The sequence below is a fragment of the Rhinopithecus roxellana genome, chromosome 5, assembly GCF_007565055.1.
Source record: "Rhinopithecus roxellana isolate Shanxi Qingling chromosome 5, ASM756505v1, whole genome shotgun sequence".
Lineage (NCBI taxonomy): Eukaryota > Metazoa > Chordata > Mammalia > Primates > Cercopithecidae > Rhinopithecus > Rhinopithecus roxellana.
The window spans coordinates 93,693,081-94,254,222 of NC_044553.1; the positions used below are offsets into that span (position 1 = coordinate 93,693,081).

Below are 561,142 nucleotides of genomic sequence, written 5' to 3' on the forward strand. Positions count from 1 at the left end.
TATTGTTAAAATTATTGTTTCTATTTTGAAAATGAGGCTGTTAGAAAAATTTTAAATTGCATGTATGACTTGAGTTATGTTTCTTTTGGACAGTGTTGCTCTCTTTTATGTGGTTCCGTCGGCTTGTGTAGAATAGTTGTGATGTTCAGTTAATGCAAAATGTTGTCTGTAGTGCTCTTTTCTGTCACCAGATGGCCACCTCATTAAATAGACTATAATTCTGAACTGCTTTCCCAAGAAAAAGTTCAGATTTTAGAAATACTCTCATTTAACAATTGTCAACAATTTCAGCATATTTACCCTTATTCAGTTAACTTTATCTGTAACATAGACCGTTCGTAAAGATACATAAACATAAAAAAATTAACTGCTTTTCCCTCTACATTCTTATTTCACAGAAAATTGTTTCTGTCATTAATAGATAATTAGAAATAAGCTAATTAAAATTATTTGTGACTTAGGGGTTTCGACTAATGCCAGAAAAGTCAGATTCATAGTTTTTACTTTTACTGTTATCTTCTCTGAAATGTAGTTGAATAAGGTGACCTGCTTTGGGAGAATTTTCTTCATAATGACAAATTATAACATAATAGTTGAGATTTCTACAATTTTAGACATAGAAATTTGATCTGAAACCAGTTGAGTGTATTATCTACACTGTTTCTTATTTCGAGGGGTCCAGCTCTTGGATGAAAGTATAGACATTATCAAAGAATATTTTTAGAAATCTACTGGGATTTTCCTGACCAGTAAAAGACTAGGAGAGAGCTAACAGTTTTCTTTACATGATATAAACAAGTAATTTTAAGATTGTTATTATTCTAGGTAAAGTTCAAGGATTTGGCCGGTCAGCAATTGAGTCTGAGTTCTTGTATAACTGTAGACTTAATAACCATTGGTGACTTGCCAAAAGAAAGCCTTTGTCCACAGGGTAAGTCTTAAAAGAATCGCCTGTTGTTCACATATTCGAAATGTTATTTGAAGCAAAAGATGCTTACAGTTAAAAGCCATAGAAGCAATGCAAAAAGAGTGATCATTTTTGTTAATCTCCTTTTCTCACTTTAAAGTAGTTTTATTATAAGGTTTTATGTCTGAACAAAAAACGATGGAAATTGAAACTACTAAAGAGTCAAGCAAATTAAGTAATCATCTGATTGAAATAAGACTTCATTTCATTCACCTCTGATCATACTCCCAGACAAAGGCCAAACCATATTAATTTAAATCTGTTTATTTATGGTAAAGGCATATTGAAGCTAAAAACAATTGGAAAGAGATATTATACCACTAGTTATAGCAAATTTACTATATCATATCCTGAATTAAAGAATCACCTATTTTAACGAAATAGAGGTGACTTTGCAGACCCAAATAAGAAAATCTTGAATTACACAGTTATTTGTTAATTATAACCTTTTAAATAGATTGTTAAATTTGTTTTTCAAAACAGCCCTATCCTTATTGGTAGAGAACTATGGAGAAATCTAATTTCAATTCTCCCTTTTAATAGTGCCTTTACTTCCAGAGAACCAAGTCTGGAGGTTTTAAATGCTAATTCAATTTTTATATTTGTGTAGACATTTGATCCTTATGTAAATGAGTCCTTTCCAGCTAATGATTTTATCTGTAAAATTTTACTGTTTCACATTCAAATTTGATATATCATAAAAATCACAAATGCAGCACTACTTAGGGTTTACTTTGGCACTGGAAGAAATAATTATGTGGTGCTTATAAAGTCATCAACAGAGCCCCTGTTGTTATTGATGCCTAGCAGCGAATATGTATTAAGATCCAATTAAAAGTTAGGGGTTGTTCTGAAGTAAAGCTTTAATTAGACCAACAGAACGCTATTTCTATTGGGTCTATCTAAAAATGCTAAATGGGGGGGGCGGAGCAAGATGGCCAAATAGGAACAGCTCCAGTCTCCAACTCCCAGCGCGAGCGACACAGAAGACCGGTGATTTCTGCATTTGCAACTGAGGTACTGGGGTCATCTCACTAGGGAGTGCCAGACAATCGGTGCTGGTCAGCTGCTGCAGCCTGACCAGCGAGAGCTGAAGCAGGGCGAGGCATCGCCTCACCTGGAAGCGCAAGGGGGAAGGGGATCCGTTTTCCTAGCCAGGGGAACTGAGACACACAACACCTGGAAAATCGGGTAACTCCCACCCCAATACTGCGCTGTAAGCATACAGGCACACCAGGAGAATATATCCCACACCTGGCCGGGAGGGTCCCACGCCCACGAAGCCTCCCTCACTGCTAACACAGCAGTCTGCTGCGATCTATCGGCAAGGCAGCAGCGAGGCTGGGGGAGGGGCACCCGCCATTGCTGAGGCTTAAGTAGGTAAACAAAGCCGCTGGGAAGCTCGAACTGGGTGGAGCTCACAGCAGCTCAAGGAAGCCTGCCTGTCTCTGTAGTCTCCACCTCTGGGGACAGCGCACAGCTGAAGACCAACAGGGGAAGTAGCGGGAGCCGGTGCAGACGCGAACGACTCTGTCTGACAGCTTTGGGGAGAGCCGCGGATCTCCCAACGCGGAGGTTGAGATCTGAGAACGGACAGACTGCCTGCTCAGGTGTGTCCCTGACCCCTGAGTAGCCTAGCTGGGAGACATCCCCCACTAGGGGCAGTCTGACACCCCACACCTCACAGGGTGGAGTACACCGCTGAGAGGAAACTTCCAAAGGAAGAATCAGACAGGTACACTCGCTGTTCAGCAATATTCTATCTTCGGCAACCTCTGCTGCTGATACCCAGGCAAACAGGGTCTGGAGTGGACCTCAAGCAATCTCCAACAGACCAACAGACAGTCCTTCTGACTGTCAGAAGGAAAACTATCAAACAGGAAGGACACCTATCCCAAAACCCCATCAGTACGTCACCACCATCAAAGACCAGAGACAGATAAAACCACAAAGATGGGGAAGAAGCAGGGCAGAAAAGCTGGAAATTCAAAAAATAAGAGCGCACCTCCCCCTGCAAAGGAGCGCAGCCCATTGCCAGCAACGGATCAAAGCTGGTCAGAGAATGACTTGGACGAGAGGAGAGAAGAAGGCTTCAGTCCATCAAACTTATCAGAGCTAAAGGAGGAATTACGTACCCAGCGCAAAGAAACTAAAAATCTTGAAAAAAGAGTGGAAGAATTGACAGCTAGACTCATTAATGCAGAGAAGATCATAAACGAAATGACAGAGATGAAAACCATGACACGAGAAATACGTGACAAATGCACAAGCTTCAGTAACCGACTCGATCAACTGGAAGAAAGAGTATCAGCGATTGAAGATCAAATGAATGAAATGAAGCGAGAAGAGAAACCAAAAGAAAAAAGAAGAAAAAGAAATGAGCAAAGCCTGCAAGAAGTATGGGATTACGTAAAAAGACCAAATCTACGTCTGACTGGGGTGCCTGAAAGTGAGGGGGAAAATGGAACCAAGTTGGAAAACACTCTTCAGGATATCATCCAGGAGAACTTCCCCAACCTAGTAGGGCAGGCCAACATTCAAATTCAGGAAATACAGAGAACGCCACAAAGATACTCCTCCAGAAGAGCAACTCCAAGACACATAATTGCCAGATTCACCAAAGTTGAAATGAAGGAAAAAATCTTAAGGGCAGCCAGAGAGAAAGGTCGGGTTACCCAAAAAGGGAAGCCCATCAGACTAACAGCAGATCTCTCGGCAGAAACTCTACAAGCCAGAAGAGAGTGGGGGCCAATATTCAACGTTCTTAAAGAAAAGAATTTTAAACCCAGAATTTCATATCCAGCCAAACTAAGTTTCATAAGTGAAGGAGAAATAAAATCCTTTACAGATAAGCAAATGCTTAGAGATTTTGTCACCACCAGGCCTGCCTTACAAGAGACCCTGAAGGAAGCCCTAAACATGGAAAGGAACAACCGGTACCAGCCATCGCAAAAACATGCCAAAATGTAAAGACCATCGAGGCTAGGAAGAAACTGCATCAACTAACGAGCAAAATAACCAGTTAATATCATAATGGCAGGATCAAGTTCACACATAACAATATTAACCTTAAATGTTAATGGACTAAATGCTCCAATTAAAAGACACAGACTGGCAAACTGGATAAAGAGTCAAGACCCATCAGTCTGCTGTATTCAGGAGACCCATCTCACATGCAGAGACATACATAGGCTCAAAATAAAGGGATGGAGGAAGATCTACCAAGCAAATGGAGAACAAAAAAAAGCAGGGGTTGCAATCCTAGTCTCTAATAAAACAGACTTTAAACCATCAAAGATCAAAAGAGACAAAGAAGGCCATTACATAATGGTAAAGGGATCAATTCAACAGGAAGAGCTAACTCTCCTAAATATATATGCACCCAATACAGGAGCACCCAGATTCATAAAGCAAGTCCTTAGAGACTTACAAAGAGACTTAGACTCCCATACAATAATAATGGGAGACTTCAACACTCCGCTGTCAACATTAGACAGATCAACGAGACAGAAAGTTAACAAGGATATCCAGGAATTGAACTCATCTCTGCACCAAGCGGACCTAATAGACATCTATAGAACTCTCCACCCCAAATCAACAGAATATACATTCTTCTCAGCACCATATCGCACTTATTCCAAAATTGACCACATAATTGGAAGTAAAGCACTCCTCAGCAAATGTAAAAGAACAGAAATTATAACAAACTGTCTCTCAGACCACAGTGCAATCAAACTAGAACTCAGGACTAAGAAACTCAATCAAAACCGCTCAACTACATGGAAACTGAACAACCTGCTCCTGAATGACTACTGGGTACATAACGAAATGAAAGCGGAAATAAAGATGTTCTTTGAAACCAATGAGAACAAAGATACAACATACCAGAATCTCTGGGACACATTTAAAGCAGTGTGTAGAGGGAAATTTATAGCACTAAATGCCCACAAGAGAAAGCAGGAAAGATCTAAAATTGACACTCTAACATCACAATTAAAAGAACTAGAGAGGCAAGAGCAATCACATTCAAAAGCTAGCAGAAGGCAAGAAATAACTAAGATCAGAGCCGAACTGAAGGAGATAGAGACACAAAAAACCCTCCAAAAAATCAATGAATCCAGGAGTTGGTTTTTTGAAAAGATCAACAAAATTGACAGACCGCTATCAAGGCTAATAAAGAAGAAAAGAGAGAGGAATCAAATAGATGCAATAAAAAATGATAAAGGGGATATCACCACTGACCCCACAGAAATACAAACTACCATCAGAGAATACTATAAACGCCTCTACGCAAATCAACTAGAAAATCTAGAAGAAATGGATAATTTCCTGGACACTTACACTCTCCCAAGGCTAAACCAGGAAGAAGTTGAATCCCTGAATAGACCAATAGCAGGCTCTGAAATTGAGGCAACAATTAATAGCCTACCCACCAAAAAAAGTCCAGGACCAGATGGATTCACAGCTGAATTCTACCAGAGGTACAAGGAGGAGCTGGTACCATTCCTTCTGAAACTATTCCAATCAATAGAAAAAGAGGGAATCCTCCCTAACTCATTTTATGAGGCCAACATCATCCTGATACCAAAGCCTGGCAGAGACACAACAAAAAAAGAGAATTTTAGACCAATATCCCTGATGAACATTGATGCAAAAATTCTCAATAAAATGCTGGCAAACCGGATTCAGCAGCACATCAAAAAGCTTATCCACCATGATCAAGTGGGCTTCATCCCTGGGATGCAAGGCTGGTTCAACATTCGCAAATCAATAAACGTAATCCAGCATATAAACAGAACCAAAGACAAGAACCACATGATTGTCTCAATAGATGCAGAAAAGGCTTTTGACAAAATTCAACAGCCCTTCATGCTAAAAACGCTCAATAAATTCGGTACTGATGGAACGTACCTCAAAATAATAAGAGCTATTTATGACAAACCCACAGCTAATATCATACTGAATGGGCAAAAACTGGAAAAATTCCCTTTGAAAACTGGCACAAGACAGGGATGCCCTCTCTCACCACTCCTATTCAACATAGTGTTGGAAGTTCTGGCTAGGGCAATCAGGCAAGAGAAAGAAATCAAGGGTATCCAGTTAGGAAAAGAAGAAGTCAAATTGTCCCTGTTTGCAGATGACATGATTGTATATTTAGAAAACCCCATCGTCTCAGCCCAAAATCTCCTTAAGCTGATAAGCAACTTCAGCAAAGTCTCAGGATACAAAATTAATGTGCAAAAATCACAAGCATTCTTATACACCAGCAACAGACAAGCAGAGAGCCAAATCAGGAATGAACTTCCATTCACAATTGCTTCAAAGAGAATAAAATACCTAGGAATCCAGCTTACAAGGGATGTAAAGGACCTCTTCAAGGAGAACTACAAACCACTGCTCAGTGAAATCAAAGAGGACACAAACAAATGGAAGAACATACCATGCTCATGGATAGGAAGAATCAATATCGTGAAAATGGCCATACTCCCCAAGGTTATTTATAGATTCAATGCCATCCCCATCAAGCTACCAATGAGTTTCTTCACAGAATTGGAAAAAACTGCTTTAAAGTTCATATGGAACCAAAAAAGAGCCCGCATTGCCAAGACAATCCTAAGTCAAAAGGACAAAGCTGGAGGCGTCACGCTACCTGACTTCAAACTATACTACAAGGCTACAGTAACCAAAACAGCATGGTACTGGTACCAAAACAGAGATATAGACCAATGGAACAGAACAGAGTCCTCAGAAATAATACCACACATCTACAGCCATCTGATCTTTGACAAACCTGAGAGAAACAAGAAATGGGGAAAGGATTCCCTATTTAATAAATGGTGCTGGGAAAATTGGCTAGCCATAAGTAGAAAGCTGAAACTGGATCCTTTCCTTACCCCTTATACGAAGATTAATTCAAGATGGATTAGAGACTTAAATGTTAGACCTAATACCATCAAAACCCTAGAAGAAAATCTAGGTAGTACCATTCAGGACATAGGCATGGGCAAGGACTTCATGTCTAAAACACCAAAAGCAACGGCAGCAAAAGCAAAAATTGACAAATGGGATCTAATTAAACTAAAGAGCTTCTGCACAGCAAAAGAAACTACCATCAGAGTGAACAGGCAACCTACAGAATGGGAGAAAATTTTTGCAACCTACTCATCTGACAAAGGGCTAATATCCAGAATCTACAAAGAACTCAAACAAATATACGAGAAAAAAACAAACAACCCCATCAAAAAGTGGGGAAAGGATATGAACAGACATTTCTCAAAAGAAGATATTCATACAGCCAACAGACACATGAAAAAATGCTCATCATCACTGGCCATCAGAGAAATGCAAATCAAAACCACAATGAGATACCATCTCACACCAGTTAGAATGGCAATCATTAAGAAGTCAGGAAACAACAGGTGTTGGAGAGGATGTGGAGAAATAGGAACACTTTTACACTGTTGGTGGGATTGTAAACTAGTTCAACCATTATGGAAAACAGTATGGCAATTCCTCAAGGATCTAGAACTAGATGTACCATATGACCCAGCCATCCCACTACTGGGTATATACCCAAAGGATTATAAATTAGTCTACTACAAAGACACATGCACACGTATGTTTATTGCGGCACTATTCACAATAGCAAAGACTTGGAATCAACCCAAATGTCCATCTGTGACAGACTGGATTAAGAAAATGTGGCACATATACACCATGGAATACTATGCAGCCATAAAAAAGGATGAGTTTGCGTCCTTTGTAGGGACATGGATGCAGCTGGAAACCATCATTCTTAGCAAACTATCACAAGAAGAGAAAACCAAACACCGCATGTTCTCACTCATAGGTGGGAACTGAACAATGAGATCACTTGGACTCGGGAAGGGGAACATCACACACTGGGGTCTATCATGGGGAGGGGGGAGGAGGGAGGGATTGCATTGGGGAGTTATACATGATATAAATGATGAATTGATGGGTGCTGACGAGTTGATGGGTGCAGCACACCAACATGGCATAAGTATACATATGTAACAAACCTGCACGTTATGCACATGTACCCTAGAACTTAAAGTATAATAAAAAAAAAAAAAAAAAAAAAAAAAAAAAAAAAAAAAAAAAAAAAAAGAAGTCAGGAAACAACAGGTGTTGGAGTGGATGTGGAGAAATAGGAACACTTTTACACTGTTGGTGGGATTGTAAACTAGTTCAACCATTATGGAAAACAGTATGGCAATTCCTCAAGGATCTAGAACTAGATGTACCATATGACCCAGCCATCCCACTACTGGGTATATACCCAAAGGATTATAAATTATTCTACTACAAAGACACATGTACACGTATGTTTATTGCGGCACTATTCACAATAGCAAAGACTTGGAATCAACCCAAATGTCCATCTGTGACAGACTGGATTAAGAAAATGTGGCACATATACACCATGGAATACTATGCAGCCATAAAAAAGGATGAGTTTGCGTCCTTTGTAGGAACATGGATGCAGCTGGAAACCATCATTCTTAGCAAACTATCACAAGAAGAGAAAACCAAACACCGCATGTTCTCACTCATAGGTGGGAACTGAACAATGAGATCACTTGGACTCGGGAAGGGGAACATCACGCACTGGGGCCTATCATGGGGAGGGGGGAGGGGGGAGGAGGGAGGGATTGCATTGGGGAGTTATACATGATATAAATGATGAATTGATGGGTGCTGACGAGTTGATAGGTGCAGCACACCAACATGGCATAAGTATACATATGTAACAAACCTGCACGTTATGCACATGTACCCTAGAACTTAAAGTATAAAAAAAAAAAAATGCTAAATAGTCTTTGTCCCTGATTTGCTGATATATAATTAATGGACAAGGTTTTCTTAAAAGGCAACCAGAATGGAATTTTAAGAAGGCATTTTGGCTGTTTCAGATACATTTTTATTTAGTTCTAAGGCAACAAATTGAGGATAATAAATTTAAGCGAGTTTGGTAGTCTTAATTCCTTAGAGAGCTCACCGGTTCTTTGTGTCAGAGAAGTCTTTCCTCTCTTCCTCTTTTACTTTCTCTCCTTTAGACCTCAGGCTTATAACGTTGATTATATTTCTCAGGTTGAAGCACATCATCATCACCGGTCTATACAAGAGCGTTCTCTTATTTTTTCTCCAGTTTTTTTTATCCAGCCCCCACCCTTATCCCAACCATATTTAATGTTTCTTACATACTTCTAGTTATGTATTTATCTTTGAAAAACAGGCAGTGTTATTTGTGTGTCTATTTTTAATTTTCATAAGTGGTATCACGCTATAGATTTTTTTCTGATCCTTTTTTATTCCATGCTGTTTTAAGGTCTATCCATGTTTCTATATATTCATCTAGTTCATAGATTCCTATTGTCAGCTATGAGAGCTAGCTGGGATGCCAGTAGGAATATAGCACATTTTCCACTGTGTACTCTAGCTCTCTGTCTCTGTTGCTGGAGGTGAAGGGTAGAGCTAAATGGAGGGAATAAGTGGAAGCAGAATGCCACAGGACTGATTACCTTTAGATGGCTCTAGAAAGTAGTCTTCAGGGTGTTTTGTTTTTGTTTTTGTTTTGTTTTGTTTTGTTTTTTGGCATGCAAGAATGGTGTGTATGTTGAAAGGTTGTCAAATCATTAGTTAGGGTCTCCTGAGAAGTAGATAAGATTAGACTTGCAAAAGATATAGTGGGCAAAGGAGCAGAAGATAGGAAGTCTTCAGACCACAGTGCAAATCTGATACCTGAGGAAGGAGAGAAGGAAGGAAGGATTGGATAGAGAGAACCTCAGACTATGGTACAGTTCAAAGAAATGTTCTGCCAGGTTGGTGGGGAACCCTTGAGCCACAGTCACCTGTTGGAGGAGTTCTGCATCTAACTTGTATTGTGTTTCCTTAGTGTCCATTGTCAGTCACTGAATGCTTTGCTCTGCTCCCTGACACATTGGAAGCTGTCTCAGAGATCTTCCCTGTACAGATCAAAGAGTTTGCCTTTTGATTCATGGGAGCAATATATGTGGAGGCTGTATTTTCTGTTTTCTGTGCAGTGCTTTGTTTTAGGGGAAGGAATTAGTGAATCGATATGATGAGATAGATGGATTAGTCAGTTGTCATTAGGAAATGTAGCAAAAGCAATATGCATCCAGGTTAGTATATTCTGTCTGACAGTTGACCTGTGGATGATGAGCAGCAAACAGGTCATTACAAATATGGAAAAGTTTGAACAAGTGCTTCTTCAAATAAAAAAAAAATGAAGGCCATAATTAGAAATAAAGTGTAACTTATAGAGGAAGAATATGTTTTTAAGACAGGCAACAGTTGAGATAGATGAAGTTTGATTTAAGTAATAAATGCACTATCCTGTGAGGGAATTAAACAGTTTAACAACATATTGGCATCTTGGGAAGGGACTAGGAGCATTATACAGTTAATAATGATCATTGTAAGCCTGGGCAACGTAGTGACATCCTATCTCTAACAAAATGAAATACAAAAATGAGCCAGGTATGTTTGCACATGCCTGTGGTCCCAGCTACTCAGGAAGGCTGAGGCAGGTGGATCACTTGAGCCCAGGAGTTTGAGGTTACAGTGAGCTGTGATTATGCCATTGCACTTCAGTCTGAGCAACAAAGCAATACCCTGTTTCTAAAAAACAAACAAACAAAACAATAATCATCTTAAAGGAGCATTTGGGAGTTGAGAAGGAGTCTGTTTTATTCCATTTAAGTTGCTATAACAAAATATCATAGACTGGGTATCTTATAAACAACAGACATTTTCTCACACTTCTGGAGGCTGGGAAGTCCAGAATCAGAGTGCCAACATGGTCACAGATTCTTGTGAGGGCCATCTCCTGAGTTGCAGACTGCTGACTTCTTTCTATGTTTTCACCTAGGAGAAAGGGTAAATGTGCTCCTTTGGGCCTCTTTTATGAGGGCACTAATCCCTGTGGAAGGTTCTGCCCCCTCATGATCTAATCGCCTCCCCAAACACCCCACCTTCTAATCACCTGGGGGGTTAGTATTGCAACATATGAATTTGGGGGAGACACAAATATTCAGCCCATAGCATTCCACCCCGACCCTCCAAAATTTATGTCCTTCTTACATGCAAAATACATTCATTCCATCCCCCAAACCCCCAGAGTCTTAACTCACTCCAGCATCAATTTAAATCTAAAGTCCAGAGACTCATTTAAGTATCTAAATCAGAGATCGGTGAGACTCAAGGTATATTTCCTCCTGAGACAAATTTCTCTCCAGTTGTGAACCTGTTAAATCAAGCAAGCTATGTGCTTTCAAAATGTAACAAGACGGACTAGAATAGATGTTCCCATTCAAAAAGTGAGAAATATGAATGAAGAAATAGGCCCCAAGTTCAAAACCCAACAGGGCAAACAACATTAAGTCTCAAGGCTTGAGAATAATGGAGGCAGGAGTTGGGCACTTGAGAAAAGATGGCCCAGCCCCGTGGCTTTGTTGGACACAGCCCATGCTGTAGCTCTCATGGTTGGAATCACTTGCTTGCTGCTTTCCCAGGCCAGAGTTGCACATCGGTGGCTCTACTAATCTGGGGTTCTAGGGTACCCTAACATCTCCTCTGGGCATTGCCATAGTGGGGGCTTTTTGTGTATTTTTGGAGGCCCTCAGTCTAGAGCTCTTGAGAACTAACCCATCCATTCAGCAACTGCGAAATTGTATTCTCAGTGTAGGTGCACCTTTGTCAGGAAAATGTGGCATTCTTAACTGAGGTTCTAATGGCTAGGAGTGGGGAAGGATGAATAGGGAATAATAGGAAAGGAAGCATAAAGAACACTATTTGTCTAGAGCAGCGATTGCGTGGCCCTTGAAGTCAAATCTAACCTGCCACCTGATTTTTAACAAAGTTTTTATTGGAACACAGCCACATCCATTTGTTTGCACATTTTAATGGCAGAGTTAAGTAGTTGCATAACAGAAACCATATTGCCTCCAAAGCCTAATGCTTATTGTGTGGACCTTTAGAGAAAGTTTGCCAACCCTAGATCTAAAGCAGCACAGAATGCAGAAAACCAGTAGCCAATTTATGAGCTTTAGCTAGGAATGTCCACAGCTAAAGACTTAAAGGGCCAGCATTCAGGGTGGTTTCCCACTCCAAGTATGTTATTCTTCTACTCAACAAATACTTGCCACTTACAATTTTAGACTATGGAAATACAGCAGTGAACAAATAAACAATTCTTGGAGTTTCATTTTATTGAAGGACCTTCAATTCCAAACTTCTTTTTCAATCCTGTTATCACTAGCTTCCAGATTAAAGGTACTCAGACAGAAAGCTGAGGCCTCGTGATCTAATCACCTCCCCAAATACCCCACCTGAGGTGAGGTCACACACATGCTTATCATGCCGGGTGACGGGAGGAAAGATCTGGTGGGAGGAGCCTTTAGGCTTCCCGTGTGCGAGAGCAGCAAAGGGACAGATAATTACCAAAGGGAAATTGGGTACTACACTGGATTGAATAGTATCTTCCCAAAAGATATATCCACCTGGAACTCCAGAATGTTATCATATTTGGAAACACGGTATTTAAAGATGTAATCCATTAAGGTGAGGTGATACTAGATTAAGGTGGGCCCTAAATCCAATGACTGGTGTCTCTGTTAGAAGGCAGTGTGAAGACACAGACCACAGAGGGAAGAAGGTCACGTGATGACAAGAGGCAGAGATTTGGACTGATGGCAACTGCAAGCCAAGAAATACTAAGGATTGCCAGTCACCACCAGAAGTTGAAAGAGGCAAAGAAGGATTCTTCCTGAGAGCCTTCAGAGGGAGCATGGCCTGCCAACATCTTAATTTTGAATTTCTAGCCTCCTGAACTATGAGAAAATAAATTTCTGTTGTTTTAAATCCCAGTTTCCACTAATTTGTTATAGCAGCCCTAGGAAATGTTTACAGGTACCGTTAGGGAGGGGAAAGTATTTTACCCCAAGTTATACATACAGCAAGTGATCCAGAGCAGGACTTGACAACCAAAAGCTAGAAATAAGATTCGAGTTGAGGGACAAAGCCAAGAATTTGGAGAATTGGGCAGTGACAAGAAAAGGGGGAAGTGCAGGTCAGAAAAAGCGAGAAGGGTGTCAGCAGTTGCCACAAACAGCCATTGGGCAGAGGCAGGGAATGTTGAGAAAAGGATTCTTGAGTGGTACTACACATTTTCATGCCTTGTCTTATTTACACTTAATGTATGTATTGCCATTATTCCTGTTTTACAAACAGGGAAACTAAGTAACTTGCACAAGGTCATGCCAATAGTGGCAGAGTAGAGTTCAGGCCTTCTGACTTGAGAGCCAGACTCTCAACCAGAAAATATTTGACTGCTTCCAATGAATAAGTCTGTTTGCCACTTTTTGACCTCAGGATATTGTAAAGACTCCCCTGTAGGATTCTTGCTTCTAATTTAATAAGTTGCAGCATCTGTTTAACAGTTGTTAAAAATCAGATAATAGGAACCATAGATTTTTAGTATAAGGAAAGGTTGCAGAATTAGGATGCAAGCAGAACTAGAGAATCTGTGGCATTTTTAAAACATCAAATTGATGAGGAACAATTCCAATTTAGGCTCTATAAGTCAGGGCCCTGATAACCTGGAAAGCACCTTTGTAGAAATGGGAAATGTCTGGAAATGCACAGCTTATGGACAGCACCTCTGAGCAAAGGAAAGGAGACTCCTCCTGACAAAGATCAGGGTGCATGAAGAGGGAGTGCTGGATGCAGTTTAGTGGTCCCCCTTTGCCAGTGCCCTTTTACAGTATTCAGACTCTACTGCATGGGCTGTAGTCCTGTCAAACGTGAAATAGAGGAAGGTGACTACTGCTAACTATTGCAGGGCTCATTAGGGCTTCTGACAACCTAAGAAGAAGGTGTATGGAAAAGCCCTTGAGTAGTACAGTTTAGGCCAGAGGTAGCCCCAGAATTCACAGGGCTTTCCACATGGACTCTTTAGGTGGGATTTAAGACTGGCAGAAGGAAGGAGTAAGGTTTGGGAGGCTGGCATCTATGACAACGAAGCTGACCAGCTTCTTTTGGCTCTAATGGCACCTTTCACGCTTTCTCTTTCCATAAATGTGATATTTTTTATCCATGAATGTGTATGCTATATATATACCTTGATATGCGTATTCTTTAATAAAATAGTCAAAAAAAGTGAGCGTTCTTCTACATCAGTCTAGATTTATTTTGTTTTTCTCATTTCCAGCTTCTAATAGTTAAGTAGCTCCTGTCACTTCACAGTTATAGCTAATAAGTAGAAGAGTAAACACAATCTTAAAGCATTTTTACAGTGATATGTGGCTCTCAGATGCTCTTCTTTCTTGTTTGTCTGGCATTTACACAGAGGGAAAGGAGTGAGGATAGTTACAATGGCCATGGGGGCTGAACTTCCACTTGTAGGTACCTCTTTCTACTCCTTGGCTGGCCAAACTTTTCTGCCCACCTCTGGCATTAAGTAGTATTAACCCACAATCCTCACACACCCTTACTACCTTTTGACTTTCCTAGCCCCTATCCCAACTAGTCCAGCTCATGTACTTCTCTCTGTTCTTACCACCACTGTCTTAGTTCAGGATGCAACATCTTTTGCAACTGCCTTTAAACTATTTGCAAAAGCCACTAATCTCTTCCCACTAGCTTATCATTGTTTCCTAAAAACCAAATCTGATAAAGACATGCTTTAATATACCTCTATTGGTATATTATTGCACATGGTATACTATCAAATATGGAACATAATCATTTGCATGTTCATTCTTTTGTACCTTCATTCATTTAGCAAATATTTAGTGAACTTCTATGCATGCCAAGCACTATTCTAGGCAGTAGGAATACAGCAGTAAACAGAACAGGTAAAAATGTCTGCTTTTATATAATTTACATTCTAATGAAGAGATGATAATACATTATATGTAGCAGGCTGGATAATGATAAGTGCTAAGAACAAAAGTAAAGCAGAGAAAGATAGGAAGTGTGTCTATGTTTGTGTAACTTTAAATTGGATGTCCAGGAGGAAAGGCCACAATCAGGAGATGATGCTTGAGTAATGACTGGGAAGAGGTTAAGTATGAGCCATAATGATGTCTGAGGGAAGAGCAGACAGGAAGAAGGAAAAGCAAGTGCAAAACCTCTGTAACAGAATAGAGAACACATAAATAAACCCAAATACTTACAGCCAACTGATCTTCAACAAAGCCAGCAAAAACATAAAGTGGGGAAAGGACACCCTTTTCAACACATGGTGCTGGGATAATTGGCTAGCCACATGTAGGAGTATTAAACTGGGTCCTCATCTTTCACCTTGTACAAAAACCAACTCAAAATGGATTAAGGACTTAAACCTAAGACGTGAAACTATAAAAATTCTAGAAGATAACATTGGAAAAACACATCTAGACATTGGCTTGGACAAAGGATTTCATGACCAAGAACCCAAAAGCAAAGGTAATAAAAACAAAGATAAACAGCTGTAACCTAATTAAACTAAAGGGCTTTTGCATGGCAAAAGGAACAGTCAGCAGAGTAAACAGACAACCCACAGAGTGGGAGAAAATCTTCACAATCTGTACATTTGACCAAGGACTAATATCCAGAATCTACAATGAACTCAAATCAGTAAGAAAAAAAAAAACACAATCCCATCAAAAAGTGGGCTAAGGACATGAATGGAAAATTCCCGAAAGAAGATGTATGAATGGCCAACAAACATATGAAAAGTGCTCAACATCACTAATGATCAGGGAAATGCACATCAAAACCACAATGCAGTCCCACCTCACTCCTGCGAGAATGGCCATAATCAAAACATCAGAAAACAGTCGACGTTGACGTGGATATGGTGAGCAGGTAACACTTCTACACTGCTGGTGGGAATGTAAACAAGTCACTATGGAAAACAGTGTGGAGATTCCTTAAAGAACTAAAAGTAGAACTAACATTGGATCCAGCAATCCCCCTACTGGGTGTCTACCCAGAGGAAAAGAAGTCATTACTCGAAAAAGAAACTTGCACATGCATATTTATAGCAGCACAATTCACAATTGCAAAATCATGGAACTAACGCAAATGTCCATCAATCAATGAGTGGATAAAAAACTGTGAGAGAGATATATATATATATATATATAAAATAATCACTGTGATATACATATTATACATATAATAAACACACATGTATAATCACATATGTATATATAATCACAGTTATATATATCACAGTTATATATATAATGTGTGTGTGTATATATATATATGATAGAATACCATGCAGCCGTAAAAAGGAATGAATTAACAGCATTTGCAGTGACCTGGATGAGATTGGAGACTTTTATTTTAAGTGATGTAACTCAGGAATGGAAAACGAAACATCATTGTATGGTCTCACTGATAGGTGGGAGATAAGCTGTGAGGACACAAAGCATAAGAATGATATAATGGACTTTGGGGATTTGAGGGGACAAGTGGGAAGGGGATGATGGATAAAAGACTACAAATATGATGCAGTGTGTACATGGGTGATGGGTGCACCAAAATCTCACAAATCACCACTAAAGAACTTATTCATGTAACAAAAAAACAAAAACAAAAACAAAAAAAAACTCTGTAATAGGAATGTGCCAGAGCAGCAAGTTTTCAAGTCACAGGAGAGTAGGTCAGAGGAGAAATTGGAGGCCGGATCACATAGGTACTTATAGGCTGTCATATGGCTCTTATATGGATATTATCTTTTACTCTGAGGGCAACTGGGAGTTACTGGAAGATTTTTGAGAAGAGGAATGACTTTATCTGAGTTGACTTTCAAATGATTGCTCTGACTTGTGTGTAAAGGACAGTTAGAAGCAGGGCAATAGCAGAAGAAGAGTTATGAGTAGAGTAGTCATATAATGTCATTTAAGTGGGACATCTTTTTTTTTTTTTTTTTTTTTTTGAGACGGAGTCTCACTCTGTCGCCCAGGCTGGAGTGCAGTGGTCGGATCTCAGCTCACTGCAAGAAAGGAAAGCATTGGGCGGGCACAGTGGCTCAAGCCTGTAGTCCCAGGACTTTGGGAGGCCGAGGCAGGCAGATCACCTGAGGTCAGGACTTCAAGAGCAGCCTGGCTAACGTGGTGAAACCCTGTTTCTACTAAAAATACAAAAAATTAGGTGGGCGTGGTGGTATGCACCTATAATCCCTGCTACTCGGGAGGCTGAGGCAGGAGAATCAATTGAACCCGGGAGGCGGAGGTCGCAGTGAACCAAGATCATGCTATTGCAACAAGAGTGAAACTCTGTCTCAAAAAAAAAAAAAAAAAAAAAAGAAAAAGAAAAGAAAAGAAAGGAAGAAAGGAAAGCACTAATCCAGGACAAAAAGCAAAAACATGGACTTTACAGGGCAACCAAGATATGTGGTCATCCTAGGTCATGAGGCTATTGTAATACTTGAGTTCTTGGTAGCTTGGATGAAGATGGTAACAGCAGAGGAGGTGAGAGGTGTTTGGATTCTACATCTATTTTGAAGATGCTGTCAGCAGGTTTTATGAGGCTTTTGTTGGGAGGTGTGAAAGAAAGAGGATTCTAAGGCTTTGGTCAGAGCAATTGGAAAAAGGAGTTGGCATTTTCCAAAATGGGAAAGCTGTAAAGGGAACAGGGTTTAGTGGGTGGGATGACAGTAGAGCTTGCTCTCAGATACGTTAGGTTTGAGATTCTATTTGGAATGCAAATGGAGATGTTAAGTAGGAAGTTGAACATACTAGTCTGGAGTTCATGGGTGAGTTCCAGGCTGGAAATATAAATTTGGGTCCATTAATATAAAGATTAATGAAACTGGATGAAATTGCCAAAAGAATGAGTATGGGTAGAAAATAGAAGAGGTTGAAGACTGAATTCTGGGGAACTTGAATATTTAAAGGTCAGAGAGATGATAAGGAACCAGTGGAGACTGAGTCCTAGCCAGAAAGGTGAGATAAAATCCAGGAAAGTGTGGTGTTCTAGAAGCCAAATGAAGAAAATTGAGTGATAATAGGTCAAGGAAGATGAGAACTAAGAATTGAGGTCACTGATGCTGCTGAAAAGAACAGTTTCTATAGAGGGGATTCAAGAAGAATGGAAGAAGATGAATTGGAGACCATGGGTATTAAAGGCAGCTCTTTCAGGGAGATTTGCTGTAAAGGAGGAAGAGAAATGGGGCAGATGCTAGAGAGGAGTAGGGTCATGGGGGTATTTTTTAATATGGAAGAATAAGAAGATGCTTTTATGCTAATGGTAGTGATCCAATAGGGAACAAAAATTATTCAGTATAGAGGGAGAGTTTTTGGAGCAATGTCCTTGAGAAATTGACAGAAGATGGGTGTGCACAGGACACAGGGTTAGCTTTATCTCAGAGCTTGGACAGGAAAGAGGACAGTCAATGGGCACAGAAGCAGATAGGTAGATATATGTGGTGGTGGTGGTGGTGGTGGTGGTTGTAGTGTGTAGAAGCCCTCTTCTTGTGGCATCAGTTTTCTCAGTGAAGTAGAAAGCAAGGTCATCTGAGAGTGAGAATGTTAAAGAAGGTGGAGGTTTGATGACAGAAGAAAAAGTGTAATTTAATGGTCCAGGAAAATGGGAGAATTAATGGACTAGGTCAACAGAATATGATTGCCTGGCTGCATTACTCTCTAGTGAGTTTAACGATCAGGAATGTAAGGTGAGACCAGTCAGTATGGTTATGATTTTTCTCCACCCACCTTTAACTGTGTGTATGACTAGTACAGAGGACTGGGAGAGTTAGATTTAACCAAGGATGGGATTTAACCAAATGTATGCAGCAAAGTATAAAAGGGGCAGAAGTGTTGAGGATGTAACCATGTGGAGGTCAATATGGCCTTGCAATTTAAGCTAGGAAGGAATGTGACTTCATGAGGAAAGTAAGAGAGTAACCTGGGTTGATCAGTGGATGATACATAACCAGTGAAGACAGTGTTTTGGTCTGTTTAGTGTTGCTGTAAAACAATACCTGAGGCTGGGTAATTTATAAATAAAAGAAGTTTATTTGGCTCATGGTTCTGCAGGCTGTCTGAGAAGCATGGTGCCTGCATCTACTTCTGGTGAGGGCCTCAGGCTGCTCATGGTGTAAGGCACAGTGGAGCTGGTATGTGCAGAGACCACGTGGTGAGAGAGAAGCAAGAAGGAGCATGGAGGTTCTAGGCTCTTTTATAACCATCAGTTCTCATGGGAACTAATAGAGGACTCGCTCACCTTTCCCCTCAGGGAAGGCATTAATCTATTCATGAAAGGTCTACCCCGTGACCCAAACACTTCACATTAGGCCCAACCTCCAACACTGGGGATCAAATTTTAACATGAGATTTGGAGGAGACACACTATAGCAGGCACACAAGAAAACCCAAATTCTGAGCATTTCATAGGTCAAAGGCCTAATTACCTGTCTTACTTCCTCATCTCCCACATCCCACTTTGCAGAAATTCCTTCATTCACAGCAAACTCATAATTTTCAGAGCATTCCAAGGCTTTTCACCACACTACCCTTTCGTATCCACTAGTCCCTAGGCCTCAATGCTTTTCTTTTTCCCTTTCCCACCAGCTTATCTCTATATCTCCTTTTCAACTATGTCCTCTGTTTCAAAACTTTCTCTCAATAGACCCCTGCAGGGTGAGCCTTTTTCCCTTCCCAACTTGTCCACTCAGATCTTGACTCATGCTTCCATAGAGCCCATAGGGTCAGTCTCTTGAACCAGGCTGTGAGCTCTTTAGTGAGTCAGGGCCATATGTTATTCATACTTGCATTTCTGTGGCATTAGCAAAATAGAAACCTAAAAATAATGGCTTAATGAATAAGTGAGTGAATGGATACTATCAGAGTGCATTATCACCAGCTCAGTTTAGACCAATATTTTGCAAGCCTATCTGATTATTTAATCACTTGCAACTTGTAGAAATTTAAGTTTCTAAGAATATAACCCAGAGAATATCATTAAGTAGATTTAGACAGAGGTTTATAAACTTATGTTTTAAAAAGTTCCCCAGATGCGTTTAGTAATCAGTCCTATTTGAAATACCCTGGTTAATTATCAACCTTTAACTAGAAGCTGATTCAATGAAGAAGAAATTAGCCTCTTTATCCTTTAACTTGACTTAGAAAAATTCAAGTATCCTTGATAAAAATGTTCATTTTCCCACTGTTCGTTTTTCCCCCAAAGCTAGTAAATGACTTTACAGTAAGATGTCCTAATTGACAATGTGTAACTTCTAGGAGTGCTCTTGTGGTACAATTTCCAGCTGTGTGACAAATTTGTGAAAGAGGGGTGTGTGTGTGTGTGAGAGAGAGAGAGAGAGAGAGAGAATTTATTTATTAGTCTAGATTTTTTGAAGTTAAGTGAAGAAAACCTAATTCAAAAAAGTTTAAGAAATTTTTAAAAAACCCATTGACTTTCATAAGCAACAGGTTAATTTAAAGGAGTAGAATTGGCTTTGGATAAAAATGTAGATCCAGGATTTATTCAAGTGAAATATTAGGACTCCGAAGGTTTCCATCATTCTGATTTATTTTTTGGCTTTATTTTTGGAAAGGAACATCTCCAGGTAGTTCCAGGATTACATTCTGCCTTTCTTTAAACCCTAGAGGATGCCCTTTTCCCAGTAGTTCTAGGATTCAGGCTGGTTGGTCTAATGTGGATCAGATACTCAACAGAATGCTCTGATTGACCTGGGCTGAGGGGTGGGGTCAGTCCCATCAGAATCCCATGTACTATAAGAGGAAGAGGGTGAATTTCATGAAGGAGAACTAAGGTGTTCTCACCAGAAATGTGGAGTGCTAGGAAGGCAAAAACAGCAGATGTCCACTGTAGCCAGCCTTACTTAAACCACAATATGTAGGGAGGGTGTTACCCTACAGACCCCTAAACCAGTAGTACTGCTTTGACTTTGTACCACGGAGATTTATCCTCATTCTTTTTCTATCTGTAGCATTTTACTATAAAATATTTGAGAAATTAATAGAGTCAATGTGAGACTTCATTGGCCCACGTTTCTTGACTTGGAGAAGCTAATCTACTATAAGACTAAAAATACTGGGGATTTTCTTCTGTTTTCATCTGTTTGTGCCCCGGATGAGTAGTGGGAGGGAGCAATTTTGCCTAAGTGAATCTCCTGCACAAACCCAAACTTTCTCTCCTGTGGGCTGTTGCAAGTTCTAGTGGGAGTAAAGAATGTTAGTGAGCCCTTTTCTCTACAGATTTACAGTCATATTTTCCCAATGACTTTTTCAGTAATAAAGCTGATTTTAAAAAATCTCCATTTATCTGCCTCATGTCTTATTCCCAGTTGGTTTCAAGCTTGGAAGGAAAAAAGCAGGGGTGGGGGGCTATTATTTGCTTTCTAAAGCCTGACTCTGTACTTGAGTTAACTGTATTTTTATGTAATCCAAATATTGAAACTTGAAATGCATATTGACATTCAAAAAACCAGAATATTCCATTAGTCAAAATAATGAATTCCTTTTTCATTTGGAAAAAGTAAAAGTTTGCAATACTTTGCTGCATACCCATCTCTTAGATGTATACAAAAATGTATCTGTAGAAATTAGAGCCAGCATACATAGAAACACTTGCTTTACAAACCATGGCTCATTTGTATATCTGTGCACTTGACAAGAAGTCTTGGGAAAGAGATGCATCACTGTTATTAAACATAGAGAGCTTTGAAACAATTATTAGTGTGGCTAGCCCCATTTTGCTAGCCATACCAGAATGATCATTACATGAGCCAACCTGCAAATCCTGCCATTGAGAAATAGAATTTAATTGTGCAAATACAAGATGAACTTAGCCAAGCAGACTACTAAATTCCAAATAACTTTAGATAACCTTCTTAAATCAGACCCATGACATCAAAAATAAGAACGCCATTAATGCCCTTGAAAATAATAGTAAATACAATAAAAGCTTATTTTATATATGTATAATAGAATATATCATATGTATTTGCATTTGTATATATGTATTTATATATACATATAAGAATTTTACTTAATATAGTAGATTTTGTATGAATTATCATAGTTTTAAAATTGTGTTTTGGGGACATTGTACACTAATTTAATTTTTATCTTAAAACAATTACACTTAAAATTATCCAAGATACACTTTCTTTTTTTTTTATTTTTATTTTTATTTTTTATTATACTTTAAGTTCTAGGGTACATGTGCATAACGTGCAGGTTTGTTACATATGTATATTTGTGCCATGTTGGTGTGCTGCACCTATCAACTCGTCAGCACCCATCAATTCATCATTTATATCATGTATAACTCCCCAATGCAATCCCTCCCCCTCCCCCCTCTCCATGATAGGCCCCAGTGTGTGATGTTCCCCTTCCCGAGTCCAAGTGATCTCATTGTTCAGTTCCCACCTATGAGTGAGAACATGCGGTGTTTGGTTTTCTCTTCTTGTGATAGTTTGCTAAGAATGATGGTTTCCAGCTGCATCCATGTCCCTACAAAGGACGCAAACTCATCCTTTTTTATGGCTGCATAGTATTCCATGGTGTATATGTGCCACATTTTCTTAATCCAGTCTGTCACAGATGGACATTTGGGTTGATTCCAAGTCTTTGCTATTGTGAATAGTGCTGCAATAAACATACGTGTGCATGTGTCTTTGTAGTATAATAATTTATAATCCTTTGGGTATATACCCAGTAGTGGGATGGCTGGGTCATATGGTACATCTAGTTCTAGATCCTTGAGGAATTGCCATACTGTTTTCCATAATGGTTGAACTAGTTTACAATCCCACCAACAGTGTAAAAGTGTTCCTATTTCTCCACATCCTCTCCAACACCTGTTGTTTCCTGATTTTTTAATGATTGCCATTCTAACTGGTGTGAGATGGTATCTCATTGTGGTTTTGATTTGCATTTCTCTGATGGTGAGTGATGATGAGCATTTTTTCATGTGTCTGTTGGCTGCATGAATGTCTTCTTTTGAGAAATGTCTGTTCATATCCTTTGCCCACTTTTTGATGGGGTTGTTTGTTTTTTTCTTGTATATTTGTTTGAGTTCTTTGTAGGTTCTGGATATTAGCCCTTTGTCAGATGAGTAGATTGCAAAAATTTTCTCCCATTCTGTAGGTTGCCTGTTCACTCTGATGGTAGTTTCTTTTGCTGTGCAGAAGCTCTTTAGTTTAATTAGATCCCATTTGTCAATTTTGGCTTTTGCTGCCGTTGCTTTTGCTGTTTTAGACATGAAGTCCTTGCCCATGCCTATGTCCTGAATGGTACTACCTAGATTTTCTTCTAGGGTCTTTATGGTATTAGGTCTAACATTTAAGTCTCTAATCCATCTTGAATTAATCTTCGTATAAGGAGTAAGGAAAGGATCCAGTTTCAGCTTTCTACTTATGGCTAGCCAATTTTCCCAGCACCATTTATTAAATAGGGAATCCTTTCCACATTTCTTGTTTCTCTCAGGTTTGTCAAAGATCAGATGGCTGTAGATGTGTGGTATTATTTCTGAGGACTCTGTTCTGTTCCATTGGTCTATATCTCTGTTTTGGTACCAGTACCATGCTGTTTTGGTTACTGTAGCCTTGTAGTATAGTTTGAAGTCAGGTAGCAGTGACACCTCCAGCTTTGTCCTTTTGACTTAGGATTGTCTTGGCAATGCGGGCTCTTTTTTGGTTCCATATGAACTTTAAAGCAGTTTTTTCCAATTCTGTGAAGAAACTCATTGGTAGCTTGATGGGGATGGCATTGAATCTATAAATAACCTTGGGCAGTATGGCCATTTTCACGATATTGATTCTTCCTATCCATGAGCATTGTATGTTCTTCCATTTGTTTGTGTCCTCTTTTATTTCACTGAGCAGTGGTTTGTAGTTCTCCTTGAAGAGGTCCTTTACATCCCTTGTAAGTTGGATTCCTAGGTATTTTATTCTCTTTGAAGCAATTGTGAATGGAAGTTCATCCAAGATACACTTTCTTTGGAAGATATATTAACAATCTTCTATTCTCATTTAAAAAATACCTGCTGTCAGGACATTCACCCCATACCTAACCTAAATCTGGAATGCTATAGTGTCTGCCTTCTTTGTTCTTTTTGATCTTCAGTGAAGACAGCTACTGACTTGATATCTATATTAAAAAGTTTATATTCTAGATCAATTGTTGTTCCATAGAAATAATTCTAGATGTTTTATTAGCCACATTAAAAGTAAAGATATATGAGGTTAGTTTTAACAAATATTTTAACCCAACAAAAGACAATATTATTTCAACATGTAATAAATATTAGCAATTACTAATGAGCTATTTTAGTCTTTTTTTCATACTAAGCCTTTAAAATACAGTGTGTATTTTATACTTACAACACACCTAAATTCAGTCTAGCCACATTTGAAGTGCTAAAGACACATGTGGCTACCATTTCAAGTATGCAGTTCTAGGTAGTTGTTTTTAATTTTTTCATTTAGAATTTAAATTAATATTTGGTTTTAATTTGGTGACAGAAAACCAGAAATAATCATGACTTTATAGAGGTAGAAGTTTATTTATACCTTATACAAAGTTGGGAGGTAGTAGTCTGGGTTAGCAAGGTGTCAGGAACCCAGACTTTAAAAATAAAATCTTGTTGCTTTGCTACGTGTGGCCTCTATTAGGAAGGTCACCTTATGGTTCAGCTCAAGTCATCACATCTGCATTTCAGCCAGCCAGCAAAGAGGGGTAAAGGAAAGGAGGAAATTTCATATATAAGCATGTTCCATGAGCCAGAACTTAGTCACAAATCCACAGATAGCTGCAAGAGAGGCTGGAAATTTTAATGTTAATTTAAGGCAGCCCTATTTTCATTTTTAAAATGGGGGTTTTATTACTACAGAAGAAATGGAAATGGATAATGAGGGGGAAACTAGTAGTCCTCATTTCAATAGGGTCTTTGAAAACTTGATCGATTTTTGAGGAGGTTGCCTTATATGTACCTGTCACTGTTTGGAGGTGAAATGAGACATCTCTAGGGTTATACCCACTTTAGAATTAACCCATGAATGTGTTAATTTGTGGGGAATCTGCTGATATTTAACATTTCCACAAGCTAGAGAATCCATGTGACCTTAGAACTATGATAATGAGGATGACTGGAGCTATGCTTGTGTAATATTCGAGGGATTTCTGCCACACAAGAAAGGTCCCCTCAATCTTGGTTTATAACCAGATCCTCTGACATGACTTTTTTGTCTTCAGACATGCAAACATTTAAATGTTTACTTTAAAAATATGTGTTTCCATGTGTCCAAGAATGTTACCCTGTTGAATTGAGAGGTTTTCTAAATGTGGAGCTATCTTCTGGTGAAACAACTGGCTAAGTGGAGGGCAGACTCCATTTTCTTTCTTTCTTTTTCTTCTTCTTTTTTTTTTTTTTGATGGATTGCTTTGTTTAACCATTTTGTTAGGTATCTTTTTTTCCTTCCTAAATATCTTCAAATGCCCAGAAGGCAAAGGCCTGTATTTTATTGCTTTCGTGTTTTCCAGACACAACTTTAGTAGAGCATTGGAATAAATAGATACTGAATATCTCTAATTAAATGTACTACTATGTTAAAGCTATGAAATCTAAGGCAAATATCCAAGGGTTACTAGTTAAAGATGGTACAAAAAACTCAAAGCTATACTCTTCCTGCTTTTCTTCAAAGCCAGTTTTTCTACACTCTCAAGATATATCTGTTAGGTTTTGAAGGGAAGGGGATGGTTAAAGAAAGCGAGAGAGAGTTGGAAGCTCTTTGGTAATGCAGATGTTTTTTCCAGCACAAGACCTGCAGAGGTGGGGGAAGCCAGTTTTTCTGTCTCCCAAGATACATCTGTTATGTTCTGAAGGAAAAGCAAGGGTTAAAGAAGGACAAAGAAAGAGTTGTTAGCTCTTCAGCAATACAAGTGTTATTTCCAGCACAAGACCTGTGGAGGTGGGGGACCCACTTCATGCCAGAGCTCACTGCTGCTTCCAGGCTGGGGTAGTTTATAGGTCTAGGGGAGGGAAACAGCGGTCTGGGTGGTATGGCTTTCTGCCCAGCAGGATATTGATAAGATGTTCTTATGATCAGGTGGTTTGGCCCTTTTTCTGGTGGGATGTGATAGGATGTTCTTTGGACCTTTGCTCAGGCGGGATATGATAGGGACGTTCCTTCAGTTGGGCCTTTGCCTGGCAGAGTAGGATAAGGATGTTCTTGTGTCTTGTGGTCATTTGGTCATGGCCCAAACCCCTGTGGAATGTTTCACTCTGACCAAGCCTGCGAAATGGCAAGGGACTTACAAAATGGTGCAGTTCGGACTAACACTATCCTAACAGTTGAAATAAAAGTCCTCTCATTCTCCCTCCCTCTATCAATCTTCTTAATTTCTGGTCCAACAAAAATCATCACTGTCCTCAGAAAATTACTTAAATTGTGTGAAGACTTGAAGACTGGTGATAAGCAAATGAGTTTCCAGCTCAGGTTTTATGGCATCTCAGAGTGACTTCTATAAACTAAACAGGTGTAGTAAAATTTTCAAAGTGAATTCTTTTTATTTGGTTTTAATTTAGTAAATGAACACATTAGTAGACCGTGGACTTTTTGGTTTGTTTGAGAAAGGGAAGGCGGAGAAACCAACGAGGAAAAGTAAAATGGCATACAATTAAATCAATGGGAAAGATTCACTTTGTCATTCTGAGCCTCACCGTTATCTTCTCCGCTAGACTGGGCAGCTCCCAGTTGCAGGGCCCCTCTCTCAGTTTTCTCCGGGCCTCGGGTCTCAGGAGTGCTCCTTCCATGTAGTGGTTACTCAACAAGTGTGAGTTGTGAAATGACAGAACAGTTATGACTCTTATTCAGTATAGAGACCCTAGGAAATAGCCCCTGAAATGATGCCAATTTCCTTTTACTAATCAAAGCTGGTTGAGTTACAAAAGATACTTGAGCAAAAATGATTTTAAAGAAATCACTGTCGCCCTTCCCACACGAAACTCTTTTTCACAAGTTTAATCATGGTTACAATTGTCATTTAGAACTATTTCAGCAGCCCCTTGATGGAGTTCAAAGGTAAAGTAAACTTTAGAAGACTTTAGGCTTTTCTAAAGTTGCAGATCAGAGAATGGAGAGGAGAAAATAAACAAGATGATTGCACATGAGATCTTTGTGTTCTTCAGTTGTAGATGTTTCTCATTCCTCCAGGTGCACTTTATATCTTTAATTCCTCACTTATCATTTTTACTTATTCCTAATTCAACTGAATTGCTTATTTAATTCATCTGCAATCCTTGTTTTGAATGCCTCAATTCTTCAGATTGTCATTTAGAATTTTCCAACTGGATGTTCCATTTAATGAAATAAAAGTTTATTTCTTCAAGACTTCCTAAACAGTCTTTATTTTGCTCACTAATTTTATTCCTGTTGGTGGCTTCTACCTCTAATTTAAATGAGTTGCTAAGCATTAATAGTTTTGTTAGAGCCACTAATACAGGGAGTCAAGTGTGAGCTACAATGTATCTTGATGAATAGCCATGAGTGACTGACAGGTGTTTCTCATCACAAGTTATTGGCTTTTTTGGTGATAATAATATTGAAGCATATTTAATGGTAGCTTTTAATTTAGAGTTTCACCACAAAGATCTTTTGATTAGAAACAGCTATTCTCAAACTTTCTGGTTTCCTTCGTACTCTTAAAAATTACTGAGGACCCCAAGAAGTTTTTATTTATGTGAGTTACAACAATTGATGTTAATCATATTAAAAATTAAAATTCAGAAATTTAAAACATTTATTAATTTTGAAATAATAATAGACTTATTACATGTTAACACAAAAACATGTTTTTATAAAGATACTCATATCTTATGAAACAAAACTGTAGTGAGGAACATGACATGGTTTTACATTTTTTTTAAAAAAACCAATGTCTGACTTAAGGGAAATCATTTAGGATTCGCATACTGCTTTCGCAGTCAATCTGTTACAAAATCTCAGATCATGTAGCTTCTGGAAACCTCCACTATGCAGTTGTGAGCAATGAGAGTGAAAAAGCAAATAACATCAATATTATTGGAAAAGAGCTCACAAACCCTGAAAGTCACTAGCCACACACTGAGAACTACTTGTTTAGAGCAATATTTGGCTCATGAGGGGAAATTGTATAATATTCATAATTGAGAGTGAATCAGTGTAGAATTATAGGGCTAGAAGCTGTCTTATTAGTTATTGGAACATAGTTTAAAAAACGTATCTTAAAATAATTTACTGTTTAAATTGTAGTAGAAACTAGTTTAAAAATTCTAAAAAACATCACATATTTGACATTATTGAGTGGCAAAAATACAAGGATATATATATACATTGAGAGCACTTTAAAAAATAACAGTCTTTAGAAGTTACCATTTGTGTCCTTGCTACTTGAACTAGTTACTACCATCATGTTACCTGATCAAGTCATCATGGTACAGTCGAAAGAGCTCAAAAGTGTGAGTTCTAACTTCCAATTTGACTGGTTTTATGAATTTGGGCAAGTTACTTCACTCCCCTAAGTTTCAGTGTCCTCATTTGTGAAATGGGAGTAAAAGTACCTACATTGCAGAATTGTAAGGTAGGGGAATGGGGGAGCCGTGAGTATAAGGATTAAGCTCCCACCTCAATATTTAGCACAGATTTTGATGGACACCAATATTGAATTCCACCTAGAAACAGGTGGGGGCAGTGGTGAACTGCGTGAGTAGGGAGGCACTGACAAATCTTAGCTGCAAATAGCCACAAAGACCCTAGTGAAAGAGTATCAGGCCCCTGGACGTGGTGGCTCATGCCCCTAATTCCATCACTTTGGAAGGCTGAAGCAGGATGATCCCTTAAGTCCAGGAGTTCAAGATCAGCCTGGGCAACATAGTGAGACTCTGCCTTTGCAAAAAATAAAAAAAGATTAACTGACATTGTGGCACACACCTGTGGTTTCAGCTACTAGGTAGGCTAAGATGGGAGGATTGCTTGAGCCTGGAAGGTCAAGGCTGTAGTGAGCTGTGATGTACCACCACACCCTAGCCTGGGTGACAGAGCAAGACCCTGTCTCAAATAAAATTACAATAAAATATCAGGCCAAATCCAAGCTTGATGCAGCAGTGGCATCAGAAGACCAGACAGATCAGAGTAACTATGAGGTAAAAAGATACAGAAGCCAGAAACCAGGGTGAGCACAGGAACCAAAGCCAAAGAGCAAGCTATCATGTCACAGAGGAGAGAGTCAGATCAAGGCCAGGAACCAGGAGTAGGTTAGGTCCAGGAGGGGGTACAAAGAATCCTGAGAGAGAAACCTCGGGCCCTGGGTGAACTTGATGAGGAGTGAAGCACTAGGAAATGGTAGCCTTGTCTAGTCACATAGGCCTAGGCTGATCCAAAGGACAATCAAGAAAGGGGCAGGTTGGGCCTCTTCCCACTCTTCTACCCAGGCATCAGATAGATCTGGCCTGGGTGAAGTGAATACTCCCCCTGCTTCAGCCCCTCTCACCTCTTCATCTTGTAACAGAAGTGCTCTTTCCTGTGGAGAACTCATTCCAGACGAAAAAAGTAAGGCTGACTCCACCTAGGGTGACCAGACTTCCTGGTTTGCTTGGAACTGAGGGGTTTTCCTGGGACCTAGGACTTTCAGTTTTAAAACTGGATGAATCCCAGGCAAACTGGGATGAGCTTGTCACCCTGCCTTGTACTATAACTGCCCCTACCCTAAATGAGTGCACATATGCCCCAAGTTGGGCTGATGGAGAGGCTCCCCAGGACATTTGTCTCAGAGCTGTCAGCAAAGATGGTTCTATTACTTCTGGGTGGACTAAGTCGGTGGGATAGATGTTATCCATCAACTGTCATTTCATTGACTACAGGAAGAATGTCTGTCTGAGAGATGAATATAAATCCCTATCTCTGATGAGCATCTCAATCCTGCTGAACCTGAAGCAAGGACTGCCCAGGAAACTTTCAGCGACATGAGCTTATGAATTCTTTCTTCTGAGGTTTGGATTTGGTTTCTGGCCTGGCTTAATATAGTGGGTACTTTGAATAGAAGGCAGATATAAATCATGGTGTATACTTACAGGCATTTAGCTACCAGAAGACTCCCTCACTTCATGAGACATTATAGCTCACTGGGTTAAAAGCTATAATACAGGACTGCCTAAATGACAAACTCCTCTGCCTTGATCAATATCACACAATTGTCTATCTTATGGTGTTTTGATATGTGTGTCAATATGGCCTTCTTTTTCAGTGTTAGCTTGTTCTTTGAATTCTTCTGTTCCTTGAATTCAGTGCCTTCTTTCTGCCCTAAACTGTCCTTAGTGTCTCTTCATTCCTCTGTCTCACCTCTTCTAACACCATACCTTGCTCTAAATACCCAGTCACATTTCCTCCAGCTGCTTGCTGGTATTAAATACTCCCAGCTCTGCCAGTCTTTCTGAGTTCCTAGCTACCAAGAGTTTTTTCTGCCCTATCTAACTATATACGGCAGCAGGAGGGACTTAGAACCAATGAGTGGATATTTGGCTTAGTCTTTGGGTTGGATGTTGCTCTCAGTTGCAAAAGCCTGTTGTTGTCATTATTGGAAACATGGTCCTCTTCCAAATAATGCTTTCAGAATCTGTGTTGCTTTAATGTTCAAGAACTTTCCATCACATATGACATAACTGACTGGGTAATTGAGTAGGGGTAGGGGATAGAGTGTGGAGAATTTGCAGAATAAGTTTGTGAAAATGTTGAGTCAGAGCTGAGTTAGGAAGGATGCTGCCACAGCTATAGTTTTCAAATTTTACTGCATATAAAAATAACTTGAGGTGCTTATTTAAATTGCATGTTCCTGAGCCCATCTCCAGTGAATCTGATTCAGTAGCTCTGGAGTTGAGCCCAGGAGTAATCATGTTAAACAAGAACTTCAAGTGAATCTGATGTAATTTGGTCCCCAGATCATACTTTGAGAGACATTCCTCCACCCTGTGTTTAGGAACTATGCTTGGGGGAGGAAAGACCCTGAAAGTCAGGATGTGTTAGAATAAATGCAGGATAGATCATCTTTGAGTTTTGTTTTGTTTTGTTTTGTTTTGTTTTAATGCCTTTTGAGTGTTTTGGAATGCTGGGCTTGCTTTCCTTAAGCAGTTTGGTAAACTTGGAAGTCAGGATAGGGAAATATGGTGGAAACTACATATATGTTCCATGTCTATCCCATAATATTCCACACACCCCAAAAGTGTTAAGGACTGTTGGAACTCAGTGGCCTGCCCAATCACACATATCATGGAATGTCTTGAGCGGGGGTTATTCTGGATAATTGACCTTTACAGTCTTATATTTTAAATTATTCAACTCAGCAAAGAGCCAGCATTGCTAGCAGCAATTTCGGGTTATAAGGGAGAGCGGGTCAGGTGCCTGAAGTTGTGAGGCGATCATCTGGAATATGATGCATACTTCAATTCAATATGTATCAAAAGATCCATATCCTCAGTTGGAGCACTGTCATAGATTGATTGGAAGGAAGTCTCAGGGTACCTGGATCTCTTATTCTGGGATGGATGGAAACATCCCATCAGAAATGCAGCTCTTAGCACCAGGATGATAGTGTCTATGGTACTACTAGTGTACTGGAAGTGTTGGTAATTCTCACATATCTCAGGAAGGCTTTGCTTGGCTGCTGGCTTCTGAGTAGAGTCCAGGAATCCCACAGGCCTTACGAGGTGAGCAAAATACTAGCTCTGGGACAGACTAAAATTTCTGAGACCTATAGGAAAATTGTGGGATATATGATACATTCAGGTGTGACAGTCTTTTGCTGAAACTAAATATTTATCATAAGTAGTTTATTCTCAAGGTTGGTTACCAATGGTTTCAACACCAGTGGAGCAACAAAGGCTGCTGCTGTGTTTGATTCCTAAGGATATATACACATAGAGTGCAATGGGCATGGAGCATCAAGGAATATTTTTAATATGATAACATTGGGAGAAACATTGAGTAAAAATATGTATGATCATTGGTTATCAGCCTAGGTTTATAGTTCTTGAGGCTGCTGAGGTTGGTAGAATCTGTTAGGGGAACTGTAGGGCGATAGATACAGGTGCTAGTGGCTCAAGGATGAGACAGACTTTGCTAAGGACCTCAAAATTGACCAAAGCTGATTTTTTTCTGCTCCCTCTCTCCACTTGGGGCTTGTAAATGGCATAGTGACTGGCTGTCCAAATGTAAAGAGGAAGAGAAAACTGGAGTCTGGCCAGCCTAAGCATATCAATTTAAGTTGGTCCCTAAGGAGACCATCAACTCCAAGAATAATTATGTAGACACCTAAGCTGGCATTTAACGGGTGTTGAATCAGCTTCAAACAATGGGTGTTGAATCAGCTTCAATCAGTAGGAACAGTGATCTGGATAGAATCTTAATTATCTCCACTTAGGTGGCCCAAATGGACTGACTGTTCAGAACTTCCCAAAACTTATTATCTAGGTGGCTTTCTTCCATTCCAAACTTAGTGCACTACATTAAATAAGCAATCTAGGCCAAGACTAAGATATGGCTCTACTATCACCACTGAAGCTTTCAGACCCAGCCATCGCCCCGGGCATCCTTCAAAATCAACCCCAGTTTAGCTGTGGAGGATTCTCCATAGCAGTCAAGCAGGAGACTGTATTTATTATCACTGGAGTTTTAAAATTCTGTATCTCTCTTTCACAGTGGTTTTTGAGGAAGCCCAAACTTCAAGCCACCTGAGGTGAAGTGATTTGAAATGTAGGCCAAAGATTTTAGCTAAAGCTACAGTCATGCCAAGAGGTTGGACAAAGTCTTTTGTTTCTTTCAAATATCTTTGGAAGGATGAAGGGGAATATTATAAGAGGATCAAGAGAAGAATGCGATAGACCTCAGTTTTCAAAATACTTGAGTGCTGTGACCTTCATCGTGCATGACCTTGGGCTGGGGGCTGTTTTCCTCTGTGCATATTGGTGTTAATGAGTAGAGATGGCATGGACTGACAGTCTGAGAGGTTAATCTCAGAGCCTGCAGGTGCCACAGCTGCACAAGGGTCTGTATCCTGCGTGTAATGGCCATAGGGAGCAGAAAGCTCAGGAGTGGAGAGTTAGTGACTCAGACTTATCGGGGAAGCAGGGGAGAATACTTGCAGGTGAAAAGAGGTTGATGAGGCAAGGCCAAGTCATCAGGGTTGAAGCCGTATCTAAGGGAGAAACCAGGAGAGATGGATAAGGAGCCAAAGTCTAAGCCACACCATCTCCAGAAGGTCAAAGGACCCAGAATATCACAAGACCTAGAGGTGCCTGCTGGAAACCCTGGGCTGATATCCCAGGGCTCATAAGGAGGAGCAGTGTCCCTTAGAGGAGTTAGGCTAAGGGTTCTGTGATCCTGCTTAGTCTAAAGGATCCCCATTGTGTCTTGTTCTTATGGAATTCTTCATACTTCATTCATTTATTCAGTCATCATGTGTTAAGTATCTACTATATGCCAGTTACCTCTATAAATATGCATGCAAATTAGTGATATAAAAGGACATCTGAGAACTCAATGATACCCTGTTTAACACAACATACAGGAAGAAGTTCATTTGTACAAGACCAGAATAACTCTTAATCAACATGTATCAGTCTTCACAATGCTCTTTCACAATAGTGCTCCTGGCAGCATGCCCAGCAGGTCTGCCCAGCACTGCTTTTTCTTGGCATTTTGTAGCCAAGCTGCACATCATTGCCTTTGGCTGTGTATCCATTGATTTTATGCAGTTTCTTCAGCCTGCAATTACTTCAATTTTTTTTTTGTTCATGTCAGAGTAGCTACTTAAAATCTTGCAACCGTTTGTGCTTTATGTGTGTTCTGCTCAGGTGCTGTAAGATAATTTAGTTCTCAGGAGCCCAGCTTGCTGCAAATATATAAAGATGCCTTTCGTTAATGGTGTTTGAAATACTGGCATTGTCAAACAGGCTTGATCGTCAAATATTTAATACTGGATCAAAATCATCTTGAAGAGACACTAAAAACTTTATTTTTAGAAAAATTTAGAACTGTTAATTGAGAGTGCTGTGTCAGGCATTGTGCTGAATACTTTACATAACAATAATATATAGTATTTATTAAACCCTATATATCAGACACTACATTAAGTGCTTTCCATTATTTCACTCAACCTTCACCACAGTCCTGTGAAGCACATGCTATTATTCTGATCTTGCAGATGAGAAAACTGAGGTATAGAGAGTAGTTTACCTAAGGTCTCACAGCTAGACAGTGGTAGAGCTAGTATTAAAACCCAAGCAGTCTGTTTGCAGAGCTCATGCTCATAGCCCTATGTTATGGTTTATTTATGCTACGGCTCATTTTATGTGACCTTCACAACAGTACTGTAAGGTCTACATTGTGACTACTCTTTAACCAGCTATATTATTATTATAGATTTTATCAGAAACTGAGGCTTTGGGGAGTAATTTACCTAAATTGAGTAGGTTGAATAGTCTCAGTCTGAAACCAGGAAGCTGGTTGTCACAATTCTCTTCTGCTAAACTGTTCTCTAGCAAGTGGTGCAACAGGTTTTCAAATCTTGCCTGACTTCAGAATTGCTAGCCAATCCAATACTAGTCCATCTGGAAAGTCAATCTCACATGGCTTTCTTTGTCAGTTTGTTTTGGTTAATGATTTTTACTAAGATCTAGAAGTAGTGGGATTGCTACTGTGGCCATTTAAACATTAGACTCCACTGGTGTCACTGAGAACATTTAGAAATAGAATATCTTAAAATGCTTTGTGTATGTTCAAATTGATTATTCATTTCATTATTATTTTCTTCTATAGAGAACACATTAGAATGCTTTGGATAAAGAGCATTCAGAAAGCCCTTTAATCATATTGGAATTCTCCATTTGAAGATTTGGAATCTAAAAGATCTGAGTAAGAATGTACTGTAAAGTTATAATGGAAGTCAATTGGAAAAAGCAGTACAAATTACATACATGCAACCTTTCTTCTTCTCCTGAAACCCTATCCTTGCCGGCTTCATGCTTTGCAGATGACTCTACCTTTTGAAAATCATAAGCCATAGGACACAAACCTCCCTCATCTCCAGCTTGAACTTTTTCTCAGTCTTCATCTGTCTTGTGTTTTTTTCCATCTATGGAAAAGAATTAAATTTTCTACATCCAAAATTTAATCCTTACCCTCAAATGCTTGTACCAGGTGTGAGGTCCCACAGTGAGACTAGATGGGGTAGGGCATTTTCCTAGCTAAGATGGGAGTTGCCAAATTTCAAAGGGTTACTGTGAGGTGTGGACCAAGAGGGAGATCAAAGTCATCACTGGAGACAAGAATCAAGCATCTATTGCACAGAGAGCTTTCAAAGCTATGGGGAAGGAGTCAGAATCTAGGATCTAAGAAAGGCAGAAACATATCAGAATATGTTCATTCACATGAAATGGCTTAGGATCTAGGCAAGGACAAAGGGAATGAGTTGGTACCTGCTTCTTTTTGGTGATGGGTATGTGAGATGAGGAAAATCATGTGCTTGTTCCATTCTTATCCACTGGCTTCATCGATTATCTCCTCTCTTTCTTGAATCTATAGTTTTTCCCTTTCCATTGTATTCTCACCCTCACTGCTTTAGGCTATACACTTTCCTTTCCCTTTCCAAAAACTCACTTTACCCCTTTAGATCTTCAAGCAGGTGTCATCTTTTCCCCACTCCACACTCCCCAACCCCTAAAGGCTGCAGTCAATGGTTTTGATCAATCATGATACTCATGAGGCTCTTTGTGGCATTAAACATTATTGAACATGCCCACTTTTAAAACTCCTCCCCTCGTTGTGCCTTCCTCCTGCTTCTTTGGGTGTCTTTTCTTTCTTCTTTTTCTTTGGGTTTTTAAATATGTATTTTTATAAGGATATGTTATTGGTCTGCTTCTCAGCTCTATCTGTACTGTCTTTTCTCTGGCAGACTCATCTAATTTTATGATTTGGATTCTTCTCTCTACCCAGGTGACTCCTAAATCTGAATTACCAGCTTTGACATTGATCTCCCTTTTCTCCCTTTCACATTTCTAGTGGCCAGCTAGCTACTTGCACCTAAGCATCTCATCTGCATTAAGTTCTACATGGATAAGCATACACTCATTATTTTTCTACAACCAGTTTCTCTTCATGTTTTTTATTCATGTTAATAATATTTATGAACTCCTAGTCTTCTAAATTCTAGACCTTTGGGTCAAGATTTACTCTTCCTGAATTCAGTTGGGTACAAAGTTCTGTTGATTGAAATATTCCTAATATTTATCTCTCCTTTTGATTATTATTTCTTCTTTCCCAATGAACTTCATCAAAAATAACTTCAAGTAGCCTGCTAGCTGACCTCCTTACCATTAGTTTTCTTTTCCTCCAATCCATTTTAATTAATTGATTCTATCAATTTCCAAATAATATCTGTTACATCTCTCATTTAAACTCTTCTCCACAAACAAGTCAAACACCCTAATCTAGCATCCTAGGTTCTTCACATTTGACCCAACAGATTTTTCTATTTTTATTTCCCACTTTGCATACCCTTTGCTGTAGAAAAAAATAGACTGACTTACTCTTCTCTGTAAATGCCTCAGAATTTCTCTCTCCCATGCCTTTGCTGTTCCTTTAGACCAGAGTGAGCTCTATTCATCAACTTCTTGTGTACAAATCCTACATCATTCAAAACCTAATCTGAAACGTCTCATCCCATGAAGGTTTTCTTGATGTCTTTAGGTGGCAGTAATCTCTATAGTTTCTGACCTGCCATTGCACTTTTTCTCTGAGTTTTTCCTAATTCTTATAACTTTCTAATTTGCATTTCAATTATTTACAGACACATTTTATTTTCATGGTTTCACTGTAAACATCTTGAAAAATGGTTCAGACTCTGATTCATTTTTGTATTCCCAAAGTGCCTTGTGTAAATATTTGAACAAAGTTGGTAAGACTCACCAAATATTACACAAACTTACTTAATTCCCCAGCATTCCTTGCTGTTCAATTCAGGGCACATGATTAGTCTTGGTGAGTAGTTTATAAAAGTTAGTGTAACACTTCCAGTTTGAGGTATTTTGGAACAGAGGAGAATTATCCACTCTTTCATCCCTCTTCCCCTTCTACAACACTGTGTGTTCCAGATGGCCTGTCTACAAGTTGGTGGAGTTTCTACAAGCCTGAGTCCCTGATTGCCCCTGTGGATCAGAGCTCTCCCTGAACTTTACTAGATGTGAGTCTAAGTGAAAAATTCCATTATGTTAAGCCACCAAAATCTCAGTGTTAATATGTTACTGTAGCATAGGCTATCCTAAGCTGACTAACAGAGGAGATATCCAATAAATTTATGAATATGATCAAATGGCAATTGTGTTGCTGGAACTGTTCAAGAAACTCGATCTACAGTTGTTAGGAAGTTACAGTTTCATAGCTGAACATCCCAAAAGAACAATATCATCAGATTATAAGTAGTCTACCATTTGATTACAAATCTTACAAACCTGTTGCCTTAAAAAATTTATTTGGTAACCTATTACGCATGTAGTTTCATGTTTTGTTTTCAAGTAGTGGAATTTAAATTTAGGCACTAGAGCTGCATTTCTCATTAAAAGGTATAAATGGGGTTTTCTTGATGTAGTCAAATGCATAATCTTTATTGTCATTGGCTTACTGACAGACAGTAGTGTTCCTTTCATGAATTGATTCTTGGTGTGTAAGATGACCTTACAGGTATAATTTATAAGCAAAATGTATTCATATTTAAAGAATGCTGGCTGATTGAGACATCTTTAGTGTAATTTATTTTTTTCTTCAGGAATTCAAGAAAGAAGGAAAAGTTTAAAGAAACTTATTCACAACCTAGAGATAACTTCTGTTACCCTATTACAGTCTTCAAGGATTATTGAGCATGTTTATAGTTTGTCAAAATGTATTCAGCCCTGAGGAAGTTGAAACATTTTCCTCTGGCTCTCAAGGGCTTATGATTGCAGTTTCCCAGACTGTTTTCCTTGCAGTGTGAAGTGCTTTGGATATAGCCTTCTCCCCTTACCAAAATCTAAACACAGCTTAGTACAGCTGCCTGATAATTTACTATGAGATATTAATACTATGAATTCTGAGTTACCTTTCCTGAGCAGCCTGCCATTTATAACAGTACCAATCTACCAAATCTATAAAGTCGAAATGTTAATTTCCATGACAAATGACAGGCTAGAGTAGGGGCAACATTTGGCACAGAGATCCTTCTAAAGTCCCCAAAATTAAGTTGCACAGGAAGCCATGACTATTTAAAAACAATATTATTCCAGAGGGTCATCTAGATGTTCCTGCAGATCAATTGTTTCCATACATAGCTGGCCTAGCACTTTCGAAACAGAAAGCTAGCCTCTGGACTGAGGTTCTAATATGCTGTGCCCATTTCAAAGAGACCAAGTTCAAGGTTCTCTTTCCTTTTTATTTCTTCAAATTAAATGAAACAGACCCAAAGTGTTTCTGCTTATTACTGACTGTGCTATGTCTCCTGGACTATCTTCATGCTAAAGACTTTTGTTTGGAACTTTTTGCTACCATCAGGACTTTCACAGAGGCTGTTTTCCCACTTGTGATAGGCTTATCCTGATTTATCACTGTCTTATACCTGTAACCAGATAGGGCCACTGTGGGGCAGATGACCAACTATTCAGTACAACTCATAAGGGCGTACAAGCACAGAGTTTGAGTGGTCCTATCTGCTCTGTGATACCAGTGGCCAAATTATAATATATTCCATATGTATTATGGTGCATATGGAATTATAAATACATCTTGACTCTGCCCTTTTATATCAGTATTTACCCCAGCTTTCATTGGCACTCTAAACTTAAGCTTCAACCAACTATTGTTTCAGGTCCCCATTTACAGTCCAGTCTCTAAATGTGGATGGAAAGGCAGCTTTATGGATAAAGGGATCCAAGAAAGAGGAGAAAGAAAACAATTACACCTTATACTGGCCTAACCCCAAAGAAGCTTTGGGACCTAGGAGTTTCTATCATATTTGTTAGGCCCAAAGATGAGGGAGGCCATGTCACTTGACAAAGACTATGAACTCTTAGACGATGGTATGGCATTTTCCCCTGGAGAGGCTGGAGCCGTATAAATAAGGTCAGAGCCCTTTACATTGGAATTAACCCCAAAAAGTATGAGATTTTAACCACCAGTCTGAGGTTTCAACTACTGCAGTTTAAAGTTAGATGAAAACTGTTTTTTTCTCCCATGTTAACTCAGAACTGCCCAGGGTTCTGCCTGCCACAGACGACATTGGTATCGTTTCTATCCCTGGTCTTGATGCTGGTGTTTTGCTTTAAATTCTGCATACTTTGGATATGGCCTGTGATCACAAATCTTGACTATCTTTGTAGTTTATTGTGAGCTTTGCTAAGGTAGGCTCTTGTTAATGGCATACTGCATAAAAACTGAAAAAGTGATTACAATAGTTCAAGATTTTTAAATTGGGGATCATCAGACATAGTCAGAAGACTTAGACTTTAGTAACAGGTATATTAAGCATGTGACTTTGGAGAAGTCTCTGAATTTTTCTGATAAGAATCTAGCTTTTCTTATCCCTGAGCAATAAAATATGAAAAATATTTGCAACATAAATGCCAATATTCAATACAAAGAACCTTTAAAAATATAAGAGGAAAATAATACTTGATTGGGACAGTAAGCATAGAACACAAAAGACAACTCACAAAGTAAGAAAGACAAATTACCCACATGATATACATGAATTAATTAAAAGTAGATCAAAGGCCTAAATGTAGACCTAAAACTACAAAACTCTTAGAAGAAAACGTTGGTGTAAATCCTAAACGTTGGTGAGATTAGGCAATTTTTTAAAGATATGACACCAAGCCTATAAGCAACAAAAGAGAAAATAGGTAAGTGAGACTTCATAAAAAATTAAACACTCTTGTGCTCCAAAGGACACCATCAAGAAAATGAAAAGACAGTCCACAGAATGAGAAAGAAATTGCAAATCATGTATCTGCTAAGGAATTTATATCCAGAATATATATTTAAAAAACCTTTTATAACTCAATAATACAAAGACAAGTCAATTTAAAAATAGGCAAAGTACCTTTGGAGAATAGACATTTCTCCAGAGAAAATATACAAATGGCGAAAAAGAACATGAAAAGATACTCAAATCATTAGTAGTCAGGGAAATGCAAATCAAAACCACAATAGATACTACTTCACACCCACTAAGTTATCTTTAAAAAGACAGAAAATAACAAGTGTTGGCAAGGAGGTGGAATAATTAGAACCTTCATACACTAACAGTGGGATTTTTAAATGGTACAATTGATTTGGAAAACAGTCTGGAAGTTCCTCCAATGGTTAAACACGAGGTCTCCATAAAACACAGCAATTCTTATCCTAGATTTATGCCCAAGAGAAAACATGCCCACAAAAAACTCATGTATACATAGCAGCATTGTTTGTAATATCCAAAAAGTGGAAAAACCTAAATGTCCATCAATTCATGAGTGAATAAACAAATTATGGTATAATCATACAATGGAGTATTATTCATCAATAAAAAGAAAGGGAACACTGATACATGTTACAGCATGGATGAACCTTGAAAACATCATGATAAGTAAAAAAATAAATTGTCTGATCCCATTTATGTGAAATGTCCACAGTAGGCACATCTATGGAGACAAAGAGTAGATTAGTGATTGCCTAGGACTGGACTTGGGGTTGTAGGTTGGAGAATGACTCCTAATGGGTATGAGTTTCTTTTTGGAGTGATGAAAATGTTTTAAAATTAATGGTGGTGATGATTGTATAACTCTAAGAATATACTAAAAATCATTAAATTTAAAGTATAAGCTTTAAATTGTATAATATATAAGTTCTCTCAATAATACTGTTATTAAAAATACACATTAACAAGAAACTCATGAAAAAGCTTCCAATTCATTGGTCATTAAATAAATAAAAATTAAAATTAGCATGAGACACCATATGTCTCATCAAATTATGAATGAAAAGTGCATGTGTTAAATGCAATATATATGTGTATATACTCTGTAAACTGCAAAGGAGCATTTATAAGCAATTTACTTCTATCATATCTATTTTGGTTCTGCTTCTCAAGCTCAGAATATCTTAGACATTTTTATTGTGAGCCCAAAGCATGGATAATTCAAATTACAGATTTCCTAATTAATGTTTTCTTTTGCCCAAAGAAATAAAAAATATTTACAGTTTTACAGAAATGTACAAATAAGTAAAGAAAGAGGAAACTGGGTTCAATGAAAAGTGGCCAGCTTTCTTCTTCCCACCCCCTACTGGAGGACATTAGAAGCATCTATGCTTTATCCCCTCAGATGGCAGATTAAATAACAGCAGCCACTCTCCATAGACAGAAGGAGCCTGGTGTGTTCCAAATGTGTTGTGTGGCATTTATGAGTGCTGTAGTGATGTCCTGGAGAAAACACAGCTGTCTCATGCACCAGCCTGTAGCCTCTATAAATTAGTGTCAATCTAAATATTCTTTCCTTGCATTGGGAAATGGAGAACTCTTTTCTGTATCAAATTCAAGAGCTTCCACACACTTTAGAAAGTGAAAACTATGTTACAAAATGATTTGGATGCTACATAGACAAATTAAGCCCTAAACGAACTCCACATAGATTGATTTCAGAGAAATTTGAGGCACCAGAATGTTTCATCTTAAGTCAAACATCTATCTTGCTAAGTCATGGGAGTGATTCCACCATTGCATTCTCTCTCAAAAGGTTCAAAAGTAGGCCCTTAGCTTGGATGCTGATAAGCTTAAATATAAGCCAGAGAAGGAAAATATTTGGCATGTGTTGTTGCTTGACTCATTCACTTACCTGAATGTAGCTATAACTTATCATTCTAGACACATCTATGGAATCTGAATATGGCCCAAGATTCTTTCTTAACACAGCTCTCTCGGCATTCATTACTAATTTGCCTTTCCTGTTATGGGTTATTCAAAGTTGAAATGTATGTGTATATATTTTTGACCCAACTACTTAAAATAACTTTAAAAGTATATTTGTCTTTATATAAGGTTTACCTTTTGGAATATAGGAATTGTAAGTAGAAACAGTCCAGTGGTTATTCAATATAGGGGAACATTCCTCATCTAATTTGCTTTAAGTGCCTGAAGTGGTTACCATTGACTCTTTGGTCTGTAACAAATGTAAATACCCAAGTAGAACTTTTAGCATTATAAGTCATTTCCTAGAAATGATTTGGCATGTGCTATTATCATCTTAATTAATAATATGCTTTACATATGTCAACCCGTTTAGTACTCTCCTAAAGCCCCTGCAGAATATACTGTTAAAATCTCCAAGGAGAGGCTGGGGGCAGTGGCTCATGCCTGTAATCCCAGCACTTTGGGGGGCCGAGGCAGGTGGATCACTTGAAGTCAGGAGTTCGAGACCAGCCTGGCCAACATGGTGAAATCCCACCTCTACCAAAAATACAAAAATTAGCCAGGTGTGGTGGCACATGCTTATAATCCCAGCTGCTCAGGAAGCTGAGGTAGGAGAATCGTCTGAACCTGGGAGGCGGAGGCTGCAGTGCAATTCCGCCACTGCACTCTAGCCTTGGCAACAGAGTGAGACTCCATCTCAAAACAAACAAACAAACAAACAAATAAATAAATAATAAAATCTCCAGGGAGAAAAGGCAGAGCAAGATGGCTGCATAGAAGCCTCCAGCGATTGTTGCACCTCCCACAAGAACACCACGTTGAACAACTATCCACATAAAAAAGCAACTTTATAAGAACTAAAAATCAAATGAGTGACCACAGTACCTGCCTTTAACATGATATTAGGGAAAGAGGCTCTGAAGAGGGCAGGAATGACAGTCTCAAATTGCCTACACCAACTCTCCCCAATTCCCTTGGAGTGGCCACATGGTGTAGAGAGAGAATCTTTGCATTTAGGAGAGACAGCACAGTGATTGTGGAACTTTGCATTGGAACTCACTGCTGCCCTGTCACAGCAGAAAGCAACATGGGGCAGAATTTAGCCAGGGCCCATGGAGGAAGTATTTAGGCCAGCCCTAGCCAGAGGTGAATCGTCCATCCCAGTGGTCAGAACCTGAGGTCTAGGAAGCCGTGCCGCCATGCACTAAAGAACTCTGGGATCCTGAATAAATTTGAAAGGCAGCCTAGGCCACAAGGACTTGCAGTTCCTGGGCAAGTCCTAGTGCTGTGCAGGGCTCAGATGCATGTGACCCAGTGAGACCCAAGCCGGGGTGGCCAAGGGATGGCTTACATCACCCTTTCTCCAATCCTAGGCAGCATGGTTTGCAGCTCTAGGAGAGACTCCTTGCCTCTGCTTGAAGAGAAAATGGAGAGTAAAGAGGACTTTGTCTTGCAACTTGGATACCAGCTCAGCAACAGTAGAATAAGGTATCAGGTAGAGTCCTGAGGCCCTAGTTCCAGGTCCTAACTCCTGGACAACATTTCTAGACACACCTTGGGCCAGAAGGGAACTCACTACCTTGAAGGGAAGAACCCAATCCTGGCAGGATTTATCATTTGCTGACTAAAAAGCCTTTGGTCCTGAATAGTCATCAGTGGTATCCAGGTAATAGTCACTATGGGCCTTGGGTGAAACTCAGAGCTATGCTGGCTTCAGGTGTGATCCAGCATATTCCAAGCTGCTGTGGCCATAGGGAGAGACTGCTTCTGCATGAGGAAAGAAGAGGGAAGAGTAAAGGGGATTTTGTCTTGCAGCTTTGGTACCAACTTGGGTACCAGCTTGACCACAATGGGGTAGAGCACCAAATATCTCCTGGGGTTCCTGCCTCTAGGCCTTGTTTTCTGTATGGTACTTTGGGACATACCCTAAGCCACAGGAGTGCCCACTTCCCTGAAGGGATAGACTCAGTACTGGCAGCATTCACCTCAGACTGAACGAAGAGCCCTTGGGCCTTCAGTGAACACAGGTGGTAGCCAGGCAGTACTTGCCATGGACCACTGGTGGTGATGGCCATGGAGATAGTCTCCTCTGCTTGAGGAAAGGGTAAGGAAGAGTGGAAAGGGCTTTTTCTTGCAGCTTGGGAGCCACCTTATGTGCAGCAAAATAGAGCACTGGATAGATTCCTAAGGATCCCAACTCCAGGCCGTGGCTCCCAGATGACATCTCTGGACCTTCCCAGGACTTGGGGAACTCACTACCCTGAAGGAAAGGACACAAGCCTGGCTGGATTTGCCACCTGCTGATTGTAGAACCATTGGTCCTTGAGTGAACCAACGTTGGTGGTAGCCAAGTGGTGGTCACTGCAGGCCTTAGGCAAGAGACAGTGTTGTGCTGACTTCAAGTCTGATCCAGTACAATCCCAGTGGTGATGACCACAAGGTGCTTGTATCACCCCTCTCCCAGCTCCAGGCATCTCATCACAGAGAGAGAGACTCTGTAAAGTAAGGGAAGACAATAAGAGTATCTCCTTGGTAATCCAGGGACTTCTCTCAGATCTTACCCAATTCAGCAAGGCAGTATATCTATGAGTCTGCAAGAGCCATAGCATTACTGGGTTTGGGGTGCCTCCTAATGCAGATATGGCTGCAGTGACCAAAGACTTAGATTACAACGCCTAAGTCCCTCTGAATACCTGGAAAGTCTTCCCAAGAAGGATGGGTACAAACAAGCCCAGACTGTGAATATAAATATTTAACTCTTCAGTTTCAAAACAACATACATCCACAAGCATCAGGACAATCCATGAGCTCATGAGATGAACTAAATAAGTCACTAGTGACCAAGCTTGGAGAGACAGAGATGTGTGGCCTTTCAGAGAATTTAGAATAGCTGTTTTGAGGAAACTCAACAAAATTCAAAGTAACACAGAGAAAGAATTCATAATTCTTTTTTTTTTTTTTTTTTTTTTTTTTTGAGACAGAGTCTCGCTCTGTCGCCCGGGCTGGAGTGCAGTGACCAGATCTCAGCTCACTGCAAGCTCTGCCTCCCGGGTTTACGCCATTCTCCTGCCTCAGCCTCCCGAGTAGCTGGGACTACAGGTGCCCGCCACCTCGCCCGGCTAGTTTTTTGTATTTTTTAGTAGAGACGGGGTTTCACCATGTTAGCCAGGATGGTCTTGATCTCCTGACCTCGTGATCCGCCTGTCTCGGCCTCCCAAAGTGCTGGGATTACAGGCTTGAGCCACCACACCCGGCCAGGAATTCAGAATTCTATCAGACAAGTTTAACAAAGTCATTGAAACAAACTTTAAAAAGTAGAAATTCTGGAGCAGAAAACATAATTGACATACTGAAGAGTACATCAGAGTCTCTGAACAACAGAACTGTTCAAGTAGAAGAAACAATTAGTGAGTTTGAAGATGGGCTGTTTGAAAATACACAGTCAGAGAAGACAAAAGGAGAAATAATAAAAAGAATGAAATATGCCTACAAGATCTAGAAAATAGCCTCAAAAGGACAAACCTAAGAGTTATTGGCCTTAAGGAGGAGATAGAGAGAGAGATAGGGGTAGAAAATTTATTCAAAGAGATAATAACAGAGAACTTCCCAAATTTAGAGAAAGATATCAATATTTAAGTACAAGAAGATTAGAGAACACCAAGCAGATTTGACCCAAATAAGACTGCCTCAAGACATTTAATAACCAAACTCCCAAAGGTCAAGGATATAGGATTGTAAGAGCAGCGAGAAAAAAAAATAACATGCAAAAGAGTTTCAATACATCTGGCATTAGACTTCTCAGTGAAAATCTTACAGGCTAGGAGAGAGTGGCAAGACGTATTTAAAGTGCTGAAGGTAAAACAGCTTTTATCCTAGAATAGTATATCCAGCAAAAATATCCTTCAGACATAAAGGAGAAATACAAATGTTCCCAGAAAAAACAAAAGCTGAAGTATTTAATCAACACCTAGACCTGTCCTAAAAGAAATGCTAAAGGGAGTTCTTTAATTTGAAAAAAGTCATCTGAAGGTACAATACTCACTGGTAGTAGTAAGTACACAGAAAAAAACAGAATATTGTAACCCTATAATTGTGGTGTGTAAACTACTCATATCTTGAGTACAGATACTAAAAGATAAACCAATAAAAAATAATTACAATAATTTTTCAAGACCTAGTCAGTACAATAAGATATAAATAGAAACAACAAAAAGTTAAAAAGCAGGGGGATGAAGTTAAAGTATAGTTTCTGTTAGTTTTCTCCTCGCTCGTTTGTTTACACAATCAGTGTTAGATTTTCATTGGTTAAAAATAATGGGTTATAAGATAGTATTCACAAGCTTCATAGTAACCTCAAATCTAAAAACACAGGACACACACAAACAAAAGCAAGAATTTAAGGCATACCACCTGAGAAAGCTACCTTCACTAAATAGAAGACAGGACGAAAGGAAAGAAGGAAGAAAAGACCACAAAACAAGCAGAAAACAAATAAAATGCAGGAGTAAGTTCTTACTTATCACTAATAATGCTGAATGTAAATGAACTAAACTTTCCAACCAAAACCACTTCAATACAGTGGTTGAATGGATTAAAAACCAATACCCAATAATCTGTTGCCTACAAGAAACACTTCACCTATAAAGAACTACATAGACTGAAAATGAAGGGACAGAGAAAGGTATCTTATGTGAATGGAAACAAACAAAAAAAAAGCAGAAGCTATACTTTTTTTTTTTTTTTTTTGAGAAGGAGTCTCACTCTGTCACCCAGGCTGGAGTGCAGTGGCCAGATCTCAGCTCACTGCAAACTCCGCCTCCCGGGTTTACGCCATTCTCCTGCCTCAGCCTCCCGAGTAGCTGGGACTACAGGCGCCCGCCACCTTGCCCGGCTAGTTTTTTGTATTTTTTTAGTAGAGACGGGGTTTCACCGTGTTAGCCAGGATGGTCTCGATCTCCTGACCTCGTGATCCGCCCGCCTCGGCCTCCCAAAGTGCTGGGATTACAGGCTTAAGCCACCGCGCCCGGCCAGAAGCTATACTTATACCATATAAAATAGATTTAAACACAATAACTATAAAAAGAGACAAAGAAGATCATTATATAATGATAAAGGAGTTAATTTGGCAAGGGGATATAACAATTATAAATATATTTGCACCCAGTACTGCACCCAAATATATATAGCAAATATTAATTGAGCTAAAGAGAGAGACAAACTGCAATACAATAATAGCTCTAGACATGAACACCCCACTTTCAGCATTGGACAGAACATATAGATAGATAATCACAAAAGAAATATCAGACTTTATCTGCACTATAGACCTAATAGATATTTATAGAATATTTAACAAATGGCTGTAAAATATACATTCCTCTCCTTAGCATGTAGATCATTCTCAAGAATAGACCATACGTTAAGCCACAAAACAAGTCTCTAAAATTTCAAAAAATTGAAATCATGTCAATGATTTCTTCTAATTTCTTTATTGAAATTCAGAAGGAAAAAAATGTCTTAAACTACATGAAAATGGAAACACAATATACCAAAACCTATGGAATACACTGAAAGCAGTATTAAGAGGAAAGTTTATGCAATAAGCCGTACATCAAAAAACTAGGAAAACTTCAAATGAGCAACATAATAATGCATCTTAAAGAATTAGAAAACCAAGAGCATATCAAACCCAAAGTTAGTAGAAGAAATAACAAATATCAGAGCAGAAATAAATGAAATGGAAACAAACAAAAATAAATGAAATGAAAAGTTGAGTTTTTTTGAAAAGATAAATTGACAAAGCTTTAGGCAGACTAATAAAAAAGAGAGAAGACCAAATAAATCAGAGGTGCAAAAGGAAACATTATAACTGATACCTCAGAAATGCAAAGGAACATTAGAGACTACTATGAGCAACTATATGCCAATTAATTAGAAAATCTAAAAGAAATGGATAAATTCATAGACATATACAACCTACCAAGACTGAACCACAAAGAAATCTAAACATGAATAAACTAATAACAAGTAATGAGATCAAAGTTGTAATAAAAGTCTCCAAGCAAGAAAAGCCTGATGCATTCATTGCTGAATTTTACCAAACATTTAAAGAAGAACTAATACTAAACCTCATACTTTTACAAAAAACAGAAGAGGAGGGAATACTTCTAAACTCATTCTGCCTGGCTAGTATTACCTTGATATCCGAACCAAACAAAGACATATCAAATTAAGAAAACTACAGGCCAATATCCCTGATGAACATTGATGTAAAAATCATAAACAAAATACTAGCAAACTGAATTCAACAACATGTTAAAAAGATCATTAATTGTGACCAAGTGGGATTTATCTCACAGATGCAAGGATGGTTCAACATATGCAAATCAATCAATGCAGCACATTGTATCAACAGAATGAAGGGCAAATACCATATGATCATTTCAGTTGATACTGACAAAGCATTTGGTAAAATTCAACAATTCAACATCCCTTTGTGGTAAAAACCCTCAAGAAACTGGATATTGAAGGAACATACCTCAACACAATAAAAGCCATATATGACAGACCCAAAACTAATATCATACTGAATTGGGTGAAAACTGAGAGCCTTTTCCCCAAGATCTGAAACATTACAATGATGCCCACTTTCACCACTGTTATTCAACATAGTACTAGAAGTCTTTGCTGGAGCAATCAGATAAGAGAAAGAAATAAAGGGCATCCAAACTGGAACAGAAGAAGTCAAATCATCCCTGTTTTGCAGATGATGTGATCTTATATTTGAAAAAATGTAAATTCTCCACCAGAAAACTCTTAGAATTGATAAACAAATTCAGTAAAGTTGCAGGATACAATATCAACATACAAAATCAGTAGCATTTCCTTTTTTTTTTTTGAGATGGAGTCTCACTCTGTCCCCCAGGCTGGAGTGCTGTGGCGCAACCTCGGCTCACTGAAAGCTCTGCCTCCCAGGTTCACACCATTCTCCTGCCTCAGCCTCCTGAGTAGCTGGGACTACAGGCGCCCACCACCACGCCCGGCTAATTTTTTGTATTCTTAGTAGAGACGGGGTTTCACCGTGTTAGCTAGGGTGGTCTCGATCTGACCTTGTGAGCTGCCCGCCTCAGCCTCCCCAAGTGCTGGGATTACAGGCGTGAGCCACTGCCACTTGTCCATTTTTGCTTTGGTTGCCTGTTCTTATGGATTATTACTCCAGAAATCTTTGCCCAGACCAATATCCTGGAGAGTTTCCCCAGTGCTTCAATGTTTTCCTGTTTTTGTTTGTTTGTTGGGTATATACCCCAAAGAAGGCAAAAGTATATTGAAGAGCTATCTGCACTCCAATGTTTATCGCAGCACTATATTAGTCACACTAGTCAAGATTTGCAAGCAACCCATGTGTTCATCAAGAGACAAATGGATAAAGAAAATGTGATACATATACACAATGGACTTATTATTCATATGTGGACAAATGGGATCACATCAAGTTAAAAATCTTCTGCACAGCAAAAGAAACAACAAAGTGAAGAGACAACACACAGAATAAAAGAAAAAACTTGCACATTATCTATGTGACAAGGGATTAATAACCATAATATATAAGGAGCTCAAATAACTCTATAAGAAAAAATATAAAAATGGGCAAAATATCTAAATAGACATTACTCAAAAGAAGACATACAAATAAATACCAAACAGACATATGAAAAGGTGCTCAATATCATTGAAAAGGTGCTCAATATCATTTTTATGATCTCATTCATGAAAAAGAATGAGATCTTATCATTTGCACAACATGGATGGAACTGGAGGACATTTGTTAAGTGATATAAGCCAGGCACAGAAAGACAAACTTCTTATGTTCTCACTTATTTGTGGTAAATTAAAATTAAAACCGTTGAATTCATGGAGATAGAGAGTAGAAGGATGTTTCTCAGAGGCCAGAGAGTATAGTGCTGGGAGGTTGGTGGGGGCCTGAGGGGCACGGAGGTGAGACAGTTAATGGTAGATATAAAAATATAGTTAGATACGAGTGAATAAGATCTAGTATTCATTAATACAACAGGGTGCCTACAGTCAACAATAATTTATTTTATATTTCAAAACAACAAAAAGATTATAATTGGATTGTTTGTAACACAAAGAAAGGTTAAATGCTTGAGGTGATGGATACTCCATTTACCATGATGTGATTATTATCCATTGTATGCCTGTATTAAAATATCTCATATACCCCGTAAATATATACACCTACTATGTACCCACCCACAAAAACTAAAAAAAAATCTCCAGGTTACAGCTGGGATGTAGATATGTTAAGTAACTTTAATAGTGAGGCTGGGAAGAATTTCATCTTGGTTAAAGTTTGTTACTTGCGGCGCTCTTCCTGCATGTCCCCACACCCTGTTTCCCCATGATACATGGTTTGGACTAAGTTAAGAAGCTAGTGCTAAATAAATGCTCCTCATTCCTTCTTTTCAAATGATGGACAAAACTTCTTTTCCTGAAAACAAAACCTGACAGTTCTTTTGTCTCAACTCTTCTTACTCAAAAGCATTTTAGAGTAATTCATAACTTAGAGCAACTTGTAAGCCCCAGAATCTCATTGCTGACTGTGTGTTTTGCCCATAAATCTTCAAATTAGTCAGGCTTTGTCAGTTCAGAGGGGTGCAAGTCATTTCAAGTCATAGCATAAACCTGAAAATTTCTTCCCCCAAATAGATAATTTGTATACATCCAAAGGTGGAGTCTAATAAGGAAAGTTAGTAATGAAAATTGCTAACACTGAAGTCTTGTGTCATCTCTTTTCAGCAGTGTAAAATAGAATACTTTATCAAAATGGAGCTGTCAATAATGGTCAATTTCCTTTAACAACTACACTCTAAATAGATTTAATTGGCTATTTCCTTCACATGTTCTCAATGAGAGTATTGAGCAGTATGAAAGAAATACGACAAATAATTAGAATCATATCCCCAAACTTCCTATTTAATCATAAGGAAAAAAGAGGCTTGCTTAAGCCTCCTAGTTTTTTAATGATGACTTTCATTTATGTTTCTCAGAGAAACAAAAGAATATACTTCCTATTATTTTGTATGTAACTCCTTTGCATAGCAATTCTCAAATATTAGTATTCATCAATAACCACTTTAAGATTATATCATTAGAATTGTCTATCTTCTTGTCTTGTTATTAGTAATAAAACCATGATAAATTCCTATCTAGTATTTCTGAAGCTTTAGGGAATACTAAGTAATAGATTTGAAAAAAGCTTACAAGTGCCCTCTAATTACAAGACAGGATTAAACTCCACAGAAAGACAGCAGTGGAATAAGCTTTTCAACTTAACGGTTTCTTAAATACGCTCTTGTTTTCCCATGGAAAGATATTTAAAAATCATTATGATTCATGGTAACCAATTACTTTGTTGTTTTTGGATGAGATTATTTTTATAGCTTTATTGAGGTATAGCTGACAACACATTAAATTGTTCATATTTACAGTAAACAGTAAGTTTTGACATATGTATGCACCTGTGAAGCTGTAACCACAATCTAGAGAGTGAACATTTCCATCATGAGAGATAATTTTGAGTATATCAAAAATGTAAAATTTTGGTGACCATCAGATTTCCAGGGACATCTGGCTTTAGGAGGCCATATTTATTGTTTAGTGAATGATTTTTCTCTAATTTATTGTCATCTTTTGAACGTTAGTGCACTAGCAGAACAAAAGATTAGGCAGACTCTGGGCTTTTTCATTTTAGCATTATTGAGGAGCGCCTGAATGGTCCTGAAGTTGGCCTTTGAATATACCGATGGACAGGTATGAAATCCTCAAGATAAGCATGGTGGCCTAGAGTCCCACAGTCTCACAGTGTGCTGTACCATCTGCGCCCTCCTTTTCTAGAGAAGAAACAGTGGATAAACCTATTCCTTCACCGTGTGTTGTGGCGAATCTTAGTTTTTAAAGACACATTATTTTATTATTATGTAAACAACAAGACATTTGAAAAGATGGATCTTCATATGGGCATAATACATGATAAGGCAAGTCACTTTCCTCCTCTGAGTTTGGGTTTATTTGCTATCTTCCATTTTATCGCAGTGAACTAAAGAAAAAGATGCAAGCTCATGGAATGTCCAACTTCTGAAATACAACAGACTGACTGCACAGACAGCGTATGATTAGGATGGCCTTGGCTCAGTGTTTCTGAAAGGAAATGTACAGCTTTTGTCCTGCCTATTGATATCCTGTTTGCACTCAGGGCTGGTCAGGGTGAGATGTGTTAAGCTTTTTGTGGAGGCTGTCCTGATAACTCATTTCTTTACTCCACTATTTTCAGGCCCATTCTGGAAACGCAGGATTTAACCTCGGGGTTGCAGCTTCCCTGGTCTCCATCTGCCATCAGAACCCATCTCCACCCCTTCCCCGCTCAGACCTGAGTCCCCTCCACAACTCATACTGCTCACTGTCAGAACTGTGGCCCTGAGTTCTCTAGTTTTCCCTCTTTGCCTCGGGACCCAGGACACCAGTTGGGGCTTAACTTTCTGAGTTGGGAAGGCGACGCTGCTGGTGGCTGCTTCTACCTGCTGGTTCTTCCTTTTTATTCCTCCCCAAACGAGAGGAAGATTCGAGGGGATCTGGCACATCCCCTAACCGGGGCCTGCCATTTGCAGGTTGGGGGCTGACGTGCCCAGGAGGACCCGGACCAAGCAGGCCATTTTCACCTGCGTAATAACAGGCTTGGGAGTAGCGAAGCAGCGGCGGCAGCAGCGACTGGAGTAGGAGGAGGAGCGCAGGCAGCGGCCGCGGCGGGGCCGGAGGAAGAGGAGGGGGGAGAAGGAGGAGCTGAAGCGGGAAGAACGGCAGGCAGCGGCTCGGCGGAGTTGCAGCAGAGGCGGCGGTGGCGCTGAGATACCGCAGCTTCCCCGAGCGCCGAGTCCCTCCGGGGACAGCAGCAGGGAGCGCCCGCGCAGCCACCGACCCTCGGCCCAACCAAGCCGCCGTCGCCGCGCCGGGGGACCGCCAGCCATGGCCGCGCCGCCGGATCCGCAGGAGGAGCTGCTACCGCTGGCCGGCCCCGGGTCCCGGTGGCTCAGGGACCGGGGGGAGGGGGAGGACGAAGCGGTGACGCCGAAAGGGGCCACGCCAGCGCCGCAGGCTGGGGAGCCCAGCCCGGGGTTGGGCGCCAGGGCCCGGGAAGCGGCGCCGCGGGAACCCGACTCGGGCCCCGCCCGGCAGTCGCCCGTTGCCATGGAAACTGCATCCACAGGTAAGGCGGGCGCCGCTGCCCCTCAAATGGCGTTGGGGACCCGGGCCCCCTATTCAGTCCCCTTCTGCGCGGCTCTCCTGGGCACCTGCCTCGCGCTTTCTGCCTTGAGCGCCAACCCCACCCCCGCGTCGCCACGGGCGACTGGGAATATTCGCGGGCTGGTAGAAAACAACGATTTTATTTTTCCCAAAGACTCAGAAGAAGTCAAGATGCTTTTGATCCTTTTATTTCATTATCATGATTATTTCCGGTTTAAAAATTGTTCTCATCGACAAACCGCAGCATTCTGACTGCTGGCGAGTCTGGGTACAAGTTTCTCCCTCCTGCCAGGGGGCTCCGAGCTGTAGGGCCCGTTTGACAGGTTGTGGGGATTTTGGGGGGCGTGTTTGCGCGCGGTGTGCGCGCCGGCTACAGGAGATGCTGGCAACCCAGCGGCAGGCAGGCCCGCGGCCCCTGGACCCAGCTCTGTCCAGGGCAGAGATGTGGCTGTAACTGCCCCTTACCCTTGCCCTCCACGAATCGCCCCCATACCCTACTCCCCCACCTCCCTTCACCTTTCCCCCCGCAGAAAACAAATCCCAGGAGTTTGTCCCTAATTCGGAAGGCACAGCTTTGCTAGGGTGCTGTGGCTGCCCCCGCCCAAAACCTGTATTTCGTCGCTGCCCGGATGACCCCACCTTGCAGGGAGCATTGAAACTTGGAAGTCCGAAATGCGGCGGACTTGGCTGTGGGTTGTAGGGCTTGGGTGGTGGTGAGTAGGACGTAGCACAGTTTACCAGCAGTCTGACCCGCCCGCCCCGCCCCGCACCCCCAAGGAAATTGCCTAGGGTTTGGCCTTTCTTCGCCTGACGCCCTATTCGAAGTTTGAGCGCGCCAGTGTCCAACGGGAGCCCAGGCCCCTGGCGCATCCTGGTCAAAGGATCCAGGAAGCGCACTTTGAGGCTGCCGGCCTGGTTAACGCTGTTTCCAGGGAGAGGAAAGGGAATGCTGTGTGGTGCTCTTTCCTGAGAAAGCTTTGCTATGGTGGAGTGGGAGTTGTGTAGTTTTGGCAATGTAGAGCTAGAAGGCCTGGGGTGGTGGGTGCTCCCAGAGGAGGGGAAGGAGAGTGTGACTGGTGTGTGTGCTCTTGGTGGTTGATTTAAAGAAACCCCTTTTCGTAAGCTTCTCTTAAGGGTATGTGGAATGCCTAAGGTAATCGTAATTAACTGCCCTGGTACAGAAGATCTGAGCTGGGGAAAAGAGGTTTGGAGAATGCCTTGAATAAAATTTGTCAATATCCTGAAGGGAAGAGAAAAAGTGGAGACCCTATATAAGAAAAAAGAAAAAGAAAGAAAGAAAAGTACTCAAAAGCCCCAACGCCAAACGCCAGTGGTTGTATATTAATTATTATATCCCTGGGGGTGGGGGAGGATTTAAGTCTAAGAATGGCTGCGCAGTCTCTCCTTCAACTTCTGCATCCAAATGGAAACAAAACTCTTTATAATTACAAAAGAAGATGGCAAATGATAATAGACAAAGGAAGGTAGTTTTTGTCTTTACCATTCTTTGCTGAGGCTAGACTGCTCATAGTTCAGAATCTTTATCCACTGTAATCAAAGTTAATTGTTTCTTTATGAAACATTACCCATCTCCTATTAATGCCACCAAGATTATGTGAATTAGAAAAGGGAAGCTAAGTGCCCCATGTTCAGTAAGATATCCACAAAAGTTATTATATAGGATATGCTTAGAATATATATTGGTGGGGTACAGTGTGAATGTTTTGATATATGTCTGCATTGTCAAATGATTAGCTAATTAACAAATCCATCATCTCATGTACTTATTTTTTGTGGTAAAATCATTTAAAATTTACTCTTTTAGCAATTTCAAAATGTACAGTGCATTGTTACAGAAAGGTGGCTGTAACAAATAACAATGCATTTGGCATTTTTGTATTCTTATTATAGAAATACCTTGCTTTATTGAATGTGTTTGGGGTTTTCTATCCTAGGCAACAAATATAGTAATAAAATCAAACATGATACTACGTTTGGATAGGAGAAGAATGAAGAAAGATGGAAGGAACACATTTTGCATATTTATATAGACAATTTTTAGTTTATGATTGTGGCTTGAAGGAATTTCTGATATAGTTGTTGATTGGTTAATATCTTAAATCTCTATGTTTCTTATTAAGTAGACTGGATGTGCTGCTATAAGAGACTCAAATGCCAGAACTGATATATAAATAAGTAGCTAGATCTTAGAATTCCAGAGAAATCTTGTCCAGCTTCCTGGTCTGTTATTTTGGCAGTTCTATTGCTATAAGCAAAGTTAGCAGATCAGCCCTCAATTGTATCAGAGACGCCTATTAAGCACACGACTTTACACTGTATTTCTTAATTTACTTTTTTTTTGGCTTATACACAGAAATTTATTTTCTCACAGTACTAGAAGCTGAGAAATCTAAGATCAAGGTAGAAATGGTGTGTAGTGAAGGTCTGCTTCCTGGTCCATACACAGCTGTCTTTTCACTGTGTCCCCACATGACAGAAGAGTGCTTTTTTTTTTTTTTTTTTTTTTTAAAGAGTGGTGCTTTTTGGGACTCAGCTCAAACTAAGAAGTAACTTAGACTTTGAGTGTGATGCACTGTAAACAGAGTTTGTTTCTTTTTCAGATGGAAATTTAAGAAGATATTGATGTTTTAAAAGCTGTTTTTCTGTAAAACATCACCAATCATGCCATCTGGACAGATATTCTGTTATTTATTTTTATACATCGATGGTAATTAAAATTCTTCCAGGAACATTTGCAAAAATATTTCTCAGCAGTGTCCTGGAATGAATATATGTTTAAACATCATTAAAACTGCACCATAAAACTCCATCCGTCCTCTATTTTCAGGTATTCTCATTGCTTCTGTCCCTTTTGTGGCATGGAAATAGTCTCAACAAAATAACACTGTTTTCTAAAATTACAACTTCATTTCTAAATTGATAATGGACATGTGAAATTATGTCTGTTGACAAGGGAACATTTAATACACCGTGGTAGCTACAACAAGTTAGTGTTGTTAATCATACAAGTACCATCATCTAATAACTTTATACAAAGAATGTTAAGAGCAACTGTTTTGTTTTTTCATGATCAGTTATTTTATTCCTGGAAACTATTCAAAAGGAGCATACAATAACAAAAGGAGAAAAGAATGGTCCTTTGTTTAAAGAAAGAATTTTAAATAGAACATTTGAACAAAATGAAATAGAAGTTAACTCATTGCCTGCTTTGGAAATTAACTCATTGACTGCTTAATATATGGAAAGCAAAATCAAGAACATGATGGAGAATGGTCAGGAAAAATCAGTCCAATATGATTTGCTGCAGTGATATCAATTTATAGATAATTTGACTTAAATTTCAAGATAATTAAAAAAGCATTTTCCAATTTACTTTCCCATGGACCATATTGTTTATATGTCTGCATTTTTCAAATGCTAAATGTGATGCTGTATTGGAAAAACTATTCTCAGTCTATCATGATTTAAATAACTTTCAGAAAGTTTCATATACCCTGTGTTTATTCTGTTTAATATAACAAATCTAAAGAACTATAACATATTACCAGTCATCTTCTAAATTCCATTTGGAGGCTAGATTAACTGTCTTCACTTTTGGATGTGTTTGACAGATGTGTGGACATTTTTTATTTGGAGTCATTTCCAGGTAATCCCCTTCAGAAGGTATAAATTTCAATCTTCTTTCTTTTGAGAAAGTTACAGTTCTATTGAAATGGTAAGGAACATTACACTTCGCTATTACTATTTTAAAGAAACATATAAGATGAATAAAAGAGTTTGGAAAACGAATGCAATTTATTTTTCTGGATACAGTCAATATCTCTGGATACAGTCAATTCTCTGGATACAGGCATATCCTCTGGATACAGTCAATACCATTTCTGTAAGTAAGTACAATATATATTCTTTAATATAGGGAATTCAAATTAGGTTAAATTAAAATTTAGGGATGCTTATGTACTTTAAAAATACATTGATAAATATTATAAAGGCTTTCAGCTTAACTGTCCCTTCATGAACTTACTGTTCCAACAAAACCACCCTGCTCATTGCCTTGCTCATAGGCTCTCCTCTCTCCATCTCTTTTTTACTTCTGATTCTGAGGGTTGAGAGAAGCGTTGTTGGTTATCTTGCCCATTTTATTGTCTATCCCTGGGAGCATGGATTACAGGGATTACAGAAAGCTTTTATTATCTTTTGTAAAGTGAGAAACCATTGCGGTTCAATTCAACTTAGTAGACATATTAAATGCCTCCTTTGTGTAAGGATCTATGCTAAACACAGGTCGGTCATGGCTTCCTAAAACATGTGCACCTTTCTGATTCACAGTATTTACTTTAGCCAAATAGTTCGTTTCGTGTTATTTTTCATTTTCTTCATTCCTAAGTTATTGCTGGAAGCTTGACTAGAAGGGAATTATAATAATCTAACCCCATGGGCACAAGGGTATGAGTTAGTGTTCTGAAATCAACACAGGATAAGTAAATATGAGCACAGCTTGCTCAGACTGTGAAAGACAAAATCTGTCTTTTTGTCTAGCTGTGAAAAAGAAAATCTTTCTCTCCCTTTATTTCTATCATCTATCTCATTCTCTGCATCTTCAAAGAAATAACTGGCTAAATGTTACATCAAGATCTTTGGATTAGTTAGTTGTGATTTTATTCAACAATTAGATTATTTCAGTGGTGACTAAGGGAGTTTTGAAAATGATGCTGGAATATTTAGAGAGCAGTGAAAATAAAAGACATTTCAAGAGACTAATATATCTATATAGGAATGCTGTGCACTAAAGTCATTATAAAGAACATGGTCCAAAAATGAAAGACAACCAGTTTTGTTTGGTTAAATAACATTTGAGGGCAAGGAGAACGGTGAGAAGAGTGTGAGCCAGAGAGGCCCACTGTTTGTGGAAGATGCTGTAGTATTAGGATATGAGAAAAGGGAGGGAAGAGCTTCTCAATTCTTATTTGAGCTCCCTAATTTAAAATGGACAGTGATTGTTAAGTTGGAAAATTGAAACATACAGAAAGAGATACCTGGATTCCAGGATAAGGAAACAGAAGATAAAATCTTGTATTACTACTTTGATGAGATCAGTCCTTCACATCCAACTACTTTACATCTCATGGAATTGAATGAGTGTGCTGAGCAGCTTTAAATTCATTCCCAGTATCTTTGGAGAATAAGACTAAGGCTAGAAAAGCTGAATTTGATATGTGATTTTCAAAAAGGGGAAAAATGGTGGATTCTTAAAACTTATAAACCAGTATGTTTGACACTGATTGCTGGTAGAATCTAAGAATGTGTTATTATGCTAAATATTCATAGACCGTTAGAAAAGAATGAATATGTTGTTCAGAAATTCCCTCTGGTTCACTAAAACATAATGCCTGTACAACATTATTTCCCTCTTTTTCAGATTTTGAATTACCAACACACATGTAGCACTTCCTGTTTCTAGGAACTTACAAAATGCTCAACTTACATAAAGATATAGAAAGCATGCTCTTTAATTTATAAACTGCACAAAATTTCAAAGGATGGCTGATATGCTACAGGGCAGCATTGCTATGAAAAAGAATCTTGATTTTAATGTTTATTCAAAAGCAACAAGATAAATCTGCTTATTAAAATTATTTTTGCCCCAATTTAAAAATGGGGGGGTAGAAAATACATACACATGGTATTAAAATCTAGAAGCTACAAAAGGGTAAGCAGAGAAAAGGAAGTCTTCACACCTTACCTTTCAACAGTCCATTGCTCCTCTCCAGAGGTAACCATTGTAATTAGTTTCAGCAAGAGAGCATTACTTATGATTATACTACTATTTATTGAACTCTTGCTGTATGTCAGGCATTGTCTAAGCACTGAGGATTATAGTACAGAAAAGGACAGATAAAAGCCTTTCATCCATAAAGTATACTTTTTTTCTTGGTGGGGGCAAGGAGAGAGTAAGGAAGGGCAACAGAGACCAGAATATCTATATCAAGGGATGATAAGTATTATGAAAAAGGTCAAAACAGAGTAATGGGAATGAGAGGGTTAGTCAAAGAAGACCTCTTTGATAAGATATCTTTAAAGCAGAGACTTGAAGAAAGTGACAGAACAGTCATGCAGATGTCTGAGAGAAGAACATTTTGGGCAGAGGGAATATCTGTTGCAAAGGTCCTGGGTGGGAGTGTGCCTAGCACATTCAAGCTACCACAGGAAGAGCCATGAGGTGGAGTAAGCAAGGGGAGAATGATAGAGGATGAGCAAAGGGTCAGAGGTAGAGTGGAATGGATAGATTAGGTCCTGTAGGCCCTTGTAACAGCTTTGAATATTACTCTGAGTGTGATGAGAGCCACAGGAATGGGAGAGGTGTTAAATAGAGAAGGAACATATTTAGAGTTCAGTTTTAAGTTTAATGACTCACTCTAGTCACTGTATTGAGAATCTAACATGGGGGTGGTGGTGGTTGGTGTGGAGCAAGAATGACCTACTAGTAGGCCATTGCAGTAATCTGAGAAAGAAATCATGGTGGCTTGCACCAGAGTAACAGCATTGGAAGAGGTGAAAAGTGGTTGGATTTTAGATGTATTCTGAAGGTATATAATGTGTTAGAAAGAACACAAGGGACGTGCCATGATTTTTGGCCTGAGTAAACGTAAGAATGGACTTGTTATTAGCTGGGGTTGGGAAGACTTTAGGAAGAGCAAGTTTTAGGGAAAAACCAGGAGTTCGGTTTTACAAATGTTAATTTTTGAATGTCTGTTTGATGTCCAAGTGGAGATGTCAAGTAAGCAGTGTAGAGTGGGGCTGGGGAGTGATCCAACCTGCATATATACATTGGGAGTTGTTGGTATAGAGATGAGATCACCAAGGGAGTGAGTGTTGACAGTGACGAGGTCAAGGAGTCCTGGGTCACTCAAATATTCAGAGGTCTTTCAAAGAAAACTGAGTAAAAGTGGGCAATGAAGTAGGAAAACTGAAAGAGACTTCAGAAGAAAAGATCGTTGGAGGAGTCCAGAAGAAAAGTGAAAATAGGAGTGAAACAGTCACCTATGTGATTACTGACATCACAATGAACCATGACAGATCCTGGGAGTTACAGTAAACCAGACGCTAATGGATATCTTTAGGAAGGGACATAATGGCCTAGGATTCTGCCTAGGGGCTTTTAGAGGGAAACAGTGGCCTGTAACATTATAGATGTAAAATCTTGACTATAAGTTCTGAAATTTCTATTTAATATGTATAGAACGTAGGAGATGCAACTTAAAATAGTTCATGGTGGGGGTTGGGAATTTTGAGGATTGTAATTAGCTAAATATGAGCTAGTGGTATGGTGAAATTACTAAAATATCTTACGTAATTTCAGGTAGTATTAATAGAAAGTCTCAGGTGCACATTATACGAAGTAATAGCTCCCCTATATTCTGTTCTAGGCAGGCCAAATTTGGAGTCTCATTCTAAAGGGTAGGTGCCATGCTTTGAGAGACATTGACGAGCTATAATACAGTGAGAGCAGAGTAATTGGGAGGCTTTTGGAAAACATGACATTTGAGAGATAGTTAAAGAAATTAAGAATTTTTATCCAAAAGAAAAGAATGGAGATCTGAATGTTAAATACTAGAAGAACTTTCACAAAACAAAGGAAGAAGACTTGACCTGGCTGATTTCACAGAGCAAAATTAGGACTAGTGATTTGGAGAACTAGATTTCTTCTGAATGAAAGAAAATGTTCTAAGAATTAGAACTTATCAGAAAAGAGAGATTCTCTCCCAGTTAATGATATTCAAGCAAAAGCCAAGTTGCTGTTTTAATGGGGGAAATGCAGAAAAAGAGTCATTGGTTACACTACGATGTTTATATCTTCCTAAAAGACAATAGTGCCCCTAACTTGACATTGTTATTGTTACATTATTACTTGTATTAGTCCATTTTCACACTGCTGATAAAGAGATACCCGAGACTGGGCAATTTACAAAGAAAAAGGTTCAGTGGACTTACAGTTCCATATGGTTGGAGAGGCCTCACAATCATGGCAGAAGGCAAGGAGGAGCAAGTCATGTCTTACATGGATGGCAGTAGGCAAAGAGAGAGATTGGGCAGGGAAAATCCCCCTTATAATACCATCAGATCTTGTGAGACTTACTCATTATCATGAGAACAGCACGGGAAAGATCTGCGCCATGATTCAATTACATCCCGCCAGGTTCCTCCCACAACACATGGGAATTCAAGATGAGATTTGGGTGCGGACACAGCCAAACCATATCATTCTGCCCCTGGCCCTTCCCAAATCTCATGTCCTTACATTTCAAAATCAATCATGCCTTCCCAACAGTCCCTCAAAGTCTTAACTCATTTCAGTATTAACTCAAAATTTTATAGTCCAATGTCTCATCTGAGACAAGGCAAATCTCTTCTGCCTATAAGCCTGTAAAATCAAAAACAACTTAGTTACTTCCTAGATACAATGGGATTACAGGCATTGGGTAAATATAGCCATTTTAAATGGGAGAAATTGGCCAAAACAAAGGGGCTACAGTCCCCATGCATGTCTGAAATCCAGCAGGGCAGTCAAATCTTAAAGCTTCAAAATGATCTCCTTTGACTCCGTGTCTCACTGATGCAGGAAGTGGGTTCCCATGGTCTTGGGCATCCAGGTCACACTGGTGCAGGAGGTGGGTTCCCATGGTCTTGGGAAGCTCTGCCCCTGTGGCTTTTCAGGGTACAGCCTCCCTCCTGGCTCCTTTGCATTGAGTGCCTGTGGCTTTTCCAGGCACATGGTGCAAGCTGTCAGTGGATCTGCTATTCTGGGGTCTGGAGGACAGTGGCCCTCTTCTCACAGTTCTACTATGTGGTACCCCAGTAAGGAGCCTGTGTGGGGCTCTGACCCTACATTTCTCTTTTGCGCTTCCCTAGTAGAGGTTCTCCCTGAGAGCCCCACCCCTGCAGCAAACTTCTGCCTGGACATCCAGGTACTTGCATACATCCTCTGAAATCTAGGCAGAGGTTCCCAAACCTCAATTCTTGATTTCTGTGAACTTGAAGGCTCAGTACCACATGGAAGCTGCCAAGGCTTGGGGCTTGCACCCTCTGAAGCCACAGCTTCAGCTTGTTGGCCCCTTTCAGCCATGGCTGGAGTGGCTAAGAAGCAGGGCACCAAGTCCCTAGGCTGCACACAGCACGGGACCCTGGACTCACCTGGGAAATCATTTTCTCCTAAGCCTTGGGGCCTGTGATGGGAGGGGCTGCTGTGAAGACCTCTGACATGCCCTGGAGACATTTTCCCCATTGTCTTGGGGATTTGCATTTGGCTCCTCAGTTACTTATGCAAATCTCTGCTTCTGACTTGAATTTGTCCTCAGAAAATGGAGTTTTCTATCGCATTGTTAGGCTGCAAATTTTCTGAACTTTTGTGCTCTACTTCCCTTATAAAACTGATTGCTTTTCATAGTACCCTGGTCACATCTTGAATGCTTTGCTGCTTAGAAATTTATTCTGCTAGATACCCTAAATCATCTCTCTCAAGTTCAAAGTTCCACAAATCTCTAGGGCAAGGGCAAAATGTTGCCAGTCTCTTTGCTAAAGCATAACAAGAGTTACCTTTGCTCCAGTTCCCAACAAGTTCCTCATTTCCATCTGAGACCACCTCATTCTGGACCTTATTGTCCATATTGCTATCAGGCTTTGGTCAAAGCCGTTTAACAAGTCTCCAAGAAGTTCCAAACTTTCCCACATTTTTCTGTCTTCTTCTGAGTCCTCCAAACTGTTCCATCCTCTGCCTGTTACCCACTTTCAAAGTTGCTTCCACATTTTCCAGTATCTTTTCAGCAGCACCCCACTCTACTGGTATCAGTTTACTCTATTAGTCAGTTTTCACACTGCTGATAAAGACATACCTGAAACTGGGCAATTTACAAAAGAAAGAGGTTTAATGGACTTACAGTTCCACATGGCTGGAGAGGCCTCACGATCATGGTGGAAGGCAAGGAGGAGCAAGTCATGTCTTACATGGATGGCAGTAGGCAAAGAGAGAGATTGGGCAGGGAAACTCCCCTTTATAATGCCATCAGATCTCGTGAGATACATTTGCTATCACAAGAACAGCACGGGAAAGACTTGCCCCATGATTCAGTTACCTCCCACTGGGTCCCTCCCACAACACATGGGAATTCAAGATGAGATTTGGGTGGGGACACAGCCAAGCCATATCATTATTTTAAAATTATTACATATTTCTCAAATATGAAACACACACTAGTGAAACTGGAAACTGTGTCCATCACAAAAACCATAGTTACCCCAAATTGACTACTTAAAATGTGCTTTTCACAGAATTGTGACCTTTTAAAAATCCTCCTCTAGTTCTCCATTGTCAAGAAAACTCCATAATGTGACATATTTGCTTCTTAAGAACTACATAATTTTATCCAGTTTTGGATTATTAACATAAATATAAAATATGCTATCTGCAAGTATCTCTTTTATTCTTTTTGCTGAACTATCTTCTTCATTTTTTACTGAATCTAGTTTCATAAATATTCAACATATTCTAAAATGTTTTGGAAATTCATTAAATAATTTTGTAATGCTAAAAGCGTCATAGGATCCTTTCCTTCTTTCTCTGCCTCACTATCTATATATTTATGGCAGATTATTCATTGGAAAACCATGTTTCCTGGGTTGCTTAGTGAATTAAATTTTTAGCTGGAAGAATTCTCCATTCTAATTTCCACGTCCAATCCCCAAATGCCTTTTCTAATTCATCTATTGCATAAGACCTTTTGTAAAATCAGTTATAGACCAAATTCTTGCTTTCTGAATTTCGAAAATTTGTTGAATGTCACATTCTCCAAAATTCCTAGAATTTTGTTTTATGCATAGCAAATCTTTGGCTTTCTTTTTGTTTTTTGTTTTTTTGTTTTTTTAAACTACTCTTGAACAACAGAAAATTTGTGTATTTGAATGATTCCTGATCTAGTTGATAAGCAAAGGAATAGAAAACAATGTCATGTCTGCCTTTGGCATGAATTTTTCAACTCACTCTGAAAAAATCAGGGCTTCTCAAAATACGGTCTGTAAACTACCTGCTCCAATATCATGTGGGGTGACCACAAACCTCATCCTAGGGAAACAAGCCTACCAGGTGCATATTAAAGCTATAAGAAGCACTGATTTATTGGCTTTCCTGCTCATGCTTGGCATTTTATAGGAGATGTGGGGAACAGAGGAGCATGAGCCATGTCCCCTTTGCCCGTTTCCTCCTGGGCTTATTACCATCCAGTTGGGAGATATGGCAGACTCCCACAAAGCAAAGATGAATAACTCAGGTCAGCATGCAGCTTGTTGCTTGGATGGATGATAGAAACTATATGTGTGATAGGAATTTCGTGACTGTATGGGTTCCAATGTACCTGGTCTCTTGAAGGATGGATAGAATTGGAAGGGGGCAGAAGTGAGCAGAAAGGCAGTCTGAGTATGGGGATGATGACAAGGAAGTGAGCAATGATGAGCCCAGTTTCATAGCTCATCCAGATGAGGAGAAGGAAGATTCTGGGGGGCTTGAGGGCTACACAGAACTCTAGTCTCCTTTTCTATGGATTCTGGGATCTTTGCAGGCTTATATGTAAGGGAAGTAATATCACAGAGCTATGTTAAGGAAGATTAGTCTGACAGTAGAACAGAAGATGAATTCAATGAGGATAATCCTAAAACCTGCGAGTTTTGCTGGAAGAAAGCCAACCCAGTAACATCAATTTCAGGGCCTTGAATAAGTAGCCATGGGAATAAAGAGGAAGGTACATGGGAAGAAAGATGAGAGGCTTCACAGGAACAGTCAACAGGACTTTGTGACTAACAGACATGATCTGGGGATGAGGGGAGGAATAAATCAAAAATGACTATAGTTTTATGCCCTATGGCTGGGAGAATGTTATGCTATAGAGGGTGGGAGGGGGAACTGGCTAGAGGAGTGAGGATAATGAATTCACTTTTAGTCATATGAGGCTTGAAATGATGACAAGCCATTTGAATGGAAATTTCTACTTGGCAACTGTAGATAAAGAAATGGATTTTGTAGGTAAAAACAGGATTGTTGATATGGATTTAGAAAATTAGAAGAGAAGCCATAGTGATTATGTAGTATGGAAAGGACAGAGGGCCAGAGACAGAGGAAATGCTCCTGGCCCCTCATTTTAAAAAGCTTAAAGCTTTAGCTTTAAGCTCCCTGAGCCTCAGATTCTATAGTAGGTATATATGGTATTAGGTCCTGTGGAGTGCCTGGCAATCATATGGTAACTACAGGTACTCCTGTTATTATAGTATCACAAAAGCCAAGATGACGTGGTACAGAATGAGCCCTGACTGAGAAATCAGATTTGTCTAGCCTTGGCTTTGGTACCTAATATCATGTCAATGTGGGCAAGTCATATGACTGCTTTATGTATCAGTTTCTTCATATATGACATAACATGAACACAATACTGTTCTGGCTATCTTACAGGGTTATATGAAGATAAAAGGAGATAACATAAGAAGATGTATGGAAATGGCAAATAACTCTGTATCTGTAAGGTACTATTGATAAGAAGCCTGGTCAGCAGTGTCAGATGCTGAAGAGAATGAAGATTGAGAAAGAACCTCAGCCTTAGATGTTTTACTATAAAATACTTGCTGTGCCCAGCTGGACCTCAGCCAAATAGCAATGGGGAAGGACAGTAGAGCCAGGAAGGATGGGGGTGGAGATAAGTCAGTTTTGGTAATCCACATGGGAAGACATTTTGGAGGAGGGCAGTAGGAGTGGTGATCTGCTGCATTTCCCATGTCCTGATGAGTGATCTGTGAGTACAGGGCTGAGGTGTGCCCATGGGGACCAGCTGGAATGAGGGAGGACAGCAGATGGAATCTATTCTGATTCTCCTGTTCAGTGGAAGGGCAATAAGCCTAGGAAGCTGTCCCAGGTATGTGTGGGAGTTGGTCTGGAAGAGGCTGCTTCTCTTACTAGAGAAGGCAACACAGTGAAAGCTAGCTCCTGCTACCCCCAAGTACAGGGCTAAATCAACTGGCCCTGTGGGCTTGTGAGAATCTGCAGGCTAGTCTTATAACTCAGTAGATTAATGTCTTACATAAAAGCATGATTGCTCTAGAAAGATGGGGTCTGTATCCCTTCTGCTAAATACAGCTAAAAATCCTGGACATTTCATGTGAAATAAATAGAAAGGGTCTCTGAAAGGTGAATGAAGAGAAGAAGGCAGACTTACTAGAGACCATGGGACCTGTGGAAGGACACAGCAGTAAGTTCTCAGGGTTTTCTGTTTTCATCCTATATCTCAGGCTGGATACTGGAGAAGCCAGCAACAGAAAATGCCAATGGGCACAGACAAAAACACACACAAAAAAAGCCTGCTGTTTCTAGCCAAAGGACCAGAAAAGGGCAACCTAGCAGGATAGAAAACTTTTAGACAATAATCACTCTATCTAGCCAAACACCATGAAATAAACTGAGGTCCCACCTCCATGCCCACCACAGAAGCTAAGGAGGGAGATTCACCTGCCAGCTAATGTGGTGTTAGAGGAAGCCTAGAGGAGAGTCAGGAGTTTCACCACTGCTCAGTGATGAGACTGAGTGGAAAACGTGATCTTCTATTTAAGTCGGATACATAGTCTCAAGATATAATACCAAAAATGTCCAGGTTTTAATGGAAAATTACAAGAACCAGTAGGATATGAACTTGAATGACAAAAGACAATTGACACCAAATTAACACAGATGGTAGAATTATCTGAGAAGGATTTTAATGTAGCCATCACAAAAATTATTCAACAATTACAAACACACTTGAAATAAATAATAAAATAGAGAGTCCCCAGCAGAGAAATAGAAAGTCCCAGCAAAGAAATAGAAAGTCTCACCAAAGAAGTAAAAGCTATGAAGAACTAAATTGAAATTTTAGAACTAAGAAATGCAGTAATCGAGATAATTTTAATAAAAGCCTCAGTAGATGGGCTCAACAGCAGAGTGAAGAGAAAAGAAGAAAGTGTTAGTGAATTTGAAGAGAAACAATAGAAATGACCAATCTCAACACCAGAAAGAAAACAGAGAGGAAATAAAAGGGGATAAATAATAAAATCCCTGTTCTCTGCAGCACAGGAATGTTTATAGGACGTGTTCCCCTTTTCAAATGTTCATTGAGTATTCATATTAATAGGGTGCAGTGAAAACAGACTGACAGGTGTATTGCCTCATGTTTGCTAAATGCATAAAATCTAAGCTATATTGCTCTAGATGTGGGCTTCAGGGAAAATAACCATATAGTGCTACTTTTACTTGTTGAGATGTTTTCCACATTTACAGTACTTACTGATTTCTGATCTGTACTTATATGCACACATAAGCTAAGTTACTTATGAAACGAGCATTTCTATAGGACTTACAATGTGTTCTGGGCTCTTTACATTTAATCCTATCCTTAATCTCAGTGAAGTAGGTATGGTTATTTACCCCATTTTACAAGTAAGCAAACTGAGATAGAGAGAGATTGAGTGATCTGCCTATGATCATATAACTAGTAAGTGACAGCACCCAGATTTGATGAACCTTGGCAGTCTGGATCTAGGGTTCATGCAGCATCTTTTTTTTTTTTTTTTTTTTTTTTTTTTTTTTTTTTGAGACAGAGTCTTGCTCTGTCACCCAGGCTGGAGTGCAGTGGCACGATCTTGGCTCATTGCAACCTCCACCTACTGGGTTCAAGCGATTCTCATGCCTCAGCCTCCCGAGTAGCTGGGATTACAGGCAGGTGCCACCAAACCCAGCTATTTTTTGTATTTTTTGTAGAGATGGAGTTTCACCATGTTGCCTAGGATGGTCTTGATCTCCTGACCTTGTGATCTGCCCACCTTGACTTCCCAAAGTGCTAGGATTACAGGTGTGAGCCACTGCGCCCAGCTGCAGCATCTATTTTATGATCTGTGCAGTAAAAGTTGCATATTAAATAAGGAATTAGCTTGCATGAAAATCTGTCTGAACTACGGTGAGCATAAATCTGTATGGGAAAGATGGTGGTTAAAACTTGGGTTGACAGAACTTGAGAATCCTTAAGAACCTCAGCCAAAAGCAACAATTAATTGCATTTGAAAAGTAAAAGTTTTGCTGGGTGCTGTGGCTCACGCCTGTAATCCCAGCACTTTGGGAGGCCGAGGTGTGCGGATCACCTGAGGTCAGGAGTTCAAGACCAGCCAGTATAGCGAAACCTCATCTCTACTGAAAATACAAAAATTAGCCAGAGGTGGTAGTTCATGCCTGTAGTCTGAAGCAGGAGAATGGCTTGAACCCGGGAGGTGAAGATTGCAGTGAGCCGAGATGGTGCACTGCACTCCAGCCTGGGCAACAGAGCGAGACTCTGTCTCAAAAAAAAAAAAAAAAAAAAAAAAAAAGTAAAAGTTTAATAGGGATAATTGCAAAACCCTGCAATAGCATCCCCAAACTAACTGCATGGATAGACCGGGAGGGCCATGCATGGTGGAACTGCAACATAAATAGAGAGAAAACAGGGATTTTTAGTTAACTTTAAGTTCACTTTAAGTCAGTAGAGTGAAGCAGCTGTCCCTGACATGATAACTGTTAGTCTCGTTAACTCTAGATGCCCAGAACAAGTAGGAGAGAGCTGCGAATACTTGTTTCAACCCTCAAGATGGGAGGGTTGGAACATGTGCAGGTCTGGGCAGAGTTCTGGGTACACTGAATGATGGGGTAGAAGTCATAGTAGAAACCTTGACTATGGTTGAAAGAGCTGAGGATTTACAGACTGCTTGAAAGAAGATAGGATGGGTTATGACAGCTGTCTAAAAATACATGAAGGGTTGTTAAGTGGCATAGGGTCTGGGCATATTTATGTGACTCTGGCAGATGGAGCTGTGGTCAGTCAGAAGTTACAGAGAAAGAGTTAGAGCCCAGTATTCATCAGAGCTATGAAAATAGCCTAGACTCCCTCATATGGTAGTGAGTTTTTTGTTACTGGAGATGTGTAGCAGAGTTGGGTCGATCATGTCTGTGACAGAGGGGTTATAATAGAGAACATACATTAGATTAGTAATTTAAAAAATATTTTCATGATCACAGACCCCCACTGGAAAATCTGTACAAACACCCACAAATTCTGGAATTTTTCAGAGGCTTTTTATGGATAGGGAAATGAAATAACTTTCTAAATCTTAGAAATTAATGATTCCAGATACTCTCATAGAGATCACTGTTTACACAGGGGCAATAGTTTTATCGTTCAATAAAATCTCAATCATCCATTTTTTTATTCAACAAGTATTTATTGAGCATTTACTATATATATGTCCACAGACACAAAATGTGCAGTTGGATAGATGACACAAATACATAATAAGAATATATAGATAAATTCAGTAAAATAACAATATGGTCAGACTATGAGGAATAGCAGTCTAAATCAGGCAAAAGGTCTGCATTCCATAAATTTTGATGTATTAATTTCAAGAATATACTCTAGCAGAATTTGTGGCTTTCAGAGGATTACTATGGAGAACTGAGAGAAGAGAGAGGATTTGGAGATTCCATATTGGATTCCAGTCATGGCTCTACAAGTAAACAGTAGCTAATCTCAGCCTCTGAGAAGGGCTTAATGATGGGTCTATGTGAATATTCATTGCCCAGGTAAGTGATGCATCATCATTTGTATATTCACTGAGTCTGTGTACACTTCAGTCACTGCCAAAGTTTTTGGAGCCAAATGTTGTTTTAAGTAGATTAGACAACAGTCTTTTACCATTATTATTAGGAAATGTTTGGGGTGGGACTAGGAGAAGATGTTAATTCTCCCTCTAAAAACATCAGCCATCTAATGCCACCCTAAATAAATATGTATTCTTTAATGTGGACAATCATTTTTTCTCAATTTTATGTAAAGTATGCATATGATATTTTAAAAAATCTGCTCTACTTTTATTTATGTATGAACATACCATCAAAGTAAAATCAGAGTGCTTCTCATGCAAATGCAGCTTCAAAATAAGTCAACTGACTTCTCTAGATTGTAGCCCCTATGTGCCATTATATGTAGAAAATTTGGAGTTGCCACTACTTACTATACTATCAATTTGTTTAGCAAACCTTTTATTATAGATAGTACAAGAGTAAATTGCAACCCATTATGTTTGAATTACCAGAACTGAACTTCTATGAGTTTCTTTTAAATGGAATCCATGGTGTTAGAGAACTGTTGCTGTTTTACCAAAAGTCTGGAAAGAGCAAATGCCTAATATTGCTTTCTAGAAATTGTACAATATTTTAAAACTGAGCAGTTTCTGTTTACAGTTTGGATGTTTGCATATCAATTCTCAGAAATAAGAATTGGTTTATTCTTTTTTTTTTCTGAGACAGTCTTGCTCTGTTGCCAGGCTGGCGTGCAGTGGCGTGATCTTGGCTCACTGCAATCTCTGCCTCCCAGGTTCAAGCGATTCCCTTGCCTCAGCATCCCGAATAGCTGGGACTACAGGCGCGTGCCACCACACCCAGTGAATTTTTGTATTTAGTAGAGGCGGGGTTTCACCGTGTTGGCCAGGATAGTCTCAATCTCTTGACCTTGTGATCCGCCCGCCTCGGCCTCCCAAAGTGCTGGGATTACAGGCATGAGCCACCGCACCCGGCCAGATTGGTTTATTCTTATAAATAACATTAAGGAACAAAAATAAAAAAATACCATATTTTAAAGAAGTACAGAAGTAATGTACTTTCTAGAGAAATAAGCCCCAGACAACCCCTGTTTTGAAAGTAAATGTGCTGTCAAGGCTCTTTGTGTTGCTTTTATTTTTTAAGTATACTAATCTGCTGTGTGCCTATTTAACCCCTATGTGGTATAGTAACTCCCGGGAACATGGGTTTCTAAGAGGAGTCTTTAACAATCTGTTAAAATGAAATTCTCTGCCATTCTACCAGACAGGAGACATCAAAGTCAACCTTTAAGTGTATTATTTAACACATAATGATTATGTTTCCTAACAGTAATGATTGTGTTTCCACTGTGATCATTTCTGTGACAATGTCACACAACGTTTATTGAAAGATATTGAATGATATGCTCCATGTCTTATCACATCAAAATGAATCTTTTGAAGCATTATTTTCTGTTTAGAAAAGGGAGAGTTGGTACATAGGTTGATCACAACAGCCTAGAGTTTTTTGTTATTTTTTCTATGAATGACCCTGCACTGCAGGGGGAAAACAATCAGTAGACAACTGTGTATAATAAAACTGAAAATGCAGTCAACTTTCTTAGTGAAATAGAAATGCTCAACTCCACAGCCTTGTTTTAAAATTGTAAAAACAGTGATAAAAGAAACTTTTGCAAGAGAAAAAAACCTACCCATGATCCCACCCGCTTTGCACATTCTCAGTGCCCATGTGATGGTTTGAGGATTCAGTGGGCTTCTTTGAAGTGCTTGGAACAGTGTTTGAGACATAGTAAGGACTATATAAATATTTGCTATTTTTATTGTTATGCTCTATCAGTTGTTGTTTATTTCCATAATAACCACTAACCTCTTTCAAGTGATTGGAACACTGACATCATTTATTGAGTGATCCCCATTTTACATTTGTAGATTCTGAGAGAGGGCAAAGCCACATCTCTGACTCCCAAGTCTCATGCTGTCTTTATTATACTCCCTGGCTTTCTGTCTTCGAAATGTATATGGTCCCCAATTTAAAATAGCTTAAGATTTCTAACTTTACAATGGTGCAAAAGCAATATACATCCAGTAGAAACTGTACTTCATGTACCCATGCAACCATTCTGTCTTTCACTTTCAGCACAGTACTTAATAAATTACATGAGGTCTTCCACACTTTATTATAAAATAGGCTTTGTGTTAGATTATTTTTCCCAACTGCAGACTAATGTAAATGTTCTGAGCATGTTTAAGATAGAGGCTAAGCTATAATCTTTGAGATACATTGTGTTTTCAACATATGATATTTTTAATTTATGACTGGTTTATGAGGATGTAACCCCATTATAAGTTGAGGAGTGCCTGTGTAACATAAGAAAAAATAGAACTGTCCTACAAGACAACAAAGCCAGGACATGGAATTCAGCTTTACTTTGCAAAGAGGGAAGAAAGTAATGAGTGTCAGCTGAAGAGACAGGAGAAGAGACACCAGAAGCGGAAGTGAGGGTGAAGAGAGGAGCGATGGGGCTGGGAAGAGGTGGCAGTGAAAGGAGAGGCTTGGCCCCTGGAATGGACACAAATAGACAAAAGGGGAGAGGAAGTGGAGGAATTCAGAAAAGAGGAAAAGAGAGTTAACAAAGAGCGAAGTTCACAGAGAGGGGGAAGCCCTTTGAGGAAGCAAAAGAAAAAAAAAGGAATGGATTTGTAAAGAAGAGGAAAAGAGAAGTAGATAAGAAGACTTTCCTAAATTATAGAACCTAGAGTAAGTGAGAGTGGGAGTTCTTGGCTTTACTTCCCTTAGAAATTATAATTCATGTGTTTATGATTGCTTAGATCCTTAAACCAGGAGAAACTTCTGTAAGTGGGGTGACTCCAGCAGGCCCCTGGGGCTCAGGGGTAGGAGCCATTCTTGGGGTTCTTACAGGGCCACCCAAAGCTTTCTCACCCCCAGCTGAATGAAATCAAGCAGTGGGCTGAGTCGGGCCTGTGGGCTGAAATGTTCCTTCCTCGGTCTGGGGATTTTCCAAAAGACTCACATTAACTTCATGTAAATGGAGAAGAATTTAGCTGAGGGTTTTCCCTCAGATATAAGGGTGTATTTATATACTTTTTCTCTTCTGCATGACTAGCCTGGAGATTTGCAAATGCAGTGTTTGGATAGCAATATCAGGGAGTTAATTGGTTTTCCTTTTACCATGCTCAAATATTAAAATGTACTCTATACTTTGGGGAAAAGAGTAGCTAAGGAAAAGAGAGGAAATAGATAAAAGTGAAAGAAGTTGACATGTGTTTAGCACCTAGTGCTAGGCAGGCAGGCACTGTGATAAATACTTTATATACCTTATTAGATTAGGTTTATGATCTAATGGCCTATTGAATATATAGCAGAGTATTGAACTATGATTTGGTTAATCTAAGTAGGGGTGACAACTAATTTGTATAATTCTGTTGTTTCCAACCAAGGCCATAAACTACATATAGAAAAGGAGTCTTCCAGCAAGGTCCTGCTAAGTTGATCGGGGGATGAGATATTGGGGTTCAAGTTATAGCTGGTAACAAATGTGCATTTTCAGGAAAGTAAACCACATATTCTTCCTGGGGGGTGGGGACTATTGAAATAGATAGCTAAGGATTTGGAGTCCTTCCTATCCTTTCATCAGTGATGATTTGTGTACATGGACTTCGTACTGTATCAAGTGAATTAATGTTTGATTTCCTTGTCTAGGCAGAAATTCCCTTGAGGTAGAGGTTATGTCTCCAATAGTCTCTATAATTCCTTGCAGACAGCCAAGCATATAAGTACCAGAGTTTTATAATTTGGTGGTGTATTTTTTTCTTTGGTTACACTAAAATAGCCTTAATACCATATTGGGATCATAGCACATTTTCAAAAGCTTTCAAAGTTCACAGAATCAATGACTATTCAAAGCCTTTAGAAGCAGGATTTGGATCTTTTATGTATGACTCATATGGCCAATCTTAAATCAATTACAGTGTAAATTCTTGCTCCTATTTATATGAGTTATAAGAATAATCAGCAAAAACCTTCATGTTATATCACTTTGAATTTCTTTAAAAACTCTAGCATGCTAACTTAAAAAATAAAACAATTCTTGACAGTTATGATTAAAACTATGATGATAAATGAATTCTGTTAACATTTTAAAAATTAATTGGATGAATGTCCTTGATACAGCATTCAATTATCTTGAGAATTTATATAATAAAATGCAGTCGTTTGTACTGAGATTAGTTTGACACAATTGCCATTAACAACTCCTCCTTCTTATCACCTAGCAGTGCACCTGGATACTCAGTCCTCAAAAAGGCGATGCTGCATTCAGGTGGCGACCATTATGAGTTAGATCCTAATTTTCTGTTGATAAAAGGCATAATAATGGTGAATTGATGTTTCATTAGTTTGTGGAAAGGAAGACTTTATGGCCTCTTCAACTCTAGGCCTTCAAAATCTGAGGCGTTACTCAGATGAAAGAGGAAAGTGGTTGCTAAGATGAAGGAGGCTCTAATGAAGTGGGGCTTAGAAGCAGGTTTGGGCCTGGTGAGAAAAATTATTTCAGGTCTCCAGCAGAGTGGCCTGGCTAAAAGTCTTCATGTGGGATTTGTAAACAAATTTGGGCCCTGGGCCCACTTCCTGACTGCTGGGCTGGGCAATCTGTGCCAGCTTCCTCTGCAGTCTCTTCATATGCAGGAAAGGCTGTGGGTTCAGGTGTTAGAGCTATTCCAAAAAGCATGTAGCATGAAGCAGGACGTTCTCCATGACTGGAAGGGTCCAAGCAGAGACTCCATGACTACTTACTGGGGAGGTTTAGAAGGAGGCATATTTTTTTAAGTGGGAAGTCAGTCGAACTTGATCACTTCAAATGTTCTTTATATTCCTTTTGTCAGGATTCCATGATTTTATGATAGAAAGTAGATAATTGTTTTTGCACTAAGTCCTGTGAATGACTATGAAATGACGCACATTTTAAATATTGGGGTTTTACACCTTTAGCTAAAACTTGTATGAGCCCCTATGAACAAAACAAAACAGCAACAATGTAAATTAACAAGTAATTTTAACACTTAAAAGGATTTTCCGTTTGTTGTATTTATGGACATGCTCAGATAAAACATCTGATTAGTCAGATGGAAACATTGGTTAATCATTATGTACTTTAAAATACTCTTGGTAGATAAAAATATTGTATAATGTAGTGCTTATAGAGAACAATGCTGAAGAGATGGGGACTATTTTTCATTGTTACACACTTACCTGCCAGATATTATTATGCTACATTTGTGTGGATATAAAGGTTTAAGAAATTATTTCCTCAAGAAAGATATAGTCTAATGAAGGAGATAAAGAAACAATGATATTTTATGTGAAGAAATATGATAGAAGTATGTACATGATCTACATCAAGCATCTAAGCAGAAGGGAAAGTCAGAAAAAGCTTTTTACTGGAAAAGGTTCTGGAAATGAGTTTTAAAGCATGAAAAATTAGTAAGATGAAGCATGGGGAAGGCTATTCAGAGAGGACAGCACCACTTAAAACTGTTATTTCTCCCTTTTTGACTTCTTCAATGAGGAATTTTGTTTTTCCTCTCAGACACTCGGTTTCTAGAATGGTGAGGAAGGGGTACAGAGCTCTTCATTTGCATTTATCTTTAAGCCTCCAGGTTATTCCTAGTTCTCAAGTAAAATCAGTGTCATCAAAGTGACTGCTTCTCTGAGAGTGCATATGGCTGTCAGAGTTGGACAGACTGTGCATCTCAAACAGGTGTGCAGACACCTGGCTACACACCAAAGGGCACTTGGAGCCAGACTACACAAAGTCCCTTTTCTCCAGTAGTAAGCTATTCAAAACACTGTTTATTACAAATAAATGTATGCATCAAGGAGTAAAAGCACACGTAGTTTTAAAATGTGAAGCTTTAAATAAACTCCCTGTGTCATGGGTGTAGGCTACATCCAAAGGCCCTTGGGATATACACTTACTCTTCTTTTCCATTATGCTTACTTGATAACCATTGAGAAACACTAAACAGAAAAGTGTTTTCTTTCGAAGTGCCTGGGTAGGGACTCTGAGGTGAATACTGAGACTGCAGGAACAAAGTGATAGATGAGTGTGGATGTGTGTGGTACACACGTGTGTGTACACACATATGTGCATACACCAACTCTGATCCATGGGCTGTGGCTGCACAGATATGGGTGCTCGGATGAGAAGAGTGCTGTGGAAAGAATGCCTGGCTTAATAAGTGATGTCTGCTGTAGGTGAGCAATGAGGAGGGACACAAGCAGCAGATGGACCAGGATTTATCATCTCAGTTCATTCTGTTTCTTCTTCCACAAAAAAGCACCACTGGGGTAAGGAAGAAGTCACAGCTCAGCTCTGGTACTGGTTCTTTTCTTGCGTCATCCTCATTCTGTAACACTGTTGACCTTATCTTCAATTCCTACCTGATTGACATCCTATAATGACCCACCTACTCCTGGCTGACTGCTTACAGACATCAGGGTTGTTATTACTGTTTTTCTGTAATTGTTCCAAGCTCAGATTTTTAAATACAGAGACTTCATCAACTGTACGTTTAGAGTTCAAGCTTCTGCTGTTCCTCATCTACTATAGTGCAGATATGTATGATGCTGGAATTTAGGATATTTTTTTTTCTCCTCTAGCATGTTCTATGTAGAATTGTCCATGGCAGCTGCCTGGCCTTTGAATGATGTCATATGCTGGAAAATTGTGGTAGGGGTTTTGGGGAGTCTTCTAGGGAAAGTGTTCAGTGGGTCCAAAGGAATAGACTTGTAAAGCTGGCATAATCAGATATCGACAAGTACTAGTTCTATATGTGACTAGATCTTCCTGGGGAAGGGGTAGCTGAGAATAGAATGGCAGACAGGCCATAGTAGGAACTTTAGGTTTTATTCTCTGTTAACAATAGAGAGTAATTTGGTATTTTTGGTGATATAAAAGGCCTCTCAGATTTATGTTTATAAAGCACTCTAGCAATGTGAAAGGTTGTAGTAGAGTACAGTGAGGCATGGGAGGTTAAAGAGACTTCCACAGTTAGACACAGTGAGGCCGAAACTGTGGCAGTGGAGAGCAAGAGGGATTGGGAAATACAGTGGTTAGAACTTGGAGTGAAGAAGACTTAAGAATTATTTAAGTTTCCGGCTCAGACATGTGGGTGGATAGTGATGTTGTTAAGTGAGATGCGGATACAGGAAGAGAAAATCAATGTAAAAACACTTTCAAAGATAATAGCACTCCATTGCAAGTGTAATGTATTAATATTAAAATCATATTCACTGAACTTACATTTTAGTTTAATGGTTATAAAGAGTATTGATTAAACAGATACAGAGAAACCATTAGGAATCACAAAGCTAATGCTTTTGGAACACTGTACAAAAGATGCAAATTATGAACCCTTTAGATTTTAAATTTTTGATTGCTGCAGGAAATCTACAATGTCAAATTCATTTATAAAGCAATTAAATTTTACTTTGATTATAGGTTTTACTTTATTAGCACTGTATGATGTGGAGAAACATTAACTAGTTCTACTGATTGGCTATAAGTTGATTGCACAGTTGCATTCTTATAATTTCATTATTTGTAATCTGTAAATATAGAGTGAAATTTTAAAGTCTTAACTAGAGCAGAAAATAAAGTTTGCCAAGAGCTAGTAAGATGTATTAGAAAGACCCCGATCATCTGTTAACTCATTTACTAATTTATTAAATAAAACAATGGAAGATTTATCTCTATGTTTTCCCTAAGTGGTTATCTTTTTTAAAAAATATTTTTAATTGTGGCAAAATGCACATAACGTAATATGTGCCATCTTAATCATTTTTTAAGTGTATAGTTTGTGGTGTTAACAACACACCTGCTATTGTGCAACCGTGGTGACCATCCATCTCTAGAACTCACTCTGTAACTATTAAACATTAACCCTGCATCTCTCCCTACCTTCCTGCGCCTGGCAACCAAACCACCATTCTACTTAAGGTCTTCATAAATTTGACTACTCTAGGAAAACTCATTATTTAAGCAAAAGGGAATAATATAGGTTCTCTAGAACCTCTTGTTGGTTCTGTGTTGGCTTACATGTAGCTAACTATATTGTCAGAGTAACCTTTTAAAGGTTTTAAAATAGCAGAGTGCATTGGCAAGCGAGCTTTCAAGACAGCAAGAAAAAATTAGCCGAATTCATCCTTTTATCAGAAGCCCACTCCCCACTAACTAGCCCACACCTGTAATAAGGACATTCATTCGTTCATAAGGGCAATCACCTCTTTAAGGTTCCACTTCTTAATATAGTCACAATGACAGTTAAATTTCAACATGAGTTTGGGAGCGTACATTCAAACCATAGCACATTTATCCCCCTTCTATACCTGAGGCTGTGTTTATAAGGCCTGTGCCTCCAAGAAAAACCTTTTCTTGTTCTTTTGCCAGAAAGGACTCACTCCTCCATTGCTAAACCAGCCTGTATTCTTGCAAAGAGGCAAGGAGCAAGGGAATCCCAAGAGAATGCCGAGATTCTCACAGCAGCCTTTCTCATGGAGCAAATTAAGGACGAATACAAATCAGTTTAGGATTTTGACCTAAATCTTAACCCATTTATTTTCTTAATATAAATCTCTTTTTTCTGCTAGTGCCTTTAAAATGTTTATTAAAAAACACTATGCTACAATTGTTGCTTGCTAAATTGAAGGCTTCGAAAACAAATGACATTAGTGACAAAACTCCCAATGGCTGTATCATTTATGAACATTTTCTGAAGTTCATCAAGACATTTATAGGACACAGGCTTTATCAGTTCTATGTTTCTTCCAGTGTCTTACTTTAGATAAATTGTGCTCACATTTCTCCCACTCTTTCACAAATGCGCTTTTCAAATCACGTGTGCGTTCCTTTTTCAACCTTTTTTAGCTTGTCTTTCCAAGTGTGTGCAGTTACACGAGCTTAGCAGATGTTAATAACAGGTATATAAGTTGAATAACAGTAATAGCTATAATGTATTAAATATCATTTACCTGTCAGACTGATTCTGTGATTTAACTTAATTATACCATTTAATCTTTTTAAAAATATTGAGATGTAATTCACACCCAGAAAAGGAAACAAATCTCACTTGTATAGTTTGGTGGATATACACCTTGTAACCACTCAGATCAGGGCAGATCAAAAAAGAACATTTCTATCAGTAGGGAGCCTGGGAGCCTCATTCATACCGCTCCTCCTAGTCAATCTCCTATTCCCAGAGACAACCATTATTCTGGCTTCTGTCACCACAGAGTGGCTCTGCGTGTCTTTGGACAGCATAGAAAGTGAATAATTTTGTGTTTCTCTTCTTTTACTCAGTATAATGCTTTGCTAAACATTATTGTGTGTATTGAGAGTTTTAAAAATTACTGTGCAATATTCTACAATATAAATATATCACAATTTGTTTATCCATTCACTTGTCAATGGAAATTTGGGACTTTTTTTTAAGCTATTGTGAATACAACTGCTATGAACATTCTTGAACGTATTTTGTGAACCTGTGGAAACATTTCTCTGAGTATGTACCTAGGAGTATAGCTTGAAGGCTATAGGGTAGGCTAATGTTTAGTTTTATTAGAAGCTCCTAAACAGTTTTCCAAAGTGCCTATACCATTTTGCATTCTTATTTATAGTATATGAAAGTTTTAGTTGTTTTCCATCCTCACCAGTACTGATCAGACTCTAATTTCAGACATTCTAGTGGATGTGCAGTGGAATCTCAATCCTCCCCACCAATGAGGTGTTCCAAGATGTAATTTACATTTAATAAAATGCACTCATTTTAAGTGTATAGTTTGATGTGTTTGCAAAAGTGTTTAAAACCACGTAACTATTAATACCACCCCAAGCCATTTTTAGGTATAAATGTTCTATAAGTGCCAATTAGGTTAAGTTAATAGATAGTAGTTTTCATATTTTCTCTATCAACCATTTGCAACTGGGCTCCTCAGATAATTAAGCCCCAGTGCCCTAAGACGTGCATTGTATGGATCTAGAATGGTGCTAGCTATGTCCATCTTTAGGGAAAATTGAAAAAAAAAGTCATTCAAATTATTTTCCAAGTGCTTAAATTTCTCCCACAAATCCAGTTCTCGAAGGCTATTCTAGATTCTTGCTTTTTGTCTATTTATTTTGTCTATTATTGAGAGAGGGATTTCTAAATATCTAATTATGATTGTGCATTTTTCTATTTATTCCATTAGTTTTCTTAGGTTTCCTTCATAGAATTCAAGTTTTGTTATTAGATGCATATACATTTATGAATGTTCTTCCTGGTAAATTGACTCTTACATGATTATAAAATTATGCTAACACTCCTTATTGTGACGTGTACCTGCTCTACTTGCTGTCTTTTTTCTTTTCTTTTTTTAAATATTTTTCAAGATGGAGTCCTGCTCTCTCACCCAGGCTGGAGTGCAGTGGCCTGATCTCAGCTCACTGCAACCTCCACCTCCTGGGTTCAAGCGATTTTCTTGCCTCAGCTTCCTGAGTAGCTGGGACTACAGGCGCGCACCACCACGCCCACCTAATTTTTGTATTTTTAGTAAAGATGGGGTTTCGCCATGTTGTTGGCCAGCTGGTCTCGAACTCCTGACCTCAGGTGATCCACCCGCCTCGGCCTCCCAAAGTGCTGGGATTGTAGATGTAAGCCACTGCCCCGGCCTTGCTTTCTTATGCTTATTGTTTGCAGGTGTATTTTTGTCTACTCTTTAACTTTCTATCTAAATCAATATTTATAAAGCATATCTCCTATCAACAGTCTTCTAGAGTCTGCTGGGTGTTTCTTTTTTTTCTTTTTTTTTTCTGATGGGGTCTTGCTCTGTTTCCCAGGCTGGAGTGCAGTGGCACAATCTTGGCTCACTGCAACCTCTGCCTCCTGGATTGAAGCGATTCTCCTGCCTCAGCCTCCTGAGTAGCTGGGATTACAGGCTTAGGCCACCATGCCTGGCTAATTTTTGTGTTTTTGTATTTATTTTAGCAGAGACAGGGTTTCACCATGTTGGCCAGGCTGGTCTCAAACTCTTGACCTCAAGTGATCTGCCCACCTCAGCCTCCCAAAGTTCTAGGATTATAGGTGTAAGCCACGGCGCCTGGTCGAGTCTTGCAGTTTTATCCAGTCTGACAATTTCTTCCTTTTAATTGGAGTGTTTAAACATTTGTATTTGGGTAATTATAGATATGACTGGGCTTAAATTACCATTTTTCATTCTTATTTGTCTCATCTAGGTTTTATTCCTTTGTTACTTGCATCTTCTGTCTTTTCAGCTAAAAAAAGAATTTTTTACTTTCCATTTTACTTCATCTATTGTCTTTTTAGCAGTCCTTAACCTATCAAATTCTATTCAGAGCTGATATTCAGCACTTGTCACTATTTAGTCTTCACTTCTGCTTATAAGGTATATATTATTATCCAGACTTTTTAAATAGATGCGAAAATGGATATCCAAAGAGGGTGAGCTGCTGAAAGTCACGTATGGAAAGGGATGAAGCAAAGATGCCACTTGAAGAATGCTAATTACTTAAATGACCCTGATGATACTTAATTCGGTGATTCTCTCTATATGGTCATTGCTTGTGCAAATTTCTTTTGTGAATGGCATGAAAAAGTATTTGTGCTAAGGACTTGGTGAAATTTCTGTGTAAGTTATCATCAAAAGCTCCTAATAAAAGAATTTGGCATCTCAGAGCCTACCAGTTTGGCTGCTTTCTCATGAAAAATTTCTTTAATTATGAGAAAATATTATTGCTAAGTTTCCCCAAAAGGACACATCCATGAAAGACGAATTACAGTGGGAAAATGTTGAATGTTTTGAGCAAGAGAGATGGGAGAATATTTTAGTTTTGGAATTATTATACAAGTGAAAGTCTGAAGTGATATAAGATATAGGGTAACAAACATTTCTTGATCATGTAGTATATACTAAGTGCTTTTCAGATACATTGCATTTACTCCTACGACAACCGTATGTGGTAGATACTTCTTCATCTCTAACTTGTAGATGAGGAGATTTGAGGCACAGAGAATATGAGATTGTGCCGAGGATCACACAACTGAAAAAAGCTAGTCACTTGAAAGCATGTGCTCTTAACCATTATACAAATTGACGGTGGAGAGGACAGGGTGGCTTTCCATTTACAGCTCCTCTGGGCTGTATTTTATGTAAGCCTCACAACAACTTTCTGAGTGGATAAATGTGATTCTTGTTTTTATGGATGGGAAAAAAGAGACAGTGGCCATGAGCTTACCAACATCCAACTTCGCTATCAAAAAAAGTCTGCTGAGTCCAGGTCTCCTCCGGTGACCAGGATAGACCCATCCTAAAATGAAATAGAATCAGAAGTAGGAGAACTGCATTGAATAAACGGAAAAGCATATGCTGGGCTCCGGAGGCCAAAAGTGGAAGAATATGAAAGTGAGTCTGGAAATCTGTCTGGAAAAGTTTGGGACAAGGGAAAAAAAGGAGAAGGTGGAGAGAAAAGTTAATTATGAAACACTAAGAATTGAGGTAATCTTAGAACAGAGAGGACAGGTTAATTTTATGAGACAGAAAATAAGCAATTTAAATGATTTTTTGTCTGCATGTGTAATACTAAAAACATATTTTTAATTACTCTTTATATGAATGATAATTCTACCAAGGAAATTCATTGTCTAAAATGAATTAGATATATTAGAGAGAGAGAAAAAACACCTGAGTTGTCTCAATGGGTCAATTTGAGTTGGCTAAATTTTAGCCCAAATTTATGGAAAAGATTTCCTGCATCAGAATTGGAATGGTTAAAGGTTTTGAGTCACTTTTGATTTATTTCAACTGATTTTTTCATATATAGATTAATACTTCGCAAAACCAGAATAAATTTTGCTAATGGGCAAAACTTTTGCTTTTTTGAACTTTTGCTTTTCTCAAACTAAAACAAGTAGATTAGAGGGTGCCAAAGGATAATAGTCAAACGGTTAACCTGAGATCCTCAGGAGAGTAGGATCTGGATCAAAGGAGGAAGATTATCAATTCTTAATATCCCTTTGGGTTGTTTGACAGGTTGCAATAGGCATGCATGACTTTGAAATAACAATGATTATACAGTAGTAATAATAAATGAAAGTCATTATGTATTGTATGAGCTGAAGCTAAAGACAGGCTAATGAGTGTTTTAAACGTTTTTAAAGGAAGATAGGGTTCCTGTAATTAAAAGTTACTATTTTTTTTTTAAATTATACTTTAAGTTCTAGGGTACATGTGCACAACGTGCAGATTTGTTACATATATATACATGTACCATATTGGTGTGCTGCACCCATTAACTCATCATTTACATTAGGTATATCTCCTAATGCTATCCCTCTCCCTTGCCCCCTCCCCACAATAGGACCCATTGTGTGATGCTCCCTTTCCTATGTCCAAGTGATCTCATTTGTTCAGTTCCCACCTATGAGAACATGCGGTATTTGGTTTTCTGTTCTTGTGGTAGTTTGCTGAGAATGATGGTTTCCAGCTGCATCCATGTCCCTACAAAGGACACGAACTCATCCTTTTTTATGGCTGCATAGTATTCCATGGGGTATATGTGCCACATTTTCTTAATCCAGTCTGTCACTGATGGACATTTGGGTTGATTGCAAGTCTTTGCTATTGTGAATAGTGTCGCAATAAACATATGTGTGCTTGTGTCTTTAAAGCAGCATGATTTATAATCCTTTGGGTATATACCCAGTAATGGGATGGCTGGATCAAATGGTATTTCTAGTTCTAGATCCTTGAGGAATCGCCACACTGTTTTCCACAATGGTTGAACTAGTTTACAGTCCCACCAATAGTGTAAACGTGTTCCTATTTCTCTACATCCTCTCCAGCACCTGTTGTTTCCTGATTTTTTAATGATTGCCATTCTAACTGGTGTGAGATGGTATCTCATTGTGGTTTTGATTTGCATTTCTCTGATGGTGAGTGATGATGATCATTTTTTCATGTGTCTGTTGGCTGTATGAATGTCTTCTTTTAAGAAGTGTCTGTTCATATCCTTTGCCCACTTTTTTATGGGGTTGTTTTTTTCTTGTAAAATTGATTGAGTTCTTTATAGGCTCTGGATATTAGCCCTTTGTCAGATGAGTAGATTGCAAAAACTTTCTCCCATTCTGTAGGTTGCCTGTTCACTCTGATGGTAGTTTCTTTTGCTGTGCAGAAGCTCTTTAGTTTAATTAGATCCCATTTGTCAATTTTGGCTTTTGTTGCCATTGCTTTTGGTGTTTCAGACATGAAGTCCTTGCCCATGCCTATGTCCTGAATGGTATTACCTAGGTTTTCTTTTAGGGTTTTGATGGTATTAGGTCTAACATTTAAGTCTCTAATCCATCTTGAATTAATTTTCGTATAAGGAGTAAGGAAAGGATCCAGTTTCAGCTTTCTACTTATGGCTAGCCAATTTTCCCAGCACCATTTATTAAATAGGGAATCCTTTCCCCATTTCTTGTTTTTGTCAGGTTTGTCAAAGATCAGATGGCTGTAGATGTGTGGTATTATTTCTGAGTACTCTGTTCTGTTCCATTGGTCTATATCTCTGTTTTGGTACCAGTACCATGCTGTTTTGGTTACTGTAGCCTTGTAGTATAGTTTGAAGTCAGGTAGCGTGATGCCTCCAGCTTTGTTCTTTTGACTTAGGATTGTCTTGGCAATGCAGGCTCTTTTTTGGTTCCATAGGAACTTTAAAGCAGTTTTTTCCAATTCTGTGAAGAAACTCATTGGTAGCTTGATGGGGATAGCATTGAATCTATAAATTGCCTTGGGCAGTATGGCCATTTTATAGTAAAACAGAACTTTGATTTCTAGTTTAAACTGAGTTGCATCTGCATATATTTATTAGGAACATGAAAAAATAGTAGAAAGCAAAAAAAAAAAAATCTAAAGATTATCTATTCAAATGAATTCACTTGGTTATCTAACTCTATTGATCATTTGAAGCCTTTCTTTTTGATTCATAATGAAGAATTTCAACTTGAGAAATCTGCAAGATTTTGCTAGTAAAATAGTTTTGGGACAGCGTCTCTTTATTTTGGTCTGATGCTGTTTCCTTATGAAACTTTGTAATATATACTATACTGGACAGTCAGCAGAAAGGGCAAAATAAATTAAACTGGATCATTCTGGAGGGAAATTGAAACATTTAAAACAAGCAGAGACAAATTCATAGGACATTTTGTAGGACAGAAATACAACTATATTTCAATGATCTTAATCTTCTCAATTATGTGGTGCCTTTAATGACCAAAATATTACATATGGTTTTTTGTGCCCTCTCAATTTTCACATGGTATTAACTCTTACGGTTGTGTTGCCTACAGTTATGTACCCTGGAGAACTTCAGTAGATGAAGTAAATTGATATTTTGGTATATATCCTTTATATCTTAATATACAGACATATATACATGTGTGCCAAAAACATTTGGGATCATCTTCTATATACTGTGTAGTGGCTTAATTTGTCTTCAGTTTTCAGGGTATTTTCAACATCTTCTGACATCATTAAGTATTTTTCATCTTCATGGTTTTAAAGTCTGCCTAATATTCCATCCTATAGATGTACTACAATAATCAAGTTTTATATTACTGAGCCTTCAGGTTTTTCCCATTTGAAAAAAATTATAATACCCCCTGATATGGAACATTCCTATACGTGGTTGTTTGTGCACTTTTCTAGTTATTTCCTGTGAATTCCTGGAAGTTCTGGGTCAAAAGATGTGAATGTTCTTCAGGCTTTTGATGCAAATTGTCAATCCTTTCAGAAAGGTTGAACTGACCTTTGCAGCAGCATAGATGCAGCTGAAGGCCATTATCCTAAACCTAAGAATTAATGCAGGAACAGAAAACCAAATACTGCATGTTCCCACTTCTAAGTGGGAGCTAACCATTGGGTACACATGGACATAAAGAAAGGAACAATCGACAGTGAGTCCTACTAGAGGGGAGAGAGAGGGATAGGGCCAAAGGCTGAAAAACTACCTATTGGGTACTTATGCTCACTACCCTGAGTGATGGGATAATTTGTACCCCAAACCTCAGTGTCACCCATGTAACAAACCTGCACATGTACCCCCTGAATCTAAAATAAAAATAGGCATTATTTTAAAAAGACCCCAAACCCCCCAAATCAAGGCAAGACCCTCCACCAGCAAAAAGATTATGACTTGCTGAAGACTCATGTTCATTAGCTTTTTTTCAACAATAAAGTGTTTTTAATTAAGGTTAAAAAAAAGGGTTTACGTATTCCCAGCAGTATGATATGAGATTGCCTGTTCTAAAAAAAATGGATATTATTATTAAAATAATTTTTATCAATTTGATGGTCAAAAACATATTATTTATTTGATTACATATGATGTCAGCTTTTTTAATGTTTACTGCCATTTGCATTTACTTATGAATTCTTAGTTCAGATCACTTACTTGGATTTCTACTGGAGTGTTTCTCTTGATAAAAGTTCTTTACATTTTAAGGATATTAACTTTTCTGTTATTTATATTTATATATATTTATCAGTTTGTTATTGGATGTTTTTAATGGTGTTGACATATTAGAAATATTGTATGTGGGTGTGTGTTCAAATTGATTTATTGATTTCCTTTCTGTTTGATTATTATTATTGATTTCCTTTCTGTTTCTTCCTTTAGTTTTATGTTTAAAAATCTCAGTTTGAAGTTAAACAAACTCACATTTTTTCTATTTCTCTTAAATATTTTATTTTTTTACATTTTATCATTTAATCAATTTTGAATTTGTTTAATGAATGTAGAAACCCACGTTTTTTTCAAATTAACCAATCATCAACACCATTTACTGATTATTTATTATCATGTAATTCGTTTAAGTCTGTTTCTCTTTTTCTTTTTTTTTTTTTGAGATGGAATCTCACTCTGTCGCCCAGGCTGGAGTGCAGTGGCGCGATCTCTCCTCACTGCAAGCTCCGCCTCCCAGGTTCACGCCATTCTCCTGCCTCAGCCTCCGGAGTAGCTCGGACTACAGGCGCCCGCCACCACGCCTGGCTAATTTTTGTATTTTTAGTAGACACAGGGGTTCACCGTGTTAGCCAGGATGGTCTCGATCTCCTGACCTTGTGATCCGCCTGTCTCGGCCTCCCAAAGTGCTGGGATTACAGGCATGAGCCACCGCGCCCGGCCCATTTAGGTCTGTTTCCAAGCTACATACTCTGTTACACTGATCTGTTTAGTACTATACTCGTATACTATTTTAATTACTGTAGCTTGATGATATGTTTTATTATGAGGTAGTCTTATTTCTCCTTTTTTTTTTTTTTTAATATATATATACCTGACCATACTTACCACTTATTCTTCTGTGGGGCAAAGTGTTTTTCTTAGGCTACAAGTAAAAAATGTCAGCAAAGCATTTTATTAAAATTTCAGGGGCATGAAATGCTCTCAGTATATTCATAAAACATGCTTTTTATGCTTTTCAGAAGAGTTTGACAGCTTTTATCACATAGGTTCTGTAATTTCTCCCTCTTTACTCCCTTCCTTTTCAGCTAGAACCTTTTGGATTGGTTTGTCTAGGCACCCCTGTGATGTGTCACCCCGCTCAGCATTGGCTTTCTTCCTCCTTGACCCATCTTTGCCTATTGAAGTGTGGCTTCAGGACCCTGTTTCCCGCCTCCTCTCTCACTACTCCCCAACACACCCTTTGCCCTGTCATTCTGATTCCTTGCTGGTCCTCAAAAATGCATTTTTGCTTTCCTGCTGCCACCATTTTGTTTATACGATTTTAAAAATCTGGGATGTCCCTCCTCCTGTTTTCATCAATTTTTTCTAATAGCAACAGATTTTAGCCTATCCATAGATGCAAGCAAGAAAGCCAAAAATTCTGAAAACCATGACTTACAAAGAAGTTATAAGAACTGGAAAAATTAGTTGTGTGATGTGGGGAGTTCCTTAATCTCTCCTCATCTCTGTAATGGGGACAATGGGACCAACCTCATGGGACTGTCAGAACGGTTCAGTGGGATGATGCGTGTAAAGCCTTTGGCAGCATGCCTGGCACGTGTGAATGCCGAAAATGTTAACTGCAGAATAATGGCTCCCAAAGGTGTCCACATCTAATCCCTGGAACCTGTGAATATGTTACCTTATCTGGCAAAGGGACTTTGCAGATGGCTTAAGTTTAGGATTCTGAGTTGAAAAGATTAGCCTCAATTATCCAGGTGGGCCCAGTGCAATCACAAGGGTCCTTCTAAGAGTGAGGAAGGAGAGTCTGATGTGATGATGGAAGCGGAATTGAAGTGATCGGAAGGAAGAATAGAGCCAAGAACCTGGAAAAAGGCAAGAAAGCAGTTCTCCCCTAGAACCTCCAGAAGGAATGCAACCCTGCCGATACCTTGATTTCAGCCCAGTGAGACCCATGTCAGACTTTGGACCTACACAGTTGTAACATAATAAATTTGTGTTGTTTTAAACCCCTACATTTGTGGTAGTTTGTTATAGCAGCAATAGAAAAATAATACACCTGTTATCATTAATTTTATCACCATGATCATAATTATTATGAAACCTAGAAAAGAGAAGCCTTAGGACATAATCACAGCCTTAACATAATTAATTAAATTTCTGGTTGGTTCAGGAGATAGAACCAAAATCAATGGTTAGAAGTTACATAGTGCTTGAAATGCTCTCTCTCTCTTTCTCTATATAATAGGTATATAGAAATATATACATAGAGGATATATATTAATAGAATATATATCTGATAGTAGAATAAAATAGCAAATTACCAGTATATTAGAGGAATCATACAGTGATGACCTCTTATTAGATAAACTGTGCATGTATCCCGTAAAGGGTCAGACTAGATTTTGGTCTTTGGTTTGCTGAACCATCCCCCAGAACCTACCTCTAATGGCTCCCCTCTCATTGTTATACCATCATGATCTCTTGGACTGTCTCTGTCTGCTTTATCCTCATTATTCTTAATTGTTCCACTTCTATGGTATTCATCACATATGTCCTTGGATTAAATATTAAGATTCCAAGACTCTTGAGCATCAGGGCAGTAGTACTTTGCACACTTAGTAACTTACCCATGGCTTGGCATAGTTTCTTGAACTCACCAAGCATATGTTGAAAAAAATTCATCACAGTTCAAGTGTGTAAAATACTGAAATTGCTATTCATTTTCTCTTGAGTTGATTCACAGGATCAGAGAACTTTTCTGCAATTGTTTAAATGTTGGTTCAGAATTTTATTGATGATATCATGAAATGTAGGGTAGGCGGATAGTACCTATGGAAAGGAGTGTCCCTTTGTCCACCTCCCCTTGTGCTTAAAAACAATTGCTTGCTTCCTATTACCATATGCTTTCCATTTATCTTTTATGTGATTTGAAGTCAGTGTGTTCTCCTGGAAACCTGAATTCTATTTTTTTCTTTTTTTTTTTTTGAGACGGAGTCTTGCTCTGTCACCCGGGCTGGAGTGCAGTGGCCAGATCTCAGCTCACTGCAAGCTCCGCCTCCCGGGTTTTCGCCATTCTCCTGCCTCAGCCTCCCGAGTAGCTGGGACTACAGGCGCCCGCCATCTCGCCCAGCTAGTTTTTTTGTATTTTCAGTAGAGACGGGGTTTCACCGTGTTAGCTAGGATGGTCTCGATCTCCTGACCTCGTGATCTGCCCGTCTCGGCCTCCCAAAGTGCTGGGATTACAGGCTTGAGCCACCGCGCCCAGCCCCTGAATTCTATTTTTAGGCAGTACCACTCTTAGACCATTTCAAAAAGGGACCCTAATTTGAGTCCTGCTTTTAAGAGGGTTGTGCATATCACACTGAGAGATAAACACTTCTAAAAACATTTTCCCATCTTGTAAAAATTATTTTTTTTCAAGTTCAGGAACCAGGTGAGCAAATGACCAGGACCACCTGAGCCTGCAGGCATAGACAAGGATGTAGATGTGAGAGTGCAGGAGTCCACCGAGAGGAAGAAGAAAGTTTCAGCCTCTGTCTTAGACACCAGCAGGTGCCTAGGCAGACAGAGCTCCCCAGATAACTGCACTCCGGTCCTCTGCTCTGCCCAAGCAGTGTAGTTTTAGGAGGCCATCTGGAAATCCTGTGTCTGGAAAGTGAGGCCTCAAGGAGACCCAGCTTCCATCCTGTCCCAGTATTTTCATGTCCTTCTTCAGGCTTGTGAGTGGCAGGGCTGCCCCAGGAATGGGGGTTCTTAGCCTCAGGCTTGTAGGGCCTTGGAGGAAGTGTGCAGCTTGGGGTACAGCTTGATTGATCTCTTCAATATATTAGATATTTGCTCTGGGCCTCTATTTGTGCTCTTGCCCTGGGACCTGCAAATGCTACAGGAGGGCCTGCTCCAGACTCTGTCAGTTTCTAACTTTTTTTTACTGGCCTTAAGTAAGTAATTTTATGTATAAAATGCAGATACTATTTTTATTATATTTTGTCCAGTTTGATCACTATTGAATCCTAGTGCCTACAACAGTGCCTGGAACAGAGAAGGTGCTGAACAAAGTTTTGCTGAATAAATGAATGAAATTATTATTGTCTTTTAAAAAAGTTTTATTGAAGTAAAATCAACATAAAAGAAACTACACATATTTAAAGGGTACAATAAATTTGACATGTGTACAGACCTGTGAAGCCATTAGCACAATCAAGAAATGAACACATCCATCACTCACAAGTTTCACTGGGCCTGCCCTCTCCCTGCCCCTTTTTGGTCACTTTTCATTAGTTTCCTTGATTTTTATATAAATGGAATCATACCACATATGCTGTTTTTTTTTTATCTAGCTTCTTTCACCCCACATAATTATTTTGATATTCATTCATGTTGTTGGGTGTATCAGCATTTCATTCCTTTTTGTTGCTGTGGAGTACTACATTGTATGGATACATCACAGTGTGTTTACTCATTCACCTGGTGATAGTCATTGGGGTTGTTTCCAATTTGGGATATTACAAATGAAGCTGTTAACATTATGTACCAGTGTTTGTATTAACATCTGCTTTCAATTTTCTTGGATTAATACTTGGGAGTAGAATGGCTGGATCATAAAGTAGGTATACATTTAACCTTCCAAGAAACTGCCAAACTGTTTTCTAAAGTGACTGTACTATTTTACATTCCCACCACTATACAGGAGTTCAATTTCTTCACATCTTTACCAAGATTTGCTATTGTCATTCCTTTTGATTTTGACCATTCTAATAGGCATGTAGTGGCATTTCACTGTGGTTTTAACTTGACTTTCTCTAATGAATCATGATTTTGAATTTTTTCTTTGCTACTTGCTTTTTCTGTGCTACAAATGCCATATATCTTCTTTGCTAGCCATATATCTTCTTTCATGAGATATCTGTTCAAAACTGTTGCCCATTTCACTATTAGATTTTTCTGTGCCACTTGCTTTTTCTGTGCTACAAATGCCATATATCTTTTTTGCCAGCCATATGTCTTCTTGGGTATCTGTTCAAAACTGTTGCCCATTTCACTATCAGATTTTTTCTTATTATTGTGTTTTAATAGTGCTTCATGTATTTTGCACACAAGTCCTTTATCAGGTATATGATGTGCAAATATTTCTCCCAGTCTGTGGCTTGTCTTTTCATTCCCTTAACAGTCTGTTTTAAAGAGAACAAGGTTTAATTTTTGAACAAGTCCAATTTATCAATTCATTCTTTTATGGAATGTGCTTTTGGTGTTGTGTCTAAGAAATCTTTGCCTAACCAAAGATGACAAAGGTTTTTTCTTGTGTTTTCTTCTAGAAATTTTGTAGTTTCAGGTTTTATACGTAGGCCCATGTTTTAAGTTAATTTTTGTATATGATGTGAGATATGGATATAAGTTCATCTTTTTTCCTTTTTGCATTTGGATATTCATTCTTTTCCAGCATCATATTTTGGAAGACTATCCTTTTTCCAATGAATTGCCTTTATTGAAAATCAGTTGTCCATTTATGTGGGAGTCCAGTTATGGACTCTCTATTCTGTTCCATTGATCGATCTATCTTCAGGCAAACACCATATGCTCTTGATAACTCTAGCTTTATAAGTTTTGAAATTAGGTAGTAATAGCCCTCCAACTTGGTTTTTCTTAAGGAAATGATTTTTAAATCAAGGGAAAACTGTGAATTATTGGTTGTTTAAAAGAATCTTGCAATGTTTCAGAGATAGCTTTTGCTTTGGGGAGTAATATGACTGCGTGACCTTTCTTATTGTTTGTGCACTGAATAAATGGAAATTGCCATATCGTTTACTAGAGCCTGCATATTCTCTAAAATTAGTGTACACAAAGAAGGAAACAATAGACACCAGGGCCTACTTGAGGGTGGAGGGCGGGAGGAGGGTGAGGTTTGAAAAACAACCTATTGGGTACTATGCCCATTTCCTGGGGGACAAAATTATATGTACACCAAACTCCCAAGACACACAATTTATCCATGTAACAAACCTGCATATGTGCCCCCTAAATATAAAATAAAATTTGGAAAGAAAAAAATTTTTTTCAAATAAAATTGGTGTGTAAATCATGTCACTTTTTCACAATTATTTAATATTTTCCTATAATTGAGTTTTATATATTACTGCATTGAACATTTGTCAATCACCATGAGACAGTCAAAATTTATTTTTTGTTTTTCATTATTTCTGTCCCTCTTAGACTTACATCTCCCATAGGAATTCATTTGGATATAAATGTCCCATTTTCAGACATATATATCTGAGTTATGAACTGTTTCTCTAGTCTTGTAAGTTCTGCTTCTTGGAAAATATTTATTCAGGCTTCAGTTTAGCAGTTAACCCAGATATATCTTATCATTACTTTTTCTCCTGAGGCCCCATTGTCGTATTCCCTTCCAGACATGCTGGTGTACCTCAATTATAAAGATGCTTCCTGATGTGTAATCATTTTAGAGTGCTTTCTTGATTTGCTCTGTATAGTTCTTTTCTTGACACCCTATACTCTAAGGGAAGGAGGAGAAAAGGAAATGGATTCAATGACCATTTATGGCCTCTGGGAAGTCATAAATAAATAAGGCACAATCTTCATGCTGGAAGAGCACATGGACTCCATAAGGAGGAAACAGTAATTATAATACAGGGCACTGAGGGATAATAGGGGTGTTTGCAACATGCTGGAGCAGTGAGGAGAGGAGGGAGTTTCCATGACCAACAACAAGATCATAAATCTCTGGAACCTGTCTAAGGCAGAGGTCATTGTAGAGCCTTCACAGAATAAGGATGCATTAAGGGTTTGGTAAAGAGTAATACACCATAGCGTCTCTGTTTATGTTAGCACAAGAGGTCAATGTAAATGGGAAAAGCATCGCCTGCCCCCAGTGTGAATGAGGAGAGGAAGCCTTGGCAGAACTGTGCTATTTTGCCCAGCATAGTGGTGAGGCACCTCCACAGTGCATTCTGGGGAATGTCCTCAAGACATTTCCTCCAAGCTTTAGAAAGGTGTTGGCTTTCCTTCAGATGATGAGGAAAAGTAAATAAACAAATGTATTGTCCTCTGGAACATCAGGCCTCTGGCCTGGTCTAAGGGAGAAGAGCTGACAGGTACAAGTGGAAGCCCCTTCTGAGGAGTATTCCCTGGCATCCCTGAACCCTTGAATAGGTAGGTGGGAGCCACATGGGCTTGGACCCTGGATCCTGCACCACAGCCATATTCTAGGACTGTTCTTTTCTTGACACACCCTACACTCTAAGGGAAGGAGGAGAAAAGGAAATGGATTCAATGACCATGTATGGCCTCTGGGAAGTCATAAATAAATAAGGCACAATCTTCATGCTGGAAGAGCACATGGACTCCATAAGGAGGAAACAGTAATTATAATACAGGACACTGAGGGATGATAGGGGTGTTTGCAACATGCTGGAGCAGTGAGGAGAGGAGGGAGTTTCCATGACCAACAACAAGATTGTAAATCTCCGGAACCTGTCTAAGGCAGAGGTCATTGTAGAGCCTTCACAGAATAAGGAGTAATAGAAATAATGAAAAAAAAAAGATGTAGGGAACTTTATTTTTTCTTAAAATCTTGGAGCTCATGCAACCAAATTGTTCTTCAATATGGAAGAGAGGGTTGGTTATTTGTTTATCATACTCTATCTCATTACCACAGGTACAAGGATCTGAAGACAATGTGTACTTCCTTACACTGGGCCTTCATTTTTTTGGTCTATATATTTAATTTTGGTAGTATAACCTCTCAGGGACTACATATCCAAACTTAGAGTTGGGGGAGGTGTTTAATGACCCTTTTAAGATCCTTGTAACCCTAAATTCAGATTATAATTTGTTCCATCACTGCTCCTGTGGAGCTTGGCATGTATTGTGACTCTCCAAAGCCCATGGTCTTCAGTCTAAGTCAGTTTTACCAGAGTGTGGAGAGATTATCAGTGTGCTGCTAGAGACATGTTGCCTCACACTGCCTTGACTAGGAGGGCCGTCTTCTGTGCCACAGAGAGTGAGGGGGAAACAAGGCAGAGTGTCGGCTGGTAAGTTCGTGAGTGTTCTCCAGAGAGACAGAACCAATAGGATGTGTGTGTGTGTGTGTATATACATATAATCCATATATGTATATACACACACACACACACACACACATATATATATATAGATCCTGCCCTACTGTCAAGTTCTGGGACTGCCAAGAGAGCAACAGATAGAATGAAAAAGAGATGTAGGACACTTTCTTTTTTCTTAAAGTCTTTTCTTGAAATTCATTTTATACATATACACACATACATATGGAGAGAGAGAGAGAAAGATTGATTTGTTGTAAGAAATTAGCTCACACACAGTTATGGAGGCTGACAAGTCCTGAGATCTGCAGGATGAGTCGGCAAAACCTGAAGACCTGGAAGATCTGATGATGTAGTTCCAGTCTGAAGGTTGGCCAGCTTGAGTCCCCAAGAGAGCCAGTGTTTCAGTTTGTGTCCACAAGCATGAAAAAGCCAGTGTCTCAGGTTGAAGGCAGTTAGGCAGAAGAAATCCTTTCTTACTTGAGGGAGGGTCAGACTCTTTGTTCTGTTCAGGCCTTCAACTGATTGGATGAGGCCCACCACATTAGGGAGGGGGATCTGCTTGACTCAGTCTACTGATTTAAATGTTAATCACATCCAAAAACATCTTCATAGAAACACCAAGAATAATGTCTGAGCAGGTATCTGGGCACCCCCTGGCCCAGTCAAGTTGACACATAAAATTAACCACCACAGATGGGTTGAGGAGGTATGTCCTTCTTTCAAGTGTAGATGAAGAGAATTGGATTTTTCTAATGTCCAGAAGCTAGCAAAGTAATAATTTAAAATTTGTTCTTTTGACTCATAACTGATACCTTTAACTTTTATCTTTAAACTCATACTCATTGGGAAACTGATCTAAAACATACTTACATCTTTTCATGAACTGGTCCAGGACCCAGAGCTGAGAATTTGGAGCATTGCTTCTCTGTCTTCCTCTTAGATTAATAATAGTAATACCAACAATGATAATGTAGATAATAATTATTTAGCCTTTGTCACATGCTAGGCACTGTTCTCAAGGCTTTACATATGTTAATTCATTTACTCCTTAAAACCACCCTATGAACTAGATCCATTACCATCCTTATTTTGCAGATCAGAAAATTAAGGCACAGAGATGTTAAGTACGTACTGAAGGTCACATTGCTAATTAGGGACAGAGCTGTTACTCAAGCACAAATGATCTGGCTCTTAATTTGAAAAGGCCTCAGAGATGACCTGAGATAATCTCCTGATTTTAAAGATGAAGAAAAGGAGGCTTGGAGAAGGTAAACTATTTGCTCAGAGTCACACAACCTGTAGGAGGCACCTCTCTAGTAGGCATCCTGGTTCTTTCCCATGATGCTGCCCTGACTATAGTCACCTTACTTTTGGGCTCCTTGGTCCTCATTCATCACTTTCCCTATTGCTATCCAGATAGAGACTTCCCTAAGCTTCCTTGACTTTATGAAGGATGCTAACATTGCAGACTTTGTGAGTGAGAGCATTGGTTTCATTGTGGCTTGCTGTTTGATAGTCTTCTTACAGAATGCACTTGAAGAATCAGCACAAAACATCTTTAATGTTGGCACTGAAGATCTTTGGCCACTTTAAAATTCATATTCATATCCGATGTAGTTGGGATCACTTTCCAACCAGCATTATCCACAATGATTCATATTCTGTGTAATGCCTTCAGGAAGGAATTGTAACAGCAGGGTGCTGTTGGTGGGCAGAGGGCTAAACAATGGAGAGAAGGCCGCATAGTTATTCCACAATTAACCAGTTTGGGTGACTGTGTTCTAGATTAAATGCATTTCAGAGTTTACCTTGTTGTTATAAGAAAGTCACACAAGACTAAACACATGCCCCCAAAAATACATGCTATTTTTAAAAATAAAAAACTCTCAAACCCCAATGACTCAGCATACAGTTTGTGTCTTTGGGTACAATATTCATTAATGCTATTTGAGAAATATTTTTGGTTTTTCTCTGGGTACATTCCTGTCCCCTGGAAGTTAGGTATGGCCATATGATTTGGTGTGGCTAATGAAACAGGAGTGGAAATGTTGTGTGCCTCTTCAGGGTAAAAGTTTTAAGAATGAGTGTGTGCGTCACCACATTTCCTTCCTCTTGCTTTGCGGAAGTGCAGGAGTGGGGCCTCCCTCTGCCTGCTCCCTGTGTGAGGACTGGGGAGAGCAGAGTCCCCAAGCCAACCTGCCTGGACAGGGAGCATGAGCAGGAAATGAAAGGTTGTTTGGTCCCCTGCCCTCCACCTATGTCTAGCTGTCTTCCATCTATCTATTTATATTTTTAAGTATAGATTTACAGGAAGTTGCAAAAATAATAGAGAAAAATCCCATATAGCATTCTTCAGTACTTCCCCCATGGGTGTAACTTACATAACTATAAAATATTTAAGTCACTGAGATTTTGGGGTCACCTCAGCATTAACTGTTCTATTTTGACTAATAGAGGTGTTTTTTTAAATGCATGCCTTAATTACAGGAGCATGAAGCTCTTCAAACCCCCATCATATTTTGATTGCCCCCGCTTTTGTGCAACAGCATGTTTTTCCCTGTTGTAGTTACTCACATGTATTTTTATTGCTCATCTGCCAGATCACAAGCTCCCTAAGAGAGTACATCTTATTCATCTTTAAATCCCTCCCAAAACATTGTTGTAGAAGGTACTTTAAAATGTTAATTAATGAATGATGTATTGCTGTGTAGTTGCTAGCCTTTTAGGTATAAAGGATGGGAAATAAGCAGCTCATCTGGAGACTTAGAGGGGTTAAGTGTCCTAAAGTCCATCATTTTTCAGCTGCTTCGGTGTTGAGCAGTGGGATCATCCAAGGATATGGTGGAAGTCTGGGAGGTTGAATAATAATAATAATATTTGGCAGAAGTATGGCAGGCAGAGAGAGAGATTCCATTAGGCATTGAATTAATTCTACCTTGCATTTACAGGCCACATTCCTTCCTTATTTGCCAAACTATAGACTTTCAGTGCCTTCGAAAATTTATCTACGAGTATATGTATCTTTTGAGTTAAGATTTTCATTCTGAAATCATGTTACTTCCCTCTCCCCCACTATGAGATTTTTGTAGCCATCTACCTTTGGGAGAAAAATCATACCCCAGTTGAAGTTGAAGTCAGCAGTGCATGTTCCCCTGTGGCCAGGTGTTTTATGATGGGGACACTTTTGTAAGGACTTCTGTAGTGGGCTATTGCCTGAGACAAAAACTGGAAAACAATTGGACCACTGACATCTGGTTTTAGGGCTGCCCATTTTTCTTGTGCTGCTGGGATGTAAATAGAAGTCTGCAACCTTCCCTCTGGGCCCCATAATACCAGCTCATCCCCACCGATCTCTTCTTTCAGATCTCTGTCCAGTCTTCCCTTTGTACTCTAGCCGGCGTTCTCCACAATCCTCTTAAGGTGGGCTTTGTCCAACCCAGAAATGAGCACAGCACTCTAGAGGCTGAACATTGTAAATCCCTGGCTTCTGTTCAGGATTTACACTGGTCTCAGGCTCTCTCTTCCTCTCTCCATTCTAATGATGTATGGTTAACCTAGTACTTCAATATTGAGAGAATAATTAGATCATGCAGTAGTTGTGATCATATTTGTTTAATTTTTTTTTTTTTTTTGAGACAGAGTCTTGCTCTGTCGCCCAGACTGGAGTGCAGTGGCGCTATCTCCACTCACTGCAAGCTCCACCTCCCGAGTTGACACCATTCTCCTGCCTTAGCCTCCTGAGTAGCTGGGACTACAGGTGCCCGCCACCACGCCTGGCTAATTTTTGTATTTTTAGTAGAGACGGGGTTTCACCATGTTAGCCAGGATGGTCTTGATTTCCTGACCTCGTGATCCGCCTGTCTCGGCCTCCCAAAGTGCTGGGATTACAGGCGTGAGCCACCGCGCCCAGCCATATTTGTTTAATTCTTTGGCTTTCCTTTGAGAATAAAAACTGTGGACAAATATTTGAAGGTCTTCAGAAGATGATTTCAAAGATACACAGAGGGAATGTCAGTGTCAGAAGAAATGATTCTGAATTATCATTCAAGATGTAAGATTGCACTTGCTAAGCCACATTCCAATATAAGGTGAATAAAAGTAAACAAGCCTCACCTGAGCTCATTTCCTGGGAGATAGATAGGGTGGTAACTTATTTTGGTCTTATATCATAGCTCATAAAACACAGAAGCATTCTGCTTATCTTCTTGTATGGGAGAACTTAGATACCACAGATGAGTAGAAACAAACTGTACATAGGGTGCAGCTTCTGGGAGTATATCTTACAGAAATATTTGAAATCAAAAGACGTGCCCTGAATGCAGATATATCCAGAGTGAAAATAGGAGAGTTTGACTACAAAGCGTAGATAAGAATATCATCTGGTGTCAGGCAGGGCTATTATAAGTCACTTGGGTTGGCTGCCCTGAGCCTTTTGTTGAAAGCAAGATAGAAACTGGCTTGAGGAGGCCAAGCGAATTATTTGTGAAGGATAGTTAATGACTGAGGATTTCTTCTGGGACAGGGCTGCCTGATTTATTATCAGTTACAGCTTAATAGTCCTTGGAGCTGATGCAAAGAGTTAGGGACTCTATTGTTTTCTAAATAATGTTTCCATGACTAGTTGCTAGGATTGGGTAGGAGCAGAGTGTGGGCTGAGGGGTGACTGGGTGGGCAAAATACAATGATCTGCCCACGTTGTTATGGCAGCCAACAGGAGGGCAAACCCAGTGAGAAAATGAACCCAAGTGATGCAAAGAAAGAAACTGCAGTAAGAACCACATACGGCCAGGCGCGGTGGCTCATGCCTGTAATTCCAGCACTTTGGGAGGCTGAGGCAGGTGGATCACGAGGTCAGGAGATCGAGACCATCTTGGCTAACACAGTGAAACCCCATCTCTACTAAAAATACAAAAAATTAGCTGGGCGTGGTGGTGGGCACCTGCAGTCCCAGCTACTCAGGAGGCTGAGGCAGGGGAATGGCGTGGACCTGGGAGGTGGAGCTTGCAGTGAGTGGAGATCATGCCACTGCACTCCAGCCTGGGCGACAGAGCGAGACTCCATCACACACACACACACACACACACACACACACCACCACCACCAACAACAACAAAACACACATATATACATATCCTTGTTGGCTATAGATAGATTTGGTGTCCTCAAACTGTCACCTGGCTGGATGCTTCTTGTCGTCCAGATACCAGCCCAAATGCCGCCTGCGGGGCTACCCATTCTAAATACTCTGCTCCCACCCTCTATCTCTCTCTAACAGTCAAGTCTATTTTATTTCATTTTTTTGTACTCATCACTGCTGATATTATATTTTAGTTATTTTTTATTGTCTTCCCTACACTAGGATGTAATAACCATGAAATCAGGGCTCTGTCCTTTTTCCATGATATCCTAGAGACTGGTATAGAGCCTGGCACAGAGTAGGTACTCAATAAACATTTGCTAGATGAAAAACTGTGTGCTGCCTGGGGAGAAACACTATTTTCTTCTTATTTAAAGTTTGAATTTCTGGCTAAAAACATTTGTTTAGCAAAAGCGCGCCTCTGTGAAGCAATGAGATTATCCTTGCGATCTTTGTGTTTCTCATAGCTTGTTCACAGGAGCCATAAGTCAATGCAAAGTCAGGGGGAGGAATTCTGGGGCTTCCAATGAGCTTCTGTAAGTGATGGTCACATAACCAGACTGGGACTGGAAATATGGCAGTCTGAATATGGAGGTGACATAGACATAGCTCACTGGAATCCAGGACAACAATCAGTAACAGGTATGAAGTGCTTACAGTGTGCCAGCTGTTCTGCTGAGCGTTTTATATACAGTGTCATTTCACCTCCACAACTACATGATGAGATAAATTCTATCACTTAACCCATTTTATTGATGAGGAAACAGGCACAGAGAGTTTAACTTACCAAAGGTTATCTAGCTGTTTAGTGGTAGAGCTGGTCTTCAAATGCACTTCATAGGATCATGCTGAAAAGTACTGAGATCATTAGTCTGAAGTGTTTAGTTTGTGCTCAGTATAGTTTGTGCTCAGCAACTGTGTCCTCTCTCTCTCTCTTTCTTTTTTCTTGTTGGTGCTTTTCTAAACTCCTGATATTGTGGTTTCTTGCTTTCCCATGGACTGCTCTTTTTGATTGGGTGTTAAGGAAATATAAGTATTCTATGATATGTTTAATAGTGCAAAACATGCAAGTGCAAATAGAAAAGTCAATACTAATGAATGAAATGTCTGAACTAGGGTACTGGGAATGGGTACCACAAACTGTTAGGTCCCTACTCATACCATTCCTGGAGTGAGTGGCCTGTGATGAGGTTACAGGCTCCTGGTGTGAGTTCAGTCACTAAGTAACTTTGAGAGCTTGGGTAATGCCATTTAGTTTCTATGGCATCCCCAAGGTCTATGTTTTATTTTCTCTAAAATGGAGGGTAAAATGGGGCACTGAGGAAGGTAAACTCTAAAATTCTGTGTAACTCGAAGAACACACAGTAACACTATTCCTTGGCCACTGTGCTGTGTGTGGACTCCGTGGTTTGATGCAGCACTAGGCTGGCCTTCCAGCAGGGGTGCTTCTGGAAGAAGGCCCTGCTGCGGCCAGCTGCATGCAAGTCCAGAAGGCCGGGACACAGCCGCCTTCCTCTCGTGCTGCTGGCTACACCACAGGCAGCTTCCCCTCAGGCTGATAAAACTTTGACAAAACAGAAAACACATTGTAACTATTTTTAAAACTATTTTATGGCAACTTGCCCTGAATCAGAGCATTTTCCTGGATACCTCAGGCTGCAGGAAAGGGCTGGGAGAACCAGAGCAGTCATTGCCTAAACTGTATTAGGGCTGGTAAGCAAAGGCTATAGGCCAGGTAACCCAGAGGTCAGATACAAGATGGTGAGCTAAGGTTCTCAGACGGGGGTAGGGAAGCAGTTTTTCTCCCCAGGGGAAATTTATCAATGCCTAGAGACATCTTTAATAGACATGACTCAGGGGTGCTATTGGCACCTAGTGGGTAGAGGCTAGGGATGTTATTAAAGATTCTGCAATGCACAGGACAGCTCTCTAGAACAAGTTAATTTCACGTGTACACTATAGTATTATTAACTGGAGTCACTATGCTTTACATTAGGTTTCCAAAACATTTATCTTATAACTGAAAGTTTTTACCCTTTGACCAGCGTCTCTCCATTTCCTCCCTCCCCCAGCCCCGGCAACCACCATTCTACTCTGTTTCTACGAGTTCAGCTTTTTAAGATTCCACGTATAAGTGAAGTCATGCAGTATTTGTCTTTCTCTGCCTTTTTTCACTTAGCATAATGCTCTCAAGGTTCATCCAATGAGAATATTAACTCTAATGACAACTTGAAATTAGAGATCTAGATTTTTTAGTTGGCAAATAAGACATTAAAAAGTAAAATGCATTGTAGTAGCTTTTTAAACTAGATGTCAACCCTTTTTGTGGCTGCAGTACCTAAAACTATTTGGGAAAAAAACCCAGTGACTCCTTGAATAAAAGTGAAGGACTCCAGCATGGGAGCTGTCACCACATTTTTCTTCAGGTGTCGCTTGGCCAAAGGGAAGCAAGGGGAGTATTTTCCTGTAAAACAGATGTCTAGAGTCACATGAATACAAACATTTGCAGGGTAAACACTATAACATCTTACTTTTCTGAAGATTACTTTTTGGGCACTTTTAGGAAATGATTGTGAATCAAAGAGTGAACTCTCCACCCTCTACACATTTTAACCACCAAAATCATTGTCACAGAATTCAGAAAATAAAGCTACAGTATTAGCAGAGGCCCATAGGCCCTCTTTCACAAGTATTTATTTTATAAAGCCATCCATACAGTAAGAACAAGCAAAATTAAGATAATAAAGAACATGGTAGAATGAGAGAAAATATTTTCAATCATTTCATCAAGTTTATGTTTATTGTAATACATAAAACATAATAGGAGTACTTTCAAATCTGAAAGAACACTAAATTGAAAGTGGATAAGTAGACATTATAGTTATCATCTATTGAATCTTTACTACATCCAGGTTTTGGGTTCAGCATTTTAAGAACATTATTTCATTGATTCTTAAATAACACTGCAGAGGTGGGTATGTTTGACATATGAGGAAACTTAAGCTTAGAGAAGGTAAATAATTGGTTCAAAATGACATAAAAGAAAGAAAACCCAGTAAATTGGCATTTGAAAACTATTTAATAACAAAATGAACAAAATCTCTGAGAAATATTGGATTATGTAAAGATACGAAGCCTGCAACTCATTGGTCTTCCTAAAAGAGATGGAGAGAGAGCAAGCAACTTGAGAAACATTGTTGAGGATATTGTCCACCAAAATTTCCCGAATCTTTCCCTTACCCTTGGCCGTAAAGCAATTTTCAACAAGTTAAAAAAAAAAAGAAAATATACCAAACATACTCTTGGACCACAGCACAATAAAAATAGAAATCAATACCAAGAAGATCACTCAGAGGCATACAATTACATCAACATTAAACAACCTGCTCCTGAATGACTTTCAGGTAAAGAATGAAATTAAGGCAAAAATAAAAAAAGTTATTTGAAACTAATGAAAACAAAGGTACAAACTTACCAGAGTCTCTGGGATATAGCTAAAGCAATGTTAAGAGGAAAGTTTATAGCACCAAATGCCTACATCAATAAGTTGGAAAAATCTCAAAATTCACAAGCTAACATCACACCTAAATGAACTAGAACAACATGGGCAAACCAACCCCAAAGCTTACAGAAGAAAAGAAATAACCAAAGTCAGAGTGAGAGGTGACAACATGCTAACAGCGCTGGCTCTGGATGCCTCCTTGACCTTGGCGTCCACTCTGGCTGGGGGCTCCAGGAGCCTTTCAGCCCACTGCTGCACTGTGGGAGCCCCTCTCTGGGCTGACCGAGGCTGGAGCTGGCTCCCTCTGCTTGCAGGGAGGTGTGGAGAGAGAGGCGCGGGTGGGAACCTGGGCTGCGCACAGCGCTTGTGTGAGCTCCAGCCGGGGCAGTGAGGGGTTTAGCACCTGGGCCAGCAGCTGCGGAGGGTGTGCCAGTCCCCCAGCACTGCCGGCCTGCCCGCACCATGCTCGAATTCTCACTGGGCCTCAGCCGCCTGCCTGTGGGGCAAGGCTTACAACCTGCAGCCCACCATGGCCGAGCCACCTGGCCCCGTGGGCTTCCATGCGGCCCTAGCCTCCCTGCGGCCTAGCCTCCCTGATGGGTGCTGCCCCCTGCTCCCCAGCGACCAGTCCCATTGACTGCCCAAGGGCTGAGGAGTGCGGACACGGGACTGGCCCAGTCATGGGATCCACTAGGCGAAGCAAGCTGAGCTCCTGAGTCTGGTGGGGACTTGGAGAACTTTTATGTCTAGCTAAAGGATTGTAAACGCACCAATCATCACTGTGTGTCTACCTCAAGTTTTGTAAACGGACCAATCAGCTCTCTGTAAAACGGACCAATTAGCTCTCTGTAAAATGGGCCAATCAGCTCTCTGTAACATGGGCCAATCAACTCCCTGTAAAATGGGCCAATCAGCAGGATGTGGGTAGGGTCAGATTAGGGAATAAAAGCAGGCTGCTGGGGCCAACAGCTGCAACTTGCTGTGGTCCCCTTACACACTGTGGAAGCTTTGTTCTTTCAGTCTTTGCAATAAATCTTGCTGCTGCTCAGTCTTTGGGTCTGAACCGCCTTTTTGAGCTGTAACACTCACTGCGAAGGTCTGCAGCTTCACTCCTGAAGCCAGCCAGACCACAAGCCCACCAGAAGGAAGAAACTCCAGACACATCTGAGTATCTGAAGGAACACACTCTGGACACACCATCTTTAAGAACTGTAACATTCACCACGAGGGTCCGCAGCTTCATACTTGAAGTCAGTGAGACCAAGAACCCACCAATTCCAGACACAAAAGTAGAACTGAATGAAATTGATATGTGAAAATCGATGTAAAAGAACAACGAAACTGCCTGTTTGTTCTTTGAAATGTTAAACAAGATTGATAGACTGCTAGCTAGATTAATAAAGAACAAAAGAGAGAAGATCCAAATAAACACATCAGAAATGACAAAAGTAACATTACTACCAACCCCACAGAAATACAGGAAACCCTCAGGGACTACTACAAACATGTCTGTGTACACAAACTAGAAAACCTAGAAGAAATGGGTAAATTCCTGGAAACATACAACCTCCCAAGACTGAACCAGGAAGAAATTGAAATCCTGAACAGACCATTAACGAGTTTCAAAATTGAATCAACAATAAAAAAACCTACCAACCAGAAAAAGCTCCAGGCCAGATGGATTCACAGCCAAATTCTGCCAGATATACAAAGAAGAGTTGGTACCAATCCTGTTGAGATTATTCCAAGAAACTGAGGAGGAGGAACTCCTCTCTCACTCACTCTATGAGGCCAACATTATTTTGACATGAAAACCTGGCAGAGACACAATGAATAAAGAAAAATTCAGGCCAATATCCTTGTTGAACATAGACGCAAAAATCCTCAACAAAATACTAGCAAATTAAACCCAGGAGCAGATCAAAAAGCGAATCCACTATGATGAAGTAGGCTTTACTCCTGGGATGCAAGGCTGGTTCAACATATGCAAATCAATAAATGTGATTTCTCACATAAACAGAACTAAAAACTACACAGTCATCTCGATAGATACAAAAAGAGGCTTTCAATAAAATTCAACATTCCTTCATGTTAAAAACCCTCAACAAACTGGGCATCGAAAGAACATACCTCGAGATAGTAAGAGCCATCTATGACAAACCTACAGTCAACATCATACTGAACAGGCAAAAGCTGGAAGCATTCCCCTTGGGAACCAGAATGAGACAAGGATGCCCACTGTCTTCATTCCTTTTCAACATACTGTTGGAAGTCCTACCTAGAGCAGTCAGGCAAGTGAAAGACATAAAGTACATCCAACTAGGAAGAGAGGAAGTGAAACTGTCTTTGCAGATTATATGATTCTATACTTAGAAAACCCTATAATGTGTATCCAAAGGCTCCAAGAACTGATAAACAACTTTAGTAAAGTTTCAGGGTACAAACTAGAAACAGTGTACAAAAATCAGGAGCATTTCTGTAGACCAACAGCATCCAAGCTGAGAGCCAAATCAAGAATGAAATCCCATTCACAATATCCACAAAAGGAATAAAATACCTAGGAATACAGCACCAGGGAGGTAAAATATCTTTACAATGAGAACTGCAAAACACTGTTCGAAGAAATCAGAGATGACATAAGCAAATGGAAAAACATTTCGTGATCATGCATAGAAAGAATCAGTGTTGTTAAAATGACTATACTGCCCAGAGCAATTTACAGATAGATTCAGTGCTATTTCTATCAAACTACCAATGTAATTTTTCACAGAATTAGAAAAAAAACTGTTCTGAAATTAATATAGAACCAAAAGGAGCCCAAATAGCCAAAGCAATCTTAAGCAGAAAGAACAAAGCCAGAGGCATCACACTACCCAACTTCAATCTCTGCTACAAGACTACAGTAAAGAAAACAGCATAGTACTGATACAAAAGCAGACACAGACCAATGGAACATATTAGAGAACTCTAAAATAAAGCTACATCCCTACAACCATCTGATCTTCGACAAAGTTGACAATAGCATATGATAAGGTTTGACTGTGTCCCCACTCAAAGCTCATCTTGAATTATAGTTCCCACTATCGCCATATGTCATGTGAGGGACCCCATGGGAGGTAATTGCTAATACAACATGCAATGGGGAAAGTACTCTATTCAATAAATGGTGCTGGGATAACTGGTTGACTGTATGCAGAAGATTGAAACTGCACCGACCCCTTCTTTTCGCCATATGCAAAAATCAACTCAAAGTGAATTAAAGACTTAAGTGTAAGACCGAAAACTATAAAAACCTAGAAGAAAACCAAGAAAATACCCTTCTGGGCATATGTCTTCACCAAGATTTCATGACAACGTCTCCAAAAGCAATTGCAACAAAAACAGAAATAGATAAGTGGGACCTAATTAAAGTAAAAAGCTTCTGCACAGCAAAAGAAACTATCAATAAACGGACAACCTACAGAATGAGAAAAAGTATTCACAAGCTATGCATCTGACAAGGTCTAATATCCAGAATCTCTAAGGAGCATAAACAAATCAACAAGCAAAAAAAAATAACCCCGTTAAAAAGTAGGCAAAGGACATGAATAGACACTTCTCAAAAGAAAACATACATGTGGCCAACAGGCATATGAAAAATTTAACATTACCAATCATCAGAGAAATGCAAATCAAAACCACAATGAGATGCCATCTCACACTAGTCAGAATGACTATTATTAAAGAGTCAAAAAATAACAGATGTTGGTGAGGTTGCAGATAAAAGGAAATGCTTATACCCTGCTAGTGGGTTGTAAATTAGCTCAACCACTGTGGAAAGGATTGTGGAGAATTCTCAAATAACTTAAAACAGAGCTACCATTTGATCCAGCAATCCCATTACTGGGTATATACTCAAAGAAATATAAATCCTTCTACCATAAAGACACACACACTCATATGTTCATTGTAGTACTATTCACAATAACAAAGACATGGAATCAATCTAGATTGAATAAAACATCAATTTTAATATTTATTCAATTGAATAAAAATATATTTATTAAATAATAATTAAACATTTTGAATTAATATTGAAATAAATATTTATTAAGCTTCTGACTCTGTCTCAGGCACTGTGTGAGTACTGGAGATACAGAGTTGAATAGGATTCCATTCTTGTTTCCTAGGAGTCCCCTGGGGATTGGAGACGCAGGTGGTTCACCTTGTTACCATGTGGTCAGCTTTCTAGTGGTAGAGAAATGGACAAAGTGCTAGTGGAGATGGGTGAGAGTGGAAAGAGGCCTCCAGAAAAATGGTTATGCCCACCAATGGTGGACTGGATAAAGAAAATAAGGTACACACACACCATGGAATACTGTGCAGCCATAAAAAAGAACAAAATCATGTCCTTTGCAGCAACATAGATGCAGCTTGAGGCTATTATCCTAAGTGAATTAACACAGAAAGCCAAATACTGCATGTTCTTACTTATAAACAGGAGCTAAACATTGAATACACGTGAACACAAAGATGGGAACAACAGACACTGGGGCCTACTTGAGTGGGGAATATGGGAGGAGGGTAAGGGTTGAAAAACTACCTATCAAGTACTGTGTCCACTACCTGGATGACAAAAACATTTATACACCAAACCCCAGTGACACACAATTTACTCATGTAACAAACTTGCACATGTACCCCGAACCTAAAATAGAAGTTGAAAAAAAAAAAGAAAACTATTTGATCTCACAATAAGGAAACGAGTGTTAAGCACTGGTTTATATCTATTTAACTAGCAAAAATAGAGAAGACAACACAGTGTGCTGCCAGCAAAGCTATGGACAAATGGGTGCACTTCGACATTATGCATGGCAGGACACTAGGCTGGCACAGTGGTCCAAGAGTCATGGAAATGTTTATACTATTCATCCAGCAGACTTGCTCTTCAAAATCTTTCTTAAAAAAGAATCAAAGGGAAATGATATGTAGATAGATGGATGCTTTAGTATATCAACAATTTCCCATTAATAAGGAAGTAGTGGAGGACATTGAAGCATGTTTATTAAGAGGGCTACATGACAGTCTTTACAAAGAAGAATAATGAAGACTGTCTTCTTCGGGACACCCCCTTTGTCAGGGTCATGGACTGCAGGGCTATTTTGACAGACATTGGAAGAGACAGTAGGGCAGCTTGATGACTTTTGAAGAAGCTGATTCAGGTTGGTCTTGTTTTGTGTCTTTTTTAAAAAATGCAGTTTTCTCCCTATCAAACATCATCTTGGTCAGATCCTCCTGTAGATAGTCTCATGGCATCCTTTATTTTTTCTTCATAGCACTTACCACAGTTTGCAATTACATTTTCATTTTCCTTACTACTAGTTAATGTTATTTCCCCCACTAGACTATAAGAGGTCCTGTGAGAACTGGGACCATCACTCTCATAATCCCAGTGTTTGGCTTGGTGCCAGTCACACATAGGCTCTTAGTAACAATTTCCTGAATAAGTCGGGGAGATAAAAGATGCATTAAATATTTTTCAAGATGCCCTCTCTTATTCTCTTGTAGGTTCACCAGGCACTATTTGTCATGCCTAGATTTACCCTTAAGATGTGCATAAAACAACCCTTATTGGTACTGTGTTTTATTTTATTTTATTAATAATTAATTGATTTTGAGACAGGGTCTCTTTCTGTCACCCAGGCTGGAGTACAGTGACGCGATCTTGGCTCACTGCAACCTCTCTGCCTCTCAGGCCCAGGTGATCCTCCCGCCTCAGCCTTCCGAGTAGCTGGGACCACAGGAACGTGCCACCACATCCAGCTAATATTGTATTTTTTGTAGAGGTGGGATTTTGCCACGTTGCCCAGGCTGACCTTGAACTTGTGGACTCAAGCGATTCATCAGCCTTGGCCTCCTAAAGTGCTGGGATTACAGGCATGAGCCACTGTGCCTGGCTAGTTCTGGGTATTTTATAACTTGATCCTCCCCACTTCTCATCCCCGACCGCCATCTTAATTTTATCTTGGATGTTGATCACAGCCTGATTTCCTGGTTTGAATCCTCCATCTCAAAACTCATTTCTGCATGCGATAAGTATTTATTAAGCCTCTTACTCTGTCTCAGGTGCTGTGTGAGTGCTGGAGATACAGAGCTAAATAGGATTCCATTATTGTTTCCTAGGAGCTCTCTGGGAATTGGAGAAGGCAGGCAATTAGCCTTGTTACCATGTGATTAACTCTAGTGGTAGAGCAATGAACAAAGTACTAGTGGAGATGGGTGAGAGTGGACAGAGGCTTCCAGGGAAATTGTTATTTTGTTCTTTACTAAAGGTCTGTATCAGCATTCATTAATCACCTGAGTAACTAGTGTGTGTGTTTGTGTGTGTGTGTGCATGTGTGTGTGTTTGCATACCTTAGTCTCTAAAAGTATGCATGTAGCAGTAAAGATAATCATAAACAGGAAATAAGGATCCTAAACTCAAGTGTTAGGGAGAGAGAAATTGTGCTTCTGTGTATTTGGTGATATTGAATAAACTATGTGGTGCAGGGATTAATCAAGGAAGGCTGCATGAAGGCACTTCATATCTTGGTTGAAGAGCAGGTGGTATAAGTGATTGGCGTTTGTGATTGGCTAGCAGGAATAATACCCTAAGCAAAGGCATGAAGAGTGGGACTAGTGAACTACATAGGAAACAGCAGATTCATTGGGCAACTGGGGACAGTTGCAGATATACAAGGGCCCAGTGAGACCTTCAAGGGATGGGAATCAGTAATATGGGAAGGAAAAATGGACTCTAGGAAGGGAGGTCAGGTATTGAAAAGGCTGACCACAGGATCCGAGTTGGGAAGGGAGGAGTGCGAAATCAGTTCTCCAATAGGACAGGAGAAGGCCTGAAGGTTGGAGAACTGGGATGAGCCGGGCACCTTTGTGTTCCTGTGAGGTCACAGAGAAGAAGTGCCTTCTGCAGAAGTACCTGGCTCAATGGAAATGGGTCATTAGGCAATGAGCTTTTGATGAGACTAAGAGAGTAGGAGTTGAGGAGGTGAGGACAGCATAAATTACCACCTAAGAATCTTGTGAAGAGAATGCAATAGAGAGATCATGGCAACTGTAGGGATATTTAGGATTCAGGAGGAAATTTTTAAAGTCTGGGAGAGATTTAAGCATGAGAGGGAAAGGGGATGAGCAGTGAAGTGACAGCTCCAAGGAAGTGACAAAAGGAGGGCTCCTGTGCACAGGGACACTTGCACTGTGTGCTGTGGGCCCTCAGATGCTCTGCTTCACTTCTTCCAGAGCTATCACCTTCCAAGTAGAAAACCCAAGAGGGAAAATTCTATTTTTGTTTCAAGTTGTAGCATGGAGCTTTACACAGTGCAGGAGGGCATTATTAGGATGGTCATCAATGCCTATGATAGTAACTCAAAGAAAAAGCTTTCTGAAATGGAATCATTTTTCAGAGTAAATAGCAGCTGTCTTTTTCCAAGTGATTGCATCTCAGCTGTAATATATTACATGCCCTGTTTGGAGTAAATGAATAATGCACAAGACTGTGAGTCTTGAGCAATATAAAATAGCTTGAACACACTGTTGTGAACAATATATAATCTTGGCTTTAAGTTTTACTACTATTTCTGCTGTTTTAACAAAGTGGCTGATTCTAACTACTGCAGAGCAAAAAGCCCAAAAATATTATATATGAGAAAATCACACTGAACATAAATCAGGGTAACTTTTCCTTATAAGGATAAAATTATCCCAGAGAGAATTTGGCTGTCCTTCTCAGCTGTGAACATTTATACATTCTGTGTACATTTCCTTGTTTGGGTTGCTTGTAGTAGCCTAAAATCATGAAGGTTGATTTACATGAGTGAATGAATGAGATCATTTGAAGATTAACTTTCAGCATTTCTAATCAGAGTTTTCTCAAAGAATATGTTGAAGTTGGCACCAGTCTGTTTTGTTGAAGCCATAGATGACCAGATATACTATTGTTTGCAAAAATGAGTTAATGGATTGAAAAATGTGAGAGTGATAGAACTTGGAAGAATGTCATAGTCAGCCTTTCCAGGGAAGCTGCCAACTTGATCTCTTCAGAGCCTGTGCTTTCAGATGCAGAGTAGACTCCACTATACAACTGCCCTGACTCCAGTCTAGGAAATGGTTGACATCAGCCCTCACTGCCAATATGCAACCGCTGGCTATCAATTGAGCTTTTTGCTCACACTTTACTACAGTGACTCTTGTGGATGCCCAACTTTCAGCATCTGCCTTGATATAAATCTAGTAAGAGCCTTCCTGCTCTTGACCACCCTGGATCTTATTCCCCAGGTGCCTAGCCCTGGGGTATTTGTTCTGCTAATGTGTGTTCTGCCTTCTTTCCCCCACTTGTCCCTCTTCTGCCAGCCTGGAATGTGGACATGATGTCTGAGGGTACAGCAACCATTTTGTGTGCATGAGGGCAAATCTATAAGTCAAATAAGGCTTTGTGGAAAGGCAGGACTCTGGGCTTCACAGGAGTCCCAGCCTGGGACTGCCTACTCCTAGGCATCTTTCTCATGAGAAAATTTAACTCTCTAAGGTATTTCTGATAACATGCAGTTGAATACAGTTCCAACTGTTTTATCTCCTCATCAGTTCCAGCAGTGGTTTCTGAAACTTTTTTGCTAATGACGTCTATCAGTAAAAAACTTGAACACATCATATTTATATACATTCATTTGTATTTTATTTATTTATAAACTATCCACATGTTCTAATAGTATCTTGGAAATAGAGAAAAAAAGTAATAAAAGTAAAACACATTAAAACTAATTTTGTATTTTATTCTATTTATTACTGATATGGAGTCTTTTTTTTACTCTCAGTACTGAGGAAAATAGAGCAATGTGAATGTGATTCACTGTACTTTCAATTTATTTTTCAAATCACATTCTTTTTTTTCAGAATTACACTTTGTGATAGAGTAATCTGAAAGTCTGTCTCTTAAGTTAGTTCAGCTATATGCTTGGTTTTATTGGCAGTCAAATTTTAAAAAGCAGTCTAACAAAGATACACATATTCAAATGGAATAAGTAAATGATTGGTTGAACTTATTAAGTCTACATAGTTGTTTTTCAATCCCATCCATCAATAATACAAAAGTATTTTTTAATTGAATTTGGCCAGTAAACTTTATTTCCCCTGATGACTTTCCCCACAAACTAATTGGGAGTGATGCTTTTAATACATTTAACAGTTGGCTTCAAAACTCACAGAAACTTCTCATGTGGAAGATTTTTAGGTGGATTAGAAAATCCGGTTTCCAATTTAATGTGTGCAGATATGAGAGTTTTTATATATGACACACACATCAGCAAAAAATGATCTAATAATGAAATCATTTCCAACTGTTCATTTTCAAAATGTTCCTTCCACAACTCAAGATTTTTTTAGAAAGCCCTTACTTTGTCCCTGTTGGTTAAAATGCCACCTTTACAATGAAGGGAGAGAGTGTGCCTATGTTTATTTTTATTTAAATATCTACTCAGTAGCTTATTACAGAGGCATTTGTTTTTATTCTAGGAGAGGTCAGCACATTTAGGGTACTTGTTTTTTTTTGTAAAAGAAAAATAGGTAGTAACTCAACTTAAAGTCCAGCAGTTCTTTTATTTACTTTGCATTGAGATAATCAGCAAACCTTGATAAAATACAGAAGATTTTCTTGGCCACTCTCCATCTCATTGCAAACTATTGAAAGATTGTGCTGTATTTCAATGTGTTGTTTTTGTACTTTTAAGTGCAATAAGTTCTGCTATGAAGCTTGTTTGAGAATGTGTGTTCATTCCAATGCATTTGATATATTAGGGAATCGTTTTAGCATAACACAAGTTTTGTGTTTGCTTATGCACACTTTCATATGTGAGAAACACTAAGTGAAACTAGGTGAATGGAGAAAATAGCTGAATTGACCAACATGGGAATACACAAGACACACGTGCACACCTATCACATACCCATCAAATGTCTACCAGCTACTTCAATTTACCATGTTATGTTTGCGTGTGTTATGAACCATGCTTGTTCACATCTGGTGAACTTTTCATACAATTTCAGATAACCCTCCTTCACCATTACACAATAACCTACAAGCTGCAACACTTGTAATACTTATGTTCACAAGCCTGCAGACCTTTTTCAAGGTATAGTGCCAAGTTTATTATATATTTATGTATTTCTCAACCATTTAACACATGTAAAACTCCTTCTGTTTTTATGAAATTTCTACCTTTTTTAAAAAAATCCATCACTTATGAAGTTTTTGAATGTTATACCTTTTACCCCCATTTTCCCCTAAAATGCCCTGTGGTTTTAATTGTAATTTTGCATAGGGTGGTGTGGCGATTTTTAGGAACGCATATGTTATTTTATAGCAGAACTGACTGCACATTGAGGACCTCCAGCAGCTGTTTGTGCAATCCTGGCTCTTGGCTTTAACTTCTTTGTAGCAATGGTTTGCTTCTGAAGATTCAGTGAATGGGTTTCACAGTGAGGTGCTATCACACCTCAGTATGAATAGCACAGTGAGGTGCTTATTCAGTGAATGCTATTTCACAGTGAGGGAAGGCACTAACCTTCCCTCCTTTCCTCCTTCCTAACTAAAGAAGTATTTACATTGGTTCTGATTTAACTAGTCTGGAAAGGAATTAGTCTGGCTATGAGCATTTTTTAAATGTACCCAGTTAATGCTTACGTGTGCAGTTAGGATTGAGAACCACTGCTTCAGTTGTTCACATAATGTAGCTCTTTGGATATTTTATCACTAAAACAGATACTAGCAAATACCATAGGCGGAGACATGTTGAAACTCCAGTGTTTTCTCTTAACTGTGTAGCAAACCTCCCACATTGTATAATTTATACTAATATGAGTCTTTCCAAATATGCGGTGATATTTTTAAATGCATCTTCCAACAATATTTGTTGCATCAAGGCATATAGAACTTTAAGCAGCCCTGAAAAAAACTGTAATGTTTGATTCCCTGTTAGATGTCCAGTTTTTAAATGCCTTGCCAGTTGTGATGACCTGACACCATTATTAGCTGATATTTCAAGAATCAATATGTACTTACAATGCAGTACACACTTATCAGCAGGAGATATAGATCTATATTTCAGTTAACAAGAAAACTAATTTCTGTGGTCAGATCTGATTAAATTGTCATTGATTTTAGCTTGTAATGTGGCTGATGAAATGATCAGACTAGAAGTGTCAGTTCATTTTGGGGTCACTTGCTTGTGTTTGCCTCATTAGGGCTATCATCAACCTATGGTTTCTTTGCTGGTAATCTTTTTAAGCCATTTGCCCATTTGTGACAGTTGGACTAATACAACTTGGTGATACAGTCTGCAAATATTCCTACTGTGTATCCATAGACTGCAATTCTACAGTATGCTAAAAGTTCACCAATGATTGAGGAGGTTCACCCTTCCCCTGGGAATCCCTGAGCATCAAAAATACAGATCAAGTGAGGGAGTCTGTGCCAATCCATATATTTGATATTAACAATTTTTTTTTCAATAAGACACATGTATAGAAGTTCCAGTATATTTCTTCCTGCACCACAATGGATTGCTTTGTTTGCTTCTCTTTGGAGAAAACTGGGCTGCAGCTACAATCCAGGGTCCTTTAATAAAGGGTCTCTAGGGTCTGGCCTCTACCTACTGCTCCAACTATGTTTGGGGTCAATCCTAGGTTCACACTTGATGCTTCAGCGTCAGGGACTTGTTTAGTTCTCTACACACAACATGTTGTCTTGCTGCCATGGCTGTACTTGACCTTGTCCTCTTCACCTCGCTGATGCCTATGAATACTGAGGATTCTGTTCAGATATCATCAATTCCTGGAAACTTTCCTTGAGTGTTCCTCCCCATCGATTTCACAGTATTCCCATACACATTAAGCATATTTTTATCACTCCAGGTACCACATTGTTTTATAATTTTTTATCACTTTTAATCTCCTAAAAGACCATGAACTCCTTGATGTGGAGAAGTGAATGCCCAAAACTGTGAAGGGTCTTAGATTTTACCCTGCCTGCAAGCTAACAATTAGCCTACCGTAGTTTCATGGGTGCTAGTAGAAGATGCAAGACTCCTGAATCAGAAACAGAGAACTTTATTACTTCTACAGTAGGCATATATACTTCATGTTTGCATCAGTTTCTCTTAACCCCAAAGACTATGCAGGCAATAGAGCAGCCCACATGGACGCTGCACACACAGCGGGTTTGTGTCAAAGCCAAGGAACCCTGAGCTTAAGAAAACCTCCCATCTTCTCAGAGGGTGCTAGTGAACCTGACCAACCTTTGCTTCAGAAAGAAACATTATCATATCCAGATTGGGAAACAAAGCTGCCTCTTGCCTGGGAAGAAGACACCCTCTCTACTTTCCAAGATGGTTTGCTATACAAACATTCTTGAAAAGACAGTCCAGATCAAAGCAGTCAATACCTTTTCATAAGGTATATGGGAATTGCAAGAGACCCAGGGAAAATAATCTCCCAACATGAGTCTTTTCTTTCTCTTGCATCTAGCACAGGGCTAGGAATGTAGTGGGTAGTCTAAATATTTGTTGAGAGATGATTGAATATAGCTGGGAATTTTTTTAAAACTTTGAGAGGAAATTTAAAAGTGCTTATTTCAGAAGTTTTCCCTTCAAAATCCTTGAACAGAGACCAAATTTTTTTAATATAAAAAAGCACAAAAATCAGCTTGAAACACTCTTATTACCTCACTAAGGCATCTGGGGGTTCTGTTGTGTCTTTGGCATTCATGAAGTCCTCAGTCTTTGTTCAACTGCTTTGCACTTGTGGGCCCAAGGTAGGAGACTTTCACATGGAAAGTCCTGTGACTAGACTTCCAAAATCCTTTGGGACTCTGTTATTTCCTGTGCAATGGATACATGAAAGCTAAATACTGAATGTTGATGCTTACAACAAGGAAAGACAGTTAGCGGATTAATTAGCCTTCTGTTTACCTTTATATTTCACCGAGCCATTAATTTGTATAATTACGGCCTTTTGCCTTGTCTCAGTGATATTAGTGTAAGAAAGTATTTGCTGAGCCTGAGTCCCTGGTGTGAAATGTTGGGAAATTCCAACATACTTAGAGAGAGGAAGCACACTTTTATTTTTATGAGTGTCAATCTAAAAACAAAATGACACTAGAAAGAATTATCTCTAAATATATTGAGTTTATAAAGAAATAATAATCATAATCTAGGATGCATGGAATGGCAAGCCACCAGTGTGATCAGTGAGGGAAGATTAAGGGGAGCTTTTATTAGCAAAAAGAGATTTACATAGGATATACAAGTCTTAGAAACAGACTTCATTGGTTCCAGAGGTTCAAAGCTAGAGTCGTTATTAGTTCATTGGTGGAGATATTGTTACGGGATAAGTTTTCTTCTCAGAGCATTTTATCTGACTTATGACAGTCTTAAAGACTGTCTAGTGATAAGCCTTATGAAAGCAAAAGATGAGTGAAGGATGCAAAAGTGTTGTTAGAAAGTCCTTGGAAACAGTTTGTGTTAGTCCATTCTCAAATTGCTATAAAGAAATACCTAAGACTGGGTAATTAATAAATAAAAGAGGTTTAAGTCACTCATGGTTTTATAGACTATATAGGAAGCATGATGCTGGTATCTGCTTGGCTTCTGGGGAGCCCTCAGGAAACCTGCAATCATGAAGGAAGACAAAGGGGAAGCAAGGCCTCTCACGTGGTGGGAGTAGGAGCAAGAGAGAGAGTAGGGGGAGGTGCCACACACTTTTAAATGAACAGGTCGCATGAGAACTCACTCACTATCATGAGGACAGTATCATGAAGATGCTGCTAAACTATTTATGAGAAATCCACCCTCATGATCTAATCACCTCCCACCAGGCCCCACCAGCAACATTAAGGATTACAATTTGACATGAGACTTGGGTGGGAACACAGATCCAAACCATATCACAGTTCTTACTGCAGTCTTGTAAACGTGAGCCTCCTCTTCTTCAGGGTTCCTAGCCCTGTTTTGTTTGGGTCTGACAAAAATGAGTTCATCTTGGTATCTGCAACTTTCACAAAAGTAATAACCAATTAATAATGTGCTTGTCAGCATAAATAATCAAAAGGGTCAGAATCCAGTTTAAAGAGAGCTTATTCAAGTGCAAAAGGTTTGAGGATGAGCCCACTGGGAAGCACAGATTCCAAAGAATGGAAATCAGCGTTCTGAAGTGTAGAAGTTTGAGATTATTTATATAGATAAAGTTAAGAGAATCTTAATAGAATTTCAACATCTTTCTATGTAAGACTTAATGCATGGTTACAACAATCTGATTAGTCAAGGTGGTCTTTTCTTTAGGAAAGGTATATTTCACATACCACACTGAAGATGTAACAGTTACGGGGTTTGGGGCATTCTCTGGTCTGAGTTAAGTACAGAACAATAAAGTAAGCAGTTAATCTATAACAAAGATGCATGATTGAAAGGGAGAAGACCTGGTCTCTGGTCTCTTTTAGTCATTTACAGAATAAGAACAATGAGGAAGAGAGTTAATTTATAATCTAAGAAGCACAACTGCAAACATCCTGTATGACTCCCTTGGCTTAATAAATTTAGAGGGTCCTGAATTTTTATCTTTTACATACTTGATGTATATTTTATACTTTAGAGTATATTGAAACAACAGGACCCACAGGGTTTAAACGAAAACAATTTTATTTTTATCCTCAGCGCTTTCTCATCCACTTTGTGGAACTATTTCTTCCTTCTTTGTGGATGAATGCTGGAATAAATTCCATAACTTGTCTGGTCATTCTTGGAAAATGTCCTCTGGCTACCTCAAGTGGCAAAAACAGTTACATTTTATGGTTAAAATGTTACATCCCTTGTAAACTCTATCCTAGTTTCATCTAAAGTTAAAGCTTTTCCTTACCACGACTCAGGGTTACTCCCTGTGGGAGACCTCAGTGGAAAAGAGGAGCCAGTCATCTTTTATGTTAACTGCCATGACCTAGAAGCAGCCTGTGACCTTCTAGAGTTGAGGTGGTGGTGGGGAGAGGAAAGTTCAGAAAGATTTCCCTTGAATGGCACTGATGTGAAAGGCTGTAGACTTCCTCTGAGTGAGGCAGATGTTTGAATCTTTTATTGGGGCATTATGGATTCTTTGTGGATTACACCCATTCCTAAAGAGCTTTCCTCTGCAGTTCCTTTGCATCTCTAGTGGATTTTCATATCCTGCCTCATTTTGCTGAAGTATTCTAGCAGTTCTAGACTGACCTATAGAATTGCGTCTAATTTGACCCTGGGTCAACTTTCCTTTGGCTATAGTAGGTAGAATGCACGCACTTTCCAAATTCAGCTCTTTACTCTGTAGCCACATGCCACCTCACTGTCACCACCCACAGTGCTTCCTAGAAAGCCCTCTAATTTGACTTGAAAGTCATACTGACACCTTCCTTCATTGAAAAATACCTTTCAATTTCTTTCATTCTCTCAGCCTCTCCAACTTTAACACTTTTATCACATTGAATGAGTTAGGGGTAAAGAGTTACAAAATTGGTTTTCCCATTTCCTTTGGAATATGGAAGTGCTAGTCTACTCTTTTGTCCTCAACCTTTTGGGGCCTCAGCCAAATCTGAGATTTAAAATTCCATTAAAAAAATGTTGCTTTACTATTTGCAACAGCAAAGACAAGGTACCAACCTAATGGCCCATTGTGGTAGACTGGATAAAGAAAATGTGGTACATGTACACCATGGAATACTATGCAGCCATAAATAAAGAATGAGATCCTGTCCTTTACAGGAACATGGATGGAGCTGGAGGCTGTTATCCTTAGAAAACTGATGCAGGAACAGAAAACCAAATACTACATGTTCTCACTTATAAGTAAGAGCTAAATGATGAGAATACATGGACACATGGAGGGGAACAACAGACACCGGGGCTTACCTGAAGGTGGAGGGTGGGAGGAAAGAGAGATCAGGAAAAATAACTAATGGGTACTAGGTTTAATACCTGCATGATGAAATAATCTTTATGATAAACCCTCATGACACAAGTTTACCTATATAACAAACCTGCATATGTACTCCAGACCTTAAAATATAAGTTAAAAAAATGTAGCTTTGAAAGGTAAAATATGAAAATATATTCTAATTTATGTTTATTTTTTTCTGCTGGATTATAGTCAGACTGTTAAAAATAAAATAAAATAAACCAATGATATTTCTGCACATCAAAATTGAGAAGATGTATGACAATGAGAAGCAAAAGAAATATAATTTAATGGGATTTTATTCATAATTGTATTAAGTCAAACATACATAATAATAATAATAATAATAGTTTTTTGGTTTTTTTTTGAGAAAAAGCCTCACCCTGTTGCCAGGCTGGAGTGCAGTGGCGCAATTTCGGCTCATAACCTCCGCCTCCCAGGATCAAGTGATTCTCCTGCCTCAACCTCCCAAGTAGCTGGGACTACAGGTGTGCCTCACCATGCCCAGCTCATTTTTGTATTTTTAGTAGAGGCAGGGTTTCACCATTTGGCCAGGATGATCTCTATCTTTTGACCTCATGATCCACCCACCTCAGCCTCCCAAAGTGTGGGGATTACAGGCATGAGCCACTGCACCCAGCCATATGATTATTTATGTTTGCAATTCATATCATTCATAAGAGACATCCTTTGGTCCCAATTTTGTGAAAGTCGTTCAAATAGGATTGAATTCAGTAAACAAAATGAAAGGCAGGCTTTCTTTACCTTTGGTTTGTGCTCTTCCCTTTTTGGAACTTCATTAATGTAATTTGGGAAAAACCTAATAATGTAAAATTTATAATATTTTCTTTAAGTTGTAAAAATCAGAGGTTATCTGGGAAATCTAGCTGATGGATAATAAAGACTTTCATGAAAGAAACTTTTTTGACAATATTTTTAGGTCAAACTTCTGTGGAACAATCAAGGTTTATGACACTATACAAGCCTTTCAGGAAAAGATTTGTTTTATATGTTTAATTATTAATTTGAGCATCAGAGATTTTAGTTTTAAGCTGTTACATGCTCCTAATGTTTAATTCTTTGATACAAATAAGGGCCTTGGAGGGGGGCAAATGGGCTGCCATATCAGTGGTTCAGTCCCAATCGGAATATTCAGGGGCAGAGACCTGGCCAGACATAGCTAGGTTCTCAGGTGCTCCGGACTGGTCACAGCTCTCTCTTCCCTTGTTAAGCCTGTGAACCTGAATTCTGTGTCAGAAACTGTTTTGAAATTCAATGGTAGAGCAGTGAAGAAGGAAAGGTCCCTATTACGGAGTTCACATTCTAGTGGGGATGGAAGAGTATAATAAACAATGTCAGATTGTGAAAAGTATCAAAACAACCAGAATAAGGAGATAGAAACTAGGATTTGGGGATGCAATTTTAGATGGAGTGATCAAAGAAGGCCTCCCTGGAAGGAACTTTTGAATAGAGACCTGAATGAAGGAAAGCATTGAGCCACACCAATACTTTGGTGAAGAGTATTCCAGGTAGCTGGAAGAAATGTGGAGTCCTCAACACAGGAATGTGTTTGGTGTGTTTGAATATCACCCCATGTGAATAACTCCTTTGCCTTCTCTTTGTGAAGACATTACTTAAGATCTGTGACCTGCTTGGGGAAGAGGGTAGGTCACTGTGAAAGTCACCATCTGCAAAATTCTCACTTTAACTTAAATACCATAATATCTTTCAGTTCAACATTAAGCACTAAACTAAACAGGCTAATTCATGCCAAAATACTAGTCACTTGACCAATTCACCTTTCCTCATGATCAGGACCACTAAAGCATTTTGTATTCCCTTGGAATACAAAAGTCACTTCCCATGCAGTTTTGCCGGAGGCTGGCTTTCTAGTTTTTCATTGCTTTTTGTAGTAATTCTGATGACCATCACCCATAGCAACCATTTATCAACATACTTTGTGAACCCAGGATGTGAACAATCTTTCATGTCCTCAGTGACTTCTTCGGACTCTAGGATTCACCAAATGGGTGAGTATTCTATAATTTTATTTAAAATAAATTATGAAACAAGTTTTAAAAATATATTTTTAAAATACTGTTAGATACAAATATGAATATAGATTTACAATCACTGTGGCATTAAGGGTTTCTATCAGTAATTTTGCAGTGAAGGCACCAGGAGAACACTTCCTCAGGTGACCAAGGTTAACATCACCAGCGATGTCATGTCAGTGTCACCATATGGTGAGAATGGCACTGTCTTCTATGGTGTTCATCCCTCATATGTATATCCCCAGTCTAATCATGAGGAATGAAACACAATACAAATCCTAACTGAGGGACATTCTACAATATACCTGACCAGTACTTCTCAAAACTGTTAAGCTTATAAAAAACAAGGACAGTTGGAGAAACTGTCATAGCCAAGAGAAGCCTAAGGAGACATGACAATTAAATGTAATGGGGTGTCCTGGATGGGATCCTGGAAGACAGAAAGAACATTAGGTAAAAACTGAGGACATATGAATAAAGTATAGACTTTAGTTCATAATAATATATCACTACTGATCTATTAATTATAACAAACAGACCATGTAAGATGTTAACAAGAGAGGAAACTGATGTACAGCATGTGGGAATGCTTTATACAATTTCCACAACTTTTCTGTAAACCAAACCTGTTCTAAAATTAAAAGTTTAAACATAAATAAATAAATAAAACCCTAAATCACATTTAGACAATTAAGTATAGGACACTGTGGCCTCAGGTTTCTGAATCTTCAAGTTGAGAGGCCTAAACCACCCACCTGCATACTGCCTCATTTGCTATTTGCTGCTGTTTTTCCTCAGGTCACAGGTAGAGCAGCTCAGGAAAGGAAAGTGCTGTTTAGAATGAAAAGCAAAGTGTAATGTATCCAGGCAGAAGGAGCCGGATGACAGATAGAAGTGGGTCACATTAATACTTTTACCTCTTGGCTTCTCCGAGGCAGTAAATGATGCTGATTTCCCAGGTAAGAAAATTCTGGGGGAATCTAACAACCTTATGAATTATATGGGAGACAAGAACCTGCAAAGAAGGTTGTATTTAATTTGAATAATTCAGGCCAGAGTAGATTTGGGTGGCCTGAATTATCTGGATAGTTGCCCTAATTCTTTGCTTTGACTGTGGAGACTTGGCTTTTGAGGGAAGTAGGTCATTCATTCCCCGAGATACTAGTTCCCCTCCTGAAGGATGAAAACTTCCTTAAACGTGTGGAAACTTTTCACATCTGGATTGAATTCTTAGCTTGTAAAGGCATTTGTTCAATTGTGACCTCCGTGAGAGTCAGAGCAAGTCATAAGCAGCTTGGTGTTGTGTACGGAACCAACTCTCCCTGTCTAATCACAGCTCCAGGGACTCTGATTACAGGTGTACTCTTTCTAGCTGTGTTTAGTCAAATAAGAATAGGAGGCATCTTGTCTGTTTGATTTCATTTAGATAGAGAGCTGTTTTCTGCATGGCCTGTGTGCTTATCCCAGTGCAAATGGCAAATGACTTTTTAAAATCAGTTTCACCAAGAGGATGGTGGATTGTTGTGTGGGCTTTTTTTTTTTTTTTTTTCCAGTGAAAGCTGAGAAAATTAAATGTTACCTGTAAATTCTCTGTTTCTCTTCTTTGTATAAGTCATCTCTTCTAGAGAGGTATTTACATTTTATTGTTACCTTTAGACAGGCAAAAGACTGGTACCTGGCCTGGCTCTGGCTTGGTAAGATTGTGACATCATTCTGATTAAAGAAAAGTATTTGTTTACAATTAAAATTAGTTGCCATTTTAGCAAGTGAGATTTTGGTTTAGGCCATAGTCAGAGATCGGGAAGACAAAACCTGTGACACTTACTCAGTGGTAAAATTCTTGAGCAATCCCAGAAGCTTCCTTTGCTGTGGCTGCTTGAATATTGCAAATGGTAACTAAAGAAAATCTTAAGTGCTAAATATATAAATTCTAAATATATTACTAAATTCCAAATGTTATTTCATATAAAATCACATCAAAACATTAATTGTGAATAATGCATATTAATGGCCAAAATTTGGATTAAAGGTTGTTTTCTAATAGTCATTCAAGTTAATGGAAATTCAGATACTCTGGCAGCTCAGATCAGATACACTATGAATGAAAATCACATCCCCCCAGTGTTTAATGACACAAAGAAAGTCATATCACTCTGTTGTAGCCTAGTGTCATGTATTTTTCTGGTACAGTATAGATTAGGATTCAGGAAGTCTTTGGCTTAACCTGAAATTCTGCGTGTCAGGCAAGCTCCAGGTGATGCTGTTGCTGCTGGACCACAGATCACAGTTTGAATAGCAGTGTTCCAGCCCCTTCCTCTGAAAAAGTCACAGCTCTTTTTATCTAGGTTTTAATTACATTTTTATGACTTGGTTTTTACTAATAAGTAAATAGAGCCAAAGAGAAAAGTTAGCTCATTTTATACAGATTTTATTTAACATTAGTAACTCTCCCAGTTGCTTCAAAACCTTCAGGTGTACAGTGTTCACAATTTCCTCCATCACGTTAACTGGAACACAACTGAGATGAGATATTTCCATACTGAAATACACTTAGGGAGTAATTCACAAGGTAGAAAGACATATTAATGTGTCTGAGAAGTGTGTTGAATTCTGTTTGACCCCAAACGTATTTGACTGAGATACTTTTTTCCTGTGTTACCCATGAACACAGGTTTTTACATGGAACAGTATAGGAAGAACTGAAAATGATGGGATTTTCTCTAAATATAGAAGACTTTAGCTTATCATAGTCCATCTTCTAATAATATATCTCTCATGTATACTGTTATAATCTTATAAGAGTATACTTACATTCCTCCCTCATATCTTTGGTGCTTTTGTTAAGAATACAGTCTTGCTATTGTTCCTTCAGCCAGTTATCTGTAGTTGCATATATCTGAAATTTCGTAATTTATCTTCTTCCTGAAGAACTATCTATAACTTTTCTCTCATCGCCTAGCTGCTGATAATGATTCTCCTTGCTATGGTTTGTCTGAAATGATGGCTTTATTATGCCATTATTTTTGAGATATGTTTTTGCTGAGTATAGAATTTTGTATTGACAGTTAACTATTTTTTCTTTCAATATGCTAAATATGCTATTCTGTTGTCTTCTGGCTTGCATAATTTCTGTTAAGAAGGCTGCTGTAGTTCTTTCCTCCCCTGTCTGTAATAATTCTTTTTCCTTGTCTTGAAGATTTTGTCTATATCTTTAGTTCTCAGCAGACTGACTATGGTGTATCTAGATATGTTGGTTTAAAAAAACTTATTGTACCTGCTTGGAGTCTCCTAGGGTTCTTGAATCTGTGATTTTTTGTCTTGATTAATTTTGGAAAGTTCTCAGCCATTATCATTTAAAATATTTTTCTGCCTTATTTTTGCTCTACCTTATATTTCTGAGATTCTAATTATATGTATGTTGCCTGTTTGATGTTGTCCCAGAGAGCTTGGATGCTGTGTTTTGTTTTTTCCTCCCCCATTCTTTTTCTATATGTGTTCAGCTTGGACAATTTCTAGTTATTTATCTTTTCACTGATTCTTTCCTCAGTTGTGTCCAGTAAGCTGATGAGCTTTTTGAAAGACTTTTTTTTTTTTTTACTTTTTTTATTTCTAGCATTTACATTAGAATATTTAAAAAAATTTTCACCCCTCTGGTGAAATTTCTTTTGTTTGTTAATCTTTTATATTTTCTACTAGATCTTTTATTATATTAATCATAGTTATTTTAATCTCTCTGTGTGATATTTCTGACATCTGTGTCATCTCTGAGTCTGATTCTACTGATTACTTTATCTCTTGACAATGTTCTATGTTTAAAGAATTATTTTAAGATGTATTTTTGGCTGGGCACGGTGGCTCACGCCTGTAATCCCAGCACTTTGGGAGGCTGAGGCAGGCGGATCACAAGGTCAGGAGATTGAGACCATCCTGGCGAACACGGTGAAACCCCATCTCCACTAAAAATATAAAAAATTAGCCGGGCATGGTGGCGGGTGCCTGTAGTCCCAGCTACTCAGGAGGCTGAGGCAGGAGCATGGTGTGAACCTGGGAGGCAGAGCTTGCAGTGAGTTGAGATCGCGCCACTGCACTCCAGCCTGGGTGACAGAGTGAGACTGTGACTCAAAACAAAAACAACAACAACAACAACAAAAAAGATGTATTTTTGTGTTTCCTTTTAGTTTTGAATAAATGCCAAACATCAAAAAATAATAGAGAAAGAGGCAAATAGCATTTATGCCCAGAAATGAGCATACCCTAATCTTATGTAAGGCTGTTAGTGTGGGGGTTTGAGTCAGTGTCTGGTTGAACTAGGCTGGGGTTTTGTTTCTAAAGTTGCCTTCATTGCCTCACAGGCTTCAAATTCCTCTCACAATGGGTTACTGTTACCTTCTGCCTCTGTGGTCATATAATGCCAAAAGGCTTATCTCAGTTTTCCTGCCTCACTCTCAGCTTCCAGCAGGCTCTGTATATCTGTGCCATGGAGGGGTTCTCTTTCCTTGCCCATCTTTCACCAGTAAATTAATTTTGCTTATTACTTTGTACAAGGCTTGTGGGGGGTGGAGATAGGAATTCTCCCCATCTAGCTTTAGTTTTAGGTGAGTTCTGTGTGTCTAGATCTTAAAGGGAGGTCTTTTTCAGTGTTCCAGCCCCTTTACCCCTTTGTCTATCAAACTCTGCCTTGTGTCGCTGGAAGCTCTTGAAAAGTATGGAATCCTCTCTCCCAGCCAACCCCAGCCCAGTGACTTACAACTTTTTTTCCTAGGAGAGAAGAGTCTGTGAAAGTGGGTGGTATTTTTTTTTTTTTTTTGAGATAGAGTCTTGCTCCTCGCCCAGGCTGGAGTGCAGTGGCGCGATCTCGGCTCACTGCAAGCTCCACCTCCCAGGTTCACGGCATTCTCCTGTCTCAGCCTCCCGAGTAGCTGGGACTACAGGCACCCGCCACCACGCCCGGCTAATTTTTTGTATTTTTAGCAGAGACAGGGTTTCACCGTGTTAGCCAGGATGGTCTCGATCTCCTGACCTCGTGATCGGCCCGCCTCAGCCTCCCAAAGTGCTGGGATTACAGGCGTGAGCCACTGCGCCCGGCCAGTGGGTGGTATTTTATGTTTGCCTCAACTGGCAGCTGGTCACAACCTGAATGTCTGTGCCACCAAGGGACACTCTCTGCTCTCCTGCCCTTTTCCAAATATTTCTTGTGAGCACCCAGTGGGAGTCCATGGAGAAGAATGTGAACTCCCCATGTGTCTGGGGTACCCAGTTATTCTAAAATTATGCATTAGCCCACATTTAAATTTGATTTATTCTATTACGGTGGCTGTCTCTTCCATGCTCTATCAAAGGTGAAAGAGTTCATGTGTCCCGTCTCTCCAGAGAGGACTTTGACTTTGAAATTCAGTTCTCTTGGTTGCCTTATTACCTCAATTCTCTGATGGCCCTAAGAAAATTGACGATTTTGTAGATTATCCACATTTGTCTCAATGTTAAAAGGAGAGTGATGTTCTCCGGAAGCTTTCTACTTCTTAAGAAGCAGAATTCCCTCCTACATGGTTATGATGATGAGTGGAATTTGATGAGTATGGCTTGCCTGTTTGTTCTCACTCTATAAGGTATTTTGTTTTTATTCAGACTAAGTGTACTATCCCTTGGCCTCTTTTCTGAATGTCCTTTTAAAGAATTTTAAATCCTTTTCTTTCATCTCAAATCATGAGGTAATACCCTAACTTGCATGAAGCAAATCACATGTTTAAAATAATACTACACTTGTTTGTGCAACCAAGTCATAATTTACTTGACCTAATTGGAGACAAATGAATTAATACATTATTAGAAAAATTCAGACACAATTGCTTGAAAAATCTGGCAATAGTTTTTCAAGAGACCTTAGCAAATCACTCACTGTTATGGGGGTGCTAAGAATCCTATATCATTTTAATTGTTTGAGTCACTTTTTAAGTCACCAATATTTGAAATAAATTTTTATCTGTAAATTTATTAACTTCAACACTGTGGCAAACAGAATAATGTCTCCCCACCCCCATCCCTGCTGTCACCAAATGACATCCATATCCTAATCCCTGAAACCTGTGAATATGTTACATTGTATGGCAAAAGAGATTTTGCAGAAGTGGTTAAGCTAAGAATATTAAATATTGAGATTATCCAGGTGGGCCCAGTGTAATCACAAGAGTCCTTAGATGAGGGAGGCAGGAAGATCAGAGTCAGGGAAGAGGATGTGACCAGGGAAGCAGAGATCCTAATCAGAAAGAGAGAGAGAGAGATTGGGAGATGTTATGATGCTGACTTTGAAGATGGAGAATGTGGCACAAGCCAAGGAATGTAGGCAGCTACCTTTTCTCTTAGAGCCTCCTAAAGAACCCATGCTGCTAACCCCTTGATTTTAGGGCTTTCGAATTCCATAACTGTAAGGTAATAAATTGGTGTTGTTTAAGCCACTAAATTTGTGATAATTTGTTACTGTTACAGTAGCAATAGGAAATTAATATACAAGTTGATATAACTTGTATTAAGTTACAAACTGATGTAATTTGCCCAAATTCATGCAGTTAGTCAGTGGTGAGCTACATTTGAACTCTGAGGCATATACCTCCAAATCTTAGAATAATACTGTACTTGTTTGTGTAGCCGAGTGATAATTCGCTTGACCTCGTTGGAGATAAGTGAATTAACACATTTTTAGAAAAATTCAAACACATCAATTGCTTGAAAAACATAGTACAGTCTATCTCTGGAATAAGGAGTGTTATATCCATTTGCCTAGGATAAGAGGACGCTAAGAATCATGACTCTGCTCTTTCTGTGAAAATGGATAACTTTTTTATGAATCTATATCCGCTAAAATCACAAAACCAAATCCATTAAGCCCCTCAAGTGATATTATGAAGGACCAATGTCAGTATTGCTAACTAAACTTGTATTTGACTAAAAGGCTTTTAAAATGTTGACATCACTGGATCAACATTTCTTATGCTATGAAGACAAGTTGGATTTTAGCCTTTCAAACACTATAAACACTGTTCCTCGATAGTGTTAACAAGGATGACACTAGCCAAAAATAATGAAACCAGCAGAATTTTATCTTTAATATGACTCTGGTACCTCTACTTCTTTATAAGGAATGAGTAAATATAATGCTTTAAACCAAAGAAGTAATTCTAATAATGGGACTTTTAGAACCTGAGTCCGGTCACAAGGGCAGATATTTAGTAGCATTCAGATGTTTTGGTACATCGCCAATGTCCTGCCATGTAGGTAGCCACCTCTTTGACTATGCTGAGAAGCATCCCTGGAGTGTTCTTTTTACTAAATAGTAGGTTCTGGTTTCTGATTGCTCAATGGACTTTTGAATAACTAAAGAGAAAGCTCTCTCTATAGCTTTACAGAATAGAAGACTGCTAGATATTGCAGTGCCTTTTCTGAATCAGAATCCACTGGTTCCCCACTTTGACTCTTTTCAAAGCTGATTTTAAATGGCATAGGTTGCATTTACAGTACATGTAACCCACTGGAATAGGGGAAACCAAGATCGCTGTTGGACAAGGGAATTTTTCCCATGTTATTATCCCATACTCTCCGTGCTTATAGAAGTTGCTCAAAAATGGTGTACAGTGGTGATGATGAAGATTTGTTTTGCATTTAGCAATAGTTTGTTACGTAGAATAAGAAGCTCAAACTGCTTCATACAAAATAAATAATAAATCTTCCAAAGGAATCATCTGTGGAAGCAAAGAGCTTATATTAATTCCAACAATGATGGAAGGAAAAGTTCTGAAAATTCAAGTGATCCATTTGGAATTTGAATAAGTTATTTATAGATTATAATAATTTTCATTGAGTTCATATATAACCGTAACATCTTTTATTGATTAACTCAACACACTTTTATTGAACCCCTGCTTTGCGTGAGGCACTATTTTAGGCACTGTGGATATGAAGATAGACAGGATAAAATCACTGCCTTCAGGGACCCACAGTCTAGTTGGTGAAAGAGATCAGTAAATTAACAGGTGGAAATAACATGATGAACACAACCAGAGGATAATTTCTTTGGAGAAAATTGGAAGGAGTACCTCTACTGTTCACAGAGGTTGGGGTAAACTGTCTTCACAATAGAGGTGAAATCTGAGTTGAATTTTGAAGAATGAGTTCATTAGACCAGGAGGAGATGAATAGTTCCAGAGTGAGGTAGGAGTTTATGCAAAGCTACGAAGATGCGAGACAGCATAGAATGTTCATGCAACTACAAATATTGATGTAAAAAGGTATAGAGTGTTACAGTAAAGTGTAAGTAAATAAGAGCCAATATATTATTAAAGTCCTATATTCTTGCAAAGAAGTTGGGGTATTTTCCTGCAGGCAGTGGAGTCACTGAAGGTTTTAAATAACAACAAAAAATGATATGAACAGTGCTATATTGATTCATAGCTTATAACACAAGACTAAATGCAGTCATGCATTAAGTATGGGGCTATGTTCTGAGAAATTGGTCATTAGGCAATTTTGTCATCATGTGAATATCATAGAGTATACTTACCCAAACCTAGATGGTATAGTTCGCTACATACCTAGGCTATATGACATAGCCTATTGCTCCTAGGCCACAAACCTGTATAGCATGTTACTATATTGAATACTGTAGGCAGTCATAAAATACTGATACGTATTTGTGTATCTAAATATGGAAATGGTATAGTTAAAAACATGGTATTATAATCTTATGGGACCACTGCTGTATATTTGGTTCATAGTTGACCAAAATGTCTTTATGGGACATGTGATTATGTATCGTCGGGGCAGAGACTTTATCTCATTCTTTTTTATCTGCCCTAGTACCTCTCATGGTACTTAGGACACAGTTGGTGATAAATGCGTAATTTTTGGATACTGTAGATTATTCCAATTATCATATTTAATATAAAGCCCAATTCTGGCCATTTCCTCATCCCCAAAACATACTACTTTCCTGAGGAGAGGTTTTACTGGGGCATTGAGATGAGAAAATGTCTAAAATTCATCTTCTGTGACATTGATCAGCAACAATTACATGTATATACATCTAAATCTGTCAGTCTAGATGCCAATGTGCTACATATGTACCAAATATCAATGTCAAGGTTTGCCTCTTATCTTTTAATGAACATCTTAATGAGATGTTTGTTTTAAAACTCTATAGGTGAGTGCAACTTCCTTGGTACTGGGAACTTGTTCACAATAAATATGTAGATGAACACTAGCAGATAATACAGATAGATATTTTGATTTTTAATTTTTAATTTTTACTTTTATAAATAGAGATGGGGGTCTCACTATGTTGCCCAGGCTGGTCTCGAACTCCTGGGCTCAAGTGATCCTCCTGCCTTGGCCTCCTGCTTTTAGGATTACAGGCGTGAGCCACTGCACCCGGCCCAGATAGACTTTATGTATTAAAAAAGTTCAGAATTCTGGCTAGTGTTGCCATTGCCCACATTAGTATTTAACATTAATCTAGTTATTTTGAAATTGTTAAAAAACCAAAGTATCTCCTCATTAGCTGGTCTTAGAGAATGATTGCTCATACTTATTATGCTACTATTTTTTTTTTAATCTTTAATGTCATCAAGTGAAAACAGTTTGGACAAATTCCAGTTTTGTCCTATCAAAGATTAAAATGAGTCACAGAATATTGAAATTAGCCAGAGTTTGAACTTCAGCTGGTATGCACACAAACATACACACAATATGGAATTATTTTCATGTAGAACTCAGCAGATGGGATTCTGCTAAATTGGGGTGGATATTAAATAGGTTTAGAAGAACACATGGTAATGACTTGGTAGATCATGGAAGATAGATTATTGCACCCAAATCAAACAATCTGTGTAAAGCTCAAGGTACATAAGCTGCTAGGTTTCCTCCAGTATCTATTCTTTCCTTCTCCTGTAGTGGAAAAACATTTTTGCTAGACATTTGGATACCTAGATAAAAGCAGCATATTTCAGACTCCCATTTAGCTAAATATGGCCATATAACCATCCTCTGGTCAATAGAATATGACTACAAGTGATGTATGCTACTTCTGAATTGTTCCCTTAAAAGAAAAGGGTATGTCCTTTCCTTTCTGTTTTTCCTTTCTCTCATCCTTTAACCAAGAACAAGGGTTTGGTGATGAACCACCTTCAACCATACAGATGACAACACATCCTGGGTGTGACAGGGCAACAAGATGGAAAGAACCTTGCTCTCAACACCATGGAGCAGACATGGATCTTTATTACAGTAACCAAAACTTTATTCTAATATAGTTGGGAAGCAGGAGGAAGATGTTTCAGTCAAGTGCTTTGTGTTGCACCTAACAGAAACTCAATTCAGAATGTTCAAAACAAAAAAGACATCTATTGGCTGATGAAACTGAAAATTCTAGACGTAGACAGGCTTTGGAGGTGATTTGATCCAGTGGCCTACAGTATTTTCAAGTTTGTGATGCTTTTTGTCTATAATTCCTTCCATCTGCCTTCCTCTGTAAGTTAACAATATACTTGGGTTATACGTGTTTCTGTTAACACCCAAGGGGACAGAAAACTTCTTGTTCTTCAACCAGTGAGTAAAGAGGGTTTAATTTCAGTTGGAACAATTTTAAGTCATATGTCTATACCTGAATTAATCATTATGGCCAAGATAATACCATAAACTTATTGACTTATCTTTGGGCTATTAGTAATTTTGGTAAAGGAGATGGTACCATTCTGATCAACTTAAGCCTGTCAGCATCGCTGGGACTAGAAGAAGGGTCAGTCTAACTCAAGATTCATGGCTGATACTCAGTGGGAAAGGAGTGTAATGGGTGCTGGGAGGCATCTAGACAATGTTCACTACTGAAGATGAGATCTAAGGAAAGAGCATGGGACCTTATGTGTTACAGGAGTGTAGTACATGCGCTGTTGCATGGGGGCAATGTGCTTAGGGTTGGATGGAGCTACTACTGACAGTGTTTGAAAGTCAGGGTCGGAATTTTGTATATATGAGTTGGGGATTTGGGCTGAGGCTTTGCTGAATATGATTTTTGATAGCAGGACAATAGCGAGTGTATATTAGTATAACAGCTCTTAAAAGAGTCTAAAGGAGTAAAGAAATAGGAATGTGTATCTGGTTAGCTTTTTGTTCTCATCACTGTGTGTGTGTGCATGTGTGTGTGTGTGGGGGGGGGTATGTGTGTGTGTGTGCCTGTAATTGACAAGGTAATAGAATTTTTATGCATTCTATGATAAAAGACCCTGGCATAGGGAATGAAACACACACATGCACATACTTTCACACAGTAATTAGTTTTTTACTAGATTTCTAAGATTACAAATTGGATATTTTTGTTGCCGTTGCTCTTGTTTTGATTCTACTTTGGAATGGAGTCTGATGCTTCTGTACTTAAGAAAAGAGGTTGCATATAGAATTCATCCCCACCTTTTATTCTAAGGACAGCTAAAAGTAAAGGTGGAGACCATAGTCACATGTCTTGAGTCACCTGCCTGTGCCTAGGATAGAACTCTGCTTCTGTCCCTCAGCAGGATGAATATCACTGGGTAATCAGTTTCTAGAAAAAAGTGTTAGTTTTGTCTAGAACAAAGTAAAATGCTACATATTGAGTTCAAAATGTGTACTGGATGTTAATTAGTAAAGGCAGCTATGTGAATGCCAGGTCTCTGTTTCTCTGTAGAATATGATGTATGTTCTTCAGATTTTGCTAGTTTCAGTAATTTGTTCATAAGGCTGTTATGGTTTGACCTTGGGACCCAAGCGTATTAATTGCTCAAAACAATGTTTTTAGAGCCTTTAAAAAATATCAGGCTAAGTTTGTCACATGATTTCAGGGAAGTTTTCATTGCTGTATTACCTTGCTATTGGCACATGAAGTAATACAGATCATTTCAACTCAGCGTGACACAATGAAATAGAAGCTTTTCTGTTCATTCTGAGGGGCACACACACAAAATTGCTTTTTAATAATTCCCTTCACTAAGAAAAATATTTACTAGAACTCCTAGGAAATCTGGAAAGAATTATTGACTATTTTTTGTTTCCTACTAGTATTTTCTGAAGCATCCTGTTTTACAATGTGCTTTTGAGGTTGTCGAGGTGATAATATTTACCATTAAGTGTGACTGGGTTAAAGTACGTAGACCTTGGCATTTCTAATGAAATTGGAATGACAGTCAATACCAAAAGCATGAAATGGACGATTTTGACTCCTTTTTCACAATTGAGCCATTGAGAGTATTGTTGATGTTGGTCCTCCTGTAAATCGCTGATGATACTAAGGCAGATGTTATCTTGGCATTTTTTAAAATAAACAGTTAAAGCATACCCAGTTGAATGTGGCCAATTTTCTATTTGGCTTTCCCATTTACTTACACAAGCATGCACACACATCCATGCATGTTAGTCGACTTGTTGCGTCAGAACGTGTGTGTGTGTGTGTGTGTGTGTGTGTGTGTGTGTGTGAAGTCTTTTCTCTTTTCTCTCAGATTGAATTGATACTCTGATGTTTTCACTATTGAAGAGAAAAACTTACTTAGAGCTGCTTCTGGGAGGACAGTCCTTAACTGAAATCCACTTCCAGGATAAGATGATGAAGTGAAGCCAAATCACAAAATTTCCCTCTCCCAAAACCCAACGACATGCTCAAAGACAGAATAAATTTAAAACCCTTTAAAAAGTATGCTGGCAGCCATCAAATAATGGCAGCAGTACAGCCCCGTGCTATGTAGCAGCCAGAGAAAGAAGTATAAGACTCCAGGAACCTCCATGACTCCTAATTCCAATCCCTTATTTTCTGCTCCCCTGAGGTAGGGGAGGGGGCAGGAGAATTGTGAGTAGACAAAATCCTAAGAAGTCTCCCATTCCTCCTCAATTTAGAGAGAAGCAATCTGTTGCGTATCAGGCAGCCCTGGGGAAAGATTTGGAAAGCTCCCCCTATGCCCTCAGTGTCTAATCAGAGGACAAAAAAACATCCAGGCTAACCTTTATAAAACTGACCAGGTGGAAAGAAAGCTGAGAGGGAATAAGGTGTGACTATAATTACCCAGAGCAAATTATGCTCAGCACTAATTGGTGATTTAGCTGAGTGGAGGACAAAGTAAATGATGGAGGTTAAGAGCCTACAGGAAGAGGTACATGGAGGGTTCGGTTGTTAGTCCATAGTAGGATGTTAATGTGGCAGAATGCACATCTTTGGCCTCTGTCTGTGAGGAGGAGAGTAGGATCCACTGCTGGCTAGAGGAAGGTGAAACAGAGGGAATAGGCACCTTAGTCTTTCTGAATGAAGTTTCCTTGGCTTTACCCCAAATTGGGATAATGAGACTAACACCCCTTGTCATAAGGGGAATGAGACAATGTGCACCCAGGTGTAGCACAGAAAGGAGAGCAGCGTGCAGGTCTCTGCCACCCATAGCTGCCTATAGTGCCAGCTATACTTGCTCCTGGAGGGAACCTGAAATTCTCAACTCTCAGACTGAACATACAAGAAGATGAAGAGGTGTCAGATAATATGGAGGAGAGCTGGGGAACAATTATATTGTCTTGACAGAACTGTTCAGGTTAACCATGAGCAAGGAAAAGAAAACATGGAAACTAGGATAAAGAGTAAAGGAGCAAGAAGGAAAACAAAAGAGAGGAGAACAGAATACTAAGGAGAGATGAATTTATTTTGGAAGAAAATGACCTATGGAAATGGAAGTATCTTACCTCAATGATTGCTTTTCGCTATAAAGAAATTTAAAAGAACATGAAAAAAGGAAAATAAAGACAAAATGATAAGGCTATCGAATGAGATAAAAAAGGGAAATGCCAGAGCTAAAGATATGAATTGAGGGCCAAAATGATATTGTTACCAAAGTGATAGATAATTGGAAATAGATAGGAGAAGATAGGCATGAAGAAAACCTGAAATGACTTAGAAGAAAGGCTTCAAATAACCAGTGAACATAAAAGATACTGAGTTAAACATAAGAAGGTAATAGGTACGAAACTCAAAGATGATACAGCCAAAGAAAAATCAGTATATCTGGGATAGGAAATAGAACAAATGAAAAAGAAAAAATATTAAAAAGAAATTACTGGAAGGGGAACATCACACACCGGGGCCTATTATGGGGAGGGGGGAGGTGGGAGGGATGGCATTGGGAGTTATACCTGATGTAAATGACGTGTTGATGGGTGCTGATGAGTTGACGAGTTAATGGGTGCAGCACACCAACATGGCACAAGTATACATATGTAACAAACCTGCATGTTGTGCACATGTACCCTAGAACTTAAAGTATAATAAAAATTAAAAAATTTAAAAAAAAAGAAATTACAAAAAAATCTTGAAGTAACCGATTTTACACATCAAAAGAGTAGAGTTCGTGCTAGGAAAATTTGATACAGAAACTTCAATGCCAAGACATATATTCTCTGGTTAAGCTTTGAAGCCAGAGAATGAATTCTTCAGGCATCTTTCACACACAAAGCCAAATCCCCTAGAAGAGGAAAAATCAGGCTTCTATCAGAATTTTCCAAGGCAGCAATCAGAGCCAAAAGACAATAAGACAAAGTGGAGAAAAATCATGAATAAAAAGTGGCACAAGAATTTCATATTATTATTAGTTTTCAATTTAAACATAAAAAAAAAGGAACAGAAACCTCTGTTGCTACCATTCAGAAATGACTACTACTATCAGTGTGTTGCCACATTTCCCACTACTTTTTTCCTAGGGGTGTGTGTGAGTGTTTGTGCGTGTGTGTGGCATACATAATGAATGAGTAGATTGTTACCACTTAAAAAGTTACAAAATTACAGATTATTTAAAAATCTCCCAAGTTGCACAACTAGACTCTAAGTTTAGTTTGTATATAATTCCATTTTCATTTTTATACTTTCATATGAAATTACCTATAAATCCATGTAAAATTTTGTGTATTTTTAATGTATTGTGCTGTATGCATAATTTTGCAACTTTCTTTATTTGCTGACAAAATTTTTAGATTTGTCTTTCTTGATACCTATCAGTGTTCTTTATTCTTTTTAACACGTATTTTATTACATTATGTGTAGATATTTAGATTGTTTCTAGTTTTGTTAGTTTGACAAATAAAACTGCAATGTACATCCTAGGTGTCTCCTCGTGCACAAATATAAATGTTCCTCTAAGGTAAACATTAGATGTAGAAGTTATGAATTGCAGGATTTATAAATTTTCTTGGTCCCAAGCATGTTGTTATACCCAGCCAAATTATTGATGTCTAAAGAGGACAGAATATTTTCAAACATGCAAAATTTTGAAGCATATAGTTCCTAGAAAAGCATCCATTTCAATGAGGCTTTCAAGCTCATTTGCATGAAAGTTTACAGATTATTCATTATAATTAATTTTGTTTTCCCTTGTCAATTATTTTAAAGATAAAAACACCTAATCGTTTTAATAGATGCCAAAGAGGCACTTGATAGAATTCAGTCTTTTAAAAAAGGAAGTAGTAACTTTTACCATAATAGGAATGGATGATGGACTAATGTTAAAAAATAAACATGTATCATACAACATTAAATGTTCTCCCATTAGAATCATGAACAAATGCCATCTATTTTTATTACTTAGCATTTTCCTGTTGGCAAATGTATTTAGACCAAAGAAAGAAAGAAAGAAAGAAAGGAGGATGTAAAATACTGTATATCAAAAAAACTTGAGAGAATCAAACTAAAAAAAAATCAAAATGTTGAAAGAACATGGTAAGATGAATGGTTACATAATTAAGTTTAAAGAAATAAATAATGGAAAGTATGAAGGAAGAGCATACTTTTAATGATAATCAAATGATTAAAATATGTAGGGAAAAATTAACAATATTACATAATATACAAAAGGTTTTTGAAAAATTAAAAATCTGCCAAATGACATAAAAGTAGACTTACATAAATTTGTGCCTTATTCTTGAATAGGAAAATTATAAAATAAAGATGTTAATTTTTCCTAAATTGACCTCTAAATAAATATAAATCAATGCATCCTTATTGGAACTTGACACGTTCATCTGGAAAAATAAACCCATATAAATTGCCAGAGGATTACAGGGAGAGTAGAATGATAACCTATCAAGGCATGAAAATAAATTAGGAAGCTATAGTAACCCAGATGGCTTAGAGCTGAGAAAGAAATAGATCAATTGAAAGAATAAACATTCTTGTGAATGCAAATTCATGTAAACATTGGGTATTTAAAAATGAAGCATTTAAAATTAGTATTAAAAACAATCTGATAAATTACCAATGTATTTAACTGACTGACAGAAAGAACAAATCCCTTCAAAATTGAGAACTAAACAAAAAATATGAACAGGAACTTCATAGAAAAATAAATACAAATGCCAAACTAACATGAAAAACAAATATTATGATTATCTCATTCGTAATCAAAGGAATGCCAAAACAATGAGATGCTGCTTTTTGCATATCTGATGGCAACATTTTCAGTGTTTGCTGATTCTCAGTGTTGGCCAAGGTAAATGGAAGCAGGAACTCTCATGCTGTTGGTAGGAGTGCAAATCAGTGCATTCTTTTTCTAAAGGAAAATTTGGCAGGAATTCTCAAAAGAAAAAAAAACCAACATACCATTCAGTGCAGCAGCCCCATTGCTAGAAATTTGCCCTCTTGATAAACTTGCAAAATACATCAATTTATATCTACAAGGACATTTATTAGAGCATTGTTACAAAATTCCAGGAAAAAAGTTAAATGTCCACTGACGCAGTCCAGTTAAAAAATCAAAATACATTCATACAATGAAATACCTGTGAATCATTACAGAGAATGAGACAGATCAATAATTGCACATGTGAAGAGCTCAAAGATGTATTTATTGGGGAAAAGGGTAAGAAAGATCCCATCTAGTGCAATCCTTTATCAATAAAGTGTAAGAGGTTTAAACACAGGTATAGGGAAAGAAAAAGGTATAGAAATCGATTTAGGCTAATGTATGCATAAAATAATTCACTGAAGGATACACAAGAATGAACAATGGGTAGTCGGAAGGGAGGGGAACCATTTTTCTTTCCATCTTATGCCTTTTGTCCTGTTTGAATTTTTAACTTTGTGCATGTAGAAGTGTTACACAAATCACCCAGTCTACATGAGACCCCAGACAAAACAGCCCTGCCACCAGCCTCTTCCCCACCTCCCAGCATTGTAATTCGGGCCACTTTTGACACACGGTCCCCACCATTTTCTCCCTATGAGGTGAATACAATTTTACCACATTCATGGCCATTTCTTTAGTTCTGACTTCACACTGGCAAGTAAAAGCTGCATAGAAGGAAGACAGAGATCCAAGCCTGCACTTCTGCTGCTAATATTAGCATCACTGACATCTAGTAAATGCTCACCAAGTGCTGACGAAGAGGGAGGAGAGAACATTGTGTGAAGCACTTCATGTCTGTGGTCTCTGTTATTCCTCACACGGACATATGAGACTGGTACTATTTTCACAGCCATTTGACAAGAGAGTAGACTGAAGATTATAGAGATGTGGTTGCTTGCGCAGGACTCTACATCTAGTAAGAAGCAGGTCAAGGATTCAAGCCCTAGTGAGCCCCCGCCGCAGCAGGAGAGCTTTTGACAGCTGTTACACCACCACCGTAGCTCCCCTAGTGGGGCTCAGCTCCACAGTGAGTCACAGAGAGCTTCCTGGGCCAGTGCAAATCATCATTTATAACATTATTTTCTTGATGGGGCGATGTGTTTCAGGTTCAAAACAGTGACTCAAAATAGACTTTGGGAAATGAAGCTCCTGTTTTATAAGCTGAAGACCATCTGAACTTAATATTTATTTCTCTTCAGTAATACCTGTATAGCAGAAGTTCCTTAAGTACTTTTCTGTCCCTTGATTGCTTTTCTCAAATAATTTCTGATTGCTCAATTTTATAATCATTAGGACTACTTTTGGTATTTCAAAGGTGTATTTTTGGTATTACTCATTCTGTTCAGTCACTAAGTTCTGACACGGTGACTCTTACAGCTAAACACAGTCCCAGGCAAGCCAATATTTTTTTCTCTCACAATGGTATGTTGCTCAGACAGCAAAGGTGAAATCATTGGCCAGAAGTTTATGCCAATGATGACATAATTATTAGCCTGCATATTCATCAGATTCTTTGAACAGAAATTCATGGTAACTTTTCCATAGGTTATACATTTTTGCCTCTGTCTTTTTCCTTCTTCCTCATCCTCCCTCTTTATCCTATACTTTTACTCTCTCTCAAAACTCTTTCTGCCCTTTTTCAAAATGAAAAATCTGAAAAGGGTCTTGCCGAGACCAGTTGTAATCTTCTCCATTACTAATAGCAATAATAATACTAACACTTATTGGGTGTCCATGAGTCATGCATTGTTGCAGGTACTTTACATTCAGTATTATCTATTTCTTCACATAAAAGAAAGGTAGAGGAGCTCAGGCCTGCACTTCTGCTGCTACTGATATTTCTAGTGGTCACTGCCACTTACTGAGTGCTGTGTAGTGGTTCCAGTCACTCCATTTCACAGGTGAATTAAGGCTCTAAAAGTTGTCCCCAAAGTCACATAATAGTAAACAGTGTCACTTGAATTCAAACCTAGGCCTATCTGACTGCAAAACCTCTGCTGTTTCCATGGACTTCTGTTTGCAACCGGACCATCTTGTTGGTTTGGTAATGTCTGGCAAGGTGCTTTTCCCTTTTTCTACTCTATGCTGCCTGTGGTCCTCACTGGGACATTGACTTCTATGAGCTGTGGATGGGCTCTTCTACCTCTAAGTGGCTTCTTTCTATACCCTCCTGTTTTCTGATTAGAGGAGAGAAATTAGGTACCTTGGGGCCAAAATGAGAAAGCACAGAGAAGACTTGGAAAGAAGAAGGAACTGCTTTTATGGATGGCTTCATTGTCTTGTGACTATTGGGGTTTCAACCTTTAAAGCCTTGCTGAGATTAACTCTCTCTCAAGAGAGGACAGTGAGGACTCTAATCCTGGAGTCAGAGTCAAATAATAACATGATATTAATCTTCATGGGTGAATGGAAGGGTGGAAAGGGCAGGGGTGTGGAGTGAGGCAAGCTCATTCACCCAGCCTCTGGGGGAATATAATTCCAGCTCCATTGCTTAAGAACCACATGACTTTAAGCAAGTTGTTTTACCTTTTTCAGTGGCAGTTTAAAAAATCTGTTTAATGCAGATAACAATAGTTATGGCATAGAGGGTGTGGTGGATACTAAATAATAAAGTATGATTTCTTCAAGCAAAAATATTTGCCATTTGATATGCAAGCCAGATTAATTCTGGGAGATATGTTAATTTGCTTAAATAAGTTTCCAAACAGATGGGAAAGAAACAAATGTATTTAGGTAGAGACAAAGTACCAGATGACAAAATTTACCTTGGCATTCAGATCTGGGAAGTTTTATTTTTGTTGTAATTTTTCTTATGGGTTTTAGTAATGTATTTACATTATTAGGCACTCAAATTAACTCATATAATGCAAAATATCACTTTTTTAAGAGGAGAAAAATAAAAATAAATGACACAGGAAGAAGTCAGATGAAACAGCTTGAGCACTGATGAGTTTCATGAATTAGATTAGCGTAAATGATTGGAAGACACGTTATTTTGTGAATGGAAAAGGTGTCCAAGGTAATACCTGCAGCATTAGGAGTAGTTAAAACCCAGCCATTTGGAACACAAGCCAGGATATTTACAGTTGTAAGACAGAGACCTCTCTCCATTTGAAGCAACTACTGTGGGATGTATCCAGTGAGGTAAGCTCTGTATCATCTCTACATTGTTGCAGGATCTATGAAAAGAAGTTAAATTGGAAATAAAATGTGACAAACAGATCAATTTAGATAGATACAAAGCTATCAAGAAGCTCAGGAAGCCTTTATGTTATTAAAAGGTATCAATTCAAAAAGTGAAACTACATAGCTTGACAAATTCAAAAAGTTGACCTGCTTCCACTCCTATTTTTCATCCTGTCTTCCCTATAATAGATGCCCTGGTAATTACAGAAGCAAAAGTATCATTAATTACATACTCCTCAGCTACCAAGAGTTATTATACTTAACTGCAACAGAAAATATGAATTTGCACATGGCAAATAGTTTTCTTTTACAAAAATATTCAAATAAAGAGAGAATAACATATTTCACAAAGTGAATTTTCAGTCTGAAAAAGAAATACTGTTGAATTTCCCTCCCAAAAGGCTATACTAAAACATATTCCCAAAGTATTTGTCAACAGTATTAAAGTAATATTTTCCCCACAGTACCCAAACCCAAAAGACAAACAGCAAAAATCTGTAGATTTGACCACAAACTAAAACTTTTGTGCAGCCATAGATACAGTTATTAAAGCTGAAAAAAGTGATAGGAAGATTTTTAAAACATAAAGACAAGATTAACAATAAAAATACATAATGAGTTCCAAGACAGTAATATAAAAAAAGACAAATGACTTAATAGAAACTTTGCAAAGGATATGAAGAGTCAATCTGCAAAGGAAGAAATGACAAACAGCCAATAAGTATTTGTGAGGATCCACACCCCTGTCTGGAAACCAGAAGTATGTGCATTTAAACCACCAGTTCCTTTTTTTTTTTGCCCCCAGATTGGAAAATTATAAGGTTATAAAGTTCTATTACCAATTTTTTTGTTTATACTACACTTTTAACTCCTAGAAGTCTATCGTGCATTTTGCTAGCTGTTGAGAAAAACATTCCTTCATTGTTTTTGTTTTACCTTGTGTTATCCTCAAAGAAAGGAACCCTTGGTGTCTGGTACCCCTGTGCTATTCAGGTATCACTGGTCCCACTCCCTTCTCCCTTATTCTAGGGAAAAGCAGAAGGCATGCTCTCAGTATTTCCATTGCATCTTTGATTTCTGAGTCCAGAGGCTGCTCCATCACTGCTCTCAACAAGAAATACCAACATCCAGAGCACTTTGTGAACGTAATCTCTTTGCTTAAAATCAGAGGGCCTGTGGTGGAGGAATCAAATCCTATGTCACACAACTTTGGCCACCTTACCTACTCTGTCTTCCACGTTTCCACTTTCCCAGCTATTTTGTCCTCCACCCCTTCCAAAATTCAGCAACTAGCCTCTTGAGGAATGTAATCTAAACGCCACTCCAACTGCTTCTCTTATAGGGTATAACCCTACCAGGACACCTTTCTTGCTTCCCTCTCTACTCCCCAGCCCACCCAAAATTTTGGTGCTTGTATTTTTTTCCATTTTATTGCACATACAATGGAAACTGGGAGATATTTGTGATGAACTGACCAAAAACCCATATATAGGCATATAGGGGTGTATCTCAACATAGGGATCAAAATATAGATTTGATTAGAAACTTAGCCACTAACTGAGTGTTCTTGGACAGCTTTCTTAACCTTTTTTCTGTCTTGCTTTCTTTGTCTGTAAAATCAGATTGGTCGAACTTTCCTTCTGAGGTGGTTGTGGGGAGTAAGTGGGATGATATCTGCAAAATGTGCTAAGTGCTTATTAGCACAGTGTAGGGAGTCAACATAGTCAGGGCCCCTGCAGCCTCCTCAGAATCATCACTCAACATAGACTGCATAGTAGACTTTAGTCATCTTGAATGCCTTCCGGCAGAACTTTAAATAATCATTCTCAAAAAAAAAAAAGAGAGAGAGAGAAACTGCACCAACACATAACTGCTGCTATTCAGTAACATTGTATAGCAGCTACCTGAAAAATATGTTGGTGAAGTACATTACTTTTCTTGCAGCAATAGGGCAGCTATAAATCAGGTCCTAGATTATAAAAACAAAACATTATAGCCTCTTAGAAAATCATTATGAAGCATTATTCTACCCTATCCATTTAGTTACATTTTGGCTCTTTATTGGCTCTTAATAATTAATTAGGTAAGAGATGTGGGATAAAAAGCTGACTTAACTTCTTTCCATTCTTGCAGCTGTGTGCAGTGAAGTTTTATTGGTGCTTTAAAATGTTTCTGGCATTGTCAACCCAAGGGAAAAGTGCACTATCTAAATTGGCAGAAAAGTTATTTAAACTTTTCGGCTTTAATTCTTACTCCCAGGTACTTTTCATTGTAAAAGAAAAGTTCGAAACCAAGGATTAAAACATGAATCTGTTTTCTCCTCCAACAGATTTTGTTAGATAGTGTTGCTGGTTGACTATCTTTCAGTAACAATGCCTTCATGGCCCACTTTACTGTGAGTCTGTGTACTCTTCTATCATATGTCTTAATCTGTTTGGGCTTCTGTAGCAAAATACCATAAACTAGATAGCTTATAAACAGCAGAAATGTATTTCTTGCAGATCCAGAGGCTGGGAAGGTCAAGATCAAGGCAGATTTGGTGTCTGGTGAGGACCTATTTCCTGATTCATAGATGGTGCCTTCTCACTGCATCTTCACATTGTAGAAGGGACTAGCTAGCTCTCAGTGGTCTCTTTAAAAGGGCACTAATCCCATTCATGAAGCTGCCTTTATCATGATCTCATCACCTTCCAAAGGCCCTACCTCCTAATACCATCTGCTTGGGAATTAGGATTTCAACATATGAACATTGGGGACACACAGCCATACAGATCATAGGATCATATCTTCATGAAATGTTTATCTTTTGTTCCAGAAATATTTCAAAAGCTGTCTGTAATATATTTTTGAAGTAATTCTTGTCTAACTTATTCACTTTAATTTTTTGCAATATTGTAATTTTAATCAAATCAAATACCCAGGAAATTCAATACACAAGAAAAGTAAATTTTAAGTTGTAGTTACTTTGGGATTTCTTATCATTTGTAAACATCTCAATGGCAAATAATAATGGGAATATGGGAAAAAGGGTACATGGAAACTATTCATGATTACTTGGAAGGAAAAAGTATTGGCCAGAATGGAATATTTTATGGCCATTAAAATGACAAGTGGTGTGAACCATGTCAGAACACAGGGCTGGGTTTTGGAGTAACATTGAGTAGAAATAGCAGACACTGAAAATTATATCCTAATTAGAACGAGGCACACCATATTTTAAGTTTATGTTCCACTTACCGTTCTGTTCCAATTGTTGTTGCTGAATAAAACATTCCGTTCCAATTGTTGTTGCTGAATAAATTCATATTCATATATGCATATTCAGCAACAACAATTGGAACAGAACGGTAAGTGGAACATAAACAGTCAATGACTGACACTTTGGAGATTTTTGTTTCTCTAACAGTATTAAATTATACAATAAAGTTATTTTAAAACAAAGAAAATGGCCCAAGAGGTGTTGTTCTGTTTTTTTCGTTCAGTGAACAAGCAGAAGGGAGCTGACTGAGTGATGGGGAGCATGGGCCCTGGCATCAGGGAGACCTGGATTTGGATCCTAGGCCCACTTTTGGTGCAGACACTTCCATTTCCTTATCTGCAAAATAGGGGTAAGACGCCAGTTCCACATGGTTGTTGGGGTACTAAACAAGATGGTGGAAGTAAAAGGACTCTTTATGATTATGATATAATTATTACATGTTATTACATACTGATAAACATGCCTTCCATGCAGGTGCCATGTTCTGGAGTGGTATCCAGTGATAGTACTGTAGGGAGAGGGGTGATGGAATCAGAATTTGGGGGGCTTCCTCTCCTTCCAAGACAGGCGTCTCCACTTCTAAGGTCATATCCATTGCTGTTACAAGGTGCAGATGCAGTGAGTAAATATTTGTGGAACTAATGATATTGGGATACCTTCCTATATTTACCTTGCTCTCTATGATACAATTGGATTCACTACTACCAAAATGAACTTACGTTGTGGCAATCCACAGCCTTCTCAGTCCTTTATTTGTGAGAAGCAATGAGAAGAAACAAAAAGAAATGAAGTTGCCTTAAATAGGAAAAAAAAAAAAGAAAAACAAAACAAAACAAAAAAATGGTCTGTGATGTCTTAGATTTGCCCTAGACCTTGTCTCTTGCTTTCTGTAGCTTCTTAATTCACTTAAAATGATTATGCTCCATATTTTTTCTTGAGTTTGATAACCACCAGCTTTGATTTCCTCTGGAATGGTTGGCACCATTAGGTAATGCTTTCTTCTGTTAAATGGTTTTCTTTCCCCTAGCATCCTCTCAATTTCATGACAATTGGATATAAATCCAAGATTATATTAAGTTTTGCTAATATTTGACATATATCCTCATTTACTAATTTGAATTTCTTTGTTTTTATGGCTGTTTGCATGCTAGGAAGGTTAGGTTTCAGTATAAACATTGTATTTCCTAAGAACCCTCCATAAACCTCAGGATGGAATTCAGTACCTCCTCTCTACCCTTTGTGGCACCCAAAATACCTCTTTTACAGCACCAATCACAGTGACCTCTAACTGTCCACCGGTTCAGCTTCCCACTAGCCTGGGAGTTTCCTTAGGATAGGACCTAAATTTCACCCTTTATCCTCGGCACTTACTCAGTGCCTGGCACAGTGGTAAATGAGGGATCAAGGCCAGAATGTGCAGGAGATACCAGTTAGTGTAGAATGATCTATGATTTTTCTTTCAAGTCCTGGTAGAACTTCAGTGTAGCAAGGGAAACTTGATGATTCTGGGCTTAAGTTCCTGCCCTGCTATTGACTAGTGATGTAATCCTTGCTAAATCATTTAATACCTGTGCCTTAATGTTCTCCTCTGAGACTGCAGGGTGAAAGTGGGGGGAGTAAGACAAGCCATGAGGTTATGAGCAATAATTTCAAAACTAAGCAACGTATAGACAATTTAAATGTGTATGCAGAGCTGGGCCAGGACCAGGGAAGCAGTAAGTTCTCTAAAAGAGGGTCAGGCAAATTCTCAGAATCACTCAGCAACCTGGTGAAAGTGTTCCAAAATGCCATGAAAATGCCCAGAAAATGAATATAATGTACCAGGAGGGAGAGTATGATTTTCCTCACATGCTAGGAATCATTTTCCATTGTCTACTGCTTGGAATAAGAATGTTGGGACTCTTGTCCCCTTTGCTGGCTCCTGCTTCTCGGTCTACACCTGAAATGGAGATTTAGTTCATTGGAATTCTGCCTTCCCCCTCTGCAGGATCTCCCTGTGACCTGTGCGTGGTCATGGTCCACCTGCCAACATCACACTGAGGTTTCTCACATTCATTTCTCTAGCCCAGTGAATGTTTAAAGTATGTTTCCCAGGCAGTTTAAGGGATCTTAAATATTAATAGAATTTATTTTCTACCTCCCCAAACCTTTTTCTCCCCTTCACATGACATCAGAAAGTTATACTACCATCCACCCAGTTGGCCTTGCCCTAAACTCTGGGATTACCCCAGACTCCTGCCTCACTCTTAGCTTTCACACTCCCTCTGTATCAAATCCTATTGGTTTCTTTTTCTTGAACAACTCCTGTATCTACTCCTCTCCATCCCCACTGCAACGGCCCTTATTAACTGCTTCCCTGGTCCTGGTCCTTATTACTGCTCTCCTGGACTACTGCTATGTCCTCTCCTATTCTGATCTTCCAGTTTCCGAACTCCCCTGCCCCTCATCTGTCTACCACACTTCCAGAGTGACTTTTCTGAAATCAGGTCAGATCTCCCTTGATTAAAGTCCTTCAGTGACTCCCCATTGCTATAGCATAATATCTGAAGTTCTTATATTGCATATGAGGTCCTCCCCAACCTGACCCTGTTCTCCCTCTCCGGCCTCATAATCTGTGTTCCTGCACCTACAGTCTGTTTGCTTGGTCTCAGGGGCCTCACTCTCATGTTCTTCCATCCCTTTGCTCCCAGGGTTTCTTCCACCCTAATTCCCTTATTACTGGTCTGTTTGGTAAGCACTTGCTTATATTTTAAGATTTATTGCCTTTCAGTACAACTGCCCACCCTCTTCTCCATATGCCTGCTGTATGATGCACAAATATCCTAACTTGTGTAATATTTTACCTGACTTATTTGTTTACAAAATTCCCTCACTCAAATAGACTAGGAGGCTCTGAAAGAACTAGGACTTGTTTTATTCCAGTGTCTGGCACAGAACAAAGCATGCAGTGAGCACTCAATAAATATTGGACAAATGCATGACTAGGTATAGTCTCAAGTTCTATCACTTACTGTGACTTGGACAAATCATTTAGCCCACAAAATAGCGCTTCTTTATCTTTAGAAAACAGAGTTTAAAATATCTGTAGCACAGGACTTTGTGGGAATTAACGAAAGCCATTCATTAATTCAACACATAGCTTACAATATGCCATGATGAGAAAAAGCATATGTGGTTCCTGCTGTCATGAAGCATATGATATAGTTAGAGAGAAATTAAAACAATCACAAAAATAAATATAAAATTACAACTGTGATTGCTTCAAAGCAAAGCCATGTGACACCAAGAGAATCCATGATAGAGGTATTGACCTGGTCAAAGAAGTCAAGGAAGCCTTCCTTCAGGAGATGATGAGTGAGCAAAGATCTGGAGGATGAGAAGGAACTACTGGGGAAGGGGAAGGGGAAGGAAAGCATTTTTAAGGCAGGGACAGCACATGCAAAAGCTCATTAGAAAACAGCACATCCAGGGAACTTAAAGCAGGACAGTGTGCCTTGGATGCAGGGAACAAGAGTGAATGTGGTACAAAAAGAAGCGAGAGAGACACATAGAGGCTGCATCATGCCACCCTGGATTGGCACAGGAGAGACACAAAGTAAATATTAGGGTGTTTGTTGGGGGGGGGGGTTGGTTTTTTTTGTTGTTGTTGTTTGTTTGTTTTGTCTTGACTTGCCTCTGTTTTTGATTTCTGAAGACTTAGAAAGAAAATGGAGGGAAAAAGGTGATTATATTTTGCTGGAAATACAATGTCAATCTCATGAAACACCCACACTTTCCCCAAGAAAGGAGGAACATCCCTTTGGTCCTAAGGAACTCCTGAAGAAAGGGGAAAAAAGGGCTGGGATTCAGGGCCCAGCATTAAAACTTCCTTTAGCTGAACTGAAGAAGCCATCATAAACTTCCAGTTTACTCTAGAAAGAGATTGTTTGGAAGGAGTGCCACCAAGTCAATGTCCAAAGGGAAGAAGGGACCATCAGTAGGTACTAGTCATGATAGAAAGGCATTTAGACAGGAAAGCCACAAGGTCTGCACACACTTAAAAGGATACATTGCTAAAATGGTATGTGTGTAGCCTTGTTGCATCTTTAGTGAATATAATGTGGTCTATTTCCAATTGATGAGTAACTATTATTGGGAGAAGAGAAAGTGTTGAGGGGTACAAAGTCTGTGGGTGAAGAAGAAAGACAATCAAACACAAAAGCAAGCAGACTCCCAGGGATTTTAGAATATGCTTCGAAACCAAGAGAAGATGATGAATCATCATGCCTATGATGATGGTGTGCACCATTTGCTCTTCTCCAGTAACACAGTATCAGACCAAAGACAGTGCAAGGTAGAGAGTCTCATACTCTTCTGCAGTATGGCCAGAATTTTATTACTGAGATTTCCATGCCTGAAGGACCACGTCTGCTCATGCTGACATGTTCAGTCTTCCTAGGTAAGAGACATGTCACTCCGTGATGAACGCTTACCTGTTGTAGCCTTTCAGTGATGGCAGGTGGATTATTTTTAGTTTAAGCGCTGTAACTCAATAAATAATTTAGAATATCTATGGGAGTTTCAGAGTACCAGTTAATCTCACTCATTCCCTCTGAGTTCTGAGCCAATCCAGTCAGATTGAAGCCTACATTGTTGCTTTATTTCTGGTAAACTGAGTTGGAAAGCACAGCCCGGACTTGTGGTAAAATAGATTTTTTACGCCTCCTCCTGAAATAAATTTTTCATCTGGTCCCCAGCAGAGCCTCCTACTGGATGAAGGAAAGGAGTGACGTGAAGCTCCAAAGGAGCATCAGAGAGGGTAAGAGGCAGGCCACAGGGAAGACCCCACACAGCACAGGAAGGCTCAGCCTCTTCTGGTTGAGAACAAATGAGATGGAGAGAAGGGCTAAAAATCTCACCACTTTCAAGATGAACAAAGTTCCTATTTTTGACTCTCTTAGCCCATTTCGTGTTGCTATATTAGAATGCCACAGGTTGGGTAACCTATAAAGAGAAAAATTTATTTTCCATAGTTGTAGAGGCTGGGAAGTCCAAGTATGAGGCTTGCACCTGGTGAAGGCTTTGCTGCATCATGGCATGGTGGAAGGCAGAAGGACAAGAGAGCATGAGAGAGCAAGAGAGCAAAATAGGGCCAAAGTTGTTCTTACAGCAAGCCCACTATCACAATAACGAACCCACTTCCACTAGTAACATTAATCCGTTCATGAAGGCACAGCCCTCATGACCTAATCCACCTCTTACTAGGCCCCACCTCCCAACAGTGTTGCATTGGGACTTCAGTTTCCAACACATGAACTTTGGGGGACACATTCAAGGTCCATAGCAATGGACCTTGTCAGGAAGAAGAAGAGAAGACGACAATGCCTCAGCAACATCGTAATGTTGGCACAAGGTATTTATTCTCAAAGATACAATAGGCTTTTGACTACAGAGCAAAAAGTGATAGAAAATGACTAGGAAAGTGCTAGAAATGCCCTAAACTTGATCATAATATGACATTAATTGAATCATATTTATTTCATTTTTAAATTATAAGGTATTATTTATACTGATTGATCTCTGCTACCCTTAATTTAAAACTTCTTATTCCTGGTTGTGAGAGGAACAGTTCAGACTTCAAATGACTTCTCTTCTTTATTTCAGTTAATAGAGACAACTTTCTGCTGTATGAAAGAGTGATCTTTTTAACAAATCAGATGACCAGTCCACAATTGTTATTGCTTCTCTGCAGAATGTATTAAAATGTACATGGAATAGAAGATGTACTTATAAAATACAGAGTACAGAGTGTTTTATTTTTGGTCTGGAGATGTATCATCTTGTTTTTCAGTTCAATTTCTGTTACTGTGTGATCGTACTCTCACTATGCAGTCAGTTTTCTCTTCTGTTAAATGGGAATAATTAATAGTACCTGACTCATGGGGTCGTTATAAGAATTGAGTGAGCTGATACTTGTAGAGGATTTAGACAGTATATGACACATGGTAAGCAGTTTATAAGTATTAACTATCACCACCATTATGCAATGAAGAAAGCTTCCGGGAAAGATGCATCATGTTCAGAATACTGGGGCAGGATTTGTCTAAGCTACAGTAATTCTAGCTGCTACAAAAAAAGGTCAAAAATGTGTAATTCCTCAAATAGAATACAGGCTTATTTCTTACTCTCACATAAAGTCTAGAATTTGTGTTCCTAATTAGCAGGCAGCTGGCCTCAAAAGGTGATTCAGGGACCCAGGGCCCTTTCATATTTGGGTTCTAATACTGTCTGTAATATGAGATTTTCAAGGTTTTATGGGACAGTGACATTCAGCCAGTAGACAGAAGATGAGAAGTGTCTGAGATACTGCCCTCTTAACTCAGTCTTGACGTGGCACTCATCACCTTTACAAGAGCAGTTCTCATGGCCCCACCTAAGAAGAGAGCTGGGAAATGTACTCCCTGGCTGGACAACTACATCCCGACTGTACTTATAATATGGCAGAGTGGCATGAATAGGTGGCTAGGTAGCCATCTCTGCCACAGATGTGAAGGAGGCTTCTGTCTGTTATTGCAACAGTTTTCTCCTGAAATGTTAATCCAGTCAAGCATTGTAGAAGTGGTTACTTGGATGTTTTTGCCTCTTCACTTAATGAGAAAAAGACAGTACTTTAATCATCAAGAAATTGTTCAGAAGAGTGACTTCTGATCATGTGGTCTCCTTGGGGAGATATTTATGAGATGGCTGTTGGCTGATTTTACCATACCACTCCTCAGTATCAACTGTAGTCATGGTGACTTATTGTGACTAGATTTATCCACATTGATAATGGCTTATTTAGAAAGGAGCATTAAGAATACACATATAAATATGAGATTCCAAATGAAAATTACTTATATTTCTTTGGCTTCATGTGCTTTTATTTAAGGCTTTTAGGGAGGAGAAAGCAAATAAAAGAATGGACTACTTTGAACTGATTTTGATCAGTGTGGAGTGAAATTGCCAAGTAGCTTTCAGTCATATTTTTGGCCTGCATTATTTGCCTAATTACTTCAGCTCTCAATTTTGCCCATGTTGACACAGCTAGAACAGCAGGCAACACAACTGAAACTGTGGAGGTTGAAAGAAACCAACCCTTCAGAGCCAAATTATAATAATCTATACAGTGTTGTATAGATTATAAATCATCTTTACACTTTAATTCAGAGTCGAGTCCACATTCTTATAAGTGGAATGCAGAATGTTTTGGGGAAAAATTCAGCATGTTAAACAATCAGTTTAGTAAGAGACTCACATTCTTTGTCATAGAAAAATAAAGAGCTGTGCCATCATTAACTCACCAGTTGCATTATGTTTTAATTCTGCTACTTAAAGCATCTCTTTCATGTAAGTGGAACTGTCAGTCCGCTATAGACACTCTTTACCATAATGTGGATACTTGCCCAAATTTGTAAATCTGGCATTCTGTTTCACAAACGTGGATGCAGCTTTATCCTAATTTTTCAGTAATGGATAAATAATGAACTCTATTCACATGAAAGACAGAAAAGAAGGCATATATGAATGAAATGTCCAGATAATCTAAAATCTTCATTTTAGTCACTATGTTTTCCTTTCTGAAAGGGTCAAAAATGAAGAAGATAGGTTGAATATTTATTTCTTTTTCTGTCTCGTGTCTTTTTCTTTAATCTTCTCTTGTTTAAGATAATTAATGAGATGGTAAAAACCAGGGTGGAAGAAAGACAGTAAGCTTTTAAAAAGCCAAAATAAATCAGCTCTTGAATAATTGAAAAGAGGCAGTGTACCACATACACTTTTAACATCGTGCTCTTGCCCCCATTAAATCTCAGATATAGGGTTATGAGTTGGTAACTCAGGTGGGGAAACTGTCTTTAGGAGATTCTTAACTTGATGGAGAGACTGCATCTGATTCTCAATTATGGAAAATTGAGCTTTCAGAAGATCCTTAAAGGCTTAATGGAAATTAGAATATTTGTCGTCTGTAAATAAATATTGCTGTGGTTAAAAATAAGTTGTCTTTTTTGTGCTGATTTATTTATCAGAAACTAACTTTTTAAAGGCATCAGAAGATATATAATAGATATATAATACTTCTTCATTTATTCTTGGAACCACAACAGTGAATTACATGACATAGTACTATCTTCAGTTTTTTCCTTATTAGACTTAATAAGATAGTATTTTCACTATAATGAAAAATAAATGATAAGAATTTTTTTTTCTAATGTAACTAACTGGGAATGGTGATACTTTATAACTGATGAGTTCGAATAGCCTTTGAAAATGACTCATAGATTTAGATTTTACTGTCTTTGGGGTTCTTTGATAAGAAGCTACTTCAAATAAAATGTTTAATGAAGTACTTTAAGATAAGGAATTATATCCTTAATTAACAAGTTTGCCATTGTATTAATTTATAGCAAACCATCTGAATTAATTGCTCTGTAGTTTTACTGTAGCTTTATTCATTAGAGACAGAATGCAGCATAAGCTGGGCATAATTTGAACCTCATCTAAGAGAATGCAAAGAATAATGGACAGAAGGATTGCATTATAAGGCTGGGCCATTTACTGGACTTCATTCACAGGGATTAGAGACATAGCCACAGGATTTTATAAGTATTACATCATTTAATTTTTTCTAAGCTCTAAATTTCCCACCTCTAAAATGGCCCCCAAAAAAAAACCCAGTCCTTTTTTGAGTAGTCATGATTTTATTAATGGGTTGCCTAAGGTATTTGAGAATCTTAGATGCTAAACAATGAAGGACAAAGACTATGAGCCTCATTCATCTTGGGGGATGAGTGTTTTCTACAGCCCAGGCTCTCCCTAAAGCAGAAAAGCAGTACCCTAAAAGATGTGCATCATAGTTTTATGATTTAGCATCATTTTAGCTAAGGAATCAGCCAGGAGCAATGATTTCCTTTTACTGTATTTCCATTGTTTTTTGTTTGTTTGTTTGTTTGTTTTTTGTTTTTTTGTTTTTTTTTAATATTGGGGAGAAAGAGGAAGGAATTGGGCTGTCACATAACTTAATCTGGAAAGATATAAACTGTTGTTTATATCTTTTGCTTCCTTCTTTTGCTTCCTCTGTAGCACTCAAATTACCTAATAGCATGCTGAGCACACTAAAGGCAATTAAATGTACTTGCACATGCATTGAACAATGGAATTGGAATATAATTAGAACATTTGTAAAGAAAAGTGACTAAGAAGTAGAAAAAATCTATGGGAGATAACATAATACATTCAAATTTAAAATCATTTCAGGATCTTTCTAAAAGATGTTTAAACAACAGGTTGATTAATATCCTTTTGTTTTTTAAAAGCCAATTGCATTATATAAAAACAAACAGATGTTTAAAATATTGTGTAGACAGAACACCAATTGATTAACTAACAATTTTATTTTTCAGTCAGTAGCATGTATTCTCAGTCTCCAGATATAAAAAGTTATTTCAGTGCTATGGTCTTCAAATGTTCTATTTGTTCAGCTTTTATTAACTTTTTTAGTGTACATATTATCAGAAGTAATTACAAAAGACACGCAATAAATAATGAATAGTATAGTGGAGTCTAAAATAAAATGGTTATTTGACAATTTAAATGCAGACATTTCTTCTTACTGTGTATCTGATTGTCTAATAACTTTTAAAAGCACAATGAAAAATGGCATGAATCCATACATGAGTAATTCTTCTGGGAATGCTGTCTCATATCCACAGGAAGCATAATTGGGATGACATAAAAGTCTTCTATTTACTGATAAGGATAATTGAACATGAAGCACTTCTGTGAGATTTTCACCATATGGGAGGAGTTACTCCATTCCACAGCTTATTTGAAATTTATGGTGGATACATTCTTGGTGAAAGAATATCTTTATGACTTCCAGCAGCCATTTGGCATTTATTATGAAGTATTTTCATGGCTGAAGATTCAGTTTTCTGTTGCTAATATGCCTCACACATTGCCATGTGTATGTGGGATGTAGGAGTTTAATAAATACTATTTGATGATAAGACTTAATTTAGGCATGGCATTTTATGAAAACTTGTGATTCATATGCCTCTGTGGTGCTCACAGATGCACTTGAGTTTTGGTTTTGTAAAAGTTAAGAAGCCAAGTTGACACCTTAAAAAGCAACGCCTGCACTTCTTGCACACATTTCAGACTGATGGGTTTACCAGCAACTCTGCTTATTCTTAGCCAACCCATTGGGTTAGAAGTATGCTGATTACCCCTGTTGAGGCCTGAGTTTTCATTTGATTCCATGGCCACAGGTAGCTTCTTGGTCTGATCCAACTGTTTTGCAAATATGAGACCAAAATGTCCACTGGGAGTGAAAATATGAATGGGCCCTCACAAATCCATCATGGCTACAGAGAGATTATACAGATCATGTTCAAAATACAGATCATGTTGATGAGGGATGACTTTGATATAGAAAGGAAACTCATGCCATTACAGATTTTTTTTTTTTTTTTTTTTTTTTTTTTTTTTTTGAGACAGAGTCTCACTCTGTCACCAAGACTGGAGTGCAGTGGCGCGATCTCGGCTCATTGCAACCTCCGCCTCTTGGGTTCAAGCAATTCTCTGCCTCAGCTTCCTGAATAGCTGGGATTGCAGATGCCAGCTGCCATGCCTAGCTAATATTTTTTGTATTTTTAGTAGAGATGGGGTTTCACCATCTTGACCAGGTTGGTATTGAACTCCTGACCTCGTGATCCACCCGCCTCGGCCTCCCAAAGTGCTGGGATTACAGGCATGAACCACTGCGCCCAGCCAACAGAATTCTTAAATAAATTATTTAAGGTTAGTAAAGCCTTCAGGGAAATGAGCCTGGTTTGAAAATCTAAATCTTCATTTTCATTTTTGAATACCTGTAATTAATTTGATCAACATCAATTCTAATGAATTTCTGGGTTTTGAAAATAAACAATGCAAAAATACATATACACATAAATACATATATAAAGCTTTACCATAACATTAAGGTTCTTAATGATAAATTCTGGGAAAGAACCACAGAAATGAGTAGAGTTCTGAGAATACTGAACTTGCCTTACTGCAAATCTGATGCATTTCCGAAGTCCAGACTTCTAAACAAAATGAAATCATGCATTAGTCTTTGAAATCCTAAGTTCTATGTTCTTTTTTTTTTTTTTTTTTTTGAGACAGAGTTTCATTCTTGTTCCCCAGACTGGGGTGCAATGGCACTATCTCGGCTCACTGCAACCTCCACCTCCCAGGTTCTAGTGATTCTCCTGCTTCAGCCTCCTGAGTAGCTGGGATTACAGGCGTGCACCACTATGCCCAGCTAATTTTTGTATTTTTAGTAGTTATGGGGTTTCGCCATGTTGACCAGGCTGGTCTCAAACTCCTGGCCTCAGGTCATCTGCCCACCTTGGCCTCCCAAAGTGCTGAGATTACAGGCATGAGCCACCACGCCTGGCCCCCTAAAGTTCTATGTTCTTTTTGGCTTTGGGTTTATTTATTTTATTATGTTCCCATGTGTATTGTCAACTCTACCTGACATTTTTCTTAAGAGTCAGACTTCCTATGGCTTTGCTCATTCCATGTTCTCTGCCTGGGAAAGGGGAAAGGTAGGGTTCCTTATCTCCTTTTGCCATTCTATCCACCCATAAAACACTAGTTCCTCTGGGAAATTCTTCCTTGTCCCACAAGTAAGAAAAGACACTCTCTCCCTTGTATTCTCACAGCACTTTCTCCTTCCTGTATCTTCCGTTCATTGTCTTTCATCACAGCTGTCGACAATGTACTGTAAACTCCTGGAGGGCAGCAGACTGCCTTACTCTCCTTGCAATCAAGGTGAACTGATGTTATCAGGAATTGGGTAGACTGTTGTGTGATAAAGGCAAAGAGAAATACCCTTTTATCTTAATTCGATTTCAGTTTACTCTTAATGCAAAACAAAGTCTACATGGCAGGTCTTATAAGACTGTATTTTAGTTTTCTATACTTTCTCAGATTCTTCTGCTATGGGTCTGGTTTTATAAGGGGCAGCGTTTGCTCCTTCAGGGTTTCCAACATGGTTCTCAGGATTTATTCTGGAATTCTAGAGGCAAAACAACTCATTGCTGCGAAAAGTATCCATGAAAAATTTATGTCATTTATAATGAGGCTTAGTGGTAAACATTTTTATATTCATATTGTGTAGCTAGTACTTTAAGCCTCAGAAATGCTTGCTATGCATTGATACTTTATTCCAGTGCCAAACCAAAAAGCATCTTTCTCAATGTGCATATGCTAATAGTATTTTGAAAAACACCCTAACATAAATTGCGGTGCAGAATGACATGACCTCATGTAAAAGACTTTCTGACTATCATACTTTTCAGTTTAACATTTACTAGATGCCCTAGAGAGAACTTTCATTCTTTTTAGTAATGAACACTTTTTAAAAAATCAAGCAGTATTACATAATGATTAAGAGCAACTGCTTTAGAATTCAATGACTTAGTCTTGAATTCTTCTTCAGCTACTTATAGGGTGACTAACTCATCCTAGTTTGTCCAGGACACTCCCAGTTTAAGCACTGAAGGTCCCACATCCTACAGAATCCTTTGGTCCTGGGCAACCTGAGGTGATTGGTCACCTTAGAAAGGTAATACCTTGCTCAAGTCACTGACTTTTCCCTAATTCTCAACTTCCTCAACTACAAAATGGGAATAATATTGCCTGTCTCATAGGGTTGTTTTAAAGCTTAAATGAGTTAATTCATGTACAGCTATTATCAGAGTGCTTAGCATATAGAAATGTTAAATAAATGTAGCTATTGTCATCCTTATTATTAGCCAGTAGAATTTTTTCTAACAGCGAGATACATGGAGTTAAATGAAAGGAAAAGAACAGAGCCATATTAATATGTTAGTGGAAAGATTCTAATAAGTTGTCCCAGGGCTAAGCCTCCCCTCTTTCCATCCCTGAGTCATTAGTAAAGTAGAAACTGGAGTTGGGAGTGAAGGTGCAGAGGATGTTTAGCCTTCTACACACAATCCAGAGCTCTGTGGTAGCAACGACCAGATCAAGAGCCAGGATGCATTCAGCGTTCTAGGGGCAGAGTCACACCCCAATTACCTCCAGTTGCCTGACCCAAACAAGGGCAAGGAAGAGTATCTAAATCCTGATTTCAGTCACTGGATCATTACCACATCCTTAGAAGAGCTGTCTTAAAAGGTAACAAACTCCTGTCTTTGTGTTGCCAAAGAAAAGTCTATAACCAGATAATGTCATTTATAGGGAATTTATTTTAAACATTTGTCAAGTTGCTCTTTGTAAATGTGGTCACTCAATAAAATGTATTGAACTCTTATTATAAGTGCTGGGTACCATGCTAGGAATACAGAGATAACAGGACCATTCTTTCCCTCGAGTATCTCCCAATCTCAATCATATCAATTAGTAAATAAGTGGAAATTCTAAAGTAGACATTTGGTAATACCATAAGAATTATGAAGACAAGTCGAACTTAATAACAATATAACAAACTTGATAGTTTTCAGTGTTGTTATTTAACTTCATCCATCTAATATATCAGTAGTCACTGACAGATAGTGTGACTATAATGCAAGGTAAACCACTGTTCAGTAAGATTGTCACTGGCTGGTTAACTGAAATATGTAGCTTTTCACATAAAGGCAACAGCTGTGGCAGATTCAGAGCGATCAGATACTATGCTAGGGCTTTTATGCAAGTGTATAATATTTGCAGTCTGGCCCATAGCAAGGGTAAGAAGAACAAAACAATGAAAACATAGGAAGGGAGAAAGAACTAAAGGAAGGCACCATAGGGAAATTTTAAATGTTGCATATTCTCTCTTTTTATCCTTTAGGTCTCAGTTTAAATGTCACCTCCTTATAGAGGCCTGAGCATCTTATCTAAAGTAACCCCCTCCACTGATAACTTTTTATTCTTTCTGCTGTCTACTTGTTTCCTTCAAATCACTTGTAATTCTCAGTCATTTTATTTGCATGCTATGTTGGTTAGGCTAAGCTGCCATAACAAAGAAGTACAAAAATAGAATGGCTCAAGCAAGTAAAAGTGTCTCTCTGATTTATCAGTCCAGAGGTAGGTGAGTGATCACGTAAGTGTCTGTACCAGGAGATCATTCAGGGCTCCATATTCCTTCTACTTAACACCCCTTTGGGTATTGCCTTCATCTGCATTGTCAGAACTGGTTCAACAAGACCATGTTCACAGTTTAGCCCATGGGGAGGGTAAAGAAAGAGTGAAGGGCAACCAGTTTCTTCTTTAAGCATGTGATCCAGAAGCAACATATATTGCTTTGATTCAAAACACAGTCACATGTTCACACCTAGGAGGAAGTTGGGAAGCATGGTCTTCAGCTGGCTGGCTGGCCATGTGCTAAAATTCCTTGGCAGGAAAGGTGGCAAGGGTGGGGAGAGGACTTACTAAAGGGAAGAAAGGCAGGAGAGACACTGGGGGACAATTTAGCAGGCTCTGCTATGCCTGCATAATTATGTTTTCGGTTTTTTTTGTTGTTGTTGTTGCTGTTGTTTGGTTCTGTCCTCCATGGGACTGGAGACTATTTATCTGTTTCATTCCTTGTTAAATCCCCAGAACCTAGAGTAAGTACCTACCACATAGTAGATGCTCAGTGCCTACTGATATACTGGGATGAATGGAGTTAAATAACTAAACACTAAAACTATCAAGTTTGTTTTATCGTTATTATATTCGTCTTGTCTTCACAATTCTCATAATGTTACCAAATATCCACTTTAGGATTTCCACTTATTTACTTATTGGCATGACTGAGACTTTAAGCACCTAGCATGGTGACTGGCACATAGCAGGTATTCAACCCTCTTTCCTTCCATTTCTTCTAGTCTGGAAGAAAAGATCCATATACAGGATATAAAAATATGATAAGAAATAATATTGAAACTGTTATCTTGCCATTCAAGAAAGAAATCTGAAGCATTATCACTTAAAAATACTCTTAAACCTTATCGTGGGGTCATCTGATAAACAACAACCAGCATCTAGGAGACAACTGGATAGCTCTGTTTGAACCTCTAGTTTCTTCCCCAAATGTAAGAGCAGCTACCTTACCAGCTTACAGTTAAGTAGAAGATAATATGTTGAACAATACATATGAGTTTGGGGCAGAAATAATAAAAACAAAGGTAAAATGGAAAGTATTCCTTGACTCTGGCCTGTTTCTACATACTTAGGACAGGAAAATTTGATTCTCTGTTTTCTGTCCAGCTGGTCTTTTCAATAAGTATTTATTTTGAAAACTACTTTGTGTTGAGGTACAGATTAAATTCTAGGTAATTGTTAATGAATTTTTTTTTTTTTTTTGACGGAGTCTCACTCTGTCACCCAGGCTGGAGTGCATTGGCATGATCTCTGCTCACTGCATCCTCCACCTCCCAGGTTCAACCAATACTCCTGCCTCAACCTCCTAAGTAGTTGGGACTACAGGTGTGTACCACTAAGCCCAGCTAATTTTTGTATTTTTAGTAGAGATGGGATTTCACCATATTGACCAGACTGATCTTGAACTCCTGACCTCGGGTGATCCACCCTCCTAGGCCTCCCAAAGAGCTGGGATTACAGGCATGAGCCACCATGCCCAGCTGAGTTTTTTTTTTTTTTTAAAGCATCAAATACAACTGACTTTTGTTTGTGGCCCAATCTGTTCATTCCGTCCTTAACTAGTACAAAGCACAATCTTTAGGAGTCATGATTAGAGGATGCCAAACGCCAGATGTTGGAGATAAAGTCTTACAGGTTATTTTTAGGAGTTTAAAAAAAAAAAAAAAAAACCATGAGCATTTAATACTTATACTGAATTATTGACATAGTAATTGGTTGCTGGTTCCTTTCCAGAACACATTTGGTTTTGGCTTCTGTTTACATTTTATAAAATCTTACAGAACAAAGAAATGCAGTATCTTTTGCAAGCTCTTATTTATTTATGGTTTTACCTAGACCATTTAAACTCACATACTAGCTTGTTTATGATGTCTATTTTGCCTTCAAATATGACAGATTCATGTCAGACTACTTAAAAAGGATGACTGTAAGCTAGTATCCAAAATTTAGATGGAATATATAGAAATTCAAATAACTATCTGGATTTGTTTGGCTGAAAATCAGAGCATCAACACTTCTGTCCTTGGAAATCCATGACCTATTCTTTAGCCTGTATAAATTCTCCACATCCTTCAAGATGGAGAGGTCTCTTAAATCTCTTCAGGTCTGTGAAACTTCCCTAACCAGGCACTTCTGCAGTAAAAGGACTTTTGTTTGAACTCATCTTTTCTAGTCTCTTTAAAGGTGACCCTGTTGGGGAGCCTAGAGCTCCAGGCTATACTTAAATGCACTATTTTTTCATAGTATCTACTTGAAGCTCTTTTTATCTTAGTCTTTGCATTATTGAATCCTACTCCTTCTTTGTTTTTTTTTCTCCTAGTTCTTCCAGTTTAACACAAAGAACAGCATTTTACAAGGCAACTTTAAAATACTGCAAAGTAAAAAATGAAGTAAAAAGACATTTTAAAATACTTTACATCTCTGGACTTCAATGATCTTATCGAAAAATCATGTACTCAAAAGATATTCATTGCAGCAGTGTTTAGAATAGCAAAAGAATTGCTGACAACATAAAGAGGAATGCTTAAATGAATTGTAGAACATTCATGTCATGGAATACTGACTTTTAGAAATATAAGGTAGATCTTTGTCTACTGAAATGTAAGTATGGCCCTGGTACAGTGTAGGAGGTAGAAAGCAAATGTTGAAGATAATTATCCCATTCATATAAAAGATAATAAAACGTCTAAAACTCTCCAAATAATATCTGTTGTGGTTTCTGAGGAATAGGGATAGAAATAGGGAATTTTTCTCTTAAACTTATATACTTCTATTTTTTAAAAAATGTTGTAGTGATTATTTGTAATGTTTAAAACTTTACAAATGCATTTGGTGTAACCCCCGAACCTAAATGCTATCATTTTGGAAAGTCTTTATTGGACTACTTGTTCCCAGTCACTTCTATGCTCTGAAACAGTCACTGGATCCTTATTTCCCACAACTTTCTAATATCCTCACAGTGACTTCATAACCCTCACCACTCCCTCTGGCCTGAGTTACTGTGGCTCCCTCAGCTCTCATATTTGTGTAGGAATTCCTTCCCACTCATTACTTCACCTTTGGTTTTGCTATTAGTTCTGCCCCTAAAATGGCTTCCTGCTATTTCCCTCTGCCTGTCAAAAATCATATGTATTTTCAAGGCCCCAGTGCAAGTCTCACTTTTCTCACAAGAACAAACCAAATTCCTAAAAACAATGTATTTTTTTTTTTTTTAATCATCACCTAGGTAGGTTGCACCAGGAGAATTAGTATTTTAACCATTCCTTAGAATGTACAGTTGATTAAAATTTTGTGTTAATGTCACAAATTGTGCATATTTTAAATTTATTGCTTATAATGTATTGCCCTTTTTCTTCCTGGAGATGAAAGAAAAGAGAGAAGAAAATAAATCTTGATGTAGTTTCCTGACTGAGCATTCAGAGTCACTTGGATCAATATTCCCAAACTCTGGCTCATCAACAGCTGAATTATTGTCTTGCTTTAAACACAGAGTTTACCTCGGCTTATAGATCAGATAGCTCCAGAGGAGCAAAATGAATGCTGCTATTGATAAAGGACATTAATCTTTATTGTCACTTTCCTTGATTAGTATAGCTAACTCTGGGGCACGTCTTCTGTACACTCAGTATAATAACTTTTATGCTATATTCTGATGTTGAGTACACGGGGAGAGAGAGTTAAAGTCAAAGGGTTTGCCTTTGAGTCTACCAAGTGGTATGTCCTGAATTCCAGGTTTATGCTATTTGTCCCAAGATGTTATTCACATTTTCTATTTTTATAAAGTACATTCCAATATGAGATTATGTTTGTAATGAGGAATGCTCAAAATACAAAGTAAATTTCAAATGTCTCATGACCAGCAGAACATGTGAGTTAGATTAAAGAAGGCAAGGCATACTCTGTTTAAAGGCAAAATAGTGGCTAATGATAATTACATTTCAAAATAAAAACATTGTCCTTTGCACAAGTACCTCAAAAAGGTATTAAGCCCATGAGTTTTTGAACTCAGAAAAATATGTTTTACACACACACTTTCTTGACACAATCCCTTAACAAATTTTATAAGAAATGAATATTGATCAGCTATTGAATTAACTTGAGCAGAGATTCTTTCTACTTTACTGCTTCATTAGTTGTGATGTGACAGCAAATTCAGATCCATCTAGTTTAGCTTGAGAAGCTGCCACAAACCATCCAGTCTCCTTTAATCATCACAACAATTCCAAGAATAGTGCGGATAGCATCAGCTTTGGAGTCATATTGCCCTAAATCTGAGTTCTGCTTCTGCCACTTCTGGCTGTCTTCCTAATAACAAGTTCGTTAACCTCTCTAAGCTTCAGTTTCTTCATCAGTAGTGTGGGTGTGGTTAAACAAAAGGTCTTATAGACTGTTAAAGCATGAAATGAGATCATGTATTTAATGCTCTCATTTAGCACATAGTAAGCATATATTTTAAATGTTAGTTGTTGCTATCCTCCTTTTGCAAGTGGGGACATCGGGCCTTCCTATAAGTTTAGTGACTTATTAAAAGTCAACCCCAGACCAGTAATTTGATGGGGATGTCCAACTCCAGAACTCTGATGCCTGTGACTTTTCTACAATGGAATGCTGTAACCATGAAGCATACCACACCACACACCATGCTATGCCCTGCTGCATCATCCTATGCTCCTTGTCACGTCATGCCACAACACAGCACACACACCCTACTGCATACCATGTCATGCCACACCACGGCATGCCACACCACACCACATACCACATACCACATCACACCACATTGTCTGCCATGTCATATTCCTAACAGCATTACCCCTTTAGTAATCATCCTCATTTGCTTGCTCTATGTGCTTCCCAAAGGATACCACTTTCCATGATATTGCTTTAGATCCCAGAGACCCATGTTCAATTCCCAACATTGGCACAAAATCCAAGGCTTTCAGCAGAGGATGCAGGCCTCTGGCACAAGTCTGTGACCACCAAAGGAAGAGGAAGGGCACCTTTCTTTTTTAGCAAGACATGGCATGGGCTGGCTGTACCCCTACAAGGGATGGTCCTGTGCTGTGTGGCCCTGGATTTCCCTTAATAAAACACATTCTATTGAGAAACTCTAACTCTGGCTTTAGCTTGATCTCTGGATTATTCCAGACTGTGGTAAATTCCCTTTGTAGGGTCTTCTTCAGTCTGTTTTCAATGATAGATGTATTAGTCTGTTCTCATGCTGCTAATAAAGATATACCTGAGACTTGGTAATTTACAAAGGAAAGAGATTTAATTGACTCACAGTTACACATGGCTGGAGAGGCCTCACAATCACAGCAGAAGGCGAATGAGGAGCAAAGTCACATCTTACATGGTGACAGGCAAGAGAAGGACTGAGCAAAATGGGGAAAGCCCCTTATAAAACCATCAGATCTCATGAGACTTATTCACTACCACGAGAACAGTATGGGGGAAACCACCCCCATGATTTAGTTATCTCCACCTGGCCCTGCCCTTGACACATAAGGATTGTTTCAATTTAAGGTGAGATTTGGGTGGGGACACAGCCAAACCGTATTAGGGTCTAAGACAATTAGCATGAAAATTCTTTACTTCTGACTTTAATGTCTTTCAGATTTATGAGATGCACCCAGTGCAGTGGCTAAAAGTGCATTTCAAAATGATGCAGTTGTTTAAAAAAACTGACAACTTATGTACTGGCATGTTTTAGTTGGCCACAAATGCAACATAGCTAATAGTGTGGGCAGAGGCTATAAAAATCTGTGAATAAAAATAGGAAATTTAAGTCAAGGGACTCAACACTAGGAGAGGAAATAGTCTTACTGCCCCTCTGTATCATTATTGTCCCTCTGAATCATTCTGTATCATTAGGTCCAGGTCATATTTTAGAGGGACCAGGATGAACTACCATGTATTCTCTGATTGGAACTAGCACGATGAGTCTGGAAACACATTCACTGATTTGTTCCATAACTACTTACCAAACAAAAATCTAGATGTCAGGGGTGTGCTTAGCACCAGGGAAAAGTGAAGCACATGGTTCAGCTCATGTTTCTTATGAGCTCACAGTGCAGGGAAAACAAAACATGTGAAGAAGAGGATGAAGAAGGTTCTAACCTGAACGTTGAGAACCTAAGACAGGCCATAGCTGTCTTCAAATGTTTGAAACTCTGTCATGTGGAAGAAGGAAGCTGGGCTGCAGGTTCCCATCATAATTTGTGCAACACTCGTACTATCATCCTATATTGTTTTCTTTTTCTTTGTTTTTAAATGAAATTAAAGTTTTAAAGGGTAATACATTGATTTGGTTGAAAAAGGAAAATAATTTTTAACACAGAAAATCTCCCTTCCACTTCTGGTCTCCTATCCCACCTCCATGGTGAATAATTGGTTTCTTGTGTATTCTCTCAAGTGTTTTCTTTGTGCAGATATGAACAAATACAAACATATATTCTTATTCCTCTTTTTCTTACATGAGAGTTAGTATTCTATATATCTGCATCTAGATATCTATAACTATAAATCTATACACACATATTCTGCAACTCACTTTTTCACTTAATATTTATCTGGAAATCTTCAATACATGGAGATTGTCTTCACTCTTGTACAGCTACACAGTGTTCTATGTGTGGAAATACATTGTTTAGCTAGGCTTTGTTGATGGATATTTGATTCCAATTTTTTTTCAACTTACACTACAACATATGACCTTTTATGTATTCATTTTGTACATGGGCAAGTGTGTCTATGGACTAATTCCTGTAAGAAGGTTGCTGGTTCCCAGAGCAAATACATTTGTAATCTGGATAGGAATTCCCAAATTGCTTCCCATTGGGGTTATGGCGTATTGTTCTCCTCCCAGCCTCCTCCTGTTGCCCTCCAACCTCACTAAAGAGTGTATTGCCAAACTTCTTTGAATTTTTTCCAAACTGATAAGGAAGAAATGTCATTTCAGGGATTTTTCAATTTGCATTTTTATGTTCCAGGGTCATACATCTTTTTCCCTGCAAAGTGTTTGTTTATATCCTCTATTTTTTTTTTAATGGAGCAGTAGTCTTTTTATTCCTGATTTCTAGGAACTCTATATATTAGGGGAATTTCCCCTTATGTGCTATATTGCTTTTTAATTATTTGTTGAGGTATCTGTTTTCACTAATAGATAAAGACAAAACCGGGAGTAAAGCCTGGAAGCAACAGTGAGATATTTTGGGGTTCAATTTTAAAAATAATAATGAGTCCTTAATAAGTGTCATGTATGACTTTCAGTGCTTTGATTCTACTATTTCATTTAGTCTCCACCATAATTCTTTGAAATGGCTATTATTATAAACAGATGAGACAGAAGCACAAAGATATTAGGTAATCTGTCCAGGGTCACACAGCTAGTAAATGGGGGAGTTAGTATTCAAAGCCATGCATTTGAACCCAGGACCCAGGCTGGTAATTACAACATTTACTAAGTGTGCAGAGCAAGCAATAAGATCACATTAATGGAAATGTTTAAAATAAGGTTGGGAGATGGATACTTCTGAGTCTTGTGGATAAGATCCTAAGATTGGGAAGGCCTTGCATTAGATGACCTGAAGAAGCTCTTCCAATCCTTCCTTGTTTTTTTCTGACAATGCCATGCCTGACCAAAAAGACGAATCAGGATATATGATGTAACATATGGGACCTGTCTGCTCCCAATATGATCCATCAGCAGATACTGCAACCCACCCAGCATCACTTCTGCTTCATCCAAGGGCACCTGAGCTTCCATTTGCAAACAATGATTTTGTAATAGACTTTGGGGGCACACTAGGTTACTAAGCCTGTGTACATATGAGAATGTCCTTCATTCTGGTGCTTTGCACATAGTAAGCATTCAGAAATTTTTTTCAATGAATTAACACATGATTGATGGTAAAGCTTATTCCAAAGGCTCTTGAATGTGACTCAATCAGATGGCAACATGGAGGTGATAATCCAATCAGTAATTGCTTTGCACAGACTGTGCAAAGATATGAAGATGTATGTGAAATGTTTCTTAACAAGTATATAGAAAAAGACAAATCACAACAAAGGCAGGAAAGCCAATGAGTCCCAGATGAATGGTCATGACCCTTGGGGTGGAGACGAAGAAAACACTGAGGAGTGAGGTAACAGGAAAAAACTTCCTAGTGGAGGCGGGACTTCACCAGAGATGTTATTTGGATTTGGAAAGAGCGATTTGGAAAGAGCGAAGGAGCCTTTCAATTGGGGAGAAGGGCTTGAGCAGAGGCACTGAAGTAGAAAATCTTATGTTATGTTTGTGGGCTTAAGCAGTTGTGTTTTTTGTGCAGTCTCAGAAATAAAATCCTAAAGGCAGGCTGGGACCCTGCTGAAGCGGATCCTGAATTCTAAGCCAAGGGATGGGCAAAGATGGTCACAGAAGGCTTTGAAATAGAGAAGTGACGTGGTAATAGTGCTGCTTTGGGGAGATGAATATGTCAGCCATGTGCAGAGTAGTACAGGGTGAAAAGAGGTGAGGCTGGAAGCTGGAGAACACTTAGGAAACAATCACAGTACTCCTGAGAGAAGGTGATAAGTGTCTCTCTAGGGAGGTAGCCATGGAATGGAAAGAAAGCTATAAAAAGAATTATGGGTGATTCCAAATATATGACATTTTGGACTAGGCAAAATTGTGGAGACAGTAAAAGGATTGGTGGTTGCTGGGGTTAGGAAGGAGGAAAGGATGAACAGGCAGAACACAGGAATTTGGTGGAAGTGAAAATATTCTATATAATACTGTTATGGTATATGTATGTCACTATACTTTTGTTCAAACCCAGAATGTACACCACCAGGAGTAAACTTTAATGTAAACTACAGACTTTGGGTGATGACATGTTGTTGTAGATTCATCAGTTGTAACAAATATACCATGTGTCTTGGTCAGTTAGGGCTGCTGTAACAAAACACCATAAACTAGGTGGCTTATAAGCAGCAAACATTTATTTCTTACAGTTTTGGAGTCTAGAAAGTCTAAGATCAAGGCACTGGTAGATTCAGTGTCAGGTGAGGGCCCACTTTCTGGTTCATAGATGGCATCTCCTCTCTGCATCCTCAAGTAGTGGAAGAGACAAAGGCGCTCCCTTGGGTCTCTTTTATCAGGGCACTAATCCCACTTATGAGGGCTCTGTATTAATCCGTTTTCACACTGCTAATAAAGGCATACCCAAGACTGGATAATTTATAAAGGAAAGAGGTTTAATTGACTCACAGTTCCAAATGGCTGGGAAGGCCTCACAATCATGGCAGAAGACAAAGGAAGAGCAAAAGGATGTCTTACATGGTGGCAGACAACAAAGAGAGAATGAGGACCAAGCGAAAGGGGTTTCCCCTTATAAAACCATCAGCTATCATGAAACGTATTCACTACCATGAGAACAGTATGGGGGAAACTGCCCACACGTTTCAATTATCTCCTACCACATCCCTCCCAAACATGCGGGAATCATGGGAGCTACAATTCAAGATGAGATTTGGGTGGGGACACAGCCAAACCATATAATCTTCTCACTTCCCAAAGGTCCCATCTCCTAATACTATCATCTTTGGGGTTAGGATATTAACACAGGAATTTTAGGGCAACACAGACATTCAGACCACAGTAGCATGTGTGGAGGCAGGGGCATATGGGAAATCTCTGTACCTTCCTTGCAATTTTGCTGTGAACTTAAATCTGCTCAAAAAATAGTAAGAATAAAGTATTTCTTTGAAAAAGAAAGGACTGGGTGCAGTGGCTCATGCCTGTAGTCCCAGGTACCTAGGAAACTGAGGCGGGAGAACTGTTTGAACCCGGGAGGTCAAGGCTGCTGGAGTTCTGATGGTACCACTGCACTCCAGCCTGGGCAACAGAGACGAAAAAAAAAAAAAAAAAATTATGGGGACTGGCTAGATAATTCCATGTAGGGGGAGGGAGCAAAAGAGCTATTGAAGTGTAAACGAATTTATAATACACATTTTTTGCTATTATCCATGTTATACATAGCTTTGAGGGAATCTGACCAAGAACAATTATTTTTCTCTTTAGAAATCAGAGAGCAAAATTCTATCAGCAAATGATAAATAGAAAGATGTTTGGGGATAGCCCCTGTTTTTGTTCCAACGGTAATTATTTACATAGTAAAGGTAACTTAGAGCCCTCTCTGATTGGAAACATTAGGAGCAGAATACATTTAAATTTAAATTAGTTAGGTGAATTGGAAGGTAGTGGTGGTGGTTGCATAACTACTAGTATACAAACACTACTGAATTGTACACTTTAAAAGAGTGAAATTTATGGTATATGAATTACATATCAATAAACCTATTCTTCAAAACAGCAAAGGAATGTCTATATAGGATTTTAGGCATCTTTTCTTAAGATCTAACTAAATTATAAATAAGTATTTACCTCCACCATTTCCCTAAAAAAGATTCTTTCTCAAATAAGGCCACAGAATCACATTTCCATCTTTAAACAGCAGACAAAAACAAATAAACAAAATCCAAAACATGATTCCAAGCTTATCAGAACTTTCACCATCATTTCATCTCAGTGCTCTGCAACTTTATGCTTTCCAAGGTACTACTGAGGACTCTGAAAAAGATTTAGACCCTAGTCTGTCTGCTAAAGCAATTATTTTTCCTTTAAGAGAATTTTTTGCTAAAGTGAAAACATCCTAGGCAATGCAAATCTTGGCCCTTCATAGAGAAGAGAACAACTTGCTGAATCATTTTTATTAAATATTAATTTTGCAAAACCAAAAGTGAAAGTTACTATTCTGGCAGACAAGCTTTAAATAAGGCAGTGAGTTGAGGAAAGAGTAGTTACTCATATTCTTAAACCCCCAAACATGTTCATCAGCTTTGGCTTAGTCTTTTGCTGGAGAAGGCAGGCTCTTTTTATTTTTAACTCTCTTAACTAACCGTACAGATAAAACTGATTGAAAATGGGTGTACCTGGATTTCTCAGTACCCATTTGTCATGTTAAATCACAGTCCGCTTAATTTGAGAAGGAGAATGTTTTCTAGGTGACATAGAGCTTCCTAGAGTCTCTCTGGCATATTCATCCCTCATGGAGGACTCTGTTGTCAAATGTATCACAGCCTCCAGACTGTGGGCCTGCTGAAAACATGAGTGGGAGTGTTCAGGGAAAAAGCCTCCCAGCCTAACCTCTGTGCAGGCTGATGCTATCCATCACATGGGCAGCTCAGGGCAGGGGATTCTGGGAAAGGTGAATGCAGATTTACTTTCTGTCATTGATTCTGGCTTTTAATTCTTGAATTTTAATATGCACCTCTCTCCACACTGTCATTACAGCTTTTTATTATGCCCACACTTTTAAAAAAAATTTTCTCAATTTAATAGGACTAATGTACCCTATACCTGTTAATATTGGCTCTATCCAAACAATAATTGGCATTTTTGTTTCTCTAATTCCAGGGAGAAGGGTAAACCGGATGTTTGTCTAATGGAGCATTTCTATCTCTGTTCTCAGAAAACCTTTTTGTGTAATTTGTTATTTATTTTACTTTCTGGCATTTTCTGTCTCCATTTCAGTGCAGTAAGAGGAGCTTTATAGAGTTGTGGAAGTACAACCTTAAGCCATAAGCTCCTTATCTCAACCCTAGCAAGTCAGAATAGGCTCTATCCACAGGAAGAGGGCTCATCTGTAGGCACTTAACCCTCTCATTCCTTTTCTGTCTGTAGTTTTGGTAAATTTCAGCTTTTTGTGCTCAGGTCAGTCATCATCACGGTCATGATAGGATCTATGTCCATTGAAAGTACTTAATGAACCGCCGCTGCTCGTGGAGCTGTGAGGACAGCATGGCCTTGGACTCTGGGGACTTAGCATCTAAGGCAGACCCCAGAGAGCATGGGTGTTGACTGGATACATGAAACTCCTTCTGGCCCAATCTACCATGAGAGGTATTAGAGATAAAGGAAGAAACTAACGAACAGATGGTAATATGTTGGAGATGAGTAGAGTTCTCCCTGAAAAATAGAGATAGTAAGAAAATCAACAGCTCTCGTTTATTGAATGTGTACGATGTATCAGGGAAAGATCTAAGGGCATTATCTCATTTAGTCCTCCTAGCAGCCCAATAAGGTGGGAATTATTATTGTCTTATCTTAAAGATGAATAAACCAAGGCTCTAAGAGGCTAACTTGCCCAACGTCTCACAACTGCCAGTTAGTGGTAAAACCAGAATACAAACTGCCTAAGCTATGGATCACCAATTGAATGAACTCCATTCTGTGAGGATGAGTCAGCATTAAAAACTATTAATAGAATTTTAGGATTAAAGCTTTTCCTTGAGAAAAGTAGAATCATCTTCAGCAAGTCATTGTTGTCATCCTATCCCTTAGTGTTGCCAGAGAATTTTTAAAATAAAACACCTACCCTTTATGAGATTACTGAATTTGTCTGCCTTGTGATGAGTGTTTCTGACCTCTACATCGGTAGATTAAAAAGCTTCACTTTTATCAACACATATTGGGATTTAATGGCAATAGTTTCAGCTTCTTTTCATCCTTCTCCTACTTAGCTTTTGACTAGAAATAGTGGCCTGTGAATCCTTCAGTTTTTATTATAAGTACTTTTTTGAAGTTAATGTAAATTGAAATTTTGAAAATCAATGCCATTTTAAATGCATCCAGGTAACTGAATTAGCTGTGTCCTCCCAGAACAGCCACCTCCCAAGAGGGCATTTGTAGGTTAACACAGCGACTATCAAGGTACATTGGCCTCTGTGTGAATTAGACCTCTAGATGGTCCAGGAAACAGCTGCAGAGAAATATCTGAGGAAATTAGATATTCCACAGAATCCTTGGTTATGTGGCCATTTCTAGTCTAGACAAGGCACTTTTATTTAGTGGATTTGTATTTAACAATATGGCAGTGTGGGTTCCTACCTGGGGCAAATGGCTTGTGCTCTCTCAGTTCCCACATCTGCCAGCTCTGCAGGAAGTGCTGACAAGAATTAATTGGCTTTCCTGGGCCCTCAGGCTCAGTTCTGCTTCTCAGTTCCAACAATCCCCACAGGACTCTGCTCCAACATAATTTACTGTCTAGGAGGAGTTTCTGTTTACAAGAGTTCTAACTGATAGGCACCATATCACGTGTATATATTTTTAAATTCAGTAAGTTAGAACCTTGAGAATTTTTCAGGGTATTTAGCTCAATTTTTTAAAATGGGACATAACTACATTCAAAGTATTTGAACTATTCTTTGTTTTTATGATGATTCTAATACGATCCCATCTAAAAAGTGTGAAAACAGTTTTAAAAATAAAATGTGTCATTTACGCAAATAACTTTGCTCCTCTTCTCTTCCTCTAGCTGGCAGTATTTTTAGAGCGTGGTAAAGGGGTCCTTCCAATTTCTTACTGGGTTTTCTGAGCAAGACAGAGCTGGTAGGGTAGGAATGGGACTTCTTCCCAATTGTTGATTCTATTTATAGTCTCTCTAATAATATTTATTTATAGAATAATATAGATGTCATTTAGATTCTGTTCCCTCAATTATTACTGTACATCTTAGAAGCCCCTGTTCTTGGAGGCATCACCTTGGGGGAAATTATATTGATTCTGTTACACAGGAAAGCAGTAAGTCAAAAGGAAGTTGTGTCACACTACAGTGGTAGCCAATTAGTATAAAAATCATGGAAAGTTGGAAGGGAATTCTGCAGTTGTCTCATCCAACTTTCTACCAAGTACTGGTTTCTGCCTAGACAAACACTGGGTCTGTCTCTGCCTGTGTCTACCATGATCAGAATACTCTTGTTCTGAGAATACTGTTGCTCTATTTCGTTGTTGGATAACTCACATTTTAGACTCTTTTTTGCACGATGGATTTAAAATGTCCTCTTTGTAATTTGCATTAATTAGTTGTAGCTTGTTCTCAGTAGCTGCACAGAATAAGCCCACTCATTAATGGATTGATTGAACAGTCTGTTTATTTATATTCATTTTGAATTGGATGCTTACTATGTGCAATATAGTGTGCCAGACATAAGCATCAAACTCCAGGAGCTGACAGTTTGGAAGAAGGTAATATGGACATATATAAACTGTATGTGATACGTGCTATATGAGCAGTATAAATTCAGTGCTATGAGAATGAAGAGGGAGAACAATAGGATGGGATCAGGTCCTGCAGGCATTGGTCAGTGCTGTGATCTGAACATTTGTGCACCCCCGCCCCCCGCAAAAATTCATGTGTTAAAATCCTAACCCCCAAGGCAATGATATTTGGAGGTTGGGCCTTTAGGAGGTGATTAAGCCACAAGGGCAGAGCTCTCATGAATGGGATTAGTGACCTTATAAAAGTGGCCCCAGAGAGAATCCCTCACCCTTTCTACCATGTGAAGTTACAGCAAAAAGAGGGCCATGTAGGGCCCTCACCAGACACTAAATCCACTGGCACCTTGATCTTGAACCTCCCAGCCTCCAGAATAAATTTCTGTTGTCTATAGTCTACATAGTTTATGGTCTTTTTGTTGCAACCGCCTAAATGGACTAAGACAGTCAGCATATTCATCATGGAGACAGTGACATTTAAAGATCCTTATGCTTAATGGCTTGAGATTGAAGGGCGGAGGTTTGGATGTGGAGGTTGGAAGGATCCAGTGTTGAAGAAGTGCTGGGTAGTTTCTATTAGTGGAGATTAGAATTTGAATTGGAGAGTGGAAGACAGGGCTAGAAAAGCTGGTCAAGTGAATGTGAGACTGCGAAGGGCTTTGTATGCCTGGAGTGGAGGGTGAGAGGAATGATGGCAACAGGGCTGTGACCAGGTGGAATTCACATCATCTCAAATGCCAGACTGCAGAGTTTAAGAATTATCCAGCAAGGCAGTGCAGAGCCCAGGGACTGGGCACTGAGCAAGTGACAGTTGTGTTTAGTGAGATAACTCCAGTGGGAGGAGACAGTGGTCTAGAGGGATATGCAACAGGCCAAGTAGAGGTAATCAGAGCCAGGAGCCCTGTGGTGGCCTCTGCAGTGGGGGAATTGAGTGAGATTTGCATGATAATGACTGAGACACAGCCTTGGAAACCAAATAAACCACCTATTATGTCTTCTCCAGGTTCCCTTTCTCACTCCCCACCTCTCCAGACTCTTCATTTATATGGACAAACCCCTCCTCTCCTCACTTTCTGGTGAATAATAACTTATTAACACTTGCAAATGGTTCCAAATAACTGGTAGAGAATCCTAGGATCCAAATATCTGTAGTGAAATATCTATCTCAGGTTCATTTCCCTGCCTCCAGTGAGGTCTCCATATAAGCTGAGCCCATATAATGAAAGAAGCTTTAATAATTGTTCAGGATAAATGTGTGTGTGCACCCATGGATTTAAATTTAACAGTTTTTTTCTTTGGTGTTCTATCTATCCTTAGGCAATAAGGACAATCTTTACTATTATTCCTTTTGTTACTGAGATTTTTTGGTCTAACTTGAAAAGAGGGGCTGCCATATGCAAAAAAAAAAAAAAAAAAAAAAAAAAAAAAAAAAAAAAAAAAAAAAAGGTATAATGAGAAGCCTAGCTGAGATGTATAGATTTGAACTGATCTGATGCTCACAAAATTAAGTCACTTGCTAAATGAAGTATCATTAGCAATTTGGGGGAATCTTCTAACCTGTCTTCTCACACAATACTGATATTTGTGCTTAATTCTAAACTTCAAAATTACTTTCCTTGGCCAGGTGAGGTGACTCATGCCAGTAATCCCAGCACTCTGGGAAGAGGCCAAGGCAGGAGGATCACTTGAGCCCAGGACTTCAAGATAGGCCTTGGCAACACAGTGAAAACACATCTCTAAGAAAAATTGAAAACAAAATTAGCCAGTCATGCTGGTGCATGCCTGTAGTCCCAGTTACTTGGGAGGGTGAAGTAGATGGATCTTTTGAGCCCTGTAGGTTGAGGCTGCAGTGAGCCAAGATCATGCCACAATACACTCCATCCTGGGTGACAGAGCAAGACTCTTTCTCAAAAAAAAAACACTATATATATATATATATATGTGTGTGTGTGTGTATATATATATATATGTGTGTGTGTGTATATATATACATATATATGGCCCAGCGTGGTGGCTCATGCCTGTAATCCTAGCACTGGGGAGACCATGGTGGGAGGATCACCTGAGGTCAGGAGTTCGGGACCATCTGGCCAACATGGCAAAACCCTGTCTCTACCAAAAATACAAAAATTAGCTGGGTGTAGTGGCACATGCCTGTGATCCCAGCTACTAGGGAGGCTGAGGCAAGAGAATTGCTTGAACCTGGAAGGCAGAGGTTGCTGTGAGCCAAGATCGCTCCACTGCACTCCAGCCTGGGCAACAGAGTGAGACTCTGTCCTCCGCTCCCCCAAAAAATTACTTTCCCTTATTTTGCAAATATGTGTTGAGTACCTACTATTCATCAGGCCCTGTTTTAGGTGCCTATATTGGTGAACAAAATAGTCAGAAATTCCTGACCTTATGGAGCTTACCGTGCTGTGTGTGTGAGTTTCCTTAGCAAAAGGAGACAATCAATGCATAATAGATATGTTAATTGTACAGTATTTAAGAAGGAGATAAGCAATATGCGAACAAGAAAAATCAGAGAAGGGTAGAGGAGAATAGGATTGCCAGGAGTGGGGAGGAAAAGGCAAGTTGCAATTTGAGATGGAGGGTTAGGGTCATTTTTCTTAAAACGGTGACATTTGAGCAAAGATTTGGGGGTGAGAGAATTAGGGATATAGGTATCTGGGAGAAGAGAGATCCAAGAAAAGGAAACAGGTAGTGCGGAGTGCTGAGGCAGGAAAGTGCTAGAACGGTGAAGAGGCTTTGTGCTTTTCCACTGCCCATAGAGAAACAATAGCTTGTGCAACCAAAAAGAAAGCTAGGAAAAGACAAAAGTTAAGTTTGTTTGTAATAAGGCTGAGTAAACATTACCTGAAAAAAAAAAAAAAAAAAAAAAAAACTCACAGACTGACTTAACTGGGGCAAAGGGCATTAGGGGAGGTTTCTTGGTTTTCAGGTTACTTGGGTGTGAATCCTGGTTCTGCCACTTACTGCCTGTGAGATCTTAGGTGAGTTATTTAACCCCTTTGTTTCTCAGTTTCCTCATCTGTAAAATGAGCCTAACAATATTGCCAGCCTTCTAGGATTGTTTTGATTATGAAATGAGTCTATATTAATGAAAAGTTTAGAACGATGCCTGACACATAGCAAGTACTGGCACGTTAGCTATTGACTTGTTACTGCCACTGTTTTGATTACTTTTATATGTGTTGTTGCTCTAACGTATTCTTCAGGTGTGTCTTAAGAGCTTTCATATTGTACGTGCTGTGTGTGTGTGTGTATATGTGTGTGTGTAAAGTGTTTGTATGTAGATGTAGAGAGTGTGGGACTTAATTTATACAATTGTAAAAATTAGGTTAAAAATCCCACTGCTAGGGCCGGGCGCGGTGGCTCAAGCCTGTAATCCCAGCACTTTGGGAGGCCGAGACGGGCGGATCACGAGGTCAGGAGATCGAGACCATCCTGGCTAACATGGTGAAACCCCCTCTCTACTAAAAAAATACAAAAATTAGCCGGGCACGGTGGCGGGCGCCTGTAGTCCCAGCTACTCGGGAGGTTGAGGCAGGAGAATGGCGTAAACCTGGGAGGCGGAGCTTGCAGTGAGCTGAGATCCGGCCACTGCACTCCAGCCTGGGCGACAGAGTGAGACTCTGTCTCAAAAAAAAAAAAAAAAAATCCCACTGCTTAGCGTATAGTGAGGCCTCAATAAATGTTCGTTTTCATCCCTTCTGGTAGAATTTTACAGCAAAGTAAAACAGTGGAGGATTTTCCTTTTATGCTCACTGTGTTTTTTTTTTTTTTTTTTTTTTTTTTGAGATGTGGTTTTGTTCTTGTTGCCCAGGCTGGAGTGCAGTGGTGTGATCTTGGCTCACCGCAACCTCCTCCTCCCGGGTTCAAGCGATTCTCCTGCCTCAGCCTCCTGAGTAGCTGGGATTACAGGCATGCGCCAACACACCCAGCTAATTTTCTATTTTTAGTAGAGACGGGGTTTCTCCATGTTGTCAGGCTGGTCTACGAACTCTTGACCTTAGGAGATACACCTGCCTTCACCTATGAAAGTGCTGGGATTACAGGCATGAGCCACTGCACCTGGCCCGTGCCCACTATTAATGAATATTTTGGCTGGCGTATTAGTAGAATTAGAGCCAGGTGAAAATATTCTATAGACTCAAACTTGGAAACCTGTTTTATCCTTAGCACCACCAGTGGAATGAAGGAATTCCCGGTGGGTCACTTTGAATATCACTGGATGGCAATGAATGGGCAGTAGGGCAGTAAAAGAGGAGGGAAACAAAACAAGGAGGAAAACTGAAGAAATAAACAGGGAAGCACACCATTAGGTGTTAGCTATCCTATTGTTGCAGTTACGATCCTGAGGTAGCCTAATTTCCACCTCTACTTAAAGAGCTGTTAATACTTTAGATACAAAGAGGGTTTCTTTTTAATAATACTACAATCAAGTCACTGTGTATTGAGGTGGTAGATGTTGAAAATAAATTTCCTAGTCTTATAGGATCTGTCCCCAACTTCTGTGGTCCTGGCAGTGTATGTGAGCCTCTGGGGTCTGTTACTAGAAAAATACCAGAAATGTGGACTATCAGGGAGATGAGGAAATTTAACATGCTGGTGCTCTGAGGGAGCGCTGAGGGAACTCCGAGGGCTTGAGGAGAAGGGATGTTGTGTCTCCACCAGGCGGGGGTGGGTGGGTGGGTGGGTTAGACAGAGAGAGAGAGCTGACGCCAAGCACCCACTCACTGTCTGCTGCTGCTTTGATTCATAGGTGTGGCAGGTGTTTCCAGTGCCATGGACCACACCTTCTCAACAATATCAAAAGATGGGGAAGGATCATGTTACACGTCTCTGATTTCTGACATCTGCTATTCATCTCAGGAGGATTCTACATATTTCACTGGAATTCTTCAGAAGGAAAATGGCCATGTCACCATTTCAGAGAGCCCTGAGGAGTTGGGTATACCCGGCCCCTCCTTAGCTGATGTGCCTGGGTTAGAGTCTCATGGCTTATTTAGTTCTGATTCTGGAATAGAGATGACTCCTGCAGAGTCCACTGAAGTGAACAAGATCTTAGCAGACCCTCTGGACCAGATGAAAGCAGAGGCCTATAAATACATTGACATAACCAGACCCGAGGAGGTGAAGCACCAAGAACAACATCACCCCGAGTTGGAAGATAAAGACTTGGACTTTAAGAATAAGGACACTGACATCTCAGCGAAACCTGAAGGGGTCCGTGAACCTGACAAACCAGCTCCTGTGGAGGGAAAAATCATCAAGGACCATTTATTTGAAGAATCCACATTTGCTCCGTACATAGATGATCTCTCTGAAGAACAGCGCAGGGCTCCTCAGATCACCACCCCTGTCAAAATCACACTGACGGAAATAGAACCTTCTGTTGAAACCACTCCCCAAGAGAAGACCCCTGAGAAGCAAGATATATGTCTAAAGCCAAGTCCTGACATAGTCCCCACTGTCACTGTCTCGGAGCCTGAAGATGACAGCCCAGGATCTATCACCCCTCCATCTTCTGGAACAGGTAAAGGCCCTGTTATTGCTTGATTTAGGAAAACCTAGCATATGGAAATCTCAATCCCTAAAACAAATATTAAGGAATGACAATTTTCATTCAATATACTTTACTATCTGGGCCCCTTAAATTTCATTTGGTTTAACTAGTTTAATTCATATTCAACGTTTTCAATTTGTTGCTGATTGTACAAAGGTTGCAACCTGGGATTTCTCCTAAAGTCCTATCAGGTTTTCTTTGTAAAATATTTTGTTCTTTCTTTGAGGGGAGATGTTAGGATGACATACAGGAAACATTAAAATCCTCATGCAGCCCTGCTGTCCAGAGCAGAGAATGCAGTACTGCGTGCTTCTCAGTTAGCTTTCCGCTAGGATCTGGATTGTCTTAGTCTATTTTGTGTTGCTTATAACAGAATACCTAACACAGGGTAATGTATAAGAAACAAAATTTATTTCTTAACTGTTCTGGAAGCTGGGAAGTCCAAGGTCAAAGGAGCGCTTCTGGTAAAAGCTGTCTGGCTTGCTAGTGGAGACTCTCTGAAGGGTCCCAAGTGGGTGCAGGGTGTAACATGGTGAGGGGGCTGAGCATGCTAACATGTTGTGCTCAGGTCTCTCTTCTTCTTATAAAGCTACAAGTCATATTTTCATGATAATCCATTAATCCATTAACTCTTTAATCCATTACTCCATGAGTGGGTTAATCCATTCATGAAGGCAGAACCTTCATAGCTCAGTAGTTCATAGTCCATAGCCTCTCAAAGGCTCCACCTCTTCATACTGCCACATTGGGTATTAAGTTTAAAGATGAGTTTTGGAAGGGACATTCAAACTATAGCACAGGTCTCTTGAAGACATTATGAGGAGAGCACACTGGCTGTTCTCTCTAGACTTCCTGAAGCACCTCGGCCGGGGCATTTAACACTCCTGTCCCTAGCTCTAAGTCTGTACACTTAAAGGGAAGGAAAAGGTGGACTTCTGGATCTTTTAGGGGTGGCACAGACAAGAAGAGGAAACCTGAACAAAGCAAACTCCTCCCTTCCCCTTTCAGTCTCAACACTGTCATTTTGTATCTCTAGTTTATTGAAGTTCTGCATATAATTTTATTTTTGAAACAAAAAGATGTACTTCATTAAACTTTTTAAAGTTTAGACTTCATTAGGCTATGGTCTTTTTCAATTTGAACATTCTCCTACTGTGACTCAAGGCAGGATATTAAACAGCACTCATGCATATTCTCTCAAACACAAAGCGGACCTCTTATACCCCTGGCTAAAGGCCAGAGAGGTGGCAGGAAACTCCTCACCCCACCCTGTGCCACCCTCTTCTCTCCAGCCTTTGAATCTCCACCTCTCTTGAATGCCCATGAGGCATCAGATGAAGAGGACAGTGACAGGTCCTCAGACCTTCCCCTGCCCCTGGTGACCGGCATTCTACCATATCCCAAAGAGCTTTGGTATGCATCTCAGGTGAAAGAGCTTCTAGTAAACTCTGAAAATGGAGCCAAAGCCTGTAGAGGAGGAGCGATTGCTCTAAACCCTGATGGTATAGTACAAATTCAAGTGTTGGAATAGAGCAGAATTAATGAAAGTTCCTCCTATCTTCTTTCCCTATAGATTTTAGCATTAATTCCTTCTCCCCAAAGTTACTTCAGACTCATTCAACCATAAAGCTCCAAGTGTCTTAAAGATTCACTGCGCCAAGTCCCTGATTTTGAAATTCACTCAGCAATCACTTTCTACCTACTTTCTTTTGGTTGGGTACTCTGTGAGGCATGGGTGATGGGGAATTAACGAAAAATAAAAAACAAAGAAAAACCAGTCCCTGCCTCCAGGGGGCCAGACGACCAAGCAAACAGTCCCAGTCCAGTGTGCTTGGTGTTCTGAGAAAGGGAAATGTATGGTGCTGAGGAGCTCTGGAGTCCAGCGGCTCCCCCAGGTGAACTGGGACCACAGGTGACTCTCAGAGGGATAGGAGGAAACAAACAGGTGAAGGGAAGGGAAAGGTGCCCTTCCAGTGTGAGGGGCTGCATGGACATGGAGTTGTGAGGGCCCAGTGAACTTCACTTAAGATGTAAATTGAGATTTGGGTAGTAATGACAAATCAGAAAACCAAGGCTCCAGGTGGGTTAGATACGACTTGCCCCTGCCTAAAACACGAGGTCAGAACATAGCCGAGTTTCCAAGCTTCCTTGTATTCTTTCTGGCAATGCTCCAGGGTTGTCCAGTAGTCAGTCCAGAAGAACTTCAGCCAGTCCTCAGGAATAGTGAAATGCCCTAGCACATATAGGTCTAGTTACACAGCACACGCTTCATGTAAAAATTATAGTTTGCAAAGACTTGACAAAGGATCCATTAATTTTTAGGGAATTTCCATTTTTAAGTAGCCATGGCCTAATGGGGTTCTGGAGAAGGTTCAAGAGAAACAAAGGCAGATCTGGCTCACATGACATCGGAGTTCTATGATGTTGGGTTGCCCACTTGACAGTATGGGGTTAGGACAATGATTGTCTCTGCAGCTGCAACCAAGTAAACATTCCAAGCAAGGCTTATTCAGGAAAGAGAGAACGGCCCATTACACATTCTCTCCTGTGTTCAGCTCCTCTCTATATATACATCCCACATAAAAATACCAGAGTCATATGACAACAGGTAAGAATGAAATTAACAGACAGAATCAGCTTCTCACTGAAGCCTTTCTCCCTGCCCTTTTTATCCTGTGAGGTTTCCGACCCCCTTCCCATCTTCTTGTGACCCCTGGCACCACGTGACACTGTGCCCATAGACATTAGAGGATATGGGCTTTATTACATCTGTTGAGTCTTGGGTCACTCTGCCATTTCCCGTGGCAACGGATAAAATAAAAATTGAGAATTACACATAATTGTACATAGAAACTGAGGAAAAAGAAAGCATGTTAAGCAAAAAGTAGTTCTGTTTATCATTGTTTAAATATATTCCTTAAATAAGGAAATTATCAAATCTGGAGAATAACTGAAGAGAAATTCTAATTTAGGTTAGTTTTAGCCACAGATGCTAATGTTTAAGCAAGGTGTCTAATATATTTATATTTTTCCCAATTCCAATGGATTATTCCGTTTTGTAACGTTCTCCAACATACTTACCTATTTTCACTAAATAATATACACTGAGGTGGAGAGACTGAGAATTCTTACAGCTGAAATACTGGAAGTCTGTTTTAAGCCAAGATCAGTCACGAAAAAAGTGAAGCAATTTAGGAAAACATAATAAGTGCCCTGATGCAATATACATTGACCAGGAGCACCATGTTGTTTCTGACACAAACACCAAGAGGCGTATTATGATGGTCCTGGGTGTTATGTGAGCTATTAGCCTCAAAAAGGACAATAATCAGGAAGTCATCCTTAAAACACCCCAGTTTCCCTCAAGAAGAAATGAGCAATTAAAAGTAAATCAATTTAAATTTGAAAATTACCATTGCTATTTCCTTGCATTGATGGGATCTGTGATTCTCCTACCCATTTTTAAAATTCATTCTTTTGTTCAAAAAATATTTAGAGTGACTTCTATACATCAGACATGCACTGGCCACTGAGACATTGTAGTAAATAAGACGTAAAAGGTCCCTGCCCTTGTAGAGCTTACCTGCTAGTCAGAGGAAACAGGCAATAAAAAACAAACCCATAAATAAATAGTGTAATTTCACAGTGTGAGCACTATGAGGATTGATAGAGGGTTGGGTGTGAGGGGGCCAAGGACTGCCCCTCTAAGGAGATGACACGTGAACTGAAATCTGAATGAGAAGAAGGAGCCTACAGTTCAGAGAGGGGCTAGGAGGTACCTCAGGTGTGGGGGAATAGCAAATGCCCAGGCCCTGAGTCTGTATTATATGAGAACTGAAAGGGGGCCAATGACACAGGGGAGGAAGAGGGAAGTGGGGCAGAGAACACCACTGGACAGGTAGGCAGGGCCGAAATCAGTGGGGAAGGAGTTTGGATTTTGTTCCAAATGCAATTGGAAGCCATTGGAGGGTTTTAAGCTGAGAAGTGACATCATTTATTCATTCATCTATTTATTTAAAAAGTATGTGTTGACCATTTACTCCACGTCAGGCATTGTTCCATTACTGCCAGGACTCACGAGTGAGTGGTGCCTCACAAGAAAATCCTGGCTGCATGGGGCTTACCATCTAGTTGAGAAGACATACACACAAATAACCAAATATATAATATAATATCAGTTAGTTATAATGGTTATGAAGAAAAATATAGCAAGGCAAAGTGTAAGGGAGTGATGGCTGGTGGGGGTGAGGAGAGGCTTCTTCGAGGTAACAGCTTGAGCAGAGACTGAATGGAGTAAGGGAGCAAGTCATGTAGCTATCTGAGGAAGAGAGGCCAGGCTGAGGGGCCTCCCAGTGCAAAGGCCCTGAGCTGGGAACATCTTGTCTGTTCCAGGAGCAGCTGGAAGGCCAGCATGGCTGGAGTAGGGGGGAGGAAGGGAAGTGTGGCAGGATCAGACTTGGGTTTTCAATCGATCCTTCTGGATGCTACATGGAGAATGAGTCAGGAACAAAAGGAGTCCTAATACCAGCATCATTCACAGTTGGACACTGCTGTTTGCCACTTGCTAAAATAGCCCATATTCACCTTTCCTTTTATCCCTCTCAATTATATCATCATAATTATCATCACCAGCAAACACATCACCCTGGGGTGCCTTTCTTACCTTCTCAATTTTCCTATTTTATCTGATAATTTTAGGTGACTGTTTCTAGCTTTGCAGTGTCAGTCTTGATACATAGTAACCAGTATCTTAGATGGCCTTTGAAACTGTTGAAATTTTAAACAAAGATATGGAAACTTCTGTTTTGTTCTAAAATTTTCCCTGATTACTCCTATCATTTTGTTAAAAGTTTTAGTTTCCCTTAAGAACATAGGGCAGTATCCATAGGAGCTATGAGTCTCTTCTGACTTATGGTAAAGGTGGATTATTTTTAAGATAGCACCTTCACTTGCTCAAGATGGAACTCCTCAGGCCCTTTTCTCCTCCACCCTGCAGCTGTCTGGAATCATCCTTACTCTTGAGTAAATAAAGCAAGACCCTGGGCTTTCTTTTTCTGAATGCACTAACATAGTAGTTTTCAACTGGAGGTAGAATTGCCAGATAAAACACAAATAGGTATGCCTTATACTAAAATAATTTCATTGTTTAGCTGACAGTCAAATTTAACTGAGTGTCCTGTATTTTTATTTCCTAAATCTGCAGCCCTAACTGGAGGTGACTGTTAGAACCACACATGGAGTTACATCCAGACCTACTTCCTCTAAGGCAGAATTTCTGAGGGCAGTTTTGAGCTACACACTTGAATAAAAGCCCCTGTTGTAAAAATTTGAGCTGTCTCTCACATGAGTGCTATTTATTGAGTACCGCCTGTGTGCCAGGCGCTGTGCTGGGTGCAAGGATATGATAATGAGCAAACACAACTTGGCTGTACTTTACTCCCAGGGCACTTTCAGTCTGAGGTCAGGGAGAGTGGGGAAGGGTGAAAGGGCAAAGGTTAATGAAATCATCATACAAACATACAAGGCTGCCTAGGGGCTCCCAGTTGTGCAGAATGAGTGGGCACTAGCCTGTCTCCAGAACAACGCAGCATCAGGCCAGCTGGCACAAGGGTGGGCTGCTCTGCCATGTGGCCTCCAGGAATATTGTGCAAGCAGAAATTTCCTCAGTCCTAGCAGTTTACGTGGTTAGACAGAGGCCTCTGCATGTGAAACCGGAAGGATGTGTGCCTCAGAAAGGGAAGAACCATCCAAGATAAGAATTTTCTTCCCTGTCCCATCAAACAAGCTCATTGTTCCCCTGTTCATTTTATTCACTCAGGCTCACCATTTCTGAGTAGCTTTTGAAACCCCTCTTTTTCTCACTCACCACATGTATCAGACCCCAAGTCAATGATTTCTCTCTTTTCTCTTCTCTTTTTCTCCTCTTTCTATCCTATGGCCACCACAACTCATACCCTACCTCCAGTTGTCATAATTCAACAATTGCACTATCCTGTTAATGGGTTATCCTCCTTCTGCTTCCCTCTTTTTTTTTTTTTTTTTTTTTTTTTGAGACAGAGTCTCGCTCTGTTGCCCAGGCTGCAGTGCAGTGGCATGATCTCGGCTCACTACAACCTTAGCCTCCCGGGTTCAAGCGATTCTCATGCCTCAGCCTCCTGAGTAGCTGGGATTACAGGTCTCCGCCACTACGCCTGGCTAATTTTTGTATTTTTAGTAGAGACGGGGTTTTGCCATGTTGGCCAGGCTGGTCTCCCCCAAACTCCTGACCTCAGGTAATCCACCCGCCTCAGCCTCCCAGAGTGCTGGCATTACAGGCGTGAACAACTGTACCTGGCCTTCCCTCCCTTTTAAGCTCCTCCTAACCCTTCCAGGGTCCACTAATGCCTACCTGATAAAAGACTGACTTTTTTTTTTCTTTTAAGCTCAGAGGTACATGTGCAGGATGTGCAGGTTTGTCATATAGGTAAACACATGCCATGGTGTTTTGCTGCACAGATCATTCCATCACCTAGGAATTAAGCGTGGCACCCATTAACTATTCTTTCTGATGCTCTCCTTCCTCCCCCTTCACCCTCCGACAGGCTCCAGTGTGTGTTGCTCCCCCTGAATGTGTCCATGTGTTCTTATCATTCAGCTACCACTTATAAGTGAGAACATGTGGTATTTGGTTTTCTGTTCCTGCATTAGTTTGGTAAGGATAATGGCCTCCAGCTGCATCCATGTCCCTGCAAAGAACATGATCCTGTTCCTTTTTGTGGTTGCATAGTACTCCATGGTGTATGTACCACATTTTCTTTATCCAGTCTATCACTGATGAGCATTTGGGTTGGTTCCATGTCTTTACTATTACAAATAGTGCCACAATAAACATACGTGTGCCTGTATCTTTATAATAGGATGATTCCTATTCCTTTGGGTATATACCCAGTAATGGGATTTATGGGTCAAATTGTATTTCTGCCTCTAGGTCTTTGAGGAATTGCCACACTGTTTTCCACAATGGTTGAACTAATTTACACTCCCACTAACAGTGTAAAAGCGTTCCTTTTTCTCCACAACCTCGCCAGCATTTGTTGTTTTTTGACTTTTTGGTAATAGCCATTCCGACTTGTATAAGATGGTACCTCATTGTAGTTTTGATTTACATTTATCTAATTATAAGTGCTGTTGAACTTTTATTCATGTTTGTTGTCTGCTTGTATATCTTCTTTTGAGAAGTGTCTGTTCATGTCCTTTGCCCAATTTTTAATGAGGTTTTTTTTTTCTTGTAAATTGCTTGAGTTCCTTGTAGATGCTGGATATTAAACCTTTGTCAGATGCATAGATTGCAAATATTTTCTCCCATTCTGTTCTGTTCACTCTGATGATAGTTTCTTTTGCTGTGCAGAAGCTTTTAGTTTAATTAGATCCCATTTGTCAATTTGAGCTTTTGTTGCAATTGCTGTTGGTGTCTTTGTAATGAAATCTTTGCCCATGCCTATGTCCTGAATGGTATTGCCGAGATTTTCTTCTAGGATTTTTATAGTTTTGGGTTTTACATTTAAGTTTTTAATCCATCTTGAGTTGATTTTTGTACATGTGTAAGGAAAGGGTCCAGTTTCAATTTTCTGTATATTGCTAGCCAGTTATCACAGCACCATTTATTAAATAGGGAATTCTTTCCCCATTGCTTGTTTTTGTAAAGTTAGTCAAAGATCAGATGGTTGTAGGTATGTGGTCTTATTACTGGGTTCTCTATTCTGGTCCATTGGTCTATGTGCCTGTTCTTGTACCAGTACCATGCTGTTTTGGTTACTGTAGCCTTGTAGTGTAGTTTGAAGTCAAGTAACATAATGCCTCCAGCTTTGTTATTTGTCTTAGGATTGTCTTGGCTATTCTGGCTCTCTTTTGGTTCCAAATGAATTTTAAAATAGTTTTTTCTAATTCTGTGAGGAATGTCAATGGTAGTTTACTGGGAATAGTGTTGAATCTGTAAGTTGTTTTGAGGAGTTGGCCATTTTCATGATATTGATTCTTCATATCCATGAGCATGAAATATTTTTCCATTTCTTTGTGTCATCTCTGATTTCTTTAAGCAGTTGTTTGTAGTTCTCCTTGAAGACGTCCTTCACATCCATTATTAGCTGTATTCCTAGGTATTTTATTCTTTTTGTGGCAATTGTGAGTGGGAGTTCATTCATGATTTGGCTCTCTGCTTAACTGTTGTTGGTGTATAGGAATGCTAGCAATTTTTGCACATTGATTTCATATCCTGAGACTTTGCTGAAGTTGCTTATCAGCTTAAGAAGCTAATGGACTGAGAAAATGGGGTTTTCTAGATATAGAATCATGTCATCTGCAAACAAAGATAGTTGGACTTCCTCGCTTCCTATTTGAAAACAATTTATTTCTTTCTCTTGCCTGATTGCCCTGGCCAGAACTTCCAATACTGTGTTGAATAGGAGTGGTGAGAGAGGGCATCCTTGTCTTGTGCTGCTTTTTAGTAGGAATGCTTCTAGCTTTTGCCTATTTAGTATGATATTGGCAGTGGGTTTGTCATATATGGCTCTTATTATTTTGAGGTATGTACCTTCAATACCTAGTTTATTTAGAGTTTTTAATATGAAGGAATGTTGAATTTTATTGAAGGCCTTTTCTGCATCTGTTGAGATAATCATGTGGTTTTGTCTTTAGATCTGCTTATATGATTAATCACATGTTTTGATTTGCATATGTTGAACCAAAGTTGCATCCCAGGAATGAAACCTACTTGATGGTGGTGGTTAAGCTTTTTGATGTGCTGCTGGATTCAGTTTGCCAGTATTTTATCGAGGATTATTTTTCATCAGTGTTCATCAACAATATTGGCCTGAAGTTTTATTTTTTTGTTGTATCTTTTTCAGGTTTTGGTATCAGGATGATGCTGGCCTCATAGAATGAGTTAGGGAGGAGTCCCTCCTTTTCAATTTCTCTGGAATAGTTTCAATAGAAATGATACCAGCTCTTCTTTGTACCTCTGGTAGAATTCAGCTGTAAATATCCCTGGTCCTGGGCTTTTGTTTGGTTGGTAGACTATTTACTGTTGTCTCAATTTCAGAACTTGTTATTGGTCTATTTAGGGATTCAATTTCTTCCTGGTTCAGTCTTTGCAGGGTGTGTATCTCCAGGAATTTATCAATTTCTTCTAGATTTTCTAGTTTATGTGCATAGAGGTGTTTATAATATTCTCTGATCATTGTTTGTATTTCTGTGGGGTCAATGGTGATATCTCCCTTATCATTTCAGATTGTGTTTATTTGATTCTTCTCTCGTTTCTTCTGCATTAGTCTAGCTAATGGTTGATTTAAAAAGAAATTAAAGAAAAACAGCTCCTAGATTTGTTTATTTTTAAAGGGTCGTTCATGTTTCTGCCTCCTTCAGTTCATCTTTGTTCTTGTCTTCTGCTAACTTTGGGGTTTGTTGGCTCTTGGTTCTCTGGTTATTTTAGTTGTGATGTTAGGTTGTTAACTTGAAATCTTTCTAGCTTTTTAATGTGGGCATTTAATGCTATAAATTTCCCTCTTAACACTGCTTTAGCTACATCCCAGAGATTTTGATATGTTGTCTCTTTGCTCTCCTTAATTTCAAAGAACCGCTTGATTTCTGCCTTAATTTTATTATTTACCCAAGAGATTCAGGAGCATGCTGTTCAGTTTCCATGTAGTTGTGTGGTTTTGAGTGAATTTCTTAATCTTGAGTTGTAATTTGATTGTGCTGTGGTCTGAGAGACTGTTTGTTATTATTTCATGTCTAATATTGTCATTGGGGTGTTAAAGTCTCCCACTGTTATTGTGTGAGAGTCTAAATCTCTTTGAAGGTCTCTAAGAACTTGCTTTATGAATCTGGGTGCCCACATGTTGTGTGCATATGTATTTAGGATAGTGAGCTCTTCTTGTTGAATTGAACCCTTTACCATTATGTAATGTCCTTCTTTATCTTTTTTGGTATTTGTTGGTTTAAAGTCTGTTTTGTCAGAAACTAGGAGTGCAACCCCTGCTTTATTCTATTTTCCATTTGCTTGGTAAATTTTCCTGCATCCTTTTATTTTGAGCCTATATGTGTCTTTGCATGTGAGATGGGTCTCCTGAAGACAGCATACCAATGGGTCTTGGTTCTTTATCCAGCTTGCCACTTTGTGTCTTTTAATTGGGGCATTTAGCCCATTTACATTTAAGGTTAGTACTGTTATGTGTGGGTCTGATTCTGTCATCACGATGCTAGCTGGTTATTTTTCAGACTTGCTTCATAGTGTCACTGGTCTGTATATTTCAATGTGTTTTTGTAGGGGCTGGTAATGGTTTTTCCTTTCCATATTCAGTGTTTCCTTCAGGAACTCTGGCAAGGCAGACCTGGTGATAACTAATTCCCTCAGCATTCGCTGAGGGAAATAAGATCCATTTCCTGTCTGAAATGGATCTTGTTTCGCCTTTGCTTATGAAGCTTACTTTGGCTGGATATGAAATTCTGGGTTGGAAATTCTTTTCTTTAGGAGTGTTGAATATTGGCCCCCAATCTCTTCTAGCTTATAGTGTTTCTCCTGAGAGGTCCACTGTTAGTCTGATGGGCTTCCCTTTATAGATGTCCTGGCCTTTCTCTGTGGCTGCCCTTAACATTTTTTCTTTCATTTTGACCCTGGAAATTTTGATGATTATGTGTCTTGGGGATGATCTTTTCATTGATTATCTTGCTGGGGTCCTCTGCATTTCCTGAATTTGAGTGTTGGCCTGTCTTACTAGGTTGGGGAAATTCTCCTGGATAATATTCTGAAGTATGTTTTCCAGCTTGGTTCTATTCTCCCAATCTCTTTCAGGTACCCCCATTAGCTGTAGATTCAGTCTCTTTACATAATTCTATATTTCTCAGAGGTTTTGTTCATTCCTTTTCTTTCTTTTGTCTCTATTCTTGTCTGCCTGTCTTATTTCAGAAAGATACTCTTCAAGGTCTGAGATTCTTTTCTCTGCTTGGTCTATTTTGCTATTAATACTTGTGATTGCATTGTGAATTCCTTGTAGTGTGTTTTTCAGCTCTAGCTGGTTGGTTCTGTTCCTGTCTAAACTGGCTATTTTGGCTGTCAGCTCCTGTTTTGTTTTATCATGATTATTTACTTCTTTGTCAATGGTTACCACATGTTCCTTTAGTTTAGCAAAGTTTTTTTATTACCCACCATCTGAAGCCTACTTCTGTCATTTCAGCTGTCCTAGCCTCAGCCCAGTTCTGAGCTCTTGCTGGGAAAGTTTGCAGTCATTTGAAGGAGAAGGGGCACTCTAGCTTTTTGAGTTTTCAGGGGTTTTGCATTGATTCTTTCTCATTTTTGTGGGCTTAACTACCTTCAGTCTTTGAGGCTGCTGACTTTCGGATGGGGTTTTTATGGGTTTGTTATTGTTTTTGTTGTTGTTTTATGTTTGTTCTTCTTTTAATAATTTGTCCACTCCGTTGTAGGGCTGCTGCGGTTTTTTTGGGGTCCACTCCAGACCGTAGTTGTCTTGGTTTTTCCCATACCTGGAGGTATAAGCAGTGAAAGTTGGGAAACAGCAAAGATGGCAGCCTGCCTCTTCCTCTGGAAGCTCCATCCCAGGGGAGTACTGACCTGTTGGCAGCCCGAATGTGCCTGTAGGTGGTGGCTGGAGACCCTGGTTGGGAGGTCTCACCCTGTCAGGAAGAAGGGGATCAAGGGCACACTTAAAGAAGCAGTCTGGCTACCTTGTGGTAGGGCAGCTGTGCTGTATCCCTTCAGCCCCAATTGGTTTGGGCTTTCCAAGCCCCACAGGCTGGACCAGCTGAGAAGCCTGAATGACCAAAGTGGCAGCCTGTCCTGTCCCTCAGGCACTTCACCCAGGGAGAACATGAACAGGGGTCAACAGAGACGCCAGCTGGGAGGACCCACCCTGCAAGGAAGAGTGGATTGTGTCCCACTTAAAGAAGCAGTCTGGCCATGCCTCAACAAAATAGCTATGTCATGGTGAGGAACTGCCTCTGCCCCTGTCAGCTTGGACTCTCCAAAGTCCACAGGCTAGAATGCCAGCCCAGAGGGAGCCCCTCCCCTCCTCTGAGCACTCCATCCCAGGGAGAGATCAGAGCTCTGTCCCTAATATGTGCCAACAGATGTGGCTGGAGGGTCCAGCTGGGAGGTCCCGCCTAGTGCGGAGGAATGGATGGCAGCTCTGCTTAAAGGAGCAGTCTGGCCAGCACAGTGGCTCATGCCTGTAATCCCAGCATTTGGGAGGCCAAGGTGGGCGGATCACTTGAGGTCAGGAGTTCCAAGACGAGTGTGGCCAACATGATGAAACCCTGTCTGTACTAAAAATACAAAAATTAGCCAGGTGTGGTAGGGCACCCCTGTAATCCCAGCTACTCTGGAGTCTGAAACAGGAGAATTGAACCTGGGAGGCGGAAGTTGCAGTAAGCAGGGATCGCACCACTGCACTCCAGCCTGGGCAGCAGAGCGAGACTCTGTCTCAAAAGAAAGAAAGAAAAAAAAATCTGTCTGACCACAATCTGGCAAAGCCCCTATGTTGTGCTGTTGGGGGGACCCTTCCTTCACTGGACCATTTGGACTCTCCAAAGCCCACAGGCTGGAATGGCTGAGTTGACCAAACTGCAGAGATGGTGACCTCCACTCCCACTGGGGCTCCATCCAGTCTCAGGCAGGCTCTACCCTGTTGCTGGTGGCTGACTGGAATTCCAAGCCAGTGGGCCTTATCTTGTGACATACCATAGAAGTGGGGCCCACAAAATGGCACTGCTTAGCTCCCTGGATTCTGCCCTTTTCCTAGGGGTATGTGTGGACCTCCCACCTTGTGTAAGTAGCAGGCACATTTGTTGGGGGATCCTGGGGCTGGAGTATGCAAAGCTCCTGGGTCTCTGTGCATGCCTGAGCAGCTGCTCTGCTAAGACTCCACATAGGTCTGTGTGTTGGATCCAAGGCCCTGGTGGCATGGACTCATAAGGGGATCTCCTGATCTGAGAGTTGCAAAGATCCATGGAAGAAGCGTGGTTTTCCGGGATTACACAGTCACTCACTGCTTCCCTTGGCTGGGAGGCAGGGGGGTTCCCTTGGCTTTGTGTTGCTCCTGGGTGGACTGTCACCCTGCCCTGCTTTTCTTTATTCTCCATGTGTTGTTTCCCTAATCAATCCCAGTGGGAGAACCTGGATATTTTAGTTGAAGGTACCGTATTCATTTGCCCCTTTCGTTCCTCTCCATAAGTGCCAGGGACTGCAGCTGATTCTATTCGGCTGTCTTGATCCCTCCATTTGCCTATTTCTTCAGGATTGACTTTTAAACTAGTTTTCAGGGCCTTCCATGACCAGGGGCCTGCTTCCATTTTCAGTTTCATCAACCCTGCATCATTCCCAACAATACTCCAGTTAAACATTTGACTTTGTCCTTCTTTGAGCAGACCCCTTCCTTTTTCACCTCCATATCTTTGCTTTTGGAGTTCACTCTTGGACAATGCCTGCCTTTCAAGGTTCTATTTGTGCTCCAAGATCAATTCCAGTGCAGCTTCCTCAATGACCTCCTCTAAGTTCCTCTAGAACGTTGTACAGCACAATTGCACCTAGCCCATTCTGTTTTGTTTTCTTCTTATTCTCTGGGAGAGGCAGGGAATACTGTGAGTCATAAACATGGTAATGGTAATTGGGACCTAGTGATGGTGGAAATGGGTAAAATCACCTTGAGATGGACTGGAGTAAGAAGAGAGCCTAGGGAAGAACTCTGGGGGAGACCAACATTTCATATCTGGAAAGAGATGAGATCCAGGAGAGCTAGGAGGAAAATCTGAAGAAAGTAGAGTTGCAGACAGCAAAGGAGGAGTGGGCAGTATGTCAAATACTGTTGAGAAGTCAAATAAGATGAGAACTCAAAAGTGATTGGGAAGTTGCCAGTGAACTGAGACAAGTGGTAAGGGTACAATCCAGAGTGAAATAATGTGTTCACTAGAATTCAGGTAAATCCCAAAATCTTGGTGGCTTAACATAATAAAAGCATTACTTTTCCCTCGTAATACAGACCAATGTTAGTTCTCCTGTAAGTTTAAATTGAAGGCCAAGCTTCCTTCTGTTTTTTTTTAAACAGCTTTATTGAGATATAATCCATATACTATACAATTCATTTAAAGTATACATTTCCATGGTTTTTAGTATATTCACAGAGTTGTGATCCATCACTGCAATAAATTTTAGAGCATTTTATTACCCCCAAAAGAAACCCTGCACCCCCTTTTCTCACCCTCCAAATCTCCTTACTCCCTACAACTACTAATCTACTTTATTTCTCTATAAATTTGCTTATTCTGGACATTTCATATGAATGCAATCACATAATATGTGGTCCTTTGTGACTGACTTATTTCACTGTTTTCAATATTTAGCCTTGTTGTAACACGTATCAGTACTTCATTCCTTTTTATGTCTAAATAATATTCCATTGTATGGATATATTACATTTTTATTTATCCATTTATCAGTTGATGGATGTTAGATTGTTTCTACCTTTTCTGGCCATTATGAATAATGCTGTTATGAACATTCATATACAAGTTTTTTGTGTGGACATATACTTTCATTTCTCTTGGGTAGATATCTAGGAGTGGAATTACTGGGTCATATGATAACTGTATGTTTAAATGTTTAAGGAGCTGCTAGGCTTTTGTCCAAAGCAGTTACAACATTTTTCATTCCCATCAGCAGTGCGTAAAGGTTCCAATTTCTCTAAATCTTTGCCAGAACTTGTTTTTATCTGACTTTTTGATTGTAGCCATCCTAGTGGGTATGAAGTGGTATCTCACAGTAGTTTTGGTTTGCATTTTTTTGGTGAATAATGACGTTGGGCATATTTTCATGTGCATTTTGGCCATTTGTAAATTGCCTTTGGAAAACTATTGAAGTTCTTTGCCCATTTTTAATTGGCTTGCCTTTTATGATTGAGTCATAATAGTTTTTTGTATATTCTAGATATGAGTCCCTTATCAGATATATGATTTGCAAATATTTTCTCCTGTTCTATTGATTGTGCTTTCACTTTCTTTATGGTATTCTCTGAAGCACAAAAGCACAGTATATTAATTTTTCTTTTGTTGCTTCTGTTTTTGGTGTCATATCTGTGAAATGATTGTCTAATCCAAGGTCATGAAGATTTACTTCTATGTATTCTTCTAGAGTTTTATGATTTTAGCTCTTATATTTAGGCTACTGACCCATTTGAAGGAAATTTTAAAATGTGACATGAGGTAGGGGCTTCATTTCATTATTTTGCTTGTGGTTATCCAGTTCACTTTCCCTCTCCTTCTCATGTTCCAAAATATAACTTGCCACATCTCAGACTGCATCCCCCTTTTAAAAAGATGTAGCATGATATAGTGTAAAACACATGAAATAGACAGGCATTCAAATTCAGGTCAAATAATTTCTAACCATCTAGTTATATCATCTAGGGTCCTAGCAGGAAAAAAGTGACACACTCAAAGGTTGTGACTGAAGAGAGTTTAAAGAAGGGGCTAATTACAGATGTGTGTAAAGATGGCAAAGAAAACCAACAAATGATGCCAAAGCCTTAACATTAGGGAGGTGTTACTACCCCTAGACCTAAAGACCAAGAGTAAGGAACAGCATTCTTGAAGCCTGCTAAGAGCTGGAACTTCAGAAGCAGCAGGGGGTATAAATAGCTCAACATCTCCTTCATCCCAGCCCTCAGGCTTCCTATTGGCTGAAAACAACCAGGAACCAGAGGGACAGAAATCCTGGGTAAGCCTTCTATATAGGTCAGCCTCTCAGAGCACAGGAGAGGGCAGAGAAAGGAATGGATCCAAGCAGGCAAAGAGAGAAAACCACTACAGTGACCTTGGACAAGTAGCTTAATCTATTGTCCCTAGACCCTAAGTTCCATATGTGAAATGCCTGGCACCCAGCAGAAGATGCTGCTGCTACTGGCAGTGCTCTGGAGGTATAGAACATTTCCTAATTTACACCACTCCTTATCTTCTTTCTCAGTGCTCTAGACAACCATTCAGAAGTAAACTGGTGAAGCTTTTACACTTTTCCGCTGTCTGAAATTGTATCAAACAACTATGTGTACAGCTTATTAAGGAAGTAACTCCTGTAAAAATAGAGTTGGGGATCATAAAATAAATTTTTAAAAACAAGAATCATATGAGAGATAATGAAGTAGTTGTTGTTTTAAGTTACTAAAAAAGGGGGGGAAACCCATAGATCATATCCTTCCTCTGCTTAAAGCCCTCCAATATCTTCTAATCTCACTCAGAATAAAAGCCCTATGAGATCCTACATGATCTGCCCCCACTCCCCATGTCACTGATCTCCTATTTCTTAACTCATTCACTTTGCCCAGACACAATGGCGTGCTTATGATACCTGGGAATCAGGGCAGCTCCCACCTCTGAGCCTTTGCACTATATGTTTCCTCTGCATGGCGTGCTTTTCCTCTGGATATCTTCACTCTTTCACCTGCTTCAAGTGCTAAATGTAGGTTACTTTCTCAATGAGGCCTATACAGGCTCCCCTGTTTAAAATTGCAAACTCATCTCCACCCTGACCCAGAACTTGTGTTTCCCTTACCCTACTCTACTTTTTTCCATAACACTTAACATCTTCTGACATACTATATACTTTACTTATTTACTATATATATTGTTTGTATATTGTGTTCCCTCCACTAGAGTATAAGCAGAGACTTTGTTACCGGTTTCATTCACTAATATATCCCAAGTGTGTAGAAAATGGCCTAACACATATTAGGTTCTCAATAAATAACAGATGAATGAATATGGATAAAGAATAAAATCAATTCTGATTCATAAAGAATTAGGAAAATCTAAAATGTTTTATCCATTGGTGTTCTCCCACAGTCCTAAAGCCACAGATCCCTCAAAGCTTTGGATAAATGCAACTAGTTATTGCTAACAAAAGGACCAGATCTCACTAAGATATTCTGAAATAAAGCCCTTCTGTATGGCAAGGGAAAATGAAGCTCTTGAACACTGTTGTCATGGTGATCCCAGGTCGTCTCATCTACGGGAGAGAAAGCTCAGCAAGATTGCCAGTGTAGCCTTTAGGCCATCTGGATAAACATCAGGCAGAAGGCAGGCATTCATCCAGGGGTCCAGGAGTGACTCTCAGGTTTTGTTCTTCTCGAGAGGAAGTGAAGAGAGAAGAAAGGGAAAGAATACAGTGGGCTGCCACTGTGGGAAGCCTTGCAGGATAGTCCATTATGGTAATCTGCACAGCCTGCTTGGTGGAATTGGCAGAAGTGATCTCTTACATTGCTTCACTTAGTGGCAAAAAAAAAAAAAAAAAAAAAAAAGATACTGATTCTTATAGGAAATATAAAGCTCAGAAGTCAAGTTGTATCCAAGGCTCAAAATTACCTGTCTTTGTCTTGCTAAAGGAGAGGATGTAAACAGCAATGGACAGGGAATAATAGGTGATTTTCAGATTTGTTGATATTGGTGGGCCCAATTAGAGAGCTGTATACATCAGATTATCTGATAAAATCTGTGAAATTGAAAAAGTTCCCTGAGAGAATGAATCAGAAATTAAAACGATGACTTGTATAATCTTCTCTGCATTGAAACAGGAAAACCAACTGAGATTCTGTTGCTAAGATATTGCTGGGTCATTTTTTAAAATAGCTAGCTGAAGATAGATAGGTCTGTAAAACACTGATTAATTGGGCCATAACAGTAATTAGCCTTTTAGTTCAGGTGGCCTGTCTTTCCAGCATAGCCCTGGAAACAGATTATTTTTGTGCTAATGAGATATGTGTTTCTCAAGCAATGACAAAACATCTCCCTTAATGGAATTTTGTTTTATCCCTCCTCTCTCTGTCCATCTGTCTGTCCGTGTGTGTACCTCCCTGGCTCTCCTTCGCTCTGTGGGACGACAGAACCATCTGCTGCAGAATCCCAGGGGAAAGGCAGCATCTCCGAGGATGAGCTGATCATCGCCATCAAAGAAGCAAAGGGATTATCATATGAAACCGCCGAGAGCCCACGGCCGGTGGGCCAGCTGGCCGACAGGCCCGAGGTCAAGGCCAGGTCTGGACCGCCAACCATCCCCAGCCCCCTGGACCACGAGGCTAGCAGCGCAGAGTCGGGGGATTCAGAGATCGAGCTGGTGTCCGAGGACCCCATGGCCGCTGAGGACGCACTGCCCTCGGGATACGTGAGCTTTGGCCACGTGGGCGGCCCACCGCCCTCGCCCGCCTCGCCATCCATCCAGTACAGCATCCTGAGGGAGGAGCGCGAGGCCGAGCTGGACAGCGAGCTCATCATCGAGTCGTGCGATGCCTCCTCGGCCTCAGAGGAGAGCCCCAAGCGGGAGCAGGACTCACCCCCGATGAAGCCCGGCGCCCTGGACGCCATCCGGGAGGAGACAGGGGTCCGGGCCGAGGAGCGCGCGCCCAGCCGGCGGGGCCTGGCTGAGCCGGGTTCTTTCCTCGACTACCCCTCAGCTGAGCCCCAGCCTGTCCCCGAGCTGCCCCCTGGAGACGGAGTCCTGGAGCCTGAGACGCCCGTGTTGCCACGGAAGCCTGAGGAAGATGCAAGTTCCAACCAAAGTCCTGTGGCCACAAAGGGTCCTGGGCCTCTAGGTCCTGGCACCCTGCCCCCACTGCTGTTTCTCAATAGGCAAAAAGGTAAAGGATCCGACTGCAGCAGGGATGCTTGGTTAGTGTCCTCCCTCTGGGTGCTCTGAGCATTCAGCAGGGGTGGTTCTGGCTCAGCCCCGGAGTCATCCCCATGCTAATCAAACAGTTCACCAGAGAACAGTTCCAAGGGGGATAGGAGGAGATGAGAGAATTCAGATTTGCAGCTGGGACAGAAGTCAGTGGCAGAACCACGTGCTCAGGGTGACACAGGACTGGCTGAACCGAGCCTCCCTAATAATGAGCGGTTTTGTGTTCACTCCATGATCTCCTGAATGGAGTGCATGCGCCTGTCTTTCCATTCCAGGACTGGGTTTCCTTCCCCAGGAAAGCGATGCTTTTCTTGTTGTTGTCCAGGCTCCGCTCCAGTCCCCCTGCTCAGTCTCTGTAGGTGCTGGAACCCACCACTAGCATGTTCTATTTTGCCAGTCAGGCCTGTTTCTTAAGTGTGCAAAGTGGAGCTCAGCTCCATCCTTTCTCTTACCCAAGGGCAAGGGATTTGGACCTTGATGAGGTTTTTGTGTCCCAGTGAGTCAGGCAAGACAGAGACCACAGTTGGGTCCAGAGTTTTCTCTTGTCCCTAAGCAAGACCAAAGGTGATTCATTCATTTTTAAAGTCTCTTTTACTTAGAATGAATTTAATGTGGTCATTATGTTCTCCCTATGAAAAATTTTGAGGTGAGTCTTCAAATGCAAGAAAAAATGGAAGTCATTATTTGTTTTCCAGACACTATATGTGTACAAGAGATTCTTCCCCAAAAATCGTTCACCACACCTGATTGCAGTTGTCTTATGGAATTCAAGAAAGGAAATAGAGTCACATGACTAAGTGAGGTCCTGCTCATTCTATTTTTGTTAATGGGTGAAGTTAGAGAACTTCTACCCAGTTCCTGGGGAGAGAACACTCAGGTAGGACTTTAAAACAAACCCTAACAACTGTATTCAAGGTCCCCTCCCACCCATCTCTTCTACTTTTCAGCTGAGCTGGGGCTCAGCTGAGGGGTAGTGCTTCCTTTAGAAGTGCTGTATGTGCCTTTGCCTTTTGGAGATAAGTGATTTCAAGGGTATACCCTCTTTCCTGTGCCTCTGCCAACTTCAATGATGTTAGCAGCAGTTAAAGTGCTTCATATAAAAATAGAGGACAAAATCTTTCTCGTTATTTTAAATTGGAAGCTAGCTGCTAAATTCTTTAAAATTAACACATTGGAATAGAATGGAGGAACCTAGAGGACTGAAATAAAAAGATACATGGTTGCTGTGGCTCAGACACGTGGCATGGTGTGGGGGCTGATATAATTGACTCTTGATTTCCCAAATAACTCTTCTTAAAGAGCTGAAAGCATATTTCGTGTGTGTGATAGGTAGGGAAGATATTTGAAGACAGATGTAACAGTGTGAATGTGTTTGTTGGGTCAATATTAAAACCATTTTGGATTTTTTTTGCTACTCTCCTGATGTGGTAGGAAAAGACCCTGCAGCTTGCAGGGAACCACAGGAAACAGTATTAACATGAACAACCTTCAGCCCCTTGGGGCCCCAAAACAGTCAAGCTTGAGTCATGCTGAGCATGTGTTCATGTCACTGTACTGTAACAGGCATGTGTCTCCATTTTATCCCCTAACTAATGTTCCTGAGATAGTCCCCATGTACACAGTGCTGTTCAAATATGTTTATTCTCAAAAGTAAATAAATCTGAGAGCTAAAGAGAAAAGGGAACTTTGCATGCCTATTGAGAGACAAGGACAACAGCTGGCACGGACTGACCAGACGCCTGATGAAGAGCTGAGGAGATGGAAAACTGCAGCTGTGAATGCAAAGGCTTCAGAGTATCTTTTGTGGCCAATTTGGTGTCATTTGAATCTCTGTACAAGTTGCCCCATATGGCTTGGACCCTGTGCTGCCAAGTTTAGAAGGTAGAGGGGAGGGAGTGGCAGTCTTTTCAAAAGATGAAGGCGTGCTAGGGTGAATAATCTCCACTCTCTTCTGCACTGTGGGGTCCTTTGAAGTCTAGTCTCCCACTGAAACTCACTGCTCCACTGCACTATCTATGAAGAGTCTAAAAGGCCATTCTGAGGCAGCCAAGAACTGGAGGTCCTGGGCAGGTGATTCAACAATGCCAGCAGGCAATTTGAGCTCTGAGGTTCTTTTTGGTCTCACTTGCTCTGTCTCAGCAGGTGAGAAAGGATCAGTGCTGCCCAGCCTCCCCCAGGCTGGATTTTTTTTTTCTTTTTTTTTGACAGAGTTTTGCTTTTATTGCCCAGGCTGGAGTGCAATGGCGTGACTGTGGCTCACTGAACCTGACCTTAGGTGATCCACCTGTCTTGGCCTCCCAAAGTGCTGGGATTACAGGTGTGAGCCACTGCGCCCAGCCCCAGGCTATTCTTAATCACTGTTGGTGGACAGCAGGTTTGTGCTCATGCCAAGCTTGATTCCCGGCAGCAGTGAGGTCAGATCAGCTTCTGTGGTTTCCTGCTCTTATCCACTGAAGCTTCTGGCGGTATGCAAGCATCTAAGTTTATGCATTCACAAGTATCTAGGGGATGAGCCATCCTGCTGATGCTGGACAGAGTTTCAGAAGAGCCTAGAAATATTTAGAATAATATTTAGGATAAGGTTTGACAAATATTTGATAGCATCATTGCATGTACCAAGGAGGAGCACCAGGGTAACTGGTGCACGGGCTCTAACAAGGCCTGCTTTTGGAGCTTTCTCACCTTTCAGAGACGTCTGCAGTTACTGCACTGGAGACAAAATGCAGTTCTTTCTTCATGCTTCAGTTTTCGTCCTTGTACACCCCTGAGCTCTTGCTGCCCTGTATCGCTGCTCCCCTACACCTTCTAGGATGACCTGTTATAAACATTAGATTCTAAAGCAGGTAGATATGTTTTACTTTCTACAAGGTTGGCCGTAACTGTTAGGAATGTCCAAGTAAAAACCCAATTTAAAAATTCTCATAAAAGTGCTAATACCCAGTGTGATTAATCAGGATAGGTATGTGATATTTACCAAACCTAGTTGATTGTAGCATATTTTTTATTAGAGTGTGCCATTGGGTTCATATTCCAGGGGAACACCCTTTGGGAAATCATGGTATCTTTGCCCTTGAGCTTGTTTCCTGCATTCTGATTACTTATCATGCAACTCAAAAGTGTGTGGCTTGGACCAGCCAAGTTGATATCATGTGGGAGGTTGTTAGAACTGGGGAATCTCAGGCTCCTTCCAAGACCTACTGAATCAAGATCCCCTGGGCATAAGTGCGTATGTGATTCTTATATCCTTTAAAACTTGGGAAGCAGGGTTTTTATGTTTTGTTTTGTTTTTGTTTTTGTTTTTGAGATGGAGTCCCGCTCTGTTGCCCAGGCTGGAGTATAGTGGCATATCTCGGCTCACTGCAAGCTCCGCCTCCCTGGTTCATGCCATTCTCCTGCCTCAGGCTCCAGAGTAGCTGGGACTACAGGTGCCTGCCACTACGCCCGGCTAATTTTTTGTATTTTTTTTTTTAGTAGAGACGTGGTTTCACCATGTTAGCCAGGATGGTCTCGATCTCCTGACCTCGTGATCCACCCACCTCGGCCTCTCAAAGTGCTGGGATTACAGGCGTGAGCCACCGCACCCAGCCAGGGAAGCAGGGTTTTAGATGATGGCAGTCTGCTTTCATATTCCTACCTGAAACCAACTCTCTTCTTGCCAAACAAATGGCCTCTTTTCAGTCTCATCTTTCTTGTTCTCTCTTGTAATCTAATATCATACTGATGATCAGTCCTTAAAACGTTAATAATAAAGTAATGTATATTTGTTGTAATAAATTCAAACTGTACGAAATGGCACAAAATTCAAAGTTAAAGAGTCTGGGCATGGTGGCCCACACCTGTAGCCCCAGCACTTTGGGAGGCCAAGGCAGGTGAATCCCTTGAGCCCAGGAGTTCAAGACCAGACTGGGCAACATGATGAAACTCCATCTCTACAAAAAATACAAAAATTAGTTGGGTGTGGTGGTGCAGGCTGGTAGTCCTGGCTCCTCAGGTGGCTGATATGGGAGGATCACTTGAGCCCAGGAGGTCGGGCCTGCAGTGAGCTATGATCATACCACTGCACTCCAGTCTATGCAACAAAGAAAGACAAAGTTAAAAGTTCCCTACTCAACCCTCCCATCCCTAATTCTCAGACTATCACTACAGGCCTTTGTATTTTTTTTTTTAATTGTTCTTGTTCTTTTCAGAGAATTTCTTTTAAGTATTCAGGCATGTATAGTTTTTCACTGAAAAAGTAACATTATATTGAACATACTGTTTTGTAACTTATTTCATTTAACAGTAAAGTTAGGGACAGTATCAGCTCACATGGAAGTTGTTCACTCCTTCTCAGAACTTTTTTTTCCCCTTATCGTACTGATGTTTCTCTTTTTTGGTTCTCCTCTTACTCTCTGACCTCTTTTCTAATCTCTTTTGCTACCTCCCTTCCAGTTCCTCTGTGTTGTCCCTGAGTTCTGTCCTTGTCTTTCTTCCTCCCGCATATCCTTGCTGTCAAGGCTGCTGTCACCCATGCGGGTTTTCAGGCACTGCCTTATGTGTGACACTTCTCAAATCTCTTGCTTTGAAGAAGTCCTCTTTTCTAAACTCCAGGCCGATTTCCCTCACTGTGTATTGGACATCCCATAGACCTCCCAAATTCAGTATGTCCATGTTAATTTGTCAAAATTTGCTCTTTTCCTTCCTCTGTTCCCTTCATGAGCAAATGAGGTGATGAACACTCAACCTCCAGGACTAACCCTCTTACAGTTCTAAGTTCTCATACCTTTTGAATACTGTTAGGAATTTATCCCATAGAAATGCTATACCAGGTGGGCAAAAATAAGTAAATTATACACCTGTGTAAATAGAGTCAGAAAGATACATGTGAATATCTTTCCTATAGCATTTTTCATAGTAATGAGAAAGTTGGAAAAAACACTCTACCAACGGGGAGTTGAGTAAAATAAATTTTCATTCATCCATCCATCAGAGAGCAACAAAATAATTTAAAAGAACTAAGTCTGGATCCAAGTAAAAACTCATTAGCCTGAGGCAAAGTTAAAGTTACTCAGTGCTGACCTGACTATACATACTTCAGTAGAAGTCTTGCAGTAGTGTTTGGTTATAAAATTATCACCCAAATGATCCAGAATGTTCTTACTATTTGAAAAACTATTGTCAAAATAAAAATACAAAAATGTAAAAATTCTCTTTTTGGAACCCTAAAGTATGCAACCAGTGACCCAGGTTGAGAAATATTTCTTTAAGCTGGCATGGACTTAAGTGTTGCTTGGGGACCAGGTACCTCAGAACCTTTTGGAGTGCTTGTTCAGAATTCAGATTCTCACTCTACCCCCACCTCAAAACTACAGAATGAGAATTGGCTGGGGCATAAATCTGCACTTTTAATAATGATACTGAAGCTTGAGAATTTCTATTGTAAACAGATGAGCTAAGCAACCCAGACCTTCTAAGAAAACATGTTGGTGAGCATGCCTTAGACATATCATGCTTTTAAATTAAAGATACTGAGGGGGACTCAGCTGTTTCTATCTCTTTCTGTTAGAGAGGTGCCTGTCCATGCCCTGGAGGCAGGCCTCTGCAGCCTCCTCACCCATGGCCTCCTCTGTGTATAGCAGTTACAGCAGCTTGAGCCTGGAGGGCTCAGCCCCTTGTGGCAGGGAAAAGCCTGTCTTTTCCTTGGAGGGGTGATTCGTGGGATGGCTACCAGATGGAGGTCTTCTCAAACGGAATAGATTTTCATCTATCTAGCATTTATGATGTTTGTTATTACTTTTCATTATTATACTAGATATTACTTCTGTCCTGAAATATTTGGGAGGGAACCAAAGTAAGTGTGACCCATTTACTTTCTTCTCATAATTCTAAAAAAAAAAAAAAGTCATTATACCCTTGTCCTGTATGTATTCACAGTCATGACACTGTATTAGTATACCAGGCTGTAAAGATTCTTGGAAAGTCTCTTTCTCTCATGGTACAGATATTAGATTCCACTTGAGCTCTGTGCCCCTCCACTGAAGCTGCTGTTCTTTGTCAGCTTTCAACAAGATGGACCAGTAACTGCTGGATAAAGTGTGATTCCTGTGTTGGTGTATGCTATGCCATGGAAATACTTAGATGGAGACATCGATTTTCCACCTTAGACTTTTTTTTTTTTTTAGACAGGGTCTCACTCTGTCACTCAGGCTGGAGTGCAGTGGCACAATCTCAGCTCACTGCAACCTCTGCTCCCAGGGTCAAGCAATTCTCCTGCTTCAGCCTACTGAGTAGTTGGGACTACAGGCATGCACCACCATGCCTGACTAATTTTTGTATTTTTTTTGGTAGAGACAGGATTTTGCTGTGTTGGCCAGGCTGGTCTTGGACTCCTGGCCTCAAGTGATCTGCCCACCTCGGCCTCCCAAAATGTTGGAATTACAGGCGTGAGCCACTGCAACCAGCCCACCTTAGACTATTGAAAGCCACTAAGCTACTTTTGTGAGACTTTGCCCAGTGATAGAAGGAGCTGCCAGCAGCCAGCTGAATTCATGGCTTTTCCTTCTGAAGCTGTCACAGAATTAGCTCTGTTCCAATTGCATATTGATCTGGGTTTTTTTTTTTTTAATGGTGGCTTCACTGAGTGGCTGGGTTTCCTTCTCAGCTTTGGATAGATGTTGCTGCCAATCTTGGTGGCCCCAGCACTTATTATTTCTAGGGACAGGTATTCTTGCCACTTCAATTCCAAGGTGTGTATAAAGATCTAAAATGGTTATTGTACCTTTGTAATACTTTTAATACCAAATCTTTGGGACACAATAAACCCTTCTAGTAAATTTGGTTTGGGCATGCAGTAGGGCATTGATCAACTCCTAAAATGGAATCAAGTCATCCTTAAACTTGCCTGTAGAGAGAGAACTCCCAGGCAGCAAACATTTTTATGCCTCCAAGAGATAATGCTCCTATTTATTAATAGATGGCGATCCTAATTCCCTATGCAGGCTCTTTTCTCCTCTGTTCCTCACATAGATCAACCTCACTTAAAATAATGGAGTTTGGAGGACATAATTCAGATACTTCTAATTCTCAGAGGCAACATGAGGTCAAGAAGATTCTCTACTCTCAAATGCTAGCCCTACTTCCCTCTAAAGTCTGGGTGGGACCCTCATAGACATAGTTTCTGCACATCTAGATTCTATCTTTGTGACCCCACAAAACACTCCTGTAATACAAAAATATAATACATAAATTTCACTCAAGGTTATGCCAGTCCCACCAAAGCAATACTTTACCTATTCATACATCCATCTTTCCTTTGATTCAACCAATATGGCATAGGACGTGACTGACACTAGAAATGTAGTGGTTACCAAAGCAGACTTGAATCTACCCCTCATGGGGCTTACATTCTGGTGGAGGAGGGAGTAGACATTAAGAAGAAAATCAACAGAGTGATGTGTAAGAGAGTACCTGGTGGTGGGTGGCACTTAGGAAGGTCAGGGAAGGCCTCTGAGAAGGAGGAAACGGAGAAGTCAGCTATGGCAAGAGCTGATTAAAGTAAGTTCCAGACAATAGAAAATGCAAAGACCAGAGACAGGAAAGTTCTGGGGATATTCTATAAATGGAAAACAAGTTGATGTTGCTAGAATGTGGTAGGCAAGGGGAAGAATAGCAAGAAATGGAGGCGGAAGATTGGCAATGCCCTTCCATGCACACACCATGGTGCTAAGCTTGGTCTTTCCTAAGCATACTAAGAAGCCTCAGAAATGTTTTTAAACTAGAAAGTGATATGACCTCCTTTGCAGTTTTTAGAGGTCACACTGGCTGCTCTAGGGAGAAAGAGCTGAAGGAGGACAAGCAAGCATGGAAGCAGGAAGACAAATTAGGAAGCTCTTGCAAGCATGAGATGGCAATGGCTTGGAGAGGTGGTAGCATTGGAGATGGAGGGAATGGATGGATTTGAGATATGTTTTGGAGATGGACTTAATAGGACCTACTGATGCTTTGGATTGGTGCTAGGGGTGACTTTATCCCCAATACCCCTCAAATTATATTTCAGTTTTTATCAACAATGATTACAAAGAGATGCAAAAATATTTACAATGGGGAAAAATACCCCAAACTCTGATGCTGCTTCATTAGTCATTGAACTCATTTTTTTGTGTGTCTGCTTTTCGAAAAACATCCATTTGAATTATGATGGCACTGAAATGATCTCCCTATTTGAGCACTATATCTAGAGTATTTCCCTAGCCAAGCAATGGGTTTAATGTATTTAGGTGATGGTGATGTTCGGGTGGCTGAAACTGGAGCTGGAATGGTCCAATATGGTACCTGTGGAGGTTAAATAAGACCCCTAGAGAGATAGGTAGGGATTATGGTCAAGCAAGTTGGTTATTTAGAGTTAGATACATGCTTGCCTAGGGCCAAGAAATCACAAAAACTTCAGAAAGTCTAAAGAACATCCCAAATATGAATCAAAATTATACTAACAGGCAAGGAAAAGTCAGCAGCCTGTCAGAGAGCAGAGGCTAAAGTTAGAACGAAGGCAACTTTAAAGTAGATACTCAAACTGGGGCTTCAAGTTGGGGCAAGCACACTACTCAGTCTGGTTACTTCAGCTCAAGACTGCATTTGGCCGTGGTCTCTCTTGGTGATTTACTCAGAGATTCCTAAGTTGTCCCATCTCTGTAATGGCGCTCCTGGGTTCTAAGTGACCTAGGTTGAAATGGTGGTCCTCTTGGCCAGGCAAAGCATTGATCCAGGACTTTTCTCTTTCCTTGTGGAAGTGGGTGTGAGTGGCAGGAAGAGCAGATTAGGGGCTCAGTGGAACTGTTCAGTTTTTCTAGATAGTGTTTCTCAAAGGGTAGTTGGTAGACCATTTATATCAGAAGCGGTTTGTTTAAATACAGAATTCCTGGGCCCACCCCAGGATTTCCTAGGGAGGGGCAAATGCATCTGCTTCATTAAGTAGCTCCCCAGTTAATTGTAGGCAGAGAACTTAAGAATCATTACTCTAGGGACTATGCCAGGGCTGATCTCTCAATGTCCTCAGAGTAATCTTTGGCAGGTTTTTCCTCCAGTGACTTAACTTTTTCCAAGGCCAGTTGGATTTTCTGTTTAGGCTTAGATGTTAGTTAAAATGGTTCTTGTGGGTAAATAGAATTTAGAGTGAAATGTATACTGTTTACACTTCCAGACCTCCACCTCCTTATGGGAGAGTGAAGGGGAGATCATGTAAACACAGCCTGGTCTTGCCAGCTCACTCCAGGGGATTTCACCTAACATCTCTCCACCCCACAATGCCACTAGAACAAAGGCCCCAGCAGTATATGGTGGGGACACAGAGGAGCTAACCATTCGTTGTTTCAGTAGTTTGGGGTCTCCCGGGTCAGAGGAGTCCTCTGGGTGATCTCTGTTCATAGCCTGGAAAATTTGTAGCAGGAGAGGGAGAGGAGTGGGGTTGAGTTGTAGTCTTCCATGCACAAATCAGGAGCAACCAGCATGACTTTATTAAACAAGATCAAACATTTCACTACCACTAATAGTAATCCAGTTCAAAGTTGCATATTCTGTTAAATATAACATTCTGGCTTAACTCTTCCCTTCTGGCAGACACTTCATTTTCTTAAAACTCTTTACTGAGCACTGAAATCTTGAGAGATTTATCTGCCTACAAAGCACTTGCAAAAGCAGAGTATGTGTCCCAAAACCTAATTCTTTCACTTCCGAATTCACTCTTGTCTACTTCTCCCTAACATCTCTGAAGCTCGGTTTGATTCTACTTCTGAAAATGCGGAGAAAGTCAAGTAAAGCAGAAAGTTGCTTTTGTATTGATTGTCCCCACTCACTGTTAATGTCTATTGCCATCCAGTGGTTGCCATGAAAATATTCAACCTCTACTTCTTTTTTGTTTGTTTGTTTGTTTGTTTGTTTGTTGAGACGGAGTCTTGCTCTGTTACCCGGGCTGGCGTGTAGTGGCGTGATCTCGGCTCACTGCAAGCTCCGCCTCCCGGATTCACGCCATTCTTCTGCTTCAGCCTCCCTAGTAGCTGGGACTACAGGCATCCACCACCATGCCCGGCTAATTTTTTTTTTTTTTTTGAATTTTTTTAGTAGAGACGGGGTTTCACCGTGTTAGCCAGGATGGTCTCCTGACCTCGTGATCCACCCGCCTCGGCCTCCCAAAGTGCTGGGATTACACGTCAACCTCTACTTCTTAACCTCTTCTCACACCACCACAATTTGAAATTTACAATAAGATTTCTTGGTTTATGATGTAAGAAGATATGTCTTTAAATGAATTTACAATGTTCACATGGCTGTACTGTTTCTGTGATGACTGATCATTTAAATTACCCTCCGAATTTTCCTTGAAACAAGCACAAGGACAGAGTTCCAAAAAATATTTGCAAATGGGTAACTTAGTTTTCAGCAGAATTAATTGTAAGGCTACACCATTTGACCTCTACCAAAACAAAAAATATAATACCATGTATTTATGAACTATGTAGAATTGATGAACTGTGGTTCCCTACTAATTGGAGTTTTGAGTCAGCATCTTCATTTCAAATTGAAGTCAAGGGTTGAGGTACAGTTGGTTGCTCTAGGTTATTTCTCAGGGGTAGAAGAACCAGGATTTGAAATAAGAGCTACTCATTTTCAGCCAGTGTCTTTTTCCAACTAAATTGATTTCCAGGTACTTGGCCTCCTCATAAGCAAAGCTAAATGTTCTCTATAGTAAGTTTCTTTAGAATTTTGAGATTTAAGATTTAATATCAAAAATGTATGTAGATATAAAGAGTTTTATAATGCTATATAACATAGGCAGCTAGTTCAAGTGTTAGCATGGTCTGTAAGCTGGAAATTCACTCCAATCATTTGGAAAGCATTTAATTATTTTCTTTAGCTTAACCAATTTATACTTGAATCTTTTTTACATACAAACATGGTTTTCTTAAATGTTGAAAATAAAGAAAATCATAAATAAATGATTCTAGAAAGTTTGGATATAAGTAAAATAGTCTAATTGTCAATTTATTCCTTTTATTTTCTTCCTCCTCTCTTTGTTGAGGTCCACATTTTTTTTTTTTTTTTTGGAGATGGAGTCTCACCATGTTGCCCAGGCCAGAGTGCAGTGGCATGATATTGGCTCAGTGCAACCTCTGCCTTCCAGGTTCAAGCAATTCTCTTGCCTCAGCCTCCCAAGTAGCTGGGATTACAGGTGCCTGACTAATTTCTGTATTATTAGTAGAGATGGGGTTTTACCATTTTGGCCAGGCTGGTCTTGAACTCCTGACCTCAAGTGATCCACCTGCCTCTGCCTCCTAAAGTGCTGGGATTACAGGCGTGAGCCACCACACCAGGCCTAAGGTCCAGATTTTTAATGCCCTTTCTTAGTCCTCTGAAAACAGAGTCCTGAAATTTAGAGAAGATTTTATATATTTCACCAAGGCGTGCTATAGTTCCAAAGCCAAACATCTTGACTTTTAATGATTTATAAGTCCTCTTACGATTTACATTTTAGTTCTTATGGAGACATCTTTTCCTCAGGGCCCACTACTCTGGCCAAAAACATAAAGGGACTTGTTGATGAGGAAAGTTTCAGAGCCAAACCTAGAGCCTGAGGGCAAAGTTCTCTGAGAAAGATACTTTTGGGGTTCCAGCCTTACTGTTCCTCTGTCAAATTGAAACTGAATTGCCTCTGGGATGAGACATAAGGTCATTCACCTGAAGTATTAAGTTTTGTCTCTCCCGCTATATATATTTGCCCCTGTAGTTTTTATCAGTGGTCCCCAACCCTTTTGGCACCAGGGACTAGTTTCATGGAAGACAGTTTTTCCATGGGAAGGTGGGAGAGTGGGACGGTTTCAGGATGAAACTGTTCCACCTCAAATCATCAGGCATTAGAGTCTCATAAGGAACGCACAACCTGGATCCCTTGCTTGTGCAGTTTACAATAGGGTTCACACTCCTCTGAGAATCTAATCTCCTAATGCCACTGCTGATTGCATAGGAGGTGGAGCTAAGGCAGAAATGCTCACTCACCCTCTGCTCCCCTCCTGCTGTGCGGCCCAGTACCTAACAGACCATGGATCAGTACCGGTCCGTGGCCATGGGTTTGGGGACCTGCTGGTTTATATGATACCCATGTTGTAATGGGTAGAGGTGGGTAACTTTCCATCAAATTGATACTTGCTGCTCTGTAGTGTCCTTCTTGGGAAGTGGCTCTCAGTCAGGGACTGCATTTCCCAGCCTCCTTGCAGCCAGGTGAAGCTCTAATTCTTATCAATAGAATGTGAGTGGAGGGGATATGGGTCACATCTGGGAAGATGGCTGAGATGCAGTTGTGCCTTTTCCTCCTTCAAGGCTCTAGACCAAGGGGATGGCAAAGGAGAAGGAACCTGGGCTCCTAAATGACTACCTGGTGGAAAGCTACCTGCTAGTGAACACTCACACTCATCTTTTAAATTAGCAGCAACAACAAAAAATTCCTTCCATGTTAAGCCACTGAAATTTTGGGATTATTTATTACTGTGGCCAGCATTATTCTAATGGGATAACCCATGATGTAATATAAAATTCAGAAAGAAGATCTATAGTTAGAATGTATGTTGTGGCACATGTCCCATAACTTTATTCGTCTTTTTTGTTTGTTTGTTTGTTTTTTTAGACAGAGTCTCACTCTGTCGCCTAGGCTGGAGTGCAATGGCGCAATCTCGGCTAACGGCAACTTCCACCTCCTGGGTTCAAACGACTCTCCTGCCTCAGCCTCCCAAGTATCTGGGATTACAGGTGCCCACCACCATGCCTGGCCAATTTTTTAATTTTTAGTTGGGGCCGGGTTTCACTATGTTGGCCAGGCTGGCCTCAAACTCCTGACCTCGTGATCTGCCTGCCTCGGCCTCCCAAAGTGCTGGGATTACAGGTGTGACCCACCACACCTGGCCTATTAGTCTAATTTTTATAAGCATAATTTTATAAGTCTTGCTTCTTCTCTGTACCTTTCCCCTTTATACTGTCCTTTGCTGGTACTGTCCTTTGCTCAACTGCTAGAATTACTGGTATGGTAATTCTGGGCAAATTTTAAAAAGACAGTTCTGTCTTGAAGATGTTTTATTGCTTCTTCCTAAAATGTTGTCATAAAAACTATACAAATCTTTTATAACCACAAGGTGAGTAGCTGGCACCCTCTAAAAGCCAGGAGACACCTAGGAAAACTGAAGTCCCTCTCTAGGGCTAGCCTAGCAAGCTCGGGAAATTGCTGATTCTCTCTGAATTGGGCGAAGGAGTGAGCTGCCTGAGGGTAAGACATGCCTGCGACTTTGTGCAGTGTTTTCCTTAGTCCAAGTCCCCATTCTCAGCAGTAAGTGCTCTGAAGCTTGTCTGAATCTGGTCTAAACCAGAATGCCAAGTTATGAGTTACACTGGAAATATATGAGGGGAACTTCATCCTAGTGGGGAGCTCAGCTCATTATTGCCTGGGGCAAAAAGAGTAGATTGTTTTCATCGGAAATTTCCATCATGCTTTGGCATCCTGTGAAGCCGTTCTGTTTTCAAAGGACTGGGAATCCTCAACTAGAATCAGAGCAGCTGCTCCCAACCCCATGCCTGCGGTCCTTTCCCCCACCAGTGGCCCCTTGTCTAGATTCCCTGCCTCAAGAAACTGTATCCTTTTGATTGCATGTCTCCTTTTCACTGCGTTAAAAAATCATGCGCCAATTGGATCTGGGTCTTACCTTCTCCACTTACTACTAGCTATGTGACTCTGGGCAAGTTAACCTGTCTGCATTTCAGTTTTTTTGTCTGTTCAAAGGGGATAATAGTACCTATATCACAGGATTCTTGGGATGATTATTTGAGATAATTTAGGTAAAGTACTTATCCTCTAATATTGTTGCTATTTAAATATTTATTTTAATAATAATTATACAATGAGATGGGGCTTTGGGAGAATCTAATACAGTTACTCTTTTTTTTTTTTTTTTTTTTTTTGAGATGCACTCTTGTCACCCAGGCTGGAGTGCAGTGGGGGCAATTTCAGCTGACTACAACCTCCACCACCCGGGTTCAAGCAATTCTCCTGCCTCAGCCTCCCAAGTAGCTGGGATTACAGGCATGCCCCACCACACCCAACTAATTTTGTATTTTTAGTAGAGACAGGGTTTCGCCTTATTGCCCAGGCTGGTCTCAAACTGCTGACCTCAGGTGATCAGCCTACCTTGGCCTCCCAAAGTGCTGGGATTATAGGCGTGAGCCACCACGCCTGGCCCAGTTATTCATTTAATGCAGGAATACTTTCTGCAACATACTGTTTCATAACATTTCAGTTAGTAAGTTTGCAGGTTTTCTTCCTATTTCACAGTTTGATTGACTGCTTTCCAACAATTGATCGGAAGTTGAATTGATCTCACTAATAAGCTCTTTCCAAAGTATATTGTGGGACAGGTTGCCTCTGGGGAGGTTTCCTAAAGCCAGCTGACCCAATTTGTCATTTTCTGTTGACTGTAGTTTTCAATAAATATATGCTTAGTTCCTCACCCATAATATCTCAAAATATAATATGTGGATATAACATCTGTAGATCAGTATTTTCTACTATGCCTCAGCTGATTTAGAATGTCCAGCCAGGGTTGGATACCACTTAGCCCTATCTGTTGTATATAGATTTTTGTTATCATCTTTAGGCCTATGTATTTTGGGGCTCCCTCCACAATCCCCCCTTAGCCTCAGGTGTGTGCCTTACTCTTTTGACTCTGTTAGGCCATACTATAGTAATAAACCTCAAATTTTCAATGTCTTAGCTCAACAAACATTTATTTCTAGCTTTCAACTATTGCTATTTGGTGGAGGCTTTCCTTTATTCAGCTACAAAGGGATCCAAGCTCCCTTTCTTCTGTGCCAGCTGAGTCTCAACATATGGCTTCTCAGGTTGCTATGCCAGAGGAAGAAAGAGCTGATACCAGCTCTTAAAAACCTCCCCTGGAAATGACAAATGTCACTTTTGCCTATAGCTCATTGACCAGAATTTGTCACATGACTCTATGCATCTTGATGCATGGAGCACACTGGAAATTCGATGAGGTCCTTATTACGGACCTCTTGCACAATGATCTCTTGTCTTGATCTTCATAGCACTTATCATCACCCAGTATATGATGTGTGCCTTCCTTTATTTGTTTATTGCCTATCTCTCCCAAGTAGACTTTAAGCTTTTTGAGATCACAGCCTTTTGTTCACTGCTATATCTCTAGTGCTTACAGTGATGCCTAGTGAGTAGTGGGAACTTAATAAACATTTAATAAATAAGTGAATGGCAACTCCATACACGAAGGTGAAGCCACTGAAGTCTGTTGTGGGATTTTATTGTATGTCAATGTGCTTTATAGCTTGTGTTCTTTTTCAAAAGCACATTTAAATGTTATTGAGTTCAATGAGAAGTTAAAGAATAATAGGCTAATTAAGAAGGGAACATTATATGTGGATCTCCTACTATTACTCATGAAAAGCATTTCTCTCTCAGTTGTTCATTCCTGGAGTGATCAGCCCAGGAGAGGGCAAATGTAGTCAGCAGAGAAGGATGCTTTCTGAGGTTCAGCTGACATAGTCAATAAAAGACTTGAGTTGGCAAAGCAGAAGGTGACATCACTGTGGGCCTGTGTTCAGCCTTTTCTTTACTGAGCTGAGCCTATCGAATTTGCACAAGACCAGTCTGTTGAAACTGTATAACCCCCATAAAATGGAAAACCTTCTGCAATGAATGCTTCTTCTCATTTTGAATACTGCAGAACCCAATTAAAAATAAGGTTTGTTATTAAGGCCAGTATAGAAACAGGCAGTATTATGTTGTGATTAAGGCATGAGATCTAGAATAAGAAAGATTCGGGTTTGAACCTGAGTCCAATACTTACCTCCCTGAAACTTCCCAAGCCTCATCTGTAAAATGTGGCTAATAATTCCTACTTGCTAGAACTGTAATCAAATTTAAACTGAATCATACTTTTAAGGTGGTTAGGTTGGTAGAAGAAATGGTAAATTGTAAATGACAGCAATTATTTTCACATGTTATAATTGGATTGTTTTTCTGTACTAGATATGGCTATATCCCCAGGTTATAGTCAGTGATGGGGTTTACTCAGGGAGATGAGAGAATGTGAGGCCACACAGGTGGGCTGTCTTTTGTGGATCAGCGCTGACCTGGAGCTTCCAAAGCTGGCTTTCTGGTGGGCCTGTAGCGCATGGCCGTGGCAGGCCTGCTTTGCCCCTGAGCTCAGCTGGCAGCCCAACTCCTTTGGTGCACTCAGCATCTTTGTTCCCCAGCCTGGGCTGCTTTTTCACCATCCAGTGTGGAGCTCACCTGTCACAGCCCACCTCAGGGACATTATTCCCCCCATGCTCAACATTTAGCTCAAGCCTCCAATTTTGGTCCTTTCAGTTGTGGCCAGGCTAGCAGGATTGATTCACAGAAAGAACCATTAGGGGAACTTCTCTTTAAAAGGGACTGAATTTTTGTCAAGCTTGGAGTGCTGCAGACTCCTCTCTATTTTTAAAGTGAAACTTTACATGCAAAGAAAGTTCAGCCCTGGCTGGGCACAGTGGCTCATGCCTGTAATCCCAACACTTTGGGAGACCCAGCCGGGAGTTTGAGACCAGCCTTGGCAACATGACAAACCCCATCTTTACGAAAAAATGATAATAATAATAATAATAATACAAAAATTAGCTAGTTATGGTGGTGCACTTCTGTAGTCCCAAAATCTCAGAAGGCTGAGGTGGCAGGATCACTTGAGCCTGGGAGGGTAAAGCTTCATGATCTGAGAAAAGAAAGAAAGAAAGAGAGAGAGAGAGAGAGACACAGAGGAAGGAAGGAAGGAAGGAAGGAAGGAAGGAAGGAAGGAAGGAAGGAAGGAAGGAAGGAAGGAAGGAAGAGGGAAGGAGAGAGGGAGGGAGGAGGAAGGAAGAGAAAGAAATGAGGGATAGAAGAAGAGAACCACGATGGAGGAAGAAAAAGAAAGAGAACACCTAGCATTCCAACAGAAAGGAGAAGGGCTGTAATGTCGAAGTGCATTCCTTCACTTAAGGGAGGAAGGAAAGGAAGGAAGGAAGGAAGGAAGGAAGGAAGGAAGGAAGGAAGGAAGGAAGGAAGGAAGGAAGGAAAATTAAAGAAAAAAGGAGGTGTTCAGCCCTATGGCTATTTTTTATGGGAAGCTACCTTTGAACAGTGAGAAACTTTAGGAATATTTAAAGTAGTATTTGTGGGTGAGGTTCAGTTACATTATTCCCATGATAAACATGGAATCGCCTCTTTAGCGTAGATAGACAAATGTCTTAGGGTTTCATCTGTTTCTTACATAAAATGCTTCAGATGACTGCCATTTCTCTCAAAAAGCTCTGTTGTTTTTGTTATATGCTTTCAGTTATCTGAACTGGGAAGTAAGCTTTGGTGTACTTCTAATTCAGGGCAGTTTTTTGTCTGTGTGGACCCCCATAGGCAGGCGGACTGGCACCACAAGGCAGGGGGCAAGATTCTCCTTATAGGGAAGTTTCTTGTAACAACTTGTTTGTTTGATGCATTGTGCTTCATCTTTTTTATCCACTGTTTACATGCTTTCTAAACAAGTTGTGCATCCGCTCGCTCCAGAAATCCATACAATGTATTTCACAAGTACTAAGAAATGCCATCTATAAAGTAGAATATATTTTAATTATCCTTTAAAGAAGACAAGATAAGGTTGTCCCTTCAAATACCTAACTCTTATCTATGATATTTCTTGAAATGAGTATTCGTAGCTCCATTTTTGAGACATTTTAAATAGATTATTATGCACAGATGCATACATTGAGCAAACAAAATAGTATTATGAACTTGCATATATAGATAAAATTTAACAATTATTATCATTTTGTCATATTTGTTTTGTCTACTTTTGGGACAAGCATTTTAAAATTAAGTCACAGTCACCAAGACGTTTCACCCCTACATGCTTCAGTGTACATCTCTAAAAATAGGACATTTTCTTACATAACTATAGGTTCACTGTTACATCTAACAACACAAATACTTAACATCATCTAATGCCTAGTTCATATGCAGATTCTCCCAAGAATCCTCCAAATGTTTTTTCTTCCCCTTCAGTTGGTTAGTTTTAATTAGCCAATGAGCAAAATTCTCTTAAACTTCTATTTTCCATTACATTAACTATAATAAGAATATGAAGCAGTAGAAAGTTCTCTCAGTCTGTATGTTATGTGATGATCAGATGGATTTTCTTTTTTCCCAATATTTTCTTATGAAATTCCTCAAACATATAGAATAGTTGATAGAATTCTTCAGCGCATCCCTGTTTCCATGGTTCTATTTTTAATTTTCTTCCTGACTTCTTAGTAACTGGGACTTGATAGTCTCTACCCCTCAGATTCAGTGAGAAAGTAAATAAGCATTCTGTGGCTCCTTTTTAGGTGGAAGCCTTAAATAATATTTGCAAAGCAGATGGATGTCATTTCTTTGCATGCCTTACAAATCTTGGGAGTGTCTTCTCAACTTCTCAACTGGGTAGCTCATGCTAGTCTATAAATATTATTGAGCCTGACTTTCAGTTGACAATACTTTACTGGGGCATCCCCAGAGAGCCAGGTGCTAACCCGTTGCCAGTGGAATCACCATGTGAGTTAAGAGAGAAAATGATGAGCCACCCTGTCTAATACTGAAGCAATTGGAACAAGCCGTGTGTTTACACCTTATGCAATGTCAGCTGTATTTCAACATTATCTGAAAATATCATGCAAAGGTATTTGGAAAGGAGAAAAACAAATCTGGTTTTTAAAAGTGTCTGTCTGAGGGTTGCTGCCGTTGCTATGGAAATCAGAGAAGCAGATTTTCACGCTTTACCACACCGAGCTTGTTTTTGAACAGATTCCTGAGACTGTGGGCTTCCCCCCACCTCCTATTCTGAGTGGTTTTGTTAGATATAACCTTGCTTGAATAATATTAACATATTCCTGTGGGAAAGCACATTAGGTGCTAATGCTTGGAGTTGTTTTTAGCAGAATGATTTAACAATACCAGATTCATTTTTCATCTGTATGTTTTTAAATAGACTGGCTCCTATAATCAGCGTTAACATACAGCTCAGCTTGGAGCATAAGGAAATGTTAGTTTAATATTTTAGTGCCATCTGCTGTAAGTTTCATGGCATTCTACTCCATCTGGCTTACTTGCAGCAATTCCCTATTTTTTTTTTTTAGTTTCAGTAGAACACAGCGATCTCTTTTCAAATCTTTCATACTGATTGGGTCCTGTTTCTTCCTACTGAAAACTGGACAAGGCTGTTGTCAGAATGTTTCCTTGGCTCTAGGTGTTCATCTCCTGAAGACTTCTGTTTCTGTGTGTGTGTGTATGTGTGTGTGTGTGTGTGTGTGTGTGTAAGAGAGACAGACAGACGGAAAGAGAGGGAGAGAGAATTATCAAGCAGTTAACTCCTTCCTAGACCTTTCTTCCTCATTTCAAATGATGCTGACTCTTGGTAAGTGAACATTTGTAAATTCAGCAACATTACTATATCAACAACTATTGAGAACCCATTGCATGCCAGACTGTTTTGTAGGCACTAGGGGAGAGAGTGGAGAAGAAAGCAGACTCCCTACTCTCATGGAGCTTAATTAGTAGAAGAGACTAACAGTATACAAAAAAAAAAAAAAAACACATCACATAGTATCAGGCAGTGGTAAGTGCTGTGAATTCCAAAATAAAGCAGGCTAAAGAAAGCTATTTTAAATACAATCGTCAAAGAAGGCCTGACAGAATTAGAATATTGGAATGGACATGTTAAGGTTGCTACAAGGACAACAAATGTGCCCGCTAACCCTGTGCCTCGAGGCTCTTGTTAAAGATAGACTCTTGTCGTTAGCTAATTAATTATATTTCAACATTAACCATGAACTTTATATGGATGAAAAACAAATCTGTTCTTTAAAAGCCATCAGAGTTTCTGTTGTTGCTTTGGAACTGGATGGACCTTGGGCTTAACTCAGCTTGTTCTTCAGTTCTCAGGTCTTCAGAACTCAGCAGTTCTTCAGTTCAGCACATGGTTAGAACACCTATATGTGTCTGATTCTTAGTTGAGTTCCTTGGAGAGTAACAAACTTTTCTCCAGGAGTTGCTTTTAATGGTATATGCTTTACCAACCCTCAACCCATCAAGGGGATTGAATAATACATATAGAATATTTAAAGAATAACACCAGATACTATTGATTGACTTCAACTACAAATCCTGTCAATCCTAAGTGCTACTGGATTTCAGAGGAGGGAGAAGTGTTAAGATGTCCAGCGCCCTTCTCTTTACCTACCGTCTTTAAAGGTCAGTTTGAGCAGAACGTTGAGCATCACGGATTTTACTAATATTCCTTTCATTAGAAACAAAGAGATTCTGAAGTCAGGTAATTAGAATCAGGAACAACCCATGTGAACTCTTCTGTGTTTATATGTCTGTGTTTGCTCACACATGTGCACACACTCACATGTGCACATGCTCCATACATTCATTCAAGAATCAAATCTTAGCCAACTACTACATGTTAGTTACTGGTCTGTGGCTGGAGAAGTGTAGGGAGAACGTTCCCCTCCAAAGATTCTAGTCATTAAGTCTGTTGAAATAAACTGACAACAGACAGATTAACAGGAGAAAAGGCATTACAAGTGTTCATGGGAGCCATGCAAAATATGAAACTTTAAAAAGGGTCAGATGCCTGATGCTTAAATATTCTTTTCCTAGGGGAGAGGTAAAGTGGGAGATGTAGGCTATTTTAGAGGAAGATTACATGGTTTTTAGGGGATTTTAGTGGCCCCAAAGAAGAGACAATTGCCTGGGACACAGTTCTTCTGGCCTCTGGGAGAGGTGATGACAAGTTATGGGAAGGTGAGGGGCAGAATGACACTGCAAACAAAGTTTGTCTTATTATGCAGGTAAAGAAGAATAGTTGAGAGAATAGGTGAAATGTCTGTCAGGTGTGGTGTCGTGAGCATGGAGACTTCCTCTCCTGCAATATGAGTTAACCTTCTCTGCCCAATGTGGATTCAACAGAGGAAGGCCACAACAATTGCATTCCTTCTGGATGAACTTCCCTTAGTCAGGTAAGAGAATTTCAGAGACAGCCCCTTTCTGTGCCTTGAAAGGAAAATCTGGAGGTGAGGGGTGAGGCAGGAGAAGGTCAGAGAGAGACTTTGGCTCTGAGGCCTTTCAGTCTCCTTTGTTCAAAGCACTCAGCATGCCAAAGTGCCATATTTTGGGGTATCATTTTCTGAGCACCAACAGAAGCTAATATGAGTAAGACACAGTGATTGCCTGCAAGGCATTTGTAGGGACATACATACAAACAGATAGGTGTAATAAGGTATTATAAGGGCAATGAAAGCAAGCAATGCTTAGCCCAGCGTTGTCTGTGTTAATGATTTATATTGTGATGTTTGAGATGTATGACTCTTTTAATTTTTCTATGCCTGCTTTCTCATATCTTCAAAAAATCTGGGACAGGGAGAAGCATTAGCAAAATAATGACTCTTAGCCTTCTTACTTTAGGGACAAAAGTTGGGTTGTCCTAAAGTAATGACAATATTTGTTTTGGCTTACTGGGACGTGAGGCACATAAAAAGAATCATTGCTTTAATAGCTTGAGTACCATTATCAGATGCTGTAGTGATAGCTAGTACACCAGTGGGAGAGAAGCTAGTCATAAGTGCATTTCCTCCCTGTTTTCCTGTTTACACAGTGTATTTGGAGTTACTGGATAACTTTAGAGACTCATTAGTCCTCTGTACAATTAAACGTAAATGCTCATCTTAGTAGAGGTTGATCAAAAGGTAGCTGCAAAGTTGGGGTAGGGAGTAGAGGGACAGGCAACTATATGAACTCCTAAGTATGCATAGACTTCCGTGGGCTTGTTCCTGGGAGCCTGCGGCAGCCTGCATGGAAGCAAAAGTAAAACTGAGTTTGGGAATAGGGGGAGGTTGTTGAATGTCTTATTTCACCTCCACTCTCAAAAGTGCTTTTGATAAGGTGCTTCTAGGCACAAAGGAAAGATTTAAATCCGTCATGTTTCCCTTATGATATATAAAATTTTTATCCAGTTGAGCACCACTTTTCAGAGCCAGGAAAATATCTTTGAGCTAACTAAAAGCTGTAAAAGCTGCTTTTTGCTTAGTGTTTGTAATGATGATCCAGCTCTCTGATTACCCTCTTCGCCTTTCCCCCAACCCAGTATGTTCAGTTGGCATCAAAATGATGTCTATGGTCTGTGGCACCGCCTTTGGGAGAGGTGGGTTTTCCTCCTGATCACAGTGTACGGGAATCAGCTGCAGCAGCAAGTCCAATTCCAGGACCAGCACTGGCTCCCCCTAGATGCTTTCACTGCCATTTTCATACCCTTCTCTCCTCTCTGCTCTCTCAGTGACTGGCAATTTGATTGTTTCTCCAATTTCCTTTTACTTCTGTCTGCACAGCACAATGCTGAATTCAGAAAATGAGAACTCAGCCATCACTTTATTCTGATGTAGGGGCACCCTGTCAATGGAAACGTGGACTAGTGTGTAGGTTCTAGTGACTCTGGGCCTTTGAAGTGCCAAAAGCTCGCTATTTTTGGTGCCAGCAGGTTTTCAGAGCTCTGAGAATTTCTGTTTCCCCTTCCCCTGATGGCAGACCATATTGTATCTACTGCTCTTTCACTCCATCCTCACAAAGACATAAGGAGAAGTTTGCCAAGGGGGAACATCGTTCAATATTGAATGGGATTTCTGAGCAATGTTGCATAATCTTCTTAGTCAATTTTTGAACCTAGCAGAGCTTTGACTACTCATGGCAGGGGGTGGGGGGTTGTTCTTGAAGGGACTAGAATTAAAATTCTTATGCTTGGACTGCGAGTCCCTGGAGGGCAAATTGTGCAAATATTTGCAGGAGCATTTTGCTAGGCCAAGATCGTAACTTTCATCAGACTCTCAGTGGGATCTGTGACTCCAAAAATAGGTTTAAGGTTAAAAGGGGAAGAGAAAACACTGGACTTGATAATTTCAAGAGCTCCATACTGCTGAAAAACCTGAATCTGTGATTTCCTGCAATATTATCATCCTTCCCTCGGAAGGAAGAAAAATACAATATAATTACCTCTGTTTTTCAGGAGCTTCCAACTGTGGAATCACATTGCTGATGAGTAGGCCTCAGCCTGGAACACTCCTGTTCACTGCCTAGTATCTGACTGAGCAGTGTGCCATTTTAAATAATGGTCATATGAGCATTGGCTAACAACCAAAATTTCAGTTACATCATTCCATATAGATAGATAGATAGCTGGCTTACTTATATAACAAATATTTGTTGTTACATCTTATATATCAGGCACTGTTTGAGGCACTTGAGATACTTCAGTGAACAAAACAAAGACTGTGCTCTTACAGAACTTACATTCTTGTTAGGGGAGAAAGACAAGAACAATAAACATAATGTGTTAGTCCGTTTTTGCATTGCTACAAAGAAATACCTGAAGCTGGGTCATTTACAAAGAAAAGAGATTTTATTGACTCATGGTTCTGCAGGCTTTACAGGAAGCATAGTGCTGGCATCTCATTCTGGTGAGGCCTCAGGAAGCTTCCAATCAGAAGATGAAGGACAGCAGGCATGTCAGATGGCAAGAGTGGGAGCAAGAGAGTGAGGTGGGAGGTGCCACACTCTTTTAAACAGCCAGATCTCATGTGAACTCAGAGTGAGAACTCATTGATCACTAAGGGGATGGTGCTAAACCATTCATGAGGGTTTCCCCCATGATCCAATCACCTCCCACCCTGGGCTTCACCTCCAACATTGGGAATCACATTTCAACATGAAATTTGGAGGTGACAAATATCCAAACGATATCACATAATATATATGCAAATTATATAGTATGTGAGAAAGTGATAAGACTCTGGGGAGGAAAAGAAAAAGTAGAAAGAGTTAGAGGCATCGAGAAAGTGATAGAGGGAGGGGCAGGTCACAATATTATATCAGGTGGTCAAGGGAGAAAGAACTCATTGAAGAAGGTGAGAGTGGAGCAAAGATTTAAGAAAGGCAAATAATTTAGGTAAGCAGCTATGGGGTGGAAGAGCAGCCTAGGAAGAAGAAACAGCTGCAGTAAAGGCTCTAAAGTGAGAGTTATCTGATGTGTTCGCAGAACCGCAAGGAGGCCAGGGTGGCTGGAAGGGAGAGTCACCGGAAAGGAGGTCAGCAAAGCAAGAAGATGCAGACCAGAGGCCTCATGACTCTCACTGGAGTGCGATGGGACCCCCATGGGGTGAAAGCAGAGGAGTGAGCTGCTCTGATGTGAGCGCTCACTCTGGTTGACATATAGTGGTAGACTGGAGGGACCAGGGCAGAAGTAAGAAGACCCATCAGAGGCTCTTCAGGAACATGAGTGGGAGATGGTGGTGGAACAGGGTTGTAGTAGTGGCAGTAGTGAAAAATGGTCAGGTTTTGGAAACATTTGGAAGGTAGAACTGACAAGATTTCCTGATCAACTGGATGTGGGGCCAGAGAAGAAACAGGGATGACTCCACAGTTTTTGGTTTCAGCAGCCCTAGAAAATGGATGGGTAAAGCCTTGCAACTGAATGAAATCACAAGGGAATGGGTGCAGTGGTAAAGAGAACCAAGGGCTGGCAATGATAAAACTTTATATATCAAAATATATTAAAATATACTTTAAAAGTTGTAGCCAAATAAGCAATCATAAAATGAGTAGCTTATGAAAACATTTATCTTCAGTTATTTAGGACAGATGTGTAAATCATAAGTAAGTATGAAGAGGAAGCAACCTTGACATATTGTACAGTGTATTCACAGGGAGTCCTGCTGGCACAGACTTTTCCAGTGCAGGGCAGCACTCTGGGAAGGCAATTAAAGGCCCAGATTTAATTATTGATTAATCAATGCTTTATCAAAAAACATTTTTGTTACTATAACCTCCATTGTTAATTATTTTCTAAAATATGTTAATATTCTTGTCTAAGCAAAACTGTTAAAAAATTGTATGGTTGGTGACAAGATTTACAGGAGCCTCAGGATCTCAATTCTGAATATAATTTTTTTAATAAAAGGAGAATTTTGTTTTACCTGAAAGCCATCTTAGAGAACATTTACTCCAATTCAGTAATTTTACAGTTAGGGTAAGTGAGGCACAGATAACTATGTAAGAATCTGAAACAGGAGTCAGCAAACTATATCCAATTTGTGTTTGTTCATTTGTTTTTATACAACTTTATTGAGATATAGTTCACATACCAGAAAATTCACCCTTTTAAAGTGTACAGTTCAATACCTTCACAGAGTTGTGCAACCATCACTATTATCTAGCTTCAAAAAATTTCATCACCCCAGAAAGAAACCCCATGCCCCTCAATGTTCATTCCCCCTTCCCTCTTTCCCACAGCCCCTGGCAACCACAAATCTACTTTCTATTTCCATAGATTTGCCTATTACAGACACAGTTTACATTTCCTGTTAATGGAATCATAAAATGTGTGGCCTTTTGTGTCTGGCTTCTTTCACTTAGCATAATGTAATATAATATCTTCAGGGTTCATCCATGTTGTAGCATGTATCAGTACTTCCTTCCTTTTTATGGAAAAATAATATTCCATTGTATGGATATACCACATTTTATTTATCCACTCATCATTTGGTGGACATTTGAGTTGTTTCCATTGCCAGCTATTAGGAATAATGCTGCTATGACCATTCATGTACAGGTTTTTATGAGGACACATACTCTCAGTTATCTTGGGTATATAGCTAAGAGTGAACTTGCTGCATAATAAGATAACTCTACTTGAGAAGCTACCAAATCGTTTCCAAAGTGGCTGCACCATTTTACAATCTCAGTAGCAATATGTGAGAATTCCAATTTCTCCACATCCTCACACTTTTTAATTTTAGCCATTCTGGTGGTTTTGATTTGCATTTTAATGATGACTAATGGTGTTGAGCATCTTTTTATGTGCTCATCAGTCATTGGTCTTCTTTGCAGAAATGTTTATTCAAATGATTTGTCCATTTTTGCATTGGGTGGATTTTCTTTTTACTGTTGAACTATAGAGTTCTTTCTATGTTCTATGTACATCCTCCTTATCATCCTCCTTATCAGATACATGATTTCCAAATATTTTACCTTGTTCTGTGGATTGTGTTTTCACTTTCTTGATGGTGTCCTTTGATAAATAAAAGTTTTTAATTTTTATGAAGTTACACTTATCTATTTTTATTTTGCTGCTTCTATTTTGGTGTCACATCAAAGAAACCAGTATGACCTAATCCAGGTTAACCAAGATTCATTTATTTGTTTTCATCTAAGAGTTTTAAAGTTTCAGCTCTTACATTTAGGTCTTTGATTCATTTTGGGTTAATTTTTGTGTGTGGTATGAATAGAAGCCCAACTTTTACGTATAGATAGCCAGTTGTCTCAGTACTGTTTGTTTAAAAGGCTGTTCTTTTCCAAATATATTGTCTTGTCACCCTGGTCAAAAATTAATTGGCCATAAATGTAAGGGTCTGTTTCTAGACAGTTAGTTTTGTTATATTGATTTATTGTCTAGACTTATGCTAGTATTATATTATCTTGACTATTGTAGCTTTGTAGTAAGTGGAATCTGGAAGTGCAAGTCCTCCAATTTGGTCTTCTTTCTCAATATTGTTTTGACTATTCTGGGTCTCTTTTATTTCCATATGAGTTTTAGAATTAGCTTGTCAGTTTCTGAAAGACACTTAGCTTGTACCTTGTACCTTGATAGGAACTGCATTGAATCTGTAGTTTGAGGAGTACTGCCATCTTAAATATTGCCTTCCAATTCATGAACATAAGAAATCTTTTCATTTATTTAGGCCCTATTTAATTTATTTCAACAACATGTTGTAGTTGTCATTGCACAAGTCTTGCACTTTTAAAATAAATTTATTCCTGATTATTTTATTCTTTCTGATGCTGTCATGCCACCGCCTGTTTTTTAAAATAAAATTTTATCAGGATGCAGCCATATTCATTTTCTCACATATTTTCTTTGACTTGTTTTGTGCTATAAGGGTAGAGCTGAGTAGGTGCAAATGAGACCATATGGCCAACAAAGCTGAAAAATGTTTACTGTTTGGCCCTTGACAGAAAGAGTTTGCTGATCTCTGGTCTAGAACATAATTTGTTGGCAGGAAAGGCTGATTCTTTTCTTTTTCTTCCTTAGAGATGCTGTGTGGTAAGATAGAAGAAGAATCAGTGTTAATATATTTGATGTTGAGAGACATAAATAAGATTGGATGGCATGAGTTTTGGAGTAAGTGAGACCTAGGTTCAAACTCTGGACCATCGCTTTCTATTTGATCTCTCTGAAATTCTGTTTCTCCTCCTTGAAATTTTAGTTCCTTTTCTTATGAGGGAAGAAAGTGACTTGTTATGGTCATATGTAACAGCCAATGGCAGAACTGGCCTCAAACTTCTCCTTTTCGTCCATTGTCATTTCCATTGCTTGAAAGTTAAATCTCTGGCCAAGAGCTACAGTCTAAATATTGCTCCTTCCCCATCCTCCACACTAAATCCTTAACATCAGCTTGTTAGATGTGTCTTTATGGTACCGTTTGTTTATACCATTTGGGCTTTTTTTCCATAAAAATTTAAGTGCAGGCCAGGCGCAGTGGCTCACGCCTGTAATCCCAGCACTTTGGGAGGCCGAGGCGGGCAGATCATGAGGTCAGGAGATTGAGACCATCTTGGCTAACACGGTGAAACCCCATCTCTACTAAAAAAATACAAAAAAAAAAAAAAAACTAGCCGGGCGTGGTGGCGGGCACCTGTAGTCCCAGCTACTCGGGAGGCTGAGGCAGGAGAATGGCGTGAACCTGGGAGGTGGAGGTTGCAGTGAGCCGAGATCACACCACTGCACTCCAGCCTGGGCGACAGAGCGAGACTCTCTCTCAAAAAAAAAAAAAAAAAAAAAATTTAAGTGCAGAAAAATATGTTACTCAATATTAGATGGAACAAGTTTTGTTTTGTTTCTTTTCCTCTTATGAAAAAGGTAAGTGATTTCATTTCTAGTAAAGGTATTCTAGTTTGACTCATACATTTGCAGGACACATTCTTTTCTTTATAACTTTTACTTTTATTTTATTTTATTTTTTGTTTTTTTATTTCCATAGGTTGTTGGGAAACAGGGGGTGTTTGACTATGTAAGCACTTTAGTGGTGATTTGTGAAATTTTGGTGCACCCATCACTCAAGCAATATACCCTGCACTCTAAGGATAAAAGACACATTCGTATTAACCATGATGACATAGAGAAGTGCAGAAGTTTCAGCCACCAAAATTATATTTCCAGCAACATCTATTTTGTTGATATAGTTGACAACAAGCTTCCAGCTGGAACAGATTCAAATGGGTTTCCTCTTGCTCAATATTTGAATCTACTCCAGAAAATGATGGCTAGACTAAAAGGAATCAAAATATGACTCAGCAACTCCAGTTGTATAGGTAAAATGCAGACTGCCAATTACAACTAAAAGTTCAGAAATGCTTTAGAAGTGTAACCTTGTAGTGAAATTATCTGGCACTTAAACCTTAAGTTTAGTGCTTACAACAAGATAGAGGTGTTTTTCAGGCATATTTTTAGCTTGATTCTTAATGCCTTAGGTATTAGCCTATTTTTGCGCTGCCGATAAAGACATACCTGAGACTGGGCAGTTTACAAAAGACAAAGGTTTACTTGGACTTACAGTTCCATGTGGCTGGGGAAGCCTCACAATCGTGGCGGAATGCAAGGAAGAGCAAGTCATGTCTTACGTGGATGGCAGCAGGCAAAGAGAGAGCACTTGTGCAGGGGAACTCCTCTTTTTAAAACCATCAGATCTCATGAGACTTATTCACTAGCATGAGCACAGGAAATACTTGCCCCCATGATTCAATTACTTCTCACCAGGTCCCTCCCACCGGGTCCCTCCCACAACATGTGGAAATTCAAGATGAGATTTGGGTGGGGACACAGCCAAACCATATCACCTTATTTTTTAAATTAGCTACTGTAATCTATTGAAAAATGGCAGGCCATCATGACTATTCATTCCTTCCAATTGAACATAATATTAGAAAAGATCAAGTGTTGATAATGATGTTACCTAATTTGTAGAAATCAAGGAATCACCATTTATTTTTAACCTAACTGAACAAAAGGCTCAGAGTCAAAGAATTTCTGGGTTGGAGGGAACAAGTGTTTAAAAAATCTTATGAACATTCTCAGTACAGAGAATTCACCACCTTCCAAACTGACTTTTCATCCTTGGAAAGTTCTGACTATAAGAAATTTATCTCATATTGATGTTACTTATCCACTAATCCTGTTGTATCATGCAGGGCCATAACATAAAAAGATCACTGTCATATTAACCTTGAGTCTTCATTTTTCCAGACACTACATTACCATTGCTGTTTATCATCATAGAGTGCTTTTAAGCCCATTTATCCCGTTTTTTTAGACCATCTACCTCCTCCAACCCACTTTTCTAAATGTGGTGCCCCTAAACAGTACATCTTTTTGAGAAGTATGTGAGTTGGATAGTGTGGTTTACAGCAAGAGCATGACTTCCCTCACTGTGCGCACCCCATTTCTACTGATTCAACCTGAAGACACATCACGTGTTTGTCAGCCACATCACACTGTTGACTTGTGTTAAGCTTACATCATCTAATACCCATAAGTCCTTACTTATTAATGTGCTAGGAATAAGCTATATATTTTTCTATTTCATAGTATTATGGTTGGCACTTTGGGTGGAGGTAGTAGGCCTTGTATTTTGTCTCCATTAAATTTCATATTGTTAGGCTAACCCTATTTTTCTTGAAAGATTTGGGAAGATTCTATCGCTCAGTGCTTTTGCTATCCCTGTTGCATTATCTTTAGGTATGATTACTCTCTTCCTACATATCAGTGATGAAAGATTTGAGAACTCAAATCCTTTATTGGGCCACTGAAGCTTCTCTCCAGATTTAAATTCAATTCTGCAAACATATATTCAGCATTTACATTATAGTGGACTGTACTTAATTGAGTGATGAACAAGATATGGTGGTAGTCTCAAGCACATTGTTACTCTATAGTGGGAGAAAGACATCCAGAAATAACCATGTATAAAATATTAAGTATAATAACAAAGGTGTGAACAAGGAACACAAAGGAGAAGGCCAGTAATTATCTGGGAGAAGTTAATGATGCATACCAAAATGAGGGATATCTAAGCCAAGTTTTGAAAGAGAAGGAGATGTTTGTGAGAAGTACAAGAAAAGAGTCTGATTGTCATTTATTAATCAGCATTTATTCATAGGAAAATGAAATGTTATCTTCCTACTAGTTCTTCCCTGAAGAGACAAATGGACCAAAGAAAGTGAGACTCTACAAGGATGAATAACATAAGCCAATTAAAACTAAACTCAGGAGTATGTAGTGGCTACTTGACAATGCCACAGCAATCACATTATTTCAGAATGGGTGACTACATTTAAAATAATTTCTAGATGTTGTGATTCTTGTTTTTTTTTTTTTTTTTTTTTTTTTTCCCATGAGAGCAGTTAGGAAGCTCTTACTAATATTTCGTAAATTTAGAGTTTAGGGACCAAGAATAGGAAATTTTGAAAAATTGTTTCCTATCCTGTTTACCTGAATCTCTGCTTTGTAAGAGACTCCTCCATCTTGGAAGCATAACTCCTGTCCAGGTTAGATCCATCAACAGCTAGGTTACAGCAGCTTCCAACTTCTTCAACCAGTATTTGGGACCTGGGAGTCATAGTGGACTCCACACCTTGGTAGAAATTTAGAAGTATGTTGCTGACAACAATGGATTTGTCCCCCAGCCTGCCAGCCCTGCCCTTGGATCCATTCATGCAGCTGTAGTAAATAGCATTTTCCATGTAGTATCTTTGCAAGGACAATCAATTCAGCAACAGACTTTCTCCTTTGAAAAATGAAAAAAAAAAAAGTAATTAAAAGCCTCTATCTTCTCACAACAAAGACCTAGAATATAAAAGTACTTCTTCATTTATTGGGTTATGCTACTGACGTTTTAAGTGGTGTCTTAGTGCTGAGGATGATGAGTGACTTGGGCAGTAAACAATCTGAAGGCACCAAGGTATTCTGCTGTGGGCCAAGTCATTCATTTAGTTGAGAGTATTCCTTCCATTTAGCAATGAGCCTGCAGCTTTTAAAAGCAAAGTCATTTGACCTGCTGCCTCAGCATAAAGGTACATGACCTTGTCTGCTGCCAGGCAGGTAAATGCAAGTATTAAATTGCCATTGACAATAGAGAAGTTTAAGACTTAGCTGACTGTTGGAAACTTAGCCGAATAGTTGCTCCAACTTCAACAAAGTCACCTGCTAAATCTGTCTGTATATCCAGGGAAGTCACGAATAAAATGAGGACCCTAAAAACAAAATTTTCAAAACTACATATTTTATATATATGTAAAACTACATGCATATAAAAAATATTTGGGGCCAAATCAACATGTCATTTGAATATTTTTCTATAGACTTTATACAGACTTTACAGTATATAAAGTGCTAGAATCTTTCTGATATATATGTATATGTGTGTGTATCATATATGTATGTATATATAAATATAATATCAATATATAGCAAAATCATGCTGATATAATCAAAGGTAGATTTAGGGATTAATAAAGTCAGATAATATTTATTGGAAAAATAAAGAATTATCCTTAATTTATATGGCTAAAAGAGATGGTAATGTTTTGTCACCTATTAAGTCAGTGAATTCTTTGACTTTTCCTAGTTTGTAACAAATAAATCCCAGATCTCAGGGGCTACAATGAGAAATAGTTTTTCTTCTGCACAATACATCAGGGTTTGGTTCTGCTGAAGTCTGTTGGGCTCTGCTTAGCTTGGCTTAGCTCCATGCGTGTTTTCATTTTGGAACCCAGGCTAAAGGAGCAGCCCCTGTCTAGGACATGCTGTACTAGGATGGCACAAAAAGGCCCTAGCTAAGCCACACAGTCACATTTAGGCTTCTGCTCAAATGTGGTAAATGAACATCATGTTCCCTCACATCCCATTAGCCAAAGCCTGTGCCACAGCCAAGCCCAAAGCCAGTTGATGAATAAGCAGGATGAAGGTTGTATAGTTGTTTGTTCACATCCTCATCTTCCTTTCCATCACTCTCTTATCATTAGGGAGTGGTAAAGAGAATGTCCTTCCAAATGGAAAGCTCTGGGGTTACAGTCTGAGCTTGACTTTCCCTCCTGCCCACCACCTCACTACCTACTGCCCTCACCCCATCACTCAACCATGGCACCAAGTGCTGTTGCCTCTCTGGGAACCTCTCTCCACCCTAAAGGAGGATAGAATACTCTAGTGCTACCCTGAGAAGCTGGTATTGCTGTTTTTCTGTCTCCAGTGACCTACTTCAAGGAAATACAGGGAAAAGAAAACTAAGAAGCCCCATGCCATCTGTCCTTTGTCTGTGGCTGCCCAATTTTCCTACACAGGGCTGCTGTTTGCTGTCCACACTGGAACCCAACCACTCTCTCGAATGGTTTCTATATGAGTTTCTGAGATCTGTCAGCCTCCTTTTTCTTTCTGTGGCCTCTCTAGGGTTGGGTTTGGGGAGGGAACAAGTAGCTGGTCTAAACGACTTGTCAAACTACTTTGTCAAGCTACTTTGAGTTGTATAACCAGTTATTTGCACATCCTAAGGATACATTGATCTGTAATGTTGGAAACTTAGCAACAAATTTTGAATGACACAGAAGGTAAATAGAAATTTTCTTTTTCAACCTGAGCTTTGAGGCTCTAAGACACCCTATAGCACTTTTCTCAGTTTTGTAATTGATATGATTTAATGTTTTTGCACCATGCAAATTTTCAGAATTATTTCCAGAAGCCTACAATTCATGTTTCTTGAAAACAATATTTAATTATGCTTTGTCACATAAAATATATTGTGATAAATCTCTCTCAAAAAAGTGCCATGTATGTGTAAGTACATACACAGACTTACGTATGTGATTTCTTCCTTCCATCTTAGAGTGTTTGTCAATTATTTATGCCCATTGGGAGCAGTTTTCCCCCTCTTCCCACGTGCCTAGAACTATGACTCTCCTTACTTCCAGATGGGTAATCTGATGCTTTTAATTATTACACTAGCATTACTTTCACTAAGAGTTTATCATGAATCAATATTTTATTGAAGTTAAAAAAAATCCTGATTTAGAAAACAAAGTAGTGAATGTCCAACTGAGGAGTAAGAGCTGAGTGATGAAATACCTGGCTAAAGAAGGAAAAGGCAATGAAGACCCTTTGCTGAAAGGTGGTATTTAGAATTAAAGTAAGATGTCAGAACCCGAATGGACTGTTTTTTAAGATGCATCTCCTTTAAACCAAATTGAGGTGTGGACAAAGGCGAAAGGAACAAAAAAACTCAGCCTGATTCTGAGCAGGTTCTGAGTCCAGCAGAAAACTCAATTCAGATGTGCTGCCGTGGAGCAGGTTCACTTCCTTTTTAGCTAAACACATTCATCTGCTGTGGCATAGACCAGCCAGGGATTCTTGTATTGGGTACATTTTTTCTGTTGTAACATTGTCTCAAAGCATTATAAGGCAAAACTCAGCCACAAGGAGAAAACTTTGGAAAGCAGCATTCATATTGAATTGGACCTGGAGTCCAGATTTATAGCATACCTTGTACAAAAAAGTAAAAACCAGGAAGGAACAAAATAATGGCATTCACAGTGACCTGGATGGAATTGGAGACCATTATTCTAAGTGAAATAACTCAGGAATGGAAAACCAAACATCGTATATTCTCACTCATAAGTGGGAGCTAAGCTATGAGGATGCAAAGGCATAAGAATGATACAGTGGACTTTGGGGTCTGATAGGACGGTGAGGGTGGGAAGGGGGTGAGGGATAAAAGACTACAAATTGGGTATAGTGTATACTGCTCGGGTGATAGATGCACCAAAATCTCAGAAACTACCACTAAAGATCTTATTCATGTAGCCAAACACCACCTGTTCCCCCAAAACCTATGGAAATAAAAAAACACAAATAAAAAAGTAAAAACCAGGAGGCTTATTAAATTAAATGAACATAGAAATGTCTGCTAATATTATAGCAAATGCTGCAAAAGATAAATTGTGCAAAAAGTGATCTTTGCTTTTAACCAATACTGTCTTGTCAGTTTGGGCGGCTATAACAAAATACCATAGACTGGGTGGCTTACAAACAACTGAAATTTATTTCTCACAGCTCTGGAGGCTCAAAGTCCAAGATCAAGAGCAGAGGGAGAAAGCCAGCTCTCGTGTGTCTTTTATAAGGGAACTAAGCCCATTCATGTGGCCTCCATTTTCATGACCTAATATATCCCAAAGGCCCCACCTCCTAATATCATCACGATGGGGTTAAGATTTTCACTTAAAAATTGGGAGAGGGGAGTGGTGGCAAATATTCAGCTGGTAGCAAATACATAGTTATTAAAGGTGGTGGCTCGTTACTTCTTCATATAGGGCTAATCAGCTATCCCAGCACCTCTTAATGAATAGGGAGTCCTTTTTCCATTGCTTATTTTTGCCTTTTTAGTAGAATAATTTATTTTCTATTTAAGATATATCAACCTTGTTGAATATCAGATGACTGTAGGTGTGCAGCTTTATTTCAGGGTTCTCTATTCTGTTCCATTGTTCCATATGTCTATTTTTGTGTCAGTACCATGCTGTTTTGGTTACTATAGCCTTATAGTGTAGTTTGAAGTTGGGCAATGTGATGCCTCCAGCTTTATTCTTTTTGCTTAGGATTGCATTGGCTCTTCAGGCTCTTTTTGGTTCCATATGAATTTTAGAATCATTTTTTCTGGATCTTTGAAAACTGTCATTGGTAGCTTGATAGGAATACTATTGAATCTATAGACTGCTTTGGGCAGTATGGTCATTTTGGTGATATTGATTCTTCCAATCCATGAGCATGGAATACTTTTCCATTTTTTAATGTCATCTATAATTTCTTTCAGCAGTGTTTTGTAGTTCTCTTTGTGGAGATCTTCCACCTTTTTGGTTAGATGTGTTCCTAGGTATTTTTATTTTTTGCAGCAATTCTTGATTTGGCTCTCAGCTTGAATGTTATTGGCATATAGAAATGATACTGATTTTTGTACATGGAATTTGTATCCTGAAACTTTACTGAAGTCATTTATCAGTTCCAGAAGTCTTTTGGCAGAGTCTTTAGGGTTTTCTAGGTATAGAATCATATTGTCTACAGAGATAGTTTAACTTCCTTTTTCCTATTTGGATGTCTTTTATTTCTTTCTTTTGCCTGTTTGCTCTGGTTAGCACTTCCAGTACTATGTTGGAGTGGTGAGAATGGGCATCCTTTTCTTGTTCCAGTTCTCAAGTGTAATGCTTCCAGCTTTTGCCTGTTCAATATGATGTTGGCTGTGTGTTTGTCATAGATGGCCCTTGTTATTTTGAGGTATGTACTTTTGATGCCTCTAGTTTTTTGAGGGTTTTTAACCATAAAGCAATGTTGGATTTTATCCAAAGCTTTTCCTGTGTCTATTGAGATGATTAGATGGTTTTTGTTTTTAATTCTGTTTATGTAGTGAATCATATTTATTAATTCACATATGTTAAATTAACCTTGTGTCCCAGGAATAAAATGATTTTGGGAATTAATTTTTGATGACCTGCTGGGTTTGGTTTGCTGTTATTTTGCTGAGGATTTTTGCATCTATGTTCATCAGTAATATTTGGTCTGTAGTTTTCTTTTTTCACTGTGTCTTTGCCAAGTTTTGATATCAGGGTGATGGTGCCCCCGTAGAATGAGTTAGGGAGGTGTCCTTCCTCCTTGATGTTTTGGAATAGTTTCAGTAGAATTGGTACCAGCTCTTGTTCGTATGTCTGGTAGGATGTGGGTGTGAATCAGTCTGGTCCGGGGCTTTGGTTGGTACATTTTTTTATTACTAAATTCAACTTCAGAACTTGATATTGGTGTATTCAGGGTTTCAGTTTCTTCCTGATGCAGTCTTGGGAGATTGTGTGTTTTCAGAAATTTTTCCATTTCCTCTAGATGTTCTTGTTTGTGTGCATAGAGGTGTTCATAATACTCTCTGAGGATTTGTTATATTTCTGTGGGATCAGTTGTAATGTAAACTTTGTTGCTTCTGATTGTGCTTATTTGGATTCTCTCTCTCTCTCTTTGTTAATCTAGCTAGTGGTCTATCAATTTTGTTTATCTTTTCAAGAATCCAACTTTTGGGTTTGTTAGGTTTGCATGGATTTTTGGTCTCAATTTTGTTCAGTTCTGCTCTGATTTTAGTTATTTCTTTTCTTCTTCTAGCTTTTGGGTTAGTTTGTTCTTGCTTTTCTGGTTCCTGTAGGTGGGATATTAGATAGTTAAGTTGATATCTCTCTTTTTGAGGTAGGCATTTAACACCATAAACTTTATTCTTAGTGCTCCTTTTGCTCCATTCCACAAATTTTGTATACTGCGTCTCTGTTTTCATTTATTTCAAAAAAAAATTTTTATTTATACCTTAATTTTGTTGTTTACCCAGAAATCACTCGGGAGAAAGTTGTTTAATTTCCATGCAGTTATATGGTTTTGAGAGATCTTCTTGATATTTATTTTTATTTTTGCTGTACTGTGGTCCAGAAATATGGGTGGTATGATTTAGATTTTTTGAATGTATTGAGACTTGCTTTATGGCCAAACATGTGGTTAGTCTTGAAGTATGTTTCTTGTCCAGCTGAGAACAATATATGTCCTGTGGTTGGTGGTTGGACTATTCTGTAGATGTCTATTAGGCCTAGTGGGTCAAATGTTGAATTTAAGCCCAGAATTTCTTTGTTTTCTGCCTCTATTATCTAATACTGTCAGTAGGGTTTTGAAGCCCCTTACTATTATTTATGTGGCTATCTAAGTCTTTTGTAGGTCTGGAAGTACTTATTTTGTGAATCTGGGTGCTCCAATGTTGGGTGCATGTGTATTTAGGATAGTTAAGTCTTCTAGTAGTTGAATTGAACCCTTTATAATTATGTAATGCCATTTTCGCCCTTGTTTATTCTTATATGATATAAGGATAGTGACCCCCCCCCACCTCCACTCTTTGTTTTATACTTACATGATAGATCTTTCTTTGACCCTTTCCTTTGATCCTATCTATGTCATTATGTGTGAGATGCGTCTCTTGAAGACAGCAGACTGATGTACTTTTTAAAATATTCAACTAGCCACTCTGTGCCTTTTAAGTGGGGTGTTTAGGCCATTTACATTCTAGGTTAAGGCTGGGTGTGGTGGGTCATGCCTGTAATCCTAGCACTTTGGGAGGCCAAGGCAGGAGTATAACTTGAGGTCAAGAGTTCAACACCATCCTGTTCAACATAACAAGATCATATCTCTACCAAAAAAAAAAAAAGTAAATTACATTCAGTATTGATATGTGAGCTTTTGATCCTATCGTGAAGTTGTTAGCTGGTTGCTTTGTAGTTTCTATTGTGTGGTTGCTTTATAGGGTCTGTGGGCTATGTACTTAAGTTTATTTTGTGGTAACAGGTATTATTCTTTTGCTTTTATGTTTAGAACTCTCTCAAAGAGAAAAAGAATTATTTCTCCTTCACTTATGAAGCTTAGTTTGGTGGGATATGAAGTTCTTGGTTGGAATTTCTTTTCTCTAAGAATGCTAAAAATAGGCTCCCAATCTTTCCTGGTTCGTAAGGTTTCTGCTGAGAAGTCTGCTGTAAGGTGATGGGGTTCTCTTTGTACATGTTCTGACCCTTTTTTCTAGCTGGCTTTAAGATTTTTTCTTTAGTGTTGACCTTTGACAGTCTGGTGACTATATGTCTTCGTGGTGTTTATTTTGCATAGTATCTCACAGGTGTTGTCTGGATTTCTCGTATCTAGATATCTACCTCTCTAGCAAGATGGAGGAAATTTTCCTGAATTATTCCCCTAAATATGTTTTCTAGATTGTTGACTTTCTCTCTGTCTCTCCAGGAATGCCATTAATTCATAGGTTTGGTAACTTTACCTAATCCCATATTTCTAAAGGACTTTGTTCACTTTTAAAAATTCCTTTTTTTTTTTTATTTTTGTCTGACTGTGTTAGCTAAAAATACTGGTCTTCGCGCACTGAAATTCTTTCTTCTGCTTGGTCTGGTCTATTGATGAAGCTTTCAATTGTATTTTGAAATTTCTTAAATGAGTTTTTCAATTCTAGAAGTTTTGGGGTTTTTTTTCCATGATGTTTATCTCTTCCTAACTTTCCTGGATTGCTTAGGAAGTTTCATTGTGTTGATTTTCAACCTTGTCCTGGATCTTTTTGAGCTTCCTTGCAACCATGCTTTTAATTCTTTACCTGTCATTTCTGAGTTTCCATTTTGGTTAGGGACCATAGCTGGAGAGCTAGTGTGATCTTTTGGTGGTGTAACTGCATTCACACTTTTCATAGTGCTGGAATTCTTGCATTTGTTCCTTCTTATCTGGAAATGCTGGTGTTTCTAATTTTTGTCATTATTATTGTGTGGTGGGGATTTTTTCTTTTTCTGTCTTTCCCTATAATATTATTGTTGTTTTCTTACTTTCTCTTTCCCTTGCCCCCTCCCTAGGGGATGTGATTTTAGAGAAGGTTGGGTAGTGTCTTTTGGCTTTGCTTCTATCGCCCTATGCACTTCTGTTGACAGGTCTTATATTAGGCTGTGTAGTTCAACCTACAAGCCAGTAGATGGTGCTTATGGGTAAGAGCTCTCTGTGGCCGACGTGGCTGGGTATATCCTTGTTTACTGGGATAAGTTCTCTGTTGCCTCAAGCAATGGGCTAGTTTATGGTGTGCACATTGGTCTGAGCTCCCTGCTCAGCCCCAGAAGGGTTGGGAAGGTGGCAAATGGGTGGGGCTGGGCCAGGCAGGCTTCTTTTCAGGCCCTCTGACGGCATGCACGAGCACCGATGCCAAAGGAGAACCCAGTGGGCAGCCACCAATTAGCCAGAGGTGTGCCTAGTTTGGGAGCTGGGAAACCTCCTCTGCCTCAAGTTCTCTGCATGGTGATGGGGAGTGGCTGAAACTCCTAATCCAGAAGAGTGAGTGTTCCAGATGGCTGGAGAGCTGCCTGAAAATGGACTGTAGAGGACCCTACTGCACCAGAATCTCTGCACAAAGAGGGTGGGGTGGCTCTAGCTGCTAATTCAGGAGGACAGGTATTTTGAATGCCTGGAGATCTGCCTGGGCATGGAGTAGAGAGGGCCCCTGTGCACCAGGATCTCTGCCTAGAATAGTGGGGCAGCTCAGGCTTCTGTTCTACATGAGCAGGTGCTCGAGATTCCTGAATATCTGCTTGGGCGTAGAGCACAAAGGGTTCCCCTTTACCAATATTTCTGCACAGGAATGGTGGGGTGGTTCAGGCTGCCAATCTAGGCAAACAGGTTATCTGAATGCCTGGAGGTTTACCTGGGCATGAAACAGAGAAGGCCCCCCTTCACCAAGATCTCTGCACATGAGTGGTAGGGTGACTCAGCCTGCTGACCAAGCAAGCAGGTGCTCCAAATGACTGGAGATTTGCCTGGGCATGAAGTGAGGAGGGACCCCCTGCACCAGGATCTCTGTATAGGAATGATACGGTGGGTCAGGATGCTAATCCAGGTAAGTGGGTGCTCTGAATGCCTGGAGATCTGCTTGGATGTGAAGTGGAAGGAACCTCTTTGCACCTGCATCTGCAGTTTTGCACAGGAAAGGTAGGGCAGCTTAGGCTGCTGAACTAGGTGAGCAGTTGCTCCAAATGCCTGGAGATCTACCTGGGCATAAAGTGGAGAGAGCCCTGCTGTACCAGGATCTCTGCACAGGAAGGATGGGCTGACTCAAGCCACTAGTCTTTGGGAGCAGGTGCTCTGAATGCCTGGAGATCTGCCTACATGTAGAGCAGAGAGGGCGCCCCCATACCATGATCTATGCACAGGAAGGATAGGCTGGCTCCGACTACTGATCCAGGCAAGGGGGTGCTCTGAATTCCTGGAGATCTGCCTAGGCATGGAGTGGAGAGGGTCCTTCTGACCATGATCTATATCCATGAAGGGTGGGGTGGCTCAGACTGCTGGCACAGGCAAGCATATGCTCCAAACGCTTGGATTTCTGCCTGGGGATGGAGCAGAGAGGGCCCTGGCACCATGATCTCATGGGGGCAGCCTGAGACACCCAGCAATGACACATGCAGACTGGTTCCAGGTTGCCAAGCTAGCCCTGGCTACAGGTCTCATCACCCAGGAGATGCAGCTCTAGCGGCTGTCCTCCCACCCCGGGCCTGTAATAGGAGAAAGCACAATTCCAGCACCTACTGCTGAGGCACTTTCCATAGCTCTGGCTGCAGAGGCCACTACCCAACTCCAGAGCAGGCACTCCAGTCTCTGACCTAAGACTGTTATAAAATGCCTAAGTGGCCATGCTGCCAGGTCACTAAAGAATGGCTGCCTTTTAATGTGCCTGGATTAAAAATGGTGTCCTGTTCTTGGTTCCAGGCCTGGGAAAATGTCTGCAGCTTTTCTCGGTGTCTTTCCCTCACAGCGTTTCCAAGCCTTTCCCCAAGTTATCTCCAGGGCTTGGAGAAACATAATGCTCTTCCTTCACCTGGGTTGCTCAGATCCCAAGTGGAAAGGTGAGTCACAGAGGAGGCTCTCTGCCCCTCTTATGTGCTGGGGCTTCACTCACATTTATCAGACAGACACTGTCACGAGGGCTGTTTGCCCACGTTTTCCTCCTAGAGATCTGGGGTGTCCCTCATAAATCTGGTGGATTCTCATTTACTTTGTGAATTAAAGTTTATCTTTATGCACTATTTTAATGCACTATCTTGCTATTTCCAACTGGCTGAGACATGCTTTAGCATTCACCATCTTGGAAAACAATGAATCCTTATACATTTTGAATATTAACTCCTTATCAGAGGTATAGTTTGCAGATATTTTCTCCCACTCTGTAGGTAGTCGCTTTATTCCATTGACTGTTTCCTTTGCTATGCAGAAGTTTTATAAATTTGGTATCATTTTATTTTTCTGTTTTTGCTTGTGTTGCCTATCCTTTTGAGGTCATATCCAAAAAAATCATTGTCCAGGCCAGTGTCACAGAGCTTTCTCCCTAAATTTTCTTCTAGTAGTTTCATAGTTTCAAGTGTTATGTTTAAGTCTTTAATGTATTTTGACTGGATGTTTGTATATGGTGAGAGATAACAATTTAATTTCACTTTTCTGCATGTGGCAATCCAGTTTTCCCAACACCATTTATTGAAGAGAGCATTCATTCCCTACCGTGTGTTCCTGGCACCTTTGTCAAAAATTGGTTGGCCATAAATGCATGGATTTATCTCTGGGCTTTCTATTCTGTTTCTATTCTACTCTGGGTTTATCTGTCTGTTTTTATGCCAGTACCATCCAGTTTTGGTTCCTATAGCTTAATAGTAGTACATTTTGAAGTTAGATAGTGTGATGCCTCGAGCTTTGTTATTTTTGCTCAGGATTGCTTTAGCTATTTGGTTGCATACAGATTTTTGGATTGTTTTTTCTATTTCTTTGAAGAATGTCATTGGGATTTTGACAGGGATTGTGTTGAATCTGTAGACTGCTTTGGGTAGGATGGACATTTTAACAATATTAAATCTTCTAATTCATGAATATGAGATCTCTTTCCATTTATTTGTGTCTTTTTCAATTTCTTTCATCAATGTTTTACAGTTTTTAGTGTAGAGATATACATTTAACCTCCTTGGTTAAATTTATTCCTAATATGTTTTTTGTAGTTATTGTACAGGGGAATATTTTCTCGATTTATTTTTCAGATAATTCACTGTTAGTACGTAGAAATGCTACTCATTTTTGTATGTGATTTTGTATCCTGCAACTTTACTAAATTCATTTATTAGATCTAACAGTTTTTTAGATCTGAAGACTTTCCTATATACAAGTTAATGTTGTCTTCAAAGAGGGACAACTTAGCTTCTTCCTTTCAGATTTGGATGCCTTTTATTTCTTCCTCTTTTCCTAATTGGTCTGGCTCAAACTTCTAGTACTATGTTGAACAGAAGTGGCAAGAGTGGTCATCTTTGTCTTGTTCCAGGTCTCGGAAGAAAAGCTCTCAACTTTTCCCATTTGATATTATGTTAGCTGTGAGTTTGTCATATTGTGTTGAGGTACATTCCTAATTGTTGAGAGTTTTATCATGAAAGGATATTAAGTTTTATTAAATGCTTTTTCTGCATCTATTAAAATTATCATAGGGGTTTTGTCCTTCATTCTGTTAATGTGATGTATTACATTTATTGATTTGCATATGTTGAACCATTCTTGCATCCCTGGGATGAATCCCACTTGATCATGGGATAAAGTTATTTTTTAAAGCTTCCATAGTGAGGAGAATAAAGAATGAAGAACAAGGAATGACGGGATGAGAATTAGGCAGATATTATATTTCTTGTCAGCAGCAATGTGCATGAGAAGACAGTACACAATGATTTCAGATTTCTGTGGAGAAACTATTTTGAACTTAGACTTCTATACCCACCCAAATTATTATTCGTATAAGCAAAATCAAGATATTTTCTGACACTTAGACTTTGAAAGTTTATTGCTCAAGTACCCCATATAAAAAAATCTCAAGGAGGTAATCCTAACAAAAGTAAATTCAGGGAAGAGAATGGAATACAATATAAAACATAAGAAAGTGTAGTAGCTGAATATGACCTATAAAGCATAAAGAAAAGTGAAATTAGTAGAGAATTTATTGAATCTTAATGCTTACAGCTTTTTTCTGTTGAGTGGTAGGGGATTTAGTGATATGAGATCACAGTTTCCTTTTATTTGAGTCTAAACATGCTTCTTATTTTTATAGAAAATAATATCTAAGTCATGATAATACAATAATTCTATATATTGCCATAAATTTGAGAACCATCCTGTGGATAAAGTAGAGAAGTCCTAATTATAATTTTTGAAAAATATGTAAATTGTATAAATCTTGGCACTAAAACTAATGTGAAAAATCAGTAACTGGAAAGGATATAAATGATAGTGAAAATGCACTAAAGGTTTTTAATTTTTTTTTTTTTTTTTTTTTGAGACGGAGTCTCGCTCTGTCGCCCGGGCTGGAGTGCAGTGGCCGGATCTCAGCTCACTGCAAGCTCCGCCTCCCGGGTTTACGCCATTCTCCTGCCTCAGCCTCCCAAGTAGCTGGGACTACAGGCGCCCGCCACCTCGCCCGGCTAGTTTTTTGTATTTTTTAGTAGAGACGGGGTTTCACCATGTTAGCCAGGATGGTCTCGATCTCCTGACCTCGTGATCCGCCCGTCTCGGCCTCCCAAAGTGCTGGGATTACAGGCTTGAGCCACCGCGCCCGGCCAAAGGTTTTTAATTTTATATAACAGGAACTACTTCAAATTACTAAATCTAGAATTAGTCACAAAACACATCATTTAACTAAATCATAGTAAGCACCATAAGTAAAAAAATTAAAAAGCAAGAAGAGTGAGGTGAAGGGAGGGAGAATCTAACTTTTAAAAAGCCTTATTCTAATTAAAATTAACAAAGTCTTTCTCTTTTTGTGATTACAACATTGCAAACAGAAAGTACACTGTATATACTTTGCTTGGTCATTAGAAAACTTTAAATGCAGAAGCCTTCTGAGCCTGTGAAAGTCAATCACTGAAATTACTACTTTTAAGACACTAACTCAAAGGGCAATCCTTGGTAATAAGAATCAGACAAAGACTCTCAAAACACCAGAGTACTCTTCATAGTGAAGGGAGCTGGCTTTGGCAAGAACTAAAAAACAAAGAAAACAAATTAGATGGATCACCAGTTTTCTTTCATGGCAGACAAAAGCCCAAAACTCTTATCTGACCAATAAGGTCAACTACCTGAAACCAAAGATATTAAGGAAATAAGAGAGTAATTCTAAAGCAAGAGAAAGAAGCCATTCAAGGGACCTACGTGGAGATAGAATACTAAATACTCTAGGATCTAACCTTTCAGGAAATACAAATGAATAAACAGATTTGTAACTTGGCTCACCTGCTTTGAAAAACAAAGGAAGTTTTCAGAAGTTGTGGTAAAAAGCCATCATTTGTGACATTTAATTCTACAGTGAATGGATCTTAGGCAAGTATTCCAAAGTGTTTTGAGACTGGCCAGAGACAACTTCAAACTAAGGTTTTTGTTTGTTTCAATTTTCTAAAAGAAAGTTAAATAAAAACCAAAAGAAACCCTAGTATTAAATGCCTACTGAATTGACATATAAAGATGTGTATTAAATCCACATCATTTCAAATTTGCAAAGTGTATTTTCCATGTCAGTTATATTAGAAATGCATATTTCAGTTACCTTATCCCAGGATGATTTGGAAATATTTACATCAGAAAATAAGTCATTGTGTTAATACACAAAAATTAATACTATCTTCATACAACTTTAAATGGATTAATGTATTTTTTCTGCTATATAAAAGCAAAGAGTTGATGCCAATTAGTGATTTCCAATAGAAAGAGAACATGAGGTTGAGTTTGGAATAAGCTTCAGTATAGGACCAAAATAATGCCTTAATAAGGAGAAATGGGATTGGCAGATTCATACATCAACCACAGTGAATGTCAGCAAATATCTTGTGTCAGTTGACTTTTAAATATTAACCAAGAACCAAAATGTCACTCCCCTAGGTACAAGTCAAATTGCTTCTCCTTTCTCTTGCCTGCACTCTTAAATGCTGAATAACCTCATAAGTAAGATTTCTGTTAGGCAAATTAGTGCATGCAGATTAGGAACCACAGTTTCTGGAGTGGAATTCAGTGGAACTAAGTATATTTCCTATAATCAGTCACTTTAATCATAGAATTATGAGGAAACTCATAAATTGTCTAATCATATCCTCAAAGCATTTTTAAGCAATGCTTAACCATGTGCTCTATAAGTATACATTTGAGTTTGTTCCCTAGAAACATAGAATTGTTACTGTTTTATGAAGTGTCAAACATTACTCATTGGCAATTATGAGTTACTTTTATACTTGTTAAGTTTTATTGTTCTGTTAGTGTAACCAGAAACACTTCTGTTTGTTTCCATTGGTTCAGTACACATTTATTAAGCATCTACTCTTGCCAGAAGCTGGAGGACACAAAGATGACCATGAGTCACTTCCTGCCCTCTAGCGATTCAAAGGAGACATAGGTGTAAACTTCAATGGCAGGAAAGGCAAATGGAATCCTTCTGTGGGGGCAGAAGTAGTCTATCTATGTAGCAGCCAGCACAATGCATGGTATAATATTGGATGTGTAATAAATCTTCTTTGAATTAATAAAATAATCATGAGAAGATGTACCAGAAATAGTAATGCCATAAGGAAAGGAAGACAAATGGAGTTGAACCTTGAGCTAAGTCTTGAAATATGGAGCAGGTGAGAGAATTTCAGTTGAAGAAAAGAAGTAAAGTCCCCAAAGGCTGAAATAGCATGTGGGTTCAGGGAATTAGGATAGTTCCATTTTTCTGGAAAGTATGTCAGTGGCAAAGCTGTGGGAGATGAAGATGGGTAGATGGGAAGGAGCCATATTAAGAGGCACATGCTGGATCTTCTAGCTTCTTAAAGGGTAGTACCATGATCAGATTTATGTTTAGAAAGATTTCTCCATGAAAAGGACAGATTAGTAACCAAAAGGGTAGTTAGAAGATCATTTAAAAATCTAGTGAGCAGTGATGAGGCTCTAAACTATAAACTAAAGCTGTAGCAGCTGAGAGGATGAATTTGGGAGAGATTTGGAAAGTAGAAATCAAGGTCTGAGGGTAAGGGAAGGGAACAGTGAAATAGAAACAGGAATCTGGGATGATCCTTGTGTTCTGATTTGATTAGCTGGGTGAAAAAGAAGGCTACTTAGTGGAACACCATCTGAGAAGGTGATACAGGGAAAATGAGTTCATAAATGCCTAGGAGACATTCAGGAAGATTTATTTAGCAGGTAGTGACCTGAACCTGGAACTCAAGAGTTAGGTCTAGGCTGGAGGTTCAGAGCTGCTGGTACTCATGTCTGGTGGTAACTATGAGCATGAGTGAGAGAGCCCAGCAGAGCATACAGAGTATTAGTGATGCAGATTCATTATTTCCCAGTGTCTACTGCAGTGTATGATTTGGGGGTGGAATTGATATGACACTCATCATTGATAATCATTATTGGAGCTAGAAAAAAGGGTTGAAAAAAATAGTATGGAGAACATTTTGGCATTTTCAAATTACCATTTTTTAAGATTCAGAATTATTTTCTATTGAGAGACAGTTACTCATAGAATAAAACATATCAATCAAGAACCAAGTAAATTAAAAGCAAAGTAACTGACTTATTTTTGTTAGAGAAAATATATGTTCATATGTCTAAATTAAGAATTGTTGGTAGCAAATAATGCTTGGTAAGATTTTGATGGATTTGTACATGTGGAATTCTAAGATGTATTTAATAAATATGGAAATAATAAAATAGATTTGTAGTTTTATGAACACTTAGATGAAAAGAGAAGTAGAGAAAAAGAAAATGGGAAATAGTGATAGACACATACTATTAATATAGAAACTTATAAAAGACAAAATAACTGTAATCCATAATTCAACCACTACTGTCAAAATTTCAACATATATTCTATTATTATGTCCATACATATTTGTGTATACTTGTTATGTTGGCTATATAAATTCATATACTACTTTTTTTTAACTTGATATGATAAACATTTTCCCTATTTATTAAAAACTCTTCATAAATATGGTTTTTCATGACAGCATACAGATGCCTATCACCTTTCAGTTACTTATTTACACATTCTCTATTGTTCAACATTTAGATTTTAGCTTTAAAAAACTTTAAATACCACTCCATTGAGTATCTTTGTTTATAAGGCTTTGTGTCCATTTCAAATTATTTTCTAGAGATAGATTTCTGGAAATAGAATTACCATACTAAAACATATGAACATTTTAAGGCTCCTTTTGCCAAGTTGTGTTTTAGAAAGATGATACCAATTTATACTTCCATCAGCTTTATGTGGCAATGCCTGGACACACTAAGTAATAAAGCATGCTATAAAGCCTTGTATTGGGGTTCATTGGGAAATTAGTAATTGGCACTAACCTTGTATTTTATTCAGTGAATTCACTGATTAGCTCAAATTAGTAAAGATAGCCTTATTGTAAACAATCATAACTATCTCCTTTTTTATTTAACTTTTATGCAAAATAACTTTAAAATGAAATTCAAAGCACATTTCCCTACATTTTGCATGGCTTCACTTGGAAATGCTTATCCAGAAGGAAAGAAATGCTTCTCTAACTGGTATGGAGGGAAAGAGGGATTGCTGTTTCCTTTTTAGTACAATTAAGCAACAATTGTCTATTTTGGAGGAGTTTTATCACTTCTTTCAAACATAAAGTATCCCATTTTTTCCCCAGAGCAAAGCTCTTAGAAGGCAATAGCTAAGAGCTATGTTACTAACATGATTGTTCTAGGAGGAGCACTGCTCAGCTCCCATGGCAACAGGTACCATGGAAATAGACACACTTTGTCAGAGGTATTGTAAATGCTATTGGGTATGAGGGTAGCAGTTGCAGTGCAATTTCATTGTTGCTATGTTGTAGAGGTTGCACAACATACCAAGCCTTATTTAGATTCTGTTCATAAGTCTGACCTAGATTTTTTTAAAGAAGTTCTATTGTTTTAATAAGAAAAACAAACCCCAACCCCCAACCTATTAGACCTAAGATAAAATGAGAACAATTTGCAAGGTTCACTGTCATCTTAAGCACGTCTGTATGGAAGCTCCGGAAAATTATATGATATTCCAGAGAACTGTGAACTTTGAAGTGTCTGTGGCAATAAGTGATAAGTTGAGTGTGAATAACTTAAATCCAGAAGTCATCCCCAGACTTCATTTGAGCTAAACAGTTCAACTTCTTCTCATAGATCAGATCACTGTTAATTTTTGCAGTGACAATGATTAACAGTGAAATTATTAAGTGATTACTAAAATTAACATCTGTTTTGTACTCTGCTGTTTTACTGCTCAACCCTTTTTAATAACCATTAAAAGGTACCTATGACTAGTACTATAAGCAGATTCATCCCACAGTTGGGGAAATTAAGGCATAGAGAAGAAATGAAGACCTCATGGTCTTAGCTGGAGAGAGGTAGAGTCTGGATTGAGAAAAGTTAGAGCCCCACTCTCTGGCCTTACTTTACAAACATTGATACAATGGCAAAGATGAAACCTAAGTCAAAGGGTGTATGGGTTATCATTGGTGGCTCTGTTTGTTTAACAGATAACTCAATTCGGCAGAGAGGCCCGTATTATTCTTTCATTTCAGAGCACCTGTGCAACTTCTGATGCTTAAGAGGGAAATTGAGAATACTTCTCTAATTCATACCCAAGCCACCCTAACAATTACACATGATAATACTCGATACAAAATGTCAAGTTAGGGATTATCTTGGCCTTTTTTTACTAGATTCCTACCTGTTCCCAGTCTTTTCCAGACACTGTCATCCCTCACAATCCAATCTCTCACTCTGCAAACCCCAGGAGCCAAGAGGATTCGGATGCTATCCCTTGCTTTTTGAAATCACAGTTGAACTCAAGAACCCAACACAGTTAGATACTAAGACCTTGCACCTGTATCTGTGGTCCTTAAACTTATATGTACATAAGAATTACCTGGATAGCCTGTTAAAAATGTACATTCCCAGCTTCCCATTCTGACTAAGTAAGCCTAGGGTGAGGCCCAGAAAGCTGCATTTTTAACCAGCTCCCTCAGTACTTCTGAAGCAGGTGGTCTGTGGTCACGCTGTGAGAAACCTAAAGAGCAGCATGTCAGTCTGTTAAAGTCTCTTCCACACCAGTGAGCCTAAGGACAATGGGGACAGTGGAGGTTGAGGAGGGGGCAGTAGTGACAGGGGAGGCCCATGCCTCTGTGCCTAGGAGCCCAGCAAGGAACCTTCAGCTCTTGAGGTCCCAGCATGGGCTGTGGCCCACGCTGGACCTTTGTACACGGGAAAAAGCAACCAGCTTTCAGAATTCACAAAGGATGAGGCACAAGGTAGAGAAACAGGGATGCCGCAATCTGTAATCTGAGTGCACTGGCCCCTGAGTCAGTAAGAGTTGTCTGTAGATACCTAAATGTTCAAATCAATTTTCTTCTCTCAGACAGTGGAATCCAGAACGTGTATTAAAAAGAGACCACTTCCAGCCTGTAGGAAAAATGAAAAGTTTTGTAGCTCGTTGATGGCTTCTTGCTTGCTGTTAGGAAGGCCAGGCCGGAGAAGCTAAAATAATTGAGCTAGGCCATTTTAGCATTAGCATTCAACCCTTAAATAAAACTCTGGAGAAAAGACCCCTTTTCACATTCCCCACGCACCCCTACCACCACTGCCCAAGCTTTGGCAGCCTTCCAAATCCTCCAGACCCCAGAACAGGGCTTGTCCCTGGGCTTGTTTTCCAAGGTTTACATGACGCCCTTGTTCCCTTCTTGGCAATTCAAGTGAAACTCCCCATCTCAGGCCACAGCGTGGTAGTCATTGTTGTAAATAGCTTTGACTATTTATTTTTCTAAAATGCCTAGAATAGCATTCAGATGCCAAGATCCTGGGAGTGGGAAAAGAATGTTATTTTTGTAGGAAAGACTATTTTAGGGGACTGTTCTAACATTAAGAGACAGAAATGGGCCATATGGTTTGCTAGGAAATTTCCTTGCAAAGCTGAAGTCCACATTACTGCCTTTCATGAGTGGGGTAGTTAGTCACTTTCTCACTTTATTTTAAATGAGATCATGACTTCTGAGTTATTGACACCTTTGGAAGCTAGAAGGATGGGTAAGTGCCAAGTGCTTTGAATCTACTCAAAAGAAAGCCAACGTGCAATGATTTTCCATTTACCTGTAGAAGGCAGGTGCATATCATCTTTGAAAAAATAATTACACCTGCTCTTGCATCTCCCGCCTAAGGACCTGAATTTTTGTTTATTTGTTTAGTGATCAAAAATCTCCAATAGTAATATTAATCTTTTTGTTTGTTTTGTTTCCTTTTCCATCATGCTCTATCCATTTACTGCAGTGTTTGACTCCTTGAGCTCCATTTCAAATCATAAATCTCTCCTCATGGCTCCTTAAAAAAGTGGATCTTTCTTGTGTCCCTACTTACTGTTTTTATTACCAGATTATAACCATGATTGTCTCATTGACCACAGCAATGGGGTACCAGCATCCCTGGAAAAAGATGTCTTGAATATCCTACAGTGAATATCGAATGGAGACAGCCTTTGCCTGTTCAAGGCTGAAAATCTGAGAAAAATCAAACTCGTGTTGTTTTTTAAATTCAGAGATGTGACCACTGTGAATGTGTTGCATCAACATAAGTCAAATATTGGTACCTATGAGTATAGAAGGATTCAAATACTGGGGTTCTGGAGGAAGAGGGTCAGAAAGCATCAGGAGGAAGAGCAAGACTTGCCGACAACACTGAGGTGGAAGCCAGCTCCCCTCACTTGGAAAGTGTGGGCTGGTGCACCCGACAGGAATGGAGCAGGGCGCACACAGAGATTTGGGGTGAGCTCTGCTTTCATAGGTAGGGTGCACGGACTATGATCGATCTGTTCCCATCATCTGAACTTATAATGCCTTCCTAGAAAACTCTTTGGGCTACCATCATACCTCTTAGAGAACAAGCATATCTAAGCCTCATCACTTTTCAATGCTGTGGTTATTTCTCATGTTTCCTGGATTTAACAAGTAGTGGTTTACTATTTCTTCAGTGTTTAAGAATGACCTTAGGATATGAACAGACATTTCTCAAAAGAAGACATTCATACAGCCAACAGACACATGAAAAAATGCTGATCATCACTGGCCATCAGAGAAATGCAAATCAAAACCACAATGAGATACCATCTCACACCAGTTAGAATGGCAATCATTCAAAAGTCAGGCAACAACAGGTGCTGGAGAGGATGTGGAGAAACAGGAACACTTTTACACTGTTGGTGGGATTGTAAACTAGTTCAACCATTATGGAAAACAGTATGGCAATTCCTCAAGGATCTAGAACTAGATGTACCATATGACCCAGCCATCCCACTACTGGGTATATACCCAAGGGATTATAAATCATGCTGCTATAAGGACACATGCACACGTATGTTTATTGCAGCACTATTCACAATAGCAAAGACTTGGAATCAACCCAAATGTCCATCTGTGACAGACTGGATTAAGAAAATGTGGCACATATACACCATGGAATATTATGCAGCCATAAAAAAGGATGAGTTTGCGTCCTTTGTAGGGACATGGATGCAGCTGGAAACCATCATTCTTAGCAAACTATCACAAGAACAGAAAACCAAACACCACATGTTCTCACTCATAGGTGGGAACTGAATAATGAGATCACTTGGACTCAGGAAGGGGAACATCACACATCGGGGCCTATCATGGTGGGGGAGAGGGATTGCATTGGGAGTTATACCTGATATAAATGACGAATTGATGGGTGCTGACGAGTTGATGGGTGCAGAACACCAACATGGCACAAGTATACATATGTAACAAACCTGCATGTTATGCACATGTACCCTAGAACTTAAAGTATAATAAATAAATAAATAAATAAATAAATAAATAAATAAATAAATAAATAGAATGACCTTAGAAACCTGTTAAAGTGCACATGCTCGGGCTTCATCCCCAGCAATTCTGATTTGATTAATTGGGGATGGATCCATAAATTTTTATTTTTAGTGAGTATACCGAATGATTTTAAAGAAGATAGTTGGTCAGCAGAGCTACTCTTTGCTTCTTTTTACTTCCATCTTTCATGCTGTCCTGCCTCCTCTTTGATCAATACATACTATGCTTGTGCATGTGCCCTTTGCCCTCAAAAGTCTTTTCCAATCATCGATTAGGTAGAACCCTCAGCTTGGGTTTCTTACGTAATCTCATTAATGCTTCTTTGCTTCAAATTTTGACTTACCTTTCAGGCCATATAACTACTGATATTTAATTGAACCTGTTCTCTAATTGCCACCACTGCAGTTACAAATGATGATGATGATATTTTCAAGGTTATTTATATATCACAGAAAAGAACAGTAGCACTTGCTATATACTTAGAGCTTTCTGAGGATCAGCTATACACAGAAGACACTGACTCATTAATTTTTACAGCTTCTGTGCAAAAACTAGCTAAAATTGCTTTCCACTTCCAGTTGAAGATAATTAGTCATAAGTGTACATTCCAGCATTAATTTTTTTCCTATTAACTTTGATGCATAAGGTTTGTTTATTTATTTAATGGACATTTCTGGACTGTCTGCCATATGTCAGTCACTGTGCTAGGTACTAATGATACAATGAAGAGCCTGCCCTCATGAAGCGTCCAGGCTAGTTGCAGAGCAAACAAGAAAACAAAGAGAATAATGAAAGTATACACAGTGGCAACTAAGACAGCATTAAATGGGGAGTGGGGTTTATCAGAGAGTTGTCTTGGAGGACTGAAAGTTGAGTAGGACGAAAGGTTTGAATGGAGGCTGAATATGTTGACCCCAGATCATGCCCTTAATAGCTGTTTGCATTTAAAACAGAATTCCAGCCATTGTAAGAATTTATTTTCTTGTGTTTTGTATCTTAAATACAAAATTCAAATGAAAATGGATAATAAAAATAACCTGGCTGGGATCCCTGGGTGTTGGAATTGGATCCCCCTGAGTTTCAACCCAAGCTCCATCACTTATACATGGTGTGACTTTAGACAAGTTACTTAACCTCTCCAAATCTTAGGCTCCTCATCTGTGAAGTAGAAATGCTAATTTAATAATAATAATATATTATTACTAAATTATTAAAATATTTTATTATTAAATTATTATAAAATATATTATAAATAGTAATAATTATTAAAGTATTATTTATTTTTACAATTTAATTGTGAGAGTTAAATGAAAGAACATACTGAACTAGATAATTTGGTATCTAGAACATAATAAGTGCTCAATAAATTATAGTGCCCCCCCCCCAGTCCTATAGGTCTCAAATAATTAATTTTTCTACTTTAGTCTCCTGACCTCCAAATTAGCATTCCAGCTTCCTACTGAGCACTCTGACTTCTGTCTTTATATTCCCTGGCCTAAAAGACTCTCCATGTGCAGTCCAGTTTCCCCTTTCTCTGTTTCCTGCCTTCACCCCCGTATGCACACACAGTTTGTGTGACTTAGTTTATTCATCTGCCAAGACTTAGCTTAGACACTATTTATTCCAGGAAACCTTCCCTGACCCTCTTTACTATATCTTGGCTAGCCACCACTCCTCTGTGCACCATAACTCACTGAGCTTCCTCCATGATAATGTGATAATGTGTGTGTGTGTGTGTGTGTGTGTGTGTGTGTATTCATCTGCATACCCCACTGGGCTGTATTGTCTTCATGTGTGACTTGCTTGCCCTTTTATCTCCAGCACCTAGAGGAGACAGGTGCTGGCTCCAATATATATTTTCAACAAGTATTTTTGAATAAATTGAGATATCAATTTCACCTAATTTTAGGTGAGGAGTGTACCTGATACATATACACTAGCCTCATTATAATTTTTATAGATAACTCTGTCTTTTAATCTGTGCCACTTGCAATTTTTAGATACTTATTAACTTCTCTTTGCTACTTCTTCCTTTGCCATTTGCATCTTTCAATTCAGAATTATACAATGTCCAGGTTTTTTCTTTTTACAGTATAAAGCTTTGAACTCCTGATGAATCTTTCAATATGTTGAATAACATACACACACATACGGGCACACATATACAGCCTTTATGTTTGGTTTCTTTCTTTGAATGCCATTTGTTAAATAGTTCCTTTGGTAGTAATCCCTCTGGCTTTAGGTAAAGCCAGTTCAGAACATTTTTAGAGACTGGCAATTTGTAGCTCTCTTTAAAATATTTTTTCATCTCTCCAACTCTGTGCTGCTTTTTTTTTTTTTTTTGAGACGGAGTCTCGCTCTGTCGCCGGGGCTGGAGTGCAGTGGCCGGATCTCAGCTCACTGCAAGCTCCGCCTCCCAGGTTTACGCCATTCTCCTGCCTCAGCCTCCCAAGTAGCTGGGACTACAGACGCCCTGCCACCTCGCCCGGCTAGCTTTTTGTATTTTTTTTAGTACAGACGGGGTTTCACCATGTTAGCCAGGATGGTCTCGATCTCCTGACCTCGTGATCCGCCCGTCTCGGCCTCCCAAAGTGCTGGGATTACAGGCTTGAGCCACCGCGCCCAGCCCTCTGTGCTTCTTAATCTGTACTAGAAACCAAACATTTGAAAGAAACTAATATCACCTGCATTGTGGCTACTTCTTTGCCTTTCTGCTTCCCGCCTTTTACTGTAGTTTATTCATCTTTATTTCTCCAGCATCTAGCCCATGCCTGGAACACTAGGCACACCATCACCGCTTCTTAAATTAAAATTTGGGGCCGGGCGCGGTGGCTCAAGCCTGTAATCCCAGCACTTTGGGAGGCCGAGACGGGCGGATCACGAGGTCAGGAGATCGAGACCATCCTGGCTAACACGGTGAAACCCCGTCTCTACTAAAAAATACAAAAAACGAGCCAGGCGAGGTGGCGGGCGCCTGTAGTCCCAGCTACTCGGGAGGCTGAGGCAGGAGAATGGCGTAAACCCGGGAGGCGGAGCTTGCAGTGAGCTGAGATCCGGCCACTGCACTCCAGCCTGGGCAACAGAGCAAGACTCCGCCTCAAAAAAAAATAAAATTAAATAAAATAAAATAAAATAAAATTTGGAAAACTACCTAGTGCAAATATGTTTCCCACTGCTAGTAGATGACCCATATTGGTAGCTATCTGGCCTAGTTAGCTGACATGGCCAATAAGGCTGCCATAGAGGTGTAACTTTGTCTTTAAAGTATTTATTCATTTCTGTTTCTCTTGTGGACTTCCAATAAGTGTAGAAAACAGGGACACTGAAAATGGAAACAGTTGGGGGAAGATTGAAGGGATATGGGTATGGTTATAAAAGGATAACACAAGAAATTTTTGTGGCATTGCAACTGCTCAATATCTTTATTGTGGTGATAAAATTGTAAATAATTTAATAGACACTCACACAAATACTCACACATGAATACAAGTAAAACTAGGGATATATGAATAAGATTGGGGAATTGAATCAATGTCCATATCCTAGTTGTAACATTGTATTACAATTTTGCAAAATGTTACTGATAGCAACAAGAGACAGACAAATTCCTAGACAGACAGGGACAGTCCTCAGTGAAACCTGACCTTCAAGTGAAGGACAGTTTAAAGCCTAAAAACCAAGCTGCCAGTTCTCAATAGAGTCCACTACTGGAGTGAGGACCTGTATGCCCATCTTACCCTCCTCTCTCTCTATTGGTTCCTTCTGGATGATGCCTTTTAACCAGTCAAATGGTGCTTTTTCCAAAGACCACATATGGACCAATTGGCATGCACTCTTCCATTCTGAGCCCATAAAAACCCCAGACTCAGCCCCATAGGGAGCTACCTGCCTTTGGGCCCCCGCTCACTGCCGAAGGGTCCCCTCTCGCAGTTGAGAGCTTTCCTTCTGTTGCTGAATAAAACTCTTTGCCTTACTCACTCTCTGGTATGTGAAGACATAAATTCCTCTTGGTTGTGGGACAAGAACCTGGAACTCACCAAGCTGTGGGCAGCAGGAACAAGAGAGCTGTAACACACCCGCATTCACCAAGCTGTAGGCACAAAAAAGCAAAGCCATTGGGTACCACTCCCTCCCACTTGCTGAGCAACAAGAGAGAAAAAGCTTCTGGGCACCACTCCCTCCCACTCACGGAACTACAAAAGCCACAGCATTTCTTGGGGTCTCAGACCGTGGCACTCCCCAAGCAAGAGCTATAACACAGCAGCTACAGAGATTTCCAGCTGGTGAAGTGGCACCAAAGTGATCCTGTAACATTACCATTGGAACAAAGTGCACAGAATATACAAGGGATCTCTTAGCATTATACAAATATTTCAATAAAAGTTTTCATTTAAAAAATAAAAGTTAAAAAAGAGAGAAACAGGAAACCAATGTCATAAAGAAAAGGGGATAAATTGTTGACTTTGAGCTTCCTAGTTAAGCAAAGAAGTCAAGGCAAAAAAGAAATGTCTTGTGTTCATTCATTCAGCAAATCATTCATTCAACAAATAATGAATACAATAAATAACCATCATCTAATAAAACATACAATCTGCTTGAGAAAGACAACATCTATCTTGATATTAATTTTGAAATTTGCCATATGATGTGTTCTTTATGTGGATTATTATGAAACTCAAAGCACCATAGTAAAAAGATAATAATTATCCTTGGAATATGAGTGTTTTAAAGTAACATCTTTTGAGATCCTGCACTGGCTTTGTTCAAGCTGGGGTAACGTCATAGTGCTTTACTTGCTATTATGGAGTGGCTTTTTATGTTGAGGTGCACTGTCTAATTTCACTCTCTGCTGAATGGACACCAGCAGCTATTTACTGAACACCATAATTGCTGGCTATTTACATATGTGTGGTGAGCAGTATCTCCTTTTTCCTGGTGACAAACCTGAGCTCAGAGAGGTCAGATGGCATCTAAAGTAGTAAGGCTAGTAAGTATCAAAGCCAGGGCACTCTTCCCTGCCTGTTGCTGTAGCTTAACCAGATTAGATTCACATCCCAGCGCCAAGAGAGAAGGCAAGGCTAATTTTAGAGACTTTCCACATTTGCACTTCCAACTAATCGTGTTCCAGTCACTGTGGCATGGCCGGGCGTGGTGGCTCACGCCTGTAATCCCAGCACTTTGGGAGGTTGAGGCGGGTGGATCACAAGGTCAGGAGCTCAAGACCATCCTAGCTAACATGGTGAAACCCTGTCTCTACTGAAAATACAAAAAATTAGCCGGGTGTGGTGGCAGGCGCCTGCAGTCCCAGCTACTCAGGAGGCTGAGGCAGGAGAATGGTGTGAACCTGGGAGGCAGAGCTTGCAGTGAGCCGAGATCATGCCACTGCACTCCAGCCTGGGTGACAGAGTGAGACTCTGTCTCAAAAAAAAAAAAAAAAAAAAAAAAAAAAAAGTCACAGTGGTATTAGGTTGTATAGTGTCCATTTCAGGAAAGAGAAAAGCAGGAACTAAATGTCAGACATATATCAGGCTTTCTTGTTTTTATTTTGTGGGAAGTAGCCAAACACTAAGCAAAACAAAACAAAACATTAAACATATAGTATCATCTCTCTGCATTGAATTCTGGGCCGAGGTCCAGCTCTGTAGAGTGGACACATGGGGGAAGCTTAGAGCTGTTCCCACCTAAGCATTGGCCTTTTCAGGTTCAAAAGCTTTAGATCCTTTGTGTGCCCTGGCCCCAGCTTCCCTGGTGCAGACAGTGGGTGGTTGTTAGAAAGTGTCAGTAGGTGGTAAGGTGTCCTGGTGCTCTGAAGCCAGGCAAACCTGGGTCTGAAACCTGACTCTGCCATTGAGGAGCTTCGGGAGGGTAGTCAAGTTACCTACTGTGAACCTCAGTTTATCCCTGGTAAGGTTGAGTATTAGCATCCCTTCCTCGTAAGTCTGTTGTGAGGATGAAATAAAATAATCCATGTGAAACACTTAGTTCGGTGTCTATCACTTGATATATGTTAATAAATATGTGCAATTGTTGGTATCACTCATTCTTTTTAGTGTGGAATATTTTCTCTGGTCTTTGGTTTGTGTATGGGTTACAAGTAAGTTTCACTCTATGTTATCTGACAGTTGCAAAAGAAGGAATGAGGAGAACTTCTTCAAGAACTCCTGATGGTGGGTCTATAACTAATAGGGGTTTAAAATAAGAAGAAAGAATCCTTCTCCACAAATATGGTAAAGGTATAATTTTTTTTAAATGTTCAAACAGAGGAGAGGTTGACTCAACATTTTCTCTTTTTTTCCGCAAGTATGACTTTTTGGTATGTGTCTTTACAAGACAAACTCTCTTTAAAAACCTTATGTAACAACCCTCTCTCCTCCCCATGTACACTTCCATATGTACCCACACACAGATTGGGCCAGTATATGCTTCTGTAGAGTCTACCACTTAAAACCAACAGGACGGAGTGATGGATGCTCATAGTGGCATCAGTGAGGGCACTGCTATTAACTACATGTGATAGCTTAGATTCAAAAGTCCTGAAAGGAATGTTATGCATGCACACCTTTCCAATTTACTCATATTTTAATGGGAATTGCTTTAAAAGACTTGGTTAATAACCATGTTGATGTTATAGAAGCATTCCAAGGATACCTTCTGAAATGGCTCATAAATATAAATGCAAAAATACACTAGCCATCATGACACCTGGATGTCATTTACCTTCTTTGGGCATAATGAGTGACTACATTAACACTAATTTAGCCTGTTCTAGCACATTTTTCATCTTCAAGCAAATGAACAGACTGAAAGACTGCTGTATGCTATGGAGGTACTGACACATATAGTTGAAGGAGATTGGTTAAAACGTGCTGAATTGGTCAAACTTCTTTTCACTTCAAGTTTAACATCAGTTGGGAGTTTTTCTGAATGCATTTAGGTCCATGCTGCTATCTTCAAGACTTTTTAAAACCATCTTCACCTAAACTTAGATTACATTAAAGGAAAAATAAGAATATATTTGGAGCAGAGTTCTAACTTCATTTTATACCACAAGAGTAAATCTATGCTCAGAACACAGAAGCTGAATCAAGAAGTGACCCTAACTGTATTGTTGAGATCAACAGACTTATACAGCAGACTCCTCTGTCTACATATCCAGTTAACCAATGTCAAAAGCATTCCTGAAGTGGCAGTGGACAAAAACAGAGTCATTAACCAGAAATACCATTTGACCCAGCGATCCCATTACTGGGTATATACCCAAAGGAATATAAATCATTCTACTAGAAAGACACATGCACACGTATATTTATTGCAGCACTATTTACAGTAGCAAACACATGGAACCAAACCACATGACCATTAATGATAGACTGGATAAAGAAAATGGGGTACATATACACCATGGAATACTATGCATCCATAAAAAGGAATGAGATCATGTCCTTTGCAGGGACACGGATGAAGCTAGAAGCCATTATCCTCAGCAAACACACAGAAACAGAAAACCAAACACCACATGTTGTCACTCATAAGTGGGAGCTGAACAATGAGAACACATGGACACAGGGAGGGGAACAACACACACTGGGGCCTGTTGAGGAGTGGGGGGCAAGGGGAGGGAACCTAGGTGACAGTTCGATAGGTGCAACAAACCAGCATGGCACCCATATACCTATGAACCAAACATGCACGTTCTGCACATGTATCCTGGAACTTTAAAGTAAACAAACAAAAACAGTCATTATAAGCATCTATTCAGACTCATCTCACATGAGTTTTTTCTGGGGGACTTGCTATAGCCATTATTATGAAACAAAGAATACCTTTCTGGTCCTTGAAACTTCCAGACTCACTGTAACACAAATGACATCCTATACATCAAAAAAAAAAAAAAAAAAAAAAACAGTTAAATGATTGTTAAAGGTGGAGAGACATTCATATTCTAGGAAACATATTGATTCAATATTAGTGTTCTTGTTCTGTTCCTTTTGAGCTCCTATGGGTATGTGCTACATAACTTTAGAGTGGTTTGTCCTAGAGTGTGTCCCCCACAATAATACACTATTCTTGTCCTTTGTCTGCTTATTGTTTCTCTAACACAAAATCTCTCCTCTGAAATTTCAAAGTTTAAATCGTGACACTCTGATTTTGTGGATTCAGGTTGCATCTTGCTGAGAAATTTCAGTGGTGCTTCAGCAGCTTCCTGGGCTTTCAGATTATTATTTTGTTAATTTCCTTCTAGATAAGTTAGGAGTGGTTTGCAAAATTGCATTTGTTTGCAAAAATTTACTACTGGTCTATAAATGTTTAATGAGATCGTTATTTTACATCTAATTCTTGGTCCTTGCTTATTAATGCACATTCTGCAAAGGAAACTTTGAGTGGGGGACTTTACACCATCTCACTACACGATTGCACTAGGCACTATTGCAAAATTCTTAGTATTTCCCTTCTATGATGATTTATTGAGAATGTTTCTATTATGTTGAAGTACTGGGCAAATTTTTGCAGTAGCAACCCATTCATTTAGTTATTCTATTTGTCATTACACTCTTTCAAAGTGATCAATGATGACCTTCAAATAAAATGTTGGAAAATGTCTAACTCATTCATGGTGAGAGAAATAAGCAAAGAAATGGAGACAGAAGGTTTTGTTGCTCTGGAACAAGGAGTCTGCATATGAAGGGACCAGGGAAAAGGTACAACAGTGCTACTAAACCTCAGTCAGCGAGTTTAACAGTAGGAATGCTTTACTTTTGGCTACAAGTGACAGAAAATCTGTTCATCATCAGTGTGAACCTTAAGGTTATTCACTATTTACTTAAAAAGAAGTTTAGACCATATGTTGAACCAGCCTTGCATCCCGGGGATGAAACCAACTTGATCGTGGTGGATAAGCTTTTTGATGTGCTGCAGGATTCGGTTTGCCAGTATTTTCTTGAGGATTTTTGCATCAGTATTCATCAAGGATATTGACCTGAAATTTTCTTTTTTTGTTGTGTCTCTGCTTTGGTATCAGGATGATGCTGGCCTCATAAAATGAGTTAGGGAGGATTCCCTGTTTTCCTATTGATTGGAATACTTTCAGAAGGAATGCTACCAGCTCCTCTTTGTACCTGTGGTAGACTTCAGCTGTGAATCCGTCTGGTCCTGGACTTTTTTTGGTTGGTAGGCTATTAATTATTGCCTCAATTTCAGAGCCTGTTATTGATCTATTCAGGGATTCAACTTCTTCCTGGTTTAGTCTTGGGAGGGTGTATGTGTCCAGGAATTTATCAATTTCTTCCAGATTTTCTAGTTTACTTCCATAGAGGTGTTTATAATATTCTCTGATGGTAGTTTATATTTCTGTGGGATCGGTGGTGGTACCCCCTTTATCATTTTTTATTGTGTCTATTTGATTCTTCTCTCTTTTCTTCTTTATTAGTCTTGCTAGTGGTCTATCAATTTTGCTGATCTTTTCAAAAAACCAGCTCTTGGATTCATTGATTTTTTGAAGGGTTTTTTGTGTCTCTATCTGCTTCAGTTCTGCTCTGATCTTAGTTATTTCTTGCCTTCTGCTAGCTTTTGAATGTGTTTGCTCTTGCTTCTCTAGTTGTTTTAATTGTGATGTTAGGGTGTCAATTTTAGATCTTTCCTGCTTTCTCTTGTGGGCATTTAGTGCTATAAATTTCTCTCTACACACTGCTTTAAATTGTCCCAGAGATTCTGGTACGTTGTGTCTTTGTTCTCATTGGTTTCAAAAAACATCTTTATTTCTGCCTTCATTTCGTTATGTACCCAATAGTCATTCAGGAGCAGGTTGTTCGGTTTCCATGTAGTTGAGTGGTTTTGAGTGAGTTGCTTAATCCTGAGTTCTAGTTTGATTGCACTGTGGTCTGAGATACAGTTTGTTATAATTTCTGTTCTTTTACATTTGCTGAGGAGTACTTTACTTCCAACTATGTTGTCAATTTTGGAATAAGTGCTATGTGGTGCTGAGAAGAATGTCTATTCTGTTGATTTTGGGTGGAGAGTTCTGTAGAGGTCTATTAGGTACGCTTGGTGCAGAGCTGAGTTCAATTCCTGGATATCCTTGTTAACTTTCTGTCTCGTTGATCTGTCTAATGTTGACAGTAGAGTGTTAAACTCTCCCATTATTACTGTGTGGGAGTCTAAGTCTATTTGTGGGTCTCTAAGGACTTGCTTTATGAATCTGGGTGCTCCTGTATTCAGTGTGCAAATCAATAAATGTAATCCATCACATAAACAGAACCAAAGATAAAAACCACATGATTATCTCAATAGATGCAGAAAAGGCCTTCGATATAATTCAACACCACTTCATGCTAAAAACTCTCAGTAAACTAGGTTTTGATGGAATGTATCTCAAAATAATAAGAGCTATTTATGACAGACCCACAGCCAATATCATACTGAATGGGCAAAAGCTGGAAGCACTCCCTTTGAAAACTGGCACAAGACAAGAATGCCCTCTCTCACCACTCCTATTCAACATAGTGTTGGAAGTTCTGGCCAGGGCAGTCAGGCAAGAGAAGGAAATAAAGGGTATTCAATTAGGAAAAGAGGAAGTCAAATTGTCCCTGTTTGCAGATGACATGATTGTATATTTAGAAAACCCCATCGTCTCAGCCGAAAATCTCCTTAAGCTGATAAGCAACTTCAGCAAAATCTCAGGATACAAAATCAATGTGCATAAATCACAAGCATTTCTATACACCAATAACAGACAATCAGGGAGCCAAATCATGAGTGAACTCCCATTCACAATTGTTTCAAATAGAATAAAATACCTAGGAATCCAACTTACAAGGGATGTGAAGGACCTCGTCAAGGCAAACTACAAACCACTGCTCAACAAAGTAAGAGAGGACACAAACAAATGGAAGAACATTCCATGCTCATGGATAGGAAGAATCAATATCGTGAAAATGGCCATACTTCCCAAGGTAATTTACAGATTCAGTGCCATCCCCTTCAAGCTACCAATGACTTTCTTCACAGAATTGGAAAAAACTACTTTAAAATTCATATGGAACCAAAAAAGAGAACGCATTGCCAAGACAATCCTAAGCCAAAAGAACAAAGCTGGGGGCATCACGCTACCTGACTTCAAACTATACTACAAGGCTACAGTAACCAAAACAGCATGGCACTGGTACCAAAACAGAAATATAGACCAATAGAACAGAACAGACCCCTCAGAAATAATACCACACATCTACAAACATCTGATATTTGACAAACCTGACAAAAATGAGAAATGGGGAAAAGATTCCCTATTTAATAAATGGTGCTGGGAAAACTGGCTAGCCATATGTAGAAAGCTGAATCTGGATCCCTTCCTTACACTTTATACAAAAATTAATTCAAGATGGATTAGAGACTTAAATGTTAGACCTAAAACCATAAAAACGCTAGAAGAAAACCTAGGCAATACCATTCAGGACATAGGCATGGGCAAGGACTTCATGACTAAAACACCAAAAGCAATGGCAACAAAAGCTAAATTGACAAATGGGATCCAATTAAACTAAAGAGCTTCTGGACAGCAAAAGAAACTACCATCAGAGTGAACAGGCAACCTACAGAATGGGAGAAAATTTTTATAATCTACCCATCTGACAAAGGGTTAATATCCAGAATCTACAAAGAAAATGTCAAGCAACCCCATCAAAAAGTGGGCAAAAGATATGAACAGACACTTCTCAAAAGAAGACGTTTATGCAGCCAGCATGCATGACAAAAATGCTCATCATCACTGGCCATCAGAGATATGCCAATCAAAACCCCAATGAGATACCATCTCACACCAGTTAGAATGACGACCATTAAAAAGTCAGGAAACAACAGGTGCTGGAGAGGATGTGGAGAAATAGGAACACTTTTACACTGTTGGTGGGACTGTAAACTAGTTGAACCATTGTGGAAGACAGTGTGGCGATTCCTCAAGGATCTAGAACTAGAAATACCATTTGACCCAGCCATCCCATTACTGGGTATATTCCCAAAGGATTATAAATCATGCTGCTATAAAGACACATGAACACATCTGTTTATTGCGGCACTATTCACAATAGCAAAGACTTGGAACCAACGCAAATGTCCAGCAATGATAGACTGGATTAAGAAAATGTGGCACATATACACCATGGAATACTATGCAGCCATAAAAAAGGATGAGTTCATGTCCTTTGTAGGGACATGGATGAAGCTAGAAACCATCATTCTGAGCACACTATCGCAAGGACAGAAAACCAAACCCTGCATGTTCTCACTGATAGGTGGGAATTGAATAATGAGAACACTTGGACACAGGGTGGGGAACATCACACACTGGGGTCTGTCGTGGGGTTGGGGGAGGGGGGAGGGATAGCATTTGGAGATATACCTAATGTAAATGATGAGTTAATGGGTGCAGCACAGCAACATGGCACATGTATACATATGTAACAAACCTGCATGTTGTGCACATGTACCCTAGAACTTAACGTATAAGTTAAGTTGTCCTCATAGAAAGCTTGGGGGCAGCCAGAGTGATTTAAGGTGCTTTTCATCAGGAAAAAAAAAATTTCCCAGAAGCCCTCCCACATATTTTCTTTTGTTTATTATTGCCTAAAACCTAGCTTCATTGCCACCCCTACCTGTACAGACTTTTGGAAAAGCAACTACATATACATATATATGTTCTATAGTGGGGAAGACGCCATGAGAGAAGAGAGTTTGGAATGACTACCACAGTGTGCCAACTACATTTTAGGGTATTCATTACATGCATTTTGCCTCCTTAAAAATATATATCATTTACTTTTATTTCTATTCTCATTCCAAATAAATATAACTATTCATAGCACAAAAAGAGAAAGAATTGTTCATCATAACAAGCTAGGACTTCCAATACAATGTTAAATAAGAGTAGTCATTCTTGCTTGGTTTCTGATCTTAGAGGCAAACATTCAGGAAAGCACTTTATCTTTTACCATTGAGAATAAAGGTCAGCTGTGGTGGCTCACACCTGTAATCCCAGCACTTTGGGAGATCGAGGAGGGAGGATCCCTTGAGCCCAGGAGTGCAAGATCAGCCTTGACAACATAGTGAGACCAGTCTCTACAAAAAAATAAATAAATAAAAATCAGTCCAGCATGGTGGTGTGCACCTGTAGTCCCAGCTACTCAGGAGGCTAAAGTGGGAGTATCACTTGAGCCCAGGAGGTTAAGGCTACAGTGAGTTGTGATCACACCACTGCACTCCAGCCTCGGTGACAGAGAAAAACTCTGTCTCAAAAACAAAATACAGAAAGATGTCAGCTGTAGAATTTTCTATATGTTCTTTATCGTGTTAAGGGAGTTACCCACTATTCCTAGTATTCTGAAAGATTTTATCATGAATGACTGCTGGATTTTGTCAAATTATTTTTCCTCATCAATTGGTATGCTCATATGATTTTTCTCCTTTAGCTTATTGACACAGTAGATTACACTGATTGATTTTTGAATGCTGAACTAGCCTTGCATACCTGGAATAATTAAATAATTTTCCTTTATGAAAGCCTACGTGTACCGGTTTAAAAACCAAGCTATACACTGGGTGAAATATTTGTAAAGAGTCTATCTGACAAAGGATTTGTATCTACAATATATAAAGAATTTTCTTTTTTTATTTTTATTTTTTTATTTTTTATTTTTTTAACTTCTTTTTCTTTTTTTAATTATTATTATTATACTTTAAGTTCTAGGGTACATGTGCACAACATGCAGGTTTGTTACATATGTATACCTGTGCCATGTTGGTGTGCTGCAGCCATCAACTCGTCAGCACCCATCAACTCGTCATTTACATCAGGTATAACTCCCAATGCCATCCCTCCCCCCTGCCCCTCCCTCCTCCCCATAATAGGCCCCAGTGTGTGATGTTCCCCTTCCCGAGTCCAAGTGATCTCATTGTTCAATTCCCACCTATCAGTGAAAACATGTGGTGTTCGGTTTTCCGTTCTTGCGATAGTTTGCTAAGAATGATGGTTTCCAGCTGCATCCATGTCCCTACAAAGGACACAAATTCATCCTTTTTTATGGCTGCATAGCATTCCATGGTGTATGTGTGCCACATTTTCTTAATCCAGTCTGTCACTGATGGACATTTGGGTTGATTCCAAGTCTTTGCTATTGTGAATAGTGCCGCAATAAACATATGTGTGCATGTGTCTTTATAGCAGCATGATTTATAATCCTTTGGGTATATACCCAGTAATGGGATGGCTGGGTCATATGGTATTTCTAGTTCTAGATCCTTGAGGAATCGCCATGCTGTTTTCCACAATGGTTGAACCAGTTTACAATCCCACCAACAGTGTAAAAGTGTTCCTATTTCTCCACATCCTCTCCAGCACCTGTTGTTTCCTGACTTTTTAATGATAAAGAATTTTCAAAACCTAAAAGTAAAAAACAAAAACAATTCAATTAGAAAATAGGCAAGAGACATGAGCAGACATTTCACCAAAGAGGATATATAGATGTTAAGTAAGCATGAGAAATAACAACAGAGAAAATGTAAAGTAAAACCACAAGGAGACTAACAACATTAACAGAATGGCTAAAGTCATAAGCAGTGGCAACACTAAATGCTGGCAAGAATGTGGAGACACTGGATCACTCATCCATTGCTGGTGGGAATATAAAGTTGTACAGCCACTTTGCAAAAAACTTGGATTGTTTCTATAATGAAACATACAATTATCATATGACTCAGCAATTGCACTCTTTGGCATTTATCCCAGGGAAATAAGAACTTATGCTTGCACCAAAAAAAAAAAAAACGATACACAGATGTTCAGAGCAGTTATATTTATAATAGTCAGAAGCTTTCTTCAGCAGGTGAATGATGAAACAATACATAGTACATCCATAATATGGAATGTTACTCAGAAAAAAATAAATAAAAAGTAACAAACTGTTGATACATGCAGGCCTCTCAAGATGTCAAAACATCATATGTTACAGAAAATACAAAACATAGTTAATATACATGGGCATAGGTTTAAATAGTGTGTGTTACTGATTTCTTAACTGAGTTATATTTCTCAAGACTGCATTAAATGAAAAATAATGTTAGTCACCTCAGATGAATTTAATTGTACCATATTGTGGTTGTTTTGTGACTTTTTTTTATTACACTTCAAGCAATGGGATACATATGCAGAACGTGCAGGTTTGTTACATAGGTATACATGTGCCATGGTGGTTTGCTGCACCCATCAACCTATCATCTACATTAGGTATTTCTTCTAATGCTATCGCTCCCCTTTCCCCCTAACACCTGACAGGCCCCAGTATGTGATGCTCCCCTCCCTGTGTCCATGTGTTCTCATTGCCCAACTCCCAATTATCAGTGAGAAGATGTGGTGTTTGGTTTTCTGTTCCTGTGTTAGTTTGCTGAGAATGATGGTTTCCAGCTTCATCCATGTCCCTGCAAAGGACATGAACTCATCCTTTTCTATGGCTGCATAGTATTCCATGGTGTATATGTGCCACATTTTCTTTATCCAGTCTGTCATTGATGGGTTTTTGGGTTGGTTCCAAGTCTTTGCTATTGTGAATAGTGCTGCAGTAAACATACGTGTGCATGTGTCTTTATAGTAGAATGATCTATAATTATTTGGATATATACTCAGTAATGAGATTGCTGGGTCAAATGAAGTTTCTGGTTTTAGATCCTTGAGGAATCGCCACACTGTCTTCCACAATGGTTGAACCAATTTACACTGCCATCGACAGTGTGAAAGCATTCCTATTTCTCCACATCCTCCCCAGCATCTGTTGTTTCCTGACATTTTAATGATCACCATTCTAACTGGCATAAGATGGTATCTCATTGGGGTTTTTATTTGCATTTACTTAATGACCAGGGATGATGACCTTTTTTTCATATGTTTGTTGGCTGCATAAATGTCTTCTTTTGAGAAGTGTCTGTTCATATCCTTTACCCACTTTTTGATGGGGTTGTTTTTCTTGTAAATTTGTTTAAGTTTCTTGTAGATTCTGGATATTAGCCTTTTATGAGATGGATAGATGGCAAAAATTTTCTCCCATTCTGTAGGTTGCCTGTTCACGCTGGTGATAGTTTCTTTTGCTGTACAGAAGCTCTTCAGTTTAATTAGATCCCATTTGTCAATTTTGGCTTTTGTTGCCATTGCTTTTTGTGCTTTAGTCATGAAGTCTTTGCCCATGCTTATGTCCTGAATGGTATTGCTAGGTTTTCTTCTAGAGTTTTTATGGTTTACTTCTTACGTTTAAGTCTTTGCCCATGCCTGTGTCCTAGGTTTTCTTCTAGGGTCTTCATGGTTTTAGGTCTTACATTTAAGTCTTTACTCCATCTCAAGTTAACTTTTGTATAAGGTGTAAGAAAGGGGTCCAGTTTCAGTTTTCTGCATATGGCCAGCCAGTTTTCCCAACACAATTTATTAAATAGGGAATCCTTTCCCCATTGCTTGTTTTTGTCAGGTTTGTTAAAGATCAGATGGTTGCAGATGTGTGGCATTATTCCTGAGGCCTCTGTTCTGTTCTGTTAGTCTATGTATCTGTTTTTTGTACCAGTACCATGCTGTTTTGGTTACTGTAGCCTTTTAGTATAGTTTGAAGTCAGGTAGTGTGATGCCTCCAGCTTTGTTCTTTTTACTTAGGATTGTCTTGGCTATATGGGCTCTTTTTTGTTCTATTTGAAATTTAAAAGAGTTTTTTCTAATTCTGTGAAGAAAGTCAATGGTAGCTTGATGGGGATAGCATTGAATCCATAAATTACTTTGGGCAGTATGGCCATATTCCTGATATTGATTCTTCCTATCCATGAGCATGGAATGTTTTTCCATTTGTTTGTGTCCTCTCTTATTTCGTTGAGCAGTGGTTTGTCGTTCTTGAAGAGGTCCTTCACATCACTTGTAATTTGTATTCTTAGGTATTTTATTCTCTTTATAGCAATTGTGAATAGGAGTTCACTCATGATTTGGCTGTTTGTCTATTATTGGTGTATAAGAATGCTTGTGATTTTTGCACATTGATTTTTTTTTATCCTGAGATTTTACTGAAGTTGCCTATCAGCTTAAGGCAATTTTGGGCTGAGATGATGGGGTTTTCTAAATATACAATCATGTCATCTGCAAACAGAGACAATTTGACTTCCTCTTTTCCTGATTGAACACCCTTTATTTCCTTCTCTTGCCTGACTGCCCTGGCCAGAACTTCCAACACTATGTTGAATAATAGTGGTGACAGAGGGCATCCTTGTCTTGTGCCGGTTTTCAAAGGGAATGCTTCCAGCTTTTGCCCATTCAGTATGATATTGGCTGTGGGTCTGTCGTAAATAGCTCTTATTATTTTGAGATATGTTCCATCAAAACCTGGTTTACTGAGTTTTTAGCATGAAGTGGTGTTGAATTATGTCGAAGGCCTTTTCTGCTTCTATTGAGATAACCATGTGGTTTTTGTCACTGGTTCTGTTTATGTGATGGATTATGTTTATTGATTTGCATATGTTGAACCAGCCTTGCATCCCAGGGATGAAGCTGACTTGATCATGGTGGATAAGATTTTTGATGTGCTGCTGGATTTGGTTTGCCAGTATTTTATTGAGGATTTTTGCATTGATGTTCATCAGGGATATTGACCTGAAATTTTCTTTTTTTGTTGTGTCTCTGCCAGGTTTTGGTATCAGGATGATGCTAGCCTCATGAAATGAGTTAGGGAGGAGTCCCTCTTTTTCTGTTGTTTGGAATAGTTTCAGAAGGAATGCTACCAGCTCCTCCTTGTACACTCCGGTAGAATTCGACTGAATCCGTATGGTCCTGGGCTTTTTTTTTTTTTTTTGGTTAGTAGGATATTAATTACTGCCTCAATTTCAGAACTTGATATTGGTCTATTCAGGGACTCGACTTCTTTCTGGTTTAGTCTTGGGAGGGTGTATGTGTCTGGGAATTTATCCATTTCTTCTACATTTTCTTGTTTATTTGTGTAGAGGTGTTTATAGTATTCTCTGACAGTAGTTTTTATTTCTGTGGGATCAGTGGTGATCTCCCCTTTATCATTTTTTGTGTCTATTTTATTTTTTATCTCTTTTCTTCTTTATTTTTCTGGCTAGCAGTCTATCTATTTTGTTACTCTTTAAAAAAAAAAACAAAACAGCTCCTGGATTCACTGATTTTTTGAAGGGTTTTTCATGTCCTTATCTCCTTCAGTTGTGCTCTGATCTTAGTTCTAATTCTTGTCTTCTGCTAACTCTTGAGTTTGTTTGCTCTTGCTTCTCTAGTTCTTTTCATTTCGATGTTAGGGTGTCAATTTTAGGTCTTTCCTGGTTTCTTTTGTGGGAATTTAGTGCTATAAATTTCCCTCTAAACATTGCTTTAGCTGTGTCCCAGAGACTCTGGTACATTGTGTCTTTGTTCTCATTGGTTTCAAATAATTTATTTATTTCTGCCTTAATTTCATTATTTACCCAGTAGTCATTCAGGAGCAGGTTGTTCAGTTTCCATGTAGTTGTGCAGTTTTGAGTGAGTTTCTTAATCCTGAGTTCTAATTTATTGCACCGTGGTCTGAGAGACTGTTATGGTTTCCGTTTTTTGCATTTGCATTTGCATTACTTCCAATTATGTGGTCAATGTTAGAATAAGTGTGATGTGGTGCAAAGAACGTATATTCTGTTGATTTGGGGTGGAGAGTTCTGTAGATATCTATTAGGTCTGCTTGGTCCAGAACTAAGTTCAAGTCCTGAATATCCTTGTTAATTTTCTGTCTCATTGATCTGTTTCATATTGACAGTGGGGTGTTAAAGTCTCCCACAATTATTGTATGGGAGTCTAAATCTCTTTGTAGGTTTCTAAGAACTTGTTTTATGAATCCAGGTGCTCTTGTATTGGGTGCATATATATTTGGATAGTTAGCTCTTCTTGTTGCATTGATCCCTTTACCATTATGTAATGCCCTTCTTTTGTCTTTTTTGATTTTTGTTGGTTTAAAGTCTGTTTTATCAGAGACTAGGATTACAACCCTTGCTTTCTTTTTTTTTTTTCCCATTTGCTTGTAAATATTCCTCCATCCCTTTATTTTGAGCCTATATGTGTCTTTCCATGTGAGATAGGTCTCCTGTATATAGCACACCAATGGATCTTGACTCTTTATCCAATTTGTCAGTCTACATCTTTTAATTGGGGCATTTAGCTCATTTACATTTTACGTTAATATTGTTATATGTGAATTTGATCCTGTCATCAGGATGCTAGCTGGTTATTTTGCCCATTAGTTGATGCAGTTTTTTCATAGTGTCAATGGTCTTTACAATTTGGTATGTTTTTGCAGTGGCCAGGGCCGGTTTTTCCTTTCCACATTTAGTTCTTCCTTCAGGAGCTCTTCTTGTAAGGCAGGCCTGGTGGTGACAAAATGTCTCAGCATTTGCTTGCCTGTAAAGGATTTTATTTCTCCTTCACTTATGAAGCTTAGTTTGGCTAAATAAGAAATTCCAGTTTGAAAATTCTTTTCTTTGTGAATGTTGAGTATTGGCCCCCACTCTCTTCTGGTTTGTAGGGTTTCTGCAGAGAGATCTGCTGTTAGTCTGATGGGCTTCCCTTTGTGAGTAACCCGACTTTTCTCTCTGGCTGCCCTTAACATTTTTTCCTTCATTTCAACCTTGGTGAACCTGAAAAATCATGTGTCTTGGGGTTGCTCTTCTCAAGAAGTATCTTTGTGGTGTTCTCTGTATTTCCTGAATTTGAATGTTGGCCTGTCTTGCTAGATTGGGGAAGTTTTCCTGGATAATATCCTGAAGAGTGTTTTCCAACTTGGTTCCATTCTCCCCATCACTTTCAGGTACACCAATCAAATGTATGTTTGGTGTTTTCACATAGTCCCATATTTCTTGGAGGCTTTGTTTGTTCCTTTTCATTCTTTTTTTTTTTTTTTTTCTCTAATCTTGTCTTCATACTTTATTTCATTAGTTGATCTTTAATCTCTCATATCCTTTCTTCTGCTTGATCAGTTTGGCATTGATACTTGTGTGTGCTTCACAAAATTCTCTTGTGTTTTTCAGCTCAATCAGGTCATTTATGTTCTTCTCTAAATGGTTATTCTAGTTAGCATTTCATCTAATCTTTTTTCAATGTTCTTAGCTTCCTTGCATTTGGTTAGAACATGCTCCTTTAGCTCAGAGGATTTTGTTATTACCTACTTTCTGAAGCCTGCTTCTGTCAATTTGTCAAACTCATTGTCCATCCAGTTTTGTTCCCTTGCTAGCGAAGAGTTGTGATCCTTTGGAGGAGAAGAGGCATTCTGGTTTTTGGAATTTTCAGCCATTTCGTGCTGGTTTTTCTTCATCTTCATGGATTTATCCACCTTTGGTCTTTGATGGTGGTGACTTTCGGATGGGGTTTTTGTGTGGACGTCCTTTTTGTTGATGTTGATTCTATTCCTTTCTGTTTGTTAGTTTTCCTTCTAACAGGCCCCTCTGTTGCAGGTCTGTTGGAATTTGCTGGAGGTCCACTGCAAACCCTGTTTGCCTGGGTATCACCAATGGAGGCTGCAGAGCAGCAATGATTGCTGCCTGTTCCTTCCTCTGGAAGCTTCGTCCCAGAGGGGCACCCACCAGATGCCAATGGGAGCTCTCCTGTATGAGGTGTCTGTCAACCCCTGCTGGAGGTGTCTTCCAGTCAGGAGGCACGGGGGTCAGGGACCCACGTGAGGAGGCAGTCTGTCTCTTAGCAGAGCTCGAGTGCTGTCCTGGGAGATCTACTACTCTCTTCAGAGCCAGCAGGCAGGAACATTTAAGTCTGCTGAAGCTGTGCCCACAGCCACCCCTTCCCCCAGGTGCTTTGTCCCAGGGAGCTGGGAGTTTTATCTATAAGCCCCTGACTGGGGCTGCTGCCTTTCTTTCAGAGATGCCATGCCCAGAGAGGAGGAATCTAGAGAGGCAGTCTGGCTACAGCGGCTTTACTGAGCTGTGGTGGGCTCTGCGCAGTTTGAACTTCCTGCGGCTTTGCTTTGTTTACACTGTGATGGGAAAACCACCTACTCAAGCCTCAGTGATGGCCAACACCCCTCCCCCAACCAAGCTGGAGCATCCAGGTCAACTTCAGACTGCTGTGCTGGCAATGAGAATTTCAAGCCAATAAATCTTAGATTGCTGGCTCTGTGGGGGTCAGATCTGCTGAACTAGGCCACTTGGCTCCTTGGCTTCAGCCCCCTTTCCAAGGCAGTGAATGGTTCTGTCTGGCTGGTATCCCATGTGCCACTGGGGTATGAAAAAAAAACTCCTGCAGCTAGCTCGGTGTCTGTCCAAACAGACGCCCAGTTTTGTGCTTGAAACCTACAGCCCTGGTGGTATAGGCACCTGAGTGAATCTCCTGGTCTGTGGGTTGCAAAGACCATGGGAAAAGTGTAGTATCTGGGCCAGAATGCACCATTCCTCATGGCACAGTCCTTCACGGCTTCCCTTGGCTAGGGGAGGGAGTTCCCTGACCCCTTGCACTTCCAGGGGCAATGCCCCACCCTGCTTCTGCTCTCCCTCCTTGGGCTGCACCCACTGTCTAATCAGTCCCAGTGAGATGAGCCAGGTACCTCAGTTGGAAATGCAGAAATCACCCACCTCCTGTGTTGATCTCACTGGGAGTTGCAGACCAGAGCTGTTCCTATTAGGCCATCTTGCAAGCCATACACTTTTCTTTTTTTTTTTTTTCTTTTTCTTTTTGAGACAGAGTCTCACTCTTTCACTTAGGCTGGAGTGCAGTAGAGCAGTCTCGGTTCACTGCAACCTCAGCCTCCTGGGTTCGACAATTCTCCTGCCTCAGCCTCCCAAGTAGCTGTGATTATAGGTCTGTGCCACCACGCCAAGCGAATTTTTGTGTTTTTAGTAGAGATAGGGTTTCACCATGTAGGCCAGGCTAGTCTCTAACTCCTGACCTCAGGTGATTTGCCTGTCTTGGCTTCCTAACGTGCTGGGATTTCAGGTGTAAGCCACCATTCCTGGCCTGTTTTGTGACTTTTTGTGCACTGTTTGATATTCACAACCTTTCCTCTTTCCAGCTATTTGTGCATTAGCTATTATATCTTTTGTTTTTGTTTTTTATTTTGCTATAAGGATGAAATGTTTCATATATGCTTGAAAAAAATAAAAGTGGGGATCATGCTAATTCCTATGAGTCATCCACTGAGTGATAGGTGCTAAGACAAGAAAGAAAATCTAGAGCTGCTGTAGGAGGCAGAGATGTGCGACGAGCAGAAGTCTGAGGAACTGAATTCCTAGTAAGATTAGGATATTTTAAGTCTGCTAGAATTTTCAGACTTTAAAAAGTCTGCAAATACAATCATGCCTGTGTTTGGTGGAAATGTGAAGACTGCAGAAACCAATTAAAGTTATGTACTTGGGCAGCCCAGCAGGGAACATTCTGAGAGATGTATAGGACAGGAGGACCAGGAAAGGGACAGCAATAAATTCAGGTTGCCAAGGAGTTCCGGAGAGGAATCGTGGCCTGAGCTAAGGAGTTGTGCTGTGATCAGAAGCAGAGACAGAGGACAGGCTGGCCTAGAGGGTGGGCTAAGAAGCAATCCAAGTGACCATGTAAAGCTGCCAATTCTAGACTCTCGATTCTGTTCCATTAATCTGTATGGATATGTGCCCCTGACAAGAGTCCCTGGCCAAGCTGGCCAAACTTGCAAGTGAAGCTTGACTCCAGCTCACTCTGTTCACCAAGCCTTGTGTTGTGATGCAGCACTGCAGCCATCTGGAGGAGGAATCTTACTCCAATTTTTTTTCTTCCATATTTACTTTTAATTAACATATAATTTATATACCATAAAACATACCCTTTTAAAAGTTCAGAGTTTTTAGCATATTCACAAAGTTGTGCAGTTATGTAATTTCAAAATGTTCATTACCCCCAAAAGAAACCCTGTACTCATTAGTAGTCATTTCTCATTCCCCCCACCTCCCAGCTCCTAGTCTGCTTTCCATCTTTATAAACTTGCCTTGTCTGGCAAGTTATCTCATATAAGTGGAATCATACAACATGCGACCTGTATATCCAGCTTCTTTCCCTTAGCATAATGTTTTCAAGGTTCATTCATGTTACAGCATCAGTATTTCCAGTTTTTTTATGGCTGAAAAATACTGCATTGTGTGGACATACTCCATTTTTTGTCCACTCATTAACTGATGGATATTTTAATTGTTTTCAATTTGTGACTGTCAGGAACAATGCTTCTGTGAATGTTCATATCCAAGTATTTGTGTGGGTCTCGAAGATTATGCCTTTGTTTTCTTTGAAGAATTTTCTAGTTTTATATCTTACATTTGGTCTTTGACCTATTTTGAGTTCATTTTTGTGTATGGTGTAATGCAGAGGTCCAAATTTGTTCTTGTTCATATCCACTTGTCCCAGGACTGTTGTTGAAAATTCACTGTTGAAAATACAGAAAATTCTTTCCCCCATTGAATGGTCTTGGCACCCTTGTTAAAAATCAGTTACCCATATATGTCATGGTTTAATTCTAGACTCTTGATTCTGTCCCGTTGATCTATATGTCTGGCCTTATGCCAGTATCACCACCCTGTCTTGATCATTGTAACATGGTAGTAAATTTTGAAACCAAGGAGTATGAGGCCTACAACTTTGTTCTTTTTCAAGATTATTGTGTTTATTCTGAGTCCCTTGCATCTCTACATGAATTTTAGGATCCAGCTGTCAATTTCTGAAAACAACACAAAACAAACAATAAACTAAATGACATTTTGACAGGGATTGTTTGAATCTACGGATTTATTTCAGGAATACTGCCATGTTAACAATGTGAAATCTTTCAATCTATGAACAAAAAAAAAATCATTTCATTTAATTAGGTATTCTCTAATTTATTTCTACAGTAAGTTGTCATTGTCAGGGTATGACTTTTGCACATCTTTTGTTAAATTTATTCCTCAGTATTTTATTCCTTCTTATGCTATTGAAAGTGGAATTGTTTTCTTAATTTCATTTTTTATTGTTCACTGCTACTGTGTAGATATACAGTTGAGTTTTGTATATTAACTTTGCATTCTGTAAACTGCTGGACCTATTACCTCTAAATTGTTTTGTGTGGATTCCTTAGAATTTTCTATATACAAGATCATTTTGTGTGCAGGTAGAGATTGTTTTACTTCTTCATTTTCAATGTCAATGGCTTTCGTTTCTTTTTCTTGTTTCATTGCCCTAGCTAGATCTCCACAGTACTGAACAGAAGTTGTGAGAACAGGCAATCTTTGTCTTGTTCCAGATATTAGGAGAAAATCTTCCAGTCTTTCACCATTAAATATCATAATTGCCATGAGTGTTTTTGGAGATTCCCTTTATGAAGTTACAGAAGTTTTCTTCTGTTCTTAGTGTTTAATAGTATTGTTGTTGTTGCTTTTAACATGAAAAGGTGTTAGATTTCTCATTTTTTTTTCTGCATTGAGATAATTGTATGGTTTTTGTCCTTTATTTTATTAATATATTACATTAGTTGTTTTACCCTGGAACAAATCCCACCTAATCATGATATATCCTTTTTATATGCTGCTGGCTTCAGTTTGTTGGTTTTTTTGTTGAATATTTTTGCATATATATTCATAAGAGCTATTGCTCTGTAGTTGTGTTTTTTTTTTTTTTTCATAATGCCTTTTTCTGATTTTGGCATCAGGAAATAGTGACCTTACAGAGTGAGACAGGATATTTTCTCTCCTCCTTTTTTTTTTTTTTTTCTCACAGAGATGGAGTCTTGCTCTGTCGCCCAGGTTGGAGTACAGTGGTGTGATCTTGGATCACTGCCATCCTCCCCTCCCCGGGTTCAAGCAGTTCTCTTGCCTCAGCCTCATGTGTAGCTGGGGCTACAGGTGCGAGCCACCATGTCCAGCTATTTTTTTTTTGTATTTTTAGTAGAGTCAGGGTTTCACAACGTTGGCCAGGCTGTTCTCAAACTCCCGACCCCAGGTCATCCGCCCGCCTCGGCCTCCCAAAGTGCTGGGATTACAGGCATGAGCCACTGTGCCCAGCCCCTCCTCCTCCTCTTCTTTTTGGAAGAATTTGTGAAGTACTGCTCTTAATTCTTTTTAAACATTTGGCAGAATTCACTAGTGAAACCATCTGGACCTGAGTTTTTCTTAGTGGGAAGAATCACTTGAAACTGGGAGGCGGAGGTTGCAGTGAGCTGAGATTATACCACTGCAGTGAGCCTATATTGTGCCACTACACTCCAGCCTGGGCAACTGTGTGAGACTCCATCTCTAAATAAATAAACAAATAAATAAAATGTTGTTCAATTCCTCTTTCCTTGTTATAACAATATCCTGTTTAGTTCTATCTATTGTTGAATGTGGGATATTGAAGTTTTCAGATATTATTGTTGAATTATGTATTTATCCCTTTAATTCTGTCCATTTTTGTTTTTATTTTGGGATCCTATTTTTATGGGAGTATATATATTAGGGGGATATATATATATAATTTTTGTCTTAATAGATTGCTACTTATATATGTTATAAATTCAATAATATAGTGTTATGACTGTTGCTTTATATAGTTTTATTTTATTGCTTACATTTTATATTTATTGCTTTATATGTATTTTTACATATAGAATAGTCTCATTCTTAAATAAATAAAAAACAGAAACTAAGTATTATGCAGTCTATTACATACACCAAAATATTTACTATTTCTGGAATTCTTTGTTTCTTTCTATGAATTTTAGCAGCTCTCTGGGGGAAATTTCCTTTCTACTTGAAAGTTTTTCTTTAGAATTTTTTCTAAAGTGAGTCGGCTAGCAATGAATTATCTTTGTTTATCTGGGGATGTCTTTATTTCACCTTCAGTTTTAGACAATTTTCTGGATATAAAATTCTTGGTTGACAGCATTTGTCTCAGCATGCAGAATGTCATGGAACTTCTTTCTGGTCTCCATTGTTTCTAATGAGAAATCAGTTGGTATTAGTATTAATAACCTCCTGCATGCAATGAGTCATTTTTACTTTCTCCTTTCCAAATTTCTGTCTTTTATTTCAAGTGTTTGATAAAGGTGTGTCTAGGTGAGGGTCTCTTTGTATTTAAACTACATGGTTTGTTGTGTTCTTATATCTGTTGACTAATCCATTTTAAAATAAAATTTGGAACATTTTCCAGGATTATGTCTTAAATTTTTTTTTCTGTTTCTTTCTTTTTCCGCTCTCTTTCTGGAACTCCTATTATACCTACATTGATACACTTGATATTGTACCACAAGTCTCTGTACTTTGTGCATTTTTCTTTAAGCTTTTTTCTCTCTCAGGTCTTCAGATTAGATTGTTTTTATTTATCTATCTTTGTTTAATAATTCCATTTTTTTTAACTTTTATTTTAGATTCAGGGGATACATGTGCAGGTTTGCTATATAGGTAAGCTTATCTTACAGATTATTTCATGACCCACGTACTAAGCCTAGTACCCAATAGTTAGTTTTTCTAATCCTCTCCCTCCTCCCACTCTCAAGTAGGCCCCAGTGTCTGTTGTTGCCCTCTTTGCTTCCATGTGTTCTCATCATTTAGCTCCAATTTAAAAGTAAGAACATATGGTATTTGGTTTTCTGTTCCTGCCTCAGTTTGCTAAGAATAATGGCCTCCAACTCCATTCATTATCCTGCAAAAGACATGATCTTGTTCATTTTTATGGATACATAGTATTGGATGGTGTATGTTACCACATTGTCTTTATCCAGTCTGCCATTAATGGGCATTTAAGGTTGGTTCCATGTCTTTCTAATTGTGAAGAGTGCTGCCGTGAACACAGTGTGCATATCTCATTATGGTAGAATGACTTATATTCCTTTGGGTAATATAATGTAGTAATGAGATTGCTGGGTCAAGTGGTAGTTGTTTTTAGCTCTTTGAGGAATCACTACACTGCCTTCCACAATGATTAAACTAATTTACACTTCCACCAACAGTGTATAAATGTTCCCTTTTCTCTGCAGCCTCACCAGCATCTGTTATTTTTTTTTGAACTTTTTAATAATAGTCATTCTGACTGATGTGACTTGGTATCTCCTTGTGGTTTTGATTTGTGTTTCTCTGATGATCAGTGATGTTGAGCTTTATTTCATATGCTTGTTGACTGTATGTATGTCTTCTTTTGAGAAGTGTCTGTTCATGTCCTTTGCCTACTTTTCAATGGGGTTGTTTTGTAAATTTGTTTAAGTTCCTTATAAATGCTGGATATTAGACCTTTGATGCATAGTTTGCGAAATTTTTCTCCCATTCTGTAGGTTGTCTGTTTACTCTACTGATAGTTTATTTTGCTGTGCAGAAACAAATTTCATTTAAATTAAATTAGATCCCATTTGTCAATTTGTCGTGATTGCTTTTGGTGACTTCATCATGAAATCTTTACCCATGCCTATGTCGGGGGTTTTTTGTTTTTTGTTTGTTTGTTTGTTTTGAGATGGAGTCTGTCTTTATCACCCAGGCTGGAGTGCAGTGGTGCGATCTCGGCTCACTGAAACCTCCGTCTCCCGGGTTCAAGCAATTCTCCTGCCTCGACTTCCCAAATAGCTGGGATTACAGGTGCCTGCTACCATGCTCAGCTAATTTTTGTGTTTTTAGTAGAGACAGGGTTTCACCATGTTAACCAGGCTGGTCTCGAACTCCTGACCTCAGGTGATCCACCCAACTCTATCCCAAAGTGCTGGGATTACAGATCCCATGCCTATATCTCAAGTAGTATTGCCTAGGTTGTCTTCCAGGGTTTTTATAGTTTTGGGTATTACATTTAAGTCTTTAATTCACCTTGAGTTGATTTTTGTATATGGTGTAAGCAGGGGGCCCAGTTTCAGTCTTCTGCACATGGCTAGCCAGTTATTCCAGCACTATTTATTGAATAGGGCATCCTTTCCCCATTGCTTGTTTTTGTCAAGTTTGTCAAAGATCAGATGGTTGTAGGTGTGTGGCCTTATTTCTGAGCTCTCTATTCTGTTCCATTGGCTCTATGTGTCTGTTTTTGTACCAGGACTATGCTGTTTTCATTATTATAGCCCCATAGTATGGTTTGAAGTTGAGTAATGTGACACCTCCAGCTTTGTCCTTTTTGCTTGTGATTGCGTTAGCTTTTCAAGTTCTCTTTTGGTTCCATGTGAATTATTAGTTTAAAATAGTTTTTTTCTAGTTCTGTGGAAAATGTCATTGGTAGTTTGATAAAGATAGCTTTGAATCTATAAATTTCTTTGGGCAGTATGGCCATTTTAATGATACTGATTCTTCCTATTCATGATCATGGAATGTTTTTCCATTTGTGTTATCTCTGACTTCTTTGAGCAGTGTTTTGTAATTTTCATTGTAGAGATCTTACAATCCCTGGTTAGCTGTACTCCTAGGTGTTTTATTCTTTTTGTGGCAACTGTGAATGGGATTGCTTTCCTGATTTGGCTCTCAGCTTGGCTGTTATTGGTGTACAGGAATTCTAGTGATTTTTGTACATTGATTTTCTATCCTGAGATTTTGCTGAAGTTGTTTATCAGCTTAAAGAGCTTTTGGGCTGAGATGATGGGATTTTCTAGATAAAGAATCATGTCATTTGCAAACAAAAATAGTTTAACATCCTCTCTTCCTATTTTAATGTCTTTTCTTTTTTTTAAATTTTACTTTAGGTTCTGGGATACGTGTGCTGAATGTGCAGGTTTGTTACATAGGTATACATGTGCCATGGTGGTTTGCTCCACTCTCAACCTGTCATCTAGGTTTTAAGCCCTGCATGCATTAGGTATTTGTCCTAATGTTCCCCCTCCTCTTTCCCCGCACACCCAACAGGCCCTGGTGTGTGATGTTCCCCTCCCTGTGTCCATGTGTTCTAGTTGTTCAACTCCCACTTATGAGAACATGCAGTGTTTGGTTTTCTGTTTCTGTGTTAGTTTGCTGCAGATGATGGTTTCCAGCTTCACCTATGTCCCTGCAAAGGGCATGACCTCATTCTTTTTTATGGCTGCATAGTATTCCATGGTGTATATGTGCCACATTTTCTTTATCCAGTCTATCATTGATGACATTTGGGTTGGTTCCAAGCCTTTGCTATTGTAAATAATGCTGCAGTAAACATACATGTGCATGTGTCTTTATGGTAGAATGATTTATAATCCTTTGGGTGTCTACCCGGTAATGGGATTGCTGGGTCTAATGGTATTTCTCGTTGTAGATTCTTGAGGAATTGCCACACTGTCTTCCACAATGATTGAACTAATTTACACTTCCACCAACAATGTAAAAGCATTCCTATTTATCTGCATCCTCGCCAGCATCTGTTGTTTACAGACTTTTTAATAATCACCATTCTCACCGGCATGAGATGGTATCTCATTGTGGTTTTGAGTTGCATTTCTCTAATGATCAGTGATGATGAGCTTTTTTTCATATGTTTGTTAGCCACATCAATGTCTTCTTTTGCAAAGTGTCTGGTCATACCCTTTGCCCACTTTTTGATGGGTTTTTTTTTCTTGTAAATTTGTTCTAAGTTCCTTGTAGATTGTGTATATTAGACCTTTGTTAGATGGATAGATTCCAAAAATTTTCTCCCATTCTATAGGTTGCCTGTTCATGCTGATGATAGTTTATTCTGCTGTGAAGAAGCTCTTCAGTTGAATTAGATCCCATTTGTCAATTTTGGCTTTTGTTGCCATTGCTTTTGGTGTTTTAGTTATGAAGTATTTGCCCAAGCCAATGTCCTGAATGATATTGCCTAGGTTTTCTTCTAGGGTTTTTATGGTTTTAGGTCTTACTTTTAAGTCTTTAATCCATCTTGAGTTGACTTTTGTATAAGGTGTAAGGAAGGTGTCTAGTTTCAGTTTTCTGCATATGGCTAGCCAGTTTTCCCAACACCATTTATTAAATAGGGAATCCTTTCTCCATTGCTTGTTTTTGTCAGGTTTGTCAAAGATCAGATGGTTGTAGATGTGTGGCAATATTTCTGAGGCCTCTGTTCTGTTCCATTGGTCTATATATCTGTTTTGGTACCAGTACTATGCTGTTTTGGTTACTGTAGTCTTGTTGTAAACAAAAAGAACAAAGCTGGTGGCATCACACTATCTGGATGCCCTTTATTTCTTTCTCTTGCCTGAGTGCTCAGGCCAGGACATCCAACACTGTGTTGAATAGGGGTGGTCAGAGAGGGCATCCTTGTCTTATGCCAGTTTTCAAGGGGAATGCTTCCTGGTTTTGTCCATTCTGTATGATGTTGGCTGTGGTTTAGTCATAGATGGCTCTTATTATTTTGAGGTATGTTCCTTCAATACAAAGTTTATTGAAAGTTTTTAACATAAAAGAATGTTAAATTTTATCAAAAGCCTTTTCTGCAGCTATTGAGCTAATAATGTGATTTTTGTCTTTAGTTCTGTTTATTTGATGAATCACATTCATTGATTTGCATATGTTGAACCAACCTTGCATCCCAGGGATAAAGCCTACTTGATCATGGTGGATTAACTTTTTGATGTGCTGCTGGATTCAGTTTCCAAGTATTTTGTTGAGGATTTCTGCCTCAACATTCATCAAGGATATGGGGCTGAAGTTTTCTTTGTTGTGTCTCTGCCAGGTTTTGGTATCAGGATGATGCTGGCCTCATAGAATTAGTTGGGGAGGAGTCCCTTCTCATTTTGTTGGAATAGTTTCAGTAGGAATGGTACCAGCTCTTCTTTCTTTCTTTTAGTGGCAGAATGCAGCTGTGAATCCATCTGGTCCTGGACTTTTTGGTTGATAGACTATTTATTACTGATTCAATTTCAAAACTCATTATTGGTCTGGTCAGGGAATCAATTTCTTCCTGGTTCAGTCTTGAGAAGGTATATGTGTCCAGGAATTTATCTCTTCCAGGTTTTCTCATTTGTGTGCATGTGTGCATAGAGGTGTTCATAGTAGTCTATGATAGTTATTTATATTTCTGTGGGGTTCGTGGTAACATCCCGTTTGTCATTTCTGATTGTGTTTATTTCGATTTTCTATCTTTCTTCTTTGTTAGTCTAGCTAGTGCCCCATCTTATTAATGTTTTTCAAAACACCAACTCTTAGATTTGTTGATCTTTTCATGGCTTTTAATGTCTTGATCTCCTTCAATTTCACCCTGATTTTGGTTATTTCTTATCTAATGCTAGCTCTAGAGTTGGTTTGCTCTTGCTTCTCTAGTTCTTTTAGTTGTGCTGTTAGGTTATAAATTTGAGATCTTTCTAACTTTTGATATTAAGTTGAAATTTAGTGCTATAAATTTCCCTCTTAACACTGCCTTAGCTGTGTCCCAGAGATTCTGGTATGTTGTATCTTTGTTCTTATTAGTTTCAAAGAATTTCTTGATTTCTTCCTTAATTTCATTATTTACCCAAAAGTCATTCAGGAGCAGGTTGTTTAATTCCCATGTAATTGCATGTTTTGAGTTTTTTGTAATTTGATTTCTACTTTTATTTCACTGCTATCCAAGAGTGAGTTTGGTATGATTTCAGTTCTTTTACATGCTGAAAATTGTTATATAACCAGTTGTGTGGTTGGCTTTACAATATGTGCCATGTGGTGCTGAGAAGAATGTATAGTCTGTTGTTTTGGGGTGGAGAGTCCTGTAGAGGTCTATCAGATCCATTTGGTCCAGTGTTGAATTTAGGTCCTAAATATCTTGGTTAATTTTCTGCCTTGATCATCTGTCTAGTTCTGTCAATGAGTGTTGAAGTCTCCCACTATTATTGTGTGGGAGTCTAAGTCTCTTTGCAGGTCTCTTGAGAACTTGCTTTGTGAATCTGGGTGTCCCTGTGTTGGGGGCATATATATTTAGGAGAGTTTTCTTATTGAATTGAACCCTTTACCATTATGTAATGGTCTTGTCTTTTTTGATTTTTGTTTGTTTAAAGTCTGTTTGTCTGAAATTGGGATTGCAACCCCTGCTTTTTTCTGTTTTCCATTTGCTTGGTAGATTTTCCTCCATCCCTTTATTTTGAGCATATGGGTGTCACTGCATGTGAGATGGGGCTCTTGAAGACAGCATACCATTGGGCCTTGATTCTTTATCCAGCTTGCCACTACATGCCTTTTAAATGGGGCACACAGTGACAAGCTAGATAAAGAAGCAAGACCCATTCAAGATTATTATTGATATGTGTGGATTTGATTTTGTCATTGCATTGTTATCTGTTTTTTATGCCAGCTTGTTTGTGTGGTTGCTTTATAGTGTCACTGGCCTCTGTACTTAAGTGTTTTTTGTTTTTTTTTTTTTTTTAATTGGCTGGTAATGGTCTTTCCTCTCCATATTTAGTGCTTGTAAGGCAGGTCTGGTGGTAATGATCTCCCTCAGCATTTGCTTATCTGAAAAGGATCGTATTTCTTCTTCACTGAGGAAGCTTAGTTTGGCTGGGTATGAAATTCTTGGTTGAAGATTTTCTTCATTAAGAATGTTGAATATAGGCCCCCAATCTCTTCAGGCTTGTAGGGTTTCTGCTGAGAGGTTTCTGCTGAGAGGTGTGCTGTTAGCCTGATGGGGTTCCCTTTCTTTCTAGCTGCTTTTAACATTCTTTTATTTTGACCCTGGAAAGTCTGATTGTATATCTTGGTGATGATATTCTTATGGAGAATCTTGCAGAGGTTCTCTGTATTTCCTGAATTTGACTGTTGGCCTCTAGAGTGAGGTTGGGGAAGTTTTCACAGAAGATATCCTGAAATATGTTTTCCAAGTTGTTTGCTTTCCCCCTATCCCTTTCAGGGATGCCAGTGATTTATAGTTTTGGCCTCTTTATATAATCCCATATTTTTATTTGTTTTAGAGGTTTTATTTGTTCCTTTTCATCATTTTTTCTTTATCTGTATATGACTATCTTGTTTCAGAGAGCCAGTCTTCAAGTTCTGAGATTTCTTCCTCAGTTTGGTCTATTTTGCTGTTAATTCTTGCGATTGCATTGTGAAAATCTTGCAGTTTGTTTTTTAGCTCTCTCAGATCAGTTCGGTTCTTTTATACTCAGTATTTCATCTGTCAGCTTCTGTATCATTTTATTTTGATTCTTAGTTTTCTTGGATTGGATTTTGCCATTCTCCTGAACCTCAGTGATCTTTGTTCCTATCAGTATTCTGAATTTTCTTTCTGTTATTCCAACCAACTCGCCCTGGTTAAGAACCCTTGTTGGAGAACTAGTGTAGTCATTTGGAGGATATAAGACACTCTGGCCATCTGACTTGTCAGAGTTCTTGTGTTGGTTCTTTCTCATCTCTGCATTTAGGTGTTCTCTTAACTGTTGGGCTGCCTCTGATTGAAGCCATCAGGGAGGATCAGAGTGGTTGTGCTGGAGTCCTGGGCCTGGTGACTCTGCCCAGGGAAGAGAAGTGAGGACCAGGACCTGTGTGGAGAACAGTATGGACACTTTTCCATTAGGTGGATGCTCTGTGCTGGGGGTTCATAACATTGCCTGGTCCCCATGGACTCTCCGGAGCCTGGAGACAACAAGGGTGAGGGCTGTGAGACAGCAAAGATGGCAACCCAACCCTCCAACTGGGAGCTCTGTCCCAGAGAGCTGAAGAACTGCTACTGGCTCAATAGCTCCAGTGGGGAAAGGCTGAAGACCCAGGCTGAGAGAACCTGCCCAGTGAGGAGATATGGGAACAGGGACTCACGTAACAAACAGTCTGGCCACTTTTCCACTGGGCTGCTACAATATGCAGAAGGTCTGCTCCAGTTTCTAATCACCTCAGATTTTCCAGCACCTGAAAGTATCAACAATCAAGACTGCAAAACAGCAAAGATGGCAGCATGCTCCTCCCTCTGGGAGCTCCATCCCAGGGAGGTATGGATCTGTTGCCAGTGTAAACACACTGGTGAGGGTAGTTGTAGATCTTGGTCAGGAGATTCTGCCCAGTGAAGAGAAACAGGGTCCAGGACCCATAGAAAAGGCAATCTAGTTGCAGCTTCATAGAGCTGCTTTGCTGTGCTGGGGAACTGCCCCAAGTCCCTAGTTGCTTTGGACTTTCTAGAGCCCTGTGGCAAGAATAGCTAAGGCTGTGAAACAGCAAAGATGGTGGCCTGTTCCTCCCCCTGGGAGCTCCATTCCAGGGAGGCTTGGAAACACTGCCAGCTGGAAAACACTGGCAAAGGTGGGTAGTGACCCCAGTCAGGATGTCCCACCCAGTGAGGAGAAGCAAGGCCAGGGACCCATGGAAAGAGAAGTCGTCTGGCCACTTTTCTGTAGGGTGGCTGTACTGAAGGCAACAACAGCCAAGACTGGTTTTTAATAGTGGGTTCCTTTTGTTTTATAGTTATAACAACAATCATATTTTCATACTTCTTTCTGAGTCAGTTTTGGTAAGTTATATTGGTAATAAAACATGTTTTGTCTAAATTTTCAATTTTATTGTCATAACTATATAATATCTTGTGATTTAAAATATATTATGTGTAACTGTGTTCTTCTTTTCATCCTTAGTGTTTATTTCTGCCTTTTTTTCAGTCAGTAATGTCAAAGTTTGCCTATTTATTGCATTTTCAAGAACAAGCAGTTGGTTTAATTGATATCCTTCTTGTTGTGTTGTATTGTTACTTTTATTACTAGACTATTTTTAGAGTAGTTTTAACTCCACATAAAAATTGAACATAAAGTACAGAGACTTTCCATATACTTTCTGCCCCATACATGTATAGCCTTCCCCATTGTTAACATCCCACACCAGAGTGGTACATTTCTTATCATTGATAAGCCTACATTGATACATCCTTGTTACCCATAGTCCAAAGTTTACGTTATGGCTCACTCTTGGTGTTGTACATTCTGGGGGTTTGGACAAATTTATAATGACATATATCCACCATTATCATATTGTACAAAGTAGTTTCCCTGCCTTAAAATTATCTGTGCTGCACCTATTCATTCCTCTCTCCCCCAACCCCAATCTTACTGTCTCCCTAGTTTTGCCTTTTTCAGAATGCCATATAGCTGGAATCATATAGTATACAGACTTTTCAGGTTGGCTTCTTTCACTTAGTAAAATATGCATTTAAGTATTCTTCATGCCTTTTCATGGCTTGGTAGCTCATCCCTTTTTAACTCTTACATTCCATTGCCTGAATGTACTACAATTTGTCCATTTTGGGCAATTATTTTAAAAGCTGCTATAAACATGTCTGTGCAGGGTTTTGTGTGTACATAATTGTTCCACTCCTTTGGGTAAATATCAAGAAGAAGAATTGCTGGATCATATGGTAGGAATATGTGTAGTTTGGTAAGAAATTTGCAAACTATCTTCCAAAGTGGCCGAACCATTTTGCATTCTCATCAGTAGATGCTCCACATCTTTGCCCAGCATTTGGTGTTGTCAGTGTTCTGGATTTTGGCCAGTCTATCTGGTGTGTAGTGGTATGTCATTGTTGTTTTAAATTGTATTTTTCCTCTAACATAGAGGTAGCACAACTTTTCATACATTTATTTGCTATCCATATATCTTCTTTGATGAGGTGTTTATTAAGGTTTTGGGCCATTTTTAGTCAGAATTTTCATTTTCTTATTACTATTGGGTTGTAAGAGGTTTTTGTATATTTTTTATAAGTCTTTTATACAATATATGTTTTGCAATTATTTTCTCCCCGTCTGTGGTTTGTCTTTTCATTCTCTTGACAGTGTCTTTGACAGAGCAGAAATTTTTAATTGTAATGAAGTAAGCTTATCAGTTCTTTCTTTCACAGATCGTGCTTTGGCATTGTATTTAAAAAGTCATCACTAAACCCAAGGTAATGTAGATTGTCTCCTATGTTATCTTTTAGAAGTTTATAGCTCTGCATTTTACGTTTAGGTCTGTGAACAGTTTTGAGGTTGTTTTTGTGAAGACTGTAAGGCCTGTGTCCGAATTGAGTTTTTGTTTTGTTTTGTTGTTTTTGTTTTGTTGCTTTTGGTTTTGTTTTGTTTTGTTTTTTGCATGGGATGTCCAATTGTTCCAGCACCATTTGCTGAGAATACTGTCTTTGCTTCATTGTATTACCTTTGCTCCTTTGTCAAAGATCAGTTGACTAAATGTCTGTGTTTATTTCTGGATTATCTATTCTCTTCCATTGGTCTATTTGTCTGTTTTTTCACCAATACCATACTGTCTTGAAGTCAAGTAGTATCATCTTTCAACTTCATTCTCCTTCAGTATTGTTTTAGCTATCCTGAGTCTTTTGGTTTTCCACATAAACTGTAGAATTAGTTTGTGGATATTCATGAAGTAACGTCCTGGAATTTGGATTGAGATTGCATTAAATCAGTAGATCAAACTGGGAAGAATTCATATCTTCACAGTATTGTCTTCCTGTCCATGAACATGGGATAGCTGTCCGTTTATCTCATTCTTCTTTGATTCCTTTCATGAGAGTCTTGTAGTTTTTCTTACATAGATTCAAATATCTTTTGTTCAATTTGTACCTGAATATTTTGTGTTTTGGTGCTAATGTAAATGGTATTCTGTTTTAAATTTCAAATGTCATTTGTTCATTGCTGGTATATAGGAAAGCAATTAACTTTTAATTATTAACCTTGTATCCTGCTATATTATTATAATTGCTTATTAGTTCCAGGAGATTTTTTGTCAATTCTTTAGTATTTTCTATATTGGCAATCATGTCATCTTTAGACAAAGATAGCTTATTTTTTCCTTCCCAATCTGAATACCTGTATTTTCTTTTCTTGTCTTGTAGCATTAGCCAAGACTTCCATTACAATGGGGAAAGGTAGCAGTGAAAGAGGACATTCTTGCCTTATTCTTGATCTTAGTGGAAAATCATCTAGTTTGTCACTACTCTGTATGATGTTAGCTGTAGATTTTTTGTAGATATTCATTATTAAGTTGTGGAAGTTCCCTTCTATTCCTAAGATACTTTTTTTTTTTTTTCATGAATGGGTGTTAGATTTAGCCAAATACTTTTTTCTATATCTATATTATATGATCATGTCATTTTATCTTTTAGTCTATTGATACCATGGATTACATTGATTGATATTCAAATTTTGAAGCAGCCTTTCATGCCTGGGATAAATCCCACTTGGTTGTGGCATATTATTCTTTTTATGGATTGTTGATTTTGATTTCTTAATTTGTTATGATTTTTGCATCATGTTGATGAGAAATAATGGCCTGTAGTTTTCTTTTCTTATAATGTTTTCATTTGATTTAGTATTAGGTTAATTTTGGCTTCATAGAGTTAGGAAGTATTACATCTACTCTATCTTTGGAAATAAAATGTAGAGAATTAGTATAATTTCTTCCTTAAGTATTTCGTAGAATTCACCAGTAAACCTATCTGGGTCTAGTGCTTTCTGTTTGGGAAACTTATTATTGACTCAATTTCTTTAATACAGATAGGCCTATTCAGATTGTGTATTTATTCTTGTGTGAGTTTTGTCAGACTGTGTCTTTCAATGAATTGATCCTTTTCATCTAGGTTATCAAATTTGTGAGTACAGAATTGTTCACAGTATTCCTTTATTATCTTTTTAATGTACATGTGATCTGTTTTGATGTCCCCTCTACATTTATGATACTAGTAATTTGTGTTCCCTCTCTCACTCTCCTTTTCTTTTTTTCTTTTTTTTTTTTTTTTTGAGATGAGGTCTCACTCTGTTACCCAGGCTGGAGTGCAGTGTCATGATCATAGCTCATTGCAGCCTTGAACTCTTGGGTTCCAGAAATCCCTTCGCCTCACCCTCCCAAATAGCTAGGACTACAGGTGCACACCACCATGCCTGGATCATTTTTTATTTTTTGTAGAGACAGAGTCTCTCTAAATTACCCAGGCTGGTCTCAAACTTCTGGCCTCAAGCAATCTTCCCACTTTGGCCTCCCAAACTGCTGGGATTACAGGAATGATCCACCATCCCTGGCCTTGTGTTCTCTCTTTTTTCTTAGGCTGCCCAGAGGCTTATTGGCCTAAAACAATCACATTTCAAATGATATCTATAAGATCACTGAAACCACAGGTGGGCCTACCCTAACTAAAACTGCAACCCGCCATAACTCAGTTTAATTTCTGATGGAAACTTGTCAATTCCTCAGTTGCTCCTTACTAGTGGAAGGAGGAACTTTTCTGAAGGAAAATAACATCAACTGTCAGTCTTTGTGATTCTTTTATACACAATGCCCATCATGCTATAAGATACTATTAGACATATAAGAGGCAAAAACATGAGACCAACAATCAAGCAAAAAATGAGATGATAGAAGCAGACACATAGATGATCCAGATATTGGATACAGCAGATAAAGACTTCAAAATAACTATTATAAATATGTGAAAGAAAATTGATTAAAAAGATGAAGAATTTCAACAGAGACATGGAAACTATTTTAAAAAGTAAAATTACTAGAACTGAAAGGTAAAATTTCTGAAATTGTGACTTAATTGACTATGTTTAATAAGACTTTCAACACAGAAGACAGAATTAGTAAACTCAAAGATAGCTCAATATCAAATATTCAAAGTGATAGATAAAGAGAATAAAAATATAAAAAGAAAAGAGTATAAAAAACTTGTGAAACATTTTCAGAAGGTTTAACATATGAAAAATTGCTTTCCTAGAAGAGGAGAAAAGAAAATGGGTCTCAAGGAATATTTGAAGAAATATATGAGACATTATATATGAAATAAAAACCAAAACCGACATAAGAAGAAATTAAAAATTAGAATAATCCTAATATCTATTAAAGAAATCTATAATTACAAACTGTTTTACAAAGAAAAGTCCCAGCCCCGATGGGCTCGGTGGTGAATTCTTCCAAATATTCCAATATGAAATAATACCATCTTACATAAACTTTCAGAAAATACAGGATGGAGTAACATTTTCTAACTTGCTTTGTGAGGCCAGTATAAACCTAATACAAAAATCTAAGCTATCACAAGATGTACAAGCATATTGCAAGAAAAGAATATTGGAGGACAGTATGTCTTCAATATGGATACAAAAATTCTACACAAAATATTAGCACATTGAATCCAAATTGAATGCTGATGTATTAAAAGGATGTCACATAGGAGCCATGTGAGGTTATTCTAGAAATGCAAGGTTTAACATTCAAAATTTGATGCATGTAATTTTTATATTAAGAAAATAAAAAATTCCATGTGGTCATCTCAAGAGCTTTAGAAAAAGTATTTGATAGAATTCAATATCTGTTCATAATAAAAACTCTCAGAAAACTGGAAAACAAAGGACACTTTATTAAACTGATAAAGGAGAGCTAAAAACTCACAGCCAACATCATACTTGGTAGTAAAAATTTTGAGCACAGTTTTCCCTTCCCTTACTTCAGGAGTAAGACAAAGAATAATCTGTTATCACTTCTACTCATCATTATACTGGAGGTCATAGCCAGTGCAGTAAGACAAGGTAAAAGAGATAAAAGTACAAAGATTGGAAGGGAAAAAATAAACCAATTTTTATTCACAGAAGATATGATTACAAGCATACCTCATTTTATGATACTTTGCAGATACTGCTTTTTTTTTTTTTTAAACAAATTGAAGGTTTGCAGCAACCCTGCATTGAGCAAGTCTATTAGCACCATCTTTTCAACAGCATCTGGTTACTTCATGTCTCTGTAACATTTTGGTGATTTTCACACTATTTTAAACTTTTTTCTAGTTATGACAGCTGTTATGGTGATCTGCGATCAGTGATCTTGATGTTACTGTTGTAATTATTTTGGGGTGCCACAAACCACACCTATAGAAGATGGCTAACTTAATCAATAAATGTTGTGTGTGTCTGACTGCTCAACCAACTGGCCATCCTCTAGTCTCTCTCCCTCTGCTCAGGTCTCTTTATTCCCTGAGACACTACAGTATTTCAGTTAGACCAATGAATAACTCCACAGTGGCTTCTGAGTGTTCAAGTGAAAGGAAGAGTCATACATCTCTCACTTTAAATCAAAAGCTAGAAATGATTAATGTTAGTAAACAAAGCATGTTGAAAGCTAAGATAGGCCAAAAGCAAGGCCAAACAGTTATCCAAGTTGTAAATGCAAAGGAAGGATTCTTGAAGGAAATGAAAAGTGCTATTTCAGTGAACACATGATTGATAAGAAAGCAAAACAGCCTCATTGCTGATATGGAGAAAGTTTCAGCGGTCTGGTAAGAAAACCAAACCCACCCTAACGTTCCGTTAAGCCAAAGCCTAATCCAGACCAAGGCCCTCACTCTTTAATTTTACGAAGGCTGAGCGAGGTGAGGAAGCTGCAGGAGAAAAGCTGGAAGCAGCAGAAGTCGGTACATGACAGTTAAGGAAAGAAGTCCTCTCCATGACATAAAAAAATGCCAGGTGAAGCAGCAAGTGCTAATGGAGAAGCTGCAGCAAGTTATTCCAAAGATCATTGATGAAGGTGGACTACATTGCAGCTGGTGACTTTAAGTTGAAGACAATGCTAATTTACTATTCAGAACATCCTAGGGCCCTTAAGAATTATGCGAAATCTACTCTGCCTATGCTCAATAAATTTAACAACAAAGCCTGGATAACAGAACATCTGCTTACAGCATAGTTTACTGAATATTTTAAGCTAACTGTTGAGAACTACTGTTCAGGAAAAAATATATATATTCCTTTCAAAATATTACTGCTCATTGACCATGAACCTGGTCCCCTAAGAGCTCTAATAGAAATGTGCAAGGAAATGAATGTTTTCTTGTCTGCTAACACAACATCCATTCTGCAGCCCATGGATCACACAGTAATTTTGACCTTCGAGTCATATTTAAAAATACATTTTGTGGCTGGGCACAGTGGCTAAGGCCTGTAATCCTAGCATTTTGGGAGGCTGAAGGGGGTGGATCACCTGAAGTCAGGAGTTTGAGGCCAGCCTGGCCAACATGGTGAAACTCCGTCTCTACTAAAAATACCAAAATTAGCTGGGCATAGTGGCAGGTGCTTATAGTCCCAGCTACTTGGGAGGCTGAGGCAGGAGAATCACTTGAACCCAGGAGGCGGAGGCTGCAGTGAACTGAGATCGCGCTACTGCACTCCAGCCTAAGTGACAAGAGTGAAACTCTATCTCGGGGAAAAAAAAAAACCATTTTGAAAGTCTATAGCTGCCATATTAAATGCTCTGGAAAGGATTCACCATTCTAAATGTCATTAAGAACATTCGTGATTCATGGGAGAAGGTCATCCTCCATAACAAGAGTTTGGAAAATGTTGATTGTAATCTTTATGGATGATTTTGAGAGGTCCAAGACTTCAGTGGAGGAAGTAACTGCAGATGTGAAAATAACAAAAGAACCAGAATTAGAAGTAGAGCCCAAAGATATGACTAAATTGGTACAATATCAGGATCAAACTTGAATGGATGAGGAGTTGCTTCTTATGGGCGACTAAAGAAAGTGGTTTCTTGAGATGGAATTTACTCCTGGTGAAGATGCTGTGAACACTGTTGAAATGACAGCAAAAGATTTAGAATACTACAAACTTAGTTGAGAGAGCAGTGGCAGAGTTTGAGAGGATTGATTCCAATTTTAAAAGAACTTTTACTGTGGGTAAAGTGCTCTCAAACAACATTGTGTGCTGCAGAAAAATCTTTAATGAAAGGAAGAGTCAATCAATGTGGCAAACTTCACTGCTGTCTTACTTTCAAAAATTGCTACAACCACTCCAACCTTCAATAGCCATGACCCTGGTCAGCAGCCACCAACATCGAGGCAAGACTCTCCACCAGCAAAAAGATTATTATGAATTACTGAAGGCTCAGAAGATTATTAGCAGTTTTATCAATAAAATATTTTTAAATCAAGGCATGTGAATTTTTTGTAATCATAATGCTATTGCACAATTAGTAGACTACAGTATAGTGTAAACATAACCTTTATGTGCACTTGGAAACCCCCAAAATCATGTGACTCGCTTTACTGCAATATTCACTTCATTGTAGTGGTCTCAAACAGAACCCACAGTATCTCTAAGGTATGCCCATATGTGTATAGAAATTTGTAAAGAACCTTCAAACAGAGTTAATAAGTAAATTTAGCAAGGTCACTATATAATACTGTATTAACCTAGTGTGTTAGGCTGTTCTTTTGTTACTAAAAAGAAATACCTGAGACTGGGTAATTTATAAAGAAAAAAGGTTTCATTGGCTCATGAATCTGCAGGCTGTACAAGTATGGCACCAGTATCTGCTCAGTGTCTGGTGAGGGCCTCAGGAAGCTTACAATCATGGCAGAAGGTGAAGTGGGAGCAGGCACATCACATGGCAAGAGTGGAGCAAGGGAGCACAGGGCAAGAGGGGTGGTCCCAGACTTTTAAACAACCGCACCTCATACGAACTGAGTGAAAACTCACTTATCACCAAGGGGATAGTGCTAAACCATTAATGAGGGATCCACCTTTATGATCCAATCACCTCCCACTAGGCCCCACCTCCAACTTTGAGAATCACATTTTAACATGAGATTTGGAGGGGAAAAATATCCAAACCACATCACCTGGTATAGCATTTTTCATTTCCACTTTAAACTTTCCTATTTCAACTATGTACTCAGATTTTCTTTTGTAGGCATCCTATGGCTAGATTTTTTTCATCCAATCTGACAGTTTCCATCTTTCCAGCTGGTACAAGTTAGATATATTTAAATGTATTTCCAATAATATAAGTCCTCAATGTCATAGGTTCTTGGAAACTATAACTTGAAGTGAAAAGATGTATAGCAGGTTCTTCAATAATGTCATTTCATGCAAAGTAGGTTCATTATTAACACTGGCGAGAAAAAAAAATCGTTCTGTTATATGTCTTTTTCCTTAAAGTTGCAGTTTCCAAGAACCTATCAATGATGTTAAGTGAGGACTTATGACACTTCATTTTGTGCTTTCCATTTACCAGTTCTTTGTATTTTCTTCTTATTTTCCCCTTTCCTAATTTCTATTGTTTGATTGAATTTGTTAATTTTCTAGTTTATGCAATTTATTTATTTAGAAGTTATATGTTCTAATTATTTTCTTTTCAGGTGACAAATACTTAATACACAAATCTAAGTTGCCAAAGTCTACAGTTGGTATTTCTATTTTCCTTCTAAACAATGAAAGGACTGTAGAATGCTTTTACTCTTCCCACTCTTTTCCACCTTATGTTCTTTTTTTGTCTCCCGTTTTAGTTTTACCTTTCTTTTATAAATCCTCAAGCTAGCCATTAACAATTTTTAAGTCCAGCATTTTTTTCATGCAACTCATTTCTAAGGTTCAGTTTTCTTCTTCCTAAAGTGTCACCTTTGGTAGATTTTTCTTCAGGGTCTGCAATTAGTAAATTCTCTCATTGATTACATATTTGAAAAGGTCTGTTAGTCTTGCTGGGTATAGAATTCAAGATGATGATTACATTCCTTTGCTACTTTGAAGATGTTATTTTCTCAAACTATTATATTCTGGTTCTATTAAAGACTGCTGTTGGTCTAACAGTTTCTCTGAGGTAATATGCCTTTGATTTATGCTTGCTTTTAAGATTTTCTCCTTGTCTTTGATGCCTTACATGTTCACTATAATGTGGGTCAGGGTATTGATTTATTATTTGTCTTGCTAAGGGCTGATTGACTGTCATAACCCTAGAACTTATCAATTCTGGAAAACTGCAAATTTGGATAAATTATTCAAGTTCCCATGTTAGTCCACTTCTCAAAACCCTTCAGTGTCTCCGTCATTTACTGCCAGTATTACTACTCAGGCCTGGCATGATCTGGACCCTGCACATTTCTGTAATTAAGTTTCCCATTAATTCCATTTCTGTCTGCCAGGAAATCCCCATGACTCAAACTGATGATGCTATTTCTTGTTAATAACTCAGCTTTCAACTTTACCTACCCTCTAAAGCCTTTCCTGAAACCTGTTCTTCTCCCTAGCCACTCTCTGTTTTGTGTACCCACTCTTTCCTGCTCATAGGCCTGTTAGTTGATTGCATTTATCTATTTATGTGTAAAATTTTCCCCCTCTAGACTCAAGTTCCCAGTGGGCAGCTCCCTTTGTATTTATGGAGACAGGTCCTTAGTATGGGCTCTGTAAATATTTGTAGATCAAATGAATAAATGAATCAAAAAACGAGGGTAAACACTAACTCATAGGGATCTTGTAACAACTAAATATATACCAAATGAAGAAGCACCTGGCAAATAACATGTGCTAATCTATTGTTTGAATCTCCATATTCATGCATTATTCTGCTACAGTGGGTTATGTACCAAACTGGTTGCCTTTTTAAATTTCCTTATTCCATATGGCATAGAGTTCTCAGTGTTCTTTGATCATAATGAAGTATATTTTTGGTTCTGTGCCTTTTATTCCAATTGCTATATTTCTCAGAACAAGAAAAAATGAAGATGCTTATATAGTTTACCAGTTATTGCATTCTGTCATGAAAATGCAGTGCATCTGTGAATGTTCTTCTTCCATATATCTTAATGGCATCTCCTGCTCCTTTAGGTGTCTGCTCCAGGCCTTTGCTGACCCTCCTTATAAAATAGCAAATTTCCACCTCACCTCCACTCTGTCCTCTTTTATGTGCTTTATTTTTCCCATATACTTGTCCATAAATGAATATTACATATTTACCTTTTTTATTATTTGCCCACACATACACACCAGCATATAAAGTAGGAACTTTGCTTTATGCCTAGAACAGTGTCCAGTACACAGCAGGTACTCAATAAATATTTGTTGAATAAATGTATCAATGCAGATGCCACTGATTCCCATCAGTAAAATTCTAGTGCTAGAGGAGACAGACACAATAAAACCCCTCTGGGAATGCTAGCCTTCAATATTCATCTTGACCTGGGATAAGATTACAAAACTTGACTATTTTGCTTTTCCTGAGAACAGACTGCCTAATGCATGATTTCATCCTGAAAAATAAATAAATCACTTCCTCTCCTGGCAAGCACCTTAACCAAGCTCTAAGCTGGCTGCAGATAAAGCCCGTCTGTTCTCTACTGGTTTAAAGATAGTGGCAGTTCCTGCCTGCTTTTAGCAAGCTTTATTTTGCTTTCTGTTTTCTTTCACCACTTAAGGAAAATTTACATATCTTTTCTACCCATTTTATCATTTTGATCTTGGCAAGAGCTTTCAATTAATACTGTGTGAACAGTTGTGCAAAGAAAGCACCCATTTACAATGATTATGGGAAATAAATTCTTATTATTTCACAATGACAAACACCTAAAGCTTCCAGTTATTGGTATTATAATTTTGGGAGGTCCAGAGATGACAAATGACTTGCTGAAAGCCATGTAGCTAACTTTTACAATACAGGTGATTCCTAGTTTTCCATGAATAAGTTCATTTATGTTTCTCTTAGCACTTACACATTAACCTAAAGCCTGCCAATTCTTACTTCACTAGTGTGAATCTGTCTGTGAAATAGCCATCTTACTTCCTCAACCTTCAACTATCAAACTGTTAGAGTGGGTTTTTTGTGTGCCATCCAACATCTCTCTCCACACTTAGCGTGAATGAAAATAATGTGGTCTTTCAGCTAAGCTGACATTCCAAGGACAGGGTCTCACTGTGTCACCCAGGCTGGAGTGCAGTAGTGTGATCACAACTCACTGTAGCCTCGACCTCCCTGGGTTCAGGTGATCCTCCCACTTCAGCCTCCCAAGTAGCTATGATTATAGGTGCATGCCACCATGCCTGGATAATTTTTTTTTTGTATTTTTTTTTTTAGAGACGGGGTTTCACCATGTTGCCCGGGCTGGTCTTGAGCTCCTGGGCTCAAGCAATCCACTCACCTCAGCCTCCCAAAATGCTAGGATTACAGGAGTGAACCACTGCGCCTGGCCCCAAGGTCAACTTTATGGTCAATGAAAATGCCTAGCCCAGGAAGTCTGACCTAATGTATCCTCCACTTTTTAAAGAGAGTTTGCTTCTCCCTGTTCCTTATTGGGAACATTGTGTATTCGCCATACACACTATACAGACTGTCAGATTGGCAGTACACACTGTTTCCCGTAATGTGGTGGACACAATAATCATCACTAAAGGTACCTGCTGGCACCTTCTGGACTTACGGCGGATAACTGGGGCTATCATTGGACTGGCAGTGCCTCCTAGTGGCCACAGCTCTAAAGATCTCCCTCCAACTGAAAAGCAGCCAGGGCAGCAAGAGCCCACCAGGCAACCCCTACTCTACCCTCTCCTTTCTTCTCAGTCTTGTCCCCATATCATACAGTGAGAATTCGGTGCTGATCAGGCTGTCATCATATATACCAGTCTTTTCAGTATTTGACAGAACTCCCAAAAATGACGTGGCAATGAAAAAAATTGGGGGGAGGGAGGAAAGGTAGGGAATATAAATAGAAAAAAAAAAATCACGAAAATATTCTTAGAGTAGGTCATTGTTAAAAGTGCTTTGTAATAATGTGGTCATTGTTGTTCCTTCCCATCAACCCTGTGGGAGCTCTGACACCCCTGTTAAGCTGCATTCGGTTTCTCCACAAGCTTGTATCCTGAAAAGAATACACATGATCCCAAAGATCGTATTCTAAAGTGTATATGCTTCATTAAAATGAAAGATGATAAATCATGTCTACAAGCATAACCTTGAGATTACTGTCCTTAGGCCCTTGCTGGTGTGGGGTATGCAAATCTAGATTTTGGTCTGGGAAAGAACACCTTTGGGAACTGTAGAGGAATCGGGAAGGCTCCACTTCTCTATGAAAAAGACCCTGTAATGGATAAGGCCGTGCCACAACAAGATGAAGTGAAAAGTTTGTTCCTGCTCCCTCGGAACTCTTCCTTCTGTATGCTCCCGTGATCTCTAAGGCATCCTCTGTCCTCATGCAGTGTCTTGTCTCCTCTAGGTACCTCTTCCAACACTACCTTCTTTTCCAGACAATGCCCACATTCCAGTCCTTTCTCTGTCCTATTTCTACCTTTTCTTCATCAAAATACATTTATCCCATCCATTCTCTCAGGGTCTTGATGTATGTTCCGATAAAGTAGTTTATGGTAAGATTTAAAAAGTAGGTCACCACCCATTGTTCTGTTCCTTCCTTAGACATTTGCATTTTAACTGGGGACTCCTGACATCCTTGACTACCTGGGCTTGGAAACCAAAGCCTTATCTCCCAAATACACACCACCCACCTCCATTGCCCCCCAGTGGTCAATCCCAAAGATGACACTGTTGAGATAATGCGCTTTGCTTCCCTGAGTTCTGTCTGAACGTCCCCACAACTGATACCCTTAGATTGTCACTGCATTAACCAATGACTCCACGTACCAGAGTCCAAGGGCTTTGGTCTGGGGTCTACAGGCACCGCATTCTGACATGGATTCCCTCAACCCACAAACAGAGAGGGGTAACCCAAGAAATACACAAGCCCTCTGGGACAGAACAGTAGGATTTCTCTCCAATGATTGTTTCTTGCCAACAAAGGTTTTGGATATCTGTGGAGTATTCCAAAAGAAGGAGAGAATCTGGCAATTCTTCCTAAGATTCTAGACAATTAAAATTCATTGAGTCCAGATTTTTAAGAGTTAGGGAAGGGAGAAGTGAAAGGTAAACGGTGGCGACAATTGGGAAACATTATGCTGCAAGCCTGACATTTATGATGCCGTTGACTTGGCCTTGTCCAGCAGGTTTCTTGGGTTTCTCAGAAATTTCTAGAATATGCACCTCGCATATTCTGGGAGTCAAGAACTCCCAGGAACAGCCCAAGTCCCCCTCCTCTCACCCCCACCCTCAGCCTTTTTTCCCCTCCTCCCAAACCTCCCACCCCCTGTCCGCGTCAGCGCCTTCCCGGCCAGAACCGCTTTACCCGTCTCCAGGGTAGCACCCTTGGGCAGCCCAGCCAACGCTGTCGCGTCGAGCGGCGCCCGCATCCCCATGCGCGCAGGCGGCTCCGGAGCCGCGCCGCGCTGATTCGCTGCCGGCCGCGCAGACTGCGGCGGCAGCGACGCTCCCGCCCCTCTCCGCGCGCCGCCTGGTGCAGCCTCAGTCTCTCCGCATCCGCGCGGCCACCGCTAGCCCAGCCGCAGCAGTCGGGCACCAGTGCTTGAGTGCACGCTCGGCGCCCGCGAGGAGAGACACGGCGAGCCGCCAAAGCCCGCACGATGCAGGCCACTGCCGATTCCACCAAGATGGACTGTGTGTGGAGCAACTGGAAAAGTCAGGGTATTCTCTTTATTTCAGTAGTGCATGCCTGAGGCGCACGGGAAACCCGGGACCCGGACTCATCCATTGTGCATCATTTCACCTGTGGGACCGGTGCATGCTTTATACCCCGGAGCTTTCTGTTGAGGGGTAGTAAACCTGTTATTTCAAGAATCAAAATGGATGGTGCTTGGTTGTTGTTTTTTTCTTTTCTTTTTTCTTTAACCCCACCCCCACCCCTTTGTTTTCTTATTGTAATGCTGGTATTTTAAATAATGCATCAGTCGCCTCCTTGGGAGTTCTTTTGGGATCTGTGGATCATTCAGTACTTGTTTAATGTTTTCTCATCGTCGGAGTTAAAGTGCTTTCTTATTGTTTCCTGCATCCCAGTGTATTTATTTCTGCCCTAAGGTTGAAATCTCCTATCAGAACCATTAACTGAGAGGGCTGGAGTGCATCCTTTTAAGAGGGACACACCCATTTCAGGGTTATTATTTGTGATCACACAAAGGAGAGTAGAGATGCAGACTAGCTCTCGAAATCCTGAAAATATGATGGCGTAGCCACATATTTGAATGGTTCACTTTGAAATATTTGGGGTTTTTTTTCTGTCATTGGAGTAACCTGTGACTACTGTTTATTAATAATAGGTATCTGTGAAATAAATGGAGGGAAAGAACGAAACAGTGCCGTGGCCCTTGGTATAACAGATTTATTTTGGAATAGTCCATATTAGCACTGGGTGTGGCTACCCTCCAGCCTCGTTTGGATTGCTTTTCAGCCATTTTTATTCAGCCTCACACTTCACACATCCATCTCTCCTTTGTTACATTAAAATTCACCTTGCTCAGTTACAGAGTATGAGGAGAAAGATAATTTGCAAGAATGAATTGTGTGTAGTAACTTGGGTGTTTGTCGGAGGTACTGTGTCTTTTCATATTTAACAAAGATGGTTCTGAAGAAGGCGCGTTTAATTTAACCTGCAGGGTTTTGCAGCATCCCTCAGGAGACCAAGAATACTCTGGAGCAGCAGCTGATTTTGTAAAAATCTGGCATCTTCCCCTTGTAATTTTATATCACAGGAAGGATAGGACGTCCTTTCATCTTTAATGCCTCTGTGGGGTTTTGCTTCGGTATATATTTTAAGAAAAAGTAAACATAAATCTCAGAATTAAAAGCCTACTTACCTTGCCTCTTGTTTGTTGGATTGGGTGGCAATGACATAAAATCCAATCGTCTACTTCAAATTATATGAGTGCTGGAAATACAGTTGTCAAAAGTAAATCGATGGAGCTGATAAATTTAAAAGCCAATAAATAAGAAATGTATGGCAATCGAGGCTCAATGTTTTGAAGAATGATGACAATTACGTGGAAGAGCATATGTTCAATATAGAAGGCAGCTGTGAAAATATTTTGTAACATTTTATTCTTATTCTGTGTTTAGACCCATCCAGTTTATTTGATATACACCACCTTACAAACAACTATAGCTTGATATAATATCAAATTTAGTTGGGCATAAACACTGGTTTTTAGACTAAGATTATGAGTTTCTAGTATTTTTAACAAAAGTAGATATTCAAAGATGGCAGGTTTTCTGTTCTATTAGTGTAAGATATTCACAAAATCTTCTGAATTAAATATCTTAATCTATTTCAGCACAATCTTACGGGTTTTGACTTGGTTGCCTCAGTTTATGTCTCCGAGGTTTTAAAAAATCACATGGACTTTTATCATTAGAAATTAACACAAAATGTCATAGTTTCACCATTGAAGAGAAAATAATTTTTCATTTCTGATGTAGAGCTACTTGTGAAGATTAATTGAAGATCACTGAGAATCTTTTATACTCAGCGACCTTTAGTAGTCTTCGGTACCACTGATTTCCTTTTGTCAGATGGAACAAATCCATTATCTTGAAAACTGACTAGTAAGTAACTGGATGGACTTATGAGCACAAAAGAGAAATTGTAAGAAGTGAATTACTCCTTTTTTTCTCCTCACTGTGAGAACTTTTAACCTTAACAGAATCTACATTGAGGTTTTGTTGTTGTTGTTGTTGTTTAGCATTTTTAGTGTATCCTCTTTCCTTTAGTTCCCTTATTATCAAAAACAGTTGTTCTTAACCCTGTCTGCCTGTTAGAATCACCTGGGAAGCTTTAAAAACCACAAAGGATGCCTGGGCCCCACCCCTTGCGATTCTGATTCAATTGAGCTGAGTATCCGTATTTTTTAAAAAGATCCTTAGGTAAGTTTAATATGTAACCACGGTTGAAGTCACTGGAATATTATTATTATTTTGTAGAGACGTTGTCTCGCTATGTTGCCCAGGCTGGTATCAAACTCCTGGCCTCAGGCAATCCTCCTGCCTCAGCCTCCCAAAGTGTTGGGATTACAGGCTTGAGTCACCATGCCCGGTCTGGTGTGTAATAATTCTTAGTGAGCCAAACCCATAGACCAGCAGAGGTCCAGGATACCCAAAAAAAAAAAAAAATTGCGTGTGATCTAGAAGCAGCTGTGAATGCAGTGGAAAAAAGTCAGTGCAGCATTGTTGATGTCCTCCAGAAGGATTAGGAGGGACAAGTTTTACTTGGAAAGGAAGTAAGCGAGCTTTCGGTTTTCTTCGTATTATTAAATACTACGTGGAGAAATTGCGGCAGATTGAATATTTCGTGAAGACTCCACTGAAACTAATTATGGTGTTCCATAAACACTGTAGTGCACATGCAAGAGGAACCATATCAACATACATAATTTCAGCTACAGAAAAGAATGTTTAAAGAAAGGGAGGCTAAAGTCCTCCTTATATATACCAAACCACACCAATTCTGCTTCCAATTTTAAAAAGTTATACTACCACCAAGTATTGGTTAATAATCAAAGCACATTCTACTCAGTGAAAACAAAATGAGAATTAAATGACAACCTAATAAAACACCTATATAGATAATAATCTTACAGATCAGTACCATCCTACTATTTACAGGACTCTTTTACTGAGTGGTTTGTTTGAATTACTGCATTTAGTCCCCACAAAACCTGTGCGGTGTAAGTTTTATTATTGTCCTCATTTGGAGAGGATGCCTGAGGCTTTGGTAAGGGCACACAGATAGTAATGCCAGAGGCTGGCTGCAAGCCTGCGCTGTCTCCAGAGACCCTCACTTCCCACTGCTCCACCTTCTGCCTCTGAGGTTGATGGCTTTTTCCTCAATGATTTTTCTAAAGGTTTAAATTATCTATGTAATGGTGATTCTATGGGCTTAATAACCCCTTCACATTTACAAGTCTTCATTTTGCACATGTATTCTCATCTGAGCTTTTCAGTTTACTCTTGGACATTATGAGGCTCAGAAGTTAACTGACTTGCCCAAGGCTTTTTGGTAGCAAATTGTGTAGTAAAAGGTGATTGTCTTGGCTTCAAATCCATAACTCCTCCCATCTCAGCACTCACTGCCTATCTTACTAATGCTAAGTTAGAGAAAATGAACTCTCATCTACCTCATCTGAGATATTTTCACAGACATTCTAATCTTTACAAATACAGCAAAATTTAGCAGCAAGGCCGTGATCTTGACCAATTTATACCATGGTTGTCACTGTCATCACCACCATCATCAATTCATCATTCTAAATTCTCTGTAAATATTAGCTATGTGCCAGTTGCTATCCTAAGCTCTTGTTACATACCTGCTTTAATTAAGCCTCCGTGAGCTTTTTTTGTGACTCTCATGTTATAAGTAACTAAGGGATTTAAGAATGAGAGGGGCAGCAGTTTGCCCCAGGATGTAACTGGGTTCTGAACACAGTACATTCTGATCATGAAGCCTATACTTTTAACACTTCTACTATACTACCCAAATCCAAATGATGTTGTACTAGGGGAACAAAATTTGATAAGAACCATGCATTCACAGGATTCTGTTTGTTCTCTAAAGATCATTTTTTCTCCCCAGACCTCACTGTACTCAACAAATTCACCTGATATGATGCTTAGTCTTATATGGTGGATTGATACATGTGTGCCTGGGACTAAAGGTCACCTCCCACTTTACTCTGTGCGGCAGCATTTTGTAGTTACAGATTGCCAGAATGTAAGTTATTGATGAAAGATGAAACAGTTTCCAGAGAGCATAACCTAAAGGCAATCATTTTTTTACAAAATATTTTGAAACTTTTATGCTGGTCTACAGTGCTCGTGGAAACACTTCAGGATAATCTGTTCTGAAAGGAGCTAGTCTGAAACGTTAAAGAGCTAAGCATTCCAGAACACACAGAGGAAATAATCTGTTTTAGCTACAGTAAATGAAAAAAAAATGCATGCCTTTGGGAATAGTATTTGGGAAAGACATTTTACACATACACATAACGGCAGACTAATATCACCTTTTATCAAAATCAGCATTTTTAGACCCATTATTATTGAAATATTGTACAAATATTACAATGTAAATATTAACATTCGCAAACTGCCTGGCTCTGAAGATTCTTATGGGATCCAATGGGAAAAATGCCTTAGCTGGGGAGATGGGGATTTTTTTTCCCCCTTAGTGAAACCAAACTCTTATTATGCAGATAATATCCCAAAAGTAGGTAATCAATCACTCCATTGAAAAATAAAGTTCTTTTTCAAGATGTATTAACATTTTCAAGAGAAACTTTTTAAGGAAAGATTTCGAGCTCTGGGAGGGGAATAATGGCTTTTTTTTTTTTTTTCTAAAAATGAGGAAGGCACATTACGAACATTTTCATTTGTACAAAGAGAGGTTCAAATAAAGCCACTAATTACCCAAAATCCTACCACCCAGAGTTAATCATTGTTAAGATTTGCTGAATATTATCTAGATATTGCATAAAAATGAAACTAAAGGGCTAGGTAGGCAACAAAAACAGTGTTTATAAAATAAGATTGAATATATTACAAAAAGTATTTAGAATAATTTAACAGAAGAAGTGGACATGAAATTGAAAGAATTGTGAAACTTCAGATACATGTTTCTTTATTATATGAGCTTTTCCTTCCTGGAAATTGAGAAAAAGACTATGATAAACATCAAAAGGTTTGAATCATTTTTAGTTACATGTTGCAGTTTTAGACCTACAGATGGACGCTCTGCAGTGTCCAACATTTTTTTTAAAGATGCATTATGGGTTAGAAAAGTTGACAAAAATGCTGATCTAAATTTACATCTTCAACTCTATTTTAATTTTTCTCAGATTTCTGTGAATACTTCTTTCATTAAAAAATGATAATCCTACTATTCCACGATAAAAGTATTATGATTACTATGTATCAATAGGGATTATGGATGAAATCTTCCATTATAGTTACCACCTTCCTTCTTCATCATTTTTAAAAAGTCTCTCTTTCCCTCCTTCTCTCCCTCCCTTATATTTGAAATCATAATCTGTATACAATTATTTCTCATCTTGAGACCAGTTAATATGTTCTGGAACAGAATGTGAAGAAATTGATATATTTTAAATTACCTTATAATAGAATTAAATTCTAAAATCCACTGAATCCAACAAAACCAGATCTATTATGAGTTAGGCCTTGAGTGGTTAGCTTTCAGAATACCACTTTTTAAAATAATTAAATGTTTGTCACAGGCAAATTTCCCATCCTCCTCTTAAGTTGTGTGCATGTTTGCACCCATGTATTGTTGATACACTGTCACCTTTCTAGTTCTTATGAAAGTACAGTCCGGGCACAGTTGGCTCACGCCTGTAATCCCAGCACTTTGGGAGGCCGAGGTAGGTGGACCATCTGAGGTCAGGAGTTCAAGACCAGTGTGGGCAACATGGTGAAACTTCATCTCTACTAAAAATACAAAAGTTAGTCAGGCGTGGTGACACACGCCTGTAGTCCTAGCTACTCGGGAGGCTGAGGCAGGAGAATTGCTTGCACCCAGGGGGCAGAGGTTGCAGTGAGCTGAGATCACGCCATTGCATTCCAGCCTGGGCAACAGAGCAAGACTCCTTCTCAAAAAAAAAAAAAAAAAAAAAAAAAGACACACAGCCATTCAAAGAAATATGGCTGCCTTATAATTAAGTTCATAATTTGAAAGCTAGGAATTTGACAATGATTCTTTAAAAGCCATCTTCTGCCTAGGTGACAGTTAATAATTCTAACTACTTTAAAATCTTGATAATTACAATTATATTCCAAACTTACAGCATATATTTCAAATTAGAAGATTGTTAGGAGTTTTAAAACTTAAAAGTATAGTGTTCTATTTTTCCAAAATGTGTTTGAGCTGTGTCTTTAAGTTCAAGCTGAGCAAAGTTATTTTATTGCTTCATGAAATAAAATTCTAAATTCTTCCTTATTTTATATGTTGCCAAAGGAAAAAGCATAATTTCAGCATTACTCTTGAGCTCTTTGATAAAGCTGGTGTTAACATTGAACAAATGAAACTCACAACTACAAGTTTTAATTTTTAGAATGTATCGCAGTTATACCCATTTTACAAAGAAAATGCTTTAAATGTAGTCATATGTTATCTCCTTTCTTCAGAAATAGTTCACCAAACTGCAGATTGGCAAATTTCAAATTTGGTAATAATTGACATCAAGAAGAACATGATATTTTATTGAATGGAACAGAGGTACAATGAGAAATCAATCCTTTTGTCTTTTTAGTTGAAGAAATATTTTTGCTGTTATCATCTTGGCCCAAATTTTAAATGTATTCATTTTTTTAAAAAGGAACCAACAACTGTCTTATCTCGTGGTCCTTTTCTATTCCACTACAATGATGGGTTTTAAGAAGGGGTGACACGATCTTAAGATTTTGTGGCTAATTATGGTTGATGACCAACAGACCAAATGAACAATTTGTATTTTGAGGAGGTCAAAAAGCTTAAAGAAAGAAAAAGTACGTGAAGATAGTCATTCTTGAGTATCTCAAAATTCTTTCTTCATGCCTCAACTATCACATTCCCAAAGACTGTCTTTTCCTCCCTGTGACCATCTCTTCCTTTGATCCCAGTTATCCTGTGAAGATCCCTCCAAGTGAGCCTTGGCTTTGCAAGAGATCTAGGAGGAGGAGGAGCTTGCCCAACTGTCTGAAATACTCAGGCCCTGCTGTTTCACTTCCTGGGCAGGCCCATCCCACCATGGTCACCAAGGGTTTACACATCATTATGTTAACCTGACAGCTTGGAAAGAATGGGAATGTTCTAGTCCTAGTGGTTAGACCTAACAAACAGGAATCATATTCATTTCTAACCAAGGAAAATGTTAAGCCCTCCATAAGGATAAAGTAGTTTTTGCCTTCAGTCCAGCCCGAGGAGTAGCCATTCAGGAATAGTGTAATTCCTTTTGTCTCTCATGGAAGAAAAGCAGCAGAGATTAGCTGTTGGCTGTGGCTTTGACACTCAAATCCTTCATTTTCCTTTGTTCCACCAAAGCTCATTTAAAGTGGTGGATTAAATGCTATGCTCTTTTACTATCTATAGCGAGCACCAGGCTTAATGTGTCTTTCCTTTCAAAACATCCACAGAATTACATAAGAGTCTAGAAATCGTGTTGGCATTTTTCTCTTGACAGTCACATAGGTTGTAGTTAGGAGGTGTGAGGGAAGGGCCTGGAAAATGAAATCATAGGTGTCTTACTAGCAAAAGTCCCTGCCAGCAGTTTTCCCTCTGGCCTCAGGGCTCCTAGATTACCATGTGAACCTTCAACTGATGCGGGATCTTATCTTGGTAAATGAAACTCATGAGTAGAAGATGTCATCTTTGAAGGTCTCTATGTTAAAGTATTTTATTACATCTACTTCTGTTTTCTTTCTCCAGTTTAATGTCAAACGAGGGAAGATTAAAGTAGGAAAAATTACTTCTATTTTTTCTTGTTAACATTTTGTGGTGATATTTTGTTTCCTTCATGAAGATCAGTCAGAAAAAAACTGACTCTTAATCACTGCTTTGGACCCTGGGTTGGAAACAACTGAGGTTTGTGTAGCCTTCTTACTCTGTCCACAAAGTAGTCAATTATTGTAGTTAAATCATTGGAAGCTTGCTAAAAAATAAATTTCAACAGCATGTCATTTTTCAACAGTCCTTTTGTTGAAATGCTGATATTATTAATGAACAGGAACCTCTCACATTTTCTCACTTGGCATTTATTTATTTATTTATTTATTTATTTATTTATTTAGAGATGGACTGTTGCTCTGTCGCCCAGGCTAGAGTGCAGTGGCTTAATCTCGGCCCACCGCAACCTCTACCACCCGGGTTCAAGTGATTCTCCTGCCTCAGCCTCCCAAGTAGCTGGGATTACAGGCATGTGCCACCATGCCCAGCTGATATATATATATTTAGTAGAGGCAGGGTTTCACCATATTGGCCAGGCTGGTCTCAAACTCTTGACCTCAGGTGATCCGCCCACCTCAGCCTCCCAGTGTGCTGGGGTTACAGGCGTGAGCCACTGGGCCTGGCCTCACTTGACCTTTGAAAAAGTAACATTAACTTGTCACATAGCAAGTGGTGTAGTGCTGCCTGAAATATTTTCTGGACCAAAATGGAATAAAATTACACAGTTAAGAATATGGTACCATAATGCAGATAATTATGCATAATTTATTACCATTTTATGTTATCCACTTATATCACATTTTTTGCCTTATAAATAAAATATAAATAGCGGCACTACTTGTCTTTTCAGTTCATACATTTTTAATAAACTTTCTGAATAGTGTAGCCACTATTGGGTCATTTGAATGCATTTAAAATATTTTTACTAAAACAAAAATTTGGACTATGGCAAAGGAGTTTCTAGAAACTTGACATAGGATTTAATTTCCACTTAGCTGTTAATTCAAACCTTGGATCACTTCTGTTATTCTTCTTTTGTTATTGATTGGATTCTAGAAATAAAGGGAGCACTGGTTTCAACATTTGATGTTAGAATTCTTCAGATCTGCCACTTCACTTTTGGTCAAATTTATTCTAAGACAGTCCCAGGCAGGCTGTAGTGTGTGTGCTCATAGCTGTGGTTTGAGGACCATGATGATCACCAAGCCCAGTTCATTTATCAGATTGACAGGACATACTGATCTCTCATTTCAAAGGCAATGTGTTTCTCCTCAGTTTTTAGCAAAGTAGCTTTAATTTTTACAACTGGCAAAGCAATATAGTAATATGCCTGTCCTAGTAAGTATTCTTAGTTACTGTATACTCAGATGTTGAAACTCTTGCCTGGATTTTCTGCATTAGGAGGATATTAAAAGAGAAAAGCTGATCGTACTTTGTTATACCAGAAGACCACCGGAGGTAATTCATTCCAGTAACAGAGTTATATTTTTCTTACTTGGGTTCTAAGGAAACTTTATTCAAATACCTACTTTTCTGGATTGGGTACTATAAAGCTTCCTACACAAGTTGATATCACTCTAAGCAAAATCAAAATGTGAAAAATTGGCATTTACACAGCAGATTTGGAATGCAGAAATTCTCTACTCTGATCCCATCACCTCCTACCCTTCCCGCTGAATCATCAGAACTTCAGGCCATTTCCTGGCACTCTGACCACACATGGCCATTGCCACTCTCCCAGTCTATCAGTCCCAGCCATCTAGACTGTCCGTCATTTCCAGCCTGAACCCTAGGGTTGTTCATTTCATTTCATTTCTGTCCTGCTGGACCTTAAAAGAGTCCTCTGATCATGCTCCTTGTGCCTCTTCACAGCCCTGGACCAGCCCCACCACCCATTGATCAGAACATTCAGGACCTAATTCTATTGAATGGATCCCCAAGAAACCCTTGACTTTAACCAAGCCCTCTTCACTTTTTGGCAGTCCATTTATTCATTCCTTTTTGAAGCCTTATTGTATTTTTCTAAACCAGCACTATTTAATAGGAATATAAGCCACAAATATAAATATTCTAATAGCCACATTAAAAAGAAGAAACAGGTAAAATTCATTTTGATTATATATTATATTAATAGATCAAAAGTATTAGCCTTTCAACATGTCAATACAAAAAGCATTAATGAGATATTTTACATCCTTTTTTGTACTAAGTCTAAGATCCAGTATGTAGTTGACACTACAGAACATCTCATTTGAGACTAGCCCCGTTTCACACACCCAGTAGCCTTATGTGACTCATTGCTACTGTACTGGACAATGCAGGCCTTGACTTTTCGTACCCTCAAGTCCCACCATTAATCTACTTAGTCTCAGGAACCTCATGACTCATTTTCCAGGGAAAATTCAAGTTAATTTCCCTCGCTATATTATTTTACCACTTGAGGTTATTTCCATTCCACCTCAACACATATCTGTGGCCACACCTATAACTTCCCAAAATGTCCTTCCATCTTTACCTCTTTTCTTCCTTCTTTGAAAACAACTGTGATTAATCCCATTTTTTCCTTCCTTCGTGGAGACTTTGCTTCAGTAAATCTCTTTTCCAAAATCTTCACCCCTCCCTTCCCACTAACATTCCTGGGTTTTGCTCAGCCTAAAGGTTTACTTGTTGCTACTCCTCCCCAAACTATCATCTTCTTTTTTACTTTGAACTTCCCCCCACCCAGCCCCTTACAATAAGGCTTCCATCCCCACTACTCCTAACACTGCCCCTTGCAAGGTTATGAATGACCTTCCTTTAAGTCTCCAAATCCAGTGGTCCTTTCTACATTTCCATTTCCTTGTTATGTCTACAGCATTCCACACTGTAGCTTACTTACCCCTTTCTTCTGGGTAATGGCCTTCTCCTTAGCTGCCATAACCTACACTATTGTGGGGTCCTTTCTAACAGGTGGACCTCTCTTTTCTATGGACCCACTTATTCCTTTGGTTTCATCCTAGACTGCATCCCTTAGCCTTCACTCCATTGGAGATTTCTTCCACTCTCATGGCTGCAGTCATCATATCCATGTAGAATACACCCAAAAGTAAATATTCAGCCTCCTGTACTAAATTTTAGCCCTGCATTTCCAATGGCCTACTGTACATATTCATCTAAATATCATTGGATATATGATATTAAGGACCATGTTAACTCAGAGCTACTGTGACAGAGCCTAAAGAGCGAGTCATTTAACTTCTAAGCTTTTAAAACAATTAGTAGTGTGTGCAGTTGTCAGCCTCCTCATTTCATCTCTGATCTCATCTCTGCCCCAGGCTGTGTTAGAATGCCCTGCTTAGATGTCATCATGTCAGAATCCGGAGATTTAAAGACAAGTGTCAGTTTTTCCCCAAACCAGTTCACCCTCAGATTTCCTGTTTTTGGCAGTGATACTAATTACTCAATCACCCAGCTTTAAAATGTTGTTTTCACGCTTAATTAGCTCTGCCTCGTTTTCTCCCACAGTTAGTCACCATTCTTGTCAACTAATCCTTTGTAATATTTCCTTTTATCCACCCCATCTCCTTAACAAATTGTCTGCCACACTCACATACCATCCCACATCCTCTTTCTACGTCGATTCTAGTACTATCTCTTCCGCAAATTCACTTTTGCCACCTACAACAGTACAAGATGTGTTGGCATTGAGACAACATTTGTTAAAAGATTGTTCAATCTTCTCAGCTAGACCTAAAGTTCCTTAAAAGCAGGATCCAAATTTTATGATTTCTTCATTCCTGTGCTTACTTAGATAATAGGTGATCAATAACTTTTTAATACTGAAATGACTTTTTACCCAAAGAAATTTCTCTTTAAATATCTAGTTCTAAAAGCAGTTTTAAATATAATCAGATTTCCCTAAACTAATTTTACATAACTTTTGGGGACATTTAACATGTAATGTGAGAGAGGCAACTATTTTGTTTTGGGAAAAGCATCAGATTTAGGGTTTGATCCTGATTCTCCTATTAACTAGCCAAGATACAAGAGTAACCACCCAAGGGGTTCACCTTGCCTGCTGCCTAGACGAGCTGATTCATCAAGACGGGAACTGCAATAGAGAAAGAGTAATTCAAATTAGTCTCTCCGAGCATTCAGGGAGCAGAGTTTTTAAGGATAACTTTGTGGGTTGGGGGAAGTCAGTGAGCCAGAAGTGCTGATTGCTCAGGGATGAAATCATAGGGATTCAAAGCTGTCTTCTTGTGCTCAGTCAGTTCCTGGGTAGGGGCCATAAGATCAGATGAGCCAGTTTATTGATCTAGGTGGTGCCAGCTGATCCATCAAGTGCAGGGTCTACAAAATATCTCAAGCACTGATCTTAGGATCAGTTTAGGGAGGGCCAGAATCTTGTAGCCTCCAGCTGCATGACTCCTAAACCATAATTTCTCATCTTATGGCTAATGTTAGTCTTAAAAAAGCAATCTAGTTCCCAGGCAAGAAGGAGGTCTGCTTTGGGAAAGGGCTGTTACCATCTTGGTTTAAACTATAAACTAAGTTTCTTCCAGAGTTAGTTCAGCCTACACCCAGGAATGAACAAAGACAGCCTGGAGTTTAGAAGCAAGATGGAGTTAGTTCAGTTAGATCTCTTTCGCTGTCTCAGTCATCATTTTGCAAAGGTGGTTTCAGTCCTTCCCTTTGGGTTTTATAACACCTTTATCTTAAGGAGTAGGCTGTGAAGATGGGAAAAGGCCGTTGACTGCTCTGGCTTTTTCCTGCTGACAGGGGATGAGTAGGAATGGGAGTGAACCCCAAGGTGAGAAGAATAGAACTGCTTTGCAACTATCTGAGTGTATTCATATAGGCCTGGCTGGGATTTCAAGGCTTGAGTGGCAAAAACAGTACTCTTATTTATAGTTTTACTACAGTGTTTAAGTGAACAGCCTCGTATAAGGTAAATAATGAGTTCCAAGATGAGGAGTACAATTCCCAGTTTTAAAAGCAAAGGTTTGAAAGCGTTAGTTTGGGGACTTCTAACCCACAAAGAATTTAGAATTTAGTTTAAACTGCAGGAAAAAACTCAAGAACAGCTAACAACAGTGTATTATAGTTTTTCTTTTGAAGTATAATTTTTCTCTCTCGTCACCATTTTTGTTAAAAACAAATTATGAGAGAAATGATTTGTTTATAAAATAAGTTTTACTCTTACTGTACTTGGCCTGATTATTTGCATAAAGTACAGCAAGAGTAATTATTTTTCATGTAGGCTTTTTTAATTGGCTTTGATAGAACTCTCTTCCATGAAGAACTTTCGATAGTACTTTTTAAAAGCCGAGCCCAGCAGTAGGTTTGTACCCTTTAATACCTATGAGGTGGGAAAAATTCCTCTTCTCTTGAAGTCCCAAGATAACTTGCGGTTCCTAGGCCTGTTATAAAATGACATTCTTTACTTACCACAGGTCAGGAACCTTGTACAGGGACTCTGTGGACAAGGTATGAGACCAGATTCCCCAACGGGCTTTAATTGGCTTTTTAAGTCAACTTTGATTCTTTAAAGGAATCATGCCATTCCAGTTAAAGCCTTGGTAAAATAACCAGTTTCTCCATTTGTGTCCTGTTAGAAAAGAAAACAGATTCTTATTACACTTATGCAATTAACTATACTTCCATAAATTGATAATATTCACAAATAGTTTCCAAATTTTGGAGAAATTAGGTAGAGAGGAACAAATGTGCTCCAAATTTTGTTTATAGGAGTATATTTTATTCACTTGTTAAAAGTTGCAAATAGCTCAAAAGAAATAGGTTCTCTTCACTCTGAAAACAAAAGGTTTAGCAATGTTTAACACAATAACTTTCCATGAGAGCCCTAAAAGTTTGTTATTTTCCTCTCTTTCAATAGCACAATTTTTAAAGTTATTTGAGACTACACTTAAGAGTCATATATCTGATTATAAACTGCCTTTTGAAAAGGATCAAAGCAAGACAAAATGTCTGTGGATGACAAAAGTCTATAGCCACTATTAAAGCTACAATTAACTAGGTATTTTGGTTACTTCTGTGGCATACAACAATTTTACATAACAATTATAATTATTAATAATGTACACTAAATTATATCAACATTATAGAAGTTTCCCATAATTTTGGAACACATACTAATAACATTTATATAAATAAAGTGCAAAGTAAACCAAGCACCACTTACTCTTCTATTTGAAACATTTTCCTCTATTTTACTGTCACAATCTCCAGCATTATTAATTAGAATCCTGCATTTAAGAGCACCTGTTAAATTTGATAGCTGATTATAAAACAATTTTTACCAAAATGAGACAATTGTCTGTGGATGATAAAAATATTTTAAGGCAGCCACAGTTAAAGACACGATTGACAAGAAAATTTGTTGCCTCTGAGGCACACAGTCTGTTAACATAATAATTAGGATGATTACTGATAACATATACTAAGTTATATTAGAATTATAGGGGTTTTACATAATTTCAGAGCATATACCAATAACACATTTTCACAAATACAGATCAAAGAAAGCCAAACGCCATTTCATATTTGACAATGCTTTCTGTGTGATTTTTGTACTAAATAAGCCAAATGTTGTTTTTGGACTTTAGAGGACCTAACATCTAAAATATTAGGTAAAAAAAGAGACATAATTTATAATTTGATGTTGGAAAGTTTGTTAAATATCAAAAGTTTAAAACGCTGGTTATCACAAATTAGAATCCCAGGTTAACATAAGTAATTCATTTGGCCAAAATGATAACTCCAAAAAATTCTTTAAAAAAGAAAAACCTTCACTCTGATAGAGGAGACTTAGCTTTCCAAACAACATGCAATGAAGATAGCATGAGGCCAACTAAATCCATCTCTTCTCTTCTTTCCTCCTTTTATTCCCTGCCATTTACCCAAAGGAGAAAACAAGACCCTTTTATTATCTTTTAACATTACATAAAAATCGTCTTTAAAAGAGAGAAAAACATATTTCATGTTTGCATTAGTGTACCATTAATGTTAAAGCTAGTGTTTTTAGATAAAATTTTGTATCTTTATTCAGTTTTAATTAGTTTGACCATAGGATAAGATTTTCACAAACCTTTTAGAACCCTTTACAATTTTCCATTAAACAGCAGATCAATTTTCTAAGAAAGCCCTATTATTTAGACACATGGGCCCAGATTCAGGCCCCACATCAGTATGATTTTGATGTTTTTTGTTGTTGTTTTGTTTGTTTTGAGATGGAGTTTCACTCTTGTTGCCCAGGCTGGAGTGCAATGGTGCGCTCTCTGCTCACCACAACCTCTGCCTCCCGGGTTCAAGTGATTCTCCTGCCTCAGCCTCCCGAGTAGCTGGGATCACAGACATGCGCTACCACACTTGACTAATTTTGCATTTTTAGTAGAGACGGGGTTTCTCCACGTTGGTCAGGCTGGTCTCAAACTCCTGACTCAGGTGATCTGCCAGCCTCGTCCTCCCAAAGTGCTGGGATTACAGGTATGAGCCGTCATGCCCAGCTGATTTTAATGTTTGAATCTAAGGAAAAAAGCTAAATAATTTCTTTTAAATATGAGCCAACTTATTTATATCCACAGAAGTTTTACAAGATTAACCCTTTACAAACTGTTTCACTTTGCTTAAGCCTTCAGTTTTATTCTGTTACTCTTTTAGGTTCAAACAATTTTTAATACCCTCTGAACTAGACAGAATTACATTCCCTTTAACAAAAGCTATATTCCCATGCCTTCATACAGCCTTTTACCAAAAACACATTCCCTACATACCTTGTATGTACAACTGTTTCTTCAGTGGTCTCAACTTCATATTACAGTGTTAACTCTTAGCAACTTTTATTTTTAGTGAAAAACCTGATAAGAGATTTTAATTATGTTCTAAGGGTGGAGCCTAGGACATCAGACAGAAACGAAGATAAGATCGGACTCCTTTTAGCGTAGCTAAAGGATATGGCTTTCCGTATGTCCCCAGGCCTTATCTATAATCTGCTCCAAAGTACGTAAATCAAACAATTTTCAAAAGTCAAAGAAACAGCTTGACCTTAAAGCATTTAGCAAATTTGATATTTGACCTTAATTTAGACCAAATGTCTACATTTTCAAGACATTTTATTTTACCAATAATCTTTAAAACTGTCTTTATTCCCAAAAGATTCCTAGTCACGTGAACAAAACGGCATTAAAGTTTCTATTTTTCTGACAAAATATTTGATTTAAGCACTTATGTTTCTAAGCCAATTAGAGCTTTTTTATATATAAACATGCAACACATATAAATACACAGACAGGAGATTCAGCACGTGTGAAATTTTTCATTTGCCAGTTTCTTAATTGGATAACTGGCTTCAGGGTGGAGCCCTTGGAGGAGCAGGGCCAGGAAAACATGAATTTCTAGGGCCAAATAAGCAGCATATAAGCAGCTGAAGGCAAAGACAGATCCCCCAAATTAAGGGTGCCATTTTATACTGGATCCTGGATCCCCCAAAGGAGGAAAATACTCAGGAGAAGACAGCGCAATGCTTCTACCCTGCATTTTATTGCAAGGCAAGGCAAAGTCAATCAGCCCATTTTGTAATCAGCCCATCTCTCCTGGGAGTCTTATCTCCCAGTGCGGGTGTGGGGACCTTTGCTTATCTTCCAAGTTGCCAAGAGCATGCTTCTCTGATCCAAGTGTGCAAAGCATTAAGTATCCCTCCATAACTACTATTAGCCATCCCTTGTATTTCCTACGTAATTATCATAATATGAAGTGATTTCTGATACCCCCAAAACTCAAAACCATCAGATAACACGATTCAAAACAGAGCAGAGCCTTTAATTTTGAGAGGGATTTATGTGCTTTTAATTCCTGGGGTTTTATGAGGGAAACAGAGGCTTTTCTTTCCAAAACAGGATCTGTGGTGCCTCCTCTGTTTTTCCCTATGAGTCCCAGGCTACCAGAAGTTATCTCAGGGCCTCTCGTGTGTGCATTAAGAGGGGCAAGACAAAAAAAATGGAGAAAAATAACACAGTCAACTGAGAAGAAAAAACCTTTTTCGAGAAAAACAAGTTCCAAGAAGAGAAAAACATAAAGGCTTTTTAAATATATCTATAGGCTGGGTGCGGTGGCTCACACCTGTAATCCCAGCACTTTGGGAGGCCGAGGGAGGTGGATCACAAGATCAGGAGTTCAAAATCAGTCTGGCCAACATGGTGAAACCCCATCTCTACTACAAATACAAAAAATTATGCAGGCGTGGTTGTGCACGCCTATGGTCCTAGCTACTTGGGAGGCTGAGGCAAGAGAATCACTTGAACCCAGGAGACAGAAGTTGCAGTGAGCTGAGATCACGCCACTGCACTCCAACCTGCGTGACAGAACGAGACTCCATGTCAAAAAATGATAAATCAATCAATCAATCTATAGCTTGTTTATCCACTTTTAATTAAACTGACTTTGAACCATAGTGCTCTTTAAAAAAGAAATCCTTTCAAATCTCTTATTACCTGACGTTAGCTACACCAAGTAGCCAATATTTTTAACTTCTGAACTTTACAAAAGGTTACCTCCTAGGTGCTTCAAAGACGTGGTAAACAGTTTATTGTTTTACAAGATTTAGAATTTCCGCAAGGTAGTTCAAAGAAAGGAAAATTGAAGAGAGGAAATTAGAAGCTATGAATGGGGGGAGGGGAAACTCAATAAATGGCAAAATTACACAAATAAACCAGAAAGGAATTATTCCAGAAGCCAACAATTGAACCCAGGCCACCATCAAAAGATAAAGCCGTAGCTACTGAGCTATACAGCATTGAGCAACTTCTATTGCTTTTCCCAGAAGGAGCCTAGAGAAGCCAATTTCAAGCTTGGAAAGCTTTTAACTGCCCAAGAAAAATTTTTAGGACTAACTATGACATGAATCCCAAAATTCCTGTCCTCTGGATGGTGGAAACCAAAAGAAAGTATCCCCACGTGGTCACAAGGTTAAGCTCTTAAGGACACAAAACAAGACAGAGAAATTTTATACAGTATTGGTTTCAGGGACCTGTAGCAAAGTTTGTTAACTGACCAGCCTGCCAAGCTGGCTTGAAACCAGGCTTATAGGGGTTGTAAACCCACATTCTATATCCTGCGATATCCTTCTCTCCATTACAGAATACAGAAAGACAAATTTTTAGCACAAAGTGCACAACATTTGCTACAGCCTAAGACTAGTTTCACAAATCCTTTTTTCTTTTTTTTTTTTTTTTTGAGACGGAGTCTTGCTCTGTGGCCCGGGCTGGAGTGCAGTGGCCGGATCTCAGCTCACTGCAAGCTCCGCCTCCTGGGTTTATGCCATTCTCCTGCCTCAGCCTCCCGAGTAGCTGGGACTACAGGCGTCCGCCACCTCGCCCGGCTAGTTTTTTGTATTTTTTAGTAGAGACGGGGTTTCACCATGTTAGCCAGGATGGTCTAGATCTTCTGACCTCGTGATCCGCCCGTCTCGGCCTCCCAAAGTGCTGGGATTACAGGCTTGAGCCACTGCGCCTGGCCACAAATCCTTTTTTCTATTAATCAAACCCTTGCAGAGAAGACCAATAGTTTACTGTTTTACCCAGAGAGAGAGAGAGAGAGAGAGAGAGAGAGAGAGAGAGAGACCAGAAACTTGGCTGGTAAGAATTTCTTACTCTTTTTGCTGGCATACCAGGTTTCTGGGTCCCCTTTCTCTGCAGCTTCCAGAAGAATGGAGTAGCTTCTGATGATTCTGCTCACTTGTGCTATAACAGTGGGGTTCCAGCCACTTTGCAAGAGAAAATCACCCTTTACTGTTTTATGGAACCACAGGCAAGATTCTTAATTTGCAAGATGCTGCCCAGTAGGCTGCATGAGGAACCAAATTAACATTTTCCATCCTGGCAAAATACACATAACAAAACAGACATTAGTCACCTCTTCAGTACCCAGTATCAGCCTGGAAAAGCTCAAACTTTTTCCCTTTGGTCCCTGTTGTCTTTAATACACTCCAGGTAAGGACAGATGACCTCCAAATGGTAATTCACAATGGGGTCTCTGGGCAAGGCAAAAAGCAGATAGTCACCCCAAGAAGCCTGTTGGGGCTCATTCTTTAGGGCTCATGGAATGTGACCAAATAAAGATGGTTCTCTGAGTTAGTCCTGCTGGATTTCCATCAGCAACCCCCTCTGAGATCCCTTCCACATATACAAACACACAGAAAGAGGAGATGGACAGAAGGCCTTCCAAATTAGATCCCTAACCAAGAACTCCAAGAGTATCCCTTCCAAACTATCCTCCTATTCTCTATCTGAGAAACTTTCTCAAAATCTTCCTGATTGAGGAGAAGTCTCCCAAACCAGAACTCTTCATACTAGTTAGAAAGAACCAACTGAGACCCCCCCGCCCCCAGGAGCCAAACAGACTCCCTGCAATGAGGCTACAGACACAGACATCCCATGGTGGAGCTAGAAACAGACACTCCACAATGGGGCTACAGACACCCACCATAGAACTACATTACCAGTCAGGAGAAGAAAGGAGGCATTGGCAGCACCTAGGATACTCACCAATCTGGACACCCTGCAGTGGGGCTACAGACAGACACCCCACCATGGGACTTAAGTCATGCTGTGATAAGGCAACAGTTAAAGGACATCTCCACAGCACTATTTCTCCATTGCAATTAAACCCATGCACATTGGGTCAGCAGTGCCACACCAGTTGAAAGAATACCAGAGTCAGCCCCCAGTCCAAGAGAACTAGGAGGCCACTTGGGCTGGCTTCTGGATCCATCACTGGAGGGGGGCCACTGAACCATAGGCAGGTAGCCACAAGAGCAATCCTGGATGAGCCCCCAAATTTGTAATTGCCCAAGGGGTTCACCTTGCCCGCTGTCTAGACAGAGCTAATTCATCAAGACAGGGGAATTGCAATAGAGAAAGAGTACTTCACACAGAGTCAGCTGTGTGGGAGAACCGAGTTTTATTATTACTCAAATCAGTCTCTCTGAGCATTCAGGAAGCCGAGTTTTTAAGGATAACTTTGCGGGTGAGGGAAAGCCAGTGAGCCAGCAGTGCTGATTGATCAGAGATGAAATCATAGGGAGTCAAAGCTGTCTTCTTGTGCTCAGTCAGTTCCTGGGTGGGGGCCACAAGATCAGATGAGCCAGTTGATTGATCTGAGTGGGACCAGCTTATCCATCGAGTGCAGGGTCTGCAAAATATCTCAAGCACTGATCTTAGAAGCAGTTTAGGGAGGGCCAGAATCTTGTAGCCTCCTGCTGCATGACTCCTAAACCATAATTTCTCATCTTATGGCTAATGTTAGTCCTAAAAGGCAATCTAGTTCCCAGATAAGAAGGAGGTGTGCTTTGGGAAAGGGCTGTTACCATCTTTGTTTAAACTATAAACTAAATTTCTCCTAAAGTTAGTTGAGCCTATGGCTCGGAATGAACAAGGACAGCTTGGAGGTTAGAAGCAAGGTAGAGTTAGTTAAATTAGATCCCATTCACTGTCTCAGTCATAATTTTGCAAACGTGGTTTTACAAGTTTCTAAAGGTTTAGTTTCCTCACCTGTTACATACCTATATAATGGAGTTTATTTTGAGGTTTCAGTGAGATAACATATGAAAGTGCTTTGAACATTTCTGAATCAATCAATGTAAATAGATAATCTTGTTACAAAGTATCCAGAATCAACAGCCTATTGTTTCAAGATAACAGTCCTTTTGTTAACCTCCTTCTTAGAAACCTCCTGCAATCTTAGCAAGTAATTGAAAAACATGCTAAGAGATGACTACACCAAACTCCTGTTACTTAGCTAATGCTTTCTGCCCACAGTTTCTTCAAGGAAAGTCCATGAAGTGCCTGGCATTCACAGACTTCTTGAGCAGGTGGCCTCGTGGTTGGAGATTTAGGAGGCTTCCCTAGAGGGCATGCCATTTCTACCAGGTATAAAACAATTCATTCAGAGGGGATTCACTTGAAAATAGCAAATTTTATCTTCTCTTTGTCTGAAAACTCCTTTCAGGCTCTTCTGAGCCCCTTCACATCTCACAAGTGGGTAAGCATCTTCCTTCACACTAAGGAGTGCCCCCTTCAGCACAAATCATGCTGTCTTATAATGTATTTGTTTCCAAATGTGTATGGGCATCATAAAACAGATTACCATTTATTTCTTACCTATTTGTGTGAGTGTGTGTTTGTTTTGTATAATTCACTTATTTTTATATCCCCACCACCCAGCACAAAGCCTGGCACTTAGTTCCTGCTCAATAGATGAAAACAGATGTGTAAGAGGTAACATTTCAGTTAGTGGTGGATGCTTTAGTTTCCTTTTAATTCCCCTTTACCCCTCCCCTGCACAAAGAGAGTAAATACCTGGAGGCCCTGGACCCTCAAAGACCTTCAGCCCTGCTGCCTAGGCTTTAGACCTTTAGCCTAGGCTTACCCCAATTTATTTTCCCCAATCCATTCAACCCAGGAGCCGCTGGGCTTCTGTGGAGAGCCCCTGTTCTCCCACTCTGCCCTCTACTCTCAGAGTTCCAGGGTTTATTGCAGATCATGTCTTCCAAAAGATCCCTCTTCCCCACCTGAAAAAGATTATAGCTTTTGGTGCTTCATTCTAAACAAACTCTTCTAAAAGAAAAATCATTTGGTGAACTCATTCATATTTTGTTGTTAAGGACAAGCAAATCTTTAGTGCATTATTGTATTCTAGCATCTTTGCATTAAAAAAAAACAGATGGTAACAATTACTTTCAGGATGGAAAACGGTTAGGCCAAAGGAATGAATTTCTAATGGTCAGACAGTGTCACTGGGGTTGGGATAGGGAGAAGAGAGAGGCTTTAGAGCACAGTCCCTTTTGTATTTTTTATTTTTGCCTCTGGAAACCTGTTTGTAGGACCAGTCCTACTCAGAAGAGAAAAAAATATGTTTCATCCCCAAAACATGCTTGTGAGCCTCTTCTCTGTTTCCTAAATGGCAGAACTATTATACAGGAAAGGGAACAAATTTTGCCCAACAAAAGTCTGCCTACTGGAGTCTTTCTGAGTTAATGTCCCTGATGGACCAGATAGTGGTTGGTGGGTGGGGAGTTTGTGGGGAGTGAATTCTCTCTCCAGCTTCAGATTACTGGGAGTATCCTCAGCCTGTTATGAAAGAGACTCTTTTAGACCTGATTTATTCTCCAGCCAGCCTGAGGTAAGTCTGTGGCCAAAGAGAGGGTTAGTACTTTACTCTGCAAAAATTCCTTATGTAACCTCTATTGCCTTGCTTTGTCATGAGGGTGTGTGACTTTTTTGATACTGTTCTTTCAAGGTAATTACACAGCCATGTAAGATGGGAGTAGCTCCCTGCTCTCTTCAACCTAGTCACTTCTGTCTTCCTATGAGCAAATGACTAGAGTCTAATTCTGTAAACCAGGTGTCTGCAGGTACACTGCAGGTGAAGCTGGCAGTACAAAGCACTACCACTTACATTTGGTTGTGAGATGGGAATTTTGCATCTTATTTCTCTTCCTTAAAATTGATTGGCATAACATTCTATATAAAACATTTGTCACATGCCCAGTTGGAGAATAAATTCGCATAGTTAAATAAGGGTTTTATGCTTTTTTTTATATCCTGGGACTGGCATATTTAAAGTATTTCCATTTTGCATGACATTTGAAGCACTATAACTACCTTTTTGCATGTAATTTTTTGTTTCTAAGTTGAAAGAGGGTAATAACTGAATGATGGATGCAATGTAGATTTTAAAGCTTGCATTTCAGATTTTTAAATCACAGAGTGTAAGCAACAAACCATGTTGAACAAAATGGTTTAATCCACATGTCAGCTCCAGGGTCTCTTTTTTTTTCTTTTGGTTTTTTTTTTTTTTTTTTTTTTTTTTTTTTGAGATAGAGTCTCACCCTGTCACCCAGGCTGGAGTTCAGTGGAGTGAAGTGGTACTTCCAGACTCTATATTTTCAAGTTTGTTTCAAAGTCACATAATTCAGGCCACTGTGTGGATGTGGATGGTGTAGCCCACGGAGCTACACCCATCACGATATCGTCAATGGAGATTCAATAGTCTTTTCTTGTATGTGAATTTGTGAATTATCCTCAAGGGTGGAAAAGGTTCTTCCAAACCAAAGTAGAATGACAGTAAGTGCCCTTGGTATAGCCATGTGTCTGCTCACTTGTGTTTAGGAATCCAGATGCCAGGTAAGAACCCACAGCAACCACAGCTTGGTGGAGTGAGCCACAGTGGTTCATGTGGTGGCACTGCGGGAGCTCAGTCAGGTGTGTTTTGTGTCTCCTTCTGCAGCTATTGACCTGCTGTACTGGCGGGACATCAAGCAGACGGGCATCGTATTTGGGAGTTTCCTGCTGCTGCTCTTCTCCCTGACCCAGTTCAGTGTGGTGAGCGTCGTGGCCTACCTGGCCCTGGCCGCACTCTCAGCCACCATCAGTTTCCGCATCTACAAATCTGTTTTGCAAGCTGTGCAGAAAACCGACGAGGGCCACCCTTTCAAGTGAGTGCCTCGGCTGAGGAACCCTCACCCCCTGACCACGGGCTTTTCCCCTCACCTCTATTTCAGCTCACAGATGCACTTGAGTCATGTTTCTCTGAGACCCAAAAGACCTCTTAGAGTCTCCCCTAACACCCTGTCTTTGAATATCTAACATTTCTGGTGAATTTCTGAAACAAACTCGATTATTCTTATTCCAATACGTATTGCTTTGTTGAGTTTTTATATGTACTTACTACTAACAGTAATCATAATCCAACAATTACTTAATCCTCTCAGCAATATGAGAAAGGCACAGCAGGCATTTTCATCCCTATTTACAGGTGGGAACACTGAGGTTCTGAGAAGTGATGTGACATGCTCAAGGCCAGGTGGCCAGTAAATAGCACGAAACCAGAACTAGGGTATTTGGGTCTTTATTTCCATGCTCTCTCTAGAAGTTTAACACCAAAGGGCCAACCTTCTGGCGGGGGTGCAGGGTTCATGAACAGTCTTCTCATGTATCCTCCTCTACATTTTTATACTGGGGAACCTGATTTGAATGCACATTGAAGAGGAGGAAATACAAAAATAAAAGGGCAATCTACTAACTAAGAGGATATATGACATGTGGCAGAGGGAGATGTTAGCACTGCCAGCTGCTACAACAAAATACCATAGACAGAGTGCCTTATAAACAACAGAAATCTATTTCTCACAGTTCTGGAGGCTGGGAAATCCAAGATCAAGATGCCAGCAGGGTAGAGTTCTGTTGAGGGCCCTCACCTGGGTTGCAGATTGCCAGGTCCTCACTGTGTCCTCACTTTTACTGTGGGACGGAGTGAACAAGCTCCCTTGGGCTTCTTTTCTAAGGGCACTAATCCCATTTATGAGGGCTATGTGCTCATGATCTAATCACTTCCCCAAGGCCCCACCTGTTAACACTATCACACTGGGGGTTAAGATTTCAACATGAATTTGGGGAAGACATATTCAGTCCGTGACTCTCCTGAAAACTCAAGGCAAATACTGCTTTACTCTTTTTAATCTCAATTCACAGAGTTAAGTAAGCACTTAAAGCACTCCAGAAATATCCTCCAGGTAGATAACAGGTGCTGTCTTAAAGCAGAGGGAAGGCAGGAAAGGAGAGAGGAAGGATGGACATCTGTAGAGGAGCTGGCCAAGCAGAGGAGGCTTAAGCTGGGATGATTTTTATATATTTGTATTTTACATGTTTTTCCCACTCAAGAGTTAAATTTAACCATTTGAACTAATGAAAAATGTCATTACTAAAAACACCACTCAGTAGAATCCATGAGTATTTTAATACGGCCCAGGTCACTTGAGTTTTCAGTGCTCTTTCTATAAACCTAGAAGTAAATCCCAGAATTTAAACATGAATTCTTAGAGTTCTGATGAGGAACAGTTGGCAGCTAGGATTTGGGGCTATCTCAACTACTTAAAAAAAGATAATTCATCTCCATGAAGTCATGTATGCAGAATTCAGCAAAAGAGCTGATTTGACACTGATTTTCTTTCTCTGGTCCCAGCTGGTTTCTCTGAATTTTCAGCCCACCCATGCTGTGTCTTAGGTAGCCAGAAACAGTCACAACGCTCCACTGAGAACCATACTTTCTGTGTTCCCAGTGCACTGGAAGCAGGTGTGTATGGTGCCCTGTGGCCCTCACTGGCTGGCATAACCCCCCAGAGATGACACCCGCCCTCACCCTCAGAGTGAGAGTAGGAACGCTTAGCTGTTACTGGGGTTTGGCAGCCTGTCTCATGATTCCCTCTGATGGAATTCTCTGTGGGGATGGTTTGTTGACAGGGCCTACTTGGAGCTTGAGATCACCCTTTCTCAGGAGCAGATTCAGAAGTACACGGACTGCCTGCAGTTCTACGTGAACAGCACACTTAAGGAACTGAGGAGGCTCTTCCTTGTCCAGGACCTGGTGGATTCCTTAAAAGTATAGTTGCTTAAACTGTTCACTTTACAGTCTTGACTGTTATTTTCCCTAAAGGTGTAATATTATAAACTGCTACATCAAGAAGAAAAAAAAGCAAGTGCTAATTATATTCTAGAGTCAGAAGACCTCCAGTTGTATGGCACCATGAACCAATCTAATCCCTTCATTGCACCAGTGATGAAAATGTGGCTCAGACATTTGTCCAGGGTTGCCCAGTGAGTCACTGGCAGAGATGGAATCAAACCCAGGTCACATAGCTTCTAGCTCTATAGTCTTTAAAACACACCAGATTCTCTCCTTAAACCATTTTTAGTTCCTCCGACAATTTCCCAAAATGAATATTGAGATAAAAAATCTAGATAGGGAATGCGAAAACCATATATACTTTTGCATTGAAAGAAACTCTAGATTCTATTAATATTAATAGTAAGACCTCCGAGTGTGCTTACATAGTTACAGCTGTGAGGCTGAGCCATCTGAAGGGTAGAGGTATGCCCAGCCCCTCACTTGATGAATCAGGGGCACCTGGGGCTCTCACTGAATTTGCTGGGTTCCTTTGAACAAGTTGCTTTGGCCTCCTGGTGACTTACGTGTAGAATCAAAGTTAGTCAATCGTGATTCAGCACGGCCATAAGCAGAGCTGGGGAAGCCTAGGCAAGGTAGTTGTGAAGTTTCTGTGCTCCCACAGCACTTCATACACACCCTGGCAGGGGCTTGTACCAGGAGCTGTCTGGTAACTGTTCAAAGAAGGGCAGAAGGAAAAGTGAAAAATGTGGTCTTGACCCTCAAAATGCCTTACTGGAATAATGACTTGGCCATATAACGACTGAAGAGAGATACCAGGGCAATTATAATTACTTACCTTAGTGCTTTTAAGGCCATGGTTGTATTTGTAATGTAAAAATTGTGGGCCAGAACAGGGGTCAGCAAACCTTGTCCATAAAGAGACAGATGGTAGATATTTTAGGCTTTGCAAGCTACGCCATCTGTGGCACCTTTTCAACTTTGCTATTGTAGCACAAAAGCAGAAAAAGACCGTATAAAAAGGAAGGGCTTGACTGTGTGCCCATAGACTTCTGAACACTGAAAATTTGATTCAATATCATTTCATATATTAGAAAATATTACTCTTGTTTTGATTTTATTTGAACATTTAAAAATGTAGAACCCTTTATTAACTTGTGGGCCTATGCAAAAACAGGTCAAGGGCCACAGCTTGCCGACCCCTGGCCTAGATTATTTCCTTGAGTCCCTCAAACCTTATAACAAAGTGATCCAAAGGGTTCCTAGAGAACTAAGGACTGGATCCCCTTTCACTGATTCTGTGATGAGCTTTCAACGCCTTTCATTGACTATTGAAATCATGATGTACTCTGACTCAAATTCAAATTCTAAGTAAAAGTCAATGATATGAGACTCTTACTTGTCAGGAAGGGTTTTAGGAGCGCTAATAATGCTTTCTTTCTTCAGTTTGCAGTCCTGATGTGGCTCCTGACCTACGTTGGCGCTCTCTTCAACGGCCTGACTCTGCTGCTCATGGGTAAGAGCAGATGAGAGTGTATACGCCTTCCTTCACACCCTCTGTGAAAACGCTGCTTCCTAGGCTCTAAGCTTTTTGTTTGTTTAAAGAGATTCCTAGGAACAAATGCCAGAGATCCCTGCATGCAGAGCACTTCTCTTACCATCATAGTTCAATTAAAGAGTGTAATATGTATTATACACTAATAATGAATTCCTAAGTCTAAAGGGTTTTTTTCTTCAAACATAACTGGCTTCTTTTTGGCTTATAATATATATATATATTTGGATCTGTTCACAGTGGCAACTATGGATAGAGATTCATTTTCATCTTGGGAGGGGACAGTTTATCCTAATTCTAGGAATAATTACAAAATACCTGTACAGGGCTCAGCGTCATTTTATTTTCCCTATGAACTGCCCTGTCATCTTTTATCTAGAATTCTGGATATTGCTTTTCAAAATAGGAGATAAAAAATAAAATAAAATGCTGGATATTCCAAATAATTCTATAATATCATATAACCATATTAAAATGTGTCTATAAGTATATTCTTATTGATAACTCAGAATTTTAATACTATATTTGTTTTTCATCCCAGCTGTGGTTTCAATGTTTACTCTACCTGTAGTGTATGTTAAGCACCAGGTAAGTTCTACGTGATGTCAAACGATGACATTAAATTTTGACCTCATCATCTTTGGATGTGCTCATTATTTTCTTTTTCTTTGTGTAGGCACAGATTGACCAATATCTGGGACTTGTGAGGACTCACATAAATGCTGTTGTGGCAAAGTAAGTCACATAGTGCAATGCATAAAAAGAGAGACTCTCTTACACAGGCCTTTGAGTGGATTAGGGTAGGGGTAATGAGAAGATAGTAAAATGATAGATTGATTTATGATCATTCACTTACTGGAGTCATATATTCATTCTCTTCTCAATTATATTATTTTAGAAAATAAGCATACGATTTTTAACTCTCAATTAAATAAAACCCAGTGGTTTATTTCAGGTTTCATAGTAAGTTTGAATGAATGAATGATATTAACCTCTAAGGACTGGCCCATGTACAAGAACAAGATTCACTGGAGGAAAGAAGGAAACTTGATTCAAAAAAGTTAAATTAACAGTTTAATTCAAATAAAAACAATTAAGTTAACATTTTTAATCTTTTAAACAATAGCCCTAATTTTTAAAATCATTAAAATTACTTTTAAAACTTTGAATTATTTTTAAAACTTTAAAATACATAAAATGTTTGCCAACTAAGTACATCACAGCATTTTAACTCAACAACTGTGTGTATGTGTTTAATACCATTGCTTTTTAAACCTGTCGTCTTAAGCCTTACTTTATGGCTCCCTTATATATTAGGAGATAGAGATTTCAGTTTTACATCTCCACAGCTAACGTGGTCATTAAACTTAGGAGTTTTCCCTAATTCTTACAAACTATTTTTAGGTATATAGTCATCTAAAGTGATAGCTCTTATATTGAATTATTATTCAATATTTTATTTTATTAATAAGCTAGCCTAATCTTTAGCTACAAATATATGTCACTAAGGGACTAGACTTTTTCAAAAAAACTCTATCTAATTATCTGATAATAACGTGGCTGGACCTAGGTGAGGGTCAGATTTAGAGAGAGGCATTTTAGGTAGTTAAAGATGTGTAATAACAAAATAAGAAAAGCTAATCACATTAAAGTTCCTCTGCTATTAGATTATATGTGATGTGCTTCAGTTCTCTCTGAAGTTTATAGACTTGTTTTTTACTGTGTATTATTTGCATTTTTCCTCTTAAAGTCATTAGGAACTCATAGGATTCTACGTTGAATTTGGATCTTTGAGAGATCTGCGACACATTTCAAAATGCCTGAACTTATGAGCCTGGACCCAGGTGTAACCAATACCTAATGAAAATCAACACATTAAGCATAAAATAATCATTTTATGTTGTATTAAGAAAGGGTAGCATAGCACAGTATGAGACTTGGTAGTATCCAAACCTGAGGAGCCTGTTTAAAAATATGAATTCTAAGACTCCACACAGACCTATAGAATTAAAATTTCTAGGATTGGTAACCTGGAATTTATATTTTAATGAACTCTCCAGGTGACTTTTTGGCAGCTAGAACTGTGTTCATAAACTATAGCAAAGAACACCAGAATAGGAGTTTGGAAACTGGAAGACAGAAGTTCTAGACCTAAGTTGTCTAATACTTAGTTTGGGGATCACAAATCACACCTATTACTTTTTCATTTGGTTTGTTGGTTGAGTCCAAAAAGAGGAGTACCTGTTATGTTCTGGACACTTCATATGACAGGTACAGAGGGTATAAAGATAAGTGAAATGATCTCAGCCCTAAAAGAGCTCTTAGCCCAGTGGTGCAGACAAAATTATACAGAAATAACTATAATAAAATATAATAAGTACAATAAGTACAGTAGAGCTATATGAAATACTAAAGTTGGAGAGATGAGGAAACTATTGTTCCTTCCTGGACGGGATAGTGGAAAACCATTAAGATAAGATGGCATTCGACCTGGGCCTTGAAAGATGGGTAAACAATCATTGCGTGGATGATAAGGGGAAAGACATTGCAAGAGGAAGAGGTAATAAAGCAAAGACAGAGAAGCATGAAAATGTAAGTCATCAAGAAGCAACAGTCAACCAGTATGTCTAGAGCTTAAATGAGTCAAAAGATAAACTGGAAAGAATGTAGGAAGAGAGGCTGAGGCCAGGTGGTGAATGCTCTGTGGAGTTGTGACTCCAACCCAGCAGGAAATGGCCAGCCCTTGATGTTTTTAAGCAGGGGATTGATGTCATCAGTTTTTTAAAGATCACTATGGCAGTCTAGTGAGAAAAGAATTGGAGAGGGGAGAGACTAGAGATGTAGCCATCAGCTAGGAGGTTATCATAATTCAAACAAAAGTGACAAGGGCATGTGGCCTGGTTAAAATGGAAGAAAAAGAGAGATGGCAGAGAATATAAAGTATATACAATGAACTTGTTAAGTTACAATTGGAAATCAATGCTGTGAAAAGGAATGGAAAGGAAATGTTAGCTATGACTAATATGGCTTCTGTAATTGAGCTTCAGGCAGAGTTGGCTCTTCCTGGTAGCTAGGACAAAAACAGAAACTAGGCAAGTTACATGGTTCTTCCTATCTATCAGAAAGGAGGAAATAACAATTCTTCAAAAATAACCTGTTTTGCCTGGCACTACATTTTGAAGGAAATTTATTGGTGGGTTCTTCACTCTAAGGCCTCTTCAAACTCTGAAATTCTAATTCTACCTTAGAATAATTCCAGTGAAAGAACTTACACCATTTTAGTGGAACAGTTAAGAACATGATTGTTAGAATCAGATAGACTGAGTCCATTTCTGGCATTTTTAGCTATATGAGCTCATCATAAATGTTATTTGACTCTATGAGCCTATTTCCTTATCTGTAAATTGGAATTGTTAATACCTCACAGGGTTCTTGGTGATCAAATGAGGTAATGTCTGTAAAGTATTCTTACTTGGATGTTGGAAACCCTCATTGTCATCATCATCATCCTGTTACTGCTTAGAGATCAGTTCATGGGGCTTGGAGGTAGAGGACAGTCCCAGACTGGGCCAGTAGACCCCAGGACCACCCTCTCCTCCATACTGAGTGACCCTGTCTAGGTCGTTTTACCTTTGTTTGTCTCAGTTTTCCAGCTTAAAATGGGGGTTAATAATACATAATAACACTTCTTAGAGTTTTGAAAATGAGGAAAAATGCCTCAAATTTCAAAAGGCAAAATAAACACTGTAGAGGAAATTAAAGCTTTGAGTAAGTGAGACCATAATAAGAAATCTGCTTTAAGTGAATACAATTCCCTATGTCTAGGTGAGTTATATTTTAGATGACAAAATAGCTTGTAATTTTACCTAGAAGCTCTCAGTGACCTTTGATAAATCTCATGGAATAAAAGACATCCTGAAAACTAAAATTGGAAAGGAGCTGTCACGATCTTCAAATGAGAAGAAAGATTCTAGATGTTATATTTGATAAATTGAAGGCCTGATTTCAAGCAAAAATGCAGAATGAATTAGTAAAACTGTAGATATTTAGAATATATCATTGTATATTCACTAAACCCTGAGATGAGATAGACTTCCCTAGCCAGTGAGTATTCTGATTTTAGTGGGGATGGTCAACAAGTCTTCTTGGTGTCCTTGTGGAAAAACATGGAGATATATGATCCAGATGACAGCACAGGTGGTAGAATTCTAGAAGGTTGAAATAGTAGACCCTAAAAATGTTCATTAATCCATCAAATATGTGTCTGGGGCAAGGTATGTGACACACGGCTCTGCCTTTGATCCCATTATTTTCAACCCCATTACTTCTCATGACTATGTGAAGACAAATCAATTATCTTTGTCAAAGTTCCAGATGATGTACAGTTTGAAGCGAAAGCAAATTCAGAGGATGGCAAGCTCAAGATTCAAAATGAATCAAGGGATCTTGAGTAAACAAGAATGCTGAATTGAAATAAATAAAATGAAATTAATAAGGAAAGTGAAGTCCTACATTTAGGTTTCTAAAAAGTCAACTTTACAGCTATAGAATGCGGGGAGGGATAGATGAGAGAGGGTAACAATAAGTGTGTATGTAAGAAATACCTCAGGAAGCCGGGCGCGGTGGCTCAAGCCTGTCATCCCAGCACTTTGGGAGGCCAAGATGGGCGGATCACGAGGTCAGGAGATCGAGACCATCCTGGCGAACACGGTGAAACCCCGTCTCTACTAAAAAAATACAAAAAAAACTAGCCGGGCGAGGTGGCGGGCGCCTGTAGTCCCAGCTACTCAGGAGGCTGAGGCAGGAGAATGGCATAAACCTGGGAGGCGGAGCTTGCAGTGAGCCGAGATCGCGCCACTGCACTCTAGCCTGGGCGACAGAGAAAGACTCTGTCTCAAAAAAAAAAAAAAAATACCTCAGGGGTTTTTAATTGCTTGATTGGTCACAGCCAAATGTGAGTCAATGATGTGCTGAAGCATCTTTAAAAAATCAATGCAAGTTGAGTTGTTATTAGTAGGAGTACAAAGTCTAAATCAACAGAGGCAACAGTCATATTCCATATTAGCCATCCCATATCTGTATTCAGTTTCAGGGTTGGACATTTTAACAGATACATTAATACATTGGAGTAATGCCCCAAAGATGACCAGGGTATTAGAAATGTGATAGTTAATGGGCAGTGAAGAGTAAACTTTGATGGGGATGATTACCCTGAAAAAGAGATGACTTTAAAAGGACACCATAGCCATTCTCAAATACTTGGAGGTCTAACATGGTAAAAAGAGTAGGATTTCTCTTTTTCTCTCAAGAGCAGTGAATGGAAATTTTAGAAGTTCTGAGATTTGATTGAAATATGGGGGAAAGAGTAATGATTAGAGTTGCCATCTGCCCCATGAAGGAGTGAGTACTCTGGCATTCATTCAAGTATTCAAATAGAAGTTAGATGGCCACGACGGCCACGGTGTCCTCTCCTGGCTTCTCCTTCTCTTGTCCACCTCCCTTCTGGTCCTGTGACCCCAAAGGTTATCTCATGTCTATGGCTCCAAACTTGTGTCTCCAGCCCAGACCTCTTCAACTAAGTACCAGATCTGTCTGCTTATTTATGTAAGGTTTCTCTAAAGTGTCTCATAGACCTTTCAGATTCACTTAGCCACACATCTTGCAATCTTACCCCAAAATTTGTATTTCCTTCGGTCATCACCATCTTGGTAAATGGCATTTTCACCTGGTTCCTCAGGCCAAAAACCAAAGAATCTTCCTTGATTACTCTTCCTCTAATCCTAGCCTGTGCATTCAGTTCATGAACAGATCAAGTGGGTCCTGCAGCCTCATCTCTAAACTAACCCTGAGACTGTTCCCCTCTCTTCACTTCCATGTCTAGCGTACAATCCAGGCATTGCCTTCTAGTACTTGGACTGCTGTGGGTTTCTCTCCCTCTATTCATTGCTTCTACTCCCATTTCCCCCTTTTTTTTTTTCACACGGCCACCATCATGATGTTCTTACATTAATCAGATCACGTCACTCCCCTGCCTAAATTCATCAGTGGCTTCCCATCACACAGGTTAGAATCTAAACTCCTTACCACATCCCACAAACTCCAACATCCACCATCTGGTCCCTGCCTGCCTTTCAGACCTCCCCTATCCATACCCCAAGCACACGAGCTTCTCGATTCCTTGCTGCCAGCTTGTCCTCTCTGTAATGCCTCTGCACTCGTTACTCCCTCTGCCTGAAACACTTCACATCCAGATCTTGGCCTGATGGCCCCTTCCTGTCCTCTGAGGATCAGTTTCTCAGATGAATGGATTTAAAGGAGGTACTGCCCACCTTACCACTGTGCCCCTCGCTGCCTGCCATACCACCTTGTTTTTCTTTATGGCAGTTATCACCATCTGAACTTCTCTTGTCTTCTAGTTTATTTCTGTCTCCTCAATTCCTACAGGAATGAAAACTCCATGAGAGTAAGCATCTTTTCCCTTTTGTTGACCACTGAATTCCAGTACATGGAAGGGTACCTCGTGGCACAGAGGGAGGTCTCAATCAAAATCTGCACGATGAGTTCTGCACGATGAGCTCACAACTCTTCAAATTAATAAAACACTTCCAGTGTAAACCTGTCCTAAAATCATGCTGCTACATTATGAGCATCACAGAATTTCAGGACCCTGGAGATAGCTAGTCTATGCCGACATTTTAATGATGAGTATTTAGGACCAGGAAAGTCCCTTAGCTTGCCAGATGCCACATAGCTAATTAACAGAATAGCTGAGACTAGGACCCAGGTTTTTAAATTCCAGTTGTGGGTAGTTAGACTACTCTGAGGGTGAACATAGGTTTCTTTTCCTATGTCTGACATAGGAACAGATTACATCCCTGGTTATATAACCATTCCTAGTTATGCTCATCTTCCTGGCATGGTCAGTAATAGCACTTTCTCTCTCTTTCTGAAGTGTCCCAGATGGGGGATAAATAATCACCCTAACTATATCATAGCTTCTGTAATCCTGAAATAAGTCAATATGTTCATCCACCTAAAAAGATAAAATATGTGGCTTTCTTCCAGTTCTCTTTTTTGTTGTTGTTATTTTCATTATCCAGTTTTTACTTCTTTCTTACTGCTTTATACAAGAGTATTTACAGATGTGCATACATAAAGACTATAATATCTTCTGGAATACTAAGCTCTTTGGTCACTTAGCTAATTAAAGCAACAACACATAAAATGATTTCATTAATAACACTTGTGATTTACTACCTTTTGATATTGTCTTTTTAGGATTCAGGCTAAAATCCCAGGCGCCAAGAGGCACGCTGAGTAAACTGATTTCCCACCGGGGACTGGACACAAACAGGAATGTCTGGAGTGGTAACAGCTCTCTTCTTACTCGTTACTGCAAATTGATTGTTCCCCTCCTTCCCCCAGTACCATAATCTTAGAGACAAACCTTAAAACAGCTGTTTTTAGGCTGTTCCTTGTACTCTTAGGATATTTGAGTCACTTGTGTCAACCACTAAAGTATAGAGAAAAGTGTATTAGATGTGGTTTTTAATTTTGTGTTGCTAAAAAAAGTGCATGATGGTGAGAGCCCAAGTTATCTTTCCCTCTTCGGTGTTCTTCTCTTCTCTGCAATGCTTCCGTAGCTTCTAACGTTCCCTGTGGCTAGGCCTTTCCTGCCGAGTGCTCTGATGCAATAGTGGAAATCGCTTATATGTCCTTGGGTTGCTGGTTGGATTAATCTTTAATAACAATATATAGAATTGTAGACTGATGTTTTAGCATTTTTCCAACACACACAACGTAAAAATAAAAACAGTCGACCGTACTTATGGTAATCAGTTTTGTATAACTTAAAATAATTAAATAAATGAATAAACCCAAAACAAACATGCCGTAGTTTTGTTGTATGGGATTGGTGGGCTGATTTACATGTATGGTTACTAAAAAGTACCAGCATGTTAACTTTATTACAATTTGTATTACTTTCTCTGTAGTTCCTAATGGATTCAGTTACGGACTCTGAATATTTGCACTTATGTACTTGATACTGAATGCATAAATAAATGTTACTAAATGTAGAACGTTCTCCCTCTCTTCTCATGCATGGTCCCACCAGAAAACACAAAAGCTCGAAGTGATGAAGTCACTCAATGACATTCTGGGAGGGCTGAGAGCAAGTGCTCACCTTATTTCTCTCCAGCACTGTGGAGTCAAACCCCAACCTGGCTTATGGTTTTCCTGGGTCATTAATAGAAAACTGAAAAGTGGTAAACTGTCAATCACTCTTCACATTGTACTCTGTGGGGTGGATTTAGATATTTAAGATAGTTTTAAAAAACTTGAAAGTGATATAAATCCTTACATAAACTGTACAGCAATATGCAACAAAACACTGGCAAAAACAATTGTAATTGCCATGAACTCACCCTTTTAGTAATTACTTATTAAGCACTGACTGTGTGCCAAGCACTAAGAATAGGGCTGTGAATAAGAGAGATGATAATTCCTGCTCTTACCATGTGAAGTCTTCTAATAATTGCTCACTCCTTTTTGTACAAGTCCAATTGCATATTTTGTTTCACTGCTACAATCAAACGTCAAAGACAAAGAGGTAGAAGTGAATGAAAGGAGTAGCAGTTGGAGAAAAAAAGGAATGATTGCTTATAAAAAGCTGCCTTTTACTAGTTTTACACATGGGTTCAGTGAATATTTGTGGAGTTATCCTTCTATGCAAAGTGGTGTGAAGGTTACAGGGATCACTTGGCACTGTGCCAGCAGCCAGAAACTTGTCAGTGTGCTGGGGGAGAGGATGGGTGGCTATGCGGAAATGCTAACTAAGCAAAGGGTAGCATAAAACAAGAGCCACTGGCCAGGCACGGTGGCTCACGCCTGTAATCCCAGCACTTTGGGAGGCTGAGGCAGGCGGATCACGAGGTCAGGAGTTCAAGACCAGCCTGATCAGCGTGGTGAAACCGCATCTCTACTAAAAATACAAAAATTAGCTGGGTGTGGTGGCACCTGCCTGTAATCCCAGCTACTTAGGAGGCTAAGGCAGGAGAATCGCTTGAAACTGTGAGGCAGAGGTTGCAGTGAGCTGAGATCACACCACTGCACTCCAGCCTGGGCAACAGAGTAAGCCTTTGTCTCCAAAAAAAAACGAGCTATGATGCAGGGTTTGAGCAACAGAAGATTCTCAGGGGCGGTGAATTTGGTTTTTGCCAGATGAAGAAGGTCCAACCCGGATAAAGAAAGAACATGAGCTAAAGTGCCAAGATGTGGAGTGTGAGGCATATGCAGAGAACGGTGAGTTAAACAAGCTTAGATGGGTTGTCAAGTTCTTGGGGTGGGAATGATGGTGCCAGATAAGGCTGAAAAGGTAGGTTGAGATCACAATGGGAAGAAACTTGGATGCCTGTGCCAAGGAGTTTGGGCTTTATTCTCTACATCTCAGAGAGTCACATAGACACAACAAAGGTGCAAGATACTGAAGGCTAGATGAATAGAGTGATAATTGTAACCTACCTCCACCTGGGTGCCAAAAGACCCAGATCTTTACTAGAACAGCCACAGAAAGAATAGAAAGATGTTCACCTGTCCCTGATCCTTGATGTTAACCCAGCATACCTGCCAAGCACCCACCATGGATAGGTGCAGCTAACAGATGGTGTGGAGGGAGATTGGACTGGAGCTGGTAACCAACCAGCTGTGGGGCTTCAAGATGAAAGCTGGCCTTGAGAGTGAGTACCTCCTTGAATTTTGCACCCAAGGAAGCTCAGTTGCCTCACCCTAGCCCAGCACTAAGACTCGCTGATCAGCAGGGTGCAATGCCATTTTCCAGGACAGAGCCCAGAAGAGATGATTTGGGGAAGGAAGATAGTAAGCTGAGTTTGGTGCCTGATTTTTTTTAATGGTTACTAGATTTAGAAGAGAGTTTTCTTTTTTCTTTATGTTTTTCAGCCTCCAACCTTTTAGACAAAGTTTCTTCTACATGGCTATATTGTATATAATTAATCTTCAATATCTGTATCTGCAGCATTGTCCCCATACTATAGACCCAGAATTCCTTTCACAGGAAGCTGCTCATTAGGAAGGTCTAATTAGGAACTCTCTTTGCTGGCAGTGGTGGAGAAGATTCCTAAGGAAATTCCAGGCTTACAAAATGATAGGTATGGATGTAGATTTTTCACAAATGGAACATGGGGCACATTATACTCTGTTTCTACAGGGAGCATCAGCCCAGGTGATATTCAAGATGATGGAAGTAATGTGAACAGATGAGAAGAGGACCAAGAGCAGAGCCCCTGGAAAACCCAGAATGAGTGAGGTGATTCTGAAAGCTGTGAACAGTAGAAAATTCTTACAGCCCATATATGAATGAATGAAGGCAGTAGGAGCAGGTGAAGAAGCTGCAGTATTCTAATGGATAAAGCACGACAGTTTCTATGTCCTCTGCTCTTTCCCCACCCATGTTAGTTTCCTAGGGTTGCTCTACCAAAGTACCAAAATCTGGGTTTTTGTTTTGTTTTTGTTTTTGTTTTTGTTTTTTAAACTCTCAGGCTGGAGTGAAGTGGTGCAATCTCAGCTCACTGCAACCTCCATCTCCCGGATTCAAGTGATTCTCCTGCCTCAGCCTCCCAAGTAGCTGGGATTACAGGTGCATGCAACCACACTCAACTAATTTTTATATTTTTAGTAGAGATAGGGTTTCGCCATGTTGGCCAGGCTGGTCTCAAACTCCTGACCTCAAGTGATCCACCATCTCAGCCTCCTCCCAAAGTGCTAGGATTATCAGGCGTGAACCATCATGCCCAGCCTCAAAATCTGGGTTTCTTAAAACAATAGAAATTTATTCTGTCACTGTTCTGGAGGCTAGAAGTCCAAAATCAAGATGTTGGCAGGGCCATGCTCTCTTTGTCGGCTCTGAGGGAGAACCCTTCCTTGCCTCTTCTAATGTCTGCATTTGTCAGCCATCCTTGGTGCTCCTGACTTGCAGATGGGTACTCCGGTGACTGGGCGCCTCCTCCCTGTGTATCTTCATATCGTCTTCCCTCTGTGTCCAAATTTCCCCTTTGAATAAGGACACCAGTTGTAATGGAATAGGGCCCACCCTAAAGACCTCGTTTTAACTTAATTATCTGTATAAAGACCCTGTTTCCAGTAAGGTCACATTCTGAGGTACAGGGGTTTGGGGCTTCAACATATCTGGTTTGGGGGTGGTGCACAGTTCCACCCCGCCACCACCTGAGGGCTCATATGGGCCCTTACCCTACTATAAAGACTTCCTCCTGGTGTAGATCCCAGACCTATCTCTGCATTTTGTTTCTCCCTGTAGGGAATCACTGCTGAGTAGTCCCACAGCTTTCTACCTCACCCAAATGCATGTGGGGTGTGGCTGATTGCTGGGCCTTGCTTCACAGATGTGAGGTTCCAGCAATCACCACATTGTCCTTGAATAGGGCTATGCCAAGCATCAGAAGGTTAGCACTCTTCTGTGTGCAGAGATGCACGTTGGGCAGACAGAGGAGCCACCACTGGAGGTCACACCAAATGCGGTCATGGACCCTCTACTGATCCAGGCAGAAGGGCCACCTGCCTTCAGACGCTGACCCGCTTCCCTAGTGCTTGATATTGGCACCCTCCTCAAGCTCCTCAATCGGATTTTTATTGTATGATTTTATTTTTGTGGTTTATGATTTTAATTTCTCCTTAATTCAATACATTTATTAAATTCAATGTTACAAAATCAGTCTGGCTGACCACATTTTCTTTGATAAGTAAATTGAAATGCATTAATTTGCATTCTAGGCCATTATTGTCTTTGAAAGCAATTCTGCTAGAATCAGCTGTCTCTGGTTTCTTGTGGCAGACTGCCACAATTACTACTTGAGACGGTCACTACGACAGTTACTGTTACTACTTGAGACCATCATTATAAGACTGAAGGAAGGGGGACGAACGTAGAAATAATAACAAAAAAAAAAAAAGAAACGGTTTTAAAGGAAGTTCCCAGGGGAAGAAGAGGGCTCCCGGCTTCTAGTGAGCAAGAGCAGCAGCCCTGAGCTTCTACAGCTCTTTGTATTTATTGAGTAGAAAGAGCAGGGAGGAGGAGCTAACAATTGGTCAGCTGCTTGATTGATCACAGGTTCATATTATTGCTAACAAACAGGCTTCAGATTTGGCTAATCATAAGAAACACTTGTGCCTGGGTCATGACTGCCCTCAGCATTCCTTCTGGGAGGCAGATGCAGTTTGTCAATTTGCCAACATTCTGCATTTATGAGAATGAGTAAACAGTTTGCTGTTTACTCATATAGCCTCCAGTGGTATACTGAGTTGATCACAACCCTCACTCTTTCGGCCTGCAACAGTTTCTCCCTAAAATGATAAAGTGGTCCTTCAGAATTAACACTTCATCTTGGCCTGCTTTCTTTAAACATACAACTGCTCTGGATTTTGCTCTGTATGTTTGTGTTTTTATAAAACAAAAGAAGTCATCACCAAATTATGACAGAAGTCTAATTCTTAAGTGACTAATGGCAGCCTATGTCAAATTAATACTCATAAAAATTAAACAGTTCATATGAAGGGTGACTTTTTTCAACTTTTATTTCTAGCCATCTCTGACAGAAATGAGGTAGCCAATATAACAGAAGAGACTTTAACTTTTTTAAAAAAAATATTAAAACATTTTAAGTAACTAGCATTTTATAACATAACTGTCACATTGAATTATATCTTCCCCAAAGTGATTTTTTAATGATGCATTTGACATGTTAGAATCAAGATATTTGACTGCTTTTAAATATGTAATATTAAAACTAAATTTAACTTGTTTTTTAATAAAATATGGTTTTAGCATCTCCCAGCCAGTTTTTAAATACTTAATAAGCTCAATGGAGGAAATGCTTAAGTTTGGCTTATAAATCAATGTAATGGTAACATGTACTTTGTCAAAATTCAAGTAGTGAATAGATAATTCTCTTTTTTGTCAATGTTAAACCTTTGTTCTCTTGACTTACAAATCCAGGGCCAGTCAATAAAAAGGGTGTGTGTGTGTTGTGGAGACAGAGAGGAGTGAATAAGGAAGAGCATACAAAATGGGGTACACAGATTTGCCTTCAGCTTTTGGAGCGGTGCTTCATCCTTGCAGCAAAACATTCCTCAGGAATACCTGGCCAGTCCCCACCCACAGTGCCTCTCCAAAGCGCTACACTTCCCTAAGACGTGTTCCTGGAATGCTTTCTCACGTCCCTGTGGTTCAAGAGGCACATGCAACCACGTGGAAGCCCACTGCGCTTCAAGCTCCCACTTCTCCCCTGTCAGGGAAGCTCCCCACTGGGAGTAGAGTGTGAATGTATACCCCTTCAGTGGAGATGGTTCAGAAGCCAGCTTTGCAAACCAAGAATTTCTTTAATCACATATTTCATCTTAGAAGTTAATGTGAACTTGTCTGTCATTGCATAAGATATTTGCATTTACCTTAATTTAAAAATTCTTCCCCATACTTCTTCTTCATTAAGTTGATTCAAGAAGAATATACCATGTTTTTCTTTTTACACCAAATAGTGCTAGTTTGAGATAAATGGTCTTCAGTACTCAAGATGCCATGAAGGCAGTTTTGGCTGGGAGATGAAATAGGTTTTGACCCTTGAAAGGGGGCTGCACCATGACAGCAGACTTGGGAAGACCATGTTGCATCTTAGCCAAGCTTGGCTTTCATCCTCTCAGAAACTCTGTGAGTGTCCATCCTCCAGAAAGGGAGGTGAAGCCTTTACTTCCAATTAGCTAGCAACAATAAAGGAAGGATTTTATTATCAAATCTTTATAACATCATCAGGGATATTCCCAAAGGTGTACAGACAATGATTTTTATAATAGCAAATATTGAAAACAATCCTAATATGCCAAATATCAAGCAATTGAATAAGTAAATTATAGACCTTCTAATGAAAGATCATATAGCCACTTAAATCATCTTGGGGAATAATATTCCGGCATGGAAAATTGTTCACAATATAGCACCGAGTGAAGAAGGTAAGCTACAAAAATAATATGAAATGCGCAAGGAAACATTAATTATTAAAATGAAGAATTCAACATAGAAAATATGAGGGCATACAACAAATATTGAATGTAATTATCTTTCCTCAGGGAGGACTTTGAAAGATCGTCCTTTCTCTTTGTGTGTGTGCTTTTTAAGGTTTTTAGATTGTTTACATTTTATCTGTGGTGTCTTCTTCTCATTTTTTTAAATTGAAATATTGTTCTAAACCCCATACCTATCAAAACCAAAGCTATGAAAATGAGTGAAAAATCACCCCCCAGTAAATACTGTTCTCTCATTTGATCCCGTTTCTTGTTCAAATCAAAATTTAGATTTTTCTTACCTGCATATCTGGTTCACACCTCTACCCATGCCTTTCTCTTTTCTGCTAATAGGTAAACTAACTGGTGGGTGTCGAAAGGGGACGGAATTTATATGTTTCAAAGCAAAGCTTATTCTCTTAACATTGTTGATTTGCTTTATATGACTAATAATAGTTCTAATTTCTTTCTACTTTATTTATTTATTTATTCATTCATTCATTTATTTATTTTTGTATTTTGAGACGGAGTCTCACTCTGCCCCCCAGGCTGGAGTGCAGTGGCACGATCTTGGCTCACTACAACCTCTGCCTCCCAGGTTCAAGCAATTCTCTGCCTCAGCCTCCTGAGTAGCTGGGATTACAGTCGTCCGCCACCACTCCTGGCTAATTTTTTGTATTTTTAGTAGAGATGGGGTTTCACCATCTTGGCCAGGCTGGTCTTGAACTCCTGACCTCATGATCCACCGGCCTTGGCCTCCCAAAGTTCTGGCAGGTGTGAGCCACTGCACCCAGCTGCCATTGTTATTTTTAAATTAAGTTTATTTTATTTTTTTCAATAACAAAAGTAATATATATTAATTACAGAAAATTTAAATGATGCAGATTCTCCTATTCAAAGAAAACCACCATTGGCATTGTGGAATAAAGGCTTTTTTTTCTAGCAAAAAAATTATTTAAAATTATTTAAAAATAATTGAATTCATATAGTCTATATAATTTTTGAATTCTGCCTTTAAATTTAAAATAACAAATATATTTCATATACATTTTTCTATGGTATCTTTCTTACTCAAAATAATGTTGTATTAGATTTCTCAAACACACTGGATGTTTTTAAGGTATCAAAACTTTTAAATATAGGGGAAACATTCTAAGAATAAGTTCTCTTTTTTCTTACATTGTGAAATTTGCTGCCAGTTCTTGAATTACAATCTGCTAATTGCCCTTCATGTTTCTATTTGACCAGTCCTCTTATTTATAACCAAAATTTAAGAAAACAATAAAAATACTAATATTTGTGCTATGGGTATATCTCAAGTCTTTCATTTTACTTAGTAATATTACATTTTAATTTAGCATGGTATTTGAAAGACTTTTAAAGCCCAAAACTTCTCTCAAATCAAACATGACAGGTATCTTATTGCTTATAACCATAAAAGGCACTGTGCTAAGTGTTTACCTTTATTATTTCATTTCATCTTCAAATTAGGCCTATAGAAAGAGATATCATTTTACATATAAATGAGCTTCTAGTTCAAATCTTGCCTAAGATCAGTCTCAAAGACAGAGGTTTGGATTTGAGAATGTTATTCAATCACATTTTATCTTTAAGTTGCAAGTCAATTGAGAAACATGCCAAGGAGCCGGTTGAATGAAGATCAGATGACCAGTTCTGCTACTGATAAAGTTGCTTCACTATGGCCAGAGTGAGGCTTCCTATGATTTCTGTCCCCTCAGCACCAAGTGGGGATGTGCACCTCACCTCTGCACTGGACGGAGCTCACAATACAAGGAAGCAGAGCAGCAGTGAGTCTGGAGACAGGCCAGGCTGACAGGGAGGGAGGGGATGAGGCCAGTCCTTCTCGATTCTCTCTCCATATCACGCTTCTTCCTTTGAGACGAATGAAGAAAGGGTAGAGGAAAGATACAAGTTTTGCCGCCATTTGTTTTCCTCTTGAGAATGGATTGGAAGTACCTGTGTCCCATAGACAGAGACAATAGATTTCAATCCAGGTCTTTTTATACCAAAAGTCAATGGACTTTACTTACAACAGCCAACAATGATGACAAGACCTATTTATTCATTAAAAACATGCCATCTCTGAGGACTCCTATTAGGCAACACTTTAAAAAATATAGTTTGGATAATATACTTTCCTTAAAAAGAAACAAAACTAAATTTTTTCTATTAATGTTTGTGAATGCAATCCATCAATCAGAGCCTGGCAGGTAACAGCACACTCAAAAGAGTAAATGAATGGAGTTTAATGAAAAAGTAGGGCAGAGTTTAGGAAAACGAACCAGAGATGATGCGGTGCGTGTGGTCTAGCAAGAATGGGAACCTCTACCACCCTTACACCTGAAGGAACAAAAGGAGGGAATGCTTGCTTAAACCAGAGAAAGTAGCAAGGGCTTCCTGACAGGAGCTGAGGTTCAGAGGAAGGCTGCAGACAGCCCTCTATGAAGACTACAGGGAGAAAGCCCAGGCAGTAAACAACCTTTTCACGCTTCTTACAGCTGTCTCAGACACAGGCTCTATATCCAAAAAGTTACTTTGAAAGTTAAAAATTAAATACTACCACTCAGTTGGGTGGGGTGTTTTCTCCCCTCCATCAGGGCATACCCTTGTCAGAAACTACTATGTTGTCTGTATTTTCTTTCTGATACTACTCACATATTGAGGGTTCAGTACAAATATAGCACCTCAGCATGCAAATTCTTATAAGGACAAGTTGCTCAACAATGACTATTGTTGCACTTTGGGAGGCCAAGGCAGGTGGATCACAAGGTCAGGAGATCCAGACCATCGTGGGTAACACGGTGAAACCCCGTCTACACTAAAAAATTAAAATTTTTTAAAAATTAGCCGGGCATGGTGCCGGGCGCCTATAGTCCCAACTACTTGGGAGGCTGAGGCAGGAGAATGGCGTGAACCCGGGAGGTGGAGCTTGCAGTGAGCCGAGATCACGCCACTGCACTCCAGCCTGGGTGACAGAGCGAGACTCCGTCTCAATAAATAAATAAATATGCAGGGGGAGATGTGCTCTTATTTTTTGAATTTCCAGAATAGACCAATAGCAGGCTCTGAAATTGAGGCAACAATTAATAGCCTACCCACCAATAAAAGTCCAGGACCAGATGGATTCACAGCTGAATTCTACCAGAGGTACAAGGAGGAGCTGGTACCATTCCTTCTGAAACTATTCCAATCAATAGAAAAAGAGGGAATCCTCCCTAACTCATTTTATGAGGCCAACATCATCCTGATACCAAAGCCTGGCAGAGACACAACAAAAAAAGAGAATTTTAGACCAATATCACTGATGAACATCGATGCAAAAATCCTCAATAAAATACTGGCAAACTGGATTCAGCAGCACATCAAAAAGCTTATCCACCATGATCAAGTGGGCTTCATCCCTGGGATGCAAGGCTGGTTCAACATTCGCAAATCAATAAACGTAATCCAGCATATAAACAGAACCAAAGACAAGAACCACATGATTATCTCAATAGATGCAGAAAAGGCTTTTGACAAAATTCAACAGCCCTTCATGCTAAAAACCCTCAATAAATTCGGTACTGATGGAACGTACCTCAAAATAATAAGAGCTATTTATGACAAACCCACAGCTAATATCATACTGAATTGGCAAAAACTGGAAAAATTCCCTTTGAAAACTGGCACAAGACAGGGATGCCCTCTCTCACCACTCCTATTCAACATAGTGTTGGAAGTTCCGGCTAGGGCAATCAGGCAAGAGAAAGAAATCAAGGGTATTCAGTTAGGAAAAGAAGAAGTTAAATTGTCCCTGTTTGCAGATGACATGATTGTATATTTAGAAAACCCCATTGTCTCAGCCCAAAATCTCCTTAAGCTGATAAGCAACTTCAGCAAAGTCTCAGGATACAAAATTAATGTGCAAAAATCACAAGCATTCTTATACACCAGTAACAGACAAGCAGAGAGCCAAATCAGGAATGAACTTCCATTCACAATTGCTTCAAAGAGAATAAAATACCTAGGAATCCAACTTACAAGGGATGTAAAGGACCTCTTCAAGGAGAACTACAAACCACTGCTCAGTGAAATAAAAGAGGACACAAACAAATGGAAGAACATACCATGCTCATGGATAGGAAGAATCAATATCGTGAAAATGGCCATACCGCCCAAGGTTATTTATAGATTCAATGCCGTCCCCATCAAGCTACCAATGAGTTTCTTCACAGAATTGGAAAAAACTGCTTTAAAGTTCATATGGAACCAAAAAAGAGCCCACATTGCCAAGACAATCCTAAGTCAAAAGGACAAAGCTGGAGGCGTCACGCTACCTGACTTCAAACTATACTACAAGGCTACAGTAACCAAAACAGCATGGTACTGGTACCAAAACAGAGATATAGACCAATGGAACAGAACAGAGTCCTCAGAAATAATACCACACATCTACAGCCATCTGATCTTTGACAAACCTGAGAGAAACAAGAAATGGGGAAAGGATTCCCTATTTAATAAATGGTGCTGGGAAAATTGGCTAGCCATAAGTAGAAAGCTGAAACTGGATCCTTTCCTTACTCCTTATACGAAGATTAATTCAAGATGGATTAGAGACTTCAATGTTAGACCTAATACCATAAAAACCCTAGAAGAAAATCTAGGTAGTACCATTCAGGACATAGGCATGGGCAAGGACTTCATGTCTAAAACACCAAAAGCAACGGCAGCAAAAGCCAAAATTGACAAATGGGATCTAATTAAACTAAAGAGCCTCTGCACAGCAAAAGAAACTACCATCAGAGTGAACAGGCAACCTACAGAATGGGAGAAAATTTTTGCAATCTACTCATCTGACAAAGGGCTAGTATCCAGAATCTACAAAGAACTCAAACAAATATACAAGAAAAAAACAACCCCATCAAAAAGTGGGCAAAGGATATGAACAGACATTTCTCAAAAGAAGACATTCATACAGCCAACAGACACATGAAAAAATGCTCATCATCACTCACCATCAGAGAAATGCAAATCAAAACCACAATGAGATACCATCTCACACCAGTTAGAACGGCAATCATTAAAAAATCAGGAAACAACAGGTGTTGGAGAGGATGTGGAGAAATAGGAACTTTTACACTGTTGGTGGGATTGTAAACTAGTTCAACCATTATGGAAAACAGTATGGCAATTCCTCAAGGATCTAGAACTAGATGTACCGTATGACCCAGCCATCCCACTACTGGGTATATACCCAAAGGATTATAAATTATTCTACTACAAAGACACATGCACACGTATGTTTATTGTGGCACTATTTACAATAGCAAAGACTTGGAATCAACCCAAATGTCCATCTGTGACAGACTGGATTAAGAAAATGTGGCACATATACACCATGGAATACTATGCAGCCATAAAAAAGGATGAGTTTGCGTCCTTTGTAGGGACATGGATGCAGCTGGAAACCATCATTCTTAGCAAACTATCACAAGAAGAGAAAACCAAACACCGCATGTTCTCACTCATAGGTGGGAACTGAACAATGAGATCACTTGGACTCGGGAAGGGGAACATCACACACTGGGGCCTATCATGGGGAGGGGAAAGGGGGGAGGGATTGCATTGGGGAGTTATACATGATATAAATGATGAATTGATGGGTGCTGACGAGTTGATGGGTGCAGCACACCAACATGGCACAAGTATACATATGTAACAAACCTGCACGTTATGCACATGTACCCTAGAACTTAAAGTATAACAAAAATAAATAAATAAATAAATAAATAAATAAATAGGCAGTATTGTTATTTTTTCATGGGGCATTCATAAGAATATCCAGAAACTCCCTAGTACTCATTCCATTCAATAAATATGTTTGAATTATTCCTAACTTTAAAATTTTAAACTCTTAAATTTTTCTCAAAGATAACTTACCACACCATAATCTCTCAGTGGCAAATTGATCCTGTCTACCTTTTTGCTCAATAGAATATATAGTTCATTTTTTTTCTTTCTTTTCTCCCCCTAAGTAGGAAAGAACATTCAAATGCTTGCTACCACAAACTATATTACCAATAGAATAAGTGGAGTTTTCTTTAGGGACCTTTATATCATGGTAGTTTATCTGTATGAGCCCATTTGTGCCCCCAGTTTATGATAGAATTGTAACCTCCATTAGGAAGAATAGTGCTAAGCCAAGGGCATCCTCTTCTGGCTGTTATAGAATTTCTTACTAGATAAAATACACTTACTTTTTTTCCCCTTTTTACAAAACTTTACTTTGATTTTTATTTTGCTCTTTCATTCTTTATTTGGGTTTTATATTACATATATCTAGCCAATTGACTAATTATATAGTTCAGCTACTTGATATATTAGTCAATAAGGTTATTTTGAGGATATTAGTCTAAAATCTCCTAGGAATCTATAGCATCATTGAGCCAGTGACTGTGCCAGGCTCTTTACAAACATTATTTTTAACCTTCAGAAGTTCAAAATTCTATTGGTACTTTTATTTTTATGTTCCAAGTGCGGAAACAAAATCTCAACATAACTGGCGCAAGTTTCCAGCCAGTGAATGAGCCCTGATTGTCTGTTTTTGAAGCTGGGCTCTTTCCAGCTTCAAAAACAGCCATACTGCCTTTCTAGTGTTTCCTGGCCCCTTTCCCTACAATCCCTAGCTCAGGAACAACACTTTCTCAGCGTGACTATTTGGTTGCAGGTAATAGAAACCCACTAAAGTATATTAACCATAAATGGGCATTTACCGGAAGAACACAACAGAGTCCAAAGGCTTAACTGCAGGGGATGCAGTATTTTTCTCAACACACAATTTTGCTGCTTTGACCTTTGTGGTTAAAGACGGAAGTGCTCAAATCCAGGCATTACCTAACAATTCTGCCATGAATAGAGGCAGAAAAGAAAGCACACAAATCTTAAGGAGCTTTATATAATGACTTAATTTTATATACACATTCATCCTGAGCCAGAATACACATCTACATTGCAACAGGAAAAGAAGCTGTAACAGTTGGAGTCATGGTGACAATTCATTCTGTAATTCCGGAAGTTCCTTTATCCAGCAGAGCTGAGAATCAGAAGTTCTCATTAACTAAAATCACAGTTAACTAAGATTTACCCCTTTAAAAATAGTAATTAGGCAATAATTCTGGTGCCATAAAATTTACTTAGAAGCAACCTTTATGTACAATTTAATCTGATGCTTCAAAATGTCCTTCAGCATCTTATAATGGTAATGATCAGGAAGACCATTGTGAATGTCAGTTCTTGCCATACTGGCCTGGATACAAAAGTGGTGTGAAAGACCCTGTGGAAGTTGCTTTTTTCCCTAGTATTTTTTTCTTTCTAATACCAGGCCTGAACTGCAGAAGATATTGAGCCCTATACTTTTTAAAATTCTGAACACATGAATCTTTTCTATTATCTTTTCAACAATATTGTAAATATCTATTATGTGCAAATGACTGTACTAGGTGCTGCAAGAGATGCAGATTTATCATGTGGCTTATTTTGCTCCAAGCATTGTTTTAAACATTTTAACTACATTCATTGATTTAATTCTCATGATTATCCTACAATGAAGGCCCAGTTTTACAGACAAGAAAATTGAGGCATAAAGTTTATAAAGATATTAAGTAAGAAGACTATTACACAGAAAACCATAAATCCACTCAGCCGGTGATAACTATCACCTATGAAAAGTTTGAACAAAGTGCTTTGAAAACTTGGAGATTATTGGGATAAAGGAAAAAAAGGATGGATGTTAGCTGTTGAGATGGGTTGACAATAGCAGTGTGATTTCAATAGGCAGAGAAACAATCTGCAGTGCAGACTCTGAGTTTGAACAGGCTGAAATTTCACATGCTTGCAGCATAGCCAAGTGAGAATGTTTAGTCTTCAGGATTAACACTTAGGGGAGAAGATGGGCAGGAGATGCAACTCGAGAGTTATTTGTGAAGATTTACTTCTATGCGAGAGGAGAGTTTAGAGAGTATAAAGAGACCAGGATGGAGCGCAAGGAGAATGCCCTGTTGTAGGAAACAGAAGAAAGAAAACAAGGGAGCCAGTGAAGGATGTGAAGAAGGAATAACCAGAATGAGAAAAGTAGAATGGTATGGTGTCTTGGGAGCCAATAAGGAGTGAGTTTCTAAAGAAGGGTTGAGGGAGCTGCGCAAGGTGTCAGATTCTGCAGGAAAGAAGATGGAGCTGAATGAGGCTTGAGCAAAGGCAGTCAGAAGATGAGGAGGAGGTATTTTAGAACGCAGAGTAAAAGGATGCATTACAGCCAAGATGTAGACCACATTGCTAAGAAGTTTGGCAACGAAGGGAAGCAGGGGGATTCCATGGCAGGGGGGTTTATGAGAGGCCTAGGTTTAGTAAGAGAATACTGGGCAGGAGGTCCGAGGAACACTTGGAAGACCTAGGTGAGCAGGAGCTCATTGAGGAAGGTCCCTGAGGAGATGGGAGGGAATGGGAGTGAGAGCTGCAATTATTTATGTGTATTTTTGCTTTCCCTAAAGAGCTCCAGAAATTCTTACCTGCATCCATATATGGAGGTCATTCAGTGTGACATTTTGTAAATTAATAAAAAAGAAAAAAGAAAAAAAGACAGATTTTTAAATCAAATGGAGAGTTTACCTACTCCAAAGATCTTACACTTTTTAAAAATAAGAACTAAGTTAAAATAAGAAAAAATAAGGAAAATAAGAATATTGCTCCTTAAAGATCACAGTATTGGAATTGTCTGTGAAAATGCTAAATGAGCATTTAAAAAAAATAATCATTGCTACAAGGATGGCACCCGGAAACGTAATTTAAGATAATAATGATAAAATGAAATAAGGTACTTTTGCTAAATATGGCATTGGTTGTTTCAGGCCTAATTTAGTTTCTAATTACTCTGCAAATTCTCACTTGAAAAAAGAATCATAATGCCTGTAAATTGATATCCTATCCTACCATAAAATGTTACCTTAGGCAGAAACAAACTGATTTGTTACCAAGCAACTGCCAGCAGGGAGCAGCCCGATCTGTTCATCAGTACCGTATTCACAGCAGTATTGTCTGAAGCGCAAAATCCAGCTCCACAGTTTGGAATTCAGGCCTTTCACAGTGAAGTCACTACCCAAGTTTCTGGTTGGGCTTCTGCTTTTCCTCTCCAAGCACCTCACGTTCATTGGCCACACCTCCACGGCTCTGCTAACATCCTGTGGAATGCGGAGTGCCCTCCTCACCCCAGGCCCAACTCCCTGCCTCTGTTGTAGGGCCACAGGACAGCTCTGGCAGAGCAGGCAGTGCTCCAGACCTGGAGTCGGAAGTCCTTCCAGGCCACTGTTCAACTCTACGGCTGGGGGGTTAGCCCCAAGGTTATTGAATCGTTCATCTAAGTGTAATTTTCAAAAAATAGGATACTGATAATAATCACCCCAGAGAGTTGTGATAAAGTCATGGAAGCAAGTACATTTTGTAAAACTGTAAAATGCCTTGCAGTTGTGGGCAGTAGTTATGGTACCGCACTTCTTATACGGAATTACACCTGGTTCTCAAGTGTGCTCCAAAATCCTCCCTTTTCCCACCTTCAAGGCCGTCTTCTTGGGAACAGGATACAAATCTCATCCACGCGTTTAGTCAAATGACTGATTAGACTATTTGATATGTATGAAAGCCCCACACAGGCCGACTGGATTAAGTGAGAAAGTGAACCTCTAGGGAAAACAGCACTGCCCAAGCTCTTAGTCCCTGGAATGGGGAGGGCTCTAGAAAGGAGGATCCTGTGAGGGGAAGCAGCTGGCAGCTCCGGATTTCTACTTCCTCTTTTTTGTTTTTTTCTTTTTTGAGACAGCGTTTTGGTCTTGTTGCCCAGGCTAGAGTGCCATGGCACGATCTCCACCTCCCAGGTTCGAGCCATTCTCCTGCCTCAGCCTCCCAAGTAGCTGGGGTTACAGGCGCACGCCACCATGCCCAGTTAATTTTTGAATTTTTAGTAGAGACGGGGTTCACCATGTTGGCCAGACAGGCCTCCTCCTCTTTCTCGCCTCTCTCTTCCTCAGCGGAGCCTCCCCTAGCGCCACCTATAGGTCTGTTTTGTATAATACATGCTCAGGACCCAGCACACACAGTAGGCACACAACTAACACGCCAGCCATCCAGTGACAACAGCATTGAAATAAAACCAGTTTCCCACCTCTGTGACAGTGACTGTTGATTTAATTACAGAAATTTTCACTAAGGATTGAGCGACCAAGAAGCTTAAGGAAGCCTAGGGATGGCAGAAAGGAGAATCGCGTTTCTATTTCAGAAGAAATGCTTTTTATTTTCCATTAGTAGAAGGAAAAGATGAAAAATACTTAGCCTGTGCTCTGTGGTAAGCACATCTTTATTCTGCTTAATCTTCATAATCCCAACGTGTAAAAATCCCATTGTACAGATGAAGAATGGAGAATTGAGTTTAAGCCAGTCTAAAACCTCTAGCAAATAATGCAACCAATATATGTCCCAAACCTGTTTAGTCCCAAGAAATTCCTGGAGATAGATTAAAAACAAAGAAAGAAAATGGAAAAGGGATCCCTCTTAGTCATTTGTGACAAACACTGATACGGTCTGTTCTTCCTCAGACATGCCCTGCTTTCCTTGTTTGGCATGACTCCATCAGAGGCACCAACCCATCTGCTTGCTTCTCTAACAATCTGGCACTACCTGGGGAACATAATCTTCCTGCCATTTTACCACAAAAATACCCATATGCTGGAGTCACTGTAGCTGAGAATTATAGCCTGACCACAGGACAGACACTTTAGAAGCTGTGAGAATCCCAAGGGATAGGAAATCTTTGTTAAATATATAAACCATTTTCAGACCATCGAGGAGGAAAGCCTTAAACTTGAAGGCTTAAACTGGGGAAATCTTACCATTACACAATGCAAGAGGCCCAAGCCTTTGCAGCCCCAAGGAAGGATTCACCCAGCCAGCTAGGTGAGTCACCTAACATCACAAAGGACTGATGCTGGGGTTCATAAATAATAGTTTGGAGAACATATGTATAGCTGACATCCTGTGGAAAAACCTCCAGCTCTTCTCAACCCTCTTCTCTCCCGCTGCCTCCCCAGAGAGGCTAGTAATCCAGATTCTCACTGTCCTAACCTTTTGTTCTTTTCTTTTTCTTTTTTTTTTTTTTTTTTTTTTTTTTTTTTTTTTTTTTTTGAGACGGAGTCTAGCTCTGTTGCCCAGGCTGGAGTGCAATGGCGTGATCTCGGCTCACTGCAAGCTCCGCCTCCTGGGTTCACACCATTCTCCTGCCTCAGCCTCCTGTGTAGCTGGGACTACAGGTGCCTGTCACCATGCCCGACTAATTTTTTGTACTTTTAGTAGAGACGGGGTTTCACCGTGTTAGCCAGGAGGATCTCGAACCCCTGACCTTGTGATCCACCCGCCTTGGCCCCCAAAGTGCCGGGATTACAGGTGTGAGCCACCGCCCCCAGCCTCTAACCTGTTTTTCATGGGTGGCCTTGGGATCTAGCTGTAGCCGTTGAGACATAAATGGAAGTATATGGGACTCTGAGCAGATTTTCTTCCTTGAGGAAAAGGAAGAAGGGCTTCTACATGTGGCTCCTTTCCACTTCCCCCTGCCTTTGCACAAGGGTGGGATGTCTGGGGCTGCAGCAGCCATCTGTGACCATGAGACAACAAGCTTGATGATGAAATGACAACATGCACAAAGCACTGAAACACGCAACCACTTTCTAAATGTGAGATATTTGACCCGACTAACAAGAATGGAACCTTGCCTTGATCTAACACAGGGTCTAGGCCCGAGGAGTTTAGACTTTGCCTAGAGATACTAGATTTATGCAAAGATGCTCTAAGAGCAATGTTATCATCAAATACGATATAGACCTCACATACAGAGACTGCAAACCTGCCCGAACACATGAACATATTCATTCCTGTGCAAGTTAGGGGCCAAACTCCAAGGAACAGTTGGGGTTCTTTCCCTGGCTCTGATAGCAGCAAGGGGTAAACAGAAACAAACTTGCTTTATGATAACTAAAAATCTATGTCAGCACCGGACTGGAGGATTCTCAATGTCATACTGGCTGTTCAGCAAAAGTTCTCTTTAAAATACTGACTGAAAGATAAATGTATCTGTTTGTGTTACCAAAGTAAAAATACATGAGAAAAGGACATGCATTCTGGCCAAGTGAACACCATCTGTAAGTAGTGAAGGCTGAGAAACCTTTTTTATATGTCAATTATTTTTAAAGTTTCCTATGGCTGCTGTTACAAATTACCACAAATTTAGTGGCTTAAAACAGTACAAATATATTGTTTTAAGTAAAGCAAATTTAAAAGTAAAACAATACTTAAATGTATTGTTTTACCATTTTGGAGGTCAGAAGTTCGAAATGAGTCTTTCCTAGTGAAAATCAAGATGTCAGCAAGGCTGCATTCTTTCTGGAGGCTCTAAGGGAGAATCTGTTTCCTTGCCTTTTCTAGTTTCCAGAGACCACCTGCATTGCTTGGTTCATGGTCCCCTTCCTCCATCTTAAAACTAGTGGCATAGCATCTCCAAATCTTTCTCTGACTTTGATATTGACTCCCTTGCCTCTGTCTTTCAGTTATAAGAACTCTTGTGGCCAGGTGCAGTGACTCACGCCTGTAATCCCAGCACTTTGGGAGGCCGAGGCAGGCAGATCACCTAAGGTCAGGAGTTCAAGACCAGCCTGGGAAACCCCATCTTTACTAAAAATACAAAAATTAGCTGGGCGTGGTAGTGGGTGCCTGTAATCCCAGGTACTCAGGAGGCTGAGGCAGGAGAATCACTTGAACCCAGGAGGTGGAGGTTGCAATGAGCTGAGATTGCACCACCACACTCCAGGATGGGTGACAAGAGTGAGGCTCCGTCTCAAAGAAAAAAAAAAAAAAAAACAAAAAAAAACTCTTATGATTACATTGGACCCACCTGTACAATCTAGGCTACCTTCCCCATCTCAGAGTTTATTTATTAACAATCTTACTTCCCTCTACAACTTTAATTACCCCTTACAAGGTAACCTAATGTATTCACAAGTCTCAGGAATTAGGATGTGGACATTTTGGGGAGGCATTATTTTACCTACCATACCTATAATTTCAGTAACCAGGAATAACCACAGTTAATATTTTAGTAAACAATTCTTCTCAGACCGTTTTCTATGCATGTGCATATAGAGATATACCTATATACATCTCTACAGATATATAGATTTGTAAAAATTGGATATTAATTGAATACTGTACATTTCTTTTCAACTTGCTTTTCCCACTTTATACATATGTATGTGTATGTACATGTAAATTTCTACCCATTATTCTTAATAGGTACCCTATTATTACTTTATCATTAGTGTTTTTTAAGTATCTATTATGTGCTCACTTAATTTAACCCTTTGAACAATCCTATGAACTGAGAACTCCTATCGCCGTCACCACCCCTTTAGAGCTGGGACACTGGCAGCATGAGCTGGGAGGCTGTCTCAGGAGACACTCAATCCAGTCAGTAGTGGAACACATTTAAATCCACCAGAACCCAAGCTCTTAACCACATGGTGGATTGCCTCCTAGATTGTTCCACTGCATGGATGTCCCATAAATTACTTAACAACAGTGTCCTACTGTAGATCATTTGGGCTATTTTTCACTATTTAAAACAGGACTGCAATAAATGAGTTCACACCTATGTCCATGGACAAACCTGTGGTTATTTCTTTAAGAACAGTTCTTAGAAGAATTACTGTATGCCAAGGCTCCTTATACAAATTTCCAAATTGTCCTTCAGATAGTATGCATATTCCCAGTATCGATATTTTGAAGTATTATTCTTTTTAATCTTAATGTTATGAGGAAATGAGAGTATTATTTTTCTTTGAATGCTATTGAGGATAAATGTTCTTTCAATATGTTTCTTGGAATTTTTTCCTTTTGTTAAGTGCTGATTCATGTTGTTTGCCTAGTTTTCTGTTTCAGAATTAATAAAGTTTGTTTTGAAAAATTATAGCTGAATTTTGCACAGGGCATCCCACATAAAAGGAACCATGAGACAAGGTAGAAGCTGATCGTTTTTCACAAAACATTTAATTTGTAAAAATTAAATATTAATTGAATACATTTCTTTTTCAACTTGCTTTTCCCACTTTATACATATGTATGTGTATGTACATGTAACTTTCTTACAAAGTTCAGGGAAAAAGAAACTATTAGAGACATGAAGGGAAATAGAGAAATGTAAAAATTCAGAAAATCTATAACAAATCCAGTAAGTGGGGAGGACACAAAATGCCCCCTTAAGATTAGCCTTTATTCATAGATAATGGAGAGCAATGTGATCCAAATGAGGTGATGAGTAGGAAGAGTCTTCTGGTGACAGCATAAGGATTGCCTTGAAGTAGTCCAATCTAGATATTTCCAGAAGAGAGAAGTATATCACAAGGAATTTGTTACAAGGGCTATAGAAGCCAAAGGGTAAGAAGATAAAGAAGACCCCAGATATCAGAGCCGCCATAATACCTGTGCTGTACACACACAAGCTCACATTTAGTGCCGAGCAGCTGGAGACTGCTGGAGTCACCGGCTCCTATTCCTGCCACCTCTAGAGCCACCAAAACTGCTGGGACCTACAGTCGACTGTAGCCTGAAACTACCACTTCTGGAGGCAAAAATAGCAGGCTTTCTTGGCCTTCTAATCTCCCACCAGTGTTTCCCATTAGTGGAACTTACCAAGAAAACAGCTGGCAAGGACATCCAAGAAATTTCATATCCAGTCTTCTTGCTCCTGCCACACAGAGGAGGGCCCAGAAGGGCAGGAGCAGATTTGAATACTAATAGACCAAATCCAGCAAAAAAGGAGGATGTTGTCCAGGGCGATGTCCGACGCCAAAATATGGCTCTCCCTGGATGAAGGAGGCCTGGATTCTAGAACTAGTTCTGCTACTGATATGCTGTGACCCCTCCAAGGCAGTGTTGCACAGTGGTTCAGGATGTAGCTCAGTGCCCTCATTTGCAAAGCAGGCAATAATACCTAGCTCAAAAGATTATTCGTGAGGGTTAAATGGGGTACTGCAAAGTATGTAAAACAGTGCATGGAACAAAATAAGTATTTAACAAGTGATAGCTATTATCATTGTTACTATCATTCTAATTTCAGTTTTGCCATCTGTAGAGAAAAGAAGAGGAGGGTTGAATCACCTTTGCTTCTCTCTAACCCACCAGAGGAAAAGTAACTAACAGATTCAAACTGAGCCTCATGCTAAGCTGAATTTTGGAGGTGCATAGAAAAATGAATAACATCCTCCTGTCCCTGTCATCACAGAGCTCACAGTTCGATGAGAAGACGGAAAAAAATCACTATGATTCAAGGCAAAATGAGCTCAGTGATATACTAAATACAAGGAAAGTTCTAAAGGAGTAAAAAAGAAGGTTTTGGGCCGGGCGCGGTGGCTCAAGCCTGTAATCCCAGCACTTTGGGAGGCCGAGACGGGCGGATCACGAGGTCAGGAGATCGAGACCATCCTGGCTAACACGGTGAAACCCCGTCTCTACTAAAAATACAAAAACTAGCCGGGCGAGGTGGCGGGCGCCTGTAGTCCCAGCGACTCGGGAGGCTGAGGCAGGAGAATGGCGTAAACCCGGGAGGCGGAGCTTGCAGTGAGCTGAGATCTGGCCATTGCACTCCAGTCCGGGCGACAGAGAGAGACTCCGCCTCAAAAAAAAAAAAAAAAAAAAAAAAAAAAAAAAAAAAGAAGGTTTTGTAGCATAGTAGAAAGATTCATACAGACTTCACATTTTATTTATTTATTTATTTTATTTTATTTTATTTTATATTTTGAGATGGAGTTTAGCTCTTGTTGCCCAGGCTGGAGTGCAATGGCGCCATCTCGGTTCACTACAACTTTTCCTCCCGGTTCAAGCGATTCTCCTGCCTCAGCCTCCTGAGTAGTTGGGACTATAGGCACGCACCACCACGCCAGGCTAATTTTTGTATTTTTAGTAGAGACGGGGTTTCACCATGTTGATCAGGCTGGTCTTGAATTCCTGACCACAGGTGATCCCACTTTGGCCTCGTAAAGTGCCTGGGATTACACGTGTGAGCCGCCTCGCCCGGCTCAGACGTCAATTTAAATCCAATATTATCCTCTTGTGGTCTTGAGCAGTTCATTTAGTCGCCCGCGCCTCAGTTTACTTGTCTGTAAAAGTGGAGGTATTAAAAGTGCCTGCTCACAAAGTTCTTGTGAAGATTAAGTGAGCTACTGTATATAAAGGTTATCCGACAGTACCCGGCACAAAGATGCGCTCAGAAGTGATCATTATCATGATTCCAGTGCTCCACAAAAAAAGACACAGGCCTGAACTAACGAAATGGAAATTGAAAGGGGGAAAAGTTAGCTAAAGAGAGAGTCATTCTTCCCAGACTGCTTAATTATTGTGAATAAAACTAGAGAACCAGGCAAGTACCTACTAGAGGTGCGGGCCACGAGGGGGCGCCCCAGGACATCGGCGTCCTCGTTGCCCGTGGCAACCGGCAATCCTTGGGTCTGGCTTAGGAGGAACTCAGCTAGAACGGCAAAATGGCCCTGAGCCCCTGGACCCCAGGGCGGGGCGCTGGCGAGAAGCTGGTGCAGGCGGCCGCCGTCTCCACCGGCCGCTCCCTGGAATTATGCACTTTCCCCTCCACCCTGGGCTCCTCCGTCGCGGTCGAGGCGCTGGAGCAGCTGTTTGTTGTGGGTGAGACGCCCCTCGGGCGCTGGAAGGGACGTCTCCTCAGAGGTGGCGCCTAGGAGGGGCTCAGCGGGAACCCTGAGCGGGGGACTCTCCTCCCGGAACCAGGGCATCACTGGCCAGGGCAGAGCCTTCTCCCCGCTCCTTGGAGGCTGGGGAGAGAGAGCTGGCGGGTGGGACCAAGTGCCCAGCTCTCCTGCTCTAGCGCAGCTGGGGCGACTTCGCTCAACCCTCAATAGTGGTTGGTGACAAATCCGGGACTCCCAAGCCACTGCCCTATGCCTGCGACCTGAGTACACACCTGCATTTAGATTATGCCTTCTATTTCAGTTCTCTTCCTGCCTTTCCAAGTTAACATCCTCCCACATTTTGCCATGGCAAACTGGAGAATTTAACAAGCAAATAGGAAAGGGAGTGTTTAAGAGGCTCCTGTTGTGTTAAGCAAGAAAAATTAGATGTAAAAGGTTGTTTAGGAGATTCTAATAGAAAATTACCTTGGATGGGGCCAGGTTAAAATCTTTTTCAGTTAGAAAGCTGAACCTGTAATCAAGTCACTTAAACTTAACTTCTGAGGTGTCACAGACATCTCTTTTCGGCCAGGGATGATATTGACAATGCTTCCTTGGCACAGTCAGAATGGCGAAGGCTCTCCATTTTATTTAAAAATATTGAATAAGAATCTACTACATATCAAATTGCTAAAAATGTAGAAATATGGCTGTAAATGAGTTTGAATCCACAGACTGCTGATAAAACTCTTATTACTTTATATTTCATATTATACACACACACACATACACACATATATATATAGCTATACTACATAATCATAATTTACAATCCTACTTAATTGAGTAGATACATGTAATCCAAGAAAGGGTGTTTCTTGGTCAGTGCAAAAACCGTTTAGGCCAAACAACAAAACATTTCAGTGCTTCACTAGAATCATCCCATTTCTTCAAGATAATCGTATTGATTTATGTTACAATGTTACTATTAATTTGGGATAGTTTTTATTTTCCTCCTTAAATGCACTAAGTTAATTTCACAATTCTTGGCAAATATGCTTGGGTGAATGTTATCGTGAAGAATGCTGGCCGGGCGCGGGGGCTCACGCCTGTAATCCCAGCACTTTGGAAGGCCGAGGCAGGTGGATACCTGAGTTCAGGAGTTTGAGACCAGCCTGGCCAACATGGTGAAACCCTGTCTCTACTAAAAATACAAAAAATTAGCTGGGCGTGGTGACGCACGTCTGTAATCCCAGCTACTCAGGAGGCTGAGGCAGGAGAATCGGTTGAACCCAGGAGGCGGAGGTTGCAGTGAGCTGAGATCGCGCCACTGCACTCCAGTCTGGGCGACCGAGCGAGGCTCCGTCTCAAAAAAATAAAAAAATAAAATAAAAAAAAAGAATGTTAACCACTGAGGAGATCTAAAGTTATTAAGACCTAAATTATTCACATGTATCTGAGGTCATTGTCAATGACAGAGCTAGAACCTTCAACTCTCTTCATACTTGATCTCTAGATCAGCATGCCATTGCAACCCTAGTACTTATGTACAAATACATTTTTCTGTTAATAATATCTAGACACTCAGAACATATTTCACAGGGAAAAAAAAATCATTACACCTTCTTGCCCTGAGTAGGAGTTATAAAATATCAATATGTAAATCTCCAGCACATTTGTCCTCAAGGAGCATAAAATATATACCTAAATTATAACATTATGGAATAAGAAATAAGTACAAAAGAGATTAGTGTAATGTACAATAAAAATTCGGAGATTGAAGATGTAACTCCCAACCAAGTAAGTATTTGAGCTAGATCATAAAAGGTTAAGTAGAATTTGGATAGATAAATAAGATATCTTTTTTTTCTAATTTTTTTTCAGAACGATCACTGCAAAGTGACTATTTTAAATGTAATGAAGAAGCTAAGATCTTTCTTAAGGACATTGCTGTAGCTGTTAAGAAATTGGTATTGTATTATCTATAAGAACCATTTCTTCAATCTTCCACATATTTCTTCATCAAACTTTCATTTAGCACCAATTCTGTTCAAAGTATTAAGTAGATGACTAGAGAATATAGTTATCTTGAACTTAAACATATTTTTCTCTCAATTTTGTAAGTATTTGCATAATTATTGATCAACTGTGGATTGTTACTGGATTTTCCATGGAGAAAACTAAATTATGGGCTTATGACTGTGGATGAGGGCAAGCTCATTTAGAGAAAGCAATGTGGGTGATAATAGGGTTCAGTTAAGAGGTGAACCACATAGGCAAATGCTTGGGACACCAATATATAAGCATTCCTTAAAACAAACACACACACAATCTCTGGAATAAATTGCAAGCTTGGTGATAATTAACTCAGTTCTCTATAAGCAATTCCTTGCATAACTGGTCAAAGATTATTTGACATATGTTTCACTGAAGTAGACTGTACTGTTAGTGAAAACAAAGAGAAACTCTTTCAATTACACTTATCTGGCCCCTATCAAAGATATGTTGAAGAAATATTTAAAGAATTTCCTTCTGAGGTGTCACAGACATCTCTTTTCGGCCAGGGATGATATTGACAATGCTTCCTTGGCACAGTCAGAATGGCGAAGGCTCTCCATTTTATTTAAAAATATTGAATAAGAATCTACTACATATCAAATTGCTAAAAATGTAGAAATATGGCTGTAAATGAGTTTGAATCCACAGACTGCTGATAAAACTCTTATTACTTTATATTTCATATTATACACACACACACATACACACATATATATATAGCTATACTACATAATCATAATTTACAATCCTACTTAATTGAGTAGATACATGTAAACACTTAGGGATCATGTGTGTTGTGCAGCACTGTGGTGCTGTGGAAACATTTTTCCCTGCTTGGTTCTTTCTTTCAGTTATGTCTTTCACTAGGATTTTAAGGGGCCAAAATATTTATTGTGGTTAAAGTATCTAGTCTGTATTCATTTAATATCTGAGCTGTGAAATCTCTTAAAAAACAGAGATCAGGCTGGGTGTGGTGGCTCATGCCTGTAATCCCAGCACTCCGGGAGGCTGAGACTGGTGGATCACTTGAGGTCAGGAGTTCGAGACTAGCCTGGCCAAGACATGGCAAAACTCCATCTCTACTAAAAATACAAAAATTAGCCTGGCATGGTGGCAGGAGCCAGTAATTCTAGCTACTTGGGGAGGCTGGTAGGAGAAATCGCTTGAACCCAGGAAGCAGAGGTTGCAGTGAGCTGAGATTGCCCTACTGCACTCCAGCCTGGTCAACAGAGCGAGATTCCATTTCAAAAAAAAAAAAAAAAACAGAGATCAATCCTTTTATTTTTAAAAGTAATAAATGTTCATTATTATAAAAGTAATACATGTTGACTCTGAAAAATTTAGAAAAAAATAGATAAGCAAAAGGACCACATTAAAATAATCACAATTAATGCTGATGAATATACTTTCTACTTTCAGGGTATAGGTGATGACTACACTGAATTTCATTTTTTACAGAAAAGTGATCATGCTATATATGTAATTATAGAGTCTACTTTTTATAATTCATAAAATATAATGGCAGGTTCTCAGATCATAAAATAGCTATAGCTATTATGACAGTTTATTTAAAAGATGATTTATTTATTTTTTCCCACCAACTGATTTATCAGCAGTGTTTCCTTTCTTAAAGTAGCCTCACCTAAAAGTAATAATAACAGCTTTACCTATTTGTTTGGGTTTGTAGGTGTGTATGAGAAAACCATTGTTCTCTTTATAGCTAAGCATATTTTCATAGGCAATTTCCATATTTTAATAAGTAGCTTTCTTTCTCAATATTACCATTTTTGTTAGCATCTTTCCTTTTAAATGGATTGAAATTGCATATAAGAAACAGATACTCATAAAGAAAAGATAATTTCTCAGTAGAATAAAATCAATAGAAAGTAAGAGATAAATTAACAGACACCTTAAATAGTGACTGTAGCTACTTTTCCCAGTGTCTGTTCCAAATAAAAATAATGGTAGAAGATATTTAATGCAATTATATTTTGACCCCTGAAAACATTTATAGGGCATTGTTTAGGAAATCGATCTTACTATTTTAGTGTCTTAACTTTTTAAAAATGTAATTTAAATTTTCAGGAAGAAATGAGAAAAGCCACAATCGATCTGTTGGAGATTGAAAGCATGGAACTCAACAAACTATACTATCTATTGGAAACTCTTCCCAGTAGCATTAAGAGGGAATTGAAAGGTACTTTTGAGGTTATCAACTCTAGAAATTTAGTTGATCTTCTAATAGAATGAAATACTTTCAACAAGATAAGTTTCATAGTTATTGCTCATGTAAGATATAGCTAGAAAGCATACATGACACAAACACAGTAAACTCCATAATAACTTTCTCTTATATTTTAAGTGGAAATAGTATATATAACAGTTGAATTTATATAATTTTGTTTCTAAATAGACTATAGATAAATGGATCAGCCCATTCCAAATTGGTATTTATCCAATTAAATTAGGCAACTTGGCTGGCCTAAACCATCATTCTACTTTCTGTCTCTGAGTTTTGGCTACTCTGGCTACCTCATATAAGTAGTATCATACAGTATTTGTCCTCATGACCGGCTTCCTTCACCGAGCATAATATCTTCAAGGTTCATTCATACTGTTGTATGTGTCAGAACTGCCTTTCTTTTTAAGGCTGAATAATATCTCATTGTTTGTATCTATCACATTTCCTTATCCATTTCATCTGCAAATTGTCACTTGGGTTGCTCCCATCTTTTAGCTGTTGTGAATAACGCTGTTATGAACATAGGTATCCAAATACAAGTTGAGCACCACTTATCCAAAACAGTTGTGACTAGGTATGTTTCCAATTTCTGATTTTTTTTTTTGAATTTGCATTATACTTTCCAGTTGAACATCCCTAATCCATAAATCTGAAATGCTTCATTGAGCATTTCCTTTGATCATAATGTAGGTCCTCAATAGGTTTGGGGTTTTGGAGCATTTCCAAAATTATGCTCAAAAGAAATGTTCTTTGGAGCATTTCAGTTTTCAGATTTTTGGATTAGGGATACTTCACCTGTATCCAAGTCCCTGCTTTCATTTTGTTTGTTTGTTTGTATATTTATGCATAAGCAGAATTGCTAGATTGTATGGTAATTGTACATTCTTTTTTTTTTTTTTTTTTTTACTGGGGTCAGATCTTACAGAGTCATATATTCAATATTTTGAAGATCTGCCTTGCTGTTTTCAACAGTGGCTGCCCCATTTTGTGTTTCCACCAACAATGCACAAGGGTTCCAGTATCTCTACATCCTTGCCAGTACTTGTTATTTTCCAGATTTTTGTGTTTGTGATTTTTCTGATCACTCTCCAAGTGGCTGTGAAGTGTTATCTTATTGTGATTTGATTTGCATTTCCCCCGTGATTAGAGATGTTGAGCTTCTTTTTGTCTGCTCATTGGCCGTTGGTACATCTTCTTGGGAGAAATGTCTATTCAGGTCCTTTATCCATCTTTTAATCAGGTTCGATTTCGTTGTTGAGTTGTAGGAGTTCTTTATGTACTCTGAATGTTAACCACTGATTAGATACATGATTTGCAAATTTTTTTCCCATTCCATGGGTTGCCTTTTCACTCTGTTGATAGTGACCTTTGAAGCACAAAAGTTTTAAATTTTGATGCAGTCAAGAAATCATTGTCAAATTCAATGCCATGAAGCTTTTCTCTATGTTTTATTCTAAGAGTGTTACAGTTTAAGCTCTTATGTTTAGGTCTTCAATTCTTTTTTTTTTTTTTTTTTTTTTTTTTTTGAGGTAAATTTTGTATTTGGGGTAAGGGTCAAACTTTATTTCTCCAGATGCCAGGTATATTGACTGAGGCTCACAGTTGAGTTCTTCTCCAGGAATTACCTTCAACAAAAGAGAGAAGGGACTGAGTGCGGTACCTTAACGCCTGTAATCCCAGCACTTTGGGAGGCTGAGGCGGGTGGATCACAAGGTCAGGAGTTTGAGACCAGCCTGGCCAACATAGTGAAACCCCATCTGTACTAAAAGTACAAAAAACAATTAGCCAGGAGTGGTGGCGCATGCCTGTAATCCCAGCTACTCAGGAGACTGAGGCAGGAGAATCGCTTGAACCCGGGAGGCAGAGGTTGCAGTGAGCCAAGATCGCACCACTGTACTCCAGCTTGGGTGACAGGGCGAGACTTCATCTCAAAACAAAAACAAACAAACAAACAAAAACAGAAGAGAGAAGCTTCACTCCAAGTTATACTCTCCCTAGTGCCTGCCACCTCCACTCATGATTGTTCACTATGAGGGTACAAAGGCCTGGCTCCTTGCCTCAGTGTAGAACAACTCCACAGCATGATCATAGCTCCAAAGCTCATCACAGTTTAACCTCCTCCTCTGCCCAGCCTTTCATTTCCTTCAAAGAGATGTTTCTCAGAGCACTACCCAATAAATGCTCTACACACACATTTTATAATCTGTTTCCCAGAGAGCCCAACTTAAAAACAGTGGTCTTAATAAGTAAAAAAATAAAAGGTAGATTTTCCAGTTAGCCATTTATTGCCTCTACTTTGTGATAAGGAAGCTGGACCCTGTAAATTTTCCCCTTTACCAGCTGGCACAATGTTCAGCTTTGTCCACAGAGGGCATAGGAGGGATATGGAGGAGGAAGGGGTTCTCTTCCTGGTTCCAGTGTGCTCAACTTGGCTGACTCTTAACGGTGAGTGCAGCTTCTCCAGGCCATGGTCCTGCAGCATCCAGCAGTCCACAATGCCCAGCAGCTTCCCCCAGTACCCCTTGGGTAGCTTCAACTACCAATGAGGCACCTCTTCATGAAGAGCTTCTCTGGCTCCCCCTTGGGTAGTTTTGCAGTGAGTTCTGAAGTATGGCACCTCTCTGTGGGCAGGGACCCCTAACACTCCCAGAGAGCAGATTTCCAGCAAGTTCTATCAGCCCAGCATTTCATGAACTTCTTTGCCATCTAATGAGACACAGCCTCCCTAATGAGGCCTAGCTCCCAGGTCTCAAGGTGCTGTTTCCTCGAGCACTGTATCTCAGCCCTAGGGATGGTGGCTATTCCTTATGTCTGCTGTTTCTGAATGCTTTCAAGTTCTCTTCACTTCTTACCACCCATTCCCTAATCCTCTAATTACTCTAATCCTCTGTTGTAGTTAATAATTTATTCTATTAAACTTTCCCTTTTCAATTTACTGTGAGATTTCTATCTCCTAATTGGACCCTGACTGATAGAGTGGGTTTAAAACAATATGCTTGGTGTTAATCTAGTTTGACAGGGAAAATACAACAAACTATATGTGCAGGAAAAGAAAATCAGATTTAGAAGAATCTGCACCAAAGGTAGAATTAAGAGTGTTTTTTGTTGTCGTTGTTTGCTGTTCTTTAGTTTTTAGATTGGGTTGCTTTTATAATCAGAAAAACATATTTTAGAAGGGGGAAAATACCATAATAGCTTATAAGGTCCTTGATACATGCTAAATGGTTAACCATGTAAATTTAGTTGGTCTTATGTCATAAGTCCTTGCTACTCAAAGTGTGGTCTTTGGTTCAGTAGCATAAGCAACATGTAAGAGCTTGTGAGGAAATACAGAATCTCTGGGCCCACCCTAGACCCGCTGTATCAGAAGCTGCATTTTAACAAGATCTCCAAATGATGTATGTGCGTATTTGAGAGACAAAGTTTGAGAAGGCCTGCTGCAACAAGCAATTTAATCAGTAGCCTAGAAAAAAAATTCCCTAGCTCTCTCAGGAGAGCTACCAGCTAGTTTCTAGGGAGTCTGTTGTGTAGAAATGAGTAGTTAGTCCAGCACCTTCCTAAACAGCAGTGTTCAAAAATTCATGCATATTGACCATCTGTCATACACTGAGCTAATCCTTTGAAGTCATATGTGATTATACTGACTTATTATTTATGGATGAATAATTGTTTCTTTAATACATTGGATTCTCCCAAAAAGCAGAACCTGAGGCATTGGCTTTTGCATTATTATTTTATTAGGGAGTAGAATCCAAAGAGAAGGATGGGATAAGGAGACCAAAACAGAGGACAAGGGAGAGCCAATATGAGGTGGATTATGATGTTGCCTGCTGCTAACTGAAACTAATTAATTATGAGAAGAAGCCCCCAAGACCCAGTGTTACTTCTTCTCAGGACCATCTATCAGTGTGAGAGAGGGAGAAATATTTATGCACCGGCTCCTGTCTATCATTGGTCTGATGCTTGCCCTACCTCTTGTACTTCTGGGTTATACATGCATGGGTGTGGGTGCATAAAGAAGTCCCACATAGAAATTGCAGAAGTCCTAGGCAGGAGGTGAGAAGTGCATGGAATGGGCAGGAATCAGGGACTATCAGACTACACCTGTCTGAAGTTGATCTAAGCCCACAGAAAGCTGGTTACCATAACAGCAGCAGAAATAAGAGAAATAATTAGTAGGTAACATTGAGAGGGACCAAGGGAGTAAGAGGTACTTGATTCTCAAAAACATTATTAAAAGAATATTTCAAAGAAAGACTTTTTTTTCATGAAAGTCAGTATCTACAATTGTGCTCTTCCTCAAATAATGTAGTAACATTTCCACTTACTTTGAAGAATGTGTCAGAGACGCTCGCAGATTAAATCTTTTTGAGATAAATACAATAAAAATGAGAATTACAAGGACAGAAAATGAAATAGAGCTTCTGAAGAAGAAAATAACTGACCTGAAAGAATATAATGAAGCTCTGGGGTAGGTATTCTTATATTCAATATTTGAGGGAGTAGGTGTCTATGGCTGGAGTGGGAAAATTGTCGGGAGGGGTTTACTGTCTGATCTGAACTGGGGCAGGGCAAGTTGAGAGGTGAAGATGGGTTGTAGGAGATGACCCAGGCTGATGGGGTAGGGAAGGTGATGGCCACAGAGGGCTGAGGAGGAGAGCAGAAAATCTTCAACCACAGCAGCCAGGAGGCCTGTAATATTTCAGAGGCAATCTAGCTTCTCAGCAGCAACTACTGTTTGTAAATCACACACTACCTCTACTGCTACCTCCAAAGGTAGACACCTAGTGGGTTTAGTTTTCATTTTCATAGAATTAAGTTTACAAACCCCCACCACCAAAGTAAGAAATCTTGCAGGGATTATATTATAAATCTAATGTCAAAACAGACCTATTGTATCTAGTTCAGTTCATTGAAGATATTTAGTCATATTTGTAACCCGCTGGAGGACTGAGGATGAGGCTGGTTCCCAGGACAGGGTTCCAGATTTTATCTGTAATTAAATGAGATAATATATGAAACTGCCTGTAGCTCAAGATCTGATACCCCTTAGTGAGCCTCATTTTCTCCATCTGTGAAATGGGGGTCACAACTCTTTGCTAGCTCATGAAAGGAAGAGATATATTCTCAAAGATAGAACCCCTTGAAGAATTACTCACCCCGTGAGAAAATTTGATAAATTTTAATAAATATCATAAATATCAGCATGTTGATTTCCAGAGTGAGAAATTATTATAGGGGAGCCCTTATTATAGGGGAAAAAAAGTCTTCTTGGGAAGCCAAAATTATCAGAGGGTGCCCCAGATATCAAAGCATCAGTAATCAGGTAGAGACCTCAGGGCCCAGGGACATGGATCCCGAACCAGGCTCTCAGTACACCTCTGCTGGGAGATGCTCCACAGAAGAGAAAGTTCATGATTACATAAGTTTGAGAAATACCACATTCTCTAATCCTGTTGGGGATTCACAATACAGATTTGTGCATGGTGCATGCTAGCCACCATGGCCAGAGCCTGCTACATAAACTAGACTATTCCTAAACTAGTCCTATTCCTGAAGAGGAAACCACAATTGCTAAACTAATAGCAAGAAAAATAAAACCCAAGCTAGATATTTATATCAACCAGTTAGCAGCGTCACATTCCTATAGACCAGTGATTCTCAAACTTGAGCTTGCATCAGAATCACCTGGAGGGCTTGTTAAAACACAAATTACTGGGACTTGCTTCCAAAATTGCTGATTTAATAGATCTGGGAGGAGTGTGGTGGGGATAAGTATTAGCATTCCTGACAAGTTCTCAGGCGATGCTGCTGCTGCTGGTCCTGACCACATTGGGAGAACCACTGCTCTAGACAAATCTTTACGGAAAGGCAATAACAAACAGAAGGTGGTGGCAGGTGTGTTGGCATCATCAAGCTACAATCATTTGTTGCATCATTTTTTTCAAAGAAAAATGCATATCGAAGGGTTCACAAGCTCTGACGGGTGGTGGATATGTCTCCTGTCCTGGGCAAATTTCAAAAACTAGATACAGACAGAGCAGCTCTTTGAATGTGTTTTCCTGAGGTTCCACACTGTGTGAGTGTTCTTTTCTTCTCAGCCCATCACAACACACCTAGTGAGGTTTTTTTATTTCACTTATTTTGCTTTGTTTTCCCCAAGGCTCCACAGTCCTCAGGTTGACTCATTCTTAAAAGGCTTCCTCTGCTGCATCCACAAAGCACCCATTATCTGACCACCTACTGAGTCTCTCACCTAGACTTCTTTTTATTGCATTGCTTTTGTGGAGTTTGACATCTAGAAGTAAACTTCCCAGCAGCCTGCTTTTATTTTCCTGAGCCTTCAAACACAATTCCTCTGAAACTCGCTAGCCTTGAGGACTAGCAAAAGGGAAAGGGTCTTTACATTGCAGGAGCTTTTAAAAATGAAAATAGAGAAATGGCACCGATTGTCCCTTTTGTAAACCTTTTGTTGTTAGCCGCGGGGTAGACAAAATCTTAAGGTCTTCCTCACAGGATCTTAAGGTCTTTCTCAGATGGACACCGCCCAGCAATGGATGTGTGAGGTTAATGACTCCTAATGAGCTCAGAGTTGGCTACAGATGGGAGAAGGTAAGAGGGCTCAAATGAGGTTTCAGGCATCCTCCAAAATGTAAAGATAGACTCTTTTCTTTCCCTAGTTTCTATCCAGAGGAAGGTGAGCTTTCTGTTGGCTCCTGCCTGCAGGGTTGTAGCATCCAGGGTAGCTGGAGATGTGATGAGATTTCTTTCTTTAGCTTAACAGCGTATCTCAGGATAATGAACTAGACATGATGACAATACATATCAAAATACTCATCTGGTCAGATCCCATTTACCTGCTCAAAACTACTTTTGAGTCATTGTATACTTGAACCCAAAATGCCCTGTGGTTACTACCTGGCATGTGGGGACAGGTGATGTGAGGCAAGGCCACGTGACATTCAAAAGTGGTAAAAGTTGCAAGGTTGATGCTTGTTTTGTGTTCCCTTCTGTCCTCATCTCAATTTTTTTTTTTTTCTTTTTGAGACGGAGTCTTGCTCTGTCGCCCAGGCTGGAGTGCAGTGGCGCGATCTCCACTCACTGCAATCTCCGCCTCCCGGGTTCACGCCATTCTCCTGCTTCAGCCTCCCAGTAGCTGGGACTACAGGCGCCCGCCACCGCACCCGGCTAATTTTTGTATTTTTAATAGAGACGGGGTTTCACCGTGTTAGTCAGGATGGTCTCGATCTCCTGACCTCGTGATCCGCCCGTCTCGGCCTCCCAAAGTGCTGGGATTACAGGCATGAGCCACCGCGCCCGGCCAATTTTTTTTTTTATTATTATTATTTCAGACAGAGTCTCACTCTGTCACTCAGGCTAGAGTGCAGTGGCATGATCTTGGCTCACTGCAACCTCTGCCTCCCAGGTTCAAGCAATTCTCCTGCCTCAGCCTCCCGAGCAGCTGGGATTACAGGTGCAAGCCACCATCCCCGGCTAATTTTTGTATTTTTAGTAGAGACAGTGTTTCCCATGTTGGCCAGGCTGGAATCTAACTCCTGACCTCTCAGGTGATTTGCCCGCCTTGGCCTCCCAAAGTGCTAGGATTACAAGCATGAGCCACTGCGCCTGGCTTTCAACCAAGTTTCGACAATCATAAACACAGTCATAAAATAAGTATTCCTTACACTTTTCCTCTTGCTGAGGGCTCATCTCACCACACAGACTTTATTCCTTTCTTAGGAGCTGTACTTCTTACTCTGTAGCAATTCTTTTCTCCCAGGGAGAAGCAGGAAGAGCTAGCAAGGAAGCATGCAAGGTTTGTCCTGTCTCTCAACCAAATTATGGAGAAAAAAGCCACCACCACTGTTTACATAAATGAGACTTATACCCAAATAAACTTGAAGAGAGAAGACATAGCATTGCAAAAAAAATGTATTCAAGAGGCAGAGGAGCTAATGGAAAAAGAAAGGGCAGAATATCTGATAAGAAAACAAGAGTTGACTGCACAGGTAAGTGGCATGATTTGTTCTTTAAAATACAATAATGTATAGAATCTGGAGCAGGAAACAGGAAATAATTTATTTGTCCTCAAGGCTGGCAAGCAGCCTCCGTGGTGTCTTCTGTGAACACCCTGGGAAAACGGGATGAGCGGGAGACTCAAGGACACTTCCGCTCTTGGGGAAGACGTTTGATTGGTAGCAGCATCTCAGTTCATGGGGAAGAATTTAAGTGACAGAATTTGTAACGCTGGGGTGTCCCCTTGCTTATATGCAGCCATATAGGGACAAGGAATAGGCTACCATCTTATCCAGTTGCCTTTGATAACCCTGAAACTGTGTCTGTATGGACAGGACTAGGGTGTTCCGATAGGGCACCAGCCCAGCCCTGCTGCTCCTGATGAATGAGAGAGAGCAGAGGCCTGCAGTGGGGCCAGGCAGAACTGAGGGCCTTAAAGAGAAAACAATATTTCGAGACCAGCAAATTTGTGAGGATGGGGAGGGGATAACTACTGCATCTTTTTCTGCCACTGCGGGAGCTGAACTGCCTGCTGTGTCATGTTAATTAAAATTCAGCATCAGATCTGTAATGATTGTTTCTTCCTTGTTCTGCTCTGGTTGACTCGGGAGAGGTGGTTTTGATAAGAGGGTAACATCGTTCATTAGGGTCTAACAAGTGGTGGTATGATAAAATGGTAAGAAGTTTTCCAGGATTACAAGCTGCTCTGTCTTTAATTATTTTGTTTACTCTGTGTTTAGCTGGTTTTATTTCCCATTAAATAACGTGAATTTAGATTCCCAGATAATTTCTTCAATCCTTCCATTGACTCTTCTTATCTGCTTAATACATTGTAAATCTGGTCACCACTGCTGTGGTGATTTACTATGAAATCACTACTGTGACAATTACTTTTATAATTAGTTATTAACAATCATTGTTATTATTGCTCTTATACATTTACTATTTCAATATTCAATAATTACAGTTTGGCCCTTGTGGCTCATGCTTTTTCCTGTGATACTGCAAAATAAGGAAACCCTTGTTTTTTTGTTTACTTTTTACTTATTACTATACTTGAATTGAATATGTTATACTGTTATACTTAAATTAAATATGAATTAGGTTGACACTGTTTTTAAAAGATCTTCTAAACTTTGTTGTGCTTATAGGCTTTCTAAATTGGTTTCTTATGCTTGTCACTATAGATTAATGAATTTAATAATATCTGTGAAATAAAGAGAGTGGAGACTTATAAAAAGAAGAAAGAATTGGATAAATTACAAACTAAAATGTCAAAAATAAAAGAAACAGTTACTGTTTCCGCAGCGGTAAGAAACAATAATGTATTTTTAAGCCTTATCTAGGCACCTCAATAAAAAAGGAGTTGATTGTAATGCATCTTCATGTCATGCTGAGAGGATGTTTTCTCCACTTGAACATTTTCTGACACTTTCTTTAAAACGTTATGGTGCAATTGTGGTTTCCCCTTCAGGAATATCATGGGAAGAAGGAAATGTGGAATGCCTTAGATACAAACTGCATTTGATGGGCCAAAATACTGCGAAAATATTGATTTAAAAAAAGTACAGAACTAACCAAATGTATTGCTATATATAACATTTCCATGAGATTGCTTCATTTTGTATAACAAAATGAATAACCATGAGCTGAGTCCTTAATTCTGAACGTGGAATAATAGAACCGAGTTTAGGCTCTGTATTGAGTACAGCAACATTAATATGTAAAGGAGACCATTTGTCTATTTAAATTAGAAAATACATCAGAGCTCTGCACTTCTGTTAAAAAAATTGTGATGACATTTACTGAAAGGCAACACTGTGAGAAGTATTTTGTGAGGATTATCTTTATTTGAAAGATAAGAAAACATAAGCTTATGGCGGTGACTATAATTGAAGTGGTTAATGTAAATACTACTTGTATGTTATTTAAAACAAAAATGCCTGTTAACTTCTTATCACAATTAATTGAACTGATGAGACTTTAGTATATTTTTTCTATGTGTCTTGAAAAATCACAAGCAAAACTATACTGGTACAACAGTAAAACTGAATATATGGGGTGGTTCTGCTCATTTTAATTACAATATATCTATTATGATATCCAATTACAAAGCATTAGTAAAATGAAAATTTTCTCTCAAATGTGTGTATTTAAAAACATCATTATCTCTTTTTAAATTTCAACATAGTAAGGAAGCACTAGGCCTACAGGAGAATAGAAAGGCTATATAAAACACGTTTTATCTGCATGCCCAAGCTCATATTTCCAGTTTTGGCCTCATAAATCATAAATCAAGCACACCACCAACTAACTTGGGAAAATGAAATATGTGTTCCTTAGCCTGTACTCCGAAGATCTCTAAGCCCAAATTATTTTGAAGGCAGCAGGAGTAAATTTGCCTCCGGGTCCTTCCCCACTCCCCACAATCCAGCCTGCCCACTCTCCTACCCCTCCATCGGTAGATAATAGTTATGGAAACACAGACTTGAGTATCACACAGAGCTGGGTTCAAATCATAGTTCTACAAATGTGAAGTTTCCTCATCTATAAAATGAAGTATTAATATTGCCTACTGCAGCACGTTTTTGTGGAGATTAAATGAGGTCATGCCGATTAAGTGTTTTATATTTGGTAGTCTGTTGTCATTGTTGTTGGCTGAGGTTAGAAAACAGGATTTTGGCTATAGACTGAGACCACAAGGAATTTCAGATTAACTCTTACATGGGACGTCTCTGCAGCCAGGTAACGTTGATATGATGTTGGCAGAAAAAAATAATAGCATGGGATCCTGAAGGCGGCCTACCTGCCCAGGCAAGGAGGACTGAGGACTAAAGATAACAGATGTCAGGCCTATCAGGCCTTCAGCATGTATCCCTAATTCTGATGATTGATTAGAGGCCTCTCAACATTTGGCTCATTCTGATGGTAGTTCTACGACTCCAGTTAGCTCTGGAACTAGCTATGGGTACTCTAGAGAAAGAAACCGTTTTGAGTAGTTTTTACCCACCTCTCACACCTGGCGTGGTTGAGAGTGCCTCTATTCTCCCCACAGGTATATCTCTGATCCCACATTGTTGTCCAGGGTTAGATGGCATTAAATACTATGTCCATGGTAATTCTGCGTTGGAGAGAAGAGGCATTTTTTTGATCAGCCTTGTCTAAGCTCCATTGTCCCTCCCAAGCTGGAATGCAAACCGAAGGCTGAATAAGTTAGACTTTCCTTTTCTTGACCCCAAAATTACATTGCAAAAATGTCTGTTTCATTATGAATTTTCTCCATCAATTTTCCCTTCCTTTAAATCATAACATTTTTTCCACAGTATCCAATTATTCCATTTCCTAAATTTAGATTAAATATTAAGAAATAAAAATTCTTTTCAGCACGAACATAGCTATCAAGAGAGACAAAAAACCCAATTTGTTTTGACTTTTAAAAATAATACTCATTTTGGTATCCTGGGATGATAAATGAAGATGATTGTGACAATATGGATTTGTTTAATTTTTTTAAGTGTTAGATGAAGTTAATTCTTGTCTCAAAAGTTTGTAAAAATAGTTTTCACATTCTCACTGCTGTATTTAGCCATCTTCCCCTCTAAATTTTGGGTTTTTCTGATGATTTCAGAATGATTTGTGTCCAAGTTTATTTTATAGAGAAACAATTATAATGATTGATTTTTTTCCTTGAAGGACACTCCCAATGTAAAAGCTGAATATTAAGTGGAATTGAACTGCTGTTATGAATCACTTGGTGATGATTGGATGCCATATTTTTATTTAATTTTTAATAGGTTCTTAGTGATCACAATTTAGAGATAGCACGACTACACGAATCAATAAGGTATTGGGAACAACAGGTCAATGAGCTAAAGAAAGCCCTTGCAATTCTGGAGGCTAAACTGTAAGTGTAATGCTTTATTTTTACCAAAGTGTTTTGAGACACGTTAATATGATATTATAATATAGTTAATATGCTATGTTTTCATTTTTTAAAACATGTCTTTAATTTGACATGAAAATTATATTCTCTTAGTTTACTAAAATATGTGTAGAAGCTTTGTAGAGTCACCTTTTCATTGTGAAATTAACTGATGATCAAGAGAAAAAATTAAAGATGCTGTCAGTGTGGGGAAAGGAAAGGACTCTTTGGAATGTATGTATTATTCTCATTTCAGTTCCGGACTCACTATAAACAAAAATGCCCATGGGGGATGGCATTAGTGGGATGTATCATAGGCTACAACCCATCTAGCCATGCTGTTAGAGTTGTTCTTACTCAAAAGAGACTTGCCAAACTTCCTGAGAAAATAAAGGGAAGCCTCAGGGCAAAAACTGCTACACATGGGACTAGAACCAGAAACGGAAGGAGGTCTTCCATCCATCCAAAGCCTCAGTCTGTGCTTCATTTTGTGAAAGTGTTTTATTCCTCTCTTTATCTGTATACGGTATTCTCTTCGTGGTGAGCACATGGCAATGTCTGCCTGTGCCAAATCCTCTGAATTGACCTGGCACAGGTCCAACAATCTTTAAAGACTGGTCAATACACTCTCTCCCCCGAAAATCCCCAGATTTCATATCAGAATGTGTTTGGCTCAGCTTTGATTCCTGATCCAATCATCTCTGCACAAGAAGATGGAGTCTTATAACATTTCTTCCGGGGACTACTCCAGTGGTTCACTGACAGTTTAAGAAACAAATTGTGGACTGAGAAGATTCCCAAAAGACTAGTAACCTCACATGCAGAATCTTGTTATAACTTGGCTATTTCTATATACATTTGAATATATTGTAATTAAATTATAATAAGTCTTTCAAAACACAATTTGCAGAGTACAATGCTGATCTACCATCATCAGTTTGTAAAATAGGCAATAATCTTTATCTTCAGTATCAGATTAAAAAATAAGAAAGCTCAATTAATACCACAACTAAAACTAAAAAAAACTCTTTATTTTGTGATTCAATAGTATTAGTTTACATATATTTTGAAGAAAAACTAGACGAAAAAGTCATAAGGGAAGATATGGATTACCTCAAATTATTTCTAGCTGTTATTAATAAAAAACTCACTACATTGATGAAATTTTATTTATAAGCAGTCTTCATGTTAGCTAACATGTATGAGGATTCATTGATCTTCCATTTGTAGTGATTTATCATTATCTACAATCCCAGCTTTTTAAGAGTTTGGATTCATGTAGAATCTCACCAAAGAAAAGTGCTTTATATTAATGTAGTGATCGAGGATACAAGTTATCCTCCTTTTTATTCAAAAACTTTACTCTTTCTTCTCTATTACCTGAAAAATTAAAAGAAAGTTCCTTTTATTCTATTTTCTTCCTTAGCTGATTTCCTCTGTCTGTGAAGATAGGGGAGGCAACCTAGTTCCCGCTTGGTGGATTTGAAGAATCAGTGCTGTTTTATAAGATTTCTATAAGAAATTATACAAGAAACTAAAATAATTTGCACGACACATTTTCCTATCAATACTTAACCCTTCATTTTCCTTCATGAAATCTTTAACTTGCAAGCTGGTTAATAGCACTGTTACCTATTTTGAATTCAAAATACTGAGGAAAACAAAATCACTCAACCACGAGTTTAAATTCCATGTATGTTTGGACAAATAAGAGTCACTCAAATGCTCCATAAATCCACAGGAGGCACTGTGGTTTGATCCTTGTTCTTTCTTATCATTGATATCCAGTGTGATTACACAGATAAAGGTGAATCCAACGCCTACCTTTCTAAATCGCTATGGTGTTTCTTTGGCATTCAACTGGTTTTCAGCATATGAGAAATGTGAAAGTTAACTGTTGTATATAAATGACATCCAATTTGTGGCCTAGAGTATATCCTTGCCATTAAAGTGTATGAGAGTATGAAAACTATAGATGCTTTTTTGGACTAACATGGTTTCAGAATTGCCACGGTTACCAATGACTTCCATCCTGTTAAACTTTAGTGGTCTAGTCAATTCCTGAAAGTTCTCAAATTCATAATAGAATTTGACAGTTTATCACTTCCATCTTCTTGAAGTACTTCCTTCACTTAGCTTCCTAAATATCATGTTTTCACTGATCACACTGGTTGCTGCTTTTTAGGATCCTTTAATTGTTCCAATTCTTTTTTACGACTCTAAATTTCAAGTTCTCAGTCCTTCACTATTCTCTGCTCATACCCTTCCTATGTGATTTTATTCAGTCTCATGGCTTTAAATACTTTCTTTACCTCAATGACTTGAGCTCTAAATGCAGATACTATATACCTTACTTGACCTCTCCACTTGGAAGATGTCTATTGTACATCTCAAACATAACATGTCCTGAACAGACTCTTGAATTCTCACCTTCCTGAAACAGCTCTTCCCACAGTCTTCCATTATCACTTAATGTGGCACTGCCATTTACCTAGTTAGTCCAGCCAAAAGCCCAGAGGCCATCTGCCATTTCTGCTTTCCTCACTACCCAACCCCGACTCAACTCTTACTCCAGCCAAATCCAGAGTCACGCCCTATTGCCTTCATCTTCAAAATATATGCTGAATATGTCTATTTCTTACCACTACCACCACTGTAGCTTTATCCTGAACAGCCATGATCTCTTCTGGACCACCACCAGAGCCTTCTACATGATCTTCCTCCACAGTTGTCTTTCTCCACAAAGTAACCAGAATCATCCCTACAAGATGTCCATAGGTTCATGTTGCTCTTCCGCTTAGATAATCTATTCCTGTTCCTTTCAGAATAAAATCTGAACTTCTAGCCTGACCTTAACACACCACATGATCTGGTTCCAGTCTATGTCTCCAGCCTCACCATCCTTCTTCCTCAAACACACCAAGCTTTTGCCTGCCTCTGTCTTGTCACCTGATGTTTCTTCCACCTGAAAAGCTCTTCCTTCAGATCTTCATGTGGCTGGCTCCATCTTAACATTTAGGTCTTTCACAGGTCATCCCAAAAAGGTCTTCCTTGACCACCTGTCTAGAGCTGCATTCTTGCTCTCGGGATCCTTTTATGGTCTATCTTATTTTGTGTTCTTAGGAGCACTTAATAGTATCTGAGATATATTACTTATTTTTTGATAACTTGCTTATCTCCTGATCTCTCCATGGAATGTAGTTTTCATGAGGGTAGCGACCTTGCATATGCTGTATCCCTAGTACCTGAAACATATCTGGCAGCGTATGTGTTCAATAATTGCTTCTTAAGTGAAAGAATAAATAAATGAAATATTAATTCATCAGTTCAAAGGAGTACACATTTTTGCTTATTTTGATAAATATATACATAAATATGTTATATGGGGAGATGGGGACTGGGACTTTTTGATTTCATAAGTAAATATGACTTTTCTGGAAAGTATGTTCTTATATGAATCTGTTTGGCTTCCTTTGTTCATAGGTGTTTTTTTGCAGATAACAAAGAAAAACTGGATGATACATCTAATGATGAAAAAAATGAATTCCTGAACAAGATAAAACAGGTAAGAAGGCAGAAGTAATGACTTTTAGATTATAATTACATTTCATTTTTAGTTAATATTTAAAATATGTGTGAGAAATATAGAAGTTTTCAAAAGGATATTTTTCATTGACCAACAATATGGTCATTTGTAGTAATGTTAAACATTTTATCTCTTCCTAAAGTACTTTAAATATATGAAAGAGCAAAGGTTGGCCACCTACAGAGGAACTGTTTTTTGGTAACTTTCCATGTGAGTACAGGTACGTTAGGAATATCCATGATTAATGGATTAATGGATATTTTTCATGTGAATTATTTAGAAAGTTAGAATCTTCTTGCTGTTGTGTGCTGCACCTGTGAAGTGCAGCAACCTGCTCTACACTTAAGAATATTCTAAATATTATATATCATATCGTGATGGTTAATACTGAGTGTCAACTTGACTAGATCAAAGGATGCAAAGTGTTGATCCTGGGTGTGTCTATGAGGGTGTTGCCAAAGGAGATTAACATTTGAGTCAGTGGGCTGGGAAAAGCAGGCCCACCCTTAATTTGGGTGGGCACCATCTTAATCAGTTCGTGCGGCCAGGATATAAAGCAGGCAGAAAAACGTGGAAAGACTAGACCAGCTTAGCTTCCCAGCCTACATCTTTCTTCCATGCTGGACGCTTCTTGCTCTCGAACATCAGATTCCAGGTTCTTCAGCTTTGGTACTTGGACTGGCTTCCTGGCTCCTCAGCTTGCAGATGGCCTATTGTGGGACCTTGTGATTGTGTGAGTTAATACTCCCTAATAAACTCTCCTTTATATATACATCTATCCTGTCAATTCTGTCCCTCTAGAGAACCCTAATACACATATTATAATATAATATTCTAAATACTTATTTAGAAGTATTTGAGTCAGATTTAGCCCCCAGGAGAATTCACTAGACATTTTTCAAACTTAGGTTAAAAAAAAATCATATCATAAGTAGATAATCATGTGGGTAAACCAAAATTTAGCCTCAAAACATTCGGTGAATCATTCATTATGATAGTGAAAAATTGGAGGTGAGGGTGAGTAATACAATTAAAATTCAACAAAAAGGCCTTGATTAAGTAAGTATCCGTATTGCTCATAATATGTTATTGAGTGACAAATACTATATTATAAAACAGTAAGCTGGGCATGGTGGCTCACACCTGTAATCCCAGCACTTTGGGAGGCCTAGGTGAGTGGATCACCTGGGATCAGGAGTTCGAGACCAGCCTGACCAATATGGTGAAACCCCATTTCTACAAAAGTACAAAAATTATCTGGGTGTGGTGGTGGGCACCTGTAGTCCCAGCTACTCAGGAGGCTGAGACAGGAAAATTGCTTGAACATGGGAGGCAGAGGCTGCAGTGAGTTGAGATTGCACCACTGCACTCCAGCCTGGGCAACAGAGAAACAACAGCATGTATGATATGATCCCGTTTAATTACTTATATACACAAATACACATATACACTACACATAACTGAAATTCTTCTTGTCCCTTGTATTGAAGGAGATATATCCTTAGTATCTCTTCCCCATACCTCATATGTCCAAACTTAATTTCCTTTCTTTTCTTTTATTCCTTTTTTTTTTTGAAACATAGTCTCACTCTATCACCCAGGCTAGAGTGCAGTGGCGTGATCTCAGCTCACTGCAACTTCTGCCTCCTGGGTTCAAGCAATTCTCCTGCCTCAGCCTCCCAAGTGGCTGGGATTACAGGCTTGTGCCATGATACCTGGCTAATTTTTATATTTTTAATAGAGACAGGGTTTCATCTTGTTGGTCAGGCTAGTCTCAAACTCCTGACCTGAAACAATCCACCCACCAGGCTGGAGTGCAGTGGCACAGTCACAACTCACTACAGCCTCAACCTCCCAGGCGTAGGTGATCCTTCTGCTGCAACCTGCTGAATAACTGAGAACACAGGCACTCACCACCATGCCCAGCTAATTTTTAAATTATTTGCAGAGACAAGGTCTCTTTATGTTGCCCAGGCTGGTCTCAAACTCCTCAGTTCAAGCAATCCTCCTACCTTGGTCTTCCAGAATGCTGGGCATTACAGGCGTGAGCCACCACCCCTGGCCACACATACTTAATTTTAATCGTTCAGGACTTAGGTCAGGTACACTCTGTCTACATCCGCTATCTTTGTTTTGCCCAAGTCAACCAGGATATAAAATTTACATTTTTCACTAGTTTCTAAAACAAATTTAATTACACTAAGCATTTCATGATCTATTGCAAGCTCTGTTGGAAATTTTAGTAGTCACGGGGAGAAATCCTGTTGCAGAGCACAAAGCCATCTTGTTCACTACCTTTTCTTTCTCTCACAGTTCCTCATCTATCTTCTTGCTGTAGGATACCACCCCACATACAAATTCTTCTGCCTCTTTTACAAAGCCTCTGCACCCATGCCCTGAGGCTCATCAGGGATATCAAAGGCAGCTCCCTCCCAGAAGAATGATTTGTACCAATTAAATGCTTTCCATTTTTGCTTTTGTGAGCTATCACCATTAGAGATGGCTTCCCCTCCGGGCTACTGTGATTCTTTTAGTTGCAAGGATACCTAACAACAGACAGAAACCAGACAAGGTTGGTTTGTTGGCTGGTTGGTTGGTTTCAAATTTGTCCTTCATTTTCTGAGCAAAATATTATTTTTCTTCCCATTTATTTCCTACTGCAGAAGCTATTAGATAACTTTCTGACAATAACTCCACATTGTCTAGCCCACATGATTTTCTGAACAGTCTAAGACCCCTAAACTGGCATGGCTTACTTGGTCAAAGAGTTTCCCATTAATCCTTAGCCCTTAGCCAAATTCCATGGTTGTGAGTGAGTGATCACTTCAAAGAATGCAGGGCTCTGGCCTATTTATTATTTTCACTAGGTAGAAACTATGGGCTCTTAATGACATCCAATCATAATTCTCATGAGTTACTGGAGGAACATTCAAAGATTGACATTAAACTAAGATTTAACCTTTTTTTCCCAGCCTCTCCACTCCCCCACTGGCCCCTGGCAACCACCATTCTACTCTCTACTTCTGAGTTCAGTTTTTTTTAGATTCTGTGTAAAATTGGGATCATGTAATATTTGTTTTTCTGTACCTGAATTATTTCACTTAACATGATCATGATGTCCTCCAGGTCCATCCATGTTGTCACAAATGACAAGAATTTCTTCTTTTTTAAAGCTGAATATATTCAATTGTGGATGTGTATACCAGATTTTTTTTTTATCCATTCATCTGCTGATGAACACTTAGGTTGATTCTACATCTTAGCCACTCTGAATAGTGCTGCAATGAACATAGAAGTACAGATATCTCTTTACATACTGATTTCATTTCCTTGGGATATATACCAAGCAGCGGCATTTTGGATTGAACTTCTGTTATTATAAAATATTACACATTACAGAACAATACATAAACCACAAATATACAATATTTATGACATATTTTTGATGAATATAATTTATTAATTTTAATGAAGCCAAGTTTATCAATCTTTTTCTTTTTAGTTAATGTTCTCTATATCCTATGCCATGAGAATATTCTCTTCTGTTACCATTGAGAAGCTTTGTTGTTTGACCTTTCCCGTTTAATACTATGAGCCATCTGGAATTTACGTGTGTGTGCTTTGAGATAGTGGTCAAGATTCGTATTTTTCCATAAGGTTGTCCGGTTAACCAGCACCATTTACTGAGAATACAATCCTTTCCTTCACTACATTGTGGTCATACTATTGTCATAAATCAAGTGTGGACCATAAATATATATGTGGATTGTTGACTCTATTCATTTGAACTATTCATCTCTCCTCACACTAAAAGAATATTGTCTTAATTAGTACTTTTAAATGAGTTTTTATGGCTAGTGGTATAAATCCTTTACCTTTGTTCTTCCAAATTGTTCCAGCTATTCTTGACCTTTTTAATTTTGTCATGTTCTTCCAAAAAACCTGTCTGGATTTTGATTGGGATTGCGTTAAATCTGTAAATCAGTTTGAAGAGGGTTTCACATTTTCATAGTATTGAGGCTTCCAATCCATTAACATGGCATATGTCTTTTGTTTTAGATCTTCTTTGTTCCCTTTGCCATAGCTGTTCAGTTTCACTATGATGTGTCCAAATTTTCTTTTCATTTTTCCTCCTTGGGATTTATTTGACTTCTTAAATCTGAGAATTTCTATTTTTCATATGTCCTGCAAATTTTTCAGCCATTATGTGCTCACCTGTTTCTTTTGTCCTGTTCTCCCTGTATTGCCCAGGCTGGTCTCTAACTCGTGGGCTCAAGTGATCCTCCCACCTCTGCCTCTCAAAGTGCTAGGATTACAGGCACGAGCCACCATACCAGGGCTACAGAAGATTTTCATTGCTTTTTCTTACAGTGTTGATTTTGCTCAAATGTTTAGAAACTGTACATATTTATTCATCTTTTAATTGTGCTTTTTATTTTTTTTTTTTTTTTCCCGAGACAGTATCTTGCTCTATCACTCAGGCTGGAGTACAGTGGCATGATCATGGCTCACTGCAGCCTTGGACCTCCCAGTCTCAAGCAATCCTCCCACCTCAGCCTCCCAAAGTGGTAGAATTACAGGTGTGAGCCACTGGAGCCAGCCTTAATTGTGCATTCTTCCTGTCTCTTCTGTTTACTGAGCCTGCATGTAGTAATTTTGTGGGAGATGCTGGGTGCAATGGCGTGCCTGTGATCCCAGCTACTAAGGAGGCCAAGGTCGGGGGATCATTTGAGCTTAGAAGTTTAAGACCAACCTCAGTGACATAGTGAGATGCTATCTCCAAATAGAAAAAGAAAAAGAAAAAAAAAAAAGAATTTTGTGGCAAGAGTGGAATATGTTGATTGGGCTTATACATGGTAGGGAGTGGGAGGGATGTATGTCAGGAAGAGGACCTGTCTTGTCTTAGGTATGGCAATTCTATACCCAATTCTAGACTCCTGGGAATAGTTGCTGCCTGTGGTACTCACCGGTTTGGTTTGGAGGAAATCTCCACTACAGTTGGCTGATTAGTATAAGCGTCAGAAGTAAGGGGATAGTTGAAGCAAATACTCCAGATACAGTTGCTCAATTGGCCACCCCAGGGAATGGCCCAGGGCCTTCTTTTCTTTGTATCCATTACCTCTGACTTTAGGGTGGAGTTCTTTCTGAACCCTTCTACTTTTGCAACAGCCTTTTGGTGCAAGACTTTTTAATGCTAGTGTCAATCTTTTTCTGAGACTCCAATTGTATGTATGTGATTATTTGTATTAATATATGTATCCTCTACATATCATACCCACTTTAATGTATTTTCTACTTTTTGTCTCCCATTCCTGTATTCTAAGCAGAGTGGTCTTATTTGAATTCTTAATTTTAGTTATTGTATTTTTATTTGATTTTATTTATTTATTTTTTTTGAGATGGAGTCTCGCTCTGTTGCCCAGGCTGGAGTGCTATGGCGCCATCTCAGCTCACTGCAACCTCCACCTCCTGGGTTCAACCAATTCTTCTGCCTCAGCCTCTGGAGTAGCTGGAACTATAGACACGTGCCACCATGCCTGGCTAATTTTTGTATTTTTAGTAGAGATGGGATTTCGCCATGTTGACCAGGCTGATCTCAAACTCCTGACCTCAGGTGATCCACCTGCCTCAGCCTCCCAAAGTGCTGAGATTACAGGCATGAGCCACCACGCCCGGCTGGTATTGTATTTTTCAACTGGTAATTGTTTGGTACCTTTCAAATCTGCCGTATCACTCATTACCATTTCTAATTCCCTGTCATCATTTTCAAGCATGTCTAATATTTCTTTAATCATAATAAGCATAGTAGTTTTATAGTTCAGTGTCTGATAATTTCAATGTCTTATGTCTTTATGGGTCTGTAGTCTGTTTCCGTAGTGTGTTGTTTCTGCCAGTGTTTGTCCATGCTCTTATTTCCTTCTGTTCCTGGTGGAAAATTGTATACTGGACATTGTACTTGAACAAAAAATGTTTGTGCTATGGTTTGGCTCTGTGTCCCCACCCAAATCTCATCTTGAATTGTACTCCTGTAATTCCCACATGTTGTGGGAGGGACCCGGTGGGAGATCATTTGAATCATGGGGGCAGTTTCCGCCATGCTGTTCTTCTGGTAGTGAATAAGTCTCATGAGATCTGATGGTTTTATCAGGGGTTTCTGCTTTTGCATATTCCTCATTTTCTCTTGCCACCACCATGTAAAAAGTGCCTTTTGCCTCCTGCCATGATTCTGAGGCCTTCCCAGCCATGTGGAACTGTAAGTTCAATTAAATCTCTTTTTCTTCCCAGTTGCAGGTATGTCTTTATCAGCAGTGTGAAAATGGACTAATGCAGTTTGTAAAAACAGTTTGAGGATTAAAATAATGGTGTGTTTCCCAGGAACAGTTTACATTCACTTCTGTCAGATAGGTAGGGTGTTACAAGTTCCAAGCTACCTTAATCCGTGCTAAGCATGCCTGGTGATCAAAGTCAAGTTGGACTTGTTAACTTTCAATTTACCTTTATCCAGAGGGTGAAGCTCTTTGGAATCCCAGACTAAAATAGTGGGAGGTTTATGTAGGCTCAACACCTGGATGAGCATTACATGTTGGCTTTTGTTCCACTTGCCATGCAAAAAAACCCAAAACTTGGTTTTCAAGTGGTTTCTTCTATGTTAGTAAATGTCTTCAGGGCAAGAGGAACTTTAAGTGCTAACCTTACCATGCTGGATTCTTGCGTTCTCCTAGAATTAGGCCTAGTATTTCCCTATTATCCTTTATTTATTTTTTATATTTTTAGATTCAAGTACGTGTGCAGGTTTGTTACAATGGTATATTGCATAATGCTGAGATTTGGGCTGCTAATGATCCCGTCACCCAAGTTGTGAACATCATACCCAATAGGTAGTTTTTCAACCCTTCCCCACTTCTCTCTTCACCTTTTTGGAGTCCCAAGTGTCTATTGTTCCCATCCTTGTGTCCGTGTGTATCTAATGTTTAGCTCCTACTTATAAATGAGAACATGCAGTATTTCATTTTCTGTTTCTGCATTAATCCACTTAGGATAATGGCCTCTAGGTGCACCCATGTTGCTGGAAAGGATATGATTTCATTCTTTTTTATGGCTGCATAATGTTCCATGGTGTATAATTACCACATTTTCTTTATCCAATCCACTGTTCATTGGCAACTGGGTTGATTCCATGTCTTTGCTATTCTGAATAGTGCTGCAATAAACATGAGTGCAGGTATCCTTTTGGTAGAATAATTTATTTTCCTTTGGGTATATACTCAGTAATGAGATTGCTGGGTTGAATAATAATTCTATTTTTGTTTTTTGAATAATTTTTTATTGTCTTATGAGTTCTTCAACACTTCTACAAATATTTTTTCATGTAGCTATTTTAGTTGTCCTCAGATAGAAGGTTGTTTTGAACTATTCAGCCCATTGTTTCTGCTAAATATGACTTTCTTACCTCGTTTGAAGCAATGTAATAAGCAAAATTTCTGATCTTGTGTAGAACACTGGTGGGTACTATGTTTTGTCCTCAAATAGAAATATTTCACAAGAAGCAAGCATAATATCAACTCAAAGATGTTTTGAGGAAGAGCTGAGGATGTTACATTTTCTTTTTACATTTTCTATAGTTTATATTCTGGAAAAAGGATATACAAAATTGCGGAGCAGGCACAGTTTATTCATCCCATTTTGCATTTCAATATGGATTATTACTGTATGCTTTTGCAGCAGGGCTTACTATTTTTCTGTACTTAAAAGCAAATTTATAGTAGAGGTCCCAAAGTATACAATTGCACGTTTGCTATAGAATTAAATCACTCAGCATTTATGGCATATTCACGGTGGGCTAAGCAATATACCAGGTGCTCTCTGAGTTGCCACCTGATGCAGATGGCCTCAGAGGAGCAGTGAAGCCAGTTCTCCCATTCTCCTCCTTTGTTTTTCTCTAGCTGGTTGAAACACTGCATGCTGCTCGTGTGGAATACAAAGACCTACGAGAGAAAATGAAAACTCTTGCCAGACAATATAAGATTGTTTTAAGTGAGGAAGAAAAAGCTTTTTTGCAAAAACGAAAGATCTATGATGAGTATGTCTTTACCCACACGTGTGATTCAACATGCCATCGTTATGGGGTGCTTTTCTTACTATCAAAGTGGTGGCTCCACACTTAAACTTATCCTAGTTTTAAAATCTATTGACAAAAATGAAAACGTTTGCTATCATTACTGGTTTCTGTCTCAGCAGCTCAGGCTGCCATAACAAAATACCATAGACTGGCTGGCTTAAGCAACAAAATTGATTTTCTCACAGTTCTGGAGACTGGAAGTCTGAGTGAGGGCCCTTTTCTAGCTTACAGCCACCCAGCTGCTTTCTCTCTGTGTCTTCACAGGGTAGAGAGAGAACACGCTGTCTGTCTGGTGTCTTTCTTTTATAAGGTCCCACCCTCATGTCCTCATCCAAACCTAATCACTTCCCCAAAGGCCCCATCTTTATAATATGCTCAAACATTATCACGACACTAACCCCCAACAATGTTCCTTTCTGCCATTCTAAAGCACTTTAAATTTTAATTTTTTCTGATGAAAAAAGTAATGCCTGTACTTGATTTTTAAATTCAAATATATGAATGTATAACTTAGAGAGTAAAAATGACCCAACTCTATTTCTTCATCATGTTGTGGGTTAGAGTTTCAACACATAAATTCTGGAGGTGGGGGAGGCACAATTCAGTCCACAGCAGTTTGGAAGATGAGTGACTTAGATCAAATACTTTCTGTTACAGGCAGCTTCCTTCCTATCAATATCTGGGCATTTGAACAAGACTATAAACTTCTCTGAGCCTCATTATTTTCTCCTGCAAGTTGAGACAAAAAAATAACTACTTGAAACCCCATCTCTACTAAAAATACAAAAAATTAGCTGGCAAGGTTGGAACGTACTTATAATCCCAGCTACTCTGGAAGCTGAGGCAGGAGAATTGCTTGAACCCAGGAGGTGGAAGTTACAGTGAGCTGAGATCACACCATTGAGATCACACCATTGAGATCACACCATTGCACTCCGGCCTGGGCGACAAGAGCCAGACTCTGTCTCAAAACAAAACAACAACAACAACAACAAACCTTATCAGTCCACACACTGAGAGGAGCACTTTACCTCTTATTAAATTCATTCATCCATTGAGCTAGGCATTGCAATTCTCATTTTATAGCTGGTGAAACGGAAGCTTATTCACAGGTGAAGCTAATTGTTAGCTGTTATTAAGATCACACTCTGATTAATAGGTAGAGCCAATATGCAAAATTAGTCTGACTGACTCCTTCACCTTCCACAGAAGAACATGACAGAACTGATAAGCACATTAGGAGAGACACACCCACTCAGAGAGATGGAGCACTACACAACTGTTCCTGTTTTGTGGTTACTATTGTGCTGAATGTTCTTTCAGTGGCTTGGGAATTTTCATAAATTTTATAAAAATCCTATGTGTAGGCTGGGCGCAGTGGCTCACGCCTATAATCCAGCACTTTGGGAGGCCAGCATGGACTGATTGCATAAGACCAGGAGTTTGAGACCAGCCTGGGCAACACAGGGAAACCCCATCTCCACAAAAGTACAAAAATTAGCTGGGAAAAAATTTGAAAAAAAGAAAATCCTATGCATAAATTTAGATCTAGCTACTACCAGCAAAAAGACTTTGTTTCTATTTTTTAATAATTTAGCAAATAGCTTATGATCTGAACTTTCAAAACTATTTTTGAAATTCTTATTTGTGTTTGCATGTTTGATTATGTCAGCCTTCAACAAATAACTCTGTTTTTCATGATAGAAATCAGAAACAGCTGACATTTATTACTCAGAAAGAATACTTTCTGTCACAAAAGAGAGTAGACATCAAAAATATGGAAGAAGGACTCATCACACTCCAGGAACTTCAACAGTATGTTTGTTGCCTTTGAAATTTTTTATCTTTACTTTCTCTGCATTTATTTTTTAATAAATGATAGCAATAAATCTATGTTGATTTCTAACATACTACAGAAACAGAAGTTTATAACTAGCTCTCTCTGTTTCACAGTCTAGAAGTCATTCTCATGGACTTTTTCATTGAAAGGATAGACAGGTTCTGAATTCTATGGGAGCTCCTGGGCCCCAGGAATGGACCAGTTGGGGTGGAGTGGCAAGAATGTGCCTGAACGTTGTCACAGCACTGAGTCCCATTGATGTTCATTTCTGCATTCTAAGGCATTTTAATTTTAATCTTTTTCTGATTAAAAAATAATACCTATATATGATTTTAAAATTCAAATGTAAAATGCATAACTTAGAGAGTAAAAGTTACCCTAATCTCTCCATCTCTCCACAGGCATAATCACTGTTAACAGTTTACTATATATGCTTTCAAATATGTATTTATATGTATGTATCCAAAAATTGGATTATACTCTACTATAACTGAATTTGTTCCACTTAAAATTATAGCTAGGAGGATGATAAAACAAATTAGGTAAAATGGTAATGGTTGGAGAAGTTGGTGAAGGATATATGGGAATTCTTTGTACTATTTTTTATGCTTACCTGTTGAGTTTGAAACTATTTCAAAACAAAGAGAATATATATACACACACACACACACACACACAAATATCTTTTCTCTAACTGCATAGTATTCTATAGTATAATACATATTATACTATATTGTATTTAACCAGCACTCTATTGATGGAGATTTACTTTTGTCTGTTGCCTATATTACAAATATTTGAAGTTAACATATCTCTCTCTACCTGTATGACTTTTTTAAAAATTTGTAATAAAGTCCTAAAAGTTGAAGTGCTGGATCAAAGGAGGATGCATATTTTTCACTTTTATAATGATTGTCAAAATGACCTATGTAAATATTCTACGATTGTACACATTAAGACTGAGCGTAAGGCAGCTTATAGTTCAGTTGGGCAGAGAAGCAAGACTAACACATTTGAAGTAATTAATGAACCACATATGATGGTGAAAAATAAACCACGTATGACAGTGAATTATAAAAAACAGTCAGGCATGAAAGTGAAATCAAGGAGTCCTTCGTTATACAGGATTTAAAATTTGAACTAGACCTTTAAAAGCAAGTCAGATTTTTCTGTGCTCATCGTATGGGGAAATAATATCACCACAGAAAGGGAGACACATGATTTAAATACAGGACAATGAAGAAGCTAGCTTATAGAAGTAAGATAGGTGGTGATGCAAATTCAAGCACGTACCAACAGAAATCCAAACAGAGAAAGAAACATGAGAACAGGTATGTTTCTAGTTTGTTTAAGAGTGTTTCCTATGCTAAGTTTTATTTATGAATATTTCTTTCAAAAGATATAAAGCAGCATTTTACTTATGTGGCTTTCAATTCATTTCCGTCCAAGAAGCACTTCATAGGGAAAAGGCAGGGCAGGGGATAAAAATAAAGGCTTCTGTCACCTATGTTGGAATCTTCACATTTCCATCCATCCTACCGCAAGAAAATCTTCTATCCTTAGTTACTACTTTTCCCCAGCTCAAGAAACTATATTGGCTTTCTGAATTATATATTATATCAAATCAGAGCTCAATCTAGGGTCTGGAGTTCCTCAACAATGTGTCAACCTTACTTCCTCTTGTGTCATAGGGTTATTCTCTCCTTCATGTCCTCTGTATACAGCAAGCCTACCTTATGTCATAACAGAAGCCTAACTTGCTGTTCCTTCCCTCTCTGTATTTGCAAATGATGACACCCTTTCCTTGGTAAGATTGCACCTCCATTCTGACAATCCACATTCCTCCCTCTGAGAAACATTAACCTCTAGTAACACTTTGTCAATTGCCTCCCTAGAAATCTCTTCTCTATCCTTGGCTATTCACCACAACTGTTGCCGAATCAGTTTGCACTAACACAGAATTGTAATTGTCTATCAATCTGCCACTGAAATGTTTAGTTGTTTCACAAGGCTTATTTTGTCTCCCTATTAGACTATAGCCTTACTGAGCATACAAATTATACATAAAGAGTCTGTTGTATATTCTAACAGTTCCCACAAATGCAAAATCCAATATGTTTTTCTTTTTAGAGCAACAAAAACAGTGTATCAGCAACAAATCAAAATCCTGAGTGCTAACCTGGAAAGAGAAAGTCAGAGATGGTAAAAAAAAAAAAAAAAAAAAAAAAAAAAAAAAAGGTTTATTTGTGTTTTGTGTTATCAGCAGTATATGTTATCTTAATGAACAATGCAAAATACTTGTTGTTACTAGAACCCAAGGGAATGATTTTCCTAAATGATGTGTAAATTATCTCAGATCTAGATGTATTGGTTAATTTGCTTTTTTTTTTTTTTTTTTTTGGCATTGAACAGAACCAAAGTTTTCCATTTCAATCAAGTGCAGACACCAAAGAGTAAAATTGCTAATATTTGTGCAATGCCTTTTGCTCATCCAGGCCTCTTTGTGAACCAGTAGGGGAGGTGACAGGTGTGATAAGAGAGGAAGGTGGCATGAAGGCTACCGGCTCTCCAGATGGCCTGCTTTGGTTGCTGTCCTTATTAGCTCTGTGACCAAGGCTAAGTTATTTAATAACTTATCTTTGCTCCCATCCCTATAAAGTGGAGAAGGATAACAGTACCTACCTTATAAAGTAGCTGTGAATGTAAATGAGATGATACATGTAAAATACTGTATTTAGATCAGTGCAGCTAAAAAGCTTTTGCTTATACTTAGTTGCATTATATTATCATTGTTGTTGTTGTTATTGTTAGTATTGTTATTATTATTTTGAGAGAGAATCTTGCTCTGTCGCCCAAGATGTAGTGCCGTGGTGCCATCTTGCCAAACTGCAACCTCTTCCTTCCAGGTTCAAATGATGCCTTGGCCACCAGATTAGCTGGGACTACAGGCATGCACTACCATGCCCAGCTAATTTTTTTTTTTTTTTTTTTTGAGATGGAGTCTCACTCTGGGGCCCAGGCTGGAGTGCAGTGGAGCGATCTCGGCTCACCACAACCTCCGCTTCCCAGATTCAAGTGATTCTCCTGAGTAGCTGGGATTACAGACACGTGTCATCATGCCCGGCTAATTCTTGTGTTTTTAGTAGAGACGGGGTTTCACTATGTTGGCCAGGCTGGTCTGAAACTCTTGGCCTCAAGTGATCTGCCCACCTCGGCCTCCCGAAGTTCTGGGATTACAGGCATGAGCCACCGTGCCCGGCTAATGTTATTATTGCATGTGCACTTAAAGACTCTAATTGCATTTTTTTTTTTTTTGAAATGGAGTTTCGCTCTTGTTGCCCAGGCTGGAGTGCAATGGCACAATCTCAGCTCACCGCAACCCCCGCCTCCCTGTTGCAAGTGATTCTCCTGCCTCAGCCTCCCAAGTAGCTAGGATTACAGGCCTGTGCCACCACATCTGCCTAATTTTTTTGTATTTTTAGTAGAGACAGGGTTTCTCCATGTTGGGCAGGCTGGTCTTGAACTCCTGACCTCAGGTGATCTGCCCTCCTCAGCCTCCCAAAGTGCTGGGATTAACAGGTGTGAGCCACCGCGCCTGGCCCTAATTGCACATTTTTACCATTCTTCAAATATGTAGCTTTTTAATGTTGTGGTGGAGAAAAATTTGAGAACCCAGAAGTCTGAAATCTATTAGTAGCACATCCAGTAATTTAGATAATTCTATTACTATTTCTGCCTGGGCCTCGTTTTCCACTTTGCCCTAAGCCTTCCTCATTTCTATCCTTTACCTGAAGGAGGCAAGCTGCCAAGTGTGGTTTGTTCACTGTTCTATTGGACGTGCAGATGTAACTTCTTACTCTGAAGCAACTTGCAGAGACAGAATTGAGGAAGTTAATGTTTTATCTTATTTTTTCATGCAATGTGTGTAGTCTGCAACACTAATAGTGCAAACAATTTTGTGTAGTCATGGTATGACTTGTTTGCTTTGAATTTCTTCATCTTTTTAGTAAACTGCTATGCCAACTTAATGGCAATTCTTTTTGTTCTAATCTGTAGTGTTATAACTCAGTGGAAAATAGCTTGCTTGAGAAAAAAGCATGCACGTTGGACAGCCAAGATAACAGCTGAAATACAAGCTATTACAGAAAAAATTCAGAATGCAGAAGCTAGACGAATTGAATTACTTAACGAGGTAAGGGAACTGAAGGAACTTAGAATTAGTCCCCTACATTTCATATCAGCAATTCTCCTTCAATATTTAATTAAATCCTATCTTATTAAAAAGTATTTTCCTTTCTGCTGATTTCATGTTTAGAGTGAGTTATTTAATTTTCTTAGGAAATGTATTCATTTGCTGTATATTAACTAGAGAGAATTAGCAAATACAGTAGAATATGCTTTTGAAGCATGTAACCGGAAACTTACTTGAGGTTAGTCTTTAGGGGAATTACCTCTAAAAATATGAGCCCATGTATCATTTTTTTAAGCTTTTATATTTACCCTCTGCTCACCCACTGTCCTCTACCCTCCCCACTCCTCATGTCATATTTATAAAAATATCATTTGGTGAAGAACTTAATTTCTGGAGGAAAAAGTATTACTCTCAGTGGTTGCTGAGAAATTATATGAACTGAAATCAGAAGCAGGTCTCATGCAAAGAGATATTAATTTCCTGGCTATTTGAAAATGTAAGGCTGATCACTACAAGAGAGATGACAAATTTTCATTTTTCTCTAATTAGACCAGTTTCAGAGAAAAGGAGATCAATGACTTTGTGGCACAGATTGAAAAACTTAAAATAGAATTAAAAGAAGAAGAGAAAGCATTTATTAACAAAGAAAAAATGTTAATCAAAGAGTTAAGCAAGTATGAGGTAAATTTTATTTTGCATCTAAGAATACTTTTGGATGACTACATGAGGGGGAGGGGCAACACTATTTCATGCCATTCTAATCAGTTAAATGTAAAATAAATATTCTAGTATGAAAAAGGTTACAATTTCATTTTGGATCTTCTTTTCCTGAAGAGGAAGAAGAGCATTAAGAAATATTTTTTCAGCAAAAATAATAATAATAATAATAATAATCACACTTCAAATTATGTAGAACTGTTGGCAACGGCCTTGGAGGCAGGTGGAGTTATGTAGGAATCCATTTGGAGCTGGCTTGAAAATAGCTGGGGCAAGGGAGATTAGTAAAGTCAATCTCAGATGTGCTCCTTAAAAAGAGGGTATCATGCTGCCTTGGGAACTGCCAAAAGCTAACCTGAGATAGAACAGGGCATGGATGCTGGGGGAGGTGGAGAGAAAAGGCACTGAAAGTACCCAGAAGTGCCAGATCCACAGAAACACAATTTAAAAATGCACCTTTTCGAGTAGCTGGGACTACAGGCGCCCGCCTCGTCGCCCGGCTAGTTTTTTGTATTTTTAAGTAGAGACAGGGTTTCACCGTATTAGCCAGGATGGTCTCGATCTCCTGACCTCGTGATCCGCCCGTCTCGGCCTCCCAAAGTGCTGGGATTACAGGCTTGAGCCACCGCGCCCGGCTGTAGTCCCAGCTACTCGGGAGGCTGAGGCAGGAGAATGGCGTAAACCCGGGAGGCGGAGCTTGCAGTGAGCTGAGATCCGGCCACTGCACTCCAGCCTGGGTGGCAGAGCAAGACTCCGTCTCAAAAAATAAAAAATAAAAAAAAATAAAAATAAAAATGCACCTTTTCAAGGCAATGATACTACCCCGGAGGCAGCCATTAGCAGAGCAGCTGAGAATAGGGATGGTGGTAGAAGCCTTCCTGAGCTTAATTAGGTTTGAAAAGGAAGAAGAGGTCTTGGCTACACCAAAGAGGGGCTTTATTTGAATTAAATAGTCTCATACCGCAGGACGAAAATAGTGAGTTCGAAAATTTCCTAGTTTAGAGTCTTATCTGATCCAAGTTGTCTTCCCCGACTCCATCCCATCCTGCCACATCCTGCAGAAACCCTCTGCAGATGACTGGCCCAAGGACAGCCAATTCTTTCTATTAATAATATTAGTAACCAAAAGAAAGTAGTCACATTTTTCATACAAAAATACTAGGAGAAAAACAACTGAAAAGGTGAATAAAACTTTCCAACAAATGAAGAACACTCAGAAAAAATGGTGGCATGGAACAAATAAAAACTATGATCAGGCCAGGTGCAGTGGCTCATGCCGGTAATCCCAGCACTTTGGGAGGCTGAGGTGGGTGGATCACGATGTCAGGAGTTCAAGACCAGCCTGGCCAAGATAGTGAAACCCCATCTCTACTAAAAATACAAAAAAATTAGCCAGGCATGGTGGCACGTGCCTGTAATCCCAGCTACTAGAGAGGCTGAGGCAGAGAATCACTTGAACCCAGCAGACAGAGATTGCAGTGAGCCGAGATCGCGCCACTGCACTCCAGCCTGGGCGACAGAGTGAGACTCCGCCTCAAAAACAAGCAAACAAAAAACTATGATCAAACATTCATCTATGAATTTTAAAAAATAATTTAATAGCAGTACAAAGGAAAATTATTAGTATGGAAATGTAGGAACTTAGGGAAGAGATGTCAGAAGGTGATGGCCAGAAAATAGGAAGAGGTGAAACAGAAACCCTGCAACTCGGAGAATAAACAAAGGAAAGAAAGCATGACACAAATGACTGCAATGTTAGAAGAAAAGGGGTAAGAGGGGAGAGGAGGCGGAGTGGAAAGCATTAGTCTAGGTGCCAGGCATTCTTCTAAATGCTGCAAAACAGGCAAAAACTCTGCCTTTATGGAGCTTACTATCTAACACGGGAAAATGAAAATAAATGAGAGAAACAAGTAGAACAAGTAGTGTATTGGATGGTTATAAATGCCATAGAGAAAAATCAAGCAGGAAAATGGGACAGGGAGAGTGTACGTGATATGGTGTGTGTGCTGTTGTAAATAGGGGTAGTTAGAGAAGGGTCCAGCCCTGAATATGAGGAAGGGTGCCCTGAAGATGTCTGCAGGAGATGGCTCCAGGCAGAGGGCATGCTAGGCAGGAAAAGCCTGAGGCAGGGCCCTCCTATCTAAGGAATCACAAGGGGGTGGGGTTACTGAATAACAGCTGGGAGTGCCAGGGGTGGTGGGAGTCATCTTCAGGAAGCAGATGCTGAGATGGAATTAGGACTGATAAAGTATATTAGGGAGAAGTATCTGTGACAAGATTGGGCAGGGAAAGCTGTCAGGCCTGAGCTGCATGCAGGCAATGGGAATGAATTAATGCATGTACATACAAACTTGTATTTACAGGCTATTCTTTTTTAAAAAACATAATATGGATAATACAGGATTGAATTTCGTTTTTTTTTTTTGAGACTGGGTCTCACTCTGTTGCCCAGGCTGGAGTGCAGTGGTGCGATCTCGGCTCACTGCAACCTCCACCGCCTTCTCCTGCCTCAGCCTCCTGAGTAGCTGGGACTACAGGTGCATGCCACCACGCCCGGCTAAATTTTTTTGGATTTTTGATAGAGACAGGGTTTCACCATGTTAGCCAGGATAGTCTCCATCTCCTGACCTCATGATCTCCCCGCCTCAGCCTCCCAAAGTGCTGGGATTACGGGCGTGAGCCACCGCGCCTGGCTGGATTGAGTTTCTTAACTCAACCTGCTTAAATGTTGAAGTCTGGAGAAATGTACTCCTGCTTCTGCATTATGATATTTTTGAATTATGGTATTTTTCTATGCATTTTAGCTTCTTTGTATTTATTCATAAGGATGCTAATGGCAATTTGGGAGGAGACACATCAGCCAGCATATCCGTGTATTAGTTAAGGTGCAAGGAAACTACTCTATCAAAGATATACTAAAAGACAGTGAGCATAAGCAAGATGTGAAAAGGGTTAACAACCCTCTTTCCTTTTTTTATTGGAAAACTGGCCCTGGGTTAACTTCCTGGCTCCTTCCCCTAACAGCCTAATGAAGGTAGAATATCAGCTGTATTATGAAGCAACATTGCTTGTATAACAATGACTCCTGATTTGTATGCTGAATCTTGACTGGAAAAATAACCCACGGGAAACTGTGGCATTGGCTTTCCCTGGGTTTGGTGGCTCTCTTAAGTGGGTATAACCTTTGAAACCTGGAAGGTATGTCCAAGAGATACTAGTTCCTGTATGAACATGGGGTTTCTACGCCAGAGAGGCTATAACCCCACCTGTGTGAGTCTCTCTCTCTCTCTTGCATCTAAATTATCACTTTAGATGAAGCCACTGGTCTGCTGTCTTTGTGCAGACACCTCCCAGTAGGGAAGCATGCCTGGCACTGCCCTGCTAAAATTTAGCATTTCTTTCCAATTATGTGTGCATATAACTTAGACAAAAATGAAAATTAAAACAAAGTTTTTAAGAGTAAACTGGGTCAAGTGTAGCCTAATCAAATTTTGTGAGTCTGAACATCTAGTCGAGAAGATGCTCTAAGGGGTCATTATAGCAAGAGAGATGTTTGTTTCTCTTTCCCAATCCAGGCCATAAGGAAGGGGTCCAGGGCTGGCAGGGTGGCTCTGCCATTCTCAGCATGAGCCTAACATCTGTGTGTCAAGGAGTAGCTTCCATTCTCATTCTCCTCTGTCCAGGGGAGGGAGGAAAGGACCAGGGGAGCACACAGCTGTTCCTGTTGCAGGAGCAGAGCCCAGAAGTGGCACAAATGACTTCCATTCACAAACTCCTTGGTCACACCACCCGCAAGGGAAGCCCGGAAACCACACTCTAGCCAGAAGCCATGTGCTCAGCTGAAACTCAGGAGCCCTAATATTGAAGGAGAAGAGAACAAATATTAAACATCAGCTGGCGGTCTCTGCCTTACTCACCATTTAAAATCCATCCTGATTTGCTAAGAAAGGTCCAACTATTATTCCATTTGAAAGTAAACAAAACTTGAGTTTCAATAAGTAGGCAGGCATCTTCATGTTTTGCTTTGGGCACTTTTTACCCATTTATTTTAATATTATATCCAATTACTTCTATCCTCTTCCCATTTCTCACATCCAACATTTCTTGGAAGTGCATTCTGTTTATCTGCCTCTTTTTGGTAAAATATTACCGAAGGAAATTTTCTCAGATATGTTTTTGGGCTGTATACATGGTAGTGTTCATAGAGAGATAGCAGAAGAGGTTTAAAGCAGAAGGGATCTTTAGAGAACCAATTGAATCTAATCTCCTTACTTTGTGGATTGTCAGAGTGTCAGTGAGTCAGGGAGCAAATATTTATTAAAAGATTAGTATATGCCATATATCTTTCTATGTGCCTCAGGATAGGAGACCAAGACAGACGAAACTCTTTCCCTCCAAAAACTTATATTCTACTTTAAATTGTTGTGTGAATTATCCAAAATTATATTTCTCAATTGGTTTTATTTTCTTTAAAGGAAATATTTGTTAAGGAAACACAAATTAACAAAGAAAAGCAAGAAGAACTAGTTGAGTGTCTTCCGCAACTTCAGGTGGCAGAACAAGAGTATAAAGCGAAAAAAAGAAAGTTACAAGAGCTCAGTAATACTATTACAGGTACATATGAAGCATTTAGTAATTAAACTCAATCCCAGGTAAGAATTTCACTGTCATCTTCTCACACAAGGCAGGTCATCAGTTGCAAGCCAATGGTGAAGCTCACCGAACTTTCCCCATCACCTTTAGCTCTCTTCTTTCTAGTTTTTGCTTCACCTACTAATTTCTCCTCCACACTACAATCTTACTGTTGCTATTGTCAAAATTTTCCTTTTCTCTTTTGAAAACTATTTAAGACTTAGTCCTTTACTATATTATTTTCTTTCTCTCTATAGTTGGGAAAGGTAGAACTAACTCATTTGTTTGCTACCATGTGGAAATTTTTTTCTATTTCTTACCATGAATTTGCAAATTATATCTCTTTTCCTGCTATGATTTAACCATTTATTGAGTAAGCACTCCTCAAATTTTTTTCCACTAACTTCCTCCTAAGGCACAGATAGGTAAGAGCTTGTCTCAGATCTGGGTTAGTAGAGGATGTGAAATATGTCCGAAAGTATGCATATTTTTAATTATATTACATAGTATAATCATGTATGTTTAATATAAAAATAATTATTTTTTCCACAAAAGATTGGATGTGATCATTCAACCCTGTGCCCAAGTTCCGAAGTTTATATATCCAGAATCTTTAAAAAAAAAAAAAAACCAAAAACACACAGGGTCTCACTATGTTGCCCAGGCTAATCTCAAACTCCTGGGCTTAGGGAGAGGCTTCTGCTTTGGCCTCCCAAAGTGCTGTGCCTGGCCCAGAATCATCTTTTTGGGTTTTGAGTCTCGTATTGCATTTGGAGAATAGAGGGTCATTATCTAAGGAATCTGCCCAGGTCTTTAAGTGGGAACAACTTCCAGAATTTGTATCTTCTAGATGATGAAAGAAGAGACATGGGAATCAGAAGGCCAGGACCAAAAGTTACAGAAAGGACTAGAATGGGAACAAAAATTGTCTGCTGGTTAGCAAAGACAAATATGGGGATAGGAATTAAAATCGCCTGTGTCAAAATGGGACATTCATATGGAACTCCAATATGTTCAAATGTAGAATAAAAAAAATTCAAAAGTGAATAGTGATTATTGCCAAGGAGGGTGGATTTTTAAAATGTCAGAATGTTATAATAATAATACATGGGTAGCTGACCTGGTTCCCACTCCTCAGATGATTTTCCACTTTCTTGTCAGGTTTTCATTTAGTCAACTTAAGTAGGTTTTCTTGGCCTCTTACCACTTTTACCCAGACTTACAATACATAGGTCTCTTACTTTCTTTTTTTTTTTTTTTTGAGATGGAGTCTTGCTGTGTTGCCCAGGCTGGAGTACAATGGCGCAATCTCGGCTCACTGCAACCTCCACCTCCTGTGTTCAAGCAATTCTCCTGCCTCAGCCTCCTGAGTAGCTGGGATTACAGGTGTGCGCCACCATGCCCGGCCAATTTTTGTATTTTCAGTAGAGATGGGGTTTCACCGTGTTGGTCAAGATGGTCTTGAACTCCTGGCCTCATGATCTGTCCACCTTGGCCTCCCAAAGTGCTGGGATTATAGATGTGAGCCACCGCACCCGGCCTATTCCCAGTTTTCTACTTTCCCAGCCATTCTTCCTATCCCTTCGTGTACTAGGTAGAGGATATAAGAAACACTAGGAGCATAAAAGTAAGTAATACATTGCATGTACTAAATCTCTTAATGTAAACAAAGGGGAGAAAATGCTGAAGAAAGTAGATAAAAGAGGGGAAGACAGGAGAAAAGAAGTAAAGGGAACATAAGAGCAGGAAAGTTGGCTTGCCAGCAGTTACACTTACAGAGAATGGCATGCATGGGCTCCATACACAGAAAGCTTTTAGTTAAATCTGATGGATAAAGCATATACATATATCTTTGTTCCCTCATAAAACTCCCAAATATGTATATAAAAGTTTTTGTTTTTTTTTTTTTAAAAAGGATGCAAATCCATAAGTACCAAAACACTGGCAGAGATAAGACATTTGCTATCTGCTGATTTATTATTTATTTATTACCTGATAATAAATATCAACAAATTTTGGGAAGACGTAATTGGATAGAGGTAGAAAGAGAAATATAAATACCAAGAGCCTGCCAAAAACAGCACCATGTAGGCAAAAAGTTCTTTCCCCTGAAGCTGTAAAGTCACAGGAAGTGGCGTCCCCTGAAACTATGACAGCTGAGATGAGTCACAGGGATAAAGGTTGGTTGAAAAGTCTTTATAAAGAGCAATTAGAGCTCCAGGTCAAACCCCCTCCTTGTGCAGTTAGCTGAGTGACTCCTCCTCCTCAATGCTGGCAAAGAAACAGGACCAGAAGTCTTCAGACTGCAAGGCATCAGATATGGTTGAGAGCAGAAGACAGGTACTGTACCAAGATCCCCACTGAGATCCCCTCTGAGCTCAGCTTGATGAATGCTGCCAGCCAATGGTGTTGTGAACTCTTCCATAATCCCTTACCCCAACCTGAGCAAGGAGACTAATGTATTCTTCCTCTAAGGAAACTGAGAAGTTCAGAGAAAAGCCCCACAACAGCACCAACATTCAATGGTCCCCTCAAATGGCTGGTTCCTTCCTGATCACTGTACATTGAAGCTCACCCAGGACTATTAAATGGGATCAGACAAAGATCTGAAGCACCTAGTGTGAAAGAGAAACTGAAATGGACAGAAAAAGAGAACTTGGTGGAAACAGAGAAAATGCAAAGCGCATGAGCATACTTTTAAAGAGTATATTCTTAGATAAATAAATATATTGCATTTATGAAAAAAGAAAATGATGCTTGAAAGATTAGAGAACAGAAAGAGCTCTCAGAAATTAAAAGTATAAATAACAAATGTCAAAATTCAATAGGAAAATTATAAGAAAAGTTAAGAAAATCTCTAAAAATAGAGCAACAACAACAAAAGGAGAGGAGGAAAAGGAGAGAAAGGTAAGCAAATTTAAAAACTATTCTGAGATGCCAAGTATCTACCTAACAAGAAGACCAGAAAAAAATCAGTAAATAATCCTTACCTTATTATAATGATCTAAACAGTTACAATTTATTTAAATGAAAACCATAATTTTATAGGAAGGTTAGGGATGAAATGTAGACGTGTGGGTGTGGTTGTGGGATGTGGGAATGGGAGTAAGCATGCTAAATTATCCTCTACTATATATGACAAAGTAAATAGAAACTGCCTGACAATGATAAATCAAGATATAGCCATATATTCATGTTTTTAAAGAACTAATAAAATTATCAAAGAAATAATACAAAAATATTTCTTATAACCAGAGAATATAGATTTCCATTTTTAAATGTCCAAGCAAATCCTCAAACAATATTTAAAAGAAAAGACTAAGCCATATCACTGTGGAATTTCAGAAGGAAAAATAGAGAGGATCCTAAAAGCTCCTAAAGAGAAAAATGAGATCTCACACAAACTGTTAGAAATCAGAATCATTTCAAACTTCTTAAGAGCAACATTATAGAAGTTATAAGACAATGCCTTCAAAATTTGAGAGAAAATAATTTCCAACGTTAGATACCCAGCTAAACTATCAATCAAGAATATAGAATAGAAACGTATTGAGATATACAAGATCTCAAAACATTTATCCCATTTACTCTTTTTCCTGAAGCTGTATAGAATTTGCTTCAACAAACAAAAGGAATGAATCAAGAAAAAGAGTATAAGAAATTTAGGAAACAGGAGGTTCAACATAAGAATAATGCAGAGGGTTCTGGTTGAATAAAACCTTTAAAAAAAGAAAAAGAAAAATGCAAAAGGAAGTCCCAAGAAGTCAGCTGCAAATCTAGCACAAAGAAAGAAAAGATTCCAGAAGGCATATCTCAGAGGGAGGTTCTGAGGGAGAGGGGAGAAATGAAACTGATAGATACGTTAATGTGTTTGACTATATGGGAAATAAAATTTGAAAGGTTGTACAGTTCTGTTGTAGATTTTGGTATGAATTAATTATATGTACATGAAATACTGAGCAATTTTTTAATAAAGCAATCTTTAACTCCAAGAAAAAACAAAAAATTATACTAAAAGGAAAATATAATTATACCATTTGGCTCATTGGGGATAATCCTTATTGCCATAATGATCTAAATAGTTATAATTTATTTAAACAAAAACTGTAACTGCATAGGAAGGTTAGGGAGGAAATATAGAGGTTGTAGGTGTAGGAGAGGGATGTGGGAATGGGACTAAGTAAATAGAAAATGCCTGAAAATGATAAATAAAAATAGGCATATATGCCTATTTTTAATGAAAATTGAACTAAATGGAAGAAGAAACAACTAAAAAGAGTGAAAAATGTTTGATTCTGAGGAGTCATACAGGACTAAACATTGCAATGTGGAGCGCCTGACAGCTGGGTTTTGTTATAAACCTTGTGAGAGAATTTGACTTTTAAAACTAGGTACTTCTTTGATTAATATTTTTAAACTAAATTTTTGAGTTTTTTTTCTTTGTTTTAATAGCACAAAGACAGGAGGAGGATTTACTGAACAATCACATTTTTCTGTTTACAAGGGATTTTTCAAGATACATTAGCAACACGGTAAAGGATCAATACATTCATTTATTTTTTAAAATTAAAATAGTGGTATATACAGATGGTAATATTTAACTGGCATTGAAGTTTTCATGAAATCACATTTGTTAAACGTACCCGTTCAATCTCAATGTTTAAAAATCTTTGTTACAACACATGCATACATATATATATGCATATATATACACATACACCTATACACATATACTTATGTACATATGTGTATATATATACTTATGGGTATATGTATACAGAGAAAGAGAGAGAGAGACTAGAACCGACTAACATGTAATTGTGGAACAGTCACTGAGGGGACCTTGGTTTTCTTATTTATAAGTTAGAAACTTGATTCTGCTTTTTAAGGGTGAGTGAAACAAAGGTTGTGGTGGGGGAGTGGATGAACTAGTAGCAGGTAAAGAGATGTTTAGTGCCTTTTAAAAATTTATAATCAATAGTTGGTGATAAGCATGTGCATGTGGAGTTGGTTAATTAAAATGGAAACAGTCTTTGAGATGCATTGATATCAAAATGTAACTTTTTTTTTTTTAAGACAGAGTCTCACTCTGTTGTCTAGGATGGAGTGCAGTGGCAGGATCTTGACTCACTGCAACCTCTGCCTCCTGGGTTCAAGCGACTTCCGGCTCATTTTTGTCTTTTTCAGTAGAGACGGGGTTTCACCATGTTGGCCAGGCTGGTCTCGAACTCCTGACCTCAAGTGATCCACCTGCCTTGGCCTCCCAAAATGCCGGGATTACAGTCGTGAGCTACTGCGCCTGGCCTCAAAATGTAACTTTTAATATGTTATAAAATATGAAGGAATATATAGGAAAATATGAAGGAGAAAATTACAAGGGTAGTATATATACAGTTCTATTTTCTTAATAAGATGCTGCTGGTGATGATTATACAATGAATAAATATCATGCAATTTATAATAGTATAATAACAGAGAACTGAATAGAGAATTCAATAGAGAAAACATTAGAGAATTCTGAAAAATTCATAAAGTAATCTTCTTCTTTCTTTGAGAAACATTAAGTCCTCCTTTAAAAGCCTCAATAAATTTCCCCTTCTCTATTTTTGCCGAACGATTGTTTATATATCAAAGTACAGTCATCCCTGGATATCTTCGTGGGATTGGTTCCAAGACCAACATGACTATCAAAATCCACAGATGCTCAAGTCCCTTGTATAACGTGGTATAATATTTGCATATAACCTACCCACATTCTCCAATATACTTTAAATTATTTCTAGATTACTGATAATACCTAATAAAATGTAAATGCTATGTAAGTAGTCATACTGTATTGTTTTTTATTTGTATTATTTGTTGATGTTTTTCTTTTTATTTTTGTGAATATATTCCATTCATGTTTAGTTAAATCCATAAATGCAGAACCCACAGATACAGAGGGCTGACTGTATATTTTATTTTGTGAAGTTGTCTCAATGTCTGGGGTTCTTATCTTGAAGTCCACAGACCCCCTTCCTAGAGTCCATGAATAAATGTGGGGTTGATAGGTTTTTCTAAGGAAAAATATCTATTCTCTGCTGGATGCTTCAGGAATTAATTTAGAATCTGGCTCCAAATGTGACCTAGGCAGTATAATACCCTCATGCCCTACTCTTTGAACTCAGAGATAATTTGGGGTTTTCTGTTTGAGCAGGAGGATATAAAACAAGAATTAAAACAATTACGAGATCAAGAAAGCAAAAAAACCAAAGATCATTTTGAAACTCTAAAGAACGTAGAAAATGAATTCTATATAAATGACCAAAAAGCAGATCTTCTGCTCCTGGAAAATAAAAAATTAAAAGAAGTAAGTTTAAGAGCACCACGCTTTGCATGATGGCTTTGATTAATTGACTAGACTTGTAATAGTTATGAGAGAAAAGAAGAGAATAGCTCTTGATAAATTTTTAATGGCGCATAAAGTACACACAGAAGAGTACCCAGATTGCAAGTGTGCAGCTCCATGAACACACTTGTGTAACCAGCGGCCAGATCAAGTAACAAAGCATTATCAGTATCCAGATATCCTCTATGCCCCTTCTAGTCACTAACCAGCCCCACTAAGGGTACCACCATGCTAACACCATAGACTAGTTTTCCCTGGTTTGGAACATCATAGGTATAAAACAGTGCAGTGTAGGTTCTTATGCTCAACATTATGTTTGTGAGGTTCAGCCTTATTGTTGAGTGTAGTTTGTTATTCTTAGTTCTGTATAGTATTCCATTATATGACTACTACTACAGTGCATTTGTACACTCAACTATTGATGAGCGTTCAGAGAGTTTCTAATGTTTGGCTATTACAAATAGTATTGCTGTGAACATTCTAGTTTATGTTTTTTGGTGAACATGCATACATATTTCTGTTGAGTGTACATCTTAAGTGGAATTGTGGAGCCATAAGGATGCATATCTCCCACTTTAGTACATACCACCAGTCTCCCAAAGGAGTTACACCAATTGCCACTCCCACCAGCAATGCATGAGAGCACCAGTTGCTCCATACTCTCACAAAACTGTCTTTTTCAATTTAACCATTCTGATGGGTGTACAGTGGTGCCCCACTAATTTGTGTTTTCCTGATCACTGTTGAAGTACCTATTCTATGTAACTGGCCACTTGGATATCCTTTTTTTGTGAAGTGACTGTTCAAGACTTTTGTCCATTTTTTAAAAAGTAGGTTGTCTATTTCACACTGATTATAGCTCTTTTTATAGCAGAGGAATTTGTTCATCCAATCCCTACAATTGAAGTCTTATTTATACTTAAAATTTATTTGTTTTAACATTTTAAAATGTTATATTTAATAATTAGATATTTATAAGACACTGATTTTTAATGCCTGGAACTGTTGCATTCAAAGCATATTTTTAAAGTGCATAGAGTCCAACATTTTATATACTGTGACAAAACAATAACAACAAAACTTTACGTAATATTCTCTAGTTTGAAAGACATGGTCTGTCATTCACCAGTGACACTGTGTGACTTTGGGCAGATCATTGAACTTGTAAGCTTCGTTTTGGCCTCTTAAAATGGGAATAGCTGCTACTCACAGGTTCAGTGTGACTTCTTTATAAACTGAAAATGCAAAAGAAATACAATTTCTAAAATCATTTTTTCCAGCCACCCATAATGACCTCATGGTCAAGATCTGTTATCAATGTACCCCAAGTGTTTTGCACAATACCTGTAATGTTAGAGGGATTCAGTCTCATTTGATGTTTAAGACTGTAACCTTAAAAAGTGGATAATACATTATGTCCCTTTTATAGATGTGTAAATTGAAGCTGTATTTTTTTTTTAGAAGTTTTAATAGCTAGAAAAAAATCAGTGACTAGTCCAATGGCATGAAGAAAATCCCTACACCTCACTGGGTACTTTTTTTCATCTGTTAAATGGCAATAGTTATCCCACCACTCTCATGGTTTTTTTTATAAACTAAAATGGCATAATAGGTACTAATGTACTTTGAAAAGGTAATTTTGCAGCCGGGCACGGTGACTCACGCCTGTAATCCCAGCACTTTGGGAGGCCAAGGCGGGCGGATCACGAGGTCAGGAGATCGAGACCATCCTGGCTAACACGGTGAAACCCCGTCTCTACTAAAAATACAAAAAAGTCCCAGCTACTCAGGAGGCTGAGGCAGGAGAATGGCGTGAACCCGGGAGGCGGAGCTTGCAGTGAGCCGAGATCGTGCCACTGCACTCCAGCCTGGAGGACAAAGAGAGACTCCATTTAAAAAAAAAAAAAAAGTAATTTTGCTAAAGAGTCTAGATACGTACCATCAAACTGATTTGTTCCACTAGACTGTCTTCCTATCAAGATATAGATTATTTCTTAAAAGAATTGGAATTGTATTGCTATTTTGGCAATGGGTGAGCAGATAGATGTGTTGATGAAAGACTGATTACGAAGGTCCTGTTTTTTCAAATTCAGTTTCCATCTGCTAGTCGCCAAATGACCCTGTGCTGTTTTCTTATTCACTCACCACTCAGTTTTGCTGGTTGCATCTCTTTACTCTGAACATGCACTGAGTCCCAAGCACTGGGCAAGACACAGTGAATACAGAGATAAGTAAGATACTGCCCCAGCCCTTTGGAAGCTCATGGTCTAGCTGAAGAGATGCACACACAGACAGATCATTACAATTCAGTATATTAAGTGCAACAATCTGAACAAGACACATACAGTGACCCAGAGCAAGGACACCTTGACACCAGGTGAGGAGCTCAAAGGAGAACTCTCACTGGGTATCATTAACGTAGAGGCAGGATTTACACCTGGGAGTTGGATGATTCTCTTCAGGGACAGTGTGTTGAGTGAGAAGATCAGGGGCTGTGAACAGAACCCTGGAGAAAAACAACTTTGAAGGAGGGAGCTGTGGAGAGGAGATGAAAAGACAGACTGAAAGAAAACAGAGTTTGAGAGAAGCACGAGTCCAGCTGAACTAGGCAAGTCTGCAGACCCGTGTTCAGAGAGGGGCAAGAATGAGGCCTTGCAGTTGGCCTAAGGTGGCTTTTACTTTTGTTTACTATAATACCAGAAAACAAGCTATGAAAAGACTGACACAACATCAAAGATACATGAGTAGACCCTATAATACATGCTTAGAAACAGTCTATGTAACAGTCGCTTGTCTACCTCATCTATAGCACTGAACACAATTTCTAAGATTTTTATAGATGGTTTATAGTATTTGTTTCTTTCTTGAAACTGGACAGTTTTATGTCCCAAAGCCCCATTTTCAGAGTTCCTGGGACTTTAGAGTTTCTGGGCATTGGGTGATCAGGACAGAAATCCATGACTTTAATACTCAAAGTCACCTGTCACTACTGCCACCACTGGCACCCAACCCAGTGAACGTCTGACTTGAGTAAGTAATTCCATGCAGTCTCCTAACTCAATTAATCATCTCTCTGAGGTCTTACACTGAACTCCAGTCTGGCAGCATTACTACTTTGTGACATCTACCGCACACACATTTTGCATAAGGAACATTTTTGTTGTGGACATAATGCATTCAGACAGAACACCCTCTAATTTCTTTTTGTGGAAAATTATACTCAGAATGCCATGTTTATTTAAGTGCTGAAGCAAAATGCTTCATAGGAAGCAGAATTCTTTATCCCCTTTCCCAGGATGGAATCCTGACCAAGGTATGTTTTATTCTCCACTGTTACCCCTGTACCTAGAATGGTGGGGGGCACAGAGGAGGAATTTATACATGTTTGCTGAATGACTACATGATAATTTATCTATGGTAACTAAACTGCTAAAAGCAATCACATGCTTTTCATTTTCAGTACATGTTATACTTGAAGAATAACATAGAGAAATACAGAAAAGGACAAGAAGCCCTCATGCACACCTCAAATGACTTGTCTCGGCAACTAATAGCTCAGGAGGGTAAGTAATGTGTGGGTGCTTGTATTAGTCAGGGTTCTTTAGTGGGACAGAACTAATAGGATATATGTATATATGAAAGGGAGCTTATTAAGGAGAATTGACTCACGTGATCACAAGGTAAAGTCCCATGATAGGTCATCTGCAAGTTGAGGAGCAAGGAATCCAGTGGATCAGTCCAAGTCCCAAAGTAGGGAAAGTAGGGAAGCTGACAGTGCAGCCTTCAGGCTGTGGCCAATGGTCCAAGAGCTCCTGACAAATCACTGGTGTAAGTCCAAGAGTCCAAAAGCTGAAGAACTTGGAGTCCAATGTTCGAGGGCAGGAAGCATCTAGCACAGGAGAAAGAGGAAGCCTGGAAGACTCAGCCAGTCTAGCCGTGCTGGCAGCTGATTAGATGGTTCCCACCCAGATTGAGAGTGGGTTTGCCTCTCCAAGTCCACTGACTCAAATGTGAATCTCTTTTGGTAACACCCTCATAGACATACCCAGGAACAGTACTTTGCATTCTTCAATCCAATCAAGTTGACAATATTAACCATTACAGTGCTCTTTACACATAAAGTTTTTACTTCATTTAAATCCATTTTATTGATTTGCATACAAAAAATGCAGCGATTTTTAGATTAGTGAATTTTGACAAATGTACATGTCATTGTAACCACTACCACCACAAGCAAGCTATAGAGCATTTTCATGACTGCAACATTTTCTCTGTATCCCTTTGCTGTTGATCACCTACCCCATCTCTAGTTCCTGGAAACCATTGATCTGCTTTCTGTCATTAATTATGAGATACAAATGAAATGACAGAGTATGCACACTTTTATACCTGGCTTCTTTCACTCAGCAAATTGTTTTAAGGTTCATCCAAGTTGTTGCATGTCTCATTAGTTTATCCTTTTTATAGCTGTACGGTAGAATCCCATTGTATAGATATACCATATTTTGTTTATTCATTCACCAGTTGAAACACATTTAGATTATTTCCAATTTGGGATAATTATGAATGAAGCTATTGTGAGCATTTGTTTACAAGTGTTTTTATGGCCATGGTTTCATTTCTCTTGGGTAAATATCTATAATGGAATTGCTGAGTTATATAGCAATTAGTGTATGATTAACTTGATAAGAAATATATATGGTTAGTGTATGATTAACTTTATAAGAAACTGCCAGATAAATTTGCCAGAGTGGTTGTTAAGTGTCTCATCCCACTAACAATAGAGAAGAGTTCCCATTGCTCTACATTCTCATCAACACTTAAAATGGTCAAAACGCTTTAAATTGTTAATATTTTGGTCATTTTAATAGGTATGTAATGGCATTTCGTTGTGATTGTAACTTGTACTTCTCTAATGACTAAAGTTGAGTATACTTTTTCATGTGTTTCTTGGCCATTTGAATATTATCTTTTGTGACAAATATTGCAAACATAGTAGCTGAAGACAAATTATTTACTTTGCTCACAAGTTGGCAATTTGATCAGAGCTTGTTAAAGACAACTAAATGTCTGCCCTGCATGGCATCAGCCAGGGCAACTCGAAGGTTGAGGGTAATTCAGCAGCTGGGAACTGAAATCATCTGAAGACTTACTCATTCCTGTGTCTGAAGTTGATGTTGGCTCTCAGCTGGATCTCGAGGGAGACCATTGGCCAGAACACCTCCTCATGGCCACTCCACGTAGCTGTTTGGCCTGCTGGGTTCCAAAAGCATCCCAAGAGAACAAAGTGGAAGTTCATGGCGTCTTATGACCTAGCCTCAGTCAGTGTTACTTTCATAATAAGCTAATGGTTGAGGCAGTCACTCAGGTGCAAGGGGAGGGGTCATAACCACCACCTCTCAATGGAAGAAGTGTCAGCATCATGTCAGGGAAAAAAACTTGTGGAATGGAATATATTGTGGGGCTATCTTTGGTAAATACAATCTGTCACATGTCTGTCCAAATCTTTTACTCCTTGCTTTGTATTGTTTTCTTATTATCGAGTTAAAATCTTTATATTTTCTGGAAATGAGTCCTTTTTCAGTCTGAAGTTTGGCTTTTCATTTTTTCACGGTGTCTCAGAAAGAGTAAACATTTTTCATTCGAATGAAGCCCATCTATCTATTTTGTCTTTTAAGGTTAGTACTTTTTGTTTCCTGCCTAAAACATTTCTGCCTACCCCAAGCTCTTGAAGATTTTCTTGTATATATTTTTTAGTTTTAATGTTTATATCTAGATCTCTAATTCATTTCAAGTGAGCTTTTTCATATGATGTGAAGCAAGGCTTGAATTTCATTGTTTTCTCTTGTGCTCATCCAGTTGTTCCAGTACTATTTTTGAAAAGACTATGCTTTTGCCATTGTATTACCCCAGCAACTTTTCAAAAATCAATTTTATGGGTTAGTTCCTTTGTACTAAATGCCTAACCTTATACCAATACCACACTGTCTTTTTTTTTTTTTTGAGACAGAGTCTCGCTCTGTCACCCAGGCTGGAGGGCAGTGGCGCGATCTGGGCTCCGCCTCCCAGTTTCACGCCATTCTCCTGCCTCAGCCTCCCGAGTGGCTGGGACTACAGGCGCCCGCCACCTCGCCCGGCTAGTTTTTTGTATTTTTTTTTTAGTAGAGACGGGGTTTCACCATGTTAGCCAGGATGGTCTAGATCTCCTGACCTCGTGATCCGCCCGTCTCAGCCTCCCAAAGTGCTGGGATTACAGGCTTGAGCCACCGCGCCCAGCCCACACTGTCTTAGTTACTGTAGCTTCATATGCAGTCTGGACATCAGGTAATAGAATTCTGCACCTGTATGCTTCTCTTTTAAAATTATGTTCACTATTTTAAATTATTTGATTTCCATATACATTTTAGAATCACCTAATTAATCTACACACACACACACACACACACACACACACACACACACACACACCTGCTGGGATCTTAATTGGGTTTGTGCTGAATCTATAAGTCAATGTTGGAAGAAAAGACATTTTAATAAAATTGTATTTTCTAATCCAAGTATATAGTATATATCTCCATTTATTTAGGTCTTTATCTCAAAAAAATTGTGCAACTATAGTGCAGTATCAGGTATCCCAGGACTACCCTTAGGCTTAATGATTAGCTAAAATGATTCACAGGACTCAAAAATTGTTATACTCACGGTTATTGTTATTACAGTGGGAGATACAGAGTAAAATCAGCAAAGGAAAAAGGCACAGAGGGCAAAGTATGGAGGAAACCTGGTGCAACCTTCTCAGGGATGCACTTAATTTCCCCAACAACAATGTGTGACTCCACATACAAAGTGTTGCCAACCAGGGAGGCTCACCCAGGCTTGGGTGTCCAAGCTACTTATGGGGTGGGGGGATGGTCAGTCATGTGGGCGTAGAGTGCCTTCATGACTGGCCTCAGCTGCTCAGACAGCCACTGAGATGCTCAGCTAGTATTACTCCTTTGTGCTGTTCGTGTGGTAAGTTGCACTGATTGAGTTTGACTTTGAAACCAAGCTCCCATTCTAAGCATAAAGCCCACTTGTTCAAAAGCTTTTATTGTTCTTGTCTATTGCTAGATTCAATTTGCTAATCTTTTTGTGTCTGTGTTAAGACCACCCCGTTGTGCTTGTGCCGTGGTCTGGAAAGTGCCCCCCAGTGGAAAGCTGGGTGATTGCAGGACCCACCTCCTTTGTTTTTCTTCTTCCAGGTGTCACAGTCCTGGGGGGCCCATTCAACATCTGAAAACATTTCATTCATATGTTTTGCTTCTTTCTTCTATTTGTTTGCAGTGGGAGGGCAAGTCCAATTCAGTTATTCTGTCATTTTGGAAGTAGATATTTTTAGATAAAAATAATTTTTGAAAAACCAAAAATGAATAACATGACTTTTATTAAAATGTTCAAATTGTGTCAGTAACCATTGTATTTTTTAAATCTTTATTTTAGCACAATATAAGGATTTGTGGGCTGAATTTCAGACCACAGTTAAGGTGAGTTTTGCATGTGTGTGTTGCCTCCATATAAATATCATATTTCCAAAAACGTTTACCTACCTAATAAGTGTGTGTGCTTTTATGTCTGTGTGCACCTGCATGCACACACATCAGGGTGGAAATTCACACTATGTTACTCCCTTGCAGTCCTAGATGCTACTGTGACCACTACCTCCTAAAATGTGTCCTTTTATACCAAACGTCACTGTGAAATCTTAATTCTTTGGGAAACTATCTTCCCACTCTACCACTCAGTTAAGGTGGGAAAGACTTTTTTTTTTTTTTTGCATGCCCCAAATGAACACATTTTGTTTCAGGACAAAGTTGTCAGTTCTGGACTCCTTACCTCTTCATGTTTTACCAGTGCAGCATCTGTACCCTCCCCACTTCAGAGTCAGATAGGCTGGGGTCAAAATCCTGGCTCTGCCACTTTTGAAGTATTTAAAGTTTCTGGATAACTAAATCCTCGTTTAAGTATTAAAACACTGGGGCCGGGCGCGGTGGCTCAAGCCTGTAATCCCAGCACTTTGGGAGGCCAAGACGGGCGGATCGCGAGGTCAGGAGATCGAGACCATCCTGGCTAACACGGTGAAACCCCCGTCTCTACTAAAAAATACAAAAAGCTAGCCTGGCGACATGGTGGACGCCTGTAGTCCCATCTACTCGGGAGGCTGAGGCAGGAGAATGGCGTAAACCTGGGAGGCGGAGCTTGCAGTGAGCAGAGATCCGGCCACTGCACTCCAGCCTGGGCGGCAGAGCGAGACTCCGTCTCAAAAAAAAAAAAGTATTAAAACACTCGATTAAGAAAGTGTTAAAGTGTCTTTTTTCACATGGAGCTGCGGAGGCCCAGAGAGTTTACGTAACTTGCCCAAGACCAAACAGTTCATGAACGTATGGGAATTTACAACCCAGATCCTGCCTTATTCCAAAGCTCCTTCTGTTAGGCTGAATCTCCTCTGCAGCTCTGTGCTTCTCTGAGGGTGAAACTAGCTTTTTATGCTACCACCACCATGGTTACCATTATCCACTTAAAAATTTGAGTTCAGTGAGCATTCCATTATTCTTCTCACTTGATAATCCATTTTTCCAAGATTATTTACAGAACTTTGTGAATTGGCTGTGTACACAAGCACTTATTTTTATGACTGATACCAATTTTGCATATATAATATTTTTATTTTGGACATGATCCTCTTAGAATGTGTATTTATTTATGTTGTTGCAATTTATATTGACACACCCTAAAACGCCATTTCTTTAGATCTTGGTGGACAATGGTGAAGAGACCTTGCATGACATGAAAAATCTAACAGACAAGCTGTGTGAAAGAGATGAAAAAATGCAGCGTGTCAGTACATGGCTACAAGGGAGTCTTGAAGGGCTGCGTTCGCTTGTGAAACAGGAATCACCAATGGACCTTCTTAGTAAGCAACAGCTTAGAGCTTTGGTAACATGGGACTTCCTGCTATTTTACTATATAGCTGGTAACATCAAAAGAAGAAAAAAACACGGCAACTAAGTGACTTAGTTATCCCCAATTATGCCACAAACATTCAGTTGAACATTGATACTTACTTGTGGGTTGAATACACTTGTAGTGTCAGCCAATTCTGCCTTTCACCTAAGAGAATTTTCTGGATAACTAAATCTTCTTTATAATTTTTTTAAAAAGTTTATTTTAAACATTTTCCAGAGAGGGCTTTTTAAACTCTTTTACACATTTTTTGGTCTTCTTAAGCAGAAGTTGAATATAATTTTACATTTTCTTCCTGAGCTGAGTTTAGCATTAAAAATAGCAACTGTTATCTTCTCCAAAAAATCTAGCGATGGCTTCAGGGGCTTCTGAGATGTTAATACATCATGTCTAACATGCTTGCCTCATGAGCAAGCAGGCCAGTCTCTTCAGAGGCATATCAGCTTCATCCTCAATCCCCACAATAATGTCATGTTAGACACAGTCACAAAACTCTGTACAGATTAGGGCAGTGGTGAGAATTGAAGGTGAGTCCTTGCACAGGTACAGCCCAGAGGTCCCCGTGACAGAATCATCTGGGAAGATGGGATGTGGGGGTAGAGGGAGCTTGGGAGAAGGAAAGAGAACAGAGTTTAGAAAAGACATGGAGTAATGAAAAAAGAACACTGTCATCTGGCAAGTGTACAAATCTATTTGTGGTTATTAAGGCTTAATTTTAAAGGGCATAATCACTAGTTAAGCAATTTTGAAGGTAGGATGTAGAAAGTAAAATGGGATAAAAGTAAAAAGAGGTGGATGCAGTGACTCGTGGTTATAATCCCAGCACTTTGGAAGGCTGAGGCAGGAGATTGCTTGAGACCAGGTGTTTGAGACCAGGTGTTCGAGACCAGCCTGGGCAACATAATGAGACCCTGTCTCTACAAAAATAATTTTAAAGTTAGCTGGGTATGGTAGCGCCTCTGCCTCAGCTACTAGGAAGGTTGAGATGGGAGAATTTCTTGAGCCTGGGAGGTCGAGGCTGCAGTTAGCCGTGATTGTGCCACTGCACTCCAGCTTGGATGACAGAGTGAGACCATCTTAAAATAAATGTAAAAGGAGGGATAGTGATAAGATTAAAAACATTCCAGTATTTGGTAAAATCTGTGTTCTGGGGCATTGCTTGACAGAAGTAACATTTCAGTGGCCAGTGAAGATCTTTGTGGGTAAACACTTTTAGCTGCAAAGCCGTTTCGATGGTTCTGCCTGGTGATCATGATGAGCCTGGTGATACTTATGATGTACGAATGCATAAAGGATCCTTTGTGGGCCTTGCTTCTATTTGTATTTCCTTTGCTAGGCCAGGCCTTTCCTTCCAACTGTAGATCAAGCAGAATTTTGAGAGCTAAATCATCTCTTAAGTGTCAAGTGCACTGTTTTCACATGAATGAATCTTCGCCATTTTTATCTGAAACCTGCTGGAATCTTTGTGTTGCAACAAATTTAAATAGACCTTTGAGAAAGTTTCGCTGAATTACTAATATCATATGCCCTTTTTCATATATTTTGAGGACTGTCTGATGGATGATCTATGACAAGTAGAGACTAGCAGTGTGGAAATAAGTAAAGACCACCCAAATAAGAATAAGCATAAGCAGAGGCGGTTTATGCAGAGCTTGTTATAGCAATGGAGCCAGCCACTGTCTTAGTTCGTTTGGGCTACTACAACATTCTGTACAGTGGGTAGCTTATAAACAACACAAATTTATTTCTCACAGTTCTGGAGGCTGGGAATTCCAAGATCAAGGCACTGGCAGGTTTGGCTTCTGCTGAGGGCCCACTTTCTGGTTCATAGAATGGTGCTTCCTCACTGTGTCCTCAAATCATTTAAAGGTTAAGGCAGCTCTTTGGGGCCTCTTTGATAAGGGCACAAATCCCAAGACCTAATCACCTCCCAAAGGCCACACCTTCTAATACACACTGGAGATTAGGAACATAGGAATTCTGAAGGAGACACAAACTCTCAGACAATAGCAGCCATGATTACTGGCTTTTTTTTTTTTTTTTTTTTTTTGAGACAGGGCCTCTCACTCTGTTGCCCAGGCTGGATTGCAGCCTCTGCCTCCCAGGCCCAAGCAATCCTCTCACCTCAGCCTCCCAAGTAGCAGGGACTACAGGCACATGCCACTGTGCCTGGCTACTGTGTGTGTGTTTCTGTGTATTTTGGAGATGAGGTTATGCCATGTTGCCCAGGCTGGTCTTGACCTCCTGAGCTCAAGCAATCCTCCTGCCTCAGCCTCCTAAAGTGCTGGGATTATAGGTGTGTGCCGTGGACCTATTGGACTAAATGAAGGGAGATGAACGTGGGAATAAAAGACAAGAGAGTATATTTGGAAGAAGGGGTCAGGGAGCACCTTGCCGCTAGTGGACAAGGACCCTGAGCTTTACACAGCCCTCTGTATTTACTAGGCAAAAGAGATAGTGAGGTGGGGGGAGGGTGGGGGGTGGTTGTCTGCCAGCAGCTTTATTCACAGCAGGCTTGCAAGACTGCATTCTTAGAACAATAGGCGCTAGATTTCTCAATAGGTAACTTCAAGGAACCCTGTAACAGGGAGTGAGGCCCTCAGCAAACCTTTTGGTGGCAGGGCTGTGTGAGTTTGCCCACATCCTGCATTCATGATAAACAGTTTGCTGTTTGATCATACAGCCTCCAGTGGAAGGCTGAGTTGGTCACATCCCACGGGCCTTTGGCTCCCTACAGGTGTGAGCCACGGTATCAGCTAAGCTGTACTTCTTACATGTTATTTAACCTCCACTCCTCAGTCTCCCCAGTTGTAAAATATCACTGATAACTAACAGGAGCTATAAACACACCAGACCCATATTAGGCACTCATCAGATCCCTGAAACCTACCACCGTCCTGGGGAGGTTAACAGTTAAGTTTGGCTCCTTGAATTCCTTGGCCATCTCCCAGCTTTTGAATGTTCCCTGTTGAGTTGGTTCTGCCACAGGACTTCTAGAGAAGCCCTTATCTCAATTCAGCACCCCTCTACTGTCCTCTTCTGGCCATGATAGTCATTGCAGCCCTGCAGGTCCTGCCCTCTCCAGGATCACTGCACTAGCTTCATTAACATTGGGCACTTTGGAGCCTGGCACTGGAGCAGATGTTACAGTGACAAAGTTGAATAAACCCCAGGTCCTGAATCTTAAAGTGCATACCCTGTGAGAAACAGACAACTGAAGAGCTGGATACAAGAATACATTGGATTCCTTCTAGAAAGTGGCTATAGGAGGGTAAAGGAGAAGCACAGACATAAGCTGGTCAAGCACTGCAAGTAGCAAGGCTGAGTGGAGATCTGCTGAGGGAACCAACCAGCATGAGCAGCAAGAGTGTGGAATAGGCTTGTCAGAATGTTAAAGGCCAGATGTCATCCTGAAAACGAATCACTAAAAACTTACTTTTTGCTTTAATTTTATTTCTTGTAAATCAAAGATAAATAATTCTTAATGTATATGTAAGCTAAACAGTAACTTAGTAGTTAGTTATTTTTTAAAGTATTAAAAAGAATTTTTTGTCTTAAAATTACAAAAGTCCTTGAGTATTACATCATGTTAGGTTACATAAATAATTTGTGTATTAACCAAATATCTTGATACATGGACTACAGAAGACATTTTTAGGATGAGGTACTTTAAAAGAAACATTAAAAAAATCAATTTATATAACTGTCAAAGTTATCTCGTTATTGTGATGAGGGGCTTGATACAATCATCTACATTTTAATTCTAGAAAAGAACCTCTTTATAATTAAAGCAGAATCAAAATTTCAGAGAGAAGAAAATCATTTGCCTAGTACTTGTCTCTTGGAAAAATTAAGATCTGAAATAGGAGTTTAGATCAGTGGTTCTCAAACATTAAAATCACCTGGAGGTTTTAAAAAAATCCCTGTGCTCGGCCGGGCGTGGTGGCTCATGCCTGTAATCCCAGTACTTTGGGAGGCTAAGGTGAACAGATCACTGAGGTCAGGAGTTCAGGAGTTTGAAGCCAGCCTGACCAATATGGTGAAACCCCATCTCTACTAAAAATACAAAAATTAGCTGGGTGTCATGGTGGGCACCTATACTCCCAGTTGCTTGGGAGGCTGAGGCATGGGAATCACTTGAACCCAGGAGGTGGAGGTTGCAGTGAGCCGAGATTGCATCACCGCACTTCCGACCTGGGCAACAGAGTCAGACCCTGTCTCAAAAAAAAAAAAAATTCCCCATGCTCAAACAGCACCACAAACCAATTCAACATGAATCTCTGGGCGTGAGGCCCAGGCATTATTTTTTAAAATCTCTCCAGGCGGCTTCAATGTGCAGTAGTCTCACAAACCAATGGTTTTAGACAAATATATAACAAAGTAGTTATTAAATTTATCAACTGACCCAAATTAATCAAGAAAACACAGATTTAGTATCCCTGGTCTGAAAATCCAAAATCCAAAATGCTCCAAAACCCAAAGCTTTTTCAGCACCAACATGACACTCAAAGAAAATACTCTTTGGAGAATTTAAGATTTCAGATTTTAGGATAACGGATACTGAACAGTAAGTATAATGCAAACATTCCAAAATCTGAAAATACCTGAAATTCGAAACACTTCTGGTCTCAAGCATTTTTGGATATAAGATATTCCACCTGTATTTTGACTTTTAAATGACCTCTTTAGGACTGGTTAGCAAAATTACCATACACTGTAGTGATGAGGATTGTGGTGTGCTACAAGGGCCTAAGTCAAAACTTAACAAAGCTGAGCTAAGACAAGGGTCAATTTTAAAATTTCTATGACCACGTTTTAACAAATTACTTAGTTAACATTAGCAACTACAGTGGCTATGAGTTGTTCTAGTCTTATTCTTACCAAAGCAAATTAAAAATGCAGATAATATTTAAGTATTCTGGAAACGATTTGCCTGGGAGGCCTTGTAATTATAATTTCTTCTTTTGCATATATACTTTTCTGCTAGAACAGGACATATGAAAAAAAAGATTGTAAAAATGGCTCCAAGTAGACCAGAATATATAGTCCTAGTAATCAGACACATGACACCCTCCCCACTCTATCCCGATTATACAATTACCCAGTTGAGGATTCTTTGGGCAACTCAGAATTTTAAGAACACTAATAAGCCCCCAAACATATGTGCAGTACAAATAGAATTTTTACATTTATTTTTTATTCCTACAGAAAAGAAGAAACACATTTGTACCAAGAGTTCATTTCCCAGTGGTTAAATGTACTGAGAAAAATACATTGACAAAGAATAATGAACAAAATAACTCAAGGATACAACTGCTGTGAATTCAAAAGACAAACACAACTACAGGAAAAGTGAGTGCACTTGCTTTCACATTTTGCAGCTGTTAATAGAAGTCTTAAACATTTAAAATTTAACTAACTCACACAACCTCCACCAAGTAGCAGAATAAATAAATAAAATTCTAAACAATAAAAACAGATAAACATGGTCAGGTTGTTAGGTTAAGAGCTAAAAATTTCATTTTGCTTCCATGGTTGTGACCATAAGTCTCAAGGCCTTCAAAGCATAAACATCACAGAAAACCTATCACAAACCACAAACCAACCACAGGAAAACCCTTTTTATACTGTGTATCTTCTGTATTTCATACATCTAATAAGCCATCAGTTGTAAGATGCATCCTAATTCAGAGATGTCACAACGTGAAATAAAAAGTATCTCTGGATCAATAAAATATGCTATGTATACATACCCGAGATATGAGAGGAAACTATTTACCACTTTGAATTACTTCCATACTATTGTACCAAACAACAATTAAGTGTCAAAACATTGAAATTTTATGTAGTTAAGCTTTTTATTATTGTTTTCTTTACAGGAACAATAATCCAAACAAGTCTTGAACCAGTCTATAAACAGAAAACATGTTATATAAATTATCTATTTTTGCAATACATCAAAATACTGTATTGGTGAAAATAAATAGATAACAAAAAACGATATACATCATTTCCATGTTTGCTATCAGACCCCACAAGTATGTTTGTCTTTACAATTCATTATAGGTGAAAAACAAACTGAAACACAACAGGTATGCACAATGACGCCACTGTTAAGGAGTGCAGATTACATGTGTTGAAGTTTTTCTTCATAAAATGGAACACACTGCTAGGTACACAGAAACATGATTTTGCTCTAAAGAACAGCTGAACTGTTGAGAGAAGCAAGGGCTTCCTAGTGGGCTTCCAGTGTAGCAGATAATATTACCCTGTATAACAGAGTATTATGGGGTTTTGCATTTTCCAAGTCTGTAAGTCTAACCATAAGCAAATCAAAAACAAACCGAAACATTAAGATATACTGACAATCTTATTCCCATATATGACAGAATAGTTCTCATACAATGTTAAGACTGATTTACTTTTTTATTAGGAGCACTTCTTAGGTTTTTGGCATTTCACATGTCTACACTCAGTGTCCATTGGCTCCTTCTGAGAGTATCCGTGAAGGTTCGGTAAATTTTGCAGTGAACAAGTAAAAAAGGGCTGGTGTAGGTACCAAAGCCAAAAGGGGCAAATCTTGCTCAAGTTTATCCACTCTGGAAATGGAGATTATTCCATAGGCATGAAGTAACCAGTGGCTGAAGAGAACAATAAGTCTTTTCTTTCTGACCAGAAGATCATAGCAGTTCTATATAATTTTGTAAAAGAAAGAAAACAGAAATACAGATTATCAGGCTAAATCAGCTGGATAATTTATTTTAAGGTAAAATGTATTATTTATAATCTCAGAATCATAAAATATTTGAGCTAAAAAAGACTTTAGAAATCACTCAGTCTAGCCACTCCACTTTATAGATGAGGAAAGTGAGGCTCCTAAGGTCATATAAGCACTCAGTAGCGGCACCCAGACGAGAGCCACGTCATCATGTCTCTGAAGTCCTAGTCTATGCCATCATTCACACCTGGAAACACTGTAGTTTCTTCTGAAAGAAAGATATAAACTAGAAGGGAAACTCCACTTTATATGCTTTCTTCCTGGCCTGATCCACGGTCGTTATGGATCTACAGGTGAGAAATAGGAGGTACAGAAACCCAACCTCCTTAACTTCTAACATTCCTGGAGCCTGCTGCATGAATAGTAAGGGAGCAGAAATGACACATGAACACTCTGATTTTCTTTTAATCCTTAATACAGCTGTATAGTATGCAGAAACTAGAATAATGAAATTAATACAAAAATAATACCTACATGTGCTAATAAACACATTAAAACATAATTTGCAACAGGTTAGTTACCAACTTTCTCTTATCATTAAACAGCTCATCAACTCAACCAGTACTAAGCTGTCTTTTCCTGCTTTAGGTCCCCATTTCTGATTCATGCTAATTGAAGTATGTGAACATTTTATATAGGAGATTCACAAGGGCAGAGAAACAAATAAGTTCAAGCTAATTTAACAGTGTATGCCTAATTCTTAACTATGGATAAGATGAAAAAATTCAAGGCCGGGTCTGGTGGCTCACCCCTGTAATCCCAGCACTTTGGAAGGCCAAGGTGGGTGGATCATGAGGTCAGGAGTTTGAGACCAGCTTGATCAACATGGTGAAACCCCGTCTCTACTAAAAACGCAAAAATTAGCCAGGTGTGGTGGCGTGCGCCTGTAGTCCCAGGTACTCAGAAGCTGAGGCAGGAGAACTGCTTGAACCTGAGAGGCGGAGGTTGCAGTGAGCTGAGATTGCACTACTGCGTTCGAGCCTGAGCAATAGAGTGATACTCCGCCAAAAAAAAAAAAAAAAAAAAAAAAAAATCAAAAACCTAATTTTATTCAAATATCCAAATATCCAACTATTTCCTCCTTCAAATCTTTCCCTAGAGTTGATAAAAGTGCCAAAACTAATTTGCCTATCTTCTTTAATTAATTATATTTCAATGCTGGTTAAAGATTACAAAGGAAAAATGAGGATCGTCTACAGATGAAAACAACTGAATAATCACTATAAAAATATTCTGTCTAGTTCTTCCACTATTATCCTACCTAAAAGTCACTATGATTCCTACATGTTTTCCCCCACTCACTGTCTTACTAAGGTAATAGAAAAAGTGGCATCAACAGTAACCACTCCAAAATAGTTTACAACTTATTTTCTCTCAGTTGAGTTTTCTTTTATGTTATGAATTATGACAAAGCACATATCAACTGTCATGGGTAGTTTGAGACAGTTCAAAGGCCCTAGATTAGCAAGTATAGGATGGAAGAGTACTAAGACACTTCGGATTGGCCTCAGAATAAAGTTCTTAAATCAGAGCCATTAACGTATTTAAAAGCCCATAATTTAAATGTAATATATTAACAGTAGAGAGCCACATAATTATTTTAGAAAGAAAATGTCAGATTGCATATGAACAAATAATGTACAAGAATGCCCATTTTGATTCAAAGTTTAATGAATACATTTTTCCCTAGATATAGAGTCAAATACACTACTACTTCTCATTTGTTGTTCATGTTTTTGACCAATAGCTTATATTGAAAATATAAACGTTATGACATGATGTTCTATTCTACCCAGTGACTACAAATGTGTCAAAAGATACTTTTTTGGCCAAAAATATTCTGAAAATAAAGACATATATAGTTTTTTTTTTTTTGAGACGGAGTCTCACTCTGTCTCCCGGGCTGGAGTGCAGTGGCCAGATCTCTGCTCACTGCAAGCTCCGCTTCCCGGGTTTAAGCCATTCTCCTGCCTCAGCCTCCCGAGTAGCTGGGACTACAGGCGCCCGCCACCTCGCCCGGCTAGTTTTTTGTATTTTTTAGTAGAGACGGGGTTTCACCGTGTTAGCCAGGATGGTCTCGATCTCCTGACCTCGTGATCCGCCCGTCTCGGCCTCCTAAAGTGCTGGGATTACAGGCTTGAGCCACCGCGCCCGGCCTGACATATATAGTTTTTAAAAAGGAGTTCTTTATAATAGTGGCCTTACACTAAAATATTAAAAAGTTAGAGGTACAAAATGGATACCATGAAAAAGGAACAGTATCAGAATAATGTGGCTATTAATGTTAGCTCCAAATCCCCCAAACATTATGGGATAAAAGTAAACATCCATAATCAAGAAAATAAAATTTGTGATAAAACATAGAAGGATATGGAACACACAATTATTGATAACTGTTTATGTTGCCATTGTAAAATAAAGTTTAAAATTAGTTCTAAATATAAAACATTTTTATGGTTTTTCTCAAAATAGTGTTAGTAAGTTTCAACATTTCAATAACTGTATGTTTGTTACATGGGTAAATTGTGTGAAACGACTTTTCTCCTTCATGCTGGATAGTTGAGCCTGACTACTTCACTATTTCACTAATTTCCCAGGGAAATATATAGTCTGGTACACAACTTTTCATAAAGTTAACAAGCCAAAAGCTACCAAGTGGCATCAATCAACCAAAGATTACTAAAACAATCAGTTGGACTATATCTTATCATATGGACTATTCTGATATTTACTTGTCAAATTTATCAAAAAAAGTCTTTAACAAAGGAAAAAAAGACTTCCTACCTCTATTTCAGAAGCAGACATGTATACAGCCAGAGTAACCAAAGATAACACTAATATAATGTATGGGAAGGCGTAATCTGAAAGAGAAGCATTGGTATTATGTTGGAAATTAAACAAATTTTCTCAATAAACCATCAAATAAATTCAAATAGTAATTCTTAGAGTCAATTCCTTTCTCAACCAGTTCTGTGAGACTTACAACCTAAGGTTCTCAGGCAGGGGCCAGCAAGCTTTTTCTGGAAAGGGCAAGATAGTAAATGATTTTAGCCCTGCATGTCTCTGTCTCGATTACCCAGCTCTGCAGTTGTAGCAGGAAAGCAGCCGTAGACAATACATACATGAATGGGCATGGCTGTGTTCCAATGAAAACTTTATGGACAGTAAAATATAAATTTCATACATTTTTCACATCAAGAAATATAAGTCTTTTGATTTTTTAACCATAAAAAAATGTAAAAACTATCCTTGGGCCAGCTTTGAAGAACCCTGCCTTAAGGCATCCAGTGGATGTAAATAATTAACTTCCCTCCTCTGCATTCTAGAATAGTGCCAGTTATGTACTAAACTTAGGAGAATTCAAAAAATGGTCAAATAATTTTCTGTGTTTTGTGGTCCAGGTGGGGAACCTCAGTTGAGAAAGGTCATCTGTAAGAGTAACTCAGCTTTAATTAATCTTTAGAAAAGGTCATTTATCAATAAACTTTAAAGGATAAAGAGATCATTCAGTATTCTTAATATCAAAATTCCAGCAATCTCTACTTTAAATACAGTACAGTAATACTTTAAGCAAATTTTTTCCTCTAAAACACCACTTTTCTCTTAAAATGTTTCAAATTTACAACACACTAAAATAAATGGACAAATTGAGAAAAATATCTTTGAATTATTTTTCATACAATTATTTGTAAACGACTTCAGTTTACGAAACTACTAATCATTCTACATTGCAGTAGAACCCATTTGGAACAATTTCAAATGTTAACTCAGGATTTGGCAGCCAGAAACTTAATTATCTATACAGGCCTGATTCCAACGTACTAAAGAACTAAATGACTTATTTGACATTTATAACCTTTTATTTCATAGACAGTGATTAGGTCCTCAATCAACCTTTCAAAAAATAAAAAATGAAAAACAAAACTCTATTTAACTAATACATAGCTAAACAATGTTGCTAATGATATAAATTTAAGACCTGGTAGTAAAAAGCCATATACAGTAAAAAGGAATAAAGAGGAAGTTTCTGACTAAGCCCAGATTTGTGGGGAGTAGAGGGAGGTGCCAGGCTAGAGATAGGATTTGGAGTGGTTCTTAAATTCCAGTGCATAAAAAAATTTGAGATTTTGTGCAACCAGGTCTGGAGTAGGGTCTAGGGATATGCATTTTAGTTCCCCTGGTGCTTCAGATACAGATCACACTTAGAGGCTAGCTTCCATAATATTTCCAAGCAGGTAAAAGTTTGTCACTGACATATTCCTAATCATTCCCTAGACCCCTAGTCCTTCACTATCTTAAGCTATCAGAAGCTTCCTGGTGCTCTGCTTTGCTCAGACTTGCTATATCCCTACAAACCAAAAATTATCATCTTTTTCAACATCATAAAATTATGAGTTGGTGGTGCAAATGAATAGTACCTCCTTGAGTCCCCCTATGAATGTGTTTTGAGTGGAAGCTTGTTAAAATGATAAAAACATTCACTGTGGGAAAAGTTATTTTTCAATACAGGCAGCTACAATATAGAAAGCAATGCTGTCTGCCATCTCTTTGGGTTACCTTTCCAAACGTTTTCCTGCTTTTCACAGTGTTTCCCTTTTTTCCATTTCATAGCCAAGAGGCTATACACAATAGCACCACCTGCAGTCTAGAACCTACAGATTTGAGGTCGGCCAGTTCTTAACTCTTCCAGCCTAGCAGAAACAACTACCTATAATCTTTTGGCTATTCCACGAATACTGAAACTGAATTCATTTCTCTTCACCAACCTATTTGCTTCTTCTAATATTCACATTTATCCATCCACTGGTTACTAAGTCAAAAAGCTACTTTATAAAATTCTTGTCCCATTCCTTCAACCCCTCTATTTGTTACCTAGCTTAGTTAATGCTATCTTTGAAGCTGCTCCTCATTCCCAGTGTTTTGCTACCATAGGTAGAGAATTCCACATGTATCAAGTTATCTTTCTACAGTGCAAATGTAATCATGTCACTCTTCTGCCTAAATCCTTTTAAGAACAGGTACCTATTCCCTACGGCAAGAACGGCAACCTCAAATGACACAGAGGCTAGCCAGGAAGGTATAGGGAATGGGCCAAATCTAACAGGGAGAGAGGAGCTAGAGGGAACTATAGATTTTCGAATCCTGTGCAGGCCAAATGAAACAGTTCATCTGTAAACCAGAATATGGGAGATAACAGAATTTCTGGTTCCCTTGGTCTTACCCTCAAGCCCCACCATCACCTTGAACCAAATTACATTCCTAAACTATATTACCAAATTCCATTACCAAGCTCCATATAAAGGATGATGTCCAACATCCTTGGAACATTCAATGTCACATATTCAAAAGAACCACACTACGTTTTCTCAGCCACTGGGCTTGCCTGCTTTATCTCCTGGTTGTATGTGAGGTTTTTAACAGTGAATTTTCCTTATTCTTTTGAGTCACAGTTTGGTCTAAATGATTACTAAACAAATGAATTAATGGTTACATTAAAATAAAAGATATTGAGGACTTTTTACTATAAAAGGTTTTCATAAATGAACTTAGAAACCTAAGACCTTACTTAATAATAAACAGTATACATTATCAAAACTAATTTTCATAAATTCCTAAATAAAAACCAGTTTCTATTTCTTATGATATACTTAGATTTTAAAAATCTTCTAATTTGGTCATAAGCTTCAAATGCAAAGTATTCTCTAAACAGAAATCAGTTTTGATTAGCTGTCACTGATTTCTTGAGAATTTTTATTCCATTCCAAGAAATCCATGACTTTTCTTTACAATACTGATCATACGTTTTAGCAAAAACATACACTAAGGTTTATTTTCAAGGATTAAACAAATTAGCTGGGCGCAGTGGCTCATGCCTATAATCCCAGCACTTTGGGAGGCCAAGGTGGGCGGATCATGAGATCAGGAGATCGAGACCATCCTGACCAACATGGTGAAACCTCATCTCTACTAAAAAAAATACAAACATTAGCCGGGCGTGGTGGCACATGCCTGTAGTCCCAGCTACTCAGGGGGCCAAGGCAGGAGAATCAATTGAACCTGGGAGGCGGAGGTTGCAGTGTACCGAGATCACGCCACTGAACTCCAGCCTGCTGACAGAGTGAGATTCCATCTCAACAAAAAAAAAAAAAAAAAAAAAAAAAAAAAAAAAAGAAAGGATTAAGCAAACTATTTTAAGGAAAAAGTTCCAAAGTTAAATCTAGAGGAAATATTACTGCATACAATAATAAATATATTTCATTGACTTGACTGTACCCATCAAACTTACATAAGAGGCCTCCACCAACAGCCTGAAGCACAGTTAAAATTGGGAAGAAGTAAAGTGCAGCATAAATACTTTTAAATCGATCAGACTTCCCTAACCCACATGCAATCTTCTTCACCAGAAGAGGTCGGAGCAGCATCATTAATACCAAGCAGAATGCATAATAGATAAATACAATGGTGTATCTGTAAAATAAAATAGAAAATTTGTAACATCAAAAATGTTTTAAAAATGTTTTTATCCTTGATCATTTTTAAATGAAAGAGCCTAAAAAAGGTTTAAAAAGCATATTTACTCTCTCCATTGGATATTCAGATTGGCGGAAGGCTGGCCAAACAGGCTCTCATACACTGCTAGCAAAGGTACAATGGTTGCTTTCTTAGGCAGTCTGGAAATATGTATCAAAAATCCTAAAACTGTTTATCCCTTTTGATTCAGCAATTTTACCTGTAGAAATTTATCCAAGGGAGACAACCAGGGATACATAAAAAAACCTACTGTACAAGGATTTTTATTGAAACACTTATAATAAAGTCCTGAAGAAAATAAATATTCAATTATAGGAAACTGGTTATATTTTATAATATATTCATGCTGCAATATTATGCAGACATAAAAATCTAGTTATGAAATAAATGTTAACAAAATTAACTGTGCCTAATATATTAAGTGCCAACAGCTTACAAAATAGCATGTCATAGTTTAGCCTTAATATTCTTTAAAATGTATGCATACACATGCAGAAATAAAACTGGAAAGATAAAATTTTTAGCAGAATCATCTCATGGAATAGAATTACAGATTATTTTATTTTGTGTGTGCTTTTATTCTATGTTTTTGAAATGTCCCATTTTTAATGTAACTTTTATAATGAGAAATAAAAAGCTGTAGAAAGAGCTCTGTGTCACCAGACTTCTAGTAATTTATTTTGAATAACGGGACTTTTATCCACACAGTTCTATCTTAATTTTCCTGAGTATTTTCAAATCAATTTTACTATCTTGCTACTCAAACCCTCTCCCTATACAGGGGAGTGTCCTACGAAGTCAGCAGTCATTTCAGATCACGGACCACATGCTTTCTACCCACACAGCAAAATGATACCATAATCCTGTGTTTCTGCAAAATGATACCATAATCCTGTGTTTCTGTGATGCTTTTAGGTTCAGTCCAGTATGGTAATACATTAGTAAATGTTTGATCTCTTGGGTGATATCTCTTGGGTCTTGTTATACCACCCCCAACCAACATCAAAAGAAAACAAAATCTATCCATTCCTGCAACCTGTAGTTCCTTAAGAGCTCTAAAAAAGATGATTTTAATCAAGAGGAAACCATCATGTGTTATCTCTTCTAATGAATTAGTTTCCTCTTGTTTGCTACCTCCTATCAACAGCAGAACAAAACAAAATCTGTCCATTCCCACAACTTATAATTCCTTAAGAGCTCCAAAAAGATTATCACTTTAATCAGGAGGAAACCATCCTGTTTCTCCAAATGAACTAGGAAACCAGTTTGTGGAAGTGATTACATTTCCCACTCCTGCCTTCCACCAGAAGACCTCATCCCATTCCACTCTTCCCCTCTTTCAATCCATGCCACCTACATGTGGGGTTAGTTTCAATTTGACAAACTAAAGCTAATTATTGCTGTAACAGTAATAACTGCCATTTTCCATAACTCATTCTTAAAGTTTTAGTAACGTAAAAGTTATTTTTTGCAGTAAGTTATAATGATAGAAGCTTACATGTTTTTTCATGCCTCATCTAATCTGTTTCCCCTTAAAACTATAATTATCAGTAAAGTACTGTGGTATTTTCCAATTTGTAAGAAACTAGGGTATACATACATTGGGAAAAACAGCCTTCATTTGTCAATGCACTAGTGTTCCAAAGGTTTCTGGTAATTGTGTGCTATTACTTTTTGTTGACTTGCAAAAAAAAAAAAAAAAATTACTATGACTCGTGGTAGCCCTACAACCTTCAGAAATGCTTAGCCCAGTCTGACCAAACATTTATATTTAGAATGGTTAGGTAAATAAATAATATGCCTAAATCCAATGCTATAAGACAGTACAATATCTCATAATTTTAAAAATCACTGTTTTGTATAATTAATAAAACAAGGCAGGCAAGCTGTTCTACAATGACTGTTGGTAAAGGTGCTGAGGAATAAAAGCAAAGAAACAATCTTGATTCAGGGATAGTGAATAGATGGAAAATGTCCTAATCAATGAAGCTGTGTGATGATTATGATTGACAGAGTGCTGCCACAAGATTCTTAGCCTACACTCAATTCAGCAGAAAAAGTGCTATAATAAATTAGAAGTGACTATTACAGGTGCAGATGAGGGTTGGTAGTAGTACCTGTTTGCCATTTCTCTTCCAATCTTGTATTTTCTTACCCTCCTAATATAGGCTTTACAAATATTAGTATAAGTAACATAAATGAGACTGTCGGTAAATAAGTCTGATTTTGTTTTAAATAAGATATAAGGTAATCTTATATTAAATAAGATTACCTTATATCTTATTTAAATATAATATTCATTTCACTTAAGTTTTCCAGATAGGACTATGTTAAGTTATGCAAGGCCTCAGGAGAGTTATATGACAAGAGGGTAATTAATGCTTAGAGCTAAGCTCTACGAATCAATGAATCAACTAAAAGGACATTATCAGTCTTTTATATAGTATTTTATGTAAAAATTATAGCTATTGGCCGGGCGCGGTGGCTCAAGCCTGTAATCCCAGCACTTTGGGAGGCCGAGGCGGGCGGATCACGAGGTCAGGAGATCGAGACCATCCTGGCTAACACGGTGAAACCCCGTCTCTACTAAAAAAATACAAAAAACTAGCCGGGCGAGGTGGCGGGTGCCTGTAGTCGCAGTGAGCTGAGATCTGGCCACTGCACTCCAGCCTGGGTGACAGAGCGAGACTCCTTCTCAAAAAAAAAAAAAAAAAATTATAGCTATATATGTATATATATGTGTGTGTGCATGTATATTACATATATGTGTATGTATATGTGTGTGTGTGAAAAAATATATTTATATAAAAATAATTTGTCATACCTAAAAACTGGCAGTGAGAGGCCCCAGTGGCTCACGCATGTAATCCCATCACTTTGGGAAGCCAAGGTGGGTAGATCACTTAAGGCCAGGAGTTCAAGACTAGCCTGGCCAACATGGCAAAACCCCATCTCTCTACTAAAAATACAAAAATTAGCCAGGCATAGTGGCACATGCCTGTAATCCCAGCTGGGGAGGCTGAGGCACAAGAATCACTTGAACCCAGAAGGCAGAGGTTGCAGTGAGCTGAGATCTTGTGCCACTACACTCCAGCCTGGGCAACAGAGCAAGACTCTGTCTCAAAAACAAACAAAAAACTGGCAGGCAGAAAAGAATATTTTCATTTTTCTATATCTGGTTGTTTTGTACCTATATGCATGTCTATGTTTTTGATGTTTTATTATTAAGAAGTTGCTCAAAAAGGACTAATTTCCCCAAGCATATTATGTACTGAAAGCCCACTACAATTGTAAGAATATAAATACCAGACTTCTATTTTCCCTTTTCCCCAAAAAATATCAAAATGAATTTGATTCATTTTCTAGTTCTAGAATTTACAAAAATTCATAAAAATTCTGCAACCGGAATAGTCTGGCATAATTGCATACAGAATTTTATGAATTTACTATTTTTAAAACAAAACATTCTAATAGAAATTATACTTATTTGGGGAGAAAAAAAGAAAAAACACTAACCCAAACTCTCTAATAATGCCATTTACCATAAAGTGCCTCCTATATCTAAGTTATACGGTATCTGAGAATGTGTGGATTAATTTAACCCTCATGACACCTTATAAGGTATCATTATTCCCATTTTACCCATGAGAAAACTGAAGTTATAAGAGGCTGTTTACATGTTCAAGGTAATATAGCAGCTGGCAGACCCAGAACTCAAACCCACACCTGTTTTTGTCTCCAAAGGCCATAAAATCTATAATAATTATCAGAGATTTAAAAAAAAAAAAAAAGATCTTAAGTTGAAATAAACACTTACAGTGGGTAGACGGCTTCATGAGTACAGTGCACTGTGGTAACGTAATCTGGACTTGGGTTGTAAAGCATCGTGTACCAGTCAGAAAGCATCAATACTCGGCATGAACGTATATAAAGAACACCAACTGGATCACTCACAAGTAAGGTGATAATAGCTGCCATGCTGCATTCAAATAATGCAGTGATGTGTTGGAAAAGTGCACTGGAACTAGAGAAGGAAAAGAGGCATGATTACTAGAAAAACTGCAATATTTAAAAGGCTTAAATAAAACATGTACATGTGTCAAGATACAGATTTCAAACAAAAACTACTCAAGAGTATAACCTTTTATTCTGAAAAGGGATAAATAACACTGTAGCAGTATTATCTAAATGTGTAACAGAAAAGCAGAAATTAGATCTACCTTGTATCTTTAGTATCTTGCCAAACTGCTGCTAAAAATTTCTTAGTTATCTGTGTATCATTTAATCTGAATATGCACATAAAAGATGGTAGGTAACATATGTTTGTTATAAAGTATAGTAATTATAATATTATAAGCTCATCTCCTACCCAATAACTAGAACACTGTCAACAATTTATGACTACTTTTTTGTTCCTCCCCATCCATTTCTCTGTCTCTCCCTTAGAGGCAACCATGTACCAAACTGCTTTTATCATTTTTTTCTAGAAAGTTTTTATCCCAATTGTATTTATGCTTCACAACTATTCTGGTTAGTTTTGCTTATTTTTGAATGCTATAAAATGATATCACACTAATGGAAGTCTTCTGAGATTTTTTTCCACTCAAAATTACATTTCCAACTTTCATCCATGCTATTGCTTACAGCTGAGGTTCAGTCATTTTTGCCACTGTATTAGGATTCCACTGTGTGACAATACTGTGATTTGTTTCTCCATTCTGCAGTTAGTTAAATATGTTGCAAATGTGTTCCTCTCAGTCTGTGGGCTCAACTTTCACTTACTTTGTGAAGCCTTTTTATAAACATGTTCTAAATTTTAATAGACTGGGCTTTATTTTTTATTTTTTTCTACTTAGCAGTTTAAATGTTTTAAAAAGTCCTTCCACACCCTGAGATAGTGTGTGTGTATCTCACACACACACTATTTTCTTCTAAAAATTTTAAGGTTCTGCATTTCACATTTATCTTTAATTCATCTAGAAGAGATTTCTGTGTCTAAGATAAGGTAGGATCTCACTTTACTTTTTCCCATTTGAATTGCCAATTGTCCCAGCAGCAGCATTTTACTGAACAGGTACTTCTTCCCAACCCTACCCTCCCAACTAATTTGCCATGACACTTCTGTCATACAAAGTTTCATATCTAATTGTCTGTGTTTTGGCTCTCTATTCTGTTTCTTGAGTCCATTTATCTATTCCTGAGCCAGAAGAATAATACGATCATAATTCTGGATGTTACATACATTTTTTCTACTTCTTTGGTGGCCTTGGCTATTCCTGGCCCTTTGCTCTTCCATATAAATTTGAAAATTGGCTTGTCAAGTGCTCAGATAAATCCCATGTAGCTTAGCTGTCTTGGTCTGAGCTATGTCACAATACTTTACTGTACATGGAATATAGGAAATAGTTTCATATATTTATCTTATACTCAACCTTTTTATTAAATGGTCTTGTTATTTCTAACATCTAGCCTATAGGTGATTTTGAGTTTTCTACTTGAACATTTTCCATTATGTGGAATAATTTCCATTATTCCATTGCATAGCAAACTACCTCAAAACCTGGTGGCTTGAAACAAGAACCACTGATCATTTCTCACTATTTTGTGATGTGACTGGGCTCAACTGGGCAGTTCTTTCTGCTCCACATGACATCAGCTTGGAAAGCACTCGTCTAGAGGCTTGACCATGCTGCAGCATTTAAAAGGACTAACTCACATGGCTGCAGTAAGTGCTGGCTGTTGGCTGGAAGGACAACCAAGGCTGTTAACAGGTATGCCTTGGTTCTCTTCCACATGGCTTCTCTTTTGTTTTCAATATTATGCAGTTTAATTATGATGCATGTAGGTGTGAATTTCTATTTATTCTGCTTGGGATGTGTTTTGCTTCTGGGATCTGTGAATCTGTTTCTCATTATTTTTGTAAAATCTGAAGCCAGTATCTCTTTTTTTTGTTGTTGTTATAATATTTTAAGTTCTAGGGTACATGTGCACAACATGCAGGTTTGTTACCTATGTATACATGTGCCATGCCAGTATCTCTTAAAATACCAGCTCTCCTTGGCCGGGCGCACTGGCTCACGCCTGTAATCCCAGCACTTTGGGAGGCTGAGGTGGGAGGATCACGAGGTCAGGAGATAGAGACCATCCTAGCTAACACGGTGAAACCCCGTCTCTACTAAAAATGCAGAAAATTAGCCAGGCGTGGTGGCGGGCACCCGTAGTCCCAGCTACTGGGGAGGCTAAGGCAGAAGAATGGCATGAACCTGGGAGGTGGAGCTTGCAGTGAGCCGAGATCACACCACTGCGCTCCAGGTTGGGTGACAGAGCAAGACTCCATCACAAAAAAAAAAAAAAAAAAAGAAACGAAAAAGAGGTTAGGACAGTGGAAATCTGAATTTCTAGCCTCTCTGGGGAGGCAGGAGGAGAGAAGACGGTTCAGAAGAGCTGGAGGTTTTTCCACAGGATGTCAGCCAGGAAAAAAAAAATACCAGCTTTCCTTCATAGTCTCTATTTTTCCAGAGACTCTAATTAGATACTATGGGCAAAAACTTAACAAAACATTTATGCTGTGCATGAGAATCTGGCCTTCAGTTAACTCTCTAGCTCTTTTCCTCTGGAAACCTGATAAGGATAGAATGTCAACTATATTACTAGGCAACACCACTTATGATACAAATGATCCTGACTGGGAAATTACATCTGGACTGGGGAGAACCATAAATGAACTATACATGCCTGATGGGGATACCATGGTTTGGCTTTTTTGAATTCACTGACTCTTGTAATTGGCATGTCACTTGCAGGACCCCAGAAGTTCATGGAATTGTTATGAGAGAGACTCCTGTGAAGTGTAAGACTTTAAGCCTGCACAACTCCCACATCCACCCAACATGGATCTCACCTTCTTGCACCTGATTTTCCATCTCCTTCTTTCTCAGTGCTATATGCCATTATTTATATGCATTCTTTTCTAGTTCACTAATTCTATCTTCAACTGTTTAATCTGCTAACTACCTTTTTTTTTTTTTTATTTTGGCAAGTATAAATTTTTTTCTAAAAGTTTAAAATTTAAAGTAAAAATTCATTTCTAAAAGTTTCCTTTTCTTCCCCCAATACATCTGTTTATTCCAAATAATCTTATTATTATGGACAGCTTGTGACTACATCCTTACTTTCTTTATAGGTAGCAGTTACATATCCCATAGGTGAAAGTCCATTATCTGTGTCCTTTGAGAGCATAAATATATTGTTTGTTGCATCTACCAATAAGTCCTAGTGCTATTTTATTTAGTAACCACAGACTATGAGGTCATTACTAGATCTTAATGAGCAAGAGTCTTATAGGGTTAAATTGAGAATGGGAAAGCTTTCCAGCAAAGAAGCTCTGCTACTTTTGCCAGCAGCTATGGCCACTACTACCTTGGGCTTCAGGCCCTTGAGGGTCTAGTCTTGGCAGAGGCTGCCCAAGATTCAGTATCCAGGTAACACTGCTGCTACCAGCAATTGACCTTAGACAACCCTCTCATCCCAACTGCCTGCCTTGTCACTCTGGCCTAACTCAGGGGGGTTGGTTTGTGTTTTGAAAGAGAAGAGTTCCTGGAGACCTCTCCATCTCCAGCTGGGACCAGCAATGTCTCACATAGTTTATCTACCCCAGACTTTAGTTATTTCATGCAGGTAGGTCACTTGGAGCTCCTAATTAACTCACATTGTTGGAAGCAAAACTCCTGTGCCATTTTACAAAGATGAAAACACTGAAAACATAAATAAACACACATTCACATTATGTAATTTGACATTTTGCTTCCTTATAGAATTAATATTTTTAGAGGCAAAATCCCAACTTCACTATTTCTTGCCATTACTTTGATAACGTTCTTACTGGTCTTCTTGACATGTTCTCTTTTAATCTATCTGCAGCCAATCACATCATCTTTACAAAATGAAATACAATTTTAAAACTCCTCTCATTAAACTAATTTTGAGTCTTTTTGTCTTTCTGGAAAAATACTCCTTGCCAGCATCTTCTTCTATATTTCCTGGCCATGCTAAATGGCTTTAAATTCACTTGTGTCTCCACACATCGGGGCATGCATCACTCTCCACCTCAAAACACATTTTACCTATCTGTCAAACCATGTATCCTTCCAGATCAGTTCAGGGGTTATCCCCACTTTTTAGGAACATTTGTTAAGACACCTCCAGCCCCAATCTATCCAGACTGTAAGTGCAAAGTTTCAGGAAATTGTTAAGAGATGGCCCTTGTGTTCTTTGTTACCAATTTCCTAGGCAAAGCATAGTTGTACAACTCCCTCTTTTTAAACCCACCTCCTTTCCTGTCTGAGCATTAGTCACTCCTTGCCTTCCCTCAAACCAACCTCTAGTCTCTGCTTCAAGTCTCTCCCTCAAAACACAGCTGATATCTAAATTCAAACGCATTTGGTGAAGACATACCTATGCCCTTTAGCTCTTCTCTACTTTGGGGCTGAGAACTTCCTGCCAATTGATTGGGCAATTATTCTGTTTCAGCTTTATCACATCTCCGTTCTCACCCCATCTCTCATCGTTCTATTAATATAACAGAAATTAAAAGCTGGATGAAAGATGCTATTTTAAAAGTATTTTTATAAATTATTCTGAAAAATTATAAATGCTTTCCCAATGTAAATAACCACCCTGGATTTATTAGGTAGGCCCCAGAAAACTGCTGATTCTATTTCCATCTGGACCATCCTTTCCATTTCCATTCCAACTACCACAGTCTATTTCTTTGACAACAGTCTTCTATTAAATATCTCACCTCTAATCTACCCTCCACAGAAATTTTCTTCCTAAAATATACATCAAATGATGCTACTTCCATACACCAGATCTTCACCAATAAATGATTCACTCAAATACAGAGTGTTTTTTTGGATGCTCATTCCCTCCATATCTCATGTTGAAATGTAATCCTCAACAAGGTGGGGCCTAGTGGGAAGTATTTGGGTCACGAGAGTGGAAGCCTCATGAATGACTTGGAGCTGTGCTCACAGTAATGAGTGAGTTCTCACTCTAGGAGTTCATGTGAGATTTGGTTGTTTAAAAGATTCATGGTGGCTCACACCTGTAATCCCAGCACTTTGGGAGGCTGAGGCAGGAGGACTGCTTGCACCCAGGAGATCGAGACCAGCCTGGGCAACATAGAGAGACCCTGTCTCTACAAAATACAAAAAATTAGCAGGGTATGGTGGTACACGCCTGTAGTCCCAGCTACTTGGATGGCTGAGTTGGAAAGATCACTTGAGCCTAGGAAGTCAAGGTTGCAGTAAGCAGTGATCACACCACTGCAATATAGCCTAGGTGTCAAACCAAGACCTTGTCTCAAAAAATAAAAATAAATAAATAAAACATAAAAAAATAAAAATGAAAGAGGTACCTCCTCCCTCTCTCACCATGTGGTTCCCCTTTGCCTCCTGCCTCCTCTCACACTGGTACTCCTCTGCCTTCTGCCATGATTATAAGCTTCCTCAAGCTATCACCAGAAGCAGATGCCAGCACTATGCTTCATGTACAGCCTGCAGAACCATGAGCCAATTAAACCTCTTTTCTTTATAAATTACCCAGTCTCAGGTATTCCTTTACGGCAACGCAAATGGACTAACAGAAAACTGAAACTGAAGGGTAGGGCAATGCTATAAAGACACCTGAAAATATAGAAGCAGCTTTGGAGCCGGGTACCAGGCAGAAGCTGAAAGAGTTTGGAGGTCTCAGAAGAAGACAGGAAGACGAGGGAAAGTTTGGAACCTCTTACAGCCTTAAGTGGTTGTGACCAAAATGCTGACAAATATAGACAGTGAAGGCCAGGCTGATGAGGTCTCACATGGAAATAAGGAAGTTATCAGGAACTGTAGTAAAGGTCATCCATATTATGCCCTAGCAAAGAACTTTGCTGCATTGTGTCCAAGTCCTATGCATCTGTGGAAGGTGGAACTTAAGAGTGATGACCTAGGGTATCTGGTGGAAGAAATCGTTAAGCAACAAAGCATTCAAGATGTGCTGTGGCTGCTTCTAACAGCCTATGATCAGATAGATGTGGGAGCAAAGGAATGACTTAAAAATTGGGACTTACACTTAAAGGGAAAGCAGAGTCTAAAAGTTTGGAAAATTTGCAGCCTGGTCATGTGGTAGAGAAGAAAAGAGCATTTTCAGGAGAGGAATTCAACCAGGCTGTACAGCAACAACTTGCTAGAGAGGTTAGCATGGCTAAAAGAGAGCCAAGTGCTAATAGCCAAGACAATGAGAAAAAGGCCTTGAAGGCATTTCAGAAGTCTTTCAGACTGCCTGTCCCACCACAGGCCCAGAGGCCTAGAAGGAAAGCATAGAAAGTAAGCTATCTTCCTTATTTTTCTCTTTTAACAGCACTCTTTGTTTTGTTGTTGTTGTTGTTTTGTTTTAAGCACTCAACTTTCTGAGTGACTTTTAAACTGAAATCAGAAGGAAAAGAAGGTAGCTAGGTAACAAGTTGCAGTCAGATGAAGAAGAGAGTATTTCAGACAGCGGAAAGAGTTTGGAGGAAGGGAAAGAACCTAAAATAGGAAAGAAGCTGAACAGCTGGAAGAACTAAAAGAAAATCAGATGGCTGAAATGTACTAACGCAGAATTTGACTTCCCATTCCCAGCAGATTAAAGTTCACATGCTTATCAAGAACCTTCACATTCTGGCCCCAACCTATCTTTCCTACTCCCTTTTATATTACTTTTCTTCATCTGCAACCCACTCTTGACTACCCCAGATTACTTCCATTCCTACCTACCACAGATCACATATTTCATACCTCTATGCCATTATTCATGCTGTTTCCTCTGCCTAAAATGTTCCTTTTTTGAAATCTTTCAGATCCCATCAGGCATAATTTATCTCTCCATTCTTTGTAACTCCAGAGTACTTTGTTTATAACTCTTCCACTACATTTCTAAGACTGATTTATAATTATGTACACACTTGTTTTCTCCACAAGATTATGACTATAAGCCATGTCAGTTACTTTTATATCTCCTTTCCCGATCTTTCAAACATAAAATGCAGTACTTAGTAAATGTGTGCTGATTTAATATGTTAATGTGAGTTTCTGCATTAGGTTACAGCTATATCGTTTTTAACTATATCATACTAGATTACTAGTATTAAATTAAATTACAAAGAATGTGTTCCATAACAATAAATAGCTTGTCATCATAACCAATTTTGTGTAGAAAACCAATAAGGATTATAGTTGAGAAGTAAAAAAGTATTCCTTTAAGATCATTGAGAGTAAAACGGAGTAAGGACAGTTCCCTTAAAAATTACTAAGTCATGCCCTATTGTTAAGTTTTCTTGTCACAGTTAAGAATAATCTGAAGATAAAGGAAAAACATGTTTACCACTTTTAAAACAGAAGAGGCAGAATTACTTAATAAGGTCTTCTGAGTGATAATTATTCCAACATTAGTCCAGCCAGATACAGTCATAGAAATGTGCTAACCTCTTTTTCCCCGAGTACCATTCAATGAAGAACCAATGTAAAACCAGAGGAAGCATTGCCATAAATCCAAGATAGAGCCAATCATAAAGTTCAGGAGATTCTGTGCAAGGCTGACAATATTTCTGTGCATTCGTTCTCTGTCCTCTTGGGCATACCTACAATATATAAAACCAGTATTTTGTGTACAGATATTATTTTAGAATATTAACACCCCCCCAAATCATTCTATAAGACATCCCATTTCAGTTTAAATATTTAAGTTTACATGTGCAGCTTTTAGAACTAAAAAAGACATAAGTAAAATAAAAAGAAATCTATATTGTATGTGCTATATTTGTACAATGCTCTTAAAAGATTCCTTTTACTAAGTTACTAAAATAGTTGACTAACATTCAATGAAAAACCTATTTACTAACATTATATAAGAATAATTGCAGATAAATATTCTGGATTCATGATGTTCAACTTACTGTACAAGACACGGTACTAAATCATAAATTAGAAATTATTAAATTACTAAATGTTTTAAAAAATAATAGACATCAAAATGCCAACATAAACAATGACTACATTAATGCCTCCATATTCTTTTATATTTCTTTATTTTATTTTTTTTTGAGATGGGGTCTCCCTCTGTTGCCCACGCTGGAATGCAGTAGTGCGATCTTGGCTCACTGCAACCTCCACCTCCTGGGTTCAAGCAATTCTCCCGTCTCAGCCTCCCCAGCAGCTGGGACTACAGGCGCACACCACTATGCCCAGCTAATTTTTTTCTATTTTTAGCAGAGACGGGGTTTCACCATATTGGTCAGGCTGGTCTCGAACTCCTGACCTCAAGTAATCCACACGCCTCGGCTTCCCAAAGTGCTGGGATTACAGGTATGAGCCACTGCGCCTGGCCCTCCATATTATTTTATAAATTAGTGATATAACAAGAAAAAATATTCTACATGTGAAAATATTTCAAAAGCAAACAGATTTTACAAAATGAAATAAGACACAAACATAAGACTTACCCCACATTCTCCATATATTTCAGTTGAGCCATTTTTAAATAATAGGGTCTTCCCACAATAAAGTCCAAGGCATGCTGGTTGGATATCGACAGCTTTTTAAAAACAAATGCCAGTATAGTAACATCTTTTGTGATTATAAAAAAAAATGCAATAATAGCTGAAGCACTTGGCAGAAATAACAGTTTCAAAATTTTAAATAACACATATTAGACAAAAGTCTTCAAGCATTTTTAAATTTAAATTTCTCTTTTTACACTGTGACACTGCAGACAGTTATCCTGGAACCTTGCTGTTAATACTGTGCCTTATGATTGAGGTCCTCAACCAGCAGAGCAGGATCTATCCCCAGGACTCAAGGCCTAACCCGGTATGATCAGAGGATACTTTTGAGTTTCACTGACTATAAAGTTCAAATATACACATATTTTTAAATTAGAGCACCAGTAGAGGGTCACCACCTTCTATTTTGCCCAGTCAGGACATTAAGCACCCACATGTAGACATACAATTGTCATCTATGTTCATAACAGAACACATTTTCACATGGGAAAAGCAGAGAACATAATTTCAGAACAGAGGTACGCAAATTACCTTTATAAAAAGCTTCCTACATTGTCTTAGCTTTTATTATTTTTGTGGAGGATAAGTGAAAATTTCATCAAGACTGTCACTGGGTAAATATTTAGGAACCACTGCCTTAAAATTAATCCCCTGATCTAAAGGCTTAGGGGAAAAGCTGCTATTCCTTACTTTAAAAAAACCCAACAACTAAGAACCTAATACGTTGTCTTTGACCTTATTCACAAGAAGAAATTATGGAAGGAGTTTTCTTCATCAGTGACATCTGATTCCCTTCATTCCTTCACTGATTCATCCAATAAACATACACTGAGCTTGATTCCACTGGTTAGGGGCCACTAAAAGTCCAAGGAGAAACAGAGTTCCTGCCAAAACCCTACAATCTAATGTGGATTAAAACAAACAAACAGGCTGGATGAGGTGGCTCACGCCTGTAATCCCAGCACTTTGGGAGGCCGAGGTGGGCAGATCACGAGGTCAGGAGTTCGAGACCAGCCTGGCCAAAAGGGTGAAACCCCGTCTCTACTAAAAATACAAAAATTAGCCAGGCGTGGTGGCGTGCCTGTAGTCCCAGCTACTCCGGAGGCTGAGGCAGGAGAATCGCTTGAACCCAGGAGGTGGAGGTTGCAGTGAGCCAAGATCGCGCCACTGCACTCCAGCCTGGGCTACAGAACGAGACTCCTTTTCAAAACAAACAAACAAACTGTGGTCTACATGTGAATTAATTTGAAAAAGTATGCATCTTTGACTATTCTTGAACAATCATTTCCCAAATTATTCACGGATTCACAATCTAGACTGCCTGGTCTACAGCGCCCTCTCTCCTTTCACGTTCAAGTAGACTTTTTATTTCCTTCTCCTTATGCTGCTGAGAGAAAAAGAGAAGCAGCATTGATTAAAATTCCTCAAGTTTAATATTTTCGCTTTTAACAAATTTCGGACTTAGCTTTTTAAACCCTTTGGCCTCTTTAATGGGCGCTTTTTTTTTGTAATCAATTGTAATCACAATGTTCTAAATTAATACATGAAAATGAATTATGTTTCAGGTTTTTCAAGAATGCAGAAGTTAAGGAATTGGAAACTTCTGTATGGGTTTTACATCTAGTAGATGCTTAATAAATACATGCGAATATCAATAATCTAAAGTTTCTCAAAATCCAAGGCCTGAAAACCAGTATGATAAACTGAACTGAAATAAACAGCCTATCACCTACTAAACAAAACCCAGGCTCCAAGTGACTGTGTAATTTCCCTTTTCATTTCCTTTAGTGAACGATAGCTAAAGTTTTAAGATTCTATTTTTTTGCAGCGGTCTTGCTCCTTTGTGACGGGCCCTATAAATCTACGTTTGAGGTTGAAGCAGGAGACAAATTATGCAGCAACTTGCTTCTGCTTTACTGTTTTTTCTGCACTATCACCCGCGTTTTCAATTCTGAAGTCAACCCTCATGCAAGTGTTCCCTTCACATTAAACTAAGGGACTGAAGGGACATTTCGGACCAAACAACAAAGACCTGGCCTTTCCGCCGCAGACAGCGCGCCTCCCCTGGCAGCCCGTCGGCGACAGAGACCACCCCAACCCGGCAAGAGTGCGGGGCCCGGCCCGAGGGCGGGCGGGGTCAAGGGGCGAGCCTGCGCCTCCAGCCGAAGGCCGCCTACAGAGAGCCGAGCCCGAGGCCAGCCGTGTAGGAAAGCAACCAGGACTACCAGAAACAACCAGGACTTCCCGGGATCTTGGCGACCACTCACCCATGGGCCGCCTGAAGGTTTTTTTCCAGAAGCACTAGACCAGCGGATCTGGCAGCTGCACCAAACATCCGGGCCACAGCGAGCTCGGCGGCTCCGCCTCCCAGTAACCTGGGCTACCGCTCCGAGGTTCCTCCCCCACTTCCGGGTTTAGGCTCCGATGTCCCGCCCCCCGAGGGGTGGCTGCTTCGCGTCCCGCCCTCCTCGCGAGGAGTCAGTGGGTAGGGGTCGGGCTTGAAGCCATCGCTGCAGGACGGTTCTTGTGTCCCCGGACGCAGACCATGGAGAGCGCGCTGGCGGTGCCCCGGCTGCCCCCGCATGATCCGGGGACGCCGGTGCCTGTCGGTGGTGGACATGCACACGGGCGGCGAGCCCCTGCGCATCGTGCTGGCTGGGTGTCCGGAGGTGTCCGGGCCCACCCTGCTGGCCAAGCGGCGCTACATGCGCCAGCACCTTGACCACGTGCGGCGACGGCTCATGTTCGAGCCCCGAGGGCACCGGGACATGTACGGGGCTGTCCTAGTGCCGAGCGAGCTGCCGGACGCGCACCTGGGCGTCCTGTTCCTGCACAACGAGGGCTACAGCTCCATGTGCGGACACGCAGTGCTGGCGCTGGGCCGCTTCGCCTTGGACTTCGGGCTTGTGCCGGCGCCAGCTGCGGGCACCCGCGAGGCCCGCGTCAACATCCACTGCCCATGCGGGCTGGTGACCGCCTTCGTGGCGTGCGAGGACGGCCACAGCCACGGCCCGGTGCGCTTCCATAGCGTCCCGGCCTTCGTGCTGGCAACAGGTAACGGGCGGGACGTTTGCAGCCCAGGGCGGAGCTGCAACCGGGACGCAACTAACAACATTAACGGTGTCTCTAGGCTGGAACTCTCGCAACTAACCCATCCCGCGTGCCCTTGCAATTAATAAAAAGGTAAATCACTGCGAACGTGTGTCAGCAGTCTTGCGTATTTGCTTGGTGCGTGCAATTTCTGTTTTCCCTGACTCCCATCCGCCTGTGGTTTTGAGAGACCCTTGAGGAGTGAGGAATTCCGTGTTACCCTGACTCAGCGCCTCCTTCTGCACTGGTGAGGCATTCCTAGAGATTTCACCGGTGGGTAAAGCAAAGTACGGTCAGGGTCAAGGAAAGAGCGAAGAACAGCCAATGTACCAGGGTTCCAGGCTGGCTCAGAATATGCTTGGTAGACACAGAATCACAGTAAGTTACTAAACCTGGTCTCCTTTCCTCACCTCCCTCACTTCTTTGAGGAAGAATTAAATGAGAAGGAATGAACAAAGCAGTTTATAAATCATTAAGATACGAATGTTGCTTTTCTTTAAGAACAGGAACACACATTGCCTGGTTTCAAATCCTGATAACCCCCTAAAGCTGTGCAACTTGAGGCAAATTACTTAATTTCTCTGTGCCTGTTTATTCTCTTACCTCATAGAGTTTTTTTGTTAGGATTAAATGAGAGTATGCAAGATACTGTATTCCTGGAGATAGATTGCAAGGTATATATGATTGCTAAAGTTCCGTAGGCCTATTGTGTGATTAAAAGGTTTTGCTGGATTCCCTAGTACAGATCCTTGTACAGCTTATGTAAAGCAGGGCCTCTGTATAACCATAACCCTTACACGAGGGAGATCCCTCATGGGGATGACCTGGCAAGCTGGCATCTGGTTTCTCATCTGAATACTACCTCCCGGGGGCCGCAGTCTTATCAGTAAGAATGCTTTAGTCGTTGTGACTGGAAGTGAGCCAGGAGCCGGTTTACCAGGAATAGAGTTATCATTCTCTTAAAAATCTTCAAGCCATGCAAATCATCTGTTAGAAAGTTGGACCTTGATTCCCCCTGAAGAACTAGGTTTCAGATTAGCCTGATTTGATAAGTAATAAAACAGGCACTTTTAGAGCAACCTCAGGCAGCTGAAACCCACAAGTTAACGAAGAATGCCTCTGGAGAAATTGATGCCATTTTCCCAGAGAATGGTGTCACTTCCAGATTGGGAGGCCACTTGAGGGAGACAGAATTTATGTTTACGATTCCATTTTTAAAACCTCAACAGTTTAACTAGCGTGGTTACCAGAATTCCCCCCAGGCAACTACAGCAGCAGATTAGAAACACTCTAGACTTCTGTGGGAAATGGCAGCTGGCAGCAAGAACACGAACTACATCACATTTCTGGGTCAGTTAGGGCCAGGGTCAGTCAACCACTTGACCTCAGTAGTTCCTCTCAGTAGTTCCTGAGAGCATCACTGTGTGACAGTACAATAATTAATGGTAACTGAGTTAAGAAAATGAAATGCTATATTCTCTACTTTGAAAAATGCATACAAGACAGACATAGAGTTCAAGGTCACTGCCCCACCTCTCGCCATCTCAGTGACCTTGTGCTAGAGTTCATACCTCAGTATCACAGTCTGTAAAATGAGGATGACAATAGTACCCACCTCGGAGGGTTGTTGAGTTCTTCTCCACCCCACTGGGCTAAAATGCAAACTCTTTTTTGTTCACAGTATTCTAGGTGTCTAGAAGAGTAGTTAGTCAATGAATATTTGTTGAATGAGTAACTAAATAAGTGAAATTTGGAGAAGAATATGCTGATTGACAAATGTAAACATCTGGTCCTCTTGAGAAACCTATTCCCATTGGAAATTAAAGTTTTGGCCTTCGAGTCCCTAATCTGTGCCAGGAACTCCCCACACATGGAATTTTCAAAACAACTCTTTGAGGAGAAATAGCAGGTACAGTCTGCACAAGACACCAAAACCATATTAAATGGCAGAACTAGGGTTGGAACCCTGGCCTATCATATGGCTTGCCTCTCATCCTTAAAATTTTTTGTAGTTTAAGGAGATATGTTTCAATTTCTGGAATACTGCTTAGTGTATCACACCTCATTCACAGATACAGCGTATTTTAAAATCTATCTTGTCCAACTAAACTCCAAGAAGGGAAAAGCCTATGTTTTATTCTTCCTTGTACTTCTTATATCTTCTACAGTAATTGGCACATAGTAGGTGCTCACTAAGTCTTGAGCAAAGTAAATCAAATTGAAATTTCAGTGATATGCTTGTATAGAAGAAAAGAAAAACCCTTAGATTTTGGATTGTGTTCTGGATAGAGGTTGTGTATTTTAGTAGAAAGGGTTTGGGCTTTGGAGTCACCTGGTCCTGGGTTTGACCCCAAGCTCTGCCACTTATTTGGTGGGTAAGTCAGGGAATAATGTGAGGATAGTAAGTAAAACAGTACCTACCTCTCAGGGCTGTAGTAATTAAGGCGCTAATGTAATGAATTAAGGAGCTAGTATATGTAAAGACCTGCCACATAGGAAGTACTCATGGGTGAAATAAATATCTTAATTTTTAATGTTAGTAATTTAGTGATTAAAAAATGAAAGAGTCACCGATAATTGATGGACAAGGGTAACTTTAAAGGAAATTTGGTCCGTTTTAAAGAAAAGGAAACCAAAACTCAGTGAGGTGTAGCACTCTACCCAACTGCCCACCCCAAGAAAACCAGACCCAAGATTCTAGAAAGGGTGGGCCAGGGAAATGATTGTAGGCTCAGGGATGACTTCTCCTGAACCAGCTTCCCAACTCCATCCTGGCCCCCGGACTGGTGGCCAATGCCGCATTCGGGTGTTACAATCAAGAGAAGAGGGCAGGCAGACTGAGCCCCGGGACCATCACCTGGGTCTCCTGGTAAGTGCTGATCTTCATCCTCACCTTAGCTCTCCACCTTCCAGCAGTCTCTCATTTCTATTAACTTCCCCATTCTCTTTTCATGAAACTTGCTTTTCTTGTTGCACGAGCATCAAGATAAAGACATTTTTTATTCAGTTTTGTTGTTACAATCCACAGCCTGTTTTACTCTTTCGATGATAAACTTGATCTATTTTAACACATCATGGGTTAAAAGGGCTTCTGTGGACTAATGTGGACTGACAGCATACTGATAGCCTTCTGTGGACTGATAGCATGCTGGTATCTTTGTATGACTTAGCATGAAAACTCAAGAACACAAGACATTTTCTTTCCCAAAACTTAATTTCTGAAATTGAAACCCTACTCTGTCCTTTTGGTTCACTTAGCCTCATCACTCTATGTGTTGTCCCCTTTCCTGATATGTGTGAGCAAAAGGTTTCTTAAAAGGGCTGTGGCCTTGGAGAGGATGGCACTTCAGTCCTCAGCTTACACAGTTAATCAGCGAAGTGGAGCAGCAGCATTGGCTGTCCCACCTCACCTGGTCCATGCCCTCTGCACCACCTCCCCGTCCTCTGTTTCTTCACGTCCTGCTCCTGTGTTGCCCTGTGGAAGTTAACACAAGTCCTCTGTGCACTAAGGACCTTCAGCCTCCACTCTTCTCAAGGCAGAAAAAATGTATCTCTAGGAGAAATATTTCTACCTTCAGGACACTCCTTTGCCAACAGATGTCTTTCCCTTAGAGCTTAGGCTTCTGTAAAATAAAAACGTGAAAGACAAACTTTCTCCCCTGCCATAGGCTTCCCTGAAAGACGGTGATCACCAAGCCAGCTTAAATTAGGGAAGAGGAAAAGAGGAAAATTTGAGAAGAGGGGAAATAAACATCACCCAGCCCCCTTTCTTTGGAAATACAGATTGAAGATTTCAAACTACTGACCTTCAGGTGAAACTTTGGGGATATTCAGACTTAAAATGCTCAAATAAAAACCCTGGTGCAAAATGATGCTGTAGCGGTCAATGATTCTACAATGTCATTTTTCTGTGTGTTTGCCTGCAGGATACCTTAATTAGATGAAAATATGTAGATAAGTATATATACTTTATGTAGAAAAATCTTTTAAAATTTTTGTTTTGACATTACAGCTGAAGAAAACTGATTTGTAAATAGGATCCAAGATCCTTACTATTTTAAACCATCTCTCATAGTATAAGTGGGGAATAGACATTTTCCTTCTTAGTGTTCACAGGGATGCCCTTGGGTTTCCCTGTCTCGGTCTCAGCGGTGTTTCCTAGAAAAGATCCTCAGAGAAGTTAATGAATATGTCTGTATGAGTTAGGGAAAGCATGACATTCAGTTTGTAACTTCTGCAATCATCAAGTTAAAATAGAAAATAGAATGATACATCTAGCTATTATTCACTTGATGCTTACTAATTTTAAAAAATTGATTTTTACTTCATTATTTTTATGATAGGAAAAGAACATCCCTCTTGAAAAATAAACATATTAAAAATCCTTTGAATTTTGTTGCTAAAATACTTATTAACAAACACATCTTATTTCCAAACACATCTTTTTTTTAGATCTTATGGTGGATGTTCCTGGACATGGAAAGGTGGTGGTGGACATTGCATATGGCGGTGCATTTTATGCATTTGTTAGCGCTGAAAAGTTAGGACTAGATATTTGTTCTGCAAAGACCAGGGACCTTGTGGATGCAGCGAGTGCAGTGACAGAGGCAGTGAAAGCTCAGGTCAGAATTACTCTGCTTTCATAACCAATGCCCTTCTCTGTGGCATGGAGGAAATACACATTTTTAGGTCTATAAAGAAAATTAAATGATGTTTAAATTATTAGTAGTACTAAGAATAGGGTACTTATTAAAATCTTAGCCTCTAGAGCAAGCTTGTCCAACCCATGGCCTGCAAGCCACATGCAACCCAGAATGGCTTTGAGTGTGGCCCAACACAAATTTCGTAAACTTTCTTAAAACATTATGAGTTTTTGCAATTTTGTGTGGCTCATCAGCTCTCATTAGTGTTAGTGTATCTTATGTGTGGCCCAAGACAATTCTTCTCTTCCAGTGTGGACCAGGGAAACCAACAGATTGGACACCCCTGCTCTAGAGCAAAACTATCTATGAATTCTAGCTTTACTACTTGTAACGTATATAACCTTGGACAAGTTACATAACCTCCATATGCCTCAGTTTTCCTGTCTGCAAAATGGAAATTAAAAAATACCTGCTTTGTAGGGTTGTGAGAATGAAATAAGTCAATAAATGTAAAGGACTTAGAGTAGTGTCTGGCCAATAGTAAATGTTCAGTAAATGATAATATTATTTTTTTGGGACAGGGTCTTGCTCTGTCACTCAGGCTGTAATGCAGTGGTGTGATCAGAGCTTACTGTAACCTCAAATTCCCAGGCTCAAAATGATGCTTCTGCCTCAGCCTCCAGAGTAGCTGGGACCACACACCCAGCTAAATCTGTGTGTGAGTGTGAGTGTGTGCGTGTGTGTGTTTATATAGAGACAGGATCTCACTATGTTGCCCAGGCTGTCCTCAAACTCCTGTCGTCATGTGATCCTCCCAACTCGGCCTCCCAAAGTGCTGGGATTACAGGTGTGAGCCACCACACCCAGCAATTACTAAATTTAATAATACATACATACTAATATAGTTTATAGTTCCTTAAATGTGTAGAAATGTATTTATAGAATTATACAAATTTTAAATGCGTGTGTGTGGTCATTCTGTAAAACTTGAAAATAATAAATGTAAAATATAGCATACAAAATGGATTTAAACCTTTTTTTATTTCATAGAGAACATTAATTCCTATTATTTTTTTCCTATATTGCTAAGAAGTTACTCAAATAACTACTTAAATAACTCTGGTTTTTACTTGGGAAAGCTATTTTGATAAAATCAGTTTAGATAATAAATAATTCTAGAATATTCTTTCACTTCTAGCACAAATGAAGCACATTTTACCTTGAAATTTGGACCTATAAATAAAGCACATGTACAGTATTTGAATGTTTAGTATGTGAAAATTTAGTATGTGAGAATGTATTAGTAGTAAAAAGTAACTTGTGTAAGATAGTGTCTAATGTACTAATAATTATTATGTTCTGAAGCTTTATTTTAAAATAATTTATAACTTAAATAACAAAATGAGCATACATACTGTATCAGTATTCTAAATTATTTTTCTGGTACTGCCAGTACCAATATGTGTAATTATATTATGATAGTAACTTTTGAAGCTCTGAATGTATATCAATTCTCTGTTCCATTAGGCAGGACAGCTAATAGTTTGAGTTAACAATTTGGCACAAAATAATTTCTCCTAATTTTTAATGAATTGAACAGAAAAAGTCATGGATATCTTAATAAAAGGTGTAATTTTGTCCTTCTCATTTGAGTTTGAACTCAACAAGGTGGCAAGGGGTGGACTTTGAGGGAGGAAGGATTCTAAGAAAAATGAGGACAAGTTCTATTATTGATGTATCAGACAGTACAATTAATTACTCTGTGAACTGTTGACCATTCACACTGCTGAAGCAGATTTAGGAAAAGGTCATGGGGATGGAGAGTTAAAGTTAATATAAATTCATCTTCATTCAGTCACTCTTTTAACAAACATTTACCAAAAACATACTGTATGGATGTTAGTTAGACACTGTGCTAGATCCGAAAGAACAAACTCCATCTTCGAGGAGCTAGCTCCAGTGGGGGAAGCGAGCATTGTGTTGGAATGTGCTATAGTGGAGGTGGGGCATATCGCTTTAAGAGGATAGAGAACAAAGATTCAATCTGCAGGAGACTTTAACGTGGTTTCAGATGGACTCTTTGGATGTTAAGAATCCAAAGCTGTTCCATTGCTTTAAATGACATGTAACTGGAAGTAGAAAGTACTAATTGTAAGGATATACAAGGGAAGTAAGATTATAGCAATCTCAGTCATACTACAAATGTTTGCAGAAATCCAGGAAAAGTTAAAGAACTAGACTTCCAAGAACAAGTAGCTTTGCACATTTGGACCTGAATCTACCATTGAGTGACTTAGTTACCCTGCCAGTGCCTGCTTCTTTGTGTGCATATCTACTTCTTTTTGATGAATCAACTGACTTCATCGGCTACAATAAATCTATTTTTCATCCAATTGTTTCTCTTACCTAATAGCTTCTGCATTCTTAAAGAATGTTATGTCCTCTCACAGCCCTTGTCTCCATCATTGATATTAACTTCAGCTCTAGATACTCAGAGCCTGATTTTCCCACATTATCCTCCTTAAGCTTCTGAGAATAAGACTATGATTGCCTTAGCTCATCCTGTTGGAGAAGCCATCACCAGCCTGTGGATTGACCATCCTGGGGTCAGTGCTGCAAAGACTATGTGTATTTGGGGTGGGAGGGGTGTATAAAATAGGACTGCTTTTTTAGCAAAGGCTATATGCAGGACAGCTTCCTTAGAAGGGACTCAAAGTATGATAATAATTATAACTTCCAATAAAGTTGTTTCTTCATCTAGACAACGACATAATTTCTAGCAATTAGTATACGTTGCCCAAAACAGTATTTTAAAAATGATAAGGATAAAAAAGTTACGTCTAAGAATGACCCATCTGCATTATTTATAAAGATAAATTTGAATCAAAATATTTATTTTGTATGTGGTTGATTTTTTTTGTTATTTGCAGTTTAAAATTAATCATCCTGATAGTGAAGACCTTGCCTTTTTATATGGAACCATATTAACGGATGGAAAAGATGCTTATACCAAGGAACCAACCACCAACATTTGTGTTTTTGCAGATGAACAGGTATTAAAACTGGAATGTTTAGGGACAAAAGCCAGGTAATATGGAACTAAAACATTATGAACATTCTATCTTCATTTATTCTGAAACAGGTTGATAGAAGTCCCACTGGCTCAGGAGTGACAGCCCGAATTGCCTTACAGATTCACAAAGGGCTTCTGGAACTGAACCAGGCCAGAGCCTTCAAAAGCAGTGCCACTGGCTCAGTATTCACAGGGAAAGCTGTGAGGGTAAGTGACACCCTTAGCTTCTTATTTATAAATGTGTCACTTATGAGACCGAAGAGGCCTGAGTTGGGTGTTTGATAAATTTCTTCAGTCAGCTCTCAGAAGAGAATTTTAAAGCAGGCCTGTAAAAACTTCTTTTCAACTAGAACATTGGTTCTCCAGTGTGGTCTTGGGACCCCAGGGGACCCCTAAGGTCCTTTCCATGGGTTCAGAAGGTCAAAACTATGTTTACAATAATGGCATTATTTGCTTTTCACTCTCATTCTCTCGAGTGTACAGTGGAGTTCTTCAGAGGCTACGTGATGTATGATAACCCAACCAATTGAATGCAGAAGCTAGATATGAGAACCTAGTTGTCTTCTGTTAAGCCAGACATGAAAGAGGTCTGCAGAAATATCAAACATTGCCAGTTTTCTCATAATTTTTTTTGTTTTGGCAAACATAGTTATTTTCACAAAAATGTAGGTTTGTTATTTTTAAAATGAAGTAATGAACAGATATATCTAATTCCTAATATAGTAAATATTGATAGATAAAACTTATATAAAGAAAAACTCTTTGGGATCCTCACATCTTAAGGTATAAAAAGGTCCTGAGACCAAAAGGTTTGAGAACCACTAAATTAGGGTTTGGGTTTTTTTTTGTTGTTTGTTTTTTGTTTGATTTTATAATAGTGTTTTATTTGATATAATAGGATGTGAAAGCCCTGAAAAGTTGTGGAACATCAAATTTTTGTAATGGAATAAAATTTTAAATGTGCTAACAGCTAAGTGATGAATCTCAGTAGTAAATGAAATCTACTACAGAATGATTGATCTACATTCAGTAAATTATTCTACTCATGAAGAGTCCTTTAACATAGCAAACAATCTATCCTAATATAGCTGTTTTTAAGATTTGGTGTTTCTCAATATTAGAGTTTCCTTAAGGATCTCTACATCATATAGCGGTCTTAGACATGTGAAACCATTTATGTTGTATGCAAAAATTTGGAACACATTGTCTTCAGAATCTGAAATGGAACATAAAAATAATAACATACATTTATACTTCACTGTGCATCAGTTTTCCAGCTAAACACTTGATACATGCCATCTCATTTAATCCTCACAAGAATCCTACAAGGTCAGTACTGTACTGTTGTTATCCTTTTTAATAGATGATAAAATGGAGAATTGGAGAAATTAGGTAATTTGCCAGAGGTTAGTTAGTGAGTAGCAGATCCAGGTCATGAACGTGGGTCTCTCTGAACAGACCAAAGCATTACATTATATTGCTGTCAGAGCGAAAGGTCAATGAGGCTTTATATTATAGGAACTGTTATGAGAAGAATCTGGGATGCAATGTCCCCCTAAATAGAGAGGGAGCCGAGAGACCAAAGAATGACTCAGACAAGTCCAGGTCGGCAAGTCGATGAATTTATTAGAACTTCCATACAAGGCACTCCTGGGAAGCAGCTGAACAACTATGGAGACCCATCCTGCCTCCTGATTCTCAGCTGCTTTTAAGCTAATTTTCTGGCTCTTTGCCTACTGTGTATGTGTGATAGGACTGTTTTCCTTGGTATGTTCCCAGATATTCTCTGGGATATTTGGGTTCTCAGAGATACCCGCTCCTTGGCTGGGCACCATGTCCTTGGCTTACCCCCCCAGCCTTCAGGGTTCAAGCAGTGGACATACATCCTTACATAACCTGGTGAAGGACCTCTCACACTACAGCAACTTTATAAAAAGATAAAGTATTATACCCCAACAATATTTGACATTTTACCTTTAGCTTCAGTTCTTCTTCTTTTAAAAAGTAGAACATAAAAAAGATATGCTGAAGTTAATGTTTCCAGTTATTTGTTTTACAGTTATTGGTCATGCTTGCCAGAACGTCTTCACTTGCATCATGCTCTCTCCCTGTCTGTGTGGGCCTGTCCAGGCTCCCTGATGGTACCTTCTCAGTTTCTTTACCTGCCCCAGCTTCTTTTCCCTGTCCTTCCATTTAGATGTTCCCATCACTTCATCCCCAGCTTCCTTCTCATCTCATCTACAGTTTGATGCTGCTGGGCAATTTCATCCACTTCCTAGGCTTTAGTTTTCAACCATCTACTGATGATGACTCCCAAACTTTTATCCCTGCCCTGCCTACCTACCCTGTATGTCTTCCTGAATATAATGCACTTAATCCTGATTGTTCATTATACTCATCTCTAAATCACTGTCCCAGAGGTGTCTCAAACTCACCTTGTTAAAAAGTTCTTCCTTCCTTTCTCAAATGTGCTCTTCCTTTCTCTCCCCATTATGGTTAATGCCATCACTAGCATCATTTCCAAGCGGGAAACTATGGTTATAATTAACTTACTGCTAGTCCTCAGTTCCCACATGCATTGGTCAAGAGGCCTATCAGTTCTACCTCTAAACTGTCTCTATGTTAGTATATATTCTACTTCTCCATCTTCACTGAAAACTCCCGTAGTGACTATGGAATCATTCAGTGAATTGAGGTTATCTTTTAACATGTTTCTGGGTCTTTTGTCTCTCTCTTCTCCAGTTTGATCCTCACTTTACAGCTACAGTTATCTACAACACAAGTCTGACCATATCACTCTCCTTAAAACCTTCCCTTGCCCGTAGGATTTCCTTGCCATTCCTTCACATGATGAAAGTCAAGAGTACAATTTTCAAGCCAGATACAATATGAGTGCAATATTTTGATAGTATACTCCATCTTTTTTTCAGGAAGCGAAATGTGGTGATTTTAAAGCTGTTATAGTGGAAGTATCAGGACAAGCCCATTACACAGGTACAGCAAGCTTTATAGTAGAAGATGACGACCCACTGAGGGATGGATTTCTTTTCAAGTGACTTCTTCCATGATTTTAAGGGCTTTCTTTTTAAAGTAATCATTATCCATAATGAATGTTTTCTCTAAATTATGTGAAAACCAATAATCAAATTATACATATAAACTATCTTTCTTTCTAAAATACTACCCTGTGACTAAATATAAAGTCATTATACTTCATATTTGCAACTGTATTTTGGTATAAATATCACTTATGTCTAGCATACAAAATGCCAGAAATTCAGTCTTTTTCTAGTGATTAACATATCAGGTAAAATTTAAACAGTAGCTACTTTTAAAATATTGCTCTATAGTAATTACTATTAATATCATATTTTGTTTTAAAGACTCTTTGAATAATATGTGGAATTTAACAATGAACTTTACAAGCTCATTATTTTTGTCTTCCATTTATTTTGAGTAGAATAATGTCCTCTCTATAAGCAGCATGTAAAGGAGATGGATTATAATAAAGTACTCAACACTTAGCACAATAGCCTGGGAAGGATGGGATTGGAGTCAGCTTCTTTGTTATAGCTGCTGCTAGGGTGTTCTCTGTGGCGCAAAGCCCAGCATCTACACCCACAGGTAATGAAGTATCAGAGACTGATGCTAAGAAGACCAACTAGTAATCAGACTTTTGCTGTATCTTTAGGGCTTTTATAAAAGGGGTTGCTTATTGCATTATTAAAATGCAGATATATAGTAGAAATTAAGCAGTGAATCCTTACAATGCGCGGTGGCTCAAGCCTGTAATCCCAGCACTTTGGGAGGCCGAGACGGGCGGATCACGAGGTCAGGAGATCGAGACCATCCTGGCTAACACGGTGAAACCTCGTCTCTACTAAAAAATACAAAAAACTAGCTGGGCGAGGTGGCGGGCGTCTGTAGTCCCAGCTACTCGGGAGGCTGAGGCAGGAGAATGGCGTAAACCCGGGAGGCGGAGCTTGCAGTGAGCTGAGATCCGGCCACTGCACTCCAGCCCGGGCGACAGAGCGAGACTCCGTCTCAAAAAATGAGTCTCATACTCTATCAGCTGCATGCTAGGTAGATTTAAAACATGAAATAAATGCTTAGGATTGGTATTCCTTCTAGTTAATACTTATCTATGAGCCTGTTAAAAATAGCTGAAGCATTAAAATATTCTAAGATGCGATGCTCTCCGAGAATTCAGTAGACTCTTTTGTGAGATAGGTAATAGTATTTTATTTCGGAGCATCCAGAAACTGAAGTAATTAATTTATTTAACTGGCTTTATCACCCAGAGAGTCTGTATAGGCCTTATTATTAGGTCTGTGATTTAATTCCCTGACCAAAAGGAAAGCTATCATGTTAATGTTTTTTATTTCTCTATTACACAAAAACAGTGAGGATGTTTTTCACTCATTCTCCACAGAATTCTGTAGTAAATAAATCACTTACCTAAAAAAAATGACATTATCACTAACTCAGTATGACCAAATAATTTTTGCAGATCAGATTTGCTATACTTAAAAAAAAAATAAAATAAAAACGGAACCATTATTTTCCCTCCAAATCTCACAAGTCACATGAATTTGAAGGAAGATTGTTTAAAAATTACATTTTGTAGCATTTTATAATCTATCAGGTACATACTGAAGTACATTCAGAAATGCATATTATGATTACATGGCCATCAAGGTAGGGGGTAGTTTTACTCACTGACCTTGTTTAGAATTGTCAGCACTTGGTGATATTAAAAAGACTTTTAGTTGATTTTAGTATTGTTCTAAAATTCTCTAAAGACGGCACACCCCTTTATCAACTGCACCAGGGAAAACTACTACTCCTGCCCTACCCATGGTATGCCACTGTTTTTATCCCATTTATACATTTAAGGGAGATGCAAGTCAAACATGTTAAACAACTCTCCTAAGGTCATTTAGAGGCTGCAAATCTAGGAGTTCCGACTCCAAGTCTAGTATTTTCCTATAACACTTCCTCCAGTTCTAAGATAGGATGGCCATAACTTGGTCTAGGACATAGTACTTTAATAAGAATGTTATATTTCTTGAACATTAAACAATAGCTATTACCTAAGTCTTCCTAAATTTCAATCCAAACCAGAGCTGAACCCTTGCAATAGTGTTCATTCCTGCTATACTTCACCCTGGTTCCCTTGAAGTAAAAAACATTAGGGAAATCAACTCCTCCTCCTCTGACCTCCACATGTCTAGTCAGTCACAAAGCCCTGTTGATTCTGCCTTCTTAATACTGCTCACATCTATCCCTTCCCATCTCAGTGAGGGTCTTGCCTCATCAATTAACCTCTTTCAGGTGTCTCCAATCTCCTGCCCTCCCCCGCCCTCCACTTGTTCCTTCCCCTAAGTATTTGAATGTGCTGATTGTAAACAAAATGAAACAAACATCCCTGTCCCTCCTTCCCTCTGTAGATGGCTGTCACTGCTAACTCCTTCCCTTAGTATTTAAGCTTCTAGATTCCTTACTGTCTCCTCAATGGGTACATTTTCTTACCTTCCATTTTGCTATTCAACTACTGCAATCTGGCTTCTACTTCATTACTCATTAGAAACGTTACCTAATTGCCAGGTCTAATGGTTTATGCAATCCATGGTGGCCCCCACTGCTTGCTCCCTGCAGGCAGGTGTGGTCCATTTTAGAACAGGCAACTCTAGTCCCTTGGTGCTGAGCTCACCCACAGAACCACTCAGGCTTATGAGGTTGGTACCCAGTCCCCTTATGCCCACCAAAGTGTTGCAATTGTATGGGCCCAGGCCCATCTCCTCTTCATCATGAACTCACAATGCACTTTGCTCCAAGTCCTCCAGACTCAGTAAGAGTTAGGTCACCCTTCTCTTCAATCCTGAAAGCCACAAATTCCACACCCCTCTTTAGGACACTGTTCTTCATACTTCAATGTGCATGTGCATCACCTGGGAATCTTAGATTCTCATTCATCAGACAAAGGGTGGGGCATTTCTAACAAGCTCTCAGGCGATGCTAATGTTGCTGGTTGGAGTACTGTGAGTAGCCAACTTTTGGATGAGCCTATCTTAATTACCTGTTTGGGTAATCCTGGCTGGCAACTTCTCCTCTAAGCTGTAAAACAGATGAAAAGCCTGTTAGCGCTCCACCTGGAGGTAAAGGATAGCGTTGACCAGAAGATCACAAATATGTCCCTCATAAGAGGCTGGGAAAATTGCCTTACCTTCTTTTCTGAAAATCAAAACCATAAAACAGCTGATTTATCAATAGACCAATGTGCCTCATTAACTATATCATTCACCTGCCTAGCTTTGCTTTCTTTATCTGCTTCTTAACTTTTAGTACTCCCTAGCATTCCATCCATGGTGCTTTTCTTTCTTCCCTGACTACTCTGTCCTTAAATTGTCACACTCATTCCCATGGTTTTCCCTCTTGTAGAGGGAACCACATCCACATCCCTAATTTCTGAGGTCTAAGACCATACTGTAGATTCAGTACTTAGAGGACAACCAAGATCATTTTCCCCCTAGATTGTGGCCCTTTTCCCATATTCCCAAACTTGATTAATGGCACCGCCATCCACCAAGCTAGGGACTTGGGATTGACCCTTGGCTCCTATTCACAATCTTTGTCCTCTTTGTTGATGCTCCTGAGGTGGATAGCTGTGGATTTCTCTGGCCATCATGCCTTTTCCCCTTCTTTTACCCTTTTTTCTTTTATTTTTTTGAGATGGAGTCTCACTTTGTCGCCAGGGTGGGAGTGCAGTGGCGCAATCTCGGCTCACTGCAACCTCTGCTTCCCGGGTTCAAGCGATTCTCCTGCCTCAGCCTCCTGAGTAGCTGGGATTACAGGTGCCTGCCACTACGTCCAGCTAATGCTTTTGTATTTTTAGTAGAGACGTGGTTTTACCATGTTGCCCAGCTGGTCTTGAACTCTTGGCCTTGTGATTTGCCCACCTTGGCCTCCCAAAGTGCTGGGATTACAGGTGTGAGCCACCACGCCTGGCCTCCACTTCTTTTATCAACAACATTCTCCTTTTTCTTTGGGAAACTACCTGCATGTAGTCTTGCTAGGACTGCCAAGAAACTGGTACACCAGTCAGACTTTCTCCCCCAGACCTGAGATCTTGAGAAATGACATAAGGTCTGAAAACTGAAGCTGATCTATTCCAGTGGTGGCCTAAAGATATCACTCCCATCAGTTTCTGCTCTCCCTACCCACAGGACTGCTCTGACTTTTCTTCTTGGAGCTGCTGTTAGACTGTCCTTTTGTAAATGGAACTTCCTCCGTCCTTCCAGTAAATTCCTATATTGCTTATGTGAACCAGTGTCCTCACTGTGTTACTTACACCCAGAGAATCCTAATCCATATACTACCTGCCCTAATCTATACATAACCTCTCCTTCTTCACTGCAAAGGTCCACTTCAGACTCTCATTTTTCACTTGGACTATTACAATGCCTCTCCTTAAGTGGTCTCCCAAATTCCAGATTCTCCTCTTACAGTTACTCAAAAAATATTTTTTTGTATGTTGGCATTCGTATAGCAGTTTGTTAGAGTGCTAAGTGCTGGGGATCTCATAAAATAATCAGGCAAGGTTTAGGTCCTCGTATAGTATACAGTGGGAAGGCAGGTAATACTTAGATAATCACACAGAAACTTATAGACCATGGTTATGTACTACAATGGAAAATACAGAGTGCTGTGAAACTAACAGGGGAACTCGGCCCAATACATGGGGAGAGGAGGGTATCAGTCAAGGGAGGCTTCCTCCATGGACCAACTTTAATGCGAAGATGGGGATGCTAGGGAAGGGAGGAGGAAGATGGAGCTTTCCAGGCAGAGGGCATAGCAAGTGCAAACGCCCTAAGATGGTAGGTTTAAGGAAGTCATAAAAGCCGAGTGTGGCAGGAACACAGCAAAAAAGAAGGAAAGTGGTACCGAATGAGACTACAGACGAAGCAGGGGTCAAATCATGCAGTGCCTCACAGGAAATATTAAGGATTGGGGTCCTTATTCTAAAATAAATGGGGAAAGCCAATAGGATTTTTTTTAAGAGACATGGTCTCACTATGTTGTCCAGGCTGGCCTCTAACTGCTGGGCTCAAACGATCCTCCCTCCTCAGCTTCCTAAGTACCTGGGACTACAGGCACATGCCACTACACTGGCCTGATTGGAGGAGTTTAAATAAGTAAGTGGCATAAAGAATTTTTTTTTAAGAGCATGATGCCTATCTGCCTACAATGTAGGGACTGGATGTGGGAAGACCAGTTAGGACAACAGTGACAACAGTAGTCCAAAGAGAGGATGAGAGCCAAGATTCAGGATGGAGGAGGTGAATGGATGCAAAGATAGTCTGCAACTAAAATCTGTAGGTCTTGGTTGATGAATTGGATGTGGACTGGTGGTAAGGAGGAGGGATTTATCAAGGAAAACTCTTAAGTTTTTGGCTTAAAAGCTAGAAGGATGGTTCTACCATATTCTGAGATACAGAGTATTAAGGACCAAGTTTTTCAGGGGAAGTAGGAAGAGGATCATGCACCCATTTGATGCACCACTGGCACATGAAGGAGAGATGCCAAGTAGCATGGCATGTAGGTTGGGGCCACAGACATAATTTGAGTAATGAATATATAGATAATCTTTCAAGTCCTGGATGTGAGTGAGATGGGGCTGAGGGGGGAGTCCAGAGGAGCTGAGAACAGGGCTTTGATGAACTCCAGCATGTAAAGGCAAGTGGAAGAGGATGAAATGGAAGAGGAGAGGACACTGAGAAAGATGAGGAAGGAAGGAACCAGGAGAGTGCAGTCCTTCTGGTCCTTCTGAACCATCCACTTGCTCACAGCCCTCCCTTGTGCTATTAGCCCCTCCTCCCCTGATGAAGTTTAGTCTCCAGAGCATGGCCTACAAGGCCCATCATAAGGTGGCCCCAGAACACTTTGATCATTTATTTCCTTCTTCACTCCCCATCTCCAATATCCTAGAATTCACACACTGCTCATTTTAACACTAACCTCAAGACTTTGCACATGCATCAAATGTTCTTCCCCTTTCTTCTTTTTCTAAAAAGTCTAATGTCACCTCTTGTACAAAGTCTTCATCAGGAAGAGTTAGTTACCTCCAAATAATTTCACTCACATATTTTTAAGACAATATTTAGCACACTGTAATATACTGTGTCGGCCTGTGACTTAAGCTTATTTGGGCTGGGTTTCCTATCTTATTTGTTGTTTCCTAAAACTAAGCACAATCTTAGAAGATTGTGTTTGCTAAATAAATTAAGGTATGATAATTATATTTTTGCCTTGATTGACAAAATTAAGATGAATTCAGTCTAGATTAAGCTGGGGTTGACAGAACCCAAGAGGACATTTGGCAACATCTGAAGACATTTTTAGTTGTCACAGCTGGGAGAGGTGCTACTGGCATCTCGTAGGTAGGGGCTAGGGATGCTGCTGAACATCCTACAGTGTATAGATGGCCCCTGCAATAAAGAATTATCTGGCCCAAAATGTCCATGACGCTGAGGCTGAGAAACCGAGTTTTGGTTTGCCACCTTAAATGTTCTTCTATTTATACTGTAAATTTCCTGTAGGATATTTTTTCTGAATGAATAAGCACTCCAAATACTAATACCATTGATTCTAAGACCTACACATGTACTAGTCATTCTTTAGAGCGGTGTTTCTCAAATTTGTGCATCAGAATCACTGGGAGGGCTTGTTAAAACATAGGTGCCTGGGCCCCACCACAGGAGTTTCGATAGATCAGGGGTATCCTATGCACTGTAGGCCTGATAATTTGTATCTCTCAAGGTTTCCAGGGGATGTTGATGCTGCTGGTCCAATGTCCATACTCTGAACCACTGCTTTAGAGAAGAGCCCAGGGTTAGTTAACCTGAGGGTTTATCACACTTTTCCCCATTAGGGGCCGTGCCCAGAAACTTGAGATGCAACTTCCCTGGGTAGCCCTGCCTTTCTTTTCCCTGTATCTCCCAGCCAGATACCTGGAGCTGCATCTGTGATGATTGCCAGGCTGGCAGCATCTTAGACTCAAAACACACCCCATTCCTGAGAACAGATGAAGGCTGCTAGCAGGGCAAGGCACCAATCCCTTTCCCCCCATTTATCAGCCAGTAGGGGCCTAAGGTCCAGGCCCATGGAAATGAAGTAACATCTAAAGAAGATGCATATCCTAGCTCCTCAGAGCACCTGTATCAGAATCACGTAGGGGGTTTAGAGTCATGGGCCCGTCCTCAATAATTCTGTCAGCCAGGGAATCTGCGTTTTATGAAGCTCTTGACATCAGTGGTTCTCAAAGTGTGGTCCTGGAACCAGCATCATCATCATCACCATCAGCGAGCCCGTTAGAGATACAAATTCTTGGGCACTTCCCCAGACGTATCCAAAACGCTGGGGTTGAGACCTCGTCACTTGTATTTTAACACGCCCTCTATGTGAATTTTCTGTTTAGCTCAAGTTTGAGAATTATTGGTTTAAATTAGTCGACTTCTCAAGTTGAAGATGTCTGGATGTAGACTTCTGGATTTTTCTTTCACTTCACGTTCTAGATTCCTTTCCCACCTGTATATACCAAAAGCACCCACAGCAAGCAAAGCACCCCCCGCCCCGCTTCCCAAAAGGCCTGCCTGTAGAACATTTGTACCCTACAAAAGAGAGCAAGAGTGAACTTTCGCTGAATGTGGTCATTTGTTTGCATGCCACTCGCGCTTTATCTGGCCGGACAGTGGTCCCTGAGGAGGTAAACCTGGCACTCTTGTAAACCCGAAGCCTCCGGCCAGTAACCTCCCGAGGCGCAGTATCAGGGACCGGCTTTGCAGCTGGTACTGGATTGGCGTCCCGCCCCGCGCTCCTGCGTAAACACGCGGTTCCCTCGGCAACGTTCGGAACCCACGTCAAAGGCTCCGCCGGGTCCCCAGAGACCGCCACCCCTCCGGCCGAGCCCAGCTCCCCGCAGCGGCCGCTAGCCCCCGGCCCTGAGCCACCCCTCCGACCTAGCGGCCCCCGCCCCCGCTGCGGGATGAGCAGATCCGCGGCCGTCACTGGGCCCCATGGAGGAGCCGCCGCCGCCACCGGCCAGCCCACCAGCGAGCATGGCCTTACTGGGCAGCCCGCACCCCGGCGCCCCCTCCGCGGCCGGCCCGCCTGGCGGGACTTCCTCCGCGGCCACGGCAGCCGTGGTCTCCATCAGCACCGTGGCGACCGCGGCGGCCGCGGCGCTGGGGAACCTGAGCGACGCAAGCGGTGGCGGCACAGCTGCCGCTCCCGGTGGCCGCGGCCTTGGCGGGTCCGGGGCAGCGCGGGAGGCGGGGGCGGCGGTGAGGCAGCTCCTGAGCCCGGAGGCGGCGCCGCTGCTGTCGCACGGAGCTGCGGTGGCGGCCCAGGCGCTCGTCCTCCTGCTCATCTTCCTGCTGTCTAGCCTGGGCAACTGCGCGGTGATGGGGGTGATCGTGAAGCACCGGCAGCTCCGCACCGTCACCAACGCCTTCATCCTGTCGCTGTCCCTATCGGATCTGCTCACTGCGCTGCTCTGCCTGCCCGCCGCCTTCCTGGACCTCTTCACGCCGCCCGGGGGCTCGGCACCTGCCGCCGCCGCGGGACCCTGGCGCGGCTTCTGCGCTGCCAGCCGCTTCTTCAGCTCGTGCTTTGGCATCGTGTCCACGCTCAGCGTGGCGCTCATCTCGTTGGACCGCTACTGCGCCATCGTGCGGCCGCCGCGGGAGAAGATCGGCCGCCACCGCGCGCTGCAGCTGCTGGCTGGCGCCTGGCTGGCGGCCCTGGGCTTCTCCTTGCCCTGGGAGCTGCTTGGGGCGCCCCGGGAACTCGCGGCGGCGCAGAGCTTCCACAGCTGCCTCTACCGGACCTCCCCGGATCCCGCGCAGCTGGGCGCGGCCTTCAGCGTGGGGCTGGTGGTGGCCTGCTACCTGCTGCCCTTCCTGCTCATGTGCTTCTGCCACTACCACATCTGCAAGACGGTGCGCCTGTCGGACGTGCGCGTGCGGCCTGTGAACACCTACGCGCGCGTGCTGCGCTTCTTCAGTGAGGTGCGCACGGCCACCACCGTGCTCATCATGATCGTCTTCGTCATCTGCTGCTGGGGGCCCTACTGCTTCCTGGTGCTGCTGGCCGCCGCCCGGCAGGCCCAGACGGTGCAGGCCCCCTCGCTCCTCAACGTGGTGGCGGTCTGGCTGACCTGGGCCAATGGGGCCATCAACCCTGTCATCTACGCCATCCGCAATCCCAACATTTCGATGCTCCTAGGGCGCAACCGCGAGGAGGGCTACCGGACTAGGAATGTGGACGCTTTCCTGCCTAGCCAGGGCCCGGGTCTGCAAGCCAGAAGCCGCAATCGCCTTCGAAACCGCTATGCCAACCGGCTGGGGGCCTGCAGCAGGATGTCCTCTTCCAACCCGGCCAGCGGAGTGGGAGGGGACATGGCCATGTGGGCCCGCAAAAATCCAGTTGTACTTTTCTGCCGAGAGGGTCCACCAGAGCCTGTGAGGGCAGCGACCAAACAGCCTAAATCCGAAACTGGGGATACCAGCCTCTAAGACGGTTGGGATGGCCAGCTTATGAAGGCAAATTTCCACTCGCATTATTTAATGATGGAAGATTCTGGGGGAGAGTCGTGGATTTCATAAAGCCAAACATTTAAAGCTGGAGGCGGGGGAGGCTTACCACTTTCCCCAAACAACATAAAAGACAATGTCCCTTCTTCAAAAGTGCCAAAAGGAATGTAAAATGCAAAAATTAAAACAATCTTAAACCACATAACCAAGCATTGTGAACTGTAAGTGCCAAAAATGACAAAAATAACATTCACTATAACTGAAAAGCTCATATTACAGGACCACACTGTGAAACAAACAAAACATTGAATGCAGCTAGTATTGTTCAACTACGTAGAATTTCAGGAATGAATGGAGACCCTCAAAGCTGCTTGAAAGCCCCTCTAAATCGCTAGCATCCAACAAAACTTTAGCTTCTAGAGCTTGCATCTCTGACATGCTTTGGGTGCTTAGATTGCAAGTGGAAAAGTCTTATCCTTACACACATTGGTGCACTTCCTCACCCCACCCCCAATAACCTTTGTGGAAAATTGTTAATTCATTTAACTCGTTTAAAATCATTTTAGGATTTTGAAAAGGTGGTTATTATTAGATAAAATTCAACCATCTGAAGGACAAATAGAAGTATGAACATAAATGCGTTTTTAAATGTTTTCCAAGATTATATGTAAAAATTAACATTCCTTCCACTAGCATCATATCCCCAGAATGATCTTCCTTGGAAAACTTTGAAGCTTTATCCTTACTCTAACCTGCTACTTTTATTTCCGATAAATTTTGGGATGCTGCTCAGAATGCTTTCACATTAAAAAAAAATATTTTCATTGTAGAAAATCTTTGTCTTTTGAGGTAAATTTGATTTTTGGATATAGCCAAAAATATAATTTGAAGTCAAGTTGATTGAATAAGGTGAGTCATGCCACTTTATTTAAATTATTATTATTTTTTTAAATGAGACCTCTATAAAGCCACAAGGTTGGGTTTCCTATGTGGCTTTTAGCTAACTGAAAACGATTCCAAAGAGAAATTCTATAACTATTTTGAGAAGCAGCCTCTTGGAATTAGCATAGACTTTTCCGAGAAGATCATACTCTTCTACATTTAGAAATTTGGTGTATTTTGTGTTTTTTAAAAGAGCTGATGGTTGCTTTATAGCTATGACTTGTCAAAGATAATGTAGTATTAAAGGGAGAATAGGTGTGGGACTATATGTAACAGGGTATTAAAACACAGGCATAAAGTTGGAGAAGAACTTCAAGCAAACCGAAAATATCTTTAGAAATATGTAAATCAAAGATGCTTTTTAAATATCTATCTTAGCAAAAAAGATGGTTTTACAATAATTCAAAAACGTAATTCAGGATTTGTGTAGGTGAACTTTCTAATTTTAAATACAACTATACACAGGATCATTTACTCGGAATTTTTAAAAATGTTATTTTTCCCTCTTTCTTTCCCTCCATCCTACCCCTCTTTTCTTCAATATTTCATAGCCTTAATTGAACAAGTTATTTACAGTAGATGTGAAAAGACATTAGCTGTCGTATGAAGATTTCAATGTGAAATAGCCAGCATTTTCTTCCTGTAAAGTATTTAAATATGTTTTTAAGTATTTCTTTGTTTGACAGGTGGGTACATGTCATTATTTTGTAATCAAAGGTGGAAATATATGATTCATGTCAGAGCTAAAGATGTTTTAATTTTTTCTGCTTCTCAGTGTATCATCACAAATCAGAAGTTTGCACATTGTGTACTACACTCGATGTAGTACAAAGTAGATGAGATAATCTCTCCCCTCTAGCCCTTATTTTATAAAGCATATACAGACTTCATGCAGCTGTACTAACAAAAACAGGTATCTGTAGTATTTGACTGTTAAAGGCAAAAAAATGTGTATTTTTTGACACCGAGTCACTTTTGGGATTTAGAGAGAAATGATAAAGTCTTCCAATTATAAAAGATATCATAGAATAGGAAGTACAGTTGTGAATAAAGGGCAGAGAGTTAGAGATCTTAAGAGTAAGGAGGTGAATGTGTTGCAAAATAGTGTGTTGCCTGGGAAGAAGAATTGAAGGAAGGCATTGAAAAATAAACGTGATATAGAAAAAACCTACCTGGTGAGTGAAGGAAAAATCGGAGAGATTGGAAGTGACAAGGTGATGGCAGGAAGAACTTTAAGGAAGAAAAGGAATTCCAGCCCTACCTCTTCCGTGGCAGGAAGTTTGAGGAAAAGCATGGCTTGTGAAAGAGACCGTTCTGTTAGTGGCTCTGAGAGTCATGGTAGGCAAGAATTAGAGGGGAAAAAGAGAAAGTTGTTCATAAATTACTGAACAATTTACAATGCTCTAAATTGTTTGTTTTTAATCCAAGGCTATCCAACTATTTAGTGGTAGAATTAGGATTTGAAATGCAGTCAGTTTGGCCTCAGAACCCCGTGTTTTTTCTCTCTATTCCCACAGAATTCTACAGGTAAGGAAATGAAGAATAATCACTTATGGTACTGTCATCATTATCATCATGATCATCATCTACCATTTTTGTTTCCTACTTTATATAAGGGCAACTTCCTGGGAGCTAAGGCTACTAAAAGGTAGAAGCCACGGTACTCATCTGCAGAGGGCTTACAGCCTCAGCAAGGACCTTGTGGCTTTGTAACAACAATCAGCCATAACAAGTTTACTTGTGGAGAAGAAAAGGTGTAGCATTTTCAGAAGAGGCTATCAAAGAAGAGAGATGAACTTGGAAGCAAGAGATATGCAGGCTATAAGTCAGCCACCCATTTGACCCAGTGTAAATACTTAGACAATCAATACCTCAAAAGGTGAAGAAAGAATGATTCTCAAAATAATCTAAGACTTCGACCTTTCCGTGTGCTTACTATGAGTATGCAATTATAGTGACTTCGTGGGAAAAGGAGAAAGAAAAGCTATGAAATACTGGAATGGATTAAATATTGAGTACTATGTAAAGGCCAGAATGTAATCCTTCATGTCTCATTCTGCTTCCCGTTTGGGTATTTCATTTGGGCGGAAATAATGCAGCAACAGGTAATACTCTGTATAGTAGGTGCATTAGCTTATTTAATCCTTAGAGCAATCTTATGAAGGCATACTATATTATCACTCTCCCCATTTTACAGATGAGAAAACCAAGGCACAGAGATGTTATGTGATCACACAGCTAGTAAGTACTAAACATGAGATTTGTACCTGGCAGATTAGTGCCAGAAGTCATCTCTAAACTGCTATACTGTACTGCCTCTGTCTTTTGAAAAAGACAATGAGAAACCTGGGACGGTGCCAAGGAAGATAAAGACAACTATCAAAGGGATAGGAAAACAGCATAACATTTAAAAGAAAATATTTTGTTTTTGATTTGGAAAACAACTATATATGTGTGTTTTAAAAAAAATACATATGAAGAGTTTCTGAGCAGTTATTTTCTGGAAAAATTCCACTCAAGATGACCCCAGTCATCCAACTTCCCCATTCCTGCTCCAGCACATCTGAACACCATTGGAGAAAAATTACAGAATCAGATCAATTAGTACCCACTGCACTTAGAATCCATAGCCTTGCCTGCCCCTTCCACCCTGCTGGCAATCTCAGCATTTTCATGTGTCAGCTCACTCCTTCTGCCCCCTTTTGTGACCCTTCAAACTTTCTCCACTCAAACATTTAACCAACCCTAACCTCTTGGAATGTGACTTTTATTGCTACTTCTCCAAGAAAATAGAAGCCATCAGATACACATTTCTTCACATTTTAGCCACCAAACCTAACTAAACTAGATTTGTACTAGTTCTCAGCTATGTTTTCCAGTTATAATGAAGCTGGTCTCTTCTCCAGCCTCGGGAATCTTATGCTATCTATTATTTCTGTTCCCTGGTATCCTTAGCCTTCCGACTGAACCATATCCCTGCCATGAGCACTTAAGCATGCCCTAATCTCTCACTTGAGAAGAAAAATTCCCATTCTTCCCTCCTTTTCTCTCCCTCAGTTCCTTTCCGTCAGCTAACTCATTGAAAGAATTGCCTGTACTTTTACAATTGATCTAAATTCTAGTCTACACTTTTAGTGGTATAAGAAAGTAAGTAATTATTTTTCTGCAACTTGGCATCTTACTCTGCCAGATGGCAAAACTTAAGATGACAGCATCTAGGTTCTAGGGGCTTATTAGTGCCAATGCACTGGTGAACCTAAGTCCTCAATTTCATCCATTCACCCTGGCATCTGCCAAGGCATCCATCAGTCTGTCTCTGGCCTTATATCCATGGCTTGCTGAGTAATTATTTCCCACTTAAGTCCAAGAGGACCCAGCTCAAATGACCACTTTAGAGCCCCTTTCTAACACAAAAAAATCATGACTCCACCTCAGAACCATAGAGGGCTGTGACCGCACCCATTAGGAGGTCACAGGCTGCTTTTTAAAAATTTTTCAAATATTTTTGATTTTTGATATATTTTGATATTGTTGGGTCAATAAATCAAAATTATACATAAAACATGCATTGGAAGTTCCACTTCTGGAATGGCAGTAAAGAGCTCTGTGGATCCCAATTAAACAAGTGTAACTGGTGAATATTATTTTCAAGACAATCATTTTAAATCTTTTTAAATTGTCCTAATGGCATATAGAAAATGGAGAAACATTAATTGAGAAAATCTACTAAAACTCAGTAAGAATAGTGAGTCTGTGGCATTTGGATTATAACCCACTCACTCTCTCCCTGTTCCCAGCTCAGTATGACAGAGACTCCATTCCAGGTGGAAAAAAGCACAGGGCTCCTTCTTCTCTGAGATCCCAGGACTATCTTATTCTCCTCAGAGGGGCAGGTTACAAGAACTTCACATCTCTCAGGCTACATGTTGCAGAGGTTAAATTCCAGGTGAGTGCAGCCAAGAAGTTGGGGATTGTCTTCTTCTACCTACCTCCCACTCATAGAGCAAATGCTTTACTAGGGTGTGGCATGCTGGGAATACTGGGGCCATGATTATTCTCAAAGAAGCTCATTTGTAGGACTGAGACTTCATGCTTGAACAGGCAAGCTGAGAAGACCAGAGGTTATGACCCCCCACCCAATGCCCTACTTTTGGAGCAACCATTCCAAAAGAAGCAGGCCACCATCCCTGCCCCCACAGTTCAGAGCCATGACTCAGAGAGTTTGCATAGGAGTAGAGACAGGCCTTTAAACAGACAGCCCTGAAGCTGTCTCCAAGGGAACTAATTTTATTTAAAACAAAGTGTGAAGAAGACGTTCAAGTCTATGGGCATTCTCAAAAACAGTGGAGTTTTGGTGGTAAACAATTAAGAGGAGGCTAGAAACTTCATGAGAGAGAGAAGCTAAACCATAGGCAGCTAGTTTACCAGAGAGAACCCAGAAAAGAGACAGTTAAAAAGAGCTCTCTTGAGGTCTAAACTAACCTCAAAACCTACCCCTGCAATTGGATCAGACCGTGAAGCAATTTATGCCCTAGAGCATTGTCAAAAACAATAAGGCAATTAGCAAATAATTGGTGACTCCTAACATCTAGAAGTGATCAGGAAAAGAGACAAACAGAGCCCTACTAAAGCCACGGTTCTCCAAGGGTGACTGTAAGCATACCCAAGGCTGTGTTCTCTGAGGAACAACACCAGAGGCTTCACACCACTGAGCAAAAAGACCACCCCAAAATAGCCCAGTAACTAAACAAATAAATAAACAAACAGACAACAGTAATAAGCCCCACAGAAGGAGGAGTAGAAACCTGTATCTGGAGCTGCTACAGAGTTGCTCCATGAAGGTTTTTCTTAGCTGTCTTTTTCCCTGGTTCTCTCTATTGAAAGTATCCAGTTTGCAACCACAAGAACTATAAATATATGAGACATGCACAGAAATAGGAAAATATGAACCATATCCAGGAAAAAAAAGCAGGCAACAGAAGAAACTGTCCATAAGAGGGATCAGATAGCAAATTTAACAAACTCTTTAAAGTAGGCATTATGAATGTGTTCAAAGAATTTTTTTTAACTATGCTTAAAGAAGTAAAAGAAAGCATGTTGAAAATGTCTCATCAATAGAGATTAGTAAAGAAGATAGAATTTATAAAAAAAGAAACGTGGAAATCCTTGAGTTGAAAATTACAATAACTAAAATTAAAACTTAACTGCAGGGACTAAACAGTAAATTTGAACTGGCAGAAGAAATAATTAGCAAACTTGAATATAGTTCAATAGAGATTATGTAAGCTGAACAACAGAGAGAAAAAATGCAGAAAAAATGAATACAGTCTCAAAAACCTTTGGGAGACCATTAAGTACATTAACATATGTGTAATGTGACTACCAAAAAAAAAGAAGAGAGAGAAAAAAGAGCAGAAAAAGTATTTGAAGAAATAATGGTTGAAAACTTCCCAAATTTGAGTCTTAAAAGAATTAATCTACACACATCCAAGAAACTCAAGAAAATCCCAAGTAAGACAAACACAGAGAGACACACACAGATAGCAAATAGTAAAATAGTAAAAATGCTGAGAGACAAAGACAAAGGAAAAACCTTGAAAGCAGCAAGAGAAAAACAACCTGTCACACACAAGGGAATCCCAATAAGATTAACAACTGACTTATCAGAAACAGTGGTGGCCAGAAGGTAGAGGGATAACATATTCAAAGTGCTAAAAGAAAAAACTGTCAACCAAGAATCCTATATTTAGCTAAACTATCTTTCAACAAATATACATTAAAAGTTTCTTGCCTACATCTGCCCTATTCACCTTGTCCTCACCTTTCTTAGGCAACCACTTTTTATTAATTTTTTGTTTCTTTATGTAAAAGTAAGGAAAGGCATATTAATTTTCTCCCTCTTGTACACAAAAGTTAGCATACTATATGCACATTGATTTTTTTCATTTAACAATATATCCTGGAAATTGTTCCCTATGATATAGTCAAAGTTATTATTTTTCTAAATAGCTTCATGGTATTCCACTGCATGGATATATCAAAATATCCAAATATTTGGTAATATCAAAATGTAGCCACCTTCTTTTGATCGACGATAGTATGAAATTAGAGATAATTTTATACTATTGGAAAATGATGCTGCAGTGAAGCAACTTACACATAAAACATTTTGTATGTGTGCAGGTATTTCTATATGGTAGAATCTCATAGGTAGGAGTGATGGTTCAAAGGCTAAATACATTTATAATTTAATACAAATTGCCACATTACCTTCTCTATAAGTTGTACCATTTTTCACTTCCACCATCAAGTTATGAGTGTGATTGTTTCCCTGCAGTTTTGCCAATAGAGTGATTTTAGACTATTTACATTGTGGGTTACAACCAATGGTAAGTCATGAATTTAGTGTAATGGCTTATAACCAACATTTAAAACAAACTGAAGTGGTGTAGGACAGAATAAAACATATCAGATTTCACCACACATAGCTTGATAGTTGTAAAATTCTTTGGTACTCCTCCTTTCAAATGATATAAACTAATTTTTTTTCCCCTTAAGTGTGAGCTGTATTTAGTGACTCATTACTCTTTTTTTTTTTAAACTCATTAGGGGTTGTCTCAACAAGTCGAAGGAAGAGCAGCCCAAGAATACCATCAGAGATACAGCTTTCCAGGCCTCCATCCTGGACTTGTAGGTTTTGTATTAACATACATTTGCTAGATGACTTGCACCTCCAGGTCTCCACTCTCCATTCCAAGAAAGAGAAAAGGGAGAATAAGGGCTTTTCCCAAAAAGTTTTGCCTTTCTAATGAGGAAGACATGACCTTCCCAGAGATGTCTGATTACATCGTATTGCCAGAACTATATCCCATGGCTATCCTCAAGTGTTAGGGAGATTGAAAAATTGAAACTTTTTAGCAGAGTGCATTTTCTTCCCCCTAAATAGTGTTATGGTGATCATTTTGATGAATAGAATGTGGCAGAAGTGAAGATGTCTTAAATATTAGGGCAAAAAACGGTATTGACTGTGGTTTTCTTGTTGCTCTTTCTCAGTTCAATTATTCTGGGGAAACTCAACTGCCATGTTGTGAGGACACTCCAGCAGCCCTATGGAGGAGCCCACATGGTGAGGAACTGAGGCCTCTTGCCAACACCCATATGAGTGAGCCATCTTGGAAGTAGCTCCAGCTGACATCTTAATTACAACCCCCTAAGAGACCTGTATCAGAACTAACCAGCTAATCTGCTCCAAGTTTCTGACTTACAGAAGCTTTGAGAGAATAATTGTTTTAAGCTGCTAAATTTGGGGCTAGCTTGTTACACAATAATAATAACTAATACACATAGTAGAAATAAGTATGGGTTCATAAAACATTTCAGTTATATATGAGTGTGTGCTAGGTCTCAGTGTAAAATGAACCCCTTCTTATAGGTTGCAGTAAAAAACAAAATGGAAAATTCTGCACAAAACAAACCAAGCAACAGTTTTCTACTCTGAGGTCTTGCTGCTGCCTTCCTGAGGTCTACAAGGGAATCAAGACACAGGTCCTCTTTGCTTTCAGGTGCCCCAAACTTATTAGTGGCTCATGCAGCCTTCATTGCCCCATCGTTCTATAGCCAGGCCAGTCACCAAGGGTGGGCAGGAATACACAGGGCACAAGGACACTTCTCAAAGCTCTATCTACGTCTAAATTATCCTTAATTTTTTTTTTTTTTTTTTTTTTTTTTTTTTTTTTTTTTTTTGAGACAGAGTCTCACTCTGTCACCAGGCCAGAGTGCAGTGGTGCGATCTTGGCTCATTGGAATCTCTGCCTCCAGGGTTCAAGTGATTCCCCTGCCTCAGCCTCCCAAGTAGCTGGGACTACAGGCATGCTCCACCAGTCCCAGCTATTTTTTGTATTTTAGTAGAGATGGGGTTTCACCATGTTGGCCAGGATGATGTGAATCTCCTGACCACGTGATCTGCCTGCCTCGGCCTCCCTAAGTGCTGGGATTACAGGCGTGAACCACCGCACCTGGCCTCTCCTTGATTTTCTAAGCTCCTCTCATCCAACCTGAAAACATCTTTATCTAGTCTTTAGGATAGTCATCCTGGCTTTTACAGCTTTGTGTGTTCTCTTGAACTTATTATCTTGATTAAAAACCTTCCTATTTAAAGCAGGACCAAAACTTTAACAAACCAAAGACCTCTCTGTTTTTGGCACAGCCTCCTTTAGTTCAGAAAATCCTAAAGGTAAGGGAAGTACTGTGTGTATAAGGAAATACAGTGGAAAAAGCCTTCAAATAATATTTGAAAACGTTATTCACATATTGTCTTTATTTCAACTCACATTCCTTTCTCATTCCACTTTTATCTGACTCCTACACTCATTGCTTCACAGAATTAGCTACAGAATAGGTCACAAATTACCTAAATCCAATGAATACTTCTCAGCCACCTTACTTGACCTTGCCAAACATAAACCAAGTGTATTAGTCAGGGTTCCCACAATAGGCTATCTGCAGTCTGAGGAGCAAGGAGAGCCAGTCCAAGTTCCAAAAATGAAGAATTTGGAGTCCAATGTTCAAGGGCAGGAAGCATCCAGCATAGGAGAAAGATGCAGGGTGGGAGGCTAGGCCAGTCTGTCTTTTCACATTTTTCAGCTGATTCGATTGTGCCCACCCAGATTAGGGGTGTGTCTCCCTTTCCCAGCCCACTGACTCAAACGTTAATCTCCTTTGGCAACACCCTCACAGGCACACCCAGGATCAATACTTTGAATCCTTCAATCCAATCAAGTTGACACTCAGTATTAACCATCACAAGTCACTCCTTGTCAACCATCACTCCTTGTATTAACCATCACTCCTTGTCAACTTGAACCCATACACATATCCTGAAATCATACATAATCTTCAAATAAAGATAATAATAAGGTCATAATTACACCTAACATAATATAATTATCCTTTGTACAACTGGAAATGCACCAATCCCCAACCCAAATGCTATTTCATAAAGTTTACAATAATTAAATGCTGATGTGGAGTCAGTAAATCTTATGTCACATCATGAAGGAGAAAGGAAATAAAATGAAGATATTTTCTTAGTACAAATGTATACATACAAACATGTTTTTAACAAAAGAAGGAGGAAATATTCATGACAGTTACAGTCCCTGTTTCTGCAGCTGGTCATGTGGTCGTAGCTGGTATTGATGACTACCTTCTTCTACTACCCATTCTGTATTCCCTTTGCCTTCAGCAAGCACTTCAGCAGGTCATGTTTTTTTCCTGTGGAGTGACCCAAACCTTCATTCCTGAAGGGTCTGGTCCATTTGTTGTCCTGCCTGGATTGGGCTGTGGTAGTTTCCCATTGACCGTAATCACAGAGCATGGTAATACTGAGAGAAACTCTAATGGAGCTCCTGTAACATGCATACTCTTCTTTACCTCCATTGTGGAGTAGTAGACTGAGTTCGTCTTGATAATCCGGGTCAATCACCCCAGCCAACACTGTAACTCGCTTCTTAGCCTGTTGACTTCAAGGTAGGAGGAGCCCGAAGTGTCTAGGTGGCAATCTTAACTTCCAGTTTAATGGAATCATTGTTGTGTCTCCTGATGGCAATGTTCCTTCTTCTGGAACTAAGACCTATAGGCCAGCAGAATGTAATGTCATGGGAAAGCTAGTGGATCACTAGGGGGTGATGGTGAGTGGTACCACTTCCACTTCCACCCCTTGATTCCTGAACCTGTGAATCCTGGCTATGAAACAAACAGTACCATATACTGGACTCCGATTCAGAGCATGTGTGACCTTCTGGAGAATTTTGCCCCAGCCCTGCGAAGTGTTGTCACCTAGTTGGCATTGTAATTGGGACTTCAAAAGGTCATTCTACCGTTCTATCAATCCAGGTGCTTCAGAATGATGGGCAACATGGTTAAGACCAATGAATTCTATAAGCATGAGCCCACTGCCACACTTCTTTAGCCATAAAGGGAGTGCCTTGGTCAGAGACAAAGCTGTGTGGAATATCATGATGGTGGATAAGGCATTCCGTAAGTCCACGGATGGTAGTCTTGGCAGAAGCATCATGTGCAGGATAGGCAAAAACCTCTATCGGGAGTAAGTGTCTGTTCCAGTGAAGACAAACCTCTGCCCTTTGCATGATGGAAGAGGTCCAATGTAATCAATCTGCCATCAGGTAGTTGGCTGATCACCCCGAGGAATGGTGCCATATCGCGGGCTCAGCATGGGTCTCTGCTGCCGACAAATTGGGCACTCAGCAGTGGCCGTAGCAGGTCAGCCTTGGTGAGTGGAAGTCCATGTTGCTGAGCCCATGCATAACCTCCATCCCTGCCACTATGGCCACTTTGTTCATGAGACTATTGGGTGATGACGGGGTGGCTGGGGAAAGAGGCTGAATGTGTCCACAGAACAGGTCATCCTATCCATTTGATTATTAAAATCCTCCTCTTCTGAGGTCACCCACTGGGGAGCACTCATATGGGATACAAATATTTTAACGGTTTTACACCGCTCAGAGAGGTTCATCCACATACCTCTCCCCCAGATTTTTTTGTTGCCAATTTTCCCATCATGCTTCTTCCAAGTCCCTGGCCATCCAGCCAAACCATTGGTTACAGCCCATGAATCAGTATATAATCGCACATCTGGCCATGTCTCCTTCCATGCAAAGTGCATAACCAGGTACACTGCTCGAATTTCTGCCCACCGGGAAGAGTTCCCTTCACTGTTGTCCTTCGGATGTCCTAGAAAGGGACTCTAGGTGCTGCAGCTGTCCACTTTTGAGTGGTGCCTGCATATCGTGCAGAGCCATCTGTGAACCCTAGTCTTCTCTTTCTCTGTGAACTGGTCATAGGGAACTCCCCATGAGGCCATCAGTGCAGGCTTGGGGAGAGAAGGCAGGGTGGCAGGAGTGGGGACCATGGGCATTTGAGCCATTTCCTCATGTAAATTACTTGTGCCTTCAGGACCTGCTTGAGCCAGATCATGTATATACCACTTCATTTGATGATGGAATGCTGCTGTGCACTTTATGGCTAGGTGGGTCAGAAAGCACCCAATTCATGATAGGCAGTTCAGGTCACATGGTGACTTGATGACCCATAGTCAAACGTTCAGTTTCCACCAAAGCCCAGTAACAGGCCAAGAGCTGTCTCTCAAAAGCAGAGTAGTTATCTGCAGAAGATGGCAGGGCCTTGCTCCAAAATCCTAGAGGCCTCTGTTGTGATTCATCTATGCAGGCCTGCCAAAGGCTCCAAACAGCATCCCTGTCTGCTACTGACACTTCAAGCACCATTGGATTTGCTGGGTCAAATAGGCCAAGTGGCAGAGCAGCTTGCACAACAGAGTGGACATGTTGCAGAGTCTTCTCCTGTTCTGGACACCACTCAAAACCAGCAGCCTTTCAGGTCACTTGACAAATGGGCTGGAATAACACACCCAAATTAGGAATATGTCGCTTCCAAAATCCAAATAGATGGCTGGATGCTGTGGCTCATGCCTGTAATCTTAGCACTTTGGGAGGCTGAGGTGGGCAGATCACGGGTGGGCATCCTGGCCAAGATGGTGAAACCCCGTCTCTACTAAAAAACGTATACAAAAATTAGCTGGGTGTGGTGGTGCATTCCTGCAGTACAAGCTACTCGGGAGGCTGAGGCAGGAGAATCGCTTGAACCTGGGGGGCAGAGGTTGCAGTGAACTGAGATCGCGCCACTGCATTCTAGCCTGGTTACAGAGTGAGACTCCATCTAAATAAATAAATAAATAAATAAATAAATAAATAAATAAATGCATCCAAATAGGCTCACTAGGTGTTGTGGCTCTTTCTTGGTTTTAGGAGGGGCAAAACACAGCAACTTATCCTTCACCTTGGAAGGAATATCTTGACAGGCCCCCACACCACTGGACCCTTATAAATTTTACTGAAGTAGAAGATCCCTGAATTTTAGTTGATTTATTTCCCATCCTCTGGCACACAAATGTCTCACCAATAAGTCCAGTGTGTTTGCTACTTCTTGTTCACTGGATCCAATCAGCATAATGTCATTAATGTAATGGACCAGTGTGATATCTTGCAGAAGCAAAAAGCAATCAGGGTCTTTCCAAATAGGATTATGACTCAAAGCCACAAAGTTGATATACCCCTGAGATAAAATAGTAAAGGTATATTGCTGCCCTTGCCTGCTGAAGGCAAATTGCTTCTAGTGGGCCTTATGGACAGGAATAGAGAAAAAGGCATTTGCCAAGTCTGTGGCTGCATACCAGGTGCCAGGAGATGTGTTAATTTACTCAAGCAATAAAACCACATCTGGTACAGCAGCTGCAATTGGAATTACCACTTGGTTAAGCTTACAATAATCCACTACCATTCCCCAAGATCCATCCATTTGTTCTGCACAGAACAAATAGGAGAGTTGAACAGGGATGTTATAGGAATTACCACCCCTGAGTCTTTCAAGTCCTTGATTGGGGCACTGACCTGTGCAATCCCTCCAGGGGTGTGATATTGTTTTTGATTTACTATTTTTCTAGGTAGAGGCAGCTCTAATGGCTTCCATTTGGCCTTTCCTACCATAATAGCTGTCACCCTACCAGTCAGGGAGCCAATGTTGGGGTTCTGCCAGCTGCTAAGTATGTCTATTGCAAGTATACATTCTGGCACCAGGGGAAATGACCACAGGATGAGTCAGGGGACCCCCTGAACTCACTGTAAATCAGACCTGAGCTAAAACTCCATTAATTACCTGACCTCATAAGCCTCTAATTTAACTGGAGGACAGCAATGATGTTTTGGGTCCCCTGGAATCAACGTCAGCTCAGAGTCAGTGTCCAATAGTCCCCAAAATGTCTGATCATTTCCCTTTCCCCAGTGCACAGTCACCCTGGTAAAAGGCCGGAGGTCTCCTTGGGGAAGGATGGGAGAAAGATTCATGGCATAAATTGTTGGTAATATAGTGGGGTCCTTCCTTAAGGGGACCTGTCCTCCCTTCATTCAAGTGGTTCTGGGTCTGTAAACTATCTCAAGTTTGGAAATTGATTGAGGGGCTCTGATTATCTGTTTTTATTATTCAAATTAGTTTTTTGTCCATTCGGCCTAGAAGTTTTCTGCTTATATAAATTAAGTAAGATGCAATAGGCTTCCTATTAATTTCACTTCGAGGAACACAGTGATTAATTAGCCAATGCCAGAGCTCTATACAAGTCAGACTATTCTGATTGCTGCTTTGCCTCTGCTGTCCATTATGGTAGCTATGCCTACCTTGCCTTTGATGGTTGAGTGCCACAACTTGGACCCTGCCACCTTGGGATCCAATTATTCCCATTGAATTTAAATTTTATAGTTGAGTGACTGCAGTTCCCACTGTTAGATCTGACATACAGAGAAGAGCAATTACAGGGCTCTTCAAAGATGCAGGTGCTGCCCTCACAAATCTATTTTGCAAGGCATTGGTCAAGGGTATATATTCTGGACCCTCCCAGCTGGGATGAGTAGGTCTAAAGTGACTAATCCACTCCACCATCCCAATCCCCCTGAGCCTTTGGATCCCTTCCTCTACATTAAACCAAGGGAGATTAGGCATTTCCAACTTGCTCACAGTGGGCCATCTTTTAATCCATATTTCAGCTAACCAAGCAAATAAACTATTAGAACCTTTTTTAACTCCCTGAGCTGCAACTTTCAATGCAGATTTCCTACTTAGTGGGTCCAAATCAATAAATTCAGTCAAATCCAACTCTATGTTCCTTCCACCATTATCCCACACCCTTAATATCCATTTCCATGCCTGTTCTCTAGATTTCTGTTTATATAAATTAGAAAACTCAAGTGGTTCTTTTTGACTGTAGCATACCTCCTCATAGGTCACACTCTCAACCTCACCTCTAGGGGCCCACCAGGACTTTAGTCTAGTGATAGGTCTAGAAGCAAACAGGGGTATTGGGGTGGCTCCTGAGGAGAAGCAACATTATCTTGCCTGACAACTGCCTCAGGGGAGGCCATTACTGTTGCTGGATCAGTGCAACAGTGGATCCTGAGGCAGCACAGAGTTTATCTCCTCAGACAAAGGTGGAAAGGCTGATGGCAGCATGGGTCGAGGAGTGCATGTTGCCGTGCTGCTACTGGGGATGTTTCTTCTGGCAAGAAAGGTTCATCAGAGTTTACAAACTCAGTGTCCCCAGCTTCATCAGGGTCTTCCCACATGTCCCCATTCCGAGTTGCAGGGTTTCATTCTTTTCCAATCAATGCCCTCACTTTAACAGTAGACACCTGGAGAGGCTGTGCAGGCACCTTTTGTTGTGGGTCAGTCATTTGCATGATAAGAGCTTGTGTCTGTTTTTCCACAATTTCAGTTCTTTCTCTACAGGTGACAAGACTCTCATTCAGGGCAATCTTAGCAGATTTAAGGCTTAGTATCTGCTTCTGAAGCCAGGAGATAGAATCCCTGAATTCATCATTTTCTTTCATCACTTTGTGCACTAAACTTAGAAGCAACCAACCAGCTTCATTATGTTCCTTAGTTCTCCACGTATGGTCAAGGTATTATGTATAGAGTCACTAAACCCCTTGCCTCTCATGAAAGATGAATCAGGAGTGTCAAATATATTTATTTGGTATAACTCTCTAAACAGTTCATGCCAAATACTATCAGTGTTCTCCATACTATTAGAAGTAGAGTCCTTAGCATTTTTTGTGTAATCATGTTATGTAGCCAACTCCAGAAACCCCAAAACCAATGAAAAAACTCCATCCTTAATATTCTGTTTCTCTAGAACCACTCCTGGTACCAAAATGTGTGTCAGTCAGGGTTCTTTGGAGGGACAGAACTCTCCAAAGATATATATATGTATTTAAATATATTTAAATTTTGTAGTTGAGTGACTGCAGTTCCCACTGTTAGATCTGACATACAGAGAAGAGCAACTACAGGGCTCTGTTTATTAAGTATCAGCTTAATTACTTTTTTAAGTATTAACTCACACAGTTACAAGGTTCCACAATAGGCCATCTGCAGGCTAAGGAGCAAGGAGAGCCAGTTCAAGTTCCAAAAATGAAGAACTTGGAGTCCAGTGTTCAAGGGAAGGAAGCATCCAGCACAGGAGAAAGATGTAGGCCGGGAGGCTAAGCCAGTCTCTGTTTTCACATTTTTCTCCCTGCTTAGATTCTAGCAGTGCTGGCAGCCAATTCAATTGTGCCCACTCAGATTAGGGGTGTGTCTGCCTTTCCTAGCCCACTGACTCAAATGTTAATTTCCTTTGGCAACACCTTCACAGACACATGCAGGTTCAATACTTTGCATCCTTCAATCCAATCAAGTTGACACTTAGTATTAACCATCACATCATGGTTGGCCCCACTTCCCTTTTGGAAATGTTCTTGTTCTGTTGTTCATGTTTTTACTCTTTCCTGGTTTTCCACTAACCACTCTGATCATTCCTTCCTAACCTCTTTTACTACTTTCTCTGCTTCCCCATCTCACATTTTAAAAATTACTTTAAAAATAGGTAATATGTGCACATGATATGAATTTGAAAAGGTACAAAAGGGTACAGAGTGAAAAATAAATGTTTCCCTTTTCCTTCCTACCCTTGATACCTAAAACCTGCCAATCATCAAGTCCCTTTTCCCCAATCTGTTCCTCTTCAACCCCAGAGTCATTACCTAGGCCAGGCGCTTATCACTAATTTCAATGGAATTGATGACCTAGTTCTGGATTCTCCATGAGAAACCTAATTTAACATCCATCACAAAATATTTTGGAGTTCCCAGTTGGCCTTCCACATGTACTCAAGAAAATGTCTATTCCTATGGTCTCTGTGTTACTCTGCCAGACACCATTGTTAATCCAAGTAGCTCTGCCAAGAATAGTAGCTAAGAAGGAAGTAGAGATTGTGCTTAGCGGACAACATTCTTCAAACATGGCATCTTTTCAACTTTTTTTAGTAGACTTTATTTTACAGAGCATCTTTAGGTTCACAGCAAAACTGAGTTAAAGTACAGAGATTTCCCATTTATTTTCTGCCCCAACACATGCAAAACCTCACCTGTTACCAATATCCCCCACCAGAGAGGTACATTTGTTATAATCAATAAGACTACAATGACACATTGTTATCATCCAAAGTCCATAGTTTACATTAGGGTTCATTCACTCTTGGTGTTGTACATTCTATGGGGTTTGACAAATGTCATAACATGTTTCTATAATTATAGCAATATGTAGAAGAGTTTTATTGCCATAAAACTCCTCTGTGCTCCATCCATTCATCCCTTCCTTCTCCCAGTCTCTTGAAACCACTACTACTGTTACTGTCTCCATGGTTTGCCTTTTACAGAATGTCATATAGTTGGAATCATACTGTAGGAAGCCTTTTCAGATTGGCTTCTTTCACTTACTAATATGCATTTTAGGTTTCTCCATATCTTCTCATGGCTAAATAGCTCATTTCCTTTTAGTGCTAATATTCCATTGTCTGGATGTACCATAGCTTACTTATCTGCTTATTTACTGATGGCATCTTAGTTGCTTCCAATATTTTGCAATTATTAATAAAGCTGCTATAAACATCTGTGTGCACATTTTTGTGAACATAAGTTTTCAACTAATTTGGGTAAATATCAAGGAGCATGATTCTTGAATTGTACATTAAAAATATGTTTAGGTTTGTAAGAAACTGCCAAATGGTCTTCCAACGTGGAGGTACCATGTTGCATTCCTGCCAGCAATGAATGGGAGTTTCTGTTGCTCCATATCTTTGCCAGCATTTGGTGTTATTAGTGTATTAGATTTTGGCCATTCTAATAGGTGTGTGGTTATATCTCTATGTTGTTTTAATTTGAAATTTCCTAATGACATGTAATGTTGAGCATCTTTTCATATGCTTATTTTCTATTTGCATATATTCTTTGACGAAGTGTCTACTCAGATCGTTTGTCCATTTTAAAATCAGGTTGTTCATTTTCTCATTGGGTTTTCAGTAATTTTGTATTTTAGATAACAGTTCTTTATCAGATATGTCTTATGCAAATATTTTTTACCCAGTCTGTGGCTGGTTTTCTCATCTCTTTTCAACATTTTCAAAAAGAAAATACATAAATATGACAGTTGGTAAGATTGTGATGAAAAAGCATACAGTAGCTCTTATCAGTAGGAATATTACCCCTCCCTAAAGAGCATTTCAGAAATTTGGGGAAGCATTTTTTTGTCTCACAACATCACTAGCATTTAGCAAATGGTGTCTGAGAATTCTGGATGTCCTATAAAGTGTGAGAGAATACTGGCCAATGCAGATTTTCTCACATCCCATACAGCTTTCAAATGTCCCACCAGACACTGAAATAGCTGACAAATTTATGAATCATTATGTAATTCCATAACTTTAGTTCATTCTGCATAGAAAAAAGTGTTTTAAACATAGTTTTAATATACACAAAAAGTTTCTAGAAATGCAACTGTATTTATAAATTGCAATTTTTATTATATCTATTTTGTTTAGATTTTTATTAAATAATATTCACCCATTTGGAAAGCACTATCATAATTTACTACACCGCTTGAGCTAATGGACTGTGAAAAAACACTTTTGTATCAGTCTACATTTGTAGCTATTATAATCGCTGTGATTCTACATTTAAATGTAAGCATCTAACTACTTCATTTTGTTTGTTCTGCAGTAAAAAGAGCCTACAGATCATACAGCAACATAAATTAATGCTACGGGCATTTTGCAAAGAGAAAAACCTGGATGCAAAAGAGTACGTACTGTATAATTCAATTTATATGAAGTTCCAGAACAGACAAAATAAGTATATGGTGAAAACAAATACAATTTCTAGTTCTTTGCTGCTAGTTCCCATATGTCATCCACTATATCTGTGTTTTCCTTTAAGCCCTAAATACATTTATAATAGGTACCTTTAGAGTCTTTGTCTTCTATTTCAAACATCTTGGTTATATAAAGTTGGGCTTTTATTTACCACTTCCCTCTCTTTGATTATGGGTCATATTTTCTTTTCTTCCCTTTTTTTCCATGTCTAGTTATCTTTGATTGCATGCATAATATTATAGATGACACATTGCAAAGAATCTGGATTTTATGCCTTGTTTTAAAGGGCATTTATTTAAATTGCTAGAAGGTCCTCCAAATCCTTTCAGGCTTGGTGTCATTCTGTGTTAGAGTCAGTCTCTTTTGGTTTTGTCCCTTGTCCTAGCATGTGGCTCTTATTTTAAAACTTGGCTTTTATTTTCAAGGTATTTGTTGTCTTAAACGAATGCCTGAGGTGCTCAGTGAAATCTCTGCACTCTGGAGGGACTATAACACGTACAACATCATCTAGTCCAGTGTAATTTTAGGTATCTCTGTTCACCACTCACTCCTACAGTAGCCACTTTCTCCTAGTTCTCATGGTGATTTGTTCTGCACATGTGCAACCCAGCTCTACACCCAAGATTTATGGAGAGCCTCATTGCAGACATCTGTCTGCCTCCATCACATCACTCCTTTCTCTCTCGCCCACAAATTCCAGTCACTTCAACTGTCTTGAACTCTGATCTCTGTCTTCTCAGCTTGGGAAGACCACCATTTTCTACTGGAACTCTATCTCCCAGGGTCAAAGTCTGAAAAATTGTCCTAGGTAGAAGGATGAAATAATTTACATAATGCATATGCCTATGAAGCACTTAGCATGATGTCTGCACAGAGTAAATGGCCAATAAATGTTGATTTTTATTATGAAATCCATATTTGATACAAATTTTATTAAAGAAAAAAGTCTTATAAAATGGTATACAGTAACCTTATTTTTGAAAACAAACATATTGAAATAAATTAAGAAGGATATCTACCAAATAATGTTACTATCAAGTAAGAATATCTTTACCAAACAATATAATTATAGATGCTCTTCAATTGTTAATAATTTACTCCATTATATTTTTTATAATAGGCATTACTTTTTAAAATGAAAGAATTTATTTTTGAATAAAAATAAATTACTAGGCCGGGTGCGGTGGCTCAAGCCTGTAATCCCAGCACTTTGGGAGGCCGAGGAGGGCGGATCACAAGGTCAGGAGATCGAGACCATCCTGGCTAACACGGTGAAACCCCATCTCTACTAAAAAATACAAAAAAAAAAAAACTAGCCGGGTGAGGTGGCGAGCACCTGTAGTCCCAGCTACTCAGGAGGCTGAGACAGGAGAATGGCATAAACCCGGGAGGCGGAGCTTGCAGTGAGCTGAGATCCGGCCACTGTACTCCAGCCTGGGCGACAGAGTGAGACTCCATCTCAAAAAAAAAAAAAAAAAAGAAAAAATAAATAAATAAATAAATAAATTACTAAAGAGCATTTTGAGGTGTCTGCGTTGAAGAAGAAAGGTGTAAGTCTCTCTACTTAGCCTTGGAGGGAGTGAAATAATTTACCTATCTTCTATACACACTGGGACCTCGGCGTTTTCAGTCCTGTTGGCTGGAGGTACTGCCATTTCTGCCTTTGTAGCCTCTGAGGGAGGCCTGAGTTACTGGCTTGGTTCCCTGACAATATACCAGACTGTAGTAACCCTTCTGAGTTGTGTATTTAACTAGTTAAAAATAATCCTGGAGAAAATTCAGTTAAGTTATAAACCAGTCTTATCTTTTTATTTTTAATCATGCTGTTATATGATCCTTCTCTCTTGGATTGAGATCATTTTTACATTTAACACTCAGTTCTTTCCTCTCCACATATGAGAGAAGGAGTAGAGGATAGCCTCACCATCACTACTCCCTTGGTCCTGACACCTGGATCTTCCTGTATCATTGGCTAAGAAAGCACAAGCCATCAGATTCAGACATAAAAGTTGAGCTGGCTCAGCTGGATTGCTGCCATCTCTCTCCCCAACCTCGGGACTTTCTTGAGTAAGTCTATCTTTCTTAGAGGAATGTGCTCTCTGGTCAAAAGTAGAGAATAACTACATGAGATTAAAACAAAACATGCATCTACCTGATTCAATATGTTCAAGGGCCCCACTATATGGGGCAGTTTAACTGTTGTTTTTTTTGTTTTTGTTTTTGTTTGTTTTTTTTTTGAGACAGTGTCTTGCTCTCACCCAAACTGGAGTGAGGTGCAGGATCATAGGTCACTGTAACCTCTAACCCTTAGGCTCAAGCAATCTTCCCACCTCAGCCTCCCAAGTAGCTAGGACTACAGGCATGCACCATCATGCCCAGCTACACTGGACAGTTTAAAAGTAAAAACAATTGTCAGTCTCTCTCTAGAGAACATAATCGATTTGACTGAAAAAAATTAATACTGGTTTATCTTTAGCTACCAGGACTACAGACAAACCAAAAAAAAAAGGCAGCACATATTTCCTTACTTCCTGGTAGTCATTAAGTTCCTGCTGGCTTCTGGATGTCAGGGGTCCAGAGACAAGTACATATTTTCTTGATAGCACTGCTACAGTACATCTATTTCCATTGTGAAGGGAGAAAATTCAAACAGCAGTTCACCTGCGATTTGAAAGCCTGAAATACTGCTGATTCCCCACAAGGAGGCTCCATTATCAAGTACAACAATTTTCAAAGCGGGAATGCCTCAACCATTTTGAAAAGCAACACATCATAGCACATTAAACTTTCATAATCTTTAAATGCTTTAACATTCTTATTGATAACAGTTTGGCTCTAACTATCACATAAAAAATTAATCTATCATTTTAGTGCTATGCGAAGCCAAGACAAATGTATCATATATTAAATACATAATTTAATTAATCTGAGTATTTAAACAAGACGGAATTTTTTTCTCAGTGGAAGGAAGGGAGGATGGTTGGTAATTATACTAAAAACAAATGTTCTTATGCTTCGGTTATTACATGTGATCAAAGAGTTGTCACATAGGTTCAATTTTGGCTTTCTAAGTCAGACAAACAAACAAAAGCTTTACCTTGGCTAAAATTCTTTATCTTTATAAGGCAAAACATATTGACTGTTAGCTCATTGCCTAATCGATAACACATATGTCATGGCATTATTTTAATATCACTCTTTAACAATAAAACAGTTAATATTTCCTATTAGATGGTATAACATCTTAAAATATTGGTAATAACAGCTCCAAATGGTTATAAATGTATTTGCAGTATTTGAACAGGAAATAGAGACTAAATATATACATAAAGAATTTGTTACAATTTAGATTTCTTTCAATGTATAATGTTGTTTTTTTTTTTATTTTTTTTTATTTTTTATTTTTTTGAGACAGAGTCTTGCTCTGTCGCCCGGTCTGGAGTGCAGTGGCCGGATCTCAGCTCACTGCAAGCTCCGCCTCCCGGGTTTACGCCATTCTCCTGCCTCAGCCTCCGGAGTAGCTGGGACTACAGGCGCCCGCCACCTCGCCCGGCTAGTTTTTTTTTTGCATTTAGTAGAGACGGGGTTTCACCGTGTTAGCCAGGATGGTCTCGATCTCCTGACCTCGTGATCCGCCCGTCTCGGCCTCCCAAAGTGCTGGGATTACAGGCTTGAGCCACCGCGCCCGGCCTCAATGTATAATGTTGAAACTAGCTTTTCCTTTTGCCTCTTTAATTCTCTGAAAAAAGAACTTAGAATGACTTTTAGTGTATAAGTGTTCAATTAACTTTTCATTTAAATTATTTATTTTATATGATGGATGGAATGCATCAGGGCAACTGAGAAATTAGGCAAATTTCTTACATTTGGAAAATAGAGTTGGGCTTATGATTTTAAAGTTTCTAAGACTTTATTCTTTAGAGAGTAGGATTTTGGATGTATCTAGCATATATTGATTGCCTCTATCAAGCCCTTTGCTCGTATTATTTCATATCAATGGGCCAGATATTACTATTCCCCATTCCATAGATGAAGAAGCTGAGACTCAAAGAAAAATAACTTGTTCAAGATCATATAGCCAGCTAAACAACAATAGGACTGAGATTAGAACCCACAGCAGGGATGGATGGGAAGAGAGGCAGACAAGGGTGGAGGTTTGGGGATCTCAGAGTGTGGAGGAGGCAGGATGAAATCAAACAAGGGTAGAATCTTATCTGGGAGTTCACAAAAGTAGTAATTTATATCCCTTAGCGTGCCTCCTTTATCCTTATCAGGACCTCTGCAGCTGGATGAATCTCTATTTTTCTAGTCAGTTTAAATCTTAAGCATCAATATTATATTTGAAACATAAGAGTGAAATTGCCTTTCTGTGACATCTTTTTAACTGATTACTGGGCGCTTAGGCAACCAGCTCCTGAATGTCTATTTACTCTTAATAAAGATCAGGATTGCACCTAGCTAGCCTCACTAATAGAGTAGACCTTGTGGCGATCTTTCATAGCAGCCTGAGGCAAGCTGTCCCGAATTCACTGGAGCTTGCTGATTTCCCCTGTGCACCTGAAAGAACCTGGTTCTCTTAGTGATGTCCAGTCAGCCTGAATAACTCTACTGTTTCCCCTCTGCCAGGACACCACCTACCCTGTCGACGGTGGTGAAAATCTGCAACCTCTTATTTACCTTCATATCTGGGGAGCCTCTCCTATCCTTCTCACAAGGATAAAAGGAGATTGCATTAAAACTCACTTTGATTACTCTTAGCTTACATACAGACCCACCTCTTTAGAGGAAAGGGGAGTTTCTCCCAGTTCTGTCTTTGGAAATGGGAGGCTGGTCTTGAAGTCTTAGACTAATACAGATAGATCATTCATCACAAAGACTGTCTCTGGAAACCGAAAAAGGTAAGATTCTCTTAGAAACTGTGGGGTGGGTGTGGTGGTACATGCTCATAATCCCAGCACTTCGGGAGGCCAAGGTGAGCAGATGGCTTGGACCCAGGAGTTCCAGACCAGCCTGGGCAACGTGGTGAAACGCCATCTCTACAAAATACAAAAAAAAAAAAAAAAATTAGTTGGGCATGGTGGTGCATGCCTGTAGTCCCAGCTACTGAGGAGGTGGAGATGGGAGGATTGCTTGAGCCCAGGGAGGTTGACACTGCAGTGAGCCAAGATCATACCACTGCACTCCAGCCTGGGTGATAGAGTGAGATCCTGCCTCAAAAAAATAAGTAAATAAATAAAATATAAATGAAAAGAAAGAAAGAAACTGCACAATAAGACAAGGGCAGGGTGGAGAGTTTGTCTTAATTACACAAGACACCCATATAAAACGACAACAGCCCTTTAAAACATACAAAGTCACGTAACTTCAGAATTTCAAGATTTGGTTAAAAAAAAAAGAGAAAAGAAAGGATGGAAAATGTGATACTGTATACATTTTCTGCTCTTTTTTTGCTACTGAACATTCTCTAATGAATGTCTCCTAAACATCTTTCTGTGACCTACTTTGAAAGGAGAAGAGAAGGGGGGAAGAACAGAGAGGAGACTAAAGAGAGATAAGAAGAGGGAAGGAAGAAGAAGGGGCTAAGGAGGGAGTGAAGAAGCTAAAGAAAATTTACAAAAGAAAGGAAGAAGGAGAGAGTTGTCTGCAGTTATGGTGTATCAGGTGAGCAATGAACACTTTGTGCATTTATTCGTTTGACACACAGTTACTGAGCATCTATTATGTGTCAGGCTCTCAGATCCCAGCAGAAAGTGGTGAAACAGGTAGTTGTCTTATGCAGCACATAGACTGGGCGAGTCACAAAATTTGTAAAATACAGTAAATTAGGTTGCAAATACACTCTTAGTTCACTTTATTTTTACATTATTCGTCTCATGCTCCATAACAATGCCTCTCATTATTCTACTCATAAACCCAAGTAAATATAAATGAGCCACTCTAGACTATCAAAATATACCATTGTCTCAAAAAATGTTTTTCAATGTAAGTATATTTGTACTTTTGCTTTCTTAATTGGAGCAATGTTTTTGTATTACTGCGTGTCTACACATTTTTTAAAGAGCTGATAAGATGTTTGTTCATTTCCATATAGTCAATCGGCCTATTTGCAAAATTTTCCTGAAAAATAGGTAGTGGAAAAAAGTCAGAGTCAAGAGTGGATTTTATTCTAAGTCAATAATTGGGATAAATGCAAACAAAAATAATCAGGAATTACACAAAGAATATTGGATTTAACATGAGATGGATAACCTGACAGCCTCTTCTAAAACAAATAAAATACTCTTGTGTATCAAAGTGCTTAAGTCCATAACAGAGGTGAACTTGAGGTCAATGCTGTCAAATAATTTTTAAATAGTTTCCAGATTTTTTTTTTTTACCTTTGGTGCTGAAAAGGTTAATCAACTTTATATACTTACAACATACCTTCAATTTATCAAACTGCAGGTATAATAGTCAAAATATTTAACAACCAATATGGTATGAACACAGATGCTGCTTCTATATCTTAAAATGTATTTTTCAGCATCTGGCTGAATACACATACTCCCTAATTATGGGGAAAGTGGTGTGTCATTAGCATGGAATGAAGTTCCCCTCCTGATCTGTTAAAAATTAAGCTATTCCTTTCACTAATTTTGTCCTCAAATAGTATAGCTGACATGGAAAAAGGGGACAGGACATTCTTCCTGAACATATTCTCTGCTTTGGAGAACTTCTCAACCTTTCTAAAATATTGTGTTGGTATTCTGGTTATTGACATGATGTGGAAAAGATGTAGAGGATACAGTTTGAAAGAAATGTCAGTTTATTTAGTACACATTGAAACATCAATAGTCATGCTGTGAGACACAGAGCAAGAGGTTGAAACGTGGACTGTTAAGTGCTGGCTTCCACAGATGTGAGAACCTAGGTATACTTTAGGACTGCATTTCAAACAACCACAGGTTCTGGGGGAGGAGGCAGGACTGCTGTTCTACAATGGGGAAGGAGAGAATAGGTTTGCTCCATGTGATATACTGGGGCATCTCTTAGTGTTCTCCTGTCTAAAGTTGACAGTGAAGGAACAGTGCAGCACATTGGCCCTTAAGGAGGGCATAGTGAGCAGGGCTTCGATGGCACAGTAATGAGGGTCTGGGTCACCCCATAGGCAAGTCACCCAGACTAATGGAGGTGCCATCGAAAAGTAATGAGAATTCAAAATGGGTAGTAGAGAAGAAAGATGTTGAATATTAGTTGCAACTCTGCAATCAGGTGCAGCAGTGGGGATTATACTTCATCCCACCAACTTCCCTTTTGTCAATTTCACTTGAAAAGAGACCAACCGAAAGGAAGCTATTCCCAGGTGGTGTGAATGTTTTATAGAAAGCAAATGGGTCTGAGCAGTTCAAAGGATGGACTGAATGGATAATGTGGTGTCTTGCTCAGATACCTGCTTTGGGACCAAGGCATTCATTTCCCCAGCTGTCGGAATTATTACCTGTTGATGGCTCAGAGCAAATCCCTCCCCAAGAATTGCCCACAAGTGAAAGGAATTTCTTCGCCCAACATTATGCCCACTCCCCTGGTGCAGCCCACATCCAACGACTGGTCACTGTGGAGCTATACATATCAGGCCCCCTTGCCTTAATTTGGAACAACCCTGAAAGGCCAGCGTAGCTTCCAAGCTCCTGTGGGATTAGCTGAGATGTTTTTTTGCAATTACGTCACAATTCGACTCTCTTTTTGCTCAATCCTTGTTCCTTTATGTCTCACAATTTTTATCTTGAGAACATCGCACAATAAACTTCCCATACACAAATCTGTTTCTCTATCTTTTTCCTGGGAAACACAACATAAGAGAGTATCATATTAAGTATTTTTAAAATATGTAGGAAATGTATGTTTGTGACATATTTTATCAAAAATATGCTAGAAATATGCTATGCTTGAGTTTATTTTAACTAATTTAGCAAACCTCAGTAAAGCAAATGTAAAGATTTAGCAACAGAAGAATATTTGGCAATCAGCTGTAAATCACTGGACAGGCATTTAAAGCATGCTATTTGGATGGCTATGCTTCATTTTTAAGTAATTCGTATGTGTTCAGCCAAATCAAATAAACTGCTTTAGTTCTTTTCATAACATTTGAGGTTAATAAAATAAGTAAAAGTGTTGATGAGCTTTCACTTTTCCATGTTTTTAATTTATGAAACATTTTTGAACTAAGCTTTGTAAGTCATGAAACATGCTTTTACACTTAAGGTTTATTGATTTTCTACCTCATGCTTTCAGTAGTTCGACTTACTTTGTCTAATATGACAAGTTCAGAATTCATTAAACATTATTTTGTTGAAATTTTATTTCTCTAAATGGGAGGTTCTACATTAAATGTCTTTAAAAGTTCATTTCACAACTATATTGATGCTGACGAGGCCTGAGAGATAGTAAGTGATAAAGCAAAACTGCAGAAGCTGCTCAAGCATGTTTGTTTTTTATAACAACTCAGAGAGTATTATTCACAAACCATACAATTTATCCTTTAAAGTATACAATTCAGTGGTTTTTAGTATATTCACAGACTTGTGCAACTCTCACCACTATCTAACTTCCTAATCTAAAAAGAAATCCCATACCCACTAGTTATTCCTCTGCATTTCCCTCTCCTTCCGGTCTCTGGCAAACACTACTCTCTATCTCTATAGATTGGTATATTCCGGATATTTGATATAAATTAAGCATAAAGTATGTGGTCTTTGGCATCTGACTTCGTTCTCTTAGCATGATGTTTTTGAGGTCCATTCATGTTGTGGCTCATATCAGTATTTCTTTCCTTTTATTCCTGAATAATATTCTGTTTTTCAGATAAAAACACATTTTGTTTACTCATTCATTAGGTAATGGACATTTGAGTCATGTCCACTTTTTAGGTATTGTGAACAGTGCTGCTATGAACATTGTGTATGAGTTTTGTGTGGACATTTGTTTTCATTTCTTCTGAGTATATACCTAGGATTGAAATTGCTGGGTCATATGGTATCACTCTGTTGACCATTCTGAGGAACTGCCAAATCATTTTCCAAGGCGGCTGCACCATTTTACATTTCCACATGCAATGTATAAGGATTCCAGCTTCTTCACACCCTTGCCAATACTTCTATGGCTATTGCTTTGTTTTGTTTTTAGTATTAGTCACCCTGATGGGCATGAAGTGATATCTTATTGTATGGTTTTGACTAGCATTTCCCTAATAATAATGATGTTGAACATCTTTTTATGTGCTTGTTAGCCATTTCTATTTAATATGTCTTCTTTGGAGAAATGTCTATATAAGCATTTTCCCCATTTCTAAATTGGGTTATTTGTCATTTTATTGTTGACTTGTAGGTGTTCTTTATATACTCTGGATACCAGCTCCTGTCATATATCAAGATTGCAAATATTTTCCCCCATATTGTGGGTTGTCTTCTCACTTTCTTGATAAAATCTTTGATGTCCCCAAGTTTTTTATTTCTATGAAGTCCAATTTATCTTTTCTGTTTGTTTTATTGCTTGTGCTTTTATTGGCATGCCAAAATAGGCTTATCCTAAGTTCTCAAAGATTCACATCTGTGTTTTCTTGTAAGAGTTTGTTTTTTTTTTTTGGCTCTTTTATTTAGGTCTATTTTGAGTTGATTTTTATAGACAGTGTGAGGTAGGAGTCTAATTTTATTCTTTTGCACGTAGATATCTAATTGTCACCGTACCATTTATTGAAAAGATTATTCTTTCCCCCATTGAATTATCTGGGGACACTTACTGAAAATCAATTGATTATAAATATAAGGGTTTATTTCTGGATTCTCAATTCCATTCCAGGATATGGGTTTATCCTTCTGTCAGTTTCACACTGTCTTGCTTACAATTGCATTGTAATAGTAAGCTTTGAAATTGTGAAGTGTGAGCCTTCCAGTTTTGTTATTCTTTTTCAAGATTGTCTCTGGGCCTCTTACATTTCCATGTGGATTTTAGAATCAGCTTGTCAATTTTTGCAAGAAAGCCAGTTGGGAATTTGATAGGAATTTCATTAAATCTGTAGTTTAATTTATAGAATATTGCCATCTTAATGATGTTAAATCTTCCAGTCAGTGAACACAGCTGTCTTTCCATTTGTTTAGTTGTTCATTCATGGCATTCAACATTTTCTTTGTAGTTTTCAGAGTACAAGTCTTGCACTTTTTTTTGTTAAATTTGTTCCTAAGTGTTTTATTCATTGTGCTGCTATCATAAATGGAATTCTTTTCTTAATTTCATTTTGGATTTTTCATCGTTAATGTATAGAAATACAACTGTTTTTAATATTAGTTTTTAGCCTGCAAACTTGCTGAACTTGTTAATTAGTTTTGGTAGCAGATTTCTTATTCAAATGCAATATCATGTCATCTGCAAATAAAAATAGTTTTACTTTTTTTCTTTCTGAACTAGATGCCTTTTATTTGGCTATAATTGTGGTTTTTGCCAATAAAAAGTAATGGCGAAAACCACAATTACTTTTGCACCAGCCTAATACTTCATTTTTCTTATGTAAGTTCCCTGGCTTTTAACCTTCAGGTTGAATACAAGTGGTGAGAGCAGACATCTTGTCTTTTTCCTGTTCTTAGGGGGAAAGTATTGCCTTTCCCAGGTAAATATTAGCTCTGGGTTTTTAGTACATGCCTTTCATCTGATTGTGGAAGTTCTCTTCTATTCCTGTTAATAGTTTGCTGAATGATTTTTGTCATGAGAAGGCTTTGGATGTTGTCAAATGCTTTTTATGCATCTGCTGAGGTGGTCATGTGGTTTTTGCCCTGGAGTCTTATAATACAGTTGATTGATTTTTGGATGTTAATCCAACCTTGCATTCCTAGGATAACTGGTATATAATGGTGATAATGGTATATAATCCATTATGGTTGAATTGTCTATTTCTCCCTTCCATTCTGTCAGTTTCTCCTTTATGCATTTTCAGTTTCTGTTAGTTCCATATTTGTTTATAATTGTTACATCTTCCTTTGGATTGAGCCTTTTATCATTGTTCAGCATTTTTGAATGTCTGAGAAATGAATCAAGTGATAATACAGCAGATAACCTACAGAATTCTGCATCTGCTGAGCCAAATTTTCTGGTAATTTTGTTGAAATTGCATTCGGAGCAACAGATGGGAGTGCAAGAAAGAAGCATGTCTCCAAAAGGAGATTGATCATTATACTAGTTAGGAAGCTTTCAGCTGTAAGAAATGGAAACCCCAACTCAAACTAGCTTAAACAATAAAGATGACTTATCAGTACACCCAACTGCAGAGTCAAATTGCTTTTGCAACCAGAGTTCCTCATTTGAACCACAGAACATAAAAGTAATTTGAGTGACTGTTTTCTCAGTTCTCCCAAGGATAGGACATACTTAGTACCATTCCAGTTGCACAGGACAGAAACTACTTTATTGCATGCAATGTATATCTTAGGGCTTAATTCTTCTGTCTTTCTTCTATTGAACTTTGATTGAGAAAGGCTGGTCCCATAGTAGCGCAAGCTTCAGATTTATTTTGATCAAGAACCCTGTTTCAATGTGAGTGTGGTGTTTTTGTTTAGTTATGTTTTGTTTAAATTCTGGTCTCTCTCATGTGTAGAGTTTAACTTCAAACTGGTTTTCCTCTGGATTAATAGGTGGTTGCAATAGCAGCCAGGGGAAGGAGATAGCTTTTCCCCTCAAAGCCATGGAAAAAAATGCCCTGCTCTGATGGTCAGCATTAAGTCATATGTCCATCCCTAATCAATCTTTGTGGCAAATTGAGTTCAAAGCAACCCGGGGGCACCCCTGGAGTTGGGAGTGAAGTCAACCCCACCCAATGCAACCTATATAAAAGGAGAGATTGAAACTGATGTTGGGGAGATACTACAATGTCTTCTACATTTATCTGCATATATAAGGCCTAAAATTTTAGGAGCTAGTTTCATGTTTGTGACAAATGCTGGTAGCTGCCTTAGTGGCATTCTATTTCAATGGTAATAAGAAAGTAAACAACTCATGTTATGAAGAAATAGGATAATTCCTAGTGTAGTAACCCCAATGAAGTTAATTATCTTAATTATCTTAATAATCAGAAGATAGAATAGCAGATTTATCTACTGCCATTTGTGTTTCACATGTCTGTGTGAAGAGACCACCAAACAGGCTTTGTGTGAGCAACATGGCTGTTTATTTCACCTGCGTGCGGGCGGGCTGAGTCCGAAAACAGAGTCAGCAAAGGGTGGTGGATTATCATTAGTTCTTATAGGTTTTGGGATAGGCACTGGAGTTAAGAGCAATGTTTTGGGGCAGGGAGTGGATCTCACAAAGTACATTCTCAAGGGTGGGGAGAATTATAAGGAACCTTCTTAAGGGTGGGGGAGATTACAAAGTACATTGATCAGTTAGGGTGGGGCAGAAACAAATCACAATGGTGGAATGTCATCACTTAAGGCTATTTTCACTTCTGTGGATCTTCAGTTGCTTCAGGCCATGTGGATGTATATGTGCAGGTCACTGAGAATATGACGGCTTAGCTTGGGCTCAGAGGCCTGACAATTTGGTGTGAAACCCTTTGTACCACCAACGCTGCCTCTGTTGTATCTTTACAGAGTCTAGTGACAGTAGATCCCTTTCTGCCACAGTTACCATGTGACAGCTAAGTCATTGGCAGGCAGGGGAGTCCTTTTGGATTCTGGTTGTTTTTAGTTTAGTGCAAATTCCTAAGTACAGATGAATTTTATCCCAGGGTGATGAACAAATATGGAGATGCTTTTGGAACTGCTATATATAATCTTCAAAACTGTTGGGGGTAGTTGATGTTAGGAAAATGGAGACACCTACTCATCCAGATTTTCAAAAGGTCAAATCCTATAAGATGATATCATGTGCTAGAAAAATTCAAGAGCTCATTTTAAACAGATGGTGGAGGAACATTAGAAAATAAGTTATTGCTAGGAGTCAAAAAAGTAGTTTAGTAGTTCTAAGACAGGCCAAATTATCCTCATTATTGATTTGTTACATCTGGGGACTGCCATACCTATAATGTACCATGACTAGCTTGGTTGGAAGTCTTCCAGCACAGCCTTCTGAAGAGGATGAAGAAATGCTGGCTTTTTATTGAATTGTGAGGTGGAGTCACAGCTGGCTGAACCAACACAATACCCTAAATATCTATGTAGCAGGATATCTCTTTTAGAGTATCACAGCGTTTAATCCTTACATTTTTTTCTATGAAACTTTTTTTATGATTACTTGGAAAAAGATACAAAAGAACATAGTTTGGTGCAATTATTTCAATGAAGCTAATGAGATCTCATGCCACACAGATGAATACAGAGCATTACCTTCATAACTGTTATAACCTGTTGTGGCAGATGACGTCTGGAGTATTTGTCCTGGTCTGAACAATATATTAAAAAACTCGTTTAGAAAAATTTGCAGCAGAGGAGATTAGTATGGCTAGATCTGCCTGGAAAATGACCTATGAAGGAAAGTTAAGAAAAAAATGTATGTTTAACTTGGGGAAAAAAAATTTTTGGAAGCAGGGCCTGTGATATAGTTTGGATATTTGTCTCTGTCCAAATCTCAGGTTGAATTGTAATCCCCAATGCTGGAAGCGGGCCTGGTGGGAGGTGTTCGGATCATGGGGGCAGATTCCTCATGACTTGGTGCTGTCTTCACCATCGTGAGTGAGATCTGATGATTTAAAAGTGTGTGGCACCTCCCCCAACCCTTGCTCCTGTTCTCTCCACGTGATGTGCCTGCTCCTGCTTTGCCTTCCATCGTGATTGGAAACTTCCTGAGGTTTCCTCAGAAGCAGATGCCGCTATGCTTCCAGTTGACAGCTTGCAAAGCCGTGAGCCAATAAATCTCATTTCTTATAAATTACCGAATCTCGGGTATTTCTTTACAGCAATGCAAGAATGGTCTGATATAACCTGATACTATCTACAAGTCCTTAAAAGAGGACAGGATTGGGCCAGGCGTGGTAGTTCACGCCCATAATCCCAACACTTTGGGAGGCCGAGGTGGGTGGATCACCTGAGGTTGGGAGTTTGCCACCAGCCTGACCAACATGGTGAAACCCCGTCTCTACTAAAAAATACAAAATTGGCCAGACATGGTGGTGTATGCCTGTAATCCCAGCTACTCGGGTGACTGAGGCAGGAGAGTCGCTTGAACCTGGGAGGCAGAGGTTTCAGTGAGTGGTGATGGGGCCATTGCACTCACTCCAGGCTGGGGGAACAAGAGCGAAACTCCATCTTAAAAAAGAAAAAAAGACAGGTTTTTTTTTTTTTTTTTTTTTTAGTAGATAAATGATGAGTTGATGTCAGAGAGAGACAGAGTTTTATTCTATATAAATTAACTGTCTAATGAATAGGTTGAACAGGGAGGGTGTAGGTTCCCATTCCCTAGGGATATTCAAGTAGATACTATAGAAGGATTCTGTAGGGCTGAGTTAGATGACCTCAGAGAGATACTCTGATGTTCTGTGGTTTGTAAACATGTGTGGCACATTTTAAAAGCATATTGTAATTATTTTATTTATTTATTTTTTTTTTTGAGACGGAGTCTCCCTCTGTCGCCCAGGCTGGAGTGCAGTGGCCGGATCTCAGCTCACTGCAAGCTCCGCCTCCCGGGTTCACGCCATTCTCCTGCCTCAGCCTCCCAAGTAGCTGGGACTACAGGCGCCCGCCACCTCGCCCGGCTAGTTTTTTTTTTTTTTTTTTTTGTATTTTTTTAGTAGAGATGGGGTTTCACCGTGTTAGCCAGGATGGTCTGGACCTCCTGACCTCGTGATCCGCCCGTCTTGGCCTCCCAAAGTGCTGGGACTACAGGCTTGAGCCACCGCGCCCAGCCCTGTAATTATATTTTAAGCCATACATATGTAATCTCGGCAAGAACATTGTTTCTTCTCGAGTCATTCACATGTTAATAGGCACTCTCTGAAACACAGTCCTATGCCAGTTGGAGCCTGTGGGATGTGGACAAGAGAAGGTTCCAAGGCTCTTATATTAGGTGAATACCAATTCTATCTGGATTTGTCCTTCTAGAAGCCATCAGGAAACCATGTTGCTGACTCCTGAGGATTATACATCTTTTCTTTTTCTTTTTTTTGAGATGGAGTCTCCCTCTTTGCCCAGGCTGGAGTGCAGTGGCAGGATCTCGGCTCACTGTGAGCTCCACCTCCCAGGTTCACGCCATTTTCTTGCCTCAGCCTCCTGAGTAGCTGGGACTACAGGCGTTGGCCACCACGTCTGGCTAATTTTTTGTATTTTTAGAAGAGACGGGATTTCACCATTTTAGCCAGGATGGACTTGATCTCCTGACCTCGTGATCCACCCGCCTTGGCCTCCCAAAGTGCTGGTATTACAGGCTTCAGCCACCCCATGCCCGGCCATACATCTTTTCTAAATGCTCCCAAACCACTGTTTAACAACATATTAAAGACTTTCTAGGGCATGAGAGATACCATGTTCTGGAATTTGCCTTTTTGAAAATCAGTATCTTCACTGTTCTCACAAGTCTACTATAAATGAGGGGAGTAATTTAATTCCTATTATATGTATGTGCAGGTATATGTACATATATGTATACTTTTATATGTGTATATATGTTTAGATATGTATATATTTTATATATAGCAATAATTACCTATTTAATGAATGAATGGTGATGATTTAAATGTAAAGGGAATGATGCCAGAGGTTATGAAAAAAAAAAAGCTGTCTTCAATATGTGAAATAGAGAAAGAATAGAGAAATGCATGCCAAGCTCTAAATAATTTTTTTTTTTTGTTATTATACTTTTAAGTTCTAGGGTACATGTGCACAATGTGCAGGTTTGTTACATATGTATACATGTGCCATGTTGGTGTGCTGCCCCCATTAACTCATCATTTACATTAGGTATATTTCCTAATGCTATCCCTCCCCCAACCCTCCCCACAATAGGACCCGGTGTGTGATGTTCCCCTTCCTGTGTCCAAGTGTTCTCATTGTTCAATTCCTACCTATGAGTGAGAACATGTGGTATTTGGTTTTCTGTTCTTGCAATAGTTTGCTGAGAATGATGGTTTCCAGCTGCATCCATGTCCCTACAAAGGACGCGAACTCATCCGTTTTTATGGCTGCATAGTATTCCATGGTATATATGTGCCGCATTTTCTTAATCCAGTCTGTCACTGATGGATATTTGGGTTGATTCCAAGTCTTTGCTATTGTGAATAGTGCTGCAATAAACATACGTGTGCATGTGTCTTTATAGCAGCATGACTTATAATCCTTTGGGTATATCCCCAGCAATGGGATGGCTGGGTCAAATGGTATTTCTAGTTCTAGATCCCTGAGGAATCGCCACACTGTTTTCCACAATGGTTGAACTAGTTTACAGTCCCACCAACAGTGTAAAAGTGTTCCTATTTCTCCACATCCTCTCCAGCACCTGTTGTTTCCTGATTTTTTAATGATTGCCAATCTAACTGGTGTGAGATGGTATCTCATTGTGGTTTTGATTTGCATTTCTCTGATGGTGAGTGATGATGAGCATTTTTTTCATGTGTCTGTTGACTGTATGAATGTCTTCTTTTGAGAAGTGTCTGTTCATATCCTTTGCCCACTTTTTGATGGGGTTGTTTATTTTTTTCTTGTAAATTTGATTGAGTTCTTTATAGGTTCTGGATATTAGCCCTTTGTCAGAAGAGTAGATTGCAAAAATTTTCTCTCATTCTGTAGGTTGCCTGTTCACTCTGATGGTAGTTTCTTTGCTGTGCAGAAGCTCTTTAGTTTAATTAGGTCCCATTTGTCAATTTTGGCTTTTGTTGCCATTGCTTTTGGTGTTTTAGACATGAAGTCCTTGCCCATGCCTATGTCCTGAATGGTATTACCTGGGTTTTCTTCTAGGGTTTTTATGGTATTAGGTCTAACATTTAAGTCTCTAATCCATCTTGAATTAATTTTCGTATAAGGAGTAAGGAAAGGATCCAGTTTCAGCTTTCTACATATGGCTAGCCAATTTTCCCAGCACCATTTATTAAATAGGGAATCCTTTCCCCATTTCTTGTTTTTGTCAAGTTTGCCAAAGATCAGATGGCTGTAGATGTGTGGTATTGTTTCTGAGGGCTCTGTTCTGTTCCATTGGTCTATATCTCTGTTTTGGTACCAGTACCATGCTGTTTTGGTTACTGTAGCCTTGTAGTATAGTTTGAAGTCAGGTAGCATGATGACTCCAGCTTTGTTCTTTTTGCTTAGGATTGTCTTGGCAATGTGGGCTCTTTCTTGGTTCCATATGAGTTTTTTCCAATTCTGTGAAGAATGTCATTGGTAGCTTGATGGGGATGGCATTGAATCTATAAATAACCTTGGGCAATATGGCCATTTTCACAATATTGATTCTTCCTATCCATGAGCATGGTATGTTCTTCCATTTGTTTGTGTCCTCTTTTATTTCACTGAGCGGTGGTTTGTAGTTCTCCTTGAAGAGGTCCTTTACATCCCTTGTAAGTTGGATTCCTGGGTATTTTATTCTCTTTTAAGCTATTGTGAATAGGAGTTCATTCATGGTTGGGCTCTCTGTTTGTCTGTTACTGGTGTATAAGAATGCTTGTGATTTTTGCACATTGATTTTGTATCCTGAGACTTTGCTGAAGTTGCTTAACAGCTTAAGGAGACTTTGGGCTGAGACAGTGGGGTTTTCTAAATATACAATCATGTCATCTGCAAACAGGGACAATTTGACTTCTTTTCCTAACTGAATACCCTTTATTTCTTTTTCTTGCCTGATTGCCCTAGCCAGAACATCCAACACTATGTTGAATAGGAGTGGTGAGAGAGGGCATCCCTGTCTTGTGCCAGTTTTCAAAGGGAATGCTTCCAGTTTTTGCCCATTCAGTATGATATTGGCTGTGGGTTTGTCATAAATAGCTCTTATTATTTTGAGATACATTCCATCAATACTGAATTTATTGAGAGTTTTTAGCATGAAGGGCTGTTGAATTTTGTCAAAGGCCTTTTCTGCATCTATTGAGATAATCATGTGGTTTTTGTCTTTGGTTCTGTTTATATGCTGGATTACATTTATTGATTTGCATATGTTGAACCAGCCTTGCATCCCAGGGATGAAGCCCACTTGATCATGGTGGATAAGCTTTTTGATGTGCTGCTGGATTTGGTTTGCCAGTATTTTATTGAGGATTTTTGCATCAATGTTCATCAAGGATATTGGTCTAAAATTCTCTTTTTTTGTTGTATCTCTGTCAGGCTTTGGTATCAGGATGATATTGGCCTTGTAAAATCAATTAGGGAGGATTCCCTCTTTTTCTATTGATTGGAATAGTTTCAGAAGGAATGGTACCAACTCCTCCTTGTACCTCTGATAGAATTCGGCTGTGAATCCGTCTGGTCCTGGACTTTTCTTGGTTGGTAGGCTATTAATTATTGCCTCAATTTCAGAGCCTGCTATTGGTCTATTCAGGGATTCAACTTCTTCCTGGTTTAGTCTTGGGAGAGTGTAAGTGTCCAAGAATTTACCCATTTCTTCTAGGTTTTCTAGTTTATTTGTGTAGAGGGTTTATAGTATTCTCTGATGGTAGATTGTTTTTCTGTGGGGTTGGTGGTGATATCCCCTTTATCATTTTTTATTGCGTCTATTTGATTCTTCTCTCTTTTCTCCTTTATTAGTCTTGCTAGTAGTCTATCAATTTTGTTGATCTTCTCAAAAAACCAGTTCCTGGATTCATTGATTTTTGGACGGTTTTTTGTGTCTCTATCTCTTTCAGTTCTGCTCTGATCTTAGCTATTTCTTGCCTTCTGCTAGCTTTTGAATGTGTTTACTCTTGCTTCTGTAGTTCTTTTAATTGTAATGTTAGGGTGTCAATTTTAGATCTTTCCTGCTTTCTCTTGTGGACATTTAGTGCTATAAATTTCCCTCTACACATTGCTTTAAATGTGTCCCAGAGATTCTGGTATGTAGTATCTTTGTTCTCATTGGTTTCAGAGAACATCTTTATTTCTGCCTTCATTTTGTTATGTACCCAGTAGTCATTCACAAGCAGGTTGTTCAGTCTCCATGTAGTTGAGTGATTTTGATTGAGTTTCTTAGTTCTGAGTTCTAGATTGATTGCACTGTGGTCTGAGAGACAGTTTGTTATAGTTTCTGTTCTTTTACATTTGCTGAGGAGTGCTTTACTTCCAACTATGTGGTCAATTTTGGAATAAGTGCAATGTGTTGCTGAGAAGAATGTATATTCTGTTGATTTGGGGTGGAGAGTTCTGTAGATGTCCATTAGGTCTGCTTTGTTCAGAGTTGAGTTCAATTCCTGGATATCCTTGTTAACTTTCTGTCTTGTTGATCTGTCTAATGTTGACAGTGGGTTGTTAAAATCTCCCATTATTATTGTGTGGGAGTCTAAGTCTCTTTGTAAGTCTCTAAGGACTTGCTTTATGAATCTGGGTGCTCCTGTATTGGGTGCATATATATTTAGGATAGTTAGCTCTTCCTGATGAATTGATCCCTTTACCACTATGTAATGGCCTTCTTTGTCTCTTTTGATTTTTGATGGTTTAAAGTGTGTTTTATCAGAGACTAGGATTGCAACCCCTGCTTTTTTTGTTTTCCATTTGCTTGGTAGATCTTCCTCCATCCCTTTATTTTGAGCCTATGTGTGTCTCTGTATGTGAGATGGGTCTCCTGAATACAGCAAACTGATGGGTCTTGACTCTTTATCCAATTTGCCAGTCTGTGTCTTTTAATGTACCATTTAGTCGATTTACATTTAAGGTTAATATTGTTATGTGTGAACTCGATCCTGTCATTACGACATTAGCTAGTTATTTTGCTCGCTAGTTGATGCAGTTTCTTCCTAGCATTGATGGACTTTACATTTTGACATGTTTTTGCAATGGCTGGTACCTGTTTTTCCTTTCCATGTTTAGTGCTTCCTTCAGGATCTCTTGTAGGGCAGGCCTGGTGGTGACAAAATCTCTAAGCATTTGCTTGTCTGTAAAGGATTTTATTTCTCCTTCACTTATGAAACTTAGTTTGGCTGGATATGAAATTATGGGTTGAATATTCTTCTCTTTAAGAATGTTGAATATTAGCCCCCACTCTTTTCTGACTTGGAGAGTTTCTTCCAAGAGATCTGCTGTTAGTCTGATGGGCTTCCCTTTGTGTGTAACCCGACCTTTCTCTCTGGCTGCCCTTAACATTTTTTCCTTCTTTTCAACTTTGGTGAATCTGACAATTATGTGTCTTGGAGCTGCTCTTCTTGAGGAGTATCTTTGTGGCGTTCTCTGTATTTCCTGAATTTGAATGTTGGCCTGCCTTACTAGGTAGGGGAAGTTCTCCTGGATGATATCCTGCAGAGTGTTTTCCAACTTGGTTCCATTTTCCTCATCACTTTCAGGCACACCAATCAAACGTAGATTTGGTCTTTTCACATAAACCCATATTTCTTGGAGGCTTTGTTCATTTCTTTTTACTCTTTTTTCTCTACACTTCTCTTCTTACTTCATTTCATTCATTTGATCTTCAATTGCTGATACTCTTTCTTCCAGTTGATCGAATCGGTTACTGAAGTTTGTGCATTTGTCACATAGTTCTCGTGTTATGGTTTTCATCTCTATCAGTTCTTTTAAGGTCTTCTCTGCATTGATTATTCTAGTTATCCATCCATCCATTCTTTTTTCAAGGTTTTTAGTGTCTTTGCGCTGGTTGCATAGTTCCTCCTTTAGCTCTGAGAAGTTTGATTGACTGAAGCCTTCTTGTCTCAACTCGTCAGTCATTCTCCGTACAGCTTTGTTGCATTGCTGGTGATGAGCTGTGTTCCTTTGGAGGGGGAGATGCATTCTGATTTTTTGAATTTCCAGCTTTTCTGCACTGCTTTTTCCCCATCTTTGTGGTTTTATCTGCCTTTGGTCTTTGATGATGGTGACGTACTGATGGGGTTTTGGTGTGGGTGTCTTTTCTGTTTGTTAGTTTTCCTTCTAACAATCAGGACCCTCAGCTGTAGGTCTGTTGGAGTTTGCTTGAGGTCCACTCCAGACCCTGTTTGCCTGGGTATCAGCAGCGGAGCCTGCAGAAAATAGAATATTGTTGAACAGTGAGTGTTGCCATCTGGTTCTTGCTCTGGAAGCTTCGTCTCAGGGATGTAGCCCACCGTGTGAGGTGTGAGGTGTCAGTCTGCACCTAATGGGGGATGTCTCCCAGTTAGGCTACTCAGAGGTTAGGGACCCACTTGAGCAGGCAGTCTGTCCGTTCTCAGATCTCAGCCTCTGTGCTGGGAGATCCACTGCTCTCTTCAAAGCTGTCAGACAGGGGCATTTACCTCTGCCAAGGTTTCTGCTGCTTTTTGTTTAGCTAGGCCCTGTCCCCAGAGAAGGAATTTACAGAGGCAGGCCAGTCTTCTTGAGCTGTGGTGGGCTCCACCCAATTTGAGCTTCCCGGTGGCTTTGTTTACCTACTTAAGCCTCAGCAATGGTGGGTGCCCCTCCCCCAGCCTCACTGCTGCCTTGCAGTCAGATATCAGACTGCTGTGCTAGCAATAAGGGAGGCTCCGTGGGCATGGGGACCTCTGGGCTAGGTGTGGGATATAATCTCCTGGTGTGCCGTTTGCTAAGACCCTTGGTAAAGCGCAGTATTAGGGTGGGAGTTACCCGATTTTCCAGGTGTTGTGTGTCTCAGTTTCCCTTGGCTAGGAAAAGGAATTCCCTTCCCCCTTGCGCTTCCCAGGTGAGGCGATGCCTCACCCTGCTTCAGCTCTTGCTGGTCAGGCTGCACCCGCAGACTAGCGCCAACTGTCCAACATGCCCCAGTGAGATGAACCCAGTACCTCAGTTGAAAATGCAGAAATCACCCGTCTTCTGTGTTGGTCATGCTAGGAGCTGGAGGCTGGAACTGTTCCTATTTGACCATCTTCTTTTTTTTTCTAAGATGAAGTCTTACTCTACCACCAGGCTAGAGTGCAGTGGCATGATCTTCACTCTAAATAATTTATTATAATTTACTTGACCCTTGGTTTTCTAAAACTGAAATAAAGAGATAATATTGAGCTTAACTCTTAGTGAGACTGTGACAAACGATAGATATGCTTAATAATTTTTTTTTAATTTCATTTTTTTTTTTTTTTGTTGGCGGGGGACAGAGTCGAGACTGTCACCTAGCCTGGAGTGCAGTAGTGTGATCTCGGCTTACTGCAGCCTCTGCCTCCCATGTTCAAAGGATCCTCCTGCGTCAACCTCTTGAGTAGCTACAGGCCACCATGCCTGGCTAATTTTCCTATTTTTATTAGTGATGGGGTCAGGTTGCTCTTGAACTCCTGGCTTCAAGTGATCTGCCCATGTTGGCCTCCCAAAGTGCTGGGATTACAGGTGTGAGTCACTGCGCCTGACCTAAAAACAATTTCTAATATGAGCTTTTTTACTGGCAGAGTACAAAAAAGTTAATTATTAAAGATTATACAATGTCTTGCTATGGGAGTTGACTGATTTTTTTGTTTTTGTTTTTGTTTTGTTTGGTAAGCTTTCAAGTGCACAGTCTACAGAGAGTTTATAAGAAATTAGTATTTCAATAAAATTAAACACAAGAAAGAGTAAGCTATTGCTTCATCATATTTTCCCCTCTGTATTTTCTTCTACTTCAATTAATTTCTTGTTGCTATTGTAACAAATTACCACAAACTTAGTGATTTAAGAAAACACATTTGGCCGGGCGCGGTGGCTCAAGCCTGTAATCCCAGCACTTTGGGAGGCCGAGACGGGCGGATCACGAGGTCAGGAGATCGAGACCATCCTGGCTAACACGGTGAAACCCCGTCTCTACTAAAAAATACAAAAAAAAACTAGCCGGGCGAGGTGGCGGGTGCCTGTAGTCCCAGCTACTCCGGAGGCTGAGGCAGGAGAATGGCATAAACCCGGGAGGCGGAGCTTGCAGTGAGCTGAGATCCGGCCACTGCACTCCAGCCCGGGCTAGAGCGAGACTCCGTCTCAAAAAAAAAAAAAAAAAAAAAAAAAAAAAAAAAAAAAAAAAAAAAAAAAAAAAAAGAAAACACATTTATTCTTCTTTTAAACTTTGGAGGTCAGAAATCAGAAATGAATCTTATAGGGCTAAAATCAAGGTGTCAGCAGGGCTGATTCTTTCTGAAGGCTTCAGAGGGAATATTCCTTGCCTCTCCCAGCTTCCAGTGGCTGCCAGTTTCCTTGGCTATGGCCATATCATTCCAATTTCTGCTTTCCTTAACAAATTGTCTTCTCTCTCTAAACTCCCTCGTCCGTTTTGTAAGGACTCTTGCAATTACATCAGGCCCACCTGCATAATACAGGCTAATCTCTCATCTCAAGATTCTTAACTTAGTCACATCTGCAAAGTTTCTTTTACCATGCAAGATGACATATTCACATGTTCTGAAGATTAGGACAAGGACCTCTTTGGAGGACTACCACAATATAGAACACATACTTTTAGAATAACATATCCTAAATCACTTTTTGAAGTGAGGTACTTCAAAGTGAGGTACATGCCATGATCCAACCAACCAATCATCTCTCATTGATATTATCTCTTTCTTGCTTTCTCTGATTTATCACTTAAATACCTATCTAGTTCAGAGGAGGTATGAACTTAAAACAAAACAAAACAAAAAACAGTAGGTTCATTTCCAGCACTGAATACTTCATTGATTCATGATATTAACTCAAGTAAGTGCTTTTTATGGATTAGAAGGAGGGAAGCTGAACTTCACCTGGAACCTGACTTTTGTCTGAAGGGCACACTGCCTTATCTAGAGTGATGCATGAATTAGTCTGGACAGGGTGAAACAAGTGACATCCAAGTTACAGCTGAACACAGGATTTGGAGAGATCATCTTTTTATAATTAAAATATTATTATAGGTTTTTTATTCTGAAAAAGTTTTTGATTCCCATGCAGTTATAAGAAACAATACAGAGATCCCAAGTACTTTTATTTTATTTTATTTATTTATTTATTTTGGGACAGAGTCTTGCTCTGTCGCCCAGCCTGAAGTGTAGTGGTGCGATCTTGGCTCACTGCAAGCTCCACCTCCCAGGTTCACACCATTCTCCTGCCTCAGCCCCCCGAGTAGCTGGGACTATAGGCATCCCGCCACCACGCCTGGCTAATTTTTTGTATTTTTAGTAGAGATGGAGTTTCACCGTGTTAGCCAGGATGCTGTCAATCTCCTGACCTCGTGATCCGCCTGCCTCAGCCTCCCAAAGTGCTGGGATTACAGGTGTGAGCCACTGCACCTGACTGATCCCATGTACTTTTAATCCAGTTTTCCCAATAGCAACGTCTTGCAAAACTGTGGTACACTATTACATCCAGAATATTGATGTAGATACAGACAAAATACAGGTCATTTCATCACCCACACAATCCTCATGCCCTTTAAAGCCATTTCCACTTCCCTCCCAGGTTCTTAACCCCTAGAAAACGTGAATCTTATGTCCATTTCTATAATTTTGTCATTTTAAGAATGTTATATAAATGGAATCATACAGTACACAACATTTTGGTATCAGCTTTATTCACATAATCCTCTGGAGATTCACCCAGGTTTGATGTGTTAATAATTGGCTTCTTTGTATTGCTGAGTAGTATTCTATCATATAGATGTACCACAGTTTAGCTTATTTATCTGTAGAAAGACATCTAGGTTGTTTTCATTTGAGGGTTATTACAAATAGAGCTCATATGAACACTAGTGTACAGGTTTTTGTGTGAACATAAGTTGTCACTTCTCTGGGATTAATGCCCAGGAGTGCAATTGTTTGGTTGCATAATTATGTGTTTAGGTTTTTTAGAAACTGCCAAACTGTTTTCCAGAGTGGCTATACCGTTTTACATTCCCACCAGTAGTGCATGAGTGACATGGTTTATCCCTATCTTTGCCAGTATTTATATTATCACCCTTTTTAATTTTAGCTATTCTCATAGGTATGCAGTGATACCTCATTGTCGTTTTCATTTGAATTTCCCTAGTGGCTAATGATGGTGAACATCTTTGTGTGTGCTCATTTTCTTATGTAAACTGCTGTCTCCGGAGCACCTTTGGTGTCACTATGAGGTGGACATGACAGCCAAGAGGGCTTGACTCAAGGCCTGTAATCTCTGCTTCCACCAAAGCTGCTCCGTTTATACCCATTTGACATATTGGGCTCTGAGCAATTTCATTTAAACAGTGTTCTTTGTTTTGTTTTGTTTTTCGGGTTTTTTTTTAAAGATATGAAGTCAATGTACTTCATCTAGTTTGTAGGAAATGACTTGGCTTCCCAAAATCCTAGATGAAAACTATATTCAGAAGTAGAAATAAATACACTCAAATATATTTATATAAAACATGTTCAAACACCAACTATTTAAGCTTATATGTTTTTCTTACTTTATTTCTTTATAGTAAATAACTACAAGCTGACTCTAATTATAAAAAATGAAAATTGTATCTCTCACCAATTTTAAAATGGCTCAAACATCTCTCATTAATAGTTTGTGATAGCTTCCTTTCATGCAGGACCAGCACACTGATTATCCTTCTACATGTCAGGCAGGGGGAGCTGCATTGTGGAAGAATCAAAAGTAGACACAACTTGGTTATAAGACTTTAGTTAGAAAAGTAATATACTTGGGACATGTAACAATGATGATGAACACGTGCAAAATACTTGCATACAGTCTGGTTTTATGATTCTATAGATTCAGTGTTAGAACATAAACCATTTCCCGGGAACATGAGTCACCCTGCAGTCATGTATGCCTTTGAAGGCAACTCCCCCAGGAGACATTAGTATTTTGGCTCCCTCCCACTCCCACGCCCATGCTCAGGCCCTCTTGCTTTTTTTCCTTAAGGAGAGGTATGTTTTGAGCAAGGCTAAAAAACTTGTCATACTCTTTAAAAAGCTATTCCTACTACATTTTTCTTAGTCATTGTCGCAGCCCAGCAGTAGGAGTCTCAGAGTCTCAGTGCTCTCAGAGGGGGACACAGGAAGACATCATATAGCTCGACTGTTGCTAACTTACCAGTAACTCATTCTGCCTCAGTGAGGCCATCTGAGGTGACAGTCTGCTGTGGGACCAAAGCCAGAGAACCAAAAGCCAGAGGTCAGTCCATCCCAGCTCCCAGGGAGCAACCTGACCTCCCCAGCTGCTTCACGGGCCAACCAGGGCTCCCAACTGCCCGTCCACGTGCATGTAAGTGACTCTCTGGAGGAACACAGACTGACCACAGTGGAACATTTTTCTCCCATGTTATCATCCATCCTGATTCTTCAGCTGGGAAATCTGTGAAAACTCAAGGATAGGTCTGGTGAAAACAAAATTAAAACAAAATACAAGCCTGTACCTTCATTCTGTCCATGTGCCTTCCCTGGGCATTGCTCTCCCCACAGCTATATTTAAGGGTTTCATACATGGTGGTCAGAAGCTCTCTGGAGAAGTTCCCAGCTATTGGCTTGTACATGGTTTTCCTTTTCTCTGTGTGTGGTAGAATAAATCAGTGGGGGGTAATCTCTTTTGGAATCATATGTTTTATGTTCCCATTGGACTTTGGGTTCAAAAGCATAAATAAATGTTTAGAAGGAGTCTTTGCCTCAAGGTAGGACTGAGGCTGCTGGCTGAGTGTACCCTGGGGAAGAGTTTGGGCTGCCTGACCTCATGCTTCATTGGATTTCCCTCTCTAGGCACAGCCAGAACCACAGCAAAACTGGAAGGGAGAAACAGGGTGCCGGCCAATTTCATCTTTCTCATGAAAAAGTTAATGACATTCCCACTAAATGCACTTTAACACCAGTCAGAAGATATTAGGGCTGGCAAAGCATTTGCTCTTTTTCCTAAAGAGAGTGGAAGACCCTAGTACCTAAAAAAAATGCAAGACTTGAGCCCATCCCCAAATAATTATAGACTCAAGTCAATGATAGTATCCATCTGGTCCTGGCCCTTCTAAAATAAATGTGGCTGAGGGTTTTAGCAGAAGAGTAGTGCTGTTCTAAAGCAGTACACTATCAATTTGTGCCCTGGTTTTAATAATCTACATGTACCAGTAGCCAGATAATTATGTGAGACACTTTGAAAAGAATGATTAAAAACTGGAATTGGGCTTTTGCATGTATCTCATTTAATCTTCATAACCACCTATCAGAAGGTATTCTTATAAGCCCTGGTTCACATATGCAGGGATTGAGGGTGGCATGGCTAAATAACTTTCCCAAGGTCACACAGACAGCAAGATGAAGTGCTGGAAATTGAACACAGAGTCTGGCGTCAGAACTCTCACTCCTAACCACTCAGGAATAGCCCCAAGAAGCCCAACATGAAGGGGTGTGGGGGCTCAAGGGAGACACCCTGACAGACTGGATGTGGGCATGAGGGCTGAGACAGAGAAAATTCTCCTAGGATTTAAAACTTGTGTTCAATCTTGAAGGGTGGAAAAAAGTTAGAAAGGGGAAGAAGGGTCGAAAGTGAGAAACAGGAAGATCAACCCAGAAAACGCAATGGGATGTACAAATATGCAGAGGCCATGAAGAGCATGGCAAGGCTGAAGAAAGCTAGGCGGTGTGGTATGCTCAGATGATTGAATGTGGGTTGAAATGAGGAAAGGGAGTGGGGACAGAAGTAGAGGCTAGAATTAAGGTTGGACAACTTTCTTTTTATTTATTTATTTATTATTATACTTTAAGTTTTAGGGTACATGTGCACAACATGCAGGTTTGTTATATATGTATACATGTGCCATGTTGGTGTGCTGCACCCGTTAACTTGTCATTTACATTAGGTATATCTCCTAATGTTATGCCTCCCCCTCTTGCCCACCCCTCGACAGGCCCCAGTGTGTGATGCTCCCCACCCTGTGTCCAAGTGTTCTCATTGTTCAATTCCCACCTGTGAGTGAGAGCATGCGGTGTTTGGTTTACTGTCTTTGCGATAGTTTGCTCAGAATGATGATTTCTAGCTTCATCCATGTTCCTACAAAGGACATAAACTCATCCTTTTTTATGGCTGCTTAGTATTCCATGGTGTATATGTGCCACATTTTCTTCATCCAGTCTATCATTGATGGACATTTGGGTTGGTTCAAAGTCTTTGCTATTGTGAATAGTGCTGCAATAAACATACGTGTGCATGTGCCTTTACGGCAGCATGATTTATAATCCTTTGGGAATATACCCAGTAATGGGATGCTGGGTCAAATTGTATTTCTAGTTCTAGATCCTTGAGGAATCGCCACACTATCTTCCACAATAATTCAACTAGTTTACAGTCCCACCAACAGTGTAAAAGTGTTCCTATTTCTCCACATCCTCTCCAGCACCTGTTGTTTCCTGACTTTTTAATGATCACCATTCTAACTGGTGTGAGATGGTGTCTCATTGTGGTTTTGATTTGCATTTCTCTGATGGCCAGTGACAATAAGCATTTTTTTGTGTGTCTGTTGGCTGCATAAATGTCTTATTTTGAGAAGTGTCTGTTCATATCCTTTGCCCACTTTTTGATGGAGTTGTTTGTTTTTTTCTTGTAAATTTGTTTAAGTTCTTTGTAGATTCTGGATATTAGCCCTCTGTCAGATGGGTAGATTGTAAAAATTTTCTCCTATTCTGTAGGTTGCCTGTTCACTCTGATGGTAGTTTCTTTTGCTGTGCAGAAGCTCTTTAGTTTAGTTAGATCCCATTTATCAATTTTGGCTTTTGTTGCCATTGCTTTTGGTGTTTTAGTCATGAAGTCCTTGCCCATGCCTATGTCCTGAATGGTATTGCCTAGGTTTTCTTCTAGGGTTTTTATGGTATTAGGTCTAACATTGAAGTCTTTAATCCATCTTGAATTGATTTTTGTATAAGGTGTAAGGAAGGGATCCAGTTTCAGCTTTCTACATATGGCTAGCCAGTTTTCCTAGCACCATTTATTAAACAGGGAATCCTCTCCTCTTTCTTGTTTTTGTCAGGTTTGTCAAAGATCAGATGATTGTAGATGAGTGGTATTATTTCTGAGGACTCTGTTCTGTTCCATTGGTCTATATCTCTGTTTTGGTACCAGTACCATGCTGTTTTGGTTACTGTAGCCTTGTAGTATAGTTTGAAGTCAGGTAGCGTGATGACTCCAGCTTTGTTCTTTTTGCTTAGGATTGTCTTGGCAATGCGGGCTCTTTTTTGGTTCCATATGAACTTTAAAGTAGTTTTTTTTTTTTTTTCCAATTCTGTGAAGAATGTCATTGGTAGCTTAATGGGGATGGCACTGAATCTATAAATTACCTTGGGCAGTATGGCCATTTTCACAATATTGATTCTTCCTATCCATGAGCATGAAATGTTCTTCAATTTGTGTCCTCTTTTATTTCGTTGAGCAGTGGTTTGTAGTTCTCCTTGAACAGGTCCTTCACATCCCTTGTAAGTTGGATTCCTAGGTATTTTATTCTCTTTGAAGCAATTACGAATGGGAGTTCACTCATGATTTGGCTCTCTGTTTGTCTGTTATTGGTGTATAGGAATGCTTGTGAGTTTTGCACATTGATTTTGTATCCTGAGACTTTGCTGAAGTTGCTTAACAGCTTAAGGAGATTTTGAGCTGAGACGATGGGATTTTCTAATATACAATCATGTCATCTGCAAACAGGGACAATTTGACTTCCTCCTTTCCTAACTGAATACACTTTATTTCTTTCTCTTGCCTGATTGACCTGGCCAGAACATCCAACCCTATGTTGAATAGGAGTGATGAGACAGGGCATCCCTGTCTTGTGCCAGTTTTCAAAGGGAATGCTTCCAGTTTTTGCCCATTCAGTATGATATTGGCTGTGGGTTTGTCATAAATAGCTCTTATTATTTTGAGATATGTCCCATCAGTACCTAGTTTATTGAGCATTTTTAGCACGAAGGGCTGTTGAATTTTGTCAAAGGCCTTTTCTGCATCTATTGAGATAATAATGTGGTTTTTTTGTTGGTTCTATTTATATGATGGATTATGTTTATTGATTTGCATATGTTGAACTAGCCTTGCATCCGAGGGATGAAGCCAACTTGATCATGGTGGATAAGCTTTTTGATGTGCTGCTGGATTCGGTTTGCCAGTATTTTATTGAGGATTTTCACACTGATGTTAATCAGGGATACTATCTTTTCTTGTTGTGTCTCTGCCAGGCTTTGGTATCAGGATGATGCTGGCCTCATAAAATGAGTCAGGAAGGATTCCCTCTTTTTCTGTTGTTAGGAATAGTTTCAGAAGGAATGGTACCAGCTCCTCTTTGTACCTCTGGTAGAATTCGACTGGGAATCCGTCTGGTCTTGGACTTTTCTTGGTTGGTAGGCTATTCATTATTGCCTCAATTTCAGAACCTGTTATTCATCTATGCAGGGATTCAACTTCTTCCTGGTTTAGTCTTGGGAGGGTGTATGTTTCCAGGAATTTATCCATTTCTTCTAAATTCTCTAGTTTATTTGCATAGAGATGTTTATAGTATTCTCTGATGGTAGTTTGTATTTCTGTGGGATTGGTGGTGGTATCCCCTTTATTATTTTTTATTGCATCTGTTTGATTCTTCTCTCTCTTCTTCTTTATTAATCTTGCTAGCGGTCTATCAATTTTGTTGATCTTTCAAAAAAACTAGCTCCTGGATTCATTGATTTTTTTGAAGGGTTTTTTTTGTCTCTATCTCATTCAATTCTGCTCTTACCTTAGTTATTTCTTGCCTTCTACTAGCTTTTTAATGTGTTTGCTCTTGCTTTTGTAGTTGTGATGTTAGGGTGTCAATTTTAGATCTTTCCTGCTTTCTGTTGTAGGCATTTAGTGCTATAAATTTCCCTGAACACACTGCTTTAAATGTGTCCCAAAGATTCTGGTATGTTGTATCTTTGTTCTTATTGCTTTCAAAGAACACCTTTATTCTGTCTTCATTTCATTATTTACCCAGTAGTCACTCAGGAGAAGGTTGTTCAGTTTCCATGTAGCTGAGTACTTTTGAGTGAGTTTCTCAGTTGAGTTCTAGTTTGATTGCAGTGTGATCTGAGAGACAGTTTGTTATAATTTCTGTTCTTTTACATTAGCTGAGAAGTGCTTTACTTGCAACTATGTGGTCAATTTTGGAGTAAGTGTGATGTGGTGCTGAGAAGAATGTATATTCTGTTGATTTGGAGTGGAGAGTTCTATAGATGTCTATTAGGTCCACTTGGTGCAGAGCTGAGTTCAATTCCTGGATATCCTTGTTAACTTTCTGTCTCATTGTTCTGTCTAATGTTGACAGTGGGGTGTTAAAGTCTCCTATTATTATTGTGTGGGAGTCACAGTCTCTTTGTGGGTCTCTAAAGACTTGCTTTATGAATCTGGGTGCTCCTGTATTGGGTGCATATATATTTAGGATAGTTAGCTCTTCCTGATGAACTGATCTCTTTACCATTATGTAATGGCCTTCTTTGTCTCTTTTGATCTTTGTTGGTTTAAGGTGTGTTTTATCAGAGACTAGGATTGCAACCCCTGCTTTTTTTTTTTGTTTCCCATTTGCTTGGTAGATCTTCCTCCATCCCTTTATTTTGAGCCTATGTGTGTCTCTGCATGTGAGATGGGTCTCCTGAATACAGCACACTGATGGGTCTTGACTCTTTATCCAATTTGCCAGTCCGTGTCTTTTTATTGGAATATTTAGCCCATTTACATTTAAGGTTAATATTGTTATGTGTGAATTTGATCCTCTCATTATGATATTAGCTGATTATTTTGCTCATTAATTAATGCAGTTTCTTCCTAGCATTGTTGGTCTTTACAATTTGACCTATTTTTGCAGTGGCTGCTACCGGTTGTTCCTTTCCATGTTTAGTGCTTCCTTCAGGAGCTCTTTAAGGCAGGCCTGGTGGTGACAAAATCTCTTAGCATTTTTTTGTCTGTAAAGGATTTTATTGCTCCTTCACTTATGAAGCTTAGTTTGGTTGGATATGAAACTCTGGGTTGAAAATTCTTTTCTTTAAGAATGTTGAATATTGGCCCCCACTCTCTTATGGCTTGGAGAGTTTCTGCTGAGAGATCTACTGTTAGTCTGATGGGCTTCCCTTTGTGGCTAACCTGACCTTTCTCTCTGGCTGCCCTTAACATTTTTTGCTTCATTTCAACTTTGGTTAATCTGACAATTATGTGTTTTGGAGTTGCTCTTCTCGAGGAGTATCTATGTGGTCTTCTCTGTATTTCCTGAACTTGAATGTTGACCTGCCTCGCTAGGTTGGGGCAGTTCTCCTGGATAATATCCTGAAGAGTGTTTTCTAACTTGGTTTCATTCTCCCCATCACTTTCAGGTACACCAATCAGACATAGATTTGGTCTTTTCACATAGTCCCATATTTCTTGGAGGCTTTGTTTCTTTTTACTCTTTTTTCTCTAAACTTCTCTTCTTGCTCCATTTCATTCATTTGATCTTCCATCACTGATACCCTTTCTTCCATTTGATCAAATCGGCTACTGAAGCTTGTGCATGCGTTGTGTAGTTCTCGTGCCATGGTTTTCAGCTCCATTAGGTCATTTAAGGACTTCTCTACACTGTTTATTTTAGTTAACCATTCGTTTAATCTGTTTTCAAGGTTTTTAGCTTCTTTGCAATGGGTTCAAACATCCTCCTTTAGTTCAGAGCAATTTGTTATTATCAATCATCTGAAGCCTTCTTCTCTCAACTCGTCAAAGTCATTCTCCATCCAGCTTTGTTCCGTTGCTGGCAAGGAGCTGCGTTCCTTTGGAGGAGAAGAGGCACTCTGCTTTTTAGAATTTTCAGTTTTTCTTCTCTGGTTTCTCCCCATCTTTGTGGTTTTATCTACCTTTGGTCTTTGATGTTGGTGATGTGCAGATGGGGTTTTGGTGTGGATGTCTTTTCTGTTTGTTAGTTTTCCTTCTAACAGTCAGGACCCTCAGCTGCAGGTCTGATGGAGTTTGCTGGAGGTCCACTCCAGACCCTGTTTGCCTGGGTATCACCAGTGGAGGCTGCAGAACAGCAAATTTTGCAGAATGGCAGATGTTGCTGCCTGATCCTTCCTCTGGAAGCTTCGTCTCAGAGGGGCACCCAGATGTATGAGGTGTCAGTCGGCCCCTACTGGGAGGTGTCTCCCAGTTAGGCTACTCAGAGGTCAGGGACCCACTTGAGGAGGCAGTCTGTCTGTTCTCAGATCTCAGACTCCATGCTGGGAGAACGATCACTCTCTTCAAAGCTGTCAGACAGGGATGTTTAAGTCTGCAGAAGTTTCTGCTGCCTTTTGTTCAGCTATGCCCTGCTCCCAGAAGTGGAGTCTACAGAGGCAGGCAGGCCTTTTTGAGCTGTGGTGGGCTCCACGCAGTTCGAGCTTCCTGGCCACTTTGTTTACCTACTCAAGCCTCAGCAATGGCACACACCCCTCCCCCAGCCTCAATGCTGCCTTGTAGTTCAATCTCAGACTGCTGTGTTAGCAGTGAGCGAGGCTCAGTGGACGTGGGACCCTCTCAGCCAGGCGTGGGATATAATCTTCTGGTGTGCCATTTGCTAACACTGTTGGAAAAGCACAGTATTAGGGTGGGAGTGTCCCAAATTTCCAGGTACCATCTGTCAGGGCTTCCCTTTGCTAGGAAAGGGAATTTCCTTGCACTTCCCAGGTGAGAAGATGCCCCACCCTGCTCCGTGGGCTGCACCCACTGTCTGACAAGACCCAGTGAGATGAACCTGGTACCTCAGTTGGAAATGCAGAAACCACCCCTCTTCTACATCACTCACACTGGGAGCTTCAGACTGGAGCTGTTCCTCTTCGGCCATCTTGGAACCTCTCTGGTAGTGCCAAGGCTGGACAACTTTCTAAGTCATACCAAAGAGAAAGGAATTTTGAAGACTAAGAGAAGCCAGTAAAGGATTTTAGGCAGAAAGCAGGGTCATAAGATTTGCATTTAAGAAAGATCATTCTGCATGTATAGGAGATCACTGTCGGGAAATTAGAGCCTAGGACATGGCAACAGAGTAAAATGTGAGACAGCAAGACCAGTTAGTAGACAATGTTTTAATCTGGTAGGAAATGACAAGGGTAGAGACTAAGAGAGTAGCAATGGGACTGAAGAGGAGGGAACTGACTTGAGAGATATTAAGGGAAGTGAAAGGGCTCTAATGATTGATTCAATGTGAACGCAAAGGGCCAGAGGTGTACTGATGAATTAACATTTATGCATTTCATATAGACATAATGGTGGTACTTATTCATATGGAGAGAGCAGGGTGAAAGAAGAGGACAGGCTGGGAAGGAGAAAGGTAGTGAGACCAATTTAGAACATAATGAGTCTGAAGTAACCATAGGGCATGCAAAGAAATATTCCAACAGGGGATTGGTTTAAAAAACCTGGGGTTCAAGAGAGAAACTTGGGCTAGAGAAACAGGTTGTTGAATCCTCCAGTGTATGTATATATGTATGTATGTATGTATTTATTTATTTTTGAGACAGAGTCTTGCTCTGTTGCCCAGGCTAGAGTGAAATGGCATGATCTCGGTTCAATGCAACATCCACCTCCCAAGTTCAAGTGATTCTCCTGCCTTAGCCTCCTGAGTAGCTGGGATTATACATCCAGCTAATATTTGTATTTTTTGTAGAGATGGGGTTTCACCATGTTGGCCAGGCTGGTCTCAAACTCCTGACCTCGGCCTCCCAAAGTGCTGGGATTAAAGGCCTGAGCCACTGTGCCTGGCCCCTTCCAGTGGTATTTAAGGCTATGGAGTTGTACCCATTTTTATCTTTTCCTCCAAATGTATTCGCCATACATGCTTTCTGATGCTGGAGCTGGGACTCTGCAAACCACATTTCTGCTTGACCATTTGGCTTTTTCTTAGGCTCTGCCAATAGAAGGAAGCTGCACGGCTGGAGGGAAGATGGGATGTGATTCTCCCCACAACCTCACTGCTTCCCTCCAGCAGTTGCAGATCATTCTAATAACAGCTGTTGGGGCCAGTGTATAGTTTTTCTAACACTTGCAAAACCAGCTTCCTCTTACCCCTGCTTAGAGACACTAGCAGTGATGAACTACGTCCCCTCTTCCAATATCTGGGTCCCACCCTAGGCAATCTGTTTTCTACATTCTAGTTTTAGTAATGCCAGCTTCTTCCTTTGTCCTTTCAGCCCCAAAGGTGGAGTTCCTTCCTGCAGATGCTACTTTTGCCATATCTTAGAGTTTTCTTTTCACTCTTTGGGTTACTTAGTTAACAAGTTTATACCTAGTTAACAATTCTTCGTATTAATTTATCTCAGTTAATGTAACTGGTGTGGTTCCATCTCCTGACTAAACCCTGACTGTTACAGGGTAATATGGAGATATCAAAGAAAAGTATAGAGAATAATAAAAGAAGAGAGCTTTGAAAACAACTGGGACCACCTACATTTAAGGACCGTCAGCCCAAGATGTGGACCAGAGAGGTGGCAGGAAATCCAGGAGAGTCTGTGTCTGCTAAGGGAAAGAATCAATCAAGGAGAAACAGAACATTCATGCCAGAGAGATAATAGTTAATGGAACAAGATTCCTGAGGGAGGTAGAAGGAGTAGCCTTGTCCCCTGGAATGAAAGGAAAGGAAAAAAGGAATGAAGGTGGGTGAGGAGTAGATTAGCTTGTGAGCGGGGAGGTTGTCGGTCGAGGATAGGGATGGAGGGAGGTGGTTGGGTCTGAGGGAGGGGGAGACTTTGAAGAGGATGGAAGAGAAGGCTGCCAAGGGCATCCCGTGGGACAGCTCTAGGGCAAGGGGAGGGGAGAAGTCCAAGAACATGAACTTGAAGTGGCTCCAATCCATGTGACTGTGTGTGTTTTTTCTTTGTTTGTTTGTTTGTTTGATTAGGACATAGCAGTCCTTTGTGGGATGTTGAAAAGTCAGACAATGGGATTAATCTAGGGAAGGAATCTCCTCCAAAGAGACCCAGGTCTCAGCAGGAAAGGGATGAACATGGGGGACCCTGGGCCTAGGTTGTCTAAAACATGAAGTGATGGGGGGTGATAGAAAAGAAAAACCTCACACAGCTCTATGTGTGTTCATGAGAGTTTGTGTAGAGGTCAACTCTCTTCTTTAACTAATGCCATAAAAGGACAAGTTTACAAATGTACTCTGGCTAGAGGGAAAAATATTCCCCACAGAGACTGGACAGTAGTTTTAATCTTCTCAATAAAACCATTGTAGTTCATCCTTAGGTCCAACCTATTTTACAAATTACTCTTGTCAAATGGCTTATAAATCAGTATATTTTAATTTCTTTTTATTCTAGGTAAGGAATCTCATTGGAGAGACAGCGTGATAAAAGAGCTCAGAAAACTTTAGTGCTCCTCAAATCTGAAGAATCAAGGATATTGCTGTAATGATGTAGGTCTTCTCTGAATGCTGTTTTACTACTTCAAATTTTCTTAGGGCTGAGATCAAGTCTGATAAGCACCTTAACTTAGGCAAATAATCATGGTAATAAAAGATTACGCCACAGTGCCCAGGCTTCCAAACTTTTCCAACTATTTTTTTGTAAATACATTTGTACAGCCGTAGTTTTCCCCTAGGACAGACCATAATTTTAAAAACATGTATTCACTGCAGTCCTATAAATTACTGTTTCCCCTTAATGTTGGAAAGTAGTGATTTATTTTAGCAAAATTGCAGACCTCACTAAGGCATGCTTTATGTGTATGTACTTCCCGAGGGCAAGGAGACCTGTTCAGCATATTGTTTGGGGAAAGCATGAGAACTATTAAATTAATGTACATGTACATTCTTAGTTTACTCTGATTTATCATATATTTTGCACAAAATGGCGGTTTTATTTGCATTATCCATGAATAACTAAAATACACAATTTTAAATAATTTCTATCTTTCTAGAATAGAGTTTATTATTGCTAAGCACTTTCAAATTTATTTTTTTCATGTTTGTAATTTTGATTATGAAATAATATTCTGTAATAATATACATAGAGCTGGGCATAGTGGCTCATGATTGTAATTCTAACAACTCAGGAGGCTGAGGCAGGAGGATCTCTTGAGCCCAGGAGTTCGAGGATGCAGTGAGTCATGATCATGCCACTGCATTCCAGCCAGGGCAACAGAGTAAGACCCCATTTCTAAAAAAAACAAAGTTATATCAAAGTACTTAAAAAGTACTAATAACGATGTACCTGCTCACTGACATGAAATTGATTTTAACCCTTCTCTTGTCACAGATTCATCTAAGAAGAGTATAGGAAAAATAGTCGCACTGAAATAGGAGTTGATTTCTTTAATTCAATCATAGAGGCATTTGAAAATAAAATACATCCAGAAAAATATATGGAACGATGAATTTAGTATAAATGGTGAAGTGCTAAATGGTTTAAGAAAAAAATAAAAGATCCAATGCCATGAAGTTCAGTTTCCCCACTAGCTGTAGTCTGAGGATCGATGCTTGGGAACTGTCATGGTAAACATTTGCAAGAATTGTCACAAATCTGACAGAAAGAAGTTATTTAGTAGAAAAGACACAGGAATTCGGCAAATCAAGATTCAACTTCTAGCCCAGCCACTTGCTAGCGTTTGACCTCAGTTAACTTTTCTTAGTCCTTGTCTGAAAATTGGAGATAAAGTAACGAAGTCTTACAGCCCTTGTGGGAAACCGCTGGGATTACAAGTGTCGGGTACTGGCACCTGGAAAGCTTGGTGCCAGCGCCTGACACTTGTAACCTCCTTCCCTTACGGTCCCTGACTTCTGGGCCTCAGGTTCTGACCTCCCAAATAACCATCTAGGGAGATAGCAGAAAAATCTGGCTAGCACTTAGGGACCAGTGCTACTAACCATCCTTTGACTGGTTACAAACTTTAAAAATGTGGAACTTGAAAAGACCTGATGCAAAGTGTGTGATGGGAGAAAAGGAGTTTATTCCCGAAGTTGTTTCTATCAAAGAAAAGGACAGTAGATGGCACCATTGATTCCCATACCAATGCCTTGCCATTGAAGCCCCCAGGGATCATTACTTAATTTGGATAAATGGCTGAACGTACAGACTCAAAAAGCAGTTGACATAATCAAGAACATTGGAATGACCAGCAAGTTATTTGAAGCATTCAAGAGCAAGTGTTCTTGTCAAAAAAGCTTGTCTTCATGACTCCTTTGCCATCACATCCTACCCAAGGGACTAGCAGTGTGATTAATCCATGTGACTGTTTATGAGAACTATCAAAAAATCACAGTGGTACTGTTGGTTCAGGAAAGGGCTCGCTGTGGCCTTCTCCACAGCAGTTGTTCATTCCTCTGCTTCTCATCAGCTTGAGTCTCTGCAGTACTTGACAGTTTATGAAGAGCTTTCCTCTTAGTAACCTCTTTAGACACGCAGGACTGGTCTCATGCACGTCTCAGTTCCTGTTTCTCTTCCTCTTTACAGCAGTCTCAATGCTCTTGTGAGGATCTGTGTCACCCACCCCTCGCTTCCACCAATAGTTCTTGGTGGGTGACTCCAGAGTTTCTAGCCAGGACCCTTCTTCCGTGCTCTACTGTCCTTTCTGTCCACGAGACACCTTCACACAGATGCCTCACAGGTACCCCAAACTCTTCAGAGCCAAAGTATTATCTCATTATCTTTCCTCTTAGCTCATTCTTCCTGGCTAATGACATTATTATTCTCCCAGCTATGCAGGCTCAAAAGTTTGCCTTCTCTTTTGCCTCCAAAATGTAAGCAGTCGCTATATGCTACATTGTCCACCTTTATAAAGCCTTTTGAAGTGACTCCTCATTTTAATTTCTATACTTCCTGCCTTATCTCAGGTCCTCATTACCTTTCCCTAGGACTAATCCCATGGCCTTCTGAAGACTCATCCAATTTTATCCCATTCTATATGCTCCTGCCCAGTGGAACTCTAATGAGGTCGCTTTCTTACTCTAAAATCTCTGTAATTCCTTCCTGTTTATGGTGGAATTTCCAACTTCTCATCCCACATCAAGGTTCTCTGCAATATGGGTCCAACCTACTTTCTACTCTCTTACATCTACCTAGAATTCCAACCAATTACCTGGAAACTAACTTTTATTGAGCATTTATTATGTCTTAGACACTGTAATGAACATTTAAAGTATATTATTGTTTAGTCCTCACAGCATATGATGGCATTATTTTGCCCATTTTTAAAATGAGGAAACAGTTACTTGGTGAATTCAAGTAAATTACAGGTAAGAATTCAGGTAAGTATTATGGCTAGTAAGCGGTATCGAGGGAAGTGAAATCTGAACTACCCGTAATAGACCCTTTGCTTTGCTTATCTGCCTTTATTCATGTTATTTTCTTTCAGTTTCCAATGTTCTCTCCACATATATTTACATATCAAAATCTTACTCATCTGCCAACACACACGTCAAATGCCACTTTTTCCTTGAGGTCTCTCTTCACGTCTCCAGCTGATGGCGCTTTGTCCTTCATCTGAGCGGCCATGCACAAATGTGTGCCTGGCATTAGTGATTGGTGAGCTCGTCCAGTCTCATCCTCATCACTGGGCTGTGGGCTTTGTAAGGAAAGTAACCATGTTTGAGTGATATTTTTACCCCCTGCACTAATCAAATCCTAGATGCTCAGCATTGAAATAAATTGTCTTTTAAACAGATGAGGTGCAACATTAAGGTCAAAATAATGGCAAACACTCTCTATACTGCAGTCTGTATTCCTTGAAAACCATGGCATTGTATATAGCAATTAAACAATTAATATAACACAAAACAGGTGAGAGTGTCTTGCTAAAGATTGACTTTTGACATCAAACACCTTGTCTGTGTGGTTTGTACATCTGCATAACATAGAGGCTTCCTTAGATAATTAATGGACTCAGTTGCTGACTGATTTTTCTTCTATAAGTGATAGGTTGTTACCCAGTTTTTGTTTTGAGCAAAATAATTATGTAGTAATGTTGTAATGTTGTCTGCAAAATGGACTCTTCTCTAAGTCCATACATTTTCCTGTGTTCATCAGTTGTAAAATCTGGAGGTATCCTTGTTCAACATTGAAAAACAGTCGACATGATATGACCCAGCAGGTCTACACCATATGGAACATATGAGAACACATGTCCACACAAAAATGTGTGCAGCATTATTCATAACAATCAAAAAGTGGAAACAACCTAAATGTCCATTAACTGACAATGGATAAACAAAAGTGGGGTATTATTCAGTAATAAAAAGGAATGAAATGTTAATACATACTGCAGCATTGGTACACTGTGAAAACATTGTGCTAAGGGAAAGAAGAAAGTCACAAAAAATGGCAGAATATATGATTTCATTTACATGAAGTGTCCAGAATAGACAAATCCATAGACACAGAAGTAGATTGGTGGTTGTCTAGGGCTGGAGGGAAGGGGAATGGGAAAATTGAGGAGTGACTGCTAATGGGTATTCTTTTTGGAGTGATGCAAATGTTCTAAAATTGATTGTGGTGATGGTTGCACAGTTTTGTGAATATACTAAAAGCCAATGAATTGTACATTTTAAATGAGTAAATTAGATGGGATGTGAACTATATCTTAATAAAGTTGCTATTTTTCAAAAGCAATTGAAATGATATCCAGGATTACTATGAGATGAGGAGCTATGCTAGTCAGCAGTGACCTAAGATGCTAACAATTCTGCTTGAAAGAAGAAAGTCAGCATTTGAGCAGGCACCCATCAAACCATCTCCTTCTCAAAACAGATACTAAGGAAGCAGAAGACCTGGGAAGAAAAAGGTATTTTGTTTTTTGCTCAGTTCCCTGGGACATTTTACTTTTATCAAAGATTATACTTTGGTTTAGATCAGTCAGGAAATACTTTTTTTAAACATCTTTTTTACTCTCCTATATCTTAAAAAGGCAAAAATGACTATTTTATTGTTTGGACAATGGGGAACTTTTATTTTTAGCTTTTGTGTTAAATTTGAAAGGCACTTAGCCCAAATGAGCACTTTTCTCAGCTAGATACTTTTTTTTTTTTTTTCCAACACAAACAGTTTAAAACTTATCTAAGAGCGCTTAACAACTGGGCTGTACACTGAGACTATAAAACAAGCAGCTGTGGTGTTAATGACTATTACGCACCCTGGCCAGCTGGGACTTGACAGAACATTGAAGCACAGAAACCCTATAAGTGAATAATATAGGAAACAGTCTATAAATAGGAAGCATATCGGTTATTCGCCAAAACACACAGATTCTGGTGTGACCACACAGGAGTAGGAACACTATCAAGATTTCTGACAAGCTGACTGAACCTTGGACACGAAGACAGCAGTGGAAATGTTATTTTCTTCTGAGCAGATGTTAGGGACTAGCTTAAACCTCATCTCTTCCTTTGGTTACTTTCCAGCTCTTGAGAGGGGAAAGCAGGGCCTGGAAATCCTGGCTGCTCATGAGTGGGTGAGGAGAACTTTGATTCTTGAGCTGGGTTTCCTGGGTTCTCTTAAAACCCAACACATGGGGAGACCGAGGTGGGTAGATCACCTGAGGTCAGGAGTTCGAGACCAGACTGATCAGCATGGAGAAACCCCATCTCTACTAAAAATACAAAAATTAGCGGGGCATGGTGGCACATGCCTATAATCCCAGCTAGGCTGGGGCAGGAGAATCGCCTGAACCTGGGAGGTGGAGGTTGCGGTGAGCCAAGATCGTGCCATTGCACTCCAGCCTGGGTAACAAGAGCGAAACTCCGTCTCAAAAAAAAAAAAAAAAAAAAAAAAAAAAAGAAAAGAAAAAAAAGCCAACACATAGGAATGGAGTTGACACAGTTCTGGTTGCGAGACCATCCACTTACTTCAGAGATGCTGAAAGAGTCTAGGGAACCTGGAGAGCCATCCTGGCCGATGTTCTCCCAGCAGGGAAGTTTCATCCTGCCCTGCCATCTGCTTCTTAGGATGGTGCGCAAGGCCGCTTGAGTTTCTCCCCCACTGAAGTTCTCATCATTTCCGAACATACTTCGTTTGATACTTCCATCTTTTGGCACATATTATTCCTTTTAGTTGGAATTTTCCTCTTCTTCGTCTGGTAACCTCCAACTCATCCTTTTAAACTTACCTTTTCTGTGAAGCCTCGCAGTTCCCTTAGGCAAAATTAGCCATCTCTACCTATATATTCCTAAAGCAATCTTCATCATAGCCCAGAAATTATGCATGATTCTCCCTCCCCAGATGATGAATGTCTCAGACACAAAGATTACATCTTATTTGTTAAAATCTCTATTGCTTAGCATATCTGACAAATAGTAAGTTAATAAATGTTTGTAAATTCTACTAGATTGAGATCCCGATAAGCAGCCTAAGAATACAAAGGTGAATAAACCAGCTGCCTGGCCTAGAAGGAGCAGTAAGAGAGAAAGAGAGAGAGTGTGTGTGAGAGAGAGAGAGAGATTAAGTAAGATAGTATTAAATTGAGTAGCCAGAGACAGAAGACTGGCTCTCTTTAATGAGAGTAATTCTAGGCACCCAGAGAAGAGAGATTGTTTCAAATCATACAATAGTGGATGTATTAGCTTGCTAGGATTGTAATAACTAAGTACCTTAGAATGGGTGGCTTAAACAGCAGAAATTCATTTTCTCACAATTCTGGAGGCTACATGCAAATTCAAGACCTGTCTGTTGGCAGGGCTGGTTTCATTCTGAGGCCTCTCTCCTAGGTTTGTACATGGAAGTCTTCTCTCTGTTCCACACGGTCATACCTTGGTCTCTGTGTGTCCGTGTCCTAATCTCTTCTTCTTCTTAGGATGTCAATCATACCGGATTGGGACCCACCCCAGTCACCTCATTTATTCTCAAGCATCTCTTTAAAGGACCTATTGCCACAAAACACAGTCATGTTCTGGGGTACTGAAGGTGAGGACTGTAACATAAATTTTGGAGGAGGCTTCAATTCAGCCGGTAACACTGGGTAACTACTTTGCCTGAAGTTAAGGCCTGCCTCGTGGATCAACTCCGCACACTCGTACCTTCCTTGGACTTGATCTTGAAATCTAAGCAATGTTGACAGGGCCCCTGTAAGCACACGATTCGATGTAATTGGAACTGGCAAATGCGGAGCCGGATGTTAACACAGACTCCAGCTCTTCTCAGTGCTGCATTTGACGGAGAGACTTAGCCTGGGGGGCCTTTACCAGGATGTCAAAAGGTAGGTACACAGTCCCTGACTTTACAAGCTGCAGTCTGTGTGGGCTGCTTTTGTACCACAAATGAATATGCCTTGGAACGTTCTATGCCAGCATTTGCTATCACTGCTCTCTGTTCAGCGGCGCACAGCACCAAACCATAAGCCTGGAGAGAGACAGAGACAGAGAGAGAGAGAGAGAGAGAGAGAGAGAGAGAGAGAGAGAGGACCCACTATAGTCTCTGCCCCATCCTTACAAAACTAGAGTCATGCTCAGCTAAAGGATTCCATCCCCAGCGCTGGACTGAAAGCTAGGCTGATGGCAGCAGCACATCATTCAAGGAGTTCTGCCTCCAAGTGCAGATGTTCATTTCCAAATGGAAAAAAAGAATCATCATACTGTTCTGAAACTATTCAGAGTAGATTCCTCATGGAAAGAGCAACTGGAGTAATTTCCTGAAATAAAATAAATTTAGGTTTATAAGGCTGACACTCTGGAGGTGTTCTTCCCCTCCCTTAGTTTACTATTTCTCTAAGTGAGGTACTAGGCCACCTATGTGGGACTCACATGGGGTTATTAATCAAAATGTAAATTTCTGTTCTGCCCTACCTTGTGCCGACTGAGTCAGAATCTCTAGGTGGACCTAGGAATCTTAACTTCTATTCTTGTCTCAGGTAATTCTTGTGCATACTAACATGTGTGAGCCACTGATTTAGTAACTACTGGAAGTGTAGGAGGGTCACCACCAGGTGAGTAGTTCTACCTGATCCACCAGACTTCCCATGGATGTGGCTCGCTAAGACTCTGAGAGACTCAGCCACGAGGCCAGTGCCTGGTAGGCAGGTGCCGCCGACTCAGCTCCTGATTCACTCCAGAGATCTGCCCACAGCTCCATTTTCTCTCTCCTCCCTTGGTTCTTTGAAGTCATACCTTGGATGATCCCTCATTTAAAAAAAAAAGAAGTGCCTAAAAGTTGTTTAATTCTGATATTACTCAACATTGATGATGGTGTGGTTAGTAGAAGGGAACTCTCACACCCAACTGCTGGGAGTATAAACTGGGATGATACTTTCCAGAAGGCATTTTGGTAATCTATAGTGAGAAACTATGAATTCTATTTCTAGAAGTGAACCACAAGGGAAAAACAAAAGATTCGATTGAAGATTTACATTCAGAATATTCATCAGAGCCTCATTTATAATGGTGAGACATGTTCAACAGACATGCAACTGGTCAAATTCAAAAAATTAAGATATTAGGAAGTCATCTAGGTTGTCACAAATTACCTAGCAGGTGGAAAAATACAGTTTATTAAGCTTTAAAAAAGGTTAAAAGTCTATATATAATAATTTTAATTTTTAAAAAAATTATTTCTCTCTGAAGAGAAATGTACCTAGTCATTAAAAATGACCATTACCAGTCACGGGTTTCCACAGAGGAAAGGGGAAGAACCAGGAGGATGTCACGACCCAAATCTTCAGTAAAATCACATTAATTTGTTGCTCAGCCAGCTGGAGTGAATAGGAATTTGGATTTGGGGTGGAGGTCAAAGTATGCTATTAGAAACTAAAATTCTTGGGACAGTGGCTCTCAAACCTCAATGTGTAGAAGAATCACCTGGGGGAATGGGTTAAAATGTAGATTTCTTGTCCCCACTTCTAGAAATTTATATTTATGAGATTGGGCTTAGTAGTCTTCTTTTTAATAAGTTCCTGGATACCACCAACTCAGCTGCAGGTGGCCTGAAGGTAGTAGTTCCTGAGGGAAGCACAGTCAGAGAGAGAATCCCAGGGGAGACCAAGGGAAACAAAGGGCTCTAGGAAGCTGGGGTGAGGGGCAAAGACAGGGGTGTCAAATTTCAAAATCTTTCTTTTCTCTATACCTTTATTAGGACTGAACAGTACCGTCTGAAAGCCTTTTGTAGGCTAAATTTGAAGACATGGCTATTAATTTGAACATGAATTCCAGTGGAAATCTTGTAAACTTTTGAAATGCAGTGTGCTCCTATCTGCTATGTCCACTGAGCTGTAAGACTCCGAGCTGGAACGTGGGCAACCACTCCAGCCCTGACGTAACTGACTGTATTTGGGAATCCTTCAATTTTCAGATGACATTAGCTCAGGTATTAAAATAAAATAGAAAGAGAAACCTGGTTTTGAGAAGAGAGGACAGGGGTCTGCTGTTAAATAGTGGATTACATTGCATCTCAAGCCCAAAAGTTCACATATCAGTTTGAGCCTCTACTTCTTTTCATAAAGACATTTGGATTCTTGCCTTTTGAAAGAGGGATAGTATGAGGAGTAGGGAATGTATCCATTTTGCTCAGCCTCTGTAGATTTAGTTTTGAATTTGGAATGGTCTCTTCAAATTTTATAAACTTCAAATTCAACAAACCTAAAGAATAAATTTGAACAAACCTCTTTTGATAGGCATGGAATAGAAAATAATAAAATTTGCTAACGTTAAATATGGACAAGCAAATGTGCCATTGTACATTTACAACTTTGTGACAATAATAAGTTATCTAAGCCAGGCACAGTGTCTCATGCCTGTAATCCCAGCACTTTGGGAGGCCGAGGTGAGTGGATCACGAGGTCAGGATTTTGAGGCTAGCCTGGCCTACATGGCAAAACCCCGTCTCTACTAAAAATACAAAAATTAGCCAGGTGTGGTGGTGGGTGCCTGTAATCCCAGCTATTCAGGAGGCTGAGGCAGGAGAATCGCTTTAACCCAGGAGGCAGAGAGGTTGCAGTGAGCCGAGATCATGCCATTGCACTCCAGCCTGGGCGACAAGAGCAACAATCTGTCTCAAAAATAAATAAATAAATAAATAAATAAATAAATAAATAAATAAATAAGTTATGTAAAGGAAAGTTCAGATGTGATTTGGAAGCAGGTTTGAAAACGTTGTCAATAGAAGGTGAGTTGAGATGGCAATTATTTCCCAGTTTGTCTCTTGATTGGGTACAAATTGTTGGACAATTAAAGGGACTCCTTAGGTGCCATTTTCTCATTCTAGGCATTTTAGTTAATTTTCAAAATAAATTAGTATAAAAAACAAAATTAAAGGATCTAAGAGCTGGGCTGGATGATCACAATTTGAGCTACCGAAGACTGAGGGTGCTTGAATTAGATTAGTGACATTTCAAGTTTTTCTTTAATAACAAAATCCTTGGTTCAAACAGATCACTTTTGCTTAAGCAGAAATGGGGGCCCAGTGTCTTGCTTATCTGGCCCATCAGCCCTATGAAGACCCCAGATTAGTCATTTGCATCAGTCAGGACCCTCACTTGCAAACAATGGAATCTGACTTCGGCCAGTTTTCAAAATTGCTAGGAAAGCTGAAGAATTAAGCTTCAGAAAGGGAACCAGAATCAGAGAAGCTCCTGGGTTCAGAGACACAGGAACTAAAAGGGCAATCTCTTCAGGAATTGTCATCAGGACCAGACTTAGTGTTCCTTAGTGCTGATTGCCCTGCTTGGGTCACATGTCTATCCCGTGGTCTGGGGGTGTGGGACATTTTGATTGCTCATCTGATCAGGCAGGGGATGCTTAGCAGAAAAGGGGGATGTTAGGAGAATAAAAAAAAAATGTCTGCTATAGTGCCTTTGAGGTCCCCTCCAAGCCCAGGATTCTATGGCTGTTCCATACTTCTACTGTTCCATCATTAAAGAATTCCCATTTGAGAACCAAAGTGATGCCTTGGCTCCAGAGAACTCGCTGCAGGCTGTGTTCTCATTTCAAGGTTTAAACTTGTAAAATAGCAGCATCAACACAGAAGACAAAAAAAATTAAGGAGATAATAGTTTCTTTTGTGGTTCTTTTTTTTTATTCAGTATTTGTTAAGAGCCCAGCGTTTCAGTTAGATCACAATTAAATCATGTATGACGTCGATTAAATATCTTAATTTTCCTGAGCTTCTGTTTCCTCATCTGTAAAATCTGACCAAAAATACTTCATTGGCGGTTTTATTGGGTTGTTGTGTGGGAAATGCTTGTTTCAGTGCCTGACCTTAATAAGTGGCAGTTATTACTATTTTTCTGTAAGGGAATTCCCACTCAAATGTTAGTCATGGACATTTATATGGTCATATTTTAATGAGTTCATTTTCATCAATTCACTGAAGCTTGGAGGCATGGGAACAGGTATATATTCTTGGATTCTCAACAACCAAGCCCAGGAGACTAACAAAATGAATGATGAAAATTCAATGAAGCTACAGATTTGTGCTCCATGAACCCAAAGACATATCACAGGGATGTGTCCAGGATTGTAATTGGTATATATATTTGACAGCAACTGGGGCAACATTATAGAAGGTGCATTACAAAGCTCACTCTGAAAATTTATCCTAGCTTTTTCTGAAAAGGTTTCCTCCCTGGTGACTTCCATATAATGGCATGAATACTATATTTCTGTAGAATTTTGATTATATCCTGTCTATCCTCTGTCCTTTGGCAAACTGGAGCGGTTGCTATGACTCCCTGGTACATCATTGTGATGACTAAAGTAAAAATGAGTTTCAGGGAAAAATGTGTACTGGGAATTGTGAAACCACATGCTTCTACAAGCAACACACTAAAGGAGGATTTTAAAACAAAGAGTGACTGAAGTCTGGGGAGAGAATTTTACTCACTTAGCTCATCACAAGCACTTTATTAAGAATGGGAAATGGGAAAAAGAGCTGTTTCTAATGCAGATTTACAAATCATCCTGGTGTTACCAGAATTATATCTGAGAGGGGGAGATCCCTGCCCCTTTGTCAACAGAACATCCTTCCTGTGGAGATTGTGAGTAGGAAAGTCTATCCTTCCCTACCAGAAACAAATGCTGGTATTCAGAAATTGAGTCAATCCTTCAGAAGTCTTCCATCTCATTATTTCTTAAACCAATGAACCAAAAATATTTACTGACCACCTACCTACATTTTTATTCATCACCATGCTGCCTGCCTGAGCTCTGAGAAGAGAAGAGTGATTCCAACACTTATGGATTGTATATTCTACATGGGGAGACAAGATGTAAACACACAAAATATTAAGGCCAAGTAGAAATCCATTTGAAATGAAAATTCATTCCTGTGGCTCCCAGGTCCGTTAGAGCAGGATAACTGGCAAAAATCCGTTGCTCAGCTGGAGGAGTTTTCAATCAGCAGGCTTTTCTGTACTTAATGGAACAGAATCCAAATTTGTCAACAGACCACGTTTGAAGGAACAGGCAATTTGTTGAAGTCATTTCGGATGCAGGAAATCCTGTGTTTACTACCTAGGAAATACTACATAAAAATTTGGATTTTTTCTCCTTGTAATGCTCTTTTGAATTGAAATTTGGCAACAGAGCCACTGCTGATAGGAACATGGCTCAGGAAATGACAACACAGTGATAGAAGATCATACACAATAGACCTTGCTTCTTTGTTTTCGCTCTGGTTCTCAAAGATAGTTGATAGACTTGAATCCATCAGGGAGTCCAGACACTCCCAGGTTCATTCTAAGACCACGTCTCTAGCACTAATGCTTCTGAGAGGCATTGCTGTCTCCCTGAAAATGTCTCAAGGACATAAAGAAATGTCTTGGGGTTGCTGGCAAGATGGCCCAACAGGAACAGCCCCAGTCTGCCGCTCCCAGCAAGATCAATGCAAAAGGTGGGTCATTTCTGCATTTCCAAGTGAGGTACCTGGCTCATCTCATTGGGACTGGTTAGACACTGGTTTCATCCCACAAAGGGTGACCCAAAGCAGGGTGCAGAGGGGTCACCTCACCCAGAAAGTGTAAAGGGTCGGGAAACTCCCTCTTCTAGCCAAGGGAAGCCATGAGGGACTGTGCCATGAAGAATGGTGCATTTTGGCTCAGATACTACACTTTGCCCATGGTCTTCACAACCCACAGACCAGGAGATTCCCTCAACTGCCTACATCACCAGGGCCCCGGGTTTCGAGCACAAAACTAGGTGGCCATTTGGGCAGACACCGAGCTAGTTGCAGGAGTTTATTTTTTATTCCCCAGTGGTGCCTGGAACACCAGTGAGACAGAACCATTCACTCCTCTGGAAAGGGGGCTGAAGCCAAGGAGCCAAGTGGTCTAGCTCAGCAGATCCCACCTTCATGGAGCCCAGCAAGCTAAGATCCACTGGCTTGAAATGCCCTAGAACTTAAAGTATAATTAAAAAATAAAAAAAGAAATTCTTGCTGTTAGCACAGCAGTCTGAAGTCGATCTGGGATGCTTGAGGTTGGTTGAGGGAGGGGCATCTGCCATTACCAAGGGGTGGAGGAATATTTACCAAGCAAATGGAAAGAAAAAAAAATCAGGGGTTGCATTCCTAATCTCTGATAAAACAGACTTTAAACCAACAAAAATTAAAAAAGACAAAGAAGGGCATTACATAATGGTAAAGGGATCAATGCAACAAGAAGAGCCAACTATCCAAATATATATGCACCCAATACAGGAGTACCCAGACTCATAAAGCAAGTTCTTAGAGACCTACAAAGAGATTTAGACTCCCACACAATAATAGTGGGAGACTTTAACACCCCACTGTCAATATTAGATCAACGAGACAGAAAATTAACAAGGATATTCAGGACTTGAACACAGCTCTGGAACAAGTGGACCTAATAGTCATCTACAGAACTCTGCACCCCAAACCAACAGAATATACATTCTTCTCAGTATCACATCGCACTTATTCTGAAACTGACCACATAATTGAAAGTAAAATTCTCCACAGCAAATGCAAAAGAACGAAAATCATAACAGGCAGTCTCTCGGACCACAGTGCAATCAAATTAGAACTCAGGATTTAAAAACTCCCTCAAAATTGAACAACTATGTGGAAATTGAACAACCTGCTCCTGAATTACTACTGGGTAAATAATGAAATGAAGGCAGAATAAATAAATTCTTTGAAACCAATGAGAACAGACATAATGTACCAGAATCTTTGGGACACAGATAAAGCAGTGTTTAGAGGGAAATTTATAGCACTAAATGCCCACAGGAGAAAGCAGGAAAGATCTAAAATCAACACCTTAACATCACAACTAAAAACTACAGAAGCAAGAGCAAAGAAATTCAAAAACTAGCAGAAAACAGGAAATAACTAAGATCAGAGCAGAACTGAAGGAGAGAGAGACACAAAAACCCTTCAAAAATATCAATGAATCCAGGAGCTGGTTTTTGAAAAGATAGGCAAAATAGATAGACTGTTAGCCAGACTAATGAAGAAGAAAAGAGAGAAGAATCAAATAGATACAATAAAAAATGATAAAGGGTATATCACCACTGATCCCACAGAAATACAAACTACCATCAGGGAATACTATAAACACCTCCATGCAAATAAACTAGGAAATCTAGAAGAAATGGATGAATTCCTGGACACATACACCCTCCCAAGACTAAACTAGGAAGAAGTTGAATCCCTGAATAGACTAATAACAACTTCTGAGATTGAGGCAATAATTAATAGCCTACCAACCAAAAAAAGCCCAGGTCCAGATGGATGCACAGTCAAATTCTACCAGAGGTACAAAGAGGAGCTGGTAGCATTCCTTCTGAAACTATTCTAAACAATAGAAAAAGAAGAACTCCTCCCTAACTCATTTTATGAGGCCAGCATCATCCTGATACCAAAACCTGGCAGAGACACAGAAAAAAAGAAAATTTCATGCCAGTATCCCTGATGAACATTGATGCAAAATCCTCAATAAAATACTGGCAAATTGAATCCAGCAGCACATCAAAAAGTTTATCCAGGATTCCCATTCCAAGATGGCCAAATAGGAACAGCTCTGGTCTGCAGCTCCCAGCGTGATCAACGCAGAAGATGGGTGATTTCTGCGTTTCCAACTGAGGTACCTGGTTCATCTCACTGGGACTGCTTGGACAGTGGGTGCAGCCCACGGAGGGCAAGTTGAAGCTGGGCAGGGCATCGCCTCACCCGGGAAGCACAAAGGATCAGGGGATTTCCCTTTCTTAGCCAAGGGAAGCTGTGACAGACTGTACCTGGAAAAACGGGACACTCCCGCCTAAATACTGTGCTTTTCCAATGGTTGTAGCAAATGGCACACCAGGAGATTATATCTCACACCTGGCTCAGTGGGTCCCATGCCCATGGAGCCTTGCTCACTGTTAGTGCAGCAGTCTGAGATTGATCTGTGAGGCAGCAGCCTGGCAGGGGGAGGGGCATCCACCACTGCTGAGGCTTGAGCAGGTAAACAAGGCAGCTGGGGAAGTTTGAACTGAGTGGAGCCCACTGCAGCTCACTGTAGTGAGCTGCCTCTGTAGACTCCACCTCTAGGGGCAGGGCATAGCTGAACAAAAGATAGCAGAAACTTCTGCAGACTTAAACCTCCCTATCTGTCAGTTCTGAAGAGAGGAGTGGTTCTCCCAGCACGGTGTTTGAGCTCTGAGAATGGACAGACTGCCTCCTCAAGTGGGTCCTGACCCCTGGGTAGTCTAACTTGGAGACAGCTCCCAACTGACATCTCATACAGGTGTGTGCTCTTCTGGGATGAAGCTTCCAGAAGAAGGATCAGGCAGCAATATTTGCTGTTTTGCAATCTTTGTTGTTCTGCAGCCTCCGCTGGTGATACCCAGGCAAACAGGGTCTGGAGTGGACCTCCAACAAACTCCAACAAACCTGCAGCTGAGGGACCTGACTGTTAGAAGGAAAACTAACAAACAGAAAGGAATAGCATCAACATCAACAAAAAGGACATCCACACCAAAACCCCACCCATAGGTCACCAAGATCAAAGACCAAAGGTAGATAAAACCACAAAGATGGGGAGAAACCAGAGCAGAAAAGCTGATAATTCTAAATATCAGAGTGCCTCTTCTCCTCCACAGGATCACAGCTCCTCGAAAGAAACGGAACAAAGCTGGACGGAGAATGACGTTGACGAGTTGACAGAAGTAGGCTTCAGAAGGTTGGTAATAACAAACTTCTCTGAGCTAAAGGAGGATGTTTGGACCCATTGCAAGGAAGCTAAAAACCTTGAAAACACGATTAGATGAATGGCTAACTAGAATAAACAGTGTAGAGAAGACTTTAAATGACCTGATGGAGCTGAAAACCATGGCATGAGAACTAGGTGACGCATGCACAAACTTCAGTAGCCGATTTGATCCAGTGGAAGAAAGGGTATCAGTGATTGAAGATCAAATTAATGAAATAAAGTGAGAAGATAAATTTAGAGAAAAAAGAGTAAAAAGAAATGAACAAAGCCTCCAAGAAATATGGGACTATGTGAAAAGACCAAATCTACGTTTAATTGGTGTGCTGAAAGTGATGGGGAGAATGGAACCAAGTTGGAAAACGCTCTTCAGGATATTATCCAGGAGAACTTCCCCAACCTAGTGAGGTAGGCCAACATTCTAATTCAGGAAATATGCAGAATGCCACAAAGATACTCCTTAAGAAGAGCAACCCCAAGACATAATTATCAGATTCACCAAGGTTGAAATGAAGGAAAAAATGTTAAGGGCAGCCAGAGAGAAAGGTCAGGTTACCCACAAAGGGAAGCCCATCAGATTAACAGTGGATTAATCTTCTCAGCAGAAGCTCTATAAGCCAGAAAAGAGTGGGGGCCAATATTCAACATTCTTAAAGAAAATAATTTTCAACCCAGAATTTCATATCCAACCAAACTAAGTTTCATAAGTGAAGGTGAAATAATATCCTTTACAGACAAGCAAATGCTGAGAGATTTTGTCACCACCAGGCCTGCCTTACAAGAGACCCTGAAGGAAGCACTAAACATGGAAAGGAACAACCAGTACCAGCCACTGCAAAAACATGCAAATTGTAAAGACCATCAATGCTAGGAAGAAACTGCATCAACTAATGGGTGAAATAACCAGCTAGCATCATAATGAGGGGATCAAATTCACACATAACAATATTAATCTTAAATGTAAATAAGATAAATGCCCAAATTAAAAGACACAGACAGGTAAATTGGATAAAGAGTCAAGACCCATCAGTGTGCTGTATTCAGGAGACCCATCTCACATGCAGAGACACACATAGGTTCAAAATAAAGGGATGAAGGAAGATCTACCAAGCAAATGGAAAACAAACAAACAAACAAAAAAAAGCAGGGGTTGCAATCCTAGTCTCTGATGAAACACACTTTAAACTAACAAAGATCAAAAGAGACAAAGAAGGCCATTACATAATGGTAAAGGGATCAACTCAACAAGAAGAGCTAACTATCCTAAATATATATGCATTCAATACAGGAGCACCCAGATTCATAAAGCAAGTCCTTAGAGACCTACAAAGAGACTTAGACTCCCATACAATAATAATGGGAGACTTTAACACCCCACTGTCAATATTAGACAGATCAACAAGACAGAAGGTTAACAAGGATATGCAGGACTTGAACTCAGCTCTGCACAAAGCGGACCTAATAGACATCTATAGAACTCTCCACCCCAAATCAACAGAATATACATTCTTCTCAGCATCACATCACACTTATTCCAAAATTGACCACATTGTTGGAAATAAAGCACTCTTCAGCAAATGTAAAATAACAGAAATCACAACAAACTGTCTCTCAGACCACAGTGCAATCAAATTATAACTCAGGATTAAAAAACTCACTCAAAATTGAACAACTACATGGAAACTGAACAACTTGCTCCTGAATTACTACTGGGTACATAACGAAATGAAGGCAGAAATAAAGATGTTCTTTGAAACCAATGAGAACAAAGACATAATGTACCAAAATCTTTGGGATACATTTAAAGCAGTATGTTCAGGGAAATTTGTAGCACTAAATGCCCACAAGAGAAAGCAGGAGAGATCTAAAATCAACACCCTAACATCACAACTAAAAGAACTAGAGAAGCAAGAGCAAACACATTCAAAAGCTAGCAGAAGGCAAGAAATAACTAAGATCAGAGCAGAACTGAAGAAGATACAGACAAAAAAACCCTTCAAAAAATTAATGAATTCAGGAGCTGGTTTTGTGTAAAGATCAACAAAATTGATAGACTGCTGGCAAGACTAATAAAGAAGAAAAGAGAGAAGAATCACATAGATGCAATAAAAAAATGATAAAGGGTATATCACCACCGATTCCACATGAATACAAACTACCATCAGAGAATACTATAAGCACCTCTATGCAAATAAACTAGAGAATCTAGAATAAATGGATAAATTCCTGGACACATACAAACTCCCAAGATTAAGCCAGGAAGAAGTTGAATCTCTGAATAGACCAATAACTGGCTCTGAAATTGAGGCAATAATTAATAGCCTACCAATCAAGAAAAGTCCAGGACCAGATGGGTTCCCAGCCAAATTCTACCAGAGGTACAAAGAGGAGCTGTTACGATTCCTTCTGAAGCTATTCCTATCAATAGAAAAAGAGGGAATCCTCCCTAACTCATTTTATGAGGCCAGCATCATCCTGATACCAAAGCCTGGCAGAGACACAACAAGAAAAGATAATTTTAGACCAATATCCCTGATGAACATCAATGCGAAAATCCTCAATAAAGTACTGGCAAATTGAATCCAGCAGCACATCAAAAAGTTTATCCACCACGATCAAGTTTGCTTCATCCCTGGGATGCTAGGCTGGTTCAACATACGCAAATCAATAAACATAATCCATCACATAAACAGAACCAACAAAAAAACCACATGATTATCTCAAAAGATGCAGAAAAGGCCTTCAACAAAATTCAACAGCCCTTCATGCTAAAAACTCTCAATAAACTAGGTATTGATGGGAAGTATCTCAAAATAATAAGAGCTATTTATGAAAAACCCACAGCCAATATCATACTGAATGGGCAAAAACTTTGAAAATTGGCACAAACCAGGGATGCCCTCTCTCACCACTCCTATTCAACATAGTGGTGGAAGTTCTGGCCAGGGCTATCAGGCAAGAGAAAGAAATAAATGTTATTCAGTTAGGAAAAGAGGAAGTCAAAATGTCTTCCTTGCAGATGACATGATTGTATGTTTAGAAAACCCCATCGTATCAGCGCCAAATCTCCTTAAGCTGATAAGCAACTTCAGCAAAGTCTCAGGATACAAAATCAATTTGCAAAAATCAAAGCATTCTTATACACCAATAGCAGACAAACAGAGAGCCAAATCATGAGTGAACTCCCATTCACAATTCCTACAAAGAGAATAAAATACTTAGGAATCCAACTTATAAGGGATGTGAAGGATCTCTTCAAGGAGAACTACAAACCACTGCTGGATGAAATAAAGGAGGACACAAACAAATTGAAGAACATTCCATGCTCATGGATAGGAAGAATCAATATAGTAAAAATGGCCATACTGCCCAAGGTAATATATAGATTCAGTGCAATCTCCATCAAGCTACCAATGACTTTCTTCACAGAATTGGAAAAAACTACTTTAAAGTTCATATGGAACCAAAAAAACAGCCCGCATTGCCAAGACCATCTTAAGCCAAAATAACAAAGCTGGAGGCATCACGCTACCTGACTTCAAACTATACTACAAGGCTACAGTAACCAAAACAGCATGGTACTGGTACCAAAACAGAGATATAGAACAATGGAACAGAACAGAGGCCTCAGAAATAACACCACACATCTACAATGATCTGATCTTTGACAAACCTGACAAAAACAAGCAACGGGAAAATGATTCCCTATTTAATAAATGGTGCTGGGAAAACTGGCTAGCCATATGTAGAAAGCTGAAACTGGATCCCTTCCTTAAACCTTATACAAAAATTAATTCAAGATGGATTAAAGACTTAAATGTTAGACATAAAACCATAAAAACCCTAGAAGTAAACCTAGGCAATACCATTCAGGACATAGGCATGGGCAAGGACTTCATGACTAAAACACCAAAAGCAATGGCAACAAAAACCAAAATTGACAAATGGGATCTAATTAAACTAAAGAGCTTCTGCACAGCAAAACAAAACTACCATCAGAGTGAGCAGGCAACCTACAGAATGGACGAAAATTTTTACAATCTACCCATCTGACAAAGGGCTAATATCCAGAATCTACAAAGAATTTAAACAAATTTCCAAGAATAAAACAAACAACTCCATCAAAAAGTGGGCAAAGGATATGAACAAACACTTCTCAAAAGAAGACATTTATGCAGCCAAAAGACACATGAAAAAATGCTCATCATCACTGGTCATCAGAGAAATGCAAATCAAAACCACAATGAGATACCACCTCACACCAGTTAGAATGGTGATCATTAAAAAGTCAGGAAACAACAGGTGCTGGAGAGGATGTAAAGAAATAGGAACTCCTTTACACTTTTGGTGGGACTATAAACTAGTTCAACCATTGTGGAAGACGGTGCAGCGATTCCTCAAGGATCTAGAACTAGAAATACCGTTTGACCCAGCCATCCCATTACTGGGTATCTACCCAAAGGATTATAAATCATTGTACTATGAAGACACATGCACATGTATGTTTATTGCAGCACTATTCACAATAGCAAAGACTTGGAACCAACCCAAATGCCCATCAATGATAGACTGGATGAAGAAAATGTGGCACATATACACCATGGAATACTAAGCAGCCATAAACAAGGATGAGTTCATGTCCTTTGTAGGGACATGGATGAAGCTGGAAACCATCATTCTGAGCAAAGTATCACAAGGACTGAAAACCAAACACTGCATGTTCTCACTCACAGGTGGGAATTGAACTATGAGAACACTTGGACACAGAGGGGTAACATCACACACCATGGCCTGGTGTGGGGTGGGGGGCTGTGAGAAGGATAGCATTAAGAGATACACCTAATGTAAATGACGAGTTAATGGGTGCAGCAAACTAACATTGCACATGTATACTTATGTAACAAATCTGCATGTTGTGCACATATACCCTAGCATATAAAGTGTAATAATAATAAATAAAAAAGCTTACCCACCACGATCAAGTTGGTTTCATCCCTGGGATGCAAGACTGGTTCAACATATGCAAACCAATAAATGTAATCCGTCACATAAACAGAACCAATGACAAAAACTACATAATTATCTCAATAGATGCAGAAAAGGCTTTTGATAAAATTAAACACCCCTTCATGCTAAAAACTCTCAGTAAACTAGGTACTGATGGAACGTATCTCAAAATGATAAGAGCTATTTTTGACACACCCACAGCCAATATCATTTTGAATGGGCAAAAGCTGGAAGCATTCCCTTTGGAAACTGGCACAAGACAAGGATACCCTCTCTCACCACTCCTATTCAACATAGTATTGGAAGTTCTGGCCACAGCACTGAAGCAAGAGAAAGAAATAAAGCATATTCAAATAGGTAGAGAGGAAGTCAAATTGTCTCTGTTTGCAGATTACATGATTGTATATTTAGAAAACCCCATCATTTCAGCCCAAAATCTCCTTAAGCTGATAAGTAACTTCAGCAAAGTCTGAAGGGATGTGAAGAACCACTTCAAGGAGAACTACAAACCACTGCTCAAGGAAATAAGAGAGAAAACAAATGGAAAAAAATTCCATGCTCATGGATAGGAAGAATCAATATTGTGAAAATGGCCATACTGCCCAAAGTAATTTATAGATTCAATGCTATCCCCATCAAGCTACCAATGACTTTCTTCACAGAATTAGAAAAAAAAAAAACTACCTTAAATTTCATATGGAACCAAAAAAGAGCCCATATAGCCAAGACAATCCTAAGCAAAAAGAACAACACTGGAGGCATCATGCTACCTGACTTCAAACTATACTACAAGGCTACAGTAACCAAAACAGCATGGCACTGGTACCAAAACAGAGATACAGACCAATGGAACAGAACAGAGGCCTCAGAAATAATGCCAGACATCTACAATCATCTGATTTTTGACAAACCTGACAAAAACAAGCAATGGGGAAAGGACTCCCTATTTAATAAACGGTGTTGGGAAAACTGGCTAGCCATATGCAGAAAACTGAAACTGGAGCCCTTCCTTACACCTTATACAAAAATTAATTCAAGATGGATTAAAGACTTAAACATAAAACATAAAACCATAAAAACCCTAGAAGTAAAACTAGGCAATATCATTCAGGGTATAGGCATGGGCAAAGACTTCATGACTAAAACATCAAAAGCAAGGGCAACAAAAGCCAAAATTGACAAATTGGATGTAATTAAACTAAAGAGCTTCTGCATAGCAAAAGAAACTATCATCAGAGTGAACAGGCCACCTACAGAATGGAAGAAAGTGTTTGCAATCTGTCCATCTGACAAAGGGCTAATATCCATAATCTACACGGAACTTAAACAAATTTACAAGAAAAAAACAAACAACTTGATCAAAAAGCGGGTGAAGGATATGAACAGACATTTCTCAAAAAAAGACATTCATGCGGCCCACAAACATATGAAAAAAAAAAGCTCATCATCACTGGTCATTAGAGAAATGCAAATCAAAACCATAATGAGATACCATCTCATGCCAGTTAGAATGTCAATCATTGAAAAGTCAGGAAATAACAGATGCTGTAGAGGATGTGGAGAAATAGTAATGCTTTTATACTGTTGGTGGTAGTGTAAATTAGTTCAACCATTGTGGAAGACAGTGTGGCAATTCCTAAAGGATCTAGAACCATAAATACCATTTGACCCAGTAATCCCATCACTGGGTATATACCTAAAGGATTATAAATTATTCTACTATAAAAACACATGCACATGTATATTTATTGCAGCACTATTCACAATAGCAAAGACTTGGAACCAACCCAAAGGCCAGTGATAGACGGGATCAAGAAAATGTAGCACATATACACCATGGAATACTATGTAACCATAAAAAAGGATGAATTCATGTCCTTTGCAGGGACATGGATGAAGCTGGAAACCATCATTCTCAGCAAACTAACACAGGAACAGAAAACCAAACCAATGCATGTTCTCCCTCATGAGTGGGAGTTGAACAGTGAGAACACATGGACACAGGGAGGGGAACATCACACACTGGGGCATGTCGGGGTGTGGGGGGAAGAGGAGGGATAGCATTAGAAGAAATACCTAATGTAGATGACAGGTTGATGGGTGCAGCAAACCACTATGGCACATGTATACCTATGTAATAAACCTGCACGTTCTGTACATGTACTCCAGAACTTTTATATTATATATATATATAAATGAAATGTCTTGAAAATACTGGAGTCATCTGAAAATATACTACAGGATAATGTATAAGTGGGACAGATTCTATTCTAGGTCTCAGTTAATCTAACTATATCAACTAAGTGGTCACGAATTAGGTCCTTTCTAAAATCACCAGCCTAAACAATAACATCTATAGCGATGATTGTTCTCGTTGTTGTTGTTTGAGACAGGGTCTTGCTCTGTCACCCAGGCTGGAGTGCACTGGCAAGATCATGGCTCACTGCAGCCTTAACCTCCCAGGCTCAAGCAATCCTCCCCACTCTGTCTCCTAAGTAGCTGCGACTACAGGTGTATGCTACCGCACCTGGCTAGTTTTTTAGTTTTTGTAGATACAAGATCTCCCTGTATTGCCCTGGCTGGTCTCAAAATCCTAGGCTCAAGAAATCCACCTGCCTTACCCTCCCAAAGTGCTGGGATTACAGGTGTGAGCCACTGTGCCCAGCTATAATGGTGATTAAATAGCTTCCCTCAGTCAAAAGATCAATGACTGTACCCAAAATCTGACGGACGTGGCCGGGCGCAGTGGCTCACGCCTATAGTCCCAGCACTTTGGGAGTCCAAGGCAGGCGGATCACGAGGTCATGAAATTGAGACCATTCTGGCTAACACGGTGAAACCCTGTCTCTACTAAAAATACAAAAATTAGGCCGGGCGCGGTGGCTCAAGCCTGTAATCCCAGCACTTTGGGAGGCCGAGACGGGCGGATCACGAGGTCAGGAGATTGAGACCATCCTGGCTAATACGGTGAAACCTCGTCTCTACCAAAAAATACAAAAAACTAGCCGGGCGATGAGGCGGGCCCCTGTAGTCCCAGCTACTCGGGAGGCTGAGACAGGAGAATGGCGTGAACCCGGGAGGCGGAGCTTGCAGTGAGCTGAGAGCCGGCCACTGCACTCCAGCCTGGGCGGCAGAGCAAGACTCCGTCTCAAAAAACAAAAACAAAAACAAAAACAAAAATTAGCTGGGCGTGGTGGTGGGTGCCTGTAGTCCCAGCTACTTGGGAGGCCAAGGCAGGAGAATGGCGTGAACCCACGAGGCGGAGCTTGCAGTGAGCCGAGATTGTGCCACTGCACTCCAGCCTGGGCGACAGAGTGAGACTCCATCTCAAAAAAAAAAAAAAATCTGACGTAACACAGCATGATGATGATGTGCAGTTATATATCTAAAGGAAAAAGACATCAACAGAAGACACTGATGGAGCATCTAGAGCGGTGAGTAAATGTTAAGCTTTATTAGAATGTATCCATCACTGTCCAAGGATCAAAGAACTTGGAATATTACAGTCCCATCAGCAAGGCTATTACTAAAGCGGGCAAGGGTTTCTTCTGCAAATTAATTTAACTGTGGGAGAGTCCTTTAGATTATTTATATTTGTTTTCTTTCATTTTATTTTATCATTTTCTAATTTTTCAGTTAAACTTTAGTTCATTTTTAGTCATTTCTCTTTTTAAGAAATGAAGGCATTGTCAAACATACCTTTGTCTCAGTACAGTTTTGGCTGTGTTCTATAGGTAGTGGCTATAGTTTTATACATAGCGATCTTACACTCATTATTTTATAAATTGGAATTGCCAGATTCAGCAATTATGGCAATTCTCCTGTTAAATTAGAATTTCAGATAAACAACAGATAAATGTCTGGTGTAAGTATGTCCCAAATGTTGCATAAGACATACTTAGACTAAAAAATTACTCATTGTTTATCTGAAATTTGAATTTAACTGAGTTCCTATATTTTATCTGACAACCTTATAAAAAATAGATCTTAGATGTTGTTTTGGTTAACTTTTGACCCAATATTTTTGGAGAATTTTTTTCCAATTGATTGTGATATTTTTTGTTTAAACTTTTCTTATTAAATTATGTATTTTTGGTGTGTATATGTGGCTCAACTTTAGGAATTGCCATAGGTGGCTAGTCTCCACTAGGCAATGTCTGGAGACATTTTTGGGTGTCCCGACTTGAGAGTGGAAGAGTATTGATTGTACTAGCATCTAATTGGTAGAGGCCAATGATGCTGCTAAACATATTAACGTACACTGTAATATGAAAGCCCCCACAACAAGGAATTATTTGACATAAAATATAATAGTTGCTGTTGAGAAACCCTGCCATAAACATTTGAAAATAGGGGTTTATCTTTTCAAATATATCTGTTTAAAATAGATCTATTAAATCCATCTCATCAATTGTTTTATTCATATCTTCTCTATTTTTTTCGTCTTTGACCTATCAAAGAAAAAGAATGACATACTGAAGTCATTCATTTGGTTTATTAAACATATATTGAAATACCCCAGTATGTCAGACCTTATTCTAACTGGGAATACTCAGTAAATGAAACAGACAAACATTTCTGAATTCATGGAGCTTATATGCTAGTGTGTGGGGTAGGATCAGGAGATCTAATAAACAAATTATAGGCAAAATATATGATGATAAGTGTTACACAACAGAACAGAGCAGAAAATAGGGATGGGCTCTGGGATGGGGACATGAATTGTAATTATAAATTGGGTCGTGGGAAAGTTATTACTGAGGTCACATTAGAGCAAAGACCTGGAGGAGATGACAGAGAAAGTGATGTGATATTTAAGAGTATGTTTCAGGCAAAGGAAACAAAAATACCAAGCCTCTGATGTGGGTTGGTGCTTGGTATGTTCTAGGAAGAAGAGGAAGCCAGTGTGGCTGAAGAAAAGGGAGGAAGAGGGGAAGTGGTGGGGACAAGGTCAGAGGGCTGATGGTGCTGCACTGGTGTTCAGATCATTTAGGGTGGAGGAGGCCATTGTGAGAACTGTGGCATTTGCTTCTATGTGAGATAAGAAGCCACTGGACAGTTCAGAGTAATATGGTTCTGTATACATTTTGAAAGCCTCACTTTGACTGTTGTGTTGAGAATAGAACATTGGCAGGAGATGGGAGGGCAAGGCTGAAGCAGAGAGGCCAGTTAGGAGGCCACTGCAATAACCCAAAAGAGAGATGACGATACTTTAATAAGGGCAGTAACAGTGGAGACTGTGAGGACAGATCTAATTCTGGAGTGTAAGTAGAGCCACGGGAATTTGCTATAGGAATGTGTCTGGGCTGTGTGAAGACAGAAAGAGTTAGGGATGACCTCAAGATTTTTGATCAAAGGAAGTAGAAAGATGGAGTTGCTATCATTTGAAATCTAGTAGACTAGAATAGGAGCAAGTTTAAGACAGATCAGTTCGATTTTGAATGTGTTGGGTTTGAGACATCCACTAGACTTTCTACTTCAGAAATTGAGTAGGAAGTTGGATATATACATCCAGAGGCCTGGACTGGATATGCAAATATGTGAGTTGTGAGTACACATATGAGATTTAAAACCTCCTATGTATAATTTTTTACTCTACTAATATGAAAACTTTAAATAAAAATGTTTGAAACTCAATTTTTCTGATTTCAAAATGAAAACAAAGTCAGGTGTGGTGGCTCGTGCCTGTAATTCCAGAACCCTGGGAGGCTGAGGCAGGTGGATCGCTTGAGCCCAGGAGTTCAAGATCAGCCAGGGTAACATGGCAAAACTCTATCTCTACAAAAAATCAAAAATGAGCTGGGCGTGGTGACATGCATCTGTGGTCCCAGCTACAAAGGACGCTGAGATAGGAAGATTGCCTGAGCCTGAGTGGTTGAGGCTGTAGTGAACCATGATCCTGCCACTGCACTCCAGCATTGATGACAGAGCAAGACCCTGTCTCAAAAAAGAAAAAAAATATTTAAAAAATGACAACATATCCCCAAACTATGCCTTACAAAAAAATTGGGAAATTGTCTTCCATTTACTTCAAGATTTATTCCTTGAAAGTACCTGTATTTATCCATTTCAGAATTCTTAAATTTTATTAATGTTTTGGTTGTCCAGAATATATGGAGTATATGTTTAAGAAACTTAGGAGGAAAGGGGCCAGGCACCGTGTCTCACGCCTGTAATCCCAGCACTTTGGGAGGCTGAGGTGGGTGGATCACCTGAGGTCAAGAGTTCAAGACCAGCCTGGGCAACATGGTGAAACCCTGTCTCTACTAAAAATACAAAAATTAGCCGGGTGTGGTGGTATGTGCCTGTAATCCCAGCTACTCGGGAGGCCAAGGCAGGAGAATCGAGGCAGGCGGAGGTTGCAGTGAGCTGAGATTGCGCCACTGAACTCCAGCCTGGGCAACGGAGTTAGATTCGGTCTCAAAGAAAAAAAAGAAAGAAAGAAAGAAAAAGAAACTTAGGAGGAAAGGGCATAGGAAGGATGCTAGGGTCTCTAAGGGGATCCCCAATAAGTAACACCTCTCTTTCTCTCTTTCTCTTCTGGGTTTTGAAAAAACTGAAGACAGACAGATGGGAAATGTTATGGATTGAATTTTTTCCTCCCAAAATTCATATATGGAAGCCCTAAGAGCCAATATAACTATATTTGAAGAGAGAGTCTTTTGCGAGATGATTAAGGTTAAATGAAGTCAAAAGGGTGGAGCCTAATCCAACAGGACGGGCGTCCTAATAAGAAGAGGAAGAGACACCGGAGCGCACTGTCTCTGTCTCTGCGCGCACAGAGAAAAGGCCAGGTGAAGGCAGCAATAAGGTGGCAGCCTGCAAGCGAGGAAGACAGTCTGCACTAGAAACCACCCTGATACCTTGACCTTGAACTGCTAACCTCTAGAACTGTGAGGAAGTAAATTTCTGTTGTTTAAGCTGCCTAGTGTGTGTTATTTTGTTATGGCAGACAGTAGACTAATATAGAAGACTTTTTTAAAATTGTACTTTTATTTGGCTTTCTGGTTGGAGGATGTAGCTTAAAATGAGAACAACTAAGCCTGCTAACTGTGCCTTAGAAAAAAGCAGCCCACCCAGTGCAAGGGATCATGGGCTCACAGCAGGTCTCTCCATGAGGCAGAGCCCCTCTGGGCATCTTGTTCGCAAGAGAAAAATGGTCAGAATGAGATTAGAGTAACCTGTTGCTATTCTGAAATTTACCAATCCCTAGGGTAGAGTGAGCAAATGGGTAGGGAGAGGCCAGAAGAAAACTCAATCCTCATGGGAACCGCGAGAAGGGAAAGAATTCTCCCTCTAAAAACGTGTGTGCTTTCTGAGCTCTTGTGTGTGTGTGACAGAGGACAAAGTCAAAAGGGTTTGGCGCTTCCTGGTGGGCTCCAACTTCTTTTCTTCTTCCAAAGGGAAGGAAACTGGGGAGAGGGCTGGCAGGGTGTTTAAAATCCCTTCAGGGCATAACAGTTTAGAGAACTTATTTATAAAGGGTTAGATCCTGAGGAGTATAATACTTGTTCAAATGGTTGTTTATTAGGGCATAAATACTAAGCCATAAGGGTCCTTAGAGTACACGTGTTTCCATCAATCATCATTCATCTTTCTGTTGTCAGCTAAGTCTCATCCTTCTTCCCTTTCTCTTCTCTCTCGCCCTCCCATCACTCATTCTTTCCCTGGGTTCCTCTCTCCCTCTCTCCCTCTCTCCCACTCCCCATCCTTCTCCTTTGGAGTCCATCTCCTGTAAATGTCTTGTTGTAATAAAAAAATCAAGAGGTAGTTTGGGGACTTTACTTTGCCACCCCCAAATCTTCTCAATTTCTATAAGCCACCCCAAGTATGACACGATTTAAGTACAATTAGTGTGCTAGCTCTTCGTTTATTCAGGTATCCATCCATTCATTCCACACACATGGGCTGAGGGGCCCAAATGTACTGGGTACTTTTTCCAAATACTGAATATTCCAATAAACAAAATAGGTAAAAAAAAAAACAAAAAACAAAAAACAAAAAAAAAAAACTGCCTTTGTGAATCCTATATTCTAGTACGGGATGGGAGGACAGATAATACACAAAGTATATAAATTAGATGTGTGTGTTAGAAAGCAAGTCCTAGAGCAAAATAGAGCTGCATAAGTGAGATTGGGATTTTGAGGTCAGGGGAATTTTAAGTAGGGTGGTCAGAGCAGGGTAGGCCTTACTGAGAAGGGGTCTTTTGAATAAAGACCTGATGGAAGCAAGAATGAGAGTCCCAAGGAAAATGAAGGGAAAAGCATTCTAGTCGAGGGAGATGCGGTTCAAAGGCTCTGAGGTGCACACCTACGAGAGAAAGCAAGGAAGGCTAGGCTCAGTGGCTCACACCTGTAATTCCAGCACTTTGGGAGGCCAAGGTGGGCGGATCACTTGAGGTCAGGAGTTTAAGACCAGCCTGGCCAACATGGTGAAATCCTGTCTCTACTAAAATTACAAAATTTAGCTGGGTGTGTTGGGAGGCACCAGTAATCCCAGCTACTCCGTCTCAAAAAAAAAAAAAAAAAAAAAAAGGAAAAGAAAAGAAAGGAAGAAGGCCACATGGCTGACGTCAATGAGCAGAAATGACGCAGGGATGACTTGAGAGAGGCACGGAACAGGGGGCTAGTCACATAGGGTCTTGCTCATTGTAAAGCCTTTGGCTTTTACTCTGAAGTAAATGGGGGACTATTGATTGATGAAATGGGAATCTTTGATTGCTATATTAGCATACGATAAAGATAAATCCTCTAAGACCAGTGACTTTCTCTCTCTTTCTCTCTCTCTCTTCCCCTACCCCTTTCCCTCTTGCAACCTGATTGCCACCTCTAAACCTTATTAAATAGATGTGATTAAGCCATCTCTGCTTGGGTTTGAGTCAGAGTCCATGAGATGCTAGAATGGTCAAAACTATGTATACTGGGAGTTTTTGGTATAATAAACATAATCCAATCTGGTTACTAAATTTGTTTTAAAGTTTACATTTGATACGAAAAGTTTCCTGCAAATATCTAGGTCTTGGTTTCTTTTTACTAATTTCACCTGTAACAGAAGTGTTTTATTTTATTTACAAACTTAGGTCTTTGACTCACTAATAGGAGGAATAATGGCCTTCTAAAGATAACCATGCCCTAATCCCTGGGACCTGTGAATGTTATTTTACATGGCAAAAGGAGCTTTGCAGATGCCGTTAAGGTTATGACCTTGAGATGAGGAGATTTTTGTATAACAGATTATTTGAATGGATTTGCTCTGATGAGATGAGTCCTTAAAAGTGGAGAACTTTTTTACATGTAATCAGAGAGAGAGATGACCATGGAAGAAGGGTCAGAGAGATGCAATGTGAGAAGGGCTCATGGCTCACATTGTGATTTATACTTCCTTTAAGCTGCTTAGTTATACTCTTTACCACTTCCAAAGCAGAATTTGATTCCATTATTTGGATTCTTAAACTCGTCACAAATTTTCTTCTTTTTACCAGCAGCTTTTATTTTTAGTTATCTTTCATCTAGATCCATTTTTATTCATCTGATTACTTTACATTTCATCTAATTTTATAGAGATCATGTTTACTTGAATTTCAGAAAGAATGCAACATAGAAGCCTTCTAAAATTTACATCTATTTCCTATGGCAGACCCTCTTCAAGAGATGGGCTTTCCCTTTGCATCTTAGTTATAATACTCCCACTAGTTTGTGGTACACAGAATATTTTTCTAGGTCCCAGTACTACATTATGAGAATAGTATACCACAATCAAGGGAAATTTATAACAGGAATACAAAGATGTTTCAATGTTAGGAAATGTATTAACATAATTTACTGCATTAATAGGTTATGGAGAACAATCACATGTCCATTTTCATATATAGCAAAAAAGACTTTGACAAAAAATTTATACCTATCCTTAATAAGAACTCTTGGAAAATAGGAATGAATGGTTATTTCTTTAATATAATAATATGCATATTTCAACCCAAAATCTTATATGATAGGGTAATACTGAAAGCATTCACTAAGGCCAGGAACAAGGCAAGGATCCCACCCATCTCCACTACTATTTAACATTGTTAAATAGTGATTAGACTAGGAAAAATTAGAGGCAAAATAATAGGAAAAAAATTAAAATGATTTGTACCATGTTGAGTAGCTGGGTTAAAAAAATTGTATTTGCAGATGATACAATCATATACCTGGAAAACTCTAGAACTGGGGTCAGCAGACTATGACCTGCAGCCCAAATCTGGCCTACTTCTTGCTTTTATAAGTAAAGTTATATTGGAACACAGTCATACCCAATCACTTATATATTGACTATGACTGCTTTTGTGCATAAATGACAGAGTGAATACTTGTGACAGAGACTCCTTAGCACTCAAAGCAAAATATGTTCTATCTAGTCTATTATATAAAAAGTTTGTCAACCCCTGCCTAGAAGAGAAATGACAAAATTAATTCAGATAATAACAAAACCCAGCAAGGTATCAGGATATAAAATTAACGTTCAAAAATCAAGCTCTCATATATTCAAATAATGACCAGGTAGGAGATATAATGAATGAGACAACTTTTATAATAGCAACAAAAATGATAACACACATAGGAATAAAGTTGACAAAGAATTTTCAAAACCTCTATGAAGAAAACTACATAAGACTTGTGAAAGACAGAAAAGAAGAACTGAACAATTGAAAAGATGTCTCTTATTCTTGGTTAGGATGTCTCACCATTATTTAGTCATAAGTTAACTTATAAATCTAATGAGTTCTCAATACAAATGCTAGTAAGCTTTTTAATATAGCTAGACAAGTTGATTCTAAGGTCTATATGGAAAAATAAACACATAAGGGTAACTAGGAATACACTTAAGACAGGCAGTCACCAGATATTACAACATATTACAAAATGTCTTTAAGTACAACAGTATGATACTGGAGCATAAATAGATCAATGGAATAGAACAGAAAATCCAGAAATAGATACAACTATATATAAAAATCTAATATATGATAAAAGTGGTCTCTCAAATCACTGGAACAAAAATTGTATTTTTAGTAAACAGTCTTAGTTTGTTGTATATTTTTCTGAAAAATATAACATTAGGCACATCCCACAGGCCTTACTTAAGAATAAACTCCAGCCTGGGCACGGTGGCTCATGCCTGTAATCCCAGCACTTTGGGAGGTCGAGGCGGGTGGATCACTTGAAGTCAGGAGTTCAAGACCCACCTGGCCAACAAGGTGAAACCCTGTTTCTACTAAAAACAAAACAAAACAAAACAAAAAACTAGCTTGGCATGGTGGAAGGCGTCTGTGATCCCAGTTACTAGGGAGGCTGAGGCAAGAGAATTGCTTTAATCCAGGAGGCAGAGGTTGCAGTAAGCAGAGATAGTGCCACTGCACTCCAGCCTGGATGACAGAGCAAGACTTCATCTCAATAAATAAATAAATAAACTCCAAATGAATTATATATATACATTTGAAAAATAGAGCCATATAATAACTAGAAGAAAACCTGGGTGAATTCCTCTTTAACCTCAGTATAAGAAATGGCTTTCTAAGTACAGCAAAAGAGATTGGTAAACTCTTTTTGAGGTGACAAAAAAAAAAAAAAAAAAAAAAAGATTGACAAACCTGACTACACAAAATCACCAGACTTTTATATGGAAAAAACAACCTAAACAAAGTCAAAGGCAAATGAAAAACTGAGAAAAAAGTCTTCACTATATATATTAAAGTAAAAAGATCTAATATATTATTTATAAAGAACTCTTAAAAATTGAAAAAAATTACTAAAACTCCCATAGAAAAGTAGAAAACAGGTACGAAGAGACACTGTGAATTAAGAGATGTTAAAAATGGTCCTTAAACATAAAAAGATAATTTGCTTACTAAAAAAAGAATTGCAAATTAAAACTTCATTGAGATATGTCTTATCCATCAAACTGACAAAAATTCACAAGCTTAGCAAGGCTATGAGGAAAGCTTATACCTTGATATCAACACTATCAACACTTACACATTGATGGTGGGAATGCAAAATTGTACAATGGTACCTATGAGGAGAACGTAGCAATATTTAGCAAGAGGACATGTGTACACATCTACTCTTTGACCTAGTGATCCCACCTCTAGAAATTTATACTGGAAACACACCTCCACCTATAATAAATAGATATGCATGAGGTTGCTCATTGCGAAGTTGTATGTAATTGGAAAATATTGAGGAATGATTGAATAGACTATGAAAATACTATGAAGTACTATGCAACCTTAAAGAAGAATGAGGATGAAGATCTTTATGATTGAATGTGGGCTGATTTCCAGCAGATATTATAAAATATAAAAACTCACTGCAAAAGAATATATGTAATATGCTACCTTTTGTGCAAAAGCAAAGGAAAGCTAAGAAAACATATATATTCATTTATATTAATATAAACATATACATATATACATACATGTATTCATCGTTACACAAGAAACAGAGGAAGAAGAAAACCAGAAAATACTGAGGTTGGATACTTACAAGACAGGATGGTAGAGTGGGGATGGGGATAATGGAGAAGAAGAAAGACAAGAAAGAATGACAGTTCTTTGAGTATACCTTTTCATACAGTTTTGACTTTGAAAGTACAATCATGTGCTGCATAATGACATTTCAATCAATGCATATACAATGGTGGTCTCATAAGTTTATAATGAAGCTGAAAAACTGCTATTACCTAGTAATGTTATAGCTGTTGTAACATAGTAGTGCAGTTACTTTACTTTTTATAAATATAATCTAGGCTAGATATACAGTGTTTGTAAACTCTACAGTAGTGTACAGTAGTGTCTTAGGCCTTCACATTCACTCACCACTTACTCACTGGCTTGCCCAGAGCAATTTCCTGTTCTGCAAGCTCAATTCATGGTCTCACTCTGTTTCCCAGGCTGGTCTGGAACCCTCGGCCTCAAGCAATTTTCCTGCCTCAGCCCCACAAAGCACTGGGATTATAGATATGAGCCACTGTGCTGGCCCCAATTATCTTGTATAGCATATTTTTTACTGTACCTTTTCTATGTTTAGATACACAAATACTTACCATTGTGTTACAGTTGCTGACAATACTCAATATGGTAACATGCTGTACAGGTTTGTAGCCTAGGAACAATAGATTGTGCCATATAGCCTAGGTGTATGGTAGATTACATCATCTAGGTATGTGTAAGTGTATGCTATGGTGTTTGCGCAATGGTGAGATCACTTAAAGACCCATTTCTCAGAATATATCTCTGTCATTAAGGGATGCATGACTGTATGTTACTAGCCTACATATTTAAAAAAATCAAATCAATCAATAAGAATGGGAGGAGGTGGAACAATATGGCCAAACAGAAGCCTCCACCAATTGTCCTCCCCACAGGGACACCAAATTGAACGACTATCCACACAGAAAAGTATCTTCATAAGAACCAAAACCAAACAACAACAACAACAAAAAGAACCAAAACCCAGGTGAGCAATCATGGTACCTGATTCTAATTTCATATCACTGAAAGAGGCGCTGAAAAGGGTAGGAAAGACAGTCGTGAATTGCTAATGCCATCTCTCCCCCATCCCTTGGCAGCATTTGCATGGTGCAGAGAGAGAATCTGTGCACCAGGGGAGAAAGAGTGCAGTGGTTGTGGGACATTTGTATTTCAACTTAGTGCTGCGCTGTCTCAGCAGAAAGCAACACAAGGTAGAACTCAGCTGGCACCCATGGAGGAAGCATTTAGACCACCGCTAGCCAGAGGGGAATCTCCCATCCCAATGGTCGGAACCTGAGTTCCAGCAAGCCTCACCACTGTGGGCTAAAGTGCTCTGGGATCCTAAATAAACTTGAAAGGCAATGTAGGCCACAAGGACTGCAATTCCTGGTTAAGTGTTGGTGCTGTGCTGGGCCTGGAGCCAGTGGACTTGGAGGGCACATGAACTAGTAAGACAACAGAGGAGGCACCAAGAGGGTGCTTGCTCCACCCCTTCCCCAACTGCAGGCATTGTAGCTCACAGCTCCGAGAGAGACTCCTTCCTTCTGCTCGAGGAGAAGAGAGGGAAGAGTAAAAAGGACTTTGTCATGCAACTTGGGTATCACCTCAGCCACAGTAGGATAGAGCACTAGATAGAGTCCTGAGGCCCCCATTCCAGGCCCTAGCTGTCAGGTGACATTTCTAGACACACTCGGGCTGAAAGGGAACCTGCTACCTTAAAGGAAAGGACCCAGGCCTGGCAGGATTATCTGCTTACTAAGGAGCCCTTGGGCTCTGAATAACCAGCACTGGTACCCAGGCGGTACTTGCTGTGGACCTTGGGCAAGATTCAGAGAGGTACTGGCTTCAGGTGTGACACTGTACATTGCATGACTATGATGACTTTGAGGAGGGACTCCTTCTGTGAAGAAAAGGAGAGGTAAGAGTAAAGGAGAATTTGTCTTGCAGCATAGGTACCAGCTGGGCCACAGTTGGACAGAGTACCAAGTGGGCTCTTGGGGTACCCAATTCCAGGACTTAGCTCCTGGACAGCAATTCTAGACCTGTCCTGGGCAAAAGGGAAGCTCACTGTCCTGAAGGGAGAGTCCTTGGCCTTGTAGCATTTATCACAAGCTAGCTAAAGAGCTCTTGGACCTTGAATGAACATTGGTGGTAGCTAGGCAGTACTTGCCATGGGCCTGGAATAGTACTGGCCACAGGGAGAGACTCCTCTGCTTATGAAAGAAGAGTAAGGACTTCCTCTTGTGTCTTGGGTGCCAACTCAGCCACAGTAGAATAGAGCACCAGATAGATTCCCAAGTTTCCCAACTTCAGACTCTGGCTCTGGGATGGCATCTCTGGTTCCACCTGGGAGCAGGGGAAACTGTTTACACAAAAAGGAAGGACACAAGCCTGGCTGTCTTCATCACCTGCTGATTGTAGAGCCTTAGGGCCTTGAATGAACATAGGTGATGACCAGGTAGTGGTTACTATAAGCCTTGGGTGATATATGGTGGCTGCAGGTCTGACTCAGCACAGTCCCAGTGGTGGTGGATCACAGAGGTGCTTGTGTCATTCCTCCCCCAGTTCCAGGCAGCTCAGTGCGTGCACACACACACACACACACACACACAGAGAGAGAGAGAGAGAGAGAGAGAGAGAGACTCCATTTGTTGTTTGGGAGAATGGAAGGAAAGAGAGCAAGAGTCTCTGCCTGGTAATCCAGAGAATTCTTCCAGACCTTATCCAAGACCATCAAGGTGGTGCCTCTACAAATCTATAAGAGCCACAGCATTACTGGGCTTGGGGTGCCCCCTGAGGCATATATGGATACAGTGCTCCCTGAGGGGCACTTATATTACACTTAGACTTAGATCACAACACTCACTTCCCTTTGAATAATTGGAAAGCCTTTCCAAGAAGGACAGGAATAAAAAAGCCCAGATTGTGAAGAGTACAAAAAATGCCTAACTCTCCAATGTCCAGGCACTGATGAACATGCACAGCCATCAAGACCATCCAGGAAAACAGGACCTCACTTAACAAACTAAATAAGGCACCAGTGACCAATCCTGAAGAGACAGAGAAGTATAACCTTTCAGACAGAGAATTCAAAGGGACTGTTTTAAGGAAGCTCAATGAAATTTATGATAACACAGGGAAGGAGTTCAGAATCCTATCAGAAAAGTTTAACATTGAAAATAATTTAAAAGAATAAGGCAGAAATTCTAAAATTGAAAAATGCAATTGACATCCTGAAGAATGTATAAGTGTCTCTTAACAGCAGAATTGATCAAATAGAGGAAAGAATTACTGAGCTTGAAGATAGGCTATTTGAAAATATGCAGTCAGATGAGACAAAAGAAAAAATAAAAAAGAATGAAGCACTCCTACAAGGTATAGAACGTAGCCTCAAATGGGCAAACCGAAGAGTTATTGGCCTTAAAGAGCAGGTAGAGAGAGAGATGGGGTGGAAAGTTTATTCAAAGGGATAATAACAGAGAATTTCTCAAACCTAGAGACAAATATCAATATTCAAGCAAAGACGGTTATAGAACACCAAGCAGAATTAACCCGAATAAGACTACCTCAAGACACTTAATAATCAAACTCCCAAAAAGCCAGCAATAAAGAAAGAATCCTATAAGCAGAAAGATAAAAGAAACACATAACATATAATGGAGCTCCAATATGTTTGGCAGCAGACTGTTCAGTAGAAACCTTATAGGCCAAGATAGGATAGTAGCGTGACCTATTTAAAGTGCTGGAAAAGAACCCTTTAGTCCTAGAATAGTATATCCAGCAAAAATATCCTTCAAACATAAAGGAGAATAAAGACTTTCCCAGACATACAAAAGACTTGTCCTACAAAAATGCTAAATGGAGTTCTGCAATCTGAAAGAAAAGGACATTGATGAGCAATAAGAAAGCATCTGAAGGTACAAAACTCACTGGTTATTAGTATATACCAGTATACAGAATATTATAACACTGTAATTGTGGTGGGCAAATTACCCTTATCTTGAGTAGAAGGACTAAAAGACGAACGAATAAAAAATAATAATTACAACAACTTTTCAAGACATAGGCATGCAAATAGAAACAACAAAAAGTTAAAAAGCAGGGGTACAAAGTTAAAGTGTAGAGTTTTTATTAGTTTTCTCTTCGCTTGTTTATTTCTTTATGCAATTAGTATTACATTGTCATCAGTTTAAAATAATAGGTTATATTATTTGCAAGCCTCATGGTGCTCTCAAATAAAAAAAAAATACAATAGATACACAAAAAATAAAAAGCAAAAAATTAACACACACCATCAGAGATAATCACCTTCACTAAAAGGAAGGTAAGAAGAGAGGAAAGTAGAAAGAGAAGACCGCAAAACAACCAGAAAACAAATAACAAAAAGGAAGGAGCAAGTCGTTCCTTATCAATAATAACATTGAAGGTAAACGGACTAAATTCTCCAATAAAAAGACCGAGTGACTGAATGAAAAGAAAGAAACAAAACAAAACAAGACCCAACAATTTGTTGACTACAAGAAGCACACTTTGCCTATACAGGCACACATAGACTGAAAATGGAGGAAGGGAAAAAGATATTCCATGCAAATAGAACCAGCAGTAGTAGCCATACTTATATCAGACAAAATAGATTTTAAGACAAAAACTATAAAAAGAGACAAAGAAAGTTATAATCACAACGAGGTCAAATCAGCAAGAGGATATAACAATTGTAAATATATATATACACCCAACACTGAAGCACCCAGATATATAAAGCAAATATTACTAGAATTAAAGGGAGAGAGAGAGAGAGACCCCAATACAATAATAGCTGGAGGCTGGGTATGGTGGCTCATGCCTGTAATCCCAGCATTTTGGGATGCCAAGGTGGGTGGATCTCTTGAGGCCAGAAATTTGAGACCAGCTTGGCCAACATGGCAAAACCCAGGTCTACTAAAAATGCAAAAATTAGCCAAGCATGGTGGTGCGCATCTGTAGTCCCAGCTACTGAGGAGGCTGAGGTATAAGAATGCTTGAACCCCGGAGGCAGAAGTTGCAGTGAGTTGAGATTACGCTACTGCACTCCAGCCTGGGCAACAGAGCAAGACTTCATCTCAAAATAATAATAATAATAATGATAGCTGGAGAGTTCAACTCCTCACTTTCATCATTGGACAGATCATCCATACAGAAAATCAGCAAAGAATCACTGAATTTAATCTGCACTGTAGATCAAATGAACCTAATAGATATTTACAGAACATTTCATTTAATGGCTCTAGAATATACATTCCTCTCCTCAAAGCATGGATCATTTTGAAGGACAGACAATATGTTAGGCCACAAAACACATCTTACAGTTTTTTAATTTAAATTATATCAAATGTCTTATCTGACCACAATGGAATAAAACTAGAAATCAGTAACAGGAGGAACTTTGAAAACTATGCAAACACATGGAAATTAAACAATATGTTCCCGAATGACCAGTGGGTTAATGAAGAAATTAAGAAGGAAATTTAAAAATTTCTTGAAACAAATGATAATAGAAACACAACACACCAAAATCAATGGGATGCAATGAAAGCAGTACTAAGAGGAAAGCTTTTAGTAATAAGCACCTACATCCAAAAAGTAGAAAAACTTCAAATAAACAACCTAACAGTGCATCTTAAAGAACTAGAAAAGCAAGAGGAAACCAAACTCAATCTTAGTAGAAGAAAAGACATAATAAAATCTAGAACAGAAATAAATAAAATTGAAGTGAAGAATACAAAAGGCCAATGAGACCAAAAAAAAAAATGGTGTTTTGAAAAGATAAACAAAATTCACAAATCTTTTGTGAGACTAAGAAAAAGAGAGAAGACCCAAATAAGTAAAATCAGAGATGACAAAGGAGACATTAAAGCTGATGCTGCAGAAATTCAAAGGACCATTGAGTTTAGAGGCTACTATGAGCAACTATATGCCAATAAATTGGAAAACGTAGAAGAAATGGGTAAGTTTCTAGACACATGCAACTTATCAAGATGAATAAATACAAAACATAAACAGACCAATAACAAGTAAGGAGATTGAAGTCATAATAAAAAGTCTCCCAGAAAGGCAAAGTCCAGGACCTGATGCTTCATTGCTGAATTTTACCAAATATTTAAAGAATAATTAATACCAATTCTAGTCAAACTATTCTGAAAAATAGAGGAGGTGAGATATTCCCAAACTTAGTATTACCCTGACACCAAAACCAAAGACACATGAAAGAGAGAAAGAAAGAAAAGATAGAAAGAAGGAAGGAAGGAAGGAAGGAAGGAAGGAAGGAAGGAAGGAAGGAAGGAAGGAAGGAAGGAAGGAAGGAAAGAAAGAAAGAAAGAAAGAAAGAAAGAAAGAAAGAAAGAAAGAAAGAAAGAAAGAAAGAAAGAAAGAAAGAAAGAAAGAAAGAAAGAAAGAAAAGAAAAAAGCAAGCAAGCACAAGAGAGAGAGAGAAAAGGAAGGAAGGAAGAAAGGAAGGAAGGAAGGAAGGAAGGAAGGAAGGAAGGAAGGAAGGAAGGAAGGAAAGAAAGAAGACAGGAAGGAAAAAGGACCAGGCATGATGGCTCACGCCTGTAATCCCACACTTTGGGAGGCTGAGGCAGGTGGATCACCTGAGGTCAGGAGTTCGAGACCAGCCTGGCTAACATGGCGAAATGCTGTCTCTACTAAAAATACAAAAATTAGCTGGGCATGGTGGTGCACACCTATAATGCTAGTTACTTGGGAGAATCACTTAAAATCGGGAATTGGTCGTGCCACTGGTCTAGCCTGGGTTACAGAGTGAGATTCCGTCTCAAACAAACAAAACCATATGATCATTTCAACTGATGCTGAAAAAGAATTTGATAAAATTCAACATCCCTTCGTTGTAAAAGCCCTCAGAAAAGTGGGTACAGAAAGAATATACCTCAACATAATAAAAGCCATATATGACAGACCCACAGATAGTGTCATATAGAACAGGGAAACATTGAAACCCTTTTCTCTAAGATCTGGAACATGACAAGAATGTCTACTTTAACCATTGTTATTCAGCGTAGTATTGGAAGTTCTAGCTAGAGCAATCCAATGACAACAAAAAAGAAATAAAGGGCATCCAAATTGGAAAGGAAGAAGTCAAATCATCCTTTTTGCAGGTAATATGACCTTATATTTGGAAAAACCTAAAGATACAATCAAAAGACTATTAGAACTGATAGACCCAGTAAAGTTGCAAGATATAAATCAACATACAAAATCACTAGTGTTTACATATGCTAACAGCAAACAATCTGAAAAGATATCAAGAAAATAATCCCATTTACAATAGCTACAAATACAATTAACCAAATAAATTAAAGATCTCTACAGTGAAGACTGTAAAACATTGGTGAAGAAATTGAAGAGTGTGCACACACACAAAAGGAAAGATATTCCATGTTCATGAATTGGAAGAATCATATTGTTAAAATGTCCAAACTACCCTAAGTAATCTACAGACTAAATGCAATCCCTTTCAAAATACCAATGGCATTCCTCACAGAAATGGAAAAAATAATCCTAAAATTTATATGGAACCACAGAAGACCCAGAATAGCCAAAGCTATCTTGAATAAAAAGAACAAAACTAGAGGAATCACTTTCCCTGACTTCAAATTATACTACAGAGCTCAGGTAACCAAAACAGCATGGTACTGACATAAACGCAGACACGTAAAAACAGACAGAACAGAATAGAGACTCCAGAAACAAATACATACATCTATATTGAACACATTTTCGTCAAAGATGCCAAGACCATATATTAGGGAAAGGACCATCTTGTCAATCAGCAGTGCTGGGAAAACTGGATATTCATATACAGAAGAATAAAACTAGACTCTTGTCTCTTGTCATATCACAAATCAAATCAAAATTTATTAAATACTTAAATCTAAGACCTCAAACTATGAAACTACTAAAATAAAACATTGGGAAAACTTTCCAGCACATTGGTCTGAGCAAAGATTTCTTGAGTAATACCCCACAAGCACAGGCAAGCAAAGCAAAAATGGACAAATAGGATCAATCACATCAAGTTAAAAAACTTATTCCCAGCAAAGGAAATAATCAACAAAATGAAGTAACAACCCACAGAATGGGAGAAAATATTTGCAAACTATCCATCTGACAAGGGATTTATAAACAAAATATATAAGAAGCTCAAACAACTCCATAGGAAAAAATCGAATAATCTGATTAAAACATGGGCAAAAGATCTGAAGAGACATTTCTCAAAAGAAGGCATACAAATGGCAAACAGGTATATGGAAAAGTGCTGAACATCATTGATCATAAGAAAAATGCAAATCAAAACTGCAAAGAGATATCATCTCGCCCCAGTTAAAATGGCTTACATCCAAAAGACATGCAATAATGAATGCTGGTGAGAATTTGGAGAGAAGGGAACCCTCATATACTGTCGGTGGGAATGAAAATTAGCACAGTCACTATGGTAAACAGTATAGAGCTTCCTCAAAAAATCAAAAATTGAACCACTATATGATCCAGCAACCCCACTGCAAGATATATACCCAAGAGGAGGGAAATCAATATATCAAAGAGATATCTGCACTTCCATGTTTATTGCAGCACTATTCACAACAGCCAAGACTTGGAGTCAACCTAAGTATCCATCAATAAATTGATGGATAAAGAAAACGTGGTGGCCAGGCACGGTGGCTCATACCTGTAATCCCAGCACTTTGGGAGGCTGAGGATGGTGGATCACGAGGTCAGGAGTTCGAGACCAGCCTGGCCAAGATGGGGAAACCCCGTTTCTACTAAAAATATAAAAATAAGCCAGGCGCAGTGGCGGGCGCCTGTAACCAGCTCCCTGGGAGGCTGAGGCAGGAGAATCGCTTGAACCCGGGAGGTGGAGGTTGCAGTAAGCTGAGATGGTGCCACTGCACTCTAGCCTGGGTGACAGAGCAAGACTCCGTCTCAAAAAAAAAAAAAAAAAAAAAAAAATTTGGTACATATACACATTGGAGTACTATTCAGCCATAAAATGGCCATGTCATTTGCAATGACATGGATGAACTGGAGGTCATTATGTTAAGTAAAACAAGGCAGCCATGTTTTGGAGATAGAAAGTAGTATGCTGGTCACCAGAGGTTGGGGAGGGTAGTCTGAGGGGAGGAGAGTAGGGATGGTTAATGGATACAAAAATATAATTAGATAGAATGAATAAGATCTAGTATTTGATAGCACAATAGGGTGATTACCATCAACAATAATTTAATTGTACATTTAAAAATAATTAAAAGTATAATTGGATTATTTGTAACTCAAAGGAAGGGTACATGCTTCAGTTGATGGATACCTCATTTACCCTGATGTGATTATTATGTATTGTATGGCTGTATCAGAATATCTCAAGTACCCCATAAATACATACACCTACCATGTGCCTGCAAAAATTAAAAATTAAAAAATCAATGAGAATTAGGAGGCAAAACCTGACTAAATCTGAAAGAAAATGGAAGCAAATTAATCTAAGGGCATTTTTTATGGTTACTATAACCATACTGAAGAAGAAGGACAAAGAAGAAAGAACAAATTCAAGTAACTTATGAACAGTTTTTAATTATATAATCCTTGTTCTGGACCAGAGTGGGATGTGGGGAGGGGAGGTAGAAGGGGGAAGAAGTACGAACAAATCCTGAACTTTTTTTAGTAGGTTAGTTTTTAGTAGTGTTACACAAGAAACGATTTTGAAACTCTTTTAGATTAATATAGAACTGAGCAAATGAGTACATGTGTCGATGTGTTTGGAGTTAGGATTCTCGCTGTGAAAGAAGGAACATACAAATACGGAATGGGGTAAGGCAAGGAAGAATGCTGTAGGGATGGGGTAGAATTTGAGGTATCGATGTGAACTCATCATTCCTAAAACGTGTATGTAGGTGTATGCGCATGTATATATGTATGTGTTTATATTTGTATGTATGTTATGTGTATATCTACATATATAGATTTTCTCCCTCTGTGGAAAATGTTAGAAGCAAAGTTAATCTTGATCTTTAATAACATTTTCCACTAAAAGGCATCAGAGTTCCTTGGAGAAGTGGCTGACTCCACTACCCTGTGGCAGGGTAGGTATAAAATAAACCTGGAACTTTTTGTTATGCCAGACAGTGAGAAAATGCTTTTCTAAAGATGGGGGCTTATTATGAAGATACAGGAGAAAGCTTGAGAGGGCTCTGCCTAGTCAAATCTAGAACCATTTGAGCATAAAATAATTAAGAACATGAATGAATTTTAAACTCCTGGGGGAGAAATTCACGAGCTGAGGAATTCATGAGCCCATACTCATAATAGGTAAATTAATTAATAGAGGAGGTGAGCGGGTACTCACTTACTGTAGAATGCCAAGGACCACTCGGTAATTGTGGAGAGAGTGTTGGAGCTGAACAATCATCATTTGCAGCCATCATAGTAAAGATTGGTTTGGACAAGAATCATTAGTGGATGCTAAATCTAGGAGAAATTTTAGATGAGGAGCAGACCACGTGTTAATTGTAAGAGAGGAAAAAAAAAATCATGTAAATCTACACGAAAGAAATTGGGCAACACCTTGACTGAGTGATCAAAATTTATGTCACCTATGGGAGACAGATGAAAATTGTGTATCCCAAGATAGGACACCCTGATACCACCTCTGCCGTATTCCAGCTGAGAATGCATAACTTCAAACTAATAAAAAGAAGTATCAGACAAGCACTAAACAAGGAACATTAGAGTTTAAAAAAAGATGGCAGGGAGGACTTGTATTCCTTGGCTCGTGGTCCCCTTTGCATCTTCAAAGACAGCACTCACATTACTCTCACCTCTGTTTCCATCCTCACGTCTCCTTCTTGCCCTCTGACTCTCCTGTCTCTTTCTCATAAGGCTCCTTGTGATTGCACTGGGCCCACCTGGATAATCCAGGATAATTAATCTTCCTTTCTCAAAATCCCAAACTTTGTCACATCTGTAAAGTCCTCTTTGCCATATAAGGTAATATATTCACAGGTTCTGGGGATTAGGACATGAACATTTTTGGGGGGCCATTATTCTGCCTACCATTGGACTATAATTCAAAAATGTCAATATCATGAAAGACAAAGAAAGCCTAGAGAGCATGAGAGGCTACAGAAATATGACAACTAAACGCAATATCTGATTTTGATTAGATCTTTTTCTGGAGCAGGGGAAACACTATAAAGAATATGCATTATTATATCAATTGACATAATTGGAACATGGATGGTATGATTAGATAAATGTATCTATATAAATTTATGAAGTTGATACATGTACTGAAGTTGTGTAAGAGCATATCTTTATTCTTAGGAAGTGTACACTGGCGTATTTAGGAATTAAGAGCCGTGATGTATGTAACTTACTCTCAAATGGTTCCAAAAAAAATTATGTGTACACGTACACACAAAGGAAGAGTAAGAGAACAAATGATGAAGTAAACGAACACGAGTTTAAAAATCAGTTTTATCTATAGAACAAAAAAGTGTATCTGGGAAAGTAAAAGGTGTGTGTTGTGCTATTTTTATTTTTGAAACTTTTGGTGAGTTTGAAATTGTTTACAAATAAAAAGGTGGTTTTTTTTGTTTTTTGTTTTTTTAATTGTGTATTCAAACTTCTACATAGCCCTAAACTTTGGACAACATCCCTGATGTGATAGACGGTCACCCCGTATTGGGCATCCAGTCTAGAGGTGTGGACGCCTCTAAGGAAAGGGTACTCAGTATCTTATTAGGCAGCCTGTTCAATCGCTGATTAATTTTAGGAGTTTGAAATTTCTCTACGGGTTAAAAAAATGAAATCCATTGGTTGGTGACTTTTACCCTTGATTCTCACCCTGGCTTCTGGTGAAATACAGAATACGTTTTCTTTCTTTTCAAATATTTGAGAAGAGCTATATCTTCGTAATAATTTATTTCGCAGGCTAAAAGTTTCTTGTCAGTGGATTCTTCTGAGTCTGTCTATAAACCTCCTCACCAGGATGCACTTTCATTTGTCAGCACTGCTCTTAGAACACGGTATCCATGAGAACACAACACTCCAGCTGTGTTCACGCCAGTGAGGACAGCAGTGGGCCCGTCCATTTAGTTTGATTTGTTCCTTCCTCTGCTTCCAACCACACTCTTCCTAGGTCACCACGACGGCCTCCACAGGGTAAAGCCATATTAATGTTATACATTGATTTTATGACAAAATCAATGCATTGTGGTTTTAGTGCAGCCCAGATGAGTCCCCGAGGATCAGCGTTACCACAGCTACCTAGTAAAAGGAAACCCTGGAATGAGCCTCATTACTGTTGTAATGTAATGTGCTCTAAGCAATTGCCCTTCCACCTTTCCCCTTCCCAAACAGCCAGGGCAAGAAGCCCGAGTTCTTGGCTGTAGCTGATAAACAGTGTGATGAGAACAGTTTGTTTAATTCTTGTTAATGAGTTGGCTGCAGTAAATTCCCAGCAACTAAGGATTGAGGACCTCAGAGGCAGGGCTATAGCATCCTTCAATGGGAAGTTTTAGGGCTGCTCTGTCCAGCTTCTAAAGTGTGAGGAAAAGATGTGTGGGAGACTGACCAAGGGTCACAGCTCATGTCTGATAGCAATACAGACAGCTCTGGAACTTGGGTCCTAGTGTGTTACTTAGCTGTTGGTGCAAGACAACAGAATAGGCAGATGGGAATTTGGGAGCCGGCTTCTGTGGCGTGTACTTTAATGGCTGTAGATAGTTTCTGGATTGGTCAGGGTCTCCTTTACACAGTCCAGTGGGGGAGAAGTCAATGCCAATTGTCCTACAAGCATTATGTGCTAGAGGATTCTCTCCCCATTGCATTAATTCTTTAGCAGTGAGCCGGGTAAGATAGTAGGGCCTGCATGACACCCCCCCGCCCCCACCAGCAGTGCCTCTGGCAGACATTGGAAGCCAGCTTTTAGTGTGAACTCACCAGCCGTAAAAATGTCAGGTCACTGAACAGCTGCTGCTCTTCAGGGTCAAATAGCTCACATTCAAGGCAGAGAGGACTGTTTTCTGTAAAAGGCATTTTAAGAGAATTCCTAATAATGAGGTCTTCTGATGGGAGAGTAACTAATGAAGGTGGTTTGAGGGAAGGAAGAAGGGGAGGTTGGGAAGGAAGGAGGTCGAGAAGGAGGGAGCAAAGTCTTTTCCTGTGAGCCTTCTAATGACAGTCAACTTGCAAAAATTATCTTAAATTGGAAATCCAAAAGGCTTATAATCTGAACTGCCTGACAGTGACTAGCTCACAAGTGACATGCCCTCCTTATTATTTCTGCCCTCTGGATTCTCAACAGTTAAGATATGAATATTAAGGTCCTATTAGTCTAAGAGTTAATCAGAACGTTTTAGGGCCAGGGCTGAAGTCTTGAATGGTGGCAGTCTGCATGGAAGTCCAAGAAAGTATTGTGAAAAGCCATCCCATCCAGCTGTTTTATCAAGATATATCCAGATGTGAATAAACTAGAAAAGTCTAAGGAGCATGAAAAGTTACCAGAGGGAGCTTACATGAGGCAGCCAGTATGTGCAAAGGAGTAGGATGACTTGGCCTGATTGGGTGGGAAGGTTTCTTGGCTAAGTATATAGGGACTTTTCCTTCTTAAGTAGACTTTACATTTTAGAGCAGGTTTAGGGTCATAGCCAAACTGAACAGACGGTACAGAGATTTCCCACAGACCTCCCGCCCCCGTACATGTGCAGCCTCCCCTGTTGTCAATATCCCCAACCACAGCAGTCTATTTGTTACAATTGATGGACCGACTACCAACACCTCATGATCACCCAGAGTTCATAGTTTACATCAGGGTTCAGTGTTGGTGTTATATATTTTATGGGTTTGTACGAATGTAAGATGACATGTAGAGAGTATTTTCACTGCCCTGAGAGTCCTCTGTGCTCTTCATACTCATCCCTTCTTCCTCCTGACCCCTGGTAACCATGAATCTTTTCCCTGCCTCCCTAGTTTTACCTTTTCCAGAGTGGCATGTGAGTGGAGTCATACACTATGTAGCCTTTCCATATTGGCTTCTTTCACTTGGTAATATGCATTTAAGACTCCTCCATGTCTTTTCATGGTTTGATAGGTCATTTCTTTTTAGCACTGAATAATATTCCATTGTCTAGATGTACCACAATTTATCAATTCACCTAGTGAAAGACATTTTGGTTGCTTCCAAGTTTTGGCAATTATTAAACTGCTATAAACATCTAGTGCACATGTTTGTGTTGACATGAATTTTCAACCCATTTGAATAAATTGCTAGATTGTATAGTGAGTATGTTTAGTTTGATAAGAAACTTCCAAACTGTCTTTTAAAGTAGCTGTGCC

At 39.4% G+C, this 561,142-nt stretch overlaps 5 protein-coding genes across 10 annotated transcripts; 4 read left to right on the top strand and 1 right to left on the bottom strand.

Moving 5' to 3' along the window:
- The first annotated feature begins 52,831 nt into the window (after positions 1-52,831).
- On the top strand, positions 52,832-331,654 carry RTN1 (reticulon 1). Of its 4 annotated transcripts, XM_030931054.1 has the most exons (9): positions 52,832-53,257; positions 177,410-178,183; positions 196,132-196,881; positions 319,844-320,051; positions 321,856-321,994; positions 323,465-323,534; positions 324,115-324,161; positions 324,250-324,308; positions 330,852-331,651. In XM_030931054.1, exons 1-9 carry the CDS (start codon positions 53,017-53,019, stop codon positions 330,892-330,894), a joined length of 2,331 nt encoding a protein of 776 aa, XP_030786914.1. In that variant the 5' UTR covers positions 52,832-53,016; the 3' UTR covers positions 330,895-331,651. The 4 variants fall into 4 exon arrangements, with proteins under 4 accessions (XP_030786914.1, XP_030786915.1, XP_010361413.1 ...); XM_010363112.1 differs by lacking the exons at positions 52,832-53,257; positions 177,410-178,183; positions 196,132-196,881 and adding exons at positions 296,601-296,763; positions 317,374-317,484; XM_030931055.1 differs by lacking the exons at positions 177,410-178,183; positions 196,132-196,881.
- A 22,592-nt stretch (positions 331,655-354,246) lies between these two features.
- Positions 354,247-414,630, top strand: CCDC175 (coiled-coil domain containing 175). Its single transcript, XM_010363108.2, has 20 exons — positions 354,247-354,440; positions 356,327-356,412; positions 358,586-358,697; positions 363,078-363,213; positions 366,523-366,751; positions 367,946-368,068; positions 370,553-370,662; positions 374,164-374,245; positions 382,210-382,346; positions 384,090-384,200; positions 386,356-386,427; positions 388,282-388,417; positions 388,967-389,098; positions 393,610-393,748; positions 398,219-398,298; positions 399,963-400,115; positions 403,615-403,717; positions 407,634-407,677; positions 408,942-409,104; positions 414,363-414,630. Exons 1-20 carry the CDS (start codon positions 354,284-354,286, stop codon positions 414,407-414,409), a joined length of 2,352 nt encoding a protein of 783 aa, XP_010361410.1. The 5' UTR covers positions 354,247-354,283; the 3' UTR covers positions 414,410-414,630.
- JKAMP (JNK1/MAPK8 associated membrane protein) lies at positions 414,317-437,461 on the bottom strand. 3 transcript variants are annotated; one of them, XM_030930771.1, is made up of 7 exons: positions 437,311-437,461; positions 434,984-435,107; positions 433,968-434,122; positions 426,281-426,487; positions 422,219-422,400; positions 418,717-418,793; positions 414,317-415,845 (listed from the first exon to the last, which is right to left on the bottom strand). In XM_030930771.1, exons 3-7 carry the CDS (start codon positions 434,027-434,029, stop codon positions 415,627-415,629), a joined length of 747 nt encoding a protein of 248 aa, XP_030786631.1. In that variant the 5' UTR covers positions 434,030-434,122; positions 434,984-435,107; positions 437,311-437,461; the 3' UTR covers positions 414,317-415,626. The 3 variants fall into 3 exon arrangements, with proteins under 3 accessions (XP_030786631.1, XP_010361411.1, XP_010361412.1); XM_010363109.2 differs by having other exon boundaries at positions 414,319-415,845; positions 434,984-435,075; XM_010363110.1 differs by having other exon boundaries at positions 414,333-415,845; positions 434,984-435,057.
- Positions 437,462-437,588: 127 nt separating this feature from the next.
- Positions 437,589-449,012, top strand: L3HYPDH (trans-L-3-hydroxyproline dehydratase). Its single transcript, XM_010363107.2, is given in 6 exon segments — positions 437,589-437,645; positions 437,647-438,097; positions 442,586-442,755; positions 445,707-445,829; positions 445,919-446,056; positions 448,780-449,012. Coding segments are annotated over 6 exon segments (1,065 nt in total). The 3' UTR covers positions 448,906-449,012.
- A 7,764-nt stretch (positions 449,013-456,776) lies between these two features.
- On the top strand, positions 456,777-461,410 carry GPR135 (G protein-coupled receptor 135). Its single transcript, XM_010363105.2, has one exon. It carries the CDS (start codon positions 456,925-456,927, stop codon positions 458,422-458,424), a length of 1,500 nt encoding a protein of 499 aa, XP_010361407.1. The 5' UTR covers positions 456,777-456,924; the 3' UTR covers positions 458,425-461,410.
- The last annotated feature ends 99,732 nt before the right edge of the window (positions 461,411-561,142 follow it).

Coding starts and splice junctions, on each gene's coding strand:
- RTN1 (XM_030931054.1), top strand. CDS start 53,017: ATGGCCGCGCCGCCGGATCCGCAGGAGGAGCTGCTACCGCTGGCCGGC. Junction 53,258..177,409: donor CATGGAAACTGCATCCACAG/GTAAGGCGGGCG, acceptor TTTGATTCATAG/GTGTGGCAGGTGTTTCCAGT. Junction 178,184..196,131: donor CCCTCCATCTTCTGGAACAG/GTAAAGGCCCTG, acceptor GTGGGACGACAG/AACCATCTGCTGCAGAATCC.
- CCDC175 (XM_010363108.2), top strand. CDS start 354,284: ATGGCCCTGAGCCCCTGGACCCCAGGGCGGGGCGCTGGCGAGAAGCTG. Junction 354,441..356,326: donor GGAGCAGCTGTTTGTTGTGG/GTGAGACGCCCC, acceptor ATTTTTTTTCAG/AACGATCACTGCAAAGTGAC. Junction 400,116..403,614: donor AAAATAAAAAATTAAAAGAA/GTAAGTTTAAGA, acceptor TTTCATTTTCAG/TACATGTTATACTTGAAGAA.
- JKAMP (XM_010363109.2), bottom strand. Junction 426,488..433,967: donor TGGTACTCGGGGAAAAAGAG/GTTAGCACATTT, acceptor TTCCTTCTCTAG/TTCCAGTGCACTTTTCCAAC. Junction 422,401..426,280: donor CATGAAGCCGTCTACCCACT/GTAAGTGTTTAT, acceptor TTTATTTTACAG/ATACACCATTGTATTTATCT.
- GPR135 (XM_010363105.2), top strand. CDS start 456,925: ATGGAGGAGCCGCCGCCGCCACCGGCCAGCCCACCAGCGAGCATGGCC.